The sequence below is a fragment of the Pristis pectinata genome, chromosome 11, assembly GCF_009764475.1.
Source record: "Pristis pectinata isolate sPriPec2 chromosome 11, sPriPec2.1.pri, whole genome shotgun sequence".
Taxonomy (NCBI): domain Eukaryota; kingdom Metazoa; phylum Chordata; class Chondrichthyes; order Rhinopristiformes; family Pristidae; genus Pristis; species Pristis pectinata.
In genome coordinates this window covers 87171626-87748341 of record NC_067415.1, presented here as the reverse complement: position 1 = coordinate 87748341, position 576716 = coordinate 87171626, and the positions used below count along the sequence as shown (strand labels likewise).

At 49.7% G+C, this 576716-nt stretch overlaps 10 protein-coding genes and 1 pseudogene across 14 annotated transcripts; 6 read left to right on the top strand and 5 right to left on the bottom strand.

Annotated features, from left to right (window-relative positions):
• Positions 1-78428: 78428 nt before the first annotated feature.
• Positions 78429-152026, bottom strand: LOC127575777 (rho guanine nucleotide exchange factor 7-like). The gene is given in 27 exon segments (XM_052025857.1): positions 78429-79544; positions 81016-81070; positions 81504-81603; positions 91314-91490; positions 97658-97742; positions 98927-99012; positions 99015-99030; positions 99485-99505; positions 99507-99710; positions 102507-102514; positions 102915-102966; positions 102968-103008; positions 103011-103036; positions 104187-104269; positions 105373-105459; positions 106254-106397; positions 107082-107141; positions 107422-107560; positions 108085-108207; positions 109646-109741; positions 112680-112774; positions 123258-123346; positions 130567-130768; positions 132034-132167; positions 139621-139705; positions 148123-148206; positions 151654-152026. Coding segments are annotated over 27 exon segments (2580 nt in total). The 5' UTR covers positions 151819-152026; the 3' UTR covers positions 78429-79421.
• On the top strand, positions 151817-152590 carry LOC127575664 (uncharacterized). Its single transcript, XM_052025553.1, has one exon. The coding sequence runs from the start codon at positions 151817-151819 to the stop codon at positions 152588-152590; it is 774 nt and encodes a 257-aa protein (XP_051881513.1).
• A 5937-nt stretch (positions 152591-158527) lies between these two features.
• ankrd10a (ankyrin repeat domain 10a) lies at positions 158528-208080 on the top strand. Of its 2 annotated transcripts, XM_052025566.1 has the most exons (6): positions 158528-158913; positions 174247-174399; positions 180318-180409; positions 196503-196747; positions 198556-198705; positions 206392-208080. In XM_052025566.1, the coding sequence occupies exons 1-6, from the start codon at positions 158722-158724 to the stop codon at positions 206940-206942; spliced, it is 1383 nt and encodes a 460-aa protein (XP_051881526.1). In that variant the 5' UTR covers positions 158528-158721; the 3' UTR covers positions 206943-208080. The 2 variants fall into 2 exon arrangements, with proteins under 2 accessions (XP_051881526.1, XP_051881527.1); XM_052025567.1 differs by lacking the exon at positions 198556-198705 and having other exon boundaries at positions 158532-158913.
• Positions 208081-220233: 12153 nt separating this feature from the next.
• On the bottom strand, positions 220234-227618 carry ing1 (inhibitor of growth family, member 1). The gene is given in 3 exon segments (XM_052026316.1): positions 220234-220477; positions 220480-221073; positions 227131-227618. Coding segments are annotated over 3 exon segments (828 nt in total). The 5' UTR covers positions 227267-227618; the 3' UTR covers positions 220234-220379.
• A 367-nt stretch (positions 227619-227985) lies between these two features.
• cars2 (cysteinyl-tRNA synthetase 2, mitochondrial) lies at positions 227986-267815 on the top strand. Of its 2 annotated transcripts, none has more exons than XM_052026064.1 (15): positions 227986-228142; positions 231262-231312; positions 235533-235650; positions 235728-235799; positions 237531-237636; positions 238390-238473; positions 243033-243162; positions 244286-244419; positions 249473-249540; positions 251799-251865; positions 251955-252093; positions 253014-253137; positions 258229-258327; positions 263839-264096; positions 267415-267815. In XM_052026064.1, exons 3-15 carry the CDS (start codon positions 235597-235599, stop codon positions 267481-267483), a joined length of 1404 nt encoding a protein of 467 aa, XP_051882024.1. In that variant the 5' UTR covers positions 227986-228142; positions 231262-231312; positions 235533-235596; the 3' UTR covers positions 267484-267815. The 2 variants fall into 2 exon arrangements, with proteins under 2 accessions (XP_051882024.1, XP_051882023.1); XM_052026063.1 differs by lacking the exon at positions 227986-228142 and adding an exon at positions 228476-228742.
• A 2899-nt stretch (positions 267816-270714) lies between these two features.
• On the bottom strand, positions 270715-280295 carry naxd (NAD(P)HX dehydratase). Of its 2 annotated transcripts, none has more exons than XM_052026067.1 (10): positions 280206-280295; positions 278892-279042; positions 278424-278469; positions 277060-277148; positions 276488-276596; positions 274386-274436; positions 273517-273621; positions 272762-272882; positions 271760-271880; positions 270715-271197 (listed from the first exon to the last, which is right to left on the bottom strand). In XM_052026067.1, the coding sequence occupies exons 1-10, from the start codon at positions 280249-280251 to the stop codon at positions 271047-271049; spliced, it is 990 nt and encodes a 329-aa protein (XP_051882027.1). In that variant the 5' UTR covers positions 280252-280295; the 3' UTR covers positions 270715-271046. The 2 variants fall into 2 exon arrangements, with proteins under 2 accessions (XP_051882027.1, XP_051882026.1); XM_052026066.1 differs by lacking the exon at positions 280206-280295 and adding an exon at positions 280040-280181.
• Positions 280296-300847: 20552 nt separating this feature from the next.
• On the top strand, positions 300848-313566 carry rab20 (RAB20, member RAS oncogene family). 2 transcript variants are annotated; one of them, XM_052026069.1, is made up of 2 exons: positions 300848-301040; positions 311472-313566. In XM_052026069.1, the coding sequence occupies exons 1-2, from the start codon at positions 300992-300994 to the stop codon at positions 311960-311962; spliced, it is 540 nt and encodes a 179-aa protein (XP_051882029.1). In that variant the 5' UTR covers positions 300848-300991; the 3' UTR covers positions 311963-313566. The 2 variants fall into 2 exon arrangements, with proteins under 2 accessions (XP_051882029.1, XP_051882028.1); XM_052026068.1 differs by having other exon boundaries at positions 300848-301163; positions 311472-313561.
• Positions 313567-313707: 141 nt separating this feature from the next.
• On the bottom strand, positions 313708-423734 carry LOC127575861 (collagen alpha-2(IV) chain-like). Its single transcript, XM_052026060.1, has 48 exons — positions 423530-423734; positions 411609-411711; positions 410872-410941; positions 397366-397446; positions 368822-368956; positions 367726-367770; positions 367222-367338; positions 364585-364653; positions 363678-363713; positions 362841-362903; positions 362699-362734; positions 361250-361291; positions 360309-360398; positions 358628-358681; positions 358413-358475; positions 358278-358322; positions 356407-356460; positions 355527-355590; positions 354379-354489; positions 352464-352619; positions 352293-352364; positions 351262-351416; positions 350802-350883; positions 349369-349475; positions 348711-348903; positions 345902-345967; positions 338634-338699; positions 338429-338530; positions 337564-337785; positions 335716-335877; positions 334909-335079; positions 334137-334280; positions 331819-331944; positions 329420-329601; positions 328151-328214; positions 327508-327582; positions 327318-327425; positions 326198-326305; positions 324918-324989; positions 323365-323490; positions 323104-323220; positions 322373-322534; positions 321304-321402; positions 319718-319864; positions 318803-318919; positions 318055-318246; positions 316489-316775; positions 313708-315322 (listed from the first exon to the last, which is right to left on the bottom strand). The coding sequence occupies exons 2-48, from the start codon at positions 411611-411613 to the stop codon at positions 315062-315064; spliced, it is 5121 nt and encodes a 1706-aa protein (XP_051882020.1). The 5' UTR covers positions 411614-411711; positions 423530-423734; the 3' UTR covers positions 313708-315061.
• LOC127576318 (uncharacterized) lies at positions 422226-422326 on the top strand (annotated as a pseudogene).
• Positions 423735-424191: 457 nt separating the features above from the next.
• On the top strand, positions 424192-542355 carry LOC127575862 (collagen alpha-1(IV) chain-like). The gene is made up of 52 exons (XM_052026061.1): positions 424192-424443; positions 473241-473300; positions 473952-474041; positions 474122-474166; positions 477452-477496; positions 477585-477647; positions 478064-478117; positions 479130-479156; positions 480365-480439; positions 480523-480585; positions 482406-482441; positions 482529-482570; positions 483661-483750; positions 485723-485776; positions 487639-487698; positions 488433-488477; positions 488894-488947; positions 489892-489933; positions 491338-491431; positions 491529-491564; positions 492219-492374; positions 495278-495361; positions 496959-497042; positions 497934-498004; positions 498489-498680; positions 499197-499365; positions 500473-500565; positions 502194-502298; positions 503870-503967; positions 504944-505094; positions 505980-506093; positions 506669-506836; positions 508002-508091; positions 508201-508353; positions 513038-513136; positions 513881-513970; positions 515103-515242; positions 516871-516997; positions 517083-517163; positions 517724-517822; positions 519899-519949; positions 520559-520744; positions 522319-522452; positions 523042-523114; positions 525388-525459; positions 526071-526199; positions 527240-527338; positions 528854-529066; positions 529383-529560; positions 531339-531453; positions 539442-539614; positions 540396-542355. The coding sequence occupies exons 1-52, from the start codon at positions 424372-424374 to the stop codon at positions 540475-540477; spliced, it is 5016 nt and encodes a 1671-aa protein (XP_051882021.1). The 5' UTR covers positions 424192-424371; the 3' UTR covers positions 540478-542355.
• A 2515-nt stretch (positions 542356-544870) lies between these two features.
• On the bottom strand, positions 544871-571548 carry gas6 (growth arrest-specific 6). Its single transcript, XM_052026062.1, has 15 exons — positions 571387-571548; positions 564647-564804; positions 562316-562340; positions 561189-561251; positions 559543-559665; positions 558328-558450; positions 557066-557191; positions 555774-555895; positions 554080-554198; positions 550971-551160; positions 549789-549950; positions 548792-548957; positions 548173-548324; positions 546330-546561; positions 544871-545488 (listed from the first exon to the last, which is right to left on the bottom strand). The coding sequence occupies exons 1-15, from the start codon at positions 571439-571441 to the stop codon at positions 545337-545339; spliced, it is 1968 nt and encodes a 655-aa protein (XP_051882022.1). The 5' UTR covers positions 571442-571548; the 3' UTR covers positions 544871-545336.
• Positions 571549-576716: the final 5168 nt, after the last annotated feature.

Genomic DNA, 576716 nt, shown 5'->3' with positions numbered 1-576716 from the left:
ACCCTGCACTAAGGAGTGGTTAAGAGTCAGTCACATTGATGGGGCTGGAGTCACACGAATCTCTATACCACAGTGGAAGAAAGTGTGCAATTTGGGCTCTACACATTACGAAGGGTGTTTTTTACATATTCATTCAAGGGATGTGGGCTTCACAGGCTGAGGCAGCAATCACTTACCCAACCCTAGTTGTTCTTGAGGAGGTGGTGGTGAGCTGCCTTCTTGAACCACCACACCCTTGAGGTGTGTGCATACCCACAGCACTGTTGGCGAGTGAATTCCAGGATTTTGACCCAGTGACGGTGAAGGAATAGCAATATATTACCAAGTGTTGAGGGAATGGAGAGATGCTGCCTGATTAATGCAGAGAAAAAACTTCAAAAGTTGTATTCAATTAGGCCAGAGAAACTGCTGAGGTTGATTTACTAAAAGAGAGATTAGACAAAGCAAAATGGGGCATGAATATAAGATCAAATATAATAGATTCAAAGTAGATAAAACTTCTTTACACACAGCCTTTAGAATGTTGGTGGTCGAACAGAGGCTCTATAAACATTAAAGGTTTGAGAGGGGATCTTATGGAAACATATAACATTATGGCAGGGATAGATACAATAAAGGCAGGAAAGTTGTTTCCACTGGTAGCTGAAACTAGAACTAGAGGACATAGCCTCAAGATTCGGGGGAGTCGATTAGGATGGAGATGAGGAGGAACTGCTTTTCCCAGAGAGTAGTGAATCCATGAAATTCTCTGCCCAGGGAAGCAGTAGAGGCTACCACAGCTAGATGGATTTTTGCATAGTAGGAGAATTAAGGGTTATGGGGAAAGGGCAGGTAGGTGGAGCTGAGCCCACGGCCAGATCAGCCGTGATCTTATTGAATGGTGGAGCAGGCTCGATGGGCCAGATGGTCTACTCTGCTCCTATTCCTTATGTTCTTATGAGAAGTGTTTAAGAGGTGGTAAATGGATGAGGCCAGAGGGAGGGTACATGAGTCCAGGATCCAGTTTGTGCAGATGAGCTACACCACCACAGATCACAGACTGACTAAACCACCTGGCTCCATGTTAGAATTTCCACATATAATTTTATGAGCTTGGATTAAGAAATGTTTAACATGAACAAAAATGATCACCTAAATGTCCTGCATTGATAGTGACTGTAAATCCACAGGGTGTAAATTGAATATTACACAACAAATGTAATAAATATTATCCAATGTTAGCGAAGCGTGCCAAATAACTCGATCCCAGGAATAAAGGTCATTGCTGCAACTGATTGTCACTTGCTGATCTTATCTTAAGACTTAACGGTGCATCTGCCGACATATTATACTTATTCTTATTAAAAATGCAAAACATGTTTGCTTCAGCTATCTTTCCAGAGGTTGTGTTCATCCTCCTACCCCTCCACCACCATGAAATGGGGAATAAAGCAGAGTTGATCTGCCTCGGATGCTGGGAATAATTGCCTGCATTGAAAATGCTGTTGGATGCTGCAGCCCCAATTACTGCCGGCCTCTCATTGTCTCACTCAGCAGATGCTTTCCACTCTCAAGGAGGACCAAAGGTCCCCTGCCAGAGAGCCTTCAGTTACCACAGTAACCAAGAAAACACAGCCCAGTCTTCACAGCATAGATAAAACACAGGTTAAAAAATAACCTTCGAGAGCTTTCAATCCAAACAAACCTAGATTTTTTTTATGACTAAACAGTCTTTCCGCAAGTTTTAAAAGCTTTCTCCAGATCTGAATGCTTTTAACAGAAAAGGCAAAGGGTCAGGTTGAGAGTGGGCTGCAGACTTGATGGAGATGCCTCTGTCAAATGGTGAGATTTACTTCATTCCTTGACATCCACCAGACCTCTGATTAATTTGGGAATGGCCACTCCGTCGAACTCACAACACCTGATACATGGAGCGTCACCTTCCCACATTCTGACCGGACTGTCCACCTCAGCAGCCAGCTGCTGGCCTGGGTATTGTGGAGGTAAAAAGGGGGCAGGAGTGGCTCTGTCTGATTTGGATAATTAGGCCCAATATGCAGAGAATAGAAATCAGGCTGCACTGTGTTTGGATGTTAAACAAATACGCAGCAGACCAAGTTAGCAGCCGGAAGACCTGTGCTTAGTCTGCACAGACACAGGGTTTACTGCTAAATTCAAGTCACACATTCATAGGCGTACCAGAGGGAGACTTCAAACAGACAGAAGTTGTGGAACCATATTGAAATTACAGCAGAAAGAAACTGGCCACTTGGCCCAATTGCTCCCTGCCAGAGTTTCTGCACTACACCAGCCACCTACCACCCCCTCCACCTCCCTCAATCACCATCTGGTTCTGTTGCTTTCTCCCTCATCTTTTTATTCAGCTTCCCCTTAAATCATTTTCCATTGTTCACCTCAAAACCTCCCTGTGAGATAAAATCCCATATTTCCCCCACCTTCTGGTTTCCCCCAGATTCTTGGCTGGATTTATTGATGACCACCTGATACTGATCATCTCGAGTTCTGGTCTTGCTACAAATGGTTGCTCAACTGCATCAAGAAATTAGGACCAAGTATTGCACTCAGAGACACAAGAGAGACTGCAGAGGTTGGAAATCTGGAGCAACACACAAAGCACTGGAGGAACTCAGTGGGTCAGGTAGCATCTATGGAGGGAAATGGACAGTCAATGTTTCGGGTCGAGACCCTTCATCAGGACTGGCTGTATTGCAGCTGCATTGTTCAGGATTTAGCAACTGCAAATTCTAGGAATAAGGGGCATAGTGTGGGTTAGACTGTCCAGAGATTCCTGCTTAACACAACACTAAACTGGTCCCACACCTGGGACCAATGGGTCATGTATTCAATAATGAACATTTCTTGATGTGACAGGAATATCAAAGGCATCATCCATTAGTTGTTTATTCAGTAGAACTGAAACTTCACATTCTCTTCTTTGGAGATGTGGCCTTATAGATTTTAATATCTAAAGTATAATCTTCAGGTGAACCTGTTTTTACACTTTTCATAGCTGGATGATGTGCTGGCAGCACCATGTAATTTTCTGTCAGGGAACTCCTTCACTGAACTACACGATGCAATCCTCTTTCAGCTCAAGTGCCTGCTGACTCCTGCCACCAACTTCAATCATCAGAAGGTATGCAGAAAATTACATAACAAACAAAATTCAGCCCGTGTAATTCCACTTCTACAAACCCTACAATAAAATTACTTAAATTGTGACTATGAGTTGCAAGTGCTTCATACGCTAATCGCTTAGTACAGTCTGAATTGCCTATCTCAGCATGAATTATTATTAATTTGTGATTTTTTGTGATATTTGAACAACGTAGAATGCTACAGCACAGTAGTGGCTTCCTTCCTGAGGTCCCTGTCATAATGGAAGCCAGTTTTCAGCCAATTCAATTCACTCAACCTGATATCAAGAAACAGCAAGAAAGGCAGTGGGAGCAGACAACATCCCAAGTAAAGATTTGTGGTCCAGAACTGGCCATGGTCTAGTCAAGCTATCTGAGTAAAGCTAAAGCACCAATGGAATGTGGAAAATTGCCCAGGTATGTCCTATTTTTGAAGAAAAGCAACACAAATTTAATCCAGCCAGTCATCACCACATCAGTATACCCTCTAACATCAGCAATGTGTTGGTGGGTGCCCTCAAGAGTGCTATCAGTGGAACCACTTGCTCACCTACCTAGTTTGGGTTTTGCCGGGAGCACTTGGTCCCAGACTTCAACACAGCTTTGTCAGAATTGGACGATGAATTCTGGAGGTGAGTTGAGAAGACTGCCCTAGACCTTATGGCAGTGTTTGAGTGTGGCCTTAAAGAGCCCCATAAAACTGAAATCAATGAGAAACAAATTGAAAATTCTCCACTACCTGGTGTCTTACCTCACACAAGGGAAGATGGCTGTGGTGGTTGGAGGGCAATCTGGGTAGAGTGGGTGAGCAGAAGGATCTGGCGGTTCATATCCACAGATCCCTGAAAGTTGCCTCACAGGTGGATAGGGTAGTTAATAAAGCTTATGGGATGTTAGCTTTCATAAGTCATGGTTATCAAGCTTAAGAGCCACGAGGTAATGATGCATCTCTACAAAACTCTGGTTAGACCACACTTAGAGTACTGTGTCCAGTTCTGGTTGCCTCATTATAGGAAGGATGTGGAAGCGTTGGAAAGGGTGCAGAGGAAATTTAACAGGATACTGCCTGATTTAGAGAGTATGCATTATGAGGAGAGACTAAGGGAGCTAGGGCTTTACTCTTTGGAGAGAAGGAGAATGAGGAGTCAAAATATTAAGAGGAATAGATAGAGTAGACAGCCAGCGCCTCTTTCCCAGGGCACCAATTCTCAATACAAGATGGCATGGCTTTAAAGTAATGGGTGGGAAGCTCAAGGGAGATATCAGAGGGAGGTTTTTTACCCAGAGAGTGGTTGGGGCATGGAATGCGCTGCCTGGGGCAGTGGTGGAGGCAGGTACATTGGTCACGTTCAAGAGATTGCTAAATAAGCATATGGAGGAATTTAAAATAGAGGGATATGTGGGAGGAAGGGGTTAGATAGTCTTAGGTGAGGTTTAAAGGTCAGCACAACATTGTGGGCTGAAGGACCTGTATCGTGTTGTACTGTTCTATGATCTATGATCATCCCAGCCTAGGACATCACTGCAGGACTCCCTCGGGGCAGTGTCCTGGGCCCAACCATCTTCAGCTGCTTCATCAATGGTCTTCCTTCCATCATGAGGTCAGATATGGATACATTTTCTGATGATTGTACAATGTTTACAAGATTTACCAAGATGCTGCCTGGATTAGAGAGTATGGATTATGAGGAGAGACTAAAGGAACTAGGGCTTTACTCATCGGAGAGAAGGAGGATGAGGGGAGACATGATAGAGGTGTACAAAATATTAAGAGGAATAGATAAAGTGGACAGCCAGCGCCTCTTTCCCAGGGCACCAATGCTCAATACAAGAGGGCATGGCTTTAAAATAATGGGTGGGAAGTCCAAGGGAGATGTCAGAGGGAGGTTTTTCACCCAGAGAGTGGTTGGTGCATGGAATGCGCTGCCTGGGGTGGTGGTGGTTGCTGATACGTTGGTCAAGTTCAAAAGATTGTTAGATAAGCATATGGAGGAATTTAAGATAGAGGGATATGTGGGAGGAAGGGGTTAGATAGTCTTAGGAGTGGTTTGAAGTTCGGCACAACATGGTGGGCCGAAGGGCCCGTATTGTGCTGTATTGTTCTATGGTTCTATGGTTTACTTTCATTCACAACTCAGCAGTAATAAGCAGCCCATGCCTGCATGAAACAAGACCCAGATAATATTCAGGCATGGGCTGATAAGTGGCAGGTAACATTCATGCCACAGAAACTGGAGGTCACCCTCTTTTGGTATGCTAAACATATACAGCACAAGACACCAATGCCCACTGTGATCCCCTGGAAAAATGTGCAAAATTGGGCAAATACACCTGAAGAGCAGTGCTGTGGTGTCTTGCACACTGATCCATTTGCTAAAGCAGTGCTGTGGTGTCTTGCACACTGATTGACCTGCTGAAGCAGTGATGTGGTGTCCTGCACACTGATTGATCTGCTAAAGCAGGATCAGTGTGTTTCCACTCAGGAGCTATATACAGAGCTCACCGCTGCCGTCTTATTGCCACACTAACCACTGGGGTATCTGTCAGACCTGAGAGAACCTCTTTCCCTGGTAGCCGTAGGCCAGCTGCAGAAAAGGCTGCTGTGGAGGTGTGCAAGAAGGGGGTGGGGGAGCAGCAAACTCTGGTGTGTGTGTCCGAACCCCCAGCTGTCCATTCCCTGATGGAATTCCCTGCCACAGCAAGGAAAGGCTGATCAGCATGCACCAATGTGCCTGAAGCAGTCATTGAGGGGGTCGTACAGTGATGCTTAATAATGGGAAGGACACATGTCCCAGACTGTGATTTCATACTGGGGACCCTTCAATTCACATCCTAGTCAACCTGCAGCAGGGTTTGTCTCTGGTTCCTCAGTGCCACATCTTTGCATGGCTGTGGATCTGTGATAACATCATCAGCCATGCAAATGAGTGATGATGTCACACAGGGAATCAAGCATCAAAGTGCCCCGGCCAGTTTCCTGATGGGAGCTAATTGCCCTGGGAATGATCGCTGGTGTGAGCTACCCACAGAAAAGCATGTTTATATGTACTTTGTGGTAATGTTTCACCAATCTGCCTCTGGCTATCTGACATTTTCTCATCCTTCTACCCTTTGTGATGTTTCTCTGCTTCATATTGTCTGCAAGCTTTGATATTAGATCACCTATTTCCATGTCTGAGTTGTAAGTATATATCAGGCAAACAGTGTCCTTAATCCATGTGGACCATCTCTGCAGTCTGACATGGAATAGCACCTGGCCTTCAGCCATCTCATTCACAGACTCCCACTGCCCCTTTCATCCCACTGGTTCTGTACTTTATTTTTCCTATTGATTTCCATTTACCCTTTAGTTTTGAAAGCAGGAACTACATGAGAGCTTAAGCGTTATGGAAAATGTGTGTCTATATTGCAGGACATTACTTTGTACATGGGCTGTTTGGATCTGAGACTGGCAGCTTGATATCTTTGCAGGATGCTTCAGTGGCAGTGTACAGCAGTGAGTATCTGAGATTTAGGGAGAATAAATAATAGAACACAAAAAAAATCACAAAGTTGAACAACATCATACCAATGTGTTTAAAGGAGATGTGAGGAGCAAGTTCTTTTACACAGAGATTGGTGGGTGCCTGGAATGTGCTGCCAGAGGTGGTGGTGGAGGCAGATATGATAGAGGTGTTTAAGAGGCTCTTAGAAAGGCACATGAATGAGCAGAGAATGGAGGGAGATGAACCACATGGTGGCAGAGGGGATCAGTGTAATTAGGTGGCATTAGCTTAATTAGTTTAATTATTTGGGGCCGAAGGGCCTGTTCCTGTGCTGTACTGTTCTGTGTTGTATGTTGTATGTTCCTTTCCCACAGGTTTTTACAAGAGACAAAATGGGGCCAGGGTATAAAGACCAATGAAAATGGTTTAGACCCAGAGTAAAGCTCCCTCTACACTGTCCCATCACACACTCACCTACATGACGGTACAAAGAAACAAGAAGTGTGAAACACTTGGTTTGTTTGAATGATGCCACACAGGGTGTTACACGCCAGCTCTTTGAAGGAACTACCCAACTCATCTCATTCCACTGCTTGTCCCGATATTCCTGAAACATTCTCCATTTCAAGTACATGGGAAAACAGGAATAGTAGGAGGCCATTCAGCCCCTTGAGTTTGTGCTGCTATTCAAAGAGATCATGGTGCCTCTACCTTACACTATGAACATTACACAGCAAAAATCGATCAGTGTTGGTCGAAAGCTTTTTGAGTGATATCTGGTGTTCATCCTACAGATGAATATTTGCGGCAAAAAGGTTACAGTTCAACAATGAATGAAACATTTGTTCAATGGACACTCAGGGATAGCTCATCCGTTCCAGTAACACAGAATGATGCCAGCAAGATATATCATTAGTGTGACTCATGCCTCCCTCTGGGGATATCCCACTCAGATTATCACTGCCACTGTTGGACTCACAGAGGGAGGTGTAATTTGGGTGGGAGTTTTGGAGGTGTGCTCCCCAGGTATAGGATGGGGCAATTTAACTTTGTTTTTCAGGTGGTTAACTCAACTAGATTTAAAATCTTTTGTGCTACAACCCACAAACTAACAATTTACAGCCTTTCTAGGGCTAATTTGATGAGTATCATGTGTGTCTATCTCTTTAGTCTGTGCAGGTTTGATATTTATGATGATGCCAGGTGACATGATGAAAGAGTTGTCGATCGTTTTGTTTCATTGTACTTTTGGAGGGTGAAGAAAAGATTTCCTTCACTTTGTTCCGCCCACGAAATGAATGAAGAATGAGCTGACATTCTTCACAAAAGGAATTTGCTGGATTCAGGGTTTCTCCTTGGCTTGTTTACCAGTCGCACTGTGAGGCCTGCTGTCAATCCAGGCCACACAGGAAGCAGAGACCACACAATGCCCACTCGGACTGGGCTTCCCCATCTGGAAAAGGGAAATCCTCCCTCCTCAACCAAATCAGGCAGGAAGCTGGAGGTTGCAGAATGAACACTGGAACTCACAATACCACGTCTACTGAAAGTCCTCCCCGAGGCAGATATAATGAGGAGTGAGAGAGAGAGAGAGAAAGAGGAGGGGGTGGGGGAGAGCAAAGGAAAGAGAGCGAAACGGAGGGGGGGGAGACACAGAGAGAGGAGAGGGAGAGACAGGTGAAAGAGACAAAGACGGTGGGAGAGGGGGAGGGACAGAGCGGGAGTAAGGGAGAGAGCATGAGAGAAACAGGAAGTGGAAGAGACAGGGAAACTGAAAACATACGAGGAAGAGAAAAGAAAGAGCAGAAGGCTGAGAGAGGAGAGATACCATGAGAGAGGGAGAAAGAGAGAGTGTAAACAGAGGAAGTGGGAGAGATGGTGGGAGGAACAGAGTGGGAAGGAAAGAGGGGGCAGAAAGAGTGAACCCGATGGGATGTTGACAGAGAGGACCACAACAAGAAGAAGAACAAAGGAAGAGAAAAAGTGAAACGAGAGGGGGAGAGGGGGAGAGGGGGAGAGGGGGAACGTGGTGGAACCGATGGAGAGGGGGAGAGGGGGAGAGGGGGAACGTGGTGGAACTGATGGAGAGGGGGAGAGGGGGAACGTGGTGGAACTGATGGAGAGGGGGAGAGGGGGAAAGGGGGAGAGGGGGAGAGGGGGAACGTGGTGGAACCGATGGAGAGGGGGAGAGGGGGAACGTGGTGGAACTGATGGAGAGGGGGAGAGGGGGAGAGGGGGAACGTGGTGGAACCGATGGAGAGGGGGAGAGGGGGAGAGGGGGAACGTGGTGGAACCGATGGAGGGGGGGGAGGGGGAGAGGGGGAGAGGGGGAACGTGGTGGAACCGATGGAGAGGGGGAGAGGGGGAGAGGGGGAGAGGGGGAGAGGGGGAGAGGGGGAACGTGGTGGAACCGATGGAGAGGGGGAGAGGGGGAGAGGGGGAAAGGGGGAGAGGGGGAGAGGGGGAACGTGGTGGAACTGATGGAGGGGGGGAGGGGGAGAGGGGGAACGTGGTGGAACCGATGGAGGGGGGGAGGGGGAGAGGGGGAAAGGGGGAGAGGGGGAGAGGGGGAACGTGGTGGAACCGATGGAGAGGGGGAGAGGGGGAGAGGGGGAACGTGGTGGAACTGATGGAGAGGGGGAGAGGGGGAGAGGGGGAACGTGGTGGAACCGATGGAGAGGGGGAGAGGGGGAGAGGGGGAACGTGGTGGAACTGATGGAGAGGGGGAGAGGGGGAGAGGGGGAGAGGGGGAACGTGGTGGAACCGATGGAGGGGGGGGAGGGGGAGAGGGGGAGAGGGGGAGAGGGGGAACGTGGTGGAACCGATGGAGAGGGGGAGAGGGGGAGAGGGGGAGAGGGGGAACGTGGTGGAACCGATGGAGAGGGGGAGAGGGGGAGAGGGGGAACGTGGTGGAACTGATGGAGGGGGGGAGGGGGAGAGGGGGAACATGGTGGAACCGATGGAGGGGGGGAGGGGGAGAGGGGGAGAGGGGGAACGTGGTGGAACTGATGGAGAGGGGGAGAGGGGGAAAGGGGGAGAGGGGGAGAGGGGGATTAAGGGTGAAAAGAGCAGAAGAGAGAGAGAGAGAAGTGAAAGTGAAATGGGGTAAGGGAGGGAGAGGGGACCAGAAAGAGAGATAGTAAAGGAGAGAATAAAGTGGAGGAGGAGAGGAATATCCGAAAGAGGGTGCACTGCGTAGAGTCAAATAGTTTGTTGGAATTAAATGCCGAGGACTTGTATCAAGGTCAGAAAATCATGAATGTATTCATTCCAAGGGGTTGTATATTGTAAGGTGCTGCAGTGTCAGGACCAGTATCTGGGCAGTGTAATTGCCACGTTATCACTAAGGGAGTGTAGGAGGTGTGGTATTGAATCAGACTCACAGAATGAAATTGACATTGAGCTCTGTAACTTTTTCCCCATTAATTATTTTAACAATTTTATAAATGTAAAAGATTGTGAATGCTGGAACTTTGAAAAAATACCAGAAACTATTGGAAATGTATAGTCAGTCAGTCAGCAACAGACCATGAAACAGAATTGATTCGTAAAAGGTCCTTGTCAGAATCTGACGGAACAGGAAACAGGGAACTTGGAAAATTAAAACCAACACAACTATCTCAGCAGCCAGTTCTTTTAAATCCTGGGATGAAGTCGATCAGTACCTGGAGACTTGTCAGCCACAGCCCCAACAACTTGCTCCATCACACTCCTCTGGTGATTGTACTTTTCTTGAGTTCCTCCTTTCCTTCCGGTTCGTGACTTACAGCTCCCTCTGTGATGTTGTTTGTAAATTCTATACTGAAGACGGATGCAAAATATCATCTGCCGTCTCCCTGTTTTCCATTATTAATTCCCCAGACTCACTCTCTATAGGACCAATGTTCACTTTGTTAATTCAGTTTTTTATATTGATAGCACCTGTTTCCCACGCTCATTTTAAACTCACCCGACCCCAATATTGTTCTCCCTTTAACCTCATTGGGTTCCCTGGGGTATTTAATACACTACTGTGTAACATATTTAAAAAACCTAATTAAAAGTGTGTTGGAGTATTAATATGAATGACTTCCAATAGTCTGGAAACCTGACAGTCCAACATCACCAAAGTCCCGAGGTGCTGGATTATTGAAGTTTTATAGAGATTTCTTCTTTAAGTTTGATTATATCTTTATTTGTTTTTAGTTACATGGTGTATCCTCGCCTTGGAATTTTTCTGTCTGGTTGGAATGTATAGAGTCTGTATACTCTGAAAGATTCCCTGTCATACCAATAAATCTCCCCTGAGACTTAAATCATTGGGTCTACGGACGGGTACCAAGCTGACACCTTGCAGACACCTGCTTTAAATTTAGTTACTTTTGATGGTAAAATGGTTAAAGAAATCATAAAGACTGACAGGTGCCATCAGTCTAACATGAAAACTTCATTATTATATGTTTATCAGGCAATGTTGGGCAAAGTACTTTTACTCATTAATGGCTATAATTTGGAATGTGCTGCCTGAAAGTGCAGAATCAATGGTGTCTTTAATTAGTTAACTACCGAAAGGTAAAGTATTTGTGAAGAAAGAGTGAGGAGACTGGACTGACTGGATAACACCACAGAAGGCCCAATAACTCCATGGCCACTGTCACCATTCTGCAAATCTACCTTGTATAAGGTCGTCCAAGGAGAAGGGATCCATTGACATGATTTCCTTTTTGTTCCAATTTACACTTAGCTTTTCCTCTGCTCTGCTCGCTGCCCAAAGCTAACTCATGTTCACGAATACAAGGTGCAAGTTGTCAGACTATTTTACATTGTAGTTAGAATTCCCCCTGCTCCTTCCCAATCATTTTGCTGTCAGACTTCTCCAACTGTTGACCCATGGCATGAACTGCAGAAGCAGGCGCACAGGCAACACCATGAATGTTACCGTGGCAGGTGGGAGGAAATGAGTAAACTGAATGGTCTGGAGCACTGCTCCCACCGACAACAGGAGGTGGCTGGGTCATTGCTTGTCGAAAGTCTTGCAATAGAAATAATGAGAGATAAACTGTGCAGCCAATTAATTGCTCAACTCTATATTTCCACCTATCTTTGTTGATTTTCCAGAAATTAATATTTAATCTGAATTCCTTTTTAGAGCACCTGTACTTGCTGGGAACTGATAAGTAAATTAAACCAATGATTCAAATCTGTTTTGAATGCTCCAACACTCATTTGATATCCAGGATTACAAGAGTGCTCTGCCATTTAGAATTTAGTCAACAAAAGATTGCAGGGTAATCAAAATAGTTGCTCAAAAATAATAAATTGCTGACTTATTATAATAAAAATCTGAAATGGCAAGAAATAAACGGCATTTTTCAAAATGATGAATAATGGAATAAGAGGATGTGATAAAGCCTTAATGTTAGAATTCTTTTCCTTCTCTGTAATCACCTCTAGCTCTTTGGCCCTTTGTCATTCACCACTGGGGCCTGTGCCCTCAGCCACCTGCCCCCTAAGCTTTGTGATTCCTTCCCCAAACCTTTCTACCTCTCTCCTGACTCCTGGAAGGAGCTCCTTAAACCTTCCTAATGTCTCATTCCTTAGCCTGGTGCTAATGTTTCCCATAACACTTTGGGAATTTTTTACTACATTAAAGATGCTATATAAATACAAGTTATTGTTAATAATGTCGATCATGGGCGATATAAAACTGATAAATACATTTATATCAGGCAATGGTGAAAGGTTTTAAAAAAGCAGCTTGCTTTAATATGAAAATCTGAAAGCTATAATCGGTGGTGTTTTATACTCTTAACTCATGGCAATTTGAACAGATCTTATTTACAAAATGAAGTCTAAAACATTCTGGCAATTATTACTTAAGTGACCCATTATGTGGCACTGCTGATCCATTTAGGAAAAAGCATCAGTCACCAGAAAGAACCCTGGAAGCGTACTGAGAATTGTAATGGAGCTTTTCAAAACTGCAAATGCCTGGTGCCGATAACCTCTGAACATTCAAATTTCTTTGAGTGTCTCCTGAAACAAAAACATGATTTCTTTGGTATATATATATATATATATATATATATTTAACTTTTAAAAACTGAACCTTCTGAAATTACCATAACAATACTATTTCATGATCATGAAGAAAAGTGGCTGGGTTCTCCACCATAAACAGAAGGATATTAACATTTTGCAAAGCACTTCTTCCCTTCTGAATTACATACATCCTGTGTACCACAGACTGTGGTTTACTCACTCAGTCTGGTTACGGGGACACTCAGTCAGCGTATTCCTTGATGCTTTTTTGAAAAGGTTGGTGATCTTACGGCAATGAGCGCTGTATTGAAAAAAAAGCACAGTGCAAAAATGTAGATTCTGTTTTAATTTGGAAATCTCAGATTCACAAATGCTTTCAACCTTGACTTGTATAATAAAGTGGATTGTTAAGTGTAGTGATTATATTGGCCAGAATCCTGGCTCAAAGGTCTACAGGGCAATTCAAAATTTCCATTATGTTTAAAATCTGAAAGTTGAAAAGTTTGTCAGTAAAAGTGATCACAAAGTTAGTGATTTCTGTCAAAATGCTTCGAAGAGGCAGAGATCGGTTGTTCTTTACCGACTTAGGCTTTTATATGACTTCTGCCCCACACCCTGATGAGCTGGATGCTTTTGGCTCTAGTGGTTAATTAGAACCAGCTACCCAGCCACATTCTTGAAGTAACCATAATTCAAAACAACCAATCAGGTTGAACCTAACCCAGGCCAGGTTAGTGCTCATGGTGTGAAGGGAAGGGGTCCGGGGGCCACTAGGTAAGGACCAAGGGCCGATGGTGCCTCTTCTCTGGCCTCTATCATCTTCCTCCTCACTGCAGAATAAGACTGCAAGCTCCAATTGATTCCATTTTGTTTCCAAGATCAACCCTCCAAGATTAAATTTTTATATAAACAGTCTTGAATTTTGGCAGTCCCACACCTGCTTTCAAAAGTTGCCATGATCCCATCTGCTTCGTAACTTCATCCAAGTCTTCAAATTCCAGTCTTTACACATTCCCAAATTCCATCGTTCCCATCACTAATACCTGTGCCTTTAGGTTCCTGAACTCCCAAGCTCTGAATTCCTTTCCGAAGTCCTTGTACTTCTTGCTGCCTCTTCCCTCTTCCCCCCCTCCCCCTCCCTCTCCCCTGCTCTCCCTTCTCCATCTCCCCCTCCTTTCCCACTTTTCAAAGCCAAAACTTTAAGCAACTGTTTGTTCATCTGTCCTCAGCTCACTTTACATGCCTTGGGGTAAATGTTGTCTCATTACAGTCCTGTGAAGCACCTTGCAACATTTTCGATTTGATAGTTTGTATTTATAAAGAGCCTTAACATTGTTCAAATGTCTAAAAAACCTCAATCATGATTTAACACAAAATTATCTGCACCCAAAACTGTAAAAGTCAAACACAAGACTAAAGAGATCAAATCTCACCAATTTGTTACAATAATTTTTGTAATCTCTGCAGTTTTTGCACAGACTCACTGGCTGCACAATCACTGCTAAATAAACTCTTATCGATTTGTAACTGATTAAAAAAAATGGAATTATTCAGAGAGAAGTTGATGCTTTTGCCACTGTTAAATGGATTCATGAGAAAGCTGCCCTCTGACCTTTGCCCCCTGACCCCATTATAATTCCCTGTTGAACAATCTGTGATTATCAAGCTCATCTGATCTTGCTTCAAACTCCAGAGCGGTCTGTGCTCCTCCAAAGAATGAGAATAAAGAATGAAGATCTTTCAGACTTAATTCTAATTTTCAGTGGCCCATATCCTGTTGGTATTCCTGTCTTTAAGATGTGGTAAAGATATTGGGAGCAATGCAAGTGTCCAGTCATGCCATTGCAGTCCCGGGGTTCGACACTTCCAGACGCTCCATAATTACATCATAGAGGCCAGCAACAATTTCCCTGGAAAGAAATTTTAGATTGCACGAAAGCATTGCCAATTCCAGACAACAAATTAACTTTCTGCTTTTCAGTTACCCTACTCCAGACAGAATATCAATATTTCACCAATTACCAAACTGAATGTCATCTTTCAGCCTGACGGGTCAGAAATATGACGCACAACAACTTTAATTATCTGGCAGCAAGTGGCACAGAGATTTTACTAAACTGCTCATCTTGTTTACGCAAATTAGTCTCAGTTATAAAATGATCCCACATCTGGACACATACATCGAAGATATGGTGATAAGTTGCATCAACTTTCCTCCAACTTGTACCCTCTCCCCACCCTTCACATCAATCCACAACCTCCTTCCCCAATACCCCCCATCATTTATTCCTTACCATTTATCCCTCCCCTCTCTGCAGCCCTTCACATCTTCCCCCTTCACCTGTCCTCATGCCTCTCCCACCCTGCACCACTCCCACACTATCCCTGACACTACACACCTGTAGCTTCCATCCTACATGGAGCCACCTCCTCCCCTACACCATTCCCTACCCCGCTCCTTCCCCCCCATACACCCCTCTCACTCAACACCCACCTCACCCTTCACCCCACCTCTCCCCACATTGCAAGGCTTATTCTTCCACCCCCACAATCTAAACAAGTGCTCTGCAACCTGACCACAGAAGGTGGCTTCACTAACAGAGCAATCTGTGGCAGGAAAATAACATGGTTAATTTGTTGGAATTGGTATAAAACTTTCCATTCATTCTCAGGTATTGACAAGGTTTCAAACTCCTCTGGTGTTGTGCATCAATACCTTCAACTGCTGCACTGATCTGTGACCACTGGTGTGTTGCGGACCTGGCCTGGAGGAATCAGGATGTTTCATACCAATTCCCTACTCGTTCCATGCCCAATATTAAGACATCTGTGTTCAAGAATTTCACTGATGGTCAGTGTCCAGTTAGAACCAAGTTCCAATATAGCAGCAGAGGTGTTCTGTACCAAAGTCCATCTTGTGACCCACTTTCAAATAATCTGACACAACTATTTTAATAAAGAACATTCCAAGCAAACAAGCTATGGGTACAATAGCTCAAGACTGAAGGTTCTCTTGTGCAGTACAACAGTTTGTGTGTTACAGAAGTGGATCTTATTCAAAGGCAGATTGAATATTTCTGGAACATAACACACAGGGATGACAAATGACAGAGACTGCACATTTACCAAAGTGAGCTTCAGGAGCTGTGGCCTGCTTCAGCTTTGGTCCATGGAGTCATCTCACAGGGAGGGGGATGGAGGCTCTGGTTCACTCTGCCCTTCCTTAAGCTGCCCATATTCTCAAACACCCCCACCCAGTCAGATCCCTGCCTGACCAACCCAAACTAACCCGCCTCTAATCCCCACCCCAGATTCTAGATGCAACTTACAGTGAGGGCTCCATCAGTATAAACCTTCAAACAGTGCAGCATTTACATTGTACTGCACCACCATCACTGCAAGGCTCCTTCAGTACTGCAACCCTGAAAATACAATTCTCTTGCACAACTGCCCCTCCCAAAGTGTGACCCTCCCTCAGTACTGCCCCTCCCACATTGACCCTCCCGCAGTACCACCCCCCCACAGTGTGACCCTCCCTCAGTACTGCCCCTCCCACAGTGTGACACTCCCTCAGTACTGTCCTTCCCACAGTGGGACACTCTCTCAGTACTGCCCCTATTTTAATATAAATGTTTATTAACTAATAGCACCACAAAAGGACAACCAGTGTCAAAACACTACAACTAATACAGAAGAAGAAGAAAACAAACTAAGCATTTACGTAACTACAGCAAATAACACTAACTAACACCCGCTAAACGCACATGCAACACTTCAGATGAGAATCGCATTCTCACCGTCCACGACACACAATCTCCTGAGGAGCCCACCGAGCGTGGGATTCAACCAGGGTGCCCGCAGATACCGCGTGCTCCCTCTCCCAGTACTACCCCTCCCACAGTGTGACTCTCCCTCAGTACCGCCCCTCCCACAGTGTGACCCTCCCTCAGTACTGCCCCTCCCACAGTGTGACCCTCCCACAGTACTGCTCCTCCCACAGTGTGACACTCCGTCAGTACCACCCCTCCCACAGTAGGAACCCCCCCTCAGTACTGCCCCTCCCACAGTGGGACCCCCCCTCTCAGTACCACCCCTCCCACAGTGGGACCCCCCCTCTGTACTGCACTTTGAATACCTGCCAGGACTGGGTGCCGCCGTGCGTTTTGTGCAGTGAGCCGGTGTGAGGACTGCCCATACGACAGGACTGAGGCGTAATCTGCTCCGGCCGGGGAGATGGATGTGAATGTAATCACCCCAAATCAAATTTATGATACCTTTGAAAAGAAGATGGCTGTCAAAGATAAGAATGCTGGCTGACCTCTGAAGGCCAGCCTGTTTCACATAACCTTCGGCCTTTCGTCATCATCGACAAATATATCAGAGTCACCATTGCCAGGATGACACACTAACATCAAACAATTAACCTAACTATCTACTTGCAGCTTTTCAAATTCACCACAATGTGAAAGTTATAAAGGAACATTCTTTTTCAACACAATGTGGAGCATTGGAGAGTTATAAACACATTCAGAGTTTATCTGCCATGAAAATAAATTGAATACAAATGAATCAAAATTGATCTGAGTCTAATGGACTCTCGGAGTGTTTGTTAATCACAGATAGCTCTCTGACAATAATGAAGTCTTAATCTGTACCTATCCTTGACTGTCTGATGGGAAATGCAGTACCATTGTACCACTATAGGCAGCCTGAGAGTTTTAATTTAGTTTTGAAAATAAAAAGCTGGTTAGTTTGTGGTGAAAATGTAAATGATTTATTTATATCCTTTTGAGAGCGAGATGTGCCTTCCTTACCCCATTTGGTCTATATGTGACTTCATTCCTACACTAACGTTGTTGCCCAAGGCAGGAGTATTGGAGGATTGGGTCAATTTCCCCGTGAATGCTTTATCAGGTCACCATGAGGGAGATTCACTCGATATCAGAATGTGCTTCCTCTATAAGTGGTAAGTTTGAAAAGCAAAACATGTGGAGTGACTCGTTCTGTGCTTTTATATCTGTGTGTGACCACAACCCATCTGTGAATTGCTGTCAACTGCTGTTGATGCACACAGCTCTCCAGCCACTTCTGAGACCAGCTTTGTAACACTCCTTCAGCAGGTGGACCGCACTGGCAACAGGCCAGGGGTACACAAAGCTCCAAGCTTGTGTTTAATGGCAGGCATATGTATGTGACGCTACACTCAGCCTGTGTCCATATGTTTCTGAGCCCTTGCTCCTGTCTAGCAGCCGCTGGCTGTCATTTGGAGTGTTTGTGGCTGCCAAGGAAGAACGCACCCAAGCAGTCAGTATCTCTAGCCCACTGTCCTCATTACAGACACAGCCCATCATTAGTAGGAACACAATGAGCTGATCTGGAGAGACATACCAATTAGGGCGCATTCAGCATTTTATTCCATGTCTCTATGGAAACTCAGCTCTCCTGCCTAGAGTGAACAATTGCAATTCTTCAAACACCCATCTGCCCCCTGGCTGATGTATTTCACACTAAAACCACATTTCAAAACTATATTTTTTACAATGTGATAACCACGGTGACTCAATCAGATACCAGCAGCCCCACAAAATCTAAAAACCTGCTGGTCTGTAAACTCTCAGTTTAACCCACTGACATTTTGCTGGCTGGTAAATGTTTGGGTAATTCTTCACTGAACACTGCCACAGGGTTTCCTGTAACCCTTCCATAGTTCTGGAGGTCAAGTATGTGCTCAAAGTGGGGAACCAGGAGTGTGGATTAAACTTTCACAGCCTAATCCTGAGTCAAAAAAACAAATTAATCAAAAAATGGAATTAAACAACAAAAACCAAATGGAATGATTGGATAATCTGAATCAGATGGCTTCAGACTTGTCTGCAGGCTGCAACAGAATTGAGTAAATTTACTTCATTCTAACACACTTCACACATGTCCACAGATGCTACTGAGTGATATTTTAATACTAATTTCACACATCACAGGGATTGTAAGAAAGATGAATACAGTTCTTCAAGCTATCTTCCCCACCCAGGTTGAAAAACTTCTGTAATCCAATTAATGAGCCGTTGTTTAATTCTCTGAAGTTTGATTCTTCACTCCTTTCAATTGTCCAGTAGTTCAGAATCTGCAGCATTGCAATTTGGACTAACCATCAGAATTAAAAGAACACTGACATATTTCCTTTCCAAATACTGATGACCTATTTGCTACATAAATCCTGGCTGCTGGAAAGACTGCAGATTCTCAGAGGCAGCAGGCCTTTCTCAGTTCACCTGAGTATTTTATGTTCATTTACGGAAAGCACTTGTTGCTCAACACAGACGAGCAAAGTAATTCTCTTTGGTAGGAAAGATGTGAAGGGACATTACAAGCTAAGTGGTATAACGTAAGAGGAGTGCAGGAACAAACACACCTGGGACTCTATATCCATTTAACCTTGGGTTTCACAGGACAGGTTCATGAAGGTGGTATGGACTCCAGCCTCCCAGAAAACCTCGACTCACTGCAATTCACCTACCGTTGAAACAGGTCTGCAGTGGATGCCATCTCCCTGGCCCTACACATCTCTGGAGCATCTGAACAGTAAAGACACCTACATTAGACTACTGTTTATTGACTACAGCTCTGCCTTCAATACTATAATTCCGAGCAAACTCATCACCAAAACTCTGAGACCTGGGACTCAACACCTCCCTCTGCAACTGGATCCTTGACTTCCTGACCAACAGACCGCAGTCAGTGAGGATAGGCAGCAACACCTCCGGCATGATTATTCTCAACACTGGTACCCCACAAGGCTGCATCCTCAGCCTCCTACTCTTCTCCCTATACACTCAAGACTGCGTGGCCAGATCCTGCTCTAACTCTATCAACATGTTTGCAGGTGGTACCACTGTAGTGGGCTGTATCTCAAATAACGATGAGTCAGAGTACAGGAAGGAAATAGAGAGCTTAGTGACATGGTGTCATGACAACAACCTTTCCCTCAATGTCAGCAGAACAAAAGAGCTGGTCATTGACTTCAGGAATGAGGGGGCGATACACGTGCTTCTGTCTACATCAATGGTGCTGAGGTTGAGAGGGTTGACAGCTTCAAGTTCCTAGGAGTGAACATCATCAATAGTCTGTCCTGGTCCAACCAAGTAGATGCCATGTCCCCTTTGACACTCCCTAACTTTTACTGATGTACCACAGAAAGCATCCTATCTGGATGCACCACGACTTGGTATGGCAACTGCTCTGCCCGTGACGGCAAGAAACTGGCAACAGATGTGGATACAGCTCAGCACATCACAGAAACCAGCTTCCCCTCCATGGACCCTGTCTATACCACTCACTGCCTCAGTAAAGCATCCAGCGTAATCAAAGACCCCACCCACTCAGGACATTCTCTCCTCTCCCCTCTCTCATTAGGCAGTAGATACAAAAGCCTGAAACTACGTACCACCAGGCTCAAGGACAGCTTCTATCCCACTGTTATAAGACTATTGAATGGTTCCCTAGTATGATAAGATGGACTCTTGACCTTACAATCTACCTTGTTATGATCTTGCACCTTATTGTCTACTTGCACTTCATTTCCTCTGTAGATGTGACACTCTGCTTTCTGTATTGTTTTACCCTGTACAATCTCAATGCACTGTGTAATGAATTGATCTGTACAAACGGTATGCAAGACAACTGTTTCACTGTACCTCAGTACAGGTGACAATAATAAACCAATACCAATTCCAATGGAGCTTGCATGCTTTATAAATGGCAGCCTGAAGTACAAGAACAAAAACCAGTTTGCCCCAGATGGAGTATTGCGTCCATTTCCGGGCACCACTGCTTGGGGGAAGTTGACAAAATCTTTGTTGGGGCCCAGAACAGATTTATTCAAGTGGCGCCAGAGTTGAGTGTTCTGCAGGGATCTGTACTGGGACCTCTTTTGTTTGTCAAATATATAAATGATTTGGATGAAAATGTGGTAGGGTGGGTGAGTAAGTTTGCAGATGACACAAAGATTGGTGGCATAGTGGATTGGATAGAAGATTGCCAAAGGATACAGCGGGATACAGATCATTGCAGATATGGGCAGAGAAGTGGCAGGCGGAATTTAATACGGGCAAGCGTGAGGTGCTGCACTTTGGGAGATCCAACGTGAAGGCAGAGTACACTGTTAATGGCAGGATCCACAACAGCATTGATGAACAGAGGGATCTTGGGGTTCCAGGTACAAGGCTCCCTAAAGTGGCCGCACAGGTTGATTGAGTGGTAAAGAAGGTGTATGGCAAGCTTGCCTTCATTGGTCAAGGCACTGAGTTCAAGAGCTAGGAATTTATGTAAAAACTTTATAAAATTCTGGTTAGGCCACATTTAGAGTATTGCATTCAATTGTGATCTCCCTATTATAGGAAGGATGTGAAGGCTTTGGAGAGGGTGCAGAAGAGGTTTATCAGGACACTGACAGGTTTGAAGGACGTGCTATGAGGAGAGGTTGGACAAGCTGGGGCTGTTTTCTCTCAAGCAGCAAAAGCTGAGGACAGATTTGATAGAAGTTTATAAAATAATTCAAGGCATGAAAGCCTGAAAGCACGTACCACTGGGCTCAAGCACAGCTTCGATCCCACTATTATAAGACTATTGAATGGTTCCCTAGTATGATAAGATGGACTCTACCTTGTTATGACCTTGCACCTTATTGTCTCTCTGCACTGAATCTTCTCTGTAGTTGTTATACTTTATTCTGCATTCTGTATTGTTTTACCTTGTACTACCTCAATGCACTGTGTAATGAATTGATCGGTATGAACGATATGCAAGACAAGTTTTTCACTGTACCTCGGTACAAGTGACACTAATAAATCCATTCCAATCCCAATAGGCATCCAGTACCTTTTTCCCAGGGTTGAAATGTCTGGAACTAGAGGGCATGTATTTAAGGTGAGAGGCAGAAAGTACAAAGGAGATGTGCCAGGCACAGATAGTGGTGGGTGTCTGGAATGCACTGCCAGGGGTGCTGGTGGTAGAGGCAGATAGCATAGGAGCATTTAAGAGAGTGTTAAGACAGGCACATGAATATGCAGAGAGGGGAGGGATATGGTCAATGTGCGGGCAAGAGGGATTAGGTTAATTAGCAGTCATTGGTTTAATTAGTTCAACACAACATCATGGGCTGAAGGGCCTGTCCAGTGCCATACTGCTCAATGTTTTATGTTCTTTGAGAATCTGGAAAAGCTGGAATTTTTGTCCTGAGAGTAGAGAAAATGAGGATAGATTGAATAAAGGTATTCAAATGGTGGGGAGTTGGGATGGAATAAATATGGAGAAATGCAGCAAGAGGATTCTTAACCAAAGGACAGAGAGTGAAGATGGTTGACAGGGGAACCAGAGGGGGAAATGGGGGACAACTCCCTACACAGTGAGAAACTGTCAGATAGAGAGTGGCAGTAGATTCAATAAAAGCCCTCAGAAAGGATAAAATGAAAAAACTTGAAGAAGACAATATTACAGAGGCGAGCAGTTGAGTGGGACTAACTGCACGGCTCTTCTGAAGAACTGGTGGAGACCCAACAAGAGTATGGTGTACATCTGGTCGCCACACTACAGGAAGGATGACTTGCCTCTGTCCTGCACTATTCTACACAGGAAATGCTGACATTGTGGTTTAATTACTGGACTGATATCCAGAGGCTCTAAATAAGTTCAAATCTGACCTCAGTAACTGAGCAATTTAAATTCAGTTAATTAATTTGTTTTAAATTAAAATTCCTGAAGCTATGGTATTCCTGAAGCTAAGCTATGAAGCTATTGGTAGGTCAAATATGTTGGCAGAATATAGTCTTAATGGTAGGACTCTTGGCAGTGTGGAGGATCAGAGGGATTTTGGGGTCCGAGTCCATAGGATGCTCAAAGTGGTGGCGCAGGTTGACTCTGTGGTGAAGAAGGCATATGGTGTATTGTCCTTCATCAATCGGGGAATTGAATTTAGGAGCCGGGAGGTATTGTTGCAGCTATATAGGTCCCTGGTCAGACCCCACTTGGGGTACTGTGCTCAGTTCTGGTCGCCTCAGTACAGGAAAGATGTGGAAGCCATAGAGAGGGTGCAGAGGAGATTTACAAGGATGCTGCCTGGGATGCGGAGCTTGCCTTATGAAAGCAGGTTGAGGGAACTCGGCCTTTTCTCCTTGGCGAGATGGAGGATGAGGGGGGATCTGATAGAGGTGTATAAGATGATGAGGGGTATTGATAGGGTAGATAGTCAGAGGCTTTTCCCCAGGGCTGAATTGGTGTCCACAAGAGGACATAGGTTTAAGGTGCTGGGGAGCAGATATAGAGGAGATGTCAAGGGTAAGTTTTTTACTCAGAGAGATGTGAGCGTGTGGAATGGGCTGCTGGAGATGGTGGTGGAGGCTGATACGATAGGGTCTTTCAAGAGACTGTTAGATAGGTATATGGAGCTGAGTAAAATAGAGGGCTATGGGTAAGCCTAGTAATTTCTAGGGTAGGGACATGTTCAGCACAGCTTTGTGGGCCAAAAGGCCTGAATTGTGCTGTAATTGTTCCATGTTCCATGTTCTATGTTCTACCAGTTGTTGTTGAAACCTCCGGAGTTTTTGTCCTGAGAGCAGAGGAAATGAGGATAGATTAATAGAGGTGCTGGGACCTTTGTTGTCTGTAGCACAGATAAACAACTTGGATGAGAATGTAAGGGCATGAGTAGTAAGGTTGTAGACTACCCAAAGTTGGTGGAGTCATAGATTGTGAAGAAGGTTGTTTAAAGATACAGCAGGACATTGATCAGCCAGACAGTTGGGCAGTAGTGGCAGATGGACAACTGTCAGGTAATCCACTTTGGGAAGTCAAATTCCATTATGACATAAAGAGTAAATGGCAGGAACCTTAGGGGCAAAGACGTACAGAGAGACCTTCAGATGCAAATCCGTAGCTCACTAAAAGTGATGACACAGACGGATAAGGTAGTGAAAAGGCATTTAACATGCTTGTCTTCATTGGCCGAGTTGGGACATCATGCGCAGTTGTACAAAACATCAGATCGCACTGAGAGTGTTGTGTACAGTTCTGGTTGCCACATGACAGGAAAGGATGTGGTGGCGATAGAGAGAGTGCAGAAGAGATTCACCAGAATGTTGCCTGGAGTGGAGGGCTGTCATTATAGGGAGAGACTGGATAGGCTGTTTTACTCGAATGTAGGAGGCTGAGCGGTGAACTTATAGAGGTTTATACAATTCCGAGCGGCATAATCAGTGTCTTTTTCCCAGGGCAGGGGATCTAGCATGAGATCACACAGGTTTAATGTAAGAGGGGAGAAATTTAAAGGAGATCTGAGGGGCAGGTTTTTCACACAGAAGGTGGTGAATATCTGGAATGTGCTGCCGGGGAGGTGGTGGAGGCAGGTACAATTACAATGTTTAAAAGACATTTGGACAGGTACTTGGATAGGAAAGGAGTGGAGGCACATGAGATTAGTGTATGTGGGAAAATGAGGTTAGTGTATGGAGGCAACATGGTCGCCACGGACACGTGGGCTGAAGGGCCCATTTCTGTGCTGTGCATGGATACTGAGAAAGTTATCGAGTGGAGACGATACTCTCTAATGTGCCTTCAGCAAATTGCAGACAATATGTTATGGTAAACACCCCATTCCCAAGACAACCACACTGAACACAAAGCGCAGGCTCGGATCATAGGCTACTGAAGTGAGCAATATAATCCACAAATCACTCACCACATTAAAGTCCCAGTGAATGGGACTTCGTTACTCACACGGGTCCAGTTGCTGCCACTCCCAGGACATCAACACTCAGCAACAGCGGAGAGTGAGGTCTGTGCTCATACCTTCACTGGACAGTGGGGGTATGGGCATCGGGGGGGGGGGTGAACAGGAGGCACTGAGTACTGGGTAGGGCACTATGCTGGGGGTAGACAGTGCTGGGGGAGCACTGAGTGCTGGGGGGCACTAAGTTCATGGGGCACAGTGCTAGGGGCACAGAATGCTGGGGGCACTGTGCTGAGGGGCACTGTGCTGGGTCACTGAGTGCTGGGGGTACTGTGCTGGGTGGGCACTGTTGGGGGCACTGTGCTGGGGGGCACTGTGCTGGGGGGGCACTGTGCTGGGGGCACTGTGCTGGGGGCAATGTACTGGGGGCACTGTGCTGGGCAGCACTGAGTGCTGGGGCACTGTGCTGGGGGGCTGAGTGCTGGGGGGACACTGTGCTGTGGGGCACTGTGCTGGAGGGGGGCTGAGTGCTGGGGGGCACTGTGCTGAGAGCACTGTGCTGGGGGGTACTAAGTGCTGGGGGGAGAGTGCTGGGGGCACTGTGCTGGACGGGGGCTGTGCTGGGGGGCACTGTGCTGGGGGGGCTGAGTGCTGGGGGCCACTGAGTGCTGGGTGAGCACTGTGCTGGGGGGCACTGAGTGCTGGGGGGCATTGTGCTGGGGGCACTGTGCTGGAGGGGGGCTGAGTGACATGGGGGCACTGTGCTGGGGGGCTGTGCTGGTGGCACTGTGTTGGGGGCACTGAGTGCTGGGGGCACTGTGCTGGGTGGGCACTGAGTGCTGTGGGGGCACTGCTGGGGCACTGAGTGCTGAGGGCATTGTGCTGGGGGGCACTGTGCTGGGGGGCACTGTGTTGGGGGCACTGAGTGCTGGGGGCTCTGTGCTGGGGTGCACCTTGCTGGTGGCACTGTGCTGGGGGACACTGTGCTGGGGGCACTGAATGCTGAGGGGCACTGTGCTGGGAGGTCTGAGTGCTGGGGGTCACTGTGCTGAGTGGCACTGTGTAGGGGTGGGCACTGTGCTGGGGGGCACTGTGCTGGGTGCACTGTGCCTGGGGGGCACTGTGTTTAGGGCTCTGTGCTGGGGGGCACTGTGCTGGGGGCACAGTGCTGGGGGCACTGTGCTGGGGGGCACTGTGCTGGGGGCACTGTGCTGGGAGGCACTGTGCTGGGGGCACTGAGTGCTGGGGGGCAATGTGCTGGGGCACTGAATGCTGGGGGCACTGTGCTGGGGGGGCACTGTGCTGGGGGCACTGAGTGCTGGGGGGAAAGTGCTGGGGGCAATGTGCTGGAGGGGGACTGAGTGCTGGGGGGCAATGTGCTGGGGCACTGAATGCTGGGGGCACTGTGCTGGGGGGCACAGTGCTGGGGGCACTGCTGGGGGGGCACAGTGCTGGGGGCACTGAGTGCTGGGGGGGGCAGGAATAGGTGCAAGAGGAAAGGAAGAGCATAGATGGACAAACATAGAGAGATAGATGGACCTGTTCTAATGGTGTCCCCTCAGCTCCGAAACCCAGCATCAGGTGCACTTCCAGCAACTGCAGCTTCCAGACCAGAAGTAATCGGAGTGAAGTCTCCCTGAACCACAGGAGCTCGCAAATTCCACCCCCCCCCATTCATCGCTCTCTCCGTTCCCCTCTCCCTCCATTCGCCCCTCCCTCCATTTGCACCTCCCTCCATTCACACCTCCCTCTGTCCTCTCTCTGTGCATTCACCTCTATGTGTTCTCCACTCTCCCCCTTTACACCTCCCAGTCTTTCCGAGGAGGAAATGTTTCACAGGTTGGAACGTAAGAAAACAACAGCAGTGAAAAGCCCCTCAAACCTGCTCCAGCTACTCGACTGAATCAGGCCTCATCTCCTCTTCTGTGCCAGTTCCCCTTAATTCAGAAATGTTTGTGGTTGTTATGGCTGAACATCCCATCACAAACCAGGCTTCAGTAGCTCCTCGGTTACCTCCTAGGCCCAACAATATTTAGTTTCTCCAATAACCATGTTTCTCAGAAGTTTGTTGCACCATGATCAGTTCCTTTTGCACATCCTGAGATAATTAAGCAAAACAGCAGAAAAACGTAAGTGTAACAACTAACTTCTGTGTCCCACAAGTACCAGACAATGACCACCTGCAACATGACCAAACGATCCTTGACAGGCTCCCCCCATTGCATGAAAGTCACCTCCATGCTCCTGATGCAGAGCTTCAACCCAAAACATCAACAATTTCTTTCCTCTCACAGATGCTGCTGGACCCATTTGGTTCCTCTAGGAGATTGTTTATTGCTGGAAAACGGAGTATTGGATGTCAGCAACCACAGGATCAAAGAATAATTTAATGCAGAAGAAAACCATTCAGCCCATCATGAAGGACCCATGCAATCACCCCATCACAGATTCAGGCATTCATCCAGTTCCCTTCTGAAAGCTTCTCATAGAGTCATAGAGCACAAGAATGGGCCACTCAGCCCACTCTATCCATGCCAATCACCAGGTATCCTTCTACACTGATCCCATTTACTAGCACCAGGTCCGTAGCCTTCTATGCCTTGGCAATTTTAGACTGTCTCTAGATACTTAAATGTTGTGAGAGCCTCTGCCTCTACCACCCCCTCAGGAACTTCCGTTGAATCTGCTTCTGCCGCCCTTCCAGACAGCACGTTCCAGATCACAACAACTCTCCTCCCTAATTCTTTGATCACATCATGGAGACGTACAGCACAGACACAGGCCCTTCTGCCCACCATGTATATGCTGACCTTTTCACCCCTCTACACTAATTGCACTTGCCCACATTAGGACTGTATCCTTCTATGCCTTGCCTATTTAATTATCTATCTAAATGTCTCTTAAACGTAATGTGACTGGAAGTAGTTTCTCCTTTTATTTTATCGACTTCTTCCTGATTTCAAAACCCCTATTAACTTTCCCTTTAGCCTCTCAGCTCGAGGGTAACAATCCCAGCTTCCCAAGTCTCTCCACAGGACTGAAATGTCCCATCCTGACAAATCTCCCCTCATGGTCTCTTTGACATCTTTTCTTAGGCAAGGAGCCCAACATCAGACCCAAGTCCTCCTGCTGAGGCCAAAACTACAATTTACAAAGATTTAGCCCAGTACCGTCACCTTTGTAACAATGCCTCTTTTTAGAAAGGATTCTGCAGGCACCTTTAACATCCTTCTCAGCATCTTCAGCTAACCTCAAAGATTTGGGGCCCTATTTACAGTCTCGTTTCCTGGAGCCCACTTCACCATTTTTGTTCACACTGCTCTGTACAAAATGTATCACTTCACATTTGCCTACATTAGATTATCCGCCACATGTCTGGCCATTTCTCCAGTTTGTCTCCATTACTACGTCCAAGTTACATGCTACTGTACCTCAGTCCTGACATATAATCCCAATGACCCAATAATGCCAAAAGCAGTGGCACATTAAGTCCCCACTCTCTGGGGATTGGGGGTGGGCGGGAGTTGTGTTCCGGCTTCTTTACTTCTGGAGACAGACCACAAATCCTTTCATCTTTGCTGAAACCAAGCTGAGTCCCACTTAAGCTAGAACATGTGTTATAATCACTTTGAGTTCATGTCAGGATAAACTCTTCACACATACAGAGAGATTGGCAGAGAGTTGAGTTCTGGAGTTGCTGATAATATTATTTCTGTTTGATACAGCTTTAGTTAAATCGCAGCTTTGTTCATTTCAGTGGGTCTGCAATTTCCAAGACCCACTCTTTAAATTAATGTATATGATGTGAGCCTCACTGGCAAAGCCAGAATTTAGTTCCCATCAGTAATTAGAGTCATAGATTTCTACAACACACAACAGGCCCTTCAGCCCAACTTGTCCATGCTGACCAAGGTGCCTTCCTGAGTTCATCCCATTTGCCTGTGTTTGGCCCGTATCCATCTGAAACCTTCCTGTCCATTTACCTGTCCAAAGCTCTTTTAAACATTGTAATTGTACCTGCCTTTACTACCTCCTCAGGCAGCTTGTTCCACTTATAAGGTCACCCCTCAACTCCTACGCTCCAGGGAAAACAGTCCCAGCCTATCCAGCCTCTCCTTATAACTCAAGTCCTCCAGCTCCTGCAACATCCTTGTGAATCTTTTCTGCGCCCTCACCAGCTTAATCACATCCTTCCTGTATGGCGACCAGAACTGCGCACAATTTTCCATGTGTGGTCTCACCAACATCTTGTGCAGCTGTAACATGACATCCCAACTCCTGTACTCAGTGCCCTATCTGATGAAGGCAAATGTGCCATACACCTTCTTCACCATCTTGTCTACCTGTGTCCCACTGTCAGGGAACTATGTACCTGTATCCCAGGTCTCTCTGTTCTACAACACTCTCCAGGGCCCTGATATTTACTGCAAATGCCCTGCCCTCATTTACCTTCCCCAGATAAATCACTTCGCAATTGTCTGAGTTAAATCCTATCTGCCATTCCTCTGCCCACTTTCCCAATTGATCTAGATCCTGTTGTAGCCTCAGAGAATCTTCTTCACTGTCCACCACACCACCAATTTTAGTGGCATCTGCAAACTTACGAATCATCCAACCTACATTCTCATCCAAATACTTAACATATGGGGCAAACAATAGTGGAATCTGCACTGATCCCTGCAGCACACCGTTGGTCACAGACCTCCAATCTGATAAACAATCCTCCACCACCACCCCTGACTCCCTCCACCAAGCCAATTTTGTATCCAATTTGCTAGCTCACCTTCCAGACCAGTTTACCATGTGGGACCTTGTCAAAGGCCTTGTTAAAGTCCATGTAGACAAGGCTCACTGCCGTGTCCTCATCAATACTCTTGGTCACCTCTTTGAAATGTTTAATCAAATTTATGAGACATGATTTCCCACGCACAAAGCCAAATTATTCTTGTGAAGAAAGTGCCAACAGTAATTATCCTTGGTAGAGCTGCTGCCTCATAGCGCCAGGGTTGTGGGTTCAATCCTGACCTCGGGTCCTGTCTGTGTGGAGTTTCCAAGTTTTCCCAGTGAGTTTTCTCCACGCTCCAGTTTCTTCCCACATCCCAGAGACCTGCGGGTTGGTAGGTTAACTGGTCACTGTAAGTTACCCTGGTATGCAGGTGAGTGGTGGAATCTGGAGCAGGGGGAGGTAGGGTTGATGAGAATGTGCAGAGAATAAAAATAATGCAGGATTAGTGGAAACTGGTTGTTGATGGTTGGTGTGGACTCAGTGGGAAGACTGGTTTCTGTGCTGTATGACTCTATGACCAAGACTCTATGATGGTACTGAGCTTGCTTCCTGAATCACTGCAGTCCATGCATCAATGCTGTCCTAGACCGGCCAAGGTGAGTAATTGCAATGCATTGTAGATGGTACTCACTGTAGCTACGATGCCTTGGTAGTGAAGGGAAGTGTTTCAGCTGGTGGATGGGTTACCCATTAACCAGCCTGCATTATTCTGAAGCTTCATGAGTCTTGTTGGAGCCCATCAGATGGCTTTCTTCCACACAAAACGGAAAGTGGTTACATCAATCATTGGCTCAAGATTCAGGTGCAAAAGAAACCTAAAGCAGCCAGGAGCTTGATGGGAGTGGCTGCAGGTTCCTAGCAGCAGGGAATATTCCACCAGTTCTCCTTTTGTACAAGAGCTCTGGCAGACTCTATAACTACCTGTGCCTGGTGGGGCAGTTGGATACCACGCTGATGATCAGCCGGTTACCGGAGAGGCCATTCTCTTCAGTTGATGTGATGCAAAGCATACAAGTGCTTTGGCAGAGGCCAATTCACGAAGATCCTTCAGGGGAGAGTTGGCCTGCAACTGCCTGTGACAAAGAACACCTTGAACAAGAACTGAGCCAGCTGCAGCAGACTCCTAGATTATTGCCATCAGTTAAGGAGTTTGAAGTTAACTTTTAAAACAAACTAGCTGGAGTTTGATCTGTGTATGGTTTGTAAAGTGAATTGGAGAATAAACAGAGAGGATTCTGGTGGATGTGTTTAGAGTATAAAGGAAATCAATGGAGTGCTATCACCCACTTCATCTGATTCGTGAAGGCTCTGGTTAGGACAGACATGTGTTTCCATGGGGTTACACTGGGCATCCCACAGTATGCAGCTTAGTAATTCCCCAAAGAAATTACGAACACACAATTCAACTGCAAATATTTGTCACTGGAAAGGTTTAGCAGAAACACAGCACACTGCCAAGGCAAAGGACAGAACTGAAAAAAAGTATTTCTCTCAAGCGTAATCCACTCCTGGATATTAATTAACAGAGTGCTTTAGGGTTTTGAGGCAATTGTTTCATTAATTAAGTTAATAAGAGAATCATTATTTACACAACGTTTGTCTTCAAAAAATAATATTTTCAGAGAGATTGAAAAGGAGATAAAGTCAGTAATGTCATTGAATTAGTCTGGCTAAAACTGACAGCCACCAAAACTGAGCTTCAGTCTGAAAGACAAAGAGTCCCTGGAGAGATCATGGGCTGACCACAGCTCTTGGACAAGTGAATTGAAAAGCTTCCTCAAGATATTAACATAACAAAGGAAACTCTTTCAAATTGCACCAGAGATAAACTTGTTTCATTATTGTGATAATAAAATCAATCAACCCAGCCATCTTTGGAGATGTGTGGATGTGGGATTGCATTTACCATCCTCAAATGTCAAAATGCAACCATTCCTGCACCCACTCAGAATATCAGACCAGCTGCAATTGAGACAGCAACTTTAGCAGGGTAAGGTCCCACGCTGCTTCACAGAGGGGGCAGGGGGAAGGAGAGGTAGAGAGGTTAATAGAGGGAATTCTAGAGCTATAAGGCCCCAGCTGCTAAAGGCATGGTCACCGGTAGGGGAATGGGCAATTGAATTCAGGGATGATCAAGGGATCCATTTGCAGATGTGCAGAGATCTTGCAGGTGTTGGCAGAGTTAGGGAACAGTGGGAACTTGGTTAGTTTTGTGTTCCTCTATTCAAATCCCTCCAATCATCATCTTCTGCTCTTGCTTCCGATCTCCAGCTCATTAGTCCATTATCTGAGTGAGAGGGAGCTACAGGAGTGGGCTTGGGGGAGGAAAAGGGGAATCCACTGAGGGTTTCATGCCCATGGGACCCAGAGTTCTTGGACAATCAACTGAAATGCACATGGTTGGAGGTGGATGGTTCCTACTTGTAGATTCTGAGGACAATTTCTGAGAAATCATAAGGACAAGTGTGACTGCAGCTCTTTAACAACATGGAATTTTATCCTCCATAGAGATGTAAGTGGAAGCTTCCATGGAATTGATGGAGAGCCAAGAGTCCAAGAGAGAGGAAAAACCTTGCAGGTCAAATGGTGTCAATGGATGGAGAAACAGAGTTAACATTTCAGGTCCAAAACCTTCCTGGAACTGCGAGAAAGAGAAAGCAGATTAGTTTAAGTTGCAGAGAAGCTGTGGGTAGGATAGAGAGGACAAAAGGAATATCAATAATAGGGTGAGGTCAGGGTTACTGTGGGGATAAGTAGTAGCTGAGGTCATCAGGTCGACAGGTTAATGCGGGCAGTTTGAGAGAGGGAGCGTGAACAAAGGAATATAAATGTTGCAAAATGTAGAGCTGTAGGAAACATCCATCAGGTCAGGTGATGGCGATGGAGAGAGAAAACCTGATGGATGACCTATACCAGAACTGGCCAGGTCCCTTACAGACCAAGAAAGTCAGCTACCTGAAGCTGTGGAAGCAATATCACGTGCAGAGGGTGACCACGTGCCCACAGTGTGACCCTCCCTCAGTACCGCCCCTCCCACTGTGTGACCCTCCCTCAGTACTGCCCCTCCCACAGTGTGCCACTCCCTCAGTACCGCCGCTCCCACTGTGTGACCCTCCCTCAGTACCGCCCCTCCCACTGTGTGCCACTCCCTCAGTACCGCCCCTCCCACTATGTGACCCTCCCTCAGTACCACCCCTCCTACAGTGCAACCCTCCCTCAGTACTGCCCCTCCCACAGTGTGACAGTACCCCTCATCCAACAATGCGACACTCCTCAGTACTGTCCCTCCCAGTGTGACCCTCCCTCAGTACCGCCCCTCCCACAGTGTGACCCTCCCTCAGTACCACCCCTCCCACAGTGCGACCCTCCCTCAGTACCACCCCTCCCACAGTGTGACCCTCCCTCAGTACCGCCCCTCCCACAGTGTGACCCTCCCTCAGTACCACCCCTCCCACAGTGTGACGCCCCCTCAGTAGGTAATCCCATGTTAAGGTGTGTCCACCAAAACTTCAAGCAGCAGATTCAATAAACAGATTAAGTGGGTTTTACCATCCCATCAATGTCCTTCACACCGTAAACAGATCCGGCCACAAGTGAGGATTTATTGACCTTTCAGGCGCTTCCTTCTTTAATCTCCTGTGACTCTTGCTGATAATCAGCTTGTTCTGTGGTTGAAAGTGGATGTTCAGGGGCTGATCCCACCCCTTGTTCCCCACACTGGGAGCTCCATTGTAGCCACTGCCATTCAGGGGAGGTGGCACTTTAACCTCGCACACCCTGTTAAAGCCAGCATTGTGCGCCTGTCTCACTCTTGTGTGTAGAGTGAAAGGGATTGTAATGTGCAGTAACCATCACAATAAAACATCCCTGACCCTTTTAGCTCGACACAGCCCATCTATTCAAACAGTCAGCCTTTATGATTTAAGCTGAAAGCACTTCAGGAGAGTTTCACATTTATGGCGGTGCGAGTCCCCTTTTACTGAAAGGGTTTGAAGCTAGTGCTTTGTGTGCTGTCCACAGCTTCTGTTCCCACCAGCGCTGGCACTGGTAGCCTTAAGTGCGCTCGGGGTTGGACATCCTCGCCCTCTCTGTGAAGAAAGCCCCACTCAGGATAAATGTTGCCCTGATTTCCCCCTCAGAATTCTAACTGTGTCCGTTTCCATGCTGTATAACTCTATGAGCGTACGAGAAGGTTGATACCCAGAGGAGGCAGATTCGAGCTGATTGGTGAGGAGCTGCACAGGAGGAATGAAAAGAATTCACAGTAGGAAAATTCAGAAGGTAAATTGATGAATACTTAACAGGAAAACATGCAGGGTAGGGCGGAATGAGCAGGAGTGGAACTGATGCACAGGTACGTTGGGCTGAAAGGCCTCCTCTTGTATGGTGAGATTCCATACGAAGAATTAAAGTCTTTCTGTGCTGCGCCCCAGTCAAACTCCCACCTGCCACTGGCCCTGGAGTGGGTTGTGCTTGGTCACTTCCGACTGGAAGTGAGAGCCCCACAGGGCTTGTCTCCCAGAGGAGTGGTACTTCACTGGCCTCCCACCTATTCTACACCTCTCGTGTCTCTTCACAGTGCCAGACCAGAGTCAGCTCAACAGGGTCTTCTTTCCCCACTGATTCTGTCAAGACCATTTCCTTGGCTGTGGTTCGCTAGATGGGAGGTAGAGACAGAGGGAATCTCGTTCATCCATTCATGCACATCACTAATTAAATGACAAGGCACTTGATTATTGAGAACACCTTATCGTAAAGCATTCTTTGTAACTTTACACATTACCTCCACAGATTTACTAGGCACCTACCGTAATAAAAGACAAACGCTACAGGCCAGATAGTGTGGCAGTCGATGTGGACAGTAGCCTGGTATCAAGGACCAAAACACTTCCAGCCCAAGATGTATGCTCTCAGGAACATGAGCTTTCAAATACTAACTCATGAGGCATGATAGACTGCGCGGTGTATGTAGTGCACGTTAATAAATAACAATTACATCCAAAACTGTTCACATTATACACAACAAAATTACAAACAAATTAAAAGTCCATCAATATCTGCATCATATCAATTGTTAATCTCATTGCTGAAAATATCTGCAATTTGACAAAGGTCTTAAGTTGCACAATACCAAGGCCTTTAAGCAGCTTATTATTGTCTTTAGCCCATAGACCTCTTGCACCAATTACGAAGTCCACAGTCTCCACTTCTGTCAGTTCTTTAACTTGCCTTACGAGCATCACAATGTCACACGAAAAGCGAGATCACAGAGAACCCAAATGCGGAACACCAGAACGAGACTGGAGTCAGGATGCTTCCTCGGTACTGAACGCAGAACGACGAACAGAAGGAATCTTGCCTCAGGACTCTGAGATGGAGTCCCGACATGGAAACAGGGTTTTCTAGGAGAAACTGCGAAACCGGGACTGCTCTAGAGTTAATGGCTCTAAGCAGTCAGGAGACGACGTATGCCCAGAGATAGACCAATAATCTGGCAACCAGTGTTTGTGAAACCAGGGTTCTTATACTCGTCTCCTGATGGAACTCAGATGTGTGTCATTAGGCAAATAGCAGTGCATGGAAACCATGTGCTGCACAACAAGGCCCCATCAATGGGGATAAGGGGCAGAATCGAGAACGAGCACTCGGAACCATGACATCGAGGTGTTGATATTTCTGTCACTTTTCTTCCCAAGCCTTTTTAATTGTTTGACTGTTGTCTTCGTACCTAATGGTAACATCAACTCCAGCAGCTTTATTCTTCACAGGTTTCCACAGCGAACCATCCTCAGCTGTTAAATGCAGCTCAACATATGATGCCAATCCGCATTGATCCGCCTTAATTTTCAATAAGTCGGCGATTTTATTATGCCTTTTAATTTGGGCATCTTTAACACTCAGGCACCGTCCGGAAATGTGCACCAGTGTCTCACTGGCAACTTTGCACCTTCTACAGGTTTTAACAGCATCTGGTCTTCCTCAACTAGGTTTCCAGTGCCGATGAGATGTAACCCAAGAGTTAGATATTCTGTCATCCTTAAATTCCTTAATAACTTCACCTTGACGGGCAAGACCGGCCCATTTTTCAAACTCCCGTGCTCTCCAGTTAATATATACATTTTGAGGTTTAGGTCTTCTACCATCCTCATGTCTAACTTCACCTTCAAACTCTTCATGAAGGTCTTCTGGAGGCGCAGTTAGAACACAGAACATAGAAAAATTACAGTTCGGCCCACAAAGCTGTGCCGAACATGTCCCAACCCTAGAAATTACTAGGCTTACCCATAGCCCTCTATTTTTCTCAGCTCCATGTACCTATCTAACAGTCTCTTAAAAGACCCTATCGTATCCGCCTCCACCGCCATTGCTGGAATTGATGGAATTGATCTTACATTACTGCTTTGAAAATTCTCTATATCCTTGAGGATTTCTGTGTTTTTTAATCTTTTAATAGCCTCGATATTATTCTCCCCACCAATAGCAAAGGAAGCTTTCATCACAATATCCTTGGACGACTCAAGAGATTGTCTTCTCCTTATGATCACAGCGGGAATTTGAATTTCCAGCTTTGGCAAGCTTAATCCTCCATCTCTATTTCGTGCACATAATATCCTGTCGGTAGTATCCGGGGGGAGGTGGACTATTTCTTTCACCATCTTTTTGGTCCAACTCTTAGAGACAGTCCTGAGAAGCCTCAGTAAAACTAAAATGAAAATAAACTTGCGGCACCATGTGTGCCTTTAGGGTTTCGATCTTCTGTACTGGTTTGAGCCTTGCTCTCATTAGTCTATAAAACCCTCCTTGGAGCTTAGTCTTCCATCCCTCGATGGAATTCCCACACTATGGATCAATTTGCGCTCAGGTTCAAGTTCCAGCATCAAGTTCCTAGGAGTGAACATCATCAATAGCATGTCCTGGTCCAATCACGTAGATGCTATGGCCAAGAAAGCTCACCAGCGTCTCTACTTCCTCAGGAGACTAAAGCAATTTGGCATGTCCCCTTTGACACTCGCCAACTTTTATCGATGCACCACAGAAAACATCCTATCTGGATGCATCAGGCTTGGTATGACAACTGCTCTGCCAGGGACCGCAAGAAACTGCAGAGAGCTGTGGACACAGCCCAGCACATCATGGAAACCAGCCTCTCCTCCATCGACTCTGTCTATACTTCTCACTGCCTTGGTGAAGCAACCAGCATAATCAAAGACCCTACTCACCCCGGACATTCTCTCTTCTCCCCTCTCCCATCAGGCAAAAGATACAAATGCCTGAAAGCACGTACCACCAGGCTCAAGGACAGCTTCTATCCCACAGTTATAATGGTTACCTTATACGATAAAATAGACTCTTGACCTTACAATCTACCTTGTTATGACCTTGCACCTTATTGCCTACCTGCACTGAACCTCCTCTGCAGCTGTGACACTCTACTCTGTATTCTGTTATTGTTTTTACCCTGTACTACCTCAATGCACTGTGTAATGAATTGATCTGTATGAACGGTATGCAAGACAAGTTTTTCACTGTACCTTGGTACAAGTGACAATAATAAACCAATACCATTAGTTTGAACATTGCTAGTAATTTTTCAAAATACAAATGAACCTGTTCCTCAATTAATGAGCAGCTTGTGCTCCCTGACACTTCTCCAAAGGGTTCCAAAAAGTGGATGCAGCCTGATTCCATGGCTCAGATTAAAGTCTCCAAGTGCTCTGTAATTTCATTCCATCTCACACTGTAGACCTGTAGCACAGTTCATGATTACCAGACAGAACATTTTCTGTTTTTCCCATGTCTTTTTTTTTGAAGAGCATTCTTTCATAAAAGCTGAGATTTAATTTCATCTCCATATGAAGAGAGTCTAGATATTCGATCAGTTCTGCTGTAAGGTTCTACATTTCCATTTAATTCTGATAGATTGGAATAAGCATAATTTCTATGCATGTTCTGCATTTCATATTAAGATAGCCCGATTTAAGAAGAATTAATTTTTCTGTGTGAGCATTGTGTTTTGTGAATGATATATATATATAAACTCAAGTCCAATCATCCTGATACAATGAGGCAAGACAAGGGAGGTTAGTATCGATCCAACCAAATGCAAATCAGATTGATTTCTGGAAGAAAGTAATATTTTGGGCTACAGCATGTTCAAGGGGTGAAATGTGGTGAGTGAGGATATCTGAGAGGAACAGAGGACATTGGACCTTTGGGTCCCAAAGCTCCTTTCCGCCAGGACCTCCAATACCTCATATCTGGTCTTTAAGAGATTTATTAGCAAAGGTTGATCACTCGGTCTTAGCAAAGCTCCAGGATGTTAGTTGGGGAATATTTCTTATTCATTTACAGGTTAAGGTCATCACCAACAGGACCATCATTTATTACACATTTCTATCTGCACTTGGTGAGGCACCTCGAGATGCTGAGATCCTCTGGTGAAGGAGCTCCCACAGTGATGTTGGGTAGACAGTTCCAAACTTTGGATCATTTCTAATGAAGGAACAGCAAAGTATTTTCCAAGTCACAATGGTGTAGAACCTGTAAGGGAACCTGCAGAAGGTGACGTTCTGATGCACCAGCTGCCCTTGTCCTTCCGGGTAGTAGAGATCATGGGGTTGGGAGGTGCAGCCTTGGTAAATAACTGCAGGCATTTTAGTAATGGCACACACAGTAACCAAAGACCTCAGGGTTCCCTCATTTCCCCTGAAAAAGCTTACAACCATTGACAATGGCTCTTTGCCACTTATCGATACTATAGAAAGGTCTCTGGACCAGAGACATTTTATTTCTCAATAGCTTTACACTCTCCACCACTGGACTAACATTGATAATAGTGGTGCAGTTTATGCCCATATTAACCACTCATCTCTTGTCCCAGTTTGTTCTTGGGGACAGGGTAATGCATCAAATGTGCAATCACTACTTCCTGGAGACTCTTCCTTGTTGGAAGAGGTGGAAGCATTCACTGCAGTGTAGAGGTTGATTCTCATTTAGACCAGGACAAGTCAGTCATGGAGCCATAGAGCAATATAGCACAGATGCAGGCCCTTCAGCCCAACCAGTCCATGCTGACCACAGTGTCCACCCAGCTAGTCCCAATTTCAGGTCCAACAAGTTATCATCTTGAAGGGTTTTGTGAAACTGTTGAGCATTTACAACAATCTGACAGAATTCATGGCCACGACAGTTAGTTCCAAACTGCAGATTTATTGGATTCACAAGTTGTTCTTGTGCTGGAAACTCATCTTCACCACAGGCCACTCAGTCCCATGACCTCATTATCCAAATGCTTGAGGGTTATGGTTTAGTCTAGGAATCATGGGTTAATAAAATCTATAAAGTATTAATTATTAACCTCTTTTCCTGTGAAGAGGGGTAAACCCTTTATTGCTATTCCTAAAGGATGCAGTGAGTGTTGTTCATGAATTGAACATGTGGCACACAGGTATGCGTGGGAATTTAAACTTGAACAGTTTTGGAGAGCTCTGCATATTATACAGATATGTACATACACTTGGGTTCTTGATATGCTCAATAATTACTGGGCATGCAAGTATCCTTGTCTGCACACATTCTTGGCTGTTGTCCAGCAGATATTCAAGAGAGTTTTGCTGAAAAGTCATCAGCCTGAAACATTTTCTCTGTTTCTCTCTCCACAGATGCATTTCCTGCATTTTCTGTTTTCATTTCATTTGTTCAAGAGACTTGGTTAGTTGCGTTTCTAAAAATCTAACACAATAATTAAATAAGATATAACATTTCCAACATTTTTTGGAAGGAGCAGAGAAAGCTTTAAGTTGTGAGCTTCATATAGTTGAGTGTGCTCCAAATGGACTTTTCAATCCCTCCTTCTGTCTGTAAGCTTAGTAATGTTGTACCTGTCAGGCAATACCTCAGTAATGTTGTACCTGTCAGGAAATACCTCAATAATGTTGCACCAGCCAGGAAATACATCAGCAATGTTGTACCTGTCAGGCAATACATCAGTAATGTTGTACCTGTCAGGCAATACATCAGTAATGTTGTACCTGTCAGGAAATGCATCAGGTGCCACCTTTCCAAATCACTTTCCATGCAGACTGTTCCATACTGGCCTGTAGTCCAGCTGTTTGTGTGGACACAGTAAATTCCTGGATTAAGCAAGTTTAAATGTTTTTATTGTGTGGCATGGCAAATATTATACAGCCGTCTCCTGATGAGATGATAGATTGTCACTGTCCAAACATTTCTTTTGATAAAATCATAAAATCAACAGGGCAAACGAGGGAGAGCATGCAATGGAACAAAGGCCGTGTGATGTGCTAACTACAACTGGAGGACAGGCATTGAATATGTGAGGGGCAGAATTACAAATAAAATATAATTGAGGACTGATAAAGGAGGGCAGCAGGTGTAAGGACAGTGAATATCCAGTCAGGAAACACCCTGAACATAGAGGAAAAAAATGCCTTAAATATAGAGCCACAAAATCTGTAAACCTTAACTATAGGGAAAAAGCTCCTTAAAAAGATAAATATGGGTAGAACACCTTAAATAGCCCAGTGATCAAGTCTGCATACGATAGAATATCTGGGGGGAAAAGCAACCGGTAAACAAAGCAATGGTTGTGGTTTTTGGAAGTCAATCATTCCAGCTCCAATATATCACTGCAGCTGCTTCATCAATGACGATCCTTCCATCAGAAGGTCAGAAGTGGAGATGTTCACTATGTCACATTCTACTTGCATCTCCTCAGAAAGTGAAGCAGCAAACCCTGCACAGCAGCAGGCAACAAGTAACATTCATGCCAGACAAATGCCAACCACCTACCCTTGACATTCAATGGCCTTATCATTACAATCTCCCAATATCAACATCTTAGAGGTGACAATTGACCAGAAGCATAAATACGGTGGCTGCAAGAGCAGGTGAGAGGGTGGGTTTCCTGTGACGAGTGACTCTCCAAGCCTTTCCAACATCTGCAAGACAAAAGTCAGGAGCATGATGGAACTCTCCTCCTGTCTGTCTAAGGGCAGCTCCAACAACTCTCAAGAATCTTGACATCATTCAGAACAAAGCATTCTAAACGTTCACTCCCTCCGCTCCCTGTGCACAGTGGCTGAAGCGTGTGCCACAAACAACATTCACTGCAATTCCCCCGACACCACCTCCCAACTCTTACCACCTCAACTATCAGCAAGAACAATAGCAGCAGGTTCTCCACCTGTAGGTTCCCCTCCAATAACATCCTGTGTTGGAAAAGGTTGTTGCTCCTTCAGCAACATCACATCTAAATTCCCACCCACCCCAACAACACCTCCCCACAGCTGGGAGTCAGCTGGCACTGAACTTAGCTGCCTATGCTCCCTGGCAGATGTAAGTGATTGACAGGAACAGAGCACTCAGGGTGCACGCCTGGCACTCTCAATTCCTCTTCCAGCCATTGCACGTTTCTACATTTATATTTAGATTCCCAGGTAATACATCCATGAAATCTCATTAGGGCAAGTTTTCCAAACAATCACTGCAGTGGTCCCAAAGGGTTAAGACCACACTATCAGTGGTCAGCAGTGTTGCCCCTACTCTTTCTCACTCTAACTGAACATTTAACCACTGCTCAGTGGATTTTAATGGCATCTTTATTTTTACTGTTCACTGACTCAGGTTCAATCTCCTACAACTAGAAAATTCTTTGATTTTTAATCATTCCTCACAAAGAAATCCCTGTGTTCCTGACTCTGTCACCCCACACAGGAATCCTGCCCCCAATCCATGCCCTGTCATCCATTCAAATCTCATTGATTTTCTTCTTTTCAAGACTAGGTTGTTGACCGAGTACATTCCACACACGACTTTCATTGCTTTTGCACACACCAGGTCTGAATGCCAAGTGACCCTTTCCCAGCCTAAATTCCCAGAAGGTACGAGTCCTTTGTATCAAGTCGACATTATTTAATGAGAGATGAGCATGCCCAAACTGTGCTGTAAGAAGCAGAGCAGAATCCTGCTAATACCAAGCTCTGACTTGTGATTCCAGCACAAATAAAGGTTGGTCTCACTTATATGGTTCATTCTGAAATCAAAAAGAGGTATAAAGCCTCTTTCACACATTTTACATGTAGCATTTCTAATGCAACTAATTTTAGAATGTAAGAGTACAGTAAAATCACACAAAGAGTTATCTCTGTTAAGAACATTTAACATGGTTACATCATGGAACGCTCACCAATCACCTTGGCAACAGCGACCCACTAGATCTAGCGATCTAATGCAGGGTTACGACCTGGAACACTGATAATTCTTTTCCCCCCACAGATGCTGCTCGCCCCACTGAGTTCCTCCAGCAGATTGTTAGTTACTCTGGATTCCAGATCTGCAGTCTCTGGTGTCTCCAGATCTCTCTGGGAGGGGCTTCCCTTTCCCAGCAGTTGCCCTTAGGTGATCCCTGATGTCCAGCAGTTGTGATGTCACCAGCCCGCCAAGCTGTCAATCACATCAACACGTGCAACCTACAAATCATTACATCTTACAAACTTTCTGAACTTTTCACAGAATAGTGATCATTACAAATACACGATTAAGGTAAAGGCAGAACTGTCGTAAACAAACAAAATAAATTAACCTATTATTGTAAATACTGCAGAATTCTGAAAAAAAGTTAATGATGAAATGATAATCCATTTAAAAATGACCAGTCTTTAAGGGACAGGGGTTGTTAAGTAATAATTAACGTTAAGATACAATTAAAAACTAGCAAAGTGCAACACTCTCAGAATTTCTTTAAAAACATTGAAAGTTTGTGGATATTTGAACATTTGCCCAGTTCACTGATTTCCTGCTGAGAAACTTCGAAATAATGCATGCTGTGAGGGAATGTGGAATCACCACCAATATCTTCATGTTTAACTACAGATGTCCATCCATTTAATGTTCCTGTATCACCTTTACTATCCTTGAAAATTCTAGGCTCCTAACCCATTCCCACACTTCCTAACTCAGCAGCCCAACCCAGTCAGGATTGCAAACTCAGTCTCGTTGGGATATCAGTAGTAACTTCAACAGATTCCAACCCACTGAGCTGTCTGCAGAACAGTTGTCCAGAGTCTGTGCCCACTTGCTGTGCCAACTATACTGCAACAAAACAGGTGTTTACTATTAATTAGTCTGATAAAATACCACCACCATGACTCCCCCTCCATCCCCAGGCAGAGAGCTGATCAATCCTCTGTAAATATTGGGATCCAGGGTATAAGTGGTATTTAAGCACCAGATGGTTTGCAATGTTCTGTTGACACTGTCCTGATGGCTTGGATTTGAGACTGTAGCCTGGTTCCTGCGGGAGGTGGTGAGGGAATTGATTCATGTGAGTTACCCAAACAGAAATGATGCTGCTGGGTCTGGATCCACACTCCTGAGAGGCCAGGAATGGATTTGGAAATTCAAGTTAACAATGTCATTTTGCACCTAATGAAGGTGATGTTTAGTTATTATTACACCTCCCAATGCCCACCTCCCCAATCCTACCTCTCCCAACCCACCTCTACAACCCCATCTCAGGCAGGCCCACCCCACTACAACCCCTCCTCCCACACTTTCACCTTTCAATAGCACCCGTCAGAGCACAGCAACAGGCCCTTCAGCCCACCATGTGCATACAAACCCATCTACACTAACCTCACTTACTTGGTCTGCAACCTTCCATACCTTAGTACTTACAGTAAATGTTGTGAGATTGTCCTCCTCCACCCCTACTCAGGTGGGTGTTCCAGCAACCCCTCTCTGATCCTTCTGACCAGAAATTAATATATTTTATTTTTCAGCAAAGGGTATTTGCACGGTTTGGAGAATCTGGGACTAGGGGCTGAGTTTGAAAATGGGACCTGGGTTTTGGGAGTAAGCTTGGAAACACTTCTATACACAAGGGATGGAGACATTAGGAACTCTTCTGCAAACAGTTGATGATGAGTGAATTGTTCATTTTAAATCGGAGGTTGATAGATTTTCATTAACCAAAGTTATTGGCTATCACCAAAGCTGGTAACTTGTTGCTGATGTTGTAAGTGTTTCCTCTCATCATTAGTTCCTCATTAAATCAGTAGTTCCCCTTCCTTATAAAACTTCTATGATCTGCTCCCCTTGGAATGCACGACCCGACCTTCCCCTTCTCCACATATGTTTCCTCTCCAAATCTATTGTCTTCCTGCAATTCCATGACTGGACCTTTCCAGTCAGGTTACCACCACTGTCTCAGCACTGAAATGGACATAGTCAATATCAAAAGGTGCCAGCCTCGGGGACCATGATGAACATCACCTCCTCATACTGCCACCTTCAGCAGGGTGGTCCATGCCATCCAACTCCAACATTTTGCACTGTCCAGTGTCCAGCTGGGTAGGACTACCCCTCTCTATCCCCCTTTCTCCCTCCCCCCCCAAAAACCTAGTTCTGTTTTCTCCAATAGCATCCAGTGTGCTGTCAGCAATGGTTTCTCTTCCTGCCTTTGACTGTGCCCAAAACCTCCTAATTCTGCTCCCTCAGAAACATCAGCCAAGGATGGAGAGCAAAAAGGGGTTAGGAAGAGGGATTAGTTCAATCTTTTCATCAGTAATAAATGGAGGGAGATGAGACAGCTCACAAAAGACTAAAAATGTCTTCACAGAACAGACATGAGTCACCTGAGTAGCCTGTCTAATGGTTTGATTCATAGAGGGATTAAACTTTGTCTCATATTATTGTTGGAAGGTACACAAACAGAACAAAGCAATGCAAATGTGAGTTATGGTCTTCAACAAAATCTGATTTACAACTGGTGGAGGATTACAGAGAAAGGTACCTTTAATGAAGACATGAGAGACTGCAGATGCTGGAAATCTGGAACAACACACAAAATGCTGGAGGAACTCAGCGGGTCAGGCAGCATCTGTGGAGGGAAATGAACAGTCAATGTTTTGGGCTGAGACCCTTCATCGGGGCTGTTACTGGTACTGTTAAGTTACTGTTGATATCAAGTTTCATGAATCCAGAGTTAGTTTGACACACATCAATGGTTAGTGTTAGTGCCAATATTAAACCAAGTGTCATCTCCTGCAGTGCGGCATCACCAACAACCACAGGAGGTGCAACACCTGTTCTCTCACCTCTTCCCTTCCCGCCTCCAGGGACACACACACCTTCCAGGTGAAGCAGTGATTCATTTGCACTTCTTCCAATCTGGTGTTCTGCGTTCAACGTTGACAGTGCAGCCTCCTCTACATTGGAGAAACCAAAGGCAGATTGGGTGATCACTTTGAGGAACACCTTGTTCAGTCTGCAGTGACCTTGAACTCCCTGATTCCTACCGCTTTAATTCTCCATCTCACTCCCACTCTGACCTACCTGTCTGTGGTAAAGCAATGCCCAGTGAAAGCCTGAGGAACAGCACCTCATCTTCCAACTTTGCACATTGCAGCCTTCCAGGCTCAATATTGAATTCCACAACTTGAGGTAACTTGCTTTCTCTGTCTGTATCAGAACTGCCAACGTGTGACTTTGGGACAGTTTCCTCCCTCCATCAGCTCAGCCTGACCTGCTGGACATGTGCTACACCCTTTTCACATTCATTTGTCTATTTTCTAACTCACTAACTGACCCCATCTCACAGCTTCCGTTTTATATTTTCCCCTCTCTAACTGCCCCATTAACCAGTATAACTTACCCCCATGGCAACCCTGGCCTTACCCTACCACTGACATTCCCTTCATCCTACCCATTCCTCCCACGCCTTCTCTGCAACTTAAAGCCAACTTGTTTTCCCTCTTTCCCAGTTCTGATGAAGGGTCTTCAACTTGAAACTCCTGCCTGCCCTGCAGAGTGTCTCCAGAGTTTTATGTTTTTATTTCAGATTTCCAGCATCTGCAGGTATTTTTTTTAATTTTCATTTACCATTGGTGCCAAGCTGGGCAGGAGCCAACAGTGAAACTGAGAATTCCATTGCCTTAGGTATCAGATTCAATGGGCTTCTGTTTTAATCTGAAAACAAAATAAGAATCGAATGAGGCTATAAACATGTCTGAATTTCATGAGCTGATTTGATATCTTCTTCTGAGCCCAACTCTCCACAGGGGCTCACGTCCTACTGTCTGTGTGGAAGTCCAGCTGAACTGACCCACTCCTCCTGGTTACTAACTGAAAAACTGTAACCACACTGGGTTAGAAACAGACAGCTCAGAGAGTCAGCTTGGTCACACTTCACACTGACTGATCAGCTCTCAGCATCCCACTGCCTGTCCCCCCAACCCCCCAAACTCCAGGTCAGCAGAACAGTTGAAGGTGAAGTGATCTTTTGCCCTTGCAGACACTCCCTGGGAATAGACTGAACCCCAAGCCCACCCCCCCCCCACCAATAACACTGACCTCTCCCAAGTTGGGAAAGAGCATCGATAAATACAGCCCAGGGTCAGGATCAGGGTCAGGGTCAGGGTCAGGGCTTGGATGTCAGTTTGAGAGCAGCAGGTGACTCTCTCCTCTTGTCCTTATTCATCACCTGAGGTTATCAGCCTCACTGCTCACTACCACTGTGTTCTGGCTCACGTCTTCATTCCTTTAGTCCAATCCCACCTGCCTTACACACCCAGCCTGGGGTTAAACTGGAGGGTTCAGGCTAAACGCGTTTGTTTAAAAGATGTTGCTGAAGGAGCAGATCGAATGCCTGGCATGGGAAGCTGGCATCGGTTAAGCTCAGATCCATAGTTCTAATTTGTTTTAAAGTCTGTCCCTGTTTGTCTGAACAACATCTGCTGTTGGGGGGGAGCTGAGGAGTTTCAGGGCCTTAGAGTGACAGTTACGTGGGTGAGAGTCTATTGGTCACTAGCCCACTAGGGTCAGGCTGCACACGTTGGGGCGACGCACGTTGGGGGTGACGCACAATGGGGGCGACACAGATCTAATGCGTTTCACATTGCCCCAGTTTTGGGAAACAGACAACATCCGTAAAGGCAATGCAAGATATCCCAGTGATCAGACTACTCTGAGCTTCCGTGTAACTGACAATACAACTTCAGGCTGGTACCATGGAGACTGGGGCCACAATTTTTTTCCCATCAATAACATTGCTAATTTAAGAACACAGTACTGAAAGAGCCTGAAAACCAGGAGCAGAAGGAGGCCACTTGGCCCCTCAGGCCTGTTCATTCAACAAGATCATGGCTGATCCAATCATGGCCATTTCCCCACATACCTCTCAGTGCTCGTAGCTCAAATGTTGATCAGTCAGACATTCTGCGACGTCTCACAACTCCCTTAGGCAGAGAATGTCAAAGAATCACAACCTTCAGAGAGAGGAGATGGACAACCCCTTATTCTGCAACTAACTCCTGTAGATGTAGACAGCCCCACTCACTGAAACATCTTCTCAGCATCCACCTTGTCAACCCCTCTCCAATCAGCTGCTTCAGTCTGATCACCTCACATTCTTTTAACCTGTGATTGACCTGAGCCCAAACTGCTCAACATTTGATCACAGATCAGTGCTGATTCAGCTCCTGATGCTTCCCCACTGCTCGATCACATCTCTATCCACCCACCTTGGCTCCACTTCCCTGATAACTTCATCCAATAAAAAATCCCTCAGTCTCTGCATTGAAATTCCTCCTTGACTTCCAGACTTTACTTTTTAGGATTTCTCGAGATCACTCCTGAACAGACAGGCTCTAGTTTGAGATTCTGCCCCCTTGTACACCACGGCTTCCTCCCCCAGACCCAGGGGAAAGAGTTTCTCCCTCTTGAACTGATCAAATTCTTTAATCAATTAGATCATAAATATTCCAACTAAAGGGAATAAAGGGCAACTGGCCTCATAATTTAACCCCTTCAGCCCAATGTCATTCTGTCAACTACTTTAAGTATCAACTAGCACAGAGAAAGGAGCTGTCCCTACCAGTCATCCAACAGAACTCCATGCTCCTACCACAGAAAATACATAGCCTTTCACAATGAGAAACAGTATCTGCCATGCACAGACACCCCTGTAAATAATACATCCAGGCAAATGAATGCAGTCAGTGAGCCAGCCACCAGTCCATGTCACAGAAATGCTGTAACAAGAGCCTGTCGGAAAGGTCACAGTCAGGTTAGCTACATACAGCCCACCTGGCAGGAGAGGGATGCTCACTTGTACCTGAAGTTCTTTGCATTTCCTACTACTTTTTAACGAAGCCGAACTCCCGTCAGAGGGCACTTGTGTCGTACATAACTATGGGAACTTCCATCTGAGTTCTGGAAAAACAACAAATGATTTGCATTAAGATAGCACCTGTCAATGCCTGTCGGAGTATCTCAGAGCACCTTACAGCAAATTGGCTGCATTTCTAATGCAAGAAATGAGGCAGCCAATTTGCACACAGCAAGATACCATATATCAGTTTTAGTAATGATAGATAATGGCTGAATCCTGGCCCCAGGATAACGGGGACAACCTAGCCACTCTTCCGCAAAATAGCATCATATTATCTCCCGTGCACAGTATGTTGCTCCCTCAGTAGTGCCCCTCCCACAGTGTGACCCTACCTCAGTACCATCCCTCCCACAGTGTGACCCTCCTTCAGTACCTCCCCTCCCACAGTGTGACCGTCCCTCAGTACCACCCCTCCCACGGTGTGACCTTCCCTCAGTACCGCCCCTCCCATGGTGTGACCGTCCCTCAGTACTGCCCCTCCCACAGTGTGACCCTCCCTCAGTACCACCCCTCCCACAGTGTGCCACTCCCTCAGTACCACCCCTCCCACAGTGTGACCCTCCCTCAGTACCGCCCCTCCCAGTGTGACCCTCCCTCAGTGCTGCCCCTCCCACAGTGTGACCCTCCCTCAGTACCGCCCCTCCCACAGTGTGACCCTCCCTCAATACCACCCCTCCCACAGTGTGACACGCCCTCAGTACCACCCCTCCCACAGTGTGACACGCCCTCAGTACCACCCCTCCCACAGTGTGCCCCTCCCTCAGGATAGCCTAGAACCTGGGGTGGGATTTGAACACTGAAGCTGGTCCCAAGGTGATGCTGCTGTTCACTGGGCTCGGCTGTGAGTTATTTCACGGACTCATAGAATGAAGAAATGCAGCTGGAAGTTACTCAATCTATCGTACCATCCTGGTCCCCTGGTCCCCTCCCCTGCTTCCTCCCCGTGGCCTTATTCCTCCAACATTCTTTTGTAAATCCTTGTTGAATCTGCTCCCACCGCCTTTTCAGGCAGTGAGTCCCAGGTGACACTCACTTCCCTCTGGTCTTCTTCCAGTCCCCCTCATTCTGTATCCTCTGTGCACCCACCTCTTGCCCCTGGGAACTGTTTCTAGTTAATTACCCTATCAGTAGCCCTGCAGACCCTGAACGTCTCCTAACCAGCTCACTTAAAATAAACTAAATTCAAAAAAGACCCAAAGGTTTATTTGAAAACACAACCTCGGGTATCATTCCTTCACTCCAGGCAGCAGCCAATTCTGTTTCCAGCTCTCATCCCATCAGTATAAACAGTTGAATAATTTTCTTAGCTGGAATTTGTTGTGTGCATCTCACACACTTAAAACATCCAGAAATTAATTTAACCCAATAGTATCTTCGCAGAAATGACAATCTGATTATGTTGCTCTCTGCCTTCTGGCTGGTGGTGAGGTGACATCCCATTGCCCTGTGCCCTCTCATGTCACCTTTGGTTCACAGACGCACTCTGCACTTGGAGCCCAGAGACTACAGTCTATTTCCATCCTCAATCTACATAATCACCTGTCACACACTGTCAAACCAATCGCTGACTTTTTCCACCCCATTTCAGTAAAATGATCAAAACATTATAAGCAACATTTTCCGTGTGATTGGAAAAAAAATCACAGCAGAAACTTTAAAATTCACACTTTGTCCGCACACTCCCTGCAGCAAATTATACCTGGAATCCCCTTGGCCCTGGGGTCATGATTCCAGAACATTGCAGGGACAAACCATTTCAAGCCTCCCTGTCTTTTGAATAAATATTATTAAACACAGTTTTTACACGAAATTGTTCATTTGGCATCTCTGCTGAAACAGTAACCCCAGAGAGAGTGGCTCCCTGCATCTGCATAATGAGGGTCACAGCAGCACCACACACAGCTCCTTCCCTTCCTCCAACACACAGGTTCATAGCTCCAAATTCTAATTGTTAGGAAGAGCAATAATATTGTGTTTCTGATATTAAAAACCATCACTGATCAACATCTTTTAAATTGACAGATACTTTATAGAGATAAATTTGTAGGAAACATTGGGGACTCTTTCAAAGAGTCAACACAAGCCTGATGGGCTGTATGGCCTCATTCTGTACTGTAAAGTTCAATAAATGTGCTCAGTTCATTTTTACGTGACTTTATCCAGAAAATGGAAATCCAGAAAGACTTAATAAATCATTTATGCCCATGTCATAATGATTCTAAAATGACTAACTCTGCTGACTCTAAAGTGAGTCAATGTGAATAATCAGAAGCTCCCTTCATGGGTTCCTCTGGTCATTTGTCCCATTGGCAAGCCGGTACAATCGCCTTGTGTCCGGAACCACGGTTCTAACCACTGCAGTATTGCCAAGGGAGTAATGTGGTGCACTGCTGCTCTCTGCTGGCTGCATCCTGCACTACAGGACTGGGAAATGTCTTGGTAGCTTATTTTAAATCTGCTTCACATTACTGTGACTCTCGCTGTCACAAATATTGGATTTTGTCATAAGTCACAGTCTGAGTTACAATTTCATGTTGAGAGATCAAGTAAAAGGTGCCCACGTGGCTTTGTTCTGGAAGAGGCAACACAAGGCGGAGCAGAACTTCTGATGAAGTCTTCAATCTGATATTTTAATGCTGTTTCTATTCCCACAGCTGCTGCCTGACCTGCTGAGTGTTTCCAGTATTTTCTGTTTTAATTACAAGGCAGTTAGACGACTAATAGAAATAACAAAGAGAGATCCAAGCGCCCACCGTTCTCCCAGATCAAAAGCACTTTATATTTTATATATTCAAATATGGTAACTTGGATAAAAGGTGAACTTTTACTTCATAAATTTGGAGATTAATGCTAATTAATCTCAAACAGATAAATCAGCATAGGATAGATAACTGCAATGTAAATTTGTAATTTAAAGATATATGGATTACCCAGGCAATAAACAAACCTCCTAACAACGAGTCACAGGAACTACCAGCTCCATCAGCCAGTCCCGGGATTCCTGGTTTATCCAGCAATAGCCCCAAATGGGAAGAGACAGATACAGGCAAGAACCCAACCTGAATGCAGAACAGATGAAAAACACGATGATGCTGGAGGAACTCAGCAGGCCAGGCAGCATCCGTGGAGAAAAGCAGGCGGTCAACGTTTCGGGTCAGGACCCCTCTTCAGGACTGAAGATAGGAAAAGGGGAAGCCCAATATATAGGAGGGAAAAGCAGAGCAGTGATAGGTGGACAGAAGAGGGGAGGCGGGGTGGGCACAGGGTGGTGATAGGGGAAGAGGCAATTCTCCCACCTTAAGCAATCCCCACAGCCCCCCACACCACCCCAACCACGCCTCTTCTTTTCTTCCCTTTCCTAGCCTCGCTCTCTTTTCTCTACCCCCCTTTTTTCCTCCTTACCTTTGCCCCATCCCCCGGTGGATCTGCTCTCCCCTCCTCCCCCGCACCTGCCCATCACTGTCTCTTACCTGCATCTACCTATCACCACCCTGTGCCCACCCCACCTCCCCTCTTTTGTCCACCCATCACTGCTCTGCTTTTCCCTCCTATATATTGGGCTTCCCCTTTTCCTATCTTCAGTCCTGAAGAAGGGTCCTGACCCGAAATGTTGACCGCCTGCTTTTCTCCACGGATGCTGCCTGGCCTGCTGAGTTCCTCCAGCATCATCGTGTTTTTCATCTAGATTCCAGCATCGGCAGTCCTTTGTTTCTCCTGAATGGAGAAAAGTATGGCAACAAAACAAGTCACTGCTGTTCAACTAATACAGGTGGTTACCATCATACTGACGCCCCAGAGTGCTGACATCCCTCAGGACTGACCATCCCTCAGTACTGACCATCCCTCAGTGCAGACATCCCTCAGTGCAGAGATCCCTCAGTGCAGAGATCCCTCAGTACTGACCATCCCTCAGTACTGACCATCCCACAGTGTGACCTTCCCTCAGTACTGCTCCTCCCAGTGCGATGCTCCCTCAGTACCGCCCCTCCCACAGTGTGACACTCCCTCAGTACCGCCCCGCCCACAGTGTGATACTCCCTCTGTACTGCCCCTCCCTCTGTACTCTGCTTCTTTCTCCTTCCTTTCCACCAGACCCCTCTACAGGGTTTGTCTCTGCAAACCTGCATCCTGATGCTGGATGGTCTTTGTAACACTGCCAGCGATGGGGGTCTTCTCACCTCAGTGCTTCACTTCTCTGTCCACTTCCTTAGATTAGCATGAAGTTTCCTTTGACCAACACGGAATCCCTGACCACTGTCGAGTCCAAGGATGAACATTGATTGTGGAGTCAAGAGTTGAGCATCTGTGTTTGCCCCAGTCTATGTGCTGCTGATGATTGCTGCCACAGTGCCTGCAGCACTGACTTTGACAAGACCACACACTTTAGAGCTGAGGTCCTCCCACTTGACATGGAGGGCTCCTTCAGAAAACCCTTTGGCAGACCTCATTGGTGACAAACGTTGGAACACCAAGCTCCAAGCCAGAGCTCAGTTTTCAGCCTCAATCTCCTCCATAGATTTGGAACTTGGTGACTTACTGAGTGTCTGGGTCAGCTGGATCCAACAACTGTCCTGAAAAACATTGGTATTTGTATTGGTTTATTATTGTCATTTATATCGAGGTACAGTGAAAAACTTGTCTTGCATACCGACCGTGCAGGGCAATTCATTACACAGTGCATTGAGGTAGTACAGGTAAAAACAATAACAGAATACAGAGTAAAGTGTCACAGCTACAGGGAAGTGCATTGCAGGTAGACAATAAGGTGCAAGGTCACAACAAGGTAGATTGTGAAGTCAAGAGTCCATCTCATTATATAAGGGAACCATTCAATAATCTTATCACAGTGGGATAGAAGCTGTCCTTGAGCCTGGTGGTACGTGCCCTCAGGCTCCTGTATCTTCTGCCTGATGGGAGAGGGGAGAAGAGAGAATGACCCAGGTGGATGGGGTCTTTGACTATGCTGGCTGCTTCACCAAGGCAGCAAGAGGAAAAGACAAAGAGTCCATGGAGGGGAGGCTGGTTTCCGTGACATGCTGGGCTGTGTCCACAACTCTCTGCAGTTTCTTGCAGTCCTGGGCAGAGCAGTTGCCATACCAAGCTGTGATGCATCTGGATAGATGCTTTCTATGGTGCATCGATAAAAGTTGGTGAGTGTCAAAGGGGACATGCCAAATTTCTTTAGCCTCCTGAGGAAGCAGAGGCGCTGGTAAGCTTTCTTGGCCGTGATGTCTATGTGGTTGGGCCAGGACAGGCTATTGGTGATGTCACCATGTCACTAAGCTCTCTATCTCTTTCCTGTACTTCGACATCGTTATTTGAGATACAGCCTACTACGGTGGTATCATCTGCAAACATTGGCCCTCCTCTTTGGCACAAGAGCCATTTGACTGGGTATTCATCTCAATGATGTTTGTGGGATCTTGATGTAGACAATGTCAGCTGCCATGTTTATTGGCAATTACATTTCAGAAGTACAGGGTAACAGAAAGGTCCTTTCAGATGTCCTGCTTGTGGAAGGGGTCAGAGTGCTGTAAAATCCCAACTGGCTTAGTAAGAGAAGAAACTTGTTTTCTTCACTGAGTCTGAAACCCATATGTGACTGCAGTCCACACCAAGGCTGTTAACTGTCCAACAAGACACTCAGTTGTATGAAATCTGCATCACCAGCTCTGAAAGGGGACCCGCACCCCTTCTCAGCATAGCTCGGCAAGGGCAATAAGCACCAGCATCCCGTAAGTTAAATAGACTCACTGAAGAAAACTACTTAATTGAAAAGCATTCAGAGAAGAAACTTTCAAAATGTTTGGCATGAAAAATAACAATGAAAATTGGAAGCGAGTTGTGTATCTAAATAAGTTTGTTTAAGATCCAGGGTTAGCATAATTAGGAATGAGTAACTGATAGTCAATATATTGATAAGTCATTCAAGGAAGTACAAACGCTGCTCCACAATGGTCCCAATGATCAGAGGTACACGAGAAGTGTTATTGATTCTGTCTCTCCTTACCTCCTGTGTGCTGCCCAGGGCTAATGCGCCTTCCCATATTGACAATGTGGTGATAATAAGGGAAGGATTTGTCCAGAGTCATTTATTCACTGCTAGCAAACCAAACAACTGTCACTGGACAGAGAAAAGAATGGGGCCGATTTTATAGTTTTTCCGATATCACAAGATTCCACCTGCTCCATGAGATCAGCTCCAATGTGTTTTTTAACAAAGCAACAAAGGTTTTGTTTCAACACCAGTGTGGGAATAACAAATGTCCTTGGTTCTGAGTCATTTACTCAAATCTCCTGCACCCCACCTTGTCTAACACTGAGGCTAATCATCTGTGACTGGGCCGCTGGCCATTTCTCCTTCCACAAACCAGGGTGATGTGGAGCTGTGGATAAGGAAAGAGCCTTTTCCCATGTCCCACACCACTGTTTGTTAACAAAAATCTTGACATCACCCTGACCCCATCAACCTCTCTGTACAGCAGTCTTCTCTAACTTCGGTTCTGAAAACCCTGACAATCTCCACTGATCCAAGTTGCTCAATATCTTGAAAATTTTGATCAAATAGCCCCTTAACCTTTTACATTCAGCCCTGGTTTGAGGATTCTCTCTTTGTAATCTAACTCTAGGATTCAGTCTGGCAAATCTCCAGTGCACTCCCCCAAGGCCAAAGCGTCTTGTCTAGGGTGTGTGTCCAGGGCTTTTGTGGCTGTGGTACAACTTGCACCTTCTTGTAGTCCAGCTGTCTCGGTATAAAGGCCTGCATCCCAGGAGTATTTTAGTTATCACTTTATGTACTTTCCCTGATATCTTGTAGATCGAAGTCCATTAATCCCGAGGTGTCTTTGCTGTTCCAGTGTTACTAAATGTCCAGCAATCATGAAGTATCCTTTGCTTGACCTTACGCTCACCTGCATTAAAATCCTCATCCACAGTTTAGCTCAGTCATTCAATCTGTTGTTTTAAGCTCCACCTACCAACTTGCTGTCTGCCAATCATGGTGCCTTCAGGAAACTGGGTCACATAACCTCCTGTCCCATCAAGAGTGTGTGACTGGGTCCCCAGCACAGATCTTTGGGAAGTGCTGAAGACAACATAAGGCTCACTTCAGCAATGTGAGCCCTGGTCTGATATCCCAGCCTGTCTCTAGTGCACAACAGCAGTGGTTGTGCACTGGTGAACTCTGGCCAGTAATGCACACAGAACTCAGAGAGAGACAGCTTGTTACACCATAGCAAGAGTCAGCTTGGCCCCAACGTTAACCCTTCACACACGGGAATCGTTCTAACATATTTCCCCATCTGATCCCTGCCTTGCCTCAATTCCCTTTTCCACATCCGCCTTTGCAATCTCACCTTGAAAGTTGTCCAAGGCTGAAACAGGGTCCCTTGGTCCCATTCACTCTGAGACCTCTAAACAGTCCTGGAATTAGACCTGCTAATGTCATCTTCCTCATTTTCATTTTCCTTTTCACTGTCTATCTATGCTGTTTGCAAGGTCTTCCGGCAATAAATATCCTTGGTGAATACTTCTCTTCAGTATTCACCAAGGAGAGGGGTCTTGATGACGCCGAGGACAGCGTTGGTAAGGTTAATGTTCTAGAGCATGTGGATATCAAGAGAGAGGATGTGTTGGAGTTGTTAGAAATATTAAGACAGATAAGTCCCCGGGGCCTGAGGGAATATTCCCCAGGCTGCTCCGTGAGGCGAGGGAGGAGATTGCTGAACCATTGGCTAGGATCTTTGGGTTCTCATTGTCCACGGGAATGGTACTGGAGGATTGGAGGGTGGCAAATTTTGTCCCCTTATTCAAAAAAGGTAGTAGGGATAGTCCAGGGAATTATAGACCAGTGAGCCTTACATCTGTGGTGGGCAAGCTGTTGTAAAGGATTCTTAGAGATAGGATCAATGGGCATTTAGAGAATCATGGTCTGATCAGGGACAGCCAGCATGGCTTTGTGAAGGGCAGATCATGTCTCACAAGCCTGATAGGGTTCTTCGAGGAGGTGACCAGACAGATTGATGAGGGTAGTGCAGTAGATGTGGTCTACATGGATTTTAGTCAGGCATTTGACAAGGTTCCACATGGTAGGCTTCTTCAGGTCAGAGGGCAAGGGATCCAGGGAAGCTTGGCTGTGTGGATTCAGAATTAACTTGCCTGTAGAAAGCAGAGGGTTGTAGTGGAGGGAGTGCATTCAGATTGGAGGGCTGTGACAAGTGGTGTCCCACAAGGATCAGTTCTGGGACCTCTGCTTTTCGTGACTTTTATTAATGACTTGGATAAGGGGGTAGAAGGGTGGGTTGGCAAGTTTGAAGACAGCACAAAGGTCGGTGGTCTTGTGGATAGTGTGGAGGATTGTCGAAGATTGCAGAGGGACATTGCTAGGATGCAGAGCTAGGCTGAGAAGTGGCAGATGGATTCAATCTGGAGAAGTGTGAGGTGGTACACTTTGGAAGGACAAACTCCCAAGGCAGAGTACAAGGTTAATGGCAGGATTCTGGGCAGTGTGGAGGAGCAGTGGGATCTGGGGGTCCATATCCACAGATCCCTGAAAGTTGCCTCACAGGTGGATAGGGTAGTTAAGAAAGCTTATGGGGTGTTAGCTTTCATAAGTCAAGGGATCGAGTTTAAGAGCCGTGAGGTAATGATGCAGCTCTATAAAACTCTGGTTAGACCACACTTAGAGTACCATGTCCAGTTCTGGTTGCCTCATTATAGGAAGGATGTGGAAGCGTTGGAAGGGGGGCAGAGGAAATTTAACAGGATGCTGCCTGGTTTAGAGAGTATGCATTATGAGGAGAGACTAAGGGAGCTAGGGCTTTACTCTTTGGAGAGAAGGAGGATGAGAGGAGACACGATAGAGGTGTACAAAATATTAAGAGGAATAGATAGAGTGGACAGCCAGTGCCTCTTTCCCAGGGCACCAATGCTCAATACAAGAGGGCATAGCTTTAAAGTAATGGGTGGGAAGTTCAAGGGAGATATCAGAGGGAGGATTTTTTACCCAGAGAGTGGTTGGGGCATGGAATGTGCTGCCTGGGGCGGTGGTGGAGGCAGGTACGTTGGTAAAATTACTAGATAGGCATATGGAGGAATTTAAAATAGAAGGATATGTGAGAGGAAGGGGTTAGATGGTTTTAGGTGAGGTTTAAAGGTCGGCACAACATTGTGGGCCAAAGGGCCTGTATTGTGCTGTACTGTTCTATGTAAATGAATGTGAGCTGTTTCTGTTGATTCATCTCTACATAGCTGGATAAAATGTCAGTACGTTAATCTGTGAAACACATTGGTGAAGTAGAATATGGTCGATACAAAAGCTTGAGAACACGTACCACCAAGCCCAACAAGAGTTTCTATCCGCTGTTATAAGACTCTTCAATGGACCTCTTATACGACAAAGAAATCCTGATCTCACAATCTACCTCGATATGGCCTTGCACCTTATTGTCTGCTTGCACTGCACTTTCTCTATAGCTATTACACTATTCTGCATTCTGCTGTTGATTTCCATTGTACTACCTCGATGTACTTGTGTATGGAATGACTATCTGGATGGCATGCAAACAAAAGTTTTTCACTGTACCTTGGTATTACCAATTTGCAAGGTTTATATAGTAAACCAAGCAAGAGTTAGATCGTAGAAGCTACAATATGTGACATCTCACTGATGGACATTGATCGGCGAGTGAACAAGATTCTGCCTCTGCCCAGCTCTCCCACAATAGCTGTGTTGTGATTGTGGGATCTGGGCTTCCTCTGTTCAACTGCAGAGTTTGAATGACAGTCTGCAGCTCGATTCTTCAATGTAAAGTCCAACGTTTTGGAAAAAGCTGTTTTCCTTGCTGCCAATGCAAGTTTCCTGGACTGAGGCTGAATGGAGAGAATTAAAACAGAATTAAAGAACAGGGGCAGGTTGTGTAAATAGGGAGTGTGAAAAATGTTACAACGGTATGATGAATGCATCAGTCAGAGTCCTTTCCCTTTCTGTGGCTTTACCATCACTCAGAAAGCTGCACACAGCAAGTGCCCTACCACCCACAAGTGATCTCTTCTGTGAGTCTCAGCAGGTACGGTGAAAGGGCCTGTGTTCCATTGTGATTCCAGCACAAAGCTCTTCCATCGCTAACACATCATTGGCTAATTAACAATTCCCAAACACTGCATTGTTACACTATCAATTGTATGGCCAACTCAGCAAAACCCAAGCCCGAATAATTGAGGCCAGCATTCAGACCTGATACTGGCCATTGTAGAGTTGCATGTATTTTACACTAATCACTAAAGTCAGATAAAGCATGGGGTTAATGGGCAGGTCAGAATCTGTCCCTATGCAAAATCTGATAAGGTGTCAGTCCATTACTGTTCTTTATTCCCATCTCCTGATCAAGACTAGGCAAAGGAAGCAAGTCAATCCGAGCAGCCATTGCAATAAGTCTCTTGGTGTAATGTATAAATGAGTCCTTTGACTGCCTATTCAGGTTTAAGTAAAGATGTAGTGGGGTCTCAGAATGCCTGGCCACAGCACGCAGTCTGGCTTTTGTGAACCTGTCAGCGCCAGCACCAGATTTACAATCTCCAATTATAAGTGTGGCGAGTTCAACCTTTGCAATTACTCTCTGGGTTTACCCGGTGAATGTGAATAGGTTTTCACAAGTGTGATTTTATACCTGCATCATTGGACAGACTGGCTGCAGATTTCTGCTGCCCTCCTTTGTTTCAGGGTCGGTGTTTAAGATGCCAGTAATTATATTGCAATAGTTTACTCTAATGTTGGACAGATTACACAGAACCTGCCTCCCAACAGCTCTCCCGAGCTGGTACTGCCAAGCAGCAATGTTCTGGAGGTAATAATTCAGCACAGACACCTCACATCAAACTACTTTCCATAAAGGATTGAACACACTACTCTCAGTCTAATGAATTAATTCATCAGTAAAAACATTAATGTCATTTGGATTGTGGTTCTGGTGGTGCGGAGTGAGCAGAGGTGGGCTGCTCCTATCAGCAGCTGCCAGAGATTGTGTGGGTACTTCCCTGGTCAGGATTGATAAATCTGCAATCTCTGGGCTCTGTGATTTCTCCTATCACCGAGAGCCAGCAGTGGGTAGGGCGAGGGTGACTCACATTCTGCGGGAGTGTGTGTCAGTTGGCAACCTCTCCTGCCCACCTCCTACCCTTCCTGAGCCTGAACATGAGAGATAAGACAAAACCCTGTCCTCTCCTTCCCCCAGTACACACAGCCAGATCCCAGCCACACCGCAGCCAGGACGTGCCGAGCAACTTACTCTGGTTCTGAATGTGCACCCGATCACCCAACATTTCATGGTAAAAGTAATGGGCAAAAATGCGTCCAAACGCGGCACTGTTCTGGTACACTGGTGGGACAAGTAGATGATGAGGCTGACTGAAAACGAGGATTGGGGCCGTTTGGTGGAAGGGTCTGCTGGAATGTCCAGGATACGTGGGGGATTTTGTACAGGCACGAGGGGTGGAATTTCTGCAGTACGGCTGATGTAGATCATCCATGTCTCAAAAACATATGTGGGCAGCAACCATTGAGGGAGGGTCACACTGTGGGAGGGGCAGTACTGAGGGAGGGTCGCACTGTGGGAGGGTCGGTACTGAGCGAGGGTCACACTGTGGGAGGGGCAGTACTGAGGGAGGGTTGCACTGTGGGAGGGTCGGTACTGAGCGAGGGTCGCACTGTGGGAGGGGCAGTACTGAGGGAGGGGTGGTACTGAGGGAGCTGCGACTTCAGCCAATCACATGTGTTAGTGGTGTTTGTGAACAAACAGGCTGCTGCATTACCTGCATCAAAAACACAAATAAATGGGGCGGCTCTGACTGCACTCGGCGGGGGTTGGGAGGCAAGGGGGTGGTTTACAAGGCTGAGGTCCCAGCAGAAAGGGTGGGGCACAGAGATGAGACTGTTTAACAGGGACGGGTCAGCTGTATTGTCAGAGGACGGTACCTTAGGGGAGGGGAGGGGATAGGGGGCAGAGGGGAGGGGAGGGGATAGGGGGCAGAGGGGAGGGGAGGGGAGGGGAGGGGATAGGGGGCAGAGGCCACTCACCCCTCAAACTGCCTTCCCTTTCAGGTGGCTTTCTGCACTCACCCCACCCACCCACTCTTCACCCCTCCCCCACTCACACTCTCTCACCCCCACTCCCCTCACATTCAGGGACGAGTCCCTCCCCAGCAGCCAGCTGATTCAGGTTGATTCAGACGGGTGAAAGCAGGACTGTCAGCCTTGCTGTTGGCCATTTGTGGCTCCTGCGGTGTTCCTGAGGACTGTAGCAGGGCTGATCAGCAGCACGTGCCTCAGCTGCAGAAAGAAGGCTCTGACCTCAGCTGCTGTGAGTGAAGCCCTTCCCTCGGCAGTGAGCGAGCAGCCAATGTTGTTGGGTCAAACACAGGAGATGTCAGCTTGGAAGCAGCTTCCTGATTGTCAATCTTTTAAATACACACCCACCCTCAAATACACCCCAAACCAGGTATCTTCCCAAATCCACGCCACTCCCAAATCCACGCTTTACCACATTAATATTCAGTGTGTGTATCATCACATTTACTTCTGCAGTTTTTACCAGGTGAACATTTTCAGGGACGATTCTCTTAAACTAATGGAGCTTAGAGTTTGCCGCTTGTCCACACTGAACACACAAACCAGGTCCCGAGCTGTCCCATCTCTGGTTCTGGTCAGAAAGAAGCAGGCAGAGATGGAAGTTGCCGAGCCACCATTCCCTCTCAACGGCCACATTTCTGTTTTGCTGCAACGGATGTGTATCTCCAGATGTGACCTTCCCTGGGCTCTGACACCTCCCATAATCCAGTGGCAGTATCTTCCTGTACCCGACATACTGTGCAGACAATGAAAGAAATAGGGGCAGGGGAGGGCATTTGACCCCCTTAGCCTGCCCTAGCACAGGAGGATTGTGCTGACCTTCTACCTCTGTGTTGTTTGCAACCATTCTGCATATCCGATCATTCCTTAAATATCCTGAAATCCCACCCCCCCACCCCTCCCACATCTGTTTTGAATACACTCAACGACTGAGCCTCCACAACGCTCCAGGGTATAGAATTCCAAAGATCCACCACCCTCTGAAAGAAGGAATTTCTCTTCATCTCAGTCCCCAATGGCCAAATCCTTATTCTGAGACAGTGACCCATAGTTCTACACTTGTCAGCCAGGGGAAATACCCTTCCTGCATCCACTGTGCCTTGTTGGAATCTTGCAAGTTTCCATAAGATTTCCTCCTGCCTTCTAAGCTCCAGAGAATACAACCCCAGTCAACTCGGTCTCTCCTCACTCAGCAAACCCACCAACCCTGGAACAGGTCTGGTGAATCTTCGCTGCTCTCTCTCAGTGACAAATGCAGGTGGCCCCATGTTACAGGAGGGCTGCGTTCCCAGAGAAAGGGCCACTTCATGATTTTCCATAATGCAAAATTGTGTCATCAGTGCATGCAACAAGAAACACGAGTTGAAAAAAAGTGTTGACTTACTTACTATTTTCGCATACAAAATCTGAGAGAGCAAATTTTATTAAATTTCTGGGCAGTGATTTGTGAATTCTGTAAGGGTGAATTTCCATTACTCACACAGCTGTAACATTGAATCACCTGTATACACTTTCTTAGGCCAAATTTATACACAATACTCCAGGTGAGGTCTGACTAGGGTCCTCTGTAACAGCATTGAGACATCGGTACTCAAACCCTCATACTGAAGGCTAACTTACCATTTGCCCTCCTAATGGTTTGCTGTACCTGCATGTTGGCCTCCAGTGACTTGTGCACAAGGTCCCCAGGTCCCCTTGAACATCAACATTTCCCAATCTCTCACCATTTAAATAGTACACTGCCTTTCTGTTTTGTCTGCCGGTGGACACCTCACAGGTTGTACATTACATTCCACCTGCCATGTTCTTGCACACTCAGAGATCTTGTCACTAGTGCTTCTACAGAGGTACCGCTTGCTGGGGCAACACAGAGGCACAGCTGGTAGAGCCACTGCTTCACGCACCAGAGACCTGGGTTCAGTCCTGACCTTGGCTGCTGTCTGTCTGGTTCCTCCCATATCCTTTGAGTGCTCCAGTTTCCCCCCATATCACAGAGATAGATGGTTTGGTGTTAATTGGCCACTGTAAAAATTGCTCCTAGTGAGTTGGTTGAGTGGGAGAATCTGGGGGAGTTGATGGGAATGTGGGAAGGATATCTTGGGATCAGTGTAACTGGGTCTTTGATGGCCAGTGAGATGGAGGACCTGTCTCTGTGCTATTTCCTGTCAACACCACTTTACATCCTCCGACCTACCTGGTGCCATCTTCAACAAACTTGTAAAGATGATATTTGGTTCCCACAGTCAAATTACTGATATGCATCACGAAAAGCCCCAGCACCCATCCTTCCGTACCTCACCAGTCACTGCCTGTCTCCCTGAGAAGGATGTTTGCTTTGTCTCAGTTTAAGCTAGCACAACTCCCATTTCCTTGCTGTAAGTTTGTTGCCCAATTTATGGGACCTTATTGAAAACCTTCTAAAAATCCAAATACACCACATCCACCGGTTCCTTTCATCTATTACAGCAGTCACATCCTCAAAGCTCAGTCCAACACGAGTTTCCTCTAATAAATTCATGCTCTTTCTGTTCAGTCCTATTAGACTTTTCTAGATGTTCTATGCTTACACCCTTCATTATAGACTCCAGAATATGCATGAGTGACAAGTATCCAAGAAAGTGCAAGGGCTTTCTACTGGGACCCCCTGCAGTTCGGACAAACAGCCCTGTTAGCAGGAAGTCAGAATAAATGACGTACAGTTCAATAAAGCAGCAATTTGGTCTTAATCTTCACCACTTGTTTAGGTGAAAGCACTTTTTAAATTAGGTTAAAACCACTGGTGGCATGATGTGTGGTCTGCAATCTCAGCACCAAGTCCTGCAAGATGGTCAATTGATCAGAACCTTATCTGTAACAATCAGAGCTACAAGAGATGTCTGAGTGCTGGAGGAAGGTGACAGAGGTGTGAATGCGGCTTCAGAAAAGCACAGTGTTCCAGCATGGCATTTGAATCTTCGCAAACAATGTCCACACTCTGAACAGAACCACCACCTAGAGAGAACGGACTCTTAGTCAGCGGCAAAGACTGACAAAACCAGTGAAAATGACCCACAACAGGACAGCAGCAGGTCACGTGACATTTAAACAGCTCATTAAATTCCAAACACAAGCTGTTGCAAAGAATTTGGCTCCCCAGCCAAAAACCTGCCATGTAACAAACCTCCTGCGATTTACAGTGCGCTACAGATTATGGCCCAACCACAGGATTGTGTCGTGGCATCGGGCACCATTTTATATTAAGCTAGGTGAAAGGCAGGGGGAGGCAGCTCAGTGTCACCAGCACCCCTGTCCATCTGGTCATTTAATGCTCCGACTTTAATATTGTTCCCTGTTGACTGGAAGGTTGAAACGTCAGCAATAATGAAACATGTTGAACCAAAGGCCTCTCCAAAGACACAGGCCCTTGGCTAAATCCACCCCATCCTGGGGTGCTAAAGGAAGCAAGGAAGGAGATTGCTGGGGCTCAAATGGAGATACTTGCATCTTCATTAGCCATGGGTGAGGTACCACAATCTCAAGGGTAGCTACATGGTCCCCTTGTTCAAAAAGGGCAGGTTCAAAAACCACAGGCCAGTGAACCTTACATCAATGGTAGGGAAATTATTGGAAAAAATTCTAAGGGACAGGATTTATGTTCACTTGGAAGGGCAAGGACTGATTAGGAGAAGTTGACATGGTTTTGTGCAGGGGAGATCATGCTTCACAAATCTGATTGAGAATTTTAAGGAAGCAACCGATCTGATTGAGAATTTTAAGGAAGCAACCGGGAAAATTGATGAATTCAGTGTGGTAGATGTGGTTTACTTGGATCTTAGCATGGCTTTTGATAAAATCCCACATGGTAGGCTGGTCTAGAAGGTTAAGACACATTACATCCAAGGTGTTTTGGCAAACTGGAGCCAAAATTGGCTTGGTGACAGGAGGCAGAGGGAGGTGGGCAAGGGTGTTTTCCCGACTGGAAGTCTGCAACCAGTGGTGTACCTTGGGGATTGGTGCTGAGACCTTTGTAGTTTGTCACATGTACATATGTCTTGGATGAGAATGTAGGCGGACTGATCAACAAGTTTGCTGATGATACAAAAATTGGTGGAGTAGAGAGTGGTGGTTGTGAAGGGACACAGAGGCACATGGATCAGCTGGAAAGTTGGGTGAAGCAATGGCAGGTGGAATTTCATCCAGACAAGCGTGAAGCAACGCACTTTAGGAGGTCAAATTTGGTAGGACAAACAGAGTAAATGGCAGGGACCTAATGAGTGTCAATGTACAGAGGAACCTTGGGGCGCAAGTCCATAGCTCCCTGAAAATGGCAACACTGGTGGACAGGGCAGTGAAGAAGGAATTTGGCATGCTTGCCTTCTTAAGCCCAGGCAGTGAGTATAAGCGCTTGAAAGTCAAGTTGCAGCTGTACGAAACATTGGTTAGACTGCACTTGGAGCTCTGTGTACAGTTCTGGTCAGCACACAACAGGAAGGATGTGGTAACAATAGAGAGAGTGCAGACGAGGTTCACCAGGATGTTGCCTGGAATGGAGGGTTGTAGTTACCAGGAGAGATTGGATAGGCTGGGATTAGTTCTCAGTGGGTGTAGGAAGCTGAGGGGTGACTTTATATAGATTTATAGAATTACGAGGGGCACAGATAAACCCCTTAACCAGCCCCCCCACCCCCGCCCCCCCCCCCCCCAATTAGATGGTAAAGGGGGATCTAAACGCAAGGGAATACTGGCCCAATTCGTACAATCTGTCCTGATAGCTTAACTCTTTAAGGTCTGGATTGGTCCTTTTGTTCTGGGTGTTTCCATTGTGTGCTGACTATCCCGAACCATCCCTCTGCAAATATCAGTCTCCCACCGATCTGCTGCTGCAACTGAGGGCAAGAATCCACCTGGCTGAGGTACAGCTCATTGCCCACCTTGTGACTCAGAGGGAAAGCTGATACCACAGAGACAACATTCACTCTGTGACAACTTAGAATGAGATCCGACAACTTCCATCAAATGAATTGGTTAAAAAACAATTCCTCTCAAATTCGAAAACAGATACTGGCTTTTCCCTTAAAATCCAACTCCACAGAGAAGAAACCCACGCCCTGTAGTGTAGCTGGAGAAATGATCTAGCAAGGGATGAGGGAGGTCCCCAACCTGCCTCAGAGTCTGACACAAACACACTTGTCACAGCAGGTAACAGGACTGAGCTCAGCACAAACTCATTCATCTGTCAATCAGACTTTAAACCTTCCTGAGACCAAGCTAAAAGGAACCTAAATTTGTATTGAATACACCATCCACTTCCTGGCCACACCAGCTGACTCACACCTCTACACAGTTCAGCACACGCTCGCTTCCTGAACACATCGCCCCAGACAGAGTCAGTGGCCTGGTCTGACAGAGAGGTTACACTACCTACTCCTTGAGCCACTTCTGTCTGTGCCATTGGGTCATGAAGCAGGTACCAACACCACAGTGTGAACATACCTGTCATCTCACTTCACCGGGCTCCACTACAATCCACATCAACAAACGTTCTAAGTCAGGATTTAGTTTCAAGGAATTTTTCTTAAGAGTGCTAACATTGAAAAAATTGACAGTTAACCCCCAATCCTGCTCTTAACACTGCAGCACTCCCTCAGTACCACCCCTCCTTCAGTACCGCCCCTCCCTCAGTGGGACACTCCCTCAGTACCGCCCCTCCCTCAGTGGGACACTCCCTCAGTACCGCCCCTCCCTCAGTGGGACACTCCCTCAGTACCGCCCCTCCCTCAGTGGGACACTCCCTCAGTACCGCCCCTCCCTCAGTGGGACACTCCCTCAGTACCGCCCCTCCCTCAGTACCGCCCTTCTCTCAGTGGGACTCCCTCAGTACCGCCCCTCCCTCAGTACCGCCCCTCCCTCAGTGGGACTCCCTCAGTACCGCCCCTCCCTCAGTACCGCCCCTCCCTCAGTGGGACTCCCTCAGTACCGCCCCTCCCTCAGTGGGACTCCCTCAGTACCGCCCCTCCCTCAGTACCGCCCCTCCCTCAGTGGGACTCCCTCAGTACCTCTGCCTCCATTGACTCAGCAGTTTTCATTCTTTAGGAAGCAGTGCCACCAGGTGGCACCAATGTGCCATTGCAACATGCTGGAGATTTTGCCCCCAAAACACAATCGGGTTACATAAGAACATAAGAAATAGGAGCAGGAGTTGGCCATCTAGCCCCTCGAGCCTGCTCCACCATTTTATAAGGTCATGGCTGATCTGGCCGTGGACTCAGATCCACCCACCTGCCTTTTCCCCATAGCACTTAATTCCCCTAATATCCAAAAATCTATCTGTGTCTTAAATATATTTAATGAGATAACATCTACTGCTTCCCTGGTCAGGGAATTCCACAGATTCGCTACTCTGGGAAAAACAGTTTCTCCTCATCTTCGTCCTAAATCCATTCTCCCAAATCTTGAGGCTATGTCCCCTCCTTCTCCTCTCACCTACCAGTGGAAACAACCTTCCTGCCTCTTATCTTATTTATCCCTTTCATAATTCTCTATGTTTTATAAAAACCCCTCTTATTCTTCTGAATTCTAGCAAGTATAGTCCCAGGCGATTCACTCTCTCCTCATAGGCTAACCCCCTCATCTCCAGAATCAACCTATCTTTCCTTGGGCTCAACACACAGATAATGCAGATCCATTCAGTGACATTTTTGAAGATGACGAATCATACTTGTGAGAAAACCGGGACACTTACTGGTCAGAAGATGACAAACAAGTCGTGGCTCCTGGCCTAGAACTACTGAAAGCAGCCAAAGCATGTTTGAAAAAGTCTCTGGAGCTGTTAAAACTCATGGAGAAGTAGACACGTTGCAAAACATAATACAGTTGGATGATCTGGGTGATGTTACAAGTGAAATTAGCCCCAGTTAAGTTTTTAAATTGCTGAATGCAAAATTCCTGCAACTATTGTTTAATGCTTTTGATGACACAGGTGGCAAGAACAGAATGAAGTACAAAGTAGAGTCGAGTTACATGATCTAAGCTGACAGAACCTGATTTATGCATCTGGTTCAGGTTGGCTCCTCCAATAAAATGTTTGGAGTTAGGTTGGAACATTGTGCGGGCTTGGCTCAGTACTTTATTCAGCTTAGAATAATTTGTATCATGTTACCATGTGTCCACCCCATTGATCAATATTTGCATTTCTTCCTCAACCTGATCAATAGCACGTTTTGAATTTGATATATTTATGGTGATCGTTAGGCTGGGTACAGACCCAAGGCAGGTTTAGATTAGCCTTGGTCAGATGAGGTTTTTATTTTTTCATGCCAAGCACATGCCTTGTATGTGGGAGGATTTATTAAACAAAGGGTTTGCTTACATGTACAGTTCCAGTTTTGAAAATAATATAAGGACTTTACTGAGGGTCAATGAGACTTCTCATCACAGTAATGAACCGGGTCAGGTGACAGATCTCTCAGTGGGTGAGCATTTGGGGGACAGTGACCACCACTCCCTAACCTTTAGCATTTTCATCGACAAGGATAGGAGCAGAGAAGACGGGAAGATATTTAATTGAGGAAGGGCAAATTATGAGGCTATAAGGCTAGAACTTGTGAGTGTAAATTGGGATGACATTTTTGAAGGGAAATGCACTATGCAGATGTGGTCGTTGTTCAGGGATCTCTTGCAGGACGTTAGGGATAAATTTGTCCCAGTGAGGCAGAGAAAGAATGGCAGGGTGAAGGAACCATGGGTGACAAGAGAGGTGGAACAACTAATTAGGAATAAGGCAGCAGCATACATAAGGTGTAAGCAGCAAGGATCAGATAGGGCTCACAAGGAATATAGGGTAGCAAGAGGGAACTTAAGAGGGGGCTAAGAAGAGCAAGAAGGGGACATGAAAAGGCTTTGGCAAGTAGGGTTAAGGAGAATCCCAAAGCTTTTTTCACATACATGAAGAGCAGAAGGATGACGAGAGTAAAGGTAGGACCGATTAGAGACAAAGGTGGGAAGATGTGCCTGGAAGCTGTGGAAGTGGGTGAGGTTCTCAATGAATACTTCTCTTCAGTATTCACCAAGGAGAGGGGTCTTAATGACGCCGAGGACCGTGCTGGTAAGCTTAATGTTCTGGAGCATATAGATATCAAGAGGGAGGATGTGCTGGAGTTGTTAGGAAATATTAGGACAGATAAGTCGCCGGGACCTGATGGAATATTCCCCAGGCTGCTCCGCGAAGCGAGGGAGGAGATTGCTGATCCATTGGCTAGGATCTTTGTGTCCTCGTTGCCCACGGGAATGGTACCGGAGGATTGAGGGTGGCAAATGTTGTCCCCTTATTCAAAAAAGGTAGTAGGGATAGTCCAGGGAATTACAGATCAGTGAGCCTTACGTCTGTGGTGGGCAAGCTGTTGGAAAGGATTCTAAGAGATAGGATCTATGAGCATTTAGAGAATCATGGACTGATTAGGGACAGCCAGCATGGCTTTGTGAAGGGAAGATCATGTCTCAAGCCTGATAGGGTTCTTTGAGGAGGTGACCAGGAAGATTGATGTGGGTAGTGCAGTAGATGTGGTCTACATGGATTTAGTAAGGCATTTGACAAGGTTCCACATGGTAGGCTTCTTCAGGTCAGAGGGCAAGGGATCCAGGGAGGCTTGGCCGTGTGGGTTCAGAATAGGCTTGCCTGTAGAAAGCAGAGGGTTGTAGTGGAGGGAGTGCATTCAGATTGGAGGGCTGTGACAAGTGGTGTCCCACAAGGATCGGTTCTGGGACCTCTACTTTTCGTGATATTTATTAATGACTTAGATGAGGGGGTAGAAGGGTGGGTTAGCAAGTTTGCAGATGACACAAAGGTCGGTGGTGTCGTGGATAGTGTGGAGGGCTGTCGAAGCTTACAGAGGGATATTGATAGGACGCAGAGCTGGGCTGACAAGTGGCAGATGGAGTTCAATCCGGAGAAGTGTGAGGTGGTACACTTTGGAAGGACAAACTCCAAGGTGGAGTACAAGGTTAATGGCAGGATTCTGGGTAGTGTGGAGGAGCAGAGGGATCTGGGGATTCATATCCACAGATCCCTGAAAGTTGCCTCACAGGTGGATAGGGTAGTTGAGAAAGCTTACAGAACGTTGGCTTTCATAAGTCGTGGGATCGAGTTTAAGAGCCGCAAGGTAATGATGCAGCTTTACAAAACTCTGGTTAGACCACACTTGGAGTGTTGTGTCCAATTCTGGTTGCCTCATTATAGGAAGGATGTGGAAGCGTTGGAAAGGGTGCAGAGGAGATTTACCAGGATGCTGCCTGCATTGGAGAGTATGATTTATGAGGAGAGACTAAGGGAGCTAAGGCTTTACTCTTTGGAGAGGAGGAGGATGAGAGGAGACTTGATAGAGGTATACAAAATATCAAGAGGAAAAGATAAAGTAGACAGCCAGCGCCTCTTTCCCAGGGCACCAATGCTCAATACAAGAGGGCATGGCTTTAAAATAATGGGTGGGAAGTTCAAGGGAGATATCAGAGGAAGGTTTTTCACCCAGAGAGTGGCTGGGTCATGGAATGTACTGCCTGGGGTAGTGGTGGAGGCAGATACGTTGGTCAAGTTCAAGAGATTGTTAGATAAGCATATGGAGGAATTTAAAATAGGGGGATATGTGGGGGCAAGGGGTTAAATAGTCTTAGGTGTGGTTTTAAAGGTCAGCACAACATGGTGGGCCGAAGGGCCTGTATTGTTCTATGGTGAACTTCTCTGCACTGCCTCCAAAGCCAATATATCTTTCCTCAAGTAGAGACCAAACCTGCATGTAGTACTCCAGGTGCAGCCTCAGCAGTACCCTGTACAGTTGCAGCATAATGTCCCTGCTCTTAAACTCAATCCCTCCAGCAATGAAGGCCAACATTCCATTTGCTTTCTTGATAACCTGTTGCACCTGCAAACCAACCTTTTGAGATTCATGCACAAGTACTTCCAAGTCCCTCTGCACAACAGCATGCTGCAATCTGTCACCATTTAAATAATAATCTGATCTTCTATTTTTCTTCCAAAGTGGATACCTCTCATTTACCAACATCGTCCTCTGCGCAATTTGCTTTTCCACTCTAATTAGTGTCATCGGCAAACTTAGATATGCTACACTCTTCCCCTCTTCCAAATCGTTAATGTATATCATGAACAGTTGGGGGCCCAACACCAACCCCTGCGGCACCCTGCTCACCACTGATTGCCAACCAGAGAAACACCTATTTATCCCAACTCTCTGCCTTCTAATGGTTAACCCTATCCATGCTAATACATTACCCCCAACCTTATCTCACAGATAAGTTTATGCAGCACCTCATCAAACACCTTCTGAAAATCCAAGTATATAACATCCACCTGTTCCCCTCTATCCACTGTGTTCATTATATCCTCAAAGAACTCCAGTAAGTTTGTTGAACAGGATCTGCCCTTCCTGAATCCATGCTGTGTCTGCCTGATGGAACCACTTCTATCCAGATGTCTTACTATTTCTTCCTTAATGACAGCTTCAAACATTTTCCCGACTACAGACATTAAGCTAACTGGCCTACAGTTACCTGCCTTCTGCCTACATCCTTTTTTAAACAGTGGCGTGACAATCACTGTCTTCTAATCTGCCGGGACCTGCTCAAAGTCCAAGGAATTTTGGTAAATTATCACAAACGCCTCTACAATAACTTCCACCATTTCTTTCAGTACCCTGGGATGCATCCCATCAGGACCAGGGGACTTGTCTACCTTTCGGCCCACTACTTTGCTCATCACTACCTCTTCAAGTGACAGCGATTGTATCAAGGTCCTCACTTCCCATCGCATCCATAACATTGCTGGTAGGATTGTCCTGCCTTCGCTGGTTGTGTCTCCACCTGCCAAGGCACCCAGTGTGGGATTGTTACCAGACTATAGGGAGAAAGGTGAGGGGCCTTAGTGTGGGATTATTGCAGGACTGTGGTAAAAAGTGGGACAATGGGAATAGTTTGGGATGGATATGGGATTCTTGGATGAGGAGCAGAATTCTACTGAAGTTGGCATTCCCTGCTCCCTCCTTGCTGTTCTCTCCTTCCCAAAGGTTTGCACCCTAAGTATTGGGCATCCAAGAGAAAGTTGGGTCCCACTGGGAGTCAGGCCACAGTTTCCTCAGGGTCAGAGTAGAATTCCTCCTTGGCACCTAGTGTTGATCAGTGATGACTGATAAGTGAGCACTGGTTCTATGGGGCTGGAGGTCACGACAGATCCAGTCCAATGCAGACTGGGGTCACCGGAGTCTTCGTCACAGCTCCTACACTCTCACATCCCACACAGGTGACGAAAGTTCTTATCGCTCCTGCACCAACCCCGTTATTTAGAGTCGTACTCTACAGAAACAGGCCCTTTGGCCCAACTTGTTCATACCGACTCGATCTCTCTCCTCAGTAATCCTGTTTGTCTCAATGAGGCTCATATCCCTCTACTTCCACGGACCTGTCCAAATGCCTTTTAAACATTGTAATTGTTCCTGCCTTTACACATCCTCTTAAAAACTCATCCCATACACCCACCACTGTGTGGAAAACCTTGCCCCTCAGATCTCCTTTAAATCCCCTCCTCCCCACCCCCCAAATCTCATCTTAAACCTGTGCACTTGTGCCCTCTACTTCTAGACCCCACTGCCCTGGGAAAAATACACTATTTACCCTATCTTTGCCTCACATAAATTTATGAAACCACTATAAGGTCACCCCTCAGCTTCCTATGTTGCAGTGAGAGCAGACCCAGACTCTCCAATCTCCCCCTACAACTACTGCCCTCCACTCCAGGCAACATCCTGGTGAATCTCTTCTGCACTCTCTCTATTGCCACCACATCCTTCCAGAGGAAACAAGGGATACTGAGTTAGTGCAGGAAAGTGGCGCTGAGGTTAAAGGTGTCCTTGCTGAAAGACACAGTGGGCTCAAGGGACCAAATAGGATGTCCTACTTCCATGCCTTAATCCCTACAATCCCATGTGTGATCACTTTGTTTATAAACCTTTCACGTGGCACCTTAAGTCCAAATACAACTCCTCCATAGGTCCCTTCTCATCTATTCCGTGGTACACTCCCACAACACTAACAGATTTATCAAACACGACTACCCTTTCAGAAGCCCTATCAACTCTGTACAATCTTATTATCGTGTTGTTACTGCTTCCATAAGAACAGGTTCTAGCCTTTTCCCCAGGACTGACCTCAAACGAAATGGTCTGAGCTCCCTCCTCAGGTAGTGCGGTTGCATTTCCTGCTCTGTAATCAGTCAGAAATGTTCCTGAATTTATGGAACTTTAGGAGATGCATGCGCTATTCTCCTGGGGAGAGGGTGGGATGAAGGGGAGGGGGTAGATCATCACGTCATTGGGTTCCTTGGCCTTTAGCCCCATTCATTTCTCCTTATTTTGATTTACAAACACTCTTGACCCTGGACTCCCCCCACCCCCTGTAACTAATCATATTGTCCTCCATTATTTCTTGGAGCTTTTATTGAGTCTTCTCCCAAGATTGAGATAAAATATCTTAACTTTCTCCTCCACTTCCTTACTTCCCAATATAATTTCTCCTCTCTGTCTGTGAGGATCCCATATTAAGCGGTTAATCTTTTTGTTCTCACAGACCCCTGTACTACTGCCTCGTTCTTCCCCTTCTACCTACATACGTTTCCCTCATCTGAGCCCTATCCAGCCCCCAACTCTTATCTACAGCCCAAGTTATTCAATGGTCTCTGCTCAGTTCAGGTCAAACCAGCCCCGGTCCAACAGCACCCTCTTTCCATCTGCCCCAATGAAACCCATTTCTCTCACACCAATCTTTGAGCTTGAGAAACAAAGGACTGCAGATGCTGGAATCTAGGTGAAAAACACAATGTTGGAGGAACTCAGCAGGCCAAGCAGCATCTGTGGAGAAAAGCAGGTGGTCAACATTTTGGGTCAGGACCCTTCCTCAGGATACTGAAGAGTCCTGACCCAAAAGGTGGACCGCCTGCCTTTCTCCACGGATGCTGCCTGGCCTGCTGAGTTCCTCCAACATCATCGTGTTCTTAATCTTTGGGCTTCATGTTTAACTCCCAGATGTTAACTCAATCCAGAGAATTATTACTTTTGTGGCTCAGATTTTAAATTTGGACCCACTGCTCAATCCTCAACAGATCCCCCATTGTCCTATCGCCATCATTAGTTCCCAATGGACCACAACAACTGCACCTTACCATCACCTTTCTCTCCTCCACCCAAAGTTCCTCTGGAGCCCCACGCGATACCCTTAACTGTGGCATCAGGAGCCCACAGCCTTTGGGACTCATCATCTCCCCTGCAGAGATCAACTGGCGCCCCCATGCCCCAGCCTCCCCCTACCTTGGCTGGCCTCATCTATAACCCCCATCTTGATTAGCCCCTTTATCATGTTGCTGTGACCAGTTTCCTTAACCTTCCTGCAATCTTTGCTTGTATTCACAGGCTCCAAGAATTGTTGGACAAGGGAGGAGCATCTTCCAACGTACAATCAGCATCCCAATACCACCTCACTCATGGTCACACTCACTCGTCCCCATTGACTTAATCTGAGGGATGTAACTGTGATTCAGTTAATTTTCCCACAAACAGTGCTCACCCTCATCTTTAATACATTGCAGTTTCCAAATTTTAAGCTCCAAGCTCATCAACTCTGACAGGATCCTCCAGCTGCAGACATTCTCTTCTGAAATGGTCGCATAGTCAACATAAAGCAGCATAGCACAGGAACAGGTCCTTCAGCCCACAATGTCTGTGCCAAATTAAACTAATTCCATCTGCCAGCACATGGTCCACAGCCCCCCAATTCCCTGCCTACATGCCTCTTAAATGCCACTGTCATGTCTGCCTCCACCACCAACCCTGGCAGCCTGTTCCAGGCACCCACCACGCTCGGTGTAACAAAACTTTCCCCGTCAGCTTAAAGTTACAACCTCTACATCACTGGGAAAAAGACTACCCTCAGTGATCTCCATCATACTGCAGCTGCAACATCACCTGTTCTACCTGTCATTAATTAATAAGTTAAACGGTTAATTACAATCTTGTTCCATCTCTAATCTAGTTTCAAGATGTTTTAGGTAGATGTATGCAATGGATCATAAATTTAGAGAAAATGCTCTGAAATGGAAAAAAAACTATAACTTCACCAACCAGAGACACCATCGAATTAACTCACTGAGCCAAAAATAAAGTTTATTTTAATTGTGAAGTATTATTTTCTTTAAATATAAAGTTGTACCTTTGTCCTTGTCTCACCAAAGTCCTCCTTTTGTAGACACGCTGTGCCTTGGGTAGAACTGCAATTGGAGAGGGAAAAGGGCAAATCAGAAGGGTCAATTTTGCAGTTGAACAAAGGAGACTATGGAGCCATGAGGGAGGAGCTGGCTAAAGTTGACTGGGCGGGCATCCTAGCAGAATTGTCAGTGGAACAGCAATGGCAGGTATTCTTGGGAATAATGCACAAGGTGCAGGATCAGTTTATTCCCCAGGGAAGGAAAGACTCAAAGAGGGGAAAGGGGCCACCGTGGCTGACAAAGGAAGTCAGAGATAGCATTGTGTTAAAAAGGAAGAAGTATGGCAGGGCCAAGCTGAGTGGGAAGATAGAAGATTGGGAAATTTTTAAGGTGCAGCAGAATTTAACTAAAAAGGTAATTCGGGAAGAAAAAATGAGGTACGAAGGCAAGCTAGCCAGGAATATTAAGGAGGATAGCAAAAGCTTTTTTAGGTATGTGAAGGGAAAAAAGTTAGTTAGGAACAATGTTGGGCCCTTGAAGACCGAATCGGGTGAAATTAGTACGGGAAACAGGGAGATGGCAGTCGAATTTAATAAGTACATTGGATCTGTCTTCACGGGGGAAGACGTAAGAAATCTCCCAGAGGTAAGGATGGACAAAAGGCAGAGGGTGACAGAGGAACTGAAGTGGATTGACATTAGGAAAGAAATGGTGATGAGTAGGCTAATGGGGCTGAAGACTGACAAATCCCCAGGTCCAGATGGTCTGCATCCCAGGGTACTAAAGGAGGTGGCTCTAGAAATTGTGGATGCATTGGTGATCATTTTCCGATGTTCCTTAGATTCGGGGTCAGTTCCTGAGGATTAGAGAATGGCTAATGTTATCCCACTTTTTAAGAAAGGAGGGAGGGAGAAAACGGGGAACTATGGTCCAGTTAGCCTAACATCTGTGGTGGGGAAGATGCTAGAGTCCATTATTAAGGCTGAAATAGCGGCATATTTGGATAGCAATGATAGGATTGGGTCGAGTCAACATGGATTTACCAAGGGCAAATCATGCTTGACTAATCTACTGGAGTTTTTTTTTGAGGATGTAACCAGGAAAATAGACGAGGGAGATTCAGTGGATGTTGTATACCTCGACTTTCAGAAGGCATTTGATAAAGTGCCGCACAGGAGATTGGTGGGTAAAATTAGGGCTCATGGAATTGGGGGGCGGGTATTAACATGGATAGAAAACTGGTTGGCAGATAGGAAACAAAGGGTAGGGGGGAATGGATGTTTCTCAGAATGGCAGGCCGTGACTAGTGGGGTGCCACAGGGCTCGGTGCTGGGACTGCAGCTGTTTACGATCTATGTTGATGATTTAGATGAAGGCATTGTGAATAACATTAGCAAGTTTGCTGATGATACAAAGTTGGGTGGCAGTGCGACATGGGTAAAGGAAGTTAGGAGAATTCAAGGTGATTTGGATAGGTTGGGTAAGTGGGCAGATACTTGGCAGATGAAGTTTAATGTGGATAAGTGTGAGGTTATCCACTTTGGGAGCAGGAACAGGAAGGCGGATTATCTGAATGGTGTGGAGTTAGGTAAGGGGGAAATACAAAGGGATCTAGGAGTCCTTGTTCATCAGTCACTGAAAGTGAATGAGCAAGTGCAGCAGGCAGTGATGAAGGCTAATGGAATGTTGGCCTGTATTACAAGGGGAATTGAGTACAAAAGCAAAGAGATTCTTTTGCATTTGTACAGGGCCCTGGTGAGACCACTCCTGGAGTATTGTGTACAGTTTTGGTCTCCAGGGTTAAGGAAGGATATCCTGGCTATAGAGGGCGTGCAGCGTAGGTTTACGAGGTTAATTCTGGGGATGTCGGGACTGTCTTATGCTGAGAGGTTGGAGATACTGGGATTGTACACGCTGGAATTGAGAAGATTGAGAGGGGATCTGATTGAAACATACAGGATTATCAAGGGATTGGACAAGATAGAGACAGGAAATATGTTCCAGATGTTGGGGAAGTCCAGGACCAGGGGGCATGATTTAAGAATAAGGGCTAGGCCATTTAGGACAGAGGTGAGGAAAAACTTCTTCTCCCAGAGGGTTGTGAATTTGTGGAACACACTGCCTCAGAGGGCAGTGGAGGCCAATTCTCTGGGCATTTTCAAGAAGGAGCTAGATAGGTTTCTTATAGATAGGGGAATCAAGAGATATGGGGACAAGGCAGGAACAGGATATTGATTGTTGAGGATCAGCCATGATCTCAAAATGGTGGTGCAGGCTCGAAGGGCCGAATGGTCTACTTCTGCTTCTATTGTCTATTGTCTATATTGTCTACATAACCCAGATTTACATTGCCAGTTACGAGAGGTTTTCAGTTATGTCAGAGTAAACTCAGTGACCAGTTTTAGCTGGTATCTAATTAACTGGGAGAATGGCAGGCAACTTGTTTACTACGATTTATTATTTGCTAACCAGACACCTAAAAGCAATTTTTTGTTCTAAACAATCCCATGACACTCAAATAAAGTTTTCGCCCATGTCCATCGTCCAACACTTGACCAACCACCAAAACAGACTAGGTTGGTATCTCATTTCTGTCTGTGGGATCTACCTGTGCAAGGTCACAGCTGTGATCTTTACATTATGACCTTGCGTGCATCTCTAAAGTGTGCCATTGTTTGTGCGTTGCTGTAGAAATACAAACTTCTGCATGTTTTGTGCAGTTTGGGAACTTATTTTGTAGTAACTCATTTTAATCTGCAGGACTATTTCTCTACTACACTAACCTACCAGAACCAAGTGTACACCGCTCCCCTACTTTGATTCTTCCTGAGACATTCATTTTGGTCTTGTGACTTCTATTTCCATTTCTGCTGGAGTATTTTGGTGCCATTAACAGGCGACTTGATTCAGGATTCAGCCTGAAGCAGACCAGTGCAGTGAATCAGAATCTCAACACCTCAGATTTCTGTCAGCAATGAACACACTGCTTTGTAAATCACTAAACTGAAACCGGAGTGAACTCGAGTTCTATCGTGCTTTCTCCCACTAGTGAAGATCACTTTATGTGGGACTGTAGCATCAACTCCTTTACTATCAGTTACTGAATACTCCAGCCTTGGGACCCATAGGTGGTGACTGGCTAGGTGTCTTAAACAGAACTCCACATGAAATCCCCTCAGATAGCACCCCCACCTTCCCCCCCACCCCCCCCCCCCCAACCACTGAAACATCACCTTACAGTAGCTAAATGCAGCAATAGCTTTCTTCCACATGTACTGAGTTGAATAACACTCTACAACCTGGCCACAGATTAAACTCTACTGTCACTAAGTTAACTTTGAACTAAACCAGAATCACAATCAGAATCAGGTTTATTATCACTGACAAATGTCATGAAATGTGTTGTTTTGTGGCAGCGGTACAGTGCAAGACAAAGACGTAAAAATTACTATAAGTTACAAAAATAAATAAATAGTGCAAAAGAGGAATAACGAGGTAGTGTTCATGGGCCGTTCAGAAATCTGATGGCAGAGGGGAAAACGCCCGACCCAGTGACAAAGGGTCACTCTGTGCTCTCTGCACAGATGTTGCCTGTTTAACCCAATAATAACTATTCACCCCAGTCCAGATGAGTGAACTCAAAACTAAGTGAAAATGGGGAAAACGCTGCGGCCAGCACCTGTGGTTTACTGAACCTCAGTTTTATAGGAAGACACGGTGGTTTATTCAGCCAGAAAACACAGCAATAATGACCCATACACAGCAGGGCAGGAAACAGACTACGATTCTCAACTCTGTACACTTTAAGGGGGTTGGATTAAATTACTAAGATTTGGAATAGCTGATGTTCGCAGGAACAATGAACATTCACTCAGACCCATCCCAGGGTCAGCCACTGAACAAGGACATGGAATTTGGATTTCTGGCTGGAATATTAAAACTTTTATTTTGGAATGATTTATCAGGTGGATTTTGGAACCTTTCAATAGTTGGTAGTTGCTCAGCTGTGAGGAGCACCTTCTTGAGCAAGTAAAATAGAGGGATATGTGGGAGGAAGGGATTAGTCTTAGGCGACGTTTAAAGGTTAGCACAACATTGTGGGCCGAAGGGCCTTTACTGTGCTGTACTGTTTTATGAAATGAACACCTCAGGCCATCTACTTCACCTGGTTGGGTATGAACACTGAAGAGGGGTAAATTGCGGCAAAAGTTTCAAATAAATTTTGACAGGTGCTCTCACGAATCCACCTCCAATCTTGGACAATGTGGGTAGGACGGCAGGTCGAGAGAGAGGAGTGACCCCCACCAATCCCACCACCTTCTGGGGCCAAGTGGTGGTGTCCAGACTGGAGCTACTGGTAAAGTCAACAGCTACCTTGTGATTGCAAGTTGCTGAACCTTGTGTCAAATTGTGGTGGGGAAAGCACTGGGAACACTATGACTAGGTATGTCAGACTGGGTCAGCAGACAATGTCCAGAAATGCCTCAAGGAACCACACTCTGAACTGAAATCTGCACACGGTACTGGAGACCAGAGTGGGACAGTGGTCCTGAAGTAAAACGAAGGGGGTATGAATCATGCGAATTCTCCCACGTTCTCCTACTGTAGTCTCCCAGTGGGTGAGGAGTATGATCCACATCCGTGGTACTACAGAACCAGCAGCTTTAATGCTGGTTCATGGAACTCTGTCACTCGAGGGGTCTCAAGTAGCCAAAACAACATAGGAAGAAAATTGAAAACCACCTTTATTTTTCCTGTTAGGTCTTAGTGTAGATTATCACCCAGTTACAGTAACAGCAACAGCCAGTAAATGGGACATTTTAAAGACTATTGTAGTGTGAACCGGTGAGCATGGCTCGATAAAACTTGGAATGTAGGGAGCAGATTTCATAGAACATCCGAGGCAGAACCTCATTTGTTGGGAGAGCCAAGTGCTCCCTGATCACTCTCTCCTTCCAGGGAAGCTCCTTGCAAGAGCACAACTCCCAGAACATTCCATGAGAAAGCATGATTACAGACCCAGAGTTAGGCAGCTCTGAAATTAAACATGAAATAAAAAGCTGGGTTTGTACTTCTGTCAACACAACACAAGCACCATGACATAACAGCTCACTTCCGACACTGACCTACATGGAGTCTACTACTACCAAATACCAGAAGTAATTTCCAGTTGAACTCTGCACAATTACCGAGCTGAGGATGGAAAAGGAAACTATAAGCAAAACACAGCCACCCTGATGTCAGCCCACAATTCCAGGCTTGAAGTTCCAGTGAAATGTCAGTTGTTAAATGGCACACCACTTTCAGTCAAGACCCAACTTCCAGTCAGTGATAGTGATCCAGCAGACACACTCCTGCAGATTGGTTTCCATTGAAGGTTCTTGTCCCAGGTCTGGATTCCGAGTGACTGCAGGCAGCAGCCTCAAAGGACAAAATAAATCAGGTAGAAAGCCAGGTCCTCTGCTGGGAACACGAATCACACAACGTGATTAGAGGCAAAAGGTTCATCCTCAAAACACCCAAAGCCTTGAAACTTCCACAAGGCAATCTCCAGTCTACTAACGACACAGCAAATGTTTAAGTTATTAAAATGCTCCAGTCAATGTCTGCAATGAAACACTGGATAGGCCAATGACAGAGGAACTGGTCAAGTGTTTGATTGCTGATTACAAGGAACTGTTCCCAGGTAGGTATGACCATTTCCATGCACTATACGCTGATTACAAGTTGGTTTCATCCCAAGAGAAATCATTCTTATTCTTTAGAACTTTTCTAATGAGCTTCTCCAGTTCCTTGCGAGCTCTCTGTTCCTCTTCCAAAGAACACCACATCTTCTTGCTTTCCTAGACCACAGATTCAGATGAAAAATTAATCAGACTATGTTTAGGCATGGAACAGAAGTTTTGCAGGAAACACACTCAGTCGGAGTTGTACAGCAGAGACAGGCTCTAGGACCCACCACGACCATGCCTCCCACTGCATCCATCTACACTAATCCCATTAATGTCCGTGGCTTTCTCTACCTTGGCAATATGTGGTTGAAGCTTCTTAAATGTTGTGAGTCTCTCTGCCTCACCACCTCCTCAGGAAGTGCATTCCAGGCTCCAAACACCTGAGGTGTGAAAAATTCCCCCTCTAACCCTCCTTACTTCTTACTTTAAACCTATACCTTCTTATCTTAGACACCCCCACCATGGGAGGAAGATTTTTTACTATCCACCCTATCTGTCATAATTTTACATACTCTCAGGGAAAGACAAACCTAGCCTGTCCAATGTCTCATAACAGAAACACTCCATCCCAGGTAACATCCTGATGAATCTCTGCACCTTCTGCAATGCAATCACATCCTTCCTATAGTGTGGTGACCAGAACAGGTGTGGCCTGACCAATGTTTTGTACTCTTCCACAAGGTTAGTTCACTGATGGTCCATGCCACTGAATAAACATCCGTGGGTGGGGAGAAATATCCATGGGTGCACTTTAATCTGCAGCTACTGCTCCAAGATCAGCACTGCCAATGAGAATCACTCAGAATGCCTGAAACATACCTTACAGTCAATGAAGTGTAGTCCTGGAGTGCAGAGATTGCGTATATTGCAAACGGAGGCCGCGCATAATTTATCCTCTTAACTGAAAGTGCAGCGCTCCCACTGGACTGCCCCTCCCGCAGTGTGACATTCCAAGACTGCATCTTCATCTTCACGGTGCCTTGCCTCAGGAAGGCTAACAGTATCGCCAAGGATGTCTGCCACCCTGGCCATTCCCTTTTCTCTTTGCTACCTTCCAGAAGATACAGGAGCTTGAAAGCCCGGACATCCAGACTCAAGAACAGCTTCTTCTTCACTGCTGTTAAACTCCTGAACCAAACACCTCTTCACACCCTTTTCCTGGTGGTGATGCTATATTCTCGAACCCTCAGTTCTACGTCTTCTATTATTGTCCCTTCAGCATTTCTTCTGCACGACCTGTTTGCTCCACTGTTGTTTGTGCTCACTGTATTTATTGCTGTAATTATTACAAGGTACACTGTTCACTCTGTAAGCCTCACACAAGCAAGGAATTTCATTGCACATGACAATAAACTAATCAGAATTCTGCTCTGCAACTTTCTTCTCACTCAGTGACAAGAGCTTTATCTCCCAGGACCCTCACAATTGTCCCAGAATGAGAACAAGGAGCACATGGACATGGCTTGCCCTCTCCGCCTCCTCCCTCACCTTTCTTCCTCTTACTAGGGCCCACCCTGGGAATTAAACATTCTCAACATCTCAGCCAGAAGTCTCCCAAGCTCAGTACCAGTGACTTACGTACCTGTTTCAGTTCAATCACCTCATCCTTTAATGCATAAACTGTGTCCACAAGGGTCCTGTTTGGAAAGGACAAAATGGAGGCACAGATTTAGATCAAAGCAGTATTTTGTTAGCCAGGGTAATTATGGACCCAGGTAAAGGGGGTGTGTCAGCCATTTCATCCCAAGGCTACTCCGTAATTCAATTCCCTATCCCAACTCTACTTCCCCACCTGACCACCAGAAATAGGACAGAACAGTACAGCATAGGAACAGGCCCTTCGGCACACCATGTCTGTACTGATCTAACTAACCCCATCTGCCTGCACATGGTCCACATCCCTCCATTCCCTGCCTATTCATGTTTGTCTACATGCCTCTTAAACATTGCTATTGTGCACAACCCACTCCTTGTCCTGCTGGGCTTGACTACCCACTGCTTATCAACTTGGGTTAGATAATTCACACACTGCAAAGCACAGGATATTGAACCCCGATGGATCTCTCTTACTTTTCTTCGATGACAGTTTGCCCGTTGCTGTTGGTTTCTTCTACAATCATTTTCTCCTCTTCTGGTAGAAAAACCTGAGGTGCAGATTCTTTACGATTCACTGCAACACAGTTTAGAAGTTGAGATCCCTATCTCAGGGCACCAGCAAACCGAATCAGTACATGCAAACAACAGACAACACAAGATATGATATTACAGTAGTGATGGGGTTGCATGCACACCTTCAGACTACACACCTGTAAAGGTGCTCATTTTTGTGTATAATTGTATGCACATCTTTCATAACTCATATCCATGTGCATAAGAATATATTAGTCTGACCATCTGTGCATCAGTGAATGCAAGAATGTTTGTCAGTTAACTGCACATTTACAGTCCAATGGATGGTGACTGGTGCTTTCATGCTTTAGTTGGTGCTGAACACGTCTGCAAAATGGTGTGCAAGCAAGTGCAAATTGTGCTTGCCCCCTTGTGTGCAAGTGCTTGCACCTCCATTTGTGTGCACATACACGTCAGTTCATGTGCAGCTGGGTGTAGCCATCTTCCAGTCCACCCATATACTGATGGTTATTGTCAGTATCACACCAACTATAACACCTATTTTGACCTTTAAGTCACCTTGGCCCTTTAGTTTCTATTGCCAGGTCTGCTGGAGGGAAATTATACTACACTGTTAACTGCCAATTCCCCTCCAAGGTGACAGGAAAACTGTTGGATACATTTGACCATTTAGTAAAAATCAGATTGAGAGAGCCATCCACGAATCCAGAAAACCTGGCTCATTACCAAAACTCATATTGTTCCACCTTCTTGAATCATGCAGTTCCTGTGACCATGTGTGTGTGAAGGGAGCATTTTTGTCACCTGGACACAGCTCACTGGGTACAGAATATCCAGCTGAGTTCCTGAGTCACAATTCAATTCAACTTCACACCAAGTATGACTATTTTCAAATTGCCAAGAACAAGCCCTAACTATTCACCCAAAGAGGACTGTGCCAGTGACTAGACCTGTTCCCTTTCTTGGCTAGATGGTTGCCCATGAGTGACAGAGTCCAAAAGACCCCCGGGTTTAAATTAGTTATGCTGTATGTCAGATCATATTCCGTTCATATTTTTGCCATTTTAGCTTCAGGCAAGTTTGAGATCCTTTCCCAAGTTTCCCTATCCATGGGCAACCACAACACCTGATGATGGACTTGGATTTCTATAGCACCTTTCCTCACCTTAGAGCAAACCAGTGAAGCAATGTAGTCTCCTGTAATGGCAGCCAATTTATGGAAGCTCCCACAAACAGCAACATAATAGTAACCAAATATTTGTTTTTTTTTTTAAAAGCAATATTGAGAAAGGGATAAGCAGCGGTCAGAGCAGTGGTCAATGCCAGGGCTCTTCTTCCAAGCAGTGCCACAAGGAGTCAGGTAGGACCTCCAACTCCTCCTGTTATGTTATTCAACTATGCAGGACTGAAGTGGTGTAGAAAGCATACCTCATGCTATGGTTATGGTACAACTTTATAAGATATTGGTTAGGCCACATGGAGTACTGTGTGTAGTTTATAGAAAGGATGTGGAAGCTTGGGAGAGGGTGCAGAGGAGATTCACCACGAAGTTGTCTGGGATGGAGTGTTTCAGTTATGAGACTGCATGGGCTGGTTTTGTTTATCTTGGAGCACCTAAGGTATACAAAATTAGGGAGGAGCACAGATAGAAGCAAACAGTTCCTCATCACAGTGGTGTTTAAAACTAAGGTGCAGAGGTTTGGCGTAAAGGGCAAGTTTAGAGGGATATGAAGATGGTAAATCTGGAGCTCACTGCCCAAGGGGGTAGGTACCCTCAATATTCAAGTATCTAGATGACCCTCTGAATTGTCAAGACATAGAAAGCTGCTACATGGGATTAGTATAAACAATCTGCCTGGGGTGGTGGTGGAGGCTGATACGTTGGTCAAGTTCAAGAGATTGTTAGATAAGCATATGGAGGAATTTAAGACAGAGGCATATGTGGGAGGAAGGGGTTAGATAGTCTTAGGAGTGGTTTGAAGGTCGGCACAACATGGTGGGCCGAAGGGCCTGCATTGTGTTGTATTGTTCTATGGTTCTAATCTGCTGGAAGAACTCAGTGAGTCGGGCAGCACCTGTGGGAGGGAAGCAATTATCAACATTTTGGGTCAAATCTCTGCATCAGAACCCCAAAACGTCGACAATTCCTTTCCTCCCACAGATGCTGCTCGGCCCGCCGAGGTCTTCCAGCAGGTTGTTTGTTGCTCCAGATTCCAGCATCTGCAGTCTCGTGTCTCCATAGATTAGTATAGCTGGGTAGTCAATGTTGGTATGAACAGGGTGAGCTGAAGGATTCACTAGGAGTGTCAAGTGCTCAAGTCTCAATCAGCTTGAACCTAAACCATCTGCCCCAAGAGAAAATCATACTCACTGAGCCACAGACAACACAATAACTGGGTAAAAAGGGAGTGGATGTAATGGGCCAGATTGTCCAATCCATATATGGACAGGTATTACAGTGTGGACGTGTGTGGATCTACAATCACCAAGCTGCTAACCCTCACTGGCAAAGTTCCCTTGCCGACCCCTGCCATACTGATAGCCCTTGTGTCAGTCTAGGATGCATTAAAACACAGTTTAGCCCATTAGCAAGTACAGGTGGGGATGAACTGTAGTTTTCAACATCGATTTCACACACAAAACTTACCAAAGCTCCATGTGGAAGGTTGCAACAGTTTTAGAATAAAACCAAAACAACCTGTAAAATTATTTCATCCCCAAAGTGTAATCAGTTCTTCAAAAAAGGTTACACGTAGGTCAAGTGATCTGCCAAATATTAGAGTGGTCACATTTTCCATGCAGAATTTCTATCTCCCAGGACAGACATCCCTCAACCTGCTGAGCAGTTGACCATGGTTGAAATAACGGTTTAAATAAACCATAAAATGAACAGGCAGGTATCATTCAAACAAAATTCTGGAAATCTGAAATAAAAACAGAAAATGCTGGAAATGCTCAGCAAATCAGGCAGCGTCTGTGGAGACAAACAAAAGCAAACATTTCAGGCTGCTGATTTTAGGGGTCATTTAATACTTTGCTCAAATGTGTTCACATGGAGTGGGATGGACACCAGACAGTTACTGGTATGGATGGTCTTCCACTTACAACAGGTGCTGAAGCAGAGCCACTCCAAGCTCTGCAATAGGCTTCACCAAGTTGAATAACAGGCTCGTTTAGAGGGGAGAGGGTGACCTTAATGCTAATATCAGGTTACGTGAATTCCCCCAAGCATGGAGACAGCCTGAATTCAGCTGGCAGCAAGGACACTGAGTGGTACAGAGACCACAACTCATCAGTAAGTGGTGGGATAATGTGGCCCAGTGTGTCAGGTTCAAGCAGGGGAGAGGGGCTCCTGTTTCTTGTTACAGAGGGTGGTGAAACTGTGGTGATAGTAGTTCTGCTGTGAAGCCAGCTCCTGGCAGTCAGCCCACTGCTCCAGAGGTCCTGCTACCAACTTCATCCAAACCTTCTCTGATGTGGTCTTCTGGAAACATTAAACAGCAGACACACTGGGCACTAACCTCAAGGGCTTATCCTGACTCCACTGACAGATTACAGAATGATCCAAGCATGTGGTCAACAGTCCAATTGTGCTTTCAGGGTGACCACTGTACCTTTGCCCTGCTATTCTCATGCAATGAGGCACAACTGTCAACATGGGCATAAAATGACACCTGGACATCATGGTACCAGTACGGAGGATCCAAGGGTTCTGGGGCAGCTTGATCAGCCAGGAAACCCCTCATCACCACTTCCTCTCTTCCAAAAACATTCATGGGAATTCCCAGTGGGAAACCACCAAGACCTTTTTGAAGAACGCATCAATGTGATGTACCAATAATTTGATCCATTCCTTGAGATCCTATAGCATGAGGACAACATTGGGCTAAATGTGTATAGAATGATTTAATCCAGACTCAGCACACAAGCTGTCTTAAGCAGGATTAGTAGTAGATTCCTGTTGAAGCAACAGGTGTTGGAGCTGGCAGCTGCCCAGTCAGTGACCCACTTTGTGTCTGACATCAGTCTTAATGGTCTGATGTTCAAAAGCTGTGTAACTCCAAGTTTCCTTCTTCAGGGTGGAGAAGGAAGCAGCCTGGAATGTGAAATTCCTGAATAAAGCATTGCTCTGGAAGTTTTAAGAGAAAGTGATTGTTTGCTTTCTGAGAGTCACAGGTAAGTCAAGGAGAAGCAGGAGATAATTTTGCTCTTGAATACAATGATTGTGTTACTTTATTAATTAGCTGATTTGTCTGCAAGGATTAAAACATGTAACTGGATTACATTAATCTTCAACAATCATTGCTTCATGTCATTTGCATGAAATTTTGAATCTGACCTCTGGTGACACTATGGGATCATAAGTTCAGTATAATATCAAACATCGATATCCATTATCCCTGCTGTCTGTTTTATGGGAATAATCTTAGATTATATGACTAGTGATCTACCTGTGAGAGTGACTTGGGTTCAGATCGGAAGTTGAAAGGGTTTCTTGGCTCACCTGGGTAAACAACATAGATATACTGGGCCACACGGTCGGTTTATGTTCCTACACAGTAACCTGCAATGCCCTTTCGTCAGGCCATAACATCAATGAATCTCAGATTTGCAAAAGTCAACATGTAATACAAAACAACACTATAATAAAGACATTTTATTTTCAACTATTTTACAATGGAAGTGAAATTACTTTAAAAAACCAAACACTTGAGTTGCATATATGTAAAATCACGAGACAATCATACACTGTACAAATGCAACACTCAAATATATAAAAGATTGTTTAAAGGCCTTTATCCTTGAAACTGCTTTTTGCCAACAATTAGCTATTACTGACACAGAACGGCACAGCACAGAAGCTATGAGTATACAACAGGACACAGTGTTGTGTTTGGTCAAGTGTTACCCTATACACACGAGTTGTCTAATCCCAGCTCATTACACAAGGAGCATTCCTATGTGTAATGATATAATCACTCACTTACTTTACCTTTACCAAATACTATCAAGCTCCAGTTAACCAGAAATGTACCAATTACAGGTTGCTGGTATAACTAGAATCCAATCAATGGCCTCAAACCATCTCATTTTATACAATGTAGGAAGGTTCAACTTAGAGAAATTGGACATTCCAGCAGCATCATTTTCATTAATCAGATAATGACTAATACAACATAAACAGTATTCTTACACTTGAAACCTAATAACCAGGAGTGTCCAAACTGTGATGCTGTGGACACATGCAACCTGTTAGCCCCAACCTGAAGCCTCCAATCCAAGGCAACCTATCGCCCTTTCCCTTACCACTTCACCTTTCACATAGCCTTCAAGCCAGGAAACGTGCCTCAGTAGTGGATTGATGCCAAGTCAGAAAGCCAGGATCTGGAGCCACCACAATTTGTTTAGAGGCCAGTATTACGTAACATGCACCTGCTAAGAACTGCATTTGAGGGTGATCAAATAGGCAGCACACAGTCAGCTGAACCAGAACTCCAGAGGAAATCACTGTGAATGTGGATTCAAACGTTACATTATGCTCCAAACTCAAAGACGTCAGACCCTGCTAGAAGTCATCAGCTAACAGTGGCATATTAGGAGCCCACGTTCTATAAATTTCAGGTTGTGCTGTGTGTAACTGAAGGGCAAAATTCGATGTGTCAGCTGCCCCATCGTCCCATGCTCTGTATGGGTAACAATTGTAAAACCAAGCTCGGATTCCATCAGGGCAGGTTGTGGTTTGAATTCAAGCAGCATGATCATTGGAGGCTGATGTAGTTATAAAAATTCACCTAGTTCACTGAGGAGGATTGCAGTCCTTACCCAAGCTCCAATAAATCTGGAGGTTCAGTGAGAGGACGATTCCCAACTCCTGGGTGAGGCTATGAAACTTGTTGCATGTGCCACGAAAGCAAAACATTAACATCATTCCCAGAATCACAGCAAAACCAGAGACTCCATTTGACCCGGAACTAAAACAATTGCATTGAACTGGAGGTGCCTCCACACTGATTGCTGAAATCCTGACTAGGTGGTAAACAGTGAACTATATTCAGTGCTCGCTGCAGAGTTTAGCCTTCTAAAAACAGATTACACATTATGAAAGTGACCTGAACAATTACTATGCACCAATTTACAAAAACACCACACAATATCAATGCCAATCAAACGTGACCTTGCATCAAGTATCTGGCATAAATGAAAACAGTGAAACATTTCAAACAAATCATTTAATTCTGCTGTCAAATAATAAATTACAGTGTTTGGCTACTCCTATATTTAATAGACATAATATATCACTCTTTCTATAAATCAGAAATCACAGCTTAAATTCAACAATGGACTTTGAGTTTGAGATATAATTTAATAATAAACAGATGTGCCTGACAAATCAAGGAACTTATTTTGCTTTTTGCTTTCACAAACGCCATTAATGCTCAGCGTGGTATAAAACTTAACAGTTAAAACTATTGTGCATAATTGAAATGCAACATTTAAAAATTACTTTGATCAAAGTCTAAAAGACGCAATGTGTGTTATGTAATGTACAAAATAACAGGAATGACTTTTCAACAGTGGGGAATGTCACAAACTCACTGGAAAGTTACAGGTACTTCAAAGAAACTGACAGTAAGTTATTCATACAAACTGCAGCTACTACTACGACAAAGACAATTCCTTGATTACTTCAACTGAGGGAAACGACAGGGTTCCAAAAACCACAGCAGCACAAAATCTCAGGGGCAGCCTGCTACCACACAGCCCCTAGAAACACTGCTGCCCTAACACTGTCCCAACCTTCTCCATCTCATTCCCCATCACCTTGGTGACTAAATAAAAAAAAACACCACTGATGCTGGAAATCTAAAACAAAAACTGAAGATGGAAATACTCAGCAGTTCCGGCCACAACTGTGGGTAGGAAAACGGAGTCAACGTTAGGATCAAGGACCTGCAAAGGGTCTCAGACCTGAAACCTTGACCATTTCTCCTCTCAGATGTGGCCTGATCTGCCGAGTATCTCCAGCATTTTGTGTTTCAGACTTTGTGACCAATCTGGACTCTAATCCCTCCCTCTCACCATTAGACCAGATCTCTACAACTCGGGCCCATTCAGAATCCCTGCATTCCATCATCCACCACTGGTAGCCATCCCTTCAGTGGTCTGGGATCAATTCTGGGCTTCTCTCTATAAACATTTCTGCCTCTCCCCTTCTTTAAGGAATTCTAAAACCAGCCTTTTCGTCACCTGCACTAATGACTTGTCTTAGAACTTGATCAGGTAAAATTATCAAATTGGAGACCACTGGGCCATTTGAAAACATTAAAAAGTGCAGAGACACAGACCTACCCAGACACCACGCTGCTTTATACCAACATCCAGACCCTACCCTACACTCCGACCCAGACCCTATCCCACACCTCACCCCACCCCTATCTATATTTGACCCCACCTGACACGCGCAGACAAGCCCAGATCCTGCCTCATACACCAGACCACCTCACATCCAACCACACTTGATGAACAACTTCAGGGTAAAGATGTTCCTGGGGCTGGGAAAGAGCTGGGGAGTGGGGGCAGGCACCACAGCCCAATGAAACACTTCTCTGCCTGACAGTGAAATCCCTTCCTCACAGAAATGGCAGTTACTTCCTCCACTTTTTCCACAAAAAACATTCCATTTCAAAGAAAAAAGTAAATACTTGTTCAGTTTACAACCATGTCCTTGAAACAAATCACAGCAGCATGCAGGTTGAAACAAGCAACCACTCAGCCATTGTCACTGCCAGCTCTCAAATTTATAGACAGAAATGGACAGTCTGATTAAAAGTGCAACTGAACTTTCCAAAGAATAGCTGCATTTGCTGGTCTTAGAAGTACTTCAAGACAAGCAGCCCATGACTGGAAGACCATACACATTCCTTTCATCACCACCTGAAGCAGTGCACCAAGTGCATTGCAGCTACTTGCCCAGGCACCTCCAACAGCACCTCACAAACCTGCAACACCTCCTGCCTAGACCAAGGGCTTCAGGTATGTGGGAATACCACCCCCTACAGATTCCCCTTCACACTGCATAACATCCTGACTTGGAAATATAATTACTGTTCCTTCATCATTGCTAGGTGTAAATCCTGGAACCCTCTCCCCAGCAGCACTGTCGGAACACCATCACCACAGCAGGTTAAGGATGTGGCTCACCACCACCTCACAGAAAGTAGATGCTGACCTTCTCAGCAACACACACTTATGAATAAAAATTAAGATCGGCCTGGGCACATATCATCTGAAATAGTGATCAGCTCTCAACACAGATTTGCTGGATCTGCAGCAGGCAGAATTTTTGGTGTTTTTTAAGAGAGGATGATTCCATCCTGGGACACTATCAAACAGCAGCCTCAATACACAAGTGCCTAACCCTTCTCTCCACAATTATAACCAAAACAACTTCAGTTTAAAAGTGTGGTACCATCACTCCCATGGCTTCTGTACATCCTATTTAAGCCACAACCAATGTTCTTTAACTATGAAGTACACAACATTGTGTGGTAATGTTTAAAACACTACAGTACTGCAAGTAGAACTCTTTGATGTGCATGGCTTTCTGTAGTAGTCTTCCTATACAACGGGAATTTTAGAAAACTCTCAGCTCCCAGTGTAGAGTCTCAGATTGAAATTAAACTCTGGAACAAGTGCTGGGCTCAACAACCCTGCATGATTCTGACACGTAGACAATCCCACGTCAGTCTTTGTTTCTTTAGCATGAGTGAAGCCTTGCACCGAATTGCAAAGTCACAGAATTTAGCTTGTACTTCCCAAGTGTTTCATGGTCAAAAATCTGACTGAAGGTTTCTCACATTCTGCCTTCCAAACAGAGTTTTTCTTTACCCCACCAATGCCATGCATTCACTACATCCCACTACTGTGGTCTGCTTACTGACCCTGCACATCTCCTGATTTTAAACATTATCAAACAGTAAAAATCAACCAAACAATACACAACTACCACCAAAATATTTTGGTGAGACATAAATGACTATCAACAAGATTAGCAGAAAGCACAATATCAAATGGAAACAGCCAAAGGAACAGATGCAAAAGAATGCAAGAATACCATTTTGGATTTGCTAGATATCTGCCAAGTTTGGCACATGCCAAGACCTCAGTTGAACTCAATAATTCTGGTTCTACTGAGCCTCTGAATTCAAATACTCGCTTCCTTCTGTGCTCCCTACCCTGTCCCATCAGCAGAATGCTTGATCCTTGCTGGCATTCAGTCATCAAGGACCACCATTCACCTGCAGCACATGCCTCATGGTTGACATTGAATGCTGTCCTGCGTGTGACTCAATCAGCCAGCTCTTTCACATCCAGAGTCCACACCCTCAGGAAGGTTAGTGGATACCAATAAGCAGCAGGACTCCGGTTGGTGAACCTCCCTGGATCAAGGGAATGAAGCCAATTGCAGCTCCACCTCTGTTGGCTCACTGTGCTGAGGTCTACTGATGCAGTGCAGACCAGCCAACCACAGAGTGAGTGCTCCTACACTGCCCAACCCAGCACCATCAAGGACAGGGAGGGAGAAGAGAAATAGGAGCCTTGAGTAGAACCCCCAAAATACCTTGCTTTGACACATTAACATTTTGATATGGTACAGCAGGGAAACATAAAACAGCCAATTAATACAAGCAATTCTTACAAACTGGAGCTCTTAGTTCTGGTGAGAAATATACGAACAGCAGCTTTTACGAGTTGTTGACCCCGTTCGGTAACTGTGGGCCAGCCATATACTGTCATAATCAGAATCTTCGGACAGGTCAGCAGGTTCGAGGCGTGAGAGACTGCTGCGGCGAGCTGAGGAGTCCAAGCTTGATAGGTCATCGTCACTCAGAACATGATTGTGCATCAAGTCAGTCCCCTGCCATGCTAGGGTGGTTTGTGGAAAGTGATGGGTGCATAAGGGCAGGGGAGGGGTCAGGGCAATGGAGAAACAAAGGAACCAATCCAAAGGTGAAATTAAAGCAAAGGTGGAGTGAAGACAAGGAGAGAAAACACATTGTTAGGTAGCGACAAAGGTTCAAGTTCACCAGCAGGGTTAGATTCAGAAACTCTCAGACTGAGATTATGCAATGACTAAAAGCCTTTGATTAATTGAAAAGAACATTAACCAACTACAGATTAGAGGACACATGACTGATCTCTTACCCTCACCCCCAGCAGAGAGTCATGGATCTAGGAGCTCAATGCAGTCTCCCACAGCCGACACACCTCCTGGGAGTGCAGAGCCAACCAATCATTGCCTTACAAACCAAACATTACTCAAAATCCACACAATTCCCACATTAGTTGACACCACACTGCAACACATCAATATAAATACAGTAGTCAGCACAAAGTCTGAGAAATGTCAAGGAAATGGAAGAAAGTTGATACTGTTCATCAGGTCCGTGGACTGAAGCAGCCACTCCAAGTTAGTAGGGTAGCAGAGAATGTGGGGCATGGTTTGTGAAGCTGAGGGGAAGTGAGCATTAGAAGGGACGTCAACAGATACGGCACTGGCTGTAATGAGCAGAGTTTACCGATGCAGAAAGAAAAGATGATGTTAAACCCTCTGGTTACCAATGCTCTTCAACAAGCATCACACTGACAACCCACATGATTAAGGGTTTCACTTCCCCCTTGACTTTGAAAAGATAATTTCACTTAAAGTGACACAATGGGTGTGAAGGGAACCAGCACTGAAGAGGAGCAGACAGCTCCATTCTGCATGGGGCATGATTACTAAGCAAAGGCAGCTGAAGGGACAAGGCTACTGGGAGCCAGTGGCACTGACCAAATTGAAGACCAGGGTTTTAGTTACTCATTCGTAGGGTGTGGGCAACGCTGGCAGAGTTAACATTTATTGCTCATGTCTAATGGCCCTTAAGAAGGTGATGGCGAGCTGCCAACATTAAACCATTGCAGTCTGTGTGATGGTACTCCCATTGTTGGGAAGGGAGATCATGATTTAGATCAAATGCTACAAAGGAATGGCATGTATTTCCAAGTCAGAATGGTATGTGACTTATCATTCTTTCAGCTGCAACAGGACACAGGGCTGGGAGATGCTGCTGAGCAAGTCTTGAATGTCAATGTGCAGAGCATTAGGTTCGAGGCAGAGTGCCTAATTGAGCAAACTGTGTTCTGGATATCATTGAGCTTCTTGAAATGGTATTGGACCCACACTCACTCAGGCAAGTAGAGAGCATTTCACCACACTCCTGACTTGTTCTTGCAGCTTGTAGCAAGGATATGGGGAGTTAGGTGGTTAGTCACTCTCTGTAGATTCGCAGCCTGTAACCTGTATTTGCAGCCATGGTATTTAAGTAGCTGCTCAAGTTTCTGGTCATGGTGACCTCCCCAGGACGGTGAGGTTGGGGCAGGGGAACTCAACTCTCATAATGCCTAAGAACAAAGGGAAGATGGTTAAAGACTCCCTTGATGAGAGTCACTGCTTAGAACTTGTGTGGTTAAAATGTTTCTTGTCACTTTCAACCCAAGCCTGAATGCTACCAAGGTCTTCCTACAGGTTGTCCCAGACCTCCACAACAACCAGTCAGGACCTTCATTAGAAGGTGCAAAGCAACAGGCCATACTGCCCATCCAGTTCACACTGGTATTTATCCTATACATGAACAATAACCTAACCCTGTGAACCTACTTCTTCCCATATTCCCCTTTGCTTAAACTTCCTCTTAAACCTATTTTTAAATGTGTGGTCTCATTTCATTTAACCAACACTGGTCACATTTTCGCAACCATACAAACTCTAAGTGAAATTGCCCTGAACTCCAACCTAAATATCTCACAAGGGGACACAAGAGACTGCAGCTGCTGGAATCTGGAGCAACAAACAATCTACTGGAGGAACACAGTGGGTCGAGCAGCATCTGTGGGAGGAAAGAAATTGTCGATGTTTTGGGTCGAAACCCAGCATCAGGGCTCATGATGCAGGTTTTTGACCAAAAACGTTGACAATTTTCCCCCCCACAGATGCTGCTTGACCCACTGAGTTCCTCCAGCAGATTGTTTGTTGCTCTAAATCTCTTACTCTTCTGTAACTCCCCTCACTCTAGACCAGCACTTCAATCTTTTCCTTAACATCATCCCATTCAAACATACAGAATGATGCTGCAAGCAAGTCAACTATCCTGCCAAGTGGAGCAAAATCAAACAAAAATTACATGTCCCAGCACCTTTGCGATTTTAATTTATTTACCTCCAGCACTCCAAATTGGAATGTAACTCCAAGGTTCAAAATCTCAACCAAAGACCCAGTCACTGGCACCAGTTTGTTTTTACTCTTTTATATTCACTGAACTGAAAAGCTCTATAAAAGCACCCCAGTCTCTTAATGAAAACACTCAGATTCATCATTCTTTGCTTATTTAATTGGGATTCAATTTCTACCATTAAACACATGCAAAGTAATAGAAATAATCAGCAGTCCTCCAGCATTTCTAGAAAGGGAAACCAGAATTAATCTTTCAGGCTGGTGACCTTCCATCAGAACTGTGAAGTCATAAACACTAAGCTGCAGTGATGGAGAGGTACAGAGAAGGTAATGTGTGTGAGGGCAGAGACCGAGAGACTGAATGGCACAAGGTGGCCGTGCCAGCTGTGAGGGGAAGATGCTCGTTAATCACAGCTGATCTGTAGCAGGTGTAAGTAGAGGGGGAGGAATGAAAACAGTGGTGGGGGGGGGGGGGGACACAACACTGAACTGAGAGACTTGCTGGAAATCTGAAATAAAATCTGAGAATGCTGGAAGATCTCAGCAGGGCAGGCAGCATCTATGGAGAGGGAAACAGAGTTAATGTTACAGGTTGCTGAGCTACCACCACAATCCACTAGTCTGACACAAAAACACTGATTATCTGAAACTGGTCAAATTCAGAGTGCCAGAGGATAGAGGATGCACTTACACAAGCCCTCATTGGAAAAGTGTGCAAGTTCAAAGACAGGGAATTCAGAATGGGAAAGAGATGTTCAGTCCTTGTGGACTGAATGAAAGTGTTTGATAAAGCAATCACTCAATTTGATTTGACTTTGCAAAGTCTTTTGATTTGATTTGATTTGACTTTGCAAAGCAATCACTGTATTTGATTTGACTTTGCAAAGTACCAGCAATCCATAAGTGTAACCCTGAACTTTAAGTGTCCATCACTTCAATTCTCTACCCCCACTATTACGTTGACCTCTGTTTTTTTGTTTTCTTGCATTGTTACAATGAAATCCAACACAAGCTCGAGGAACAGCACCTCATCTTCCAACTTGGCACATTACAGCCCTCAGAACTCAATAATGAATTCAACCAAGTTCAGATAACTAGCCTTTCCAATTTTTATCAGTTCTGATAAAGGTCATCAACTGACACATTACAAACAAACTGCTGGAGGAACTCAGCAGGTTGAGGTGTGTGTGTGTGTGTGTGTGTGTGTGTGTGTGTGTGTGTGTGTGTGTGTGTGTGTGTGTGTGTGTGTGTGTGTGTGTGTGTGTGTGTGTCTATGTATATATCGGGGGGGCAACGAGTGGGAGAGGAACTGTCGACATTTCAGGTCAAAACCCTACATTAGGACCTCATTTCATTTTCACTATGGATGTCCAGTCTCTACACACCTCTGTCCCCCATCTGGAAAGCCTTACAGCTTCTGCTCCTTTCTGCTCATCAATTTTATCACCTTCACTACCAAGTTTCACCCTGCACTGAAGACAAAGGTGAGGTCCAAATACAGGGTTCCAGCCCAAAACATTGACAATTCCTTCTCTCCACTGCCTGACCCGCTGAGTTCCTCCAGCAGATTGTGTTGCTCCAGACTCCAGCATCTGCACTGTGTCTCCAACTTGACACAAACTCCATCTTCCCTTCATAGATGTTACTTGACTGAGTATTTCCAGTATTCTACTTTTACTTCAGATTATAAGCAACTGCAGTGTTTTGTGCCTTACAGTTCCAGCACTTTTATTTCCCCTCTCCTCCAATGTTCATTCACCTTTGTACAGCTTCATCCAACGGATCAGATGATATTAACAAGGTTTAATGACCTCTCTCAGCCAGTACAGCCACTTCTCTCGGTCTCCATCCTATCACAGATGTGTCCTTGTTCTCTCCAACTTGCCCAGTTCCCTAAAAATGTTTTGTTTCTAACTTTTTTCTGATGGAAGAACATTGACCTGAAACATCGACCCTGATTTCTCTCTTCACAGACCCCCATGGACCTGCCAAGTATTCCCAGCATTTTCTGGTTTTAGTTCAGATTTCCAACACCTGCAGGTCTTTTGCTATTTGACCACATGCAGTGTTTTCACAAATAAATCAGAAATCACCAAAAAAACTACGTAGATCAGAAATCACTAAATCTCATATTCCAGGATTTAAATAGGATAAATTAGGCTGAAGACTAAAGACAGCATATGCACTTGACACAGGAGGTGTGGTGGCAAACACTGCACTAGCAAGGCATCACTAGTACCTCCAACCGGGAGTTGGGCTGTATGGGTTGCAATTACTGGAAATGCTGTCAAACAAATACTTATAATACCCACTGATAGAATGAAAGGTCATCGGTCTGCAGCATCAACTCGCTTCCTCCCTTGACAGATGTTTCTGATGTGCTGAGTGTTTTCCAGCACACTGCTTTCAGTAGAGGGGGGGGGTTGGGCAGAGATGGAAAATTGCATTTCAGTATACATTCTCACTAGCCAGGAAATGTCATTGCACATGCTTAATTGCCCTTAAGGTGGTAATGAGCTGTCTTCTTGAATCGCTGCTGTATGTACAAATGCCTTAGTTTTTCCCACTTCACATTATTCGATCTGCTTGGAATACAATCGAACAGCTTATGGATTTAAATAAAAACACAAAGACCAGATCATGGATCTCAGCCTCAACCTTAAGATAATAACCAGAACCAAAAGATATTTCTCTCTGATGCTCCTTTACATTTATCACAAATATTTAATGCCTAGCCCAGCTGATAGTGATGTTACAAGGTATTCCTTCACAAAGCAAAACCTGGAACTCTCCCCAGAGTCAATGCAGTTTTCAGAAGTTTTATGGATTTTATAGGGAGAAGGGAGATGCTGAAGAACATTGAGCCAAGACATGTGGATAGAGTCAGAACAAAGAATCCAACCAGATGATAAGGTGGGTTCAAAGGGCTTAAAGGTTCGTCCCATTTCTGGGATATTTTACCGACTATCACAATATTATCTAGCTCCACAATTACCAAGGCTACTCTTTAATCATTAAGTTATTAAAAGCCCTTGTGGCTTCAATTCATAAATGACCAACCATGGCAATGGTCATTATTCATCACCTGGAGTCCAATTTCAATCTATACTAAAACAGACTTCAGATACTTGGGAAAGGGATCATCTTGATTTAGTAAGTAACACCAACATTCAAAGACAGGACCTGTATGTGTGCAAGGTGTGTGTGTTTGGTGAAGCAGCACACTAGTCTCATACGGAATTTAAAAGATATATAGATCTTTAAACCTATACTTGTGAAACAGAAGTTGCTCCTTCTGGGCTACAGATTCAGCATTCACAGTAAGACAGAAACACAATTCTGCTGAGCTTCAAAATATAATGCACAATCATCCTGTTGATATCCAATCTGACTTTCTAACTGTAATTAACAATGGGAAGATTCCATTTCCTTCATGGAATGAACATTAAACTTTAGCATATGAAAGTAGAACAAATGTGGATTAAAAATCTTGCTTTGAAATACAAAAAGATCAATTCACTAACAACACTATTTTGAAAACTCTGCCACACAAAGATACAATAGCTGGAAACATCTAGCAGGTCAGACAGCAGGTGAGATGAAATGTTAACTGCTTCACTCTGGACGCTGCCCAACCTGCTCAGTACTTTGACAATCGTTACCCATTTTAGATTTCTTCCCCGTTTTACTTTTACGCAGATTATTATGGACATCGATACAAAATAATCAAGATCCTGAATGACTGAAAGTGCACCTCTATTGAATCTGATTCCACTGGTTCTAAATTAAGGTTCTATAGAACAAAAAGCTCATCACTTACTTGAGTTCAGAGTCTGACGGGTTTTGGCACTAGTGCAGTAAGCTTCAATAACTTTCAATATTTGTGCATCTTCTTCAAGAAGCTGCTGTGCCTGGGTAATAAAGAATAAAACCCTGGTAGAAGACAAGTCACAAAATACAGACATTGGATTGATGACACCAGTGTGTTTCTGGCTTCGAAATAACTACAGATCCAAAACCCAAAGATCAAATTTGCTAACCGGGCTGAGCCTTTGAGCTGCTTGCCGAAGGTGGCCCAAGTCCAAGGCACATTGGGCTTCAATATCAAACTGGAGGCTGGTTACTCCTTCCCCCTTGACCCACTTTGTGCACATTTATCAGCAGTTTTGCCAGTGTCAGTCACCTAACAGTTGCTACCAAGTTTAATGAGATGGTGGTCACAATCTAACAAATACCTATGGCACAGGCATTGGCCAAGAACACTGATATCTACTCAGTGAAGCCCCGCTCCCTGTGAAGGCACGGATCTCTCTACCTCCACACTAAACAAGATTGAATTCCCAACCAATACTGTGAAGGCCTGTTGAACCAGCTCAGCCCCCCAAAATGGACCACGTTCATTTCTAGGGAACCATCAACCCCACTGGTGGAGGAACATGACAAAGAAAACAAGTTATTGCTCCTCCTTCCACTAAGCTAGTACTTCTGACCCTTTACCCGTTCACTCTACCTCAACAAACCTAGTCTTTCCTTGCCTCTATCATCTCCCATCCTCTGACAATGGTATTGGTTTGTTCTAACCACAACAGGACGTTTCCTTCCTCAAAGCAACCCTGGAGATCAGATTCAGAAATCATTAGCATTGCCCACACACAGGTGAGCAGCTGAACCCTCAGTGAAATGACTCCCTCCTCAGCCAGTGAATGTTGAAACACATCCTTCTGTATCATTTCTGTTGAACAGATCAGTTCAGAATGCTTGGGTATGGAGGTGGGGACTATGGACAGAAAATCTCACCCAATGCTCTTTTCTGATTAGAGTGCTAATTATGTTTCTCAAGTTATTGGTTTAATAGCTAGACAAACCAGACATTGAGAAATGCTATGTTAACTTTGCAAGCAACACAATTTAAAGTAGAGCAATATGTTCCAGCTCTCTTTGCTTAGGAGAATTAAAAATATTCAGGCTTTCTACCAACTGCTCATCCTGTAGCTGGCCAGAGACAAAGTAAAGCTAAAAAAATAGTCAAAACCAGGAGAATGAAGGTCATAAAATCAGGACACAGGAAGAAGAAAAACACGGCAGAGACAGTCAACATACTTTTCCTCAGTGCAAATTCCTCGTCAGAGGGTTTCCTTTCTGGTTTCCGTTTGGGAAGCAGCTTCTTCATGGTTTGGGGCTCCTGCTGAGGTCCTGCACAAAAATACACATGTGCCATTAGCGATAGATCAGCTGTGGCAGTGCCTGGAAGTCTGAGGTTAATGAGGCAAACCAGGTTGATATAATTAGTGTAAAGTCCAGGGGCACTGCAGAGGCAAAGTAACTAGAAACATCACCAGTTTGCTGCATGTCAAAGAATATGGGCAAAAGCCTTAGTACCACAAAGGACTTGACAACAGTGGGAGCAAGTATCAGGGTTCTTGGGAATGTCAGGATGTTGCGTTGTCTCAGGCTGAGAGGGTGGGGGTGGGACTGAGGGAAAATGCACCGAGAATGAATTGATCTATGCCAATGCAACAGCCTCATTTAGACACAGCAACATTTTATATTTTTTGAAATTCTTCAGAATCTGACACACCACATATGACAATCTAACATGCACTAAATTCAAGATTCACATCAGAATACAAGGAAAGTGAAGACCAACCTCCTTATAACAAAGAGCGGCTTGAAGGCTTCAGTGGGGCAGCAGGTCGGAGGCAGCTCAAACTCCATGGCTTTGGCATCTTGGGGGGTTCCAGAGGTCCCCAGCTCAGCGTACTGTGGGACGTCCCGTGCAGGGAAGGATGAGGAAGGGTATGGTAGGGTGGAGTCACAGATATTGGATACCCATCAGAATGCTTGTTGATTGGTGTCACAGGGTGCAATGGAAGCTGTGTATGGAACACGTCGTACATTAGTGCTTAGTTAGGAATTAACTTTGATTAACATGATTCTAACATGAGAGAGCATCACCACCATTCATTCCCCACATGGCGCAGGAACTACATAGACATCTGATCTCTCACATACCCAAAGCCCCGAGGTGGGATCAGAGCTCTGAGACTGGGTCGATGGAGTGAGTCAAGGGCAGAACTCTGACACCAGCAGGGCAGAGATAGTTTTTAGCCAATGAAATGCAAGTTCCATGTAATCCAAACAGTTTGAGGAAGGTAGAGGAGGAAAGGGGCAAGTTTCAGTGATTCACTAGGTTACCCATCAGTGTAATAGGTATACAGGGCACAGGATTACTACATTGCATTCAGGCAAACTTTGCCAGGCAGTATGTAAGTAAGCCCACCTCAAGCAGGCCAATGCTGGATGTAGTTTCAGGGAATGAAGCTGGGCAGGTGGAAGCAATACCAACTGGGTGAAGATCCCTGTGACAGTAATCATAATTCAGTTTGATTTAGCATGGTTATAAAAATAACAAACATAAAATAGAGATAAAAGTTATAAACCGGAGAAGGCAGACGTCACCCCAATGAGAAGCAAATTTAACAGCAGTAAATTGGAACCAGCTACATAAAGGAAAATCAGGGTCAGCAATGGGACGTATTCGTAGGAGAAGTCAAGGAGTTCAGGGTAAAACATGTCCCACTAAAAAGGATGGGTCTGCCAAATTCAGATGCCCTGAATGACAAGGTGCATCAAGGAAAAGGCAAGGCAAACAAAAAAAAGGAACACTGCAACCAGATACCGAGAGCTCAATACTGCAGAAAGTGCAGCAGGTGAAGGGGTGAAGTCAGAAGGGAAATTCGGAAAGCTCAGAGAGGGCATGAAAAGAAATACTGGCAGATAAAATCAAAGAAAATCCACAAATATTTTATAATTACATACAGAGCAAGAGGATAACCAAGTGTTGGGTCTATTAGAGACCAAAAGGTCAACAGAGATGGATAAGATTTTTAATGAATACTTTGCAAATTTCTTCACAAAAGAGATGAATGACATTGACATTGACATTGTGGTTAAGGAGGAAGGGTGTGAACTATTGGATGGATAAACACAATAAGAAACAATCAAGGGATTTAGCAGCACTTGGAAGTAGATAAATCGCCAGGGCTGGACCCAGTTGTTAAAAGCAGGGGAGGAAACCGCAGGGACTCTGCCCATCATTTTCCAAGCCTTCCTTGACAGTAGAGTAGTGTAGAGGGTTTAAAGCACTACTAACATTACGTCACTGAGAGTTATAGAGCAATATAGCACAGATACAGCCTTTCGGCCCAACCAGTCCAATGCCAACCATAGTGCCAGACCCAGCTAGTCCAATTTCCTGCGTTCGGCCCATATCTCTCTAAACTCTACCCCTCCGTGTAACTATCCAAGTGCTTTCTAAATGATACTATTGTACCTGCCTTAACCACTTCATCTAGCAGCTTGTTCCATAAACTCACCAACCTGTGTGTGTGGAAAAGTTGCCCCTCAGTTTCCCTTTTAAATTTCCCTCTCTCACCCTAAATCTGTGCCCCATAGTTTTGGACTCCCCTACCCTGGGGAAAAGACATCTACCTTATCTATGCCTCTCATAATTTTAAGCATTTCTATAAGTCAGCCCCTCATTCTCCTGTGTTCCAAGGAATAAAGACTGAGCCTGCCTTAAAGACAACCTCTCCCTATAAACTCAGGCCCTCTAATACTGGGCAACATCCTTGTAATCTTTTCTGCACTCTTTCCAGTTTTCCTCGTCTTCTATCACGAGGTGACCAAAGCTGTACACCAGTAGGGGCTGTAAAAAGGGAGGAAGGGATTAAAACATGTAACTGTAGGTGAATTACTTGAATTTGGTGATGGGCAGTCAGGTCTTGAGGGACAGTTATAAACCTTTGTTTTGGAAAGGCACAGACTAAATCCAGCATGGGCTGAGGTAACTACATTGAATAACACTGGTGACTGACTAACTCAGTTTTGTTTAATAAGGTATCAAGGAGTATCAATAAGGGCAGTGTATTTGATATAGTCTACATGGCCCCTAACCAGGTTTTTAGCCAGGTACCTAAAAGGCATGCTGGTTCATAAAAACAAAACAGAAAGCTCATGGGATCCAAGGGAGAGTAGCAAATTGGACCAAAGGGTGAGAGGCAAGCAGTAGAGGAGAATGGTGGATGGAAGGCTGTTTCCAGTGAGGTTCCACAGGTCCCTTGCTGCTTGTAGCACTTAGCAACTTAAATTAAACTTACTGGGAGCATGATAAAGAAAAGCAGAAAAACAGCAGATACTGGAATTCTGAAATAAAAACAGTGCTGGAAATGCTCAGATCAGGCAGCACCTTGCTATTGTAAAGTTGTTGTAGATGTTGCCAAAACTGGGCCAGTGGTTAACAATGAGGAGGAAAGATTCTGACCACATGAAGACATCAATGGACTAACCAGGTGGGTAGGATTGTAGCAAACGGAGTGCAATTTGGAGAAGTATGAAATAATGGACTTGGGAAGCTGCCTCAAGACAAAGGAATGCTCAATAAATAAGAACATAAACAGAAGGATCAAGAGTAGGTCATTCAATGACTCAAACCTACTTTGCCATTGAAAAAAATCATGGCTGGTCCTCAACCTGGAACCTTTCTTGGTCTGCCTCCAGATCCCTTGATTCCACAATATCCACAAATCCGCCCACCTCAGATTTGAAGGACAGTTAATTCTACAGATTTACCACCCTCCTCTAGGGGGAAAGCGCTCCTCACTTCAGACAAAATGGGCTTCCAAGAGACAGCATGCCATCAATTCTGAGAGAGCAACCACCACATATTGGGGCACATCAGAAGTCATTGGCATCTCAATGCCTGGACATAAGCCTGGCACTAGGAACTGATCTCTTATGTAGAAACTACACAGTTTGTGTTTTGATCTTATGTTATTTATCTCTACCTCAATACAAGCTTTAGAACACAGTCCCAAGTTAGTCCACAGGAAGAAATTCCCAACTTCCTGCTGGTGATCAGGGAATTCCCCCTTAAAATTCTTGTTAAAAGCTCACCAGGTTGAGATATCCCACCCAGTGTTGTTGCAGCTCAAAGCAGACCAGTGAGCCCCAGGAAGAGGTATTTAAAATACTGCAATCCCATCAATGGTTGCCTTCTTTCCACTTACTGTGTGGACATGGCACAGACTGCTGCCTCACCACTCCCACACTTGGGGCTTTCGTCTGCTTTCTGAAGATGGTCTACCCATTCCTGCATATCCTGGTGGCTTAACACGACACCAAAATCCGTTCAATCATACTTCTGCAAAGAGGTGCACAGGTCAATTTCAGATACAGATTTGTCATGTTTCCCTTGCAATGCAATTAAAAAACCTGCTGCCTCAAAAGTTGAGATTACACATACAGCTTGGTCCAGTGTCACAGTTCAGAAACAGCTGGTGTGACAAGGATAAGCCTGGCAAGACTCAGATTACAGTGTTTGAACTGTACTCACCAAGCCACCAGCAGGTACATGGATACTACCACCCTCAGTGCCTCCTCACACTTGTCTTGGAAATGCACTGAGTGAAGCTCCTGGAACTCCTTCACTGTGGGAGTATCTTCAACACACAACTACAGCTGCTCACCACCCACCTTCAAGGTTAATTAGGGATGGACAATGTAACTTGGCCTTGCCCTATCCCCAGAATGATTTACTAAAGAAATGAGTAACCGTGCTTACGCTGCACTACTTCTGTCCAGCCCTGGCAAATGCTGATAAATCCCTCAATACTTCATCTCCATTGTGTTCATCCCATTCAGTATTTTCACATACTTCCTCCTTAACCACAAAGTCAATATCATCCATCTCGTTTGTGAAGATGGTTGTAAAGTATTCATTAAAAATCTTATTCTTCTCCTCTGCCTCCACACCAAGTTGCCTTTTTGGTCCCTAATAGGCCCATCTCTTTCCTCTTGCTCTGTATCTAATTATAAAATATCTGTGGATTTGCTTCTATTTTATCTGGCAGTATTCCCCCTCCCCCAAGGGTTAATTCAATGAGGCCCAAACCATGTAGTCCCAAGAAGTGACCATTCCAAATGTTGTAGCCCAACCTCTGATCCATTCTCCTGTCCCCATGAAGCTTCATATCAGGTACACAAGTCCAAGTTAATTTACTGAATTAGCTCAAAACCAGTCATGCGGTCACGTTAGGTTCTTTGTGACTTTTGTGATTTGAAATTACCAGTAAGCACTGAAAGCAAGAGTGTGTTAAAAGAAGAACTCATTCATCCAGCTGGTTTGAGGGTCTGGTCTCATCAGGATGGAGCTGAGAGTTGGTCTCACAGACCACTCTTCCTAAGTCACTGCTCATCACAGTGGATGCCAAAACTGAGCAGCAGACTCCCAGCTGTGTTTGCAGAGGAAGGCAAGAGTACAACAAAAATTCTGGACAAAATTAATTAACTCACCAGTAATTTCAAAGGTGTTCTTGTTTTCATCACTGTCCTCTAACTTGGTAACGGTTAATCCTGTTAATGGCAATTTCCCCTAATAACCAAGTAAAGCTGATAAGTTGATATTATACCTTTCAAACATTGAGCATCATTCTCTCAACCAGCACCTATGATTAATACATCCAGCTTTTCATTTATAAGAATTTTAATCACATCTACAAGCTGACAGCAATAACCTGTAATAAACACAGTTATATCAACGATATACAATTATATAACTTCTTTATGGTAAATATCGTAACATGCTCCATGGTTATTATCAGGAAGAAATGCATTCAGAACTCAATTGCTGACACCTGTTGACTTGGTGCAAGTATTTAAGGCACACTTCATTAAGCCTCAGGTTGCACAGTTGAAAGGTTGTTTGCAGAAAACAGCAGAGTTTCATACATGTTATCTTACTGGTGAAATGTTTGCACTGATTACCACAGGGATCTATGCCTGGACCTCATTGGTTTCTCATCTATACACCTCAACTATCAAACATTGCCCATGAAGTGAGAGAAATTACAGGACAAGTCAAAACGTAACAGAACTGAATAATCAAACTGCACACTGCTTACTAAAGAAATGGAAGGCAGCCAGGGGAATAGAAGAACAGGGACAACTTTGACGATCATGAAACGTGTGGGTTTGTACAATAAAGAATGTTCACATTTACAACATGGAAACAGCCTAATTGTCAAATCAAATTGCCCATGGTTGCTTTGCTCCACACCAGCTTCCCTGACCTGATTGTGTCTCACACTATCAACCTACCAGGAGTGAGCTCCATGTTCCCATCACCCTCTGGGTGAAGTAGTTACATTTTATTAAGAATAAAGTAACAGATATCAATGGATTCAGGCATATATTCTAAGCGTCATCATAAATCTCTATTGCCAGGTAGCAGTCATTTTATCACACACACTAACAGCATTTCAACTTCCTGACAAGTTCATGCTTAACAGAAGATACTTTCACCAATCCAGAAGGATTGAACATACAACAGGTAGTAATGGAGCGAGGTTGCGATGTTAATCTGGAATATCAGTTCTATTCCTACAGGAGAGGAGGACTTTATACACGTTTTTACAGACCATAGACACTGTTTTTGCAAATGGTCAACTAACAAAGCAGTAAGTGAGATTCCCTCACCTGATAAATGAAACCACTCATCCTGGGACTGGCAGACAGCATGAGAAGGACATGTGGAAATAGGAGAAAATATCTCTCACATTTCTCCTAAAAAAGGAACATTAGAAGCAATTAATGACCACTCTCATTCTGCAGCCACAAAGATCGGTGGCTGATGGAGAGAAAAATTATTACGCAGGGATGCCCATCAACTACACATGGTGTATCCCAGTGGGAACAGTGGAAACACGTTTGTTCCAGGGTTTCCCCCAGTTAGGGAAGTGAGCTTGGAGAAACCACAAACCCCTCAAACCTGAACATTCCAGCCCTGCATTGTGCCTCCCCAAACCTTCACGTTTCCTCAGACTGAGACAAGAGAGAAAGGAAAATCTTGCTTACAACTCCCAGACTCAGAGCTCTGCAACGCAGCACAGAATCCCATCTGGAAAGTGGAAGGGAAGAGCAGGAAATTTCATTCTGCAGTTGGTAGGAATCTGACAAACCCCACCAAACTGTGGCAATGATAATCAGCTGCAAACACTGTTTATAAATTAATGTTCAGTTAATCTTTCATTTCACTTTGTCCCAGGAAACAGGAAATTCACAGATCATTTCCTAATTTTATTCAGCAGTGATGAGAAGTGGGATCAATAATTTGAAACTTAACTGTTCAAACAGGACAAAACCCTGATCCACCACACAGAAGGAAGACCCACACGTAGCACAAGAGCAACTGATGATGCTATTCACTTCCCATCACTGGATCTAGGAGCCCACAATAATGGAGAGAGCAGGATCCAGGAAGCTAACAGGGAGTGGGATGGAGAACCTCATCTAAGGAGGGAGACTGGAGTTACAACAATCCCTGCAGCTGCCAAGAGCGAGCTGAGAAGGTAAGTTACCTCGTTGCCACTCTGAACCATGAGCTGGGACATATAGATGACATTGCCCAGGGATTGGATATCTTCGCCCTCCCAGCCATGGACTGCTTCCGTCAGGATCTGGAGTTCCAACTCCTTTCTTTTCCGGACTTCTTGACACTGAGACTATTAGAAAAGAATTAAACATTAATTACTGAATGCACAAACCACTAGGGTCTGAGAACAGAAATTTTCCATCTAATTTAAAGCTTACCAACAGAAGTGAAAAATCCCATTTAAAACCTCCCTCCTTGCCACTATCACTCAGAACATGCTGGCGGTGATCTGCTCTATGCAGCCAGCAGAGAACGCGTGACCAGAACACAGCAACCACACACCCAACCACCTGTCAGTGACTTACCCCATCTGCCCTCACCCTCTCCCTGCTGACTTGCCAGCAGTGACCTTCCCTGAGCCAGTGACAATAAATGTCAACCTGACTAGAATAAGTCCACCCCACAGACCTGTGAAGTGCTGATCCTCCCATTTTGGGCTTGGGTATCAGCGGTTCAGGTGCTCTGCCAGTTTTTCCAGGGAACACTGATCTACACTGGCAGTATTAAAGGTAAGAATACACAAGTGGAAAAACATTGAGTGATCCAGGATGTTGAGCAATGAATGCTTGGTGTACCAGGTTTATATAATTATTTAATGAAACACAAGAGAAACAAATTGCCATTTCTCAGTTAAGTTAAACATAAATTAATCAGTTCAAATCTAACTCCCGAAGATTCAACCCCAAAACTCTAACAATTCATTACGCAAAGACTCATAACCAATGAGCAGCAGCAGTTGGTACTTGCACCTTACCGAAAGAGCTTTGAAGGCAGTCATGGATTTCTGGATGTCAGACCAATCTGGGTGGGATTGCTATGGCAAAGGACAAATGAACACATTAAACATTTAGAATTGGTGGTCAGGAAATCTTTAGGAATTTAATTCACCCATTCCACAAGCTGGGACTGGTCTGGCTGGATGGGCTTGCCTACTGTGAAACAGTCAACCATCAAAATACCCAACTTGTCAAAGGCCAGGGTGCACACTTGCACATCCACGTCAATGAACCTAGGAGATGATGAACTTCAAAACTGTCCCTGAATAGTTCCATGTTTGCAGAGATAAGCACCATTAGCAATTAGGAATCTTTTACCTCCATGTGACGCTCCAGTTCCTTCAGTAGAGTTGGGTATTTGTCCAGTCTCATGAAGGGTTTGCTCAGGCTGGTGGTGAGCACGAGGATTCCAGGACTTGTTGCTCCTTTCATTTCCATAAACTCCCCCAGTTCCTCACTGAAGGCAACAAAACAGCTCAGAAAATGACTTTAGTTACTTCTGAACCCCACCAACACTCCAGTTTCTCTGACAGAGCGCAAACCAAGGTAAAGGGGTTTTTGATGGAGATGCTCAAATACCAGGGGTGTAAAGCCCATTTGTTCCTTCACACACCCTCTGTCAGCACACAACCCCCTCTATACACACGTGCTCACATATCCCACCCCACCCAACATTCATGTTCCTTCACACACCTTTCCTCAGCACACAGCCTCCTTCACATACATGCTCCCTTACAAATGATCCCTCAGCACACAGGCCCCTTCACATACACATTCTCTTGCACACATCCCCTGGGCCTCCTCAGACACATTCCCTCACACACCACACCCATCAATACCCCCATTTTTAGACATGTCAGATACACCACACATGCCACACCACTGGGCAAAGCTCAGGGCTGAGAGTAGACGCTTGGAATTTCTGCTCCCTTACAGTTTTTATTCCCTTCATTCCTCTGCCCACAGGGTTAAATCACATACCTGTACTCTGTGAGGACATTAACAGCCCAGGGATGGTTGGCACAATATGCAAGATACAGACTTTTCATCTGTGACATTAGATTTGCAAAGCAGCCCCCAACTTTCTGCTGTGATTCAGGTAACCTGCACACACAAACCAACAGAACACAAGGCAAATGAAAACCAAAAACTGCAGATGCTGGCAATCTAAACTAGAAAAAAAAATGCTAGAAACACCTAGCAGGTCAGGCAGGGTCTGTGGGAGGAGAAGCAGAGTTAATGGTTCAGGTTAAAGACTCATCAAAACAGTCCTAACCTGAAACATTAACTGTTCCTCTTTCTACAGATGCCACCTGACCTGCCGAGTGCTTGCAACACTTTTGTTAACGTTAGGGCACAAGGCAAGCTTATGTTTACTTTTATAAATAAAGTTTAATGACTAACCAATTAATTGAAATTTAAAGGATAGCCAATCCTTCATTTTCAGTTTGATATTTATTAATTTACTGGAGGAGGGCATCACAGGCAAATGTAGCATTCATCACCCATTGATCACTGAAGGTACAAGAAACTATCTTTAGTTCCACAGCAGTCCAGTAGTGAAAGTAGTTCCACAGACCTATTAGCCCAGGAGTTTCAGGATTTTGACCCAACAACAATGAAGGAACACCAATACATTCCCAGGTCAGGATGATGTGCAATTTGAAAGGAACTGTTGACTTGTACGTTGCATTCCCAGTCCATCATGAAATTCTGTGCACTGCTATCATCAATGTAAACACAGCAACAAACTAAGGATTCAGTTCACACATGCCTTGACACCAATCGCTACATTCTCCCGGTGTCAACCATTTCAGGACTCAAATCTTATAAAATCTCATAAAAGATTAAGTTATGGACATTGGGAAGGAAACACTGAGGCAGTACCACGCAAAAAAGGCATCACTGAGGGAGCATGCCAGATGGACAACCTGGGGTAACACAGAGGAAGCTGTACTGAAGCAGCACTGTGCTTTCTGTTACTTAAACTGAGACACCAACTGTCCTTTCAGGAGGATCATGGAATCCCAGAGGTCTACTGGAAGAACAAGGACTTTCCCCTGGTTGATATCTACCCCCCCATTGAAGGCATCATCAAGTCGCTGTTACTGAACTTGCTTTGTGCAGGTGGCTGACATGTTTCCAGCATTGCAACAATGACATCACTTCTAAAGCACATTATTGGGTATAAAGCATGTTGGACTGTCCTGAGGTTGTAAAATGCATCAGAAATCATAGTTTCATCACACAGGTTGAGACAAGAGAAAGCACTGGTTCCAGGGCTGCTCAGTGCCAACTGGAATGCTGTGATCAAGTAGACAAGACCTTCTGTGACCTCCAAAAAGTCACCAAGGCACTGTGACCTCTGCTTCCCAACAGAAGATGGGAAGTGAGAGCAAGAGAAAAAGCACAACAACCTGTTGACATGGACAGATAAACCAGATTACTCAACCTGCATTTCATCAGCTGTGCTCCAGCTGGAACTAAAGACAGCAGTAAGATCATTTGCAGAAACTTACTCATCCCCTTCTCAGTCACTCACTTGGTGCAATCTTCTAAAGACTGAACAAGGCTTTGCTGGAAAGAACAAATGTCCTCCAGGTTTCCCATCAAGGATGTCATTTCAGTAACACTTAACCTGAAAATGTAACATACAGGATTAGCTCAATATTTTTGACGCAATCACATACCCATCTATATACATGTCAAATAGATTTCCGGAATTTGGGGATCCCCTGTCCACCAGTCATTGCCTTCAGTCACGGTTTGGTATGAATAATAAGCACCAGACTTCTGCCAGATCAGCTCAAGACCACTAGTTTCCTTCCCTAAAGGAGTTTTTATTACAATCTGACAGCTTCAGACTGAAGCTTTCTCATCCACGCCAGTGTAACCTACAAACACACTCCTGCTGGTCTCTCCCACCTTCCCTCCATAAACTCGTGCTAATGAGCATCGTCCCATTCATCATCACCCCTACTTACTGATTTACACTGATTTGCAAAACAATTTTCAAATTTCTATCATTAAGCACAAAATTCTCAATGGCCTCACCCTCTCTAACCTCCTCCAGCCCTCCAAGATTCCCACACTCTGCCAATGCCAGTCAATTGATCACTGCTTCACTGGCAGTTGTGCCTTCAACTACCAAGTGCTGGAACTCCCTCTCCATCAGTCTTTGATCACGTGTCCAAATATGCAGCTAATAAGAAATAGGAGGAGACAATTCAACCTTTTGTGCCTTCTCCACCATTCAACAAGATCATGGCTGAAGATCTACCTCCAAGGCAATTTCCTGCATTATCCCCATAATATCCAGAAATCTATCAATTTTGATATTAAATCAATTCCAGGACTGACTGCACACAGGTAGAAAATTCCAAAGATTCACACCCTCTGAATGAAGAAAATTGACCTCATCTCCATCCTAAAAGGACTACCCCTTATTCTGAGCATGCTCCCTTGTCCTAGACTCCTCAGTCTGGAGGAACATTGTCCCTGCATCCAGTCTGTCACACCCCTTTAAGAATGTTGATGATATCTGCCCTTATTCTTCTAAATATGGAAAATACAGCCCAAAGTTACCTGATCCCTCCTCATAAACCACTGTTTCTGGAACCAGTCAGTGAATATTCACTGCACTCCCTCTATGGCAGGGTTATACTTTATTAGTGAAAGAGACCAAACTGTACATAATACTCTTGGTGCGATCTCACCATGGCCCCATTTAATTGCTGCAAGACAATTTTACTCCTGTATCAAACTCTCATAATAAAGTATAATGTAACCTTTGCCCTCCTAACCACATATGTACCTGCAAGCTGGCCTTCAATGCTTGTAGATAAGGACATCAGGTCCCTTTGAACATAAACAATGAAAGTAAAAAATGTTGAACAAATACTCTGCTTTTGTTTTGTGGATAGCTCACGTTTTTCCCACTTAATATTCTATGTCCTTGCCCACTAACTCAGCTTGTCAATATGATCTTTACATCCTCCTCTGTACTCTGAATCTGCCTAAACTCAGGGTCGAATTTTATGCTAGCCAGGTAGCAATGTTCCTCCACATTGAAGATACTATTATAAATACACTGGGTCTGAAATACTCATTAACACATTGTTCAGTGTCGTCCCGTCTTGTGTTCCTAAATGTGTTTACTTCACTATTTAGAGTCAGAGTACTACAGCGTTACAACTGAACCTGCAGCTACCAATTCCGCTGGCAGCTTGTTCCACACTCGCACCACCCTCTGAGTGACGTTTCCCCTCAGATTCCCCTTAAATATTTCACCCAACCTATGACCTCTATTTCTAGTCTCACTCAAACTGAGGGGGGAAGCTTGCACGCATTCACCCCATCTATACCCCTCAATTTTGTATACCGTTGTAAGATCTCCCCTCATTCTCCTGCGCTCCAGGGAATAAAGTCCTAACCTATTCAACCTTTCCCTTATAACTCAGGTTTTCGGCAACATCCTTGTAAATTTTCTCTGCACTCTTTCAAGCTTATTGATATCTTTCCTGTATGTAGGTGACCAGAACTGCACACAATACTCTAAATTCAGCCTCACCAACATCTTGTACAACTTCAACATAACATCCCAACTCCTGTACTCAACACCCTGATTTATGAAGGCCAATGTGCCAAAAGTTCTCTTTACAACCCTATCTACCTGCGACGCCACTTAAGGAATTATGGATCTATATTCCCAGGTCTCTTTGTTCTACCACACACCTCATTTGTACAAAGTTCTCAGAGAACTCAGCTTTATTCAAATGTAATGGCAAGACCCTTAACAGTGTTGAAGTGCAGGGGGATCTTGGGGTCCAAGTCCATAGCTCCCAGAAAGCAGCTACACAGGTTGATAGGATGGTAATGGCAGCATATGGCATGCTTGCCTTTATTAGTCGAGGCAATGAGTTCAAGAGTCAAGAGGTTGTGTTGCAACTTTATAAAACTCTAGTTGGGCTGCATCTGGAATATTGCATTCAATTCTAGTCATCCCATTATGGGAGGGGTGTTGGGAATTTGGAGGGGGTGCAGAGGAGGTTTACCGGATGCTGCCTGGATTGGAGGGCATGTGCTGAGAGGAGAGGTTGGACAAACTTGGGTTGTTTTCTCCGGAGCAGCAGAGACTGATAAGATAGAGGTTTAAAAGATTATGAGGAGCATAGATAGTGTAGACAGCCAGTATCTTTTTCCCAGGATCGAAGTGTCTAGTGCTGGAGGGCATGCATTTAAAGTGAGAGATAAGTTCAAGGGAGATATGTGGAGCAAGTTTTTTTTTAAAAATAGAGCACAGTGGGTGCCTGGAGTCGTGGTGGAAGCAGATGCGATGGAGGTGTTCGGGAGGCTCTTGGATAGGCACATGAATGTGCAGGAAAAGGATATGGACATTGTGTAGGCAGAAGGGTCTAATTTAGTTGAGCATTTGATTGCTAGTTTAATTTGTTTGGCACAACATTGTGGACCCAAGGGCCTGTTCTGGTACTGTTCCATGTTTTAACTCAGAAAGTGAAAAGCTGACAAAAATTATAACCACACTTTGCCCTAAAAGTCACAGAAACTGATCTCACTTGTCGCTGGCTTGTAGTGGTCGCAGGAAAGTTGACAGAAGCATCGTTAGTTCCTCCGCATAGTCGCACTCTGTGTCAAGAATATTCTGCAGCACCTGCCCAGTAAATGACAAAAGATGGAGCAATTCACAAAACCAGTCCCAGAACAGAGACACAAAAGACTGTAGATGCTGGAACCTGGAGCAAAAAACAACCAACTGCTGGAGGAACCCAGAGGGTCAAGCAGCACCTGTGGAGGAAGTGGAATAGTCGACATCTCAGGTTGTGACCCTGCACCAGGGCCTGACCTGCTGAGTTCCTCCAGCAGTTTGTTTCCTGCCCCAACCCCAGAACAATCTTTGTTGAAGTGACCTTGCCATCTCCCTTCCCGTGGACTAGGGAGGGACGGGGCAAGTGAGGAGTGGAGGCCACACAGTTCCACGTTTCTGACACCATGGAAGCTGTGGTGGAAATGAATTTTAACTGTCACATTGGGATACAACCAAGCTCGGGGTAATGCAGCCAGGACCCTGAGCCTCGCTTCCTCTGGGGAGAAAAATAACACAGGACAGACTCTGCTGCTCACCCACTCTGACTCACAGTTAGAGAGAAAGGCACTCATACCACACCTACCACAGGACTTCCTAGTGCATTTTACAGTCAATGAAGTACCTTCTGAAAAGGGGAAAAATCATGGCACACAGGTGATGCTCACGAGATCCAAACGATCACTTTTAGCAATGGGAATGCCCCTGCCTGGCTCGAATTACTGTGGAATGCTGCACCTGCAGAAAAGGTGGCAGGCAGGACCTCCGTTTAAAATCTCACCCACAATACGACATCTTAAAAGCGCAGCACTCGGTTGCTTCCCTCCCACAGTGAGACACTCCCTCAGTGCAGCCCCTCCCACAGTACCGGTCATCATCCACAAGCCTCCTCCCACATTACTCCCCCTCTGGTGTATCCATCCAGCAGCCCCTTAAATGTTTCAATGATGTTCTACTCATTGCCATTGCAAGCACAAAGAGGCAATTTCAGACTAAACTGGAATCACAGATGGACGCTTGACAGCTGTGGCAGGGCTTGCACAATACAACTTCCCACAAGGCGAAAGCAGGTAGCACAAACGGCAGCGACCCATCACTCCCGGATGAGCTCAATACCTTTTTATGCTTTGATAGGGAGAACTATGACACACCCACACGAGCCCCCACATCTTCTGATGACCCTGTAATTTCAGGCTCTGAGGCTGACATCAGGGCATCCTTCAAGAGGGAAATCCACGAAAGGCATCTGGTCCAGATGGTGCACCTGGCCGACTACTAAAGATCTATGCAGACCAACTGGCTGGAGCGTTTATGGACATATTCAACCTCTCGCTTCTGTGGTCTGAGGTTCCCACTCGCTTCAAAAATGCATCTATTGTACTGGTGCCCAAGAAGAGCCTGGTGACCTGCCTCAATGACTACCGTCTGGTAGTACTTATATCAACCGTAATGAAGTGCTTCAAGAAGTTGGTTATGGCACGAATAAACTCCTGCCTGAGATGACCTGGATCTGCTCCAATTTGCCTACTGCCACAACAGGTAAACAGCAGATAAACAGCAGATTTTTCTGGCACTTCACTCTGCTCTGGACCATCTGGACAACAGGAACTCATACGTCAGGCTGCCGTTCATCAACTACAGCTCAGTGTTCAACACAATCATCCCATCCAAACTCATCATCACGTTCAAGACCTGGGCCTTTGTACCTCCCCCTGCAACTGGATACTCAACTTCCTCATCAGCAGACCTCAATCATTGAGGATTGGTAACATCTCCTCACTGATCATCAACACAGGTGCACCTCAAGGTTGCATGTTTAGCCCCCTGCTCTGCTCTCTATACATACAACTGTGTGGTTAAGCACAGCTCCAATGCTTTTTCAAATTTGCCAACAACACTGCTGTTGGACAAATCACAGGTGCCAGTCAGCTTACCAGACTGAGGTAGGACACCAGGTTGAGTGGTGCTGCAACGACAACCTCTCACTGAATGTCAGTAAAAGAACTGACTGTTGACTTCAGGAAGGGGAAGGAGGGTGAACATGCACCAGTCTACATTGGGGGGGGGATGTTGGGTGGAAATCAGTGGTGGAGAGAGTCAGCAGCTTTTAAATTCCTGAGCATTAACATATCAGAAAAGCTGTCCTGGGCCCAGCACGTAGATGCAATCATAATGGTAGCATGTCAGCATCTTTACTTTCTTAGGAGGTTAAGGAGGTTTGTCACCAAACACTCTAGCACACTTGTACAGATGTACTGTTGAAAGTAATCTGACTGGTTGCATCATGGTCTGATATGGTAATATGAATGCACAGGAATGCAAGAAGCTGCAGGGAGTAGTGGACTCAGCCCAATACATCACGGGCACATCCCTCCCCACCATCAGTACTAACTACAGGAGGCACTGCCTCAGGAAGGCAACATCCATCAAAGATCCTCACCATCTGGGCCATGCCATCTTCTCGCAGCTACCATTTGGTAGGAGGTACAGAAGTCTGAAGTCCCACACCACCAGGTTCAGGAACAGCTACTTTCCTTCAACTATTTGGTTCTTGAACCAACCAGCAAAATCCTAATCACTACATTTTAGCAACACTATGATCACTTTGCACAAAAATGGACTTTGTTTTTTTGTTCTAATTGTGTTCATTTTTTTTAATAAAAGTATACAATTTACATTTAATTTATGTTTTTCTTGTGAATGCTGATTATATGATGCTATGTGCCTGTGACACTCCCACAAGTTTTTCATTGCACCGGTGCACACATGTACTTGTGCATATGACAATTAACTCGACTTCGACTCTGACTCAACCATTCCCTGTGGGGGAGAGCTACACATTCTCCAGGTATAGTTACTTCTCCTGTGTTCCCTATTGGATTTAATCCCAATTATCTTACATTTACAACCTCTACCTTCTGACTCCCCATAAATGGGAACATTTATTCTATGAAACCTTTTTGTAATTTTGAAGAACTCTCCCTGGTCACCTCTCAGCCTTCTCTTTCCTAGAGAAAAGGCACCAGTCTCTGCTGATACACAAACTCATCGTTTGGGTAAAATCATTTTATCCCCATTCAGTCTTTGTTATCAATAGCAACTGGGGAGACTTGTTGGTGGAGAAGCAATCTGGACATGGGTCTCAGGGGAAGCATGCCAATATTTGACAGCACGATTAATTGTGAAGAGGCCGAGAAGGAACTGCAGGTATAAACACCGCTTCATAGTCTACGCAAATTAAATCTGAGGTGATACATTTTGGGATGAAATAAAACATTACAGTGAAATGGCAGCAAGACTCAGGTTTCAGAGACAGGACTGGTTAATAAACATTCACACACACAGCACTTCAGATCCAGGACTTCATGAATGATGTAATTGAGTACCACACAGATGCAATCATCTTTACAAGAGATTGGAGAGGCTGGACGTGGAACAGGTTGCCTGGGTTTGGAAGGATACCAAGGCATTGATTCTTGGGGAGGGGCTATAGTTTTTTTTCTTACTGACAAGGTTTCTCTGTTACAACAGGATTAAAACACGTTCCAGCAGAAGAACAATGGGCTGAGGACTCCCTTTTTGTGCTTATAAAATCCAGTGGAATATAAATCAATTGCGCAGCCGTGCACCACTACTCTTCCCCAGCTGCTGATCAATGATAATCAGTGACAGAGATTGACCCATCAGCCAGCACTGAGGGCATAAGACTATATAGCTATGCCAATTCTCCCCTCACTAGTCTCCCTTGCACACACACTTCCAGATGCAAGATCCCACCTCATCTCCCAACAGAGGTCAGTGAAAAAACCATCACATATTGAAACTGCTGGACAATAAAAGGCAGAGGTCTATTCTGATAGCTGCAGGATATAATGTTAATGGAACAGCGTCTAATCCAAATAATCAATCTCAATTAACAAGTCACTAACAGGCTTAGACACAAGTTGAAGAAATATCCAGTGAGGAAACATTCCAGAGACCCGAGGTCTAACCTTACCTGCTCCTCTGAGTCTTTCAAGACCCTGCCCCATAAATAAGGGTTGAATTTTTCAGTTTAAACTAAAAGGACCCTGATGATTTGGATGGATATAAACAAGAACTGCCCCCCCCCCACACACAATAAAATTGTGCTAGCAATGAACTGCTGCCATGAGTTATTTACATTTGCAAGATACAGACTAGCCCCAGTTGCCCACAGGGTTGGTCTGCATGGACATGGTGAACTGAAGTGTTTGTGTGCTGTAGGTGCCAACTCTATCGATGTGTTAATTATTGGTCAAATAAAGCTTTGCTGCAAGATCAACTTCAAAGCTTTCAAGGACCCCACAGAGGTACTTCTCAGAGAGAGCCCCACAAACAACCTGTCAGCTCCCAGACAACAGGAGCCCTCAATGCCCACAACTGGTGGGCTGCCCAGAAGACTATTTCACACACTTTTCTCAACTCCACTCCTCCCTAACAGAGGAGGGATAAGGGTTCCCCTGATCCTCACTTTCCATCCCATCACCTTCTGTATTCAATGGATCATGCGTCACAATTACCATCACCACAGTAAGTTCCACCAATAGACATCCTCCCCTCACCTTTCACTGGTCCAACTCCATCCATTACTACCTCCCTCCTGGCACTTTCCCATGAAACCACAGGAGATGCAACACCTGTGTTTTCACCTCTCCCTTCCCACCATCCAGGGACACAGACAGTCCTTGTCAATGAAGCAGTGATTCATAGAACAATTACAGCACAATTCAGGCCCTTCAGCCCACAAAGCTGTGCCGAACATGTCCCTACCCTAGAAATTACTAGGCTTACCCATAGTCCTCTATTTTACTCAGCTCCATGTACCTATCTAACAGTCTCTTGAAAGACCCTATCGTATCAGCCTCCACCACCGTTTCCGGCAGCCCATTCCACGCACTCACCACTCTCTGAGTAAAAAACTTACCCCTGACATCTCCTCTGTATCTACTCCCCAGCACCTTAAACCTATGTCCTCTTGTGGCCACCAATTCAGCCCTGGGGAAAAGCCTCTATCTACCTTATCAATACCTCTCATCATCTTTTACACCTCAATCAGGTCCCCCCCTCATCCTCTGTCTCTCCAAGGAGAAAAGGCTGAGTTCCCTCAAGCTGCTTTCATAAGGCATGCTCTGCATTCCAGGCAGCATCCTTGAAAATCTCCTCTGCACCCTCTCTATGGCTTCCACATCTTTCCTGTAGTGAGGTGACCAGAACTGAGCACAATTCTCCAAGTAGGGTCTGACCAGGGACCTATATAGCTGCAACAATACCTCACGGCTCCTAAATTCAATTCCCTGATTGATGAAGGACCTCACTTGCATTTCTTCCTATCTAGTGCACTGCATTCAGTGCTCACACTGGGGTCTTAACAGAGCCCAACATAAGCCTGAGGAACAGCACCTCATCTCCTGTCTGGCACATTGCAATCTTCCAAATTCGATATCAAATTCAACAGCTTCAGGTAACTTGCTTTCTGTGTCAGAACTGGCCAGTTTTGCTGTAGGTCATCTAACTATAATATTGGCTCAGGTTTCTTCACTAATGCAGACTGACTTGCTGGACATTTCCTACATCCCTGCATTTCACAGGATTTATATCCCTTGCTTTGTGTTTTCTCTCTCTCCTACTTTCTTCATTAACCTATCAACCAGACATCTTCACCTTAGCAACCCTGGCCTCCCCTATCAGAAATATTCCCTTTGTCCTATCCATCCCTCCTCTCTGCAACTTTAAATTGTTTTGTCTCGTTCCCAGTTCTGGTTTGAAAGATTGAAGCAAGACCAGTGAGGGTCAGACATTGGCAGTGCGATGGGAGTGTGTGAGGGGAGGCAAAACAACATATTTCACGATGCATGTCAGTGATGATAAACCTGATTCTGATTCATAACCTCATGTACTACAGGGATGGCAAGGGAGTTCGACCATTTGACTTCGCAGCTGCAAGAGAGGCAACTGAGTTGTAAGTAGCAACAAAGGGATATTTCTGTAAATTAAAAGGAAGAATATTTAGATAACAGTAGATTCCTGAGCAAAATTTATAATCCAGTTTAAAGAGAGTTCTTTAAGAGCTTAATGCAAGGGTAATTCACAGTAGTCCCAGTTGTGAGGTAGGAAATCCCACACACAGCATCTTCACAGTGAACAGATAATCAGAGCCACGGAATCACTTAATGCCCACCAGACTGAGCCTCAGGTTAAACCCTGTCTGAAGAGATAGCACTTCCCCATGAACCTTGGTTCTGTAAGAGCGCCAGGCTAGATTCTCCTCAATTCCAATACCGAAGGCAATGATATTACCCAGTGACATCCAGTGGATTTGCTGAGAGTCATTCCAAGGCCCCTCATCTTCCAGACATAAAGCAGATTGGAGGGAGGGGCAGAGTGGGAAGTAGATCACCAAGGACAACCATGGCCTTCCCATCATGCCTTAGCTCTCCCTCCCCCATGTCCGAGGTGAGGCAGGGCCCAGGAACCCATTCTCCTCCTGAGGCTCAAGGAGCACACACCACAGATTTACCAAAGCTACCCGCTTGCTGGTGAAGAACCAGCACAAGCCCAGAGAGGTGACCAGTTGGGAACATGTTATGCCAAGATGGAAGGCACCAAGTTTAATAGCCATTCCTACTGTCAGGTATCCTGGCCTTCCAGCCACAGCTAGCTCTCTGCTGTCTCTGGACACAGGGCCAATGAAAGTCTAGACCGGCCCTGGGTGCAAACAGATGGACCAGACCTGGAAATCAGCCATGCTGACGTCCAGCAGAGCAGACACTGGGCACACGTGATACATTCTGGTCTTGGGAGAGGTGGATAAGATGATCCCACTGCCGCCCCCCCGCAGCGCGACCCACCCTCAGTCCCACACCCCACAGCGCGACCCTCCCTCAGTCCCACACCCCACAGCGCGACCCTCCCTCAGTACTGTCCCTCCTGCAGTGCGACCCTCCCTCAGTCCCACACCGTGACACACCCTCAGTATTGCCTCTCCCACAGCGGGACCCACCCTCAGTACTGCCCCTCCCACAGCGCGACCCTCCCTCAGTACCGCCCCTCCCAGTGTGACCCTCCCTCAGTACCACCCCTCCCACAATGTGACCCTCCCTCAGTCCCGCGCCCCACAGCGTGACACACCCTGTATTGCCCCTCCCACAGCTCGAACCTCCCTCAGTACCGCCCCTCCCAGTGACCCTCCCTCAGTACTGCCCCTCCCACAGTATGACCCTCCCTCAGTACCGCCCCTCCCACAGTGTGAACCTCCCTCAGTACTGCCCCTCCCAGTGTGAACCTCCCTTAGTAATGCCCCTCCCACAGGGTGATGCTCCCTCAGTAATGCCCGTCTGTGCCAACCTAGAATTTTATGTTCAGGTTTCTGGAACGGAGTTCGAGCCCAGAGCTCCAATCTCTGAATGTTGACTGCCATCCACTGAGCCACAACTGCAATATCTTTTCCTTCCTGTTCAATGGTTTTTAGCAATTTATGTGAACTAATTCCCTTTGCTTTTGCCACACTAAAAGTGTGTCACACCAAGGAGCGTCAGGGCACCATGAGATCAGGATGTCCCAAGGGACGGCATGCTGCTGCAGGCACTGGGAATCACCGTGCCCAACCACTTGATGTGACAGACTGTGGTCCAGCTGCTTTTTCCTTAGCTATTGTTCTTCAGGCTGTACACAGCATCAATTATGTGTAACAGCTGTGTGCCCACTTGGGAGAGAGCTGAACAGGCCATCTCTAACAACCCATGAAAACTATCACTATAGCAACCAGGTCACTTTTACCACAGTAATCTACTGACAGAACAAGCACTCGATGGCATGCACTACCCTCCACAAGCAAACCAAATAATATCAACTGTCCCCTCAATCTCCAATTCCTTAGTACAGGAAGATTTTATTGAAAAATACTCCAGATCACAGTACTTTTGTGTACCCCGACCTTCTCATTCCAGCTCGTACCCTCATCCTTTCCAGTCCTGATGAATGGTCTCGACCCAAAACATTGACTGTTTATTTCTCTCCGTAGATGCTGCCTGACCCGCTGAGTTCCTCAACATTTTGTGTGTTGCTCCAGATTCCAGCATCTGCAGAATCTCGTGTCTCTGTAGTGCTCTGGCACCTTTGCGTTAGTAACCAACTTTACTATTTAGCTTTCTAGGGTATCAACAGCAAACATTCCGCCCTCCAATTGGAGACAGGCTGCTCTGAAAAGTCAAATTCTCCCATCGCAGGCTGAGAACAGAATACTGGCCCTCTCAGCCCCTAACAGTGAAATGGACTGAAAACCAATAGATAAAGAGCTCCATCTCCCTCTATGCTGCAAGCTTTCAAATCTCTTCAATAAATCTGGTCAGTTTAGTTTCTGTAGATTATTTCCAGCACTTTGATTTCAGATTTCCATTATCTGCAATTTTTTCCTCTTTAGTTTCCATAGAGTTGCAGTGACAAAAGATACAGCTATTTGAAATTAATGGTTCTCCCAAAACAATCCCTACCATCCCTGTTGGGATCCCTGCAATTCTCCAATCCTAGCACCTAATTATCACAGATTTCCATTTCTGGTGACCTTGCCTTTAAGCTGCCCAAGCTCTGGAACTCACTTCCCAAAACTCTTCTTTCTTCTGCTCCTTTAAGGCAATCTTTAAAACCTGTCTTAATGATCAAATTTTTCATCAGCTGCTCTGATATCTCCTCCTGCAGCTTGGTGTCAAGCTTTGTCCAAAGACACTGCTCTGAAAAGCCTTGGGAAGATTTAATTAGCTAATTGAAAATGCAAGTTTTTGATTATTATTTCATTCCGTTGCTAAGAGGAACTTTTAAGAATGTTTCTGAAGCCTATAATATCTTTTTGATAGACACAAGTGTTTTCTGCGGGAAAGACAGATTGACAATCCCAATCATGAGAAGCGTGCTTTAATTCGACCCTATGTAATTAACAAGATACTGATAGTTTTTATCACGAATGCACTGATGCATATGCGGTTTGCTAACAATACACTTTCTGTTCACGTTTCTAGCAAACAAATCAACGATGGTTTCTTTACTTAAAATTCAGGGAGTAAAGACAGTGTTTTATCTGTTTCTCAGCTGTAAAACCAGACCTGAAATTACTTTTTTTGTTTTACAGCCTTTATTATTCCAGAGACTTGAAAACAACTGGTCTTTTCACTCAATCAGCATCTCAGTATTAACTTTAAAATATTCACTGATTTATAAACTGCACACACTTCAAATAAATTAGAATGGTTTACTTACATTTTTAATCCCCTCTAGTTCCTTATCTTCACTTCACCAAACTTTTGCCACTTTACAAGGTTTATTCTATATTAAATAATCTAGCTCTTTGTTTGAAATTTCTTTCACACGCTTGCTGTTATAAGCGGTTAAGAAATTCTGATATTCTCTAGTACTTGTTGAAATTTTAAACTACCAATGAAACATTTACTTTTCTGCATTTTTTTGCTGTCAGATCATAGAACCTGTATGCAGGAAATCACATTCTATTATACTGGCAATTTTTAAATGAAATGAAACATTTTCAGGTTAAATATTTCAGAGTGCGTGGTATTAATTTTTTTAAGGTGATGTTTGTTCTCTGAGCATTAAAACATGTCTTGTGTAAGGGTCCTTTGGCCTTCAATATCTCTCCATCCCTTCATGCTTAACATGTCTTTGTTGGGCACTTTAACGAATCAACAAGGAAGATTCCTTCATCACATAAGAGTTTCCAAATCAATCTAATTAAAGACTGAAATTTCACAATTCCATTTGTCTGATTCTTTTGACACATCATCTCCCCACAAGCCTGGTCCTGTCAGCTAACTGATAGGTTTTCTGAATTTAGCCCAGTGAGCTTACAATTAGGTTGACAGAAGAAATAGCGACCACCGATTACATGCAGGGCCATTACTGGGGTTTAACTTAAACCATCAGGTGATCCCAAACTTACTGCCAGTAAACCAGTGGGACCATCTGTCTAACTGGATCTCCAACCCATACCAAAGGTTCTGGGAGAAGTGCTGCAACTACCTGACCTTACCGAGCATGAGAGGCTCTCCAGTTAGCCAGAGCAAAACATTTCGCAGCCAGACGTGATTCACGGAATCTGTGTATTACACTAATATAATAGTTCACATAAACAGCATGTAAAAGTAAAGCTTGAACACAAATGTCTTCAAAAGCTGAAATTATTGATTTTTTTCTTATAAACCATATTCCCAAACAGAGTTTGCCCAAATTAATCAGGAAAATTCTTGCCTGCTGCTTAAGCAACTCATTTTGCTTGGTACCTTTTCTGATCAAAAATGACCACAAGGACTTGACAAGAGTTCGAGGACTCTGTTGTTTCAGCAAACCTCATTTTGCAGCTTCAACCACTGTACAGCTGCAGCCCCAGAGACACTAACACACAATTCAATCTTGTGCACCAAACTAAAACACGATGTGAGCTTCTAAAATGGCTCATCACGTTGAAATGACAAAATTATTTTGCAGGAAGCATCAGTCAAATCCAACTCAAAGAGAGAGTCTTACTCACCACATTGTAGTAGCTCTTACTAATTGGAGGAGTTTCAAATCCTTTGGGTGAACTTTTCAAAGTTGCTGACTTTGGAGAGGCTGGTTTTTCTACAGAATGAACCAATTGGCAAGTTTTTAAATCATGAAATTCACCATAGCGTTCATCACACAACATCAACAGGTGTCTGTAAAATAAGTTCCCCAAATAATCCCTAAATCCTACGTACATCATCATTCTTCGAAGACAAAATATATGGTGAACAACACATTACTATTTATACTGCACCAATGTTAACACAATAGCAGATAAAATGAACATCTAAATATCTACACTGGATCAATGAGATGGCAGGTTGGAGATGGGCCAGTCAGAACCAGTGAAGACCACGATAATGATCTTTGCCAGAGATTAATGCCTGAAGTGGGAAAAGGAGCAAAGGTGGGTAGTGGGGCAGACATTGTAAGGCGACAGAAATATTCTCACCTCAACAGTTTCACAGCCAAGCAAGCCTCATCCTCAAGGTTCCTAAGGAGGGCCCTAATCTTCAGTGGGGGAGAAAGGAGGATGAGCTTGTAGCTAAAGAAGCCACTGCTTCACACCATCCAATTGTCTCACAATATGTTCCCACAGAAAGCAAAGGTGACAAGTACCCTGTCGATCTGATCCTTGGCATTAAGCTACACTATCAACTTGAGGACATGGAATGGAGCTCAGATTTGTCTGAAGACATCGACAGACATGGGCCAACACTCCCCAGTAAAACATTCCCCAGATCAAACAGGTAGAGAGGCTTTGGGGAAGGAGAAGCAGAATACAGGCTGTAAAAGTAGTAAGGTAGATGGACTGAAGTGTGTTTACTTAAATGCAAGAAGTGTCAGGAATAAGGGGGATGAACTGAGGGCTTGGATAAGTATGGGGGACTATGATATCGTGGCTATTACTGAGACGTGGCTGACGTCAGGAGAGGAATGGATATTGAATATTCCTGGTTTTCAGTGTTTTAAGAGGGATAGGGAAGGGGGGAGAAGAGGTGGAGGGGTGGCGATACTGGTCAGGGACACTGTTACGGCTGTGGAAAAGATGGATGTTGTAGAAGGATCATCTCTGGAGTCCGTATGGGTGGAGTTAAGGAACAAGAAAGGAGCAGTTACTCTACTAGGAGTATTCTATAGGCCCCCCGGTAGCAGTAGAGATATAGAGGAGCAGATTGGCAGGCAGTGTTTGGAGAGAAGCAGAAATAACAGGGTCGTTATAATGGGAGACTTCAACTTCCCAAATATGGACTGGAACCTGCTTAGTGCCAAAGGTTTAGATGGGACAGAATTTGTTAAATGTGTCCAGGAGGGATTCCTGACGCAGTATGTTGACAAGCCAACTAGACGGAATGCCATGTTAGATCTAGTTTTAGGAAATGAACCGGGACAGGTGAAGGATCTATTGGTGGGTGAGCATTTGGGGGACAGTGACCATTGCTCTATAACCTTTAAAATTGTCATGGACAGGGACAGGTGCAGAGAGGACAAGAGGTTTTTCAATTGGGGAAGGGCTAACTACGAGGCTATAAGGAGAGAACTTGGGAGTGTAAATTGGGATGTCCTTTTTGAAGGAAAGTGTACCATGGGGATGTGGTCGATATTCAGGGATCTTATGCAGGATGTTAGGGATAAATATGTCCCGGTGAGGCAGAGAAGGAATGGCAGGGTGAAGAAACCGTGGGTGACGAGAGAGGTGGAACGACTTGTTAGGGAGAAGAAGGTAGCATACATGAGGTATAAGCAGCAAGGTTCAGACAGGGCCCGTGAGGAATATAGGGTAGCGAGGAAGGAACTTAAGAAAGGGCTGAGGAGAGCTCGAAGGGGACATGAAAAGGCTTTGGCTAGTAGGGTTAAGGAAAATCCCAAGGCCTTTTTCAAGTATATGAAGGGTAGGAGGATGGCTAGGGTGAAGGTAGGTCCGATTAAGGACAAAGGTGGGAGAATTTGCCTGGAGGCGGCGGAAGTGGGAGAAGTTCTCAATGAGTACTTCTCTTCGCCATTCACCAGGGAGAGGGGTCTTGATGATGCAGAAGGGAGTGCTGGTAGGGGTAATGTTCTCGAGGTTGTTGATATCAAGAGAGAGGATGTGTTGAAGTTGTTAAATAATATTAAGACAGATAAATCTCCGGGGCCTGACAGGATTTTCCCCAGGCTGCTTCGAGAGGCTAGGGAGGAGATTGCTGAACCGCTGGTAAGGATCTTTGAGTCCTCGTTGTCTATGGGGGTGGTGCCGGAGGATTGGAGGATTGCGAATGTGGTCCCCTTGTTCAAAAAAGGTAATAGGGATAGGCCAGGGAATTATAGACCGGTGAGTCTCACGTCTGTGGTGGGTAAGCTGTTAGAAAGGATTCTAAGGGATAGGATTTATGAACACCCAGAGAATCATGGACTGATTAGGGACAGCCAGCATGGCTTTGTGAAGGGAAGATCTTGCCTCACAAGCCTGATAGAGTTCTTTGAGGAGGTGACCAGGAAGATTGATGAGGGCAGTGTGGTGGATGTGGTTTACATGGATTTTAGTAAGGCATTTGATAAGGTTCCTCATGGTAGGCTTCTTCAGAAGGTCAGAGGCCAAGGGATCCAAGGAAGCTTGGCTGTGTGGATTAGGAATTGGCTTGCATGTAGACAGCAGAGGGTTGTGGTGGAAGGAGTGCCCTCGGATTGGAAGGCAGTGACTAGTGGTGTCCCGCAGGGATCGGTTCTGGGACCTCTACTTTTTGAGATATTTATAGATGACTTAGATGAGGGGGTGGAGGGCTGGGTTAGTAAGTTTGCGGACGACACTAAGACAGGCGGTGTTGTGGATAGTGTGGAGGGCTGTCGGAGCTTACAGAGGGATATTGATAGGATGCAGAGCTGGGCTGACAAGTGGCAGATGGAGTTCAATCCGGAGAAGTGTGAGGTGGTACACTTTGGAAGGACAAACTCCAGGGCAGAGTACAGGGTAAATGGCAAGGTACTTGGCAGTGTGGAGGAGCAGAGGGATCTGGGGGTTCATATTCACAGTTCATTGAAAGTTGCCTCACAGGTGGAAAGAGCAGTTAAGAAGGCCAATGGGATGTTGGCTTTCATAAGTCGCGGGATTGAGTTTAAGAGCCGCGAGGTTATGATGCAGCTTTACAAAACTCTAGTTAGGCCACATTTAGAGTACTGTGTTCAGTTCTGGTCGCCTCATTATAGGAAGGATGTGGAGGCATTGGAGAGGGCGCAGAGGAGATTTACCAGGATGCTGCCTGGATTGGAGGGTATTGAATATGAGGAGAGGCTTAAGGTGCTAGGGCTTTATTCACTGGAAAGGAGGAGGATGAGAGGAGACATGATAGAGGTATATAAAATATTGAGAGGAATAGATAGAGTAGACAGTCAGCGCCTCCTTCCCAGGGCACCAATGCTCAAGACGAGAGGTCATGGCTTTAAGGTTATGGGTGGGAGGTTCAGGGGAGATGTCAGAGGGAGGTTTTTCACCCAGAGAGTGGTTGGTGCATGGAATGCACTGCCTAGGGTGGTGGTGGAGGCAGATACATTGAACAGGTTCAAGAGCTTGTTGGATAGGCATATGGAGGAACGTGAGATAGAGGGATATGCGGGAGGAAGGGGTTAGGTAGTGTGAGGGTGGTCTGATGGACGGCACAACACAGTGGGCCGAAGGGCCTGTTTTGTGCTGTATGGTTCTATGGTTCTTGTGATAATAATACAATGTTCAACTCTTTCCACAGCAGGTGCTGCAGTTACAGCCAGGATTTGTTGCAAACCAGCTTTGCTGCTGCCCCTGCACTGTGCCAATTGTTGGATGGTGAGCAGATGCACAGCTGACAATCTGGCTGTGACTCCAGCATATCCCCTGACTGAGATCTGGACTTCACTGATTTGTCAATATAATCCAGAATCCTAAAGGCCTTCCTTACTGCTGCCTGCATAATGGAGGATCACAGATAGAGTAGGTAGTTACTCACTGTGGAAAGAGAAACAAAATTAACATTTCAGGTTGAAGATCCTTGATCAGAACTGAGTAAGTGAGAAAGGCTAGTTTTAGGTTGGAGAGAGGGTGGGGGAAGGATGGAGAGGACGAAGGGGAACATCTCTGGTTGGGTGAGGCCAGATTTACCACAGTGACAAACTGTTGAAGACATCTGGCTGATGGGGGTAGGGGTGGGTGGTTGGGGTGGAGGGGTCGGGGGTAGGGAGGGAGAGAGAGCGAGTGACGGAACAACAAAGGAACATGCAAAAGCTGTGAAATGCAGCACTATAGAAAATGCCCAGATGCCTGGCAGATCATGCTGTGCCAGTGGAGAGAGAAAAACTGAGTTAATATTACCAATGGATGACTTACAGTAGAACTGGCCAATTCTGACAAAGATAATAAGTTACCGGAAGTTATTGAATTGGACATCCATTCCAGAAGGCTGTAACATGCCCAGTTGGGAGACAAATTGCTCTTCTTCAAGCTTAAATTGTCTTTTTTATTATAGGCACCAACACACGTAGGTCAGAATGGGAGTGGGATGGAGAATTAAAGCGACAGGCAGCTGGAAAATAGAGGGTTGCACCTATGGACCACATTGTAGTCTCCCAACATGCATTTGGTTTCTTCACTGTAAAGGACACCACATAGTGAACACTGCTTCACCTGGCAGGAATGTCTGGATCCCTGGATGGTAGGAAGGGAAAAGATGAAAGGACAGATGTGGCATGTCCTGTGGTTACTTGGGAAAGTGCCACAGGGAGGGTAGTAGCAGTGGAGATGGATGAGTAACTTGAGTCACAAAGGAAACAGCCCTTCCAAAAGCTGAAAGGAAAGGAGATAATGCATCTGGTGATGGAATCTTATTAAAAGGTAACAGAAATTGCAAAGGATGATCTACTGAATGTAGAGGCTGGTGGGATGGAAGGTGAGGATCAGGGCAGTCCATGTTTACTCTGGCAGGAGAGGGGGTGAGAGTAGACGTGTGGAAAACAGATGTTGTAATGTGGTCCTGGCTCTGTCAAGTATGGAGAAGCCATGTTGCAGGAAGAAGCAAGGCACTTCAGAGTCACCCTGTCACTGAAGCAGATTCAACAGAGACAGACAAACCAGGAGAATGAAAGGCGTCCTTACAGGAGGCAGGATGGGAAGATAGCTGTGGAAGTTTAGTGTAGAAATTGAAGCAAACTGAAACATTCTAGTTCCATACAATTTCAGACAACAGTGCCAATAGTCAGCAATGTACTAGAAAAACTGAGGTGGAGGGGAGGCCTGAGCAGGATGAAAGGAGGACGGTTCCACACAGCCCACAGAAAAGGGGTGCAGCTTGGACCCAGGCAAGTTCCCTTTAGATTTAAAGAAATGTGCAGCATGGAAACAACTTCAGGTAACTCACATTCTCTGTTTGTATCAGAACTGGCCATGCCAGCATTTTTGCCCACCTACTGTACACTAATCTCATTTGCCTGTACTAGGATGATGTCTTTCCCTATTTAAGAGTTCATCTAAATGTCTGTTAAGTGTAATGACTGTATCTAATTCCAACACCTTCTCTGGCAGCGAGTACCAGATATCAATCGCTGTGTCAAAAAAGAACCCTCTCCTCAAATCCCTTTTAAAATTCCTGTCATCTTAAACCAAAAAACTTGTCGATCTACCCTATTTAAGCCTCTCATAATTTTATGTACCTCCATCAGAATACCTATCAGCTCCTTCGTTCCAGGGACAAGCCCAGCCAATTCAATCTCTCGCCATAACTAATGTCCTCCAATCCAGGCAACATCCTGGTGAATCTCCTCTGCACCCTCTCCAGCACAGCAACATCCTTCCTGTAGTGTGGTGACCACAACTGCATGCACTACTCCGGTGCATTGTAAAGTTGCAACTTAACTTCCCAAGTTTTATATTCTATGTCCCAATGCATGAAGGCAAGCATGCTGTATGCATTCCTCGCCACCCTATCCACCTGTGTTGCCACTTTCAGGAAATTATAGACAAATCCCAAGATCCCTCTGCTCATCAACATTCCTCAGCCCCCTACCATTTACTGTACATGTCCTACCTGTTTGACTTCCCAAAGTGAATTACCTCACATTTCATCTGGAGGGAGTGAGTGGAGGTGACAAAAAATTTGTTAAATGTGAGAACAACTGCTCATTCTCAAGGGTCCAAACACAGGTTGGATGACCATCACGGAGAGCACCTGTGTTCAGTCACAGTAGCACCCGAGTTTTCAGCTTTAATTCTCCATCCTACTCCAACCAGTCTGTATTCTCCTGTGGTTATAATGAAGTACAATGCAAGCTTGAAGAACAGAACTTCATCTCCCATCTGTGCAAATTGCAGCCTTCCAGAATCAATATTGAATTTAACAACTTCTGGAAACTTGCTTTTGTTGTTTTTAAATCAGACCTGCCAGTTCTGCTGTAGTCCATCCATATGTAATACCGACTTAGTTCTTCTCTCTCCATTAGCGCATCCAGCCAAGCGTTTTATACAGCTCTGCATTTCATAGTGTTTATATGTCTGGTTATTTCTGTCCTCTCTCCCCAACTTCCCTTGTTAACCAACCAACCAAAAGTCTCCATCAACACCATGGTAACTGGCCTCATCCTATCATAGATAATTTCCTATCTATCCCTCCCCACACTCTCTGCATCTTACAATTAACTTGTTTTCTCATTTTGCCAGTTCTGATGAACGTTCATCAGCCTGAAATTATAACTATTTCTCTCTCCACATATGCTGCCTGACCTGTATGTTCTACTATTTTGTGTCTCTGTTCATGCTTCCAGCACCTGCAATTCTGAGAATTTGTGTTATACTCTGCTTTAGGTTTTATCATTTGGCATCCCTCACTGCTCAGAGCCAGTGAAACCAGTTCTGAAGTAGCAGATGGTGACATGGAGGATCTCTCTAGTTGAATGCCAATGGCCCATCAACATTCATTCTACCACGAGGTAGTCCCCTTTTGTCTTCAGAACACACAAGAATTGCCCCATGTAGCAGCTTTACAAATAATATTTTAGACTTTAAAAAAAATTAATTTTTCCATGTGTGGGTATCAGTGGCATCCCTAAATGTCTGTGAGACGGTAGAGGTGAGCCCCCTTCTGGAACTGTGCAACCTACTAAAGGAGCCACTAACACCTGAGACTCTCAACTGTGCTCAGATGTGACCAGACAGTTGCATCAAACTACTACTGGAAAGCCCACCAACACCATCTCATCCTAGCTGACAAAGGTATGTTGCAGTATCATTATTCTGTGTGCTTTTTCAATAAGTCCTGTAATAACTTCACAAATACTTTTCTTTCAACTCATCAACTTACCATTCAGTTTTATTTCTCTCACGTAATTGCTGGGAAACCATCCGTTTCTGCCATTGAGTGTTCCCTCCCACCAGCCCCCTTCTTCAATTCTGGTCACGTGGATGATATCGCCCTTGGTAAAGCAGAGTTCATCCTCATTGGTCTGATAGAAATTGAACTTTGCTTTCACCACCATGTGATGGTTGCTGTTATCTGACATGTCCTTTCAAACAAAAAGAAATAATTCAAATCAGAAATCACTTTTTCATTGGGATATTTGTAATAAATGTCAAGACAAATCCTTATAAATGTTGCACATTGTGGCTAATTCTGGCCTCAACATTTTATGAAAGATGTCAAGGTGTAGGTGGTGTAGAGATTTACTGTAATTGCGTATCAGCGACATGGAGAAACAGGAGAAGCCAGGATTATTGTTCTTCAAGCAGAGATTTAATAATGATTCAGAGAATGAAGGGACTTGATAGAGTAGATATGGAGAAATCATTTTCATTCACAGCCAGGTCAATGGCCAAAGATGGGCAATAGGCAGATGCCTTTCTCATTAAATGGATTAAGAATTTTGAAAGTCTGACACACACTACCTGAAAGGGAAGTGCAAACAAGTTTCAGATTGACGTTCGCTAAAGAGAATTGGCAAATGAATTAGTAAACAACCGAGTCCCATTTTCAGTAATTTATGGTTTTCACAACTTCACTAGTTTTTCTCTACACCACATAAGTGGAGATGGATACAATTACAACGTTTAAATGGCATTTAGAAAGGGATGTGGATAGAAAAGGTTGGGGGATATGGGCCAAACACAGGCAAATGGGACTAGCTCAAGTAGGTGTCTTGGTCAGCATGGACGAGTTGGGCTAAAGGGCCTGTTTCTGTGCTGTTTAACTCCTTGAATGTTGGCCTTGACCCTGGGCAATCTCTGCTTCATCACCGCAGCACCTGTTTTCACCATGCTGTCCTTTCATGGCCCTTGCTTTTGTGGGAGCCTGGTGTTCCTCTGCTCTGGGGCCTTCAGACATGAAAGGCTATGGGCCAAGTCCCTCAGACACCAAAGTCTTTGACAACTCCAATCAACTTCAAGGGAACAAACTATTCAGACACAGAACAGAGCTCTCAGCCTCCATGGAGCTCTGCCCCCACTATCTAAGGATTCAAAAGTGGTCAAACCGGAGTGTAATCAGGAGAATTCCTTACTGGGAAACTGAGGTGGGCCCCAGAGGCAACAGTGGGTACTTTACAAAGCTGGGATCCCATCACAAGATGCCAATCCCTGGAACCACACCCTGTACTCAATGTGACATCAATGAAGCCATCTGCCCACTGGAGATCCAATCAGAAAGATCTCCCTCTGACTTTCTCTGCAGTCATTTCCTCCAGATTATATTTCCGTAACCTCTGCTCTTCCGTCCTGCCCACAGCCTTTCCCCATCCCCAAACCCCAAAATATCAAACATTCAACTTTCACTCACTAAACTTCGATACTTTCCAGGAAAATTTTTAGAAGGTCTTCCAAGTGACAAGTGGGCTCCAGCGAGAGAATCAGCTGACTTTATTTGATGGGATTGGTGACGTGCACATACCGAGTCACTTCCAACACCAATATCTGCAGAAGACAAGTCCATTAGTTGCACACAATTTGAATAAACATTTGTATATTGTACATGGAGAGTTAGGGCTGTGTAGGAGAGAAGGGTTAGATTGATCATGGAGTAGGTGTTTATATAGGTTAGCACAACATTGTGGGCCAAAGAGTCCATATTGTGCTGTTCTGTTCTATGTTCTATTTAAAAATAATTGGTTTTAACTGTTTCTCAATACACACTATTTTAGCAGTAAGGTCAAACAGTATACATTTGCCACTTTCTCAACACATTCTAAAAGATGTCCTAGATCTGACACTTGCCACTTTCTCAACACATTCTAAAAGATGTCCTAGATCTGACACTTGCACAGAAGGCTTAGACTCAAGGACAATGATTCATAATAATGAAGCTACTACTTAAAAGAATGTCAACCTGTCTGCTCATGTGTAACCTGTCTGTTCACGCAAACAGCACCACAAGACTACTCGCCTCCTCCAGGAGAAGCCCGTATTGGGCATCCTGAAGTTTCAATCTCCCACTGCCAGTTGTGCCTTCATCTGCCTGGGCTCCTAACTCTGGAACCCCCAGCTCTGTCACTCCCTCCCCTAAACCCTCTACCTCACTTTCCCTCTAAAGCACTCAGTAAAACCTATGTTATTCCTGTTGCAGTAATTATGTGGCTCAGTGCCAAATTTGTGGGGTTATACTTCAGCAAGGCAACTCTAAGGCAGTTCACTTTTTTCATATGCAATATACATAGACAGAAGTTGTTGCTGGTCAGTATTTGCTGGTCCCCTCAGTGACAGAGCCCAAGAGATAACGTCCACTGCACAGGAAGGTTCTCAGCCCATCAGTGCTGCAGTCGCCAGGATGCAGCAGCTGCTCTCCCCATACTCGTTTCAATCCCTTCACTTCAACAGCAAAACAAAACCTGTGATGCTGGATTTCCTGCAAACACTTGGCTGCTTTCGACTATAGTTGCCATGGAGATAGAGATTCGAACAAAAATCCAGACTCTAAAATCAGAGAAAGAAATCTTGCATGTCTGAAATCCAGTCACTACCCGAGAATCCTACCATCCATCTACTGAATGATGTCCATCCTATGCCAGGACAAACACATGACTCAAAGGTATTTTGCAAATTCCAACCCAAGATCAGCCAGAACCTCTCTTGACAAATAATCGGCAGCCAATGAAGCCACTTTAACCCTCGAGAGTGCCCTGGATACTTGGATAATGACTGAAGTGTGCCTTAAGGTCTTCTCCCCACCTTAAACAGCCCAAAAAAGCTGTCAATCACAGCTTTGAAATTCCCAAGTGATGCCCAGCCTCAGCATGTCTTTTGAGAAGAGATGCAAGGAGAGGAACCAGGGTTCCAGATTTCCGCTGCCCTTTGTGCAACATGCTTCTTGATGCCACCTCTGAATGGCTCAATTCTGATTTTAGAGCTATAAAAACTCTTTCCTAAACTCTACCAAGGAAAATAGTTCCAGAATGCTATTAATGGAGTATATCAAAGCTCTGTGGCAAACACATAATGATCCCAATTTATTCCCAAGAGATTTTTAAATCAGGGGCCCATGAACTAGCCATGCTGCAAGCAGACATTCGCCACAGTTCAAGCTACACTTAACTCCCTAGTCAACCACAAGTGACCTGTTCACAAGGAAGTCTGGTCAGTATGAAGTGTCACGGGACACTTAAGAGTTGATAAATTCCCATGGCTGGATGAGATTTACCGCAAGTTGCTATGAGAAAGGAAGAGATAGCTGGGGCCTTGACAGAGATTTTTGCATCTCTGCTAGCCGCAGACAAGGTGCCAGAAGACTGGAGGACAGCTCATGTTGCTCCTTTGTTTAAGAAAGGCAGCAGGGATTAGCCAGGTAACTACAGTCCTGTGAGCCTTACATCAGCTGTGGGATTTTCTCAAATAACTTCCATAGGGATAGGATTTATGTACATTTGGAAAGGCAGGGGCTGATCAGCAATGGTCAGCATGGCTTTGTGTGGTGGAAATCTGGCCTCACTAATTTGGTTGAGTTTTTTTTGAGGAGGTAATTAGAAGATTGATGAAGGCAGGGTGGTAAATATTGTCTTTATGGACTTCAATCAGACATTTAACAAGGTCTCACATGGTAGGCTGGTCCAGAAGGTTAAGGCACATGCGATCCAAAACTGGCTTGGTGACAGGAGAGAGAGGGTAGTGGTGTAAGGATGCTTTTCTGATCAGAATTCCGTGACTAGTGGTGTACCACAGTGCTGGGACCCTTGTTGTTTGTGATTACATAAATGACTTGCAGGTGACTGTACATAGAACAGCACAGGAACAGGCCCTTCAGCCCACAATGTCTATCCCAACAACGATGCCAGTCTATAATTCCATCTACCTGCATACAGTCTATATCCCTCCACTCCCTGCCTGTCCTTGTATCTGTCTAAATGCCTCTCAAATGTTACCATACCTGCTTCCACCCTTCCCCTGGTAACACATTCCAGGCACCTACCACTATGTAAAAAACTTGCATCATAAATCTCCTTCAAACTTTCCCCCTCTCGCTTTAGAGCTATGCCCTCTAGTACTTGACATTTCCACCCCGGAAAAATGACTGCCTATCCTAGCTATGCCTCTCATAATTTTGTAAACTTCTGTCAGGTCACCCCTCAGCCTCTGACACTCCAGAGAAAACAATCAAAATTTGTCCAACCTCTCCTTATAGGTAATGCTCTCTAATCCAGGTAACATCCTGATGAACCTTTCGGCACCCTCTCCAAAACCTCCATATCCTTCCTCTAATGGGGCAATCAAAACTGCACACAGTACTCCGAATGCAACCTAACCAAAGTTTATACAGCTTCAACGTGACTTCCCGGCTTTTATGCTCAACATCCTGACCAATGAAGGCAAGTATGCTACGTGCCTTCTTTAATACCCCATCCACTTGTGTTGCCACTTTTAGGGAGCTACTGACAGGCACCCCAAGATCCCTCTGTACATCAATGCCAAGGGTCCTGCCATTACTGTATATCATCCTCCTGCATTTGACCTTCCAAAGTGCAACACCCCACACTTGTCCAGATTAAATTCCATCTCCCATTTCTCTGTCCACATTTCCAACTGGTCTGTATACTGATGAATCCTCCCTCACTATCCATAACCCTGCCAATTTTCATGTCGTCTGCAAACTTACTAATCAGCCTACCTACAATTCCTTCTAAATCATTTATATGTATCACAAACAACAGATGTAGGAGGTATGATTAGCAAACGTGGATGATGCAAAAGTTAGTAGCATCATGGATAACGAGGAAGGTAGTCCAAGCCTACATTAGGATATCAATTGGGTGGAAAGTTGGGCAGAGCAGTGGCAGATGGAATTGAATCGTGACATGTGCAAGATGCATTTTGGGAAGTCAAATAGGAGTAGGGCATATACAGTAAATGGTTGGGCACTAAGAAGTGTTGGTGAACAAAAGGAATTTTGAGGTTCAAGTGCATAGTTCCCCAAAAGTGGCAACACAGGTCAAAAAGTCAGCAATGGATGTGGTGAGCCAAAGGGCCTGGCTGTGTTTTATATAACTATGACATTCTATGAGTGGAGCCAGGGAAGCATCTAGATCCAGCAGCAGGCCATAGGGTGACACAGGAGTCTAAGGCAAAGGGTCAGCCTTAGCAACACAGCTGCAGATGCCTTCCCAATCTCCATTACATGCAACTGGGTGAGCCAGCTTTCCATTAGAGGGGAATCAATACATTATTTGGGGCCTTTGACAAGAAATCTGATATATCAAGTTTTTGTTTTAAACTGTAGAATTTCAAGTGCATGGGAATCAACTTAAGCAACTCCACTGCCAGAGTTCACCTTCATGAAACAGTTTAACGTGAAGGAAGTGAAATTATACATTGTACAGATATAGAAAAAAAATCATTCAGTTAAGGTAGTCCACACACACTGGTCCATAACCATCCAGAAAAGCAATTCCTCATTTCTGCACCAGACTGTCTGTTCAGTGTTTGCAGTTCCAGACTGCAGTGTGTTTATTTATACATGGATTGCTGCTCGGAACTCTTCCAGAAATTTAACTGCATGCCAAAGTGGTTCGGGTTTCATAAACCTGAAATCCAATTTACTGCGCTTGGCCAAGGTAACAGACATGAGTGTTGTTCAAATGTAAGGATGAGCTGTGTTTGCTCTCAAACTTTTAAGTGTTAACTTCCTGCACACTTTACTGAACGTGCATTGACCAGGATTGATCTGATCAACCACGTAGTCATCAGACAGTCATGCCCAATATTGGGAAACTACAGCACAGAAAATTGGAGTGAACCCTCGTAACATTGTTCTGCTGCTACTTTTTATTTTCCTGGGATCGAGGATAACTAACTTCCACTCCAATGAGGCCAATATGAGAATGCAGACTCTCCCACAGATGGGTGGATAATTTCTGAGGCGATGTGCTCCTTCCACTGCTTATGCAGAACATGTGTTTGCCCCTGATGCATGGTCTCAAGGTTCTCAATAATATCCCAAACCCTCCTTGTCCACCATGGGCCAGAGTCAGGGGAATACTGCATCTCTCTAAGGTAGCTTTGACCATATCCTTGAATCTTTTCCTCTGTAATCTCTTCCCCTGACAGCTCATAATATTGTCTCTCTCAGGAATATGGTGCAGGGCATGCAAATAACATGGGTTTCCCAACACAGCTGAAACTACAAGTAACAATGACCTCAATATTGGGGCTGTTGGCCTGGGGGAGGACACTGACAATGGGTTCACTTACCCTTCCAGAGACTTGAGGACTTTTGTGGAGACAGTTTTGGTGGTATATTTCCTGTACCTTGACATGCCTGCTGTAGGTAGCCCAAAGAGTCAGAAGCATTGCTGCCTAGTAGATCACAAGTTTTCTGCCAGGTCTCAGGTCTTGATCTTTAAGCAGCCTTTCCCTCAATTGACTAAAGCCACATCAAGGGTGATGATGAAAATAATCAAAATCTGGTGCTAGGATTGGCTCTCAAGATGTGAGAAGTGGTCCAAATTTTCCAGGGTCTCACCATGAACTTTTATTGTTGGAGGGCAGCATGATTCAGCAGGGGCAGGTTGAGGACCTTTGTTTCTCAGATGTTGTGTCTAAGGCTCATCCTTTCACATGCCTTAATGAAGGAGTTGACTACAGCCTGAAGCTCAGCCTACAAGCTCAGGCAATTGCAAACGTCACCTGCTTGCTGTGGCTGTATGACTGAAGTTTGGGTGGCCTTCTTTCCGGAGTGCTGTCACACAGGTTGAACAGTTTTCCCTTAATTTTGAAAATTAATTCCAATCCTGCAAGAAGTTTGCTGAACACAAGGTGCAGTGAGAAAGATGATAAAAAAAACTTTGGGACAATGACACCCATCTTCAGTGAGACTGCCTCTGCTCTAGACTCTCAGTCCTGACATAGGGTTTTGACTCAGAACGTTGACAATTCCCACCCCACAGATGCTGTCTGAACCGCCCAAGTTCCTCCAGCAGATTGTTTATTGCCCATTGGTTAGTATCGTGGTTTGCTTGCATCAGGAAGCAAATGCAAAATTAAATGAATTTCTGTGGGCAGCCAAATTTGGGAAGGGTGTTCCACAGTCCTCCTGATTGATGGATCCAAAGGTGAGGTCAAAAACAGCCACATATGATGGCTAACGCTGCTCCCTACATTTGTGTTGTCGTGTTACTGAAGAGCTACTAATAAAGACTCTGCCTTTTGTGCTACATGCTTCATTTTAATTAACATTACAACAGGTAATGGTAGTTCAGCCCCTCAAGTCTGTTCCATTACTCATTTATATCATGGCCAATTGGAACTTAATCTTTTTCCACTCTGCACCCAAAACAAAAAAAATACTGAGTACTAAGTTTTTGAATTGATGCCCTAGCCATCAAAACACAGACTGCTCATTTGGTCCATTGTGTATTTGCTGGCCCTTTGTAAACACAGCTGTTTAATCTCAGATCTTTTCCCTCTGTAAATTCCTTAGCCTTGAGAATCAGTTTCTGAAACTTCCAGATCCACAACTTTCAGTGTAATGTATTCCCTTCATCACACCTCAAGATCCCTTCACTGCGGTTTTGAACCTACGACATGTTGTTATTGACCCATTCACTGGAGGAAATAGTTTATCAAATCCTATCTTCTTGAACCTGCTGACTCTCATCACTGAAGTTCTTCAACTCTGGTAAATCTCTTGTGTACATTTCCACTTTGCCTCAAACACAATAGCAAAGTTGCCCGCAATACTAGTTTAAAAAGGTTCTAGTACAATCTCTTCTACATATCTATTTATAAACCTATAATAAGCACGCTTTTTTTTAAAACCACTATCAACTTTCCCTGTCATCTTCAGGGATGCCTATTGACATCAAGGCTGTTCTGTTCAATTATGCTTTTCAATACTGAGGTAAATAATTAGAACTATCATTCCATATTGATCCTCCTAAAGTGCAGCTCTTCACTGTAGGTTGAACAGTTTCTCTGCGAAGAACTCTATCTGCTGTACTCGCATCCGAATTATTGCACATGGTCAGGTCGTTCTTTGCATCCAAGCTATTGAGCAACTTTGGGGAGCTGCTATATTTTTAAGAAACGCTACAGGTCATCAGTTTAAATTCTTAATTATCAACCCATCGTAGTTACCGAGGCCAAGGTGGGACAGGGAATCAGTGACCACGTCTGGCTTTGGGAATGAATTCATGGAGAACTTTGAAGCCCAAAAGACATTCAAGAGCACAAAAGCTGACCTTCCCCTGGTCAGAGATGAGGATCCTCCACATTCTACCTCCATTTGGACACAACTCACTCTCTCTACCTTCAGCCATCATTACACAACGTTTAAACTCCATTTCACCAAAACGTACCACTTGTCCTGTTCCCCTTGCATCTCACACTCCCAAAAGTGAGGAATAAAGAGCTGGAAGGGTTTTGGGAGAGAATTTGAGAGTGCACCCAAAGGGCTGTAAACACAACTAATGATGGGAGAGAGCTGCTTGGGTGACAGCCCTCACTTTACCAGGACAGAACACCTGCAAAACTACGTCATTAGCTACAAAACACTTCGGGCCATTCGGAAAGAGGTGAAGGGTACTATGTAAATATACGTATTGTATTCGGGGCACGAGGGATATGCAGAAGCATCACCGCTTGGAGCGAAAGGGGACTGATGAATATTTCTTACATAATAGGTGTAATTCCACTAAATCATACTACCAGAACAAAACACCCACAAGGAGCACAATTACCAAACACTGCTTGTGTACAAGGTTCCATCAGGAGTGCAGTTTGACAAATAACTCAATTTCACACTACCCATAACAAGTTCAATGATGCAAATCCAAAGGTCACTAATTCCACATCTAAGAAAATGTTACTACAGTTCATCTAATTTACTCACACACTGAGCCCAATACACTGGGAAACTAAGCCCTTCCCCAAACAGTCCTCTTACCTGCAGTTACTTTATTCAAAGTGACCAAGGAGCTAAGAATCTTGTTGAAGTTCTGTCCTTGATAAAGATCATTGGCATCAAAAGTCTGCAAGAAACAAAAAGGTATATCTGTAATTTCTTATTTACACATGAAGTCAGTGCTTCTGATGTGGAGCTTCTAGAGACAGAGCTCTTGCTTATCGAAAGCCAACAAGTCCAGAGATGTTTACAGCAATGAACCTCCCTGCACTTAAAAGAAAGGCTCCAATATATTCTTGAATGCAGCTAAATCTGTGAAGACTTGTTTTCATTCCTAACAGCAACCAATAAAAAGAGCATACACACACCTACCTCCAGCTTATTAATAAAAATGGAATTCCTGTCAATTCCACTGGACAAATTGTGCTTATTCCTCTGACTTACAGACCAGATAACAAAGTAACCTCAGTGCAGAATCACAGGACTTGCTGCCGATCGATACCGAATCTACAAAAGCAACCAAGAACTGAAAGTGCAAAGCTCTCGCTGCAAAAAAAATCTGGATGATGACAGGAATCTCTCACTCGGAGCATATCCCATTATTTCAGCTGATTGGAAGTTTAATCCTGGATATCTGTGCAATTTTAAAATATGTTAGACCACAAGCTAGATCAAAATGTTCTATTCTATAACACCCCTGGGGGAGAGAAAACGTGCAGAATTTTGAAAAGGAAGTTAATTTATGAATCATCTATTGCTGTTAGGCTCACCCAGCACTTTATATTGAAACAAGAATATTGCGGTAAAAGAAAGATTATCAGCCTTACCAAACTCTGCACACCACGGTGTTCAACATAGAATGTAAAGTGGCCTTGTATTGGTTCTAATCCCTGAATGTACTCCATGATGTCAGTGTAAACTATGCACACGAGGTGCCCGCCTTGAATTTGGAATTATGAGTACTTGCTGACTTTACATCATGTCTATCACCTGCCCACACTGCAAGATCTCACCAACTTGCAGCAGCTTGACAGAAGGTAGAAAACTCAGTACAATTTCTCCGAGCAGGGGAAGATTTTCCCAATTGTCACAGTCAATACACATTCCTCATTCTACATCCTTTAACCTGGTTCACCTGGTCATTATCACATAGCCCGTGGGATTGCACTGCTTGCAGACTGGCTGCTGCACTTCCATAGTTACAATGTTAACTGCATTTCAAAACATGCCATCGATCGTCAGCGCTTGGTGATGCCCAGGCATCCTGAAAGGTGTCGTGGATGTGCAATTTCTTTCTAACAGTGAGGGCACGTCTGCACCAAAAGATGGAGGGGGAGGTGGGGAAAGAGGAACACGTACCTGCACCCGGGGGGGTTTACGTACACTTGTACAACTGCAGGCGCACACATGTTCTTCCTCACATCTTGTGCACTCACTCTCAGAACCAAAAACATTCCTGTAGCCACAGCTGACTCCCTCCGGGGCAACTATGACCGCTAATTGCTCTCTTTTCTCCCACCGCACCCCCCCCCCCACTAAGTTCTCTTTAAATGTGGAGAAGGTTTCTGCCGCCAACACCACCCTTCCAGGTAGAGAGCTTCAGACCCTTGCCACTCACTGGAAATCACTGCCTGAATGGGTAGAAAAGGCAGAAATCCATGTCACATTTAAACATACCTGGCCCAGCACTTGAAGAAACATACTGCGCAGGGCTGTGGACCAAGAGTTGGGGAGTGCAATTACCCAGTCCATTTCCAGCCACCCTTCACCTCCCCACTAATCCCTCTACCATCCACACCACATCTATGCTGACTGGTTTGTGACCCGAGTGTGAAGGGAAATAGATTCATTCAACTCACTCCAAGCCCCTCAATTTTATGCAGTACAATCTCCAAAAGCAAGCAATCCTGGCTAATCAAACTCCTAGCTTATCAAACTTATCCTCATAGTTACAATTTCCTAGCTCCAGCAACGTTGTAAACTTCCTCAGCACCTTCTCCAATGCAATTATTTCTTTCCCGAAATGTAGTGACCTGAACTGTATGCAGTGCTCAAACTGCAGTCTAACTAGTGCCGGGAGGAGGAGGTTTGTCTTTTGCCTGTAAGTAACCCACAGGGTCCGTACTGGCTCCAAAAGGCTCATGCTTTAAGCTAAAGTATCATTGTTGCTCTGCCATTATCCCTCGAGATTAAACTATCAAAAGAGTGCTTCGGGTTTCGAAAGCATAGTCATGATAATTCTAACTGCTCCAATCTAGGAAACACAGCAGTCAAGTTGTGTTTTTGTAAACAAAAACAAATATTGTGAGTGAACTTGGTTCAAGTGTACACATTGGGCAGGATACTGCTCTCCCTCAGCAGTGAAATATTTTACATCCATCTGAGAAGGCAGTCAGACTTTGGTTTAACATCTCATTGGAAGGATGGACATCCAAGGGGAAATATTTCCTCACTACCTCCCCTCTGACAGTCAGCATCCCATCAGTCCTGCTCCATGAGCCCAGACTGGTGTCTGGAATAGGCCTTGAACCCACAACCTCCTAAGTTAGAATGAAGAGTGTTACCCACTGGGTTTGCTTGATATTTCACCCTGGATTGCTAACTTTCAGACTGCTAATTTTAATGGAATAGTGTTTGCTTCGATTCAATCCCTCTGCAACTTCCTTTCCTTCCATACAAGTGCCTGTAGATAGTTTTAACCTGTATGCACTGAGCTGTTAGCATGGCATCTTTTACCTTTCACACAAGGGCTATGAGTAAAAGTAGAATCTTACTATTAAAGCCAGATTTTTAAACCACACATGGCACATTTAGAATCCTACATACATCAGATCATGATTAACTTTCCTTTCTCACGAGGAAGACGAACCATTAAAGTTGGGAAAGAAAATGAATTGCGACATATAATCAAAGAATGACTTAGCACAGGAGGCTGCACTCTGTCAGCCACGTGCCGAATCTCTCAAACAGCCAATAAATTGGTTAATCCTGCTGCAATACGTTTTACTTTTTCCAGAATTTATCTGATTCCCTTTTGAAAGTTGCTGTTGAATCTGCTTCCATCACTCCTTCAGCAGTGCCTTCCAAATCACAGCTGGTTACATAATATTCAGTCTAATCTTTCCCTTCAACTTTTTGCCAACTATTTTAACTGCATTCTCTGGATTCCAATCTAGCCTCCAGAAACTGTTCCTCCTCATTAATTCTGTCAAAATCCATGATTCTGAACACCTCCATCAAATCTCTTAACCTCCTCTGGCTCTCTGAGCTTCTCCACATGTGAAGCACCTCATTTCTGGAACCTCAGTAGCATTGACTAATCCAGAAAAATAAAATACAAGCGAAGTCTGGGTTTACTCACCTATGTAAACTGTCAAGGCACATAATTTGCGGTGAATGAATTAACACATCCTGCGAAAATTTGGAACCATCAAAAAAAATTAAAATCTTCCAGGCAGCTGCAATATACACCCTGAAACCAGTCTTGAGTAGGTAACAATTTAGGTTGATTGCCTTGCTGAGCAGTACATTTTTACCTAACTTACAAATGTAAATATATATGGAACTATAAATGTTAAACCCCATTGCTGATTAGGCTATTGATGTTCTCTTTGTCAAGGTGTGTTACAGGCCACATTATAAATTCATATTTTTAGAACAATTCTAGCAAGCATATCATTAATTTTTATACATTGTTTAATTACTGAGCATTAGTTCTCAATAGTTTGTTGAATTGGTAAACACATCGTAAATCACACCAAAGCATTTTGTGCATATTTATGGTGAAAATGAGATGCTTATCCAACTGTTACAACAAAGTGATATTCCTCTAGCTCAACAATGAAACAGATAAATAAAAGGAGAATGCCATTCAGTCCCTCAAATTCTGTGGCACTCAATAAAGGTCACATCTGACGCGTGCCCTAACCATTAACATCGCTTTGCCTCCATTCCTCAAAATCTTTGACTATGAGTATCGATGGTAACATCTCAACATCTCCTCCTCGCTGACAATCAACACAGGCAATCAAGGATATGTGCTTAACCCACTGCTCTACTCTCTCTACACTCATGACTGTGTTAGCTAGGCACAGCTGAAACGCTATTTATAAATTTGCTGATGACACCACTGTTGTTGGCAGAATCTCAGATGGCGATGAGGAGTACAGGAGTGAGATGGATCGGCTGGTTGTTGTTACAAAACCACTCAACCTCACACTCAACACCAGCAAGACCAAGGAAATGATTGTGGACTTCAGGAAGGGGAAGTCAGGAGAACACACACCAGTCTTCATTGAGGGGTCAGCAGTGGAAAGGGTGAGCAGCTTCAAGTTCCTGGACGTCAACATCTCAGAGGTTCAATCTTGGGCCCAACACATTGATGCAACCACGAAGGTGGCACGCCAGTGGCTCTACTTCATTAAGAGTTTGAGGAGATTCAGTAAGTCATCAAAGACCCCTGGAAATTTCTACAGATGTACAGTGGAGAGTATTCTAACTGGTTGCATCACCACCTGGTATGGAGTCTCCAATGTGCAGGATCGAAAGAGGCCACAGAGGGGTGTAGACTCAGCCAGCTTCAGATTTCTGAATGATCCATGAACACTACCTCTTTTGCACCATTTTTGCCACTTATAGTAACTTTTACATCTTTAAGTCTTGCACTGTACTGGTATTGGTTTATTATTGTCACTTGTACCGAGGTACACTGAAAAACTTGTCTTACAAACCGATCGTACAGGTCAATTCATTACACAGTGCAGTTACGTCAAGCTAGTACAGAGTGCATTGATGTAGTACAGGTAAAAAAAACAGTACAGAGTAAAGTATCACAGCTACAGAGAAAGTGCAATGCAATAAGGTGCAAGGTCACAACAAGATAGATCATGAGGTCATAGTCCATCTCATTGTATAAGGGAACTGTTCAACAGTCTTATCACAGTGGGGTAGAAGCTGTCCTTAAGTCTGGTGGTACATGCCCTCAGGCACCTGTATCTTCTACCCGATGGAAGAGTAGAGAGAATATCCCGGGTGGGTGGGGTGTTTGATTATGCTGGCTGCTTCACCAAGACAACAAGAGGTAAAGACGGAGTCCAAGGAGGGGAGACTGGTGTCCGTAATGCGCTGGGCCGTGTCCATAACCCTCTGCAGCTTCTTGTGGTCTTGGGCAGAGCAGTTGCCATACCAAGCCGTGATACATCCTGATAGGATGCTTTCTATGGTGCATCTGTAAAAGTTGGGGAGAGTCAAAGGGGACAAACCAAATTTCTTTAGCCTCCTGAGGAAGTAGAGGTGCTGGTGAGCTTTCTTGGCCATGGCATCCAAAATTTCACGATATATGTCAGTGATAATAAACCTTATTCTGAAAATCAACCTTCATTTAAAATGAACCATTTTAGTCTCCATTGTCATTGTAAAGGAGCTATAAACAACCATCATCCTTCCGGCACAGGGACATTCCCCAACTTCACTCACAACAAACATTCTCTGAGAAAAAGCATTTCTGTTAGTTAATTTAACCCATCTTTAATATCCTGAAGACATTAAGCCCTCTAAATTCCAGGCAAGAATAAAATGGGTTAGGGTAGTATTGGTGTAGCTGATGTGGCTGATGGTGAGTGCAGACTCAGTGGGCCGAAGGGCCTATCTCTGTCTCTACAAACCTAGCTGATGTGGCCCACGTTTTATCCTTGGAATCCAGTTATCATTCCAGTAATTGTGCTTGGCACTCCAAGGCCAATAGCCTTCCAAGAGGAATGTCTCTGATCCTGTCTGCCCACATTCCTTTCTACTCTGTTGATGTGATATTTCAGCTCCAGCTTTTTCCACTATAAATTCCCACATAAACATCAACAACTCATCAATAGCTGGTGCTGCAATTTCTCAGTTTCAGTTGAAAAACACTCCTACTCTAATCAACCTTAAGCTCCTGCTTCTCAAATTGCCTGGAAGTTTGTCATTTAAAACAAAATTAGATAATTTTAAAATGAAGCCCAAGTTACATCCTTTTCCTCTCACAGAATTATACCTCCAAGTTCTAACCCCACATCACCTGAAACGTGCTCCAGCACCACACTGCTCCTTCACCCCCAACCCAGAGGCGAACATGCTCAGCAGCACAGCTCCCTTTGAATGTCAGCCTAACACTGGAATCACACAATCCTACATGAGCTCTTTGAACAACCATCCAGTTATTCCCACAGCTCCTGATCTTTTCCTATGCCAAAAAGTATTTATCCAATTCCTTTTGTACCTTACTGTGGAATCTGCTTCCACCAGTCTCACAGGCAGTGAATTTCAGTTCAGGTTTCATTTATTCCCTGGAGCGTAGGAGACTGACCTTAGAGAGGTGTCTAAAATCATGAGGGGCATAGATAAGGTGAATGTACTCGGTCTTTTTCCCAGTAAAAGGGACTCAAAAACTAGAGGGCACAGGCATAAGGTGAGGGGGAAAGATTTCAAAAGGGACCTGAGGGGCAACTTCATGAAGAGAGTGGTGGATATATGGAATGAGCTGCCGGGGAAGTGGTTGAGGCAGCAACATTTACATTTACAGCAATAACAACATTTAAAAGACATTTGGACAGGTACATAGATAGGAAGGTTTTTAGAGAGATAAGGGCCAAACACAGGCAAATGTGACAGCTTAGATGAGCATCTAGGTCAGCACGGACCAGTTGGGCCGAAGGGCCTGTTTCCCTGCTGTATTGCTTTATGACTCAGCTACTTCCAGCAATTTCTACTGAGGGTTTTGGCAGAAGAAGTGAGGGAGGAGTGAAATTGAGCTCTGTTATGGGGTCTTTTCTTTTATTGCATGTGGGCATCCCAAGACATAAAGATGTAAAGATGGCAGGGAGAGGGGGAAGTTGTAAATGGAGTGGCCGGGAGAGGGGAGGTGGCAGACTTCAAATGCTGAATGTTCTCTTCTGAGGTGACGTTCCCATGACCCTAAGGTACTGCCCCTCCCCTCCCACACTGGCCCGCCAACAGCAGGTCACCCTGACCCACCAGCTGTACAGAGCATAGAACCATGCTGTGTCACCAATCCTAACCCTGCATTAACCAGTATACCCATTGACACATCTTTAGCATAGTGAAAACACCCCAAGGCATCAAACAAAACCTCAAGCCCAAGGAGGAGAAATTTTGTGGGCTGACCTATGGTTTTTTTTGAAGTGAATCAATAGTTTTGGCACTAACTCTGGCCCTCTCGACCCCCAGATGCTCATTATTCAAACATTCTACCACACTCCCATCATTACACGCAGTTCTCCCCCCCAGTTCCCCAGCTCAGTCTCCCATGGTCACATCTCTGGTCTCTCTTCGTACATGTTCATTAAATTCCAAGGAAGGGTCCAGGTTCTTTCAAGCTTTTCTATGAACAGCCTGGCACATTGAACTCTAAGCACCAAAGGTACCTCCCAAACCCATGGGAATTACTACCAAGGACAGCAGGTACAAGGAATTGGAGGAGTTGTGGATAGAGAGCAAGGTTGTCAGAGGGTTCAGCAGGATATAGATCAGGAAGAAATGTGGGCAGAGAAATGGCAGATGGAACTTAATCCAGACAAGTGTGAGGTGTTACGTTTTGGGAAGTCAAATGCATGAGGAACGTATACAGTAAATGGCAGGACCCTTAGGGGCATTGATGAGGGATCTTGGGTTCCAAGCCCATAGCTCCCTGAAAGTGGCATCACAGGTAGATAGGGTGATAAAGGCATCTTATGGCATTCTCGCCTTCATCAGTCAGGATGTTGAGCATAAAAGCTGGGAAATCATATTCCAGCTGTATAAAACTTTGGTTAGGCAGCATGCAGTTCCAGTCACCCCATTACAGGAAGGACGTGGAGGCTTTGGCGAGGGTGCAGAAGAGGTTCACCAGGATGCTGCCTGGATTAGAGAGTATTAGCTACAAGGATAGGTTGGACAGACTTGTGTTGTTTTCTCTGGAGCAGTAGAGGCTGAGGGGAGACCTGACAGAAGTTTATAAAATGAAGGGCACAGATAGGGTTGACAGTCAGAGTCTTTTCCCCATGGTGGAAATGTCAAATACTAGAGGGCATAAGTTTAAGGTGAGAGGAGGAAAGTTTAAAGGAGATTATGTAAAAATAAAATATCTTGCCTTGTCAGAGTGGTAGGAATCTTTATTGCAACGCCAGGGGAGGTGGAGACAGATACAATAGTAACATTTAATAGCCCTTGAGAAAGACACATAAGCAGGAAGGGAATATGGACAATGTGAGGCAGATAAGTTAGATTGGCATCATGGTTGGCACAGAAAGGGTAGGCTGAAGGGCCTGTTCCTGTGCTGTATTGTTCTATGAGTGCCACCCATCCTAATCTGTGTTCCTTCATTATGTCTAAATCTTCGAATATTCAACCCAAGAACACTGTGAAAGTGTCTTCACTATACTCAACAGTTCAAGAAACCAGCATGGTGCAATGTATAATTAAGAATTATCAATAAAAGCTAGCTTGCTAGTGACATTCGTGGCACAAAAATGAATTCAAATCTTTCGTACACTGAGTGCATCACATGCTCACCTCAACTCGAAGTGCCCCACAGGCTTTCAGAAACTCTTTGATGTTATTCAGACATTCCACTTCTGATTTGGGTTCCTGGTGTATCTGTGGAACAAAATACATGGATAGAATTAAACCACAAACTGCAGGCTCCCAGCATTAACTGAACATCCCCATCTCTTAAAACAATTAGCAAGCTGCACTCAGCTAAAAGTCAGCTCCACAAGATGGTGAGTGTGTTAAATAACACAGCTATTCCAACCTTATTTTGCATTAAAACTATTGCAAGTCTCCCTGGGGCGGCATGGTAGTGTAGTGGTTAGCATAACGCTATTACAGCACCAGCGATCAGGGTTCAATTCTGGCCGCTGTCTGTAAGGAATTTGTACGTTTGCGCCGTGACTGTGTGGGATGCCTCCAGGTGCTCTGGTTTCCTCCCACATTTCAAAGATGTAAGAATTAGCAGGTTAACATGGGTGTAATTGGGCAGCACAGGCTCGTTGGGCCGGAAGGGCCTGTTACCATGCTGTGTAAATAAAGTTTAAAGTTTAAAAGAAGTTTAGTTTTCCAGTGAGTGTAACTACCTTCTCTCAGCATGCTCAAGCATCCACAGCACTCTAAACAAAAATCCCTCATGGATTCATAACCTCATCAGTTAAAGCTGGGGATGGGGCACAGGCAGAATCAGAGAAGAGTTCAGAGGTGGTAATAGGTGGTCACAGAGATTGAACTTTGGACCACATCGACAGAGAAATTAATACAACAAGAATATCAACATCTGGTTCAATGTCAGACAGTAGTCAGGGTGAGGGAAGGGATTAGTGATGAGGGAAAGGAACTGTTGTGGAAACTGCAGATGATGACTTGAAACTTCAAATATATAGCTGGAGTACATTTAAAAGGAATTCAAATGGTTCAGTAAAACTCCTCAACTCCCTATCAGCACTGCGAAGCAACCACTCCCTTTGTTACTCCCTGATTCACTCTCATCAACCATTCCTGTTTTATGGCACTTCCCATTCCACCATCCAGAGACCCAGACATTCTTTCCACGTGAAGCAGAGATTCATTTGCACTTCTTCCAATCCACTCTATTGTGTTCAAAAAGCTGTCTGTTGCATTTTGGAGAAACCAATTGTGGATTTGGTAATCACTTTGCAGAGTATCAGCATTCCATGTGCAGCAGTGACCCCCACCCTCCCACTTTAACTCTCTGTTCACTCCTACTCTGACAGATCTGTCTGTGGCCTCCTGTACTGTTTGAGGCCCAATGCAAACTATGCAAGCCTTGTCCATGGCAGTTCTGATGCTGGAGAGAAAGGACTAGCAACCCAAAGAACACAGGGCACTGACAGGGAACGGTCTCCCCACCACTCCTGGGTAGCAGTCTTCTCACCTTTAACATATACAAAAAATTAAGAGGAATAGATAGAGTGGACAGCCAGCACGCCTTTCCCAGGGCACCAATGCTCAATACAAGAGGGCATGGCTTTCAAGTAATGGGTGGGAAGTTCAAGGGAGATATCAGAGGAAGGCTTTTGTTTTTTACCCAGAGGGTGGTTGGTGCGTGGAATGCGCTGGCTGGGGCGGTGGAGGAGGCAGGTACATTGGTCAAATTCAAGCGATTACTAGGTAAGCATATGGAGGAATTTAAAATAGAGGGATATGTGGGAGGAAGGGGTTAGATAGTCTTAGGTGAGGTTTAAAGGTTGGCACAACATTGTGGGCCGAAGGGCCTGTATTGTGCTGTACCGTTCTATGTTCTACAAGAAGACAATTGCCAAACCCCACAAGAAGTCACAAGATATTGCCTCAAAAACCCAACACCTGAAAATTCCATAGCACATCACAGTGAGTTTTAAAACAGGGTCATTGCAAAAAGATAGTCATATGTAGCAAGAGGAAGCCAACGTGGGCAGCAAATCCCACAAAGAGCATTGTGGAGAAATGACCAACTCTTCACTTTAAGGTGATGCTGGTTGAAGGATAAATATTGGCCAGAGCAAGTTTTCAAGCAGACTGCACGCTAAAATAAAACTGCCGTGGGTTGGTATCTAACTAAATGCTGTAATCCTGACCCAGTCGATGAGGTACAAAGCTACTAAATAATGCTTCAACTTAAAAAAAAATTACAAAGTCAGTTTAAGGTTACATGCCCTAAAGAGATATCTGTTGTTTAATAGATGTCACTGGATCACGTGGTCAGTAATAGTTGAACACTGGAATCAATGAAGCCCACTGCTGCCCAATACATCACTGACTATCCTCTGGAAAGTTAATAGTGAATCTGGTTAACCTGCTGAATATTTCTGCTTCTTCTATTTTTATTATTGAAATTCAAGTTTTTTTCTATCACACACTGCAGAGCAGTGAGGAGGTTATCATTCCCCACTCAATGCTTATATATCAAAAATGACTAAAAGGAATAAAAACATTTAACAGCACCAGGCTTGGAAAATACATTTTTTTTTGGAAATTGGCAAGTCGACACTTTACCTCCAATTCTCTCTTCCTCACAAGGCCAATCCTACTTTAATATAGGATTCATGTTAATCAAGCTGGACACAACCGCTTAGCATAGAAAAAAAACACAAGTATCCTAATTTATCAACCAGACAAAATGTACTAATTTTAACTCCGAGATTACAAGACATTTTACCATCCAGTTGAAAAGTTATGCATTGTCCCCAGTCAGACTACACTGACATGCTGACCAATCAGCCCCTCCAGGCAGTACTACCACCAAGACCACGGCTGATCTGAATCTTAACTTGTTTTTGTGAACTTCAGCGTGCTGGGCTGGGGGTTTGGGGAGTTTCAATGGGGTACACAGGGTGATGAGAGGGTGGGGTGAGGTGGGGGAGTGGTTGAGGTGGGTGAGGGCCTGGGTGCTGGGGGAACTAGGTCTTGAGGGTGTGGTGGGGAGACGTGAGGGGGAGTCCCAGGTGCCAGGGGATGGTGGGCAGGTGGGGTGAGGGCAGGCCACGTGCCAGGGGGGTGGTGGTGGTGGGTGGGGTGAGGGGGAGGATGACGTGTGGTGAGAGGGTGGGTTGAGGGGGGGAATGACAGGTGAGGGGGGTGATGGGTCCAGGTGCCGGGGGGTGGGAGGTAGTGGGTGGGGTGTGAGGGGGGGATCAGGTGAGGAGGGTGGGGGGTGTGTGAGGGGGTGGGGGGTGTGTTGAGGAGAGGTGAGGGGGAGGATGACAGGTGTGGTGAGAGGTTGGGTTGGGGGGAGGATGACAGGTGAGGGGGGTGATGGGTCCAGGTGCCAGGGGGTGGGAGGTAGTGGATGGGGTGTGAGGGGGGGATCAGGTGAGGAGGGTGGGGGGTGTGTGAGGGGGTGGGGGGTGTGTGAGGGGGTGGGGGGGTGTGTGAGGAGGGTGGGGGGTGTGTGAGGGGGTGCTGGGGTGAGGTGAGGGGGGTGGTAGGTGGGATGAAGTGCGTGGGGTCTAGTTGCCTGGGGCGTGGGGTGAGGAGGGTTGGGTCCGGGTGCCGGGGGGTGGGGTGGGTCCGGGTGCCATCAGGCGGGGGTCGGGGTGGAGCCACACTCACCCGCTGCACCGACCCAGGCACCAACCGCTCCAGCAGCCGACACAGGGCCACCCCGTCCCGGAGCGCGGCCCGCAGGAAGGCCTCGGGGTCCGACACGCTCTTCTTGGGGGACTCGAGCACCCCGAGGCTGATGAGCCAGGTCACCGTCTGCTCGGCCGAGCTCATGGCGGCCGCGGGCCCCGCACCAGGCGCCGGGCCCTGGCTGCCAGCTCCCCAGCCTCGGACACTCCACTTCCCAGGCCCCGCTCACTGCGTCGGGCCGCGCCGGAGCTGCCCCAGGCAGCCCAACATGGCGAGGCCGAGCCCGTTGCTTGTCCCGGAGACTCGCGGCTCCGACAGCCCAGCGCCCGTCCCCCTGCTGCCGCCACCTAGCGCCGGCCGGCCCCCTGACCGCAGACCCCGACCCCGCCCACTCACCGCAGACCCCGCCCACTCATCGCAAACACCGACCCCGCCCACTCACCGCAGACCCCGCCCACTCACCGCAAACACCGACCCCGCCCACTCACCGCAAACCCTGCCCCCTGACCGCAGACCCAGACCCCGCCCACTCGCTGCAAACCCCGCCCACTCGCTGCAAACCCCTCCCACTCACCGCAAACCCCGCCCACTCGCTGCAAACCCCACCCACTCACCACAGACACCGCCCGCAAACCCAGAGCCCGCCCACTCACCGCTGTCCCAGACCGCCCACTCACCACAGACCCCGCCCACTCACTGCAAACCCAGACCCCGCCCACTCACCGCAAACCCCGCCCACAAACCCAGACCCCGCCCACTCACCGCAAACCACGCCCTGACCGCAAACCCCGCCCACTCACCACAAAAACCACCCACAAACCCAGACCCGGCCCACTCACTGCAGACCCCGCCCACTCACCGCAAACCCCACCACAAATCCAGGCCGCGCCCACTCACCGCAAACCATGCCCACTGACCGCAAACCCAGACCCCACCCGTTCGGCACAAACCCCGCCTGCAAACCCAGACCCCGCCCACTCACTGCAAAACCCGCCCATTGACCACAAACCCAGACCCCGCCCACTCACCACAAACCCAGACTCTGCCCACTCACCGCAAACCCCGCCAACTGACCGCAAACCCCGCCCACTGATTGCAAAACACGCCCGCAAACCCAGACCCCGCCCACTCACCGCAAACCCCACCCACTGGCCATAAACCACGCCCACTGACCGCAAACCCAGACCGCGCCCACTGACCACAAACCCCGCCCACTGACTGCAAAACATGCCCGCAAACCCAGACCCCACACACTCACATCAAACCACGCCCACTAACCACAAACTCCACCCACAAACGCAGACCTCACCTACTAACCCAACCCCGCCCAATAACCCCAAACTCCACCCACTAACCCAACCACGCCCACTAACCCAACCACATCCTCTAACCACAAACCCCAGCCACTCACCCAGACCCTGCCCACTAACCACAAACCCCGCCCACTCACCCAGACCCTGCCCACTAACCGCAAACCACGCCCACTAACCCAGACTATGCAAACAACCCATAGACCCCGCCCGCAACCCACAGACCACACCCACAAACCCACAGACTCCGCTCACCACCCATAGACCGAGCCCAATCCCCATGACCACTTCTGTCACCCCTTCACCACTACCAACTACCCACAGACCACCCTGTCATCGCACCACACTCCACTGCCTTGTACCATTCACATGTGCCCATGACCCAACCACATCCACCACCGCCAGACCTCACCCCTCCCACTGGCCCCTTCCAGTCCCCTCAGATCCACCTCCTCCCCTTAGACTCTCCCCTGTTCCGCAGACACTCCGCACTTCCACAGACCCTGCCTGTTCCCTCAGGAGCCCAGCTACCCCACAGACCCTACCCCAGACCCATGCACCCTGCAGACTATGCTGCCTTCCTACAGATCCCTCCCCTGCTATCTCCTCCCCAAATCCCACTAGAAATTCCACCCATAACCTTTACCCAGACTCTGCTACCACCCACAACCCGATCTCCCTACATTCTCACCTTCTCTTTACATACCCTATGCCCACAAACTCCACCCCCTTCTCACCAAGCATACCCCTCATAGCCCCACCCCTTTCCCTAACCCTCCCAACAATCCCCACCTCTCCACAAACTGTCCCCTCTACACTAATCTTGCACCTCTCCTTAAACCTTACCCTTCTCCCTTTCTGAGCTTAATCCCCACTAGTGTAAAGAATAACAAGATAGTCAATAAACTTGTTAATGATCAAGATGGCATGAGAGGTGTGGATTGATTTAATTACCCAACTGTCTTATTACCAAGAGAGTAAACTAATTTCTCAGCACAACTGTGTGTAACTTTGCCCATCTCCAGTAAAACTCAGATAATCTGGTTATGTTTCAGCACCTGGACACACCAGTTAATATTTGCTACATTCCCATCTGACTTGGCAGGTCCCCCATGATCCCTTTAAACTTAGCTGGGAAATTTATTGTAATACTGTGAAACATATAAAAAAGGTTCAATTTTTTAAAAATTGTTGGTGTCTACTTGCAAAGGACTGGAAAATCTGCTGTTCCAGGACCACCAAGACCCTGGGTGTGCAGGTCTATTGGAGTTTCACTGCACCCTCCTCACTGCTGACTCTGCAATGCTTCAGCCTATTTTCTACACAGAAACATAGAAAATTGGGAGTAGGAGCAGGATCTGCTCTGCCTTTCAACAGGATCATGGCTGATGATCCAAATGTAGTACCATGTTCCTGCTTTCTGCCCACATCCCTTAATCTCTGATAATTAGAACTATATCTACTTTCTTGAACATATTTAATGATTTGACTTCAACCACCTTCATAATTGGGTATTCCACAAGTTCACCACTCACTGGGTGAAGAGATTTCCACTCTTCTCAGCTCTAAGTGTCCTCCACTGTATCCTTTGGTTGTGACCCCTGGCTCTGGACATGAGGTGCAAATCCATGGCTCATTGAAAGTGGCTACACAGGTAGATAGGGTGGTTAAGAAGGCTTATGGAATTCTTGCTTTCATTAATCAAGGTATTAAGTACAGGAGTCAAGAAGTTATGATGCATCTGTATAGAACTCTGGTTCGGCCGCATTTAGAGTATTGCGTGCAATTCTGGTTACCTCACTATAGGAAGGATGTCGAGGCTTTAGAGAGGGTGCAGAGGAGGTTTACTAGGATGCTGCCTGGATTAGAGGGCATGTGTCATCAGGAGAGGCTGGACAAACTTGGGCTTTTTTCTCTGGAGCAGCAGAGGCTGAGGGGTGATCTGTTGGAAGTGTATAAAATTATGAGGGGCAGAGAAGGTGACAAGCAATATCTTTTTCCTATTATTGAGCGATCCAGTACCAAAGGGCATGCATTTAAGGTGAGAGGGGGGTAGGTTCAGAAGAGACGTGAGGGGTAAGTTTTTTACTCAGAGAGTAGTGGATGCCTGGAATGCGTTGCCTGATAGGGTGGTGGAGGCAAATTCATTGGGGGCTTTTAAGAGGGGCTTGGATGGGCACATGAATGAGAGGAAAATGGAGGGATATGAGCATTCTGTAGGTAGGAGGGAACAGCTATGTTGGCACAACATTGTGGGCTGAAGGGCCTGTTCTGTGCTGTACTGTTCTATGTTCTATGTTCCCCACCTTCCTGAATCTAATCTATCCAGTCCTGTCAAAATTCCCTCTAATTCTTATAAACTCCACTGAAAATGAGCTTAATCATACATCACTCTTGCCTTTTCCGGAATCGTTCGATGAACTTTCATTGCACTCACTCCGCAAGCAGAGCATCCCTCCTCAGATAAGGAGATCAAAACTCCCTGCATTACAGGGGGCTTGCGTTCCTCGAAAATGGTCCATATCGCAATCTTCTGTTATATGTACATGCGTCAAGAAACGTAATTTAAAAAAGTAAATTTTAACTTTGTTCATTTGCATTTTTTCACAAAAATTTTGTGTGAGTGAATTTTAGTTCATATCTAAAATGCGTGGGTAGTGATCTGTGAATTCTGTAAGGGTAAATTCTGTTACCCAAAGGACTGCAATGCGGGGATTGCCTGGACTTAAACCTTCTCAGTCTGAAGGTCACTGTAATATTTACCTCCTCAACCACTTGCTGTACACTGTGTGCTGACTTTCACCGACTGGTACACAGGACACCCAGGTCTCACTGCACATCCCACTTTCCCAATACCACTGTTCAGCTAACAACCTGTCTTCCTGTTATCACCACCAAAGTGGATAACCTGATATTTAACCACATTATACTCCATGCATTTACCTTGCACTCACTCAAACTATCCAAATCACACAAGGATCCTTCTCACTGCTCACACTCCCACCTAGCTTTTGGTCATCGGTGGATCTGGAAATATTACATTTAATTCCCTCATCCATATCATTAAGATATATATTGTGAAAAGCTGGGGTCCCATCTTTTACAATGAACTCCAGCATTTTCCAGACCATTAATGTCAGGCTAAGCCGATCTATAATTCCCTCCTTTTATAAACTGTAGTTATATTAGCTACCCTTCAATCTGTAGAAAATAATCCAGAGTCTAAAGAATGCTGTAAAATGATACCAATGCATCCTCTATTTCTGAGGTCACTTCCTTAAATACTCTGGGATGCAAACTATTGGGCCCAAAGGACTTATCAGCCTTCCAATCTATTATCAATTTTCTCAACAACCATTTCCCTACCAAAGCTGATCTCATTCAGTTCCTCTCTCTCACTGGACCCTGGGTTCCCTCAGATTTCTCAGAGTTTATTTGTATCTTCCTTTGTGAATTCAGAACCAAAGTCTTTGTCCGATTGGTCTGACACTTCTTTGTTCCCCATTATAAGTTCCCCTGTTTCTGATGGTAAGGGGCCCACATTTGTCTAAGAACAGAGAAAAGGACAGAACAGGAACAGGCCCTTTGGCCCACTGTGATTGCACTAACAATGTAAAATAAAAGTATTAAACAAAAATGCTTTGAAAATGAGAGCGAATTTTCTATGCCTGCTCTGGATTACTCATCCCTTCTGAACCTACCTCAGCAGAAGACCACACGGCCTAGACAAGCAAAGCGCTTACTGGAGATGGACTTCGGCAGGTTTCTGTGGTATTTACTCAGAAGGTTTGAGAATCTGGTCACTCATTTGTCTGAGTGCTTGTTTTGCTATTTCTCACTTTTGATCGCTAACCTTCCTCTTCCAGCTCTTTCACTTCCCTCCTGCTTCACTCTTCTTCCTGCTTCTGACTCTTTGTTCCTTGAAGGTTTGAAGAGGCGTGAGGTATGATATGAGAGGCCAAGAAAAGGACCCACCAGCAGCTACAGGCTACATTCAGAGTCCAGAGCAGTTCCCATTCCATTGACTCCAATGTACAACAACTTTCTATTGATTTCCTTTCCCCACATTCCTGATCTTCAGATCTTCCTTTTAAACATATTCTCCACCAACCCTAAGTCATAATGGTAGGATGAGAAAGATCCTTTGGCCATTAAATGGTTCCTTCCTCTTTTTTGCTCACTCTCCTTCATTTCAAATACTTTTCTCTCTGATGCTTTACTTGCTTCAAAGTATGTCCTGCAAATTTTCACAAAAAAGTCAAATTGATTGAGAAAAGTAACAGCCGACCTCCAGTCAGGCAATCCCTCTCTCCATTCTCTCTTCCTTCTCTTGTTTACTCTGCCTCTCTCTTCTTTTCCTGTTTCTCTGTCCCTGTCTATATCTCTTCTTCTCTCTGTGTGCCTACAGGGATAAGGTAAGTAATTATGGGCCTGTGAGTTTATAGTCAGTGGTAGGGAAACTATTGGAAAAAGTTCTGAGAGTTAGGATTAACCTACGTATGGAAAGGCAGGGATTAGTCAGATAGCATGATATTTTTTAGGGGAAGGTACTGTCTGACCAATTTGATTACATTTTTCAAAGAGGTAACAAAGTATATTGACAAGGGCAATGCGGTTAATGTAGTCTACATGGACTTCAGTAAGACCTTTGACAACGTCCCATGTGGTAGACTGGTCTGAAAGGTTAGAGCCCGTGGGATCCAGTGGAAGTTGGCAAATTGGGTCCAAAATTGGTTTGCTAATGGGTAGCAGAAGATGATGGCCTTGTTTTTGTGACTGGAAGCCAGTGACCAGTAGTGCAGCACAAGGATTGGTGCTGGGACCCTTACTTTTTGTTACATACATTAAGATTTGAAATAGGAATGTGGGATTCCTAGTAAATTTGAAGACAATATGAAAATTGTTGTTGTTGATAGTGAGAAAGACAATTGTAGGCTGCAGGACAATGTTGATCAGTTGGTAAAGTGGGCGGAGCAATGGGAAATGGAATTTAATCCTGAGATGTTGGGAGCTGTTGTACTTTGGGGAAACTAATAAGAATAGAACATTTACAATGAATGGTAGGCCGTAGTGAATATTGAGGAGCAGGGAGACCTTCATATTACGTCCAAGGATTCCTGGTGGCGGCAGCACAGGTAGTTAAGGTGGAGAAGAAAGTGTGTTGCTTGTCTTCATTAGCTGGGGCATAGAATGCAAAATCAGAAAGGTTATGGTAGAACTTAATAAAATGATAGTTGGGAGTACTAAGAGCAGTGCTGGTTGTCACACTATAGGAAGATTGTAATTGCATTGGAGATGGTGCAGAGGAGATTTACCAGGATTTTGTCTGGGATGGAGTTATAAGGAGAGACTGTTACAGGCTGAGTTTGTTTTCCTTGAGAGGACCAAGTGTTGGTAAATGGAATTAGTGTAGATTGGGACCCTCTGACTTCCTGCAGCAGATAGTTTGTCGCTTTGTAACATGCACAAAATGCTGGAGGAACTTAGCAGGTCAGGCACCATCTATGAAGAGAAATGAACAGTCGACGTTTCGGATCGAGACTCCTGTAGCTGTGTGTGTGGGTGGGGGGTACTCCGGTCCGGGTTTTGCTCGAGCTCCGGTCCCGGTTTTGCCGGAGCTCCGCTGCGGGTCTTGTGCACAGCCGTTCTTTGTGTGTGGAAGCGCGGGCCGCCGTCTGCCGGGAGCCGAGCGGGGAGCACGGAGCTCGGGCCGCTGTCTGCCGAGCCCAGCGCTGCCATGGCGGCCTGCGAGCGGGGCTTTTCGAGTGAGGAGCTGCTGTCGCTGCGCTTCCCGCTGCACCGGGCCTGCAGGGATGGCGATGTGGCGGCGCTGCGCTCGTTGCTGGCCGCCTCGGCGCCCGCCGACATCGGCCTGGAGGACAACTTCTACGGCTGGACCCCGCTGCACTGGGCCGCGCACTTCGGCAAGGTAAGGCTGGCCGGCGGGGCGCCGCCGCACGGGAGAGCGCGGGCCGGGCCGGGCCCGGAGGTGCAGGGAGCCGGGCGCGGCGGGGCGGGGCGGGCCGGGCCGGGTGTACACCCTCCGGGCGCTGTAGTGAGTACAACATGTGCAGCGAATACCGGCTGTGACATTAACACTGCAAACCGAATGCATATGCACCGACATCAGGTACAACGGATCACAAACAGCCGCCGTCGGTGCCTTTGCCGACGGCCTCCTGTGTAAACGTGTCACACTGTCCCCCTGCTGCGGTTAGAGCCACCCGTCCCTGCTGTGCCCGTGGACTTTGGCGGTGACAACAGGACCCCCCCCCCCCCAAAAAAAAAACTGACGGATTTTCAAAGGGGAGCTAAGTTATTTAGGCTTAACTGAATGATCTGCTCCCTCCCGAGAAGCACATGCTTCCCTGTTAACTCTGGAGTTTATTATACGTGTTTATGCCAGCAAGGGAGTAGATACTAACTGTGGGACGAGGTTACACAAGTAGTGAATCTTTAGAATCTTCTGTTCCAGAGAGCTGTGGAGGTTGACAAGCATCTAAATTACAAAGGCGTCAAGAGGAATGGGAGGAGAACGGTGTTGAGGCCAAGATTGGATTAGCCTGATTTTATTTAGTGGTGGAGAGATTGGCGTCAGACACTCCTGTTCCTTGTGTTCCCGTGAAATTGGCCATAGGAATTCATCATTTACATAAATTCACGGGAAATGTCTGCAGGTAGATGTAATTTTAAATGTAAAAACAAAATAAAGCAGGCAACATCTGTATAAATCAATGTGGAATATAGATTGTAAAATAAGTGAATGTAACGCCCCAGAGTGTGTGAGTTAGGGAGTTCAATTATCCTGGCAGTTAAGCAGAATAAATACTATATAAATGTTCTGAAAGTTTTGCTACAAAATATTTCATACATCTGAATGAAACGTCAGTAGTAACTGGCAGATATAAAACTACCTTAAAATGCTTTGTTTACCTACAATTGTTTTCCTGTTATCAACTCCAACGTCCACAGGTTATGGAAAATTCCGCTGTAAAAATGAAGTGCTTTAATTGCACCCTCCTGCCAGTGGAGGAGCTACGGTGCGATCACAGCCTTGCAGCGTAGGTACAGTGTGACAACTTTACATGGGCAGTTTCTATATAAACACGGAGGAAGGAATTTAAAGCGGGGAAAAAATAGAAATAAATCCCACGCCCAAGTTTAAAATGGAATCTGAATTGCATGAGGGCTCCCCACCCCCATCCTATTCTCAACCTCAAATCCGTGGTCTTGTTTTGGCCATGTGTAATACCTCAGGAGATCAATTTGTGTACAGTAACACAACCATAAATATATAAAAGATAAACTATGGTTAATGGAAGGAGTTAATCACATGGAATAACCCAACCCAATTTAGCAGTGACTTACCAAACTCTGTCACATGATCAACAGGACTTTTGATAAAAATGAGTGGCTAGGTAAATTGTATGAATGGAGAATTTTTATATAAAAATTGAATTCTGTTCAGTTATTTCAAATAAATTAGGTTGCTCCCATTAGTAATTTTCAGTGCTGTGAGATTCCCAACTGGAGGCAGTGAGTTTCTGTTACACCCTCAGCACTTATAGTACCTTGACAATTGGACATACAAACTATTGGGTAGTTCAGAGCACTTGTAGGGTTGGGGGAGGGGTCATGGCATTGGTGATTTCCAAGGAAAGGTGGTCAGGGCACTTAGTCATCTTTAGAGCTGCGTAGAGTATTGGGCTCTTTTCACAGAAGGGGATTGAGTCATCACCAGTGCTGGTCGTGGTATAATGTTGTTTCTGGGTTGTAGGCCATGTGATACCAGTAATATTGAGGAGAGGGGATGAGGGCTTACACCACACTGGGACATTTCTGTAGGTGACAGTCAAGTGGTGCAGTGTGAATTCTGGGGTGGAGTCACGTAGCACCAGGATCGGGGGATGTAGGACATGACACCATGAGTTCTCGGTGAGGGTAGGGGTCTTCTCTGGGGTGGGGGCTGTGCAGTGCTACATTGTTCCGAAGGAGGGGCACGTGGAACTAGGTCGTCTTTGGGATGGGCGTCACACAACATTGGGTCTTCTCCGAGGTGCAGAGAGCATGTGGTACTTTAGTTTCCAGGCTGGGATACAGGGCAACGAGCCCGTATGACCCAATTCCCACTGAATTGGGGGGGGGGGGTGGTGGGGGGAGCTCATCCTTTAAGAATATAAAAGATTTGCATAAAATTGGGGCATCAAGGATTATGGGGTCAGCCAGGAAAGGAGGTGAAGCCAACGATCAGAACAGACATGATTTTATTGAGCGGCAAATCAGGTTCAGGAGGCTGTGTGGCTCACTCTTAACAGGACGTGATCAGCAATGGTAGCCCCTATATCTCCACTTTTGGCCTTCCTTATAGAAGAAAAGGTTTGAAATGTTTGCTTTCACTTCCCCAGAATACTGCAAAGTTGCACCAAATAAGTTCATATTAATAATATTTAGAAAATTATTTTTTTAACAATAATATATTTAAGCACATTACTACATAATTTTACACATTTCTGCATAAAGCTGGGAGAAACTTTTCCAAACTAACAAGATTCTGTATAAAGTGCTGCCCTTCCTAATTCACTTTGTTCCTGTATATTGTTTTAGGTACGCTCTAACCTTTTCTTTGTACAAATTGTTGTGAAGATTATTAGGTACTGGATCGCAGTGCTTGAAAGTACAGGTTGATTGGTTGATAACAGCTTTGAAATTTGATTGATACGCTGCGAGGCGGGCTATCAGAAGCACTGGAGCATTCATTCTCTGCTGCTGGCCAGCTCCAGGACAACCGTTTGTACAGAGGTAACATCATTTAAAGCTAGACACTGCAAGGAAGCCAAGGATCAATGTGTTCACCCAGTATATTCAAACAAGAAACCTTGTGGTTCGTGCTGACCATAGAAATTGCTAAGTTAATGCCGTGATGACTTATACAAACTTATCTGGTAGTTCTGGGCACCCCATTATAGGAAGGATGGGAAATCAATGTAAACAGTTCTTTGTGGTCATACTGGGATGGTTTGTAGGTATGGGGGGCGGGGGGGGGGTGTTATAGTTATGAAGTGACTCAATTTCACTCTAGCTGAAGTGGTTAATATTGGATTGGAGGTTTTCCACAATACAGATAGGCAAAGAATGATTAATTCTCACAAACTAATCTCTGTGGGAATTCAGAAGCAGTTTAGTGAAATGTATTTTGTGCATACAGTGTGGAATTCTGCCTTAAGAGGAACAAGTAATTCAGCAATAGTTTGGACTCTAGGAGTGAGAGTTGGATGTTACATGAGTGATACAGATGCTAGTACAAGTTTGATAAACTGAATGACTTGTTCTTTGTTGGAATAATCTGAGATTCTTTTTTTTCCCTTTTATGCTAAGCAGAACCAATTCATAAAATCGAATTTTCTTTGTACAAATTTATTCTTGTAGAAAAAGCTTTTTCTTTCCTTGACCTTGACGAATTAGCATTCTGACATATTTGCATTCTGAGGACCTGCCCGTAGTCTACGAATGGGTGTTAACAAAGAAGCTACTTCAGAGTTGATGGTGTTGCCCAGGTGCTGTGGCACCTGCTGTGTTTCTACTAGAGACATTGGCACGCTCTTGTTCATTTCCAGATTACCCGTTGACTACAGCTGGCACTGAAACTGTAAAAGCCCTTCTTTCTATTGTCTAGTCAACACAGGCTTTGAAACATTTTTCCAAACAGCAGGGTTCTGACATGTTGTAATCACTCTTGGAACTGCAACATGACATTCATTATGGAAAACATCTGCACCAAGGCCTGCTCTGTTCCTTCTCCCCACAGGCAATGCATTGTAAACATTTGGCACATGACACTTAAACCCATCTGCATTTGGGGTTGAATTTTATCTATGAATTGTGGATATCCAGAACTCATTCCTCTTTGCAACCAGCCTTCCCTCTTCCCAGCTCCCAAAGGCAAAAGCCTGTGACTACTGGAGAACAATTTGCATTTTCAACAATTGGATCAATAGATTTTTTTTATTACATTAGGATGTGGAACAGTGGTATCATATCAGTTGTCCATATCAACCATGATTTCATTGTCTGGGAGAATGGCCTTTTATTTTCCTGGGTTTGTAGGTAATGGCATGGAGATTGTGAGCTTGAGTACCTCTTCACATACAATACAGGAGACTATTCGATTCCAGGAACCAAAATGGTTAAATGTGAAAATTCGTTACCACCTAAAATCTTGTGGCAGTGTGTAATTCAACAAAGGGGTTGGAAACCCCAGAAGTTTCATACAAGAGCAATCTCCTGTATTTCTATTCTAAATTAGATCTTTCTTGCTCTGAATCATGTTAGGATTGTTCAGAAGTGTTTGTAGATAGGGATGGTATTCATTCTGGTAGCTCTGTCACTTTGTGCTAAAAACTTTGGGTTGAAGAGGTTATTGGGCTCTGAATTCAACAGTAAAGTTTGCTATCAGAAGTTTTTGCTGTGTTTTGCAATGCAGTTTTTCTGACTGGTATCATAACAGTTCCTTAGGAGCTCTGCAGAGTATAGAACAGAGGTCAATACAGCCTCGCCCTAAAATTTATGCAGCTCAATCAGCTACTCCTTTGTTTTCTCCTGCAATATCTGTTTGCACTCCCCACCCCCCAAACACTCATTGCTCATATCCAATGTCTTCATTAAAGTTCACTTTACACTCTGCATCTTCTCTCAAGTTTGCCACTGGCCCTGGTTTTAGACTGAGGGGTGATCTGAGAATGTTATTTGTATTCATTTCACCTCTTCCTTTGGGACCTTGTGTCCATTGATAACCTCTGTCTTGATCCTCCTCTTCCACGAATCCTGGGCTCTCTTCTTCATACGGCTCTGGTGCCAATAACCCTTTCTGATAGGTTACCTCTCTGTGGATTGCAACTTCTCTGCTGTCTGGATATTCTGTTGGAGGGCAGGATTGTGCACTTCAATTGTGAGAGCCAAAACAAAGTTTGAAATCCACTCGCTGGATATGTTACTCTCCCTCTGGCTACTCATTCGAGATCCGGTTAACTTTCTCACTGCTGCCATAGGCTGCGTTGTTGCTTTCTGCAGATTTCAGTTGATACAGTTGACAAGTCATCTCTTGATTATTTTCTTCCTATGGTGCTGTTTGGTGTCCCATGTATGACCAAAACCAGGTCGCTACTTGTTCATTTCACTTGCCTATTGTGGGATCTTGCCATGCAAAAATCAATGATTGTTGCATCAGGAGAAGTAACAAATTAAATATATCTCAGGAAGCCTGAAAAATCTCTCCAGATCCTTTCGTTCTATCATTTAGCATATCTTCAGCTAATTTTGTGATATATTTTGGCAGGTTGATCTAGTAAGTAGTTTATGGTGTTTTGAGAGAGGAATAAGATTGTAAGCTGGATGTTTGTTTCAATTTGCTGTTTACAACTGTTATTGATCAAAACTGCCAAAGAGGTGTATTGCCAGACCAACTGCTGTCAGCAGAGTTATATTCGGCATAAAAAAAATCAAAACTAGTTTGTTACTAAAACATCTGTACCAATGCGATCCAGATTGAACTGCAAAGAATATTAGTTCAATTCTGACAGTACACAGATTCTGATTAGCACATACCTTTAAGAATAGTTATTGTTATTTAAACATGATGAATTAATTTTATTTATTCATAGCTCAGTGAAGTTCATGAGGACCCCTGCAATTCTAATCCTTTCATTTCCTAAATAAATAATAAATTAGTAGCAGAAATTAACATGAGACCAGACTGTTAGTCGCTAGTGGATTTAAAAGAACTGTGATTTAATTTATGTGATTTCTTTGGTCAGAATGAAGTTACTTTGTCTAACAGGTGTTGTGGATTTATTTATCTCCAGCCCCACCCTTGTACATTATTTTTCTTAAACTTCCACTACAGAAAATAAATCAAGAGGTCCAGAATTTAGCTGGTTAATCTGGCAGGTATCTACGTAAGGAGCCAGCCATTTAATTCAAGTAGATTTGACCTGTGTGCCGGCATTGATAGTACTAGCAGTGCAGTGTTTTAAGTTTACTGGGTGTTGGTAATCTTTGTCTGATGCACTCCTTGTGGCGATGGTGTTGAGTGTGAAAATTCTAGACAGTGGGGCAGCATTACTGAAGATACTAACTTGGGAGTTTACAGCACAGGGGCAGGCTATTTGGCCTCATGCCTCGCTGTGGTGTATGAATTGGGGTGGAGATTTACAAGTATCATAATGTTGCTACTCTTGTCCCCGTACTTTGTAGGTTACAGTATCCTTGGTGAGTTCTTGTGTTGCATGTTGTGGTTGCTAATACTGCAGCCCCAGTGCACCTTTTGAGGAGTGGGTGGAGACTGAGAGTCGAAAGATAAAGGTGCTGAACAAGTAAGTTTCAAGCTACTTGTGTATCCTGGCTGTCGCATTTGATTAATTGTCTGAAGCCTTCAAAGAGAGATCAAAGAAGTACAGGAATAGCAGCTGGAAACTCCACCTAAAGATTAATACAATAATGTCCTTGACATTACAAAACAGGAAGTGTTGGTGGTATTGAAGCACGTGAAAGTGGATAATTAAATCTCTGTGGCTTGACCAACTGTATCCTAGGAAGTGGAAACGTAGGGAAGAAATTTCTGGGGCCCTGACAGAGATATTTGTATTATCGTTAGTCACAGGTGAAGTACCGGAAGACTGGAGGGTGGCTAATGTTGTGTCATTATTTAAGAAGGGCTGCAAGGACAAGCCAAGGAACTACAGGACAGTGAGCCTAACGTTGGTGGGAAAGTTACTGGAGGGGATTCTGAAAGACAAGATCTACCTCCATTTGGAAAGGCAAACACTGATTAGTGATAGTATGGCTTTGTGCATTGGAAATCATGCCTTACAAATTTGATTGAGTTTTTTTGAAGAGGTGACCAAGAGGATCGACAAGGGCAGGGTTAGCAAGGTCTTTGACAAGGTCCCACATGGTAAGCTGGTCTGGAAGGTTAGATCACATGGGATCCAGGGTGAGCTAGCCAATTGATACAAATTGACTTGGTGATAGGAGTCAGAGGGTGGAATTGGAGGGTTGTTTTCAGTTTGGAGGTCTGTGACCAGTGGTGTGTCCCAGGGATCAGTGCTGGGTCCACTATTGTTTGTCATCTATATTAACGATTTGGATGACAATGTAAGTGGCTTGCTTACTAGGTTTGTGGAAGACACCAAAATTGGTGGTGCAGTGGACAGTGAAGAAGGTTATCTAAGGTAACAACAGAATACAGATCAACTGGGGAAGTGAGTAAAGGAATGGCAGATGGTACTTAACTTGGACAAGTGTGAAGTGATGCATTTTGGGAAGTTAAAACAGGACAGGATATAGACAGTGAATGGCAGGGCCCAGGAGAGTGTTGCAGAACAAGTATATAGTTCCCTGAAAGCGGCAACACTGCAACATAGGGCGTATAGCATCCTTGCCTTCATTGGTTGGAGCATTGAGCACAAGAGTTGGGACGTCATGTATAGCTGCACATTGGTGAAACTGCACGTGGAGTGCTATGTGCAGTTCTGATTGCCATTTAGAAAAGATGTGATTAAGCTCGTGAGGATGCAGAAAAGACTCCTAAGAATGTTTCCAGGGCTGGAGGACTTGAGTTTTAAGGGTAGGCTGGGACTGTTTTCCCTGGAGCGAAGGAGTATGAGGGGCTACTTTACAGATGTTTAGAAAATCATGAGGAGCATAGATAAGGTGAATGATCAGTCTTTTCCCAGGGTAAGGTAGTCAAAAACTAGAGAGCATAGATTTAAGGTGAAAGGGGAAAGATTTAAAGGGGACCTGAGAGGCAAGTTTTTCGCGCTCAGTGGTAGGTATATGGAATGAGCTGCCAGTGAAAGTAGAGGAGATGGGTACAGTTACAATATTTAAAAGATGTTTGGACAGGTACATGGATAGGAATGAGTTTGAGGGATATGGGCTAAATGCAGGCAAATGGGACTAGCTCAGGAAGGCACCTTGGTCGATATCGATGAATTGGGCCAAAGGGCCTGTTTCCATGCTGTATGACTCTGACTCTTAATACCTTATGTAATGGGAGTGCTTGTTGCAGCTGAATACTGCATCTATGACTGTTGTTTCCAGTTAATTTGATGTCTGCTGTAAATCTGTAATGAGTCATTGGTTATCTTTCTAATTTTCTTATTAATAAAAGTGTTGGCTGTTCATAGTCAAATCATGAATTGTGGTGTTTAATAAACTGCCACAGGAACCTTATGATTGAACTGACAACTGGCAGCCTCTCCCTGGCTGGCTATGTGAGACAGAGATGAAGAAGGGTCTACAAAAACTCTTTCAGGGTTTTCAGGGTTCACTTTCAAGAGCAGTCTGAGTCATTAAGACATACTGCTCAGTAAGGTACACCAGTGTAAAACTGAGTTTGTTTGGCCAAAGTGGCTAATGTCAGATTGAACAGGTCTCCTTTTAGAGCATCTCTTACTGCAGTCACTTTGGTTTTCTGACTTGCTTTGTCACTTCAGGTAGTCTGAGATTTATATTTCTAGGCTCCTGTACATCGATTGATTTATTATTGTCACTTGTACTGAGGTACAGTGAAAAACTTGTCTTGCGTACCTTTCGTAGAGATCAATTCCTTACACAGTGCATTGAGATAGTATAGGGTAAAAACAATAACGGAATACAGAATAAAGTGTCACAGCTACAGGGAAGTGCATTGCAGGTGGACAATAAGGTGCAAGATCATAACAAGGTAGATTGTGAGGTCAAGAGTCCATCTCATTGTATAAGGGAAACATTCCATAGTCTTATCACAGTGGAATAGAAGCTGTCCTTGAGCCTGGTATGTGCCCTCAGGCTATAGGATTTGCCATTTGCAACCTTTATTTGCAATGGTCTTTAAGTTGGCAGCAAGCCAGAGTCTTTTGAGTGGAGCACAGAATATACGAATGTCAGATAGACCATTCCTAGAAGAGTGTTGAGTTCACCTTTAGGTTACTGGGCACTTCCAGTTTCCTTGAGAAAGTAGTACAGGAAGTCCCCGGGTCACAAACAAGTTCCGTCTTTGAGACTGTTTATAACCCGATTTTGTATGTAACTCAGAACAGTGTCCGCGCATGCGTACTTGGGCCAGGGATTGCGGCCGCGCATGGCCCTAGCTGCACATACGCACTTGACCCGGGGTTGGGCCAAAGAAGGTGTACCGCCGCCGTGGTAGGATCGGGGGCCAGGCCTGCTTACGAACCGACCACGTAGGTCGGTTCGTAAGTATGGGCGTTCGTAAGTCGGGGACTTCCTGTACATGCAAAAAGTAAAAGTTGGCTTGGGGAATGGGGTGTTGGACAGTTGAAAGTTAATTAATTCTTGGGAGTTGGGGAGGGAGTCCCTAGAATCAGTGTCTCGCATGGTAGGAATTAATCCACTGGAATATCAAGGGAGAGCCTTCCACTTTCACCTAACCCATGGTCCAGCTGATATCTCATGCAGATCTTCCTCAGGATTGTACTATCAGAGGAGCAGTCTTTCTTGAAAGACAGCAAACCCAGGCTCCATTTTCTCAATCAGGAACATACATGGTCCTATGGCATTAACAGAAAAGAGCAGATGGTTTTCCCTGGTGACTGGTCAATGCTTGTTCCAGCATCACTGGAAAATAACAATTATCTTCACTTTGTATTTGTAGGAGTTTGCTGTGTTTGAATTTTAGTGGTGCAGCCCATATTAACATCTCCTGCAATGTTCTAGTTATGTTTAAGGCTAACATACTCTAATTACTGTTCCAAAATCTATGGTTCTGACTTTCATGCTGGCCTCAGTATTATGGAAACTGTTTTCCTATCATTAAAATCTCCTTTGGAAAGCCAGCAAGACGGGTGTAAAATGGGAATTGTATTCTGATAGATCATACATGTGTCTGGCTTTATGGAGGCAACATCCATCCACTGACATTTTGTTTTAATTCACATTTGTTGATCTTGCTCAATTGTAACATCTGTGTTGAATTGACACATGGTGGCACAGCACACAAAGTTGGCAGAGAAACTCCATTGGAAGAATGTGGCTTTTGAGTGTCTCTGGTGAGTAGAGATGCATCTGTAGTGAATAAATCAGGCGATATCTGATGTGATCATTCTAATGGAGCAGCAAAAGGGGAATGAGCAACTGTTGTCTATTTAACGAATGATAGACCACAAACTGTACAGAACAAGTAGCTGCTTCACCCGAAGGTTGTCTTTGCTCTTTTGCCCTTTGTTATTAAAGGTAAAATGTAACCTCAAGCTGTTGCACAATCCTAATCTTGTCAACTTTTTCTTTCAGTAGTTTTTTGTTGCCATAAGTGTCTCTGATTAGAGGCAACTTGGAATCGTGTGAAATTCTGATCAAGTGATGTGAATAAAGGAAGTGAATTAAAGGAAATATTTCCTATTCACAATGCTTCTGACACTGATAGAGCTCTACATATTCACGTATTAACAAAGTAAATGTTACTATAACCAGTTATAGAACCATAAAATCGCAGCTCAGAAGAAGGCATTCCACTCATTGTGTCTGTTTGTCTCCATTCAGCTTTTTCACCCAATTGGATCAAGAATTGCAATCCAGATCACAGCAGCCCACTGTACAAAGCATTTTCCCTTATTCCTTCTGGTTCTTGCTTACTATTTTAAGTCAGTAAATCTTATGTAACCATAAGATGATGATGTAACCAGGAAGATCGATGAGGGCAGGGCGGTAGTCATGGTCTACATGGACTTCAGTAAGGCCTTTGATAAGGTTCCACATGGTAGGCTGCTCTGGAAGGTTAGATGGAATCGAGGGAGAGTTGGCTAATTGGATCCGCAATTTGTGATGATAGAAAGCAGAGAGTGATGGTAGAAGGTTGTTTCTTGGACTGGAGGCCTGTGACTAGTGGTGTTCCTCAGGTTAGTGCTGGGCTCATTGTTGTTTGTCATCTATATCAATGATTTGGATAAGGTACAATGCATGGTTAGTACGTTTGCAGGTGACACTAAAATTGATAGTGGTTTATTATTGTCACTTGTGCCAAGGTACAGTGAAAAGCTTGTCTTGCATACCGATCATATGGGTCAATTCATTACACAGTGCAGTTACATTGAGGTAGTACAGAGTGCATTGAGGTAGTAGAGATAAAAACAATGACAGTACAGAATAAAGTGTCACAGCTACAGAGAAAGTGCAGTGCAATAAGGGGCAAGGTCACAACAAGGTAGATCGTGAGGTCAGAGTCCATCTCATCATATAAGGGAACCATTCAGTAGTCTTATCACAGTGGGATAGAAGCTGTCCTTAAGCCTGGTGGTACACACTCTCAAGGTCCTGTGGTAATAAGTGATACAGTGGGCAATGAAGGTTATCAAAAATTACAGGGGGCGGGGGGTGGTTTGATCAGTTGAGTAAGTGGGCCAAGGAATGGCAAATGGAGTTTAATTCGGATAATTGCGAGGTGTTGCATTTTGGAAAGTCAAATCAAGGCAGGACTTTCACAGTGAATGGCAGGGCCCTGGTGCGTATTGTAGAACAGGGAATTCGGGTACATAGTTCCCTGGAAGCAGAGTCAAAGGTAGACAGGGTGGGGCTTTTGGCACACTGGCCTTCATCAGTCAAGGCATTGAGTATAGTAGCTGGGAGCTCCTGGTGTGGTTGTACAAGATGCTGGTGAGGCTGCACTTGGAGTATTCTGTTCAGTTTTGGTTGCCTTTCTATAGGAAAGATGTTATTAAACTGGAAAGAGTGTAGAAAAGATTTACACGGATGTTGTCAGGGACCAAGTTATACAGAGAGGTTGGACCGGCTAGGACTTTTTCCTTGGCGTGTAGGAGACTGAGAGATGATCTTATAGAGGTGTATAAAATCATGAGGGGCATAGATAGGGTGAATGCACTCAGTCTTTTTCCCCAGGGTTGGGGAATCGAGCTAGAGGGCATTGGTTTAAGTTGAGAGGGGAAAGGTATAATAGGAACTTGAAGGGCAACTTTTTTTTTTACACAGAGGGTGGTTTCTATGTGGAATGAGCTGCCAGAGGAAGTGGTTGGTACAATAACAACTTTTAAAAAGTAGTTGGACAGGTACATGGCTTGGAAAGGTTTAGAAGGTTATGGACCAAATGCTGGCAAATGGGACTAGCTTGGATGGGACATCTTGGTCAACACGGACCAGAGGGCCTGTTTCCGTGCTGTATGACTCCATGACTTGTCTTTCATGATAAGGGATTAGCAAAGAGCAAACTATTGAAATACATGTTTGATGGCCAAAAAAAACTGAATTGATAAAAAAAGTTTCTAGATGCTGTAACTATTTTCTCTTGTATTGAATTACAAATATGTTCCGAGGAGTTTATGGAAGACAAATGTGACTGCAATAGTCTTTTGTACACAAACCAACAGAACCTTAATCATCTAAACTTCATTTGTCTTCTGTGTAGAGGACATTTTACCAAATTAAATCTGAAATGTACTTCATAAGGTGTATCTTCAGGGTCCATTTCTTTGCTGTATGAATCGAGGAGAATTGGAACATCATACAGTGATATAATCAGAAGACCTTCACTGAGTAGAGTGGCTGGTGCAGAGATGTGGAGTATTGTTGGTTCCTCTGTTAGGCTGCTTCTTAATGTTTAGGGATTCCATGGCTGATGGATCTTCATGAAAGTACAGTTCCAGGAAGACTTTGGATTTCCCCAGCTACTTTGGCCAAGCTATTGCTGTTAACACTATCAAAGAAAAAAGGTGGTGTGAAATTGAGACATTTAGCTTGTTCCAGATTAGCCTGGTCCTGGGAAGAAAGAAGTAGGGTTGAAAATATTTGAGCAAATGTCTGAAATGAAGCTGGAATCACGATGGACTGGACTCTGCTACAAGCACCCAAGATGTTGGAATGGGCATTGATGTTTGTTGGCTAGCTGCAAGATACTTTGTTCAGCTGCATGTGCATTATTGGTGAGAATCTCAATGTATTCCACATTTCACTCCTGCAGACACAAGAGGCTGCAGATGCTGGAATCTGGAGCAAGAAAGTCTGCTGGAGGAACTAAGTGGATTGAGCAGCATCTGTGGGGGGAGGAGGGGAAGGGAAGGAATTGTTGACATTTCAGGTTGAAACCCTGGCAGTTTGCTTTCATTCCTGCAGAGCCTGTCCCCTGTTAGAGGGCACTCTGCCTGCTTGCCTGGAAATGACACCTTTTTGAAAAATATCCTGGTTGAGTTTCCAGCAACCCACTGGCAGACTGATAATCCTTCAGTGATCTGGGAAGATGAGAACCCAGGATCTACAAGAAGCCTGTCGGTGGGGATCTAATTCCCATTTGCCTTCGTAAATTTCCATCCTTTTGACAAGTTCTCACTTGTCTGACCGCAAATATAAATTATATGTATGGATACACTTGTACACTTGATAAACACAGACATCACCCACTTAACAACTGATCAATGCCATGATTAATGGTACACCCATAACCACCCTATTTCGTTTCACCCTAGCAACATACTTCTTTCTTTTTTCCCCCACATATACATTTGGTTTCCTCCTTAAATACTGTTTGTCAGTTGTTCCCTGTGATACCAGGTAAATTATGGGTGGAACTGCTTTGCATTTGTGTTCTTTCAGAGCTAATGTAGCTGCCAATAGCTCATCGCCTGACTTGCGCAGCATGAAAGGTCTGGCAGCGAGTTCTCTGGATGATCTTGGTCGAGTTCGCCGTTGGACAGTGTTTTGGGCAAGAGCTTTTATAGGTCTGACCATGGCAGTAAGCCTGCACCTGATGCAGATTTCTGTATATCTATAACATGGCGAAGCCAGAATTGATGAGTATTTCTTGTCTTTGGTGCAATGTTGAAAGTTTTACAATGGGAGTAGTGACTGTATTCTCAATTTCATTAAGACTCTGCTGCTGGCTGATTATATTGTTTCTTGAAGTTGATGTGGAAAGTCCAAAATCTCATTTTGAAGCAACTTGAAGTGGTTTGATCTTACAAAGAACTGGACCAAGCATCATGGGCCAGTTGCTGCTGCCTGTACCATCAGCTTCTGCATTTCTGCAGCACTTTTCACAATCTTGTGATGTCATGAAGTGCTTTAGGATTAGTGAAGTATTTTAGAAGCACAACGTTTTATAATGACGGAAGTGCAACAGTTTACAGCAACAGTACAATTGCAATTTGGTAATAACCTGAAGTTTTTAGTGATATTTATTAAGGAGTAAATATTGGCCAGGAAGTTGGAAAGAATTCTCCTAATCTCATTCCAAATTGTGTCCTCTTGACTTTCTACATCCACCCGAGAAGGAGGAGGGGGATTTGCTTTAACATCTCATCTGAAGGACAGAGCTTCTGTTCATTGCTGCGTTCCTTCAGTACAGTTTGGGAGTGGCAGCCTGGATTTTTGCATTCATTTTGAGTGGGACTTGAAGCTGCAGCCTTCTGACTCGAGTGCTACCTGCTGAGCCACAGCTGATGATTAAGGAAGTGGTAGGGAAAGGGTGATGGGAGGCGTGACGAGTGGGTAGAAGCAGTCTAATGGGAAACCTAGGAAACTATTCCGTTCCATTGTTCAGAAGTGGATTCCACATCAATTTGTTCATTGTCTCTTGGCATGTGTCATTGCCTTCACGAAATATTGACATGCATTCTCTTTCTCTGCCTGCAATGTGACATTAGCAGGATTGACAATGAAGCCATCTCAGTGTGAAAACTCTCACCAATTACACCCTAATTTGTTTTATACTCAGCCAAAATGGAATATTTTATCAAAAGGCCCTTTTACGTATTAGTCATTGCATAACAAATTTTAATTATAACTAGCTAAAGTCTTTTGATTGCCTCCAAGTGAATTGACTAATATGGTCACCATTAGTTAGGTGTCAGTGATCAGGATTACAAATGCCATTGGATATGGCTCCTGCATTTGCCAAAATTTGTCTCTTAAAACTATTGAAATTTTCTATCATGGTTAATGAAGTAAAGCTAGTTTCCAATAAAAACAAGCTTTTTTTTTAAAACAAAGAAAGGATAAAATATGAGCTGTGACATTTTGTTTAATGTAGAGCTCATTTATGGCGAGGTGTTCACTCAATGCCTGAAGCCTGTGGTGTGGTGTTGCTTTGACCAGATTGGAAATGGAATGTTGGTATTTAAGGCAACACTCTGCTGACTAACTATATAAGACCATGACTCTCGGTGTTACTTCCATTGTTAAATTTTTGGAGCTTTTCAACCATTGCATTGAATGGTTTCACTTGATAAAATGGTCATTTACATTATTCTCTTCTGTTTTGTAGCTGGAGTGTGTAATGCAGTTGGTGCAGGCAGGAGTTGGAGTCAACATCACAACAACACGATTTGCTCAGACTCCAGCCCACATTGCAGCTTTTGGAGGACATCCTCAAGGCTTGTTGTGGCTGATACAAGCAGGAGCAGATTATAATATGCAGGTAAGACCATAGCTTGGAGAAGGTAACATCAGACATAGCTCCTTGAATCTGATCTGCTGTTTGATAAGATCACGGCTAATCTGAGTTTTTAACCATGACCTGCATAATCCTGATTATCCTTAATTCCCCAAAGTCCAAAAATATATTTACCTTAAGCCTTAAATATTCTTAATGGCTCACATCCATGGCCTTCTTGAATAGAGAATTCCAAAGATTGAGGCCTCTAAGAACTTCCTCCTAGTTCCAGTCTGTCAAGAAAACATTTTCACAGTTCCCTCAGAATCCTCCATTTTCTAGTGAGCTCATGTCTCCTTGTTATAACCTTCATGAGGATGGGCCCATCCTTCTTGATCTTTTCTCACAGATCATCCCCCATGCACCAACAGATCAATAATTTCCTTTTCTATTCTTCCTACCAGAGTGGATATCTTAATTCTCCACACTATAGTCCATCTATTTGCCACATTTAATTTGTTAATATCCCCTTGGCAAATGTATGGAAACACTGCCACTAGCAGTTCCCTTCCAAGCCAAACAAGATCATTGATCAACAAACAAGAACGAGTGTATTGCTTTTCCTTCACTGTCACTGGGTTCAAATCCTGGAACATCTAGCCAACGACACTGGAAGTACATTCACCTAAAGGATTGCAGCTGTTCAAGAAGATGGGTCAGAACCACCTCAAGGGCAGTTAGGAGTGTATAATTAAATGCTAGCCATGTCAAGTGATGCCCTCATCCTACAAATTAAAGAATTCTTCTTGACTTCCCTGCCTACCTTTGTATTATCAGCAAACTTGGATTAACTACACTGTCTTCTCAATTATTAAAATAGTTTGCAAGTAGCTGAAGACCCAGCAATGATCTCTGAGATGCCTGACTGAGTGGCCTGAAAATGACCCATTTATCCCTTCTGTCTATATGTCAATCTTCTATCCATCCTAATATTACCATCAACCTTTGTTCTGTAACTTTTCATGTAGCACATAATGCCTTTTGGAAAGCCAATACACTTGCCTCTACCAGGTCTACCAATCAGTGTGGATCAGAAACATCATCTCCTCCCCACTGACATCAACACAGGTGCATCTCAGAGCTGCATGCTTAGCCCCCTAATGTCTACAACCACGACTGTGTAGCTAAGCGTAGCTCCATCGCCATCTGGAAACCAGCTGCTGACGGAACTGTTGTTGGCAGAAACACAGATGGTGGCAAGGAGACGTACAGGAGTGAGGTAGGTCAGCTGGTTGAGTGGTGTCACAACAACAACCTTGCACTCAATGCCAGCAAATCCAAGGAACTGATTGTGGACTTTAGCAAGGGGAAGTCACGTGAAAACTCACCATCTTTCAGTTAGCCATGGTTAAATCCCCTTTTCGTGGAGTGTTTATTTCTCAATGGAATGTTTATTCATTGAAAGTGATGAAATATTTTGCTTGCTAAATGTTTGCCACTGATTATCTACTGTCATACCTTTTAATCTAATTTCCTGAGCCAAATGACCCTGTATTTTTGTTATTCCCTTTATTTTAAGTTCAACACTCTAGTTCAGACTTGTCTGTTACACTCAAACCAAATGTGAAATTCATCATGTTATGATCACTCTTCCCCAGAGTATCCTTGACAATGAGATCACTTATTAATTCCCTTCTCTTTTACACATGACCAGATCCAAAATAGGCTGTTCGCCATTTGGGAATGCACAGTATTTTTCAGGGAAATTGGCAAAAGTGCTTTCCATGAACTTGTACTTGACTACCTTCCCCAATTTAATTTATCTAATCTACATGAAGATTCAAGTCTCCTAAAGTCACTGCAATATGTTTGTTGCCTGCTACCATAATTTCTTGATGGATATTCTGTCCACAAGTAGATTTGTAGATTCATTTGGCTTTCATTCATTGTAATTGCAAACTTGTTCAGCCTTCTCCAGTCTGTTGCAACAATCTTCAGTTCTGAACGTAATGTAATTATTTAGACATGGCGTGGCTGCTGTAAATAAGCCCTATTGTTGGCTGTTTTTAAGAGTGAGCTCTGTATTTAGAAACTCTCAATGAAAGCAAAGAAGGAACACTGCAAGACTGCACTTAAGGTGGTGGAAATATGCCCCTAAGGGGTCTCTGAGGCAGTAACTTCTTGAGAATTATTTAAAAAGGGACCACAGAAAGTAAGAATTAATGTGTGAACTTCAGTTTTGTCTTTTCATGAATTGCAAGTTAGATATCCTTACACAAGTGAAATGCATGGGTTTCTCTCACCATATTTGTATGCCTTTCTTTGGCTGGGGATAAGTCTCGGTTTACACCACTGCATTTGTCTTGGTCTTTATTCATTGTATACTGGAAAATAATTTTAAATGGCAGTCAACTGTACATATGGCCACAAAGAGCTAATGGTTTAAAAATACATGACCTTAGTAATACATTTAATTGAATTTATGGCTTTTATTCTAAACCATTTACTGTAAGTAGGGCAGACATTTCTTATAGATTCCCAGCAGAATAATGTGAGTGGAGTTCATCCCAACCTCCCTCACAGTGCATGACTCAATGCTTTATTTAGTAATGGTTTAGAAAGCTTGCTGCAGAGGATTGGATTGAGCCATATGTTTGGAAGATTTCCAACATATTGCCCAATGAGGATTCTACAAAAGATAAAATGTTATACTGCCCTGATTTAATGCAGGATTAAATAATCAGTTGGCGATATTGTTAATTTATTATTTAAAAAGTTGGATTTGTACAGCACCTGCTCCGCAGAGCTCTAAGGTATTTACAATCAATGTAAGTCACTGCTCTGTGTTAAGCACTGCAGCCGGTTTGTACACAGCAAGGTCTCTCAGAAATAAGATAAATAATTGGCTAATGTATTTTGACAGTGTAGGGTAAATGTCTAGATTTTATGGGTGATCTTTTTATTTGGTTGTGATAAGATCTTCTGGCTGAATGTCAGACTAAAGGCTCATACCTATGACTACACACTGTTCATAGGAACAGGAGGAGGCCATTTAGCCCCTCAGTGGCCTGACCTGCCATTGGATGAGATCTTGGCTGATCCAACACTTGGATGTTTTTGCCTTTTCTTTATTTCCCCAAATGTGTTCAGTTTACTATATCTATTTATCACAGGCTTAAAAATCAGTAATTGGCACAGCATCCAATGCTGTTTGCAGAAGGGACTTCTGAATTTCTTCCACCGAATGTACATGTGTTTTCTAATTCCATTCTTGGAAAATTTTAGCTTGATTTGTTTTCAGGTTCAACCAGTCAGGGAAAATGGTTTCTCTCCATCTACCCTCATTTCCCCTTAATGTCTTAAAACTGCAATCAAACCATCCTTTAATCTTTAAATTCTCGTGAATACAGTCCCGGTATGAGTAATCCCTTTTAATTTTGGAGTCCAGGTATTACTCTAGTGATTACATGCAGTACTTTCCCTCAGGCTCCCTCTATACTGCAGTGAAATGTCAAATCAGTTTTGGAGGCAGGACTTCAACACCCGCACTTTCTAACTCCTGTGCCACAACTGAGTTGTGACTGATTCCGATCCTTGCAGTTGGCAGAGTTTCCATTTGCATTGTTTAAAGTTTGAGGCTATTATTTTACTTGGCTAAGATTGACATCACCTGATATATGTTCCAGACCTCTACTGCAGCTAGAGTGGAGAATGTTGTATTGTAGGAACTGGTGCCTGTGTGTGCAATCAGGAATCCCAGCAGTTTATAGAATTGGGCCATTGTTTGTGTCCCACCAGTGTATCAGAAGCCTGATGTTGTCTTTTTACAAATCACTTTGCCTTGTTGAATATTTTTGGAAGAATAAACAAAAATGGACAGATCTATTTTAATTTTATGGCTGAGGTACTTCTTCACAGATGGTATTGCTTAGCTTTAGTTCTATATATAGTGTGGCAGGTCAGATCTCCAATCTGTCAATATAGTTCCCAGGAGGAAAGAATAAACAGCAACGCTGCTTGTGACTAATGGGGAAAAAATGTTTTTTAGGCTCACGCAGGCTTTGAAATGGAAACTGGGCTGATTTCATTTCCAAATTCATGGAAAAATTTCACTCTGTGAGATCTTAGTTTGTTGGCTGAATTGAAGGTTGGGTTGGATTTGAGCTTGGCAGGGCACTGGGCAGGTTTACAATGGAGGCCATGTGTAATGGAGACATCCCAAAGCTGACCTCATGGAGGTTTGGAAAATAAGGGATTTTAACAAAGAAACAGGATGTTGTCCAGAATGGAGGGCTGTATTTGAAGGAGTGCTTGGAAAGGCTGGATTTATTCTCACTGGAATGTAGGAGGCTGAGGAGTGACCTTTATGGAGGTTTATAAAAATTGAGGGGCATAGATGTGATATAACCTTTTTGCCAGAGCACAGGACTCTGGAACTAGAGGCCTTGACTTTAAGGGGAGAAACTTAAAAGGAGATCTGGGGGGTAAGTTTTTCGCACAAAAGTTAACGAATATCTGGAACAAGCTACCAGGGGAGGTGGTGAAAGTAGATACAATTACAAAGTTTAAAAGGTGTTTGGATAGGTACTTGGATAGGAAAGGCATAGAAGGATACAGGCCTAATGTGGGCAAGTGGGATTAACTTGGATAGGCATCATGGTTGACATGGACGAAATGGGTTGAAAGAGCCCATTTCTGTGTGTACAGTTCTAAAGCTGTTGCTCCTTTGCAAATAGGCAAATAATCGGAAGTTATAAACTTAAAGTCATTGATAAAAGATGTAGAAGGGAGACAGGAAAAAATGTGTAAGTAAGAAGTTCTGGAATCTGAAACACTCTACCTCTAAGTAACTTTAATTGGGAGTTGGACAAGTTCTGGAGCTTGATAAACTTAAAAGTTGTAGACAAAAAGCAGGGACCCATCGTGTCTAATTAAGAAGCTAACAAAGCTTGGTCAGAGGCCATTCAGATATTCTTTAAAGCTGGGAGACAGCATTGAAGTGTTACATGGAGATGCCATTAGGTTTTGGTTACTCCCCTACAGAAGATCTTGCCCATCAAGCCCATTATCTTTGTTAACTTTCTGATTAATCATCCACTGGGGCAAGATCATACTCATGAGCTCGACAAGGTTCCAAGACGAAACATTTCCCCTTCTCAGGTTGGCTGCTCAGGTACAAGGTTGTCTGGATTGGGATTCTGCTAAATTATAGGAAACTCCTGTCTAATAACAACTTTAGAGAATTGGGTTGATTCTTAAGTGCTCTGAAATGGCATAGCAAGGTGCTCAGTTGTACAATTACTGGTACATTCAAACAGGATGAACCACCTAGTGTCACCCAACACAGAGTTTGGATACAGTTGCTCCCAGCTCAACCAGTCCTCACAAACGTCAGGGGATTCTTGTTAATTGGGAGATCAATCTATTTGTGACAAATGCATCTGTCTGTTAACATTGGTGGAAGTTTTTGTGGAGACAAGTCCCATTTTTTGAGGTCGTCATCACTTTTTGTGACACCACAGTCTTGCTAAGTGACATAGACTTGGAACAGATCTGGCAGTGCAGAACTTGTCATCCCTGAGACACTGGACCTTCAGTAACAGCAAAACCTGTAACATCATGGCATGGCACATCCCTCATTGGTTCGAGGAGGAGTGCAGGAGGGCATTATATCTCACAGTCGACCTTGTTATGACCTCACATGTTATTGTCTACCTGCACTGCACTCTTTCTGTAACTGTAACACTTCATGATGCACTCTTATTGTTTAACCTTGTACTACCTGAATGCACTGTGTAATGAATTGATCTGTATGAACGGTATACAAAACATGTTTTTCACTGTACCTCTGTACATTTGACAATAATAAACCAATTTACCAATATACCTCATATGTTGATGCACTGACTCCAGGCAGTGGTACTAGGCTCCATACAATGATATACTTTCCTTTTCATTTACAGGATGTTGTAGGTGAAACCCCTGTCCATAAAGCAGCACGATCAGGAAGTTTGGATTGCCTTAATGTCCTTGTATCGCATGGGGCTAAAACAGAGTAAGTGAACATTTTAGCACCTCTTAAGTAACAGTAAGTTGTAAACACTCCATGGGTGATGGGTATGACACCCTTAAAGGAGCTGTATGCTTTAATTTTGTCCCAAAACCTTTTTAAGATAATTCTCTAAAATATTTACCCTCAGTATTTTTGAATATCAAGGTCCATCTTTTCAGTAACTTCATTTCATTTTGGTAAAACTTTGTACTAAATCCTAGCCAACAGATCTTACATCTGGTAGATTATGGGAAAGACCTATTAGTAAGTATATAACCACCCTCCACCCCTCCCAGGTAAATGTTCATCAATTAATTAAGATATAAGGGGTGCATTTTCTCAATACACACCCTGGACTGCAGCCATGCCCAGGAGGCACATGTGATGGGTGATCATAGACTGGCTCCCACAGCACTTCGGGGTGGGGAATGTGCCTGCAGTTTCCTCAGGCACACTTGCAGTGAGTAAGTGCTTACACTTAGGAAATTAATTCTTTAGTTATAGCATAAAGCTCCTTTAAACCAAGTGAAACCAAATAAGAATAACTTATTTTGCTGCTAATTTGTTAAATGTTAATTTTTATAGAGGGTTTAAAGAAAGTTAAATTTACCTCTGCTTCCATTAATGATTTAAACTAGCAAAGATTGACTTGCATGCCCATTATTTTCTAATAACTCAATCTAGATGTTTAACCAAGACCATATAGGAACTGACATGCCATTCTGCAGTTGCAATGCTGAATGGTCCCCAAATACAGTTATGAAATTTAATATAAAATGCTTAAGTAGGCCAACAACATAAAAACACTACAGGAGTAATTCCATTCAGTGAGTGAAAACTTTCTCCCAGTGTGTTGAAAAAATTTTCGCCAATTTTTGAAACCGTTAAAATAATTTAGTAAATGTGAGGGATTCCCATTCATTAGGCAGTGTGTTAGCTGCATTGAATGATTCTATGCAAGCATTTTTCTTAATGGGATGCAGGACTTTACTCCTTTTGCAAAGTTATGACAGAGATTTTCCCTCCCCCGTTTTCTTGAAGGCCACATTAAAAGAGGTGTGACATGTGCCAAACAGTGCTTGGCTTGTTCTGCAGGGCATGCTCACCTTTGCCAACTTTTATATCAGCCCTTCAAATGTAGCAATGTGCAAAACTTACCACAGTTAACACTACAATGAAGGATTTATTCCATACATTAAGGTCTGCTTGTGCTTGACCTGACCATTAATTGAGCCATTTATCTGACTTTTTCTTTAATTTCTCTAGGATAACCTCTTCCCACTCCCACCCAATGAAACAAGGGGTACCTATTGCAGTGAATGCTGTCAGATGAAGTTAACGATTTGCATTCTTCCATTTGCACACTGGGAACATACAGTAGATCGGGAGCTTGGCCTCAAATTTAAACATCTCTCCTTGTACATGAAGTTCAGGAGTCCAAAATTGTATTTATAAACAAAATCTTGTTCTATACTAAATATTTCACTGAACGTGTAGCCTCGTATATCTGTGAATTGCCTTTGCTGTTGATGCATCCTTAAGAGGCATCGTAACCCTCAATTTGAGTTTTAAAACAGACAGAGAAAAAAAAAATCTTTGGGTCTCGTGTGCTCGAATGTCAAGCTTGATCTCAGACACGTTCTTCTGGAACTTTCTTACTGGATTTTCGTAAAAGTTAAATTAAGTTCCTTCAAAGCCTTGGTCCTGTTCAACTGGAAGCGATGACTCACATAAGTAGTGCCTAATGACTTTAGTCAACAGCTCGTTTGGATTTACGCTGAGTTCCCAAGTGAGTTCCACAATTACTTAAATAAGACCTGCGCGGTGGAATTGATCACTTGCACATCATTCAGTTAACGATTTAACTCCCTAAGCACCATACTGAATTTGTGCCTTTTATTGTTTCATTATTTAGAGTTTTTAATTAAAAACAGCACAAACACAATAGCACACTAAACCATATTTTAACAAGGTTGCTAAGTGATAATTGCAGTTTTTACATTTAAGTATTTCAATGATTTCCATAACTTTAGCAGTATATTTCCTGATCAAGTGCTGTTTTTGAGCATAGTAAACATGTTTAAATTTTATTTAGTCCTCTTCATACTCGGTTGAAGATTTTGTAGACTGGACTCTCAACATTTGCTTGGCTTTTTTTTGTTACCTCTCCCTCCCACTCCATTTTTGTTCAAGGACTTGGTAAACTCTGAAGCCTGACATCAAATCTATTACATATTTTCACTCTTTGGGTGTCTTTAGAGTTGTCTTGTCACTCCTAGTCATCCATTATTCTGTGTTACTACCCATTTAGATAACACGCTTCATATCAAAACCAGCATTTACAGTGATTATTTTCCAATAAACTTTTCCATAAAAAATTCAAAGCAAAGGTAATTTGCAGGTATTTTGCTTTTGTTTTTGACTGGCTGTACATGCACATATGCGTAGTGTTGCTTAAGCTTAGCTATTTGCAGCAGAGCCTGTCCTAAAAATATTAAAATATTAGATTTTAAAAGTCCCAAATTCTGTGGAAGGCACTTGCTCTCTTAAGGGAAAATATGGGAGAATCTAAGTAAGTTAAAAATATGACGTATGAAATATGACTACTTCCCTGATTGTGCTGCTCTGTATCCTGGCTGTTGAAGTTATTGAGATGAAAAGCTTCCATTTCAATTCTCAAATATTTTGATGCATCGGTTCTGGCAGTTGAAGTTCAGAGCAAACTTGGGAAATTGTGAATTAAACAAACTTTAGAAGTGAAATGAGCAATTTTAACAGCATTATGGAGGAGTGGAGTTCAATAGGAATTATCTGTGGGATCATTCATAATAATGACTTAAGTTAATTGAAACAGGTGAGAACAATTCTTTGGAAACTATATACTTTAGGACAGATGACTTTTGCAGGAATGCAGCTGCACGAAAGGTCCTCATTGCTGCTTATAAATGCAAAACGATGCATGCTGGTGCTAAAGTACATTGAGAGTGAATAGCGGAGCTGGAGTTGAATCTACTCTTTAATTGCCAAGACGAGCAATGCCATGGGATCTGCAGAGAGATTATTATAATTTGAGGAACTAATATTGATGCAATGAAAAGTTCCAGTATTGTAATTACATTGTTATCAAGGCATGGGTGAACTGAAATAGCACTGGATCAGGGTGTAACCCACAAATGCACTGGGATAAAGGACCAGCAAAATACTAAAATAAAAACATAGGTGGTTGTGGATTGTGTGAGGACCTGATAGCAATAAGCTTAAAATCCACTTGAAAGAGTAACAGATCAGATTATATCGTGCAAAGGTAATTTCCTTAACATTTTGTATTCTCTTTGACACAAGTGGAATGCAATATTTTGTTCCTCAATAAATCTGTCATGGCTGATTTGAATTTTGTTGTTCCCAGCTGTCTTACACATTTAGATCAAGGGTGTATGGTTTTGTTGATGAAAGGTTTCTGTTGGAATACTGAAGAGTGCAGCAACTCGTTCGATTTTGTTCAGCTCTTCTGTGACAGTATTTTTTCCCATTAAAAATGCGAGTGTTTTCTACAGAAGTTGGGACATTTTATTTAAAACTATTCCCTGATTAGGTATTCCACTCATAGATACCAAAAGTAAATATATTTTTATCTCTCAGTACTACTTAGTTGAGCACAATACCTGTCAGTTGCCCTTACTTCTGATCTCACGTGATTTCATCATCTATTTTGTTAACTGTCGGAGAAGAAGAAACTAATTAATGATGGTAAGATTTTTGGAGACTCTATAATTATTGTTGGCAGTTTACTGATTTTTCCAGTACACTTGTCGTCAACCACTGATGTCATGGTTGCCTGTCCTGGTTCCCTAGATATAACAAGGATCTAAAATCTTTCTTCTTGATTGAAATTTGACAGAGGTAGGTGGATCAGGAATGCTGGAGAAATTCTGACCTATTTCCTGTATTGGGTCTGTATTATGTTATTATCAGGATGATGGGTGATCAGGTTGGATGGTCAGTGTTTTTCACTTGGGTTACCTGCTGTGCTTTCAGCCTGGGTCAGTGGTGCTACCTGTTAGGGTCTGATTTCTCATGGTCATAGTTCAATTTTCTTTTGTAACATGCTGGACATTATTTAATCAGGAATCAGATTATAATGGAATGCAGGATGATCTATTGGAAATGAAGGTGAGGGTAATTTGGAAGCAAGGTACAACTATAGTTGGGTCAGTGGTCAGTCCTTCTCTATGTATTGGGGGAAGTAGGATATGCTCATCCAGTGAGGACCTTGGATGCTTAACAAATATCTTGATGTTTTGGAAGGAGAAGGGAATATGAAGGTGGCACATAGCTTCTTCAGGATAGAAACAACCAAGCTTTCTGATGAACAGGATCAACATCTGTCATTGTGAGTAGCCGTGAGTCAGTTCAAAGAACTGAGGCCAGTAGGAAAAGCATAGTCAGCTGTTGAAACTGTACACACATGCCATTGTTATTCATGTCACTAGTACACTTGCTGCCAGGAGGACAGTCTTGTCTCCACAATGCATCTTTAATCAGATTCCTCCAGAGGTGCATAGATAAACAAGTCACCTCAGCAAAGATACTGATTTTAACATCACACCCAATGAATCAGCCAGAATTGACCGGGTTGGAGATATTAATATAATTGAGCAGGAGAGCAGATAAAATAACACTGAATACTTCTTTGGGTGCTATGCTCCTAAACAGCCACTCATGGTTGGATTAGATGTATGACGCTCTCCATATAATGTAAGCTCTAATCCATAAAACATTTTTGAAATGGGATTCTCATGTAGCTGAAGAGAGAAGTTGTTGAGTACAGTTTAACTGAAAGAATAAAGAGCTTAATTGAAACAGAACGTTGGAATATCAGAGCCTCAGCAGAAAGTGGGTACTGCAGATTAAAATTATAGTATTGTAATGACCTTTCACTCATTTCAGAATTATCTAGAAGTAAAATGTGTCCATCCTTTTCAGGTAAATACTTTGAATAGAGAACTGATCCATATGTCATGCACTTTAATTCTCTCTTCTTTTATAGCAGCATTGTAATTCTACAAACCTCAGTCTATATGGAACCCGCATTAGTGTTTGCTGCTACAGAAATTAAAATTCCACATGAATGGACAAAGTATTCCATATATTTACAGCCAGTACAGGACTTGAAAATAGTATGAAATGGGTTAAACAACATTTTAATTAAGATGTATTCATGTTTTTGTTTCATTGTTAAGATTACTTTCACCAGTACCCCTTGGTCTGTATTATTTGCCGTTGCCCATGTAACTGTAACAGTGCAGAGAATTGAGTCTTTAAGAGATTGAAAAATGTCAAATGTTTTCCAGCTACGTAATTTGAATTTGACTTGATTTTGAAGTAATCCTAGAAAGGGGGATCATTCCCAATAGAAACGCTGAAACTGCCACAGGGGCTTCATGGAAACCTTACAGTTGTGGCAATGAGTGCGCAGTATCGCTTCCCCTCAGCACACAAGGCATACCGTTGAGGTATTTGTTGTGGTGATTGGTTTTAATGCTATGTAGGTACTGAGTTATAGATCTTTTAGTTGTGCATGCTTTGTTTACCATAATTTAAAATTACTTCAGATATGTAACTAATATAGTTAAGTTGAGAACTTTATATTTTAATGTAAGTTATACACTATTTCAAGAAAAAAAAAGTGGTTTACTTATTGAAATTAATTGACGCATGATTGTAACCAGGTCCAGTTTGATTATTGAAAGCGATATGAAACTTGCTATTTATTTATATATGGAATGATATCTGCTTTACTTTGGATAAAACTGCAGTAACAGTGTTGACTTAAGCATTAAATTTAACATCATACTTTAGAAAGAGTTGCAAGTGTCACCGATTTCTTTTAAATTTCCTCCTATTTATTGTCCTCTTGCCGTCTGCTGAAATCCTTCACATTACAGAGAATTTATGACCCATCAGGACCCATCAATCTTGTTGTAAAGATTGTTTCACTAATTTGGAATCCATTAGAATTGTAATTGACTTATCGTAAATTCAGGTTCCACATATTGTACTTTGCTTCAATAAAATATGTTTTATAACTTGGATAACAAACAACCTCTGAGCAATTTCTAGAAAGCTGTTTTCAGAGAATTTGGTGTTTTTAAATCAAAATTGAATTTAAATTTATTTCTCAATCAAAATTACGATTGATTCCCCACTCTCTTTTCAAAAGCAATCCAATTTATCTTTGTCAAGGTATCCAGATTGTTGTACCACTAACTTCTTGCCTGACGCAGTAAACCTGTACTTCCTTAGACTTCAAGTGATTATAGGACGAGCTGTCATTGTATTGGAATGGCCATCTATTCTACATTGCATACGGGAAAGAAAGTGGTGTCTGAGGATACATCGGTCCGTGTTTAATCGGCAGTGGCTCTTCATTGTAGGCTGACATTCCAGCATTGCAGCAACAAATCATTTTCCACCATCCTTCCTCATGTTATAGGATCTAATAAACTTGGAGGTGGTTTGGGACTCCGCCCATGCTTCTGTTGTGTAAGAACCTGTCATGATCAAGGTTGTACTGGAAAGCAGTTGTGGCATAGCATCCATAATCTAATGAAGAGTGGGTTGTGTTGGGGGTTCTTGAAACATTTGTAACCCACTCTGGTATCCCGTGATAGACACCACATTTACATTGCATTTGAAAGTAAAGATTTATACAATGGATGTCGTCTGGACATGTAATGTTGTCACTGGACAGTCATTACTACTTGTCACTATGTTTACTTTAGCTAAACTTCTCAAATGCTCCACCTATCCTTTAGAATCATAGGTTACTGTGCATGCTTCAGTGGGTGATTTTCAAAGAAGAGGATGAAGTACTCCTAATGGCATGGCCAACATGTCTCCTTCAATTACCAACACCAAATACTGATTATTCATTAGAGTCACTGCTGTGGAATCTTGCAATGCATAAATTCGTTGAGGCGTTTGTCTCTCCCAAAGTGGTTTAATCCATGGTGCATGTTGGAACACCTCGAGGATTATGTCAAGCTCTTTCATTCATTTCACTCAGGTTTAGGCCCAGTCTGGGAAGTTTGAGCTGTTTTTTTTCTCCAGGTTTTGGTCTTGCTGCATTATTTGAGAAACTGAAGCAGAAGATTGGTAGGGACTCATTCCTACTCACTCTATCACCTTGTGTTTAATTTTGGATCTTCCACTGTCGATCCTGCCAGACATCGGGGCAGCTGACTGACCTGGTTGCTGCTGCGCTGATGATTTTTGACTTGCATTCTAATTCATGATGTGAGAGGTGCTCTTAATGTCTTCAAAGGAACATGGACCACAAAGAAATCATCTGCCGACCATTCATGTAGATTATGGCTGACCTTTTCCCTTAATTCCATTTTGCTGCTTTATCCTCTGATACCCTTATTAAAAAAAAATTTGATTGTGTTTGATAGCTCTACAGTCCTGGTATCCATCCACATGAGCTGTGAATAAAATAGGCATCACTTGAAAACTGCTGCTTTGGAATGAGAGTATATTGAATCAGTCGAACTTCAGAAAGTATATTTTTGTTCCTCCCTCCTGTAAAGGGATGTGCTAAACTTGGAAGTGATTTGGGACTCCACCTGTGGCTCTGTTGTGGTCGAGATTACATTAGAAAACAATTGTGGCACAGTGCAATCGGTGGAGAGTTGGGGGGGTGGGTAGAAAAGATGGCAGATTTTATATTTGGTGGCAAGATGAGCTAGATCAGGCAAATGGCCTCCATGTATATGTACTATTGAACTCCAGATCCCCACCACATTTTATCTGTTATTGTAGAGATCTTGAACTTAAGCTGGCAAGTTCTTGGATGACTATCTCCAAAGGGGAGCCCTAAGTGTGATTGATAAAAGTACAAGATGAAGCATGCTCAGCCTTGAATTTAAAGAGCTGGAGATTGGAAAAGAAATTTTGTGCACAAGTTTCAGCTTCACTCTTTTGGAAATTGGTTTAGAATAAGTACAGTACTTCACTGAGAGGAGAAGGAACAAGGTTTGGAACATGACAGAATCAAGGATGGCATATGGGAGCATCTTTAACTAGTGAACATTTGAGTTGAAAGACATGGGATATTAAGTGGTCCTTGATTTGGCCTTTGGAATATCTGAGAGTTGGAGATGGAATGGCTGGAGCATAATTGGAAGGGTAGAATCATCAGCAGAAGAATGATGTGAGAACATTTGTGCACAACAAGCAAGTGAAAAGGCAGAGTCATCAGAGAAAATTAGATTGTCATGATGGTAATTTGGCAGAAAACAGTTACTTGTTTCAGAGACTGTTACCAGAATCTATCAAAGCCTTCTGAAATGTTGAAGTCAACTGATTTCCTGAAAAGCTCAGTGATTCCATCAATGGACTTTGTGTGCAAAACACAATATTGGTGATCTTGGCTTGCACTAGAATTGTAAAGTAATAATTTTAAGCTTAACACCAAATTTCATTCCTCTCGAAAATACAAAAGAAGATGGTTGTAGTTATTGGAGGTCAATCTTCCTAGCCTATGACATCATTGCAGGAATTCCTCAGGGCAGTGTCCTGGGCCCAACCAACTTCAATGACCTTCGTTCCTCCCACCATTGGGTCAGAAGCTGGGGATGTTCGTCAATGATTGCTCAAAGCCATTCGCAACTCCTCAACAAACTAAAGCAACATATCAACACTGAGACATCGTTCAGATGGGGCCTGTAAGTGGCAAGTAGTATTCATACCACAAACAGGCCAGGCAATGATCATTTCCAACCAAAGGGTGTGTAATGACCTATCCATGATGTTCAATCACATTATCATCACTGAATTGCTGTCCATCGATATCCTGGGGGTCACGATTGATCAGAAACTCCCCTGGTCTATCCACATACTGTAAATACTATGGCTACAAGAGCGATTCATGGGTTGGATGTTCTGTGGCGTTACTCATTCTTCCCAATCCCAACAACTCAGTTTCAGTACCATCCAAGAAAAAACAGCTTGCTTGATTAGCACCCCATCAACCATCCTAAACATCCATTTTCCCCGCCACAAGCATACAGTTGCTGCAGTGCATATCATCTACAGAATACACTGCAGTTCCTTGTCAAGGCCAACAGCACCACCCAAACTCAAGAACTCTGTCGCCGAGAAGGGCGGTAAGTGAATGGGAACTCCACCACCTTGGAGGTTGATTCTGGATCGAAATCCTGGAACTGCTTTCCAACCAGCACCCGGGAACACCTTCACCAGAAGTTCTGCAGTGGTTCAAGGCACATGAGCTAAAGACAGTTGAGGGTGGGCAATAAATGCTGGCCTTGCCAAACAAAAGCCAGGTCCTGAAAATAAATGAGAAAAGCAATGCAAGTGGAATTATTTTAGGGATCGAGGGATCGAGGAATCATTTAAGAATCCAGAAAGGTGAGGCATGAAGGAACAACTGACCAAAAGGTATTGTAAATCAGAATAAGGCAAGAGTATTTTGAAGATACCAGGAGGTTTTATTGAAATATGTGATTCAGCAGAGCTTGTGATGATGATGGAAGATGTGAAGAAGCATGAATTTTGTTCCAAGATCATCAGAGTTGAATTTGGAGGCAGTGTCAGAGAGAAAGTCCTGTGTCTGAATTGTAACCATTCTTTATCCAAAATTTTAATATTTTGGATTGATTGTACATCACAAGAAGGGAGCCTTTCTCACCACCACATCAGTGAAGATTGTATTCTTGAATTATTTTCTACACCTGCATCATTAAAAGTATGAATCTTAATCAGCTGCTTAAAAACTGGAGGGAACTTCAAAGATTGTCAGTATTGAACTGCCAGCTTTTGTTTTCAGTATGTGTTGTGAATGAATTTTGAACATAGTTGCTATTTTTAAATTTAAATTAATTAGCAGTTGAAATAGAGAAGTTTGAGGTCACTGGTAAAGGTTGTCGAATTTTATATAAGGAATTGGACACCAATGCTAGATCAGCATTTAAGAAGTGTCTAGATGAGCACTTGACTCACCGAGGCATAGAAGGCTACAGGCCAAGTGCTGGAAGATGGGACTAATACAGGGACAGCATGGACATGGTGGGCCGAATGGCCTGTTTCCTGCTGTATGATGCCACAACTTGAAGTGATACACAAGCTTAATAAAGATTCACTTAAATTCTAAAGATCATCCAAGTATTTCTCCTGGTGCTACAATGTCCTTGTTGAATATTTAAATAAATCTTAACTAAACTTAAATGAGTTTCAATTTCTTTCATTGGGTTGCTTTTGAAAATGGAATTATATACCTTATAATCAGTTTTGGAGCCATGAACTTGTATAATCAAGTTAAAAATGAGTCCCACTTAAAAGTACATTCCCTTCTTATAACATTAACACCCTTTTCATTAACCCCTTCCAACTGCAGTTCATAATGTTTGTACTAGAAACTGGAACCTGATTATATATTCACAGAACTTTTAAGCGCTGCCTTTTGCAAGTTAAACTGTAACCCAAATTCTGCACTTCAGCATTCCTTTAGTGCTTGATAATTGAAGCTGCCAAGTAAAATTGTGGGTTAGAGAGTGGAGGGTAATCGGTGGAAATCAATGCAATATGGGGAAGTGAAGTAGAATAGGTTTTATGCCTGTCTGTATAAGAAAATCTTTGTTAGCAGTGTTTATTGGTGTGTCCCTGGCAATATCATTTGTCTATCTATTTACAACACATTTCCCAATTACAATTTATTTTCTACAGCACTCCTCATCTGCAAAGAAGCTGGCACTGGATCCACATGTATTTATAGCCTTTCCACTCTAGCTAAAGTTTCCCCATGTTTCTAGTTCTGTTTTAACCTTTTGCCCTCTGGGTGAACTTCCTTCTGCTAAGCTGGTACAAAGTAGTTTTGGCCCATCATTCATCCGATGTCCAGATGCAGTGATCAGCATTGCAGGAGTTGTGACCATTTCACCATGCCTGACCCAGTTGTTTCAGTGCATTGCATTACTTGACTGTTCCCTCTTGTCACTAACCTTTCATGCTCCCTACTACTGACTGAAGCTTTCTAGCTGGTTAACATTCAACAAGATGATCGGATTTCAAACTGTATAACATTAAGAATGCTCGGTTGCAGTGAAATAAAACTGATCTGGTAGTTACTATTGTCTCCTTTATTCACTGGCGTTGACCACACGCCATCTGGTGCAAACTTGCTGCTTCTAAAGTTGTTGATGATGATTGTCACTTCCTAATTTGTAGATAAGCATCAGAGTGCTCAGTATTACATTTGGTCTTTGGTCTAAGTGGGTTGAAAACTAGCTATTAACACTGGTTCAAATCTCGTGCCAGTGCCTCAGGAACAGATCCTAAGAGGCTGAGAGGTTTACATGGCCCTACTTCACACTCTGTTCCTTTATAGCAACTTCCAGCTGCGCTACTGTCAAGTTTCTGTTCCCATGTGATGTTGGAACATTGAGCTTACAGGGAATGGGCAGACCTGGTCAATAGCATCCTGAGACCTTGGTTGCTGGCACTGAAGGTTCGTGGGTGAGCTCTTAGTATGACAGCTAATATTTTTCTAAACCTTGTGGCCCATGAGCTAGCTCCTATTTTAGACAAAAGAAGATTTCAAGCAGCATCTCCGTGACGAGGATTGCCCAAAAGTTGTTTACATTTTGCCACCTTTGGAGGGAAGAAAGATGCAGTAACAAATGAGAATAGAGCCGTGTCTTGGTGTTCATATAGTCTTCTACTTCAAGTGGGATTTTGTGCACTGGTCACCATTATATGTGTTCAACATGGAACTGAACTGCTTTTCATTTATTGCAAGCTTTAGTAGACTTCGAAGATGTCTATTTCTTTGTCTTTCATATTTTCTGAAGAATTTTGCCAACTGCTGAAAAGTAAGGAAATGTTCTTTGCAGTCATTTTAGACATTAAGTGTCCTTGGTCAGAGTGCAGAGTTATCTCTTGCATCTTGCCGCAACCTAAGAACACTGCACACTAGAGTTTTCTGCTTATTGCTGATGTATCTGAGATGTTGGTTGTTGCCATCACTTCTGTCAACTAGCAAGTTCGCTCTTACCATGTTTCATGCAAGACCGTGGTACCTGAGAAATAATTCATTCAGTCTCAGGTAGGCTGTTTTCTTAGTGTAATACTCCAGCCTTTCCTCCTCTTATAACTTTGTTTCCTGAGGGCATTTTCTTGTGGAACATGACTCATTTTCAATTGTCAGTGATATTGTTGAAAGAGTCATTGTTTTAGCTAGAGTATGCTGCTGAATACCAACACTGCTCCCTTAAATTAAGTAGGTAGTCAAAACTGTTTTGTAAGATCGAGATTACACTTTCCAGTGTTTGCCTGTGGGTGGGTGTGAGTTTGGCACAGCTCTGTGGTGCAGGTTGTCTGAGGAATGTGGTGACCATTGGAAGGATTACCATTGAGTTACCATTTGCTGATAGCACCTGCTCACCTACCTGAGATTTTCTCCAGCATATTCCAAGTACTGCTGTTCCACCTGTCTTTAGATACAGGTATTTCTGGGCTAGAATAGGACCTCCCATGTCTTTATCAAGGTGCTCTGCCTAGTTCACTGAACAGGTCCTTAGCTGCAAGCTTTGTTTCATTTGTATGTTACAAATGATCTATGAACCTTTCACATATCTAATGGGCTTTACCCAGTTACAGATAATTACATAAAAACATCGTCTTTGGGCAGTTTAATAATCTTTCATTTTTCCCTCCTTCATTACATAGAGGAGAGGAAGTAACACTCATTGTTCCCAAATGCACCCAATAGGACCCCAATTGGTCATTGAATTACTAAATTTGAAGCAGCAACACAGGTTTGTGTTGAAGAGGATGAAAAAGGAAGTGGGTTAGTTGGGCTTTGGATATTTGATGTGGCTCATGCACAGACATGGACGTCGATTCTTGTTGCCTTCGATATTGCAGCATAACCACTTGTGCAGCATGGTATTGGATTTTGTCATCTCTTGCCCATCATTTAGCTCCTGATGAATTGTCTGATGCTTGATTATTGGATCTGGATTGCTGCCTTACATGGTATATGCATCCAATCCACAAACATTGCTGCTTCTAGATGCTTGCTATTGTACTTATGTAAGCATTTATCATTAAATTGCATTGTTAATATTCCCGATCAATTTTGCCATGTCAAATATTGTATCACCTGAAGCTTTGACCACTTGTGTGAGAGTTTGTAAAATCTCTCAATTGTGTTGCCGATTTGTAAACTGAAGGTAAGTAAGCAGTGGGCCATCTCCATCTGCCCACCTATTACTTTATCAAGGTGCTCTGCTCAGTTCACTGAAGAGGTCTGGCCTTAATTCACTATAATTAAAGCATTTCATTGATTTCCACCTTTCCCTCAGGAAAGCCAGAAGACTAAGCAATAATCTGATTAAAAATTGAAAACTTCACCACTTTAAACATTCTTTAATAAAATTATTAGTGTGTTTGCCTTAAGGATATGTTTTTCTGTTTATTTCTCCTGAAGTATTCAGTTGAATCAGAAACTGGAAGCTCATCACAGTAGTTTGCACAATGCAGACTTTGTTGTAACTTGTTCTATGTGAACAATTTCTGATTACAGATTTAACCTCCATAAATAGTAATTTTACACCTCATAAAAATTGCTTATAAATAAAATGCATGTTTTATTTTTTAAAATGCACCCTGAAATCCTGGCAATAACAGTTTTATCCACTCTAGTGAAAATCTGGCTTTTAATCCCTTTGTCTCAATTAGGTGATACTTGATTTTTAAGTCTGCAGGACCATGAACAAGTTTGGGAAGTTATGTCTAAGGACTCAATAACCAGAAAGTATTTATGTTTTACCTTCATATACAATCCAGTCAGCACACTTCAGAAGAATTTGACATTAAAATACTGCTAACCAAGAGTGGTCTTGGAGGAAGAAAGAAGTCAAGGATGTAATGAGAAGGCGAGGTTGGGTGTTTCCAACGTGAATGGGTGTTGCACGGGTCCTGACAAGTGATGAATCCGAAAGAAGATTTATATAAATATTGGAGAGGGCAAGGAGGGGACGTGTAAATAGTGGAAGTGGAATCGGGTGGGGATCCCTGGTCTGGGTTCACAGGTGAGGCCAATGCTGGTGATGTGTCGGGACCCAGTAATGGAACTGTGGGCACTGGGGGTGGTGCTACATTGCCAGACAGCTAACCTGAAATAAATAGATCCTTCTGAGATGAGACATTTAGATGTTGGCAATGGTAGATAAAGGCAGGTTAGAAACTTCCCTGGAGAGAAAAGGAGCTATAGAGCTCTCTGGGGTGGTATGGTGTGGGGGGGGGGGGGGTTTAGGTGGTGGATGGAGGACAGTACTTACATGTTGGGGGTGGGGGCTATTGTCAGAAGCTTTTGGCTGGACAAGTAATCAAGGGTTGGAAGAGACTGGTTGAACTGGGAGCACACAAGAAAAGTGAGGACCCAAGTAATGCACTAGGCTAACTGAAGGAATAGTTTCTGCTGTGGAGGTGAAGCTGTGAGTTGTTGCAGTGAGGTGTCAAGAGAAGGGAGAAACATGCTTGAAAAAGATCCTGCTCAGTAAGTTAGATACACAAGAAATTCTGCAGATGCTGGAATCTGGAGTAATACACAAAAAGTGCTGGAGGAACTCAACGGGTCAGGCAGCATCCAAGGAGGGAAATAAACAGTTGATGTTTCGAGCCAAGACCCTTCATTACTGGAAAGGAAGAGGGCAGAAGCCAGGCCAAGTAATCAAGGGTTGGAAGAGACTGGTAGGGGGAGGAGTACATGCAGGCAGGGGTAGGTGAGATCAGATGATAGGTGAGTCCAGATGAGAGGAGGCAGGTAGTGGGTGGGGGAGGGGGAAGGATGTAATAAGCTGAGAGGTGATAGGTAGAAGAGGCCGAGGGCTGAAGAAGGTGTACTGCTGTTCAGTAAGTTGGCAGAGACCAAAATAGTTGCTATTTATTTTCTAAGTCTAACCGCTAACACGCTGGGAGATTACATCAGTGAATGGATGGGTGCCTGAGACTCCCCGCACCTGACCAGAACCTCTAAAATAAAACAAAATGCTGGAAATACTCAGCAGGTCAGGCTGCATCTATGGCAAAAGGAACAGGGTTAATGTTTCAGGTCAAAGACCCTTCATCAGAACTGGAAGGAGACAAAAGAAGCTTGTTGAGCTGCAGGCAGGGTGGGGAGGGGTGACCATGGGGATAAGCTTTAAACAAAGATCAGCAGGTCAGTGAGTGAACTCCTACATTGACTGTTCACTGTTAGGAGCATAAGGTCCTCAGACACAAGGGGAATTGGAGATCGGGTAGGAACAAGGCATGGAGCACAGGATCAGCCTTAGTGAATGCTGAAGCAGGCTCAGGACCATGTGACCTGCTGTCCCTCGTTACAGCCAGGCACAGTTCATTGAAAGAAATCAAAGTAGATTAGCTTTCAAAACTCAGCTCATTTAAAGGGGGCCAGGAGATGCAACAGTCTGAGTAGTGCGTGTTCTACCTCTCTGACACTCCATGTTTCTAGTTTTTGAAGGCATTAATATTATCAAATTGATATTATTCCCAGAACTTGTGCATAGGATATAAAAGGATAGCTGCAGAGAACACACGACAGTAAGCAAGGGGCAGAGAAATGGAAAATTAGTTGATGCATTTAATTTTGAAGTGTTTTAAAATATATTCATTCAAAAATTTTTAATTTGAATGTTAGAGCCAATCAGTTTAGAACTATTCATAAATTTTTAAAAAATGCCAGATATTTCACATCTGAGTGAATAAAAGAGTTTTCTTTAAAAAAAAATGTTTCTGAGAGGTTGAATCTGCTAGTGATTGGCTACTTTAGAAATCTGCTTCAGACACCCATGCTTGACTATAATAATTTCCAACTAAGCAAAGCTAATTTCAGAACCAAGTACAAATGCTCTAATGCTGTTATTGGTATATTAATGTATTTATTTGTTATGCAATTTTTCATATCGCCTTCAACAAATTGCCCAACTAATCTTTCCCATATGTACAGATCTCTCCTGTGTTTGAAACATTGTGCCAGGATGGAGTGTAATTGTTTCCCTGTTGCTTTGTGCAGTTTAAGGAATGCCAATGGGTTGACAGCAGCTCAGCTTGCCCTGGCTCAGGGGTTCCGTGAGTGCTCCCAGTTCCTGTGCAGTGTGCAGAACCATCAGCTGAATGGTTTCTACACCAATGGCATCGCCAGCGGTCTTTACCGGGATAACTTGATCACCGATGGACTAAATGGCTACACAGGAACTAATCGCAAGAGAAGCCATGAAGAATCTGAGCACAGTGGAATCAAGAAACCTAGAACTGAAGGTATGCACCTCCATCCATTTACTCATATTACTTTTCACAAAAGTCATTTCAGACCACTTTTGCATCTGTGTTGTTACCTCAGGAACGTTGCAGTAATCACCTGAATAGGGAGAGGAGCAGATATCATGCAGCCTTTGCTGACGTACCCCCATCACCTTTGGCTCGGTGGGTGGCTCTCTCACCTAGAAAGAAGGTTCAGTTCAAACACGCAAACTCACTCCTGAACAGTGTGGAGGGAGTGTTGCACTCCTGGCAATGCTGCGTTTCAGAGGTGATGTTAAACTGAGTCTACCCTCTCAGGTAAATGTCAGTGATCTACAGGTGTTGTTTCAAAGACTGATCCCAGGTGCCCTGGGGACAAATGTTCATCACCCACTCAACACCACAAAAACAGAACATTTGTGCAATATTGCTTTGCTTTTGGGGTCTGGATGTGAACAGGCTGATTGCTGCATTTTCTATGTTCTGACCATGTTACCCTACTTAAGTGACGTTTCAGCTACCGTGACAATCTAAGGCTCATTAGAAATGCAAGTCTGTTTATTATTTCATTTAAAATCATAGGATCTTCCATCATGGGAGGAAGGTGTTCTATCTGCCCAGCTACTCTGGTAACTTAAGTGTTTCAAAATAATCCCTTACCCTCTTTCTCTCTTTTCTCAATCCTGCAAACTTTTAAAGTTAAAGTTTTCTTCCAGTTCCCTTATGAATATTCCCATTCAGTTTACATCCACCACATTCCAGATCAATGGGACATTGCACAGTAAAGACCCAACCTGAATTAAGGAACACTTCAAGAATGCCTCAAATTATTCACAGTTGAAGTTCTAAGTTTGTCATTTGATGGAGCTGGGCCTTTCGTTCCTGGACTAAGTTGAGGCCTACCTTGGGCTGATTTTCCACCTCCTCATTTTCCTGCTTTTTCTCATACCATTTATGTCCCTTTTATGCTGCGATGGATTGAAAACTGATCTCCACTGAGGACCATGCAGTCTACATTTCCTCTGCATGTAGTCTCTTCCAGCTAAGGTTTGAATCATGGCCTTGAACCTTGGACTGATTCAAATTTTGATTTTGTTTTTAACTTCCAACATCCAACACACTATTTGACACTGGGATAATCTGATGTTTCCCAGAAATTGAAATAGCACCAGGTTCAGGGTTCTGAAACCAAACGTACTAAAAGTAGGCAGTCTTGGAATTTAGATTTCATCATTCAGAAGTTATCACAGCACCAGTGAAATGGTTGAGACTTAGTTTAATTAAAATTTACTGAGAAAAGGCGTAATTCAGTGTTAGTTTTTGATTGTTTAATAATGCCAGGCACACATTGAGAATTAATCGCAGTCTACTTAGTATGAGCATCCAGATAGGGTTCCCTCACTGCGAGTGACTGTGAGGAGAGGGGTGTATGGGGGTGACTGGGGAGAGGGGTGTATGGGGGTGACTGTGAGGGGAGGGGTGTATGGGGGTGACTGTGAGGGGAGGGGTGTATGGGAGTGACTGGGGAGAGGGGTGTATGGGGGTGACTGAGGGGGCAGGTGTATGGGGGTAACTGTTAGAGGAGGGGTGTACCACAGTGGGAGTGTGCCTTTGGGACAGGTACACTGCACTTGTAAAGACAGTAAGGAGAGGCAATGCTGCAGTCAGGGTGACAGACTGAACTGGTAGCACAGACCTTTGTTGGTGGTGTGGTTACTGTTCCCACCTTCTGCAGAACAAGTTACAGCACTTGCAGTCCATCCATTTTGCAGGCTGGTCTCGTCTACGGAGCATGTGTGCTTATGGCAGATTCCTCCTTCTCACAGCTCTAGGCATTGATGGCTTCGGGACAACGGCAGACAGTATCGCCGATGACAACCTTGACAGCATTTGCACAGAGTTCAAGCCTGGTGCCATTTCAGCTGGGGCTGGAGGATTCCCAGCTGAGATCAGAGTGGATCCCACAGCACAGGAGGGTGTGTCTCTTAGGGACCGAGATTTTGAAGTCTTCACAGTCTCTCCTATGCAGACCCCATGCCGCTGTCTAAATAAATATGCATATGACTTTTGACACCTTGCAATTACAAAGGCTGTGTTTCCCTCAGTGTGATACATGACCTAGGCTGCCGCCTTCCAGTGATCTATTACCACCACCGCTCGATCAGCGTAAATGAGTGTTCTCAAACAAAAGTTTTTTGAAAACTGGAGCAGCTGGTGATTGGAAGGCTGCCCAGGCTGCCTGTGGAATGCCTGAGTGCTCAGTAAATACAAGTTGTTCCTGCATGGGTTACATGTACAAAGTATTTCAGTGGAAACCTGTCCTGTCTTGGTGTTAGTCCTTTGTGATGTGCTGTTTCCTTTAGTTGGAGGTGCTGGAAGGTCCCCCTAAAGCACCTCAAGGGTAAGGAAGTGCTGGTGAAAATTTGCCCCTCGAACATTAACTCTAAGGATGGCTGATTGGGCTGTATCTCATTCCTTTAGTGGGATCTTGCTGTGCAATCTTGTGTGCTCTGTTTCCTGCATTACACTAGTGACCACGTTTCATAAATGACTTCACTGGTGGTGAGTTGCTCTGGGCTATTCTGTGGTTACAAAAGGTGCTGAGAGATAATCAAGTCTTTTTCTTCTGATAGCCTTGGTGCTGTGGGATGATGACGTGTCAAACACAGTTTGTTTCCAGAAAGTTTTTTTAATAAATAGCTTTGATACTTCAGTGTTGTATTTTTGTCTTTGTTGCTCATTTTATTCTCGTCCCTTCACTGAGATAGCGACTCCCTAGCTGGGTAATCGCTCTGCAAAAGCTGACCTTGCCTAGCCAGTGGCAGCAACTTGTTCAAATCTCGGTGCTTTCAGAGCCGAGTCCTAGTTTGTTCTCTTTGTCTGTGACAGACTGTTGCTGGCTTTCCTCTTGAGTAATGGTCGTACCTTACCCACTACTCTGGACCGGGTCGGCTCCATACAAGGAAATTATACCTAATCCATTGGGCTCTGCTTACCAAACTCCCACAAGAGACTGTGAAGCTCTGAATATTTTACTACTCCTGCTACAGAAACCTGGTGGAGATGACGTCTTATGTCTGTGTGGGAATGTAGTTTGTGCTAACTTTGATGCAGAAATAGTGTGAGAACCATCTATTTACAAAGCAACATTGGTGATATTTGTGCAGTTTGAAGGTACAGGTTTGCATTGACACTGGTTTAATGAGCTCCTGGCTCCTCTGCTCTTTCAGGATCGATTCCAATGTCGTGAAGTGGAATTTGCACAATTTGAACAAACAGTTTTTGACAAACAAAAAAAACAGATGCTGAAAGTCTGAAATTAGGGCAGAAAAGGCTGGAATCACTCAGTGGGTCAGGCAGTTGTGACTGGATCAGCTGTAATAGATCGGCCTTCGGAATTTCTCCCAGCCAGCACCACCACCCCTCCTGTCATCTGTCCCTCTCACATTCCCTTCATTCTCTCCTGTCTCCTCTCTGCAACTTAAAACATGTTCCACCTCCAACTTTTCCTGGTTCTTATGAAAGACCTGAAATGTTAACTCTTGTTAAAATGTTAAATGTTTCCACTTCACAGATGCTGCCTGACCTGCTGAGCCTTTCCAGCTTTTCCTGTCTCTCTTTTTGAGTACAGATCTTTGAATCAGCTTGCTGTGGTGTCTGACTGGTTAGCTTTTATCACTGAATGTCTCACCACTGCTGGGCCACAGCCACTCTCCCTGGGTCCCCACCTGCCAAATCAGCCTCTGAGACTGAGCCGGTGGAACAGCGATGGCCATGAGGTGTTTCAGATACTCAGTAATGAATTCACAAAAAAATGGAGCATAACTTATTTACGAAGAGAACACTGAGAACATTTTGAGGTTTGGCTGAGCATGATGTTTGCATTTCCCAACCACTGCCGTGGAATTGTTCTTTCCCAGACAAGTAGCCTCCACAAAACCTAAAAGAGGGGAGAGCAGCTTTGTAGGATGTAAACACTGATCACACTGCCTCGTTGCTCATCAATGACCATTGTGTAAAACTGTAAATCACACAGTTCACAGAATTGTATTTATTTGAAAAGTGTAATTGGATTTTTGCTTTGCTCTAATTGCAAGAAATGTAAACATTCAATCCCACACCACTAAGAAAATAATCAATTTGGGAACTTCACACTGATTTAATCATCCAGGCTGCAGGAAAGGAGAGACAATGAACGTAATTCAGAAGCACAGACAGTTTTCACTGCAATCTTATTTATTGGCTCCAAACTGGAAGGAAGTCTGTGCACACTGATAGAAGGGTTGTGAAGGATGGAACCAGACAGTGAATTTTCTGGGTGCACCAAGGTACCATAAACAATGGAGAATTTGTTTCCCAGCCATATTTAAAAAGTGATAGAGGTGTGAGAAGAGAGATGTTGAGAAAAGGCTCAGAGCTCGTGACCAGGTAAATCTTCTTCCAAAGTTAGAAATGCGCAATACATTGCACTGTGATTGATCCTGAATGAATCGTAGCACTTAAAGCGGCAAAGATAATTATAGAAAGAGTGTGAAGAAGTGTGGGGAAAAGCAAAAGGGTAAAAGGCCTGAGACAGCCCTAAAATAATGCCAAACCTCTGCACCAGCTGTGCTAAAGCACGTTAAGTAGGCAGGAGAATGGATGCCAGGTGAAGTATAATGAGGGAAGTGTGAGGTTTTCCACTTTGGTTGAAAGAATAATAGAGTAGAATATTATTTAAATAGCATGTCTATTAAATTATTATTGGTGAGAGAGAGTGCAGTAACCCACATGAAGTACAGAGATAACATGATACCAAAGCAAATAGGCAAGCGGAGCGTTGCCTTTTATTGCAAAACGATGTAGAATAAAGTAAGGAAGTGTAGAGTGAGGCCACGCCTGGAGTACTGCAGACGGTGTTGGTTTCCTTATTTAACAGAAGATACATTTACCTCGGAGACGGTACACTAATGACCATGGACAGATTCCTGGGATCAGCGACTGTCTTATGAGGAAATGGGTGTCTGGGTTTTAGAAGGTTGGTCTTATTAAAATGTGAGATTCTGAGCGAGCTTGGCAGGGTAGTTGTGCTGACAGTGCTTCACCTGCTGTGGGGGTGCTGTGTGACTGGGGTTTGGAGTCTCACAATAAGATGAGGTGAGGAATTTCTTCTTCTCAGGCTTGCAAATCTTTGGAACTCTGCAGCAGACTGATGGCAGAGCAATTCTTGGAGTCGACGGTGAACCGACCCTGGGCTGCCCACGTCCCGAGAGTGGATAAAGTTAAGAATATTAAAGTGATAATCCACAGCCACTGATCTTAAAAACAGACGATGAAGTTCAACCAGTTTTGTTACTCCATTCAAAGTCTCAGATGTGATGGATGACATCCGCCCCCCTCCATCTCCTCACTATCCCTTCAGCTGCTTGGGCCCTGAGCTCTGGACTTCTTTCCCAAGATCTCTCCCTGCTTTGTTCTTGGAGTTGGATTTTCTTTGTTGCTCCGTGAAGTAGCTGGAGATGTTTTACTGATACGAGTACTGATTAAAAATGCATGTGACTGAGAAATAGAAATTACTTCTAAAATGCCAGAGCAGAGATGATCTATTCCTTGTTAGGAATCCCCTCTTGGCAAAGAAACCTTGCTGACTGAATCATGATCAGAAAGTTTAGAGCTGCTACTGGATCCGTCTTCACTCCCTCAGTCTGAGATCAGTAGCCCAGTGACGACACAGAAGTTGTATGTCCTCTGTTGTCTATGGCCAGCCCTGGGTCTGCTTTGTTAGATTCAAGCTCGTTTTCACCCTGAAGGGTTTCATTGTGAGGAAGATGTAGAATCATAGAAATATGCAGCATAGACCATTCAGCCCACCACACCCATGACTGGGCTAGCAGATATTATTCCAGTGCGACTGTGAGAAAATCACTGAGAACATTGTCAGTCTCTGAGTGAAAGGTCTCTGAAACTGTCTGCAGGCAGCTGCCCAGAGTGGGCACCAATCTCTCACCACACCTGGCTATCATCAAGGTGGCCACTCTTACACACTTTGTAATCAGGACAGCCTTGTGAGGTGTTGCCCAGGCATCAGGTCCCCACCATCTTCAAGAGATGGTGCCTCAAGAAGGCGGCATCCATCTAAGGACCTTCACCATCCAGGACATGCCCTCTTCACATTACTACCATTGGGGAGGAGGTACAGGAGCCTGAAGACCCACACTCAACGATTCAGGAACAGCTTCTTCCCCTCTGCCATCAGATTTCTGAACGGTCCATGAACCCATGAACACTACTTCATTGTCCCATTTTTTGCACTATATATTTATTTGTAATTTATAGTTTATGCCTTTGCACTGTAGTGCTGCTGCAAAACAACAAAGTTCACATCATATAGACAGTGATAATAAACCTGCTTCTGATTCAGACTTTGTTTGACCAGGAGACTGGGTTTTCTCTGGTTGGATCACGACTACACCCAGGAATATTTTCACATCAGCCTGGATATCAATGGTTTGAAAATGAACAAGAGAAAGTTTCTTAATGTAAAAATAGAACTTGGGGCTGATGTCACCTAATTACTTGCTGTGGATAATGACAAGTGGAAGTACACATGTTGAGGACCGGCTCATACCAGGCCAGGCTGTGAAGACACAATCTGGTTTCAGGCAGTGTCTTGGATCATCATGGATAGTTTCACTCAACGTTCTTGTCTGAAGTAACAAAAGTTCACGGTGACGGTGTTTCAATCCAGCAGTTTACCAGGCTTTAGTGGGATGTGGAATTATGTTCAATTTCCCACTTTAAATTTTGTATTGGTATTGGTTTATTATTGTCACTTGTACCGAGGTACAGTGAAAAGCTTGTCTTACAAACCGATTGTACAGGTCAATTCATTACACAGTGCAGTTACATTGAGTTAGTACAGAGTGCATTGATGTAGTACAGGTAAAAACAGTAACAGTACAGAGTAAAGTGTCACAGCTACAGAGGAAGTGCAGTGCAATAAGTTGCAAGGTCACAACAAGGTAGATCGTGAGGTCATAGTCCATCTCATTGTATAAGGGAACCGTTCAATAGTCTTATCACAGTGGGGTAGAAGCTGTCCTTAAGTCTGGTGGTACGTGCCCTCAGGCTCCTGTATCTTCTACCCGATGGAAGAGGAGAGAAGAGAGAATGACCCGGGTGGGCGGGGTCTTTGATTATACAAATTAATACATATACACAGGAATTGTAATTCACTTCTACAGAAAGTTGGACGAATAAGGATTAACATTCCGTTCCTTCCACAGGATGAATTTCCCATTCCTTGAAGGTTCTTTATCCCTCTATTTTCTCTCATTGGCCCTTGCTCCTCATCTGCTACAAGCTGAGGTTCAGTGGACATCTCAGCCACTGCTCCTTGTGGTCAAAGCACGAAGGAGTGAGTTAGAACATCATGCTTCCCAAAGGAGACCTGGTCCACATTAGCTGAGGCCCAGTGCTGAATTGCTGGTCTGATTTAGGACCAGTGGTCACACGTGGTGGTGTCGTTCTCTACATTTAAAGCTTCCTCTCTGCAGAGGATAGAACGTGGTCAGGCAGAGAAAATTTGGGAAATACTTTTCTGCAAATTCATAGATTTTCTTCACATTCCCGTGTGTAATTTGGTGAAAAGTAGTTTGTTGCTGCAAAGACATTGAGATGGTTAATTACCTCTGGTAAAATAGTCAAAGGAAATGATGAAGCAGAAGGTGTCAGTGGGGAGCAGACATGGAGTGAAGGTACCACCAGGCCAGCACGGAGATGAAGGATTCGTGGGATTAGGTGTTACATGTAGTTTGTCTGCACATTAATACCATGCAGATTAATATCAAGTTTCTTTCAGAGAATCAACATAACCTTATGATCTGTGGTCCCAAGAACAAAATATTTATTTAGTTTGAACTATGTGGAACTAAATCACCTCTTCCACTGCCTTGTATTTATGTTGCAACAATAAAAAAATCTCAATACTGAACAAAATGTTCCAGTCTGTGACATCAGCTGATTGGATTATTTTTAATGTAACCTTATTCAGCTGTGTGCTTTGCTATCAGTCCACGCCAGGCCCTGAGCCATTGCTGGGGGTGACTGCTGACATGGCAGCTTCTGGCACTCAAACTGTGAGGGTTCTGACCCCAAGCGTTTGGGATGTTGGCGTTCTCCAGGATTGGAGTTACAGCTGCGTCCAGTCATCACCTCCCTGTGAGGCTGGGTTAGGAATCAGTGTTTCTCTGCCCTATGTCGGAGAGGAGTGGGCACAAAGGAGCCAGTTCTTGGAGCTAAAACTATGTCATCGCATTCTCAGGTGAGGTAATCGAAAGGGAAGGAAGATTGTCATCAAATCCTCACCCAACCTCTGCTTCCCAAAGCCTGTCAGATCATCACCCTCAAACTTGCTGCATTAACTTGGCTCCAGTTCCTCGGTCTTTAGTGTAAGCTCTCCCCACTTCCTACCTCCCCACTTCCTGGGACCAGCTACAGACTCTGCCCTGGCCCTGTAACTCTCCACACTGCTGTTGGGACCATGTCTTCAGCCACCAGGATACATTCTGCTGTTCTGTTCTTCTTCTTCTCCTTCAGAGCAAACACTTCCTTCCTGCCCCTTCCACATATCTCTACATCAACCTGTGTCAGCACCGTGGTTTTTACTTTCAGTTTAGGTTGTATAACCGTTAGGTGTGTTGCTGATGCTTTGCTGAGTAACGGAGAAGTTCCGTGGGAGGAGGAGGTGTAGGTGTCCATTGAATTTGGTTGCTAGGGATGGATGGAGAATTGCCAGTGTTGGGGCAGTGTGTCCCTGCAAACGACTCCTGCCTGAAGCCCAACACCCCACAAACACCCCCACAAACACCCCCACACAACACATGACCAACACCCCACACTACATGACCAACACCCCACAAACACCCCCACACAACACCCCACACACCACATGACCAGCAACCCACACAACACCCCACACACCAGACGACCAACACCCCACACAACACCCCCACACAACACCCCACAAATACCCCCACATAGCACCCCACACAAAACCCCAATCAACACCCCCACACAACACCCGACTAACACCCCACACAATCCCCACACAACACACAACCAACACCACACCCAACACCCTGACCACACCCCACACAACTCCCGACCAACACCCCATACAACCCCCACACAGCACACTACCCAATCCCCACACAACACCCAACCAACAACACACCCAACACCCTGACCACACCCCACCCAGCACCCCAAACATCATCCCATGCAAGACCCACTCAACACCCACACAACACCTCACCTAACCCCCTACCCCCCCACCTCACCCCCGCCAACAACTGTCCCACCTTGTGTGTGTGTGTGTGCGTGCGTGTGCACCTGTGTGTGTGTGTTTAACTAAACTGTGGCGTGAAGTTAACAAGTCAGATTGCCCAGGTTCTGATCATGGTGCAGGGAGCTGGTGGGGGGAGATGAGGTCAAGTGCTGCTTGTGAGACCTGGTTGTTGGCAGCAGTGGATCTGCCTGCAGACCCTGTCCCTGAGCCCAACCCCCTGAAGGTCGATCTCAACCCCAACCTCAAGCTACTGAAACCTTGCCCCAAGCCAAGGGTGACGGCAGTGTTAGAAATGGTCCCTAACAGTAATGTCTGAAATGTTCCCACCTCCCAGGTCTGTGTCTCAGCACCAATGCAGATGGCTGCAGTGTCCTGGACGGTCTCAGCACCAATGCAGATGGCTGCAGTGTCCTGGACGACTCATTCACCAACCAGGCCTCTACCAATGGGTTCCTCCACACTTTCAGCTTCCCCCCAGACCCAGCGAATGGAGTGAATGGCATCTCGCATGGAATGGCCACAGAATTGACCAGCGGGTACTGTAACCATCCTGCCTCGCCCCCCTGCAGTGGAAGCGGATTCCACAGTAATGGAGTGGGGGGCTCGGAGAGCTGCCAGCCGCTGTCGGAAATGTGTGGCACCCTCCACCAGAACGGCAGTCCCAGCAGCTGTGTGAGTGTCAAACCACCCTGGCCCTCTGGCCCCACTGACGGGCTCCTCAGTGAACATGACCCACTCCAGTTCGGGCACTACCACGGCTTTGGAGACACAGCAGAGAGTATCCCTGACCTCAACAGTTACATGGAGCATTCCAGCTCAGTGAAGGTGGAGCAGAGCTACAACAATGCAGTCTGCAGTGCAGTCCACCTCTTCCACGGGTCATAGGGAGCTAGTTACAGGTGGTGGTTGGTTCTTGCTGCTGTCTCTGTCACTGGCCACACTGATCCTTTCTCTTATAGGAATAAATAAAAAGCTTGGAGTCACATTTCAACTTAAAATGGTATTGTCTTGTTAACCTGGAACTCAGGTTGGGATCCACATCTCATGACGACCAGTGTTGGTTGTAGTGACCAGCCCTCTGCTGGTCGACAATTGTTCCTTGACCGAGTTGTCAATGTTTGGTATCCAATTGGCTCAATGAAACTGGGAGGCAATCTTTAAAAACATTACGTGTCACTTTTGTCCAAATGATTAAACATCAGAGATGGAACCCGAAACTTGGGGAGGTGATGGTCCTGAGACAGTACATTCTTCCCACATGAATGAAACTTTCTACTTTTAATCAGTGGTTAAATTCTCACTCTTGGTGATTTTTGCTAATCTGGTTATAGTGATGATTAACTGTTGAAAAACCTATCATATGGATGTATCAATCAGTAATTACTGTTCTGGGTTAACTCACATGGTCTGATCCCACCAGGGACAATCATGAAGATTGACTTGTGACTGAACCATACCAGTAAATATTCATCCATGGGATACATAACAACAGGTGGGAGCGATGGTCTGATCTGGGTTTCGGTCTTGACATTACCATTTTATGTGCTGATTGATACAACCTAACAACCATAGAACATTGATGTGTGTGTTAAGGACTGCTGACTACATGATTAATGTGATGGACATTGTATTCAGTTAAAGCAACAAACGTGTGACAGAATTTACATCGTTGGTCTTCAAAATTCTCAGTTGGGCTCTGCGTTTAACCAGCTCTCTGCAGATCTTGGTTTGATGAGTATTAGTTATCTCAGCAAGTTGATGTTCTGTTTTTTTTTAAATTTTGAAAATGTGTGTTTCTATCCATTTATGAACTTCAGATTTAACTGTTAAATTTACATCTAAAAATGTTGTCTGCTACCAACAATTTCAGCCTATAACCACATGTTTTAAACCTCTATCCTTATAACACTGTTCACTGCATGTTTCACACTTCCCTGCTGCATTGGAAACTTTCACTTGCTTTTGTAAAACAATTGGTTTACAAGGGATTGAATAAAGATTTTTCACAATATTCTTTAAAAAAGATTTGTCAAGTCGTGTTTTGTTCCAGTCATCTGCACATGGTTTATCCATCATTCCAGGTCCACATTCTCATCAACACTATCCCTGAGGATTTAGATCTCAGATGGGTTTTTCAGAAAATTGGATGGTTTCATCACAAACAGGATATATTGACTAGAACCCATGGCTTCACACAGGAAACATTTTACTTAAAAGCAGATGGGCGTTTCCTGCTGTTTCATTGTCAGTGTTTCTGGTGATAGCATCTGTGGTAACTGTATTCAGAAGATAGTCGTGGCCCAGTTCCGTAAGTGGAATGATAGTTTATTGTCATGTGGTACAGGTACACTGAGGTACAGGTACAAATAAAGGTTGCAGCGGCATCACAGGCACGTAGGTAGACAACACACAACATAAATTATACATAAGTGATACAAGACAATGAAGAGAGAGACACAAAAAGACTGTGCAAAAACAAGAACGACAAGACACGGAGGGCAGGACTGGTAGCTCAATGTTCTGGGGTTCCGATGTTTTAGGCATGAAATGGGAAGGGATGGTATTACTCATCAGGGAAAATGACACGGCAGTGCTCAGAGAGGACATACTGGAGGGCTTGTCTACTGAGGCAATATGGGTGGAACTGAGGAATAAGAAAAGGACGACCATGTTAATGGGACTATATTATAGACCTCCCAATCGCAGGATTTAGAGGAACAAATTTGTAGAGAGATAGCAGACAGTTGCAAGAAATATAAACTTATGATAGTAGGTGATTTTAACTTTCCACATATTGACTGGGACTCCCACATTGTAAAGGGATTGGATGGGATAGAGTTTGTCAAATGTGTTCAGGAACATTTCCTTAATCAATATGTAGAAGTCCCAACTAGAGAGAGTGCAATACTGGATCTCCTCTTAGGGAACAATGCGGGACAGGTGACAGAATTGTGTGTAGGGGAACACTTTGGATCTAGTGATCATAATTCCATTAGTTTCAAGATAATTATGGAGAAGGATAGGACTGGTCTTCAGGCTGAGGTTCTAAATTGGAGTAGGGCCAGTTTTGATGGCATCAGAAGGGATCTGGCAGGTGTGGATTGGGATAGGTTGTTTTCCGGCAAAGAGATGCTTGGTAAGTGGGAGGCTTTCAAAAGTGAAATATTGAGAGTACAGAATCTGTATGTTCCTGTTGGAATAAAAGGCAAGGCTAACAGGTTTCGGGAACCTTGATTATCGAGAGATATTGAGGCCCTTGTAAAGAAAAAGAAGGAGGTGCATATCAAGTATAGGCAGTTAGGATCAAATGAGGCACTTGAGTGTAAGAAGAGCAAGAGGACACTTAACAGAGAAATCAGGTGGGCAAAAAGGGTGAAAGAGAATCCCAAGGGTTTCTATAGCTATATTAAGAGCAAAAGGGTAGCAAGGAACAAAGTTGGTCCTCTATGCATAGAGCCAAAAGAGATGGGGGAGATCCTAAATGAATTTTTTGCATCTGTATTTTCTCTGGAGACACAGAGACTATAGAATTGAGGCAAAAGAGTAGTGAGGTCGTGGAGCGTATCTGGTTTAGAGTGCTGGCTATCTTAAGGTGAATTAAGGTTGATAAATCCCCAGGGCCTGACAAGGTGTCCCCCGGATCTTGTGGGAGGCTAGTGCAGAAATTGCAGGGGCCCTGGCAGAGATATTTAAAACATCCTTAGCCATGGGTGAGGTGCCGGAAGACTGGAGGATAGCTAATGTTGTTCAGTTGTTCAAGAAAGTCTCTAAGAATAAGCCGGTAAGTTATAGGCCGGTGAGCCTGACGTTACTCGTGGGTAAGTTATTGGAAAGTATTCAAAGGGACAGGATATATAAGTATTTGGATAGACAGGGCCTGATTAGGGATAGTCAACATGGCTTTGTGTGTGGTAGATCATGTCTAACCAATCTTCGAGGATGTTACCAAGAAGGTTGATGAAGGAAAGGCAGTGGACTTTGTCTACGTGGACTTTAGCAAAGCCTTTGACTAAGTCCCACATGGGAGGTTGGTCCAGAAGGTTAAGTCACTTGGCATTCAGGATGAAGTAGTCAATTGGATTCAACGTTGGATTAGTGGGAGAAGCCAGAGAGTGGTAGTAGATGGTTGTCTCTCTGACTGGAGACTGTGACCAGTGGTGTGCAGCAGGGATCAGTTCTGGGTCCGTTGTTGTTTATCATCTATATTAATGATGTTAATGATTTAGATGATAATGTGGTGAACTGGATCAGCAGATTTGCGGATGACACCAAGATTGGGGGCGTAGTGGACAGTGAGGAAGGCTATCAAAATTTGCAGCGTGATCTTGACCAGCTAGGAAATGGGCTGAAAAATGGCTGATGGAATTTAATGCAGACAAGTGTGAGGTGTTGCACTTTGGGAGGACAAACCAGGGTAAGACTTACGCAGTGAATGGTAGGGCTGTGAGGTGTGCAGTAGAACAAAGGGACCTGGGGATACGGATCACAGTTCCTTGAAAGTGATGACACAGGTAGATAGGGTCGTAAAGAGAGCTTTTGGCACTTTGGCCTTCATAAATCCGGGCATTGAGTGCAGGAGTTGGGATGTTAGAGTTGTTCAAGATGTTGGTGAGGCCGAATTTAGAGTCACCTACGTACAGGAAAGATATCAATGAGCTTGAAAGAGCACAGAGAAAATTTACACGGATGTTGCCAGGACTTGAGGACCTGAGTTATAGGGAAAGGTTGAATAGTTAGGAATTTATTCCTTGGAACACAGGAGAATGAAGGAAGATCTTATAGAGGTGTACAAAATTATGAGGAGTGTAGATAGGGTGAATGCATGCAGACTTTTGCCCCCAAAGGTTGGGTGAGACTGGAACTAGAGGTCATAGGTTTAGGGTGAAAGGTGAAATATACAAGGGGAACCTGAGGGGGAACTTCTTCACTCAGAGGGTGGTGTGAGTGTGGAACGAGCTGCCAGCGGAAGTGGTGGATGCGTGTTCAATTGTAACAAGAGAGGTTTGGATAGGTGCATGCATGGGAAGGGTTTGGAGGGATATGGTCCGGGTGCAGGTAGATGGGACTAGGCAAAAGATCAGGTGGTATAGACTAGATGGGCCAAAAGGCCTGTTTCTGCTGCAGTGCTCTATAACCTTAGTGCGAAATAAAACACAATTAGGAGTGCGTGGGAGTGTGAGAGGTGGTCCACAGTGTTCTGTTGCTGAGATAGGGTTAGGGTTGTGCTACTCAGTCTGTTAAACACCAGTCCCATGCTCACGCTGAGCCCACAGCCCAGCATCCAGGGCACCCTGGAAATCTCAGGCTGCTGTCCATGGACTACACCACAGCTTGTTACATTTGGGTGTTGATGCACTACTGAGCTGCCAGAGCTCATTGTGTGAAAATGATACATTCTTGACAGAAGTTGAAGAAAGGGTCAGAGGTTGGGTCTTGGCTTTTCTCCTTCTCAGCCAAGAGTCTAGCCGTCCTTTGTAACATGAATTGTCCAAGTGAGGTGGATCTTGCTTTTGTGGTCAATGCCAATTAAATTAGAGATGTTTGCTTGGAGCCATTTTAGCCCATGCCACAGGATGTTATTTATTCTGTGAGGAGAGACAGAGGTACGATTGAATCTCCCTGTGAAAACCACACTGATCAACCACGTTAGTTCTTGGTTTATCATTGGATTCTTCCTCCCAGAATTCCCTCCATAATCTGTGGGAGTTTACAATATCCAGTTTCCAATCCCTTGGCTCCCCCACACTACAATAGTGACAAAACTTCAAAAGGCTCAATATTCCGTGTTTGGGATGTGTAAGGGCTTGCAAAGTGTCTTATAGAAATGAGATGCTTTCACAGCATTGTGACCAGCTGTTGGGAAGGGAAGGTGCTCCCAACTCATGGGGCATGAAGTCACAACAGAAGGGAAAAGGGTGATGAACCATAAATTGTACAGACTATAAATCTTCAAAATGGAACAAGCAAGGATGATACAAACATTGTCCAATGTGGAGAACCCTCCAACAATGTTGTCCTCTCAACTGGTTTACATTCAATGGTCAAACCTCATTTTAAAACTGTTAAGGTACTTGTTAACCAATCCCTTCTTGCTGTAGAGTTATACAGCACAAAACAGGCCCTTCAGCCCAACTTGTCCATACTGACCAAGGTGCCCTAGTCAAATTCTGCAATTAAACAAAGGGTTGCTGACCTTATTTACGGTGTGTTTTCCCTGTGGATCTTATTACAATTGCAGACTTGCTGTGTATACAGAAGGATAGCATTTCTCCAACTAGACTCTCTGAAAATCTCCAGATGTTGCAAATCATCTCAGCAGAAAGGAAACAGACATTTAAATCATTTTGAAGAAAGCACATTTTTTCAATCACACGCAGATTACGGACACTGCTGCAATTCTGGCCTCTTGATCACCCCCATACCTTCTGCTGCCTGGGCCCAAGCTCTCTCATTCCCTCCCTGAAACTTCCAGACCCTATTTTCAACCTTCCCCTCTGGTCACCTGCCAAGTATAAAGTGGCTGCAGGAGTTGAACAAGGTTCCAGTAAACATCATGGGACATTTCACTGTATCTGGATGCAACATTACTCATGTTGTATAGAGCAGACGTACAGATGGAGCTCCAGGTTTCACACGTTGGGACCTGTGTGGTTTTATGTAGATCCCACACGTTGAGGAGGGTGGATTTTTCTCTGAGCTGGTCATGTGATACTCAGATCTGGGGAGGATTCCAGTCAATTTCTCTGGGACTTTACCAAACAACCACTCATTGATGAGTGGCACATGATCTTTAAAATGCTGCCTGAAGCAGTGAGGAAAGTTGTGCCAGGTTTGAGGGAGTTATTAAAATAAATATTTCCTTTCCCACCCTCTGAGCTGTTGAAGTTGGAGTGTGACTGCCACCTCGTGCCCAGGCAGTGGTACTGTGCTTGCATTGTGTTCCTGCCAATTAATTCACAAGACAAAGTTGGAAGCTGAAATTTAATAAGCCAATGTCATTGCGGCAAGTTCAGTAGTAACAAATAAAATTAAACAAATATTTATCTGTATGGTTTGAGGCAGTAATCTCAGATCTTTCTCCCAACCAGTGGCTGAGCTGAGCCAGCCTTTGCACACACACTGCTGATATCGTCCTCCACACATTCTTGCCTCTGGAAATTTACCAGTGCACTCTTGGGAGGCCCACCCTCATGCCATCCTCATCTCCAGCTCACCCACACTGGTGCCACCCCTGGCTAACCCCTGCACACCCATCACTCCCATCCTCGATCGAGCAGCACCTCCATTTCAAATTCCCGAATCACACTCTCATCCTGTTGTCCAATTCCTTGTCCGACTCTTTGTCCAATCAAAGGTTCAGTCACTTCTCCCAAAAGTTCTGTCATTTTCTTTATATAAGTTTATCCGACAATCCTTGTGTGAAGTGTCTTGAAATCCCTCAACTTTAAAGATACAAGGCAAAAGCAAGTTGGTGTTTGGTACATTGAATCAGTTACAAATGATGGATTCTCATCATTTGATATGTAGCAACCTTATGCTGCTTACTAGGAGTGGAAAGGCCTTTGGTCACTGACAGTGAAATAAGCCACGTTAAATTGGGAAAACTTAACAGAATGCATCTGGGACTGTCTCATAGAAAACAACATCATGGAACAACAGGCTGGGAGACCCTACCTAGGGCAATGAGACAGGACAGGTCATTTAGTAATCCCCAGTCGGGGATCCTCTGGTGAAAATGATATGATAGACCTTTGTATACAGTTGGAGAGAGACACAAATCATTCTGAGTCCTGAACTTTAAGTAAAGCAAATACGTAGTTATCAGGATGCATTGGTTAAGGTAGATTAATAAATAAATGCCAATGGATAAATCATAGCAAGCATTTAAAGAAATATTTAAAATTTCTCAATAAATGTGCATTTTATTCAATAATAAAAACTACTTGGAAAATATTCTCCATCCATGGTCAATTAAAGAGGCTAAAGATGATGTAAATTAAAGAAAGAGGCATCATGTTGATTAAAAAAATGGTAAACTCAGGGATGTGAGAGTTTTAGGAAGCAGCATTCAGTAAATAAAACATTGATATGAGAGTGAATAAGCAGCATTGTCAGAGCTTCTACAGCTCCGTGAAAAGAGAGAAGTAGAATTAAATGTGGGATCCATAGTGAGAACAACAGGGCCATCAATAGAGAGTGAGCTTCAAGGCACCAGTTCCAGACCCTATCACTCATTAACTGAGAGAACATTTCTTCACCACCCCAACCCTTTACTGAAATCTACACCCACCTAGATACTAAAATTGGTCCTTCCAACTCATCTGTCAGGACCTCTGATAATTCTATGGACCTCAGCCTCAGTAGTCCCTCCTCAGAACTAACATTCTCCCTTTAATGAAACCTCTTTACTACCTCCACCAGCTCACTTTATCCACCGCACGTATTACTTTTTCAAAGAACTCCAATGAAGTAACAGTCCCTGACATTTTCTCAGTGACAGGTGTTCAGCTGTCTCATAGTTTCCTGCTTTTTATCTCACCGTTTTTGAATAAAGGATCTATATTTGCTACTTTCCAACCTAACGGTATTATTGGAAAAAGTCCTGACTGTGGCCCCAGTACTTGTCTGAATCATTTATGTACCATGAAGAGCAAGGTGCCGTGTACTGATACCTGTGGAACTGCACAGTCCTCCACTCACTGAAACTATGGGCTGCCAGGGGAGGTGGGGGAGCAGATACAACGGCAACGTTTAAGAGGCATTGAGACGGGCACATGAACAGGCAGAGAATGGAGGGATGTGGACCCTGTGCAGGGAGATGGGATTTGTTTAAATTGGCCTCATGGTCGGCACAGAGCTGGTGGGCTGAAGGGCCTGTTCCTGTACTGTACTGTTCTATGTTCTAAAGCTCTGTGTTATCCAACCTGCCACATTCCCTTGCACCTCTGGAACTTTTACTTTCTTCATCAATCTGCCACGTGGGACTTTGTCTAATGCCTAGCTGAAATCCATATGCACCACATCAAGTGCTGTGCCCTCAGCCACAGTCCTTCTCCCCTCCCCACCCACACCTTCCCTGATAAATCCCTGCTGACTCCCCTGATTAACTCAGGCCTCCCCAGATGTTGATTTATGGCATCCCACAGAACTCTCCGCATAGTTTGTACACTGCCAATGTCGGACTGACTGCCTGCAGTTACTCCACTATCTCCTTCTCCCCTTTTAAACAATGGTACCACATCAGCAACCTTCCAGTCCTCTGGCACCACAACTGAAGCCAAAAGCTTTGGGAAAGGACAGCCGGAGCCTGTGCTATTTCCTCCCTTGGTCCTTTTACGAGCTTGGGACACATTTTATCCAGGCCTGGCGTTTTATTCATGGCTCTACTTCCCAGGCTCTTTAACATATTCTCCATGTTTATCATTTCCGACACTTCACATCCTTCCTCCTCAATGTCTTGTGTAAGCACCTGTCTTCTGTGAACACAGGCGCAAAGTGTTCACCCAGAACCCGACACATCCTCAGCCTCCACACCCAGCCTGCTCTTGTGGTTTCGAATCACACTCATTCTTTTCTTTCAAAACCCTTTCCTTTTACATACTTATCGAACACCTGAAGATTTTCCTTCATTTTACCTGCCAATATTTCTTCATAGCTTCTTTTTACGTCCCTAATTTCTTTTCTAATGGCACTCGCGCATGTTCTGTTCCCTGTGCTCTCCGTGCTGTTGGGCTCTCAGTGTCCGACATAAACCTAAGAACAGGAGCGAGTCAGCTGTCCAGTCCCCCGAACCTGCTCCATCCTCCACCAGGAGCATGGCTGGTGCCCTAACCCGGCACCACTTTTCTGTTCAATCCTCACATCCCTTGGCATTCAGAAATCTATCCATCTCTGTACTGAGTTGTCCCCGGCACAGACAAATTCAAAGCTTCACCACCCTTTGAGGGAGTGAATTTCTCCCCATCCCTGCTGACCCCTTATTCTGAGACGCTGGTTCTGGGCTCCCCATTCACAGTAAAACCTCCTCCCTGCAGGCCCAGTCTACTCACCCTCTCCTCAGCTCCTAAAGTTAACACCAGGATCACCCCCTCCCTTGTTACATTCTGGTAAAAAAATGTCTTCAATGTATTTCGAGAATCCTGCCTCTTATTCTGCTGCGTGCTGTGTCATGTTGGGGTTTCAGGAATCCCCAACCACCACTGCCTTGTTAACTTTGCACTTGTGAGAAACGTGCCAAACCTTTTCTCCTCCCTCTCCGATTACTTTGGAACATTTCTTGCAACATCATTTCACTACAAGTCACCTGTTGTGTTTCTGTCCTCACTGCCTGTTCCCTTATCCCACAGTGTTCCACCTCCTCCCATTTCCTTGCCCCTCCTTGTCCGTGCGTCCTGCCTCAACACACTGTGACCAGATGTCACTCCTGCTCTCCAGAAGCCACTGTGTTTTACTCCCTCCTGTGGCCTCAGTTCCTTACACCCTTGATCCACGTTGACCGAGACTCCTTGCGTTAAAGTGTGAATGTTTGTTCCATTTACCCCCAGCCCTTGACTTCTCTGCCGTCCAGACTCAAGTCACTGAAACCTGACCTGCCACACTGCCTGCCTCTAAACTGGTGAGGTTCCCACCCCACCTGAAGCCAGTTTAGCCCCTCCACAACCCAGACTGCTCCAGGTTGTGTTTAGATGCCACCCTAGGGTGGACAGTGATGTAGCAGGTATTGCTGCTGCCTCACAGTTCCAGAGACCCGTTTTGGGTCCTGTCTGTGTGGAGTTTGCACGTTCTCCCTGTGACTACGTGTTCCCCCTGGGTGTTCCAGTTTCCTCTCACATCCCACAAACGTGCAGGTCGGTGGGTTAATTGCCCCCAGTGTGTGGGCAAGTGGTGGAATGTGGGGGGAGTTGAGGACAATGTGGAGAATAAAATGGGATTGGTGTAACTAGTACCTGATGGTCAGTATGGACTGGGTGGGCCGAAGGGCCTGTTTCTGTGCTGCATGACTGTGACTCCACCTCTCTGTCAAGGTTGTTCCCTCACCAGAACCAGTCTAACACCCCTCTATCCTGTTCCATCTTGTCAGCCCCCTCATTATTTGCACCGTTTCCCCATCCCTGCACTCACTGAAGAGTCACCCAGGCTGTGTGGAGAACCAGGAAGACCCCCTGGTCTCGGCTGCACCCTGGGGTTTCGGAGTGGCTGCTGAGATACTGGATGTATGGGTGATGATAATCACAGCATCCCCAAACAGCCCCAGCAGAATGGGGCGAATTTAACTCTGCGAGGAACCGCAGAGAGCAAAAACCTAACATCAGTTGTCAGCAAAACACTGGAAACAATCACCAAGTGTTTCAAAATATGCACTTGGAAAATTCTACCACACTTAGACAAAGTCAGTGTGATTTTATGAAGGAAATCAATGGGCAAATATAACATTTTGAGGATGCAACGGTTGGGATGAAGAAGGGGTTCAGAAGGCAGTTGATGAGATCCTCACTCAGAGATCTTCCATTAAACAAGGGCCCACAGGGTGTGGGTAACACCAGCACAGGTAGTGGGTCTGTTTATGAACACAACTGAGAACCATTGGTCACCTCCGGTTGCTGCACCTTCCCCTGCAATCACAGGGACCAGCGCTGGGCTCTCAGCCTCCATAATTAATGCTAGTGAGGGTCAGGGGGAGGGTATCAGTACATGGGGACAAGGGTGGCAGATGGAGTAAGTGTGGGAAGTGTGGGGTTGTTCCCTGTGGTGGGAAGAAGAGAATCGGATTGAATGGTGGGATTGGGGTGCTGGTTCTGGAGATGCAGAGGTGGGGCCAGAGGGAAGTGGGCCTTCAGTGCAGGGACAGGGACGTGGGCAGGAAGGTGAGGTGTAGGGGCTGTGCTGACACCACACTGGGAGCACTGGGGCAGCTCTGATCTGTACTGAGGGGGAATAAGCTCTCCCCGATCCCTAGATTGATTCTGGGAAGCGGGGGTGTTGTCCTTGGGCAGAGTGAATGAGTTTACTGGGGTTTTGAGGAACGAATGTGATCTCAGTGGGTCACAGGATCTCCAGGGGATGGAGAGGGTGGCCATTGGGTGGGGGGGTCACGTTGGGTGGGGGTAGGTGTCTCAGTCTCAGGATAAGGCAAAGCTGAGGAGGAATTTCTTCTGAGGGCTGAGTTTTAGCAAATCTCTGCAGACACTGTGAGGGCTGACACAGTTGAAGGATTCAAGGCTGGGCCAGGGGGTCGAGGACATTTGTGGGGTTGAGAATTGATAATATCTTTATTAGTCACACGTACATCGAAACACACAGTGAAATGCATCTTTTGTGTAGAGTGTTCTGGGGGCAGCCCACAAGTGTCACCACGCTTCCGGCGCCAACACAGCATGCCCACAACTTCCTAACTCATACATCTTTGGAATGTGGGAGGAAACTGGAGCACCCAAAGGAAGCCCACGCAGACACGGAGAGAATGTTTACAGACAGTGCTTACAGATAGCAGCCGGAATTGAACCTGGGTCACTGGCACTGTACCATGCAGGATCAGTCGTGACTTTACTGATGGGCAGGACTGGCCACTCCTGCTCCTGTCTGTGAGCAGGCTGTGCCAAACTAATTAACCAATGCAGCCAACCTGACTGCCTGGTCTCCCAACACACCCAGTGACGCGAGCGATTCCATTCAGTTGGTTTCCTGACAGAAAGAGATGAAAGGTGCTCTAGAATGCAGTTCTCTCTGGTTCCAAGTCTTGGTCTAGAATCCTTGTCCATTGACAATGTGATACATTTAAAAACTTTTTTGTAGAACCTGGACTTTGCTCTCAAGACCAACATTTTTTACCCATCCTAACTGCCCCAAAGTGGTGGGGCTGAGCCACCTCCTTGAACCTCTGCAGTCCTTCTGGTGAAGGTGCACCCACGGTGCTGTTGGGGAGGGAATTCCTGGATTTAGACCTAGTGACGCTGAAGGACTGGTGAGATATTTCCCAGTCAGGATGGAGTGGGACTAGAAGGAGAACATAAAGATGGTGGAGTTCCCATGTGCCTGCTGCCCTGGTGGGAGAGGTGCTGGGTCTGGGAGGTGCCGTTGGAGTAGTCTGGGTGTAATTGCGTGTGTTTTGTAGATGGTGCACACTGCAGCCAGTGGACAGCAGCAGTGTTTACAATGGTGGTTGGAATTCCACTTCAGGATGTTGTGACACGGATAGTGTCCACCTCCTTCAGTGCTGGAGCTGCACTCAGAGGAAGAGCTGGCAGCCACAAGTGGACAAGGCTGCATGGTTAGAATGAATGATGCCACTGTGGACATTGCAGATGATCACTTACTCTTGTATAAACACACACACACAGGCGCGCGCATATACACACATAGTAATGCATACATACACAGCCACACACACACGAATACACAGTCATGCACACACAGGCACACATGCACACAGTCATGCACACGCACGCACGTGCACACACACACACACAGGCACATGCACACATGCAGAGTCATGCACACATACACAGCCACATGCTCACACATAGCTACAAGTGCACACAGACAGGAAATAATTTTCCGAAGATCAAGGGTTTCTCAACTTGTCCCTCGTTATTAGTGAGAATCCAACAACTGTCTCCTTTGCTCAGGGGAAGGGCAGATTGTAGTCCCCTGAAGGGCACAGACTGTGGAAACAAAGTCAAGAAGGGGAGAGAGGTGCAGCCAGTGTGTGTCAGGGCATCAGCTGGGACAGAGACCCCAACCACAAGCGGGTGGAGAGCATGGTAGTTGGAGTCTGGAATGAGGCACAAATCACACACACAGTTCCTTCATTCTTCCTTTATATATCACAGCTGTACAGGTTTCTGTTAAACAAGTAACAATAAAATTATTTCTTACAATCTGGTTAAACCCCTATACTGGTGAATCATACACTATACATGGAAAGTTCCTACCTGTACATTTATACAACCTCTGATAAACTAAAAAGGCAGCTATTTCTGATAAATATTTTAATAAAACCATTTCCTTCCTTAATTGTTTTTGTCCAGATGGAGATAAAGTATTTAAAAAGAAGGAAATGACAATTGACATTTTACATTTTTCTCGAGAAAGTGTTTTTTTTTACAAAAACAAAAATTAGTCCAGGCACCGCACATGAGACGTAAAAACCTGGGCTCTGATAGTTCTCACCGTTACTTGGAAAAAAAAACTATAAACTGGTCTCCAGAACAAATGCCTTCTTTAAAACAAACTCCAACCATCCTTTCACCCAGAGACGGGAACACTTCAGTAATAAATACACAGGGATCTGTTGCTGTACAGAGAGCAGAGCTGGGACTGAAACTACCTGGTATAGGCCCTTTCCTTTTTGGATTTCTCCAGTGCTTTGTCCATGGTCTTCTCGTTCTCACCCCTGCACTTGGGACAGTACCATTTGCCCTGGGCTTGTGGTGGAGACTCACACAGGAGAAATGGAACCATTCGATGGGACACTCATCATTGTCACAGCCAATCATCTCTCCATAGGAGACCTGGTTGCACAGGCAGTAAGTGGGCTCATTGGGGTCAATGGGGAGGTCGGCAGGAGAGGCCTCTCTCTCCGCCTTGGCTTTGGATCTCTTCTTCTTCTTGGATGTCTTAGCTTTCTTCTCCTTGGGCATTGCGGCGCTGGTCTCCTCGTGGTCATGGTTGCTGGAGGTGTTCTCCCGGTTCTCGTTGTTGCGCTGTCTCCTGGACCTCTTGGCGCTGGCTTTCTCCACGGGTGCCGCGCCCTCGCTCCTGGACCTGTCCAGCGAGGACTTGCTGTTGGATTCGTTGGTGTCAGCGCAGTTCTCAAAGAGCTCGACATGTCCCTCCACCTGCCGACTCCGATTCTCCACCTGCTCCACCATCTGGTTGACAATCTGGATCTTCTCGTCGCCCAGCTCCTGGCTGCGGATCAGGGCCCGCTGGATGTAGTGCAGGATCCTGCGGCGTTGCACCCCGTCTGTCTCCCGCTTGTGCTTCTCGTAGTATTCATCCAGCTCCTTCAGGATGTCTGCAGAGAGACAGCCGCATCATATAGACATTGCTCACTGGGACCTTCCACACTCTGCACCTGTCACCACTGTTGTACTGTGGGAAGTATGGCGGACAATGGCTGCACAGCAAGATCCCACAAACAGCAGTATGACAACGGCCAGGTTCCCTGTGTCAGGAATGTTGCCTGAGCGAGGAATACTGACCTCAGGTGACAACTTCAAAAAAATGACAAGTGATCTCCCAGTGAACTTAATGTCTCATTGGAAGATCAACACCTCTCACAGGGCAACACTCCCTCAAGTCCTGCCCCTCCCACAGTGACCCTCCCTCAGTACCGCCCCTCCCCACAGTGACCCTCCCTCAGTACCACCCGTCCCACAGTTGGAGTCATTCTACACATCAGTTATCTGAAGACTTACAATGAACCCTGACCCTGGTTTACAGAGTAAGGGGTTCTCCTTGTGTCCTGGGCCATAACTTGTGGATATCTTCACCACCAACTCCCAACCTGCTCTCAAATTCTCAGACTATTTCTGGCACTTCTCTCCCTTTCCTAGATCTCTCTGTCTCCATCTCAGGAGACAAGCTACTCAGTGACATTTAGTATAAATCCACCGACTCCCACAGCTACGTAGACCACTCCTCTTCCCACCCTGTCTCCTGTAAGGATGCCGTTCCTTTCTCCCAGTTTCTCTGTCTCCGCCACATCTGCTCTCAGGATGAGGCTTTCTGCTCCAGGACATCAGAAGTGTCCTCCTTCTTCAGGAAGCATGGCTTCCCTTCTGCTGTGGTTGACGGAGCCGCTCTCAAATCTCCTGTTTCTGGTATTTCTGCTCTCACCACCCCTGCTCCCAGAGAGAATGGGGATAGAGATCCCCCGGTCCTTACCTTTCACCCTATCAGCTTCCATTGTTTCCAACAGCTGCAACAAGCCTACCACCAGCCACATCTTCCCCTCCCCACCCCTACCACCATTTGCAGGGACCCCTTCCTCTGTGACTCCCATGTCCACTCATCCCTCCCCACCCACCCGTCCCTGACCCCTGACACTTTCCCCTGCCCTCAAAGTCCTTACACCTCCTCCCTCACCACCATCCAGGGAAACAGTCCTGCCAGGTGAGGCAAAGGTTCACGTGCATCTCCTTCAACCTCGTCTACTACATTTGGTGCTCCCGATGTGGTGGTCTCTACATCAGCAAAACCAAGCGCAGTCTGGGCGACCGTATTCTCTGTCCACACTGGCCCTCCCGAGCTCCCAGTTGCAGACCGTTTCAGCTCCCCTTCCCATTCCCACACTGACCTGCCCGTCATCAGGCTTCTCTACTGCCAGGATGAAGCCCAAAGCAAACTGGAGGAACAACACCTTGTATTTCATCTGGGTAGTCTACAACCCAATGGCATGAATATTTTCCAATTTTCGGTAACCCTTCCCCCCCCCCCCCCCCCCCACCTCCTGATCTTCCTCTGGTGCTCCCATTTTTGTCACTTTTCTCACACCCGCCCCAGCCCCCCTTCACCCACCTTCTTCGTCCTGCCCCTGGTTCCACCCACCCACTTCACACGCAGGTCACCCCCATCTGGTTCCAACTGCCGTTCACCTCTCCTGTAATGGTTCCCAGTCTCGCCTCCTTTACTTATCCTAGTGTTTACCTCCCTCCAGCAGCCGTCTCCAACCTTCACTCCCTCCTCCCCTCCGTTTTCTCCCCATTTCTCTCTCTATCTATCATCCACCTGCCGCTGTCTCCCAACTCCAGCCCCACTCCCCTCCTTTACCCGCCTGACATCTTACACCCTCCTCAGTCCTCCAATCGCTCCGGACTCCTTTCTTGCCCCTCTCCCTCCCCCTTTATACTGGCCACCTCCCCTCTCCACTCCAGTCCTGATGCAGGGTTTCCAGCCGAAACGTCGACAATTCCTCCCCCCACCACAGATGCTGCTCGACCCGCTGAGTTCCTCCTGCAGATTGTTTTTTGCTCCAGAACTTATTCCATCTACTGGATTGGCTAGGGAGCATTGCATAGGAGCAAGGCCAAGTTCTTGACAGTAGGGAGCTCGAATCACACCAGCCTGGCAAGTTAAATTCAACTCATAAAATCTGGAAGCAGAGAGATAGGAGCAGGAGTCGGCCTTTTGTCTGTGCTGTCATTCAGTACAATCACTGCTGATCCTCAGGACCACAAATCCTCAGTAATTCTGAGAATTCGGGTGGGCAATAAAAATGTTAGAAACAGGAGGGCACTCGGCCCCTCTACACTGAATCAGCAGCAGAGTGCTGGAAACACTCAGCAGGTCAGGCAGCATCTGTGGAGTGAGAAGCAGTTAACATTTCGGGTCTGAGACCCTTTGTCAGAACCTCCTGATGAAACTTCTTTGTCCTGAAACAATGACTCTATTTCTCTCCCCTTAGATGCTGCCTGACCTGCTGAGTGTTTCCAGCACTCTCTGCTTCTGTCACTGGAAGTTTGGGCCAGTGTCTGGTTGGAGTTAGGGGCTGGAGCACCGAAGGTCAGGAACATGGGAGCCAGGGACTGGTGACACTAGACCCCTTTGACAAGCTAAAACCTACAATTGCAGTTGTGATACCCATGGAAGGGTTGAAAGTTGTCCGTCATTGCAGCCTTAATTTGCTAGTGGGCTTCGTGCTATCTGCATTTTTTCTTATCTGTGGGAAGACAGTGCCCCATCCCTCATAAATAACGAGGACTCAGTCTACCAGCGTCCAATAAAATTGAACCAAAATTTCTTTATATTTATACTCCATACCTTTGCAATGAACACAGATGTTCCATTAATGTTCCTAATTACTGGCTGTACCTGCACACCAGGGTTCTGTGTTTAATGTACAGCACCTCCAGTTCCCTTTGCACTTTTGCATTCTCACTCCATTTAAACAATAATTTCCTTCCACTGTGGATCGCTCACATTTTCCCTCATTACACTCTATCCGCCCACCACATCCTTCTGCAGCCTCTATGTCCTCCTCACAACCTGCTAACCCACCTACCATCAGCAAACTCAGCTACAGTAGCCTTGGTCCCTTCATCAAAGGGATTAGTACCAATTGAAAATAATTGAGTCTCCAGCACTGATCCCTGTGGTTCCCCACAAGTTACACCATGCCAATTTATAAACAACCCATTTATCCTAACTGTGTTTCCTGTTAGGTTAGCCACTTCCTTATCTGTGCCAATACATTAACCCCAACATTGCAGTCTTATCTTGTGCAGTAACCAATTTACATGACTGAATGCCTTCTGAAAATTCAAATACACTACACCTACAGGTTCCCCTTTATACATCTGGTTTATTACTCAAAGAACACCAGTGAATTGAACAAATCCTCCAATTCATAAAACCATGTTGACTCTGCTTCTGTTGTACTATTTTCTAAATCCCCTGCTCTTACTTCCTTAATGTGCAGTGCAGGATTTTTACACAGAGAGTGGTGGGTGCCTGGAATGTGCTGTCAGGGGTGGTGGTGGAGGCAGATCCGACAGAGGCATTTAAAAGGCTCTTAGATAGGCCCGTGAATGTGCAGAGCATGGACGTTGGAAAGGCAGAAAGGATTAATTTAGTTAGACATTTAATTGCTAGTTTAATTAGTTCAGCACAACATGGTGGGCCAAAGGGCCTGTTCCTGTGCTGTACTGTTGTGTGTTAGTAACAGATTCCAGCATCTCCCCAATGACAGGTAAGCGAACCAGTCTATTGTTTCTTGCTTTTGTTTCTCTCCTTTGTTAAATAGTGATTTTACATTTTCTAATCCCCTGGGATCTTTCCAGAATCCAGGGAATTTCGGCGGGTTATTTTCAAACACTAAGATGCCAGTGAAGCCTTTATCTTTTAATTTGCTGAGTACTTTCCCTCTGTGATGGGATGGTTTTAAGTTCCTCCCTCCCTATAGACTCCTGATAATGCACTATTGGGAATTTTTACTGTCTCCAACCATTCACCACTTTCCAAAATAATTTAAGTCTCTGCCGTCTCCCTATTGCCCAGTTGTCATTCCCCAGACGCCGCCCTCAGTGTATTCTTTACTCGCACGTCCTTCACATTTATGAACACCCCGGGATGTGTCACCCTCCCCTCGGACCGGCCGGGCGCACCCAGTGGGAGAGCAGCGGCGGGCGGGCCGGGCGCCACCGAGCAGGATCCATGTGGGGAAGGACGGCGGGGCAGCGGGACCGGGGGGACCGGCCGCGGGACCGGGGACACTGGGGATACTGGGGACCGGCCGCGGGGCAGCGGGAGCGGGGACCGGGGATACCGGGGACCGGCCGCGGGGCAGCGGGACCGGGGGGACCGGGGACCGGCCGCGGGACCGGGGACACTGGGGATACCGGGGACCGGCCGCGGGGCAGCGGGAGCGGGGACCGGGGATACCGGGGACCGGCCGCGGGACCGGGGACATTGGGGACCGGGGATACCGGGGACCGGCCGCGGGGCAGCGGCACCGGGGGGACTGGGGACCGGCCGCGGGGCAGCGACACCGGGGACCGGCCGCGGGGCAGCGGCACTGGGGACCGGCCGCGGGGCAGCGGCACCGGGGACACCGGGGACCGGCCGCGGGGCAGCGGCACTGGGGACCGGCCGCGGGGCAGCGGCACCGGGGGACACTGGGGACCGGGGACCGGCCGCGGGACCGGGACACTGGGGACCGGCCGCGGGGCAGCGGCACCGGGGACACTGGGGACCGGCCGCGGGGCAGCGGCACCGGGGACACTGGGGACCGGCCGCGGGGCAGCGGCACTGGGGACCGGCCGCGGGGCAGCGGCACCGGGGACACTGGGGACCGGCCGCGGGGCAGCGGCACCGGGGACACTGGGGACCGGCCGCGGGGCAGCGGCACCGGGGACACTGGGGACCGGCCGCGGGGCAGCGGCACCGGGGACACTGGGGACCGGCCGCGGGGCAGCGGCACCGGGGACACTGGGGACCGGCCGCGGGGCAGCGGCACCGGGGACACTGGGGACCGGGGACCGGCCGCGGGACCGAGCAGACCGAGAGGACCTAAAATGGAGAATGATCGAGGCCGGCAATGCCCGCCCTCCACCCTGATGGACAGGGTTTCCGCCCAATCCATGCAAAGCAGTAGCCAATCAGGAGGCTGCAGCGCTTCCGCGAGGCAGCTGATTAGCATATGCGCTCAAATCACGCCCTCCTCAGTGATTGGCACTCCGTTTACCCTATCAAAGGACGCGCAGCCAGTGGCGCTCCTGAGCCAGTGACTGACATACGCAACTGCCTCTCGGATGCGCGCAGGGGCCGCTTGCGTTTCTTCAGCAACAGGCAGCCTATCAGAGTGCGTGCTGTTGTGTTCCGCCTCTTAACATAGTGACTGGCAACGATCATAGCCTATCAAGAGTGAGGCGCTCTCTCTCAGTGACAGGCACACCCAACAGCCTATCAGAAGGTAGTGCCGTCTAACCGACCCCGCCTCCCTACCGATTGGCAGGGTCATCATCATATCAGGGGACAAGCTGCAGCCAACAAGGAAACAGGTCGCAACCAATGAACATGGAGGAGGTGAGTCTATGCTAATGAGGGAAGGAGCTATAACTAAGGCCGCAGCGCGGCGTCTCCTCAGCGCGGCGGTGCCGCTCGGAACGGGCGGTTACCGGTCACTGTGCCCGGGCCCGGCGCACACACCCAGCCGCCGAGCTTCTCCTCCTCCGGCCCGTTACCCGCAACTCCCGCGCACATCCACCCCCTCCGAAGGGCCCCTTCACCGCGGAGCAGCTGCCTCGCCGCCGGCCGAGGGTCTGGATGCTGGAGATGGGTCGGGGAGAGGTTGCGACCGTCGCCGGCCCCGTTAAACAGACTCATGGAGGGAGGGTGGCCACGGGGTCCCAGGCTGAGAAAGGGCGTCCCTTCGGTCTCTCCCCACACGCCCGCTGCCCGGCTCCCAAACCCCGGGCCGAGCTGTCTGCTCACTACTCCCCTGCGTCGCTGACTGTCGGACATTTATTCCTCTTTCTGCCAAAATGGCTGAGTGCTGGAGCGGCTCTTTTGTTCGGCCCGCCCCAGTGCTGCAGCAGTTTGATGGGTGCCGGGCTCGCACCCCAGTTCCTACCTTGGTATTTAGCATCGATTTCCCTCATCAGAGAAACGTTCCTCTGGAGATCGAAAGGCAGAGACTCGATTGAATCCAGATAGTCCTCCACATAGTTCACAGCGTGCAGCTGCTCCCCGTTCGCAGGACTCAGCATCTTGCAAGCTACATTTGTTATTTGTTGGGGCAGGAGAGGAGGGGAGCAGGCGGACTTTCCCTGGGCCACACTCGCTCGCTCACACGGTGCAAGCCTCAGCCCCTCACTCTCGCTCACTCCGCCTTTCTCTTCTTGGAAAAAATAAACAACCAAATTTGAAAAGACACAGCGCGGACAGAGCGAGGCGTGGTGCGCCAGGGTCTCTTACATCGGCGAGTGTGGGCACAGCCTCCTTGCCCTCAGTGCCCCTCCACCCCTGCACAGTCCGATCCCAATCCCGGGGCTTTGAATCCAACGTGGAAACAGCGAACCCAGTTTGAAACACTTGGGAAACACTCGGGAGGGCAGCACGCATGCGCGCCGGCGCTCCTCATTTGCATAGTATTGTGACGTCTCCGAGCGCCCGCCACTGCTCGTGCCCATCTGACAATCGTCTTTCCAGCTTGTTTTTTATTTCAGCTTCACACTCGGCAGGCGCATGTTTCGTAAAGTCATGTGTCTGTACGGACGCTGCATATGTATTTTTTATTAATCTCCACCAAAGCGCTTCACGGAAACCGTCCTTCAATTAGTGATTGACATCACGGTTTACCCTATTAGCTATAACTATGGCCCAGCGAAGGGAAGGAGTCCACCAATCGGCGGGGTCTAGGGGCGGGAGTTTGGGCCCATTCGGTCCCGCCCATCTATATGTGAGCCGTCAACAGCCAATCGTCAGGAATGCGCATGTTCGTCGCAATGTCGTCTGGGACTTGCGGTCCCGACTCCCCACAAGGCGCTGTTATCCAGCGTCATTCAGACTACAAGTCCCAGCAGGCGGTGCGCCAGGAGCGGGACACATTTTAAAATTTGCGGGCAGAGCCCCGCGGTTGAAAGGTCAGTGCTGCACTTTGCCTCCGCTCGTTAGGTGGAGGAAGGGCGGCTCCGTTGCCATGGAGCTGCCGGTTGCTAGAATTTGAAATGTTTTCCCAGGACACGGCGCCCGATTCTCTCAAAGGCAAAGACCATCCTTGGGCGTCATCCCCACGGCCTGTGCCCCCGTCCCGACCCCCTCGGCCTGTGCCCCCACCCCCTGCACCGTCTGTTCCCCCCGATCCCCACCCCAGATCGTTGCCTGTCTGCAGCCTCCGCCTGTCAGGCCGGCTGATTGACGGGCGACAGGGGCGGGACTGGTTTAACCACGCCCGTTTCTGATGGACACGCCCCTTCCGGCGGATTGGCCCCGCCCCGCGGCCTGCTCTGTGCCGGCGCTATGAGGAGCCTGCGGGGTGTCTGGAGTTACGCCGCTGGACCTCGGCGTCTGCTGGGCTCCGTGAGCGGGGACAGTGCCCGAGGATGGGGCTCGGAGCAGGAGCGGCCTGGTGCCTGTGGCCGCGGCGGAGCCGAGAGCGGCCACCCGACCGGCCTGCGGGTCTACAACAGCCGGACGAGGAGCAAAGAACCGCTGGTGCTGGCCGCGCCGGCCACTGCCTCCTGGTACCGCACCGTCCGCCCCCGGCCGGCGGGGACCGGGACCGCCGCCCCCCCCCCCCAGCGCGGCGCTCCCTCTGCACCCTTCCCCCCCCCCCCCGGCGCGGCGCTCCCTCTGCACCCTCCCCCCCCCCCCCCCCCAGCGCGGCGCTCCCTCTGCACCCTTCCCCCCCCCCCCCGGCGCGGCGCTCCCTCTGCACCCTCCCCCCCCCCCCCCCCCCCCCCCCCGGCGCGGCGCTCCCTCTGCACCCTTCCCCCCCCCCCCCCCCCCGGCGCGGCGCTCCCTCTGCACCCTTCCCCCCCCCCCCGGCGCGGCGCTCCCTCTGCACCCTCCCCCCCCCCCCCCCCCCCAGCGCGGCGCTCCCTCTGCACCCTCCCCCCCCCCCCCCCCAGCGCGGCGCTCCCTCTGCACCCTCCCCCCCCCCAGCGCGGCGCTCCCTCTGCACCCTTCTCCCCGCCCCCCGGCGCGGCGCTCCCTCGGCACCGGCCCTCCCCCACAGCGTATTATGAGACGCATAAGCAGGCAAGCTTTGGTGCAACTTAATGAGGTACCGGCCAGACCACACTGCACGTCATATGTGTAGCTTGTTTATGGATGTGCATTGGAGGCAGTACTGAGAAGGTTCACCAGGTTGATTCCATGATGATAGGGTTGATGTTTGAAGAGGTGTTGAGCAGGTTGTGGCTGTACTTGAGTTTAGAAGAAGTAGAGGTGCTCTCATTGAAGCATACAAGGTTCTGGGGGAGGAGAGATGCTCTGACGATGCTTCCTCTAGCCTGGGTGTTTATAACTAGCGGCAGGTTTTTGAATAAGGAGTCAACCCTTAAGATGAATATGAGGTGTGGTTTCTCTGAGGATCATGACGCTTTGGAATTCTTCACCCCAAATTGCTTTGTAAGTGGAGTCATTGAATAACCATAAATGGAAATTGACAGACACTTGAACTACAATGGAATCAAGGGATAAGGGGAGAGAGCAGAAACGCATTGTTGGGGCAAAGGCTGGATCAGTCATGATTTTATTTAATGGCACAGCAGATACGATGGGCAGATTGTCCTTCCCCTTATGTTCTTCTGGATTGCCTTTCTGGTGTTAGAGTTGATAAGAGGAAACTAGGGATGTGGTGTATTTAAATTTCAGAAGACTCGTAAGGTACCACATAGGTAATTTTTAAATGAGATTCGAGCATGTGGAATGGGTGTAATATACTGGACTATGGACTGAGAATTGGTTAATAGACTGAAAACAAAGAGTAGGAGGAAATGGGTCTTCTCCATGTTGGCAGGCTATGACTAATAGGGTACTGCAATGGTAGGCTGGTCTGGAAGGTGAGATCACATCGAGTCCAGGGTGAGCGAGCCAATTGGATACAAAGTTGGATTGGTGGTAGTGGAGGGTTGTTAGTCAGATTGGAGGTCTGTGACCAGTGGTGTGCCACAGGGATCGGTGCTGGATCCCCTGTTTATATATATATGTTAATGTTGTGGATGTGAATATGGATGTCATGATTAGCAAGTCTGTGGATGACACCAAAATTAGTGGTGTGGTGGATAATGAAGATGATTGTCTAACACTACAACAGTATATAGATCAGCTGGAAAAGCAGGCCAAGGAATGGCAGATGGAATTTAACTCGGACAAGGGTGAAGTGATGAATTTTGGGAAGTTAAACCAGGGCAAGACATAGACAGTGAATGGCAGTGTCCGGGAATGTTGTAGAACAGAGAGACCTACAGCTACATGGACATAGTTCACCAAAAGATGCAAAGCAAGTAGACAGGGTGGTGAAGAAGGCCCACGGCACACTTGCCTTCATCGGTCAGGGCATTGAGTTAAGAGTTAGGATGTCATATTACAGTTGTACAAGACGTTGGGGAGACAGTGAGACCACACATGGAATATTGTGTGCAGTTCTGGTCGCTGTACTATAGGAAGGATGTTATTAAGCTGGAGAGGGTACGGAAAAGATTCACAAGGATGTTGCCAGGACTGGGAGCTTGAGTTATGAGGAGAGACTGGACAGGCTGGGACTGTTTTCTCTGGAGTGAAGGAGGCTGAGGGGTGACCTTATAGGTTTACAAAATCTTGAGAGGCACAAATAAGGTGAATAGTCAGACTACCCCCCCCCCCCCCCCCCCACCCTGCCAAGTCTAAGGGAGTCTAAAACCAAAAGGGCATAGATTCAAGATGAGAGGGGAAAGATTTAAAGGAAACCTGAGTGGCAAGTGGTGGGAATATTGAATGAGCTGCCAGAGGAAGGAACAATTACAACAGTTAAAAGACTAATAGACAGATTCATGGATAGGAAAGGTTTAGGGGAAGATGAGCCGAATGCAGGTAAATGGCTCTAGCTCAGGTAGGCACCTTGGCCAGCACGGACGAGTTGAACCAAAGGGCCTGTTTCTGTGCTGTGTAACTCTGACTCTAAGTATTGCGTTTGGTTTGTGCTGTTTTGCAGGTAAACAATAATTAATAGATTGACACATAATTTGTTCAGAAGTCTTATTGTGGTTTTTTTTGACAGGTATAGCTGTGGGCCAACAGTATATGACCATGCTCACATTGGACATGCAAGGTAAACAAAAAATTAAAAAAGCCAATTCATAGTGAAAATTCAAAATTCTCTGCTGGGAAATTGAGAAACAAACCAGGTGATCAGGCTCAAAATCGAGCACTGTAGATGCTGGAACTCTGAAATAAAACTGAGTATAAAGAGTCAGGAGATTTTAAATGGCATAAATGAAAATGGTGCAGAGTAAGTGTGGGCAAGTTCAGAAACTGAACATTAGTCTGGAAGAGAGGGAATGGTTGAGTCTGGATCATTAGCAAGCAAGCCCCCAGGAAAAGATTAATTTGTAAGCCTTAGCAAAAGCAATTTTAGGATCCACCCTGCTCCGTTGTTTATCCCTGCCTCCTTCAAAACTTCCTGCTTATTCTGAAATTTATGTTTTCACCTCATCCCAGATAAAGGCCTTTTCCATTGGGAAGAACAAGCTAGCATTTGTATGTTAAAAAAGTAACAGGATCCATTCAGGAAAGGAAAGAAAATGATCCATAGTAATCATTGTCTTAAAAAAAAAAGTTGTAAAAATTCAATAACCCATTAGGGGTGGGTTGAAAAGGCTGTTGATAAAGCCAAGGTAGCTGATTGGTAAAATATTTGATAGAATTGAATATTTTTGTAAGCAGCAGGGTAGTGAGGGGAAACCAGTGGATGTGGTGTATTGGGAACATACAGTAGTATCAACACTGTTAATTTCTCACCTTTCTGTCTTTACCCTACATGTAGAAACTATAAATTAAATGATTCACAAATCACTTTACTGTCCTTACAAACATCATATTCTCAAACTTGCTGTGAATTCTGCTGGAATTTAAAAAAAAATCACTTTAAGAATATATTCAGGGCTTTTCACAAATCCTGCATTGGCAAAATGTTGAAAAATGCTCAAAACATCTGTCCCAAGTGAATGGGGTGAGGTTGGGGAATTTATTCAGAATTGAAGGCTATGGGGAAGAAGGGAGTTTGAGGCCTGGGGTTGATCCGCCATGATGGTATTGAATGGTAGGGCAGGCTTGAGGGGCTGAATGGCTTACTCATATTTTCTTGTGTTCTGGATTTGAAAAAGAATGCATCTTAAACTATAAAGTTTTCTCATAAAAGAAAACTTTTGTTCCCTGTATGAAATTAATTGGAGTGAAATTACAAGCACAATGTACATTCCTCTAGTATCTTTCATAACCTGGGTCCGTCCCAAAGACTTCCACAGCTAATGAAAGATGTGAAGTGTAGTCACTGCTGGGCATAATGTCCAAATGATTGGAAAAGCTCTTAACAGTTCAGGTTGAGGGATAAGTTTTGGCAACTGGATACTGGGGAGAGCAGCCCTGCTGATTTTTACAGTGACACTCATGGAATTTTGTACACCTGCTGTGAGAGTGGGTGAGGTCATGGTTTAACATCTCATCCGAAACACAGCGCCTCCAATCCCTCTGACAGCAGAGAACTCTCTCAACACTGCCTCTCCAAATGTATTGGTACTCTCTCTGCTTGTAATCCTTGATTCTGAGTGTAATAAAAAAATAAACTGATGGAAATTCTCATTGTCTCTTATCATTTTAGGTCAATGACCATTGACGTCAGACTAACTTGAATTTTGAGTGCACTGGTTTGACTGGAGTTGCTCATTTCAAGCAGCAAGATACAAACTGTTACTAAGTTTTGAATTGTCCTGCAGTTGCACTAAGCTACAGTTAAGCTTTGAGTTTATCAGCAGGAAGCTCAGGCTCAAAGTTTGTGCAGTGTGATCAGGATTGACAGCCAAAACTGTACAAAGTCTTATATCCTCCAGGTGGAGCCCCAAGTCTGAATTCAAGCTGTTTTCAGACTGATTGCAGTGTTGATATCAAGTAAAATTAATTCTGCTGTGAATGTCATGTAAATGCACCTTAAACTACACATGACATGCTGACAACATGTTATCTCTGTTGGTGTGACACTCCCTTGGTACTGCCCTGGAGGGTTGGCCTGGATTATGTTCTTAAATCTCGTGCTTAAGATCAGTGGGATCTTAGTGCCATGCCCCATGACTTGGAGCCAATGCAACCAGCACAAATTTATTAATTAAAGCAGCATCCAATCAATATAATGGCTTTCTCCAAAATATTAGTGAATTAAAGCAGCAAATTGGGTTTCAGTGCCAGTTTTGTCTGCTGTTTCGCTAATTAACAAGGTTCCCCAACACTTCCTAAGTAAGCAGTCATTAATGTCATCAGTCATTGAGGGCACTGATTGGGCTGATACAGAGAGAGCATTTCTGCTTGTCTAATGGATTGTATACTACAAGGCAAAGATATTTTCAAAGATAGCTGTGATTTCGTTGAATGGCAAATTAAGTTGAGAGGTAAAGTGCCCTAAGGAAGCAATGCATGAATCAATTCAAAATTCTTTTCGTTAATTGCTAAATAAAACATCCAAGAGGCTGGTTTTCCTGATGGGCTAAGTGGCCTCTCTTTCTGTTGTTACAAGATAACCAATGGAGAATAACTAATCTGATTGAGACTACAGTGGGCAGGCCATGTCATTGGCAATGCCTAACACCACAATTCTGAAACTGACATGCTATTCTGAGCCCTGTCGTGTGAGGAGATTACCAGGCAGATGAAAAAAGAGATTCAAGGATGTGCAACCTCCCCACTGACTCCTGACAGATGAAAATGGAGATGGAGCACCTGGGATAGTTTTGACAATTGCGAGACCATTCAGCAGACAATACAGAAGTCTTGCAGAAGGAATACTCCACCTCACCACCCATCCTGTCAGCCACCACCTGCCCCAGTGTGGCAGAGTCTGTGGTCCACATTGGCCTTATCGGCCACCATAGAACCCACAAAACTGGAGGGGCAGCAAGTCCTTGATCCTGTGCAACTGCCAGTGAGGATGAGATAAAAGGTGTGAGTTAAATTGGTGTCTTAAATATTTCTTAGAGTACAACGGTGAATATTCTTTCGAAGTATTTGATCGGCTGTGAAGTACTTTGGGGTTATTAAGGGGGTGACCATTTAGGGCTGAGATTAGAAGAAATCTATCTGTACAGACTGTTTAGAGGACTACGGAAAGCTGATACTGATAAATTTTTAGAGAGCAAGGGAAATGGAAAATATGGGAGAGTGGTTGATGCAGAGGAACAGTCATATTCTTATCGAATGAGGCTTGAGGGGCCATTTGGCCCATTGCTGCCTTTTCTAGAGTAAATAAAGTACTATAAAAATGCAAGTTTGTCTGTCTTATCATTTTTTTCTTTTGTCCCCTACATCTAGAAGGGATTGATGTGGTAACCAGAACTTGGTTTCTGTGGGCCATCTAGGGCAGTAAGACAATAAACCATCACAATCTTGTGAACTGGTACGATCCTCACTTCTCACCCTTGGTTTCTGGTAACTCAATGTCTGGAGCAATAGCTAGTACACCTTCACATAAAGCTCTAATGAGGTAAAACAGCACAAGGTTCTTTGCAATTGTATGCACCAACAGAGCAGTTATAAATGGTGATTTATAGGCAATTTACAGGCTTGACACTCTAGAAAACCTAGCTTCAATCATAATGTGTGAATACCAGAGACTCTGATCCTTCTGTTAGGTTCACTTACCAGTCAGAGTAACTCTTCAACAGTACTCCAGATACAGTGCTGAAATGATGTATGGACTGGGACTAGGTCCCACTCTTGCTGAGCTGGTGCAATCCACTTTTGCCATGGCATTTACATGGAAATATGGAAAGTCCCTTCTGCAATAACATGGTAACCTGTAATAAAACAATTTGGCTTGATCCATCAGTATCTAAAGACTCCACGAGCTCCCACAAACAATAATAAGAGAAATAATCAGATAAACTGTTAAAGGGTAAGCCATGGACCAGGAACAAAACTGCCCATAGTGAGATCCTATACCTAGAACGAGACTGAAGTTCTCTCCATAGTGAGACCAATAAGGAGGCTCCATTGTTGAAGTTAGAGAGATTGTGTACCCAAGCAAATCCCATTAACCACAGTAAGTCTTAGCACCTTGACTGAGACCCCATAGCAAAAAAATTAAAAAAGTTTACTGAAGTTGAGTCCTAATACACATAGCTCCGACCAGGTCGTCCATGGCACATCCCTGTAGCAGGATTGAGTTCTCACACTTTGACCGAGGACCCATACTTGGAGCTGATCAATGTGATATTTATTCCATGTATAACTTGTACACAAAATGTTGTTAACTGCAACTTCTCAGGGTTGTGCTTTTTTTTTTAGCTCATATGTTAGATTTGACATCATAAGAAGAATATTGACCAACATCTTTGGCATCGATGTCATCATGGTGATGGTTATCACAGATATTGATGACAAAATAATACAGAGATCTAAGGAGGTAAATAATTCAAAGAACTTGCATTTAAAACCAGTAAATTATAACTCAATGCCTAACTCTTATTTTTTTTATTTCAGTTGAATATTTCGCCTAAGGTACTTGCTTCCATTTATGAACAGGATTTCAAACAGGATATGGCAAGCTTAAAGGTAACGTTTTATTGCAAGTATAACCCAATATAGTTTCAGGTAGATGCTGGCTATTCATAAATGTTTCTAATTCCAGCTTCAGTTAAGTGGAGAGATCAGTGAAGATGGCAGTATTCATTTCTAGCAGAGCAGATTAATTAGTGATTTAACAGAGGAGTTCAAAATTATAAAATTTTTTGATAGAATAACTTTTTAAAAATTCTTTACAGTTGTAAAGAATTTTAAAGTAATTGGCGAAACAGAGGTTGATTTGAGGAAATAGCAAGTTATAATCAAGAGTTAATGTAACAAAAATATTTTAAAATTCATTCCTTGTTCTTTCCTGACTCAGCAGCAAGAGGTATTTGCAAACAAAGGAGACACTGTACACGTGTTGAAGGTTATATAAAACTACTTTATTAGAATTATATATATAGACTACTCACTAACCACTATAATAAAATAATAGAACGGAAAAAGAGCCAATACTTATCAACCAATCAATGAGCTGATCTATATAATGCCGGAGGGAACCTCAAGTGTCCGACAGCTTTACACGCAGCCTTCTCTCTGTCTCTTAGCACCGGTCGCGACCCAGCCTGAGGGAAGGTTCCAGTTTGCACCAAGGACTGGCCCCTTTTTACACCCTTTGAAAACCTTTTACTCCAGTACTTTTCCATCCCCTTGTAATACCAGCCTGTACCTTCTTATCTCTCACGACCTTCAGCCTGGGCATATAACTTAGAAACAGAGACAGCAGGTCTGCAAGGAAAAAAACGTTCTTCACCAGTATCTAATCTCAAGGATGTGCTTCCATGCACATCTTTAAGGTATTACCTCATTCCAAACTGACATCATTTTGTGTTACAAGCTATTGCAATACAAAGAAGGAATCGGAAACAACTTCTGGCTAATTTAACTCTTTCCTTACAGTTAACTGACTGAAATGGAAGCTGAGGCTGGGGTCCGGTGTTGTTCAAAAGATGGCACCTCTTTATGCTTCTTCATGATGTCCCCTTTGGTGTCCCTGGGGAGGTGGTGCACTCCCTCACTGACCCCTCCCACCTACCCCAGGTGGTGTGGCATTGCCCTCCCCTAGCTTGGGTACGGACACTAGATCTGTAATGCTATTTCAGATGTGGCTACCAGGGCACTATGTAATTGCAGCAAGCCATTTCCACTCTTGTTTTCAGACTGTCTTGCAATAAGTGCCAATATTCTCTTTGCCTTCCTAATTCCTTGCTGAATCTGCATATTAACTTCCAATGATTTGTTGATAGGGACACCCAGGCCTCCCTGAACACCAGCTATTTTCAATTTCTCACCATTTAAAAAAAATTGCCTTTCTATTTTTTTCTGCTGAAGTGGGTGATCTTCCAATTCCACGTTATATTCTATCTGTTATGTCCCTGGCCATTCATATAGTCAGTGTGTATTCCCCTGAAGCATTCTCTTCCATTGCCAAAATGCTTTGTATCATCAGCAAACTTGGATATATTACTCTTGATCCCTCCATCTAAATTATTGGTCAAATTGCAAGTCACCTTCTCCTAAATATTTTATTAAGACCACTTTCTCACTGAATGTTTTAATCAATGAATTATCATTGATGGTGTTAGTTGTGTTTATAGTTCCCATTGTTCATTTATTGGTGTCTGTGCTTACGAAGGTAATTGTCATTCTATGTATTCCTGGTATGTATCTTTTTAAATTTCTTTTAAATATTGACCAATATTTTCAATGTTGCTGCAGGTTCTTCCACCCACAGTATATATGCGAGTGACTGATAACATTCCCCAGATTGTGAAATTCATAGAGAGAATCATTTGCAATGGCCATGCCTATTCTACCTCCTCAGGTGACTATATGCATCATCCGTCAGTTTCAGTTCTGCTTTTATCACAGAGAGGATGTCTTAATCTGGTATAGACAATATATTAATTTCAGTAATGAACAGATAACTCAGGCAAATCTTTACATGAATACTGGACGCTTGGAATGTCAGTCTTATGTGTGTGTGCTAAAATATAACATTGCATATGGTGTAGTGCATAAGTGGTTTGGGGAAAGTAGACTATTATGATATATGATTCCTTTCTGATTCATGATGCTGAGAGTAGTCTGAGCTGAAAACATCAGTGTTAGAGATACAAAATTGTTTTAGACAATAGTGCTGGCCACTGTCATGGATTTAGTTTTCCCTTTACAGCACACCAGCAAATAGTAATAATCGTGTTTTTTTTTGTCGAGAGATTTATTAGAGGTGTTCAAAATTAATGAGGGGTTTGATTGGAGTAAATGGGGAAAACCAGGTGTGCTGGTAACTGGAGAGCACAGATTTAAGATCGCTGGCAAATTAAATCAAATGGACGATGATCTTTTTCTGCAGACTAAGTTGCTATTGCAGGAGAGCTCTGTCAAAGAGCTAGCACAGGGTTGATGTGCCCAATGGCCACTACATGTTATTCAAGGTGAATTTTACAACTATTTGCAGTTCAATATCATCTTGTCCAAGTATTAATAAAGTAAGTGATATACAAGGAAATTCTTAGCCTAGCAAGTTGTGATTTCAATTTACTTAGCAAAACATTTTTTAAAAATAATTTTTCAGGAAATGTGTATTTTGACATCCAGTCTATTGGTGATCGTTATGGAAAGTTTGTCAAAGTGAATAATCACACTGCTGGAGAATTGAGTACGTATTCATTCCATGTATGTTACTATTTATGTTTATGTTATGTTAGTATTTTAAGATTTAAGTTACTATTTTAAGACTTTACCTTTAACTTCTTACTTGAACACGTGGCCATGAGCAGACTATGTCCTATTGGCTGGCAGCTCTTGCATTACAAGTGTTGGAATCAACCAGGCTATCATTATTCCTGAATCACAGTTGTAAGGAGGAGATCCCCACACTCTCCGGTCACATAAGGAAATGGAGAAATAACGTGGTTAAACCACCAGACAGACTTACATGAAATAAAAATAATACACAAATCCACAATTAAACAAAGGAATCCTGCTCCCACTTTACACAACTGCTTGAAAAGACATTGTACATGATTTGCAGCTTCTCGTAGTCTCTGAAAGTGTGGCTGTTTCTCTTCCTGAGTGGAAGAATTCAGGCCACTGGATTCACTGGAATTTTTATGGATGCAGCACAGAGACACTCTTTAGCTCACCTGGTCTGTGCCGGCAATCAAGTACCTATCTATACACCTCATTTCCCAACGCATGCCCCGTTGCCTTCTGCGCCATGGTGTTTCAGGTGCTCATATAAATACTTTTAACATTTTTTGAGAGTATCTGCCTCCAACACACCTTCAGGCATTGGATTCTGGATTTCAACTTCCTCGGGGTGAAAAAATTCTTATCTAAAGTTCTGTCTGAGTCTCCTTGCCTTTACTTTAACCTGTGCTTTCTGGTCATAGACATTTTGCATTGGAAAACAGTTCCTATTTATGCCCCTCATTTGGCATACCTCAATCATGTCACTCCTCAGCCTTCTCTGTTCTATGGAAAAAAACAGCCTCCAGTCTCTTACCATCACTGCGACACTCCATCCCAGACAACCTCCAGGCAAATCTCCTCTGCACCCTCTCCAGTGTAATTACATACTTCCTATAGTGTGGCAACACTGCTTCAGCTGTGGCTTAACTGTTGATTTATACAGTGGCATGCAAAAGTTTGGGCACCCCTGGGTCAAGATTTCTGTTACTGTGAATAACTAAGCGAATAAAAGATGACCTGATTTCCAAAAGACAAAGTTAAAGATGACACATTTCTTTAATATCTTAAGCAAGACTACTTTTTTATTTCCATCTTTTACAGTTTCAAAATAACAAAAAAAGGAAAAGAGCCTGAAGCAAAAGTTTGGGCACCCTGCATGGTCAGTACTTAGTAACACGCTCTTTGGCAAGTATCACAGCTTATAAACACTTTCTGTAGCCAGCTAAGAGTCTTTCAATTCTTGTTTGGGGGACTTCTGCCCATTCTTCCTTGCAAAAGGCTTCTAGTTCTGTGAGATTCTTGGGCCGTCTTGCATGCACTGCACTTTTGAGGTCTAGCCACAGATTTTCGATGACATTTAGGTCGGGGGACTGTGAGGGCCATGGCAAAACCTTCAGCTTGTGTCTCTTGAGGTAGTCCATTTTGGATTTTAAGGTGTGTTTAGGATCGTTATCCTGTTGTAGAAGCCATCCTCTTTTCACCTTCAGCTTTTTTACAGATGGTGTGACGTTTGCTTCCAGAATTTTCTGGTATTTAATTGAATTCATTCTTCCCTCTACCAGTGAAATATTCTCCGTGCCACTGGCTGCAACACAAGCCCAAAGCATGATCGATCCACCCCCGTGCTTAACAGTTGGAGAGGTGTTCTTTTCATGAAATTCTGTACCCTTTTTTCTCCAAACATACCTTTGCTCATTGCGGTCAAAAAGTTCTATTTTAACTTCATCAGTCCACAGGACTTGTTTCAGAAATGCTTCAGGCTTGTTTAGATGTTCCTTTGCAAACTTCTGACACTGAATTTTGTGGTGAGGACGCAGGAAAGGTTCTTCCATGAAGGTCATATTTGTGCAGGTGTCGCTGCACAGTAGAACAGTGCACCACCACTCCAGAGTCTGCTAAATCTTCCTGAAGGTCTTTTGCCATCAAATGGCGGTTTTGCTTTGCCTTTCTAGCAATCCTACGAGCAGTTCTCTCAGAAAGTCTTCTTGGTCTTCCAGACCTCAACTTGACCTCCATCATTCCCATTAACTGCTATTTCTTAATTACATTACGAACTGAGGAAACGGCTACCTGAAAAACACTTTGCTATCTTCTTATAGCCTTCTCCTGCTTTGTGGGCATCATTTATTTTAATTTTCAGAGTGCTAGGCAGCTGCTTAGAGGAGCCCATGGCTGCTGATTGTTGGGACAAGGTTTGAGGAGTCAGGGTATTTATAAAGCTTTGAAATTTGCATCACCTGGCCTTTCCTAACGATGACTGTGAACAAGCCATAGCCCTAACAAGCTAATGAAGGTTTGAGACCTTGGTAAAAGTTATCTGAGAGCTCAAATCTCTTGGGGTGCCCAAACTGTTGTATGGTGCTCCTTTCCTTTTTTTCATTCTAAAATTGTACAAAACAAAAATAATACACTAATCTTGCTTAAAATGTTGAAAAGAATGTTTCATCTTTAACTTTATGACTTTTGGAGATCAGTTCATCTTCTACTCACTTAACCATTCGCAGTGACAGAAATTTTGACCAGGGGTGCCCAAACTTTTGCATGCCACTGTATAGTTGTACCATAACTTCCCTGCTCTTACATTCAAAGCCCTAACAAAAAAAGGAAAATTTACCATATATGTTGTAAATGATCTTATCTATACATGCTGCTGCATTCAGGGACCCTTAGGCATGCAAACCAAGGTCCCTCTATCCTCAGTACTTCCCATGCCTCTTATTCAACCTCGTAATTACTTCCTGAAGTATTCCCTTGTACCCTTTATATCCTGTAGGGACTTGCCTGTTTTCAGTTCTCTAAACTTGCTGTACACTGCCTTTTATTTATCCAACCCTCAATGTCCCATGAGGGTTCCATAGACTAGTTGACCCTGCCTTTCACCCTTATGGGAACATGTTGGCCCTGGACTTCCACAATTTCATTTTTTAATGCCTCACACTGGTTGTTAACTTACCTGCAAGTAGCTGTTCCCAATCTAATTTTGCCCTTTCCTGCCTTATATTAGGGGAAAGCTAATTTCAGTATGATATGGCCTTAATTACTAGTCTTTCCTTGTGCTTCACTATAACAATCTTTAAACTTATAGAGTAATAGTCACTCACTTACACCACCTGCACTTATCCAGCTAGTAGGTCTTAAAAACTGTTGAACACACTTTAAAAATTCCACTCCCCCCGAGCCTTTCACACCAAAGCAATCCTAGTTAATATTGGGGAGTTATTATTACCCTGTTGTCTTTACCCTTCTTAGGGATTTGCCTGTACTGTATATCTGATTATTTGGAGGACTCTATTACAGCTTCAGCAAAGTGATCACCCCCTTTTTGTTGCTAAGCTTTACCCCTGTGATCTCATTTGAAAGGTTTTTGTTCCCTTGAAACAGTTTAGAGAATCTAACTTGACACTCATCACAGTTAACGTGTTACCTGGTTTGGGAAATCTTTTGGTTGCACTCATCCCTGATCAACTAGTTAAACTAGTTCTCAGCTTTAACAGCAGCTTGTATATTTTGCCTGTAAACAAAGAGAGCATGTTGGAAACTGAGGCAATTACGGAAAAATTAAAACAGGCTTGAATTGGGAAGCAGGGGGAATTTCAGAATTTAGGAGTGGAACAATTAAAATTAGGTGGGGGTGAGGGTTGGTGAACATGAGGCAAGAATTAGGGAAAGGCTAGAGTAAAGATTTGGGGAGAGCAGAGTGAGGGCAGTGTTTCCAAGAGAAGGAAATAGGATGGGTTCGTGTTCAGAATTTGAGTGAATGGGCAGAGGTTATTCAGACACCTAATAACTGAGGCTACCTCACCAAAATTTGTCTGTATTCAGGCAGAATAAGATGATTAAATGGGGCACAGTTCTAAATGAATATGTGGATTAAATCTGATTGCAAACTGCAAGCTTTGTCTATTGAATGGAGATGGCTTTCTTCAATGGAAAGCTACTTACAAAATGCTGTAGATGATGGAAATCGAACGTGCAGCATTGATTTATGTACAGGATTCAGTAGAACCATAGAGATATTCAGAATGGAAATGGACCCTTTGGTCAGCAATTGTCCCACCACTAATGTCAGGCTTGCTGGCCTGTAGTTCCCTGGCTTGAATTTGCATCCCTTTTTAAATAAAGGCACAACCTTAGTCACCATCCAGTCTTCTGGTGCCTCACCTGTGGGTAAAGATGGAGCAAATATGTCTGCCAGGGCCCTGCAGTTCCTAGACTCACCAAACAAACACCACTTTCTCAGCCTCATTTATTACATAGAATTCACAACACAGAACTTTTCCCTTTTGGCTCACTTCAAATTCTCCATTTATGCTCCATTAGAGCCTCAGATCACCCCTCCTTTTCCACTTTGACACTCTGCTTGCAACAGAGAGAGGAAAAGGGAGGTGGGGGAGAAAAGAGGGGCACAGCCATTAGAGGTGAAGGCATCACAGAAGAGAATTCCCCTCATTAGTGTATTGATGTTCTACAAATACTGAACTATTTTTATGAGCTCTGTGTTCTTTGTTAATCTTTAATTTCTAGGTGAAACTGATAAAAGACACAGCAGTGACTTTGCTTTGTGGAAAACATCAAAACCAGAGGAGCCATTTTGGCCATCCCCGTGGGGAAATGGCAGACCTGGCTGGCACATTGAGTGTTCGACCATTGCAAGGTTAGCTTGGCTTATGTACAGACCGTTGCAAGGTTTGTGTACAGTTGGCTTGTGTACAGTTTGATACTAGATCACAACAGCACAAGGCAGAAGTAAAGTCAGAGTCAGGTTTATTGACAGATGCACAAGTCCATGTGTGCACAGGTGCTATGAAAAACTTACTTGCAGCAACATTACAGTCACATAGCATCATATATGCAGCATTCACAAGAAAAAACATTTAACATAAATTATACATAATTTTTAAAGAAAGAACAAAAATACTTGAACAAAAAAAAAGTCCATTTTAGTGCAGTGATCAAAGTGGTCATGGTGTTGCTAAACTGTAGTGATTAGGGTTTTGCCAGTTGGTTCAAGAACCAAATGATTGAAGGGAAGTAGCTGATCTTGAACCTAGTGGTGTGGGACTTCAGGCTTCTGCTCATGAGCAAGGGCAGTTTCCACCATAACAATCACCTTCCATCTTGGTCATGTATCTATCACTAACAGTTCTGCAATGGGAATTTTGCAAACCAGAGACAAACTGGTCACAGCTCTGGAATGAAATGTTGGGTTAATCTCTGGACCATAATCACACGTTCATTCCCTGCCTCCAGTTGGGACTTCGAATGGTCTCATTCAACAAGTTAGATTTATGTAACACATTTAATGTACTAAATTGGCCTAAGATATTGTAGAAGAAGGTTATAAACAAGATTTGACAGAGAACCACATGAGGTTAGTTGCTAAGTGGTTAGGGGTTAAGGAGCATGTTAAAGCAGAGAAAGGGGTTCAGGAAGGCATTCTGAAGGGTCTTGCTAGCTGAAATTGTAGCCAGCGATGGAAATCAGACCTCCAGTGAGTCCAGAATTAGAGCCAAGTAGAGGTCTTGAAGGGTTATAGGGCTGGAGATAGTGGAAGGGATGAGCATTTGGAGATATTTGAAAACATGCATGACTGCTTGGCCATGAGCCAGTGTTTTGTGTACACTGGGTTAGTATTTTTGATTGACTCTCTGGTGGGCACAAGCATTGCTCATTGATGTGCTTTTTGGAGTCCCCTTATACTATAGCACACTGCTGATAAAGAGAATTTTGCATTTTCCTATGTAGCAAATGGTGAGCTAACTATGTGGCATTTACAGCTCTGTATTTGGAAATCAACTGGACATCCATTCTGGTGGAATAGACCTGGCCTTTCCCCACCACGAGAACGAGGTTGCTCAGTGTGAGGCCTACCACCAGTGTGAGCAATGGGGAAACTACTTTTTACACTCTGGTATGTATCTGCTTTGCTTTGGAGAAAAGGCAAACATGATTGGAGATGAAAAGGCAGTTGCTACTAATTGTGAGCATGCATTTTTGATTTCTGTGTGGGTCGTAGCTCAATATAGAGCAGCTTTTCCCTCTGGAACATGGGATCGGTTATCTGGAAATCTGTGCACAATCTTCTAACCTTTCATTTTAATCATGAGCTACATGCATTTTGTTTTAACATGACTTCCAGTGGGAGCATATACTTGGAAAATTTATTCTTTATCTTTCTAATGAGTTAACAATGAGATGTTGTTGTAACCAACAAACACTTACAAATATCTGATTCCACTGACTCCTCTGGCATATAAGCCTGTTCACATTTTCAGTTTCTCTGCAAGTCTCTTGTTGTAGGGGATCATGTATGTATGATCACCATTTGTAAATAGGTCGTGAGTAGACAGCAACACAAGCTTGTGATGAGGGGGGTTGTTTAATAGAGATAGAGATTGGGCCCTTCGGCCCACCAGATCCATGCTGACCTTTATGTCCATCTACACTAATCCCATTTGCCAACATTAGGACCGTATCCTTCTATGCCTTGCCCATTTAAGTGTCTGTTTAAATGCTCCTTAACCACAGTGATTGTATGTGATTCCACTGACTCCTCTGGCAGGACGATCTAGATATCAACCGCTCTTTGTGTAAAAAAAAAATTATCCCTCAGATCCCCTTTAAAACTCCTTCCTCTCACCTTAAGCCTATGTTCTCTTGTTTTTGATATCCCTATCATGGAAAAAAGATTTTGACTATCTACTCTGTCTATGCCTCTCATAATCTTGAGTGCTTCCATCAGGTTAACCTCGGCCTCCTTTGCTCCAGGGAAAACAAACCCAGCCTATCCACTCCCTCCCCATAACTAAAGCCCTCCAATCCAGGCAACAAACTGGTGAATCTCCTCTGCACTTTCTCTAACGCAGTTGCATTTTCTGAGTAGTAAGCAGAATTGACATCAAGGAGTGTATTGAAACCATAAGATGATCTTGCGCTTTTTTATGTGTTTCATCCAATAACAGTAAAATGTTTGTAGATGAGTGATCTCTAATTTTGCCCATGTTTAAACTTCCTTTGATCTACAATAAACATAAGAACGTAAGAAGGAAGAGCAGGAATAGACATACCAACCCTTTGCCATTCATTAAAATTGTGACTGATTTTCTATTTCAATACCATTTTCCAGCATTGTCCCCGTTATATTTGGTACCCTTAATATCCAGAAATCTATTGACCTTGAAATAATTCAGTGCTTGAGCCTCTACAGCCCTCTGGGGTATTCCAAAGGCTTACCGAAGGTTCTGATTGAAGAAATTTATCCTCTTCTCAGTTCTAACGGCCTACAGCTTCTTCTGAAAGTGTGACCCCTGGTCCCAGACTATAAAGCCCTATAAAAATTTTTGGTAAAAATCCCGGTTTACTCAATTTCTCATCGTACAGCAAATCTGTCATCCTTGAAACTAGTATAGTGAATCTTTGCTTAACTCCTTGTGATGTACAGTAAACCTCTGATAATCCAGCACCTTCAGGACTCTGCTGGTGCTGGACTAGCAGGTTTTCCAGACTTTTGGATGCTATTCCTATAAGTACCCAAACACAATTATTTTACTTTCACATGTATTACAGTAGTATAGTAAATTTTCTAAGGAGCCTGTACATTTCAGCTGATCAATGAGTATACATTCACTCTGGATCCTGAGCCACAAACCTACACATGTTCCAGACCCCAGCTCCAACCTCATACTCAGCCCATGCTTAGAATATCTGCCTTGGCCACACAGTCGGCTGACGCTGTGTTACCCTGGCTCACACTGCAGACTACCAAGTGAGCTAGATGACAAGCCATCGGGATTTCTGACCAGATTATCAGAGTTTTACTGTATACAGTACCTATTAGACAGAAAGATTAAAACAATGAAGACCTATGCAATTACATTACGACTTCCTCTGATTTTGCACCTTCTTGTAATAAAGACTAGCATTCCATAAGCCCTCCTGACTGCTTTCTGCACCCTGCATATTGACCTTGAACAGCTTGTGTATATCTACACATAGATCTTTTTGACTATCAAAGCTACCCAATCTCCCGACATTTAACAAGTACCCTGCTTTTCTGCACTAAAGTGGATAACCCCATACTTTTCCTCATTATTTGCCATGTTGCCCCTTCATTCAGCTTCTTGGCATCCTCTTGAAGTCCCTCTGCATCCCCTTCTATACTCACAATCACACCTAGTTTTTTTATTGCCGCCTCAGCCAAGTTGTTGATCAAACCAGGAACCAAGCACTGGGTACCCCACCAATCACGGCCTGCCAGCCTGAGAATTACGGTTTTATTCTCCAATGACCAGTGCTCTCTCCATATCAATATGCTGGAAGAACTCAGGAGGTCAAGCAGCATCTGTGGGAGGAAAGGAATTGTGGACGTTTCGAGTCGAAACTCCACATCAGGACCTGGTGCAGGGTTTTGACCCAAAACGTTGACAATTCCTTTCCTCCCACAGATGCTGCTCAACCCGCTGAGTTCTTCCAGCAGATTGTTTGTTGCTCCAGATTCTAGCATCTGCAGTCTCGTGTCTGTCTCCGTATCAGTTTATTACCAACAGTTCCACGTGCAACCCAAGAGAAACCCAGGTCAATCGATCTATTCCTTGTCTATTCTGCTAGTCACATCCCCATAGAGTTCTGGATTAGTCAAACATGATTTTCCTTTCAGAAATCCAATTGCATTTTCTGAATTTTCATGCTGAAATAAATATTGAAAGCTTTTGTTTTTGATTTACAATTCTTCAGGCCTAAGGATTTTGGTTAAAGAAGTTCCAGTGCTCACTACTGGTGTTAATTAGTATGGAACTTTTCCCAATTTCCTTTATTTATTCCGTTTACACCACTACTGTATCTATATTTAATCTAGAAATACAGATACCTTTAACTGTTGGTTTCTTTGCACTTGTGTTGAACTATTTTCCCACAGTTCATTTTCTTTGCTTTCTTGTCAGTGATCATAAAGGTTGGGAGAAAGGATCTTAGAAAATCAAGAAGTAGAATCAGTTTGAAGAAACAGCATGGGGCAGAAAATATTGGTAGTTGTATATAGGCTCTCAAACGTAGAGAGTGCAGGACATGGTATAAATCAGGAAATTAGAGCCACATGTAACAAAGGTAATCTTTTATATCTACACTGAACATACTAAATTAACTATATAAAGTGAGGGTGAATTAATGGTGTGTAAGAGATGGTTTACTAGATCAGTATGTTGAGGAACCAGTTAGGGAACAGACTATTTTAGAAGTATTGTGTAATGAAAAAGAGTTAATTATCTGATAAGGGGCCTTTGAAGAAGTGTCATGATAACACATTAGAATTTTATACAAAGATTGAAAGTGATTGAGTTTCATCCAAGACCAGTGTTTTAAATCTAAACAAAGGAAACTATGAAGTCATGAGGCAAGATCTGGCTTCAGTAATTTGGAAAGTCACAGTTAAAGTAAATAAGCAAAAGCTAACATTTAAAGAATTGACATCATTTACAACAAATATGTATCCCTTTTAAGGCACAAAAACAACAGGAAAAGTGATGAAGCCATGGCTCACATGAGAACTTGGAGATAGTATTAGATCAATGGAAAAGACGTAATGTTGCCAAAAAGAACAGTAAGCCTAAGGATTGAAAAGAAATTGCACAATTCAACAAGGGAGGACCAAGGGATTGATCAGGAAAGGGAAAGCACATCAGGTGTTTAAGATATGGAACTGGCTGCCAGGGATTGTGGAGTCAGATTTAGTCGCATCATTCAAAAGGGAACTGAAAGAAAGAATTTGCAGAGCAGTGGAGAAAAGGTGAGAGAGTGGGATAAACTGGATTTTTCTTGCATATAACCAATGCAAACTTGATGGGCCAAATGGCCAGCTTCTGTGTTGGAACATCAGATCAACATTCATTCTCATACTTCTGTTTTACTCAGCTTGCTTCAACCATCAATGCAAATAAATGATCCGAAATTAAACCCTGCACGTTGGCCTTTATTGTGAGAGGGGTTGAAGTTTAAGAATAGTGAGGATTTGTTACATTAGTACTGGGTATTCAGTGTCGGTTTGTTCCCCTTACCTGAAAAGGAATAGAGCAGCATTGGATGCAGTCCAAAGGAGATTTATCAGGTCAATTCCAAGGATGAGAGGATTGTTCTACCAGGAGAGGCTAGAAAGTTTGGGTCTGTATTCCTTGGAGTTTAGAAGAATGAGGTATGACCTTATTCAAATTTCTAAGATCCTAAGGGGGCTTGACAAGGTAAATATTGGGATGATTTCACTAGTGGGAGAGTCACAAACCAGAGGATGTAGCTGCAGAATAAGAGGCCGGTTGTTCAAAACTGAGTTGTGTAGAAATTTCTTCTGAGGGTAGTGAATCTCTAGAATTCTTTGTCCCCGAGGGTGGTGGAGGTCAAATGATTAGATATATTTAAGGTGGAGATAGGTAAATATTTGAAAGATCAAAGAATTGAGAGTTATGGAGAACTGGCACAGGAAGTGGACGAGGCCTAAGGCAGATCAGCCATGATACTAAATGGTGGGATAAGCTTGAGGGGCAGAGTGGTCTACTCCTATTTTCTTGTGTTCTTGCTTCTGAATCTTAAATTCTTGCTTTCTACAGTTCCTGTAATAGTTTGTAGAAATTATCCTATCTCTTGGTGGAATTGGGTCATTGATTTCACATCAGGTCACTGTGTGTGATCATCCATTCCACACTGTAATATGTTCTCTCAAGTATTTCTTCTAATCCTTCCAGTTGTGCGGTGAGCATTTAAAATGTCAGGATTTGGTTGGTGTTAGCTGTCTTTGACAGTATCAGAAAATGGCTGATATAGAATTGGCCAACCCTTTCCCACTGAAAAGGGAATGGTATAAACTTGGCAGTGCAGTTGTCATGACACAATATGGCCCATGATCCATTCCAGTTGCCTCGACTCCAGACCTAACTCTGAAAAGAAACTAGCTTTATTGTGTGTTGCTCCTTCTATTTTAGGGCATTTACGTTTGAAGGGAAGTGAACAAAAAATGTCAAAGTCATTGAAAAACTACATCACTATAAAGGTAACTGTACACTTGTACCCCAAAACCATGCCCCCTATTGCTTTACGTCTTTTGGTTCCTTGTTTAAAAACAAAACAAAATTCCTTTCCAATTAAAGTTACCACGTAGTCACAAAGACCCATTGATTTATGAACATCTCTCAGAGAAGGGATTGTCCTGCTCTCACCAGGTCTAAATCACTTCTCAATACACTTGATCCCTAGCAGCTTCAGACAGCTGGAGAAGGGCAATGTGAGATGTTGGCATCCCAAGAGCACAGGTTCATGTGCTATTGTTTTTACAGTGGATGTCCTTCATACAAGAACATCCTTACCATCAAATACTCATTGAATTAAAGAATGTGATTGTGGAGATTCACCGGGATGTTGCCTGGGATGTTTCAGCTAGGAGGAAAGATTAGGTAGGCTGGATTTGTTTTCCTTGGAATGGAAAAGGTCGGGGGGGGGGGGGGGGGGGGGTGCGGGTGGGGGGTGCCTGATTGAGTTACACAATATCAGGAGGGGCATTAATGAGGTAGGTAGAATTTTTTCCCCTTAGTATGTATAACCAGAGGGCACAGGTTAAAGTAAGAGGTATGAGATTTAGAGGGGAATTGAGGGAGAATTCTTTCACCCAGAAGATCCAAAACTCACTACTTGAGGGTACACCATGGCATAGGGGACTGGGTGGAGTGCTGGAAAATAGGATTAGTATAGATAGATGGCTGGCATGGACACAGTGGTCTCAGAGACCTCCTTCTGTGCTGTATGATTTGATGGCTTTAAGACATAACATGCTTCTTCAAGGTCACCCATTGGCAATTGCAAATTCCCGCTACACAAACATCGAGTCACTGAGTCAGGTGAATGAGCAGTAGCAATAGATGGGAGAAACATCTTTTGTGAAATGGGTGTATTTTACCCAGCCCCTACAGTCGGAGCCCCTCTACCTTTTGTGTAATGGGTGTACTTTACCCAGTCCCTACAGTCGGAGCCCCTCTACCTTTTGTGCAATGGGTGTACGTTACCCAGCCCCTACAATCGGAGCCCCTCTACCTCTGTGTAATGGGTGTACTTTACCCAGTTCCTACAGTCAGAGCCCCTCTACCTTTTGTGCAATGGGTGTACTTTACCCAGTCCCTACAGTCAGAGCCATCCTATCTTTTGTGAAATGGATGTACTTTACCCAGCCCCTACAGTTGGAGCCCCTCTGTCTTTGGGATTGAATGTTCACATTGCCATCTCCTTAGGATAGAGAGCTTTCTCTAGCATTTTGCATGCTGGTTAATGAATTCCCCATTTCATAAAAGCTAGGAACACCATCCTAAATGCTGGTGCATTTGAAAATTTAATTTGGAGGTTGCATAGTTTGAAATTTGCAATTACTCGTGGTTTCAGGGCAATCACTATAATACGTTATCTCCTTTAATTCAATAAGTAGTTGTGCTAAGACGACTTTGTTCATCTGCTCTGGGAAAGCAGAACCCTAGGTGTGAATGTCTAAAGGACATCTGATTGCCCCTAGAGCCTTTACTCTTGGGATGGTGCCCTGATTTTATGGGTCCCCAGGTGTCTCCACTTCTACCTTTCCCCGCCAAGCCTAATCTCCATAATAGAGAGTTGCGAACATGGTGCAGATGGCTAAAGAGTTGGGTATTGTGGGCACCCCAAAACACATACAATACAAACCCCACTCTCGGAACACATCCCAAAACAAGGGACAGGTACACAAACCACAACACATCACAACCTGAACCACATGGCAGTTAAAGGGAGTGGAAGGGTGATGTCTCTCTCCCCTGGTTGATTAGGAACTGTGAGCAATCCACTAGCACATCAAACATTCGGGGCTGCTGCAGATAAAGGGAGTGATCAGCAAAACATTAATACCCATCCTAGCCTGCTCAAACGTTGAAGGTGATCGCAAGCACACATTTCTCCCACAGTGGGAAAGGAGCCCAGGACAGCCAACCCAACATTAGAAAATAGAATAGACAATGTATTCTACCGGCTTTTCTCCAGAATTAAGCATAATTCTAGGTGTGAGATAAGGAATGCTGCAGGAGAGGTAGCTGTTTGGATATTTGAATTACCAAAGATGTACTTGTTGGTGGGTTCATTGGCTGCTGTAAATTACCTTTAGTGTGGTGGGTGTCAGGAGAATGGGGAGGGGAGGTTGTTGAGATGCAAGATAGAATTGGGATGATTATAGATGGGTGTTTTTTTGACTGCATTGTATCCTCAATGCCTCAAATGGTATTTCCTCTGATTGTTTACCAGGATATCTTGGAAAAATTCACAGTGAATCAGTTCCGAATGCTTTGCCTTCTGTCAAAATACGGATCAGGTCTGAATTTCAGAGCTTAAAAAGTTTGAATAAAGATGCTGATGTGCGATGGTGAACCTTGCTGAATCTGTGTTGCCTTTGAATTGTAGCTGTGGAATTCAGTGATGCCAGCATGATAGAAGCTGGAGTCCTTCTCCATTCCATTTCCAGTTTTATTTACGATGCCTCTGCTTACATGAGAGGACAATTGATCTGCTCGTCAGTTGATGAAACCTTGTTATGGGAAAGGTATGTAGAAAGAAGTTGCATTTAAACAGTGCTTTCCTTCTTCACAGAACATTCTAAAGCACATCACATCAATAAACATTTTTTAAAGTGTAGAACTTGTTAAAAAAAACAAAGGGAAATGACTTGGCCAGTTTTTACGCCCACAGACAGCAATGTGATAATGATCAAATCATCTTGAGTGAAGGATAAATATTGGCCAGAACTCTGCTTCTCTTCAGAGGGTGCTGTGGATCTTTTACGTTCAGGTTGTTTAATGTCTCACGTGAAACACATGACAGTGCAGGACCCCTACAGTGCTGTTTCTCAGTCTGATCAGTGTTCCTCACCCCCAACGACAGCACAGTGCACCTTCTTTATTGGCCCACTGACAGTGCACCATTCATTCAGTACTTGCTGTAGAATAGAACTGCCTCTCCAACTGTACAGTGCTGCCTCACTGCAGTAGCTGCTCCTTGGTTTGGATTTTGTGTTCAAATTGCGGAGTGGGATTAAGCCACACTTTTTGACCGGTGAAAGAGCTACCCATTGAGTCATTTGTCCAGCCCAGCACTGGCATTGTGATCTCTTCAGCATTTCTATTGAGTTTTAGGATGTAGGCTCGATAACCAACCAGGGTAATGGAAGGGGGTAGTGTGATCCAGTGTTCACAGTTGGGGAGCATGTTCTTAGAGCGCCTGTATTTTTCCATTTCAATCAACACAAAGCCACAGTCCCTAGCTTTCCAAAATCCTTGCTGGGAATGGCAGACCGCACAATTGTCTGTGTTGTTTCATTCCACAGTAGCATCAGGTGCTTTCATTAACAATAATTTCATTTTTTATGATGCCTTTGATGTCACATTTCAATGAAATATTGATTTTTCTTGCACTCCTTTCAAAGGTTAAATTGCATGCTCTTTGCTTTCTTTGTTTTACATCCAGGTTAAATGCAACTAAAGCCGATGTGAAGGCTGCCTTCGCTGATGATTTTGACACCCCAGGGGCCACTGATTCAATTATAAATCTTATTCACCATGGCAACAGACAGCTTCAAACAGTTACCAAGGTAACCCATTAGAATTTTGTGCATTGGAAGTGCATTATTCAGAGTAATGCCATGATGAGTGTATTATGTTTTATGAAAGCATTATTGTTTGTTGAGATGAGGCAGAGGCTTGTAGTGTGATGGTGTCAAAGCTCCCCTGGGATGTGCCGGAGATGAGAGACTCTCACACGTTAAGTTTCATTCTGCACCCTAACCCTAAACTAGCAATTATTTTTCAGAATTAAAACCCATTTTGTGCAAAATATGATTTTACTAAGGAATGCTGTAATAACCAGATGTTCTCTTCAGTAATATTGATTGAGGGATAAATACCAGCTGGGGAACTGGGAAAGAGCTCCTGCGCTCCCCATTGAAGTAGTGTCATGGGATCTTCTACATCTGCCCAAGAAAGTAGACAGCCTCTGTTTAACACCTTTTCCATAAGACAGCACCTCTGACAGTGTAGTACTCCCTTGGTGCTGCTCCTTTCAACAGTGGCCCATCCTCTCAGCCCTGCTCCGTCAACACTGCGACACTTCCTGCGTACTGACTCCCCAGTAATATAGCATTCCTTCAGTACAGCTTCTCAGGTAATACTTTCTCCTTTGGTGTCATGCCTCGGTTATTCTAGTCATGTAAAGATTATGCAATGCTTCCATAGTAATGTACTGTGCTCTTAGACAAAGTGGAGAAGGAGCATTTGGGTTGGTATCAAGAACTACATGCCTATGCCTTGGGAGTACACACCCTGAGTAAATGACGAAAGGAGTGCATCACCCCACAAACTACACCCGGCTGCCCCCTCTGTGGGAGAGTTTGCAGTTGCCACATTGTCCTCGTCGGTTACATGACCACCTACAAAACCAGAAGAAAAACAAGTTATACTTGATCCCTAGGGACTGCTGAAGAGAGACTGATACAGCTATCTAATTGACTCTCATTTTCATGCCTTATATTTCCATCCACTAATATGTTTCTTTTAAATAAACTTATCCACTTCTGAAAACTATGCACCATAGTTTGTCGTAAACCATTTATGTCCATAATAAACAGGACTTTTTTCAAGGAGAAGCATTTTCTCCTTTCATGTTCATCGATCGATCTTACTGCAGATTGTGCGAACAGTACTGAGGGAGCATGAAACAAAAACAAATGCTGGAAGAACTCAACCAGTCAAACAGCATCTGCAGAAAGAGAAACCCGTCAACGTTTCAGGTGGAAGATCCTTCATCAGAACAGAGCTGATGAAGGGTATTCAGCCTGAAACATTGACTGCTTTCTCTTTCGTTTTCTTGCAGCATTTTCTGTTTTTGTTTTAGATTCCAGCACCCACTGTTTGATTTGTTTTCCAGTGCTGAGTGAGTGCTGCACTCAGTGGCGTAGTCATGTGGAATGGGATGTTAAATCAAGGCTCTCTGTTTTCCCCTTAGGAAAATACAAAAGATCGTTATTACACAATTAAAAGAACAGTGCCTTTAGGATCCTGAGAGAACTGAAGGTTGTTCTGGGGTCCCTTCTCAATGATGGCATGTTCTTAACCCTGAATACAGATGAGAAGTATTTATTAAGACCTCACCTATGTCTTCTGGCTCCACACACAGGTTGCCAGTTTGGTCTCTAATGGGTTCTACCCTCTTGCCCTTAATGTAGAGTCACAGAGTTAGACAGCACAGCAGCCCTTCAGCCCAACTCGTCCCTGCTAAACAAGTTGCCCACCTGAGTGAGTCCCATTTGCCTGCATTTGGCCCAAATCCCTCTATACCTTTCCAATCCATATATAGGTCCACATGCCTTTTAAATGTTGTGTTGTACCTACTTCTACCACTTCCTCTGGTAGCTCTTTCCATATACATACTACCCTCTGTAGGAAGATGTTGCCTCTCAGGTCCCCTTTAAATCTTCTCTCTCACCTTAAACCTGTGCACTCTAGTTTTAGACTCCCCTATCCTGGGAAAAAGGGACTGTGACAATCCATCTTATCTATGCCCCTCCTGATTTTTTAAATCTCTATAAGGTCACCCCTCAGCCTCCTTCGTTCCAGCCCCAGCCTATCCAGTCTCTCCTTATAACTCAACCCTCCAGTTCTGGCATCATCCTTGTGAATCTTTTCTACACCCTTTCCTGCTTACTGACGTTCTTGTCGAATAGAACTGCGCACAAAGCTCCAAGTGCAGTCTCACCAATGTCTTGTACAGCTGTAACATGATATCCCAACTCTTGTACTCATTGCTCTGACCGATGAAGGCAAGCGTGCCATACACCTTCTTCACCAACCTGTCTACCTGTTTCATTACTTTCAGAGAACTGTGTACTTGTATCCCTTGGTCTCTCTGTTCTACAACACTCTTCAGGGCCCTGCCATTTACTGTATAAGTCCTACCCTGTTTTAACTTCCCAAAATGCAAGACTTCGCACTTAGGACATAAAACAGTACAGCACAGGCACAGGTACTTCAGCTCACAACGTTTGTGCTGACTATGATGCTAATTTAAGCCGCACATCCTGCCGCACGTGGTCTATATCCCTCAGTTCACTACCTGTTCATGTGTCTGTCTAAATGCCACTTAAATGCTGCTGTTGTGTCTGCTTCCACCACTTCCCCTGGCAACGCGTTCCAGGCACCCATCACTCTCAATGTGGAAAACAAAACTTGCCACGTAAATCTCCTTTAACCATTCCTTCTCTCACCTGTGCCCTCAAGTATTTGGCATTTCCACCCTGGGAAAAAGACTCTGTCTATTTACCCTCTCATAATTTTATAAACTTCTATCAGCCCCTCAGCCTCTGATGCTCCAGAGAAAACAACCCGGGTTTGTCCAATCTCTATAGCTAAACTCTGAGCTAAATTCCACTTTCTCAGTTGATCTAGATCCTGTTGTAATGTTGGATAACCTTCTTCACTGTCCACCATACCACCAGTTTTGATGTCATCTGCAAACTTACTAACCATGCCAACTACATTTTCATCCAAATCATTAATATAGATGACAAACAACAATGGAAGCACCGACCCCTGAGGCACACCACTGGTCATGGGTCTCCAATCGGAGAAACAACCCTCCACCACCACCTTCTGACTCCTACCACCAAGCCAACTTTGTATCTAGTTGGCTTGAACTGGATCCCATGTAATCCAACCTTCCAGCCTAGTCCACCGTGCAGGGCCTTGTCAAAGGCCTGCTAAATCAAGTAGGTAACATCTACTGCCCTGCCCTTGTCAATCCTCTTGGTCATCCCTTCAAAAAAAACTCATCAAATTCGTGAGACATGATTTCCCACCCACAAAGCCACGCTGACTATCGCTAATCAGTCTTTGCCTTTCCAAATTCTGATCATTCCTGTCCCTCTGAATCCCCTTCAGTAACCTTTCCACCACTGATGTTAGGCTCACTGGTCTGTAGTTCCCTGTCTTGTCCTTGCAGCCCTTTCTAGATAAAGGCACAACATTAGCTGCCCTCCATTCTCCCGGTACCTCACCCGTGGTTAACGATGATACAAATACCTCTGCCAGGGCCCCAGCAACTTCTTCCCCAGCGTCCCACAATGTCTGAAGCTACACTTGATCAAGCCCTGGGGACTTATCCACCTTTATGCACTTTGGATCACTAGCATTTCCTCTTCTGTAACGTAGGCATCACTGTTCATTTCCCTGAAATCCTTATCTTCCATGACCTTCTGCATGGTAAATACAGGTGAGAAATATTCATTTAAAACCGCACCCATCTCCTGTCACTCCACGCATAGATGATCACACTGATCCTTTAGGGGACATATTCTCTCCCTTGTTACCCTTTTACTCATAATATACTTACAGAATCTCTTGGGATTCTCTTTTTCCTTACCGGCCAAAGCTGTTTTATGTCCTCTTTTTGCCCTCCTGATTTCCCTCATGTGTACTCCTACATCCCTTATACTCCTCAAGGGATTCTCTTAATCCCAGCTGCCTGTACCTGACAGATGCCTCCTTCTCCCTGACCAGACCCTCGCTATCCCTCATGACCCAGGGTTCCCTAATCCTGCCAGCCTTGCCTTTCACTCTAACAGAAACATGCTGCCCCTGAACTCCCCCCATCTCACTTTTAAAAGCCTCTCACTTGCCAGGCATCTCTTTACTCACTAGACTGGTTCCAGGGATGATGTGTTTGCTGTACCAGGTAGACTAGATTGAGTGGACTGAGCTTATATTTCCTAGAATTTATAAGAATGAAAGGAGACATCATTGAAACTTACAAACTACTTACAGTGCTTAACAGGCTAGATGTTTCCTCTGGCTGAGGTGTTGGGAAGCAGGGTTCTCTGGCTGAGGTTCTCTGGCTGTTTCCTCTGGCTGAGGTCTGGAGAAGCAAGGTTCTCTTGCTGAGGGTCTCTGGCTGTTTCCTCTGGCTGAGGTCTGGAGAAGCAAGGTTCTCTGGCTGAGGGTCTCTGGCTGTTTCCTCTGGCTGAGGTGTGGAGAAGCAGGGTTCACAGAACAAAGACCATGTTGATTAGGACTGAGAAATTTCTCCTCATCACTCAGAAGATTGTGACTCTTCCACAGCCCCTGGAGGTGAGGCAGAAGATCAGCTGATGAACGCTTGTGCTTGTTTGAACAGCTGAATGGCCTACTCCTGCTTCTGTTCCAACATTCATATTCTAGGAGTGAAGGGTTTGTCACGTGAGGAGAGGTTAAGCAGACTAGGCCTGTAGTCTTTACAGTTTAGAAGAATGAGAGGTGATCTCCTTGAAACGTACAACATTCATATGTGGTTTAACACTGCAGATGCAGGAATGAAGTTCCCGTGGGCTAACGTGCCTAGAAACAGGGATCAGGATCTCAAAGGATCTACCATTCAGGACTGAGATGAGAAATCTCTTCACCCAAAAGCTAGTAAATCTTTGAACTTCTTTACACAATAGAGCTGCGGAGGCTCAGTTACTAACTAGATTCAGGACGGAGATCAATAAAACTTTGGATATTAAGGGAATCAAGGAAAACAAGTGCAGGGAAATAGTATTGAGGCTAAGGTTCAGCTATAACCTTACTGACTGGCAGAGTAGACATGAGGGGCTGAGTGGCCTACTGCTTGTATTTTTGATGTTCTTGTGTAACAATCAGCCTTTTATTTACGCCAGGAGGAAGGTTCCCCTCGGAGCCCTGCTGTGTTTGGGGCAATAATTGCTTATGTCCAACGATTCCTGGATGCTGTTGGTATTTCTCTTGACGATGGTCAGGTGAGTAAACCTTAAATGGTTTCCATTTCCATTTTTTTTTTAAGAGTTGATTTAGTCTTTGCATGACATCAGTTATGGTGAAAGTTAACAAAGATGGATACCTTTCAAAGTCTGCACTTTAGGAGGGATAGTCTGTCAGTCACTGCTCCAGCAGCGAGGTTGTGTGAAACTCGTGTCTCTAAACCTCATTTACAGCTGCCGTATTCTGCTTGTTGGGGAGGGGCAATGATGTATTCCCTTCTGCATGTCCTCTTTTTAATCTTGATGTGCACTATAGTGCTTTCTGACATTGACAGGATGGGCCGAATGGCCTGTTTCCATGCTGTCAGAAGCAACAGAAGGTGGTGATGCACATAGTGCTGGAGCATGCTTTCTTACATTAGGACAGTGTGGGTTTGGGGACATCCCAACATCATGAATGGCACTGAAGAACTGAAAATCTGTCTTTTGGAACATGGTATTATTAAAACCACAGGAATTTATGGGACTTGTGTTCATTCACCTGAATGAACATTGGTCATTGCACATAGCCTTTTTCCCAGGGTTGGGGAATCAAGAACTAGAGGACATAGGTTTAAGAGGAGAACGTTAGTAGGAACTTGAGGGGCAAAGCTTTCCACACAGAGGCTGGTGTGTATGTGGAACAAGCTGCCAGAGGAAATGGTTCTTGCAGGTACAATAACAACATTAAAAAAACACTTGTACATGGATAGGAAGGGCTTTGAGGGATATGGCTCAAATGTGGGCAAATGGGACAGGCTTAGATGGTAATCTTGGTCAGCGTGGACGGGTTGGGCTGAAGGGCCTGTTTCTGCGCTGTATGACTATGACTTGAGAATGTATGGTAACACAATATTCCCCGGGGCTGGCCCTTGAATAGGGTGTGTTCCATCTCCTACTACCCCCTTGCAAGGCCAGCCCTACAGGACAGTACGTTCCCCCACACTGACCGGGCAGCACTGCCTCTGGGCTGATTCTTCAACAGAGTCCCCACCCTGGCTGGTGGCACTGCCTGCATATGGTCTTTACCTTGTGATGTGTGGGATCCTACTGTACACAATGTAATAACGACCAGATCTGTTGATGAGATGATGTAGGCTGAGTGTGAATTGGGTCATCAAGTGGAGTTTGGATGATCAGCTTCCAAATTGTTTGCATTCAGCTGAGAGGGTAGAAAAGACTTCAGTTTAATCCCTGAAGTCAACATTTGGATTTCTGTTCTGGTAACAAGTAATTTGAAGGTGTGGATTGAATAAAGAAAGAAAGGTGATCTGCCTTCACACTGCACAATTGGAGTCTTCATCATTTGAACATAAGTTGCACAGTATTTCAGATTTCTCATATCTGCATTCTTCTAATGTGTCTAAAACTGCCCAAAATCCACCAGAGGTAAAAGGTAAACCAACTTCATACTGAATCCAGTATCTCAGATGGAGTGTGGGGCAGCTGTAGTGTGAATGAAACAAAGTTAATCTTCTTTGCTTGACCTCTAGTAAGAGGGAACATGCCAGAAATGTACAGCAAGATCATCGATTACCTTGTTTTCCCAAGAGATCATAGCAACCAGAACATGGAGCCATCGTTCTCCTTCACGCATTGGCCCTCTCTCATGAGGCAGTTGATATGCGGTGAGCGTTAAGACTTTTCCCTTCAGTAGTTTGGTGAGAGGAGTGTGAGTTGTTTCCTGTGTTTGGTGAAGCTTGAGCTGCTGCATTCAGTGGTGTCAGAGGCTGTTGATCTCAGATCAGCCAGGCAGTTGGGTGTGGAGCAATAGGTCTTTTGTCTGGAGGTCTTGCTGAGTAGAGTTTGCCCTTTTGAAGCACAAACCTCCCAACAGATGATCTAGCTCTCAATTCTAACTCTCGGTCTTCTTCCTGAGAACTGCTGCAGTCAAGTGTGTGGGTGTTATGTTGCATTACAGAGCAGTAGCAGGGTGCAGAGAGAGGGTGATACAGAATGTAATATGGACAGACAGCTGGTGACAGCAGGTTCCATTTTTAATTTTTAATTCAGCAAAAATTCCAATGTTTATTACTTTTAATTCAGCAATAGTTTCTCTGAAAGCATTCCGATAGTTATGACGCAGATTATTTTTACTTTGAAACCAAACGTGTAAAACAGTTAGAGCCTGAACAAAGTCATCACTAACCACAATGACTTGAATTTATTTGAACGTGTTTAACGTAATGTTACCTCAGCAAAAGTTGGTCAAAGGGAGATGTTTAAAAGTGCAGCTTAAGGGAGGTGAGAGGCTGAGAGATCTAGAGAGGGAATTCTGAGATGAAAGTGTCTCTAGGTGAGGACACAGTGGCCTGTGGTGGACCATGGGCATTGTTACAGCTGGAGTAAGTCACCGAGGCGGTGAAGGGCTGGCTCTTGAGCAGTTTGAGGATGTAGTAGTGTAGGTCAGTGAGTCCAGGAGTAATGTGCAAATGAGGCTTGGTGCATCTCAGGGCACAGAGAATGCCAATGTGAATGACCTCAGTGCAGTGGAGAATGGAAACAGGGAAGCCAGCTGAGGTTCTAGTGGAACAGTCATGGCTTTCAGCAGCAAATGAGTGGAGATAAAGGCACTGTTAGAGTGCTAGAAATATGCAGTCTTCATGAAGGTGCAGAAATGTGGTCTGACGCTCCTGCCTGGGTCAGGCATGACTGCAAAGTTGTGAGCAGTCTGGCTCGGCTTTGGACAGTAGGCAGAGAGCACGATGGAGTTCGTAGCTGGGGCAGTGACTTGTGAGGTGGGCAGATGACCTTTGGTTTTCCTAATATTTAGTCGGCAGAAATGAAATCCGTACAGGATGGAAATTCATACAGGAGCTCTCTGGCAATTTAGCAACAAAGCCATTGAGAGAATCCTTTCTGATGTATGCTGGCAACTTTCCCAGACTAACTGGCCTCAGATTGGTTAATGAGGAAGGTATTCACTGCAAGTATGATCTTCAAGGTGTTACTTTTAATTTATTATAGAAAGCTACAATTTTGTCTTTAACCTTTTATGAAAAAAATGTAAGCAGAAAGGTTTGATGAAAAGCGAGTTTTAAGGAGTCGCTGTTTTGGAATTGATCTTTATTATTGGCAACATTTGGAGTTCTGATTTACTGCAGTGAATTAAATGCATCATTTGGGCCAGGAGTAAGTTCAATGAAGTGTGACATTAGAATGTAATGAGACCCAGTCTGCAAGACCAGTTATAATTCAGTGATATGTGTATTTAATTTTCTTTTAGCAGCCCAATAAATGTGGAAGAACTCAGCTATTCCTATAATGTACTTGGTTATCCATCCCTACCTTTCCCTTTTCAGTTGGATCTTTTGCTTTGCTTCCTTTCACATTTTTTCCCTTTGCACTACCCTTGCTTTTTGTGCTTTGTACACACTTCTGTTAGTTTGCAATATTCTACTGATCATTTGTCTTTTAATGCTCTGGCACTCTTCCTCTTCTACACCAGGTATATAAGCAAGCCACATGTGTATTCTGACAGTAGTTTGTTGTGAGCACTGGTCACCTTCTGAGACATTCAGGGGTTGATAGAGTGTAGTGTGGCAGTTCCTTGGTAATCTTCCATTGGATAAAGGTGTTTCAGAACCAAGGTGGTAGATGGAGTTGACTCACAGATCATTTGTGATCCGGTTGACTACTTTGAGGGGCTGACTGTCCACCTTCTGTTCTTTTATCCCAAATAATTGTGTTAAGCTTTGAAGAAAGTTGCAGCTGTTGAAACCAGAGCAGTCAGTGTAGTTACTTGAACAAATACAAGTTGTTTGACCATTTTAGTTTTTATTCTGTGAGTATGAGTGAAATCTCCAGGGTGCAAAGGATCGGTACAGCTAATGTGCATCAGTAGCCGGGCTTTGTAACTCTCACAACAAACTTCTTTATTAACTAAAAACAATCCTGGGGATACACAGCAGGTCAGGTAGCATCTCTAGAGAGAGAGAGAGACAGAGTTAAGGTTTCAGGTCAGAGCAAGAACCAACTTTCCTCATTGAGGTGAAGGGTCATTGACCTGAAGCACTGACTCACTTTCTCTCCACAGATGCTACCTGGCTGCCTGTGTATCCCCAGGATTTTCTGCTTTTGGTTCAGACTTTCAGCATCTGCAGTTCTTTGCTTTTCAAAAGTCTCTGCCATGTTGGGGAGATTTCTTTGTATCTGTAACTGAACAAAGACCACACTGGCTTTAAAATGGACAGGTTTTCCTGTAGCTCTTCCCTGCCTTCCCCTCTATGGTGCCCCAACTCTAATGGCTTTCTCCCTGTGCTGCATCAACTGCATCTTGAGTCAATGAGATAAACAGCCGTGTTTACAAGGAACAGCTGGAGAGGTGGTAGTTGGAGAAGAAGCCTTTTCCTCCTTTAGCCTGTTCTGGTTTCCACTGGTCATGAGCTTTAGTCCTGTGCCAGTGGTTAATGGGGTAACCTGGTACCACGGTTGAATGACCGACCGTGCTGTGCTGAATGTCTGACAATCACATTCAGCAAAGCGTGGGAAACAAATTATTCTTCTGTGTTTCCTATTTATTGCTGATCAGACCCTGACTTCTGTATTCTTATTACTGTTTTCTGTACTAAAACAAGGAGATTTACTTGAGTGTTCTCCATAATAGCTGTCAGATAAATACACGGAGCATTTAAATAACTGACCAGACTTCTGAGTGGTAGAAATTAGAGGTGTCATGCTGGAGTCAGCATTATAAATATCTGTGGGTTAGATAAGGATATCTGTGAGCAAGCTGTGGTTCTGTGTATCTCCAAGCCCATCTGGCCTCTGGTCACTGTAGCATTGTCCTTCCACTGCTGCCCTCCTGTGCTCTGTCCAGATCACTTCTTGCTTTCCAGATGCTAACTGATGAAGAGCAGTGCTTGTTTAACATCAGCACGTAAGACTACTCCAGATTTATAAAAACAAACTCCTGTTAGTTTCCAGTCTTCCAACCAGTTCCATAAAGCTGTGCACTGTCAGGTTGGGGTTTCAACAAGGCAGCAGTGGGGTGGACAGTGAAGTCTCATCCAGGTGGAACCAGGAACAAGAGCTGCATATGGGGAAAAAAAAGTCTGGATTATTGATTCATTTTTCCACTGGTTAAGAAAGGAGCTAGTTAAGGTTTTAAAGTTTGAGAGGTAACAGCAAAAGATGTTTCCCACCTTCTGTCCATTCACTTCCAGGGATGAGATTTCAGAACTTCCTAGAACTTGGAAAATGTAAACACCTGAAAGACTATAACATCACGACCTCGAGGGATAGCCATGACGACGACGACGATTTACAAGTTGGGTCAGGTTCTGAACAGGAAAAATAGAAAAGGGCTCAAAAATTGGTATTGTGGAGAGACCTGGTCAAAGAGCCAGAAGTAGCAGCGATGTGATGGGCTGAATGGCTACACTAGCTTCTGTTGTCAGTTTTACTCCCTTCCTCACATGGCTGCAATGGCCAGATATTCATTAAGCACGTGCAGTGTACATAGAGCATCTTCACTCTGCCATTTTCCTTAGTTGTCTCCTTGTTTTTCAGCTACTGACAGCAGACAGATCTTCAGCTGCCCTTCACACTGTTGCTGAGCAACTGGTGGCTTTTCGCCAAGAGGTCAGGAACTATGCTCTGGCAGTGAACGAGCAAGAGGCAGGCTCCAGTGGAGGCAGAGAGCTGAGCAAAGAAGAGGAAGAGCAACAGAAGGAGCGCAGGAGGCAGCTGAAAGTTGAACGACAGCCTCTCCTGCGAGCCTGTGACTCACTGCGGAAGGACCTCAGTGCTATTGGAATAAATATAAAGGTGAGTGGGAGACGAGTGGTCACAGGGTATCACTGCTAAACTGCCTGATGGGGCCTACTGTCCTGGGTACCTCCTACCCACTTCCCTCATCCCATCGATGATCTGGCTGAAACCAGAAAGAGAAAGCGTTTCCCAAACTAGAGTAGACATTACGCGGAGAAGGTTAGAGGCGATCTGACTGAGGTGTTCAAGATGTTGAAAGGAATTGATCAGGTAACTAGAAGTTGCCTCCTGTGGGAGAACGTGTCCAGAGCAAGGGCAATGTTAAAATTAGAGCCCAGCCTTTACAGGACGGAAATCTGGAGCTCCTGCCCAAAAAGTTGTCAAGGCTGGGGATCATTGAAATGTCAGTGCTGAAGTTGAGAGATTTTTGTTGAGCAGGGATGTTAATGGTTCCAGAACCACAATCTGGAATGAGAAGCTACAGGTGTACTTCACACAGGAGGGCTGCAGCGAGAGTCTGGCTGAAAGAAGTGAATTTAAAGCAAAGCTGATGCTGAAAATCCAAACTAAAGGTAGAAAAATCTGGAAATACCCAAGTGACAGGATCTGACTTTTCCTGAGACATTAACTGTGTTTCCCTCTCCGCACATGCTGCCTGACCTGTTGTGTATTTCCAGCACTTTCTGTTGGAAGTAAAGTTAGTTGCTATAACGTACAAGCCTATGTGATTGATAGGCCACAATACAATCGTACACAATGCAAACCACTGACATTACAGGTTGCTTCCTGTCATAACACAGCCCTTGCACTGAACTTACCAATGTTGAGCAGCCTATGTCTGCCCTCTGCTGCCCAAAGTAAGGATTGCGGCCTGCCGTGCTGCTCTAATCGAATCAGTATGCTCAGGATGACACTCTTCCAGATGCCTGCCTCTCCTAGTGGAAGGAGTCATGCTTTGATGTGTGGATTCAGTATGGTTGGGAAAGCTGATCTCTTTCAGAAAAGCTTTATTACCCAGAGGTTTATTACCGCCTTAATTCTGGGTTTTGACCGGAAACGTCGACCATCCCTCTGCCTCCACAGATGCTGCCTGACTCACTTGAGTTCCCCCAGCAGTTTGTTTTTGCTTCAGGTTACAGCATCTGCAGTTTCTTGCCTCTCTATCTTTCTCTCATGTGTACATTGTTAAATAAGCAATGGAACTAAAAGTCAGATACTCCATCAAAAAGTAATTTGCTACAACATAAAACACATGGAGTATTCATTTTAAAAACAGGGCGACTGGAGGCAGCTTTAAACAGCTGGTGACGTGTGAGTGTAATACTGAGGAAGTAAACAGACCTTTAAACTAGATTCTTTTTATTTCAGCCTGAGGCATTTAACTTTTCAAGATTCTTTTTTAATATTTAACACTGCAAAATCTGTGTTTGAATATTGTTTAGACTTAATAGGTTAAACCATCCAGTTTTAAACAACCAGTATATTTCAGGTTGACTTCAGGGTGATTAGGCCTGGTTGCCATTTACGTACATTCAGTCGACAGTATTCTTCAGAATATTTGCATTTCACAAACATAATATAAGAAAGAGCTATCCAGTATCCTTACATCCACCCTAATGTTAACCTGAAATATGCTGGTGACTTAAAGCTGAATAGATTAACCTATTGACCAAGTCTACAGAAGATTCAAACACAGAATTTTGCAGCGTTAAATATTAAGAAAGAATTTTAATCTTTTGTTAGCTGACCCTTTGTTTGTTACAGGGCAGTCAGGCATCAGACACCCAGAACCACCAATACAAGATATCTCGGTGAAGTGTTTCAGTACAGAAACAGGCCACTTGCCCATTGGCTCCAGGCTGGTGTTTACACTCCACTTGGGATCACACCCCCATTCCCACCGGCCCCTTCAGTCACTATCTTCTTCTATTCCTTTCTCCCTCATGTATTTCCCAGCTTCCCCTCAACCACTCCCTGAGTCTCTGATGGGAGTTCCAAATTCCCACGGCTGTTTACACAGAAGTTTCTCCTGAATTCCCCTTGGACGTGTTTAGTGACTGCCTTGTGTTCGTGGCTTCCCGTTTGGTCTCCCCCACAATGGAAACATCTCCATCTACCCTATCAAAGTCATCAATTGGGTTACTCCTTGGCCTTGTTCTCTGGGATGTACCCCAACCTGTTCTCTTATTGTTCACAGCTGTTACCTGGCAACGTACTTCTACATTTTATTTGTGGTGTGGAGAGGAGCACTCTGGTCACCTGAGGTTTCTGCATCTCATTTCTATCACTGTAGAACTGAATGTGTGAAACTACTTTTAGTGATGGTCAATGTTACTGTAGCTACAAATCACTGTGTTGCTCAACCCCACTGATACCCTTATATGCAGAGAGTATGTGCCTACTTGTACTTTTCAAAATGCACCACCTTCTGTTTACTCATTTTTGGGACCTGGGAACCACTGACAAGACCAGCTCTTATGCTGATGAGGAGGTGGGGGTGAGCCACCTACTGGAAGTGTTACGGTCCTTCTGGTGATGTTGCTCCCACCACATTGTTGGTGCGGGACTTCCAGGGTTGGACGATAAAGGAATGACAATATATTCCCAAATCAGGGAGACCAGGTGGGAGCCTGTAGGTGGTGGTGTTCCCTACTGCCCTTGGTGGGAGAGATCACAGATTTGGGAGGTGCTGTCAGAGTGGCCAGAGTGAAGATGTTACGGGGTGCAGCCACTGTGCTGGAGGGGATGAATGTGTAGGGTTAGGATGGGTGCTGATCGAGCAGACACTTGTGGCCTGGCTGCTTCAGTCTTGTTGGAGCTGCACTCATCCAGCCAAGCAGAGAGGTGCCCCGTCACACCCCCGTCCTGTGCCTTGTGGATGCTGGAGAGATCTCAGCTGCACAGATTTTTAAATTCCCCAGTTGCTCTGGTGATGTTTGAACTTGCCTCTGCAGATCCATGGTCCAGACCTTTGGTGGGACCAAGATCTTTTTTTTTCTGGGAGGGGAGTTTAATGAATCTCAAACTGTTATCAATTTTCACTGGGCTCAGCTTCACACACTCCCGATGAATGTGTAAAGATAATGGAGTGCACTGGTTGTTAACAGTTGGTGCCCTGTGCAAGGTCATGAGTGCTGACACTTCCATTGTCTATACTCCTGGGACAGTAGGTTGGGATGGGTGCTGTTACCACTGGGTTCAGGAGAGGATCTGCTTCCAGCCACCAAAGATTGACAGGTGGTTGTGTGGGGTAAGCTCGGAGGTTGACAGAGTAGAGTTGGGGCAATGTTCTGGAGGACAGGATTCATATGACATTGTATGATCTGTTACAATTCCGCAGAACACATTGTAAACCTACTTAATTGCTCTTCACAGGATAGAGGGGTGACTTCATCTTGGGAGCTGACTTCACAACTCGCTAACAAAAGCAAAAGTGAAACTTGACTCTGCAATCAGTGGATCATTGATCATGCATCAGTTGAGCTCGGTGTTAGCCACATTAATGGTGGGCTGAGCCAAAGGGTTGATTCAAAGTGATTCCTATCCCAGATCTATTATCAGGGAGTTTCCTGGTCCGAGAGTGAACTTACAGGGGCTCTCCCATGGTTTGTGTGCAGCAGTGTCGGAACACTTCCTCTCAGCCTGTTATACCAAGCACTGCCCTCAATGGAGAAAATCATTGTAATCTAACGGGACTGTAGAATGCTTTGTGGTCATTAGTGGTGCTCGGCATCAATGTAGACATCACTAATAAAAGGAAAGTGATCTTTGGTGAATTTGACAAGCTATGAATAATTGCAGCTCTTTACGTGCATGGCCATCTTGGAGTGCCTCAGTCACTGGCACACTTACCTCAAGCCTGCAGCCCGCTGCTTATCTCTGCTGACAGAGAAAGGGGAGTGAGACGAGGAGAGGACTTTTAAACCATGTGGGGAGTGGTTTATAAAATCACGAGGGGGATGGTTACAGTCTTTTTCCTGGGTAGCAGTGTCTATAACTAGAGGACATAAATTTAAGGTGAAAGGGGAAACTTGTTCACACGGAGGGTGGTGGGTATGTGGAACGAGCTGCGGAAGTGGTACAATTACAACATTTAAAAGATGGTTGGACAGATACATAGTAAAGGTTTAGAGGGATATGGGATTAGCTTGGATAGTCGTCATAGTTGGTGTGGATGAGTTAGGCTGTGGGGCCCGTTTCTGTGCTGTGTGACTTGACAACATTTACCATTCCCCATTTATCCAACATTCAATGGCAACACTGCATGTTCATAGGGAAAGTAAACCTGTGTTTATTTTAAGCATTTGGCAGTGTTATGCCTTGTGCTGGATTTTGCTCACATTGTAATATCTCACTGCCTGTCCCCATACCATGGGGTTCTGCTCCTTCCACAGTTCTAGTGAAACGTAGGCAGTATCTCTCCACAGATTCTGTAACCTGGTGTTTCCAGTGTTGTTTGCAAAGCAGTTCTGATCTTTGAGGGAGCTGTGTGCTTTCAGTATATGTGGTGGATCCAGCTCACTTCTGTTTCCCTGGCAACGAGCATACAAGATGATCATTCCTGCTTAGCAAAACATCAAGACCAATCATCCCTTCATTGTATGAACACGTGTTTCTCAAGCTAGCTCGGTAGTGTGGATTCTGACATTAACTGCAGCCCATGGTCAATGAAATGGTGGAGCCCATTCAAATCCAGCTACCAAATCGGAAGATAGTCAATGCAGCCCTGGCCCATCGTGGGAGCAGCCCAGCACCACTGACACCAGGTGAAACTCTCCACTCGCCATGTGGAAAACACAGTGAAGGAGCAGCAGGTTGCTCTGTGGGACACAAGGGTGACTGAAAAATGAGCACCAGGCAGTTCTTTTAAGCATAGCCAGTTGTGATTGGCACTGTGCTCCAAGAGGGGTGTAAATGGATTTAGTATTACAATTGGAATTAGATCAATACCAGAAAGAGAATGCACGGGTTTGGGACTAACAGGAGAACAGTCAGCCCTAACCCTAAAGCATCAGCTCAGGTCAGGAACTGTGTACATAACTGACAAGGTAAAGAGGAAAAGCTTCTTCCTGTAGCAAAGGAAGGATCTGGGCAGGAGTTGTGTTCATGTTCAAGCCCAACCTTTGGAGGGTTTGTAGTGACAGACACCCAGCAAATCTGAAGTCTCATCACCACTGGTGTGAGGAACTTGTGCACACAACAACCAGGTAACGTTCATAGTCATACAACACAGCCACAGGCCCTTCAGCCCATCTGTGCTGATCCCCCTATCCTGCTATGCCTTGTCTAAATCCCTTTTAACCATAGTCAAAGTTGAGTTTGTCATCTGCATGTGTGTGTGCACAGGGGCAATGAAAAACTTAACTTGCAGCATCATTCACAAGAACATAAAAATTGTGTATAATTTACAAAAAAAAATTTAGAACAAATAAAAACAAAGTCCATTTTAGTGCAAAGTGATCAGAGTGGTCACAGTGTTGCCAAACTGTAGTGGTAATTAGGGTTTTGCCAGTTGAAGGGAAGTAGCTGTTCTTGAACTTGATGGTGGGGGAGTTCAGGTTTCTGTACCTTGTGCCTGATGGCAGCTGTGAGAAGATGGCATGGCCCAGATGGTGAGGATCTTTGATCAATGTTGCCTTCTTGAGGCAGTACCTCATGTAGGTACTACCAATGGTGGGGAGGGATGTGCCTGTGATGTAGTGGGCTGAGTCCACGACTCTCTGCAGCTTATGTTCCTGCACATTCGAATTGCCATCCCAGACCATGATGCACCCAGTCAGGACACTTTCAACAGTACATCTGTAGGAGTTTGTTAGAGTGTTCAATGACAAGCTGAACCTCCTTAACCTCCTAAGACACTGGCATGCTTCCCTTATGATTGCATCTATGTGCTGGGCCCAGGACAGGTCATCCAATATGTTAATGCCCAGGAATTTAAAACTGCTGACTCTTCACCACCAATCCCCCAGTGTAGACTGGAGCATGTTCACCCTTCTTCCCCTTCCTGAAAGCAATTGTCAGCTCTTTAGTTTTACTGACGTTGAGCGAGAGGTTGTTGTTGCAGCAGCAGCACCACCACCACTCAACCAGGTGACCTACCTCACTCTGGTAAGCTGACTCATTGCCACCTGTGATTTGTCCAACAGCAGCATTGTTGGTGAATTTCAAAGTGGCATTGGAGCTGTGCTTAACCACAGTTGCATTTATAGAGAGTAGAGCAGGGGGCTAAGCACACAGCCTTGAGGTGCACTTGTATTTATGATCAGTGAGGAGATGTTCCCAATGAGGAGGTATCCAGTTGCAGAGGGAAGTACAGAGGCCCAGGTCTGGATGGGATGATTGTGTTGAACACTGAGCTGTAGTTGATGAACAGCAACCGGACATACGAGTTCCTGTTGTCTGGATGGTCCAGAGCAGAGTGAAGAGCCAGAGAAATCATATCTGCTGTTGACCTGTTGTGGTGGTTGGCAAACTGGAACAGATCCAGGTCCTGTCTGATCATAGTAACTGTATCTGAGTCCACCACCTCTGGCAGCATGTCAGTTGGTTAGAAGGATCTCACTCTTGTACTGATACTGGCACAGGGTATCTTATCTCTGCCCCAGAAATGTTTTACACCACCCCCCAAGATAAGGGAACAACTTTACAAACACCATCACATTGATAGAGCACAGGTAAGCTAAACATTTTATTTAGACAACATATTCAAGACTTCAATTAGTCCAGTAACTGAGCTAGGGGAGAGAGACTTGCAGCAGTGGGATTTACAATGTTGGATGATGTCTCCTCTCCTGAAAATAGCAACTCACCCATTTTCTAAATATGTCCAATAGAAGATTGGAATCAGATTCAGTCCATGGTAACTGCAACTCTGACAGCACCCATCCACCTCCAGTTAAATTTCAAGAAAAATAAATCAAACTCTGCCCCTTTCCTTTATGGGAACTGCTGCAGGGCATGGGTACATGTTACAACTGGCTTTCTGTGCAGCTTAAAACTGCTCCTCATCAGCTTTCGAAGAGTTTGTGAAACGCTGTGGCAATCTCTGCAATCATGTCTGAAGTGGTCATCGAGCGATGATGTTTCTGGAATGCTTGGTGGTTGCACTGCCTTGTCAATGCACATGCTCCAAATGAAGCAATAAGGGTGGGGTTTAACCTGTAGGGGGTCGAAGGAGCAGGAGTTACTGTACAACAGACGAGGCTTGTGGTGACTTGAACATTCAGACTAGTGTGCCATGCTCATCCTGACTGAAACTTTCCAATCGGATTTAGCCTCCAGCTTCCACTATCTTTTCATGCAAGATGTCCCCGATAACAGCTCACTGTACAAAAACATCCCCCGCCAACCGATTCCATCACTGATCTCCTTCACTCTGGTCTGGTCACCAACCCTTCTGTAGGTGGAATGGCTTATTTTGGCCCCCCCCCCCCAATAAAACTCTCAATATCCAGCTAGTAATTCACCCCCCCACTCAATGCAAGCACGTCGGGCAAAAATACAGTTGCTCAGAGTTCATGGGTGCTCTGCACCACTGACTCATTACACACCATTGATGCACTGCAGTGGTTGGCGCGAGCATCACTCATAGCCACTAGCACAATGGCCAGTGCTGGACCATCAGGGCCTTCAGATTCACAGAGAAGACACGAGTGTTGACATTATCACTGGCAGTGAGAGCAACAATGTCGATCAGATTCAGGACATTCACCATTCTTACCCATTAGTTTTGTCCTTCCCAGCAGAAAAGGCCCAATGAGCCAGCACTCCCAAGGATCCAGACAGCAGGTCTCCCTGACCACCACACCTACGACCACTGCCCTCCAGGGAACACACCAGCACTGCAGAGAGATGGGTTTCTGGTTAGCCTTTCCTCAGAGAGGTGTTGGTTAAGTTAACTGCTCAGGAGTGATCTGTGAAGATTAAAATCCCATGGGCATGTGAACAAAGACCAATACTTAGTGGAAATGGGTCAAAACCTGATGTGGGATCTCAGCGTGGGATCCTCAAAACGATCTGTCCAGATGGACAAAATCCATATACATAGTGTTTATGGCTAACTGTCCAAGAGATATTTGGTGCTTAATCAGTCCTCTCCTGACCGGAAAAGTTAAACAAATGGGAGAATGTGGCATTCACTCCTACAGGGTGAGAGCAGAGAGGGGTTTAAAAGGGAAGCTGGAGAAGTGCAGGAGGGAGGGTGGGTGGGTGTGGGATGAAGATGGTGTGGACTCTGTGCAACCGGCCCCACTCGCTGCTGTTGTAGTCAGTGTCAGTGCTGGACACCACCACTCCTGGTTTGTGGTTTTAAATGAGTTATTGTGGGACTTTATCCAAACTTACACATTTGTTTATAACATGTGCACACTCCCAGAGGCCCCTCCAGAAACACACACATCCCCACCCCCTGCCCCATAGACCCACACCCCCCCCGTGGGGCTGTGCACATGCATGCTCCCTTCCCTGTAGACCTGCACACCATTAGGTTGAATCCAGACAGCAGACACCAGGGACAGACATTACCCACGGCCCTGGCACTGACGCTCCCGGTCACTCTCTGCCCTCAGCCTCCAGCGTTGGAAGCCGAGGGCTTGTCAGAGACCAGACCTGGAGCGGTGCAGAGCTCAGAAGGGGGGGGGGGGGGGGGGGGGTGCGGCGTTCTGCATAAATCCAGGGTACCACAGCCAGCAAGCCTTCCAGATGTTTTGGTGATGAAGCCTACCTGTTGCTCCATCTGAGATCAGATCTTTCTGGCCTTTCTGAACGATGGTGACATTGCCTAGGGCCTGGCTGAGCTGAAGTAGCGTGCCTTGATAATCTTTCACATCCACAGGGCCCTGCAGCTAAGCAGAGAACCCACGTGAACACCACCACTGACTGCAGAGAGCTCACAGAACATTGGAAGTCGACCATAAAATTAACCCCTCGCAATCCCAACCAGACCCAGTCTGGGCATTTGGAGTTTTCCCCATACCTGACCCAATCATCACCATTACACACACTATTAGTCCCCGCAGAGATGAAACTCCACAAACAGATGGAGAGTAATAACAGTGGATCCTTGCAGTGTGGTAGACCCAACCCCGACCAAGTGCCCCTCAGGTTTGGGCTATCAGGCCAGGGTTGAGGGACTCTGTAGGGTGATAAAGCAAGGGATCAGCCACCTGACCCACTGTGTCCATGTTCCCAATTAGTCCCACCCTTCCCCATCAATCTAACTTACAGGTCAATTATCCAGCTCCTGTTGAGTCTGGTCATCGCAGGGAGAGAGTGTCCCAGATCACAGCCACTTGCTGTGCACGAGTGCTCACTGCCTTGTCTGCTATACTCATCGCTGTCTTTACAAGAGGAGACAGAATCTTCCAAAGGTTTAAGGAAGGGCCAGAAACCACACTAAGATCTAACGTTACCACAGCTCCAGGTTAACATGCTGAGAGTTCTAATGGAGCATGCTGTTGGTTAAAGTCAAAGGCTCACCACCGCCTGGTAGAGTCTGCCAAACTCAACGACGTTCGGTGTCAGGATGGCTTTAGTGTATCCCTGGATCAGTGACGGCTCCTGTACAACAACCCACAGTCCATCCTAGAAGGTAAAGAACCCAGAACACAGGAGTTACAGTGAACAACAGCAAAGGCAGAACCTATCAATGCATCATCTAAAGAACCGTGTTCATTCACAGTGTGTGGATGTACCTGCAGTGCCTTATTTATTGTCCCTGGGAGGGAGAGGAGGCAGTCACACTTGGGCCAGACAGGGTAGGGACAACAGTTAGTGGAATGATCTGATGCTGTCACGGTTACTGAGAATGGCTTCATCTGCTTGATTTTTTAAGTTCCCCTTTTGTCAAACTTGTATTCCTAGCTCAGTGGTTCAGCTTGTGTTAGGGTTCAAAGGTCAGAGTTCCTCCAGCTGAAGGAGTGCCGGACTGTCAGCGGGGGAACCTTCTGGATGAAACATTAAACTGCAGACCCATCCGTCCGCGCCAGCGGCTGCTAAAGATCCCACTGCACAGTGAAGGAGAGGGCAGTCAACCTGGTGGCCCCAACCTGATACATCTCCAACAGGCGTCACTGGAATCAATGATCTGGTGACCGAGTTTGAGGCCGCTCACCCTGCAATCAGCTTCAGGATTTCCTCCTCTGTGGCAGTAACTACACACCAGAGTAACTCACTGACTGTGAAACACCATGTCCCAAGGTGGTGTTACACAGAAAACAGGAGCAGGAGTTGGCTGCCCGCACCCTGGAACCTGCTCCACTCAACATCAGGATTGCAGCCGATCTTCTACCTCACCACCATTTCCCTTCCCTTTCCCCAGGACCCTCCACATCCAGACGTTTACTCACAGCATCGATCACAAGCGGCATTCCCTGGGCTCTGCACTCCCGGATTATATCCTGCAGGAAAAAGGAATCCACATTCAGTAACCCACACCACCAGGACAGCTCGCTTCTGCTACCCCTCATACACGGACCACACCACACAGAATGTACAGCACAGAAACAGGCCATTCAGTCCCTCTGCTCCACCTCCTCCCACCCCTTCCATCTCTCCTGTGTTTGTCCAGCTTCTCTTTAACCCTGTCTCTGCTCCTCACCTCGACCCCTCCCTGTGAGAGAGTTCCACATTCTCCCCACTCCCCTTCTCCTCAGATTGATTCATGACACCCCAATATTGAAAGCCTTTGTCACATTTGGGCTATGGGGTGTGGTGTTGGACCCAAGATCGGCCTGGTGGTCGGATGGGCCTTAGAAACCTGGCGTGTTAGCCTGAAGTCACACAAGGCACTGAGGATCTGCAACACCCCAAAAAGTTGTGGTGTCTGGACATCAGATGGCAGCTTCAAAACAAACCTAGACTTTAGTTGGAGGGATTGAGGGCAACTGAGGCAAGGTGGGTGGCTGGAACTGGAGGCCATCACCAAAAGCATTCCAATAATTGGAATTGGTTTATTATTGTCACTTGTACAGTTAAAAACTTCTCTTGCATACCGTTCATACAGATCATACAGTTCATTACAGAGTGCATCGAGGTAGTACAAGGTAAAACAATACAGAATGCAGAGTAAAGTGTCACAGCTGCAGAGAAGGTGCAGTGCATGTAGACAATAAGGTGGAAGGTCCAGTGTTGGACAGCCACGAGTTCAACACATCACTGGGAGATTGTTGGAACCTGTCATTGAAGCAGTAACTGCAGGACATTTAGAAAATCACGAGACAACCAGGCCGAGTCAGCAGGGTTTGATGAAAGGGTGTTTGACAGTTACTGGAGTTCACTGTGGATGTAAAAGCAGCTGGAAAATGGGACCAACAATGTACTCTGTTGACAAAGTGCCAGATAGAAGCAAGAACTCTGGCTATTGGGATATTAACATGGATTGAGGAATAATCAACAGGCTCTGGATAGATGGTCAGTCACCTGAATGGCAGAGCAGTGACAGGGCCTCAACCATTTCAAATTTGTATCACTGACTTGGATGAAGGGACCTGGTGTCCTGGAGTCAGTGGCGGATGATTCAGAGATGGGTGGGTTGACAAGGTGTGAGGACACTGAGCCTACAGCAGGACATGGACAGGGTGAGTGAGTGGGCAAGGGGTCGGCAGATGGAGTATAACGTGGGAAATGCGAGATGGGAAGAGGAGGAAAGCAGGGTCCTGTATAAAGGAGAGTGTGGAATGCTGCTGTAGAGAGGAACACTGGGTGTCCTTGTGCCATGAAGTTACCACAGGTACAGCACGTCAATGGGAGGGCAAGCGGACAGTGGGTCTTTATCTCAATGGGATGGGAACCTGCTACAGTCACACTGGGTGTTGGTGAGATCCTGTCAGGAGCACCAAGCATTGTAAAGGAGACAAAGTAGAGAAGATTCACTGGGTCCACTCCCAGGACAGAACGTGGACATGTGAGGAGAGAGTGGGATTGTTCTCACTGGAGTTTAGAAGAATGAGGGTGATCTCATTGAAGTGTACCAGGTGTGAGTGGCCTGGTGACAGGGTTCCTCTGTAGGACACAGTCTGTTAAAGACAGGCAAGGAATTGCCTCTGGACTGTGAATCTGCTATGCAGTTGTGTCAGTGAACATATCAGAGGCTGAGGGAGATGTGTGGTCTGTAGAGAGGTGTGGGGACCTGGCAACGGGGCAGGGAAGTGGAGCGACCAGACCTTATCCAACGATTGCGCAGACCAAGAGCTGTGTGCCTTCTGGCCTGTTGAGGGGCAGAGGTGGGGGGTTCAGATGCCCCATATCACACACACCCACCCCACAAACGGAGCCAGAATCAGGTTTATTATCACTAACGTACACTGTGAAATTTGTTTTGTGGCAGCAGTACAGTGCAAGACAAAGAAATAAAAATTACTAAGTTACAAAAATAAATAAATAGTGCAAAAGGGGAATAACGAGCCACTCCCCGTTCACCGACAGAGCGTTGCGCTGCCCCCACCCTCACCTTGGTGTTCTGCAGCACCTTCTCATCTCTGCCCAGACCAGGACCGATCACCATGGCGTGTAGCGCCGGGAACCATTTCTGCACCTCCTCCACAGCGGTGTTCTTGTCCCTGCCAACACACGACTCTCCCATCAGCCCGGTACTGCAGTGCAGCACCCCTCCACACTGCTCCCCCCACACACCCCCACCAGCCCTCTCCCCACACCCCATCACACCACCCCTTTCCTCCCACACTTCTCTCCCCATATCCCCATCCCATTTCACTGCCCCTCCCACATATGCTCACCTCTACTACCCTTCCCTCCACCCACACATCCTGCCACTTATACCCCCACCTGCAACTGCTGCTCCCCCCCCCACATCACCGTCATCCCTGCCCCCACCAGGCCATTCGCCCATCACAACATCTACTCTCCTCAAGTAAACAGACGTTCACCTCCCGAATCCCCTCACCCTGACCCAACAATCCCACCATCTCGCCCTTCCTCAGGTGGCCCCACTACTCATTCCGACCCACCCCACCCCACTCCAACTGCCTCAGCCTGTACCCACAGGGCAGGGGCTGGACTCACAGCACTGGGTGAACGATGATGTTGGGACTGTAGGATTTAATAACGGGGGCAGCGTCCATGGTGCAGAACACGTGCGAGAGGTCAGCCCCCTGAAACGACAAAGGTCAGACTGGGGGGGTGGGCACATGATTCCCCCTCCCACAAACACACCACTCCTCACAAACACCTGCCACCCTCCCCCCCACCACACACATGGGAACACACGCCCCACTACACCAGTTAACAGGGAGCCACAACAGTGATAGTCAAGTCACACCGCCCAGCCCTGCTGGCCAAGGTCTTTCAGAACGTACTGTAGTTTGGGAGAGGGTCTGTGGGCCAGGCAGCCTCCCTTCCCTCAATCCAATGGTCTCTCAGGTCCCTCCCTTCTGTTCAAATTCTAAGCACCGTTGTCTGGATCCCCTGGTGGACATGACACGAGGTATGAAACAATGATAACCAGCTGCTGAACCAGGGACCGAGTCCCTCGGGTGCAGAGGGGACAGGTTCAATGATTACAGGGGCACAAAACATGCAAATGTGGTGCAGAGAGAGAGAAACATCCAAGGTGCCGAAGTCTGTAAACAGATCTGGGGTGGGGGAGGGAGGAGCAGGGTAATTACAATGAACCGCTGTTGATCACTGGCCCAAGTACTAGAGGACTGCATCCACTGGTCCCCTCCCTTCAGCAAGGAGGTGACGGTCCCAGAGAGGGCAGAGGCTCTGCTGGAATGGTTCCAGAGGCCAGGGCTAGACCGGAGAAGCCAGGAGAAATGGTTTCTGTGGGAGAGAAGCCGAGATCCAGAGGACGGTGACATAAGAGAAGATTGAAGGGCACAAAGAACTGTTGGCAAAATCCACTGCAAGTGGTCTGCATTGGAACTTGCCTCTTGGCTGCTGAAGGAGCCCTCCATCATGGAAATGGATCAGTGTTGGAGGTAACGTTGGGAGTGGGAAGCTGATGGCCCTCTGGTGGGCTGAAGGCTGTGATGAGACTGTTCTGAAATTTATTACAGTTCCAACTATCAACATCTTACAACTCAAGCCCAAGGTACAAGGCGGGCCTGAAAGACTTTGCACTGCAAACCAGCAGATAAGATCATGTGTGTCTGTGTCTGCATGCACCCGATCGAATCCAGGCTCTGCCAAAAACTCAGACACTGCTGACACTGGAATCTGCTGCAGCAACTCAGCAAGTCGAACAGCGTCTGATGCAGGGTCTCAACCGAAAACATCAGCCATCCCTTTGCCTCCACAGATGACCAAGTTCCTGCAACACTTTGTTTCTGCTGAGCACAGGTACAAAGATGACAAATCGAACACGAACTCTGACATTTTGACAAACAGCCTTCAACAGCACTTTTCAATCGTTGACAGACACCCACCACTTTCAGGCTTGCAATCGCAGCAAAGTATGGTGCTCCAGTGTACCTGTGGTAGGTGAAAGAAAAACATGGTCTCAAGTCATTGTAGCTCAGAGACAAACATCACTCAGTTCTCCTGATTAAAGTTTCTTTGACCATAGTTTACCTCCTGACAGTTTAGTATTTAACAACATGCCTGGTGATGAGCTGCCTCATCCACAATGCAAGGCTCCCCTTCACAGACCCTCAATCCACCTCTGTCCCTTCTTTAATCCTCCCTTCCCTCTCCCACAGCCCACGCTCGGCTCAGAGTTACTCAGGGACAGGCTGTGTTACTAGTGCTGAGTTGTCAGGTCGGTGCTTTCACCACCTCTGCAGCGCACAGCCCGAGGATCTGACTCGGGCAGAGATTTCCAAAGGTCTCAGCCCAGTTTGCAGCCCAGCTGATTTCATCCAACACTGATATTCTACATTAGGAGAGGCACGTACTCACGGCACCCTCCAACCACTCCGATCTTCCCATCCTCTCCTTTATGTTTTTCTGCGGTTAGTGGAGGAACAATGTTCCTGACCAGCTGAAGGTTCCTCTCCATGCTCCCCGCGGGCCTGTGACTGTGAAAGGTGAAGGCTCTGTACAGAACTGAAAAACAACACGGACACAGTCAGTCGCCGCCAGTGATCGAACACCTTCCCAACCGTCATCCTCAACCTCCCAACCCTGGGAAAGAGTCATTCCAACTACAGAGAGGAGCCACACTGGAGCAAGTACTGACCCAGCGCTACACTGGCTCACCGGCACCGCCTCCGACCCGGCAACGGGGACCGGTCACCGGCACTGCCCCGCACCGGCAGAGAGCTAATGCTGAGGGAACCTCACACCGGCAGGGTGCAGTACCACCCGAGGGCTGTGTTTCGGGTGAGGTTACACCGAGTCCCAACGACAAGAGTTCTGCGCACATTGGGCGGGGAGATCGCCCAGGATCCGCCCGGAGTCACTGAACCCGTCCACCTGGCGCTCGTCACCGGGTCTTGCTTTGCGCAGGCAGGTGGCAGAGCGCGATCGATGCCTGAGCTGGGGGGGTGGTGCCCCCCCGGGCTGCGGGGGAGGGGGTGGTGCCGGTGAGCCAGTGTAGCGCTGGGTCAGTACTTGCCCCAGTGTGGCTCCTCTCTGTAGGGGCACCACCATCACACCCCCAGGGTGCCCCCCGGGCTGCGGGGGAGGGGGTGTGATGGTGGTGCCCCCCGGGCTGCGGGGGAGGGGGTGTGATGGTGGTGCCCCCCGGGCTGCGGGGGAGGGGGTGTGATGGTGGTGCCCCCCGGGCTGCGGGGGAGGGGGTGTGATGGTGGTGCCCCCCGGGCTGCGGGGGAGGGGGTGTGATGGTGGTGCCCCCCGGGCTGCGGGGGAGGGGGTGTGATGGTGGTGCCCCCCGGGCTGCGGGGGGGGGGGGGTGTGATGGTGGTGCCCCCCGGGCTGCGGGGGAGGGGGTGTGATGGTGGTGCCCCCCGGGCTGCGGGGGAGGGGGTGTGATGGTGGTGCCCCCCGGGCTGCGGGGGAGGGGGTGTGATGGTGGTGCCCCCCGGGCTGCGGGGGGGGTGCCCAGCTGGGGGTGGCCGTCCGGCCGCCGCCCCGGCCCTACCTTCGGTCCGCAGGCAGCACAGCCCGGCTGCGAAGGAGACCAAGGCAACAGCGGCTCCGCGGAGCGCGGCCGCCCGGACCTCAGCCGCACCCCACGGGCCGGGCCGAGCAGCCATGTCCCGGCCCCGCTCCCCCGGCCCCGGCCCCGGCCCCGGCCCCGCCTTTACCCGCTGCGCGGAGCCCGGCTACCACCAGCTGTTTACAGCGATACATCCGGAGACCCGCAGCCAGCCAATCACACGCTGCCGGGGCCAGCCAATCACACGCTGCCGGGGCCAGCCAATCACGTGTAATCGCCGCCAGCCAATCACGTACAGCTGTGGCCGGCCGATCACATGGTGTCGAGGCCAGCCAATCATGCACGCTTGACGTCACGGTCGAGTTGCCAGGAGACGAAACCTGGGCAACGAACCAGAGGGTTCGCAACATTAGTGGGCGGGGAAAGTAGGGGGGGGAGAGGGGGGGAGAGGGGGGGGAGGGAGGGAGGGAGGGGAGAGGGGGGGGAGGGAGGGGGGGAGGGAGGGGGGGAGGGAGGGGGGGAGGGAGGGAGGGAGGGGAGAGGGAGGGGAGGGAGGGAGGGGGGGGGAGGGGGGGAGGGAGGGAGGGGGGGGAGGGGGGGAGGGAGGGAGGGAGGGGGGAGGGGGGGAGGGGGGAGGGAGGGGAGAGGGGGGGAGGGGGGAGGGAGGGAGGGGAGAGGGGGGGGAGGGGGGAGGGAGGGAGGGGGGAGGGGGGAGGGAGGGAGGGGGGAGGGGGGAGGGGGGGAGGGGGGAGGGGGGGAGGGGGGAGGGAGGGAGGGGAGAGGGGCGGAGGGGGGGGGGAGGGAGGGAGGGAGGGGAGAGGGGGGGAGGGAGGGAGGGGAGAGTGGGGGAGGGAGGGAGGGGGGGAGGGAGGGAGGGAGGGGAGAGGGGGGGGAGGGAGGGAGGGGAGAGGGGGGGGAGGGGGGGAGGGAGGGAGGGGAGAGGGGGGGGAGGGGGGGAGGGAGGGAGGGGAGAGGGGGGGGAGGGGGGGAGGGAGGGGAGAGGGGGGGGAGGGGGGAGGGAGGGAGGGGGGAGGGGGGGAGGGAGGGAGGGGGGAGGGGGGGAGGGAGGGAGGGGGGAGGGGGGGGAGGGGGGGAGGGAGGGAGGGGAGAGGGGGGGGAGGGAGGGAGGGGAGAGGGAGGGAGAGGGAGAGGGGGGAGGGGGGGGAGGGAGAGGGAGAGGGGGGAGGGGGGGGAGGGAGAGGGGGGAGGGGGGGGAGGGAGAGGGAGAGGGGGGAGGGGGGGAGGGAGAGGGAGGGAGAGGGAGAGGGGGAAGGGGAGGGAGGGAGAGGGGGAGGGGAGGGAGGGAGAGGGAGAGGGGGGAGAGGGGGGAGGGGAGGGAGGGAGAGGGAGAGGGAGGGGAGGGAGAGGGAGGGGAGGGAGAGGGAGGGGAGGGAGAGGGAGGGGAGGGGGGGGAGAGGAGGGGGGAGGGAGAGGGAGGGGAGGGGGGGGAGAGGAGGGGGGAGGGAGAGGGAGGGAGAGGGGGGAGGGGGGGGAGGGAGAGGGAGAGGGGGGAGGGGGGGGAGGGAGAGGGAGAGGGGGGAGGGGAGGGAGGGAGAGGGGGGAGGGGAGGGAGGGAGAGGGAGAGGGGGGAGAGGGGGGAGGGGAGGGAGGGAGAGGGAGAGGGAGGGGAGGGAGAGGGAGGGGAGGGAGAGGGAGGGGAGGGAGAGGGAGGGGAGGGGGGGAGGGAGAGGGAGGGGAGGGAGGGAGAGGGAGGGGAGGGGGGGGAGGGAGAGGGAGGGGAGGGAGGGAGAGGGAGGGGAGGGGGGGGAGGGAGAGGGAGGGGAGGGGGGGAGGGAGAGGGAGGGGAGGGGGGGGGAGGGAGAGGGAGGGGAGGGGGGGGAGGGAGAGGGAGGGGAGGGGGGGGAGGGAGAGGGAGGGGAGGGGGGGGAGGGAGGGGAGGGGGGGGAGGGAGAGGGAGGGGAGGGGGGGGAGGGAGGGGAGGGGGGGGGGGGAGGGAGAGGGAGGGGAGAGGGGGGGGAAAGGAGGGGGGAGGGGGGGAGAGGAGGGGGGGGGGAGAGGAGGGGGAGGGGGGGGAGAGGAGGGGGAGGGGGGGGAGAGGGAGAGGGAGAGGGGGGGAGAGGGAGGGGAGGGGGGAGGGAGAGGGAGGGGAGGGGGGGGAGGGAGAGGGAGGGGGGGAGGGGGGGGGGAGAGGGAGGGGAGGGGGGGAGGGGGGGGGGAGAGGGAGGGGGGGAGGGGGGAGGGAGAGGGAGGGGGGGAGGGGAGGGGGGAGGGAGAGGGAGGGGGGAGGGGAGGGGGGAGGGAGAGGGGGGGGAGGGGGGAGGGAGAGGGGGGGGAGGGGGAGGGAGGGGGAGGGAGGGGGGAGGGAGAGGGAGGGGGAGGGAGGGGGAGGGGAGGGGGGAGGGAGGGAGGGGGAGGGAGGAGGGAGGGGGGGAGGGAGGGGGAGGGAGGAGGGAGGGAGGGGGGAAGGGAGGAGGGAGGGAGGGGGGAAGGGAGGAGGGAGGGAGGGGGGAAGGGAGGAGGGAGGGAGGGGGGAAGGGAGGAGGGAGGGAGGGGGGAAGGGGGGAGGGAGGAGGGGGGGAAGGGGGGAGGGAGGGAGGGGGGAGGGGGGAGGGGGGAGGGAGGGAGGGGGGAGGGAGGGAGGAGGGGAGGGAGGAGGGAGGGGAGGAGGGGGGGAGGGAGGAGGGGGGGAGGGAGGAGGGGGGGGAGGGAGGAGGGAGGGGGGAAGGAGGGGGAGGGAGTGCGGGAGAAGGAGGGGGAGAAGGAGTGGGGGAGAACGAGGGAGGGGGAAGGAGGGATGGGGAGGGAGAGGCAGGGGGAAGGGGAGGGAAAAGAGGGAGGGAGGGGAGGGAAGGAAGGAGGGGAAGAAGGGGGAAGGGGAGGGGGAGAAGAGGGAGGGAGGAAGGGGAGGGGGAGAAAGGGGAAGGGGAGGGAGGAAGGGGAGGGGGAGAAAGAGGGGGGAAGGGGGAGGGGGAGAAGAGGGGGACGGTGTGTGTGGGCAGAGGGGGATGGGAGGGGTGTGGGGGATGGAGGGGGGTAGGAGGGGTGCGGGAGCAGAGCGGGACTGGAGGGAGATGGGAGGGGTTTGGGGACGGAGGGGGACAGGGGCCAGAGTGGGACAGGAGGGGTATGGGGACAGAGGGGGACAGGAGGTGTGTGGGGACGGAGGGGGATAGGGGACAGAGGGGGGACTGGAGGGGTGTGGGGGACGGTACATGAGCATGAGCAGAGACTGGCTGACAGACATGTAGCAGTCGGCAGCTCGGCGACCAATGTGGTGCCGTGGGGATCTGCAGTGGGTCTCACTCATGGATAAATATTCAGAGCAGCAGTGGCCAAACAGTTTTTTGCAGGTGACCCCCTTTAACCAGATAGTTTATCCCCCGTGAGCTGAAGGTCTCCATCTGCGCGGAGATCCTGACCCTTTTTAAACATCCAGCCTCCACTTTGAAAACCGTCCATTTAGGGGAATGAAGCAAGTGCTCTGAAGCGAAATTTTTTTAAAAATAGGCTGGGGAGGGAAGGGTGGAAGACGAGTTTTGAGGATACAAACAGTTTACACAGAGAATTGATTGGTTAGCAAATAGAGAATAAGTGAAGTTGTTCGCTTTAAATGTGGATAATTATTTAAACAGAGAACGCTGCAGCCCCGGGGATTTGGAGGTTCTCGCACATAAAACAAAGCTGGCGTACAGGTCCAGCTGGTGAAGAGCAAGGTTAATGCAATACTGGCTTTTATTTCAAAAAGTTTGGAGTATGAAAGTAGGGAAGTCTTGCCGGTACTGTACCAGGCAGTGGTGACCCTCATCAGGAGTACTGGCTACTGCTGTGGTCCCTGTATTTCAGGGAAGATTATCACTGGAGCCATGAACACTACCTTGTTATTTTTTGCACTATTTATTTATTTTGTAATTTATAGAAATTTTATGTCTTCATGCTATACAGCTGCCGCAAAACCACAAATTTCACGCCATGTAAGTCAGTGATGATAATTCTGGTTCTGGAGGCAGGTCAGAGGGTGCATTAGGTGACCCTGGCTGTGGAGGCTGATAAGGAAAGGCTTACACTGAGGTCTGACACAAGAGGCTGGAGAGCAAGGTAAAAGCACATGGAGTAATAGACGAGCATGGATTGCAGATCGGTCAGCAATAGAAAGCTATGAGTAGGGATCAACAGGTCTGTCGGATTGGCGGCTGGGACCAGTGACATTGTCTGTGTCAATGATACGGCAGAGGAGAGCCAGATGTCATATTCCCAGGTGATGACAGAGAACCAAGTGGGATCGGAAATAGTGTGAGGATGGAAAAAGGCTTCGTGGGGATGGACACGCTCATCATTAAACTGGAGAGAAGATTTACAAGGATGTTGCCAGGACTTGGCCTGAGTTATAGGGAAAGGTTGGGCAGACTAGGCCTTGGTTCCCTGGAACACTGGAGATTGAGGGGTGCCCTCCTTACAGAGGGGAAAGATTAAAAAAGGGACCTGAGGGGCAACTTCTTCACATAGAGGGTGGTGGGTGTGTGGAAGCAGCTGCCAGAGGAAGTGGTTGAGGCGGGTACAATAACAACATTAAAAGACATTTGGATATGGATAGGAAAGGTTTAGAGGGCTATGGGTCAGTGGCAGGCAAATGGGGCTAGCTCGCTGGGCAACACTAGGCATGGACAAGTTGGGCCAAGGGGCCTGTTTGACTCTATGACTGTGACTCTGAATGAGTGACGAGACATAGCAGGTGGAGCATGTTGTGGGAAAGCTATCACTTCATAGATCAGGCACAGAGTAGAAGAGTTGGGATGTTATTTTGCATCTTTACAAAACACCTGGAGCACTCTGTGCAGTTCTGGTCACCACACTGTAGGAAGGATGTGGTTGTGCTGGAGAGGGTGCAGAGCAGATTCACCAGGATGGTGCCTGGATTGGAGGGCTTCAGTTATGGGGAGAGATTGGACAGGCTGGGACTGTTTTCCCTGGAGCAAAGGAGGCTGTGAGGTCACCCAAAATGTCTGTGCCAATCATGATGCCAGTTTAAACTCCACATCTGCCCACACGTGGTCTGTCTCCCTCAGTTCTTTGCCTGTTCGAGTGTCTGTAGAACTACCTCTAAAACATAACGATCATATCTGCTTCCACCATTTCCCCTAGCAGCACGTTCCAGGGACCTACCACTCTGTGTGTTAAAAGAAAGCTTGCAATGCACATCTCCTTTAAACTTTTCCCCTCTCACCTTAAAGCTGTGCCCTCTAGTATTTGACATTTCCACCCTGGGAGAGAGAATCTGACTATACTCAATCTATGCTTCTCATAATCTTGTAAACTTCTATCAGCTCTCCCCTCGCCCTCTGATGTTCCCAGCTTTTATGCACAACATCCTGACTGATGAAGGCAAGTATGCTCCAAGATCTCTCTGTACATCAATGCTCATAAGGGTCCTGCCATTTACTTTCCTCTAACATTTGATTTCCCAAAGTGCAACACATCACTCTTATCCGGATTAAACTCCATCTGCCATTTGTCCACCCACATTTCCAACTGACCTATACCCTGCTGCATCCTTTCACAACCTTCCTCACTATCCACAGCTTCACCAATTTTTATGTTATCTGCAAACTTACTACTTACATTTTCATCCAAACCATCAATATATATCACACATTTAAACAACAGACAAATCAGGTCATGGACCTCCAGTCAGAAGTCTCCATGGATCAGCCTACCACAAGGAACCTTGTTGAAAGCTTTACTAAAGTCCATGTATACGTTAATCATCTTTGTCACCTCCTCAAAAACACAATCATGTTTATAAGATGTGACCTCCTCCACGCGAGACCATGCTGACTGTCCCTAATAAGTGTACTGTATGTGTTTCCAGATGTGAGTATTCTATCCCCAAGAATCTTCTCCAATAATTTCCCTACTACTATCTGGCCTATAATTTCCTGATTTGTCTGTTTTCTTAAACAACGTTGGCTATTCTCCAGTCTTCTGGGACCTCGCCTGTAACTAAAGAGGACACAAAAATCTCTGTCGAGGTTGTAAGATTATGAGAGGTGTAGATAGGGTAGATGGTCAGAGACTTTTTTCCCCTGGTAGGGGTATCAAAAACAAGAGGACAGAGGTTTAAGGTGAGAGGAAGGAGCTTCAAGGGGATGTGAGGGGTAATTTTTTTACACAGAGAGTGGTTGATATCTGGAACTCGCTGCCAGAGCAGGTGGTGCAATCTGATATAATCTCTACATTTAGACAGGGACAAATAGGCAAGGCATGGAAGGATAGGGAGCTGGTGCAGGCAAATGGGATTAGTGCAGATGGGCATAAAGGTCAGCATGGATGTGGTGGGCCGAAGGGCCTGCTTCTGTGCTGTACAACCCTGCATCTCCATGAGGTGCAGTGCACAGTTAAGAAGGCCACTGGACTTTATTGCAAAGAAGATTTGAGTACAAGAGTAAAGAAGTCTCACTGCATCTAAATAGTGTCTTGGTGAGAGCACATCTGGAGTAGTGTGTACTAATTTGGTCTCTTACCTGGAAAAAGCATATACAGTGAAGGTCTGATAATCCGTCACTTGGGACTTCAGTGGTGCCAGGCAAGCTGATTTTCTGGACAATTGGATGTTTCTCCTATTAACATCTCAACACAACTTTATTGTGGTTTTTTACACCATACACAGTAGCATAATCAATTTCTCAGTGAACCCAGTGACTTTTAAGATGTTGGGAAATTGAGCCATGAAGAGTTTAATGGGAGCAGGAAATAAAACCTGGTCAAAACGTTCAAATATTGAATCAGTCCAGAGCCCAGCTCCAGACATCATTCATGACAAACACGAGAGAGGAGGCCATTTGGTCCCTCGAGCCCAGTCTGCCATTCAAATAGATCGTGGGTAATCTTCTACCTCAAACATTGTTGGTCATGATTTTGATCCTTCAATGTCCAGACACCAATCGATCAAGGTCCTGAACGCCCGTGTTCCCAACCCTTGGTGTCCCCCACGTAGTCTAAACTCCAGATCCCAGAGGATGTGGCATGGGAGTGAGTTTGTTGATGTACCTGCTGCACCAACCCACCACCATTGAATTCCCCACCCAGAACAACCAGACAGGACATCACCAGTGGCAGTGGGAGCTGTGGAAAACAGCCAGCCTTTCATTCCTTGGAGCAGGGGCAGACACATTGACAAGCTGGGGCAGAGACTGCATCCGAAGCACACAGAAGCCCAGTGGAAAGAGCAAACCAGCTCCTAAAGTCCCAGTCAGACACCTCCTGCCTCACCTGTGGGTCCCACATTGCCCTCAGCACTCACCTCAGAATCCACAGAACCAAAGTGAAGCAAGTCATGCAAACAATCACCTAAGAAGTATCCACCCACAGCTTCTAATGGAGCGTACTGAAAGCCCAGAGGGAGTCAGAAACTGCAGTGAATTGAAGGCATTTTACCACTGACTGAGCATCCTCTGAACATTGAGCACATCTCACAGGTGGCAGAGACCAAGTGCACTCCACCACCAGCATTCTCCAAAGCATTGATCCATGCCTCAGGAGGTGGAACCTCCCTGTGTTACCTGCTGCCTGACGCCGGGGATGTGACCATGCATTGGGCTCCAATCACTTTATCCCAATGGGACCAGTACATCCATCCACTGAGACAGATGATGCCCTTGTTAGAATTACATGGACTGTTATAGCTGGTGGAATTCAGGATTCCAAAGAACACATCACACTGGAGTGTTGTGACCATTTTACTGGACTAATAATCCCGAGGACATGAGTTCAAATTCCACTAGAAGAGTATGAACCATTGAGCTCAGTTTGAAAACAAGCTGGTCACAGTACAAGTGGGCGTGAAATGCTGACTGTCAACCCTGCCACAAACTCCCATTGCTCAATAGTAAATGAAATAAATCTCTCATTGTCAGCAGTGAACAGAGGCTAAAAGTGCAACTTGTAGCAAGGAGCTGCTGTTTTACTGTAAGACCTGGTGCCCATTTGAATTTATCATCGACTGTTAATAAAATGACCAACATGCAAATGCAGAACCCAGCAGAGCTGGTGTTGAAATAGATATCAACACAAACACACATCAGGAAAGGTCAGCCACGATCTTATTGAAAGGGGGAGAGGTACAAGGGGAGGGCCGAATGGCCTCCTCCTGTTTCCTGACAACTAATGCAAGGAGGTGAAAATGAAAAAAAACTACAGATGTTAGAAAACTGAATTAAAAACAGAAAATGCTGGAAATACTCAGGTCAGGCCGTGTCTGTGGAGAGAGTAGCAGGTAACGTTTCGTTTCTGTAGCCCTTCTTCATGGTTCTAATTCTCTGTTTCTCTTTCAACAAACACAAGCTGATGCTTCTTCACTCTGAGATTCGAGAATTACAGAATGAAGCAGCACAGGAGGAACTAACCACAGAGCCTCAGCACATATTTAGTGTGTCAGGCATCATCACTGGAGGGAGGACCAGAGGTTTAATTTCCATTCAGCTCATCAGCCTTCTGCTAGCTTTGGAAAGAGCTTTCCAACTTGTTCCTCCTGCACAGGATGAGCGCTCACCCCGTTCCTTCAGAAAGTTGCTGAAGCTGTTCCTCTCCCCTTTGTTCCCTGGTTCCTATGTCACCATCAACCTGCCACCCTGTGCACCAAACCCCTGTGCTGAAGGGGTGAGGTAGAGGCACAAAAGGCATCAAAGAGCTTGGGGAGAAAGTAGAATTTCTTTTACATTTCAAAAATAAACTTTCAATAGTAGAACACAGTGCACAGCTCTTTACATTCTTTCTGTTGTTTGGTCCATACACTCAGTATTGCTGGTTCTGTACACAGTAGTGTTAACACATCTTTCTTGTACATAGCACCATTGCCACCCATGTGTCCCCCTGGGGTGATACACCCTCCCATTATTTCAGGGGCTTCCCCACCAGGTCCTGTAGAGGAAGGAGCCCAGTCTGTGGACCTTCCCCACAGAGCCTTAGCATTGGCTGCCCTGAGCTTCAGTGCGTCCCTCAGCACGGGCTCCTGCAGCCTGGAATGTGCCAGTCGGCAGTGTTCCCTCGCGACATCCCGCTGTGCTGGGAGACCAACACATTTAGGGCACACCAAGAAGTGTCTTTCACGGTGATGATCTTCCAGCAGCACTTGATGTCTGTCTAGGTGTGTGTCTCCGGTAACAGCCCGGAGATCAGAGAGTCCTCTATCACAGGTGCTCAGGACGAACGGAGACAGGGACCTTTGCATCCTTCTCTACACCCTCTTAACAAATCCACAGTCTGCAAAAAGGTGGGAGACCACCTCGTTCTCATCACAGCCGTCCCGAGGGCAGCGTATGTTGGAAGTGATGTTCCAACCATGCAGGAAGGATCTGACATGGAGGGCCCTTCTCACTGCCAGTTAGCAAGGTCCTGGTGCTTGTTGGTGAGCTCTGGCAATGAGACATTCTGCCGATAGAAACATAGAAAAACTGCAGCACAATTCAGGCCCTTCGGCCCACAAAGCTGTGCCGAACATGTCCCTACCCTAGAAATTACTAGGCTTACTCATAGCCCTCTATTTTCCTCACCTCCATGTACCTATCCAACAGTCTCTTAAAAGACCCTATCGTATCTGTCTCCAGCACCATTGCCTGCAGCCCATTCCACGCACTCACCAATCTCTGAGTAAAAAACTTACCCCGACATCTCCTCAAGACCTACTCCCCAGCACCTTAAACCTGTGTCCTCTTGTGGCCACTGTTTCAGCCCTGGGGAAAGGCCTCTGACTATCCACCCAATCAATGCCTCTTATCATCTTATACACCTCTATCAGGTCCCCCCTCATCCTCTGTCACTCCAAGGAGAAAAGGCTGAGTTCCCTCAACCTGCTTTCATAAGGCATGCTCCGCATTCCAGGCAGCATCCTAGTAAGTCTCCTCTGCACCCTTTCTATGGCTTCCACATCCTTCCTGTAGTGAGGCGACCAGAATTGAGCACAGTACTCCAAGTGGGGTCTGACCAGGGTCCTATATAGCTGCAACATTACCTCCCGGCTCCTAAATTCAATTCCACGATTGATGAAGGACAGTACACCATATGCCTTCTTAACCACAGAGTCAACCTGCGCAGCTGCTTTGAGTGCCCTATGGACTCGGACCCCAAGATCCGTCTGATCCTCCACACTGCCTAGAGTCCTACCATTAATACTATACTCTGCCATCATGTTTGACCTACCAAAATGAACCACTTCACACTTACCTGTGTTGAACTGCATCCGCCACTTCTCAGCCCAACTTTGCATCCTATCTATGTCCCGCTGTAACCTCTGACAGCCCTCTATACTACCCACGACACATCTAACCTTTGTGTCATCCACAAACTTACTAACCCATCCTTCCACTTCCTCATCCAGGTCGTTTATAAAAATCACAAAGAGTAAAGGTCCCAGAACAGACCCCTGAGGTACACCACTGGTCACTGACCTCCACTCAATATGACCCTTCAACAACCACTCTTTGCCTTCTATGGGCCAGCCAGTTCTGGATCCACACTGCAATGTCCCCTTGGATCCCATGCCTCCTTACTTTCTCAATAAGCTTTGCATGGGGTACCTTATCAAATGCCTTGCTGAAATCCATATACACTACATCTACTGCTCTCCCTTCATCGATGTGTTTAGTCACATCCTCAAAAAATTCAATCAAGCTCGTAAGGCAGGACCTGCCCTTAACAAAGACATGCTGACTATTCCTAATCATATTATACCTCTCCAAATGTTCATAAATCCTGCCTCTCAGGATCTTCTCCATCAGCTTACCAACCACTGAGGTAAGACTCACTGGTCTATAATTTCCTGGGCTATCTCTACTCCCTTTCTTGAATAAAGGCGCAACATCCGCAACCCTCCAATCTTCTGGAACCTCTCCTGTCTCCATCAATGAAGCAAAGATCATCGTCAGAGGCTCCGCAATCTCTTCCCGCGCCTCCCACAGCAGCCTGGGGTACATCTCATCTGGTCCCCGTGACTTATCCAACTTGATGCTTTCCAAAAGTTCTAGCACCTCCTCTTTCCTAATATCTACATGCTCAAGCTTTTCAGCCCGCTGCAAGTCCTCACTACAATTCCCCAGATCTTTTTCCATGGTGAATGCTGATGTAAAGTATTCATTAAGTACCTCCGCTATTTCTTCCTGATCCATACACACTTTCCCACTGCTGCACTTGATAGGCCCTATCCTTTCACGTCTTATCCTCTTGCTCTTCACATACTTGTAGAACGCCTTGGGGTTTTCCTTAATCTTGCCCGCCAAGGCCTTCCCATGCCCCTTCCTGGCTCTCCTAATTTCCTTCTTAAGCTCCTTCCTGTTAGCCTTATACTCCTCCAGATCTCTAACATTACCTAACTCTCTGTACCTTTTGTAAGCTTTTCTTTTCCTTTTGACTAGATTTATTATAGCCTTTGTACACCACGGTTCCTGTATCCTCTCATGACTCCCCTGTCTCATTGGAACATGCCTATGCAGAACTCCACACAAATATCCCCTGAATATTTGCCACATTTCTTCTGTACTTTTCCCTGAGAACACCTGTTCCCAATTTAAGCTTCCAATTTCCTGCCTGAGAGCCTCATAATTCCTTTTACTCAAAGTAAACGCCTTTCCAGTCTGTCTGTTCCTATCTCTCTCCAGTGCTAATGTAAAGGAGATAGAATTATGATCACTATCACCAAAATGTTCACCCACTGAGAGATCTGACACCTGACCAGGCTCACCTCCCAATATCAAATCAAGCACAGCCTCTCCTCTTGCAGGCCTATCTACATATTGTGTCAAGAATCCTTCCTGAACACACTTAACAAACTCCTCCCCATCTAAACCCCTCACTGTCTGGAGATGCCAATCGATGTTTGGGAAATTAAAATCCCCCATCACAACAACTCTGTTATTCCCACACCTTTCTAGGATCTGCTTCCCTATCTGCTCCTCAATATCCCTGTTACTATTGGGCAGCCTATAAAAAACACCCAGTAAAGTTATTGACCCCTTCCTGTTTCCAACCTCCACCCACAGAGACTCCGTAGACAATCCCTCCATGACGTCCACCTTTTCTGCAACCGTGACACCATCACTGATCAACAGTGCCACTCCCCCGTCTCTTTTGCCTCCTTCCCTGTCCTTTCTGAAACATCTAAAACCTGGCACTTGAAGCAACCATTCCAGTCCCTGAGCCATCTAAGTCTCTGTAATGGCCACCACATTGTAGCTCCAAGTATTTACCCAAGCTCTAAGCTCATCCGCCTTGTTCACAATACTCCTTGCATTAAAATAGACACATCTCAAACCGGTCTGAGTACGTCCCTTCTCTATCACCTGCCTGTCCTCCCTCTTGTATCTACTACTAGCTTTCTCTATTTAAGAGCCAAACACCTCTTCCCCAGTCTCTCCAGTTCAGATCCCACCCCCCCAACAAATCTAGTTTAAATTCCCCCAAGTAGCCTTAGCAAACCTCCCCACCAGGATATTGGTCCCCCTGGGATTCAAGTGCAACCGGTCCTCTTTGAACAGGTCATACCTGCCCCAAAAGAGGGCCCAATAATCCAGAAATCTGAATCCCTGTCCCTCACTCCAATCCCTCAGCCACGCATTTAACCTCCTCCTCATTCTATTCCTATACCCACTGTCACTTAGCACAGGCAGTAATCCGGAAATTACTACCTTTGAGGTCCTGCTTCTCAACTTCCTTCCTAATTCTCTATAGTCTCTTTTCAGGACCTCATTCCTTTCCCTACCTATGTCGTTGGTACCAATATGTACCACGACCTCTGGCTGTGCTCCCTCCCTCTGCAGGATATCTTGGACGCGATCTGAAACATTCTGAACCCTGGCACCTGGGAGGCAAACTACCTTTCGAGTTTCTTTCCTGCATCCACAGAATCGCTTGTCTGCCCACCTAACTATAGAGTCCCCTATCACTAGTGCCCTCCTCTCTCCTTCCCTACCCTTCTGAGCCACAGGGCCGGGCTCTGTGCCAGAGACACTGCCACTGCTGCTTCCCCCAGGTAGGCTGTCTCCCCCAACAGTACTCAAGCAGGAGTACTTATTGTCAAGGGGTACAGCCACAGGGGTACTTCCCCTTCCCCTTCCCCCTCCTGACTGTGACCCACTTGCCTGACTCCCGTGGCCCCGGTGTGACCACCTGCCTATAACTCCTTTCTATCACCTCCTCACTCTCCCTGATCAGACAAAGGTCCTCTAACGCGGTCCCTCAGGAGCTGCAGCTCGACACACCGGGTGCAGATGTAGCCTTCCCGGAGGCAGGGAGACTCTGGGAACTCCCACATCTGACACTGAGCACAGGAAACCGCACTCATACTCCTTCCTTAACTCAAGTCACCTACCTTTCCTCGCCCCTTTACGCCGAAGCCCCTTGAGCCAAAGCCCAGAACACTCTGCTCCCTCTCCTGTTGAGCCAAAGCCCAATCACTCTGCTCCCTCTCACTCCACTGCCCGCTCCGATGCGGCCCGCTGGATATGGCGGTTTGCCTTTTAAACTGCCCACGCGTTACCTGCTGACGTCACGCACCTGCGCAGTCCTGCCCCCACTATTCCCCAAGAGAACTTATATAAAAAACTTATAAAAAAGAACCTTACAAAACAAAACCTTATAATAAAAACCTTATATAAAAAAAAGAAAAACTTATCTGTTCCGAAGTCCTGACGCCTGCCGAAGTGAAACCCACGAAACCTCCGGAGTTTTTTCTACCCACTTTTTGGCATTTTTCTACCCGATGATTTGGGTAGTTTGCTCGGGGAACCACCCCACCGTATCCATGGTGTCCCTGTCCCTCAGTGCCTGCAGAACATTCTGTGCTGACTGGGACATTCATGGCAATGGGGCCAGGCACATCCTTCACAACACTGGGGACAGGTAGAACCGCAGTACGTAGTGACACTGGGTGCCCACGTACTTTGGTTCCAAGCACAGCCTGATGCAGCCATGTGCAAAGGTGTGATGTGGGATATATTCTTGCCCATTCTCCAGTGACGTGCATCATAGCCCTTTGAACCTGCTCTATCTTGGACCCCCAGATGAATGGGAAGAGTTAGAAGAGTGGGGGATGGGCGGGGATCGTTGTGTCCATGATGGAGCTGGCTGGGTCTACAACTCTCTCTAACCTCTTTTAATTGTGCACATTGGAGCATCCATACCAGGCGGTGATGCAACCAGTCAGAATGCTCTCCACTGTACATCTGTAGAAATTTGCAAATCTCCTCATACTCCTAATGAAGTAGAGCCACTGGTGTGCCTTCTTCATGATTGCATCAATGTGTTGGGCCCAGGATAGATCCTCTGAGATGTTGACGCCCAGGAACTTGAAGCTGCTCACCCTTTCCACCGCTGACCCCTCAATGAGGACTGATGTGTGTTCTCCGACTTCTCCTTCCTGAAGTCCACAATCATTACCATAGAAACCATAGAAACCATAGAAAACTACAGCACAGAAAACAGGCCATTCAGCCCTTCTAGTCTGTGCTGAAACATTATTCTGCTAGTCCCATTTACCTGCCCCCAGCCCATACCCCTCCAGATCTCTCTCGTCCATGTATCTATCCAATTTACTCTTAAAAGTTAAGAGCGTGCCCGCATTTACCACATCAGATGGCAGCCCATTCCACACTCCCACCACTCTTTGAGTGAAGAAATTCCCTCTAATGTTCCCCCTAAACCTTTCCCCTTTCACCCTAAAGCCATGTGCTCTCGTACTTATCTCTCCTAATCTAAGTGGAAAGAGCCTACTTGCATTAACCCTGTCTATGCCCCTCATCATTTTGTAAACTATCATATCTCCCCTCATTCTTCTCCGCTCCAAGGAATAAAGTCCTAACATGCTCAATCTTTCCCTATAACTCAACACCTGAAGACCCGGCAACATTCTAGTAAATCTCCTCTGCACTCTTTCAATCTTACTGACATCCTTCCTGTAGTTCGGCGACCAGAACTGCACACAATATTCTAAATTTGGTCTCACCAATGACTTATACAACCTCACCAAAACATTCTAACTCCTGTACTCAATACTTTGATTTATGAATGCCAGGATGCCAAAAGCCTTCTTTACAACCCTGTCTACCTGTGACGCCACTTTCAGGGAATTATGTATCTGAACTCCCAGATCCCTTTGTTCCTCTGCACGCCTCAGTGCCCTACCATTTACTGTGTATGTCCTCCCTTGATTTGTCCTTCCAAAATGCAACACCTCACACTTGTCTGCATTAAATTCCATCTGCCATTTTCTGGACCATTTTTCCATTTGGTCCAGATCCCTCTGCAAGCTTTGAAAGCCTTCCTCACTGTCCGCTACACCTCCAATCTTAGTGTCATCCTCAGACTTACTAATCCAATTTACCACATTATCTTCTAGATCATTGATATATACAACAAACAACAATGGCGCCAACACAGATCCCTGAGGCACACCACTAGTCACAGGCCTCCAATCTGAGAAACAACCATCCACAACCACTCTCTGTCTTCTCCCACTCAGCCAATTTCAAATCCAGTTTACAACCTTTCCATGGATACCCATTGACTGAACCTTCTGAACTAATCTCCCATGTGGGACCTTGTCAAAGGCCTTACTAAAGTCCATGTAGACAACATCCACAGCCTTACCTTCATCTACTTTCTTAGTGACCTCCTCAAAAAACTCCACAAGATTCGTTAAACACGATCTACCACACACAAAGCCATGCTGACTATCCTTAATCAACCCTTGGCTGTCCAAATACTCATATGTCGTATCTCTCACAACACCTTCCAATAATTTACCCACTACTGATGTCAGGCTCACCAGCCTGTAATTACCTGGTTTACTCTTTGAGCCTTTTTTAAACTATGGAACAACATGAGCTATCCTCCAGTCCTCTGGCACCGCACCCGTGGCTAAGGACATTTTAAATATATCTGCCAGGGCCCTTGCAACTTCTATAGTCTCTCTCAAGGTCTGAGGAAATATCTTGTCAGGCCCTGGGGATTTATCTACCTTTATTCGCTGTAAGGCAGCAAGCACCTCCTCCTTTTTAATCTCTACATTTTCCATGACACTAGTGCTTGTTTCCCTTCCTTCCATATCCACAATGCCCGTTTCCTGAGTAAATACTAACGCAAAAAAACTGTTTAAGACCTCCCCCATCTCCTGAGGCTCCACATATATATGACCACTCTGATCTTCTAGGGGACCAATTCTGTCTCTTACTATCCTTTTGCTCTTAATATACCTGTAGAAACCCTTTGGGTTTACCTTCACATTATCTGCCAAAGCAGCCTCATGTCTTCTTTTTGCCTTCCTGATTTCCTTTTTTAGTATTTTCTTACATTTCCTATACTCTTCAAGTACCTCATCTGTTCCTAGTTGCCTATACCTGCTATACACCTCTCTCTTTTTCTTAACCAGCTCACCAATATCCCTTGAAAACCAAGGTTCCCTATGTTTGTTACCCTTGCCTTTAATCCTGACAGGAACATACAAACTCTGCACTCTCAAAATTTCATCTTTGAAGGCTTTCCATTTACTGAGCACATCCTTGCCAGAAAACAACTTATCCCAATCCACCCTACCTAGATCCTTTCTCATTTCCACAAAATTGGCCTTTCTCCAACTTAGAACCTCCACACGAGGACCAGACCTATCCTTATCCATAATTATCTTGAAACTAATTGCATTATGATCACTGGACCCAAAACGCTCACCTACACATACTTCTGTCACCTGACCTGTCTGGTTCCCTAATAGGAGATCAAGTATTGCATTCTCTCTCGTTGGTACCTCTATATATTGATTTAGAAAACTTTCCTGAACACATCTGACAAATTCCAATCCATCCAACCCTTTCACAGTGTGGGAGTCCCAGTCAATATGTGGAAAGTTAAAATCCCCTACTATTACAACTTTCTGTTTCTTACATCGGTCTGCTATGTCACTACAGATTTGTTCCTCCAATTCTCTCTGACTATTGGGTGGTCTATAATACAACCTTATTAGTGTGGTCACACCTTTCCTGTTCCTCAGCTCCACCCATACGGCCTCTGTAGACGAGCCCTCCGGGCTGTCCTGTCTACGCACAGCCGTGATCTGTTCCCTGACCAGTAATGCCGCTCCTCCCCCTTTCATCCCTCCCCCTCTATCACGTCTGAAATAATGGAAGCCCGGAACATTAAGCTGCCAGTCCTGCCCCTCCTTCAACCATATCTCACTAATAGCAATAACATCGTAATCCCACGTGCCAATCCACGCCCTAAACTCATCCGCCTTACCTTGCATTGAAATAGATGCACCTGAGAACATTTCTATCACGTACAAACCTTTGATTTCTGTCCATACCTGCAGACCTCGCACAATCATTTCCTCCTCACTTTCTTCTCTAACACTCTGGTTCCCCTCCCCCTGCAAATCCTTGATCTTGACCTTGGTCTTGCTGATGTTGAGTGCAGGGCTGTTGTTGCAACACCACTCAACCAGCTGATCCACCTCACTCCTGTACACCGCCTCATCAACATCAAAGATTCTGCCAACAACAGCAGTGTCATCAGCAAATTTATAGATGGCGTTTGAGCTGTGCCTAACCACACAGTCATGAGTGTAGAGAGAGTAGAGCGGGGGCTAAGCACGCATCCTTGAGGTGCACCTGTGTTGATTGTCAGCGAGGAGGTGATGTTACTACCAATCCGCACTGACTGTGGTCTCCCAATAAGGAAGTCAAGGATCCAGTTGCAGAAGGAGGTACAGAGGCTCAGGCTTTGAAGCTTGTCGATCAGTACTGAGGGGATGATGGTGTTGAACGCCGAGCTGTAATCAATAAACAGCAGCCTGATGCATGTATTGCTGTTGTCTAGGTGCTCCAAAGCCGAGTGGAGAGCCAGTGAGATTGCACCTGCTGTAGACTTGTTGCGGCGGGAGGCAAATTGCAGCGGGTCCAGGTCCTTGCTTAGGCAGGAGTTAATTCTAGCCATGAACAACCTCTCAAAGCACTTCATCACAGTAGATGTGAGTGCTCCCGGGCGATAGTCATTGAGGCAGCTCACCCTGCTCTTCTTGGGCACCGGTATGATTGATGCCCTTTTGAAACAGGTGGGAACCTCTGACTGCAGCAGTGAAAGGTGAAGATGCCCTTGAACATTCCAGACAGTTGGTTGGCACAGGTTTTCAGTACCTGGCCAGGTGCACCGTCAGGGCCTGATGCCTTGCAAGGGTTTATGCTTTTGAAGGATGTTCTGACATCAGCCTCCGAGACAGGGTCGCCAGATGCTGTGGGGACTCACACAGGTGTAGTGTTATTCTCCCTTTCAAAGAGTGCATAAAAGTGCCTCAAGAAGGCGGCATCCATCACTAAGAACCCTGACCATTCGGGACATGCCCGCTTCTTGTTACTACCATTGGGGAGGAGGTACAGGAGCCTGAAGACCCACACTCAATGATTCAGGAACAGCTTCTTCCCCTCCACCATCAGATTTTTGAATGGTCCATGAACCCATGAACACTACCGCGTTATTCCTCTTTTGCACTATTTATTTATTTTTGTAACTCATAGTAATTTTTATGTCTTTATGTCTTGCACTGTTTGGCTGCCGCAGAACACCACATTTCACGACATATGTCAGTGATAATAAACCTGATTCTGACCTGCCTCGAGTACAGCAGCCCTGAGAGCACCTCACACCCGATGACCAAGTTCTCCCCAGTTATTGAGAGGGAGCGCTGTTTTCACAGTCCCAATTTTTCCTTGGCCTTTCCTATCCTCTCCAGCTACTTCTTGTTACATGCCTCGGCCTCTCCGAACCAGATCCCCAGCACCTTCAGGTAGTCAGACCTGATGGCGAAGGTGACGTTGGATCAGTTGGTCTGGGTGCCGAAGAGCATGGCCTCGCTCTTCCTGTGGTTGACTCTGGTCCCCGATGCCAACTCAAACTGGACGCAGATGCTGATCAATCCGCAAACTGACCGTGGGTCCCATCAGGAGACGGTGACGTTGTCCATGTACAGAGAGGTTTTGACCTGGGTGCCCCCACTGCCTGGCAACGTCACCCCTCTGATGCTCTCGTCCTTCCTGATGGATTTGGCAAAGGGTTCTATGCAACACACGAACAAGATGGGGGAGAGGACAGCCCTGCCTGACTCCAGACCTGATGGCGACACTATCTGTCTCCCACCCTTTGATATGGACGGCGCTACGGATGTCTGTGAAGAGCAGTTGGATCCAATTCCTGATTCCCTCCCCAAAACCTAGTTTGGAGAGCACGTCCATCATGTACGTGTGATATGTCGAAGGCCTTCTCCTGGTCCAAGCTGACCAGGCAGGTGTCCACCCCTCTGTCCTGCATGTACCCGATGGTATCCCTGAGCAGCACAAGGCCGTCAGAGATTTTGCTGCCAGGTACAGCACAGGTTTGGTCTGGGTGGATCACCTGTCCCAGAGCAGACTTCACCCAGCTGGCAATGGCCTTGGACAGGATCTTATAATCTACATTCAACAGTGAGATGGGTCTCCAATTCCTGATGTCCTCTGTCTCCCCCTTCTGCTTGTTGATGAGGGTGATGGTGTCCCTCCTCGTGGAGTCTGACATGCTGCTAGCCTGAAGCACAGCGTTGTACACTTCCAGAAGTCCAAGGCCATCCAGTCCCACAGAGCCGAAAACAACTCAGCCGGTAAGCTGGCTCTTCACCTCTCGGAGTTCCTCCCTCACATCCACGCCCCTCAAAGTCCATCTGGAGTAGGCACAATTCCTCTGACCCTGTCTTGCTTTCTGAACAATTCTGAGGATGAAGAACCTCTTGATGTTCTCCTTGGTTGCCTCCCACCAGTGCATCGAGGAGTCAAAGAGGGGCTTCGCGGTTCTCCAACCTGTGTAATCCCTCTGTAGTCCCTCAATGTTCTCTGGGATCAGCAGCTTGATGTTAAACTTCCATGACCCCCTGCCTGCCTTCAGGTCCTCCTGTGGGTGACAGGAGGCTTGAAGGAGGCAGTGGTCAGAGAACACCAGCATGACGTCGGTGGATCTGACCGTGACTAGCTCGAACATGAAGAAGAAGTTGATCTGGGACGGTACGGAGCTGCCCATTCTGGTCCAAGTGTGTTGCGGCTGTGCTCCACCTGCAGGGGTGCTGAAGGTGTCGCACAACTTGGCCTCTTTAACCGTTCCCATCAGGAGTCTGGAGGTTCTGTCCACTGCCCTGTTGGCACTACCCGATTGTCCAGCCACATCAATGATGCAGTTGAAGTCACCGGACAACAACTGGCTGGAAAATCACCAGCAGTGGTGGGACCTGCCGGAGGATGGCCAGCCACTCGCCCAGCATGGGCGAGGTGTACACGTTAATTAACCGGTACTTCACGTCTGCCACGAGGAGCTGCACCCCCCCCCCCCCCCACCAACTCTTTGACTTCAGTGATTGAGGAGTGACTTCCCCACAGCAGAATCCCTAGGCTGGATGTGCAACTATCATTCCAATGCGCCCCCACCCTGCTGACCATACAGATAATCCATGGGATCACCATCACCACCACCACCACCGCGGACGCTTGTGGAGGTGTGGCAGCCCACACCCCTGTAGAAAGGTCACCTCTGCCTGGACCTTGGCCAGATATTGCAAGGCTTCGCACAGAGCATGTTTAGTGAGGCCAGTTTATTTGTTCAGGGTTCCCAGACAGGGATTAGATGGGCGACATGGGCAGATGGAGGGAGGGACAGGGATGGGGGGAGATGGGGGGGAAACTGACGGTGGGGGGAGATGGAGGGACTGGGATGGGAGACTGACGGGGGGGGGGGGGGGGGGGGGGAGAAGATGGAGGGTTGCGTGGGCCGAGTGTCCGGAACTCGGCGAGTGGTGAAGTTTGGGGAAAGTTTATTCCGGGGCGGGCTCTCGGGCGGGTGTCACTTCTCCGCCCGTTTCCGCTTGGTTCAGAGGGAAAGTTAGTCGGAGGGTGAGCGCTTGGAGCCCGCCGGCCGGCCGGCGGCAGGATGATGAAGCCGGACGGGAAGGTGGTGATCCTGGGCGATGTGAACGTGGGTAAGAGCTCGTTGCTGCAGCGTTACACCGAGCGCCGCTTCCAGGACACCCTCAGCACGGTGGGCGCTGCCTTCTACCTCAAGCACTGGGGCAACCACAGTATCTCCATCTGGGACACGGCGGGTGAGACGTGGGCGCGGGGGGTGGGTGCGTGGAGTGCAGGGTTGTGAGTGGCGGGGAGGAGTTAGTGTTGGGTGTTGAGAGTGGGGGATATGGGGTGGGGGAGTTGTGGGGGTGGGTCTATTGGGGGAGGTGTGTGGTGGGGGAGGTGGGGATGTGTGGGGGGGAGGTGGGGTGGGTGTGTTGGAGGGTGGGGGGAAGTGGGTGGGTGTGTTGGAGGGTGGGGGGGAAGTGGGTGGGTGTGGGGGAGGTGGTGTGGGTGGGAGGGTGTGGGGGTAGGTGTGTGGGAGGGTGTGTGGGAAGGTGTGGGAGGGTGGGGGTGGGTGTGTTGGAGGGTGGGGGGAAGTGGGTGGGTGTGTTGGAGGGTGGGGGGGAAGTGGGTGGGTGTGGGGGAGGTGGTGTGGGTGGGAGGGTGTGGGGGTAGGTGTGTGGGAGGGTGTGTGGGAAGGTGTGGGAGGGTGGGGGTGGGTGTGTGGGAAGGTGTGGGAGGGTGGGGGTGGGTGTGTGGGAGGGTGGGAGGAGGTGGGGTGGGTGTGTGGGAGGGTGTGTTGGGGGAGGTGGGGTGGGTGTGTTTGGGGAGGTGGGAGGTGGGGAGGGTGTGGGGGGAGGTGGGATGGGTGTGTGGGTGGATGTGTGGGGGGGTGGATGTGTGGGGTGGGAGGTGGGGATGTGTGTGGGGAGTGAGGAGCTGCTGGGGGCTCTGTCACAGTGTAAGATCCCACGGATCAGGAGATTGCTGATGCTGGAATCTGGAACAACACACAGTCAGCTGGAGGGACTCAGCAGGTCGAGCAGGCGTCTGCAGGGGGAGAAGCATTGTTGACGTTTTGGGTTGAATCAGGAATGAGAGTGGAGGGAGTCCACCAATCATCTCGGGCTCCTGTCTCAACACTCTTTCCTCCCCTTCTGTCCTGATAGAGGGTTTTGACCCAAAATGTTGATGATACCATTCCCCTCCCGATCCCGGGACACGGGTTCCTCTGGAACCCCCAGCGGCTCTCCAGGGATTGCCTGATGGGGAGGTTGTCAGCTTTGATCTCACCACAAATGTAATCATTACTCTACCAAACCTGTAAATCCCCTGTAAGACCACCCTGGCTGCCTTGTTCCAGATACAGAGGGAGCTCCACCCTATGGGAGTGTATGGTCCTTGACCAGTTTCTCTACAGCAGGGCTCATGGTTATTATCACTGTACTGTCTTGGGAGCTAGCTACGCACTCTGCATTATCTACAGCGAGACCAGACAGTGAAATAATTTCATCGGCTGTGAAGCCCCAGGTGCAGGAGCAGGGCTAGAGAAATGCAAGCGTTTCTTCCTGGGGGAGTGACTGGGGTTGGGGGGTGAGGGAGAGTGACTGGTGGTGGGGGGAGGTACTGAAAGGGTGGCCCAGGAGTGAGTGTGGTTGCAGCTCCTGCAGCCGTGTAATCCTGGTGAAGAATTCCCAGTCAGTGTTCATGGTTTTCCGGGTTTGCAGACCAGCATCCAACCCTCTCTGTACAAATGCAAAATACTGCAGGTGCTGGAAACCTGAAATAAAAACAGTGTTGGAAATATTCAGCAGGTCAGGCAGCAGCTGTGGAGAGAGAAGCAGAGTTAATGTCATGGGTGAATGACCTTTTATCAAACTGCTCCATTGAAGAGTCATCAACCTGAAATATTGACCCAGTTTCTCCCTCCACAGATGCTGCCTGACCTGCTGAGTGTTTTCTGTGTACATTTGGGTCAGAAGTGTGCTCAGCATCAGGATATTTACTGAGCTGGACCGCCTGCACTCTGTCACTTGTCACTTACCAACTACTCTGGCAGTTTGGGGAGGGAGCTGTTGTTGCTCTGGTTTTCAGACTGGTTATTCCAGACTTTTACAAGGCAAGACGGGGGTGACTGCTAGGTGGAAGGTGCAGCAGTCTTTGGTGCTTAGCTCGTCCTTGAAGTGAATTGGGCACCTGAAACGTGTTCCTGTGGCACCTGAAACATTCTGGAGTGCATCACAGCAAAGTGACAGAGATAATTTAACCTCAAACAACATGGGGACTAAAACCTTGGGCAAAGAGTTGGGCTAAGAAGCAGTAACCTAGTGAGGTGGTGAGATTTATGGAGAGGATTCAAGAGCTTGGGTGTAAACAATCTTACACATAGCAACACAGGAGGAAGCCATGGCCCATCCAATCCATGCTGGTTCCCAGGGATCAGTCCCTTAATTCCTTGTGGCCAGGCCACTTGTTCTCTCTCACAGGCCCATCAATTCCCCTTTAATTCTTTTGACACTCACCTACATGGGGCAGTTTGCAGCGGCCATTTAACCTCCCAGCACGTGTGGGAGGAAACTGAAGCATCTGGAGGAAATGTGCATGGTCATGGGGAGAATGTGCAAACTCCACACAGACAGCAGTAGAAGTTGGGATCGAACCCAGGTCCTCGGAGCTGTGAGGCAGTGGCTCTACCACTGCACCACTGTCTGGAGGTGACATGGAAAGGCTTTCTGTGGCAGGGTGCAGTGAAGTGCTGCTGCTGTCGGAATTGATTATCTTAGTGCGGACGTGGTCTGCAGCCCATCAATTCCGTGCTGAGGCAGGATGCAGTACGGGTCTTGGGAGCAGACTTTGTAACAGAGATTGGGCATAGATCCAATCTTCCTGACGTTTTACTCCTGACTTACTCCTGTTCAACGTCCTCAAGACTGAGGTTCCCTATCAAACTGCCCCAGCTACGCCCACACTGCCCTCTGACAGTGCAGCTTCAAAACAAGAATGGGGACCACTCCTGATATCTTGGGAGCCACCTCTCAGCAAAGGCGGATACCGGTGAGGGAATTCCCTGTTGCCTTTGTCCAACTGAGGAAAAGGCTGTTTGAAGAACTAGACCTCAAACTGTCTATAAGCTTGTGGTCTATCAGGCAGCACTGATCCCTGCCCTCCCATATGCTTCGGGGACCTGGACTACCTACAGCAGCATGGAGAGATACCACAAAATCCAGGGGAAGGATAAATGAGCCACCGTCAGTGTCCTCCCCTGGGCTAGCATCCCCAGTGTTTGGTTCCTGGGCAAGGCCACGTTGGTGGCTCTCTCCAGATCTCCAACCAGGAGCAGATTACCAGGCGGACGGGAACAGGTTGAAGGATGGGCTCAGAGTCACCTTGAAAACAAGGTGATTCCTGGGAATTCCTGGCCCATCAACATTCAAAGTGAAGGAACATTCGGGATGGCACAGAGAACCTTGAATCCGGTCCTTGGGAGCACCCAGAAGCTCAGGGTAAATGGTGACAGACCATATCAGTTACCACAATCCACCCCACCAAGTGCCCTGCCGCACTTGTGGCAGAGTCTGTGTATCTCAGAGGACCTTTCAGCCAGCTCAAATCCACACGTCTATAGTGGAAGGTAACTCTTCCGCAACCCTGAGGTACCCTGCCAGTGGAAGAGGAGTGGTGGGACATTGGGCTTCATCAGAAGGTCCTGAGTTCAAACCCCGCACCAGAGACTTGAATGCTGGATAATTGGGACTGGGAGACCATTTTGATGGCTTATCTCTGGCTCACATTTTTGTTGTGGACTTCCCCACCAGAGGAAATGCCTTCTCTGTCTCCAGACTCTCAGCACAGTATCTCTTCTGCACTGTACCATTCCAGGAATTGACTGTCACTTTTGCTGACCTTGGAGGTTACATTTTGGAAGCAGCTGTGTGGTGCTTGGGAGGGTGGCGGATCCTAACAGCAAAACCTTCCTCCTTCTACAGTCAACACTTTGACTGTAGTCACAGCTTGTTCTGAGTTGTGCTCTTGAACACTGGACTGATTACGGGATGCAGTGCGTGGGTTGGGAGCGGTTTACTTGGTGCCGCTGCCCACTGAAGCCCATTCACTCCCAGTGATTGGGTAGCGGAGTAATTATTCTCTGGGGCTGTGTGTTTGATTAAATCCCCGGTGGCTGTGAGACAGAGTTGGCAGCAATGGGAAACCAGTAAAATGAGCTCTGGCCTTTTCCTGACAGGACTGACTAAGGAAGTTTCCTTTTACTGTACCGTGAGTCCATGAGACACTCCACTGCTCACACACAAGTCCAGTGCCTCTTTGTGTAAATGCTTCTGATTCTGTTTTGACTCATGACGGAAATGCTAATTGTGCAATGTTCTGTCTGTTGGAGACTGAAGCCACAGATTGTTTTAAAGCTGTTTCTCCACCTCTGCACTGGTCACAAGACCTGACTGGGACTGTTTTATTTGCCAGCAGCTTGTTACAACATCCTCACAAGACTCCTGTTCCCACGCGGCTTGTTGCTGGAAATTACAATCACCACCCCGCACCCCCCCCCCCCCCCCCCCCAAAGTCAGTGCCAGAGGGAAGCTGGGGCACAGGAACCCAGACTTTGGGAATCAATGGGCAGGAAGCAAGTGAGATCTCAGGGCAGGAATGCAGAAGTGAGAGATGTAATTCAGTAAAACTCTGGCCAGACTTAACTGGAGAACTTGTCCCGTGACCTTCTTACGAGTCCCAAATCACTTCACCCATGACTCTGCTGCACTGGTTGTCACTGGGGGCTCTGAGCTTTGCCATGGGTTGGGAGGAAGGTGCTGCCCAAGGGATAACAGGATACATTCTGCTCAAAGTGGGCAGGGAGTCCATCTCCCCCAGCATGCTGAGGTGGCCCATTATCACCACCATGTCCAGAGTGTCACTAGGACACCCTGAGTCTCTGAACTCACCCACTGTATTGCAGAGAAGTGTCCCTGATGTCACAGAGCTGCATTGTATTGATCCCTGGGTCATCGCCTGTCCTTCAGCACCAGCAGATTATTCCATGGTGCTTGGCTTTGCATTGTGCCACCTTTCTGTGAACTCTGACAGAGGCAGCATTGGGCCCAGCTTCTCCCCACGCCCCCCCCCCCCCCACCACATAGGGTCCAGCTCCCCTGCCCCTGCTCTTCCCCACCCCCCTGCACCAGCCCCTGCTTCCCCCCCCCACCAACCCCCCCCCCTGTCCTGGGGAGGTTTTACTGCTCACCTCCCTCTCTGCCCTTTCACTTGGGGCATCCTTGGATCCGCCTGTAACTGTGCCATGATCACCACCCCAGCTCTGAAGAGGGCTGTGCCTTCTTGTGCTCTCCTCTCAGGTTGTCCCCTCTCCTCCAGTAATGGAACTGTAGCCATCGGTGGCTGGGAGTGGCCCAGAGCCCACCCGACCTGTGGTCTCATTCAGTGGGGCCGGTGCACCCCATAGTGTGAGTATCCCTGGAGCTATCACTGCCCAGTGCCACGATTCCCAGGAACACAGTCCCTCTCTCCTAGTGACTCAGTCACTCCGTGCCACAGAGCTGGCACATGGTGTTGGTCCATTACCGTGAAGGAACTGGACCCACCTGTCCCTACGGCCAACCCAACAGGTCATCTAGTCCCTACGTGGGAGAGTCCCTCCTGTACAGGCACCCAATGCCACGTTCTCTGTGTCGACAGAGAGAGCACAAGGTGTTTCCAATCACCTTCACCTCGAGAACCTTAAAATAAGTGCCAGGACATGTCGGGGTGACCCTGGATCACAGTGGGAAGCTGGATCTTTCTCCGACAAGGCTGTTCATAGAATAATTGAAAATTAATTATGTAAAGGGAGGCCATGTGGCCCATCATGTTGGTGTTGGATGAAAAGGAACAGTCTAATCTCACTCCCAGCCCTGCAGGTCATGAATCTTCACGTGTTCTGTTGAAACGTAGAGAATGTTTCTGTCACCCAACCCCTCAGCGAGCAAGTTCCAGGTGCCGCCACCCTTGGGGTGAAAACGCTTCTCCTCATCTCCCTTCGAATCCTTCTACTAATTGCTTTGTGCCTCTGCGTTTTGAGGCCTTATTTTCTTCCTGTATGTAGAACCCTCATAATGTCACACACCGGAGTTGGATCTCCCCTTCCTCTGTTACCAGGACAATAACCCAAGCCTCTCCAATCGTTCCTTGGCTAAACCCTGAATCTCCTCTGCACCTTCTCCGGTACAGTCACATGACCAGGCTGGGGATCCATGTGAAATGCCAGATCTGGGATTGCTGGACTAGTCCCGCGATTGTGGTTGGGAAATGGGGTGGGGAGGTGGTGCTGGTACAGACCTCATTGCATGGCAGTGCCCGAGAGTCCTACAATATAGAAACAGGCCCTTCAGCCCACTGTTCATGCTGTCCCTTTTACCCCAATCCCCACATTCCCACCAGCTCCCTCAGATTCTACCCCCACCCTACGTACTAGGGGCAATTTACAGCGGCCAATTAACCCACTGACCCGCACATCTTCATGATGTGGGAGGGAACCAGAGCACTTGTGGGTGGGGGGGTGGGTGGTGGGGTTGGTGGGGGTTGGCCCATGTGGTCACAGGGAGAACATGCAAACTCCACACAGGTAGCACCACAGGTCAGGATTGAACCCGGGTCCCTGGTGCTGTCAGGTAGCGGCACTACCTGCTGTTACCACTCCGCTGCCCAGAATTGGACCTGATGGGCTGAACAGCCCGTCCTCGTTTCTTTGGATAAGGAACACTGAGCAAGCTGAGGTGCCATAGAACTTTGCACAAGTTTGGCAGGACAATCTTCGACTTGTTCCCTCTGGTCTGGTGAAATTCTCCTTCCAATCTTGCACAAGACTTCCACAGGTATTTAAATAAAGGCACTAAACTCATTGTTTCTGGGGCTGGACGGCCCAGTTAAACCTGGAGATCAGGTGACTGGGAGTGGTTGAGATCTAGCTGTTTGTGTGGACACAGTTTAAGGTTACACTGAACTGTAAACGTCACTGGCTACAGTTTACAAACTTAACAAAAGTACAAACTAGCTGTGCGTCATTGAGGACAAAGATTTGGATGTCCCAGTCCCGGGCCTGAAAGTCAATGCCGAGTAAAAGCCAGGATGGTGATTTACAGGGACGCAGACTTTATCAAGCCCCAGTTGGAAATGTGTGTCCAGTTCAGAGCACCCATGGCAGGGAGAGGTCCCAGACTCAGGGAGGGTGCGGAGGAGGTTTACTGGAGCAGCCTCAGAGTGAGGAACTTCAGTACAACAGGGAGACTGGAGAAACTGGGGCACATCTCCCTGGAACAGGGAAGGTTAAGGGGAGATTTAATGGAGGTGTTCAAAACCAGGAGGGGTTTTGCTGAAGAAACTGTTCCTGGGGCAGGAGAGTTGGTGACCAGAGGAGATGGAATGAAGGGTAGAAGGACCAGAGGGGAGTGTTTTCACACAGCGAGTTGCTGTGATCTGGAACATGCTGCCTGAAAGGGCAGTGGGAGGGGATTCAATGGGAACTTTCCAAAGGGAACTGGGGGAGTAATGGAAGGGCTGTGGGAGGGAGTAGGGGAGTGGGACTAATGGAGAACTCTCTGAATGGAAATGGACAGTCAACATTTCAGGTCAAGACCCAAAACATCGACTGTCCATTTCCCTCCACAGACGCTGTCTGACCCGCTGAGTACCTCCAGCAGTTTGTGTGTTGCTCCAGATTCCAGCCTCTGCCGGCTCTCGTGTGGAGAATCTCATGGTCAGCACGGCTCCTCTGTCTATGGTTCTCTTTATTTCCAACTCTGTAAAAACAGGAATTGAACCGAGGACCAGAATACCTTTGTGGTAAAGCTCTCTTTAGTGCAATGTCTAACACTGTTGGAGAAAGCCTTCTCGTGGGTTGTGTGAGGAGGGGACAGATTTGGCATTCGACAGGTAGGCTGGAGTTTCACTGGCTCCACGTAGATCCTCAAACATCTCCTGGATGTGGCAGCACAGTTGGGGAACATTCACTAGGAGGAGGTACAAACAGTGACCTCTTGGACCTTCTGACTGTGTGGAGTTTGTATTCTTGGGCTTCAGCCCCAGTCAGCTGTCATTTGGAAGTGCACTCTGTACAGTGAGTGTGTGTCGGACTGTGAGCGCTGATGTCCATGAGTAAGTGACCCACACACCCAACCACAGAGCACCGGTGCTAAAGGAGGTGATGCTGAGGTGTGTGGACATGGTTCCTTGGCACAGTTGTCACACCAGCAGCAAGGACAAGCTCACTGGCTCTGGGACGGTGGGACAGGGGTTCCTGAGAGGCTTGGTGATGTCCTGTCCTCCTGACCCACCCTGGCTCCCAGCGTGGCAACACCCCCACCATGGGGTTCAGTCCCTTCACATCCTCCTTCAGCTCCAAGCCCCACACCCCCTCTGATCTCCACCGTTCCAGCCCCTTGCTATTCTCCACTTCCTGAGCTCTGGAGCTCCCTCTCCCCAAACCCCTACACTTCAGCCCCTCTATGGTGTTATATAAATGGTAGTTGTCATTGCGATGGAGGAAGCAGTCCCCTCGGGGGCTGGGGGATTCCGTTGGAGGGAGCTCAGACCTCCCACTCCCTCGCCCATGCAGGCTGAACACTGGGAGTCCGTGACAAACACCAGACCCCACCCCCCCCACCCAGGAGAGGGGAGAACTCCCAACACCCTACATGCCTTTCACACCCTCTGCCTCGCCACCCCTCCCCACCAGAACGTCCGTGGGAATCCCTCTCCCCTCGGTTTCCATTGGTGCCGTAATCTCCTGCTGAGCAGTGTGATGCCACATGCGGTGCACCAGCTGATCTGACCAAGTCCTTCACCTGGTGCCACAACCTCTTATACAGTTTGCTCCATAACTATGTTCATGGCACCTCCTTTGAGGGATCCCTCTGCTCCGCTCCAGGATTCCATGTGCATGTCCCCATCCAAATTAGACCTATACCCAGCTCCGTGGCAACCTCTTGACCAACCCTTTCCCTCCACTAAGCTCTTTCAGCAGATTCACCTGGATCAACAGGAAAAGCACTGGAGGAACTCAGCGGCTCCTGATGAAGGGTCTCGACCCAAAACGCTGACCTTCCATTTCCCTCCACAGATGCTGCCTGACCCACCAAGTTCCTCCAGCATTTTGTGTGTTGCTCCAGATTTCAGCATTTATGCTCTATTGCGTCTCCGGGTTCACCAGGGTGTTGCCTGGGATGCCTGAGGAGAGACTGGAGAGGCTGGGTCTGTCCCCTCTGGAGTAGAGGGGTTTAGGAGAGGACCTGCTGAGATACATAACATTATGAGGGGTTAATTAGGGTAGACTGTGGCAAACATTCCCCTTGTCAGAGGTAGATAAAGCTATAGATTTAGGGTAAGGGGTAAGAAGTTTAGAGGGGATCTGAGGGGGGCCTTCTTCACCCAGAGAGTGGTGAGTACCTGGAATGCACTGCTGGAGAGAGTGGGGGAAGCAGAGTCACTGGTATTGGTATTTGTTTATCATGGTCACATGTATCAAGATACAGTGAAAAGCTTTTGTTTGCGTGTCATCCTGACGGATCATTCCGTACATAACTACTTTGAGGTAGTACAAAAGGGGGGAAAATGCAGAATCTAGTGTTGCAGTTACAGAGAGAGTGCAATGCAGGGAGACAAATCGAGTGCAGGGGCCGTGATAAGGTAGATTGTGATGTCAAGAATTCATCCTTTAGTCAATGAGAGGTCCGTTCAGGAGTCTTAAAATAGTGGGATAGAAGCTGTCCTTGAGCCTTTGGTATGTGCTTTCAGGCTTTTGTACCTTCTGCCTGATGGGAGAGGAGAGAAGAGAGAATATCTGTGGTGGGTGGGATCTTTGATTACGTCGGCTGCTTTACTGAGGCAGCAGGAAGTGTAGACAGAGTCCATGGAGGGGAGGCTGGTTTCCGTGATGCGCTGGGCTGTGTCCACATCTCTCTGCAGTTTCTTGCCGTCCCGAGCTGGGATGCATCTGGAGAGGATGCTTTCTGTGGTGCATCGATAAAAATTGGTGAGGGTTGATGGGGACATGCCAAATTTCTTCAGCCTCCTGAGGAAGTAGAGGTGCTGGTGAGCTTCCTTGCTCGTAGTGTCATTGTGATTGGAGCAGGACAGGTTGCTGATATTTGCACCCATTGCAGTGTTCAAGAAGTATCTACATGTTCAGGCACTTGAATTGCCCAGGCACAGAAGGCTGTGGCCCACGTTTTGGGAGGTGGGACTAATACGGATGGGTGCCCACTAGTTGGTGTGGACCTGGGTGCCTGTTTCCCTGCTGTATGACTCCATGTCCCGGTTTGCAACCTGTCTGTTGCTGTGTGTGGAAGCTGCGCGGTGATTCACCGCTGAGGTCAGGTCCAGGGGTGCTCGTTGGGCTGTGGGGTGGAGCTCGATGCTGTTGGAGGAGCTGCAGCTCCAGCAGCTGGATGGAAGTGGCAGAGGCCGCGGACCCCCTCCCCTCCCTGTGTCCGGGGGCGGGTGGGGTCGGGGGTACCCAGGTCCCGGAGTGTGGGCTGATGTCTGCCGCTCTCTCTCCCCCCCAGGCCGGGAGCAGTTCCACGGGCTGGGCTCCATGTACTGCAGGGGTGCAGCTGCCGTCATCCTGACCTATGACGTGACGAACCGGCAGAGTCTCTGGGAGCTGGAGGACCGCTTCCTGGCGCTCACCGACTCGGCGCTGCCCGGCTGCATCTTTGCCGTGGCCGGCAACAAGTGGGACCTGACAGAGGAGTGCGCGCAGGCGGAGGGGGAGGCGTGCCCCCGAGCACAGAGGCAGGTGAGGAGGGAGGACGCTATCCACCTGTACAACCAGCTGCTCAGGTACCGCATGCTGGAGGAGGGGGCGCTGCCTCCTGCCCACACCATGTGCTTCGAAACCAGCGCCAAGTCCGGCCACAATGTGGACCTGCTCTTCGAGACTGTCCTGGAGACGGTGGTGTCTGGAATGGCAAGCAAACCAAAGGAGCCGTCCCAGACTGTGGACCTGAGGCACAGCGCCAAACCGGAGCAGTCCCGGGCGACCTGCTGCACCTAGAACACCCTGTCCCTGTCCGGCGGTGCGGGGAGACTGCGTGCGGGATGGTCCCGCACAGAGGACGAGGCCACAGCGTGGTTTCCTTGTGGAACCAATGGAGTCACACCACTGCGTTCTAGAACATGGACATCCCGGGGCAGTGTCCTAGAGCACGTGTGTGTGGTGTTCTGGAACATGGATGTCCTGGGGCAGTGCCCTAGAGCACACACACGTGTGTGTGTGTGTGATGGGGTGTTCTAGAACTTGCGCCACCTAGGCCGGGCTGTTCTCGGGCTCACGGACAGGGACCCATGTGTTCCAGATCCCAGGTGGCCCGGGCCGTTGTTCTAGAACACACGTGAGCAGATGGGCACTGCGTTCTAGAGTGGGCATCGCAGCCCCGCTCCGGACTAGGAGACCCCTTCCGTCCCCGAACCACTGTAACTGGGAACATACATGATCCAGGCCACTGTGTCTAAAGGACACATGTCCCCTGGGGCCACTGCCTGCTGGAATACCAGGCAGGATGTTGGTGGTTGATGCACCAAGTGCTGGATCGCTTGGGAACATTGTCGCTCTAGACTTCACCCTGTGTTTTGGACCCGGTGGAAGTGAGTCTCCCATTCATGGTCCCCTGTAGCCAGCACTGAATTCCCAGTCACTGGTGTCAGAGGTTCATGTGACAGGCAACTGCTGCCCCGAGGATGTTGTGAACACCAACCTGATTGTGCCACCCTGCTCACGGTGGGGCTGAAACTGCACTGTGCGCATGATCAGATTATAATTTATCAAAACATCTTGCTTTAATTTAATTTTTAAACTGAATGTAAACACAACTTGTAATGTGAGGCCATTAATGTGATTAAGTTGTTTCCTAATTGATTGCCAACACTTCCCTGAATAATATTTTAAATGCCACTGTTACCAGACATGAACTTTAAATTCACTGTTGAATTCACCGGTGTCTGACCTTGGTGTGTCAAACAATACACTACCTGAAAGCGGTTTGTGCGCATTCCTTCAACAGAGATAACGTTTTGTGAGGTAACTGGTATTTACCACAGCTCTCTATTTCTGCTCTTCTGTCAATTGTCACAGGGGTTCCCAGTGCATTTGAAACCATTCAGCAGTCAGCAGTCTAAGCCAAATCACCTGGCCCCTTGTTGCCCTGAATCAGTGCCAGAAACGCTGCTGGATGTAATTCAACACTTGCCTTACTGACCATGGCTTGAAATAAAATTCTAAAATCTTAAACCTGGCAACAGGAACCATGGTTGACAAGAGACATAGAATATCTTGTCAAGAAGAAGAAAGAAGCTTACCTGAGGTTTAGAAGGCAAGGATCAGACAGGGCTTTGGAGTTACAAGGTAGCCAGGAGGGAGCTTAAGAATGGATTTAGGAGAGCTAGAAGTGGGCATGAGAGGTCCTTGGTGAGTAGGATCAAGAAAAACCCCAAGGTGTGGCACTATTTACAAGTAGAGACGAGTGTTAAAACCACATTAAAGAGTTACTTCTGGTAAAATACTTTTTAACCAGATCCCTGGTGGATCTGCTCTCCCCTCCTCCACCTATCACCACCTTGTGCCCATCCCACCTCCCCTCTTTTGTCCACCTATCACTGCTCTGCTTTTCCCTCCTATATACTGGGCTTCCCCTTTTCCTATCTTCAGTCCTGAAGAAGGGTCCTGACCCGAAACATTGAATGTTTTTCTCCACGGATGCTGCCTGGCCTGCTGAGTTGTTTTTTTCATCTGGATTCCAGCATCTGCAGTCCTTTGTTTCTCTAAAATACTTTTAATCTGGATAATTACATCGATTAAGAGCTTCACGTCTTACAGTACATATGAAAAGGGAGCATTTGTACAGGTTAATTGCAGTTTGAACAAGCATGCTTTCTGTTGTGTTATGCCCTAGTGTTCTATTGGAAGACAACTGGTTGTGTAACTTTGCTGTCTAACATTGCAGAGTCAGCTGCAGTAAATCCTTCACTGCAGGTGGGTAGAAACCGAGCAGGCAGCTCGTTCTCCATCGTCGGGGGCATTGGGCCACTTCTGAAATTCACTTCCAGTGAAACAACTTTCAGATGCACGGTGCAGCAGTGCCCACTACACTGGCACAGTGCAGCAGTGCCCACTATTGGTGCCATACACTGGCACAGTGCAGATTTAACACCTGCTACAGGACACATTGCTTCCCTATTTTTGCACTGTGTTCGGTAACTTCCTGCAACACCTGTGACGATGTTGAGCCTTTCATCTGTCAGTGTTACACAGTAGTGCCTCTTGCCGAATAGCAAATCATTTATCAAACATAAGTTAGTGGCGAGATATGTAGCACTGAGCATATTAAAGCAGCCAGTAACCCACACAGATTCAAGTACAAACACGGAGTTGCATGGTAAAAGAGCCCGGGGGAATTTACATAGCACCATTTGCATCATTCGACAATGCAGTGTAGCCGGTAGGGTTGATTTGCAGTAACACATTTCTGCAGGCAAAGTGAACACTCCCTCTCCCCACTCAGCTGCCCAGAGAGGAAACGGAATCTAATGATTGGTTTTGGTTGGGAATGTAATGTTAGCCAGGATCACGTTCATGCCTCTGAACATTGTGCAACAGATGGATGGTTTAACTCTATGTGAAAGGCATAATCTCCAGTGACGTGGAGCTTGGTACCCTCGGCACCACCCCTCCCACAGTCCCTCAGTGTGACCCTCCCTCAGTACCACCCCTCCCAGTGTGATCCTCCCTCAGTAATCGCCCTTCCCACAGTGTGACCCTCCTTCAGTACCGCCCCTCCCAGTGTGACACTCCCTCAGTTCCTCCTCGGGCAGTGTGGCGCTCCTTCAGCCTGGAGTGAGGAGCCTCGCCCTGGGATGGGAGTTGAGGTTTCTGGGCCGGGTTCCTGGGCCCCAGGATCAGGGTGTGAGGAGGGGATGCGGGGCGCAGTGTCAGTGTTCAGTGTGAGCGGACAGTCCGCGGGCACCGGTTAGCGCCGACGAGCAAGCGGCGGCGGCTCAGAGGGGTGGGTGGTGGGTTGGGACTGTCCCACCAGGGTGCAGTGCCGGGTGACTTCTGGCAGTGGAGCTGGGCAGCTGGCGGTGGTTCACTGAGGAGCCGTTACAAGTTCTTCATGCAGACCTGGCACCGTCCCACCCGCGTCAGTAGCTGCCCAGCCTTCAGCGTGTCAGCCACCGGCCGCGCCTCGAACTGCTGCTCGGGATCGATGGTGGAGAGCCAGAAACTGTGCTTGTTGGCGAAGTAGTGGCAGGTTCCCCGGGCACCGTTACACTCCACGAAGGGGGTGGTGCGGAAATCCTCCAGGCAGCTCCCAGGTGACACCAGCGACTGACCGCCCCCCTCACTGCCTGCGCCCGTGTGCTGGGGAGAAAGGTACAGAGAGGTCAGAAACAAACCCACACCGACACACCGGCCCCTGTGGGTGACCCAGCATCAACGGTCAGAGCAAGACTGGCATAGACGGGGTTAATCCTGGGAATGTTGCTCCTGCTTCAGGAGGGAGATTCCCTGGTGCTGTTGGCAGGGAATATCACCAGGCACCAGTGAGGTGGAGCTGCAGTTCGGGAGGGCAGGGATTAGCTGTAACTCTTCCCTGCAGAGAAGGTCAAGAGGTGGTTCTCTGGAGGCCTTCAAATCAGAAGGGGTTTTGAATGAGTGAAGTTCGGAGGGATGGCGGTGTTCTGGTAAACCAATCACAAAACGTTAGCTGCAGACCCAGGAAGTCGTTAAGAAGGCCACCAGCATTACTGCACGGGGGTGGGGTTAAGGACAGGGAGGTTATGTTCCAATTGTGCAGGGTGTTGGTGAGATCACACCGGGAGACTCTGCACAGTTCTGGTCCCTGACCTAATAAAGGATACCGTGACATTGGAGGCAGTCCGGCAGGGATCACCTGGGTAATTCCTGGGATAAGAGGGATGTCCTACCCAGCAAGGCTGGACAGGTTGGAGTTTAGAGGAATGAAGAGTGACCTTATTCAAACAAGATACTAAGGCAGGTTGACAGGTTAGATGTTGGGATGCTTCACCGGGGGAGATAAGGGGCCAGTCATTTAAAACAGGTTTGTGGAAATGTCTTCTCCCACCGGGTGGTGAATCTGTGGAATTCTCTGCCCTGAGGGTGGGGGCAGCTGGATCATTAGAAGTATTTAAAGTGGAGGTGGATAAATATTTGATAGATCAGGGAACAGAGGGATATGGAGAAATGGCACAGAAGAGGAGCCGAGGCCAGCACGGATCAGCCATGATCAAGTTCAATGGTGGGGCACGGTGGCGCCTCCTGCTCCTGTTGCCTTGTGTTACTTGGAGAGGAAGGGAATGTTGTCGGGCTGATCTGGGATGAGGTTGCAGAGGATCAACGGGAACTTCCCAACCGTCACCAGAGAGGCATGCAAATAAGTGCCAGGGCTGTGGGGGGGTGAGGGGAGGTGACTGGAGATGCTTTCACAGAGCTAGCATAGGCTCAGTGGGCCAAAGGGCCTGTGACATGCAGTGAGTTACGGTGGGGTGAGAGTGGAAGGTCATTACCATGAGGAAGGAGTAACCGATCCAGAGGCTGCGCCAACCCAGGGGACACATGGGGATGGTGATATCCTGGCTGTGGACGGCCACGGCAAGTGAGGGAGCCTCGCACACCGAGCACCGGCTGATGTACTGCTTAATCTCTCCATCGGCGACTGGCATCATTGGGATGGGAGCGTTGGTGGACAGCCAGTAGGACTTGTCGTTCCTGCTGGCGAAGTGGCAAACCTCGTTGATGTTGCAGTAGACGAAGGGCATGGTGCTGAAGCGAGGCATGCAGGAGCCGGCCAACCCTGGCGGAGGAAACAGCAGGTCAGTGCCCCCGGTACAGTAACCCGGCCCAGCCCACCCCTGGGCGGGCAGCCCACACCCAGCCCACCCAGGACCGGCCAACCCTGGAGCAGGAAACAGCAGGTCAGTGCCCCCAGTCAGCAACCCGGCCGTAGCCCACCCCTCACAACTGGGACCGGCCAACCCTGGGGCAGGACACAGCAGGTCAGTACTCCCGGTACAGCAACTGGCTGCAGCCCACACCCAGGACCGCTGCCTACCCCCACCACCCACACCCAGGCTGGCCAACCCTGGGGCAGGAGACAGCTCGTCAGGGCCCCCAGTAACAGCTACCCGGCGCAGCCCCCCTCCACACACCCGGGATTGCAGCTGACCCCTGACACCGGGCCCAGCACAGCCCCCACACCAGGACCGGCGGCCCCCTCCCCCCGCACGCCCAGGAACAATGGCCCCCACCCGGAAAAGTTGGGCATCTCAGTGTCACACCTGAGGCAGCGGGAGGGGCAGGGTGGAGCTGATGTAAGGGGTGGTGGGGGGGTTGCTGATGGAAGGGAAGGGAGGGGAGGGGTAATGAGGAGGGAGGGGAGGCCGAGGACTTCAGCAGCAGGTCACACTGAGCGGCTTATGGGGCCCTGTGTTCCTGCCCCCGATGACCCCCAAGCGCTGCTCTGTTTGGGAGCCGAGGGCCAAGCTGTGTTCTCTGCCCCACACCGTCTGCTCCAGGGCTGTGTGCTGGGGCACAGTCACAGTGTCTGTGTGGGGCCGTGCCCCCCATGGTGACCCTGACCCACCGCCAGACTGCAGCCTATCCAAGGAGAGAGCGTGCACCCCCACCCTGGGAATCCCGAGTCACATTGGCCTCAGGAGAATGCGCTTCACTGGATTACAGGGGCTGTGAGACTGCACCAGGGTCACTGGGTGTGGTACCCGTGGGGGCGCCGGGGGTGGTACCCGAGGGGCCGCCGGGTGGGAGGGGTTTGTGATCTCACTGGGACCCAGCACCCTGGGGTGGGGACGTCTCAGTGGTGGTGGTGGGGGGACGGCACCGAGGGGCTGCTTCCCTGGGCTGGAGGGGCCGGAACTGGGAGCTGAGTTGGGAATCGGGGGTCAGACCTCATGGAATGAGAAGTGTTCGCACGGGTTTCGGGAGTTCTCTGTCCGGTGTGGACACAGGATCAGTCTGAGGCTTGCTGTGACCTCCTCCTGCTCCCGAGCTGCCTGTGACTTTATCGGACCCTGCCCCAGTAACAGGAGCAGGAACACGGCTCTCCCCCAACGTACCCAGGTCCTGGTTGTGGGATTTCTCCTGCCCTTCCACGTAAAGCAGGCTGTATCCTTCCCACAGCCTGTTCATCCCCAGGGGACACGGTGGGACCTGCTCCGACTGGCTGTGCTTCACTAGGAGATATCCGACACTGACGCTCCGACCCGGCATTCCTGTCATGCCGCGGACACCTGGAAGTCCTGGTGCTCCTGTGAAGCAAGAGGCGACGTTAGACCCATCCCACCAGATACTCTCTGGTGCGGCTCCTCACTGACATCGCAGGGACACAGGACAAAAGGGGGAGCGTTTGTGCCTCAAATCCACACAACGAGGCAGCAAGTAGTCTCCGTCTGTACCTCTCCACAGAGTGACACACACACAGTGACATACACACAGTGACACAGTGTCACAGACACCCAGTGACACATAGAGTGTCACAGACACACACATACAGTCACAAACACAGACACAACAACACCAACAGATTGACACACGAGAGACACACAGACATGACAGACATGGTTATCCTGTAGTTCTGATGACAATTCTCTCTCCATCTCCACAGATGCTGCCTGACGTGCTGAGTGTTTTCTATTCAGCCTGGGCAGTATTGTACATCTGTACTGGAGTTGGATACCAAGCCTGGGTTTGTGAAGTGTGAGCTTCGAACGAGGGGTTCTGGGGCAGAGAGGAGAGGCTAACAATGTATTGAATGGGGAGAGGTGACCTCTCACTCCTTGACCTGTTTGCCAGGAGGCTTCATACCTTCAAATCCCAGTGGACCCTGTTGTCCCATCAAACCGGGATCTCCTCGCGAGCCAGCCACGCCGGGCAAGCTGGTGGGGCCGGGGAACCCCAAGTGGCCTTTCGGACCCTTAGGACCTGTTGAGAGAGACAGCAACGTCATAGGATTGGGGAATCCCGGCTGGGAACCAGCAGGAAGTGAGGAGAGAAACAATGAGCTAAACCAACCCCACCCCCACCACCTCAGCCAATCCAGAATCAATGTTCAGGGCAGCCTTGCAGTTCTATAGGACCTTGGATTGTCCCAGTGCTTCACAGCCAATACATTCTTTCACAACTGCGGTCACTGCTGCAGCCAATTCCCCACATACAGCAATTGAATAGTGACCATCTGTTGGTCGCTTGTGCTTCAGGCCGATGGAGTGAGTGGTCCTGCAGTCAGTGAGCCCATAATGCTGAGGTGGGGCATCCCAGGTGGAAGAATCAGACACGGGAGACTCGTTGGGAGCTCGGGAAGGAGGCAGAGTCTCTGACCGGCCTTGGGGACAGGGCAGTGTGGGATTCACTGGATCACTTCTCGGGACATCTTAGGAGAGGATGACTGAGGCTGGCAGATACTGACAGGTTCAGGAGGGTGTGAGGTGATCCTGTGGTGGGAAACTTACTCAGAGGCACCTGGAACTGAAGGGATTGGCTGTTGGAACTGAGGGAAGGAAGGTCTTCCCTTGGGAACTGTGAACCTGGAATCCTTTCCCTAGGAACCACTGCGTGCTCAGTAGTAGACCTGTGGACATGGATCAGGACATCTGGGGGTGAGGTGAATCAGCCAGTGAAGGGTGAAACAGGATCAAGGGTCTGAATGGCCTGCCCTGCCCATGTTTCTCACGTTCACGCAGTGCGCGTTGTCAGACCTCTGGGGAGAATGTTCAGTCTCACCTCGATCACCATGAAGTCCCTTTGGCCCGGGATATCCAGGAAGTCCACGTTGTCCAGGGGCCCCTGGCAGCCCAGGAGAACCTTTGGGAGCCACCACGTGCTGAGGAATAGAGACTGGGCCCTGAGGACCCGGTGGTCCCGCCACACCTACAGCCCAGCCAGAGCAGAGACAGCGTTACAACATAGAACAGGGATAGGCCCTTCGGCCCAACAGGTCTGTGCCGACCACAATGCCTAATCCTTTCTGCCTGCACATGATCCAGATCCCTCCATTCCCTGCCTGTCTAAATGCCTCTGAAACTTTGCTATCGTACCTGCCTCCACCACCTCCCCCAGCAGCAGGTTCCAGGTACCCACCTCTTTGTGTAAAAAACTGGCCTGGGAAATCTCCTTTAACCTTTCCCCCCTCACCTTAAACCTGTGCCCTCTAGTATTTGACATTTCCACCCTGGGAAAAACTCTGTCTACCCTCTCATAACTTTATAAACTTCCATCAGGTCACCCCTCAGCCTCTGACGCTCCTGAGAAAACAATCCAAGTTTGTCCAACCTCTCCTTACAGCTAAAACCCTCCAATCCATCCTGGTGAACCTCTTCTGCACCTTCTCCAAATCCCTCACATCCTTCCTGGAATGAGGCAACCAGAACTGCACACAATACTCCAAACGTGGCCTAACCAACAACGTACACAGCTGCAGCATAACTCCCTAACTCTTATTCTCAACATCTGACTGATGAAGGCAAGCACACCGTACACCTTCTTTATCACCCTATCTACTTGTGTTGCCACTTTCAGGGAGCTATTAACCAAGATCCCTCTGTACACCAATGCTGTTAAGGGCCCTGTTATTAACTGTGTACTTTCCCCTGACATTGGCCTCCCAGTGGAACACCTCACACTTGCCCAGATTAAACTCCACCTGCCATTTCTCCACCCATATCGAACCAATGAGACAGTAGGCAAAGCAGTGGGAGCGTCTCCCACCCTGCCCCACCCACCTCCCATCCTCCTCCAGCTGCACCTTTGATGGAAGTTGGCCCCCATCTCCACCTCCATCCATGGGTGCCTGCTGAGGGGTTGGATCTGAGCAATACTCGGATACTCCCAAAGGCTGGAGGGCCAAATGGTTTCCTCCTTATCTCTTTGTTTCTATGGAACAAGAGGCTATTCAGTCCCAAAGGGAAGGATCTGGTCAGTCAATGGCCCTGGTACAAACTATTCCAGCTCTTGCCTCTTGGTTGTATAGTGAGGAGGTTACTCAGGCCTTTTACTAGGATCCCAATACTTCCCTTGTTGGGATGTTTTGCTCCAGATGTGTCCAGATCCCATCTCAAAGGGTGGGGACTGTCTCTCTGGGCCAGCGAGGTGGTCACACCACTGATGACCCAGGGGAGTGAGTGCCAAACTGCTGGTGAGGGAGGGCTGGAGTGCCCGTGCTCTCACTCCCTGCTGGGTGTGGGCATGGTGGTCTGCCTGGGTTGTACCACTGAACACACTAATCCCCATGCTGCTGCAGTGTTGGTGGGAACCCATCCCCCGTGTGTAGCAGGAGGGAGGGGAACAGAGGGAGAATGTGCTTCACTCACCTGGCAGCCCCACAAAACCTTTCGCACCAGGAGGTCCTGGATCTCCAGGCTGACCCTTGGGCCCAGGGAATCCCATCATCCCTGGGCTACCCGTTTCTCCTGTTGATGGACAGAGAAATGATCGGTTAGAAGGTACTGCACCGAGCTAGCACATCCGGGAACGGCAGGTGCAGTGAACGGGGACATTGGTGCTTCCCTCACTCCAGATGGAGTCATGGTTGGGCAACATCACTCGATGGTCCTGTCACTGGAGGGGAGGTGGATCGAGTGCAGAGAATTCCCAAAGCACATTTCCCTCCACTCTACCCGAGGCCCATTTTCAAAGAAAAACAGTGGGGTTTGAGCATCAGTGAGAAGGTCAAGTTTACTGCCCATTCCTCACTGCTTCAGAGAAAGTGGGAGTGAACCACCGCAGTCCTTCTGGTGAAGGTGCTCCCATGGTGCTGGTGGGGAGGGAGTTCTAGGGTTTAGACCCAGTGACGGTGAAGGAACAGCGAGACATTTCGAAGTCAGGGTGGTGTGTGACAGAGGGGAAGCTGCAGGTGGTGGTGTTCCCTACACCTGCCCTCGGTGGTAGAGGTGGTGGGTTTGTTGGAGTAGCCTGGGTGAGTAACTGCAGGTTGCAGACGGTACACACTGTAGCCACTGTGTGCTAGAGGGTGATTCCAGCCTAGCCTGAGGTACCTTGGCCACACTAAGGTACTGCTTCCCCTCGAACCCTGAGACCAGCTCATTGGGTACACCCACTGACCTGCAGGGCATTTCACTCTTTAATAAACTCTTCATTTCACGTCTTATTCTGGACAAATGTGGACTAAAGTTGACAAATCCCCCAAAACTGAGACCCAGGATTAGGCGCAGATGCTTGGGGAAGAGTCGGGGTGAAATGTTCCCACTCAGACAGCGGTGAACCACTGGAACTCCCTCCCCAGAGCCTTAGGGGTTCGGTCGATGGACTAGCGGGTGTGAGGCTGGGCAGGAAAGTGGTTGAGGGCCCGATCTTCTGAACGCTTCTTATAACGACATCACCCTGCTCTGAAAGATGCTGTGGGAAAGGTGGTGGACTCGCCTCTGTTGCCGGGAATGCCATCGATCCCAGGAAGACCAGGCTTCCCCACATCGCCCCTTGGTCCATGTGGCCCAGGTAATCCTGCTCTTCCTTGGTCTCCTGCCTCACCCTTGATCCCTGAGAAGCCTGCTCTACCAGGCAAACCTTGTGGGCCAGGATAGCCTGTGAAAACACAAGACACAATTAGACATCTTCAAGTCACCCACATCTCACTGAGCCCCACTCCGGATCAGATGATGGGATGCTTCAAACTCTGGAGACGGGAGCAACCCTCAGATGGGCATCTCAACACTGGTGACCATCTATGAGTTACAGGCAAATTCCATTGATTCCTGATGCACAGTGTGCATGGTCAAAGCTTTACAATCAATCACAGTCACCTGAAGGTCTCTGGAGCACTCAGTTACCCCATGAGACCAATGGCCAACATGGTAACTTAGTGAGAATCCTGATCTATCACAATCACTCAGAATCCCGGCCAATCAAGATCACTCAGTCAGTCAGACCTCTGACCAACCACGGTCGGGCTGCCAGGCCCCTGACCAACCACGGTCGGGCTGCCAGGCCCCTGACCAACCACGGTCGGGCTGCCAGGCCCCTGTGGGGACAGAAACAGGGTTAACATCTCAGGTCCTTGGCCTTTGATTAGACCTTTCCTGACCAGTCACAGTGAGTCCAGACCAACTGTGGTCACTTAGTGAACTAATAGCATGGGATCAGAAGTCCTTTACCTTGGGTTCCGTGCACCCCCTTTGGTCCTGGATCGCCTGGTTTTCCTGGCTTGTCTGAAGGGATTAAGGGTCCAGGTGGTCCTGGGGGTCCAGGTGAGCCAACAGGACCTGGATGACCTGACACAAACCATACAGACAAGTGTGAGGAGAGGCAGTGTGTTGATATCTGCATTCATCAATCAAATGTTGGTGTCATGCAGGGCTGGAGATGGGAAGGTGAAGTGTGGGTGAGTGTCAGATGTGGACGCTCCGATGAGTTACCAGTGTCACCCCTGGGTCCAGGCAGTCCGGGTAGACCAGGTTCTCCCAGCTGAGTGTTCGGTGCTCCTCGCTCTCCCTTCTCACCCACTTCTCCAGGCTGGCCTTCAGCTCCTTTCCCGCTCACACCTGTGGGCAAAACAACAAGGTCACGTTATTCCATCGGTGGTTAACTCCAACCGTCCATCTCCTGCCCCTTCGGAGACAGAGGTGGCACGTTAACTAGGGCTGAAACCTCGTACTGCCCTGAGGGAGTGCAGCTTTGCTGGAGGACCCTCCTTTGGCTGAGATGTTAAACCGACTAAACTACTCAACAAAGGCCCATGGGCGCAGCATGTTGAGTATTTGGGAAGTTTCCCAGGGGCTTGGACACTTGACCTTCCTGACCCCCACACCAAAGTGACCTCATACTGGGTGGTGTTGCCATGGTCCTGATGGCAATTGAGGCCCACCTCTGTCCATCGGTCCTGGGCTACTCCTACAGCTTTGTCTCCCTACGGGAGCCAACCACAGCTCAACCACTGAGCACAGGAAGAGGTAATTCAGCCTCACAAGTTGTGCCAGCATCCAATGAGTGGCAGGCAGAGCACTGAGAGCTTCTCCACCTGGTCTGAGCTCTTGGGATCCATGTTTTATGCCGGAGTTTTAAACAAACAGACCACATCAACGGCAAGTGTTAATCTTCATTTCACCAGCTCAATGCCATTGTCAGTCGGGTCACAGAAGAGGGAAACACTCAGGTTCCCAGACACTGGTGAGGAGGAAAAGTCTTCTTCTGTTTCAGCACAAGAGTCAGGAGAGGGTAGGAGGTTTGCTGGAGTAATCCGGGGATGAGGGAGTTCCATTCCATGAGGACTCTGCAGCTGGTCTCCACAGAACAGGGAAGGTTAAGGGGAGATTTAATGGAGGTATTCAAAATCAGGAGCAACACACAATCTGCTGGAGGAACTCAAGCGAGTCGAGCAGCATCTGTGGGAGGAAAGGAACTGTTGATGTTTCAGGTCGAGTCCCTGCATCAGGACTGAGAGTGGAGGGGGAGATGGCCGGTATAAAGAGGGGGTCTGGTGAGACAGGAGTCCCAGGTGACTGAGGAGGGTGCAGGGTTCAAAATCAGGAAGGGTTCTGATGGAGTGAACAAGGAGAAACTTCCTGGGACGGGGTGGGTGACCAGGGGACACGGAGTGAAGGGGGTTGGCAGAACTGGTGGGGGGAGGGAGGGGCAGAGTGTTTTTATGCAATGGGGATCTGTGATCTGGGCTTGCTGACTGAAAGGGCGGTGGGAGGGGATTCGACAGGAACTCTGCGGGGCTCATGGGAGTGTGGGAAAAGGGACAAATGGGAAACTTTCACAGGGCCAGCGCAGGCATGGGCTGAATAGCCTCCTGTGATGTGTCTTTCTTTGATTGTACTCCAGCCCTGGTAGCGAGGAGCCAGGTCACTGAATGGCCAAACTGGTGCCCGACAGCAGTGGGGATCCTTGGTTCCTGCTCGCTGACAGCTGGGTTTATCCACGGCCCTGCTGATGGAGAAATGATTCACCAAAACATTCACTGTACCTGGAGATCCCACAGAACCTTTCGATCCTCTTAATCCATTTAAACCCGTCAAACCGTCAGGGCCCTGTAAACCTGTTGGCAAATTCAAATGAAAGGGATTAACATTTCCCCGCGGAATCCCAACGCTGACCGGAGCTGAGTTAAACCTCGGTGAAATTCACGGCTCAATGTGCTGACACAGTAACACGGTATGGAGACAGGCCCTTTGGCCCAACTCATCCGTGCTGACCAGATCCATGGGGCTGACTGGGAACAGCCCCGGAAGGATGGTGAGGAGCCCTGGTTTTAGAGAGGGAGGTGAAATCCTCAGAGACGCAGATTGTTTCCTGGTGTCTGGGCGGGTGACTGGATGAAGGTGGACATCCCAAACCAGGCCAGGAGCTTCCCCGGGGGGATTCCTCACCCCATGGTCTGGGGACTGACCAACTGCTGGGGTATGTCAGTAGTTCCACCATGGGCTCAGCAGCACTGATGGATCGAAAGCAGCACAGTTGGAAAATGACCACCAAATGAATCCACCGTTTCTCGAGCAGCTTCCTTTAGTTCCCTGGGACACAGACTCTCAGGGCCCTGAGAAGTTATCAGCCTTGTCACTCTCCCTACTACAACTGAGCTAATTCAGCTCCTCCCTCTCACTCACCTCCTCCCTCTCACTCACCTCGAGGTCATGTGGACACGATGCCTGAGGTCACACTGTGGGTAAGGAGAGCACAGCAAGGACATCCCAAAGACGTGTGGGCTGGTTAATTGGCCACTAGCAATTGTCCCCAGTGAACAGCTGGGTGGCAGGAGTATCAGACCTCAGAGGTGGGGAGAGGGTGGGTTACAGGGGAATCTGTGGGATTGCTCCTAGAACAAGCAGGGGTTCAAAGGGCTGAATGGCCTTCTCTCCAGAGATGGCACTGGTGATGCTGGTGGGTTTAACTGTAACCAATGGCTTCATTTACTGACACTGTTTTAATTCCTGATAGTTAACGCTGGTCTAAGAGTGGGCCGCAGGCTGGTGTTGAATTTGTGCTTCCTGGTTACATATTCCCTCTTCGGCTATTCCCAACCGGAACTGGCTCTTCCAGAAGGGCCTCCAGGCCAGGAGCAGAGTTCCACGAGATTAACCCGGGCTCTGTTCCGATTTCTGGGTAAACACCCATGGATACAGCCCATCCATGGCTGCCCCAGCAGAAACCACCCAATGGTCAACTTTGCAGCCGGCTGATCTCCATGGATCTGCCATTACACCAGATCAGGACCAGGGTTAGTCACCGGCACACGGTCACGGGTACCTTTTGCCCCTCGATATCCTGGGAAGCCCGGAAATCCTGGAAGGCCTTGTGATCCTTTAGGACCTTGCAGCCCTTGGTCACCCAGCGTACCTGACAATCCAGGAGAACCTGCAAAGCAGAGAATGTAAGTCAGCGGCAGCAGTGGGAAACACCCAATCCCACTGCAGGAGGCACACGGAGAAGGAACTGGTGCGGGGTGCCCCGTCACCCACACCACAGTCGGCATCTACCCAAAGTCTTTCACCAGAAGGTCAGTTCCAGAGCCCGACCCCGCAGCTCAGGGGGACCACTGGCCCGCCCACCAATGGGACCAGGGAGAAGGTTTCGGTGAGATGGCCCGAGGGTACGAGGGGGGATTCTGGTTTGCCGAGATCGACCTTAACCTCGAGCTGCAGTGCAAAGCATTTAACCATTCCTGAGAGGACAGCATTCCCAAGCTCTGCCAATAACAACTTCTATTTATGGGGAACCTTTTGCAGTGAAGGCCAGGGGTCGAACAAAAGGCCGGGAATACTGCTCACCACAGGAATTAAACACTATCTGCACAGAGGAGTGCTCCCTGCACCGAGGGTCACTCCCCACAGAGAGGGTTGCTCCCCGCACAGAGGGTTGCTCCCCAGGCAGCAAGTTACTGTCCACTCTGTAGTGACCCAGTGGAGTGTGTAACCCCCACACTGGGTGACCCAGTGGAGTGTGTAACCCCCCCTCACTGGGTGACCCAGTGGAGTGTGTAACCCCCCCCCTCACTGGGTGACCCAGTGGAGTGTGTAACCCCCCCTCACTGGGTGACCCAGTGGAGTGTGTAACCCCCCCTCACTGGGTGACCCAGTGGAGTGTGTAACCCCCCCTCACTGGGTGACCCAGTGGAGTGTGTAACCCCCCCTCACTGGGTGACCCAGTGGAGTGTGTAACCCCCCCCTCACTGGGTGACCCAGTGGAGTGTGTAACCCCCCCTCACTGGGTGACCCAGTGGAGTGTGTAACCCCCCCTCACTGGGTGACCCAGTGGAGTGTGTAACCCCCCCCTCACTGGGTGACCCAGTGGAGTGTGTAACCCCCCTCACTGGGAGCCAATGGCCTCAGCCCCTTCCATGAGGAGCCCCCTGGCAGGGGTCACTTACCCTGTTGCCCTGGGAAGCCGGGATCACCACGAGCCCCTTTTATTCCTTCAATGCCGGGTTCTCCGGATTTCCCAGCTTGTCCTTGTAGACCTGCCTGGCCAGATTTGCCTGTAACAGACCATGGTGTCAGTATGTAGGGCATGACAGGCAGTCCGGTGGTGAGTGATTCCCCAGGCAACGGGCTGCTTACCTTTGACCCCCGGTGACCCCGTGTCACCCTTGTATCCAGGCCCACCAGGCATGTTCATCATCTCTCCCACCTCACCTGCAACGAGGTCACAACAGCTGTTACTGATGCACGAACATCTGCATCCCCACGGTTACCAAACACAAACGTCTGCTGATCCCACTGCCAAGCAGCCAGTGGCAGCAGCAGTGACTACACTGCACACACCCACGGCTCTCAGTACGTCCATCCTGGCCACTGGTTGGCCCAGCCCATGTAAAATTTGTCCTGACCAGGTTAAGGACAAGAGGAGGCCATTCAGCCCTTCAATAGTGTCCCATCTTTCAGTGAGACCAGAGCGGGTGTGTACTAACCCCTACCTCCCACCTTGTTCTGCTCCACCCCACCCTAAACCCAACAGAAGCTCATCACACTCAGCTGAGCCCTGACTTTGTGGGGGCGGGGGGGGGGGTCCAGATTCCCACTGCTGGGCGGGGAAATCGCCCCAGGTCACCTTCCCTCCATCTACTGGATCAAATCATTCACCATTTCAAGTCCATCAACCCCGACCCTCCCCCAACACCAGGAGGGATGCCCAGCCTCTCCCTGCCCAGGGTAGAGGGTCCTGAGTCTCCCTGTGGCACAGCACCTCCCTTGTGTCTCTCACCTTTAGATCCAGTGGCTCCAGGGAGTCCGAGGACTCCTGGTAATCCGGGGACACCCACTAGACCCTGCAAAGCAACAGCAAGATGTTAGAAAGGCTCCCATTGCCCCAGCATTGGTGCCAGGGGCTTCACTGCCATGGAAGTCCTGCCATTCTTGGTCACTGCCTGAATGAGGCAGTTACAGCTGACAATGTGTGCATAGTAAGATCCCACATACAGCACTGTGATAAATCCCAGGGATCTGTTCACCTGCTGCTGAGCAGTGCTGCTGGCACAACTCACAGCTCTGCTCTGGGCTCGGGCCACAGCATCTCTCACCTTGCAAGGCAGATGGGGCCAAGAACACAGCACACCACCACACCTGTGCTGACCATTCCCTTCCGCCTGCACGATTCACATCCCTCCATTCCCAGCCTGTTCATGCAACTGTCTAAATGCCTCTTAAACATTGCTGTTGTATCTGCCTCCCCCACCTCCCCTGCAGCCCGTTCCAGGCACCCACCACTCTCTGTGTAAAAAACTGGCCTCAAATCTCCTTTAAACTTTCCCCCTCTCACCTTAAACCTGTGCCCTCTAGTATTTGACATTTCTGTACTGGAAGAAAGATTGACTGTCTACTCTATCTATGTCTCTCATAACTTTATAAACTTCTGTCAGGTCTCCCCTCAGCCTCCACCACTCCAGAGAAAACAACCCAAGTTTGTCCAACCTCTCCTTATGGCTAATACGTTCTAATCCAGGCAGCATTCCGGTGAACTTCTCCTGCACCCTCTCCAAAGCCTCCACATAGAACAGTACAGCACAGGACCAGGCCCTTTGGCCCACAATGTTGTGCTGAACCAATTACATTAGTAATAAAATGCCCATCTAAACTAATCCCTTCTAGGAGCTTCTGGAATGCCCCTATCATACTGGCCTCCACCACCACCCCTGGCAGCACATTCCAGGCACCCACCACTCTCTCCGTAAAAAAAAAAATTTGCCCCGCACATCTTCTTTGAACTTTCCCACTATCACCTTAAATGCATGCCCTCTGGTATTAGACATTTCAACCCTGGGGAAAAGACTGGCTGTCTACTCTATCTATGCCTCTCATAATCTTATAAACCTCTATCAGATCTCCCCTCAGCCTCCACTGCTCCAGAGAAAACAACCCAAGTTTGGCCAACCTCTCCTCATAGCTCATACCCTCTAATCCAGGCAGCATTTTGGAAACCTCTTCTGCACCCTCTCCAAAGCCTCGACATCCTTCCTACATCCTTCATACTCACCTTGTCCCCTGACATCCCGGGAAAGCCTCTGATTCCCGGTGGGCCCTGTGCCCCCGGCATTCCTTTGCTTCCAGGTTCTCCTGGGAATCCTGGGAATCCTGATTTTCCTTTCTGTCGTCCAGGAGTTCCAGGAAAGCCAGGTTGTCCTCGTTGGCCTGGGAGTCCAGGCATTCCTTTACTCCCTGATGGAGGAACAGAAATACAGGTGTTGTTTCTTTTAATATACAAAAGTTTATTCACCTAAAAGCACTACAAAAAGACATACATAGTCAAAAACTACAGCAACTATCGCAAGAAAAATAGCTACACAGATGCATAACTACATCAGGTGCTAACTAAACTATGGCAAAATACACGACTTCAAATCAAAATCCCATTCTCACCGTCCACAACACACATGATCCCGAGGGGCCCACCGAGCATGGAACTCAACCAGGGTGCCCGTAAACACCATGTGTTCCCTCTCCAAGGTCACCCGTGCGTGGACGTAAGCCCAGAAGACGGGCAGGCAAGCTAACCTGCTGGAACCCTCGGCCGCCCACTGCCGCATCCAGTGGATGGCCAGCTTGGCCAGGACCAGCAGAAAACCCACCAGGAGATCGTCCACGTGACCCGCCCCACCAGGTGACCGTAAACCAACAGCGTCGGGCTGAAGTGCAGCCAGAACTTGAGCAGCAGCTCCTTCAGATAGGCAAAGAGGGGCTGCAACCTCTCGCACTCCACATACATGTGGTACACCATCTCCTCCTGGCCGCAAAAGTGACAGGCGGCTGGGGTGTTGGTGAACCGGCTCAGGAAACAGTTGCGTGGCACTGCCCGGTGCAACACCCTCCACCCCAAGTCCCTGATGTACAGGGGGAGGACTCCTGCCTAGAGAGACCTCCAATGGAGACCCCCCTCACCGCCCGCCGGCAAGACGGACCGCCACGGTGTGTCCGGCCAGCAGACCGGGGCGAGGAAGTGAAAAGTGTGCAGGAGCAGCCCATACAAGAAACACCTCAGTGCCTCATGGAATGGCACCTTCAGCGCGTCCGCCAGGTGGCTCAGGTTGTGCCGCACCGCCTCCCGAGAGAGACGCTGGGCCCTGGGCCCGATGAAAGATTCTGGCTGAGAAGGGGCTGCCGCAGCCGGGATTGCTCTGCGCCCCCTCCCCCTCAACACCTGCCACGATGGGATGGGGAATCGGCCTCACGCACAGCCAGGGCACCGCTGGCCCAGGGGCAAGTCAACCGGAGGAGACTGTACCCCAGACCTACATCAGCTCCCAATAGAACCCAGGCAGCTCCCGCAGAGCGGCACGGCTGACGGCCGCCGCTGGGAGACGCGGCACCTCCTGCAGCGCCCAAAGGCAGAGGGCCGCCAGCTGGGTACGCACGGACACCAGTGACTGACCGCCCTCCACCATTGGCAGACTCAGGACTGCCACAGAGACAGTGCCTCCGGCCGCCCCAGAAGTCCGCCAACCTCCTCTCGGTGGTGGCCACGAAGATGTTGGGCGGCACCAGCGTGTCCAGCCGGTACCACAGCATGGAGGCCACCAGCTGGTTGATGACCAGTGCCCTGCCCTGGTACGAGATCGCCCAGAGCAGACCCGACCAGCACCCCAGCCAAGCAGAGACCTTCGTTCCCAAGTCCTGCCAGTTCGCCAGCCAGGATCCATCAGTGGAACACAGTGTGTGGGGACAGTGTTCCCGAGGTGGAGCCAACAGCCTGACCAGTGCAATGCCGACGGACATGCCCAAACGCCTTACAGACGTGGCACCATGGACGGCCAGTGGCCCAGAACACGCGATAGTACTGCCCCTCGTATTGGATCTGAAACTGCCCCTTGTCATCCCCACCCCGTGCCAACTGCATGAACAGCGCTGGAAGGAATACATGTTCTTGAAGCCAGGTATGGCTGGCCTGTGCATCATCGGAGTGATGCCCAACCGTACCTCGCCCAGAGACCGCAGGTGGAGGAGGAGGGCCTTGTCAGGGATATGGGGAAAGATGTCAGAAAGGACAACCCACTGCACGGGGGCTCCCACTGGCTCCACTGGCATGAAGACCTCCCCGACGTCAGCCCCTTACTCAGGGCCAGGCACACCTCCGCATCAGATCGCAAGAAAAACCACAGTCTTCCCGTACATCCCGATAACCACAACAACACCCGTCTTGCCCCCCCACAGTCTCGGACATGGCCATCAAATCGCCATCGATACCAACCGATGGAGGTACAGTATATCTCACGCCGTTCTTTTAGAGTCAACAGTCTGAAAGGTGACGTCTTCTCAGGAGCCACGCCTCCAGGAGCTGCAACTTGCTGCATAGGTCCAAGGCCCTACATGTCCATGGCCACATCCTCAAACAAAGAACAAGATATCACTCACTGCGGTCGGATTTCCAAAATGCCTTACCTCTGGGACCAGTGAAGCCAGGATCTCCGGAGGAACCAAAGTCACCCTTGTCCCCCTTCACTTTCACCATCATGGCTGGTTCGATGGGTGGTGCAGGTCCAGGGGGACCTTGCTGTCCTCGATCACCTGTGGTCATTGAGAAAACATCATCACTCCCCACATCCCACTCTCAGCGGCAATGACCCTTTGTCCAGGCTGTTAGTATCGAAAAATATAAGTTATAATTGGTAATTGCTTTATACTTGCCACACGCACCGAGGTACAGTGAAAAACTTTGTCTTGCACACAATCCATACAGATCATTTCATCACACCAGTGCACTGAGGTAGTACAAGGGGAAGCAATAACAGAATGTGGAATAAAGTTACAGTTACAGACAAAGTGCAGTGCAGGCAGACAATAAGGTGCAAGGCCATAACGAGGTCAAGAGTCCATCTTAAATGTACTAGGACCTGTTCAATAGTCTTATAACAGCAGGATAGAAGCTGTCCTTGAGCCTGGTGGTATGCGCTTTCAGGCTTTTGTATCTTCTGCCCGATCGGAGGAGGCAGAAGAGAGAATGTCCGGCATGGGTGGGGTCTTTATGTTGGCTGCTTTACTGAGGCGGTGAGAAGTATAGACAGAGTCCAGGGAGGGGAGGCTGGCTTTGTGATGTGCTAAGCTGTGTCCACAACTCTCTGCAGTTTCTTGTGGTCGTGAGCAGAGCAATTGCTGTACCAAGACATGATGCATCCGGATAGGATGCTTTCTATTGTGCCGAGATAAAAGTTGGTTTTATTGCATTTATTAATCATCTCTAATAGGAGTGAACTTTCTTCTTGAACCACTGCAGTCCTTCTGGTAAAGATGCTCCCACAGTGATGTTGGGATGTGGGTTCCAAGGTTCAGGCCCAGTGACGGTGAAGGACTGTTGATATATTTCCAATTCGGTTTGTAACTTGAGGGGAACCTGCAGATGGTGATGGTCCCTGCACTCACTGACCTTGTCCTCCCTCAGTGATGTACGCCATGAGTTGGCAGGTGCCATGCTGCAGTCTCGGCAAATAACAGTTGGCAATAAATGGTGCACAGTGTGGTGATGGGTGTCTGAGGGTTGAGCAGTAAATGGTGCACAGTGTGGTGATGGGGGTCTGAGGGTTGGGCAGGAGGTGGTGCACAGTTTTGGTCAACTTGGTGTGTGTTACCATGGACTTGAACATGTCTGAATCTGCTGGCTCAGTAGATGCCAGGTGGTCAGTCTGGTATTTGAACATTGAGGGTTTGATAAACCAACTCTTGCTGATTCATTCAGAGACTCAATCACATTGTGAGGACCTGGACTCAAAGACAGGCCAGAGCAGGTCAGGGCAGCAGTGAGGTAGGGGGCTTGTACACCCCTCTGATGATCGCCATTGAGTTTTATTGGTTTACAAGAGGACACAAACCCAGCTGATTCAGCTCCTCCTGTCCCTCCATTCCATTAAATTTGGTTCTTTTTTTGATCCAACTCCAGATCCCACATCTCTCATTCTCCTGGTTCACAACATTCATCAACAGTAGTTTGAAAATTTCAATTGCCCCTACGTTAATTGTCCTTTAGTCTCCACATATAGGGAAGGATGGACCTACCCTGGAGACAGAGAAGGTTCACTGAGTCGATTACTGAGATGGAGGTGTTGATGTACGAAGGGGAGTTGAACACTTTGGGGCTGTACAGTTTGGAAGGGTGAAGGGTGGATTGACAGGGTGGATGCTGAGAGGATGTCTTCCCCGTAGGGGTATCCTGAACCATGAACCACTTCAGATGAAAGCGCTTTCCAATTTAACACAGAAATGAGGAGTTTCAGTCTAGAGGAGTCAGAAGTTACAGGGAACAGACAGGAGAATGGCCCTGAGGTCAAGATCAGATCAGCTGGATGGCAGACCCAGCTCAAGGGGCCGAATGGCCTAATGTCAGGTCTGGTTAACATCACCTGGTGGCCAACATGTCGTGTTCTGGTGGGACCACCAGGGTCCTGCCGGGACTACCCACGGGTGTACCGCACCCGGGTCCTGCCGGGACCACCCACGGGCGTACCACCCTGGTCCTTCCGGGGCCACCCATGGGTGTACCACCCTGGTCCTTCCGGGGCCACCCACGGGCGTACCACCCTGGTCCTTCCGGGGCCACCCACGGGCGTACCACCCTGGTCCTTCCGGGGCCACCCATGGGTGTACCACCCTGGTCCTTCCGGGGCCACCCATGGGAGTACCACCCTGGTCCCCCCTATGCTGAGAATGAGGGTTGCTCCAGGAGTTTACGGGACTGGTGTTGAGTTGGTTACAGCTCATTATCTCACCTTTAAGCCCTTTTGTCCCTGGCCCTCCGACAAACCCTCTGATTCCAGGAAATCCTGATTCCCCCTTCAGTCCTCTGATCCCAGGTCGACCTTTAAAGCCTCGACCACCAGGGAATCCCGCGATTCCTGGCAAACCTTTTGCACCTGCAGGGATGAACAGATGGAGCTCAGATCAGTGCAACAGCAGGGCAGCACAGCGGAGGGGGAGGGCGTGAACCAAACGCTGCAGGACATTAGCCAGACCCAGTTTCCATCCCCAATGGGGACAGGGTCACCGCGCGCCTCCCAGTGGAGAGGGCACAATCACCAACCTGTCGAAGAAGCCTTCAGACACTGCCTGTCTCTCACCCTCACTCCCTCCCTCTCCCGTAGCCCTACAGCACAGAAAGAGACCACACGGCTCACTGTGTCCATGCCAATCATCACACCTGCCTCCACCAACCACACTCACTGCCTTGGGGATTCAAGTCCAGGTCCAGAGAGTTTTGAAAACCCTGTGAGAGTCTCTCCCTCAGATCCCCTCCAGACCTCTTCCTCCTCACCAAACACCTAGTCCCTCTGATCTTAGACGTACCCGTTATGGAGGAACGTTTCTCACTATCACTCCGTTTATGCCCCTCATCAACTCTGTCAGCCTCCCCCTCAGCCTCCGCTCCGAGGAGCACAAACCCAGCCTGTCCAGTCTCTCCGCTCCATCCCAGGCAACGTCCCAGGGAGCCTCTGCACCCTCTCCAGTGCTGCACACACTACTCCAGCTGTGTCCCACACTTACCCTTCAGCCCATCGAGTCCTGGCAGCCCATCTGCACCGATTGGAGCGCTGGGCCCGGGGAAGCCTCGGTCTCCAGGGGGGCCCATGTTGCCGTGAAGCCCAGGCAGTCCTTTCATCCCCGCTGGTCCTGGGGAGCCCCGGTCACCACGGCTTCCTTTGTCACCACGGTGACCTGCAACCAGACAGCCGATCAGAGGCAGGAGGGGGAGGGGGAGGGGCGCATAGGGAGGGGGTTGGATGGAGGGGTAGGGGCAGAGTAAGCCCTACAGAGGGAGGAGTGTGGCGGAGGAAGGTGGAGGGAGGGAGGAGGGGGTGAGGTGTGAGGAGGGGGAGGAAAAAGAGGTGAGGAAGGGATGGAGGGAGGAGGGAGGGAGGGGTGGAGGGAGGAGGGGGGGGTGAGGTGTGTGGATGATGTGGAGGGAGGGAGGGATGGCAGAAAAGGTCAGGCACCAAGTTCAGCTGGGATGAAGCGATGGTCCTGGGGGCTGGTTCCAGGGAACCCGGACACCTGGGGAGGGGCTGGTTTGGAGAACACAGACTTGGTCACCAGGCAGCCCGGGGTGATCTGTGGTCTGGGGTTGTCCACCCCGGGGAGAGGCTGTGGGCTCAGAGAGAGATCGAAGCTCACTGCTTCCGAGGGTGTGGAAGCCAATGCACAGCAAGGAGACTGTTGGGTCTGAGGGAAGGGAGTGCGAGGGAGGGAGGGGAGTGTGAGCGCAAGGCATGGAGTGGTGTGTGAGGGAATGCCCACTGCTGGGGCTCTGTGGTTGCCATTGAACATCCAGGGTGGGTGAGGAGTTCTGCTTACCCACTTGTCCAGGTACTCCTGGCACCCCCAGTAATCCAGGCAGTCCTGGAGGTCCAACACTGCCGGGCAGCCCCTTCAGTCCTGGGAATCCAGCGAATCCAGGAGGTCCAGACTGACCTTGCTCTCCTTTGGGACCTGGTTCTCCTTGCACTCCGTCTGTTCCTGAGGGAATAAACCAGGAATGGTTACATCAGGGTCTGGGACAGTAATTCCAATGCCCAGGAGTGTAAGAAGCTGCAGAGAGTAGTGGACTCTGCCCAATACATCACAGGCACATCCATCCCCACCATCAGTGGTATCTACAGGAGGTGCTGCCTCAAGAAGGCAACATCCATCATCACAGATCCCCACCATTCGGGCCGTGTCGTCTTCTCACAGCTTGCGTCGGGCAGGAGGTACACACCACCAGGTTCAGGAACAGTTACTTCCCTTCAACCATTGGGTTCTTGAACCAACCGACACAACCCTAATCACTGCCTCAGTAGAGCAACACTATAGGAAGTTGTGGGCATGCTATGTTGGCGCCGGAAGCGTGGCGCCACTTACGGGCTGCCCCCAGAACACTCTAAGCAGACGATGCATTTCACTGGGTGTTTCGATGTACATGTGACTAATAAAGATATCTTATCTATGACCACTTTGTACTACATTGGACTTATTTTTATTGTTCTAATTGAGTTCTTCCCTGTAAAAATTGTGTATAATTTATGTTTAATTTATATTTTTTTTGTGAATGCTGCTTATCTGATGCTCTGTGCCTGTGATGCTGCTGCAAGTAAGTTTTACACTGCACCTGTGCCCACAGGGACTTGTGCAGATGACAATAAACTCGACTGTTTGACTTTGAGAAAGCTCATTCTGTGCATATCGGAGCAGTGGGTCAGTCCATCACACACCACTCAGGTTGTCCCACACTGGTCCATCCCAGTCCCACACCGCTCCGTCCCATTCTGGTCCATCCCAGTCCCACACCGGTCCGTCCCACACCAGTCAGTCCCACGCCGGTCCGTCCCACACCGGTCCGTCCCAGTCCCACACCGGTCTGTCCCAGTCCCACACCGGTCCGTCCCACTCTGGTCCGTCCCAGTCCCACACCGCTCCGTCCCACACCGGTCCGTCCCAGTCCCACACCGCTCCGTCCCACACCGGTCCGTCCCAGTCCCACACCGCTCCGTCCCACACCGGTCCGTCCCAGTCCCACACCGCTCCGTCCCACACCGGTCCGTCCCAGTCCCACACCGCTCCGTCCCACACCGGTCCGTCCCAGTCCCACACCACTCCGTCCCACACCGGTCCGTCCCAGTCCCACACCGCTCCGTCCCACACCGGTCCGTCCCAGTCCCACACCGCTCCGTCCCACACCGGTCCGTCCCAGTCCCACACCGCTCCGTCCCAGTCCCACACCGCTCCGTCCCAGTCCCACACCGCTCCGTCCCACTCTGGTCCGTCCCAGTCCCACACCGCTCCGTCCCACACCGCTCCGTCCCAGTCCCACACCGCTCCGTCCCACACTGGTCCATCCCAGTCCCACACCGATCCGTCCCACACTGGTCCATCCCAGTCCCACGCCGGTCAGGTTGTCCCACACTGGTCCGTCCCCTGAAGAAGTGATCAGCCTCTGTGAACCCACAAATGCTGCTGAACAACCCCCCCACCCCCCGACCCCAGAGACCAACACTCCTACCTCCTCTCCAAGTCCCCGCAGGCTTCTCCACTCCCCAAATAAATCTCCCCTTCACCTTCTCTGTCCCGAGGAACCAATCCCAGCCACCCTACACCCCCACAGTTTAAACCTCCCCCACCCCTCCCCATTACCAACGTCAGGGTCCCACATCCAGTGGGACTTACCTGGGAATCCAGCTCCACCTCTGACTCCGGGAATTCCCTTTGCTCCAGGCTGCCCTGGATAGCCAGGCTCACCCAGATCCCCAGGCTGTGCTCCGAGCACCTCCCCGGGCCAACCTTTGGCCCCGGCAGGGCCCGGCTCTCCTGGCCTGCCCTGTGGCCCCCCCAGGCCTGGCTGCCCGGCCTCACCGTGGGCTCCCTTCCTGCCCCGGGGGCCGACGAAACCTGCAGGAGGGAGAGAGAAGCAGAGCACAGGTTTCTGAGTGATGGGTGGGCAGTAACTGCTCCTACCCTCCCTTCTGCACGGGGGGTGGGCACATCGGGAAGGGGGGAGGTCAGGGGAAGTCCCAGAGCTGGGCCCCTGGCAACGGTTGGCATGGCTACCCGCGGACATTGGGACAGAGGCCGGAGATGGCGGAGAGACGGCAAGGGCAGGGGTTACAGGGATGGGGGGTGTGGTGGAGTCAAAGTCGTACGGCAGGGAAACCGGCCGTTCGGCCCATCATGTCCACACTAACCAGTGGGCATAGTTAGAGGAAGGCGGGTACTTCCACCACACCCCTAAGTCCCTGAGCCGTCACAGCCTAGAACCACAGGATGGACAGAAGCCATCCTCTCACTGAGGCTGTGCTGGAATCACCCGCATTGTGCCACCCCCAGATCGATCTATTGGACACCCAGACTGTGTCTGCCCCTCCACAGCCCAGACTCAAGGACAGAGGGCGGTACCAGGAGATGGGAACCAATGTCTGGGAGGACTTGGTCCCTTGGGTACCGCCTGGTCACAGGTATGGACCCCTGCCTCCAGGTAATGGTCCAGGGGGTGGAAGGTCTCCTCTATGACAGAGAAACTTTCCTTTTGGATTACCTTTTGGGCCTGGAATTCCTGGTCCTGGGGCTCCGATGAATCCTTTCCATCCTGGGAATCCTTGTCTGGATATTCCTGGCAATCCTTCCTGACCTTTGGCACCTGGAATGGGAGGGTTCTTATGAAGTGAGGTGTCCACAGAACACATTTACTGGTATCCACTTGGTGAATGTGACTGACCAGTGTCCACCGGTGTGGGACTGACCTGTCTCTCCAGGTGCTCCTGGTGCTCCCTGCTGTCCTGGTGGTCCTGGGCTGCCGCAGCCAACACCTGGGAAGATTAGTGTAAAATCAGTCAAAGGCCCAGCTTATCTCCGTAAATAAAACTTTGTTTTAATTGAACTCCAAATATAAACACTTTAAAGGCTGTATCTCAATTTCTTCTCATCATTCATGGCAAGCCCAGCACCTCCATGGACTCAGTCTACACTTCCCGCTGCCTTGGGAAAGCAGCCAACATAATCAAGGATCCCTCCCACCCAGGAAGTTCTCTCTTCTTCCCCTCCCATTGGGCAGAAGATACAGAAGCCTGAGAACACGTACCACCAGGCTCAAGGACAGCTTCTGTCCCGCTGTTATCAGACTCTTGAATGGACCTCTTGTACGATGAAGATGGACTCTTGACCTCACAATCTACCTCACTGTGGCCCTTGCACCTTACTGTCTGCCTGCACTGCACTTTCTCTGTAACTCTAACACTTCATTCTGCATCCTGTGTTTCTCTTTTCTACTACCTCGATGTACTGATATATGGAATGATCTGTCTGGATCGCATGCAAACAAAACCTTCTCACGGTATCTCAGTACACATGACAATAACAAACCAATTACCAATTTCTTGCCCATCCAGAAGTGCCCCTGAGAAGGTGGGGTGGGATGGGGTGGGGTGGGGGGTGAGTTGTTGACTTGAACCTCGGCAGTCCTTCTGGTGAAGGAGCTCCCACGGTGCTGTCAAGGATTTAGATCCAGTGACAGTATATTAGTTGGTTTATTATTGTCACATTACCGACGTTCAGTGAAAAACCTGTTTTGCATACCGTCCATACAGGTCATTTCATTACACAGTGCATTGCAGTAGTACAGGGTAAAACTATAACAGAATGCAGAATTAAAGTGTTACAGTTACAGAGAAAGTGCAGCGCAGGCAGACAATAAGGAGCAATCCTTAACGATGTGAATGCTGAGGTCAAGAGTCCATCTTATCGTACTGGGGACCGTTCAATAGTCTTATAACAGTGGGATAGAAGCTGTCCTTGAGCCTGGTGGTATGTGCTTTCAGGCTTTTGCATCTTCTGCCCGATGGGAGGGGGGAGAAGAGAGAATGTCCGGGGTGGGTGGGGTCTTTGATTATGTTGGCTGTTTTACCGAGGCAGCGAGAAGTGTAGACAGAGTCCATGCAGGGGAGGCTGGTTTCCGTGATGTGCTGGGCTGTGTCCACAACTCTCTGTAGTTTCTTGCGGTCACAGGCAGAGCAGTTGCTGTACCAAGCTGTGATGCATCCAGATAAGATGCTTTCTGTGGTGCATCGGTAAAAGTTGGTGAGTGTCAAAGGGGACATGCCGAATTTCTTTAGCCTCCTGAGGAAGTAGAGGCGCTGGTCAGGATGGTGTGTGTCTGGGGTGGAACCTGCAGGTTCTGGTGTTCCCCTGCTCCTGCTCCTCTTGGTGGGAGACGAGGTAGGTTTGGGCGGTGCTGTAGGAGTAGTCGTCGGAGTAGCCTGGGAAATACCTGCAGCCACTGTGTGTTGGTGGTGGAGGGAGGAAGGGAGTGTTGAGTGTGGTAGGTCAGGTGCCAATCAAGCGACTGCTTTGTCCTTCAAGTTGTTAAGCTTCTTTAATGTTGGCACTGTACTCATCCAGGCTGCAGGAGAATGTTCTGTCACACTCCCAACATGCCTTGTAGATAGCGGAAAGTCTTGGGCCGTCAGGAGGTGAGTCACTTGACACAGGAACCCCAGCTCTGTCCTGGGGTGGTTACCATGGTGTTTATGTGACTGGTCCTGTTGAGTTTCTGGTCAATGGTGACCCCAGGGCATTGACAGTGGGGGTCCTGGTGACCAGGCAGTGTGAATCCATGGGACCACTGCCCCTCATAGTCAGCCTTCACCTCGGGCCCACAGCAGGATGACCATGACGAGACCAAGAGCTGAGGATATCTGAGTGGATTCCCCAAGGTGCTCACACTGATGGGGACAGGCTCAGAGGTGGAGCAGGGGCTGGGAACTTCATGCCCAGTGACTCCACACCTGTCACTGGGTGAAGATCTGAGGGATGCAGTTACTGGGACCTGCTCTACAGACCAGCATCTGACTGAGCACCTCACAATGGACCACGTGTGGAAAGTACCCCTTGGTCCTGTGAAGAACATCTGGGGACATTACACGACAGATCGCTGAAACGCAGGGAGCCTCTCGAAACAGTTTGGCAGAAATGAACTCCTCACACATCAAACAAAGTGGGCTATTGCTGTGGGCATTTCAGTGCGGAAGAGGCCATTGGACCCATTTACTTTGAGGTTGTCCTCCCCAACCCCATACCCCTCCCTCTCACATGTACTTTAAGGTCATTCTCTAGTTCTCCTGTCAATGGTACTTCAGGTCTGTTTCCCCATGGGGGAATTGTCCCCGATCCAGTAAGCCAATATTAGAGTGTTTCCCTTTTCCCTTCTCCCAGAGTGAATCCTCCATCTGCCACCTCATTACCGACTGCCCGTCCCCAGCACTGAGAGAGAGGCGAGTCTCTGTGCCTGGTGTGCATTTTCAGTAAGCAGGACCCTTGAAGAGGCACACTTGCATATTGTTAGTAATAATTGGCTAATTAGCAATCAGCAAATGACCTAGGTGAGGGGATTGCGAGCAGCTCTTTCTAAAAAGGTTTCAGTAAGGCAGCACAGGTAAGATCTTTATTTCGTTGTCTGTAAATCCTTAGTCCTTTATTCAGTGCAGGCAGGATGGCAGTTAGGGCAGTGGAATGCTCCTCCTGCAAGATGTGGGATGTCAGGGAACCTCACGGTCTCCCTGATGACTACATCTGCAGGAAGTGCACCCAGCTGAAGCTCCTGACTGCAGGTCAAGGAACTGGAACTGGAGCTGGATGTACTCAGGACCATCTGGGAAGCTGAAAACCTCATAGGTGAGACTTTCGCCAAGGTGGTCACACCCAGGGTACAGGCTTCAGATGGATGGATGACCACCAGAAATAAGGGGAGTAAGCAGTCAGTGCAGGGTTCCCCTGTAACTATACCCCTCAGCAACAAGTCTACCCCTTTGGACACTGCTGGGGGGCGGGGGGGGAAATGACCTATCAGGGCACAGCAGCAGCAGCCACCCGGTCAGTGGCACTGTGGCCGGCTCTGTGGCTCAGCAGGGAAGGGTAGTCAGCAGAGCAATAGTGACAGGAGACTCGATAGTTAGGGGGACAGGCAGGAGATTCTGTGGCTGTGAAAGAGACACCAGGATGGTGTGCTGCCTCCCAGGTGGTAGGCTCAAGGATGTCTCAGAGCGGCTGCAGAATATTCTCAAGGGGGAGGGTGAGCAGCCAGAGGTCATGGTGCACATTGGCACCAATGACACAGGTAGAAAGGGAGAAGAGGTCCTGCGCAGTGAGTATAGGGAGTTAGGAGAGAGGCTGAAGAGCAGGACCTCCAAGGTAGTAATCTCTGGATTACTCCCAGTGCCACATGCTAGTCAGGGCAGGAATAGGATGATAGAACAGATGAATGAGTGGCTGAGGAACTGGTGCAGGGGGCAGGGTTTCAGGTTCTTGGATCATTGGAACCTCTTCTGCGGCAGGGGTGACCTGTACAAGAGGGACGGGTTGCACCTCAGCTGGAGGGGAACCAATATCCTGGCCCGGAAGTTTGCTGGTGCTACTCAGCAGGAGCAAAGTAACAGACACGATGGGACGGGCAGTTTGTTGTGTGTGTGTGTGTGTGTGTGTGTGTGTGTGTGTGTGTGTGTGTGTGTGTGTGTGTGTGTGTGTGTGTGTGTGTTCGTGCGCGCACACGCCAGGAGTATTATGGGTAAGGGTGATGAATTTAGAACATGAATCAGTACATGGAACTGTGTGGTTGCGGTCATAACAGAGACTTGATTGAGAGAAGGTCAGGAATGGGTGCTTAATGTTCCAGGGTTTTGATGTTTTAGAAAGGATAGAGAGGGAGGTAGGAAGGGGTGGGGTAGGAAGGGGTTGGGGAGGCGGGCAGAGTTGCACTACTAATCAGGGACAATACCACGGCTACACTCGGAGGGGACATAACGGAGGGCTCGTCCACTGAGTCTATATGGGTAAAACTCAAAAATAAGAAAGGTGCAATCACTCTGATGGGATTATACAACAGACCCCCCCAGTAGCCACCGGGACATTGAGGAACAGATATGCAGACAGATTACGGAAAGGTGTAAAACTAATAGGGTTGTTGTTGTGGGGACTTCAACTTCCTTAATATAGACTGGGACCTCCATAATGTAAAAGGCTTAGACGGGGCAGAATTTGTTAGGTGCATCCAGGAGGGTTTCTTAAATCAATATGTAGATAGTCCAACGAGAGGAGGGGCCGTACTGGACCCTGGAGTTGGGTAAAGGATCTGGCCAGATGACTGACCTTTCAGTGGGAAAACTGTTAGGGAAGAGTGACCACAACTCCTTAAGATTTAAGATAGCTATAGATAAGGATAAGTACGGACCTTGTGGGAGAGTATTAAACTGGAGCAGGGCAAATTACGGGAGCATTAGACAGGGACTACGGAGAATTAATTGGGAACAGCTGTTTTTGGGCAAGTCCGCATCTGAAACATGGATGGTGGACCAACTGCACAGAGTACAGGACAAGTATGTTGCAGTAAGGACAAGGATGGCAGGGTGAGGGAACCTTGGATGTCAAGAAAGGTGGAGAATTTAGTCAAGAAGAAAAAGGAAATGTAAAGCTTAGGAAACCAGGATCAAACAGAGCACTTGAAGATTATAAAGAAGCCAGAAAGGAACTCAGAAAGGGAATTAGAAAAGCTAGGAGTGGCCATGAAAAGTCCTTGGCAAGTAGGATTAAAGAGAATCCCAAGGCATTCTACACATACATCAAGAGCAAGAGGATAACTAGGGAGAGGGTAGGACCACTCAAGGATAAAGGAGGGAACATGTGCTAGGAAGTGGAGGATATGGGTGAGGTTCTTAATAAGTACTTTGCATCAGTGTTTACCGAGAAGGATGTGGAGGACAGGGAGATCAGTGTGGAGCATGCTAATATGCTGGGGCATTTTGAGATAGTGTTGGATCTGTTAAAGAGCATTAAGGTGGATAAGTCCCCAGGGCCTGATGGAATATATCCCAGGTTATTGAGAGAGGCAAGAGATGAGATTGCTGGGGCCTTGACCAATATCTTCATGTCCACTCTAGCCACAGGTGAGGTCCTGGAGGACTGGCAAGTAGCTAATGTTGTTCCATTTTCAAGAAGGGAAATGGATATTTCTGGTAACTATAGACCAGTGAGTCTCATGTCAGTGGTAGGGAAGTTACTGGAGAGAATTCTCAGGCATAGGATTGATGAGCATTTGGAAAACCATGGACTAATTAGGGACAATCAGCATGGCTTTGTGCAGGCAAGTCGTGTCTTACTAACTTGATTGAGTTTTTTGATGAGGTGACAAGGGTGATTGACGAGGATGTTGTCTACATGGATTTAAGTAAGGCATTTGACAAGGTCCCTCATGGGAGGCTCATCCAGAAGATTAAGATGCATGGGATCCACAGTGAATTGGCTGTTTGGATTCAGACGCCTGTAGAAGACAGAGGGTAGTGGTCGATGGGACTTATTCTAGCTGGAGGTCTATGAATAGTGGTGTTCCTCAGCGATCCGTACTAGGACCTCTGCTGTTTGTGATGTGTATAGGTGACCTGGATGTAAATGTACATGGGTGGTTTAGTAAGTTTGCAGATGATACGAAGATTGGTGGTGTTGTGGATAGTGTAGAAGGCCAGCAAAGGATACAGCGGGATACAGATCAATTGCGGATATGGGCAGAGAAACGGCAGATGGAGTTCAACCCGGCCAGATGTGAAATGTTGCACCTTGGGAGATCAAATGTAGAGAAACAGTTCACTGTTAATGGCAAGACCCTTAACAGTGTTGATGTTCAAAGCTCCCTGGAAGTGGTGACACAGGTTGATGGGGCAGTAAAGGCGGCATATGGCATGCTTGCCTTCATTATTCGAGGCATTGAGTTCAAGAGTCAGGAAGTTGTGCTGCAGCTTTATAAAACTTTAGTTAGGCCACATCTGGAGTATTGCATTCAGTTCTGGTCACCCATTGTAGGAAGGATGTAGAGGCTTTGGAGAGGGTGCAGAAGAGGTTTACCAAGATGCTGCCTGGATTAGAAGGCACGTGCTATGAGGAGAGGTTGAACAAACTTGGGTTGTTCACTCTGGAGTGGCAAAGGCTGAGGGGAGATCTGATAAGAGGTTCTTAAGATTGAGAGGCACAGAAAGAGTAGACAGCCAGTATTGTTTCCCCAGGGTTGAAATGTCTAATACCAGAGGGCGTGAATTTAAGGTGAGAAGGGGAAAGTTCAAAGGAGATGTGCGGGGCAAGTTGTTTTTACACAGAGAGTGTTGGGTGCCTGGAATGTGCCTGGGGTGGTGGTGGCGGCAGATACGATAGGGGTGTTTAAGAAGCTCTTAGATGCACATGAATGTGAGGGAAGTGGTAGGATATGGACATGGTGGAGGCAGAAGGGATTAGATTAGTTGGGCTTTTAATTACTCATGTAATTGGTTCAGCACAACATTGTGGGCTGAAGGGCCTGTTCCTGTGCTGTACTGTTCTATTGTTCTAAACTAATGACTTTCAGTACAATGGTCAGGAAAGAGAGAGAGGGAGCGAGAGACCAGAGTTGGGAACAGATACTGTCCCCTGGTTCACTGTGACGCTTTGAGTGAACGGGAGTCTCTTGACAGAGAACAATATGGAGCAGGTTTTAACGAATGGTTTGAATGTCGAACACACAACTTTTGGTCAGGTATCTTTGAGGGGCTCTGGTAGAATGAATCGTAGGTTACTGCATCAGGGGAACAGCCCTTGCAACGTAGCAGTTTCCGACTCTTAGGGCAACAAAGAGTTGTTGGTACTTGCTTCCAGAAAAGGTTTCTTGACAGAACTGTTAACCTTTCTGAAGAAATTTTTCTAACCATTACCTTTCTCTACTTTGGGAAAATAAGAGCCACGTACCAAACCTAACCCCAAACTCTGAAGGTACATTCAGTCCTCATGGCTAGAAAGCCACTTATTCCCTCACACAAGTACCTGTGTCACAAGGCAGAACTTGCTTCCCTCTTCAAAGCCACTTCTTTATGTTGGAGTGTCTACTTTTCTACATTAGAAGTATGTAGCTTAACCCTTAACTGCCCAAGCCTGTCTACAACACACTGTGTCTGGCCGTTCAACTGTGTTAACTACAAAAAGACAAAGACAGTCCATTCTTTACCTGGTGGAAAATCTCTGCGGTCGTCCCCTCTCGCCCATGCTCCAGGATCCTCAGGGCACTCAGCTGCTGTACAAACAGACAGGACACACATGGATTACACTGAACCACAGGTAATGCTGATAACTATAATCCATCACCAGCACAGGCTTGTAACTGGAAGTGTCAGAAACATTCCTTGAACATTCTACAATCCATGTATCATCTCCTCTGCAGCCAAGGAGAAACTGTGGGCCCCATTTGTGAATCTGAATTCTGCTGGGAGAAGTGGAGAAATTAATTTAACACATCTGGTGGTTTAGTGACAGAGCCTGCAGAGAGGTTGGGCAGGCTGGGACTTTATTCCTTGGAATGTAGGAGACTGAGGGATGAACTGATAGAGGTGTATAAAATCACGAGGGGCATAGACAGGGTGAATGCACTCAGTCTTTTTCCCAGGGTTGGGAACCAAAAACCAGAGGGCACAGGTTTGAGGTGAGAGGAGAGAGATTTAAAAAGGAACTTGATGGGCAACCTCTTCATGCAGAGTGGTGGGTGTATGGAACGAGCTGCCGGAGAAACTGGTTGAGGTAGGTACAATAACAACATTTAAAAGACACTTGGATAGTGGATAGGAAAGGTTTAGAGGGATATGGGCCAAACACAGGCAAATGGGACTAGCTCAGGTGGGCATCTTGTTCAGCACAGACGGATTGTGCCGAAGGGCCTGTTACTCTGTGGTGGGTCATACAGCCTGTACCCCACCCACACCCCTCCCATCACACTGTTCTCAATGACCAATGTTAGCTCCGGTTAAACAACACTCTGATCAGAAAATTCCCATTCCTGTTTTCAAATCCCTCCATTGCCAAAAACCTGACCATGACCTATGCCTGCAACCTTCCCCTTGGCTTCTGACTAAAACTGGGGGGTGAGTAAGAGGTCATCAATGGAAGGCTGCAGAGGTTGGAGAGGTGGAGGCTGGAGAAGCTGCCAGGGGAGGCGGTGGCGGTGGGGGTGGGGGCAGAAACACTGACAACGTTTAAAAGGCATTTGGACAGGTACTTGGGTAGGAATGGATGCGGTTATGGAGCATGGACGAGGTGGGCCAAAGGGCCTGTTTCTGTGTTGTACAGCTTGATGACACTATATAAAACCTTGTGGGTACAATAGCTGACTGTGGTGTCGAGAACCAGCGGCCAGTCTCAAAATATGGCATTGGCCAATCAGAATCAGATTCAGGTTTATTATCATTGACTTAGATGACGTGGTTTGTTGGTTTGCAGGGGCGGTACAGTGCAGAGACAAAAATTACAACCCTCCCCACCATCGAGGACATCTTCAAGAGATGGTGCCTCGAGAAGGCGGCATCCATCACTGAGGACCCTCACCATCCGGGACATGTCCTCTTCTCGTTACTACCATCGGGGAGGTGGTACAGGAGCCTGAAGACCCACACTCAATGATTCAGGAACAGCTTCTTCCCCTCCACCATCAGATTTCTGAACAGTCCATGAACCCACGAACACTACCTCGTTATTCCCTTGTTTTTGCACTATTTATTTATTTTTGTGATTTATAGTGTTCAGAATCAGATTTATTATTACTGACATATGATGTAAAATCTGTTGTTTTGCGCAGCAGTACAGTGCAAAGGCAAAAAATCCATAAATTACAAAAATAATTAAATAGTGCACAAAAAAATGGAATAACGAGGTAGTGTTCATGGACCATTCAGAAATCTGATGGTGGAGGGGAAGAAGCTATTCCTGAATCACTGAGTGTGGGTCTTCAGGCTCCTGTACCACCTCCCCAGTGGTGCTGAGGGTCCTTAGTAGTGTGAGGGTCCTCAGTGACAGATGCTGCCTTCTTGAGGCACTGCCTCTTGCAGATGTCCTCGATGGTGGGGAGGGTTGTGCCTGTGATGGAGCAGAGCAAAGATGAGGAAACATTCCTTCCCCAGGCGTGAGGTGAATTACTGGACATAGGCACCAGTGGTTGGGTGAGCTGCTGTTTGTGGAAAACCCTGTTGGCAGTGCAGTGGGTCACTGGCACCAGAGGAGCTTCCACAAACAGCAGCTTGTCCAACCTCTGGTGCCGGGGGAGGAACAGGGAAGACAAGCCTCTCCACGTGGCGAGGATCCAGCCCAAGGACATTGGATGGTCCTCGGAGCCTGACCCCAGCCAATGTGTCAGACGGTGGAGGATAGTGGTGACCTGACAGCAGCCTCAGTGGCTGCCAGAGGAACGGCAGATCGATGGCACCACTCCAGGAGGGCACACTGACCCTGGAGGGCTGGAGGGCAGATTGTCACCTGGTTTATCACAGGGCCCAAACCGGTACCTCACTGGTTAACTGGGCTGGGCTGTACTCCTCTGTTCACACCCAGGAGAGGTCGGATCAAAGTGTTTAAGATGATCACATTGGATCAGGTAGAGGGAGAGGAACAACTTCCTCTGGGGTGTGGGTTGTTCTAGAACAGGGGTGGAGGGTCAGAACTTGGAATTCGAGCCCGGCCGTTTGATGATGTCAGGAACCACCTCCTGACACAGAGGGTTGGCGCGGGTCCATGCCAGGGTAGGGGCAGTCCAAGTTCTCCACACTGGGCTCATTGATCGGGGTTGTTGAGGAGGCTCAGCGTCCAGCATTGCAGGTGTGTGGAGTGGACAGACTGTGTCTCCCTGGGTACATCCCGGGTGCACTCGGCACCTTCCACTGCTGGTACTGGCCCTCCCTCCACCGACTGCCCGACAATGGGGTCGCAGAGTGAGCAGGCAGCCCCTTTCACTCACACCAGAGCTCACTGCCCACAGGCTCGGCGGGGGAACTTACCTGGGTCACCAGGTACACCCGTGTCACCTGCAACTCCTGGGACACCTTCAACTCCAAAGTCGCCGGGCAGCCCGGGCTTCCCATTGGGGCCTCGGAATCCCGGGCCTGGAGGTCCCGGTACTCCCTGGAACCCTTTCCAGCCGGGTCTGCCTGGGAGGCCGTCGTCACCAGGGGGACCTCGCCGACCCGCGCCCTGAAACACAAGACATGTGACTGAGATCTCATGCTTCACCAACCACAACCTGCATTTCTGTAGCACCTGACAAACACTCAGCCATTCACAGGGATGGGCACCGTACAGACTGGGCAGCGGTGGGGTCAGGGTGGTTTACGGGAACAGAGGGGCAGGGCAGGGAGGGGTGAGGAGTGGGGATGGAGGGAGGTACCGGATCGGTAACACTGCTCAGTGCCCATCTCAATCCCATCACTGCCTCAGCACCACCTCCAGCAGGGCGGCCCAGCGCCCCCAGCGCTCATCAGTCATGGTGGGGGGGTGGGGGGTTATGAGTCAGGTAGATCCCAGAGACTGAGGAAGTGATTCAGAGGCCTGGGTAAGTATGAGACCGAGTACACACAGGGCTTCTGGTGTGGGACCCCAGCGCGGGGGGTGCAGGTGGGGGTTCCTGGTGTGGGACCCAGTGCAGGGGTCTATACTCACGGGAGGTCCTGGCTCTCCTCGCTGCCCGGGTCTGCCATCCTCTCCAGGGCTCCCTGGCCATCCGTGAAGTCCAGTCAGACCAGGTTCTCCCACATCCCCTTTCGAACCTTTGTCAACGAGTCTCACGTCAGTGTTGTGATAGAAATTCTTCAACTGAAACATTAAGTCTGCCTCCCTCACAGTAACACAACTGGAGCAGAACATTTGGCCCCTCTAACCTGCTCCACCAATCAAGGCTGATCTACCTCAGCACCATGTTCCCACAGCATCCCCATCCCACGATTCCCTCATCTCCGTCCTGAACAGCCTACCTGTCCTTCTGAAACAGTGACCCTCAGCCAGTGGAACACCCTCCCTATGTCTGACCTTGCTGTGTCACCCCAGTGGGACGTCATTGAAACCTTACCAAAGTCCGGTCCCTCCCCACCCACTGGTTCCCCCGAATCTACTCTACCCGTCACACGTGTCACGCTCCCCCTCCCACTCCAGGTCCACACCAGGAGCCCCGTGTGGACTTGGTCTCACAGATCAGGGCTCCGTCCAGAAGTCCATGCTGACTCTGCCTAAAACTATTGATCTGTTCAAGGTGTCTGTGATTCATATCCTTCATTATAGATCCCAGCAGCGTCTCTGCTACTGACATTGAGGTTAGTAGTTCCCCGTTTCTCCGTCCACACAGGCTGCCTGACCTGCTGAGGATTTTCCAGCATTTCCGGTTTACATTTCCCTTGTTGACGTTGCAGACTAGAATCAACCTGAGTCCTGCTTCTCACCCAGGATGCGGAGGCCGGCTGAACCCACTCCCTCCCATGCCACAGCTGGACAGATGTTGTGCTGGCCACTGCTGGGTTTCACAGACCGGAGACGTACTTGGAGTCATACAGCTCAGTAACAGGCTCTGCAGCCCACCGTCTCCATGCCAACCTTCATTCACACTTGGAAGGGCACCTCCCCTCTAGGGCCCCTCCTCGTCATCCCCTCCCTCACCATGACAGCACCACCCTCCACCCTACCTACCTCCCTCCCCTCACCCAGCTCCCTGCCCTCCTCTCCATCCACCACCCCATTCCCACCCACCCCTCAGACACACCCCTCACCTTCCCCCCCCACCCCCAGACACACCCCCCTCACCCACCCCCTCCCTCAGACACACCCCCTCACCCACCCTCTCCCTCAGACACACCCCCTCACCCATCCACCCACACAACCCCCTCCCTCACCATTCCCTCCCACAGACCCCCTTCACCCTCCCACACCCCCTCCCTCAGACACACCCCTCCCTCACTCACCCTCCAACATAACCCCTCCATCAGGCACTCCCCTCACCCACCCTCACAACCCCTTCCCTCTCATACACCCCTCCATCCCTCAGACACCCCACCCACACACCCCACCCCTCCCGCCGATACCCCTTCCGCCGATGCCCCATCTACCTTTGGCGCTGATGGTGGAGACGAAGATGGAGTCGCCCTTCTGCCCCTTTGGACCAGGAGCTCCAGGGGTCCCGGGATCCCCCTGTGGGAGACAAACGACAGCCCGTTACGGTGCTGTACCGGGGTCCCGTATCCCGGGTGAGCTGGACTCCCTGGAGCCGTTGGTCACTGCTGGGATGAATTGCATTGAGCTGTTGTGAAACCCCAACTGGATCCCCGCTGATCTTTGGGTAGGGGCTGGTGGTCCCGACCCATCCTGGCTACAGGTCCCACCGTGGTCAGTCCGTGAACCAGTCGCCAGTGGGGTTGGACAGTGAGTGCTGAGCCTAGACCTTGTCCACAATCCCTGACCCTGTCCATGACACCACCCAACCCTGTCCAGTACTCTGAACTTGTCCGTGACCCCTGTTCTTGTCCGTGACCCCGACCCTGTCTGTGACCCCGACCCAGTGATACTCACAGGAGGTCCGGGAGATCCATCTGGCCCCGGAGCCCCTTCATCTCCTAGTGGACCAGAGGTGCCGTATATCCCAGGAAATCCAGGCAGTCCAATGGGACCGGGAGGTCCAGGTGGTGCAATGTCTCTGGTGGTACAAGCACAGAGTCCAGCATCACCTGTGGAAAGAGAGTGGGTCAGTGCGGAGGGAGGGGCTTAGTGTGGACTGCAGAGGGGTGGATCTCTTGGTCTACGGTCCGAGGGGGTCCACAGAGGGGTGGACCTCCTGGACTACGGTCCGAGGGGGTCCACAGAGGGGTGGACCTCCTGGACTACGGTCCGAGGGGGTCCACAGAGGGGTGGACCTCCTGGACTACGGTCCGAGGGGGTCCACAGAGGGGTGGACCTCCTGGACTACGGTCCGAGGGGGTCCACAGAGGGGTGGACCTCCTGGACTACGGTCCGAGGGTCCAAGATGATCCACAGAGGGGTGGACCTCTAGGTCTACGGTCCGAGGTGGTCCACAGAGGGTTGGACCTCCTGGTCTACGGTCCGAGGCGTTGGTGGCCTCCATGGGAAGGAACTCCTCCCACCCCAGGCTGAGCTACTCTGGGGGAACAACAGACTTCACAGCCAGATGGTGAGGGGCTGACTTTAGGGAAGATCAGGTTGCTGACCCTGGGGGTCGGAGTGTCAGGGACCCCAGCACTTGTGTCCGACAGCCAGACTGGACCCACACATTGTAACTCCCTGACCCAAGGCTCATGCTTCTGGCCTGGGACAGAGTGCAGAGCAGTTACTGGGCCGGGGGCGAAGGAGGTTGACTGCACGGAGAGACCAGGGAACCTGGGGTCGTTACCCTTGGAAACAGGAATCTGGGGTCGTTTGCCTCAGAGCTGAGGAGGAGAATGAAAGGAAATCAGGTTGAGTTTTAGTTGAGTAGATAGGGAGAAGCTGTGCATCGAAGGCTTCTCTTCCATGGGAGAGCTGCCTGTTCCGGAGACACTGGGTGTTTGACCTGAGGAGCCCCCGGACGCGGTATTACCGCACCTTACCTTTGCTTCCCGTTTCTCCCCTGTGACCAGGGTAGCCCTGTTCGCCTGGCTCGCCAGGAGCACCAACCAACACTGGTGGAGAAAAGCAGAGAAATTTCTAGTTTAAATGGGGGAGGGCTCAGTTTTTGTTGTAAAGTGGCCGAGGCTGTAGTGACCAGAACTGTGACTGACCTGCAGAAGATGCTGACCCTGGGGGTCCAGGGAAGCCTGGTAGACCCGGAACACCTGGAAACCCTCGGTATCCAGGTAGGGTTGCCGGCTCTCCCAAGTCCCCCTTGAATCCTTTAGGTCCTGCCACCCCTGGCATTCCTGGAAATCCTGGACGACCTATGGATTACAATGATAACATGAGAAACAGCCGAGCTTTCCCTTCCTACCTCTCTATTCTCCCAGTGATCGGTAACCACAGCGACCAGGCACCCGTTGCCTCTGGATTGAAGAATTGCAAAGTTTTACCACCTTCCAAGGGAAGAAATCCCGCCTATCCCAGTCCCAAGGTTCCAACCACTTCCCAGAGAGGACCACTTGTGCAGACACTCCAGCCCAAGCAAGCAGCCCCCGGTGCCCATCCCGTCTGCCCCTTGCAGTCTCCTTCGTCCAGATTCCAGAAGGGGCAGAGCTTCCTCGTGGTGTCAAGAGCTCGTCCCCTTCTCCCCATTCCATCCCTAATGTTTCTCCTCCTTCAGTCCCAACACTCACCTCCTCCTCCCTCTTCTTCTGCCCCCCCTCAAATGACTCTGAATTCCTGTCCACACCACCACAGGTGGCCCCTGTATGTGCTTGACCCCAAATATTGGGGCGACGAGGAGAAGTTCACAAATTGGCCAGATGTTGCCACTGACGTTATTCCCAGTAGCAGATGCTCCAAGAGTGAGAGGGAGAGTCCATACAACACAAAACACCAAAGAAATTCATTTATTGACTTGGTTTTCGGTACTGTGACATAAAATGCTTCTGTTTTAACTGAAATTTCTGATGTCCAAAAAATGTTTTGAAATATTTATAAAGTACATGTCCCATGAAACAATTGTGCTGCTTTACTGTGCAACAGTTAGATGATAAATCTTCTTCTGGGGAGGAGAGAGATGTCAGAAAAGAATTATCCAACAAATATCTTTTACATGTTACAATGAGCTCTCTCTTCTTCACTCCCACTGTATATACTTAACATTCACGTTAGGTACAGATGAGCAGATCAAATCATCCAATGACAAAACCGGACTCTAATAAAGTCAGGGAACTGAATTCTGGGTGTCCAATATAATGAGAAAATGTGATTAAGTCTGAGGACCAATTTCTCCTTTTTTTCCCTATCAGATTCTCCTTTTGTCCTCAGTTTCAGAAATTGCTAAAGAACTTTAAACAAAATCTTTAAAAATATTTTATGGTAAAACAATTACATTGGCCTATCAAATTGCTTTTGGTGCTTTCAAGGGTTCAATGGAATGGGTGATGAGAAAGCATCGACCACGCCAAGCTGAGGGGGACTTTGTGTGGATCATTAACCCTACACGTCCCATTCAGTTTCACCTCCGCACTGTGGCCAGGGTGTGTGCAGCAGGTCAGTCATGCAGAAATGTGGTCTCATCTCCTGCCCGTTCTATTGGGCTTTTCTCACCTGGATCTTAAACCACCTCAATTAACTGAAAGTTGAATTCTAAAGCAAAATAAAAAAGTTGTCAATTTTGACTGGAATAAAAATAAATTAGACAGATCAGAGACAGAGGGCGAGGGGGCAAGGATGAGAGTGAGAGAAGGAGAAAGAGGAAATCAGGAGAGAAAGGATGACGGTGGATGGGAAGAGGAAAGAAAGGAGGAGAGAGAGAGAACAAGAGAATGGGTGGGGAGGAGGGGAAGAGTGGAGGAGAGAAAGGGAGGGGGAGAGAGGCGTCAGGCAGAGGAGGCAAAGAATGGAAGAGAAACACAAGAGCAAGGTTTACTTTGTTATTGTCTAAACGTTATCACTGACAAACAGGAACAAAAAGCCACCGGGTTACTGAATAAACTCGAGCTGGGGACACCAGTAGGACCCGCCCACTCCACAGTGCAGGCTCCCCAGAGCCCTGGGTTAGCACTACTTCCTTACCTCGATAGTAGCTGGTTTCACCAGGAGGTCCCTGGGGTCCCCGAGGCCCAGTGGGTCCCACGTCTCCCCGCTCCCCTCGATCTCCTTCCAGACCTTGCTGGCCCTTTGGACCTTGAGGCAGGAACAGAAACAGGACTGAGCAAGTCTCCCACGGAGGGCACAACCAACACCACGAGCAGCAGCAACACACCCACCACCACCACCCCAAGTCAGTCCTTGGACTCACTGGGTCCTTCTCCACAGGAACACCCCCTGAAGTCACCATATTTGATGCAACCAGGGAGCCGATCATGGGACACTTCCCAAAAACACTGCAGATGGAGGATAATGAGAGCCCCCAAGACTTAGCTCCATCGAGTTTCATACTGGTGGGTAAATAGGGAGCGAAGTGAAACAGCCACCAGCTGACTGAGGCTGCTGAAGAAGGTAAGTGAGAGGATTCGAGTACAGGAGTAGGAACGTCTCGTACAGAGCCTTGGTCAGACCGCACCTTGGGTACTGGGTACAGTTTTGGTCTCCTTCCCTGTGGACGGACATCCTGCTGTGGAGGGAGTTCACTGAAGCTCCACCAGACTGATTCCGGGGACAGTGGACTGAGGTACCGAGACAGACTGGGTCAGTTGGGCTGATGTGCAGCAGGATGAGAGGGATCCTCAGTCCTGATGTGACTGGGCGGGAAAGTTGTTCCCAGTGATCGGAAATTCCAGAGCCAGGGGTCAGCGACCAAGGATATGGGGTCGGCCATTTGGGACTGAGGAGGAACTTCCTTCAACTGAAGAGTGGTGAACATTCCGGCACAGGAGGTGTGGGGGCGAACAGATTCGAGGAGTTAGATACTGTTCTTGGTGCTCGAGGGACGGGGGGTGGGAGGCGAACGCTGGAAGAGGGGACTGAACCCCGATGATCAGCCACGTTCACACTGAATGTGGAGCAGGCTCAAAGGATGAATGGCCTCTTGCTGCCGCTGTGGCAGAAGACACCTGAGGGGCTGAAGGGCCTGTTCCTGTGTTCCAGTACACAACCTTGCTGCCATTTCACCCCGTCACCCCTCCCCCACCACTAACCCTCACCCCACCCCACCCACTCTCCTACCACCCCACCCACACACACCCCCACCCCATCAGTTCCCACAAGCTCCCCCCGCGTACCTTTTGGAATTTGTCCGGTATAAATGATGGATGTGCCGGGGTTGCCTGGATCACCCCGGTCCCCCTGAGGGAGAGAGGAGGTGGAGGGTCAGGGGGGCCACACACACCATCACCACCACGAAACCCTGGAGCACCCGGCGAAGACCCCTCCCTCCCTCCCTCCCCCACCCCATAATCCAGTGGGCGCAGAGGGCACCCACCGAGCGGCCTCATCCGGGGAAGGGCCCCACTTCACTCTCGGGGGGATTGTAGGGGAGCACTGGGTAGAGGTGGGGGGAGGGGGGAAGAGGGGGAGGGGGAGGGGGGGCCAGGTTGGTGCATTGCCAGATTTGATCCCAGTACCAGTTACTGCAGCTGGGCTGGACACCACCCACCCCCACCCCCCCACACCTCCCCATTCCCCCACCAACCCCCTCCCACACCCCTACCCATCCCTCCACTTCCTCACACACCCCTCAGCCCCCCAACTCTGCTGCCCCTAAACCCTTCCATACCCCCACCCACATTCTCCCCACAACCTCCCTCCAGCACCACCCCCCTCCCTGCTTCTCTAAACCCCACCCCCAACACCCCCCAGGAACTGCAGCCGGCCGCACAGGTGCTGCGGACACCCACTGCTGTAGCAGGAGTCACGCAGCCCTGGGTCTGCGCAGTTCACCGGCCACGCGGCCCTGGGTCCACGCAGTCCACCGGCAGGTTGTGAACAACGATGCAGGCTGCCGGTGACAAGGTCTGGAGGTGCAGTCCCTGGTGAAGATGCTGCACAGCAAGATCCCACACACAACAACACAGTCAGCACCAGGTTACACGAGTCAGTGACATCTGTTGAATGGTGGCCCTTTGGATCAGAACTACAGCTTGAAATAAGGAAAGGGGATACCTTCATTCCGGGCCAGCCAGCAGGTCCTGGAATTCCCGGTTTACCTGGAACACCCTGGACACACAAACAGTCACAGGTCAGTTGGACACCAGCCACCGCCCAGCTTGGGTAGAGGCACTCACTGCTGCCACAGTAACTCGGCACCTCCAGACTCCCCCCGCCTGCTTAACAGAAACCTTCCGAGACACTGCATGGCAGGCAGGGACTCTCTGGGCCAGATGTTCAGGCCAGATGTTCCTGCTGCGTTGAGGCTCAGACTCAGATGAATATTTCCCCGAGAACATGGAGGGGGTGCCGGTGACCTGAGCCACACGGACCACAGGGAGCTTTGGTCCACACGGACCACAGAGGACCACTGGGCCCTCTGCTCCCAGTCAGATAGTGGTGGGTTAGAGAAGGTGGGAAGTGGTCCCACCCCCACCTCAGACCCTGCAGCAACAGGAAGGCTCTGCCATGACTACTGACGCAGGAGGGCTGGACCTGGTCCTCACGGTGGGCCAGTGAGGCCTGAGAAATATTCCTGAACCCAGTGACCTCATTACCTTCCAGGTGGATCAGACAGGAAATCCCCAGTTGTTTCCACCGGGATTGCCTGGAATTTTATGATTGTTTTGTGGATGATTGGAGAACCTCCAACATGATACACACCGTTTCACCATTGTACGGGTGGCATGGGGAGCCCAGAGAATTAGAATCAGGTTCAGTATCACTGTCATAAATGAGGTAAATGAGGTAAATGTGTTGTTTTGCAGCAGAAGTACAGTGCAAGACATAAAATTACAATAAATTACAATTAAATAGTGCAAAAAAAAAGGAATAACAAGGTAGTGTTCATGGACCGTTCAGAAATCTGATGGCGGAGGGGAAGAAGCTGTTCCTGAATCGTTGAGTGTGGGTCTTCAGGCTCCTGTACCTCCTCCCCAATGGTAGTACCGAGAGGAGGGCATGTCCCGGGTGGTGAGGGTCCTTAGTCTCTCACTGTCTGTGTGTTTATAACGTGCACCAGACTTATAATAAATACTAACCTCTCAAACAAAGCATGTCACAATCTATACTCTAGACACAGTAAAATGCCATCATCCCCACCACACTGGATAATCCACCAGACCAGCAGATTTTTCAGACTATCCTAATGTTAGAGTTTCCCAACACACTTTAGGTAATTTTTTTTAGACATTAAACAGCAGGAAAGTAATTTTTTCCAATGAACCTGGTAAGTTTCAAGGGAGCGTGGGAACTGAGATCTTGAAGACCTTTCTAAAACTCTGGTTAGGTTGCGTCTGGAGTTCTTCATTCAATTCTGGTCACCCATTACAGGAAGGACGTGGAGCAGCGGAGACGGAGGGGAGACCTGATAGAAGTTTATAAAATAATCAGAGGCACAGATGGAGGGTCATGGACCACGTGTAGGCAAAAGGGATTAGTTTAAATGTGTCATTATCTTAATTAGTTCAGCACAACATGATGGGCAGAAGGGCCTGTTCCTGTGCTGTTCTACACTGAAAGGAAGCAGCAATCAGTGCTCGGTGAGCCAGATGCAGAAACATCAGGATTTTGGAATAGTTGGAGAGTTTTTCTGTTCACTATTCTTTCACCAAAGAGAAAACTTTTCCCTGTAATCTGTTCTGACAAGCTGCACCTTCCCATCTCTGAAAGTTCCACTGAAGTTCCAGAACAGTCCCCGAGTGGGTGAACAGGGTGGGGTAGCTGGGTGCCCAGTGGTCAGCAAGTGGGTGAACAGGGTGGGGTAGCTGGGTGCCCAGTGGTCAGTGAGGACGTGACAAGTCGAAGGGTTTGTTCTGTGTGATGGGCCTGACAGTGTGTGAGGATGTGTTGACCCAGTGGGTTTCCCACATGGATCTGATACTCACTCTTGCCCCGTCGAGACCTGGGAATCCGTCCAAACCACTGATGCCCTGGAATCACACAGAAAGGTCAGAACTTTCCATCAGTGACAAACATGGGGTTTAGGAACAGTATTGTCTCTGTGCCAGGTAGCACCTTACCCTCGGGCCTGGTAACCCCGTCACTCCTGCTTCTCCCTTCTCGCCCTTTGGACCTGGATCTCCCTAAACAAAACAATGAACAGATGTGATTAATGCCCCTCCTTTGCCCAGGCTCCGCGGGGTCTGAGAGACATGCGGGGGGAGGAAGTCTCCTGCTCAGTGCAAAGACGCTGCATTTCACCGAACAACCCATCTTACTGGAAATTCCAACTCACCGGGCTCCCGGGACTTCCTATCTCCCCCTCGAGTCCAGGATTTCCTCGTTCACCCTGAGGGAGGAATGAGAGACGGTTATAGAGATGTGGTCCGGGACCCTGAGAGATGTCTCTCTCCAGAAACCAGTGTGTCTGCTGGGACTGAGAGTCGGTCCGGGGGGTGGGGGAAGAGAGACGGTTTGGGGGGTTGGGGGGGGGGGGGGGGGGGGAGGGGAGGGGGTGAGGGGAGGGGGAGAGCCGGGCCTGGTTTCAGGGCCCAGTTAGAATCACACATTCCTTGCCCCTGATTCTTTTGCTGTGGATTTAAGTTCTGACACTAATATTAAATTTGCATGTGTTGCCCTGATGACATTTCCATAAATGTAACCTTAAGTGCATTTTAATATTTAGAATAAGTGAACTGAGCACATGCGAGAGAGGTCCCCCTCACCAGTGTCACCATCTCTCCCTGCCGGTCAATGCAATTACCATCGCAGAGTTCCTGGGTCACCATCGACCAGAAACTCAACTGGACCAGACAGAAATATCGTGGCTACAAGAGCAGCAGGTGGCTACACAGGAGACTGCAGATGCTGGGATCTGGAGCAAAAAACAATCCTCTGTGGGTTGAGCAGCATCTGTGGAGGGAAAGGAATGGTTGACATTTCGGGTCGAGATCCTACATCAGGAACATCCACCGTTCCTTTGCCTCCACAGATGCTGCCTGACCTGCTGAGTTCCTGCAGCAGTTTGTTGGTTCAGGGGTTAGAGATCGTGCACTGAGTAACCCATGTCCTGACACCCCAACGCCCTTCCACCATCCACAAGGAACAAGTCAGGAGCATGATGGAGCATCTTCACTTGTCTGGGTGAGAGCAGCTCCAACAGCTCTCAAGAAGCTCGACACCATCCAGGACAAAGCAGTCCATTTACTTGAATCCCACCAACACCCCCTAATCACTCCCTCCCTATAGCACCGTGGATACAGTCAGCACCATCTACTAAACTCACTGCAGTTACTCCCCAAGGGTCTGTCCCAAACCCACCCCACTCCCACCAGTGAAGGACGAGGGCAGGGAGAACTCTGCTGCTCAGCAGTGTGTCACGGGATCTCAAACACCCCTCGGGAAGGCACAAGGGGCTCCAGTTTAATGTCCTGAAAACTGGCACAGACAACAATGTGACCCTCCCTCAGTACCACCCCTCCCACAGTGTGACCCTCCCTCAGTACTGCCCCTCCCACAGTGTGACCCTCCCTCAGTACCACCCCTCCCACAGTGTGACCCTCCCTCAGTACTGCCCCTCCCACAGTGTGACCCTCCCTCCCACAGTGTGACACTCCCTCAGTACCACCCCTCCCTCCCACAGTGCACCTCCCACAGTGTGACACTCCCTCAGTACCACCCCTCCCACAGTGTGACCCTCCCTCAGTACTGCCCCTGTGACCCTCCCTCCCACAGTGTGACCCTCCCTCAGTACCACCCCTCCCACAGTGTGACCCTCCCTCAGTACCACCCCTCCCTCCCACAGTGTGACCCACCCTCAGTACCACCCCTCCCACAGTTGCCAAGGGCACTGGTCACTAAGCTCGGCAGACAGCAAGGGTGGTTGGCAGGCTAGGGCCCCCTCCCACCCATTCCTTGCCCGTGGCCACTGCTCAGTGTGTTCTCCTCAAGGTGACAACTCCCAGTTGTGGTTTTACCTTTTCTCCTGCCTCCCCTTTCATATAGATGATTCCTTGGGTTCCTGTGGTGGCTCGAGGCCCAGGGTCTCCTGGAAGTCCTGGTTCTCCCTATGGTCAAAGGTGGAAGCAAACAGCATGATACAAAGTCCTAAATATGCCAGATCCCAGTCTCCTAAACCCACTGCCTCCCACTGGTCCTACTCCAGAGTCCACTCGCTCCATGTGTGTTTGCTGCAGTGTTCACATCAAAGACACAGAAATCCAGGGCCCTTTGTATCTCCAGTAACGGCAGTCTGACCGCGTGCGAGGGAAGGGGAGAGAGAGAAGGAAGGGGGGGGGGGGGAGAAGAGAGAGATGGAGAGGGAAGGGGAGAGAGACAGCAGGAAAGAGAAAGATAGTGGGGGGATATTGAGTGAAAGACAGACAAGGGCAAATACAGCTATAGAGAGGTGCAGAGAGGTACAGAGAGAGCAAGAGGTACATTCAAAGAGAAAGGAAGAGAGACAGAAAGAGAGATACAAAGAAAGAAAGAGAGAGATTGAGACAAGAAATGGAGAGAAAGAAATAAGACAGAATGAGGGACACAGGCAGACAGTTTTTTTGTGAACTTATTTTGCACTCCATTCCCTTCCTCTGCTGCCTCAGCCTCTGACCATTCCCTCTCTTCCCTGCTCTGCACCTTTACACCCTCCACACCCCCATCTCCTCTCCAGATCCAACCTGTCTTGCCTTCCAGCTATTTGCTCCCCCATCTCGCCCAGTGCAACCAATGGTAAAAGGGCAGCAAGTTTGAATGTCTCATGGGTGAAGTTCTGGCGTTTGTGGACTGATGGATGTCCAGGACATGCCCTGTGCCATCCATTGAAGGTCCAGGACGTGCCCTGCACCGTCCATTCAACAGCTGCTGCCCCCCAACCAGCCCCGGGCCGCTGCTCATCAGGAGGATAGAGTTGACCAACCTTGTCCCCCTTCAGACCCTGGAAGCTGACTGCGTCGTTCCCCTGCGGATCAATCAGTGAGAACAGCATTAATGTAACAGCCACCCATTTCACAGCCCCAACCGCCCAGATCTGGCACTGCTGGAACCCAGCATCCAATGTGTGCACAGAAGGATCCCATTAAATGTTCTGATAAAGACCACTGGTCTGTTGTAGTGCTGTTGCCCAACAGTTAGATGTTGTGCAGTGCACCAGGGAGACTCCCTGCTCTTCCTGGACCTTCTACCTTCACCCAGTGTCAGATGAACCTCTCTCCAACAGGGCAGTGTGGTGCTCCCTGACCACAGGTCTCCACAGTAGTAACTGAGCCAGCAGATGCAGCCCCTCGGAGGCGTGGGGGAGGAGACCACGGGGGAGAGTGCTCCCAGCTCTCTGTCCTCACGGATCCAGAGCTCTTTCCCATGCCTGGCCTGGGCTCCCTCTCACCAGGCACCCTGGGAGAAGCCCTCTGACCAGTGGGAGTAGGCTTCAGATGGTGTGCTGCAGAGGCTAGAACGTTGAATAGGAAGGGGAGCCTTTCACTCGCAGGGCTGAAAGGATACGATGTAATTTCTACATTAGGCTGCAGGAGGGAAGGCGTCACTGACTGTGTCTCTGATCCGGCACATCTCGCTCATGCAGCTACCGTCTGTGGTGGGAATATCCGGTGGTTCACAGGGGAAACTAGAGTTACCACATGTGCAGCAACAGGACACCTGTGCAGCACCTGCGTAGTAGTGCATGCGATGGTTTTGCAATTCCCATCGAGCCCGGGGCAAGGAGGAGGGGAGGGGTGCTGGGATGGTGGTGATGGGAAGTGCTGGAAGATTTCAACCCTTGATTAACCAGCACAGACAGGATGGGCGGAATAGCCTCAGTATTTCAATGATTCAGTCTGGAGGGTGAAAGGAAAATCTTTTTGGGTCAAAGCCAGCGGGGTGTAGGGAGAGAGAACTGATCAACGAGGCACCGGGGAGGCAGTCAGAGCCTCCAATTCTGGGGGATTGGGGAAGGACTCGAGAAACATATGATGGGCTGAATGGCCTCTTTGCTGTGAACTCTGGGTTGTCAGTATCTGTTGAAGAACAGTTCCTCCCGCCTTTGGTGCAGAGCGAACAGTCCCCACAGAATGGACGACTCATTCCCAGGTCTCTACACCCTCCGTCATCCCAACCACAATACCTGCAGCTGGGGAGCAGGTCGGGATACATCCAGGGAACCATAGCCTGATGTTAAATGACCAAAACCTGGGCAAAGAGTGGGCTGGCCAAGGGTAGACAGAGATGGAGAGGGTAGGGAGGGAGCTCCATAGCTCAGTCGGAGAGGGGGCAACCAGGTCTCCAAGACATGATGCCCACCCCCCGGGTGGGCCGATACCGTTCAGTACAGGGGGTTATTCCTGGGAACAATGTCGGGACGGGGGGACGTTACCTTTGGTCCTCGAACACCTGGCGGTCCAGGAAGTCCCTGTGAACAAAGGTACAGAGAGTGAACAAAGAGTCACAGGTCACATCCCGGAAAATGACCGGAGTCTCGGCATTCAGAGCAGTCTCATCCCAAATCCACTACGTACCCGTGGCCCTTGGACTCCTGGGGAACCTCTTCGACCAATGTGCCCAGGGGGACCGGTTTCACCCTGTAAAGGAAGCAAAGTTGTGCCTTTACGTGGAGTTCAGGGCTTTCTCCTGTTGTAACTCAGGAGGCACAGCAGCAAATCTGTGCACAGCAAGCTCCCACAACAGTGCAGCACTCCCTTGGTATCAGCTACCCCACAATCCATGCTCCTCTCCACTGTCCCTTCGGCAGGGTGGCACTTGCTCAGTGGTCCACCCTCACTGTGGTGGGGGGGGGGGGGGGAAGGGCATTTGGTGCAGGGAGAGGGGAGGGGGAGAGGAGGGGAAGGGGTGATGGGATGGAAGATTTGATGGGAGGGTGGTTTGGTGGGAGGAGAAGTTTGGGGAAGGGGTGTTGGTGGGAGCAGAGGTTTGGTGCGAGGGCAGGTTGGTGGGAAGGGGTGTTGGGGGAAAGGGGGAGGTTTGGGGTGTTGGAGGAGGTTTGGAGGGTTTTGGGGAGCAGGTGTTGGGGGAGGACAGGTTTGTGGAGGGGTGTTGGGTGGAAGGGGTGTTCGGGGGAAAGGGGGTTCACGGGTGTTGGAGGGAGGGCAGGTTTGGGGGTCCCTGGGTCTGGGTCCTGCCCGTTCCTTGTGTGGGCCATTACCGAGGATGCCATGGTCATCAATCACCGGCTGTGTGTGTGCTCCAGGTGATGAAATCTCAGCAGAAGCAGGTTCCTTGGGGTGGGGTGTCGGGGGGCTCGTAGACCTGTGGATGTGGACAGGGCAGCACCCACCAACTGATCAGTCACACCCTCCCCTAGGATGTGCCCCCCCCAATAAAAACACAACACTTACCGGGGGACCAGGGAGACCCGGAGCACCAGGACGGCCCTTTGGAGATAAGGAGAACGTTAGCACACAGGTCCTGTCCTTGTTGGCACAGATCCCCAGGGTCAGACCTGTGAGAACGTTAGCACACAGGTCCTGACCTCCTTGGCACAGATCCCCAGGGTCAGAGCTGTGTGTGGGGGATGAGTTGCCCACACTCTGAGTGACCCCGCCAAGGGCAGGTGGGCATCAACTGAAGAGACCCACAGGATCAGTGAGTCGACCATGAGGTGCAGTCAGTGGTTGGAGTGGTTCACATTGCCCACCACCACTCACCCCGAGACAGTGCACTGGGATCAAGGACCAGCAGTCACATCCACAAGGAACAGAGTTTGGGTTAAAACAGTTCACGGCCCTTTTATTGCCACGTTTTTCAAACTTAATTCAAAATCCCAAACTTCTAGGAACTCCCATCCTGTCAACTTTGAATCCAATTCCATTCTGTAAACCGGCACCAGATGGGTGTTGCGATTGCCCCAGACGTTGAGCAGAGGCTGAGGAGCAAGTTTGGGGCCACAGCTGGAACCAGAACAATGTTCCCCACAACTTTTTTTAATGAACATACAAAGGTTGATTAATTTAAAGCTTTACAAAATGACATCCAGTGTCAAAACTACAGCAACTGTCACAAGAAAGAAAAACTACACAGATTCAAACCACATAACTACGGCAATAACACTAACTAGATGACCGCAAAAGGCGCACGCAATACTTCAGATGAGAATCGCATTCTCACCGTCCACGACACATGCAATCCCCCGAGGGGCCCACCGAGCGCGGAACTCACCCAGGTTGCCCGCGGAGACTGCATGCTCCCTCTCCAAAGACACCCGCGCGTGGACGTAAGCCCGGAAGAACGTTCCCCACCACTCACCCTGTGGCTCTTCCCATCCATTGTAACCAGGAAAGGTTCGCCCTTCTGTCCCTTTGCTCCATCAACACCCTGTGGACACAACGCACGAGGACAATCAAACTCTCACCGTTTGCCATTTGCTGCATTCCAGACAATTCATCGTCAGATCACCTGCCCCTGTCCTGGAGATTCACTGCCCCCGTCCTGGGGATTCACGATTTCTGATGGGATCCACAATTCCTGCAGACCCACAGTCCCTACCCAGAGTGTCCGGTACCAGAGGTGATTCCACAAATCTCACCAACACTCTGCCAGACCTGCCTCGTTTGTTTACATCCGACTGTGGTCAGTGAGATCCCTCACCCCCACACCCCTCACCTCCTTCATCCCTCACCTCCTTCATCCCTCACACACACAGACCCACCCCTCACCACCCTCATCCCCCATATAGTCCAACACAATCTCTGTAAAGCAGAGCAGCCTCACCTGATGGGAAAACTCCACAGTAACTTTCATTTGATTTGAACTAAAATTCCCTTCCCTTCCTTAATTAACTTTTCACAGCACCTGGATATGGTCTTAGCTCACAGCCTGACCTATTATATTAGGTAAAATATAGTTCACTGGCATCAGACCCCGTGGTCAGAGACTGACACAAACTGAAGGGGATGTTGAAATGTTTTTATGCAGTGAATGTATCTGGAAATGCGCTGCGGGAAGGGATGATGCCAGAGCTTCAATAAGAACTAGAGAAACCCTGGATCAGGAGGGAATGGCAGGGTCGTGGGGACAGAGCAGGGGAACAGAACTGTGAGCAGAGAAACAGGCAACATTCCTGGTCCAAGAGCCTTGGTCAGAAAGGGGAAAGTTTTCAGCAGTGGGAAGGGTAGGGGAGGGTTTAGTGGGACAAGTGGAAGTACCTCTGGTAGGTCAAGACCAAATGGGCTAACAGGAGAAGCAGCAGATTATGCTCCTGGAGAAACCCAACCCAGATGGGGTCATCGCTTTGCAGAGCACCTGCACACAGTCCGTGGGATGACCCTGAAATTCCCCCTCCCATTGACTTCTCCACCTGTGGCCTCGACCACAACAATGCCTAATGCAAGCTTGAGGAGCAACATCTTATCTTCCACCTGGGTATCTCGTAGCCCTAGACTCAGTACTGAATTCTCCAACATTAGGGAACTTACTCTCCATCTCTCTGCACCAGAACTGTCCATTTCTGCCTCTCATCATTTTGGCTCAGCTTTTCCTATCCCATTTGCATCGTCTGACCTCCTGCGTATGTCCTACAGCCTCTCGATTTACAGCACATAATACAGGCAAATCAACTTAATGCATTTCTAACTGCCTTTGGATTCTTTGGCCTCACCTTATCACAGATATTTCCCCCGCCCTGTTCTACCCATCCCTCCCTCACCTTCTCTGCCGCTGAAAACTAACTTGTTTTCTCCTTATACCAGTTTTCATGAAGGGTCTCTGACCTGAAACATTAACTGTCCCTCCCTGACCTGCTGAGTGTTTCCAGTATTTTCTGTTTGTATTTCAGAATTCCAGCATCTGCAGTTTCTCCCCATTTGCAGCACATTAAGCTCTTTGTATAATGTGTTACAAACGGCAAGGCTGTGGGACAGGTTAAACTACACAGAGAGAATTAAAAAAAACACAGGCAACATTGAGAAGTAGAAGTGGCCGCTGCTGATGCAGACAGACTGAGTTACCCAGAGCTGGAGGACTAGTCTGGAAGACTGCAACATGTCCGGACAGAAGATGAGGTGTTGTCCTCACGCTTGTGCTGGGCCTTTGTGTAACAGTGCTGGAGGTCACAGACAGGTAGATCAGAGTGGGATGGAGAATTAAAATGGCAGGAACGGGAAGGTCAGGGTCACTCCTGTAGACTGAGCACAAGGTGATCACCCGATCTGTGTTTGGTTTCCCCAGTGTAGAGGAGGCTGCATTGAGAACACTGAATGCAGTACACTAGATTGGAAGAAGTGCAAGTGAATCACTGCTTCACCTGGAGAGACTGTTTGTGTCCCTGGGTGGTGGGAAGGGGAGAGGGGAAAGGACAGGTGGTTGCACCTCCTGTGGTTGCATGGAAAGTGCTGTGAGGTGAGATGTGGTAGGTGGGGACAGAAGAATGGATGAGGGAGGGGTGAAGAGAGCGATCCCTTCGCATCACTGAAAGTTGAGGGAGGGGAAGGAAGGATCTGACGGTGAAATGTTGGAGCTGGCAGAACTTGCAAAGAATGATATGTTGGATGTGGAGGCTGGTGTGGTGGAAGTCATGGACCGGGGAGCTCTGTCCAGGAAGTGGGGGAAGAGCCAGGGTGGGTGAGACCAAGGGCTCCGTCCACAGTGGCAGAGGAGAAGCTATGGTTCAGGAAGGGGGAAATGTTCCAGGCGGAAAGTCTTGTCATGGGAGCTAACGTGCCTGAGACGTTGGAGCTGAGAAAATGGAGTCCTTACAGAAGGCAGGGTGGGCTGAGTTAGTCGAGAGAAGAGTTGGACCCTCTCTCGGGGCCAGCACAGGAACAATGGGCTGAATAGCATTTCTCTGGTTTACATTTACTGAGCGTGATCCATGTGACAGTGAAGGCTTGTCCTGGCCACGTTCCCACACTCCCCACATGATACGTTGGTAGGAGCTGTACTTACAGGACGTCCGGGTCCAGCTGGGAAACCAGGCACTCCCCGTCCACCAGCATCTCCCCTGGTCCCATTGCAGCCATCGTATCCGGGTGGTCCTCGTGGTCCAGGCTGTCCCGGGTGACCCTTTAACACAGGTATCATCAGCAGAGTTACTCAGAGAGCTCAGCCACGGTCGTCCAGGTCCCACGTGGGTAAACCCAGCCCTGCACCCTCCCTGACCATCCAGAGCATCAGTGATGGTCCCACATGCCTCCCACCAGAGATTTCACCACCACAGACCTCAGGGCAGATGGTCCACACCCATGTTGTGGGGCGGACTGACAGCTGCCCAGCTTTCTGCCCCAGAGTCTGCTCTGTGCCACCATCTCATGAACCTTGCTCCATACCCACCATTCCCGGACCCTACTTCCCTCCCCTCTCCCCCACAATCCTCCCGGAATAGCCCAGCCTCCCACTGCCCCCATCCTCCATCCCTGGCCCACACCATGGATCCATGGTCCAGGAACTCACCGGAATCCCGTCATTCCCTGCAAATCCAGGCACCCCCATTGGTCCCTATTTTGTAAAAGATAGTAATTAAGTTGTTAGTGAGAGGGTTAAGTTCCAGCAAACACCAACCTCAGCACCCACACGGCTCTCCCATTGACTACGGCTACGCTGGGTTGGGGACCCCCAGCTCCCTCCCCACTGAGGGAGGGCTTTGACTTGCTCCAGGCACTTCCACTGCCCGACCTCCTGACATCTTCCTGTTGTGGAATGCTCGACAATAGGGACGGGTAGTCAGTGGGAGAGCATCATCACACCGAGGACACCAGCCAGTCTCCCAGACATGCCAGGGTATTCCCAACGGAAGGGTCATTGGGATGGGGGATCCAGAGCAACTTTGGGGCTCCAATTTGGTGGGGGGGGGGGGGTGGAGATTTCACCTCCTCAAACATCCCGTGGGGGAGGGGGTCTTCCCACCTCTCCAGTGGGGGCCCAGCAGAGACCCCAAACCAGACAAGGTCAGAGTTCACCCATCCTGAACCACCTCGTTAACCCCATTGTGAGTACAGTGACCAGTGATCTGACCTTCCCATGTTAGGGAGGACAGGAGTTTCAGGCTGGGGGAGGTGGTTGGGGCTGGGGAGGAGGGAAATGGGCTCCAATTGTAGTTAAATTAGGAGGAACCAGCCCCCAGACCCTAGAGAATGAAGGAGACCTTGCTGGCACGAGCCATCCAACGGATTCAGCGAGGACGGGGATTCCCGGAGGACATCTCAGAGTTACTTGATGGGTGAGGAGCGTGGCAGTTTGGGGGGAGATGGCAGTGTGGGTGCAGGGTCCCCAAAGCTCTCCCTGGGACACTGCGTGGTGGAGCTGGTCTCTGGGATTGGTCGGTGTCTGACCCCATATCAGGGGAAGCTGGGTGGGGTCCAGGGGTCTCTTGGGGAGTGGGCCGAGGGGCAGTGGTGACCTTTACAGGGTTGAATGAAGTGCCACATAGCAGACAGTCCCACCCCCGCGCCCCCCCCCCCGTGACTGGGGAGCTCCGTCCCCTAAACAAACAGGGTCCCAGTGAGGCCACGATCTACACTGGTTGGTAAACCGGACGGCTCTGACTCACCTTGGCTCCTGCCTCTCCCATCAGCCCTTCCAGACCCCTGTCCCCTTTCACTCCTTTGTGTCCAGGCACTCCCTGGCGTCCAGGAGGTCCTGGCGGTCCCGGGGTTCCTCTTGCTCCCGGAACTCCCGGCCGGCCCTGGAGAAACACAACGGTGGGATGTCTGATAGTCACGGATCTTACAGCATCAACAGGAGCAAGGCGGAGGTGGGTACGATTACAACCTTTAAGAGACGTCTACACAAGCACATGGATAGGAATGACTCAAAGAGATATGGGCCAAATGGTACTATCTCATATAAACATCTTGGTTGGCATCGGTACACAGGTACAGTCTCATCATCAGTACAGTCTCACTCCTAACAGGGCCACTCCAGGTACTTGGGGACACGGAGATGGCACAGGCTGGAACCTGGAGCAACAAACAAACAGCTGGAGGAACTCAGCAGGTCAGGCAGCGTCTGTGGAGGGAGGTGGACAGTCCACGTTCCTGCCATCAGCCTCACCCCAGGGACAGTCTTGTTCCTGACTCAGTCACTCAGGAGACAATGTTAGTCCTGACGGTCATTCTCGGTCCGGATAGGATCACCTCTGATGCACCCCCTCCCTTCTGGGAGGGACACTCCAGATACAACCTCACTTCTGATTGGGTCACTCAAGATAGGGTCACGTGACATGCACCCTCACTCCTGATAGGGTGATTCTCGGCTGATAGGTTTGCAGGCTGATTGTCCTTTGTCGCAGCAGGTGGAGTTCGGATACAACCTCCCTCCGAACAGCTCCTGGAAGCGGGTGTCAGGCAGAGCGCAAAACTCTCACACTGTCTCAGCATTTGTCTAAAATTATTAACTCGGTTTTAATAGAAAATTTATTTAATCAATACAGTTAATCAAAATTATATTTCAATTAGTAAAATCTGATGTGGTGTTCCACAGAGAGAGAAGGGGGAAGGGGAGGGAGAAGGGAAGAGGGGAAGGAGGGAGAGGGAGGAAGAGGAGAGGGAAGGAAAGACGGAGGGAGAGGAGGGAGGGACGGACGGACGGACGGAGGTGGAGAGAGAGGAGGGATGTCGTTGGCCTCCATGAGTTGGGCGAAGGGCCTGTTTCCGTGCTAACTGTGATTGAGTGAAGGTGCAGTTACTGGAGATTCCACTGGGTGGCAGAGTGAGGCCAGGAATGAATGTGGGGCCACTCAGTGAAAGCAGCAGAACCACAACCTGTGGTCTCTCTGCCTGTGGACCCACTCCAGCGGGGTGACCCTGAGGCTCAGACAGGACTGCCCCACACCTCTGAAACCACAGGTCCTGGGTTCAAGCACCACAACAGAACGACGAACAGCAAGGTCCGGATATTGTCCCCAGTTCCAGTAGTGAGGGAACCCCCGGTACCGCCCGTCCCACAGTGTGACCCCCACCCCCGGTACCGCCCGTCCCACAGTGTGACCCCCACCCCCGGTACCGCCTCTCCCACAGTGTGACCCCCACCCCCGGTACCGCCCGTCCCACAGTGTGACCCCCACCCCCGGTACCGCCCCTCCCACAGTGACCTCCCCCCCAGTGCCGCCCCTCCCACAGTGTGACCCCCACCCCCGGTACCGCCCGTCCCACAGTGTGACCCCCACCCCCGGTACCGCCCGTCCCACAGTGTGACCCCCACCCCCGGTACCGCCTCTCCCACAGTGTGACCCCCACCCCCGGTACCGCCCCTCCCACAGTGTGACCCCCACCCCCGGTACCGCCTCTCCCACAGTGTGACCCCCACCCCCGGTACCGCCCCTCCCACAGTGACCTCCCCCCCGGTACCGCCCCTCCCACAGTGACCCCCACCCCCGGTACCGCCTCTCCCACAGTGTGACCCCCACCCCCGGTACCGCCCCTCCCACAGTGACCTCCCCCCCAGTGCCGCCCCTCCCACAGTGACCTCCCCCCCCACCCCCGGTGCCGCCCCTCCCACCGTGTGACCCCCACCCCCAGTACCGACCCTCCCACAATGTGACCTTCCCCCCGGTACCGCCCCTCCCACAGTGACCTCCCCCCCCCACCCCCGGTGCCGCCCCTCCCACAGTGTGACCCCCACCCCCGGTGCCGCCCCTCCCACAGTGACCTCCCCCCCGGTACCGCCCTGGAGCTGGGCTAGCACTGGGTGAAGGTCCGTGTATTCTGGGCTGTCGAATCTCCCCCAGTCCTGGGAGCTCCACCCATCTACCGCTGTTCCCATGGAATTGCCAGCGGGAACCAGAGGTTCCGGCTGCCTGATTCCCGGCAAGTATTGGTGGAGGCGGTGACAGGGAGGAGGGGAGAATGTTCTCTGGTGAGACTTCTCACCGACCAGAACATCTGCAGATTTCAGCTGCAAACATCTGCCAGTGATTAAACAGTCCAGCAGCTGCGCAAGGTAATTTCAGCTAAAGATCTTTGGATTGCTGGTAGAATTCCGGGTGTACATTCTGTACTGGAGCCGCTTGCTTTACCCTGTGCATTAACCCTTGAACCAGCGAACTCCAGGGGAAACCCAGGACACTGTGAGCAGACGCTTCCTTCAGGTGGATGTCTGAGGAACAGGGGCACACTGCAGGGGCTTCCACTGTGCACCATGGCGCTCTCTCACACCCCCTCTTCCCCTCTCCCTTCTACCTCTCTTCCTCTTCCTTTCCCCTCCCCCTCTCTCCCCACTCCCTCTCTCCCCTTCTCTTTAACCTGTCTTTCTCTCCCTCTGCCCCCGCCCCCCACCCTGGGAAAAAAGTCCTGCTGAATCCTTTAACAACCTTCCTCACTACCCCACAACACCACCAATCTACATGTCACCTGCAAACTTACTAATCAGCCGACCTGCATTTTCATCCAAATCATTGATATATATCACCAACAACAGAGGATGCAGCACCGACCCCTGCGGAACACTACTGGAAACGGACCTCCAGTCAGAATAACCCCCCCTCCCCTCCCCACTGCTACCCTCTGTCTCCTATGGCCAAAGCAATTTTGAATCCAATCTATGAAGTCTCCATGGATTCCATGTGCATTTTGGATCAGCCGACCATGAGGGACCTTGTCAAATGCTTTACCAAAGTTTGTGCCTGACCCCCATCAATGACCTTCATCACCTCCTCAAAAAACCCAACCAAGTTTGTAAGATATGTCCTTCCCTCACACGAATCCATGTTGACTGCCCCTTATGAATCTTTACTTTTCCGCATGTGAGTAGATCCTATCACTAAGAATCTTCTCCAATAATTTCCCCACCACTGATGTAAGGCTCACCAGCTTATAATTTCCTGGTCTGTCTCTAGAATATCAGCTTCACCCTCCCTGATCTCACAGTCCTCCATGTCCTTCTCCTTGGTGAATGCCAAGGCAAAGTATTCATTTAGTACCTCACCCACTTCCTCTGGCTCCAGGCAGAAATTCCCTCTTTGTCCTTCAGTGGCCCTACCCTCTGTCTTGCTGCCCTCTTGTTTTTAATGTATGCATAAAATTCCTCGGGATTCTCCTTAATCCTACTCACAAAGCATTTCATGGCCCCTTTTAGCCTTCCTGATTCCCCATTTAGGTTCTCTCCTGTCAATCAATTTCAAAGGCCCTGTCCAAGTTCAACTTCCAAAACCCTACCTATGTTTCCTTTTCCTTTTTGACTCAATTTGCAACACCTCTCATCATCCAAGGTTCCCAAACCTTGCCATCTTGTCTTTCTTCCTCATAGGAACACATTGGTCCTGAATTCTGACCAGCTGGCCTTTACACAACTCCCACATGCCAGATGTGGACTTATCCAATAACAGCTGCTCCCAATCTACTCTCCCCAGCTCACGCCTAATACTGTTGTCAATAGACTTTCCCTAATTTAGCTCTGTTTTCCGAGGTCCTGTCTTATCTTTATCCATAACTAACTGAAAACTTATGGTCTTACGATCACTGTTCCCAAAATGCTCTCCCACTGAAACTCCGATCACATGGCCAGGCTTGTTTCCCAACACCAGGTTCAGTACGGCCCCTTCCCTGGTTGGATTATCTACATAGTGTGTCAAGAAGCTCTCCTGGATGCAGCTAACAAGTTCTGCCCCATCTGAGCCTCTGGCACTGAGGGAGTCCCAGAGAGGAGGTTAAAACCACCCACTGCAACAACCCTGTTGTGTTTACATCTTTCCATAATCTGCCTACACACCTGTTCCCCCATCTCTTGCCAGCTGTTGGGAGGCCTCTGGTATAACCCCATCATAGTGACTGCACCTTCCTTATCCCTGAGCTCTACCCACATTGGCTCACTGGACAAGCCCTCCAGGATGTCCACTGCAACATTCTCCCTGATCAGTGCTCTAACTCCCCCCACCTATTTCACATCCTCTCTGTTGCCTCTGAAACATCTGAATCCTGGAGCTTTGAGATGCCTTTCCTGCCCTTCTCTGTAATGGCCACAGCATCGTAGTTCCATGCACTGATCCAGGCTCTAAGCCCATCTGCTTCACCCATAATGCCCCTCACATTGAAATAAACTCACTTCAGCCCATCAGTCCCACTGTGTTCATTAACCTGGCCCTGCCATCTTTCCTGTCAGACTAACTCGACCTAACCTTCCCCTCAATACTTGCTGACCTATTGCTCTGGTTCCCACCTCTCCCCCTTGCTGGTTTAAACCCTCCCAGGTAGCACCAGCAAACCTCCCTGTGAAGAGATTGGCTCCCCTCCAGTTTAGGTGCTGTGTGTTGGAAGCAGTTGTGAGAATGTTCACGGGATTAATTTATGGAATGGGCAGGTTACTTCTGAGGAAGGTTTGTGCCTACTGGACTGTGGAATAGGGAGTGGGGACTTGACTGGAACGTATAAGGGTCTCCATAGTGCGGATACATAGGATGTTTCAAGCTTTGTTTAAAATAAGACGGTACCCATTTATGAGAGAGACAATGCAAAATTCCTTCTGTCTGACGTGTATAAATCTCTGGAACTCTCTGAAGGGCAGTGAAAGCAGAGACATCTTAAATTCTGAGAGTGCTAGATGGACTCGTGACAAACAAAGAGGTGAAAGGTGGGTCAGTTGGAGTGAGGAGAGGGGTGACCTTCTGATCTGCCAGGGTTTCATTCACTTGAGCACAGACCTTCTCCTGACCCCCTCCCTCCCACACCCCACCATGGGGGCTCCCTCCCTCCCACACACCCCACTACTGGGGCTTCCTCCCTCCCACACACCCCACCACCGGGGCTCCCTCCCTCCCACACACCCCGCTACTGGGGCTTCCTCCCTCCCACACACCCCACCACTGGGGCTCCCTCCCTCCCGCACACCCCACAGCCGGGGCTCCCTGCATCCCTCCCTCCCACACCCTACCACCAGGGCTCCCTCCCTCCCACACACCCCACCACCAGGGCTCCCTTCCTTCCACACACCCCACCACCAGGACCTATTCAGAAAGGATGGGTTACAGCTGAACTCCAAGGGGACCAATATCCTGTTGGGAATGTTTAATATAGCTATTAGGGAGGGTTGAAACTAATTTGGCAGGGGGAAGGAAACCAGGATGTTAGGATAGAGGAAGAGGTATATAGAAACAAGTCCAAGACAATGTGCAGCAAAGAAGGTAAGAGGGACAGGAAGGTGAAAGGACAGGATAATTTGCTGAGCAATAGAAATACAGCGAAATCGGTAGCAGATACTGGTCTAAATGTACAGTACTAGATGTACAGTACTAAATGTACTGGTCTAAATGTACAGTAGCATTAGAAATAAAGTGGATGACCTAGCAGCACAGCTACAGATTAAAAAAATGACATTGTGGCCATCACCGAGTTATGGCTTAATGACGGATGTGATTGGGAACTGAATGTCCAAGGGTACACAGTGTATAGGAAAGATAGGCGGGTAGGGAGAGGGGGTGGCGTGGCCCTGATGGTATGCAATGATATTAAATCACTAGAGAGAAGGGACATTGGGTCAGAAGAGGTAGGATCCTTATGGGTTGAGTTAAGAAATGGCAAGGGTAAAAGGACACTAATAGCAGTTATATATAGGCCCCCTAACAGCAGCTGTGATGTGGACTACAAGTTACAGCTGGAAATAGAAAAAGCATGTCAGAGAGACAATGTCAAGATAATTATTGGGGATTTTAACATTAAAGTGGATTGGGAAAGCCAGGAAGGTAGTGGATCTCAGGAGAGAGAGTTTGTGGAATGTCTACAGGATCGCTTTTTGGAGCAGCTTGTTGATGAGCCCACCAGGGGATCGGCTGTTTTGGATTGGGTGCTGTGTAATGAACCTAAACTGATTAGGAAACTAAAGGTAAAGGAACCCTTAGGAAGTACGAATCACAATATGATTGAGTTCAGTTTCAAATTTGAAAAGGAGAAGCTGATATCAGGTGTGTCAATATTTCAGTGGAACAAAGGAAATTACAGTGGCATGAGAGGGGAACTGGCCCAAATTGATTGGAAATGTAAGCTAGATGGAGGGACGGCAGAGCAGAAATGGATGGAATTTCTACAAGAAATGAGGAAAATGCAGGATAAATATATTCCAAGAAAAAAGAAAATTATGAATGGAAAACTGGCACAAATGTGGCTAACGAGAGAGGTGAAGGCTAAAATAAAAGCAAAAGGGAGGGCATACAAGGAAGCAAAAATTAGTGGGAAACAAAAGACTGGGAAACTTTTAAAAACCTGCAGAAAGAAACTAAGAAAGTCATGAGGAAAGAAAAGATGAATTATGAAAGGGAGTTGGCAGTTAATATACAAAAGGATACTAAGAGTTTTTTGAAACATATGAAGAGTAAAAGAGAGACACGGGTTGATATAGGACCGATTGAAAGCGGTGCTGGAGAAATTATAATGGGTAACAAAGAGATGGCAGAGGAACTAAATGAGTATTTTGCATCAGTATTCACTGTGGAAGACATCAGCAATATACCTGATAGCCAGGGGTCTCGGGATAGAATTGAGTACAATCAAGATTACTAAGGAGAAGGTGCTGGGGAAGCTAAATGGACTAAGGACAGATAAGTCTCCCAGACTAGATGAAGTGCACCCTCAGGTTCTGAAGGAGGTGGCTTTAGATATTGTGGAGGCATTGGAGATGATTTTCCAGGAATCAATAGACTCCGGCATGGTTCCGGAGGACTGGAAGGTCACAAATGTAGTTCCGCTGTTTAAGAAAGGAAGGAGGCAGCAAAAGGACAATTACAGGCCTTTTTGTCTGAAATCAGTGGTTGGAAAGTTACTGGAGTCGATCCTCAAGGACAAGGTTATGTAATACCTAGGGGTGCATGACAAGATAGGTCCAAGCCAGCATGGTTTCATGAAGGGAAGATCCTGCCTGACCAACCTATTGGAGTTTTTTGAGGTAATCTCAAGTAGGATGGACAAGGGAGAGGCTGTGGATGCCATGCATTTGGATTTTCAAAAGGCCTTCGACAAGAGGCTGCTAAATAAGACGAGAGTCCATGGAATTACAGGAAGGATATTAGAATGGGTGGAGCATTGGGTGATAGGCAGAAAGCAAAGGGTGGGAATAAAGGGATCCTGTTCTGGTTGGCTGCTGGTTACCAGTGGTGTTCCGCAGGGGTCAGTGTTGGGGCCGCTTCTTTTTACACTGTATATCGATGATTTAGATTATGGAGTAAATGGTTTTGTGGCTAAGTTTGCAGACGACACCAAGATAGGTGGAGGAGCAGGAAGTGTTGAAGAAACAGGTAGGTTGCAGAGAGACTTAAGACAGTTTAGGAGCATGGGCAAAGAAATGGCAGATGAGACTCAATGTTGAGAAATGTGCCGTTGTACATTTTGGAAGAAGGAATAAACAGGCAGATTATTATCTAGATGGGGAGAAAATTCAAAATTTGGAAGTGCAAAGGGACCTGGGGGTCCTCGTGCAGGATCCCCTAAAGGTTAACCACCAGGTTGGATCGGTGGTAAAGAAAGCGAATGCTCCGTTGGCATTCATTTCGAGACGTATAATGTACAAAAGAAAGGAAGTGTTGAAGAGGCTCTGTGGGGCACTGGTGAGGCCTCATTTGGAATACTGTGCACAGTTTTGGGCCACTTATCTTAGGAAGGATGTGCTGATGTTGGCGAGGGTTCAGAGAAGATCTACGAGGATGATTCCCGGAATGAAAGGGCTAACATATGATGAGCATTTGTCAGCTCTTGGACTGTACTCACTGGAGTACAGAAGAACGAGAGGGGACCTCAGAAACATTTCGAATGTTGAAAGGACTGGACAGAGTAGATGTGGCCAAGTTGTTTCCCTTGGTGGGTGAGTCCAGGACTAGAGGGCACAGTCTTAGAATTAGAGGGCCCCTCCCCCCCCCAACACCCATCTGATACATGGGCCCCGACCTCTGCCCCCCCCATCTGATACATGGGCCCTGAGCTCTGCCCCCCCCCCGTCTGATACATGGGCCCCGAGCTCCGCCCCCCCACCCACCATCTGATACATGGGTCCCGAGCTCTGCCCCCCCACCATCTGATACATGGGCCCTGAGCTCTGGACCTCTCCACCACCCCTCTGTGGAACCCCTGTCTTTAAGCATCAGGTCACCTGTCCCAATATCTCACGATGTGGCTCAGTGTCAGAACTTGTCTGATACTTGTGCACACTGGGATGTCTCTCAGGGTGAGTGTGTCACGTCTGATACTTGTTGCACACTGGGATGTCTCTCAGGGTGAGTGTGTCACGTCTGATACTTGTGCACACTGGATGTTTCTCGGGGTGAGTGTGTGTGCTGTGTGATTGGTGGTAAACACCAGCCTTGCTGATTAACAGAAGGAAAATTCTTCAATGTTCTGGGAAACTAAACTCAGCCCCAATGTCAGTGAGGACTCCCAATGACCAACACAGCTGGAAGCAAAAGCTAAATTACATAACATCTGGCTTTTGAAGCTGGTCTATTCTTAACTTTGCTGCTGAATCCACACCCTCACATCATCCGTCCAAGGAGCTTGCACCAGTTTGCTGGGCCGAATGGCCTCGTGCTGCAACATTCCTTATTCCCCTGGAGTAGAACAGTGTTGTGAAGAACAGCTGAGGGGGAGGGTGTTTGAAGGGGGTTTGACATCGGCTCAGGATCTGATTATGTACAACACTCAACTCCTCACCCCTTCACAACCTGGTAACAAGCAGGAGCCCGATTCCCAGCAGAAGCCTCTGGTACTGCTGCTGGTGTCAGCTGGAGGGGACCCAGTGATCATGGTCAGAGGGACAAGACCAGAGGACCCGTGCAGTCTACACTCTCAGCTGGCAGTACGCAGAGGCCTGTCTGCACTACCGTTCACTAACGCGCACCTTGGATAAGCACATGCTCATTTAACATGCACCTGGGTTCTGCGAGCCTGCTGTGAATGTGTGGTGGGGATCAGAGCATCTTCCCGTGCGGAGACACCAGCGACTGCAGACGCTGGGATCTGGAGCAACACACAAGCTGCTGGGGGAACTCAGCGGGTCAGGCAGCATCTGAGGAGGGAAGTGGACGGTCAACGTTTCGGGCCGAGACCCTTCGGCAGGACTGGTCTCGACCCGAAACGTCGACTGTCTGTTTCCCTCCACAGATGCTGCCTGACCTGCTAAGTTCCTCCAGCAGCTCTTCTTTTTCACTGGGGGTGTGGAGGCTGTCAATTTCTGGTCGGGATGAGTGCACAGACATTTTGAAGGAGTTGTAGAGTTAAACTGACTTTCAGCGCAGTGCAAGGAGTGTAGCTTCCCTCGCCCACGTCATTTCTCAGCATTTCCTCTGGAATTTCTTTCACAAAGCCCCTCCGTTAATGACAAACCCAGTTGTCTGGGATTTTTCCAGCAATGTTGATCTAACATCTTTAAATCATATGCAATCGGTACCCGTCAGCTGAGAACCCCTGCTGGCTTGTGTCGAAGGTTTCATCTGCCCACGCTGGGAGGAAGTCTCTGATTCCAAGTCCCCAGACACAGATTTTGGGAGACTTATTCAGCTGAGGCACAACACAAGTGGGTGGAGGTTGAAATCAGAATGTCCCAGCACTTGGCCTTGGCAACACCACTGCACTTCCTATCCCATAGTCACCGTGTCTCCCCCCAGCTCCCTCCACAGAGATGTCAAAGAGTAAACCAAAACTCAAATCTGGAGCCACATATAACTGCAGACTGAGCCACGGAAACTCAATACAAAATCTAATTCACACAGAAACTCAAGTCTTGCTCAGGACTTTGAGATTTGCAGGGAGTTTGATTCAAAAGGGGTGGATCTGATAACTGTTTGTCGTCAGCACATAACGACTGTGAGCCCAGTTATTGCATTGCCATTCATTGTGCGTGTGTGTGTGTGTGTGAGAGAGAGAGCGTGTGTGTGTGTGAGAGAGTGTGAGTGTGTGTGTGTGAGAGTGTGTGTGTGTGAGAGAGAGAATGTGAGTGTGAGTGTGTGTGTGTGCGCGTGCATTTGTGCAATTGTGTACATGTGTATGCATGTACATATGTGTACACAAGTGTACCTGCATAGATGTAACTGTGCGTGCTGTGATCTGCCAACGTGTGCCCACCATATGTGCGTCAACGTTTATACAGGAGCACCTGGTCTTCAGTCACCTGAGAGTCATGGAGTTACACAGCACAGAAACAGGCCCTTCGGCCCAACTTCTCTATGCTGACTAATTTGCCTATGTGAGCTCATCCCACTTGCCTGTGTTTGGCCCATATCCATCTAAATCTTTCCTATCCATGAACCTGTCCAAATGTCTTTTAAACACTGAAAAACTTGCCCCTCAGGTCCCTGTTAAATTTTTCCCCTCTCACCTTCAACCTGTGCCCCCTAGTTTTAGACTCCCCTACCCTGGGGTAAGGACTGTGACCACTCACCGTACCTACGCCCCTCATAATGTCATAAACCTCTATAAGGTCACCTCTCAGCCTCCTTCACTCCAGGGAAAACAGTCCCAGCCCGTCCACTCTCTCCTTATAACTCAAGCCCTCCAGTCCCAGCAACATCCTTGTGAAACTCTTCTGAACCCTCTCCAGCTGAATCACATCCTTCCTGTAGCTGGGTGACCAGAACTGCACACAGTACTGCACAATGTTTTGTACAGCTGTAATGTGACATCCCAACTCCAGTAGTCAGTGCCCTGACTGATGATGGCAAACGTGTCAAAACCCTTCTTCACCACCCTGTCAACCTGTGCCCCACTTTCAGGGAACGATGTACCTACCCCTGGGTCTCTCTGTTCTACAACACTCCCCAGGGCCCTGTCAGTCACCATGCATCCTGCTCTGAGGAACAGAGCCCAGGAACACATCTCAAACCACATGTACTCAGTCCCACTTCCTTCATCCTCTCTGGATGTGGGAATTAACACAGCCCTACTCTCTTGTGGGGGAAATGGCAGAGGCATTGCTGGTTGTAGCAGTACGAATCCCTACTACACCCCTCACCGTGTGATTAATCCCCCTCCTCTCTCTGTCATTAATTCCCCTCCTCCATCTCCCTCCAAGTGATTAATCCCCCTCCTCTCTCTCCCTCTGAGTGATTAATTCCCCTCCTCTCTCTCCCTCTGAGTGATTAATCCCCCTCCTTGCTCTCCCTCTGATGCAGTGGACCATTGTGTGTCACTATGACCTGACCACCCATTATTTCCTAACAGGATGGTGGAGAGAGTAGGGGGAGTGGGATTATTCGGAGAGAGAGGGGAGTGGGATTAATTGTAGAGTGGTGAAGTGGGATTAATCAGAGAGAGTGGGGGAGTGGGATTAATCAGAATGAGAGGAGAGTGAGATTAATTGGACAACCCCATTAACAGAACCAGCATAGTCTGAATGGGACAATGGCCTTCTTTCTGTGGGTCGGCCTCGGTGGGACCAGTCTCGGTGGGGGCTGGTCTTGGTGTGGCCTAGTCTCGGTGTGGCCAGTCTCGGTGTGGCCAGTCTCGGTGTGGCCGGTCTCGGTGGGGCCGGTCTCGGTGGGGACTGGTCTCAGTGGGGGCTGGTTTCGGTGGGGCGGTGGGGACCAATCTCAGTGGGGGTCAGTCTCGGTGGGGACCAGTGGGGATCAGTCTCAGTGGGGGCCAGTCTCGGTGGGGACTGGTCTCGGTGTAGTCGGTCTTGGTGGGACTGGTCTCAGCGGGGGCCAATCTCGGGTGTGGCCGGTCTCAGTGTGGCCGGTCTCAGTGTGGTCTCGGTGGGGGCCGGTCCTTGGTTGAGCCGGTCTCAGTGGGGGCCGGTCTCGTGGGGACCAGTCTCAGTGGGGGCCGGTCTCAGTGGGGGCCATTCTCGGTTGGGACTGGTCTCGGTTGAGCTGGTCTCGGTGTGGGTCAGTCTCGGTGGGGGCCGGTCTCGGTGGGGACTGGTCTCAGTGGGGGTCAGTCTCAGTTGAGCCAGTCTCGGTGGGGACCAGTCTCGGTGGGGATCGGTCTCAGTGTGGGGGCGGTCTCGGTGTGGTCTCGGTGTGGGCTGGTTCCTGGAATCGAGCTGTGTAGGGGGCCTGTGGACACAGCACCAGAGCCTGTACTGAGGAGGTTACGGACCCAGGGCTCTGCTCCACCCTATTGGGGCCTCTCCATACGTGACCCCAGGAACGTCCCGAGCAGGGGCAGGGCTGAGGGTGCGGGTCTACCCAGCAAGAACCAACCTGAATTAGGAACAGGGAGGCCACTCTGCCCCTCTGCTCATGTGACTGCAACCTCAGTACCAGGTAACCTTCCACCCCTTGTTAACCAGTTCTGCCTTAAAAATAGTTGAAGTTCCTGTTTCCTCCGCCCTTGGAGAGTTTCAAATACTCACAATCTTCTGACAAATCTCAACTCCTCCCTGTCTTAAATGATCAACCCCTTATCTTTAAACAGTGAACCTAGTTCTGGAGTTTGCCACAAGAGAGGACGTCTCCACTCCCACCCTGTGGAGACACCTTGGGATCTTCCATCTTCCCCTCTTGCCTTTCTGAACTCCAATGGATACCAGTCCAACCCGTCCATTCCTCACACCTGCTCATTCCAGTTGTTCTCTGAACTGCTTCCAACTGGTTCTTTAATCAAGGAAACCATTGCTGTTCCTAGGTTGCCAGGTGCGGTCACACTAACGTCTACATGAGCACACGGCAGTGGGCATTCAGCCCAAACAGACTGTTGCTGTGCAACTCGCAGTCTTTTCATCTGTGACCCAACGTGTTCTGGGGCATCGGGATGGTGCTGAGGGAGGGGACCAAGTTATTCGGGAAGGACAGGGTTTGGGGATGGGCAGGGATCAGGGTTTCAGGGAGGATCAGGGGTTAGAGAGGGACAGTACTGGGGGTGTCGCACTGTGGGAGGGGCGTTACTGAGGGAGGATCACACTGTGGGAGGGGCAGTCCTGAGGGAAAAGCTAACCCAAACCCATCTCCACTCTTTCAGATGAAGGATCTCTATGACTAAAGTCTCCGCTGCCCACCACTGAATGATTGGTGTGGAACCCAGAGGTGAGGATGATCCCACTGTCCTCTACTGCTCACCACTGACCCCCCCGTCCCCCCATCCCCCCACTCCCCAATGTCCCCCCACTGCTCACCACTGACCCCCACTGTCCCCCACTGCCCACCACTGTCCACAGCTGGCCTCAGCTGTGGACCTCAGTTGACCCTGTGCTGAGGGAGGGACACCAGCCAAACTGCAGCCGCACCAGGTTGCTGAAGTGTGATTCTGTCCCTCTGATTGTGTTCAGCATTAGGGATGATGGGATCACTCCTGCCTTTCCCACAGCTCACTACACTTGGCAGTGTGGTGCAGCAGATGCACTGTGGCTGAGCCCAGTACAGCTGCCAACAGGGTCCCCAGAGTCAGGCAGAATTACACACCATTGCTTGGGTCCAAGCAGCTGCCTTCACTGCGCGGGTGGAGTCCATGGACTCACCCAGAATTCGCTCACAGATTTGGAGCTGCTTTGTGACTTCTGCAGAAGTCAGATCACTCTCTATATCTAAAAATCAAAAGGACAATCTGACCTACCCAGACCTCAGTGGTGTGGGTCCTGGTCCCTCAGCAAGTCAGCAGAGGAGAGTTCTGGTGCTGGAACAGGGAACGTCTGGATTTGGAACAGACTGCTCTCCCAGTCATGGAGGGCCAGTGAGCTGCACGCTCTGCAGATCAGTAACAGAGGCTGCTGTAAATTTACCTTCCTCAATCTCACCCCTCCCAATCTATATCACCTCCTCCAGCCCTCCACTCCCTGAGAGCTCGGAGCTTTGCCACTTGTGGACTGGTATCCATCCCCTCATTCCCAATCATTTCCAGTATTCTCCCAAAGCTTGGAATTCCTGATCTTGCCCCTCCCCTGGGATAGGGTTGGTCTGCCCCAATACCCTGACTGGGCTGGGGTGACAACCTTTGTCAGAGGCCTTGGGCCGCTCTGCAACATGAAAGGGTGAATCATGGTGTCATGGAGTCAGGGTCAGGGTGAGGGTTAGCACAGAAACTGGCCCTTCAGCCCATTGAGTCCGTGCTGATCTTCCTGTCCCATTTACCCACATTCTCATCCAACCCTAAGCAGAAATAGGCCCTTTGGCCCATCATGTACATGGCAACCATCAAGTACCATCCACCCCAATCCCATTGACCAGCTTTTCCTCTCTGCTTTGACAATTCAGGTGCTCGTCCAGAGTCCCTGCCTCCACCGCCCCCTCAGGCTCTGTGTTCCACCCTCCAACCCCTCTCTGGGGGAGAAGTTCCCTCTCAGATCACCTCTAAACCCCTAACCTCTCACCTTTGCCCTCTTGGAAAGCTTCCTGTCCACACTGTCTATCCCCTTCATCATCCCCTGGTCAGGTGACCCCTCAGCCTTCTCTGCTCCAGGTGCTTGATAAGTGCAGGTGTTGTTGCTGCCGAGTGTGGGGGCTCCTGGGTGGGTGCTGACGAGCTCACACTCTGACTATGTGTGATGAACAGGTGTGGTTATTCCACACAGTGTAAAGGGCTAGAAGAGGACTGGTGACCATCCATCACAGACACGTCCCCCACTGCTCAAACACCCACCCAGTCAGCTGATCCATCAAGGAGAGGGGCAAACTAAGGCTTCACATCCAAAGGGCACTCTGTGGGATCTTCCTGTTCCATTGCACTTTAGCGTGACATCAGCAGCACTGTGAACAGGGTCAAAGGCAGATTTGTCCCATCCAGTTCCCCCAGTGGCTCAGTCACCACCTCCAACCAATGGTGCCGTCCCTCACTAGTGGCCGTCCCTCGCCCCACACATGGGTGGTGGGTTCAAACCCCATGAGACCACCAACCCAATAGTGCAGGCAGTGAGGGAGAGGTACACCATGTGAGGGGCGGTACTGACGGAGGGTCACACTGTGGGAGGGGCAGTACTGATCTCCTGGTGGGTCTCCTGCTGGGCCTGGCCAAGCTGGCCATCCACGGGACGCGGCGGCGGGCAGCCGAGGGTACCAGCCAGTCAGCCTGCCTGCCCGTCTTCCGCACTTACATGCGCGCGCGGGTGTGTTTAGAGAGGGAGCACGCAGTTTCCGCGGGCACCCTGGCTGAGTTCCGTGCTCCGTGGGCCCCTCAGGGGATCCTGTGTGTCGTGGACGGTACAAACACGATTCTTATTTGAAGCGTTGCGTGTTGCGTTAACGGGTGTAGCGTTGCGCGTGTGTTTCGTTAGTATTAGTTTGCGTTCTCTACTGTAGTATGTCGTTGCGTAGTTTCTTTTTTTCTGTATTAGATGTAGTGTATTGACACTGGTTGTCTTTTTGTAGAGCTTTTAGCGAATAAACGTTTATAAAAAAAAAAGGGGCGGTACTGAGGTAATGTCACACTATCAGGGTTTGTTGTGACTGGCCTCTTGCTGTGTGGGATCTTGCTGTGCTGGTAGCAGCCACATTTCCTGCACTACACGCAGCGCTTATGGGTGTTAGTTATCTGTCGGGAGCATCCACACGGCTCCATCCTATTCCCAGACCATAGTCATTGGCTGTTCTCCCGAGACACAGGATGCAACTTTATCCAAGTTCACTAACGTCTTGAAATCTCGGTCATTGCCATGAACAAAGTTCACGGAATTCCCTGTAGACGTCTCCCAGCACAGGGGTCTGATTTCAATTACTGAGCCGACTACACCCGTGCGTCTCACAGGATGTCGCTCTCTGTAACACTTTAACATTAAGCAAGAGCAACTTGTACTTTCACAATGACGGGACATCCCAAACCTCTCGAACTGCAGTCACTGGGGTAATCTGCGAAAGCGACAGGTGGGTGCTTTAACTCTTTCCCCGCCCTGGTTCCTTGCCATCAATACACTGGTTCCCAGTTTGGTGCAGACGCTGAGTGATAGCGGGGACACAGAGGTGGCAGACGCTGGAATCTGGAGCAACACACAAAGTGCTGGAGGGCCTCAGCGGGTCGGGCAGGGTCGTTGGGGGGAAACGGACAGTCGACGTTTTGGGTCGAGACCCTTCATCAGGCCTGGGAAGAAAGAGAGGAGATAGTCGGTATAAAAGGGAGGGGGGAGCAAGAGCTGGGGGTAATAGGTGGGTGAGGGGGTGATAGGCAGGTGAGGGAGGGGGGTGTGGGCATGATGTAAGAAGCTGGGAGGTGATAGGTGGAGCACAGGATAAAGGGAAGGAGGTGGGGAGGGGAACCAGAGGGAGGAGTGTGTGGGTGATGGGCAGGTGGAGGGGGGGGGGAGGGAAGAGGTGATGGGCCGGTGGGATAAGGGAACAAAGGACAGTGCCAGTCCTCACAGGTAGGTAACCCCGACCTTCCAGAGACACCTTGCTGTGCCGGGAACCTGACGCATCCCCTACTCTCCGCCGGTGATCTCCCCACATCTATCAGCGCCAGGGCTCGGTGTGGAGAGGCTGGGCCGCTCAGCGTTGAGGTTTGGTACTCGGAGAGGGAGCTGGGCCGGCACTGGAGACCTAGTGGCCCGTGTGGACAGAGCGCCCTGACCCTACCGTCTCCCTCCTCGCCTCCTGATGGAAGCTGGTAAATCCCCCCTCTTTCCCCAGCCCGAGTCCTCGCTGCATTTGCGCCAGGTTCCCAGTGACCATCTCCCTGCGTGTAAATACACAGTCGCCCCTGTTGGCGCTGATTCCATGAATGTCCTCCTTACCAGACAGGTCCTACACTTAAAGCCGGGTACCAGTGAACCCAGCGAAGCCCTCCCTCTCTCTCAGACCTCGGTGTTCTCTGTATGCATCTACACATATTCGCCACCTAGCGTGCCGAGGACTGCGGGTTCCCTCTGTGTATGCAGGGCTGATGTAAAGTTCAGTATCATTCCCGTGTGAAACCACAATAGAAGGCTTCCCCTCCGAGGGAAGGGACCGGCGCCAGTGCAACGTCTGTGGGAGTCACCGCAGTGCACATTGGTCTCACTGAGGATTAATTGAAAACTAAATACAGCTGGAGTTTATGGGGAGGAAAGTGGCTTCAGAAAGGAAACACTTGCGTTTCTATAGCACCGGAAGCATCCCAAACGCTGACCAGCCAGTGAAACAAAGCAGCTGTCATAACGCAGCAGCCATTCTGTACACAGCAAGCTCCCATAAACAGCAATGTGATGGTGACCATATCTCTTCCAATGGTGTTGCTTGAGAGATACATGGTGTCAGTGCGGGGAAGAACTTGCTTCTTCTATTAAATAGTGCTTTGTCATACGTGACGCAGCGGGTAGAGCCGCTGCCTCACAGCTCCAGAGACCCGGGTTCGATCCTGACCTCCGGCGCCGTGTGGAGTTTGCACGTTCTCCCTGTGATAGCGTGGGTTTCCTCGGATGCTCCGGATTCCTCCTCATCCCAAAATATGCGGGTTTGGAGGGTAATCAGCTCTGTAAATTATCCCCAGTGTGTGGGTGAGGGGTAGAATCTGGGGGAGTTGATGGGAATGTGGGGAGAATGAAATGGGGTCAGTGTAGGAACGGTGCAAGTGGGTTTTTGATGGTTGGTGACTCCATGGTCCTATCTGTTGCATCCACTAGCGAGGGCAGACAGGACCTCAGTTTAACATTCACCTGAAAGGCGCCAGCACCATCAGTGAGACACAAGACGGACGGCAGACGAGGGAATCAGCGGGTCAGGCAGCATCTGTGGAGGGAAATGAAGAGTCGCCTTTTCGGGCCGAGACCCTTCATCGGGACTTCCAAGAAGCTTCTGCCCTCTTCCTATTCAATCCCCATGAAGGGTCTCGCCCGAAACGGCGACTTTTCATTTCCCTCCATAGATGTGTGCGGAGCGCCATCGGTGAGATCGCCCTCCGACCCGTGCCGGCCATCAGTGAGATGTGAGCCCATTACCTGCCGAGTCAGGTCTGAGTGAGCTGCCCGTTGACGCGCGGCCAACGCTCTAATGGGAATGAGTATATTACCCAGCTGGAGGTTTCATTTTTCCCTGTGTGGGATTGATAGTCTCGGCAGGGATGATGGAAAGCGGGAAGACAGTCCCGGGGCTGCCGGGGACCTTCATCAACTGATAAATTCCCCGCCTCCCTCAGTCGGTATCTGATGGCCTGGGCTACGTATTCGTAGAGTTCCTCATTAATCTCCACACCCACTGTATTCCCACATTCGCCTGACTCCTGGGGCCAGTGGACCTCCTTCCCTGACACAACCGAGCTGCTCCCATACAGACAATTAACTGCAAGAATGTGGAGGCCACACCACAGTCATGGTTTGGCACCGCAACACCGCCCCCGGACACATCGGGCCGGAACTGCCCCATCAGTGGAGCACCGTGCTCTCTGAGAACACGGCTGATGTGGAAAGGCATCGCCGCACTGCTCCGTTCTCACGGACTCTACAGTCACCCATTGAGCTCAGATTCTGTTCCCGCTATCAGCTGAAGTCCTGTCGTATTCGCCAGCAGCTCCCTCACGGTGTCCCCAATCCCACCCCCAACATGCCTTAACTTGGTTTTAGATTAAATGCATTGATTCATAAGAACTCATCCCCAGAACACAGCAGCCAACACGGAGAAATATGGCGATAACATTCACATGGATGACCTTCCATGAATCACAGGACACACACACACACACAGACACACACACACACAGACACACACACATACACAGACACACACACACACACACAGACACACACACACACACACAGACACACACACATACACAGACACACACACACACACACAGACACACACACACACACACAGACACACACACATACACAGACACACACACACACACACACATACATACACACACACATACACATACACAGACACAGACACACACACACACACACATGAAATGGAGACCGAGTGACGCTGTTGTGTTGATGCTGTTCGGGGGCACACGGTGAGTCCGACTGCTCCTCCCCTCTGCACCATGTAAGGACAGGTTCAGCATCCACACAGTGACTGCTCTCCGGGCTCAGCCCTGGGTGAAGCTTCAGGCCACAGGTGAGTGTTGAGAAGGTGAGCGGGAAACTGGCGGCTGTGCCCAGGATGCCAGGACCTCCTCCAGCTGCCCTCGGCTCTGAGTGTCCGTGTGGAAGTTCTCCCGGTGAGTGATGAGCAGGGGTGCAGCGAGGAGATTCCGCGGTGACTCGGCTGATCTGGTCACCGTGACATTGCAGCTGCGGGAACTTCCTCCGCACAAACTACTGTGCTGCTGCATCGACTGCGGTCGGTGCGCGCTTCTGCTGGTAGGTGACGAGGCTGCCCCGGTCACTAAGAGCAGAGCGCTGGAAGAACTCCGCGGGTCGAGCAGCATCTGTGGAGGCAACACGTGTACGCCGACGTTTCGGGTCAGGACTCTGCATCAGACTGATAGTTTCTCCACAGATGTTGCCTGACCTGCTGAGAGTTCCCAGCGCAGTTTATTTCGGGTGTGTTTGATCATCTGTGATGTTCACGGCTTGTATTAATGGAGGTTTGTTTCATAAAACCACCCAGCCGCCAGTTTGTCCACAATTCCCCCAGAGTGCCCGTTACTCTCACACTACCCGGTCCTGAGTAAGTGGTGTCTGCAGACCTACCCAACACACAAAGTCATCCCAGGGGTCGGGGACTGTCCACGGCTGCCTGGCCCCTGCGAGAGTCTCCGCTGGTGTCTGTTTACTGCTCTGTCAGTTTGAGTTGTGTGACTGTTCCATCTAATTCTTTCTCTCAACGACCAGACTTTGTTTAATGAATGGATTACTTTAGAATGAGTTAGATAACAAAAGATCAAAGATCCTCCCTTCCAATCCCGCCAATGAACCGCATGAGTTTAGTCTGAAGCGTTCCCATACATAACTCAGCCAATTTGCTGTGAATCAGTTCCACGGATTGAAGGGGCGTTTGGGTACTCTCTGTCATTGTTTACAAACGCACACATGCATCAGGTTGGCCTCACATTCCATTTCCAAATTCTCTGAACCCTTTACCCGGCACCCCTGCACTTGTCCCCACTTAAACAAGACACCTATTCTAAGTTTCCCACCCTGCCACAGCCATAGTCATGGAATCGTTGATAAATACAGCACGGAAACAGGCGACGGCTGGCCAGCGGCTCCTCGGTTTTAATCCCATCTCCCAGCACTGAACCCTTCTGTGTCTGGGCGATCTCAGTGCTTGTCTAGGCACGTGTTAAATGGTGTCCACTCTGTCCAGGTACTCACCGCGCTTTGGTTGAAAACGGTCCCCCTCGGATCCCTCTAACTCTCTTCCCTTTACCCTAAATCTGTGTCCACTAGCTTTATTCGCCTATGGTAAGGGGAAAGGTTTCCTGCAGTCTACCCCATCTGTACCCCTCGTATGCCTCAATCATGTCCCCCTTAACCCCTCCGCTCCAGGGAGAACAGACCCAGCCTCTCCCATCTCTCCTCATAACTGAACGGCTCCATCCCAGGCGATACCCCTCTGCGCTCTTTCCAGCGCTCTCACACCCTTCCCACAGTGTGGCGACCACACCGTGCAGCTGAGCTCTGACCAATGTTTGATGAAGCTGGAGCATCAGCTCCCTGCTCTTGCAGTCAACACCCGACTAACGTGCCTCCTGGACCACGCTGTCTACTTGCGCTGCCACCTTGGACGTGCATACCAGGGTCCCTCTGTCCCTCCATACTCCCTGGGACCCCACCATCCATGGTATATGGCCAAGCCTCGCCAGTAGTCCCTCCACGGCTTGGGCTCCCGGCGCGAAAAACCCGCGAGCCTCCGTCGAATCCAACGGCCCATTCTCTGGAGCTTCCTCCCGAGACCGACCAGCCCTCTTTCCCCTTCCACACGCCCCGTCTCCGGGGTTTCCACCAGTAAACCCGTCTGTGTTCAGTGACAGCCTTTGTGTCAACAACCTTCGCTGTGTTGGAGGCGCCATACAAATCCAGCTGGTTGTTGTGTGAGACCTCAGCACAGCTCCGTTCCTGAACTGACCCCCTCCCCCCAAACAGGGGGCTGGAGCAGCGGTGGGACCCCCCCCCCCCGCACACCCCCACCCGTTCCAGGTACAAACCTACGCCCTTCAACACCTCACTGGGCGAGGAGGCTTCGTGGCTGCAGGAGGGGGCTTTGGGAACGCCGCTGGCGACAAGAGAGCGCAGATGTGTGGGCTGGGCCGGCGTCCACCACTCCCCCCCCAACACTCCCCCCCCCCCCCCGACAGCTGTGGTGGAGCAGCCAGATGTGGAGCGGGGGCCCAGAAGATGATTATCCCCATAAACGGCCACGTGAGGAAGGAGAGCAGGAGAGCAGACTCCTCCCAACCAGGGCACGGCCCCTCCATTTCCTCCACGCCACATTGCCAAGGCCCGCGCCAGCGAAACCTTCCAACCTGCCGCTTCTCAAACGCACTCCAGTCCTCCTCCGGAGGAACGTGTGCAGCAGCCGAGAGCTCCGGTGAGGGTGGGGAGAGGGCGGACGGCGGCACTGAGGAGGGGCTGGGCGGACGGTGCAGGGCTTTAGGTTCGGGGTTACAGTTGCCCCCGCAGGTTCCTGATCTCTGGGAAACAAAACTCTCACCTCCTGCATCTGGCAAACACCCCCCGGGAATGTACCGGCCACTTATCCCCGCTCGGTCCGGGCAGGATCCAGCCGCCTACCCCAGACCCTGCCGAATCCCGGGGGAGGTGGGAGGTAGCAGCTGCAGCCGAACCTTTGTCCTCACGGACTGACCACTTCAACAGTGCTCGGCGTCCCCGGGATCCTCAACCTTCCTCTGCGGATCCACTCCAAGCCTGACACCAGGAAGCGAGTAAATACGCAGAGATGCCCCACACCTCCACTCCCCACACCACCACCTATATCTGCGTCCAAGTCCCTGCTGAACTCTTGGCTCACAGTTGTCGCCGACCCCAAAACCTCAGCTTCCTCTAACTCACTCCCTCCTCCACCCTCCTCCCTACCTCACTCCCTTCTCCAATCCACCTCCCTACCTCAGTCCCTCCTCCATCCTCCTCCCTCCTGCGGCGTCCCGCGATCTCTGAGCACTCAGTACAACATTAACGCCTGCACATGAGCGGCCGGGCCCCGATCCCCGGGACCCCCTCCCTACACCCCCTGCTCTCCCAGTGGATGGTGCTAGTTGCCAGTGGAAGAGTTGAGGCTCTTGTAAGGAAGGCTTCAGCTGGAAAGATTCCCCAGCGGACCGCGATTTCTAGCGTGGCTGGGAAATTTGGACCGGAGCAGATGCTACAATGGCCCCACAAATCCTCCAGATGTGCCGGCCGCTAGCAGCCGGCCCCCGGGAAACAATCTGCGGTTCCTGAGCCTGGGTGAACGGTTGGGAGGAAGGAAACGATCCTCGCCTTCCCGGACCATTCACAGCAGCCCCGCACTGAGCTCCAGTCTAACGGTCCACCACAGGAGGAACATACCAGGGAGGGAGCGCCAGGGAGCCCCGCACTGTGGGAGGGACGGTACTGAGGGAGGGTCACACTGTGGGAGGGGCAGTACTCCTGTACACTTCTGAGACTTGAGGGACCCGTGTCAATGTCCTGTCCCAGGCCAACATGTCTGGCACTGAGGCCCAATATTCCTGGTGTCACCCAAGCCCCACCCACCTTCCGCACAACACTAACCCTGCCCACAACTGACACCCATACCCAGAAACAGACTAAAACACTGTCTATGTGCCACGACCAGCTCACTGCCAGCACTTTCCTACAATCACCTCCGCCCACATACAGCCCTCCTGCTACCCACGCCTACTGAGAGTTAGGACCCCGAATGAGGGTGGGCCCACTGGTCTCTGGGTTTACCAGGGTGGTCTCAGCCACAGCAGCAGGGCTGGAAAATCCCCCAATGCCGGGGACAAGGCGCTGGGAGTGGAGCTTATTGTAGCTGGGCTCAGGGCATTAGCAGTGTTTTAGACAGTGTTTCTGGGGCTTGTGAGCTTCACTTGTGGACAGGGCTGGTGCTGAGTGGAATGTTTTCTAAAAGATTAGAAAATTCGGCTGAAGAATCTGCAGCAAACTGGCTGCAGCGAGTGAGCGAGCTGCGCCTGTCGCTGCAGGGAAGCCGGGAGAACCCTGGCTGACCAGCTCTCTGTAAGACCCTGGTCACCTCAACATCTCCCTGCACCTTGGGCAGCTCCGGGATGTCCTGATCCCATTCTTACACTGAACCTTCAATGCCGCGGGCTCAGTTCCTTTCACACTGATGTGTTTATTCTGCTCCTGAAGTCAAGCTTCTTAATTGGCTTCCATGTGGTCACCGATCCCGAACGCTCCCTTCCCGCTCACTAATTGTTCCTTCCTTATATTGACCATGCAGAGTCACATTCGCGGGCCACAATCACGTGTGTGCGCTAAGCACACACACACACACACACACACACACACACACGCACACACACACACAAAGATACACCCCCCCCCACACACACACACGCACACGCGCACACGCACACACACACGCACACACACACACACACACACACACACACACGCACACGCACACACACACAAAGATACACCCCCCCACACACGCACACGCACACACACACACACACACACACACTGTGCTCAGTGTCACCAAGCCTGGCCCGGAGCAGATGTTTCCTGACAGAACCTCCTCCCATGTCAAACCACCACCGCCCCCATCCCCACCCCCGAGCCCAACCCCCTGCCGTCACCCAGTCACACCACGTTAGCAGTCACTGCACCCAGTTCAGGCCCAACTGTAGGTGAGGCTTTATCACCTGAGCCTTCTCTCGTTGCAAACCGCATCACATAATCACAGCAACAACGGAGTTATTCGGCCCATTGAGTCCATGCTGGCACCATGAAAACCTCCCATTAGCCCACCCCTGGCCTTTCCCGCTGCCCTGTATGGTCTTCCTCCATTTGAAAGCTCCTGTTGAACCCACTCCCACCGCCCATTCAGGCAGCGCCTTACAGATCAGAGCAACTCACTGCGTCAAACCCTCTGCCCCCCGGCTCTTGTTCTCCCCTCCCTCCGTGCCCCCGGTCACTCGCCCGCTCAGCTCTGTCGTTCTATAACTGGCTGCTCACGACTTAATTGCCTGTGAAATCTTCAGTGAGGAAGTAATGCAAATATCTCCCACAGTAGTTCCCACACGCAGCGGGAATATTTTAGGAAATCAATGATTAATACGGCTGGACAAGGGTACGATGTCCCGGGAGATTGGAGGCCAAGTACTGTACCTAATCACCGTCAGTATTGGACAGGCACCCTGTGAACGGGGCTTTAGCAGTGATGTACAGCGAAGGGGATAGACGTGTGTGGGGAGAGGGAACAGCCAGAATTCCACAGCATTGATACAGCGACAGCGGTTCCAAGCTCACTAAAGCCTGGAATTCAAGCTGGTTTCAGCAGCGGTAATCACCGAACCAGGGACGGTTGTAAAGTGCACAGGAGTTCTTCAGGGAAGGGAATCTGCCGTCCATGCCCGCCACATCTACCTTTGAGCTCAGAGCCACCAGTAAGGCTGGCTCCGGACTCTCCCCTCCCTGCAGGAACAATTAGGGATCGACAATAAACCTCCGCATATCCCGTTCAATGTACAAATACAAGCACCGTGACCCACTATCGAGGCAGAGATCACGTTTCCCAGACACTGAGGTCACGTTGGATGTTTGTGTGTCGGGAAGGAGTACAAACCCCACCCCGTGGGATATCTGGGGGACGGTTCCTATCTCACTATCGCACGGACTTCGTGCTGGTCTCCACCCACTCCGTGTCCTCTGGGCACCCATCCTCTTGGCCCCCTTATTTACTCCATTAAAACCCACCCCGATTTTGAGAGCCTCCATTAAATCTGCCTTAACCGTCCCTGCTTAAAACTAACAGGAATAAAAATGGACACGAACCAGCACTTTTGTGGTAAATGGCGGGGTTATATAGTTCACACGTTGAAGGTGAAATAATCCACAATGTGTGAAAACTGTAGGGTCCCCCCTCCCCCCGCCTCGCGCCCCTCCCCCTCCCCCCTGCCTCCACCCCGCCCCTCTTGCTGCTGGAGGTTGGCGGTCACACAACAGCCTCACTGAACAAACAGTTGAAAGTAATCCCGCTGACCGAGGCTCCGCTGATAACATGGTAACGTTATCAGCTTGGTTCCTCTGGAGAGCCGGTGACCTCCAGTCGCTGGGGAAGGACCTTGAGATAAGTTTCCACCCAGTAACCCAGCGACCCTTCACTGTTCTCAACAGTTACAACAGGATGTGCCGGTTTCATTTTGATCCAACATCTGTTTTCCATCAAAAGGCAAAGCAGAACCACTGCAGTCGCTCACTGCGGGGGGAGACTGCGCTGAGGTTCCCACATCCTGTCACAGATCGGGGCTGGGCAAAGACACCCCCATCCCGTCCCCCACCGGACATCCTCCGCTCCCCAACGTAAAGCGAAGGCGCCCGCAGTGTGAACTCTGCCCAAGGAGCCCCTTCCTTCCCCTCGGCCGGCACCGGTGGTCACCCCTCGTTCACTCACATTTCCTTCCCTCCCTCCCCTCCTCCCCACCCCCATCCTCTCCCCCGCCCTGTTTCTCCCTTCCTGATGACACAGCTTTTCCCATCCCAGTCCCCCCCTCCCTCCTCCCTCTCCCCCTCCCTCCCTCCTCCCTCTCCCCCTCTCTCCCTCCTCCCTCTCCCCCCTCTTCCCCCTTTCTCTATCTTCCTCCCCCTCTCGCCCCCTTCCCTCGCCCTCTCCCTTCTCACTCTCTCCCCCCCTCCGTCCCAAAACGGGAGCCATCAACACCCCGCCCCCACCCGCGCCCTTTGACCGTCCCACCGTTCTGCGTTAGTTGAGCTCAGCTCCGGTTGCTCGGCCAGTTATTCCGTAACGCGGGGCTCCCTCTCCACTCCCTTGCTGATCCCGACTGTGCGACTATTCCAGTTACCACCAGTCTCTCTCTTACGGTCAGAACATTCTAGAATCTCGAGTCCACGGCTTGGGTGGTGGTGAAGGCAGTGGAGACCCCAGCTGCTGGACTTCCACCCCGGGACCCCCGACCACCAACACCCTGCCCTCCTCCAACTGCCCCTCTCCAACTGCCCCTCTCCAACTGCCCCTCTCCAACTGCCCTCCTCCAACTGCCCTCCTCCAACTGCCCCTCTCCAACTGCCCTCAACCAACTGCCCCTCTCCAACTGCCCTCCTCCAACTGCCCTCCTCCAACTGACCTCCTCCAACTGCCCCTCTCCAACTGCCCTCAACCAACTGCCCCTCTCCAACTGCCCCTCTCCAACTGCCCTCCTCCAACTGACCTCCTCCAACTGCCCCTCTCCAACTGCCCTCAACCAACTGCCCCTCTCCAACTGACCTCCTCCAACTGCCCCTCCTCCAACTGCCCTCCTCCAACTGCCCCTCTCCAACTGCCCCTCTCCAACTGCCCTCCTCCAACTGCCCTCCTCCAACTGCCCCTCTCCAACTGCCCCTCTCCAACTGCCCTCCTCCAACTGCCCCTCTCCAACTGACCTCCTCCAACTGCCCCTCTCCAACTGCCCTCCTCCAACTGCCCTCCTCCAACTGCCCTCCTCCAACTGCCCCTCTCCAACTGCCCCTCTCCAACTGCCCTCCTCCGACTGCCCCTCTCCAACTGCCCTCCTCCAACTCTGACCTGATTGCCGCCGCTCCCCCACGACGGGCACCCGCTGTAAATCGCTCGGCCTCCTTGCCGCTGCCCAGGGTGACCGCCTTTCCTCAGCGGCCCCAGGGTGGCCCCACGTGTCAGACTCGGCCAGGGAACTGCTGCAAAGCACCTGGGAATCTTTCTCGGGTTCAAAGTCTTTAAAGGTACCCGCTGTCCTCCTCCAAATGATGGGAAGGATGTTCCCTACCCTGGAGCGACCTTGGTGCAATGCAGGTCCTAGCGTGAGAGGGCGAGCCCATCAACCTCGCCAGCCGGGGGACAACCGGCTCAGGGTCTTTGAAGGTCCCCATGGACTCAGCGGGCTGTGCGACTATAACTGATGCGACTCGTTCGTTGCTCAGTCAGCCAAACCTCTTGTAGAACAGCCAAACAGAAGTATCTGAGTGACAGGATTAAATGATCAGCTTGTAATGTGAGGTCAGTCTTGGGTCAAGCCAATTCTCCAAGTTGTGAGGTACCGATCCTCAGGAGGTCATGAGGGAAATGCCTTGAGCTGACATCGTTGGGTGCCAGTTCAGTGGCTGTTCCATCAGTACGTGGCTGAGTTCCCATGGTGCTGGCTGTTGAATGACCACGTTCAGCCTCTGAGCTGTGTTCAGAGCCCAAGAATGCAGCTGAGCTATTTTGTAACAGAGCGGCCAGTTTAAGCAAACAACGTGACACAACGCACATTTATTCCGGCCCATCTCTCAAGGACAGAATATCCTCCCAGAGCCACGCCCCAGCTCCTGATGGGATCTCCCAACCGCCGAGGTGCCACCTCGAACCTTTTCCCAAATTACCCGTCCTCTGCTCCCCAAAGGGCACAACTCCCCAAAGACGTGAGCTTCACCTCCAGAACAACCTGGATAAATACTCATCGTGGGTCGTTTCAATGCATCCAAGTGGGCTGGGAACCCGAAGCAAGCGAGCTCCCACACTGTTGCCATTCCCCAAACTGATGTCAATTCCCCACTGATGTCCATTCACCACACTGTTGTCCATTCCCCAAACTGATGTCCATTCCCCACTGATGTCCATTCCCCGAACTGTTGTCCATTCCCTGAACTGATGTCCATTCCCCACACTGATGTCCATTCCCCACTGATGTCCATTCCCCACACTGATGTCCATTCCCCACACTGATGCCCATTCCCCACTGATGTCCATTCCCCGAACTGTTGTCCATTCCCTGAACTGATGTCCATTCCCCACACTCCTCAGACAGTGTTCCAGCAGAACCCCTCCCCCTCCCACTGGCACTTTTGGAAGCTGCACAAGTTGCGATTCAAGTGTACTCCCCAGGAATGAAGGGACTGTCCAGAAATCTGTGGTGTAGCCATTTACAGTGAGGGATCTTCCCACGAGGAGGGATCTGACCCACAGTGAGGGATCCTCGGTGAGGGATCCTCTCACATTGAGGGATCCATCCCACAGTGAGGCATCCTTCCACAGTGAGGGATCCTCCCAAGGTGAGGGATCGTCCCACAGTGAGGATGCTGGGGTTACTGTGCAGTCGGGACTGCCTGACACACCATGGCTGACGCCTGCGAGGGGCAGAGCAAAGCACTTGAGTGCAGAACCGTGTGTGCGAGGCGGAGGCGTTGTGTACTCACTCTGGCTCCTTTCTCTGGGAAGCACTGGCATCCTGCCGAGCAGTCTCTGCCGTTACACGGTCCCGAGTACGACTTGCCACCCTGTGGAGGAGATAAAAACACGGAAACAGGATGTGATTCAAGTGCAGCCATTCACGGAAAGGCTGGATCGCCGCATGTGGTTTACATTGTGTGTCATCGCGGAGGGAAATTCCATGGGAAGTGGGGGTGACCGCGCCCACGGACAGGGGAGTGAGGCGCCCGCTGCAGACCTGTCGGAGGGAGGGTGGTGATCACACAACCCACGGAACCGCTCCGTGCACCTTTCCGCAACCCTTCATCACACTGGGACTAAACTGTTTCTCCACAACTAGAACTCTCTCCACACCTGTACCCCGGGGATTATCTCTGTCCCTCCACCCCCACCCCCCAGCCCAGCATGTTGGCGAGTGGACCCCGGATTCACACCCCTTGCTTCCTGATCACCCCGCGTCACTGCTCCCGGCTGCTCGGGTCCGTCAGGGTGACACACACTCCAGGTCACACCCAGTGGCCGCTGTGGACCGTCGCTTAGCTCACCGGCACTGAGGAGGCAGCTCCTGGAAGGGGCAATAAGAGGTGTACGTGTCTGTTTCTCGGGCAGCGTCTGTGGATGGAAATGGACAGTCAACGTTTCGGGTCGAGACCCGTCATCAGGACTGCACATACGAAATCTTGTGCCCACAGCATGTATCAGCAAAGATTAAATGACCGGTGAAGGGTGTCGACCCGAAACGTCGACTGTCCATTTCCATCCACAGACGCTGCCCGACCCACTGAGGTCCTGCAGCATCTTGTGCGTTGCTGCAGATTCCAGCGTCCGCCTTCTCTGGTGTTGGACATTGTACACATCATGTGGATGGAATCTGGATCGCACTACCTGTACCTGTGGCGCAAACAGGTCCCACTGCCTGTGGCTGTGGCGCAAATAGGTCCCACTGCTTGTAGCTGTGGTGGAGACAGGGACCACCGCTTGTATCTGTGGTGGAGACAGGTACTACTGCCTGTAGCTGTGTGGAGACAGGTTCCATTGTGGTCTTTAAGGGAAATTGGTAAATATAAGATGAGGAAGTATTTACAAGGCTGCAGAGAAGATGCAGGAGGTGAAACTAATGAGTTAGTCCCGTGGACAGGGTGAGCGGAATGGCCTCCTGTGCTCTAAAGCTTCGATGATTTTATCAGTGCCGTTACTGAGTGGTTGTGGCACAGCACTAGCCGTTGGGGTTTGGGAAACCAAAGTGGTGGACCACAAGAGAAGAACCAATCGTACTGTGTCTCCACAAAACCCCAGCTGATTCTCTCCAGGGAAGGGAACATTCCACCTTCCAGCCTGGCCCACGTCACTCCAGTCCCACACTTATCCAACTGACTCACAAACCTCCAGAGAAACTTGCTGGCCAAAGTCTGTGGCTTCATGTAAAGAATTTCCAGACCCACATTTTATTTAGATGTGGTCTCTGTGAGGGCATTCGGCTTTGTGTGTTTGTCAAGGCCACGCTATCAAAACAAGAAGATGAAAGCCTTTAAATCTCTACATTCCCATCAGCAATGTCAGAACTTCATCTCCGTAGAGACATGCAACTTCTCAGCTCAATCCTCTGCTCTCAGCCAGATTCAGTCCTGGTTGTGTTTATCTTTCTTATCAGTGTGTTAACTTCATCCTGGAGTTTGGAGAAGGTATTTCCTTTCTGCTGGGAGATCATTCTCAGACCAGGACATGCCAGTCTCCGGTGACTGAGACATTTTCAATTACTGGGGAAGGGACATTAAACTGTGTGTGTGACCTTGGAGATCTACAGTACATGTCCACAAAAGCTGGGCTCTGTTACAGATCACCGATATGCTTCGTGCGCTGTTCAGACTTCCACAGTTTCAGATGGCCTGCAGTATTCCTTAAATGGTCACAGATCACAGGAGCCTGGTTTCCGAGAACCCAGGTGAGGGGTCACAGACAGTATTCTGATGGGCACAGACCAAGTTTGGGAAGAAGAGAAAGAGGAAATGTGGGAAATTTTGGGAATGTTAAAGAACATTTTTTATCCATGCTGGTGTCAAGGGGTTAGGATGCTACATTCCATACATGCCAAGTGTTTCCAAATCCTTGAAGCACCGTGCACAGATATCAGTGGGACATTAACCATGCCTGTGCTAATTAACGTCTCTGCTATTTCTAACACCCAGCTCTCGATTTCATTCATGGTACTGGCTCTTTATTTACTGATTGTGCACAGATCACACGGGCATTGGACAAAGAAACATTCCTGTAACCAATTTGCTAACAGCCTCCAGCGTTTCCATATTTGAAATGTAATTATTCATTGAACTGTAATGACTGCATGTCAACATACCATCCACGAGCTCCTTTCTTTTAAGGACAGCAAGTCTATTGAGTATCAATGTTCCATGTACAAAGTGCTTTTGATAACCAATAAAGCCAAAATCGCACAGAGCAAGTGCTGAGAATGGCTTTCTGTTACTGTGACAGACACTCCTTTATTCTGATACATTGCAAATCAAAGGAAGGGAGGAGGAGAGAATGGCCTCGAGGTTCCTCTAGATCTCTCACAATCAGACGGTTTCAATACGTTGTTTCCAAAGTGCCGCCAGCATTGATCTTCAGTACTGAAGATGCAAGAAAGAAACATGTGGAAATGAGGCCGTGTGTTGGGCAAGACTAAAAAGCCAGGGCTCTTCCCTCCAGTGTTGGAGAGGTGCCCAAGGGGGCCACTGTGGAGAAGGTGTCCTATGTCGGGAGGGGGTGGTGGGGGCAGGCAGTATCACAGGGCATCAACGTCGGTCGATCACTCATAAATCAAATACAGAATTCAGGAAGTTTCCCTCCCTGGAGAGTGGGGAGAATGAGGAACTCCCTCCACAGGGAGGGAGGTGATGAGCAGGAAGGGGGTTAAGGGGAAGTTGGATAAACACACCAAAGAGAAAGGGAGAGAGGGATAGAGAAGATGGTGTTCTAACTTCTCATAAAACTACACCCCTCCCCCTCCCCGTTACTCCCCCTGGCCCCTACACCCGTCCCCGTTACTCCCCCTGGCCCCTACACCCCTCCCCGTTACTCCCCCTGGCCCCTACACCCGTCCCCGTTACTCCCCCTGGCCCCTACACCCCTCCCCGTTACTCCCCCTGGCCCCTACACCCTTCCCCGTTACTCCCCCTGGCCCCTACACCCTTCCCCGTTACTCCCGCTGGCCCCTACACCCCTCCCCGTTACTCCCGCTGGCCCCTACACCCCTCCCCGTTACTCCCCCTGGCCCCTACACCCTTCCCCGTTACTCCCCCTGGCCCCTACACCCCTCCCCGTTACTCCCCCTGGCCCCTACACCCCTCCCCGTTACTCCCCCTGGCCCCTACACCCCTCCCCGTTACTCCCCCTGGCCCCTACACCCCTCCCCGTTACTCCCCCTGGCCCCTACACCCGTCCCCGTTACTCCCCCTGGCCCCTACACCCCTCCCCGTTACTCCCCCTGGCCCCTACACCCCTCCCCGTTACTCCCCCTGGCCCCTACACCCCTCCCCGTTACTCCCCCTGGCCCCTACACCCGTCCCCGTTACTCCCCCTGGCCCCTACACCCTTCCCCGTTACTCCCCCTGGCCCCTACACCCTTCCCCGTTACTCCCCCTGGCCCCTACACCCCTCCCCGTTACTCCCCCTGGCCCCTACACCCCTCCCCGTTACTCCCCCTGGCCCCTACACCCCTCCCCGTTACTCCCCCTGGCCCCTACACCACTCCCCGTTACTCCCCCCGGCCCCTACACCACTCCCCGTTACTCCCCCCGGCCCCTACACCCTTCCCCGTTACTCCCCCCGGCCACTACACCCCTCCCCGTTACTCCCCCCGGCCCCTTACACCCCTCCCCGTTACTCCCCCTGGCCCCTACACCCTTCCCCATCTCTGTTACTCAGGCTCTACACCCCTCCGTATCTCTGTAACCCTCCCTCCAGTCCTACACCCCTCCCTGTCTCTGAAACCCCCTCCCACTTCTACACCCCTCCCTGTCTCTGAAACCCCCTCCCACTTCTACACCCCTCCCTGTCTCTGAAACCCCCTCCCACTTCTACACCCCTCCCTGCCTGTAACCTTCTCCAGCTCTAGAACTTTGAGATCTTTGTGTGACTGCTGTTCCAATCTCTCAGTGATGCCTCACTTTGTGCGGCCCAATATTGGTGACCGTGCCTTCAGCTGCTTGGGTCCTACGTTCCAGAACTCTAAGCACATTCTCCTCAAACCCCAGCTCTGTGAATGGGTTTTCTGAGTCCCTTCTCCCATTGCCCTCTGTTGCATTGTGTTTATTGGTTTATAGTAAGGGTAATGAGTAGATCTGTAGAGAGCAGCTTGCAACGAGTCGCCACACTCTGGCACCATCTTGCATATTTCTGGCCATTGAATGTTACCTAAACCCATCAGTGTTGTTACTTGTTGCTGTTTGTTGTTCTCCCCTTGGCTTGCTGCTCATTCTCCAAAATGTTGTCCACTGGATGTCCTGAAGCTGACAAGACATGGGGGGCCCCATCTTACCCTGCACCCAAACCATGACACAGAGCAACTGGTGGAAGGGAAACAGAGCCACACTACCTACCGAACCAACCATGCTTCAAGTTAACTTCACAGCAGAAACCAGCAAGAACATATTTCATCGTCTTGTTCTCACTGTCTGGAATCAATTGCAGTCTGACCATGAAAGGAGATACATGGAACGCCAACATCTTGAGAGTAATGTCGATTTGGAAGCCTTGTCCTCAAATGCGACCAATCAGAATAAACCTCCTCCACTAAATATTTACGTCTTTAATACATTCTTTCCTTGCCAGGATCTTTCAGCTTCAGATTGTTGACACAGCTCAACACAGATCCGCAGACCTAACCTACGCAAGCTGCTGACTGAAAGCGATTATTACCACTGGCCTCTCATTTGTCAGAGAACATTGAATCACTCTGTTTTAGGAGATGTTACAGCTCCAACCCATCACGACACACATACAATCCCTCACAGTGTACAATCTCAGAAGGGATCTTAATCAATCTTTCATGCATTTATAAGTTAAATGCACAAAAGAGTTATATCCTGACAAGAAAAAAGCATTTGTCACAGTGTTAAGAAACACCCTGTTCAGTGGCCAACCAGACAGAGAAAGGAAATGTAGCTGAAAGTTCCAGAGGGGATGTTTGGTGAAAGGAACCAGGAAATGGCCGGGTCATCAGCGGAGAGTGGACCCTTTAAAGCATGTGGGGCTAATGTGACAATTAAAATAAGTATGTGGCAGATGGAGTCACAGAGCAATACAGCACGGATACAGGCCCTTCGGCCCAACCAGTCCATGCCGACAACAGTGCCCACCTGCCTCACCCACTTCCTCTGGCAGCTTGTTCCATATACTCACCACCCTGTGTGTGAAGAAGTTGCTCCTCAGGTCCTTTTTAAATCTTTCCCCTCTCACCCTAAACTTATGGCCCCTAGTTTTGGACTCCCCCACCCTGGGGAAAAGACTGTTACTGTCCACCTTATCTATACTTCTCATAATCTTAAACATTTCTGTAAAATTGCCCCTCATTCTCCTACGACCCAGAGATTAAAGACCTAGTCTAGCCAACCTATCCCTATAACCTGGGCCCTCAAGTCCTGGCAACATCCTCATAAATCTTCTCCGCACTCTTCCCAGTTTAACCACGTCTTTCCTATAACAGGGTGACCAAACTGCACACAGTGCTCCAAGTGCGGCCTCACCAACGACTTTTACAACTGTGACATAATGTCCCAACTCCTATACTCAATGCCCTTACTGATGAAGGCCAGCGTGCTAAACACCTTTTTCACTACCCTGTCTACCCATGATGCCACTTTCAACAGACTATGCACTTGTACTCCTAGGTCCCTCTGTTCCATTACACTCCCTAGTGCCTGACTATTCACAGTACAAGTCCTACACTGGTTTGACTTTCCAAAATGCATCACCTCACACTTCTGTATTGAAATCCATTTGCCGCTCCTCGGCCCACTTCCCGAACTGATCAACATCCCCCTGTAATCTACGGTAACCTTCTTCACCATCAACAGCACCTCCTAATTTCACGTCATCTGCATACTTATTGATCAAGCCTCATGCATTTGATGATGAATAGTTATTTTGGTTCAGTCATCAAATTAGAGAAACAGGGTTAGACCATTCACAAAGCAAGAAAATATTAGAAAGGTAATAGCATTAAACATGATAACTCCCTGGGATCCAGGTGCCTGCTTTCTAGAACTTTTAAGGGGTGATGAGGAAGCTGTAGAGGCTCCACCTAGGATTTTACAGAGATCTTTCAGTTCAGCAATCAAATACACAAGAACACACGAAAACAGCAGCAGGAGGCGGACACTCGGCCCCTCAAGCCTACCCCATCATTCAATATGATCATGGCTGATCTATGCTGGCCTCAGCTCCTCTTCTGTGCCAGTTCCCCATATCCCTCAATTCCTCAATCTTTCAAATATTTATCTATCTCCACCTTAAATATATCTAATGATCTGGCCTCCAATCCCCCCTCAGGGGCAGAGATTTCCAGAGATTCACCCCCCTCTGAGAGAAGGAATTTTCACACACCTCTACCCTGTGAAGCCCCCTCAGGAACATATACCATATGTTTGAATAAAGTCACTCCTTATTCTTCTAAACTCCAAGGAATACAAACCCTTCCAATTGGCAAAGCAATAGAGAGACAGAGACACACATACACACAGAAAGGGGGGGGGAGAGAGAGGGGGGAGAGAGAGAGGGGGGAGAGGGAGGGGGAGAGAGAGAGAGGGAGGGAGAGAGGGAAGGAGGGAGGGAGAGAGAGAGGGAGGGAAGGAGAGAGAGAGGGAGGGAGGGAGAGAGGGAGAGAGAGACAATTATACTGAGAGGCTGGCATGTGTTGTGAAATTATTGGGATCTATAATTAAAGACAGACTGACTGAGCACTTAGCAACATGGGAGCTGATTCGAGAGGCTGCATGGGTTTGCGAAGGGCAGGTCATTTTTTAATGGAACCAAATGAAATTTTTGAGAAAGTTACTAAAATTGTAAACAGGGGAATTTCTATGACATTCTTCGGTTAGAGACCAGTGACTAAGTTTAATGCATAATAGCTCAACATTGACTACAGAAAGCAATACAAACATTGTGAACTAATTTCACATATTTTATTAAAGAAAATTAAAATGTTTAATAAGAGCAAGAACTTGCGACAAATATCATAACATTAGTAACATGTGGTTTCTAGCACCTGGGGACTGAGTGCCATCTAACCAAGGCAGAAGGAGAACAGAACTCGGCTCCAAGCCCGATCTAATCCATTGATTCCAGTGTAACATGGAGGAACACTGCCCTTGCACAATGGGTTTAGGATGTCTAAATCCCAAGCTATTGTTTGCCAAATGACTGAACTGATTAGTGTCTCCTCTCTAAAACAGTCAGTAAAAATACTTCTAAATTATACAAGAAATTACTTTACACTGTAAAGATTAATTCTCACAACATGCCGCTCTGTTTCATGTTTTATAGAGGAAACAGCAGTAAGGCTGTTCCAGAGATCTGAGCTTCCATGCAGCTAACCTGAAGTACAGCCACTCTTCCAATGGTGGAACAGTGAGCCTCATGACCTGCCCACAGTTACCCAAACCACATAATGAGACTGCTCATATCCCATGCTAATTGCCATTAAATCAGCTTCTCCCTCACAAAGTTTGGAGATCTATCCAGGGAATTGACAGGGACTGTGAAACAGTATCCATTTTCCCACAGGGAATTGCATGGAATTATGAAGAGCTCACAACACAGAAACTTTGTTACCTGATGCACCTTTTTTGGGATTTGACATTGCTAGCAGGGCCAGCATTTCATGCCCATCTCTAATTGCCACTGGGAATCTGGGGGGTGAGCTGCTTTCTTGGTGAAAGTGCTCCCACAGTACCGGTGGGAATGGAGCTCCACAGTTTATACCCAATGGCAATGATATATTTCCAAGTCAGGATGGTACGTGACTTGGAGGGGAACCAGCGGGCGGTGGTGCATCCACGCACTTGCTGCCCTCATCTTTGGTGGTAGAGGTCACAGGTTGGGAAGTGCTGTCAGAGAGCCTGGGTGGGTAACAGTGGTGCAGTTTGTAGATGGAACACACTGCAGCCACTATGATGGAGGAAGGGATGGCTACCATAGTGAATGGGGTATTTGTCGAGAGGGCTGCTTTGTCCTGGATGAGCTTCCTTGGAGTTGTTGGAGCTGCACTTTATCACAGACATTCCCTCCGTTCTCTCCACCCTCTCCTCTGCCTTCTAGATGTTGGAAAGGCTTTGGGGTGACAGAAGGCAAGTCACTTGTTGCTGGAGATCCAAAATCTGGCCCAGTCTTGTAGCCACGCTATATATGTGGTTGATTCAATTGAGCATCTGGTCACTGGTGACCCCAGGATGTTGATGGTGGAGGGCTTAGCAATGCTAATGAATGTCAAGGGTAGGTGTTTACAGACTTTCTTGTTGGAGGTGGTCATTACCTGGCACCTTTGTGGCATGATTGCCCATGGCTGAGTTTGCTGAGATCTTGCTGTATGCCGGCTTCATTTGCTGAGGAGTTGTGAATGGAATTGAACACTGTGCAATCATCAGTGAACATCTCCACTTCTAAACTTGTGTTGGTCAAAGTAGGGACACTGAAGGTGACTAAGTCCAGGACACTGCCCTGGAGATCTCCTTAACGTCCTGGGGTTAGGTTGATTGACTTCCTTCAATCACAACCACTGTCTTTTGTGTGAGGTCTGACTCCAGCCACCAGAGTGCTTTCCCCTTGTTGTGTACTGACTTCAGTTTCACCGGGGCTTCTTAATACCACAACAAAAACAGAAAATGTTGGAAACACTCAGCCGGTCAGGCAGCGTTGGAGGGGAGATAAAGAGTCAATAACCCTTCATCAGACTGAGACAACATGTGCGGGGGGAAAGAACAGTGGGACTGTTGCAGGGTGCAGACCAATGTTGTCAAGGTAACAATTACTTCAAAAATTCTCAGTTGGAGACAAGAGAAAAGAAACAAAGGAACTAATTCAACATTAGATCCCAAAAGCTGCAGCATTCCCGACGGGAGATGAGCCGTCGGTTATTGAGCTTACATTGGGCCTCACTTTTTAGTCTCAATGTTCATTGTTTATTTTCTCTCCCATCTCTGTCGGTTTCTAAAGCAGTTGTTACCGTGACAACTTATCATTGCTCCCTTCACCCTCAGCACAACCTGAAACATACCTGTTTTCTCACTCTTCCAGTCCTTGACCTGAAACATTGGCTCAATTCCTCCCCACAGATGCTGCCTGAATTGCTGAGTATTCCCAGCATTTTCTTTCTGTTTCAGATTTCCAGCATATGTCACTTGTAACTCGTTGATCAAATACTGCCTGGATTGCCTCACCTCTAGCAAGGATGGACACCAGGGTATACCTGTTGGGAAAGAGCCAGCTGCGGCTGTTCTCTAGGCAGAGAGGGGTCCTGAGAGAACTTTGAAGTCATGGAGGGGTATGACAGGCTCCAGAGAGAAAATGTTTGAACCAAGGCAGGATGAGATATGGAGCTGATAGGTCTTGGTGAAACCCAAACTGGGTATTGGCGAGTTCTGGAACAGCTTGGCTAGGGGTGCAGGTAGTTCCATAGGGTGCAGGTAGTTCTCAGGGTGCAGGTCCACAATACCACAGCTGGAAAGTTGTCACGTCCCATAATCTTTGGTATTCAGTGCCCTCAGTTAATTCTTGACATCACATGGAGGGAATCGTTGTCTAGAGACTGGCTCCTGTGAGGGTGGGGATCTCGGGAGGAAGTGGAGTAGGATCACCACTCAATGCCTCCAGCAGAAGGTGGCTTCAGCCTCGTCTCTGGCACTCACATACTGGGCCCCGCCATCACTGAGGATAGGGATGTTCCTGGAGCCCCCTCCCACCAGAACCTGTCCACCGTTCATGACTGGATGTGCTGTATTTCAGACCTTTCCTCTAATCCATTGATTGTTTGCTTACTCTGTCTATTGGAAACTGTTTAAATACGTGAACTCCTGCACTGCAGCTTCATGGGCTGACATCTCAGTTTTTGAGCATGGAACCCCTCTCCATGCTGGTGTTCCTGCCCTCCTCCCCCTCCTCATCATCTCTCCCTCATGTTTATCAGCTCTCCTTCAACTCGTTGCTGCTCCTCACTTCCACCCCTCCCTATGGAAGGGAGTTCCCATTTTCCCTGCTCTCTGGATAAAGATGTTTCTCTAGGACTCCTGCTTGGATTTATCAGTGACACACTTACATCAATGGATGGTTCCTGCCTTCCCCACAAGTGGAAGCATTTTCCCCCGGAGCCTGGAGATTCCAAAGCTCCCTCAGGACACTTCTCTGTCTGTTCTCCGGAGCACAGCTCCAGCTGGTTCTGCCTTTCCCGACAGTTATAACCATGCTGTCTGGTGAACTTTGGCATTTTCCCTTGCGTTTCCACATCCTTTTCCGTACAGCTGAGAGCGGAATAGTGTTCAATGCTCCAATTGTGGTCTGACTAAGTTTGATGGCTTTAACATAACTTGAATTATTCTTGGGCAGTCCCTCAAGATGATGGATGACTTGTCACTTCCATAGTTCTGTGGGTTCTGACAGGGACCTACAGCCTTTTCCACCAGTGGGCCTGGAAATGTCTGATGGGACAGAAGGGCCAGTTGTCTGGAAGGTTCTGAGGAACATCTGGGAAGCACCAAGCCCCTCGAGTGTCCCAGAGGGGAGCACACACAGCACATGTACAATTGGGACAGAAGAGCTGGTTGTCTGGGGGCTTTATCCCCCTTTATCCAGTTGCACGTGTGCTGTGTGTGCTACCCCCTGGGACACTCAAGGGGCTCGGTGCTTCCCAGATGTTTCTCCTCCAGGATGTGCAATCAAAGCCTGGCTACTGGTGGTGCTGCCCTGGGAGAGGACACCAATCTATCTACCCTGCTGAGATGTTTGAATTATATCCCTTCAGAAATAAACGCCAAGGATCTATTTACAATTTTCAGGATCTTGCTAACTTGCATTACAATTTTTATTACTACTTTATCTGTAACCTGCACCTGTTTAGCTTGTTACTTGCCAAGAGTTAGCCTCTCTGTTCCAGTAAAGAGCCTGCTCCAGGGAGGGAGCTGACTGCACTGAGATCCTGGGCTGTTGACGAATCAGTACGACTCTTCTCCTGCCCTGGGATTGACTGTTACCACTGAGTTTCTGACAGAAACCTGTAGTTACCACCAGCCTCAGGACTGTAAATCCACACAACACAGTAGCCGTTCAGCTGCCAAATATCCAGGGAGAGCTGACGCCAGCGATGCTCTGGGGCTCCGTCACTGGGACCACCGCTGTACTGGCTCGATCTTTGCCTGCCTTGAGGAGCAGCTACAGCTCTGATAGGTGCAGTCCTGGTGGTTTTACCTCATGACCTCCTGCCCTACCCACAAGTCCTTATGCCTGACCAATAGGCAGTCAGTTAAAATGGAGACGGACGGGAAAACGCTGCTGAAGTTCTGGAATTCTCTACCCAGGAGGCTGGATCACTGGGGGGGATTTAGGGGAGGGAGATAAATGTTTCCACATTAGGGGGGCTCTGGGGAACTGGTACAGAAGTGGTGTTGAGGCCTGGAGCAGATCAGCCATGATCAAATTCTGTGATGGGACAGGCTGGAGGGGCCAAATGGCCTATTCCTGTTGTCCTGTGTTCTTGACAGGTCCATCATCATTCCTGTTATCCCAGCTGGTCAGAAGGCAAGCAGACTTGTTACCTGATTGGAGGATTCTTGGCACCACGCTCAAAGACTAAGTACAAGTGAGAGGACCTCCTGCAGAGACAGGAGAGGAACAGGACAGATTCTCCATCGGACAGGTTGCAGCCAGCTCCTGATCTTCAGCTGCAAATAATCTCACCAGTGACTCTACTTCATTAGGAGTTTGAGGAGATTTGGTTCATCACCAAAGACTCTTACAAATTTCTACAGATGTACGGTGGAGAGCATTCTGACTGGTTGCGTCACCACCTGGTACGGAGGCTCCAATGCGCAGGATCGCAAGAGGCTGCACAGGGTTGTAGACTCAGCCAGCTCCATCACAGGCACAATCCTCCCCACCATTGAGGACATCTTCAAGAGGCAGTGCCTCAAAAAGGAGGCATCCATCACTAAGGACCCTCACCACCCTGGACATGCCCTCCTCATGTTACTACCATCACAGAAGAGGTACAGGAGCCTGAAGACCCACACTCAGTGATTCAGGAACAGCTCCTTACCTCCACTATCAGATTTCTGAATGGTCCATGAACCCATGAACACCACCTCGTTATTCCTCTTTTGCACTATTTATTTATTTTGTAATTTATAGTAACTTAATATCTTTGCACTGTACTGCTGCCACAAAAACAACAAATTTCACGACATACGTCAGTGATAATAAACCAGGTTCTGATTCACCCAGAGGTGCATCAAAGGTCCTTTGTAATGTCCAAACTCTGGTGTCATTACAAAGCTGGGCACTTGAATTTGGGGTGGGTTCCCACAGAGATATCAGGTTCACCAGATATGCCGACTATCAGTGATTCTGAATGGGGGGCGGGGGGGGGGGGGTAAATATTCCGAATAGTGTCCTGGGGGTTCCTACACCTTTTGGGGGAATTTGGCAGCTTGGATTAAGATCTCATCCAAAGACAGGACGTGTGGCAGCGTGTCAATCCCTTAGTGCTGCATTCACCTGGCCTTGGATTACAAGTTCGAGTCCAGCAATGGGGTTTGAACCCAGAGACCAGGTCGGCCACTGTAAAGGGGTTTTACCCCGACCCAGGGCGGGGCGGGGTCTCCTGGGATTTTCCTCGTCTGTTCTCCTGCCCCCCCCCCCCACCTCCCCCAATGTCAGAGGCAGCTGCCGACGGGACCCGCTGCTGCCTGAACAGGAAACTGTCCAGCAGTGAGCACTGAGTGCTTTTCCAGACGCACAAGTGACGCGCAGCAAGTTCAATGCATGGAAGCGGAGACAGGTGGGAGCAGACGGCAAGGGAAGGAGTGAAGGTCGCTGCCTGCACCCTGCGGGCCCCTCTCTGCGCCGGTTGTCTCGCCGTCTCTCGCCCTGCCTGAAGGGGCGCTCAGTGAGTGGCGCCACCGCCCCTCTCAGCCCCAGCGCATTAACCAGCGGTTTTACAGGCGCAAGGAGAGGTCACTGGATCCACGAACTCAAACCGGCGCATCTTCGGCTGTTGGATAGTTCCCGCGGCGGGTGTCCGGCCACTGAGTCTCCACCGAAGGCAGCAACGGGGTGGGGTCATCCCAGCCGCCGGGCCGAGGGATCGCCCACGGGGGGAGGGAGCGGGGCGCCGAGGGAGCGCCCCCGGGGGGAGGGATTTCTATTCCCGGTGCGTTAAACTCCCAGCTGGCAGAGCGTTGCTGCGGGAGTGCCCGAACCCCGGCCCCTCAGCCCGCAGGCTCACTCACCGCCAGCACGGCCTCGGCCAGGAGCAGGACGGCGAACATCTGGACGGCGAACATCTGGACGAACCGCCACCTGTAAGGCAGGGCAGGCGTTAGAGCCGGTACCGGACAGGGGACGTCTCACCGGCTGCGGGTGTCCTTACACCTGAGGCGGCGGGACAGGCCGCAACATCCCCCCCAAATACAGCCCCTCCCACACAACACACTCGGTACACCTTCCCCCTCACTCACACACCTTCCCCCTCCCTTTCACTTCCAAAAGAACCCGCCACCCCCACCCCCCGCAGTGTACGGGTGGTACAGTGTGTGTGTGGGGGGGGGGATGGGACACTGTACCTCCTAAATCCCAACGCGCCCACCCCCTCACACTGCCCTTCACCCGGGCGGGGAGTCGGCAGGAACCTCCGTTGGGGAACTTTCAATCTCAGCTCTGGACAGCAGCGGGTGAGGGGAATATCTGAATAGGTGAGGGGCGAGGGGGTATCGGGGGTGGGCGAGGGGGGTATCGGGGGCGGGCGAGGGGTTGGGGCAGGAAATGCATCAGTGGCCCCTCAGGTCCATGTCTGATCCCGGACCCCCTCCCACTGTGGGACCGTCAGTACACGGATTGGCGCAGGGCGGGGGAGGCGGGGTCCCCCTCCCTCCCTACATTCCCGGGGCAGTGACGCCCACACCCTCCCGACCCGCCTTTGATGGTTCCCGTCAGACCCTCCGGACACTTCCCCCGCCGTTGAACTCACCCCATGTTCCTTCTCTGGACGAGGTGTTGAACGAACTCTGCCCCGCAGCCGCTCCGCTGACACACCCGCCGGGCTCAGCGCGGACCCCGGGACTTCATTAAACCTGTCCACCGACAACATCCAGTCAGTCTGAGGTCGCTGAGGCACCGATCGAAGGCGGGAGGGAGCGAGGGGGGAGCCGGGGTCTCTCCTCACACGGACCCTTCCCTCCTGTCCTCCCCACACCCAACCCACTACTTCCCAGCAATACTCCCCCCCACACACACCCAGCTACACCGCCCGCCCCCCACACCTACCCCACCCCCCGCTCCCCCACCCGGCAACTCCCCCCGCCTCTGAGCACCAACCGCCCACCTCCCGGCAACTCCCACCACTGACCCCTTCCCTCCCAGCACCTCCCTCCCAGACTGCCCCGCCCTCCGGACAGTCCTCCCCCCCCCCCCCCCCCCCACACACACACACAGCGCCTCCTCACTCCTTTCTGGCACGTCCCCTCCCCCACACAGCGCCCCTACCTCTCTGCACCCCCAGCGGTCCCACCCTCCCGGCACGCCCACATACTGAGGTTCTGCCCTGGGTCCATGTGCACCGTCACCGAGCGCCGGGACCAGCACTGGAACAGTGAGGGAGCCGATGACTTGTCCTGGGGATCTGAGGAGGTGAGGGCAGAAGGTGGATTTGGACTGGCTGTGTCCCATATTTGGGATGTCCCATAGGATTGGACAGTAGGTAGGAAGGCTTGGGGGTGGGGGGTGAGACTGCTAACGATGTCCGAACCTGGTCAACAGGAGCCAGAGGGCAGTGCCATCGTCATGGGCTTCCCCTACAGTCGGGACGGTTCAGCTGTCTGAAGGCAATGAATATTGGGTGATGCTGGGGTAGGACACAGGTTACGGGCAGGATCAGTAATGAAATGTCAGACCGAGCTTTCCACCAGGTGGAGGAGGTTCAGATAAGAACTGAAGTAATGGGACATGGCAGTAGGGGGACTGGGCTGTAGCAGGGAGAGAGGTTCACAGAAAACCTGACCTGACCAGAGGGTGGGAATGTGGAACTCCCTCTCTCTGGATGGACTGAACAGGTGTAGGAGAGAGAGAAAGCACCATGGGGTGGGGGAGGAGGCTCCAGTGGACCACACCACGAGTCGGACCGAATGGTCTGTACCTGTGCTGCAGTTCGCTGTTCAGCTTCACCCTGAACTTGGCCAATACCCTCACATCAACAGTACTCCAGATGTGCTCTCTGCAAATAAACCACAAGCTCCCTTTGTTTGCATTCAACTCCCCTCGCAGTAAATAATAACTTTATCTTTCCTAATTTTGCTGGACTAGGGTAATTATGATGCAGAATCCAGAACATTCTCCCCTGACCACCTCCCCCATTCGAACAGCCCATGGCTGGTTAAACCCTTCGGTAGGTTAATGTTATGGGATAATGAGTTGCTACGGAGCCTAGGAAACAATTGAGACCGGGATCCTTTTATAGACAAACATTCCCCTTGGCTGACATCACGTCTTTACCCAGAGCACTGCATATTTCACAGACTCTGATCAAAAACCCTATGGTCACAAAATGGCTACAACTTCCATGAACATCAAAGGCCCCACACCTCCAGCATGTACGGGTTGGTCCTCATGACACTAAATCAGTCTGTTCCAGGACTAAAAGGGCAGGTCCCATGGAAAATCCTTTCGGGTTGCTTTCCTGAAAGCTTGAGCCACTGATCCATAGGGAGCAGGAGGATTACAGCTGTAAGTCCAGACCGCAGTCTGTACTGATGATCCCAGCCCGGTGGAGATCAGACAGGGTTCCCACATTTTCACTGTCTAATCAACCATGCAGACACTACCTTGGGCTTGGCTGTGATGGCTTCCACAGTCCAATAGTCAATCAAGACTTGGATGCCATTCCAGAGTGTGACCAGGACTCAGTCATAGAGTTGTACAGCATACATACAGGCCCTTCAGCCCACCATGTCCGTGCCAACCGTCACGTTTATCGACACTTACCATTAATCCCATCTCCCTCTGTGCCCTGCTCATTCAAGTACCTGTCCAGATGCCTCTTAAATGTTGTTACTGTTCCTGCCTCCACCACCTCCTCTGGCAGCTCATTCCCGACACCAACTACTCTGTGTGAAACTTTACCCCTCAGATCCCCTTAAACCTCCTCCCTCTCACCTTAAACCTGTGCCCTAGTTTTAGACACCACTACCTTGGGAAACAGTCTCTGACCACCTACTCTACCTCTGACTCTCATAAGTTTATAAACCTCTATCATGTCACCTCTCAGCCTCCTTCGTTCCAGGGAAAACAGACCCAGCCTGTCCAATCTCATTATAACTTGAAGCCCTCCAACCCAGGCAACATCCTTGTAAATCTTTTCTTCACCTTCTCTGGCTTAACTATATCCTTCCTGTAGTGTGGTGAGATAGCTCCACATGATACTCCAGTCATGGCCTGACCAACCTTTTGTACAACTGTAACATGATGTCTCAGTACCTTGGCCAATGTAGCCAAGCATGCCACACACTTTCCTCACTGTGCTGCCCACCTTTATTGCCACTTTCAGGGAACAATGTACTTGTACCCCATGATCTCGCTGTTCAATATCACTCCCCAGGGCCCTATGCATGTCTTGCTCGGGTTTAACCTCCCAAAATGTAACACTTTGTATATGTCCAAGTTAATTTCCATCTGCCAATCCTTTGCCCAGTTTTCTAGTTGATCTATATTCTGTTGTAACCTTAGACAACCTTTCTCAGTGCCCACTACACTACCAATATTGGTGTCATCTGCAAACTTAGTAGTCATGCCCCATTCATTCTCATCCAAATTGTTAATATAGATGACAACAATAGGGGACCCAGCACTGATCTGTGGTCACAGGCCTCAAATCTGAAAAAAAACAACCCTGTAACTGTAACACTTTATTCTGCATTCTGTTATTGTTTTCCCTTGTATGACCTCAATGCACTGATGTGATGGAATGATCTGTGTGGATGGCAGGCAAAACAAAGTTTCTAACTGTACCTTGGTACACATGACAATAATAAACCAATTTAGCATTACCACCCTCTGCCTCCTATCACCAAGCCAATGGCTGGCTCACCATGAATCCTATGTGTTCCAACCTTCTGGACCTAAAGCCCATGTATATACCGTCTACCGGCCTGCCCTCATCACTCCTCCTTGTCATCCATTCCCCTTTTTGCCCTCCCAATTTCCATCTAAAGTGTATTCTTACATCCCTTATACTCAAGATATTTGCTTGATCCCAGCTGCCTATACCTGACATACACCTCCTTGTTTTTCCTGACCAGACCCTCAATATCCCTTGTTAACCAAAGTTCCCAAATCCTGCCAGCCTTGCCCTTCACTCTAACAGGAGCATGTTGGCCCTGAACTCTCCCTTCCTCACTGTTAAAAGCTCCCACCTGCCAGACATCTCTTTACCTTGAAACAGCCTCTCCCAATCAACTTTTGAGAGTTCCTGTCCAATGCCATCAAAATTAGCCTTTCTGTAATTTAGGAATCTAACTTGTGGACCAGTCCTATCTTTTTCCATGACTATCTTGAAACTAATAGAATTATGGTCACTGGTCCCAAAGTGCTCCCCCACTGACACATCAACCACTTGCCCAGCCTCATTTCCTATGAGAAGGTCAGGTGTGGCCCCCTTTCTAGTAGGGCCATCTATATATTGCTTTGGAAAACCTTCCCAGACACACTGAACAAATTCTGCCCGATCTAATCCCTTACCACAAAGTCAGGCCCAGTCAGTATTAGGGAAGTTAAAATCACCTCTCAGCCCTGTAGTTCCAGTGGAATCTCATTGTAAGGGCTGAAATTCCCAAGGTTGGGAGCTGCTCCATTGCCTGAAATGCTGGGGAAAACCCCAATAGCAGATCTGTGAGAGGAAGTTCCTGTCCCTAGCCATTCCTTCTTTGGAATTCAGTCTTTGGTCCCTGGGATCAGACTTGTCTCTCCACTGCTCCAATACTGCAGTGCCTCCCACGGAAGAATACTCGGGGGAGGTCTGACCAGAGCCCTCGCACCATCCTCCCTGACTCATTATTTGGCTGATCATCTGGAACTCCACTGGCCTTGTGTCAGCTGCATTGGAAACTGCGCAGACTCTCAGGTCTCCTCCAGTGCAGGACAGAAGGTGGCCATTTGGCCCATCATGCTTGCTCCAGCCCTACTCTCCCTGCCCTTTGCCCACAGAACTGCAATTGTCTCCTTTGCCCTATTCCTCCAATTCAAATGGAACATTCCCATTGAATCCCCTCCCACTACCCTTTCAGGCAGCACATCCCAGAAGACAGCAACTCGCTGTGTGAAAACACTACCCTCCTCTCCCCTCTGGTTCTTCTGCTGACCCCCTTCACTCCATGTCCCCTGCTCACCCACCCTCCTGTCCCAGGATCAGTTCTTTCTTATTTACTCTTCCTGAGTTTGAACACTTCCATTAAACCTCCTCTTAACTTTCTCCACTCCGAGAACAGCCCCAGCTTCCCCAGACTTCCCACAGAACTGAAAACCCTCATCCCTGGGATCAGTAAACCTCCTATGCATCATCTCCGAGGCTGGGAGGTTCTTTCCAAAGTGATGAGCCAGAATTGCTCCAGGAATTTATGAAGATTCAGCATCACTTCCTTGCTTGTATACGTTGTGTATTGACTTATAAAGACCAGGCTTTGAGTGTGTCCCTTTTCACATCCCCCTGAATTAATCCTACTACCTTCTAAAATCTGAAAGTTGTAACTCCATATTTGGATATCTCCACATTTATAGAGCCCCTCCACGTCCATCCTCAATTCTGAACGTGTAGAACTTCCCTCCTCCCTGCATTAAAATTCCACCCGTGTTTCCTATCTGACTTATTCTATGGCTTCCCCTCGATTCCACTGATCCCCTGGTCTGATATCACCTACCTATTGGGCAAGTGGTATTGACTCCCAGAGCTCAGGTCACCGATTTGTCACCGGTCTCAGAGACGTGCCCTTGGCCACATCACATTCTATCCTCTCACAAGCTACTTTTCTTTTTAAGCTTCAGAGAGTGGCTTTCGCATTTCCAAACCCTGACCCTGCGTGCCTTTGCATAGAGCATATTATGGAAGGTGATCTTCAGAAAACGTTGGACTTACCAACACCCACCCACCACCCCCCCCCCCCCCCCCCCGCCTTGACTGGAAGTAACTCATTAATTCCACGCATTGGGATCTCACCATGGATGGCTAAACCCATAGACTCACTTTGCATCAAAGCCTAAATTGTTCTACGCCAAAAATTAGGAAGAGCTTTAATGGGGTAATTTCACCAACTGCCTTGGGTCACCTGGAGCTGATCCAAGATCCACAAAACCGGACTTGGCACCAATTGTCGATGGAATTATTCTGTTCATTCCCCTCCCTCAGTACAATTTTCCTGATAGAGCACTCAGTGATGAAGCCCCAACTTCTCAACTGTAAATATCGGCTCTGTCACTCCCTCCAAGTCTAAAGGTTTCAAATAAGGCTCAATCGAGAGACCCCAGCAAAGAAATTCTACACAAAGACTCCAGAGCAGTATTGGGAGAGCTCTACACTTTCAGAGACACACTCTCTCAGATGACTGATCTGCCAAGTCTTTCCTCTGCTCTCTCAGGTGGGTGCAGATGATCTGACAGGGGGGAGTTTCCTGATGCCCAAAACAACATCTCTCCCTCAATTATATTGACTATTGCTTTGTGTAAATCAATTCCCGGCTCTCCTGCCAAATATCACACACTTGACAAGTAATTAATTGGTTCCAAGGTGGATTGGGGATGCACCTGACGTGTGCCACCAACACAGCCTCCTTCATAACCTCTCTCCAAGCATTCCAACACCCTGTGTGTTTCTCTGAACTGCCCCCAGCCCAGACACTCTGTATTCTTCAAGCACTAGATACATCTGCAATAGTGTTTGGGAGTGAGGGCTGGAGTGAGAGTGAGGGTAATTTGTTCGGTTTCTCTGCCCATTCACTCATGCTGCTGGTGATACACCACAGGCAGGCTTCGTCAGCACAAATGGGCAGTGGGCACTGTGGGCTCCAGAGAGCTCATTGAGGGGCTGTTGGCGAACCAAGTTACGGAGGAGGGAGGGAGGCAGAGGGGGAAGGGAGTGTGGAAGCAGGGAGAAGAGGGAGTGGTTCAGCATCCAAGAGTGAGGAACACAGTCAGTAAGTCACCAGTGAATAAATAAGGCCAAAGGAGGAAAGGGAAGGAAGGGGGAGGAGACGGAGCACCAGTTCATGGAGGGAAGCACTCCAGGGTGCTGAGGAGGAATCTGTCAGCTGTTCCCACAGTGTGATCCTCCCTCAGTACTGCCCCTCCCTCGGCGCAGCATCAGAGCATCAGCGAACAGCTGTGCATTTCAGAATGGGTCGATACCATTATCCCCATGTTTCGTTTTCAATGGTCTCAGAGTCTCTGTTGGGCCCTTAGAACCCGCAGAGAGCTCACTACACCAACGTACAAACGGAACTCAGAAATGTCTCTGCCTTGACCCGCGATTCAGTCAACACATGGGTTTAGATTTCAAGCACTGAAGTAACAGCATCGGACACCCTGTGCAGAATGAGGCCATTCAGTCCAAGCTGCACCAGGCAGTTATCCATGCTGTACCTGGACCTTACTCCAGCCTCTTCATCCAGGTCTCAATGAGGGATCCTCGAGGGAGGAGTGATGATGGTAGAAGGAATTTTGCATTCGAGGGGATGCAATGTATTCAGAAACAAAAACTTGTTTCTGAATTCATTGTAAAGCCAATTATGTAAGTGCGAGTGGTTTCTTGACAAAATAAATTAGAAAACAAGTTTAAAAATTAGAGGATAAACAAAGGCAAATTCTCAGCAAATGGTCAGCACACTGAACACTAAAAACTGCACAAGGAGTGTAATCCTCCCAGGCTGATGAAGGAGAATAAGGATAATACTGGATTGAGTAAAACATTTTGTAATGCTGCCAAGGGCATGGTCAGCTGAAGGCTGGCAGAGTTTCAGAAAGCAACAAGAAGCCAAAAGGTTGATGGAGACAGGATAGAAATGAACAAAAATATAAAATAAGGCTTGTGTAGCTATATGAAGGGATTACCAACACCAAAGGTGTGGCTGAGGCATCGTATCTGTCCCACACAGAAAACAGTGAGAGCTGCACGGAGGGAGCCTGGGGTTCAACTTGGGCCTGGTGAGGATCTGAAGTCGTTAGTAGAGAAACCACTGAAGAAACTGAGGTGTTAGAACTGGACAACATCCCTGAACCTGACGAGGGACATTAAGGGGGTGGGGTTGGGGGGAGGCTACAGAGATAAACAGCTGCATGTGGTAATCTTCCAACATTCCCTTGGGTGCTTGAGGCAAAGTGAGCACTGACCAAACTAGAACATCCTGCTCCTACTTCTATTCTACTTTTTGATCTGCCTCCCTTCTTTGTGTGTTTTCTCACCTTCCCCTCACACCCATCTCTGCTCCTCACTTCCACCCCTCCCCCTCACTGGGGAAAGATGTTCTCCAGAATTCCCCATCATGGACATTGACAACCATCTAAAACTGATGTCCTCAAGTTTTTAATTCCCCACAACTGGAACCATTCTGCCCAGGTCCATCCTTTTGAACACTTGCATGATTTTGACAGCCTCTCTTCACCAGAGAAGACTCCCAGACAGTTCAAACTTTCCTGATACAAGAACCTCCAGCTTAAACCTTAGTAAATCTTTCCCACGCCTTCGCAGGTGCCTCTCCAGGGTGGTGAAGAAGGTGTGTGGCATGCTTGCCATCTTCGGGGGGGGGGGGTGGGCATTGAGTACAGGAGTTGGGACATCATGTTACAGCTGTACAAGATGTTGGTGAGAGCACACCTGGAATATTGAATGAATTCTGGTCACCGTACAATAGAAAGTGAGGAGCAGAGATGGGTTTAAGGGGAAGCTGAGTAAACACACTACAGGAAGGACGTGATTAAGCTAGAAAGGGTGCATAAAAGATTCACAAGCATGTTGCCGTGACTGGTGGGCTTGAGTTATAATGAGAGACTGGATAGTCTGGGACTGTTTTCCCTTGTAGGGGTGTGTAAAATCATGAGGGCCAAAGAAAAGGTGAATAGCCAAAGCCTTTTCCCCATGGTAGGGGAGTCTAAAACTAGAGGGCATAGGTTTAAGGTGAGGGGCAAGTTTTTTCATACAGAGGGTAGTGGGTATATGGAACGAGCAGCCAGAGGAAGTGGTAGAGGTGGGTACAATTACAGTGTTTGGACAGGTACATAACAGGAAAGGTTTAGTGGGTCATTGGCCAAACAGGGGCAAATGGGACTAGTTCAGGTAGGCACCTCAGTCAGCATGGACATGTTGGGCCAAAGGCCAGCTTCCATGCTGTATAACCCCATGACCATACATCTGTGTTACAGTGCAGAATCCAGAAGCACACCCAGTCTGTGATTAGTCTGTTCCCTGCTGCTGTCGTCATATCTGGAAACAGACCCATTGTTTGCTGTCTTTGTATCCTGAACCAACAGTGGCAAGTACATTCATCAGACGCGTCAAGTAGACCTTTCTGCTTCCTGCTGAGATCCCCACAGCACAGAATCCAATCTGATTCAGCCTGCGTGATATCAATAACCAACTGAGAGCAGTGGGCACGGCAGACACAATAGAACCGACAACATCGGTACTAAAGACCTGCACTCTAGAATTAGCTATGCCTCTAGCCAAGCTGTTGCAGTCCAGTTACAACATTGGCATCCACCCAGCAATGTGGAAAATTGCCCAGGTATGCCTGTTCACAAAAAGCAGCAGAAACGCAATCTGGTCCAATCAGTCTACTTTCAATTATCAGTAAAGTGATGGATGCTGTCCTCAGAGCTATCAAGCAACACTCACTCCCAATAACCTGCTCACTGATGCCCAGTCTGGGTTTCACCAGGACCACTCTGTTCCAAACCTTATCACAGCCTTGGTCAAACATGGACCAAAAAGCTGAATTGCAGAGGTGAGGCGAGAGTGACTGCCCTCAACATCTAGACAGCACTTGACCGAGTGTGGCATCAAGGAACCCTGGTAAACCTGAAGGCATTGAGAAGAAAACACTCCAGTGGTTGGAGTGGTAGCCTGCAAAATGGAAGATGGTTATTGGAGGTCCAAAGCATCACAGGAGCTCCTCAGGGCAGTGCCCTGGTCCCAAGCATCCTCAGCTGCTTCATCCCATCATAAGGTCAGATGTGGAGGTGCCTGTACCTCCCACACCCGTCACAGAGAAGGACATAGGCAGCAGGTGCAGGAGAACGACCAGCTCCAGGCTCCCCTCAATGTCACGTGCCATTCAGATGGGGAACTTTATCGCCAGTCCATCATCGCCGGGCCTAAAGCCCAGAACTCCTGCCCCAACACGATCAGCAGAAGGGTGACAGAAGCTCAGGGCCACGCCTCAGCACCACCTTGAGGGACAATCAGGGATGGATAATAAACACTGGCCTTGCTGGTTGAGAGCTTAAGGGAAGCTGGATAAACCCACAAAGGAGGAAGGTGGGGGGCAGGAGTACCAACTCAAAGCAGAATTGTCGCATGATCACTCTCATGATTGTGTGAGCAGCACGTCACATGGTGAAGTGTCACCTGGTCAGGCAATGCTTGGGAAAACGTCATGTGACCAGACTTTCACTGGGATTTGGAGATGGCACCCGCTCATTCATACATGGGTTTGTTCCTCAATGATCCCTGACCTGTGTCATGAGACAGCCTGGAGCTATAGAATGTGCATCCCGGACAGAGAGCAGGAGCCGAATCGAACCTGAGCAGGAAAGGGGGAAGGGGGTGTGATTGGTAATGCTGGTAAAGGAGGGGGCTTCTATCAGCTCTCCAATATCGTGAGCCCACCCACCCACCCAAACCTCAGTCCCTGGCACTGTCCCACACACAGCCCATGGGACTAAGGAAGGATGTGGAGGCTTTGGAGAGGGTGCAGGAGAGGTTCACCAGGATGCTGCCTGAATTAGAGGGCACGAGCTATAAGGAGAGGTTGGACAAACTTGGGTTGTTTTCTCTGGAGCGGTGGAGGCTGAGGGGAGACCTGATGGAAGTTTGTAAAATTATGAGAGGCACAGATAGAGTAGGCAGTCAGAATCTGTTTCCCAGGGTAGAAATGTCAAATACTAGCGGGCATAGATTTAAGGTGAGGGGGAAAGTTTAAAGGAGATTTAGGAGGCAAGTTTTTTTTAGACAGAGTGGGGAAGCAGATACAACAGCAATGTTTAAGAGGCCGTTAGACAGACACATGAAGAGGCAGAGGATGGAGGGGTATGGATCACGTGCAGGCAGGTGGGGTTATCCTAGGGTGGCATCATGGCCAGCACTGCAATGGTGGGCTGAAGGGCCTGTTCCTGTGCTGTACTGTCCTATGTGTGACTGTCATCCGTGAGGCAGATGGAGTGGGAGGTCACAGGAAGGTCATCATACCTCAGAAATGGGCCTGTTGGACAGTGAGGAGAGTGGGGAGGGGGGAGATCTGTGGAGGCAGGAATCTGGGAGGGGGAGGGGGAATGGTGACCTTGAGTGCACAGGAAGATGGAGCCCTTTGAGTTATCTTGGTCCCACCCTACCCGAGTGGAATCCACTCATGCCTGCTCATATACTAAAACTGGAGAAGATTAGCATGGCCCCTGCGCAAGGATGACACGCAAATTCGTGAAGCGTTCCATATTTTAGGGCAGGCATGGTGACATAGTGGTTAGCATAATGCTTTACAGCGCCAGCGACCGGGGTTCAATTCCGGCCGCTGTCTGTTAGGAGTTTGTACGTTCTCCCTGTGTCTGCGTGGGTTTCCTCCGGGTGCTGCAGTTTCCTCCCACATTCCAAAGACATACAGGTTAGGAGGTTGTGGGCGCGCTATGTTGGCGCCCGAAGCGTGGCGACACTTGCGGGCTGCCCCCCCCCCCCAATCACTACGCAAAAAGATGCATTTCACTGTGGCTTCGATGTACATGTGACTAATAAAGAAATCTTATAATCAGGGGAAGCATCTCTCTCAGATCCTTCCCCCCCCCCCCCCCGAACCACCCACCCGGCGGGGATCGGGGCTGAAGGAGCGGACAATGAGTGAGGAATCCCCGCTCCCTCATCGTACCCGGTTCCCCCACGGACGCTGGGAATTCTCATCAGCTGGTCTAATACTGGGTGGTGGCAATGACCCGCTGGGCAGGACCTGCGAGGCCGCGTCCCGTTCACGCCCCAGTGTGACACCGGCCAAAACGCCGCAGCAGTGATTCAGGAAGTTCAGCTTCTCAAGCACCTTGGTGAAGGTGTGACAGAGGACAATCACCGCGAGTTCTCGCCACTCTTTCCCTTCCCTTTTGGCATTGAAACAAATGAGATAAATTGTGACAAACGCCCCCGTTACTGATCACAGGACCTGGAACAATCCCGCCCGCTGGGCATTCGCATCCCGCGGGAATGGGCCGGGAATGTCACCCGAGCTCCGCTGTCCCGCCATCGGGGACCTCCCGGCCACAAGCGGGGGTTCAGGGCAACGGTTTACAGGCTAGACACACAGCCCACACTCAGTGTTACCCACCTCCATCCCCGCTCACCCGTCCCCACCCCCGCACCAGCGTCACAGTCCTCGCCCCACAACTGCACCCGCTCACTCACACCAACACGGCTCACAACCGCACAACATCTCCCACCACCCAGAGCACTGCTCCAGGACTTGGAGAGTGTCGCTTGTCCCGGAGCCGCTACATCCTCGCCACAGGTGGTCAGGTCTCACCACAATCACCGGGTTTCCTCAAACACACTCGGGCCGGAGTTCCCTAAAGTCACGGGGTCCGGCCCCGTCCCCGATTCCAGCCCCACCAACACACCGACCAACACTCGCACTCCCCAGTATAACTTCAGTCCGTATTACTCACCGCTGCCTCCGAGCTCTGAGTCCGAGCCAGGAGCAGGACGGCCGGGAACAGCCAGCGCACCAGGCGGGACATCAGCCGGACTCTCCCGGACTCTGCACCTCCCGGTGCCAGAACCAAGCGGGGAGCAGCGGGTGTCGTTTCTCCCCGCTGCCCGGGGCGCGGGGGCTTCGCTCTGCAGTTGTAGACGAACGCTCCGTCAGTGCGTCTGAACACAGATTGCCAGATGTGGGAATCGCGCTCTGTTCCCAGTTAACTCGCTCCTCCCACCCCACTGACGTTTAACCCCTGCTGCTCCTCCCAACGCCCACAGTGGGGACAGGGGCTTCTACCTGCCACCAGGTGCGGGAGCACTCAGCTCAGACAGACGCCCCCTGCCCCTGACACAAAGCACAGACCACCGCTGTCTTTACCTGGGAGGTCCACCAAGGGCTGCGAATCTTGTGGTTGATCACGGACTGAGATTGTGTCACCGTCCAACCGTCCAACAACCTGCAGTCGCGCTGGGGCTACAGCCCAGCACTGACACTGGGGAAAGTTGCAGACCTCTGTACAAATTCCCTCGTTGCTAGGGGGTCCTAAAGTCTTGGTGAAGCCCCTGTCCCCACCGTGGGCGTTGGGAGGAGCAGCAGGGGTTAAACGTCAGTGGGGTGGGAGGAGCGAGTTAACTGGAAACAGAGCGCGATTCCCACATCTGGCAATCTGTGTTCAGACGCACTGACGGAGCGTTCGTCTACAACTGCAGAGCGAAGCCCCCGCGCCCCGGGCAGCGGGGCGAATCGACACCCGCTGCTCCCCGCCTGGTTCTGGCACCGGGAGGTGCAGAGTCCGGGAGAGTCCGGCTGATGTCCCGCCTGGTGCGCTGGCTGTTCCCGGCCGTCCTGCTCCTGGCTCGGACTCAGAGCTCGGAGGCAGCGGTGAGTAACACGGATTGAAGTTATACTGGGGAGTGCGAGTGTTGGTCGGTGTGTTGGTGGGGCTGGAATCGGGGACGGGGCCGGACCCCGTGACTTTAGGGAACTCCGGCCCGAGTGTGTTTGAGGAAAGACGGTGATTGTGGTGAGACCTGACCACCCGCGTGCAACAATGACACGCAACACACGGTGACGGACACACACACACAGTCCCGGGCCGGTGACGGTCCCGGCGAGGATGTAGCTGCTCCGGGACAAGCGACACTCTCCAAGTCCTGGAGCAGTGCTCTGGGTGGTGGGAGACGTTGTGCGGTTGTGAACCGTATTGGTGTGAGTGCGTGGGTGCAGTCGTGGGGCGAGGGCTGTGACCTTGTGCTGCTGGCGGGGGGTGGGGTGGGGCAGAATTAACCCGCTTCTGCTTTGAGCCTGTGGCCCTTTGTGATGGATGATCCGCTGGTGCGCTCTCGGCAAGCGGTTTCCAAGTTGATTGTGGTGGGGTTCTGAATTGAGGGAGAGGCTCTGGGCTGTGTGGGAGGGGGCGGGTGTGACGGCTCTGGGCGGGGGGCAGTCGGACAGCATTGTCTTCCAGAGTTGGTTGCATCACCTGGGGAGTTTCCCCTCGCCCCAGCCGCATGTCCTGCAGGGTGCCGGGAGGTTTCCGGTCCAATGCTCTAGGCTGGGTCTTTCCGCTGCTTGTGGTCCGTATTCCCACCGAATCGGGCGCAGGATGGGGTTGGCTCCGTCAACCAGCCTCCGCCCTAATCACGGACGGGCGGGCAGGCGGAGCTGGGCAGGAGCGGTTCTTTGACCATCGCTGCTGGAAGTGTGACCACAGACTCCTCTCCTCCAGAGAAGCCGCTCACCTCTCCCTCGTCACTCACTCTAACGCCAGAAGCCGGTCTGGAACCTTGGTGTGAGGGGAGATCCCCCTCTTCTCTGGAATCCCCAACCAGGGTACGTGAGACGTTCTCCCACTCTGTGCGGTAAGGGACGGTCCTCGCCCAGCCGGGGACACAAGCTGGGTCCGGGCCTCCCTCGGAATGAGGACAAGTTACTGGCCCGTTCTATGTTCTCTCCATCAGTCTTCCCGCTTCTCTCCACCTACCTGCATGATTCTCTCCTGCAACCCCCTCTGTCCCAGATGTTGCCCACCGATTTCTCCGTTGGCCGCTGTCGGACCGCACTCGGAACACCATTAACCACACCAAGGTCGCAGTTTAAACGGATCACACCACCGTGAGATCTCGTCCTGTTGTCTGACCAAAGTCCCCACCGCAGCCGGAGTTTGGACCCCAATTGTGTGGCCCGTGACCCTACCCAGAGATCTGACCCGATGCCTGTGACCCCTGAACCAACCACAGCCTAAGATCGGAGACTTGTGAATGACCACTGACCCCACCACACCCTGTCTGACCCCGGTGTGACCACTGACCCCACCACACCCTGAGATCTTTCCCGGGGAAGTGATTTTATTCCGGTTGGACACGGGTCCTTTTCCCAAGCTGTGCCGCTGGGCGGGGGGTGGGGGGGTGGGGGGTTGGTATGGAGAGGTGACTCGGCCAGGCTGCCGACAGACCCGTGAACCCGCTCACTGAGATTCCCACCTCCAATACAAAGGTCCGAGGTCCAACTTCTGCCGTTCGACCCGAGCCATCCGCCAGTCCTGTTACCCCAGCCGATGGGAAGCCGAGGAAGGCCACCGAGGAGGTGGCCAGTCCCCGGCAGAGCGCCCATTCTCCGGAAGGTGAATGCACTCCCTGCCCACAGACCGATGAGCTGGTGGGACCGGCTGTCTCTTCCTCGCCAGCTTCCAGGGATCGAATAGTCCCGGAGCTTTCCCACCAACACTGAGACCAAGCAGGCCGGGGCTGTTCACTGCAGGGAGGCACCACCCATGCCCACATCTGCAGCCGAGCTTAGGGACGGTCAGAAATGGCCATCTCAGAGACTGTCCCCACCCAGACCAACCTCTACACCATCCCCAGCCCCAGACCATCCCATCCCCACCCAACCCCAGACCATCCCACCCCTACCCCACCGCAGCCCAACCACACACCCCCATCCCACATTCTGAGGTTGGGAACAAGAACATGTTTATCTGACCCTGCAGTGGGTTTCATGGGCTGATCTGACAGGAGCTCACTGGCACTGGAACAGCCAGTGCTCGGGGCGCAGCGCTCGCTGGACTGGAACAGCCAGTGCTCACATGTGTTGCCATGGCCAGTGACCAGAGTTGGTATCAGGGACTGTGCCCATGAAACCTTGTCCCAGTTTCTTGTGTTTTTAATTTATTTTCACCGTCTCAACAGATGTTGAGATTCCCTCACCTTTGTAACAGGGTCAACAGTGAACAGAGTGGCTCACAGATTTCAGCAAGTGGTTCTCCTCTTCCCACAGTCCCCCCTCCCCCTCTCCATGTCTCATCTCTCTGGTTTTCTCTTTCTTACACTTTCACTCTCTGTCTGTCCCCACCCTCCCTCTCCCTTGTTCTGTCGCTTTGATTGGATAAAGAGAAAGTTTGTAAGGGCAGACCCTCATCCAACATGTCTCTCCCTTCCCATTCCTCTCACATCCCAGAAGTGTGTGTTCCTGGGGTTACTTGACTGCTGTAAATTGCCCCTGGTTTGTAGATCACTGGGCCCTAGTTCTGCCCATCCCATAACCCAGCCCCCACACCTTGACCTCATGCCGTCAATGCCAGGGGTGTGGCTGTCAGCAGTTGGAGGTTCCCTGCTCACTGTCAGATCAGCCGAGGGCCGGGGGAGAGGAGGGGACGGGCCGGGGGAGGAGGGCTACAACGGTAAGACCTGTGGAGAAGGTGACAAAGGACCATCTCTTTTACTCAATACCTTTGCCAAAATGATCCTCAGACAATGAAGTACAAATGTGTTGCACTGCAGGGAATTGGGGCAGAAAGCTTGTAGGCAGCAAGCTCCCACATGTCCACATGATAATGGCCAGGTAGAGTCATTGAGAGATACAGCACAGGAAGAGGTCCTTCAGCCCATTAAGTCCCTGTTGTCCATCAACCACCCATTTACACTGATCCCAATCTAGTCCCATTTTATTCTCCCCACATTCCCATCAGCTGCCCACCAGATTTTACCACGGATTTACAAATATCGGCAACAATAGTCAATTAACCTACAAATCCACACATTTTGGGAGGAGAGGAAGCCAGAGCACCTGGAGGAAACCCTAGGACTGCAGGGAGAACGTGTAGACTCCACGCAGACAGCACCAGAGGTTGGGATTAAACCCTGGTTGCTGGAGACCAGCTGCACCACTCTGCCAATTAGTCAGCTTCAGTAATGTTAGTAGACAGTGGAGTTATTTGGAACAGAATTACTCCCATGAGTTAACAGGTCAGACCTACCTAGTACCTTGTAACTTCACTAACCTATCTAAGTTTAGACGAATCAGCTGGTTTAATTTTTGATTAGTATTTGTCACAGTTGATTGGGTGCAGGCGTGGGGCAGACTTGTACAACTTCTTGCATGCTGTAGGGACTTGGGGTCGTCACTGGTCTGGGAAATGTCCTAGAGTTTTTCCGGGGACATCAGTGGGTCTGTTTTCCCAGCAATATTGAATAGTACCAGCTACATGGAGCAAGTTCAGTGAAGCTTAAATAAGTTTTCTTCATTGAACTGTCAATTATTGGTCATAAAAATATTGAAATCAGTGAAGAGGTTTTTTTTTATTTTCTGTTAAGATTCAGCCAATTGAGTAGAAAAGGGTCTGTCTGCACTCTGACTGTAGGGATGGATGTGCTGTGACCAATGGTGTGGGCCATTGCAGCCAAAATAACATCTGATGAAGTTGGTAATCCTGGTCACACAGTGAGGCTTATGATACAGATTCATGATCTGTGCCCCCTTACCCCTCTCCTCTGAGTCCCTGAGTTCCATTGCTCCACCATTAGTGGCCATGTTTCCTTCCTGAACATTGCGTCGCTCTCTCTCGCTCTGTGTTCAGCTGGGCTGGTCCCTGTAGCCAGTCCCAGAACTCACTAATGTCTGACCTCAGCCAAGAACTGGACAGAGCCCACAGGTGCAACCTTTAAACTTCAGGCTAAAGTTCTCCATCAACTTTTACCAAAGAGGCTTTGGAGTGTACAGCATGGGAGATGTCCATCTTTTCTTTGGAGAGTGCTAAGAAATTATACACAACTATTCCCACTACCTTGTCTTCTCCCCACCGTCCTGGATCTTCTGTGAGTTCCAATATTTACACATTTTGCCATAAGGTCACACTGCCTCTGCTCCTTGCACTCAACCGGTTAAACTGTTCCATGGCCCAGCAGCTCCTAGCGTAATGGCGTTTCTCTCAGCTCCAAGCCCCCCACATGCTGATAATTTAAATTTATGTGTACACATGCACACACACACACATACATATACATACGCGCGCACACACACACACACACGCATATACCTGCACGCACACATACACATGCACACACACATACGTATGTATATACCTGCATGCACACATACACATACATATGCACATGGAAGCCATTTAGCCCCTCTAGCCTCATCCTCCATTCAGTTACATCACACCTGAACCCCACTTCTCCCCTCAATTCCCCATCCCTCCATCATCCAGTCAGAGCCCAGTCACCTCCGTGCTGAAATTTTCAATTGACTCGTGCCCTCGGCAGGTTTTTGGGGCTGAGAGTTCCAGACTCCCACTCCCTGTAAGTGAAAGAAAGCTTCTTGACGACAGCCATGAATGGCTGGGTGAATGCTAGGGATCTGCCCCCATGTTCTGGAACCCACCCCCACCCAGCCAACCTCCACTGCATCATGCTGTGCTCAACTAGACTGAAGGGAGCAGTCTGGAAGCTGTCCATATGTCTTAGTGCACAGCAAGCTCCCTCAACATCACTATGTCAAACAATAACTGGCTCAGGTCAAGCTGGATGGGTTCAGTATTGGACCCAGGACCAATAGAATTGCACAAATAGCCATGTAACCTTTGATATTCATAGGTTGGACCAGCAGCAGTCCCTCAGTACTGCCCCTTTTTTTTACAAAACGTTTATTCGCTAAAAGCACTACAAAAAAACAACCAATATCAAATACAGTACATCTAATACAGAAAGAAACAACTAAGCAAACTAATACCCACAAAACACACACGCAACACTACGCCCACCACTGCAACATACACTTCATATCAAAATCGCATTGGAGCTGTCCACAACACAAGCGATCCCCTGAGGGGCCCACTGAGCACGGAACTCAGCCAGGGTACCCGCGGAGACTGCGTGCTCCCTTTCCAAAGACACCCATGCGCGCACATAAGCACGGAAGATGGGCAGGCAGGCGGACCTGTCGGAACCCTTGACCGCCCGCCGCCTCGTCCCGTGGATGGCCAACTTGGCCAGGCCCAGCAGAAGACCCACCAGGAGATCGTCCGCGCACTCCGCATCAGTACCGCCCCTCCCACTGTGTGACCCTCCCTCGGTACTGCCCCTTTTTTTAATAATAAACGTTTATTCTCTAAAAGCACTACAAAAGACAACCAGTGTCAATACACTACATCTAATACAGAAAAGAAGAAACTACGCAACGACATACTACGGCAGAGAATGCAAACTAATACTAACGAAACACACACGCGACGCTACACCCATCAACGCGACACGCGACACTTCAAATAAGAATCGTGTTCGTACCGTCCACGACACATGCGATCCCCTGAGGGGCCCACTGAGCGCGGAACTCAGCTAGGGTGCCCGCGGAAACCACGTGCTCCCTCTCTAAACGCACCCGCGCGCGCACGTAAGCGCGGAAGACGGACAGGCAGGCCGGCCTGCCGATACCCTCGGCCGCCCGCCGCCGTGTCGGTACTGCCCCTCCCACAGTGCGACACTACCTCAGTACCACCCCTCCCACAGTGCGACACTCCCTCAGTACCACTCCTCCCACAGTGCAACACTTCCTCAGTACCACCCCTCCCACAGTGCGACACTCCCTCAGTACCACTCCTCCCACAGTGCAACACTTCCTCAGTACCACCCCTCCCACAGTGCGACACTCCCTCAGTACCACTCCTCCCACAGTGCGAGACTCCCTCGGTACCACCCCTCCCACAGTATGATGCTTCGTTAATGTCAATCCCTGGTGGATGGATCCAGTATAAAGACTCATTTAATAATCAATAGTAACCAATGGTGAATTTGGAGCAGTCTCCCTTCCCAGTGAGAGGAGGGTGGAGGACTGGAGTAAGGAAGATGGATGAGGTGGGAAGGAGCTCTGCTGGAAGCACTGGGAGGGTAAGCCTGCCTTGGTCCATGTAGTGTTGATCTGCAGATTGATTGATTCCTGGGGTGGGACCTGTCCTCAGAGAATGAGTGAGACTGGCTGATCTTGGCTGGGGGTTAGATCTCGTTGGCAGTGATCTCACTGGAACACCGGTTCTGAGAGGATTGGATGGGAGGGCTTTCAACGCTGTTTCCTTGGGCTGGAGGTAAGTCTCAGGATAAGGAATTGAAAACTTGGGGTGGAGGTGAGAAGCCTGATAGCCAGAGGTAGAGAATGTTCAGAACCCTCTCCCCCAGAGGCGGTGGGGGTCTGTCACTGAGTGTGTCCATGGCTGGGATTGAGGGGCTTTTGGGCTGTCATTGAACAGATCCAAAGATGGAACAAACTGAAGGGGCCGAATGGCCTCCTGTTAGCTCTGTGTTGTCCTGTGGTTACGGTGAGATGTGCACCACAGTGAGTGGAGGAGGGGTGGTGAGTGCAGGGTGAGGAGAAGAAACAGGGTTAAACTGGATAAGGGAGGGTGAGGGTGGAGATGGAGGTGGGTGGGAGGAGGCTGGTATGGGGCAGAGTGGCCGAATGGCCTGTTTCTGTGCCATGGAAATGTTTGGAGTTGGTTTAACTTGGATTATGTGCACAAATTGGAGATCGGGGCACTGATCTAGGCATCCCGAGAATTTCCAGAGTGACTGATGCCTCCGTGTACAAGATGCAATGTGTAACAAGTGGGCAGTGAACACACAGAGTGGCTGCTGCATTCCCAGCATTGCCTAAATACCTAACTTCAAATGTAACCTTTCTCCCTGATGTGCCTTGGGGCTCCTTAAACTGCTTTACATTTGCTTGTCATCTATTTATCTGAGATTTAATTGTCTGTCATTTTCACAGTGGCACCAATCTGTTGTGTAAACGGCTGATCCTCTGTGAAACAATGATGGGTCTCTGCAAACCCAGGCAAGGCGGATTTAGCATGAATTGGCTTTGAGGATTCACTGGGTCCCCAAAGGATGTCTCAGAGACTGCCTGGGGCACTGATGTTAAAGCCTATGGATGGTCAGAGTTTGTGCTTGTTGTCTATGGATGATTACTGTAGGACTTGGAGCAGGAATCGGTGTAGGGGATAAGGTTGTCCACCCCTATATTGTAGAGACAAGAGACTGCAGATGCTGGAATCTGAAGCAACACACAAAATGCTGGAGGAACTCAGCAGGTCGGGCAGCATCTATGGAGGGAAATGGACAGTCGAGTCCAGATCTCGACCCGAAATGATAACTCTCCATTTCCTTCCACGAATGCTGCCTGCCCCACTGACTTCCTCCATTGCTTGGTGTGTCATCCCTTTATTATATTCATTCCTGGACTGTGGGTGTCTGGCAGATACAGCATCTACTGTTGTCCACAGAGCTGGTGCTGAGCTGCCCTCTGAAGCCACCAATTCAGACAGAATCAGAAACAGAATCAGGTTTATTATCACTGATGTATGTTGTGAAATTTGTTGTCTTGCAGCAGCCGTACAGTGCAAAGACAAAAATTACTAGAGGTTACAAAATAAATAGTGCAAAAGAGGAATAATGAGGTGGTGTTCATTGGTTTCATGGACTGTCCAGAAATCTGATGGTGGAAGGGAAGAAGCTGTTCCTGAAATGTGTGTGGGACTTCAGGCTCCTGTACCTCCTCCCCGATGGTTGTAATGAGAAGAGGGCATGTCCTGGGTGGTGAGGGTCCTTGGTGATCGATGCCATTGTCTCTTGAAGATGTCCTTAATGGTGGGGAGGGTTGTGCCCATGATGGAGCTGGCTGAGTCTACGACCCTCTGCAGCCCCTATTGATCCTGCATATTGGAGCCTCCATACCAGGCGGTGATGCAACCAGTCAGAATGGTCTCCACCGTACATCTGTAGAAATTTGCAAGAGTCTTTGGTGACCTACCAAATCTCCTCAAGCTCATAACGAAGTAGAGCCACTGGTGCAGCCTGTTTTCACATAAGAGGCCAGATAACTAGCCAGGGAGTTCATGGCCACCCATTATGAGATGAAATTTTATTTCCAGAATATCAGATCCTCACCTGCCCAGGACAGGATTTTATCTCATTGCCTGGATTCTGAGTTAAGCCAGATCCACTCCTCATTGGTGCCCTTGCAGCAGAAGCCCCTCAGTCTCACTGCAGCAGCTGTTTGTTATACAGTAAACCCTCCGGGCATCACCACGTTCCTGCTCCCCACACTACCAATGACCTGGCATTCTCTCTCTGACATCGATGCCAGTCCAAGCATTTTGTATCTGACCTGGCACATCCATTCCACTTGGATATAACATTAAAACCTGAACTAATCCAACCAATCCACCTTGAGCCCAGCTGTGTCCGATGACTTGTAATCCAAACATCACCACCGTAAATACCACAATCTCTGGATGCGGTGGGTTACATCGCTCAGGAGTTTTTATAATCCTCCCTTATAATGAGGGGACCAGACCTGTACACAGTCCCTGAGTGGATCAGGTCAATACAGGTTCAGCACGTTCCATTTCCTGTTTTGTAATGGCTTCTGAACCCATGGCACAACGCTCAGTATTTGTTGCCCTGGCCTCCCATTCCCCTTCTTCCTCAATCCCACCTAAATTAATCATGTCATCTTGACCTGGATGGAGCACTGAGCCAGACCAGGGCAGAACACAGCCTCACCCAAACCCAACTGCTTTATCAGATGATGTATCCAACCCATTAGGACTGGGTCCAGATCTGGGTTTGGTGGCCAGGCTTTAGCTGGCTGGACTTTTATGAATGCTGACTCAGTCTGGTCCTGGTCCAGGGCCGGTGGTCAATGCCAGCCCAAGTCATCACTGGGAACTTTCATAAGAACCAGAAATAGGAGCAGGAGTAGACCATCTGGACCATCGAGCCTGCTCTGCCATTCAATAAGATCATGGCTGATCTGGCCGTGGACTCAGATCCACCTACCTGCCTTTTCCCCATAACCCTTGGTTCCCTTACCATGTGAAAATCTATCTAACTGTGTCTTAACTATATTTAATGAGGTAGACTCTACTTCTTCCCTGGGCAGAGAATTCTCCTCATCTACTCCCCCAAATTTTGAGGCTATGTCCCCTATTTGTAGTCTCACCTACCAGTGGAAACAACCTTCATGAGGACCCCACTGTCAGAGAGTACAAACACCAGTCTTCACAGGGTTAAACCACGCCTCCACCAGACTCTTGGTTAATTAGTAGAACAACTGGAATATATTCGAGTGAATGTTCCTGAGCTTTGCCCACTGGGAAGTGCGTTCAGGCAGTGGTAGCTCATTTTCCATCCATTAATTTTAGTGGACGGTCTTGAGGTGAGATTTTGTGAGATGGATTCCTGATGGTAATGCTTCACATCTTGAATATTTCACCCTTTCCCGAGGCCCAGCGACCTGAGTGATGGCCCGTCTGTCACTCAGTCAGTTATCAGATGTCCTCATGCATGGATCATAAATCAGCCCTTGCTGGCGGGCTCTTCAGGCCTGGTGACCCTCTGCCCTTCAGTGTTGTTCTTGGAACAAGTACCAGGCTCTTCAGCTGTAGTTCCTCTGTCTTCCAAAGCCTCACAGCCACTGGAAGGCGGATATTGGTGAGATTACATGTTTAATGAAGTGCTCTAAACCCCTTATAGATTCATAGAGTTACACAGTACGGAAACAGGCCCTTCAGCCCAACTCATCCATACTAACCCCACTTGCCTGCATTTGGCCCATATCCCTCTAAACCTTTCCTAACCACGTACCTGTCCAGATGTCTTTTAAATATTGTGATTGGACCCACCTCTACAATCTCCTTTGGCAGCTCGTTTCATATACCCACCACTCTCTGTGTGGAAAAGTTGCCCCTCAGATCCTTTTTAAATATCTCCTCTCTCTTAAATCCTCTGGTTTTAGACTCCCCTGCCCTGGGAGAAAGGCTGTGATTATCCACACCACTCATGATTTTATAAAAATTACCCCTCAGCCTCCTTTGCTGCAGGGAAAACAGTCTCAGCCTGTCCCAGTGCACCAGTCCCAGCAACATTCCTGTAAATATTTACTGGACCCACTCTGGCTTAATCACATCCTTCCTATAGTAAGGCAACCAGAATTGCACTCAGTACTCCAGGTGCAGCCTAACCAACCTTTTGTACAACTGTAACATGACATTCCAACTCCTATACTCAATGCCTCACTCAAAGAAGGCAAGCATACCATTTGCCTCCTTCACCATTTTCTACCTGTGTTTCAGAGAACTATGTACTTGTATCCCCAGGCTTGCTGTTCAACAGAAGCAGAATCAGGTTTATTATCATTGACATATGACGTGAAATGTGTTGTTTTGTGGCAGCCGTACAGTGCAAGACACACAACTACTATCAGTTACAAAATAAATAATGCAAAATAAGGAATAACGAGGTAGTGTTCATGGACCGTTCAGAAATCTGATGGTGGAGGGGAAGAAGCTGTTCCTGAATCGTTGAATGTGGGTCTTCAGGCTCTTGTACCTCCTCCCCAATGGTAGTAATGAGAAGAGGGCGTGTCCCGGGTGGTGAGGGTCCTTAGTGACGGATGCCACCTTCTTGACGCACCGCCTCTTGAAGATGTCCTCAATGGTGGGGAGGGTTGTGCCCGTGATGGAGCTGGCTGAGTCTACAACCCTCTGCAGCCTCTTGCGATCCTGTGCATTGAAGCCTCCATACCAGGCAGTGACGCAACCAGTCAGAATGTTCTCCACTGAACATCTGTAGAAATTTGCAAGAGTCTTTAGTGACCTACCAAATCTCCTCAAACTCCTAATGAAGTAGAGCCGCTCGTGTGCTTTCTTCATGATTGCATCAATGTGTTGGGCCCAGGACAGATCCTCTGAGATGTTGACACCCAGGAACTTGAAGTTGCTCACACCCTTTCCACCATTGACCCCTCAATGAGGACCGGTGTGTGTTCTCCTGACTTTCCCTTTCTGAAGTCCACAATAAATTCCTTGGATTTGCTAACGCTGGGTGCGAGGTTGTTGTTGTGACACCACTCAACCAGCTGATCTATCTCACTCCTGTACGCCTCCTTGTCACCCGGATCCTGCCATTCACTGTGTATGTCCTGGCCTGGTTTAGCTTCCCAAACTCATCACTTCACACTTGTCCAAGTTAAATTCCATTGACTGTTCCCTTCCCCACTTCCCCAGTTGATCAATATTCCGTTGTAACCTTAAACAACCTTCTCCACTGTCCACTACACCACCAGTTTTGGTGTCATCTGCAAACTTACTGACCATGCCACCCACATTCTCTTCCAAATCATGAATAGATACGATACCCGGCAGTGATCCCTGCGGCACTTGGAAACATGAGCCTTTCCTCATTCACCCAGGGATTTGAGTCTGAGGCGCTGGGTGATTGTAGGTGACTTCATTTCAGCCACCTCAGTCCATCACTGCCTGCCCCTCCTCCCTCAGCACCACAACATCAACAAAGACAAGGGCTTTCAGCATAGAGTCCTCCACAACTTGTATAGTTGGACCACCGAGAAAATGTCCTTGGGTTCTGAATAGCGCTGTGTTCCTGGGAAGTTTCTGACTGAGTTGTGTGATGAGACTTCAAAGTCAGTAACCTCAGAGGTTTTCAGGATTTCCCTCAAGGGGGAGAGTGTTGGGAAAGGTATCTGCAGCACAAAGCCCAAGCAGCTGAAGACATGCCCACCAAGGGTGAAGCACATAAATTCAGCGTTGATGAAAAGGAGAGTGGAGGTGGAGAGGGAGGGTGAGATGGCGGAAAGATGTGACAACAAAGATGAGAGTTTTAACAAGGCACTGAGAAGATTGGAGTTGGTATGGTGCAGTGGGCACTGAGCTGGTGAGTGAGCTGGATGCTGGCAAGGCCAGCCAGTGAGCGCACTGGGCACCTTAGAGATTGTTGCCTGAGGATTGCTGATAACCAACAAAGTGGATTGTTTAGACCGTTGGAGTGTCATTTATTTTATGTGTCCACACAGGATGTAAATATCTCATAGATAAACAATTGATATTTGTTTGAATTTAAATGAAGATTAATTTTGTGTAAGAACAAAAAGCTCCAGCTGGAACCACAGAAAAAGTAGCCATAACATGTGGTTTTAGCCTTGCTGAAATAAATATCATTCTGGTATTAACAGTTTATAACAGACAAGGGCATCTCATAAAAGAGACCAGAGCAATGAGTCAAACAGAGAGTGTACATACAAGCCTTAAGTTCCCAGTCTGAGATGACTCATTCATGGGTATCAGACTGATATTGAATGACACTGGTCAAACTGGAGGAATTATCTCAGGGAATCATAGAACAAATCCACAGTGGGGTCTCGCACCAGGCCGGTGCTTCTAACCTCACCCCTCAGTTTTGAGTTTTTCACTTCACCAGCTCACTGGGCAGTTGTTGTCTCTTAATCACTTCACATGGTGCCAAGGGAGCACCGCACTGTAGGAGGGACGGTACTGAGGGAGGGTCGCACTGTGGGAGGGATGGTACTGAGGGAGGGTCACACTGTGGGAGGGATGGTACTGAGGGAGGGTCACACTGTGGGAGGGACAGTACTGAGGGAGCACTGCACTGTGGGAGGGACGGTATTGAGGGAGCACTGCACTGTGGGAGGGGTGGTACTGAATATGTAGATGCTTAGTTTGTTTTCTTCTCTTTCTGTATTAGTTGTAGTGTTTTGACACTGGTTGTCCTTTTGTGGTGCTTTTACTTATTAAACGTTTATATTTTTTTTAAAAAAAGGGGGTGGAGAGGGGACGTCACACTGTGGGAGGGTTCCGTGTCCAACCTCCTGTGACATTTTGGAGGAAGTGACAGCTCAGTGTTTTGGAGCCAATATTCGTCCCTCACTCAGCATCACTATTGCTTATTTGTTCATTAACATATTGTTGTTTGGGACCTTCCAGTGTATAACCTTAGTGCGGTGACTAGACCTCAGAATCTGGGACATCCTCAGGTTATGACTTGCTCTGTAGAACTCTCAGTCCTCTTGCCTCCCTTGTCCTGGAGGGACTGAGTATTGTGATCACTGTGGTGTCACTGGGACACTGCTATCCCCACTCTGCAGGGCTCTTGTCAAACTTCCTTTGGCTGAGTACTGAGTGAAGCGTGTCCCGCACACCACTGGAGCCACCCTTCCCGTCTTTACCAGAATACTGTCTCTTGCCCCATGACCTGGGAACATGGTGAGCACCCTGGGTAAACCTGGCTCCCATTGCCTGTCCTTCCTGCCATTACCAAGGCTCTTTGTTTGACTTGCAGCTGCAGTGTTCTACACATCTGGCACAGTGTTTAAACGAGGCAGCTGACACATCCATTTGGCCAATAGATAGCAAGAGATTGGCTGTGCCAAATACATCCCTACTGTGGCCTCACTGTGAGGCTGGGCTCTGCCAGTGGGAGTTTGGGACACAGTCAGTGAACCATCCGAGGTTCAGCTGGAGAAATTCTGATCTCAAACTTTACTCAAAAGGGGATGAGCCATACCTGGGAGGAACTCGGGATCCTGAAACCTAACAGCGGGGAGAGTGGAGCCACACCCCGTGGCATCCCCCAGATCAAGGAGTTCCAGAACTGGCCGTCTAGTCAGTGGACTCCTGGGACTGGCTGTCTAGCTGGTGGGTAGCTACTGCCGGCTGTCTGGCTGGTGGGTGCCCATGGCTGGTCGTCTAGCCAGTGGGCACCTGGAGCTCCTGCCTCAATGGGCTTGGAAGATCTTCTCACACCACACTCTCCACCAGTTAGACATCAACATCATTATTCATCTGTGATCCAATAGACTCATAGAGAACATCGCAGCCCACCAACTTCACCCATGCTGATCATTGCACCCATCTATACTATCCCACTTACCCTCATGCTTTGGTGATTCAGGTGCATGGTTGCAGGAGATTGATTTGTCACAGTGATGGGGGCTGACGCTGACCAGGGGTTTGTTTTATGGACTGAGAGCTCTTGGGCTGTTCCGCATGCTTTAAATTTCATGGTTCATTCATGTAACACACATGTTTAACAATGGATCCTTCTTCCTCTGCTGTAAACTCTGCCATCATTTTGATTGACTCCGTCCTGGTGATTAGCTGGTGTTCTGTGAGCTCCTGCCTCCAAGTCTATTTGTAATCTTTGATCTCCAAATCCAAGCTTTCGGGTTTAAGGTTTCACTTTGAAAGAAGTTTGATTAAAACCACTTCCAAACCATTCCCCTGTGAAAACCAAGCCTTTCCTTGTATTGCTGAGATACTGCTTTGAAGAAAATCGGTGAGGCTTAAAAAAAAGGTTATGTCTGGGTATGTTTGGGCTCATGAATTTTCCCCGTCCTCCCCCACCCCACCAGGTGCCTTCTCAAGCCTATCACCATTTCCCTCAATGTTGCTGGGTTTGAATCCTGGAACTCCCTCCTTTGGAGTGCTGTGGGAGTCCTTCACCACACACAGAGCAGCAGACTCACTTCCACCTTGTCAAGGGCGATTAGAGGTGGCAGTAAATGCTGGCCTTGTTAGTAACACCCACATGCTGTAAATGAATAAAGTACGGTTCCTTCAGCTGAGAGCATTAATGAACCAGTTCAGTTTAACATAAAATCAGTTTGGTTCATTAATTCTTAAACTTCAGGATTTATTAAGTGTAGCCCTTTACTGAATGTCATAAATCGTTAGGTGAGTGCCTTGGGCATAATGAAAGTGCATAAGATGATGTTGGAGTGTAGCCTCTGGTTCTGTCTGTGTAGGGGAGTGCGTGAAGCAATGTTGAGATGTGTGAGATGGAGGAGGATACTCCCACTCAGCCAGTTCCCTGCCCCCATGTCTCTCACGGCTCCCCATCCAGGAGGGAGGACACGAGTGCAGACTGGAGAATGATTGCTCTGCAATGCAGATAATTGGAATTTATATTCAAGATAAGTAGTGTGGGTAAATGATTAGCAACTGGGACTTGAGTGGATTTCTTGGAGCATTCCCTCTGTGTCTGTAGTTCCCCTCAGATGAAAGACAAGACTTCCTCTGTACCAAGAATGGGGCATTTGAGGAAGTTTGTTATTTTGCTCAGTTGTGCTTTGAGGACATTAGAACCTGCCAGTCAGTGGTGTGGGTGAGACAGGTGGCTGACCAGAAATGGCCCAGACTCATTCTATCAACTCCAAGCCCAATATTGGTGGCATGGGTTGAATAGAAAGGTCTGGAGGTGGAGATGAGCCACAGGAACTGTGAACACAGTCCACAGGTGGGCTTCCCATTCCCTGGTACATGGAACACTTGCTGAGTGTGCAGACAGGATGCATGGTGCCCCTGCTCACTGGATATTTCTTCTTGGCTTCTGAAAGTGTCTTGTTCTGTTGCAGTTCTAGGACTCCAGTACAAAGACAAACATAGTTGGCAGTCTTCTCACAGCAAGACCCCATGCTGAGGTTCCAGTGTTGCCCCTTGGGAGTAATGCCAGAGGGCAACAAGGAGAGTATTGGCTTCACAGCTCAGTGTGAGACAGCGTCTACAACACTGAAGGGTCGGCTCATTTACAGACTCCAGAGCAGGGAACACAAAGGTAGGAATAAGATGAAATGTGCGAGGACAAACACCAGGAGAGACTGGAGTCGGCTCTTCATGAAGCAATGAACTCGTGTTCCTGTATCACCTTTAACAACTGGGATATCAGAGGCATTTCATGGCCGGTAGAGTGAAGATCATTTGTGGAGCGCAGTCACTGTTATCACACAAGGGCCACAGGAACTCATTGCACAGACTGATGTCCCTCCGGCAGCACTGTGATAGACACTTCTCTTTAATGGTGTTGACTGAGGGAAAATCTTGGCCAGTACACCAGGGGAATTCTGTGATCTTCCAAAAGTAGCTGTGGATGGGTTAACACCCAGCTGAGGGAGCGGACAGGACTCAGTTTGACATCTTGGCTGAAACGTTTGAGGAGGTAACAAGGAAGGTTGATGAGGGCAGTGAGTTTGATGCAGTCTGTGTGGATTTTAGTGAGGCTTTTGACAAGGTTCCACATGAAAGGCTGGTCAAGACAGTAAAAGTCCTTGGGATCCAAGGGAGAATGGATCTGAAACTGGCTCAGTGGCAGGAAGTCCAGAGGAATGGTTAACAGGTGTGTTTGCAACCAGTGGGGTTCCTCAGGCTCAGAACTGGGCCATTGCTGCTTGTCAAATACAGGAACGATTTAGACCTGGACTCAGAAGCATGATAAAGAAGTTTACAGATGGTCTAACAACTAGCCATGTCGGTGATAGTGAGAGGAAAGCACTAGACTGCTGGTCAGTTGGTCAGTTGGATAGGAAGTGACATCTGGAGTTTAGTCCAGAGAGGACACGTTGGAGTTGGAACAGGCCAGCAGAATGTAAACCAAACGGCAGCTTCCCGGGAGGTGTGGGGAACACTGGGACTGTGGGACGATTGACCACAGATCCTCTGGGATGGCAGGAGAGGTAAGGTGGATAACAGGCAAACGGGGTGAACCGTTCTCTCTACCGCTGACACCAGCGCTATCGCCAGATGGGATCCCACAGCACCTGGAGTTACAAACACAACCACCAGAAAACTGCAGCCTGTGTCCTTAAGTATAATAACCTCAAGCTGACAGCAAAAGAACATTCCAGAGCAGATTCCAGTTGAATTCCCGCTGAGAGGAGCTGTTTAAATGCAACAGCTGGACCCTGAGCCAGTGTCCGAGGTGCTTGCTGCGCCTGGGCTTGGGACAGTCGCTTCCAAGCCCGCTGCTGCCCAAATAAGGAGCAAAGTAGATCTGGGCTACCGGCTGCATTTTCCAGAACATTCCACGGAGCTTGCTCATGTTGTGACTGCGAAGGCAGTGCTGTGGCCAGAGAGGGTGCCGCTGGTTCTCAGACTGCCGGCCGGCCGTGGGGCTCCCTCCTTCACCAACTATGAGGAGCAAAAGCAGGGCTATACCGTTCGGCCCGTCCAAACCCGCACCGCCATTAAATGAAACCATGGCCAATCTCACACATCCTTCAACACCCCCCCCCCCCCCACTTTCCATATCCCAAAGCTCCATCCACCCCCTCCCCGAGCACAGTCGGAGACAGCACCCACAGCTTCTGGGACAGTTCCAAACTCTCTTTCCCCCCCCCCCCCCCAGAGAACGAACTTAGAACGTCCGTCCCAAGTAAGCGACCCCCTCTCCCGAATCTGTCAGGGAGTTTTTCACCCACCTTCCCACAGAGACCGCCCTAACAGCACGGAGACACGGGTGAGCCGAGCGGCCACTGACCCCCTCCTGAGAGGGAGTTTCATTTATGGGACGTTTTGGCTGGTGGCGAGGCCCGGATCCTACTGACAGCCGGGGAACGGCGGCATTGATCCACCAGGTGGGATCCAGCGGGAGGCAGCGTCGAGGGGGAGCCCTTTCACAAGGTGGCTCCCTGTAACCTGAGCCGGAGTGAGCGCACTTCGCCAGTGGACACCCCTACACCCGGCCGGGCACCCCAGGGCGCTGCTGGGTGTTCATCAGTGAGGGGTGCCATCTAGACAGACGGGCGGAATGGGCCAGAGCTTAGCTCCTGGGGAGGGAGAGGTGAGGAGATCCGGTGGGCGTCTCCAACCTGATGGCGAGGTTGGTAGTCTGTGGGTTGGCGCCGACACATGCAGGCGGGGAGAACGGGAGACTCTCCCACCGGGAGGGGTCGGCGAGCGTAGGAGGTGGTGGGGGTGTATCCGGTACAGAAACAGGCTGACCATGTGCCTGAGTCCCTCATCTCTCGCCCAGCTCCTCACCACCTTGGCCCCAGAGAGACAGCCGCCACCATCTGTCGGGTCTGCACCGAACCGCCGGTTGTTGTGGGTCCGGGGTTCTGGCCCGGGAGGTGGTGCGGACATGTCGGGCGGGTGGTGTCGAAGGGCAGGAGGCATCGTGGCGTTCGGTGCTTCCCCGGGACACTGACATCCCCTCCTCCCCGATGTCTGTTCCCCTACGACCAACCGCTCTGTTCCCTTTGTGTTTGACACCGAGGTGTGAAATGAAGCCGCGCCGGTCTGAGAGCGTCTCGGCCGAGTCTGTGGGACATTCCTTCACCCGCTGTGGCGGGTTCTGCCCCGCACTGGCTCAGTGCATTGCCCTCTGTCCTCGGAGCCAGTGGTCGTTGGTTCAAGCCCCACCCCGGCTCCTGTGGCCCACCCTGACATCTCGGGGAGTGCTGGCAGAGCGCAGCACTGTCGGTGGGACTCACAGCCTCTCGGGGAAGCGGGGCGGATTCGTCCTGTTGCCCGTTGTTCTGGCCACAGTTCAGCAGCGTCTGTGTGTGCACCGCAAGATCCCACACACTGAAACGTGACCATGGCCAGATGGAGTGATTGGTGACGCTGATGTCCCAGGCCTGGATTCGGCCGTGCGTGTAGTTGGGGTAAGGTAGGTTCGGGGGGGGGGGGGGCGGGCGGGGAGAGGACTGTCCAGTGACCCACATCAGACACGAGAGCGAACACTCAACCCCCCGCGCCCCCCCCCCCCCCCCCCCGACTGAGGTCAGAAGCTCAAATATAACTGACAAAGTGCTATCTGCCATTGGTTGTGTACAGACAGGGGATGAGCTGTCAGGCCCCAGAGTCTGGGAACTGGTTTACTGTTTCTCCTCAAGTAAGGTAGTTTATAAACAAGGGGATTTGGATAAATAGTTGAACAGGGGCGTGGGAGAGCTGTGGGAACAGGACCCACGGAGCAAATGGCTCCTTCCCCCGCTGAACAGCACAGGGACTGGGAGCTATTTGAACCCAACTTTTTAAGAATGATCCCCCGCCTGTGAAAAAGCTTTGGGGGTAGGCTCCAGCTGTTGCCTTGTGTCAGGAACTAATTCTTTCCTGGATGTTTTTTCTGAAACCAGATAAGGATTGGAGTGTTTGCAGTGATTTGCTTGTTACTGTGTGGGACAGCTGCCAAGGGAATGGATTGGGTCTGGATTACTAATTAACTCCAAAAGAAGTCTCGGACATTTCCACTGAGTCAGACAATGTACCCTAAATAATGGAAAATCCACCACGCCGTATGTTAGAAGCCAGAGCTTTCTGAGGGAGGAGAAACACATCCCTGTGAGATTCATGTCCCACTAGCCATTCTTCATTCACCACTGTGAAGAACTTCAGTGAGGTGGGTTTCAGTGACCAGGTGCAATTAACATCATGAGAAGCTGTGGCCCATTGCACCCTCTGACATGGAGGATGTCAAAGGGCCACGGTTAATCTGCCTAGAGCAGCTGAACCATGGATACAGCCCGACCTTGCAGGGCAAGTTCAAAACCAATCTGTGGGAACAACACTTCAGGGCAGAGAGACTCCAGGGAGCTGAAGGAAGCAGTCGGCATTGAGTCCAAATGGGCTCTTTTAGAAAGGAAGATTCTCAAGGATGGAGTGTAGACTTCTGACAAGCAAGCTTCCCTCCAGGGATTTCTTCTCATGTATCAGGGCTGTGGGAGGCTCTGTCATTGTGTCTGATTGCCAGGATTAGTCAAAAGTGTATGGCTGAGCCAATAGGGAGATGGTCCATCTCCTGGTGCCTCTATCTCCAGTGGGAGAAATGTTGGCCGGTTGCTCTCCATTCACCTGTTGGCCTTAAGGAGGTAGAAGAGTTTGCGAGAATTGTATACAGGATTTTATTTGTTTCTTTAAAACCTCCTGGCAGGACATGGTGTGGTGAGGGGTGGGTGGTCCTGCTGTGTGTGTGTGTGTGTGTGTGTGTGTGTGTGTGTGTGTGTGTGTGTGTGTGTGTGTGTGTGTGTGTGTGTGTGTGTGTGGGGAGGAGAGTGTGTTGCCCAGTGAAGGGTGGGTGAGGCCAGTGTAATCTGGGTGGGTGTGATGAGGGTTGGAGAAAGGCAGGGAGTTCTGTCCAGTAATGTCTCTCCACTCACTTCCCTGACCATACTACATTGGTACCAGGGAATCTTACTTTAAAGAACCCCTTGACTCAAGATGAGCCTATAGAGTGGTAAGAGCTAGTGGCAGACCAGAGGGCAGGACCAGCAATGAGAAGCTAAAACATTGATAAGGTGGGAGAAAATGGATTCTGAGAGAAAACTGGGAAGTAATATCAAAACCAACAGCAAGGGTAACTGGCTGTGTGAAAAGGAGAGGATAACCAGGGTAAGTGGGACCTCTACAGTGAGGCTGGGGAATTAGGAAATGGGAAACTGGTTAAATCATGGTCTTCATCAGTCTTCACAGTGGAGGACACTGCAAACAACTGGAAGATTTCTGATGGGCTAGTTTCAAATACTGTTGAAGAACTTGTAACAATCACTATCATAAAGGACAAAATATCAGAAAAGCAATGGGGCTAAAGGCAGACAAGTCACCAGCTCCCAACTCCTGCTCTCAGGGTTTTACAGGAAGTGTCTGCAGAGACAGTGGAGCCATTGGCTGAGGTCTCTCTGAGTTCTGGGAGGGTATCTTGTGGACTGGAAAACTGCAAATGTGGCTCTATTGTTCAAGCAGGGAGGAAGTCAAAAGGCAGGAAGCAGGGCCTGTTAGTTTAACATTTGTTGTTGGCAAGAGGGAGTCTATAATCAAGGAAAAAACATCTAGTCATTTAAAGAAGCTTAATGCAATCAAACCAAATCAACATAGTTTTATGAAAGGAAGATCCTGTTTGACAAATTTGCAGGAGGTCTCTGAGGACGTAACAAGCAGAGTTGACAGTTGTGGTGTGCAGATTGTGCCTGGGTTGTGAACACTCAGCTTACAGACACTCTGACACACGGACCACATCCTATAATATTATTAAATTCTAAAGTCTGACGTACAGACATACATTCGTTCCCTCGAACAGTAGAACTAGTTCCCTCTCTCTCTCCACTTTCAGAAATTGTTCATCTTATCAGCCTTGTGTGTGTTTGCTGCCATTCAGCACAGTTCTGTGGTGATGTGGGCACCGTATCCAGTGACTTTTGTGTATTTCTGACAGGAACAAAATCGACAAGGACCCGTTGGTTACCCAGGGACGGCCTGTATTTACACCTTCAGAAGGCATCTGATGAGGTGCCACATGAAAGGCTGCTGAACAGGACAAGGGCTCGTGGTACTTGGGGTTGGGGTGTCAGCATGGATTGAAGACTGGTCACCGTGTAGAAGACAGAGTGGGAGTAACTGGGTCTTTTTCAGGCTGAATGGGTGTGACAAGTGGATCAGTTCCTGACCCTCAGTTACCTACCATCTCTGTTAATGACCTGGAGGAGAGGGCAGAGTGGAAGGTATCAGGTTTACCAATGGCTCAAGAATAGGTAGGAGGACAAGTTGTGATGAGGATATTTCGACCTTGCATCAGGATATGGGTCATTGGGTGGGTGGAAACTTGGCCAATGGAGCCTACTGTGGGGAAGAGTGAGGTTGTACACTTCAGTAACAGGAATCTAAAGGCAGACTATTATCTAAATGAGGAAAGATTGCAGATGAATGAAGTACAGAGGAATGTGCTGTGCACAAATCACAAAAGGTTAGCTGGCAGATGCAGCAAGTGGTTAGGACGGCAAATGGCCTCTCTTGCAAGAAGGTTGGTGCCGACATTTGTGCCTGCACCTGGTGTACACAGCTGTGTGCGTGCAATGTCCTGCTCCTGGTGTGCGCAGCTGTGTGCGCGTGCAATGTCCTGCACCTGGTGTGCGCAGCTGTGTGCGTGCAATGTCCTGCACCTGGTGTACGCAGCTGCGTGCGTGCAATGTCCTGCACCTGGTGTGTGCAGCTGTGTGTGCGTGCAATGTCCTGCACCCGGTGTGCGCAGCTGTGTGTGCGTGCAATGTCCTGCACCTGGTGTGCGCAGCTGTGTGTGCGTGCAATATCCTGCACCTGGTGTACGCAGCTGTGTGTGTGTGTGCAATGTCCTGCACCTGGTGTGCGCAGCTGTGTGTGTGTGCAATGTCCTGCACCTGGTGTGCACAGTTGTGTGTGCGTGCAATGTCCTGCACCTGGTGTGCACAGCTCTGTGTGTGTGTGTGTGTGTGTGTGTGTGTGTGTGTGTGTGTGTGTGTGTGTGTGTGTGTGTGTGTGCGCATGCAAGCTTTGGCACTGACTGAAGCCCCAGCCTTCACACCAATGGTTTTGGGCCCATGGGCTGGTAGTGAGGGGGGGGGGGACTCTTCAGAAGCCTTCCAACGTTGACTTGGTCCAACAGCCTTGTACATCAGCCCTCCCCCTATCACCCTTCCCCGGCCACACCCTCCCCAACATTTCTGTATCCAACAAACAAGGAAATTGGGGCACTGGGGACTGAGGCAGAAACTTTCTGTTGCTTGCTGATGCTTCATGGACAACTCATCCAAAGCAGTCATTACCTTCAGCATTCCTTTATAAAATAGTTTTAGCTCTTGTGCTGGGAGAATCCAGGATAATCCTGGAGGATTGGTGGCCATAATTCACCAGATACTGCCATCCCACCAGCACACCGAGTGGACCAAACCCAGTGGGAATGGGCAGACTGTGTCTGATCTCAGGTTGATGGGAAGAATCAGAGTCCAGACTCTTTCTGTGCAGACTGGGGCTAAAAGGTAAGAACTGGAGCTGAGGTGCACTTGCCTACCCTCTGCTCTCACATTTCATCTGATCTCCTCACAGAGTGAAGACATTAGTTGGAGCAGCTGTAGCTGCTGAGAGTTTGTGCAGAAGCCTTGAAGTGTCCCAGCTGTTGGTGTAAACACACTGGATGACACCTCACGGACCAGTGCACTGTGTTCCCAGGCACCAGCTTCACTTCCTGCACAGCTCGTCCAAAGTGTCGGAGTAATTCATCTGTACCCCGCTCCAGCTGTCCACATTAGCGGTAACAGTCCGGTCCGTGTCAGTCTGACTGTGTGTCAGGCAGAGCGATCCAGCACCTGGGTCAGTGTGACAGCAGCAAACTCCAGAGTACTGAGGGAGCGTCCCACTGTGGGAGGAGCAATACTGAGGGAGGGTCACACTGTGGGAGGGGCAGTGCTGAGCGGGAGTCCTCTCGCTGTACATCGGCGACCTGGGGTGGAGGGTGTTGCACCAGGCGGTGCCGTGCAACCGATTCTTGAGCCGGTTCACCGACACCCCGGCCACCTGTCACTTCTGCGGCCGGGAGGAGACGGTGTACCACGCGTACGCGGAGTGCGAGAGGTTGCAGCCCCTCTTCGAGTATCTGCGGAGGCTGCTGCTGAAGTTCTGGTTGCACTTCAGCCCGGCACTGTTGGTCTACGGGCACCCGGTGCGGCGCGGGGAGGGGCGCGCGACGGATCTCCTGGTGGGTCTCCTGCTGGGCCTGGCCAAGCTGGCCATCCACGGGACGCGGTGGCGGGCGGCCAAGGGTCCCGGCAGGTCGGCCTGCCTGCCCGTCTTCCGCGCTTACGTGCGCGCACGGGTGCGTCTAGAGAGGGAGCACGCGGTTTCCGCGGGCACCCTAGCCGAGTTCCGCGCTCGGTGGGCCCCTCAGAGGATCGCGTGTGTCGTGGACGGTATGGACGCGATTCTTATTTGAAGTGTCGCGTGTCGCGTTAACGGGTGTAGCGTCGTGTGTGTGTTTCGTTAATATTAGTTTGCATTCTCTACTGTAGTATGTCGTTGCGTAGTTTCTCTTTTCTGTAATAGATGTCGTGTATTGACACTGGTTGTCTTTTGTAGTGCTTTTAGTGAATAAACGTTTATTATTAAAAAAAAGGGGTAGGGCTGACGGTGGCGGGTGGCCGAGGTTACAGGCCGGTCTGCCTGCCCGTCTTCCGCGCTTACGTACACGTGCGGGTGTGTTTAGAGAGGGAGCACACAGTTTCCGTGGGCACCCTAGCTGAGTTCTGCGCTCGGTGGGCCCCTCAGGGGATCGCGTGTGTCGTGGACGGTAGGAACGTGATTCTTATTTGCAGTGTTGCGTGTCACGTTAACGGGTGTAGCGTCGCGTGTGTGTTTCGTTAGTGTTAGTTTGCATTCTCTACTGTAGTATGTCGTTGCTTAGTTTCTTCTTTTCTGTATTAGATGTAGTGTATTGACACTGGTTGTCTTCTGTAGTGCTTTTAGCAAATAAATGTTTATATTAAAAAAAGGGCAGTGCTGAAGACGGTGTACCATGCGTACGCGGAGTGCGAGAGGTTGCAGCCCTTCTTCGAGTATCTGCAGGGACTGCTGCTTAAGTTCTGTTTGCACTTCAGCCCAGCGCCGTTGGTTTACGGGCGCCTGGTGCGGCGCGGGGAGGGGCGTGTGGAGGATCTCCTGGTGGGTCTTCTGCTGGGCCTGGCCAAGCTGGCCATCCACGGGACGCGGCAGCGGGCGGCTGAGGGTTCCTGCAGGTCGGCCTGCCTGCCCGTCTTCCGCGCTTACGTGTGCGCACAGGTGTCGTTGGAACGGGAGCACACAGTCTCCTTGGGCACCCTGGCCGAGTTCCGTGCTCGGTGGGCCCCTCAGGGGATCGCCTGTGTCGTGGATGACACCAATGCAATTTTGGTATGAAGTGTTGTGTGTTGCAGTAGCGGGCGTGGTGTTGCGCGGGTATTGGTTTTGCTTAGTAGTGTCTTTCTGTATGAGCTGTAGTATATTTGCTGTTGGTTGTTTTTTGTAGTGGTTTTACCGAATAAACGTTTTGTACAAAAAAAAGGGCAGTGCTGAAGACAGTGTACCATGCGTACGCAGAGTGCGAGAGGTTGCAGCCCCTCTTCGAGTATCTGCGGGGGCTGCTGCTAAAGTTCTGGTTGCACTTCAGCCCGGCGCTGTTGGTCTACGGGCACCCGGTGCGGTGCGGGGAGGGGCGCGCGGCGGATCTCCTGGTGGGTCTTCTGTTGGTCCTGGCCAAGCTGGCCATCCACGGGACGCGGCAGCGGGTGGCCGAGGGTACCGGCCGGTCTGCCTGCCTGCCCATCTTCCGTGCTTATGTGCGCGTGCGGGTGCGGTTAGAGAGGGAGCACACGGTTTCCGTGGGCACCCTAGCTGAGTTCTGCGCTCGGTGGGCCCCTCAGGGGATCGCGTGTGTCGTGGACGGTACGAATGTGATTCTTATTTGAGGTGTTGGGTGTTGCGTTAACGGGAGTAGCATTGCGTGTGTGTTTCGTTAGTATTAGTTTGCATTCTCTACTGTAGTATGTCATTGCTTAGTTTCTTCTTTTCTGTATTAGATGTAGTGTATTGACACTGGTTGTCTTTTTGTAGTGCTTTTAGCGAATAAATGTTTATATTTAAAAAAGGGGCAGTACTGAGGTCCGTCCTGCCGGCGGGCGGCGAGGACGGTCCCCGGTGGAGGTCTCTCTACACGGGAGTCCTCCCGCTGTACATCGGGGACCTGGGGCGGAGGGTGTTGCACCAGGCCGTGCCGTGCAACCGATTTTTGAGCTGGTTCACCGACACCCCGGTCGCCTGTCACTTCTGCGGCCAGGAGGAGACGGTGTGCCACGCATATGTGGAGTGTGGGTGGTTGCAGCCCCTCTTTGCGTATCTGAAGGGGCTGCTGCTCAAGTTCTGGTTGCACTTCAGCCCGATGCTGTTGGTTTACAGGCACCCGGTGCGGTGCGGGGTGGGGCGCACGGAGGATCTCCTGGTGGGTCTCCTGCTGGGCCTGGTCAAGCTGGCCATCCATGGGACGCGGCGGCGGGCGGCTGAGGGTACTGGCTGGTCTGCCTGCCTGCCCGTCTTCCGCGCTTACGTGCGCTCACGGGTGTGTTTAGAGAGGGAGCACACGGTTTCCGCGGGCACCCTAGCTGAGTTCTGCGCTCAGTGGGCCCCTCAGGGGATCGTGTGTGTCATGGACGGTACAAACGCGATTCTTATTTGAGGTGTTGGGTGTTGTGTTAACGGGTGTAGCGTTGCGTGTGTGTTTTGTTAGTATTAGTTTGCATTCTCTACTGTAGTATGTCGTTGCTTAGTTTCTTCTTTTCTGTATTAGATGTCGTGTATTGACACTGGTTGTCCTTTGTAATGCTTTTAGCGAATAAATGTTTATATTAAAAAAAAGGGGCTGTACCGAGGAAGGGACAGTCCTTCAGATGAGGCCCTTTCTGCTCCCTTAGGGCTATCCAAAGGATGTATCTGTGGAGGAGACGGAAAGCTTACACAGTCCCTGAGGTGACAGACCTTGGTCTTTCAGCCTCAGGGCGGTGAGATGATCTTTCACATCCACCCTTGGAAGGAACCACCAGCGGCTCATCTGGAGACACATTTGGCTTCCTCTAAGGTTTGTGGCCCCTTTGCCCAGCACTGCTGGGTCACCAACTGAATCAGTCATTCCTGGTGGTTTCACCACAGACCTCTCACCCCAAACCACTCCCACCACCACATTCCTGCTGTTGACCCATATCCCAGGGGCACAAACCTCTCCCCTGCCAATCTGAAACCAAGGAGAAATGTTGGCGCCTGATTGGTTGATTCTGGAGAATCAAACAGCCCTTTCTCCCTAGTGCCGGATATTTTGTAATAGAGCGTGGGCTACGAGGGCTGACCCTGACCCCGACCCCAGCCCTGACCCCGACCCTGACCCTGACCCCAGCTCTAGTCCTGACTCTAGCCCTGCCACTGAACCCAACCCCAGCCCTGACCCCGATCCTGATCTTGACCACGGTTGGGGGGGAGGGGGGGGGAGATGGAGGGACCCAGCAGACAGAGGAGGCCCACTGTCTCCTTCGGGAGGTGACTCAACCACCGATGGGCTGTGGGAGGGTCCGGTGGGAACTGCACAGCCCCTCCATTTAAACAGCAGCATGAGATTCCGGGAGAGCATTGCCAACACCCCAAACATTGTCCTGACTCCACACAACAGCTGTTCCATCCCCACCGACACCAGCCCCTGCAAGGAGCCCCCCACTGCGGTGGGGGGGAGGGGTGCTGAGGGAACCCCCCCCCCACTGTGGGAAGGGGTGCTGAGGAAGCCCCCCCACTGTGGGAGGTAATCTATCGATAGAATATTACTTGGACCTTGCTGGATGAGAAAGGTCCCACGTCACCATCTGGGCCTGCAAGATTTCAGCCTTGAGTGGTAGGTGGTCTCCCAGAGATTCTGTGGGGAACCAGAGTGTTGGAGGTTTGGAACTGTTTCAAAGGATGGGGAAGTCAGTAGTGACACAGTGATTCAGTGGCCCCACAGGACATGTGGGAAACCATGCCCTTGCACTTGAACACCCCAAAAAGTTACGGGCCTGGATTGTTTCACAGGCATCCGTGTGGCCACCTAACTCAATGAGTTGGGCCCTTTTACAGATTGTAATGGTCACCTGGACTACTTTGGCCATCTGACCACCGGCCCTGGGAGTGGCCTGATCGGCTGATCACCGGCCCCAGGAGCGGCCTGATCACCGGCCCCAGGAATGGCCTGGCCGGCTGACCACTGGCCCCAGGATAGCTCTCCCTGCTTGCTGTGCCTGCCCTCCCTAGCTCCAGGATAGCTCTCCCTGCTCACTGTGCCTGCCCTCCCTAGCTCCAGGATAGCTCTCCCTGCTCACTGTGCCTGCCCTCCCTAGCTCCAGGATATATTGGAACAACTTTGGAAGAGTTCAGTCTTTGCTCCCTCAAACAGAGGACTGAGAAAGGCTCTGACCGAGGTTTTCAATGTGGAAGGCTTGGACAGAGAAACAATTCCTTCTGGTTGATGAGTCAATCGTTAGATCACTGGCAGTAACATCACTGGCAGAACTTGCAGAGAGAGACGAGAAGAATTATTTTTCACAGTGACCAGGTTTTGAGTGCTGCCTTGGAAAGGGTGGTTCAGAGTTATTGCATTGATCAGAGGAAGGGACGATGGCCAATGTCGTGGTCCAAGAATGAGGGGTAAACTAGGACCAAGGTGAGGAAAGTCTTCTCCCAGAGAGTATTCTCTGCCACAGGAAGCAGTTAAAGTCAAATTATTGAATTTGTTCCAGAAGAAGTTGTGTATTTTCCTACTGGAGACTGCAGGAGATAGGAGGAGAAAGCTGGAACAAGGGCTGAATTTGATCATTCTGAATGGTAAAGTAGGTTTGAGGGGCTGAATGGCCTTCTTGTAATGCTATTTTCTGTGTTTCTGTCCCTTTTAAAAGGGAGTTGGACCAGAGGGTGTGGATCTCAGAGAAAGAGAGAGGGCTGGTCCATGAGCTGATGTGGAATCTTTCAATGAGCAGTAGGGATACAATGGGCTTCCTCTGAGTTTCTCGGGGAGATATTTGTTCCAGTCAGTCTCACAGAGCAGCTTCCACCATAAACACCAGCAGAATGTGCTGCCCTAAATCATTCACCTCTGGTTTATGACACTAGCTCTCTGCTTGACGCAGATGTGTAGTTCAAATAAACTTCATACAACAAGTTCAGCCCAGCTGTTCATTTCTGGCTTCACAGCAACTGGGAGCAGATGGTCAGTGGTGGTGGGACTTGATTTCTGTTACAAAGGCCTTCAATGAGTCCTGGCCAGACCTGGTCGGAGTGGGCCCTCCTTCACACTGAAAGTGATAGCATTTTATATCATTGATCATCACACAAGACCGGCATGTATTGTCCACCACTGACTGGGGTCAGTTCCCTCTGGGGAATGTGCAATTGGGAAGGGAGTTCCAGGTTTTAGATGCAGCACTTATGATATATTTCTATTGGGTATCACCCCACACAGTTCACACATCTGTATGATATCAGCCTCTGGGTGCTATCCTCCTGATGGATGGCTGTGTGAGCTGTAATACAGACTACATGGAGGAACAGGTCATTGCTGACATGCCAGTGATGAAGCTTGATGCGAGTCTGTAAGTCAAACTCTCCTGGACTGAAGCAGAAAGAACTAGGCTTGTCAAGGACACAGACCATCTTCCATTGACACTGCGTCACCTGTATGTTAATCCTCAGGTAAACACAATCCCATTCTGATTAATGCAGGTTCTTGATTTAAACTTGTGATGGGATCATTCACACTCACCTGAGGGGCCAAAGATTCCCTCATTCAAAATCTAATGGTGTGGCATTCCCTCGGCACAGCCCCTCCCACAGGGATGCTCCTTCAGTACCGCCCCTCCTGCCCCTCCCACGGCGTGGTGCTCCCTCCTCGCCGACCCCCCCATGGCATGGCGCTCCCTCCTCGCTGCCCCTCCCACAGCGCGGCGCCCCTCCCGCAGCGCGGCGCTCCCTCCTCGCCACCCCTCCCGCAGCGCTGTGTTCCCTCCTCGCCGCCCCTCCCACAGTGCGGCACTCCCTCCTCATTGCCCCTCCCACAGCGTGGCGCCCCTCCCACAGCGCGACACTCCTGCACTGTGAGTTTGACCCATGAAGGAACGAGGAGGGTTCCAGTGGATGGGGACATAACATTTGAGTCTGAAAAACACGATGATGCTCAGCAGGCCAGGCAGCGTCCGTGGAGAAAAGCAGGCCGTCAACATTTCGGGTCAGGACCCTTCTTCAGAACTGAAGATAGGAAAAGGGGAAGCCCAATATATAGGAGGGAAAAGCAGAGCAGTGAGAGGTGGACAAAATAGGGGAGGTGGGGTGGGCAGAGGGTGGTGATAGGTAGATGCAGGTAAGAGACGGTGATGGGCAGGTATGGGGGAGGGGAGAGCAGATCCACCGGGGGATGAGTCAAAGGTGAGGAGAGAAAGGAAAAAAAGGTTGGGGGGGGAAAGAGGCTAGGAATGGGAAGAAAAAAAGCATGGTGGGGGGGGCATGAGGAAGGGGGGGGTTACTTAAAGTGGGAGAATTCAATGTTCGTGCCATTACGCTGCAAGGTTCCAAGTTGGAAAATGAGGTGCTGTTCCTCCAGTTTGTGCCTGGAATTCTCCTGGCAGTGGAGGAGGCCAGGGACTGGCATATCAGTGATGGTGTGGGAGGGGGAGTTGAAGTGACCGGCAGTGGGGAGACGCAGATCGTGGTTACGGACGGAGCGCAGGTGTTCTGCGAAATGGTCACCTAGTCTCCATTTGGTTTCGCCAATGTAGAGGAGGCCACACTTGGAGCACTGAATGCAGTGGATGATATTAAGGGAGGTGCAGGTGAATCTTTGTCTCATCTGAAAGGACTGTTTGGGACCCTGGATGGAAGTGGTGTAGGGGCAGGTGTTGCACCTATGATGGGGGCAGTGGAAAGTTCCCAGGATGGGAGCGGGATGGTGGGAAGGGAGGAGTGAACCAGGGAGTCGCAGAGAGAGCGGTTCCTGTGAAAGGCAGATAGGTGCGGGAAATGGCAGACGTGGGTGCGAGCTCTCTCGACCACAGTCGGGGGGAAGCCCCAGTTTGAAAAGAAGTTGGACATCCAAACGCAGACTAGGTGACCGTTTCGCAGAACACTTGCGCTCCGTCCGTAACCGTGATCTGCATCTCCCTGTTGCCGGTCACTTCAACTCCCCCTCCCACACTATCACAGATATGTCAGTCCTCGGCCTCCTCCACTGTCAGGAGAATTCCAAACGCAAACTGGAGGAACAGCCCCTCATTTTCCACCTTGGAACCTTGCAGCCTGACGGCATGAACATTGAATTCTCCACTTTAAGTGACCCCCCCCTTCCCCCCTCCCCATTGCTTCTTTTCTTCCCTTTCCCAGCCTCTCTCTTTTTTATACCCCTTTTTTTCTCTCCTCACCTTTGACCCATCCCCCGGTGGATCTGCTCTCCCCTCCTCCCCCGCACCTGCCCATCACTGTCTCTTACCTGCATCTACCTATCACCACCCTGTGCCCTCCCCGCCTCCCCTCTATTGTCCACCTATCACTGCTCTGCTTTTCCCTCCTATGTATTGGGCTTCCCCTTTTCCTATCTTCAGTCCTGAGGAAGGGTCCTGACCTGAAACGTTGACCGCCTGCTTTTCTCCACGGATGCTGCCTGGCCTGCTGAGTTCCTCCAGCATCATTGTGTTGTTCATCTAGATTCCAGCATCTTGCAGTCCTTAATTTCTCTGACATTTGAGTCTACTGGGTGTGATGTCAGGAAGCTCTTCCCTGGTTAACAATGCTGCAGATCTGGAATCCTTCCCCTCGGGAAGCTGCTGGGGCCAGGGTATGTGCAACTGTGAAAATTGTGGAGGATATCTTTTCAAGGAATGGAGATTAAAGGTTGTGGTCCGACCTGGTGCATGTTGAGGTTTAAGACAAGTACAATCTTAGTGAGATAGGTCTGAGGGGATGAGTGGCCTACTCTTCCTCCCAGAGGTGTTTGTGTTTCTCTGTGGATCCATCCTCAGAACGGCTGTAGTCTGCAGTATGTACAGAGCAGGTGGATCCAACTGAAAGGGTTAAATGTGTTTTCAACCATCTGCACCATGTAAAGTTCAAACTGTTTTGTTGTTTGCTGCTGTTACCAGCACAGTGTATAGCACCAGAAACTCTCACTGAGTTCCGCTGAAACTTTCATTCGGTGTGAGATGATAATCCTCAACTCGAAGTGGGACCTTGCTTTAACCATGTTTCCGAAGAGAACTTTCCCCTCACCGATTAAACACGATGCAAAGGATAATCCACAACCTCCATATAAGGCCAGGAACACGGATCACAACGTTTATTTAACTAGCAGTAATATCAACCATCAGGGCTGGTGAGTAATGTTTAAGACAACACAATGTGACTGAACAACCGGTAAAGGCTAAAACACGGTTTGATTTAGGGTTGAAGTTTGGCTCTGCACATTCCCCAGAGCTGTATAATAACTGAAGAAATATTTCAGTAGTGAGAGAGTTGCTGGGTCTAATGCTTTAATAGCATGCCCTGTAGAGCTGGCAAGTGATTTAATCTGTTACCATCTCAGAGTAACTCTATAACAGCTGCACGGCATTCACTGCCAGATACACTATTCTCACCTGTTCACTACCTTCCTGCTCAGTTTTGAAGCAGGTAACATCTAGATGAGTATCCAAATACACAGCTGTTCTGTGCATCTTAACAATAGTGCATTCCAATCTTTTAGAAAAGTGAATTAGTACGTCTCCAGAGGATCACCAAAAGAGCTAAAGTGCAGCCACTGTAATAACCTTGAAAATATAGCAGCCTGCACACAGCAAGATCCCACAAACAGCCAGGGATTTGGAGGGTCGCTAACTTGCACTGTTGTTTGAAAAGAAAAGGATAAACCAAATATTTACAAACCGGTTAATTTATCTTCACTGGTGGTCAAGTTGTTGGAATCCATCCTGAGGGACAGGATAGGCCTTTCTGTGGAAGGGCACCAGTTAATCAGGGATGGTTAGTGGATTCGTTGAGGGAGGGTTGCATTTGACTAACTTGAATTGTTTCAGGAGGTGACGAGTAAGATTGAGGGTGGTGTGTTCGATGTGATCTACACGGATTTTAGCAAGACTTTTAACAAGATCTCATGCAGCAGAGATGATAAATAGAAGCCCACGGCATCCAACGGACAGTCTGACATTGGCTCAGTGGCAGCAAAGAAAAGGGGATGGTTGATGTGTTGGGGTCTGCAGGGGGCTGTACCGCCTCCCATGCCGATTACCTGGGAGGTGCGATATACATGGTGCTGCACCCCCTCCCACGCCGATTACCTGGGAGGTGGGGTCTTCAGGGGGCTTCACACCCTCCCATCGACTACCTGGGAGGTGGGGTCTGCAGGCCGCTGCACACCCTCCCATGGATTACCTGGGAGGTGGGGTCTGCAGGCTGCTGCGCACCCTCCCATCGATTACCTGGGAGGTGGGATCTGCAGGGGGCTGCACACCCTCCCATCGACTACCTGGGAGGTGGGGTCTGCAGGCCGCTGCACACCCTCCCATGGATTACCTGGGAGGTGGGGTCTGCAGGCTGCTGCGCACCCTCCCATCGATTACCTGGGAGGTGGGGTCTGCAGGGGGCTGCACCGCCCCACGCCGATTACCACGCAAACGAATGATTCACGGTTATGGGCCTTGCTGGAGATGTTTGCAGATGATTCGATAATTGGCCTTGTGGTTGCCTCTGATGCGGAAAGCTTTAGACTCGAGAGTGATATCCGTGGTCTGGTCAACTGGGCAGAAAAGCGGCAAATGGAGTTGAATGCAGAGTGGGAGGCGATGTATTTGGGAAGGAAGAACCTTGGTGCAGACGTCCAGAGATCCTCACATTTAGCAGGATGGGTTAATAACCCGGTGATAAGAACAGGGACGTGTACAACAATACTCAGTCACAGCTCTGGTCACATTAGGAGAGGATTTACCAGCATGTTGCCGGGAGTAGAACATTGCAGCTACAAGGGAAGATTGGACAGGCTGGGGATGTTTCCCCGGGTGAGGTTAGCTGAGGTGTGTCGATGCGGCGCCTTGGTAGAATAAACAGGAAAACCCATTTCTCTCGGCAGAAGCGTCGAAACCCAGGCCGGAGATTTAAGGACCAGAGGGGAGATGAGGGATCGACTCCCCTCCCATAGGGTGTTGGGGGTCTGGAACTCACCGCGAAAACGGACGGGAGGGGCCGATGCCCGGGGTGTTTCATGACTTGCGGGGCTACGGTCCAGTGCTGGGAGGTGGCATCAGTCTGGGTGACATGTTCACAGCGGGACTCCGGCCTCCTCTGTGTAACTGCAACGTGTGGGCATGATAGGATAATTAGCGGTGCCTGAGGACCGGCCTGGAGTTGGTGTGCCGGAGGGTGGAGAAGGGGAGGTTAAGAGGGGGATTACGGAGCTCGGGGCCCGGGCAGCTGAAGGCGCCAGCGGGGGAGCGACTGAACCCAGATGTGCAAAAGGCCCGAATTGGAGCAGAGCTTGTGTTGTCGGGCCGGATGCGGTGGGAGAGCTAGGAGGAAAAAGGGGGCCATTGTTGCCGAACCAGGGTTGGGTGAGTGGATCCGGGGAGGGTGGAGGGTGGCGGGGGAGAACAGGGGAGGGGTGATCAGGACTCGGTTTGAGTCAGACGGTGGGCAGTGGAGATTTGTAGCGTTGAAGGTTGGAGAGCGAGCACGAACTGGATCCGCCCAGGAATATCTCGCCTTATCCCAGAGAGACTCGCTCCCTGTTCCACGGGTTGTGGGAAACGTTCGGCCTGTGATTTATAGTTTCCAAAGCCTTTGTTGTCGAGGTTTGTCTGGTGAGCTGGCTGCGGAACAGAGACCGCCAGTGCTCGGCTCAGATCACGAATGGATAATGTACCAAGAGAACATTCCTTTCTTTAGGAATGTTGGGCGCATGGCACGCAGCAAGGTAGATAAGAAGCTTCGGCTCATAACTCCCTCGGAAGATGAAAGGACTGCAGCGTGAAATGTGGAGCCACTTAAAGTTTAGCCTTTGTGTCAGCTGGTGTTTTAGTTTAAGCCAATGTCAGGACTGACTGACACTGCATCGTGAACTGCGGCCCGTTCCTCGGCGGCCCGTTCCAGAGATGGAGATGGTCTGTAAGACAGAATTGTTCAATGCACAATTGAATGTTCAATTGCACAATGTTCCCGTAAATGATGATAGCCGACTCACAAAGACAGAACATGCTGCCAACACTCAGTGGGTCAGGCAGCGTCTGTGGAGAGAGAAACAGTCAATGTGTTAGGCCTGAACAGTTTACATTCTCTCAAAGAGCCGTCTGATCCACAAGGTATAGTCCAACACCACACCCATAGGTACCGTGGAATGCGACACCAACTACCTATCACAGTTTGGGAACAAAGTCGGTGAAAATCTGGAACTCGTTCCCACAGGGGGAGGTGGCGGAACAGAAGAGATTTAAGGGGAAGACCGATAAACACACCAGAGATAGAAAGAAAGGGAGTTTGGGGGCTGATATAGAGCAGTTGGGCCCATAGCAGTGCTGTATATTCAATGTAATTCGGTGTAGGCAGCTTTTGCACAGATATCGTGGGGCCGAATGGTCTCCTGTGTGGGGTCTGTCGGGGCACTAAGTACAAAAGCCATAAAGTCACGTTGCAGCTGTATAAAACGTTGGTCAGGCCGCACTCGGAGCGTTGTGTGCAGTTGTGGTCGCCCCATTACAGGATGTGGGGGCTGTGGAGAAGGTGGTGCCCGGATTGGAGAGTATTCGCTATAAGGAGAGCTTGGAGTGTTTTCTCTGCAGCGTCGGAGGCTGAGTGACATAACCAGGGTAGAAAGAGTCTTCTTCCCCATCGTGGGAATGTCAAATACCAGATGGCACAGGTTTACTGTGAGAGGGGAAAAGTTTGAAGGAGATTTGGGGCAAGTTTTGTTTGTACAGAGTGGTGGGTGCCTGGAAGGTGCTACCTGGGAAGGAGGATACAACAGCAATGTTTAAGAGGCGTTTAGAGAGACACATGAACAGACGGGGATTGAGGGATGGGGACCACGTGCAGGCAGATGGGATTAGTTTGGATTGGTGTCATGGTGGGCCTGTTCCTGTGTTGTACTGTTCTATGATTGTTCAACATGTGCTGGAAATGTCTGGTTGATAGGGCAAGAGGTTCCACCTTGCAGAGCAGCACCAGTGAATGAACAGCCCTCTCACACATTGAGAGGAGGGAACATCCAACGTGGGAGTAACACAGCACCGGCTGCTGTAAACCCCACCACCTCACACGAGTGGGGAAGCCGCCTCACCGATCCACAGACCCGACCTCGGGTGCTGTCTGTGTGGAGTTCTCACGTTCTCCCTGTGACCGTGGGGGTTTCCCCCCACATCCAAGGCTCGTGGGTCGGTAGGTGAATTGGCCGTTGTAAAATGCTCCTGGTGTGCGGGTGAGGGGTGGAGTCCGGGGCAGTTGATGGGAAGGTGGGGAGAATAAAATGGGATTCGTCGGATTAGTCTGTGGGTGTTAATGTGAGGCTCCGGAACGTGTGGGGGGGGGCCGATTGGGGATGTGTGGGGGTCATTCGGGGTGCGGGTGGTTGGGAAGTTCTCCCTCAGACAGGAGAGTGGGAGTCTGGAACTCTTCGCCCACCCAAACCGGGGTCCAAACTGAATCACTTGGTGGGGTGAGGGGATGGAAGGTTCGAGAACAGTGCTGGGTAGATTGAGCCCAGAGAGCAGTCCTGATCTAAGGGCGGGACGGGTTCCAGGCGCCGATTGACCGCCTTCTGTTGCCCCGTGGTGAGAGGCAGCTGACGGTGCAGAGTCAAGTCCCCGGGAGCAGCCCCGGCACCGACACCGTGCGTTCACCTGTGTCTCCAGGTCTCAGCTCTTGCTGCAGGATGGACCTCGGGAGCGGGAGCTCCGTGGTTCTGCTTAGCCAGATGTTTGTTGCTGAGACCACAGATTTTCCTGTGTCTCGTGGATTTCACAATGTAATTCTGTGTCAGTTGCATGTGACATCTGTTAGTTAGTTATCTGAGAGTGATTCTCATAAGATTCACTCTGGTATTCGAGCCCCTCCCAGAAACAGCCCGCGTTCTCCTCGGGGACTGAAGCAATCCAGCAACATCTGATACCATGGCTCACCACTTCGCGCTCACACCTGCCTCAGTTAGAGCATTGCTGGCAACTCCAAGTTCCAAACGACACCCTTTCACTCTTAGTGAATACAAGGTCTTGTTTTGGAACCTCGGGCAGCCCAATTCTGCTGAGGAAGCTGCAACATCATCAACCGCATCGGAAGGTTTCTCCTGCCCAGGGACACACCTCCGGGGCTTCACTGAGCCACGGGAAGAGACACGGGGGCAGGTGGCCAGCGCTCAGTCAAAGGGTATTGAGGGAGAGGGAGTGGGTTGGGGAGGGAGCTCCAGAGCCCGCGGCTCGGGCAGCTAAAGGCCAGAGCGGAGAGAAGGGTCAGCGATCCAAGCAGCAAGAGATGGGGGAGGGAAGAGGGGGAAGTTTCTAGATAGTGAGAATGTAAAATGTTGCTCAGAACATCTGGGCGATCAGTGATATTTGAAAGGAGAAGAAAGTTTCTTGTATTTAACGTAGACCGTTTGACGTGAACCCTGCCCTTGGAAGTGGATGTTGACCTATTTCCTGGGTCGGTGTTGACCTGTTTCCTGGGTCAGTGTCACTCAGTCAACGCTCTACCTGTTCATGTTTCAGTGCCCGGGTTTTCTCTGGAAAGGCCGCATCTACTGCCCGACCTCAGTCCTGGTTTTATTCATTCCCAAGGACCATCCACATTCTGGGATCACCAGGCCTTCTCTCCCTCCCTCCCCGCGCCACCATTCTCAGAGTGACTGAGGCTGAGACAGGCCCCAGCGTAGGCGGAGGACAGTCTGTCGCTCCCCATGGCAATCCTATCAACTAAAAAACTTTATTCTTAAAACAACATATACAAGAAGTTCTTTCTTTTTGCATTCACACTGCCGCCCAATCCATGCACTCAGTGATGGCACGTTAGTACATTCAGAGCCTGCCCATAGCAACAATGAGCAGCGCCGCACTGTGCTGGAGAAGACCCACACCCTCAGAGGGGGTAGGACTGGAAACGTGCATCTCCCCCGCCCACCCACCCCCACCCCCACCATCCCGGTCCCCTGCATTAAAACCAATTATTTGACTTCTGTTGTGGAATCTTGCTGTGCCGGTCCTCCACTTACCACCCGTGAAACAGGCAAGGGAGCTGGGTGCTCACGTGTGTGTGTGTGTGGGGGGGGGGCTGGAGTCAGTGGGGCAGTGAATGCGGCCGTGGGTGAGGGGTGGGGGAGAGCATGTGACCGAGGCGGGGTGGGATGTGAGTGGTGATGGGGGGGGGTGTTTGGGAGAGGGGTGCTGGGGTGGATGCGGATGAGTTGGGAGTGATTGGGGTGAGTTGGGCGGGGTGTAAACGGGCTGGGTGGGTTTAACGAGGAATCCCCAGCTCGCTGAGTGTGTCGAGGAGAGACGGCCAGCTGTGGGGACGGCCAGCTGTGCTGGGCTCTGGACTGGGCAGACATGCGAAGTTATGTGAGTGATACGTTGCAAAACTCCCGGGCTGAACAAAGTCGCCTTTATCGGTTCCCAGTGAGCCTCCCGCATCCGAAGCCGGCTGACGTTGGCGCGCCCTGTCCCCGCTGGGCTGGGCTGTTCCCTGGGTTACTGTTCAGTAATGGAATCTTTGAAGTGACTATTTCTGAGTTAAGCTGCTGATCTTAAGACGGACACGAGGTTTTGAACAGTTTGCTCTTGGGTCTTGTGGCCATCCTGCTGAACCTCAGTAAACCCACAGACCTGGCCCGAGACCTTCATCCAAAGGGGAAACCGCGCATTCGTTCTCACCCATCCCCCACTTTCCCCGGAGCGGGCCGGCGGGCTGTGCTGGGGCAGGAGTCACACAGAGGCCCGGTCCCGGACGGAGAGTTCCTGGCCCCACTGAACATGAATGAATCCGATGGGTTTTCACAACAATTGCAACAGCTGGACGCTTGCCTCTTTTGTTATTCCAAATTATTAACTGATGTAACTTCCACAGCGGCTGCCGTGGGATTTGAACTCATTCTGTGGGACTGTTAGTCCACTCTTGCACTTTGGTTCCCTATCGAGTCGGGTTGAGGATGTTGGTTCCCCGGCAGCTGCCGGAGAGAGCCCCTGGGCGAGGTATGAACCAGGAGGCCGCAGGTTCTGGTTCCTCCAGTACCTTGTGTAACTCACGAGGCTTTGCTCTGCCGTGGAGCCAGAGGACACCAGTGGCTGCTGGAGACAGAGACTCTCTCGACGTTTCTGGGCCAGCAATGGATAAGCGGAGGCGGCTGCGCACCGAGCGCTGGTGGATGGGATTAGTGCAGGTGGTCGGCATTGACATGTGGGCTGAAGGGCCTCTGCATGACTCTGACGTTACGGTCACTTTACGAAAGGTATTGGTGTTGTTTATTATTGTCACTTGTACCGAGGTACAGTGAAAAACTTGTCTCGCCCACCGATCGTACAGGTCAATTCATTACACACTGCGTTACATTGGGTTAGTACAGAGTGCAATAACAGTAACAGTGCAGAGTAAAGTGTCACAGCTACAGAGAAAGTGCAGTGCAATAAAGTGCAAGGTCACAACGAGGTAGATCGTGAGGTCATAGTCCAGCCCCTCGTATAAGGGAACCGTTCAAATAGTCTTATCACAGTGAGGTAGAAGCTGTCCTTAAGTCTGGTGGGACGTGCCCTCAGGCACCTGTATCTTCTGCCTGATGGGAGAGGGGAGAAGAGAGAATGACCCGGGTGGGTGGGGTCTTTGATTATGCTGGCAGCTTCACCAAGACAACGAGAGATAAAGACAGAGTCCAAGGAGGGGAAGCTGGTGTCTGTGATGTGCTGGGCTGTGTCCACAACTCTCTGCAGTTTCTTGCAGTTCTGGGCAGAGCAGTTGTTGTATCAAGCCATAATGCATCCAGATAGGATGATTTCTATTGAGCATTGATAAAAGTTGGTGAGAGTCAAAGGGGACAAACTGAATTTCTTTAGCCTCCTGAGGAAGTAGAGGCGCTGGTGAGCTTTCTTGGCTGTGGCATCTACATGATTTGACCAGGCCAGGCTGTTGGTGATGTTCACTCCCAGGAACTTGAAGCTCTCAACCCTCTCGACCTCAGCACCAGTGATGTAGATGGGTGCGTTTACGCCACCCCCTTTCCTGAAGTCAATGACCAGCTCTTTTGTTTTGTTGACAAGGTTATTGTCATGACACCATTCCACTAAGTTTTCAATCTCCTTCATGTACTCCAACTCATCGCTGTTTGAGACACAGCCTACAATGGTGGTATCATCTGCAAACTTGTAGATGGAGTTAGAGCAGAATCTGGCCACACAGTCATGAGTGCATAGGGGTAGAGGGCTGAGGACGCAGCCTTGTGGGGCACCACTGTTGAGAATAATCGTGCCGAAGGTATTGCTCATTGATTGTGGTCTGTTGGTTAGAAAGTCAAGGATCCAGTTACAGGAGGAGGTGTTGAGTCCTAGGTCTCGGAGTTAGGTGAGAAGCTTCCTTGGGATTATTGTATTGAAGGCAGAGTTGTAGTCAATAAACAATAGTCTAATGTAGGTGTCTTTACTGTCCAGATGCTCCAGAGCTGAGTGTAGGGCCAGGGAGATGGTGTCTGCTGTCGACCTGTTTTGGAGATAGGCGAAATGCAGTGGGTCCAGGTTGTCTGGCAGGCTGGAGTTGATGCGTGATATGACAAACCTCTCAAAGCACTTCATGATGGTGGATGTCAGAGCCACTGGCCGGTAGTCATTGAGGCATGTTCCCTCGCTTTTCTTCGGTACCGGGATGATAGTGGTCTTCTTAAAACAGGTGGGAGCCTGAGATTCAGGTATTCACCGTGTTGTCCCGCGTTTACCAAGTAACAGGAGCTTCTGTCTCAGTACTGTAACTGGGTTATAAAAATGACCAGGCCTTGCCTCATCTCGGGAGCTCCGGCTGGGAAACTCCTGGGGGTTCCACTGACGCCCACTTCCCTACAGCGCTGATTTACCAGCTCAGCTCACCCATCACTGGAACCCTCACCTTACCAAGAGCCCATCACTGTCCAGGAGTCTTGTCCGGACGGCTCAGGCCTACCTTCCGTTGACGATCCTTCCAACCTGCACCCCTCAATTTTGCTCCCCCCCCCCCCCCCCCCGTAGAACCTCCCCGCTCCTCTCCTGGCGCCCGCGCCTCCCTGTCCCGCTCCTAACAGCTGGATCCAGTCCTTGCAGTTAGTGCACCGACTAAACAGGATGGGAAAGGCTATTCGATATTCTTCGATCGAGCTGCTGATAGATTGCCAAGGCAGCTTCGCTTTGATCACTGTTTGTTTAGGGTCGCGTGGTCTCGGTGAGGGAGCGGGATGAAATATTAGGACCAGCCACGCGCAATTTTTCAAACAATGACAGCAGATATATAAAATTTAAATTTTCTTTAGTGAGAGGTTTGAAATAAGGCTCCGTGGCATGAAGCGGCGCTCAGTCCTGCCTGCCGCAGTGGGTTAACCTTGGCTGACGATATGGGTGCAGCACTGAAGGAACGCCTCTGTGTTAGCGATCCCGTCCGCCAGTGCCGACACCGTCCAGGAGCCGTTCCATCTCTCCATGGGATGTCGATATGTCGAGAACATTTCCCTTCAGTACAGATTCACTGCTCATTCAACGGACAACGGAACAGGACCGGCCGTTCAGCCCCTCAATCCTGTCCCGCTCCCCAGTTGGTCTGAATCTGAACTCCATTCCCCTGATCCATGAACCCAACACAAATCCACCAGGAACAAATCCAGGGAGTGCTGGAACGCTCGGCGGGCCAGGCGGCAGCCTTGCGGGCAGACAGGGGGAACCTTTGGGGTCAGGGACCCTTCATCAAACTGGAGAAGTGAACAGACGTTTTAGGTTGTCTGGAAGTGGCGAGCACAGAGGAAATGTCTGGGATAGGCTGCAAAGTTGTCAAGTAACAACTGCTTGGAACGAAGTAATACAGAAACTGAACCAAAAATCCTCCTCGTTGGCTTTGACCCCAACATCAGGAGGTGTTGGAGGGTGTTTGAACAGAGCTCCTGTACATTCTGGGTCATAAAACACACGGGGAGTTATTCGGACCCTTTAAGTCCCGTTAGTACCAGCCACCTGCTCTGTATAATATTCAGTAAGTGTTTTTCTCAGAAGCAGGTTCCACAGAAACAGAATAAATTCTGATTGTAGTTTGTGCCTGCTTCTCTCCCGGTGAAGTGGGTGCTTCATGCACTGATACCCAGTACATCCTGGCACTGATCCATGGAACGACAGCCAATCTTCCCTCTAGGATCCCTGCAAAGGGTAGCGTCTGTCTACCTCTCCGTGCTTGAGGGATCAGAACAGCAAACGACTGCAGCAGAGAACATTCAGGCCACACGGACCACGCTGGAGCTGGAGATGAGAGGCGGTTAGGGGGTTGCCTGGTCAAAAGGCGAGGACGTCTGGAAGGAGGAGATTGGTGGGGGTTTGCAGCAGGAGTCCCAGGGACGAGGTCCCGGAGATGGTGACCAGGAGGGCAGGGGCTGGATCTGGTGAAGCACCCGCGGCTGGAGGGAGGGACGGCAGGTTGTGAAAAGAGAGGTTTTGGAAACCTCATGGACCTTTGGTCTGGAGACATGAGAGACTCCAGATGCTGGAATCTGGAGCAACAAACAATCTGCCGGAGGGACTCAGCGGCTGGGCAGCATCTGTAGGGTCTCGACCCCAATCGTTGACCGTCCATTTCCCTCCTCAGACGCTGCCTGACCCGCCGAGTTCCTCCGGCACTGTTTGTTCTGGAGTCCCCGCCACTCGGGTGTCCGTGGATCTGTGTCAGACAGTCGCCGCCCTTCCCCATTGATGTCACTGGTTTGGAGCTCGCGATATGGATCTGCCCAAACGAACAATGGCAGTCAAGCGCTCGGAAACGTGTGGGGAACTCCGCGTGTGCCGGAGCCTGGGGAGTCACGGTGGAACTGCTGTTCCTACCATAACCCTACGTCCGGGGGGAGGGGATTGTAGAGTCACAGAGCAATACAGACGGATACAGGCCCTTCGGCCCAACCTGTCCATACCGACCTTGGACAATTCTTCTTTGTTTCTTGCACCGGCCATTACTGGATAGTTTCTCGGGGACTGGTCTGCGGAGGTAACGACAGGGCGGCGGGGGAACCGGGTCTGCGCATCCGTCCATTCCTTCTGTACATTCAGACGGTGGCGGGGAGGCACCGGGACCACGCCGAGGGCTCCACACACCATTGTGGCACATTGAGAGTTTCACATGTCCCGAGTTCTTTACATTTGAAGTTAAAAAGCGTGAGTTCACTCCAGGGGACAGGAGTTAGTGGTTCCCATTCACTGCGCCTGACAGCGGAATCTCGCAGGATCCCGGCGGTTGAAAAGAACTTTGGAATTTTTGGGACAAGCTCGGAGCGAGTGAGGAAAAAGGCCACATTGCGTGCGGACTGACATTAACCGGCTTGTTAGCGGATATCTCATCGTGTGCGAGGGAGAGAGGTTTATGTTAAGAGCACAGAGATGCTGTCTGTTTAGATTTAAGTTTCAGGAAGAAGTTTAAAGGTGGTGCGGGCGGGTCTGATGGTGGACGGGGGTCTGTTTGTCCCAGGGCAGTGGGCTGGGCAGCTGAAGCGAACCGCCACGCCCTGTGTCTGCTGATGGGACTGGTTTTATCGGATGCAGAAATACAAGTTCTGGAGTAAACAAAAGAGCGGGCGGGGGTTCGGGTAAACTCCGGGACAGGCACCTACATTTGGAGCCCGGCTCTTCAGGGCCGATGCCAGAGAGCCCCCTCTGCCCCCGCCCCCACCAACCACAGACGGGACAGTCGGATGTGAGACCCCCACCCCCCAAAACAAACATCTGCTGGGGTTTAAAGCTGAAAGTGATGGACTTTGGTTGGGTTTGGGGATTCGCCGACGGAACCCGGCGGGAGATGGGGTCTGGGAACAGACGGCTGGTCGATGGGCCGCATGGCCTGTTCCTGGTTCAATCAATCGCTGAATGGTAAAAGAAAACTTTTTCCTTCCCGGCTTTTCCTGATCCCATCTGAGATTCCTGCTGATTCCAGACTGACTTCTGGTTCCACGGCCACTTGTGCGAGGTTGGCTTTCTGAAACGCTCTGACATCCTGTTGTACAACGCAGACGGCCCGTGGTGTTCCTGGCCAAACTCCCTGCTGTAAATGTCTCTTCCTCTCCCTGCTGTCACTGTGCCGTGCGCTGGGGTCACGCACGATGGAAGGTTTATCCCCAGGGCAGGTATGAGCCGTGCCCACCCTCCAACCCCCATCCCCCCAGGCTGATGACCAGGCTCCGGGAAGTGTCGCAGTCCGGCAGACGTCTGGCTGAGGTTAACTTTTGAAACAAAAACTGATCAACATTCTGTTGAGCGCAAAATGTTGAAACAAAGTGAGAGTTAGAACTGGCACATCCCGGTGGACGAGTCCCAGCTCACCTCCCCCAGCCCCTCCTCAACTCACCGCCCCAGCTCACCTCCCCCAGCCCCTCCTCAACTCACCGCCCCAGCTCACCTCCTCCAGCCCCTCCCCAGCTCACCTCCCCCAGCCCCTCCCCCAGCTCACCTCTCCCAGTTCACCTCCCCCACAGCACGTATTCAGGCTCTTCAGTCCTGCACCTCTGACTGGCCCCTGTTGCCAGGGCTGGGACTGGTCTGGAACAGGCAGAAACACCGGGCCGGGAGCCAAGTTGCAAACCATTGGTGGTGACCTGTGTCCGAGTCAAACGGGACGCCCGCCCGTACCCCTCCCACAGGTCCCAGCCCCAGACTCTCGATCAGGGCAGCCAATTTGTACATAGCAAGATCCCACAAGATGAAGATAATCAGTGTTCCGGGATTTTATTGTGCCGGGACGTGTGGGCTTGGGTTACAAGGTGAAGCCGGACAGGCTGGGACTTTTCTCCCTGGAGCAAAGGGGGCCGAGGGGTGAACTTACAGAGGTTTGTAAAATCACGAGGGGCGTGGACAAGGTGGACGGTCAGAGGCTCTCCCCCAGGTTCTCCTGGAGGACACAGGTTTAAAGTGAGAGGGGAAAGATTTAAAGGGGACCCGAGGGGCAAATGTTTCACCCAGAGGGTGGGGGGTATATGGAACGAGCTGCCAGAGGAAGTGGTTGAGGTGGGTACATTTACAATGTTTGGACAGGCACATGGATAGGAAAGGTTCAGAGGGATATGGGCCAAACGCAGGCAAATGGGACTGGCCCAAGAAGACACCATGGTCAACACGGTCTAGTTGGGCCAAAGGGCCTGTTTCCGTGCTGTATTACTCTTTGATTCTTTGAGTCTTGGTTCCTCTTGGAATCTGTGTTTACCCTTCAGAAGAGGAGCAGCTGAGGAACTGATAATGTTTCATCTGACAGTCCCCGATCAGAGCACAGTGTAATGAAATGATCTGTATGAATGGAATGCAAGACAAGTTTTTCACTGTACCTCAGTACATGTGACAACAATAAACCAATTTACCAATTTACAGTGAGCTATCTGCCCTACTGCCGAGCCAAAAGTATTTTAGTGGGATCTTGCTGTGCACACATTGACTGCTGCACCTCGCTGGGTTCACCTTATTTTGCGCCAGTCCTTTCCCCGATCCCTGGCTGGAGGCTGTTGTGTCCCAGGATGTGTGTAGGTTCTGCACTCTGGCCCGGATTTCCACCAGGGGCCCAGGGGTTTACCCCAGCCCTGAGCTCCCGCGGTCTCAGGCTTGGGCTTTTGACAATTCAACTGTGAGACTGTCACACACCCATCGCAGCCTTCGTCTCCGTCAGCGCAGTGAGGGCTTGTGATGGCCGGGCTCACAGCTGGGCTGGTGTATGCTGCCCTCTGTTGCAAAACCCGGTAATCACAGGTAGATACACACACAGACACACACACAGGCACACACACACACACACACACACACACACACACACACACACACACACACATGCTATATTACACACACACATTATATTTCACACATGCACTCACAAACACACTCTATTACACACGTTATACCACAGATATACACACACCTTATCGTCTACCTGCACTGCACTTTCTCTGTAACTGTAACACTATATTCTGCATTCTGATTTCCTTTGTGCTGCCTCGATGTTCTGATGTATGGAATGATCTGTCTGGATGGCGCACACAAAGCTTTTCACTGTATCGCGGTACATGTGACAGTAATAAACCACTTACCACAAACACATGAACTATATCACACACATGCACACAACCATACATCTCTCTCTGACTTACTCACACACATATACACACATACACATATACGCACACATACACCACACCAAAATACGTGCACACTATACCACGTACACACAGAGTAACACACACACACACACACACACACACACACACACACACACACACACACACACACACACACAAACACAGAGTCATGGAGTCACAGAGTACTACAGCACAGAAACAGGCCCATTTGGCCCATCTACTCCATGCCAACCTGATCTTCTGCCGAGTCCCATCTACCTGCACCCGGACCATATCCCTCCAAACCCCTCCCATCCACATACCTATCCAAACTTATTTTAATTGTTACAATTGAACCCACATCCACCACTTCCGCTGGCAGCTCGTTCCACACTCACACCACCCTCTGAGTGAAGAAGTTCCCCCTCAGATTCTCCTAATTATTTCACCTTTCACCCTAAACCTATGACCTCTAGTTCTGTATGTCCTCAGGACTAGCTGTCCTGATGAAGGGTCTCAGCCCGAAACATCCACGGTCCGTTTCCCTCCATGGACGCTGCCTGACCCGCTGAGTTCCTCCAGATCCTTTCGTACAGCACAGAAACAGGCCCTTCGGCCCACCATGTCCATGCTGAACTTTTTACCCACCTTCACATCCCAATCGCTGCATTAATTGTCCCACTATCAAGGGGGCCTCACTGTCGGTGGAGTTGTGTTTTAGGTGAAATGTTATATTAACCTCTCTATATGTAAAAACTCACACTTCAGATCCCTTTAAAACCCCTTCCTCTCACCTTAGACCTCTTGTTTTTGGTACCCTACCATGGGAAGTTTGATACTGACTATCTACCCTGCCTATGCCTTATCATGTTATACACCTCCGTCAGGTCAGCTCTGACTCTCCAGATACTCCAGGGAAAACAAGCCCGGCCCATCCAATCTCTTCCCACAACTCTTCCAGGCAACATCCGTCCTTCCCATAGCATGGGGAACATCCAAGTTCCTCACAGACAGCACCAGAGGTCAGGACAGAACCAGGTCTCTGGCACTGGGAGGCACCAGCTGTACCTGTTGTACCACTGCGCCATCCTGAGGCTGAGTTCCCAGACTTTACCTGGGAAGGATTTACACGGTGAATCTCAGCTGGCTGACTGTACAACTTTTCCTTCACGTGCCCCAGGGCTGGGATAGTGACTTGGAGGAAATGTGTAAAAATTGATGCTAATTCAGGAGCACAGGAGGATGTTTACATTGGTATTACAATGAGTAGCCACGGGATTTCCACCCGACTCTTGTTCAACTCTTCCTGTTTATAAAGAAAGTGTTATTTTTGATCTGCTTGGAATATTTCTGCTGATCCCGAGTTTTTGCTGAACAGTGCAGATCTTAACTGATTCTTTTGGAACTTACAAAATATTTGTGGGTTTGGAAAATTTGATTTCATTCCTCAGAGTCTGTGGAGGAGAAAAAGTGAGAGAGAGAGAGAGAGAGAGAGAGAGAGAGAGAGAGACAGAGAAGGGGGGAGAGATAGAAAGAGGGGGGAGAGAGAGAGAGCATGGGGAGAGAGTTAGAAAGGGAGGGGGAGAAAGAGAGAGATAAGGAAGGAGCAAAGTGAGAAAGAGTACGAGAGGGACTAGTGGTCGAGGTGATTTTATCACAGCACCAGAGACACAGGTTCAATTTTGACCTTGGGCGCTGTCTGTGTGGAGTTTGCACGTTCTCCCTGTGACCGCATGGGTTTCCTCCCACATCCCACAGACTTGCAGAAATTCTTAAGGACATGCGGGTTGGTGGGTGTATTGGCTGCTGGAAGTTGCCCCTGGTGTGTCAGTGAGGGGTAGGATGGGGGTAGCTGGTGGGGATGTGGGGAGAATAAAACATGGGATTGGTGTAGGATCAGTGTAACTGGGTGGTTGATGGTCAGTATGGACTCGATGGGCCGAAGGGCCTTTCTCCCTGCTGTATCTCTCCGTGACTCTAGGAGGGAGAGTGGGGGTAAGAGAGAGAGTGGGGGACAGAAGGAGGAAGGGAGATAAAAGAGGGAAGGAGAGAGAAAGTTAAGGGAGGAAGAGAGAGAAGGAGAGAGGGAGAGAGGGAGGGAGAGAGGGAGGGAGAAACGGAGAGAGGGAGAGGGAGGGAGAGGAGAGGGAGAGAGAGGAGGAGAGAGGGATGAGGAGAGAGAGGGATGAGGGGAGAGCAGGAGGCTGTTGCTCAATCCTAGTTTGAGGAATTGTGTAGGGAACTTACCTGGGAGAGGGACGGAGGATTGGGTTTGCTCTGCATTGTTCAGTGTCCCGGGGGCAGTGTCGGGACAAGGAGTTGGCTGTGTAGGTGAGGGAAGGACTGTGGAAACACCACCCACTGCCCCACACCCACTGGGCAGGGACCGGCTGACCCCTGGCCCCTGACCCCACACCTTCGTCAACAGAAGTGAAGGAGGGCTGAACACTCTGTGGGTGGGGTCCTCACAGAGCAGGGGACTGAGGCTGCGCGCTCAGTCCTGGGGGGCACTGGCCCCTGGGGTCCCGAGGGGAGGGGCTGTGCCCAGCCTCCAGTCTCTCTGCTGGCGATGTTGGTGGAGATTCAACAACTGGTGAAGGGAACAGAACCTGCACTTATGAGGGCGGACTGGTGGGGGCAAGAGGATCCCTGTGTGGGGGGAGTGGGGAATCCCTGTGTGGGGGGGTCACTGTGTGTGGGGAGGGTCCCTGTGTGTGTGAGGGGGGGCTTCCTGTGGGGGGGCTCCTGGTGAGGGTGGGTGGTCTCTGTGTGAGGAGTGGTCCCTGTGTGTGGGAGGGGTCCCTGTGTGGGGGGTCATTGTGGGTGGGGAGGGTCCCTGTGTGTGTGAGGGGGGGATCCCTGTGTGAGGGGGGGCTCCCTGTGGGGGGGGGGCTCCCGGTGAGGGTGGGTGGTCCTGGTGAGGAGGGGGCTCCCGGTGAGGGGAGGGCTCCCTGTGGTGGGCTCCCGGTGAGGGGGGCTCCCTGTGAGGGGGGGGGCTCCCAGTGAGGGTGGGTGGTCCTGGTGAGGGGGGCTTCCTGTGAGGGGGGAGGTCCCTGTGAGGGCGATGGTCCCTGTGAGGGGGGTCTCCCTGCAAGGGGGCCTCACGGTGAGGGTGGGTGGTCCCAGTGAGGGGGCGGTGGTCCCGGTGTGTGCACTAACAGCAGTCCCCTCTCCCCACCACAGGCCTGCCATGGGTGCACGTCTAGCAAGAAATGTGACTGCAGTGGTGTCAAAGGAGAGAAGGTGAGTGAGGGTCAGGGGATAAGGGTCAGGGTGAGGTCGGGGGGTGGTGGGGGTGAGGTCGGTGTGAGGGTTGGGATGGTGAGGGTAAGGAGGGTGAGGGTCAGGGGTTGTGTCGGGGGTGAGGGTCGGAGGGTGAGGGTTTGGGGGTGTGAGGGTTGGGGTTAGGGTCGGAGTGTCAGAGTCATGGGGTGAGGGTCAGGGGCGAGGGTTGGGGGTGGTGGGAGTGAGGTTGGTGTGAGAGTCGGGGTGTGAGGGTCAGTGGTGAAGGTTGGGGTGGTGGGGGTGAGGTCGGTGTGAGGGTCAGAGGTGTGAGGGTCGGGCGAGGGTTGGGGGTGGTGGGGGTGAGGTCAGTGTGAGGGTCAGGGATGTGAGGGTCAGGGGTGAGGGTTGGGGGGGTTTGATGCTGGGGGTGAGTATCAGTAGGTTGGGGGTGAGGGTGGGGGGTAGGAGGGTGAGGGTCGGAGTGTGAAAGTCGGGGGTGTGAGGGTTGGGGGTGAGGGTTGGGGTGGAGGTTGGGGGGAATCAATGGGAGGTGAAAGGATGGGAGGGTCAGTGGGTGACCCTCACCAACAGGCAGTGGGGTTGGTTCCCAGTGCCCATGCCCAGATCCCCAGATGTTGGCCATGATGGATTCTGTCTGTTTACTTTCAGGGTGCGATGGGATTGCCTGGATTTGCGGGGCCCCTGGGAATGCCAGGGTTCCCAGGGGTGGAGGGTCCCGTCGGTCCTCCCGGCCTGAAGGTGAGCACCCTGACACCATCACACTCGTGTCCTCAGCCTGTGACGCTGCATTGTATAACCACTCCCCCTTTCTATTTCAGGGAGACACAGGGGAGCCAGGACCAGCAGGGAAGAAGGGAATCCGGGTAGGTACTGTTTGTAGTCCGTGATCAGACCCCAGCGCTGCAGACCCTGTCAGAGGGCTAACCTAACCCTGGAATGTTGGGATGTCACCGCCGTGTGACAAAAAGTCTAATGTTTCAGATGCTTAAAACCTGAAATAAAAAATCGAGCCTCTGAACCAGGGAGAGCATCGGGGAAAGTACAGTGAGGGGTGTTTGAAAGGGAACCGGCAACAGGGAAAGGCATTAACAGCACAGGATACACACACGCACACACACACACACACACACACACACACACACACACACACACACACACACACGCACACACTCTCTCTCACACACACGCACACACACGCACACACACGCACACACACATGCACACGCACAGACACACGCACACACACTCTCTCTCACGCACACACACTCTCTCTCACACACACGCACACACACACACGCACACACACGCACACGCACGCACGCACACACACGCGCACACACACGCACACACACTCTCTCACACACACACGCACACACACTCTCTCTCACACACACGCACACACACGCACGCACACACACGCACGCACGCACACGCACACACGCACACACACACATGCACACACACGCACGCACACACGCACACACACGCACACACACGCACACACACACACGCACACACACTCTCACACACACACGCACACACACTCTCTCACACACACATGCACACACACGCGCACACACACACGCGCGCACACATACACGCACACACACGCACGCGCGCACACACACGCACACACACACACACACGCACACACACACTCTCACACACTCACACATGCACATTCTCACACACTCTCTCACACACACTCTCTCACACACACACTCTCTCACACACTCACACGTGCACATTCTCACACACACTCTCTCACATGCACACACACTCTCACACACACATTCACACGCATACACAGAGCAAAGGACACATGCTCACATGCATACATGCACACGCACATGCACACACTCAAGCACACTGCACAAACACATGCAGCAAATGACACAAACACAGTTCACAAACACACACACAGCACAAGCACACACTATACACAGTATGTAGTATGTATATGTTTGTGCAGTTTGTGTGTGCTTGTGCTCTGTGTATTTGTACACACACTGCATAAACACACACTATACACAGAGCACAAAGCACATGCACACACACACGCCACACACACAGGTGTACAAACACTATCACACACATACATGAGACACATGTACAAACAAGTGCACTAACTCCTACATGAACACACGTGTGCCTGCCCACAGAGCTGTCCCCAGTTACACTGGGCACCTGCCCACCGCCGTCTGAGGCACAGCCCATTCGTTTGATCAGGGAGGAGAGGAGAGACTTTGAACAACAGCAGAATCAGGAAAAGAAGGAGCCCCTTGAACCTGCTCCACCATTCATCAGGATCATGGCTGGTCATCACTTTGCTGCACAGACCCCTTACCACTGGATCCCCTACATATCCAGGGTGTGTCCATCCCACCACTGTCTCTGGGGTAGAGGATTCCAACGCTTCACCACCCTCTGGGTGAAGGAGTCTCACCAAGACCCAACCCAAATCCTCTCCTGATAAAGGCCGACGCACCATTTACCTTCCTGATCGCGTGTTACATCTGCACGTTGTCCTTCACCGACTGGTGCATCAGGTCTCTGGAACATCAGAGGTGTTTCTAAATGGTTCACTTTTCTGAATAAACTTTTAATAAGTTGTAATGTTTTGCATAACTTATTGAACATTTGGATGGATTGGAATGCCAGGGTCAGTCATAAGCATCAGGACCACCAAACCTCTGACAGCTGGCTAAGCCTGGAGGCGGGTCTTAGCTAGCTGTCAAAGATCTTTCAGTGATCACATGGGTGGGCTCGCTCCTGTGGGGGAGGGTGGTGAGGGAGGGTCAGAGTGGGGAGGAGGGCTAGGGTGGTGGGGGAGCTGTCAGTGTGTCTGGGTGGGGGGGAGGTGGGAGGGGCTGTGGTGGGAGGGGTGCAGGGGAAGGGAATGTGGGGGAAGGTGGGAGGGGCTGTGGTGGGAGGGGTGAGGGGGAAGGGAATGTGGGGGAAGGTGGGAGGGGCTGTGGTGGGAGGGGTGCAGGGGAAGGGAATGTGGGGGAAGGTGGGAGGGGCTGTGGTGGGAGGGGTGCAGGGGAAGGGAATGTGGGGGAAGGTGGGAGGGGCTGTGGTGGGAGGGGTGAGGGGGAAGGGAATGTGGGGGAAGGTGGGAGGGGCTGTGGTGGGAGGGGTGCAGGGGAAGGGAATGTGGGGGGAAGGTGGGAGGGGCTGTGGTGGGAGGGGTGCAGGGGAAGGGAATGTGGGGGAAGGTGGGAGGGGCTGTGGTGGGAGGGGTGAGGGGGAAGAGAAGGTGGGGGGGAGGTGGGAGGGGCTGTGGTGGGAGGGGTGAGGGGGAAGAGAAGGTGGGGGAAGGTGGGAGGGGCTGTGGTGGGAGGGGTGAGGGGGAAGAGAAGGTGGGGGAAGGTGGGAGGGGCTGTGGTGGGAGGGGTGAGGGGGAAGAGAAGGTTGGGGAGGTGGGACTGTGGTGAGTGGGGAATGGCATGGGGGGTCATATGGCTGTGTTGAGGGGGAGGGGAGACGGTAGGTGGGGGGCTCTGGTGAGGAAGAGGAGAGCAGTGGAGAGATGGGAGGGGCTGTGGAGGGAGCAGAGTGGAGGAGTGGGGAGGCATGTGGGTTTGTGGGGGAGGGGAGTAGGGGTGAGGGGGCACGGGTAAGGGGATAGGGGAACAGTAGGGGGGTGGCTGTGGGTGGAGGGGGGCAGTGGGATGTGGGAGGGGCTGTGCTGAGGGGTAGTGGGCTGATGCTGGCCTGTGGTACCCCAATTGTTTGGCAGCACATGGAGGAACCGCCCATGGTGATGCCCCTGGAGGTGAGAGTGACGAAGGGAACGGTGATTGCTCCGTTACCCCGGGACCGTTACCCTGGGTGTGGGAGGGACCGTTACCCCGGGACCGTTACCCCGGGACCGTTACCCCGGGTGTGGGAGGGGCCGTTACCCCGGGACCGTTACCCCGGGACCGTTACCCTGGGACCGTTACCCCGGGTGTGGGAGGGACCGTTACCCCGGGACCGTTACCCCGGGTGTGGGAGGGACCGTTACCCCAGGACCGTTACCCCGGGACCGTTACCCCGGGTGTGGGAGGGACCGTTACCCCGGGACCGTTACCCCGGGTGTTGGAGGGAACTGGTCCACACCGGATCACTGTTAAATCTGGCTTTATTCTGACGTTAATTCACAGGGCCCGGCTGGAGCACCAGGATTCCCCGGAACGCCCGGATTACCTGTAAGTAACACAACTGCTGCCCAGTTATTCACATTTACAGTGCTCAACTCTTCGACAGAGGAAAACTTTGGAAATTCTCTTTCCTCAGGGATTACCGGGTCAGGATGGTCCTCCCGGTCCACAGGGTATCCCAGGATGCAATGGCACAAAGGTAACAACTTCAGGATTAAATTAATCTGCATTTCTGGAATCTTCACTCAACGGTTGAGCACAAACCCTGTCCTTCAACCCATGCAGCAATCAACCCTACCCCAGCCTGACATCCCACTCCCCATTCACTCGCCCCTCACTCCCCACACCCTTCACTAACCCACCCACCGATCCCACTCCCCACTCGCTCCCCACACCCTTCATTAACCTACCCACAGATCTCAATCCCTCCTCACTGCCGTCTCACTCCCCCACCTTTAACATCTAGTGCGATCCCTCTCCTGGGTGTATTAACTTCCCATTGTAGAGCGCTGGGCCCCGGGTGGGGGGTGAGGGGAGGTGTGGGGGCAGTGTACCAGTGGGCTGGGCTGTTAATGTGCATGTACTCTGTGGACTGAAGGACTTGTCTTGGTGCAGGGTGAACCAGGTCCCGTTGGGCCAGCAGGATACCCAGGATTGCAAGGCATTCCAGTAAGTACAGTGAATGTCTGTCACCTTGGCAATTCCATGGTAACAGTGATCTGTATGTGAGTGAGTGTATCTGTGTGATTATGTGTGAGTGAGTCTGTGTGTGCATGTGCCTGTGCGCACGTGTGTGTGTGTGTGTGTGTGTGTATGCGTGTTCCTGTGTGTGTGTGTGCACATGTGTATGCATGTTCCTCTGTGTGTGTGTGTGTGTGTGTGCACATGTGTATGCATGTTCCTCTGTGTGTGTGTGTGTGTGTGTGTGTGCGCGCACGTGTGTATGCATGTTCCTCTGTGTGTGTGTGTGTGTGTGTGTGTGTGTGTGTGTGTGTGTGTGTGTGTGTGTGTGTGAATACGTGTGCGTGTGCCAAGCTTGGGCACTATCCTCATATCTTTTCTTTTTTAATCTTTTTATTAGTTTTCAAATTAATACAGATTAATATATAACATCAATGTTTGTACATGTAATACACAGAAATCAGAACAATCATGGCATAGATAATCATAAAGAACAATAAAATATTAAAAAATCTGTAGATCCAATGACCTCAGTAAATGAATATAATATGAAAGAAAGGAAAGAAAAAGATTTATTATATAAATTTAAAAAAAGAAAAAACAAATCAATAAGAAACATTCTAAACAATATATCAAATCAAACTAAACAGAAAAATTAAAAAAACAAACAAAAAAAAAGAAAAAAAAACTGGGCTAAAATTTCTCAGTAGAAACAGAGCAAAATTATGTTGTCAACTCCGTTCCTCTAAGTTGGAAAGTTATTGAAAAGGGATCTATATCAAGTGAAAATATTGAATAAATAGACTCCAAATATCTTCAAATTTAAGCGAAGGATCAACAGTACCACTCCTAATTTTTTCCAAGTTTAAACATGATATAGTTTGAGAGAACCATTGAAAAGTAGTAGGGGGTATTGGATCCTTCCATTTAAGCAAAATGGATCGTTTGGCCATTAATGTAACAAGGCACTATCCTCATGTCGGTTCTCCTTGTTTTCCAGGGTCATCCAGGTGCTCCCGGGCAGAAGGTCAGAAACAAACCGGCTTCTCGAAAACTTTTCAGAAGTTGAACTAAGAGTACCGATCCTGTCAGCATGATCCCGAGCTGTGTCTCAATCTCCTGACCCAGTCTCCCTGTTATTGGTGGTCATTCAGCCTTTCTATAGCCAGATTCTGACTGATCCTGCACCTCAGTCCCAGCAGACTGCTGTTGCTCCTTCCCCTCAACTCCTGCCTTCCCCCAGTGGTCAGTGGCGATCGCAGTGTGTGGTTGGGTCCATCCAAGCCCAGAGTTAGACTCATTCCTCCTTACTGGATGTTGTCTGGAGTCCCATCGTGGTCATTCAGCCCCTCTGTTCTGTCCCAGTGTTCCTGCTGTACACCCCCCTCCTCCCCCACACCCCCCCACCTCCTGATCATGAGTTGACCCAGTTTCCAACGAAATCCAGACCCCTCCCTGGGAGTTCTGACCACACCCTGACCAGGATATTCCGTATGGATCACGGATGCAGGTGTAACTCCCAGATGTCTGAGGCTGCTGGTACTTTCAGATTTAGGACCCATCAACCAATAATGTTCCAGTGTGTCAGCCTCCCACCCTGGGGAGCTCAGCAAGGACAGAACGAGTGATGGAGCGGGGGGTGGGCTTCAGAAGGCAGTAGGCAAGACTCCAGGACAGGGATAAACCGACAGGAAGTGTTGGACTTCCCTCCTGTGTTGTGCCTCAGGTAAGGTGAGACTGCAGTCAGGAAAACCCAAGCCTCCAAGTGCACTGGTGAGTGAACACCACACCGTCACTGACTGACACAGGAGGAGGCCATTTGGCCCATCAAACATGTGTCAGATCTTGGAAAGAGCTCTCCATTTAGTGCCACCGCTCACCCCCGCGCCCCCCCCCCCCCACCACCTCTTCCCCACGCCCATGACAACACACACAGATTGAAGCTCCTTCTGCGGTGTATCCAGGCACCCCGTGTGCCCAGCTCACTGACCCTCCTAGTGGAAGCGGTTCCTGGGGAAACCCTTGCTGACTTTGAACTCTCCATTAAATCTCCCTCTAACCTTCTCTGCGGCAAGGAGAGCAGCCTCAGACTCTCCTGCCTCCCACAGAACAGACCTCGCTCGCTCCCGTGACCCTCCTGTGCTCCCTCGCCAAGGTCAGACCTGTCAGGTCCAGGGATGAAGGAGTAGGGATCCCAGGACTTTGTTAACTCTCTGATGGTTTCTTTTCACACAGGGAGAGCCAGGGGAAGTAATCGGCTTTCCAGTACTGAAGGGTGACCCAGGATTCCCTGGCCTCCCGGGGAAAGTGGTGAGTTCTGGCTTTCACTCAGTCCCCACAAACCAAGCCCAGGGTCTGCGGCTCCTCCTGAACCGATGTCTCTTTGCTTGCAGGGAGCCCCAGGTCTTCCAGGGCCCATCGGACCCCCAGGACCCCCAGGTTACCCAGGACCCGCGGTAAGTGCCCCCATGGCCTCTCCCACATCAGCCCGTCTGTGGTTAAACTCTAGTTTGAGGCTTTAGGTTCTGAGTGCGTGGGTCAACCCAGAGGGTCTGGAGATAGGGAGCCAGTAGCCACGGCTGCTGGTTCAAATCTAGGGCTGAGAGCTGGAGGTCAGAGCGAGCCACCTCAGTGACACGGATGGAGCGACTTCAGGGGTCCGGAGTACTTTTCCCCACCCTCTGGGGAAATCGGCTGTGGACGAGTTTCAGAGCCACGTCCTCACAGTCAACACAGAATCTGGTCTCCAAGCACAGCGTCCCACTGGACGCGGGGCCTGTCACACACTCCCTCCCCCTTGGACACTGGGCCTGTCACACACTCCCGCCTCACTGGACGCTGGGCCTGTCACACACTCCCTCCCCATTGGACACTGGGCCCGTGTCGCACACTCCTGCCCCATTGGACACCGGGCCCGTGTCACACATTCCCGCCCCATTGGACACCGGGCCCGTGTCGCACACTCCCCCCCCCATTGGACATTGGGCCCGTGTCGCACACCCCCCCCCCCCCCCATTGGACACTGGGCCCGTGTCGCACTCTCCCCCCCCATTGGACACTGGGCCCGTGTCGCACACTCCCCCCCCACTGGACACTGGGCCCGTGTCACACACTCCCCCCCCATTGGACACTGGGCCCGTGTCACACACTCCAAACTCATGCGGTTATTTTGTGGTCAGGAATCGCTGGATCAGGACATTCAGTGGCAGGAACTCAATGCTTTCCTGGGAGTGTTACTCTGGCTAATGGATAATGGGCATTAGCTGACCCCTCCCTTTGCATATTTTGCCCAGTTGTCCAGCAGTAAGGCAGCGAGGGTGACCTGGTGCCGGCTCCCTGCCTGAAGCACATGGGACAAGGGAATGCTGGGAAGTGCACAGAAAGACCTCACTCTTCCTTCAGCTTACAGGGGAAGGACCTTTCCTCAAACCCTGTACCTGAGATAAGGAATCCATCAGGTGTGCAACCAGGGGTCAAATCTACGTTCGACCCTCAAACCTTCTCATCATTTGGGTTGCTGTACTTGGATGTGAAAATGCAGCAGCCAATCTCCCACAGAACTGGTGACATTGCCCAGTAATACTGGTTCAAAGTCACCGTGGCCCTGGAGGATTCCCTGCTATGTCTGTGGGGCAACACCCAAAACGCTGGGGGAACTCAGCGGGTCAGGCAGCATCTATGGTGGGAAATGAACAGTCAACGTTTCGGGTTGACACCCTTCATCGGGACTCACTGATGTCCTGTGTCAGTGTGTCTGTGGGGCCTTTTGAACCCAGCCCATGTCTGGCCGTTGTGTGGGGCTGTGGGTCGAGGACCAGTGGGCAGGATTGGGACTGTGTCCTCCAGTACTGCAGCTGACGGAAAGGCTCTAACTCCACCAAGGTTGGTGAGTCTGCTTCCTTTGGTCGCTGGCTTCCTGCAGTGTTCTCTCTCGGACTTGCCACGTGTTGAGCCCGGATGTCAGTAGTTGACTGTGTGTGGTGCAGGTGTGGTGTGGAAGGTTCCAGTCTGTGCCCCCTTCCCAATCATTCCCTGCCCCTCTCTCCCTCTGTGCCTCTCCCCCAATTCCCCTCACACCACCCCTCCCCTTTCCTCTCTCCCCTCATGTCCCCTCTCCTCCTGTCTCTTCACCTCCGACATGCCTACTTCTCTGGCCAGGATTGTGCTCATTCCTTTCATGGCCGTGTGTAAGTGTTGGCCCAAAGCGCGCCCATGAGTTCCCTGGGATGCTTCAGGCAGCGAATGAAAATGGTTATTGTTTATGTTGTCATTCCAGGGTCCCCCCGGAATCCCAGGACTCCCCGGACCAAAGGTAAACTGTTCCTTTCAGTAGTAGGATCAATATTCCCGACTCTACAACCTGACACTCGAATTACTCTTCTCTGTGTTTTGTGAACAGGGCAACATGGGGGTGCAGTTTTATGGACAAAAGGGTGAAAAGGTGAGACCACGTTCTAACCTGCCGTTCGTTCAATGAGCATCCGCCGGACTCCGTATTGTTGCACATGTGGTCCGTGCAGGTGCCTCCTTTCAACTTGTCTCCATTTAATGGTCAGGGTGGGGTTACTGTGGGTGGTCAGGGTGGGGTTACTGTGGACGATCAGGGTGGGATCACTGTGGGTGTTCAGGGTGGGGTTACTGTGGACGGTCAGGGTGGGATCACTGTGGGTGGTCAGGGTGGGGTTACTGTGGACGGTCAGGGTGGGGTTACTGTGGATGGTCAGGGTGGGGTTACTGTGGGTGAACCGTTGTATGTAATCACTGAGCTGCTGTCTCTGCTGCCAAAAGTGCGGCGTTGTACGTGGCCTCCCCGCTGCCGGGGTAGGTTGGTGCTCGGTTCAGACATGCCCTTGCCATGTTCAAGGGGCTTTGGGGGTGTTGTGGAGCCCTTTTCTGCCACGTCCCGGGACGTGGGCAAGGCCGTCACTTGCTGCCCTTGAAGCTGAGATGGCCTCCAATCAGTCCAGGGAAGAGCAAGTGTGCAACACCAGGGGGATTCACTGATTGCCACCGCCCCCCCCCCCCCCCCCCCCCCCCCGGATTACCCATATACAGCCAAGATCAAGAGGGGGGTAACTGGAGGGCGAGGATGGAGTTAACCACTTCATTTGTCCCTAGCAGTGGCAAATGCTTCTGTAAACCTGTCGCTGTAACTGGCCGCTACCCGGACACAGCTGTGCCCACACTGGAGGGAGGGGTAGTACCACCACTGGAAACCTGAGGTCACCCTCCCACCAACTGGTGCCTGAATGACGGGGGTGGAGGAGGGGAGGTGATGGGGCAAGGAAGGTGAGGGAGGCACAGAGAGGGGCACTTGGGATGCAGGAGATGATGGGAAAGGGGAGGGGATAGGGCAGGAGGGGAAGAAATGTGGGTGAGGAGGGGTGAGGAAGGAAGCTGAGAGTGGGGCGGGGAGGGAAAGGGTCAGGGAGAGGGGCTGGGAAGCTTCTGTTCTGATGGATGGTGTGACCCAGTGTGGGGAGTCACATCACAGACCCAGTGGTTCTGACAAATGTTATTTCTATTGACAGGGTGAGCCAGGTGTTCAAGGGCCAGCAGGGCTGCCTGGTTCGGGAGAGCAGACTGGAGCCCTCGAAGCAAAAATCCAGAAAGGAGAGAAGGTTCGATCACTTTGCTGCTTTAGATCATTCCTTTGCTTCCTTTCTGGAACGGTTAAACCCAGAACGGAGATGTCTCCATATCTGGAGAGCCCCCAGTCTTGGCACATACGGGTAGCTGTTTACAGAGATTGACATGGTGCCATGGTATCACCTGCACTCTGCCCACCCTCTCACTGACAGTGAACCAGTAGCGGTGCCTTCACCACACATGCTGCTCCATGTTCAATGCACGGGATTTCCATGGGAATCATGGAATGTTGCTCCATTGATAGATCCCACTGGAGATGATCTGACCTTTGACCTCCCGTTAACATCGAAGAACTTGCCCCTGGTGAACTTACTGGCAAACATTGGGGCTGGTGATTGGTAGAGTAAGCCCCTGTTTGATGAGGGAATGTCAATCATTGCCACAGCCCAGAGAGGGGACAATTTAGACCTTTTACACCACAGCCCAGAGAGATAAGATTTCTTTATTAGTCACATGTACATCGAAACACACAGTGAAATGCATCTTTTGTGTAGAGTGTTCTGGGGGCAGCCCACAAGTGTCGCCACACTTCCGGCGCCAACATAGCACGCCCACAACTTCCTAACCTGTACGTCTTTGGAATGTGGGAGGAAACCAGAGCACCCGGAGGAAACTCACTCAGTCACGGGGAGAACGTACAAACTCCTTACAGACAACGGCTGGAATTGAACCCAGGTCGCTGGCGCTGTAATAACGTTACGCTAACCGCTACACTACCGTGCCTTGGGGACAATTTACACTCTCGCCTCCTTTGTCAGCAGTCAGTTGATGTTGGCATTATAAAAAAATTACATTTATCTGCAATTACGTTCTGTCTCCTTTTTCTTTCCTGATCACTTGATCACCCTCACTCTGAAACTCCCAACCTTCTTGCGACACTGAAGAGAGCCATTCGGACCATCGGGTCCATGCCAGCCCATTATTCCATCTCCCCCTCCTTATTTCCTGTAGCCCTTCAACTTACTCTCTCTCTCACGTGCCCCTCAACTCACCTACAGTATTACAGCAATTAACCTCCCAGCACGTTGCAGGAGGAGCAGTCCCAGGGAGAACGTGCAAACTCCACACAGGCAGCACCCAAGATGAAGAGTGAACCCCAGTCTCTGGAGCTGTGAGGCAGTGGCTCTACCGTGCGCACCCTTCACTCACCACCCCCCTGCCCACTGATTGCATTGGCTCCCCATTGAACGACAGCTCCTGATCATGCCTTCCCCGTCTGTAACCCCCCCACCCCCAGCCTCCATTACCCCTCTTGTTTGAACATCCCCTACCCTGTGAGGCCATGCCTTTAGCTGGTGAAGTGTTGGGCTCTGGAACTCCCTCCCCCGCCCCCTCTGCCTCTCAACCTCTCACTCCTCACGTAACCTGCTTCTTACCACCTCACCCCCCACCCTCTTGACCAGCAGGGAGGGGGAGCTGAAAGCTACAGGGCATTGCTTAGGGTGGAGGGGAAAGATTTAAAAGGGAACTGAGCCACTGCTTCACCCAGAGGGCGGTCAGTATATGGAACGAGCTGCCAGAGGAAGCGGCTGGGGCAGGTGCAGTAACGACATTTAAAAGACATTTGGATACGTACGTGGATAGGAAAGGTTTAGAGGGATATGGGTCAAATGTGGGCAATCGGGACTGGCTTGGGCACCATGGTGGGCATGGACGAGTTAGGCCGAAGGGCCTGTTTCCCTGCTGTGACCTGCTCAGTGCGTCAATGGATCGGTGTCAGGCTCAGGTGGTGACACCGCTTGGGTCAGGTTACTGCATTAGTAATACAACTGAAGGAAAGGCTTGCATTTCCACGCACTCTATAGCCATCGAAGGACTTGTTGACAATGTAGCCACTGTTATAATGTGGGAAAGGCACTATGCAAATGCAGATGTTGTTATGGTAATAAACACTTACTCAGAGACATTAATTCCAATGACCTCTTCCTGCTGATTTTCTTTCAGGGTCAGAAAGGTGATCGTGGGGAACTGGGACCTAAAGGTTTCCCTGGCAGTCCAGTAAGTGTTCTGACCGTACTGCTCTGTTAATCTATCACTGTAGTAAGAATCCCATGGATGTGCGCTTCCTGTTCACAGACTCCTGCATGTTGATGGTTGTACACCCACGGTAGCATTTCAACCACTCGACAAGGGAACTTGGAGCAAAAACCAAACTGCTGGAGGAACTCAGCGAGACCCCTCCTCCAGACCCTGTACATCGACTGTTGGTTTCCCTCCACAGACGGTGCCTGACCCACCGAGTTCCTGCAACAGTTTGTTTTTTCTTTGCTGCAGATTCCAACGTCTGTAGTCTCTTGTGTCCCCTAATGTGGGAGTCTCCTGGGTACACAGGTGTCTGTAATCCTGTGGTGGCTGCAGTCAATATATTGGCTGCATTGAACAATGCAGCAAAGGTCAGTGAAGGAGTTGACTACATTTGCTCACACCCCTCCCAGTACTCACCGTGAGGAGCCTTCTTGCTATAACTGCCCTCGTTTTGTGTACAAATCCTCTGTTAAATTGAGATTCCAACATCCTGTAAGATGCTGGAGAGTCCTGAGTGGGTTCTGGGTGCCCAGTGGGTGGAGGGGAGTGTGCGGACCATCTGGAACTGCCTGGTGTCCCTGCTCTCTGCCAGGTGGATTTCACCCTGAATCTGAACAGATTGGACATTTGAGGAGATGTTCCTCAAGTTGCTCGTCCGTAGAGAGAGGAAGGTCAACAGCTGCTTGGTGACAGGGTCAGGGACAGGGTCCACATGGTCAGCCTCCACAGTGTGTACCTCCTGCCCAGTCAGAGCAGAGGCACAAAGCCAGGTCTTTCAGGGAAATCCCTCCCAGATCTGGGAGATCATCCACCCTGAACCAATAGAAGGAGCACCCCACGCCAGCTCACGTTGCAAGGAACCCATGAGGAGTTTGAGTTTAGTCTTTCCCCTCCTCCCTCCCCTACCCACGGGGAGGAGGTCCATTGCTGCTTGTTCCATTCCCACAGTGTGGATAGTGGGATCCCCCACCCCGTCTTCTCCATCTACCTGCAGGTCCACCACCACGTTGCCTCCGTCTTGATCAACCTCAGAATGTTTGGAGGAGGTTCACAGGTGGGAAGGTGACGGTGCAGACTTGGTACTGGAGGGAGTGGTGTTGCAGAGAGTTCTGGGCAGGAGTTGGTGTCAGAGTCTGCACCGTAACTGAAGCCCAAGCCTCACACCGCCTGCCCTGCTGTGAATGAGCAGCGACGTGTGGTCAGCTCGGCCGGAGCCCTGCTGATTGGGCAGGAGGAGCCTGTGGCAAAGCACAGGAGGTCCCTGGTGCAAGAACAGTGAGTGCAGCACTGAGCGATTTCACTGAGGGACTCGGACATTGCCAAAGGTGTAAAATGCTGAAATACTCAGCAAGCCAGGCAGCATCTCTGGAGAGGGAAGCAGAGTTAGCGGTTCTAATGGGAGCCATGGACTCTCTCTTCACAGCTGCTGCCTGACTCCGAGCCACACCCCGCATTTTCCAGTTTAATTCCCGATTTCCAGAAGCGGTAGCATTCTGCTTCATTCCCAATTGCCGAAAAATTTCCCACACCCCATGACCATTTGGTAAGTTCAGCGGGTGTGGGGTCACTGAGGCTGCTGTGCCACCTCCCTCTGTGGAACAGGGCAACCTGGGCTGTCCCTGCCCCTGGGAGCTTTGATTTAGAAAAGAACTGTTTAACTTTAATGCGGGACGTCCGCTCCGTGGGGGCCGCTTGCCCCAAGCCCACCACTCCGGCTGAGGGAGGGTCAGCCGGTACTGAGCTTCACAAACTGAAACTTGAAGGAAGCGGAGAGTTTCCCGAGCAGCGTTTGGAGTTATAACTCATTAACCAGCTGATGGTTCACCCACCTGCAGGGACATTCACAGATCGGAATGAAAGGCAACAAAGGAGAGATGGGCGAGCCGGGGAAACGGGTGAGTCCGATGTAGCTGCCGATTCCTTGTCACCTCCCTCCTGGGACCTGGGTGTCGCTGGCAGGGCGGGCACTCAGTGTCCATCCTTGCCTACCTTGAGGAGGGGGTGGGTGCTGTTCTCTGCAGCTGCCTTGGGCAGCTGACCCCTGACTGGGCCACTTCAGAGGGTGGATCACGTTAACCCCGTTGGCCTGGAGTCACACATCGGTTGGACCAGGGAAGGAAGGTGGGTCTCAGTCCCACTGGGCAACAGTTAACACAATGGGCAGGGGGTAAGTGCACAGCCCAACACCCTTCCCTGTCACATGGTTCCACATGGGGAGTGAGGTGGACACTGCTCCAGGGTCAGGTTCAGGAGTGTGCCACATGAATGGGGAGGAGGGGGGAGGGTAGGGGGGAGGAGGGGGAAGGGTAGGGGGAGGAGGGAGGAGGGGGAGGGAGGGGGGGATGGGGACAGGGCAGAGGGTGGGGAGGGTGGAGGGGATTGGGAAGGGCGGTGGAGGGGGGACGGGGAGGAGAGGAGGAGGAAGGAGCGCAGAGGGGGGTGGAGGAGTTGGAGAAGGGTGAGGAGGAGGGGAGGGGGAGGAGGAGGGGGGCGGAGGAGGGAAGAGGGAGTAGGAGGGAGGTAAACCTCCTTCCCAGTCCTGGGGAAGGTGCTGCAGAGTTCTCCGAGTCTGCTGCTTGTTGTGAGTTGTGCACAGTGGCTGAAACAACGTCCTTCTGCTGTTCCACAGGGCAAACCCGGCAAGGACGGAGAGCCCGGAATCCCGGGACAAAATGTGAGTATTCGGGACCCAGGTGTGTAACATCTGGAGTGCACCGTGACAGCGCTCCCTGGGCTCACACTCACAGTCTGCCTCTGCACCTGTCACCCTAGGGGGGGAGGTGGGTGAGGGTCGTGTCCCATCACCCTACGAACAGTCTCGTTCCACAGGAATGGCCGACAGCACTGGGGAGGGTGGGTGTTGGTGGGGGGGAAAGTGTGGGGAGGGGGGGGCGTTGGAGGTAGGTGGGAAGCGAATGGACGGACACTGCAACACCCACAGCAAATCTACAGTGGTGACTGGGTGGGTTACAGGCAGACGAGGTAAATACAACTGCCCACTGATTCCGGGACCCAACAGTCAGAGGTTTATTGTGCAGTGGTTGTTAATGAACAAGGAGAAATTAACCCTGTGTTCTGTTTAACTTGTAGGGTCTAGTAGGTTATCCCGGTTCACCAGGACTCCCTGGGCAGGACGGGCCCAAGGTAACCCGTCATCTCCTGGAGCTTCTCCCAAATATTGGTTGGGGAAGGAGGGAGGGGCTGGTGGGTGGGGGGAATAGAGAGATGAAACAGAGGAATGGTGATGTGGAGGGAAAGATAGGTGAGTGGGTGGGGGGAGATGGATGGGTGGGTGGGGAGAGAGGGTTAGGTGGGTGGGGGGAGGAGTGGGTGGGTGGGGGAGAGAGGGGTGGGTGGAGGGAGGAGTGGGTGGGTGTGGGGAGAGGGATGGGTGGGTGGGGAGGAGGGGTGGGTGGGTGCGGTAGAGAGGGGTGGGTGGGAGGGGAGGGAGTGATGAGTGTGTGGGGGAGGAGGAGTGGGTGGGTTGGGGAGGAGGGGTGGGTGGAGGGAGGAGTGGGTGGGTGTGGGGAGAGGGATGGGTGGGTGGGGAGGAGGGGTGGGTGGGTGCGGTAGAGAGGGGTGGGTGGGAGGGGAGGGAGTGATGAGTGTGTGGGGGAGGAGGAGTGGGTGGGTTGGGGAGGAGGGGTGGGTGGAGGAGGGACGGATGGATGGGTGGGGGAGAGAGGGGTGGGTGGGTGGGGGGAGGAGGAGTGGGTGGGTGGGGGAGGGAGGGATGGGTGGGTGGGGGAGAGAGGGGTGGGTAGGTGGGGGGAGGAGGAGTGGGTGGGTGGGGGAGGGAGGGATGGGTGGGTGGGGGAGAGAGGGGTGGGTGGGTGGGGGAGAGAGGGGTGGGTGGGTGGGGGAGAGAGGAATCCACGGGTGAGGTTATGATGACTATTGACTACTGAGGAAGGTGCTGGTACGTTCCAATGGCAGTTTTCCGGTCTGTGCACTGGTGTAATGGTGGTGGAAACCTTGGTGTGATGTATGGTCCCGTCCAGTGAGATCACGGGTGCACACTGGGGGACTTTGGTTCCAGGGTCTTGGTTTGTTCTCCTGTGAATAACAAGCAGATGTTCTTTCTGTAGGGAGAGCAAGGCAGTCGAGGACTTGATGGTCCACCAGGACTTGTAAGTATCTGAAAAAATGAACAATCAGAGTTTGAATGATATTGTGGGAACATGGTTGAGATTTCTTCTGTCAACACAAGAGGCGGTTTGACCCATGCAGCCTGTAGCAGCTCAGTTACACTGACTGGGAGCAGGAGGAGGTTCTCGCTCCCTCCCTCCTGCCCCGCCAGTTAACGATCAACTCTGCACTCCCTCCAGTAACCTTCACCCTCTCACATCAAGAACCATCGACCTATCTCTGCATCCACTGTCCTTCGCGGCAGCGTGTTCCACACACACAGCCCTCGGTCACAAACCCCTTCACCCCTTCCGCTGTTCAGTTAGATCACAGCCCCTAACCCTTGGTACCCTTGCCCAAAGAAATACCTGCAATCTCATTGGCCCACAAGATCTCTGGCAGCTACGGCACCGACTGAGAACCAGGAATCCCCTGATGTTCTCTCCAGGAACATATCCTGACACTGCTGCCCTCACCTCACCGGTCTCACCCTCACCCTCGCCTCACCCTTGCCTCAGTCTCGCCTCACCTCGCCCTCACCTCGCTTCGGTCTCACCCTCGCCTTGGTCTCGCCCTCACCTTGCTTTGGTCTCACCCTCGCCTTGGTCTCGCCCTCACCCTCACCTCGCCCTCACCCTCACCTTGCCCTCACCTTCACCTTACCTCAGTCTCGCCCTCACCCCCCCCACCCTCAGCCCACTGACTCCCAGTTCACCTGCACCATGCTGTGAAAATGCTGCCCCCGTTTTCACATCCCCCCACGGTCTTCCCTTCTCCCCTCCCCCAGAGCTGTCACCTTTTCTGACCGACAAGCTTCTGAGCTTCTTCACTTCCGGCCTCTCGGTCACTCCTGGTTTCCATTGTTCCGCCATTAACAGTTGTGCCATCGGCCACCGGAGCCCTGAGCTCCAGGGTGCCCCAAAGCCCCTCTCCAGACCTCCTCACTGACCAAGCCTTTGTCCATAACTGGGCGTCAGACCTTGTCCAGGAACGTTGGTGTATTGTGCTCTGGACCTTGATGGTGGAGGAAGCAGAGGCGAAACAGGTACAGAGGGTTCCTGAACCTCCTGGCTGGAATTTCCAGATGATGTAAGAGATGACAGTGTCTGGGTGTTGGTCGCCCTCTGGCACCACCTGAACCGTTACATTTTCATGTGTTCAGTGGCATCCTTGCAAACCTTTCATCTCTGCAAACAGTTGGGTGAAATTGGTAACTGTGAAAGTGTTGCTGCTCTCAGTGCTTTATCACAGCTTGAAGAGTGAGTTCCATGCAAAGGTGCCTTTTGTTACTGTGTTAACAATCAGCATGGACGTGTTGGGCTGAAGGCCTTTTCCATGCTGTAGAACTCTGTGACTCTGTCAGCTCGAAGGCACTTTATCAATGGGAGCTGGCCTTGGTCTTGCAGATTATTGATGCAGAAGGGAACGCTATTTATGGCACGCAGGGAGAGCCAGGAAGCCCAGGTCCCCGCGGAGAGAAGGGTGAACGAGGCCCTGAAGGTGAGCATGCTGGACACCCGCCGCCCACCAACAGCCCCCAACACTGGGAGAGTGGTCACCATCACTAAAACTCTGCTTCCTTCTTCCCCCAACCCAGGGCCCCCAGGACTGGCCGGGATACCAGGCCCTCCAGGTAAAGCCATGTGAAACTCGATGTGACAGGGTAGTCATTTGGGAATTCCGTGCGCAATGTGTCTGTGACTAACTGGTTGAGCTTCCGTGGAGACAAACTGGGAGAGGAGTCCTGAAACCTTAATTCACTGATTGCTCTTCTATCGGAGAAGTATTGTGTCCTTTCCAGGGGTCTACAATGTGACCTATTTCAGTAACACACACAAAATGCTGGAGGAACTCAGCAGGTCAGGCAGCATCTATGGAGGGAAATAAACAGTCCACGTTTTGGGCCGAGACCCTTCATCAGGACTGGGAAGGAAGAGGGCAGAAGCTAGAATAAGAAGGTGGGGGGAGGGGGAGGAGCGGGAGCTGGTGGGTGACAGGTGAGTCCAGGTGAGAGAGGGAGGGTAGGTAGGTGGGGATGAAGGGGGGGAGAGTGGGATTGATGTGAGAAGCTGGGAGGTGATTGGTGGAAGATGCAAAGGGCTGAAGATGGAATCTGATAGGAGAGGACAGTGGACCCTGGGATAAAGGGAGGAGAGAAAACTTGTTGCAGTAATGGCCTTAAACCTCCCTCATTGCCTCTGACCAGACACTTAGCCACTTGTTCCTGCTGCTAGTGGTTTTTATGTCCTTGCCGACAAAGTAATGGATTTCTTTAACCCACACCCAGGTCAGCCGCTGAAAGGTGACAAAGGCTTCCCAGGATTCACAGGGGAACGGGGCCAGAAAGGTGACAAAGGAGAGCCAGGGAAATCGATGCCGGGCCTGCCGGGAAGTGCAGGTGTCAGGGGATCCCCTGGCCCACCTGGTCCTCCGGGACCCCCAGGTACGTTGACGATGAGAATGGAATGCCCACGTCCCAGCCACTGTTCATCTTGTCTGTACTAACTCACGGGAGGCGGCATCACAGTGGGGCCAGCATTCACTGCCCATCCAGAACTGTCCTCGAGAGGCTGGGGGATGAGTCACCACCTGGGGCTGCAGTCTGTGTGGTGAGGGTGTCCCGGCTTGCTGCTGGGGAGGGTGTCCGGTGTGCAGCTGGGGTGAGGGTGCCGCTGGCGAGGGTGCTGCTGGGGAGGGTGCTGCTGGGGAAGGAGTTCCAGGACAGGCCCAGTGACGATGAAGGATCAGCGATATATTTCCAAGGGAGGGTGGTGCCTGACTTGGAGGGGAACCTGGAGGTGGTGGTTGTCCCCTGAGCTGCTGCCCTTGTCCTTGGTGGGAGAGGTGGTGGGTTTGGGAAGTGCTGTCGGAGTAACCTGGGCGATCTTAGGTGGTGCACACTGTAGCCACTGTGTGTCAGAGGTGGAGGGTGGGAGTGTTTATAGTGGAGTGTGGGGTGTGAGTCAATTGGGAGCGGTGTCCTGGGTGGTGTTGAGCATTGTTGGGGCTGCACTCAGCCTAGGACAGAGGGGGTATTTCTGATCTTCTGACTTGTGCCTCAGGGGTGGTTTAAAGGCTTTGGGGTGTCAGGAGGTGAGTCACACCACAGGATCCAGGCTTCAGACTGCTCCAGTCGCTGTGAACGTTACGTGGCTGGTGCAGTGGCATTTAAAGTTCTTGGGAAACTTCTGTCTGCCCACCAGCCCCGAGGAAACTCACCCTGCTCACAGGAACGTGGACGGGGGTGAGAGCCACTGTCCACAGGAGCCCAGTCCCCACCCTGCCTCCAGAGTGGCGAAGCAGAGTCTGCAGCAGCTCCCCTCCACACTGCCCTGGGCACTTGTGAGGATAATAAGTGCAGGCCCTGTTAGAGATGACAATGTCACGTAAAGTAACAGGCAAGTGGAGTTTACTGTCATGTGCACGAGTACAGTGAGGTACAGGTACTGTGAAACCTTGCTTCCAGCAACATCACAGGCACGTAGGTACAGACAACACACAGAACATGAATTATACATAAATTTATACCAATGAAGAAAAAGACTGTGCAAAAAATACACAGAGACAACCCACGGCAGCGCAGGAGGTGGTCCGTAGTGTTCTGTTGCTGAGGTGGGGTTAGGGTTGTGCCGGTTGGTTCAAGAACCGAATGGTTGAAGGGAAGTAGCTGTTCCTGAACCTGGTGGTGTGGGGCTTCAGGCTTCTGTACCTCCTGCCCGATGGGAGCTGCGAGAGGAGAACAAGACCCAGATAGTGGGGATCCTTGATGATAGACACTAGCTTCTTGAGGCTGCACCTCCTGTAGATGCTGTCAGTGGTGGCGAGGGCTGTGTCAACTACCCTCTGAAGCCTCCTGCATCCCTGTGCCTTGGGATAGCCGCACCAGGTCATGATGCAACCAGTTAGGATACTTTCAACAGTGTATCTGTGGAAGTTTGTGACAGAGGTTTGTGACCCGGGTAAGTGTGAAGTGATACATTTCAGGAGATCAAATTCAAAGGCAGGATACAAGGTTAATGGCAGGACTCTTAGCAGTGTGGAGGAACAGAGGGATCTTGGAGTCCACGTTCATAGATCCCTCAAGGTTGCCACACAGGTCGATAGGGTTGTTAGGAAGGCGTATGGAGTGTTGGCCTTCATTAGTCGGGGTATTGAATTCAAGAGCCACAAGGTAATGTTGCAGCTCTATAAAACTCTGGTCAGACCACACTTGGAGTATTGTGTTCAGTTCTGGTCGCCTCATTATAGGAAAGATGTGGAAGCTTTAGAGAGGGTGCAGAGGAGATTTACCAGGATGCTGCCTGGATTAGAGAACATGTCTTATGAGGAAAGGTTGAGTGAGCTATGGCTTTTCTCTTTGGAGCGACGCAGGATGAGAGGCAACTTGATAGAGGTGTACAAGATGATAAGAGGCATAGATTGAGTGGACAGTCAGAGACTTTTTCCCAGGTCGACAATGGCTAACACGAGGGGGCATAAATTTAAGGTGATTGGAGGAAGGTGTAAGGGGGATGTCAGGGGTAGGTTTTTTTACACAGAGAGTGGTGGGTGTGTGGAACGCACTGCCGAAAGAGGTTGTGGGGGCAGATACATTAGGGACATTTAGGAGACTTAGATAGACACATGAATGATAGAAAAATAGGGGGTTATGTGGGAGGGAAGGGTTAGATAGATCTTAGAGCAGGATAAAATGTCGGCACAACATTGTGGGCTGAATGGCCTGTTCTGTGCTGTAGTGTTCTATGTTCTACATTCTATTATCTGGTGACACACCAAATCTCCTGAAGTTTCCAAGAAAGTAGGAATTACACAAACACCAGGATTTTGTATCGCACCATTGATTTATGGATTTTTAGTCCTAAGGCACGGTGATGAACGATAATGTAATGGTGCACATCATAAGGTGGGCAGTTTCAGTGTAAGCCTGGGTCCGTGGTAACCCCATGTGACTGTGATATGAGGTTAAAACAGCTTTTATAGAACAACCAGAGGCCAATATCGCTCTCCCCATCCTCTCTCGCTGATGTCAGCCTGGAGCCTGGTCAGGTGTAACAGACCCTACTCAACCTGGAATGGGGACAAACGTCAGCAGAACAGATTGTTTCTTCATGGGATTTTGCTGTGTGCTGTTTGGCTGGCAAGTTTCTTGAGACAGTGCCTGCCCTCCAAAAAATGGTTCAAATTCTAAGGGGCTCTTTGGGATGTGTTGTGGGGGGGAAGGTAAGGAAGAGGTGCAAGGTGTTGCTGGAGAAAGGCAGCTCTGGGCACTTGGCTACGGTTGGACCAAGGATGGGGGTAGGCTTGTACAGGATGTGCCTCTAATTGTTTTACCTTGTGCTGCCTCAGTGTCCAGGGAAGATTGTGTCAGTGTGCCTGGGCCAAAGGGTGCTGACGGACCTCGCGGTTACCAAGGGGAGATGGGACTGAAAGGTGAGTTGATGTGTGGGGACCGGAGATCAAGAGGGGTGGGTGGGGTCTATGGGCGAGACTGAGGGGCACAAACACCTCACCTTCTCTGCCCCTCAGTGCTCCCACCTGCTCACACGATGCCCTTCTGAGGGTGACTCTCTCAACCATTTCACGCTACAGCTCGTGAGGCCATTCAACCCATCAGCCCACTCCCTCCTCTCCCACAGCCCTGAACCCCTCTCCTTTCCCAGGATTTCTCATTCCCCTTTGAACGTTCCCGTTGAGACTGCTTCCACTGCCCTTCCGTAACTCGCTGCTCAGAAACACTCTCCCCGTCCCCATCTAACCTCCCCCCCATCAGACCCTTCACTCTGCGTCCACTGATCACTACTGACCAGCCCGTCAGTTTGTCCTTACCCTTCCTGATGTTGGACAAGCCTACTAACTCTTAACCTTCTCTGTTGGTAGAGCTGCTGGCTCACAGTGCCAGAGACCCGGATTCAATCCTGACCTCCGGCGCTGTCTGTGTGGAATTTGCATGTTCTCCCTGTCACTGCATGGGTTGGGTCTACCCCGGGTATTCCGGTTCCCACCATCCCAACATCCCAAAGACATACAAATTTGTTAATTGACACTGTAGATGACCCCTAGTGTGTTGGTGGGTGCTAGGACTTGTGGCAGTTGAAGGGAATATGGGGAGAATTAACTGGGATTGGCGTAGGTGGGTGCTCAATGGTCAGAACAGACTCGTTGGGCTGAAGGGCCTGTTTCTGTGCTCTATAACTCTATGACCCTGACCCCAGCTCCCACGGACTCTCCTCTTTACTCCGCCGATTGTTGGCTGAAAGTACAATGGCTCTGCTCAATGATGCAGCTGTGAAGGGCAGGAGGTCCAGTACTCCAAGTGCAGACCACTTCAGGGGTTGGAATACAAAGTTGTGCCACAGCTAATCAAAGCTGTTGCTCCCTATCCATACCCGGGTGTGGGCTCTGCTCCTCAGAGGGGAGAGGCCTTTGCGTTAAGGTGTTAAAGATGAGCCATGGAGTTGATGGGACTGAGGGAAGGAGGCTCTCCCCTCCGAGGGGAGGGTGAGTGGGGAGGAAGGGGAGAGCCTCAAGATATGAGCTCTGTTGGTCAGGGGTCTCTTCCCCACACACAAGGCAGTGGGATCTTGGACCCCCCCAGCCTGCCCAACATGAATGTATGGATCAGGAGCAGGAGGAGACCATTCAGCCCTTCAAGCCTGATCACCCTCCAATAAGATCAAGGCTGTAACCTCCACTCCACACACCCACCTCATCCCCAGGCTCATGGAGCTCTCCACAGATTCACGACCCACTGAGAGAATCAGATGGCCTGTCTGTGGTAAGCGGTCGGACGTGAACAATGACCCCTGGTTCTAACCCTCCCTCAGGATGCTAAATGTTCCAAACCAGAACAGTTGGAGCCAGTGAGTGATGGATTTGTTGGGGAAGAGGATACAGACTTGGAATGAGAAGGGCGGATGCATGGGCTCAAAGGTGGCACAGGCTGAATGGCCTCCTGCATCATGCCCATGTGATGGGAAGGAGCAGCAAGAGTCCAGAAATGACATTAATGACCTGGATTTCCTCACAGGGGCCAAGGGAGATACCTGCTTCCACTGCAATGCGACCATGTTATTTGGACCACCAGGTCCTCAAGGCCCCCCTGGGCAACCAGGTGAGTGAAGATGCAATGCCCAGAACATGGAAGGATGGGCTGTGACCGCAGGGCTAGGGCTTCACTGTCGTCCATGGGACGTGGGACAGTGGCCAGAGCTCTTGAGTAGGTGGTGGTGAGCTGTCTTTATTAATGTTTGCAGTCCTCGGGGTGAAGCTTGTTGGGGAGAGAGAGTGGGGCACTGATGAAGGAGCAGTGATGATGATCATACAGTTGTGTGTCTGGGTGAGGTGACTAGCTCCCCTTAGGTTGGAGATGGTCATTGCCCGTGAACTGCGTGGCCCCAGTGTTACTTATCACGTGTCTCTGTGTAACCAAATAAAACCAGAAAGTGTGGGAAACACTCAGCAGATCAGGCAGCATCCATGGCGAGAGAACCAGAGTTAGTGTTTCCAGTCAGGAGGAGAGAAAATTAGATGCAGAGAGTGTGGGGGTGGGTGAGGGGGAGGGATAAAATAAAGGGAGCGTCTGAGATAGGGTGAGGTCAGGGAGGACAAGAGGATAAGTTGTAAGTTCGGTGCAGGGCTGTCGGACATACCCAGCAGGTCTGTCAGACATACCCAGCAGGTCAGGCTGTGCTGATGGAGAGAGAAGAACGGAGCCACTGTTACAGAGGACTGGCCGGTTCTGACACAGAGACAGTGAAGGGGAATTTGACATTGAGCCTGGGAGGGCCAACCTGCCCAGATGGAGGAGGAGGTGTTCCCCAGGTTTACGATGGACACTGTTGTACCAGTGCGGGAGTCCCCAGGCAGAGAGTTCAGAGTGGGGCTGGGACAACATGGAGATCACAGGTCTGGCCCTCTGGGTACCTCTGTGGGCTCTGGAGAAATGTCGCTGCTCATAGAACAGCTTCACATTTCCAAACTCTCTTATTCTGGGACTTTGCAGGTGATCGAGGGATTCCGGGGACAAAGGGAGACCAGGGCCCACCGGGACGGATAGGCTTCCCAGGCCAACCTGTGAGTATTGCCCCTTCCAGGGCAGAAGGATGGTATTCAGGGTGGGGGGCTGTCAGGGAAGCCACTCGGGATGTTCGGGTGGGCCGTGGAGCTTATTGTGTGTGTGTGTGTGTGTGTGTGTGTGCGTGTGCGCGCGCGCGCGCGTGTTTGTGTGTGGGGAGGGGTGTGTGCGTATGTGTGGGGAGGGGGTGTGGGTGTGTGTGTATGTAGGGAGGGGGTGTGTGTGGGGATGGTGTGCGTGTGTGTGGGGTGTGTGTGTGTGGGGTGTGTGTGTGTGGAAAGGGTGTGTGGCGAGGGTGTGTGTGTAGGTGTGTGTGTGTGTGTGGGGTCTGTGGGGGGCGTGGGGGGGTGGGGTGATGGGGGTCATGTGGGGTGTGTGTGTGGGGGTTGTCGGGGTGTGTTGGGGGTGTCGGGGTGTATGGGGGGTGTTGGGGGTGTGTGGGGGTCTGTGATGTGTTGCCCACTGACACTCTCTCCTCCCCAGGGTCCTGCCGGCATTCCAGGACGGATGGGATCCCCTGGATCCAAAGGTGACCCCGGTGACATCCATGCTTTACCAGGTCTGAAAGGAGACCGGGGTGAGAGGGGTTACCCAGGAAGCCGGGGGCTGCCCGGAGTGGATGGAATTCCCGGGAAAGATGGAGCCCCTGGCCTGCCTGGACCCAAGGGTGAGCCGGTAAGTAACAGGGCTGGGGACGGAGGGCAGGGACGGCTCGGTCAGAGCGTCACTGGGCGCCAGCCACAGTCCCGGGTGGGCAACAGCCTGAGCCGAAGCCCCTAGCCCCGCCCCCCCACAAACTCTCCCATCCCCCACCATCACCCACCAACCGCCCCCCGCCCCACAAACACACCAGGAGCTGAGCTGGGAGGGGCTCAGGCAGTCGGGGAGCTCGGCACCACCACAGATCATCTGCAGGAAGGTGAGTGTACCTCCCCCTCCCTTGTGAACCCCCTGCCACCCCCGACCCTTCCACTTCCTCCCCCTGCCACCCCCACCCCTGCCCCTCCCTCCCCCTGGGCCCTGGGTATTGCTGTGAGCTGTGTGCAGGGAGGAGGTCGCAGGCTGGCACTGGGGGGGGGGGGGGTGGGGGGGTGGGATCGGCACCGGGTGGGTGGGGATTGGCATCAGGGGTGGGATTGGCACCTGTGGCACTGCTGCCTCCAGCTGTTAATGGGCATCTCTGGCTGTCAGGCAGCAACTGGCTTGAAGGGAGAACCCGGACTGCCCGGCGCTCCGGGACTACATGGGCCACCAGGAGACCAGGGCGTTCCGGGCCCTCCTGGACTGGGGCAACCAGGCTTCCCAGGAGAGAAGGGCATCCAGGGTTTCCCAGGACGACCAGGTCTACCTGGGGTACCAGGTGAGTTTGGGTCCCGTCCCCTCACCGGCAGCACCATGGGGTGGGTCACAGTCGCTGTGGCGATGTCCAGTGGGCAGCCAGACCCACCTCCATTCCCAATATCTGACTGGCCACGGGCAGGTCACGGAGGGGCAGGGGGTGGATAGTGACATTGTACCGGTAGGCGGGGGCACGATGTGCAGACTGACCCCCAGGGTAGCCCCAGCTGCCAAAGACCGCCCTGGGTGTGTACCCGGTGTGTCAGTGTCAGCTCCGACATGGGACAGTCACTGCCCCCACACCTGGCTACTGGTGGATGTGGGCTGCAGTCCCCATGGCCCCACCCTGTGCAATAGGTTAGGAGGGGTGACGTGCTGGGGAGCTCGGGCCGGATGGGACCCTCCTTCCCTCTCCACATGCCCCGAGGGAAGGACGGACCACAGACCAGAATCCGGACACTGTGGATGCTCGGAGTGGATCCCTCCAGCCACAGCAGACCCCCCCCCCCAGGGTAAACACCCCTCCTACCTCCCTAGTCCACCACGGCCTTCCCCAGGACAAACCCTGGCAGTGCCACAGCGCTGGGGAGTCTGACCAGAGGGTTGAAGGAGGAGAGAAGGGTGGAGAGGTTCAGGGAGTGGGGGGATTTGGGTCTCTGTGTTGAGCCGTCTGAGACACGGCCTCCTGAGGTGGAGGGACCGAGGCTGAGACCTGGGGGTTGTAGAGGCGGTGAGGATTCTAGAGGCAGGGACAGATGAGGTCATGAGGGGTTGAAAACAACGGGTGAATTCTAAAGTCCTGGCACTGTCCAATGGCGTAGCTGTGTGGGCTGGTGACACACGTGTGGGCCAGTGACACACGGTGTCCAGTGCTACAAGGGTGGTCAGAGAGCCATGGGGTAGCCAAGCGGTGGGGGAGCTCGGGAGAGGGGTGCAGGGTCTGGGATACCAGCGTGGGGTGCAGCACCCTGGTTGGGACCGTAACCCAAACACAGGACAATGGGGCTCTGTATGCCAGCACCAAACCCACTCAGAAGGTGAGGAAGGGCTTGCGTTCACCAGTGGACAGGCACTGCATCCCTGCCGTTTCATCCGTTGCTCATTGTTCCATTAACCTTCCTTGCAACAGGTCGGAAAGGTGAAGCTGGAAAATCCATAGGTTTGCCGGGACTACCCGGAGTTCCGGGCCCCCAGGGACTGAAGGGTCAGCCAGGGAGCAGAGGTACGTCAACCCCTGACCTGCCGGTCACCAGGTAATGCGTACACACACAGAAACCAGTCCCAGTAATCTGGTCACCCTCCCAAAGAGTGTGTGAGGGTGTGTGACACTATTGTGTGTAAGGGTGTGTGACACTGTTGTGTGTGAGGGTGTGTGACACTGTGTGTGAGGGTGTGTGACACTGTTGTGTGTGAGGGCGTGTGACACTAGTTGTACACAGAACATAGAACAGTACAGCACTGCACAGGCCATTCAGCCCACAATGTTGTGCCGATCTTGATGCCAATTTATACTAAATGTCCTCCTCCTGTGTATCATCCACATCCCTCCATTCCCCTCATATTCATTTGCTTGTCTAAAAGCCTCTTAAGCTCCACCAAAGTTCCCTTTGCCACCACTACCCCTGGTGACCCATTCCAGGCACCCACCGCTCTCTGGATAAAAAACCTGCCCCTCACGTCGCCTTTAAACATCCCCCCTCTAACCTTAAAGACACGTCCTCTGGTGTGTGACATTTCTACCCTGTCTACCCTATCTCTGCCTCTCACAATTTTAAAAACCTCTGTCACGTCTCCCTTCAGCCTCTGACGCTCCAGGGAGAACAATTCAAGTTTGTCCAACCTCTCCTTATAGCTCACAGCCTCTAATCCAGGCAGCATCCTGGTGAACCTCTTCTGCACTCTCTCCACAGTCTCCACATCCTTCCTGTAACGGGGCGACCAGAACTGCTCACAATACTCCAAGTGGGGTCTGACTAAAGTTTTATACAGCTGCAGCATGACTTCCTGACTCTTATACTCAATACCCCCACCACTGAAGGCAAGCATTCCATACGCCTTATCCACTTGCGTGGCCACGTTCAGTAAACTCTAGACCCCAAGATCCCTCTGTACCTCAGTGCTATTAAGGGATCTACCTTTTACTTTATACTCTCCTTTCATTTGACCTTCCAAAGTGCAGCATCTCACACTTGCCCAGATTAAACTTCTCTGCCCACATCTGTAACTGATCCCTAACCCGCTCTATTCTTTGATCGTCCTTTACACTGTTCACAGCTCCACCGATCTTGGTGTCATCAGCAAACTTGTTAATCCACCCGTCTACATTTCACCCAAATCATTGACATATATCACAAACAACAGAGGTCCCAGCACCAATCCTTGTGGAACACCACTGGTCACGGACGTCCAGTCAGAATAACAGCCTTCCACCCCTACCCTCTGTCTCCTATGGAGTTATGGAGTAATCCAAACATGCAATTCACACTGGATCCCATTCCACACCCACCAGTGTGCGTGAGGGTGTGTTTCACTGTTGTGTGTGAGGGTATGTGACACTGTTGTGTGTCGGCAGTGTGTGACAACGTTTGTGTGTGACACTGTTGTGTGAGGGTGTGAGACGTTGTGTCAGGATGTGAGACGTTGTGTGTGAGGCTGTGTGACATTGTTCTGTGTGAGGGTGTGTGATGCTGTGTGTGAGGGTGTGTGTGACGCTGTGTGTGAGGGTGTGTGTGACATTGTTCTTTGTGAGGGTGTGTGATGCTATGTGTGACGCTGTGTGTGATGCTGTGTGTGAGGGTGTGTGATGCTGTGTGTCAGCAGTGTGTAACACTCCTGTTTACTCTCTCACAGGTGACCCTGGGTTACCTGGTCTCCCTGGTCCTCAGGGAATCATTGGACCCAAAGGAGATCCAGGGCCGCCGGGGATAGGATTTCCTGGCCCCACTGGGCCAAAAGGTAATGATGCACCCTTACTGTAACGGTACACACAGCACCATAACAGTACACATGGCACACAATGGTACACATGGCATGTAACGGTACACACAGCATGTAACAGTACACACCGCACCATAACAGTACACACAGCACATAACCCCCACTGTAACCACAAACTCTCTTGCACTGTAACATTACACATTGTACCGGATCTGATCCCTGCATCATAACTGTAACAGCAGACAATGTACTGCAACTGTGCAGCCCCACACTGTAGCCACACATGACTATCCCAGATGTGTCTCCGATGACTGGCGCCTCGCGCTGCTTCACCCCTGCTTTACCTGTGGGCAAACCTCTGGAACCAAGGTGACTCCGTCATTGACCAGACCACCTGGGATTCCGTGTCCCCAGATCACCTCCCACAACATGATGGATCTGATCCACTTCAGTCCAACTCTGTACACTCCCTCAACATCTCCCAAACCAAATCGTGAATGGGATAACATTGGTATGAAACACTCATTGGTCAGAGTGTTGCCTGACAGTTAAGGTTCAAAAGTCAACCTTACTGTCCGATGCACAAGTACACGTGTGCACAGGTGCAATGAAAAACTTACTTGCAGCAGCATCACAGGCACATAGCGAGTAAATTGCCTTGAATAAAGGTGACACTTCCAATCCAGGAATGCCTTACATTCTGATCGGCTGCTCCATGCCTCGATCAGCAAACCAGCCACCACTCCTGTGTAGTGTCTTGGAGTCTCTCTTCCAAAGATATTCCACAAATCCTGCACGATATGTGAACAGCACACAGTAATCACAAACCCTACACCATCATTGTGCAGTCCCATACATGAATTGTGTATCCACACGCACACACACCACCTCTTCCCTCCAGTGGAGTTACAGGCGGACAGGGTGGTGAAGAAGGCCTTTGGCACGTTGGTCTTCATCAGTCAGGGCAGTGAGTATAAATTTTGGGAGGTCACAGTGCAGTTGTACAGGACGCTGGTGAGGCCACACTTGGGATATTGTGTTCAGCTTTGGTCGCCCTGCTATAGGCAAGATGTTATTAAACTGGAAAGAGTGCAGAAAAGATTTACAAGGATGTTGCCAGGACTTGAGGGACTAAGTTACAGGGAGAGGATGGACAGGCTGGGACTTTATTCCTTAGAGCGTAGGAGACTGAGGGGTGATCTTATAAAGGTGTATAAAATCATGAGGGGCATAGATAAGGTGAATGCATTGTCTTTTTCCCAGGATTGGGGAATCAAGAACTAGAGGCTATAGTTGTAAGGTGAGAGGGGAGAGATTTAATTGGAACTTGAGGGGCAACATTTCACACAGAGGGTGATATCTGTGTGGAACGAGCTGCCAGAGGAAGTGGTTGAGGCAGGTACAATAACAACTTTTAGAAGGCAGTTGGACAGCTCTATGGGCAGGAAAGGTTCAGAAGGTTACAGGCCAAATGCTGGCAAATGGGACCAGCTTGGATGGGGCACCTTGGTTGGCATGGACCAGTTGGGCCGAAGGGCCTGTTTCTGTGCTGTATGTCTCTGTGACTCATACCTCCTTCCCTTCCCCAGGTGCAGACGGAGTTCCCGGAGAACCGGGTCCTCCCGGACTCACTGGACGGCCCGGAATCGATGGTCAGCCTGGGCCAGTTGGACCGCCGGGAGAGAAGGTCAGCCCTGACCCTGCCTACCACATGTAACCCCTGTCACCAGCGGAGGGAAGCTCCTGATGTCCCGGGGTGTCCTGTGCCGGCACCCGCCGGGGTGGGCAGGGACGGTTCAGCAAACACTGAAGGGTTCCCGGGGCAGGAGGGTGGGTGAGCAGGGGGCGCGGAGTGAAGGGGGTCGGCAGGAGGACCAGAGGGGGGAGGAGGGGAGCGGTTTCACACAGCGAGTTGCTGTGATCTGGGACGTGCTGCCTGTGAGGGCAGTGGGAGGGGGGATTCAATGCTGCAAACAGAGAAATGGGGGTGTCTGGGGGAGATGGGGGGGCACCCCATCTCCCTTTCCCCCACCACTTCCCTCTTCCTTACCTCTCCTCCTTTCCCTCCCTCCCTCCTCCCTCGTCTCCACCTCCCACCCCTCCTGCCTGCCTCCCCACTCACTCATTCCCACTCCCTCCCTGCCCTCGTCTTTCCTTCCCTCCCCACTCCCTCATCTCCTGCTCCTTCTCCTCCCTCAATTCCCCTCCCCTCTCCTCCTCTCCCCTTTCTCTGGATTCCCCCCTCTTCTCTCATCCTCCCTCCCACATTTTACATCCACCCTCCCTCCTCCTCCCCACATCCCCCCGCTTCCTGCTCTCCCCGTTCTCTGATGGTGACTGACCAATGACCGACAGACCCACTGACTGACTGACTGAGACCCATTGATCAACTGACCCACTGAACGAATGACCGTCCCATTGACCGACCCACTGACTGACTGACTGAGACCCACTGATCAACTGACCCACTGATCGAATGACCGACAGACCCACTGACCGACAGACCCACTGACTGACTGACTGAGACCCACTGATCAACTGACCCACTGATCGAATGACTGATTGACCCACTGACCGACCCACTGACTGACTGACCCACTGATTGACTGACTGACTGACCCACTGGCCAACTGACCCACTGACTGTCTCTTTCTCTGATCCAGGGCATTCCGGGAGTGGGACTTCCGGGCCCTCGGGGATTTACAGGTGTCCCTGGACCAGCAGGAGTTCCAGGACTTAAAGGGGATGAGGGTCTTCCTGGAATTCCAGGGGTACCAGGACAGCCGGGAATCCAGGGCTTCCCCGGGATTAAAGGTGAGTGTCGGTCTGGGTGGGGCTGGTGCCCAGTGGCAGCGAGGGGCAGCAAGCGGGTGCCCTGAGCATCGACTGGCACCCCCCTCCCCACACTGTGCCCCACACCTCCATGGGGTGCCACGTCCAACTTACATACGGGGGTAGGGCCTGTGCTGCCCCCAAGGCATCCTCCCAGTGCAGGGCGGCCCTGTGTGTCTCCGGCTTCCTCCGCGAGCCCCTGGCTCAGCTCCAGGCCAGTCCCTGCTCAGTGCAATCTCACTGCAGTTAACGCTTCTCAGACTCTGCAGGTACTGTGTGCCGGTGGTGGTGTGAGGGGGTGTGGTGGGAGGGGTGTGGTGAAGGGAGGGAGGGGTGTGGTGAAGGGAGGGAGGGGGTGTGGTGGAGGGAGAGGGTGTGGTGGAGGGAGGGGGTGTGGTGCAGGGAGAGGTGTGGGGAGGGGAAGTGGGGGGGTGTGGAGGGAGGGAGGGGATGTGCAGAGAGGGAGGGGGTGTGGTGGAGGGCAGGAGGGGGTGTGGAGGGAGGGAGGGAGTGTGGTGGAGGGAGGGAGGGGGTGTGGAGAGTGGGAGGGGTTGAGGTGGAGGGAGGGGGTGTGGAGGGAGGGAGGGATGAGAGCCTCACTCACCGGGCAACCCATCTCAGTCCTGACTGATGCCCTGTGGATGGTGGAACGGCCTTGGGGTGTCACTCGCTGCAGGATCTCCGGCCTCTGACCTGTGTTATGTGACTAGTCCATTTAAGTTTCTGGTCAACAGTGACCCCATGGTGTGGGGGACTCCACGAAGTTAGCGGCACAGTCAGACAATTGGACTCTGGTCTGCGATGGTCTCTGAAAGCTGCGAGGAATCCCCACAGACCCCTTCATGTCTTCCCTCTTCCTTCTTTCAGGCAACATGGGTCCACCAGGTTCTCAGGGTCCCTCAGGACCCCCTGGCCCTCCAGGGATTGGGGCACCAGGCCTGCCCGGCAAACCAGGACCTCAAGGACCACCAGGCCTGATTGGTACGTCCCAGCAGGTGACAGTTCTGCAGCATCTACCGCACCAATGCAGCATGCGCCACTGCCCCTCACTACCACGGCTGAAGCAGGGAGCTCACTGTATGCAGCAGGATGCTGTGGATGAGACGGTTGCCACTAGCAGCAACTTACCTCAGGAGGTGGGCAGGGAGACGGATACAGGGCGGGATACCTGGGGAGCTTGCCTGCTCTTCCTCACTGGTGCTGAGGAGGGAAGCAAGTCTTTGGTTTGACGTCTACCACCCAGGAGGCAGTGCACACACCCACAGTACCAGCAGGAGCCCAGCATTTCTGAGCTCATGTCCCAGGAGCGGGCGTGAAGTGGGGACCTCCTGCTGGAATACAACCCACTGAGCTACCACTGACAGAGGACCCTGGGAGGGAGATTGGGAAACGGGAGAATGTTTGGGGGGAATTGGGCCCAGATCTGGATCGGACTAGGGAGAAAGGAACAATATATCAAGGATCAGCAAAGAGGGGTGAGCTGGAGAGCAACAGTCTGTAGTAAAAGCTGTGGGGGAGATTAATCAGGGGCGTAATGATGGTTCTTTCTCACGTAGGGTACCTGGGACCCCCTGGACCCAAAGGAGACCCTGGTTTCCCAGGCCTGGACATCCCAGGTCCACAGGGAGAGCAGGGGCCAATGGGGCCCAAGGGTCTTCCTGGCCTTCCTGGTTTCCCAGGCCTGGTTGGACCACCAGGAAGAGATGGCCCTCCTGGATTGCAAGGTAAGTGATGGTTTGCAGAACTCTCTCCACTGGCACTTTCTGGCAGTTTGACATGCAACCTGATCCCAAATCAGATCCAAAACCGTGGAAGCTCAGGGAACAGAGGGTGTCTATTTGGCCACAGAGGTCGTGCTGGCTCTGTAAAGGAGTCTTTAATTAGACCCACTGCCTGCTCTTTCCCCACTTCTCTCCTTTTCCAGTTTTTCCCAAGTCCCTCCTGAAAGTTCCTGTTGAATCCACCTCCAGCACCTTTCAGGCAGCACATCCCAGATCACAGCAATTCAACTGCGTAAAAACATGCCCCTCCTCTCGCCTCTGATCCCTGTACCGATGCCCTTCACTCCGTGTCCTCTGGGCACCCCCCCTCCTGTCCCGGGAGACAATTACTCCTTAACTACTCCAACAAAACCCTTCCTGGTTTTCAACATCTCCATTAAATCTCTCCTTAACCTCCAAGAAGAGGTATCCTATGGATCCAAGGAGAAATATCTCCATGGAACCCAAATCCCTCATCCCCAGGACTGTTCCGGTAAGCATCCTCCCCACCCTCTCACAGGCAGTGATATCCTGGAACTGGACACAGCACTCCAGCCAGGGCCTGACCAGGGATTTATAAAAGTTCAGCATCGATTCTCCTCAAAGATCTGTGAACCCCACGCCCCCCAGTCCCTACCAGGGGTCTCTTGTCCTGGAGCCCCATCTATCCGCTTTTCCACAAGGAGGCCCTACCTTTTGACCAGCTGTGAGCTGCCGTGGATGAGAAGGGAGTTCACCACCAGCGTCGGATTTCCCATCAACTCTCTCCCACCTTCGCCAAGCTGGTGCTTTTGGGAATCTCCTCAAGGCTTGAGACCACGCAAGGCTCGGTGGGAGGGGTTCCAGAGTGCCGAAGGCTTGTGAGTCTGTCTCCGATGAACCAGGAATGGGGCAGGAAGGATGGATCTCGACCCACATCCTGAGAGAGGGTCCACTGTCAACTTGGACCCTCTCTTGGGATTCCAACATTGACTGTTGGTCTGAGGCTTCTCCCAAGTGGCCAAGGGATGCTGGGTCTACAGTCGTCTCACTCCTGACACCGAGACAGAATATAAACTCTCTGTGTTTTTCTTTTCATTGCTAATGTTGGCTTTTCTTCCTTGTGGTCATATATCTCCACTAATCATAGGTCCAAAAGGAGAAATGGGAGTGATGGGTGCCCCTGGGAGCCCAGGTTTCCCGGGAGATCCGGGGAGTGTGGGACTGCCCGGCAGCAAAGGTCAGTGCTTCCATCTTCCGCCGCCGTTTTATCGATAGTAGTGACCGCACACTGACCGCGTCGGCTGGGAAATGCTGGAGTTGTCTGCTGACGTGCTTTGTCTCCTCAGGTGACCCAGGGTTGCCGGGTTTCCCTGGGGACCCAGGGAACACGGGTGAGAAAGGCACGAAAGGGGAAGCTGGTTTGATGGGACAACCTGGTGTGCTGGACAAACACGAAATGGAGAAGATGAAAGGCCAGAAGGGAGATACTGGGGAACCAGGTAAAGGGTGTAACACAACACGGGACAGTCTGGGCACACACGTGTGCATGGGCCACACATGTCTGTGTACACATGTACAATTGCATATGTATCTTTGAAACAAATCACAAATACGTCCACTCTGTGCACTTGGATCGATCATACTTCAGGATGTTGATGTGTATTGATGTCTGAGCCGTACATCGATCATTGGGAGCTTGAAGCTGATCCTTGACGGTGATGTACAACAGGCTCCTCATTCACACCCAACCCATCGCATTTTCCTCAATAAATAACTTAGTGAATCTAATGTGAGACACACACAACACTGAGACACGGAAACACATCGAGACCCTGAGAGACACTCAGACAACGCCGTGGGATCTCTGACACCCACCTGAGAGTGCAGATAGGGCCTAATTAACCCTCAGCTGAGATACAGTATAGTGCTGCCTCATCACCGCACCTTTGTTTTATTCTATTTTACAAACATTTATTCACTAAAAGCACTACAAAAGGACATCCAATATCAAACTACTACAACGACACAAGAAAGTAGAAGAAAAACTATGTGAACTACAGCAATAATGGTAACTAACAACCGTTAAACGCACACACAACACTTCAGATGAGAATCGCATTCCCACCATCCACGACACACGCAATCCTCTGAGGGGCCCACTGAGCGCAGAACTCGGCCAGGGCGCCCGCCGAGACAGCGTGCTCCTGTTCCAAAGACACCCATGCACGCACGTAAGCACGGAAGACGGGCAGGCAGGCCGACCGGCCAGTACCTTGGCCGCCTGCCGCCGCGTCCCGTGGATGGCCAGCTTGGCCAGGCCCAGCAGAAGACCCACCAGGAGATCCTCCGCACGCCCCTCCCCGCGCCGCACCGGGTGCCCGTAAACCAACAGCGCCGGGCTGAAGTGCAGCCAGAACTTAAGCAGCAGCCCCCGCAGGTACTCGAAGAGGGGCTGCAACCTCTCACATTCCGCGTACGCGTGGTACACCGTCTCCTCCCGGCTGCAGAAGTGACGGGCGGCCGGGGTGTCGGTGAACCGGCTCAAGAATCGGTTGCACGGCACGGCCCGGTGCAGCACCCTCCACCCCAGGTCCCCGATGTACAGCGGGAGACTTCCACTGGGTACCCCCCTTCAGTACTGCCCCTTTATTTAACAAAATGTTTATTCATTAAAAGCACTACAAAAAACACCCAACATCAAATACAGCACATCTAATACAGAAAGAAACTAGGCAAAACTAATACCCGCGCAACACTACGCCCCCCACTGCAACACACAACACTTCATATCAAAATCGCATCGGAACCATCCACGACACACTCGATCCCCGGAAGAGCCCACCGAGCATGGAACTCAGCCAGGGCACCCGCGGAGACCGCGTGCTCCTGTTCCAAAGACACCCGCGCGCGCACGTAAGCATGGAAGACAGGCAGGCAGGCTGACCCGCCAGAACCCTCGGCTTGGTACTGCCCCTTATTTTTACAAAACGTTTATTCACTAAAAACACTATAAAAACCAACCAACATCAAATACAGCACATCTAATACAGAAGGAAACAACTAGGCAAAACTAATACCCGCGCAACACTACACCCACCACCGCAACACTTCATATCAAAATCGCTTCAGAACACACTCAATCCCCTGAGGGGCCCACCGAGGGGCCCACCGAGCGCGGACCTCGGCCAGGGTGCCTGCGGAGGCCGCATGCTCCCGTTCCAAAGACACCAGCACGCACACAAGCACGGAAGATGGGTAGGCAGGCCGACCTGCCGGAACCCTCGGCTCGGTACAGCCCCTTTTTTTGTATAAAACGTTTATTAGCTAAAAGCACTACAGAAGACTACAAATATCAAATGTATACATCTAATACAGAAAGGATCATCTAGTCAACTACAGAACTTCAGAGATTACTATAAACTAACACCAGCGAAAACACACATACGTCACTACGCCCTCTACCACAACACTCAATACTTCAGATCAAAATTGTATTGGTGTCGTCCACGACACACACGATCTCCTGAGGGGCCCACCGAGCGCGAAACTCGGCCAGGGCACCCGCAGAGACCGCGTGCTTCAGTACCGCCCCTTTTTTTTAATATAAACATTTATTCACTAAAAGCACTACAAAAGACAACCAGTGTCAATACACTACATCTAACACAGAAAAGAAGAAACTAAGCAACGACATACTACGGTAGAGAATGCAAACTAATACTAACGAAACACACACGCGACACTACTCCTGTTAACGCAACACTTCAAATAAGAATCGTGTTTGTACCATCCATGACGCACGCGATCCCCTGAGGGGCCCACCGAGTGCGAAACTCGGCCAGGGCGCCCGCAGCAACCGCGTGCTTCAGTACTGCCCCTATTTTTTACAAAATGTTTATTAGCTAAAAGCACTACAAAAGACAACCATTATCAATACATTACATCCAATACAGAAAGAAACAACGAGCAACTACATAACTACAGAGAATAATGCAAACTAATACCCATGAAACACACATACGACATTATGCCCACTACCACCACACACAACACTTCAGATCAAAATAGCATCAGCCTCGTCCACGACACACGCGATCCCCTGAGGGGCCCACTGAACGTGGAACTCGGCCAGGGCACCCGTGGAGACCGCGTGCTTCAGTACTGCCCCATTTTTTTTTGTACAAAACATTTATTCGTTAAAAAAAACTACAAAAACAACCAACAGCAAACATGCTACATCTAGTACAGAAAGAAACAACCCGGCCAAAACCAATACCCGCGCAACACTACGCCGCAACCGCAACACACAACACTTCATACCAAAATCGCATCCGTCTTGTCCACAACACACACGATCCCCTGAGGGGCCCACTGAGCACGGAACTCCGCCAGTGCACCCGAGGAGACCGCGTGCTCTTGTTCCAAAGACACCCTTGCGCGTACGTAAGCGCGGAAGATGGGTCAGTACTGCCCCTTTTTTTTGTACAAAACGTTTATTCGTCAAAAAACACTACAAAAACAACCAACAGCAAACACGCTACATCTAGTACAGAAAGAGACAACCCGGCCGAAACCAATACCAGCGCAACACTACGCCCACAACCGCAAAACACGACACTTCACACCAGAATCGCATCCATCTTGTCCACCACACATGCAATCAACCTGAGGGGCCCACCGAGCGCAGAACTCAGCTAGACTGCCTGTGGAAACCACGTGCTCCCTCTCTAAATGCACCCACGCGCGCACATAAGCGCGGAAAATGGGCAGGCAGGCCGACCTGCCGGTACCCTTGGCTGGCCGCCGCCGCATCAGTACTGCCCTTTTTTTTGTACAAAACGTTTATTCATTAAAAAACACTACAAAACAACCAACAGCAAACACGCTGCATTGAGTACAGAAAGAAACAACCCAGCCGAAACCAATACCCGCGCAACACTACGTCCGCAACCGCAAAACGCACAACACTTCACACCAGAATTGCGTCCGTCTCGTCCACCACACACGCGATCCCCTGAGGGGCCCACCGAGCACGGAACTCGGCCAGGGCGCCCGAGGAGACCGCGTGCTCCTGTTCCAATGACACCCGCGCGCGCACGTAAGCACGGAAGACGGGCAGGCAGGCCGACCCACCGGTACCCTCGGCCACCCGCCACTGCGTCCCGTGGATGGCCAGCTTGGCCAGGCCCAGCAGGAGACCCACCAGGAGATCCACCGCGCGCCCCTCCCCGCGCTGCACCGGGTGCCCATAGACCAACAGCGCCGGGCTGAAGTGCAGCCAGAACTTCAGCAGCAGCCCCAGCAGATACTCAAAGAGGGGCTGCAACCTCTCACATTCCGCGTACGCGTGGTACACCGTCTCCTCCCGGCCGCAGAAGTGACAGGCGGCTGGGGTGTCGGTGAACCGGCTCAGGAACCAGTTGCACGGTACCACCCGGTGCAGCACCCTCCACCCCAGGTCCCCGATGTACAGCGGGAGGACTCCAGCATAGTGAGACTTCCACCGGGGACCCCCCTCGCCGCCCACCGGCAAGACGGACCGCCACGGCGTGTCCGGCTGGCAGACCAGGGCGAGGAAGTGAAAGGTGTGCAGGAGCAGCCCGTACAAGTACTGCCTCGGCGCCTCGCGAAACAGCACCGTCGGCGTGGCCTCCAGGCGGCTCAGGTTGTGCCGAGCTGCCTCCCGCGAGAGACGCCGGGCCCTGGGCCCCACCAGCAACTTCGGCGGGGCGGGAGCCGGCGCGGCCGGGACCCGCCTGGCGCCTCCCTCGGCGCCCGCCCCGACCGGAGAGGGAGCGGCCGCGCGCTCGCTGCACGACACCGCGCCCCACACTCGCATCAGATCCCCGCCCACAGTGTGACGCTCCCCATTCAACCCATTCAACTGGTATCAGCCAGATTTCTCAGCTTGTCTCTGGATTGGGGCTTGAATCCAGAACATTTGATTCGGAGGGGAGGTGCAACACACTGCACCACAAATGACAGCACTCCAGGAGGCCATTTGGCCCCTAGAGCCCATACTGGCTCTGTGCCAGTGTCTCCATTGTTGCCTGCTGTACAGGCCCCAGTTCTTGACCTCACTGACAACATCCCTGGCACTCTGAGTTGACCCCAGTTCATGCAGAAACTGCTCGCACCCCTCCATGGTCCCCTCTGCTTAACTTATGACTGTTTTATCCCCAGGGAAGACTGGTTTTCCAGGAACCAAGGGGCACCAAGGCATTCCTGGTGATCCCGGAATGCCAGGGAAAGATGGTGAGCCAGGATTACCAGGAGTGCCAGGTAAGGAACACAGGGAGCGTGGGAATACTGGGGTAGCTGGGCAGGACTAGTTGGTCCCTCCACACCCACTGCACTAACGTCTGCACCCTCTGGCCTGGAACCTGGCAGTTGGGCTTGGTCTCAGCGTCAGTGGACTTCAGTCTCATCTTAAGGATGATGAGGACCTCTACAGGGCTGCCTACGGTGGAGTTTGCACAGAGGAACAGGAAATGAGAGAGGTGGTGGGGGGCGGGGAGGAAGAGAGAGAAGGGGTAGATAAAGAGGGGGCAGAAAGGGGAGGGGGCAGAAGGAGAGTTGGACTGTTTCTCTGTGGCCATTCACTTGTAGGACGTCCCAGTGTGTGGAGGGGTGACTGGTGGGGGAGGAGGGGGGGGGGGAGACAGTCAGTGCATTAGCTCAGGGGGCTGCCTCTGGTCACCCAGTGCCGACAGGCTGTGGAAGCAGCCCCTGATGACCGAGAGACTTCAGTTACCCAGCCCCTGACTGCAGGTGCCTGTCAGAGGTGCCTGTGGAGGACCCTTGCTGATGTGACCGAGGTTTCCAAGTCTCTCGCTCCCACCCACCCACTGGGGGAGGCTGCAGGCCCCTGTCAGAGGGTTGCAGCCCCTGTGTACCATCCCCCTGAGGAACGCCCCACTCTGGACTGCTGTGAAGAGCAGATCTGACCCTGGCCAGTGGAGGTCCAAAGGGACCGAGCAATGAAAACACCAGAGGGCAAGAGTAACCAGAGTCTGCCTCCAACAGGACCAGTGGGTGATCCCGGAATCCCAGGACAACCAGGAACCACAGGTGTCCCCGGAGAGAAAGGACTGATCGGCGAAATGGGCCTACCAGGTAATTCTGTTGGACACAAACATCCAGAGCCCGAGGCTCCCTCTCCAGTCACTGTGTATCCACAGTTCTGCCGAGAGGGTCTGTAATTATTCACTACCTCAGGACAACCCAGACACACCACACCCAAACATGGCACCAAACGGCACAAAATGATCCCACAGACAGCAATGGCATACTGACAGGATTCTGACCGGGACTGTGGTGAGATCTTGGTTCTGAAGAGGATATTTCCAACAATGCAGCCCCTCCCACAGTGCGACACTCCCTCAGTACCGCCCCTTTTTTTAATAATAAACGTTAATTCACTAAAAGCACTACAAAAGACAACCAGTGTCAATACACGACATCTAATACAGAAAAGAAGAAACTAAGCAATGACATACTACAGTAGAGAACGCAAACTAATACTAACGAAACACACACGCGACGCTACACCTGTTAACGCGACACGCGACACTTCAAATAAGAATCGCGTCCGTACCATCCACGACACACGCGATCCCCTGAGGGGCCCACCGAGCGCGGAACTCAGCCAGGGTGCCCGCGGAAACCGCGTGCTCCCTCTCTAAACGCACCCGTGTGTGCACATAAGCGTGGAAGACGGGCAGGCAGGCCGACCCGCCGGTACCCTCGGCCACCCGCCGCCGCGTCCTGTGGATGGCCAGCTTGACCAGGCCCAGCAGGAGACCCACCAGGAGATCCGCCGCGCGCCCCTCCCCGCGCCGCACCGGGTGCCCGTAGACCAACAGCGCCGGGCTGAAGTGCAACCAGAACTTCAGCAGCAGTCCCCGCAGGTACTCGAAGAGGGGCTGCAACCTCTCGCACTCCGCGTACGCATGGTACACCGTCTCCCCCCGGCCGCAGAAGTGACAGGCGGCCGGGGTGTCGGTGAACCCGCTCAAAAATCGGTTGCACGGCACGGCCCGGTGCAACACCCTCAGTACCACCCCTCCCACAGTGAGATGCTCCCTCACCTGAAACATTGACTGTCCATTTCCCTCCATAGATGCTGCCTGACCCTGTGAGTCCCTCTGGAGATTGCGGGATGGGAACTGTGCGAGGAGCCCGGAGTTTTGGGGCTTTGGATGTGCTGAAGCATTGAGATGCTGACAGTCTGGTGTTACCTCTGCAGGTGTGCCAGGACCTCCCGGTCAACCAGGAGATCCAGGACAGCCGGGCATCCCTGGATTCACTGGGCAGAGCGGTGAGAAAGGTGCAAAGGGAGACCCCGGGCCACCAGCATATGGGATCCCGGGTGAGCAAGGTCAGAAGGTGAGTGTGGCCCAGTGATGAGGGAGAGGCACTGGATGTTGTGAGGGTGAGTGCCCAGTGTACCCGAGAGCCAGAGGAACAATGATCTGAACTGTTAAACCCCTCTGGTCCCATTGCCTCCTGGTTGGGGGAGAGGAAACACTCACCCACAAGGTCACCATCACCCCCCATGTGGATGGGTCGGGTTAGACGGTACCACCGCCTGGCTGGCCCGTACTGTGGTGAAGGATGTGGGAGCCGAGGACGGCTCTCTGTCAACGGTGCCAGGCAGTAAGCCCAGCCCCAGTGTGGGCACTGCAAAGGTTGGGAGGGGTATCTGAACCTTCCCTGGGGTGGGGCATGGTGCAGCTGGATCTGACTGGATTCCACTGACTTGGGCACAGCCAGTGGCACACATTGGCAGTGCTCTCAGTGCTCAGGGTAACACTGGCTGAATCTCAGCTCAGTGCTGACTCCACTCCCACTGGGGCAGAATGGAACCCCTCTCCAACCACCCCCCTCACATCCCTCCACCCCTCCCACCATGCCCCCACTTCACCAACCCCCCACACCCCTCAACCTCTCCCATAGATGCCACGGCCAAGAAAGCTCACCAGCGCCTCTACTTCCTCAGGAGGCTAAAAAAATTCGGCATGTCCCCTTTGACTCTCACCAACTCTTACCGATGCACCATAGAAAGCATCCTATCTGGATGTATCACGGCTCGGTACGGCAACTGCTCTGCCCAGGGCCGCAAGAAACTGCAGAGAGTTCTGGACACAGCCCAGCGCATCACGGACACCAGCCTCCCCTCCTTGGACTCTGTCTTTACCTCTCATTGTCTTGGTGAAGCAGCCAGCATAATCAAAGATCCCACCCACCCGGGACATCCTCTCTTCTCTCCTCTTCCATCGGGTAGAAGATACAGGATCCTGAGGGCACGTACCACCAGGCTCAAGAACAGCTTCTACCCCACTGTGATAAGACTATTGAACGGTTCCCTTAAACAATGAGATGGACTCTGACCTCACGATCTACCTTGTTGTGACCTTGCACCTTATTGCACTGCACTTTCTCTGTAGCTGTGACACTTTACTCTGTACTGTTATTGTTTTTACCTGTACTACATCAATGCACTCTGTACTAACTCAATGTAACTGCACTGTGTAATGAATTGACCTGTACGATCAGTATGCAAGACAAGTTTTTCACTGTACCTCGGTGACAATTTCAAGTGACAATAATAAACCAATAACAATACCAAACCCCCGCCACACCCCTCAACCTCTCCCAACCCACCACCCCAACCACCTCACAAACCACCCCCACACCCCTCCACCCTCCCACCCCCCCTACACCCACCTCACCACACCCCACACCACCTTTCCCACCACCCCTATATCCCTCTCATCAAACCCCCAACCCTCCTCCAAACCCCTAACCCCTCTCACCCACCCCTGACAAACCCCCAACCCTTCTCTGACTCCCCTCTCATCCCTCCACCCTCTCACCAACCCCCACACCACATCTCCGATCCCCTCCCCAACCCCCTCACCGATCCCCTCCCCAACCCCTGCACCCACCTCCTGTGTGCTCCTTGACCTCCAGCATCGATGAGGGCATCACTGACCAGATTCTGTTGTGTCCAGGGAGAGCCAGGTTTGCCGGGTTTTCCCGGTGACCCTGGAACGACGGGCGATCCTGGTTTTCCTGGGTTGCCAGGCTCGATGGGGCCGGCAGGGCCGAAGGGGAGTCCAGGACTGCCGGGAATCCCAGGTAAGCTGACGATACTGTTGGGTGAAGGAAGGGGTTTGTGGCTGTGAACGGAGGCGCATCCTGACTGAATCCCATCGCTCCCCAGGTAACCCAGGACTACCCGGCCCCAAAGGTGATGTTGGACCCACAGGTGAACCGGGCTTCACCGGTAGCCCAGGACAGCCAGGTATGTCACAGTATCTCCACCGTTCCACCCAGAGCCTGACTCCCATCAGTCGAATTACACCCAGCATGAAAACAGGCCACTCAGCCCATCTACTCCATGCTTATGCTTTCACCCTAACCCTAGGTCCCACACCTTCTGTTCACTCCCTTCCCCGACTTCCAACCACTCCTCGAACCCACTCACAATTGGTAGCAATGGTCCCACCTTGGTAGTGAAGTCTGCAGCAAGGTGCATTTGGGCCATCATTTGGTGAGTGTTAGAACTGATTTGTGGGCTGAATGGCCTCCTACTGTTCCTCAAGTAATATTATAAGCAGATAGTTACCATGGCTACCCTCTGGATAACCAGCACCACAATGCAAGTCACTCCCATGAGGAATTACCACAGGGATAACGGGTTGGAAACCGCCCCAGTGTGGACACATAATTCCAGAAGAAAGAAGTTGGGGGTCAAATTTGAAACATAATGTTGAAACCTACAAGGGCTCCCGACTCTGTGTCCTGCTACCTTCCTTGTTGTGCTCCCAGCTTCCTCTCATTCATTCCCTTGTTTTGCTGCAGGTTCCACGGGGCCTGTGGGAGTTCCAGGGCCTCCCGGAGACAAAGGCTCACGAGGGCTTGATGGAATCCCTGGTGCCAGTGGCGAGAAAGGCGATTCAGGTAAGGGAGCGTGATGCGTGGGGATGCAACGTCTGCCATCAGGGTCCTCCACTTCGTTAAAGCAGACCAATGATTCACACAGCCAGTCACAGAGGTTGTGAAGCTGGTCTTGCTGTGGGCAGGACTTCCAGGGGTGGTGGTCCAGTTCTTAACAGGAAGTGAGGCTCCTGATGCATTGACAACGTCAGCCTCCCAATCCCACTGGTTGTAGTCCCTGGACAACCTGGTGGGTATGACCTCTGACCCAGCTCCTAGCTCCATGCCAGGCACTGTGATGGGACCAGAGGAATTCTAAAGCTACTTCAATGTCACCTGCAGCACTTTAGTTGAATTGACTTAAGCAGATGCAGAACTCCTCCTGCCCAGAGTGAGGTCATTGTGTTACAGAGCTGTGTCCAAGGACCAAATCAGTTGCTGGTCAGTGGTACCCTGCCCCTCCCCCTTCCAGAGTTGGGTGCCCAATGAGGACACTAAAAATATTGTAGCACTTGGAAAAGTTCAAGGTTACTTGGCAAAGTCCACAGTTTGTCAAGAAGAAGTAAATAAGGTGAAACCAGTACTATACTTACATTTCCAGAAAGCATTTGATAAGATGCAGCATCAAAGGTTATTGTGGAAATGAGAAACTTGTGGAGTGGGAGGTTGACGTTGGTGTGAACGGGAGGTTAGCTCGCCAAGTGTAAACAGAAGAGGTACAAATGGAACAGTTGGCACAGAATAAGGAGCAGTGGGCCACAGGCGTCGGTCTGGGATCTCAGCGGTTTATAAGTTATGTAAATGCCTCGGATGAAAGCATCAAAGGTGCTTAGTGGTTGCTAAGTTTGCCGATGACACAAAGAAGAGTCAATTGTGAAGGTTACAAAGGGTTATGGACAGGTTACATGAGTGGAGACTGGGGTACAGTGTGGGAAAATGTGAAATTCTCCATTTCAGCAGGGAAAATAAGAAGTATATTTTCTGAAGGATGACGGACCTGAGTGTCCTGGTGCATGATCTGCAAAAAGGTGTTGCAAGTAACTCTGAAAGCTAGCAGAATGTTCTTGTTATCACAGGAGGAATTGAACACATAAGTGGGGAGGTTGTGCTTCAGTTAGACAGGGCATGGGTGTGGCCACATCTGGGGCTGTGTATTTAAGGAAGGATATTAATGCATTGGAAGCACCTCAGAGAGGGTTTATCAAACTAATGAAAGTCAAAATATTACTGATGCTGGAAATCTGAAACAAGATGCTGGAAGCAGCATTTACCAAACTAATTCCTGGAACAGAGGGAAGGTTGAACCAGCCAGGCGTGTATCTGGAGTTTAGGAGAGTGAGAAGGGACCTTATTGAAACTTAGAAGATCATGAAGGGTCTTGACAGGGTAGATGTGGAAATGGTGTTTCCTCTTGTGAGAGAATCTACAAGGGGTCACAGTTTAAAAATTTGGGTTACCCACTTAAGATGAGATGGGCCGTTTTTTTGTCTCAAAGTCATGAGTCTTTGGAACCCTCTTCATGGAAGCAGGGTCTTCGACTAGTTTTAAGGTGGAGGAGGGTAGATTCTCCCGAAAGGTTCCCACAGGGTCAGGGCGGGCGAGTTGAGATTTCACCAGACCAGCCATGATTTCATTAAATGCTGGAGCCTCCTGTCCTGATCCATCTCTACAGAAGTCAGTGAGACCAGCTGCTCACATGAGAAAGAAAAGCCCAGAGAGTGTGGGAACATAACGCAAGGACAAGCAGATAACAGACTTCTTTCAGTTAGATGAATTTCTTTGAATTTGATGGGTTATTTTGGGAACATTTTAGAAGTTTGGAGAGTTTTGACTCCATGAAACTGTCCATCCCAACACACAGATATCCCACAGCCCAGCTCCTGTGTCCCAGCTCCCAACAGCCACACACTGTCAGGAACACCAGGCTGTGTGCCTGGCTATTACAGTACGGACAGTGAATTGCAATTAATCATTGCTGATTGGGTGTGACAGTACAAACACCCCGGCTGTAATCAGTCCTGCCTAGCTATTACAGTCCTGACACCCTGTCTGTAATGAATGCCTTTGGAAAACCAATCTGTGTTTGTTGTGAATCTCCAGGTTTCCCAGGAAGAGACATGCCCGGACAGCCAGGACGACCTGGTCCAAAGGGTAAGTGCAGCCTCTGCCCAGTTAATGATTCCACCTCTCACCACATGTAAACCGCCCTCTAAAACCTGCCTTTACTGTTGACATCACACTCCCCCTCCCTTTGCCTGGTGCAGTCCAAGGGTTTAATTCTCTCTGTGTTCCTGCCCAGTGTCCAAATAATTCAATGACTACAGTCAATGTGGATCATTGAGGGGCCGGTGACACTATCGGGTAATGCGCTGTGGGCAGGGCCACAGCCCCAGGCAATGTCTCTTCAGAGAGGAGTCTACATGAACAGTGCATTAAAACAAGCCCATTTAAAGTCTCTGTGAATGGCAGCAAATGGACGTCCAGCAACACCTGCAGACAGGAGCAGCGTCATTTCTCTGGATGCAGAATAGTTACACAATGATGTGTGAAATGATCCGCTTGTTAAGAGCACTCTGGTGTCCCAGCATCATTTACAGAGGAATTGTCCCATCGTCTCCCGTCCCGCTGGCAATTCCAACACTGTCCCACAGGGATTGGTCACTCCCAGAGCTTTCTGCTGCCGGGCGAGGCAGGGCCGGGACCACCACTGGGTCCGATCAGAGACGAAAGGCCACACCACTGACTGTGTTGTCTCAACAGGTGTGAAAGGCGATATTGGCTTACCGGGCTTCCCTGGATCACCGGGAGTTCCAGGCAGGAAAGGAGAGCAAGGAGTCACGGGCAGCAAAGGTCTCCCAGGCAACCCAGGACCCCCTGGCCCACCCAACTTGGCTCTGGAGGGGCCAAAGGGAGAAAAGGGGGCCTCAGGAGATCCAGGCCGGCCAGGTAAGGTGGCTGTGTTCATTGGTCAGCTGACAGTCACTGCAGGGAGGAACTGGGCATTCCAGCAACATGTAACTGACCGCAAAGAAACCATTCAGCCCATTGAGCCTGTTCTAGCTCTTTGAGGGACTCTCCCATCAGGCCTACTCACCTCCTTTCTCTGCAGTGCTCCGCCCAGCCACTGCTTTTCCTGTATTTCACCAGTTCCCTTTGGAAGTTCCTCTTGGATCTGCTCCCGTACCATTCCAGGCAGCGCATCCCAGATCACAGCATCTCGCTGGGTAAAACACTCCCCTCCTCTCCCCGCTGGCCCTGTTTACCGATCCCCTTCACTCCCTGCCCTCTGGGCACCCACCCTCCTGCCAAAGACAATTCCATCCGTGACAAGATCAGTCCAGGCATTTGAGAAGAATTCCAAAAATCTCTCCAGTTCAGGAGGCTCCCATGGAACAAGGAAACCCCAGCCCTGAGTACAACTGGTCATCCATCCTAAACCACCATCTCCAAAGTCAATCATTCAACGTTTTCTCAACACTTCTTTTGTGACAACACTGTGTATGCATTTCCTCCCGAGCTTCCTAAAAACCAAAGCCACAAAGGTGATGAGAAGTGGGAGGTTATCTGTTCCATGGTGTGAGTCAGTATTGGTGCAGGAGACAAAACAGGTGTCCTCTTCCTCAAAGATGGTTATGGTGTCTTCTATCTCCATTCTCAACAGAGGGTGTTCCCTCAGTAACACCCCTCCCACAGTGACCCTCTCTCAGTACTGCCCCTCAGTGCGACACTCCCTCAGTACTGCCCCCCCACAGTGTGACACTCCCTCAGTACTGACCCTCCCACGGTGACACCTCCTCAGTACTGCCCCTCCCACAGTGTGATTCTCCCTCAGGATCACCCTTCCCACAGTGTGGTGCCCCTCCCACACTGCTGACCTCTATCTGCCTCTCAGGCAGGGTTATGGGGTAACTGGAGACTAGGACATGATTGAGTTTCACCAGTGCTGGGTGGCTTGTTCAGGGCTACACCTGGCCTTTGAACCCAATTGGACACTCACATCCTTGGGATTCCTGGCTGCAGGGCTGGAAGGGAATGTCTCCTGGTCATCATGCCTACTGCCGGAGGTTGGTGAGTCAGTGAGAGGCTGCAGCAGTGTCTGGGGAAGGAGCAAGAATCCAAGAGCTGGCTCTGATGTAGGCATCACCTCGGCCAGCAGGCAATGTCTCCATCAGGGCCATCAGAGGAAGCGCTGCCTTTAGCTGCCCTGGGGCAGCCCTGGGGTTTGCCAATCCTTTCACCATCTCCGTGTTCCCTTTCCATGGGTTTCCCAGACAATGAATCCCTGCCCCGGGAATTCCATAGCCTGCTGTGATGTGCTGTTGTTGAGTGTCTGGGCCAATGGTTGTTGACTGGAGGTTCTGATACCCTTCTATTTTTCTACTGGCTGCACTTGGGACCTGAGGCAAAGGTTGGTGCCACACGGCCTGGTTGAGTGTCTCAGTGTAGAGATGGTGATCTCAGCCGTTGGAGGGGGAGGCTTGTGCAGATGGTCGGTAGTGACGAGCACCTTGCTTTTACAGGGGCCCCTGGTGTACAGGGGCTGCCGGGATCTCCAGGACTGAGTGGGCCCAAAGGAGACAAAGGAGAGCCAGGGTCTCCAGGATTCCAAGGCTTCCCGGGGCCGAAGGGAGATCTGGGGATCCAAGGATCGCCCGTAAGTCAAAGTTACACGTGGTCTAATCACACTAACCAATGGCCTTTACAGACACATCCAAGGGGAGGCCAGGAAACATTCAAGGATGAATGGTGAAGGGGGAGATGGAGAAAAGCTGTGGGCAGGAACGTCGGCACAGACTTGTGAACCAAAGGGTAGCCCTGGGCTACACGATCCGTGCGAGTCAATCTGTTAACTTTGATGAATGCAGAAAACCCCTTGTCCAGATCCGTGATCCTGTCCCACTCATGTTACACCAAGAACAAACCGACCTTTGTATCCTGGGAGGTGTTGAGATGATTGGATAAAACTCCCCAGGTCAGCGAATCACCTGCCAGCTACACAATCGGCCAATCAAACAAAGGCCAATCATTGGCCAATCAGCTCCAGCAGTTCACTGACCCAGGCAGGTGAACATTTGCCCTGACTAGCTCTCCCATCCTTCATCGGGATGCTGGTGAATGGTCTGGTGATGATTTGATCTTCAGGGAAAACAGCCTCGGAATCTTAATCTAAGTGACATTACTGTTGGACGAGTTGGAGCTGGAGTCTGTGGGGTGTGAGTAAATGTGGATTGCTGTTCCCACAGGGTATCGCTGGGCACCCCGGATTGACAGGACAGAAGGGAGACCAAGGACCTCATGGAGTTCCAGGCTTTGTTGGTTAGTTATTGATTTACTCGGCTAATGTTGTCCTGATCAAGCAGTGTACAGCTGTTAAATGGAGTGGTCTGTGAGCTGGAAGGGGTTGTGTGATAAGTAGAGACCCAGGCACTGCCACCAGTAGCTGGTGACGTACAAGTGCAGAGGCTTGCCCTGAAGTGCAGTCTCTGCTGGAACGGAGGAAGCACAGATCAGCTGGCTCAGGACGAGCTAGTTCAGCGATGTCCATGGATAAACATGGGACAGACGCAGGGGAGAACATTCCTGCTTTCCTGTGAACAGTGCTAAGGCATCTTTCATGTCCTTGTGTGGACCACAGACAGGCCTTGGTTTAATGCAATAGAGTCAACAGCAGAGAAACAGGCCCTTCGGCCCATCCCATTCGTGCTGACCATCAAGTACCCCTCCACACAAACCCCATTTACCCCGCTGGGTCTGTAGCCTTCTCTGCCTTGGTGATTCAAGTACTCATCCAGATATTTGTTGTAGAAAATGTCTCATCTGACAGCTGGACCCTCTGACAATGTGACATCTGTCTGTACTGACAGTGTGGCATCTGCCTGTACTGACAGTGTGACATCTGTCTGTACTGACAGTGTGGCATCTGCCTGTACTGACAGTGTGACATCTGTCTGTACTGACAGTGTGACATCTGTCTGTACTGACAGTGTGACATCTGCCTGTACTGACAGTGTGACATCTGTCTGTACTGACAGTGTGACATCTGTCTGTACTGACAGTGTGGCATCTGCCTGTACTGACAGTGTGGCATCTGTCTGTACTGACAGTGTGGCATCTGCCTGTACTGACAGTGTGGCATCTGTCTGTACTGACAGTGTGACATCTGCCTGTACTGACAGTGTGACATCTGTCTGTACTGACAGTGTGGCATCTGCCTGTACTACCCCGGTCAGTCTGGGTCCTTACGAACAGTTGGAGGACAAGCAGATGGGAGCTGGAGTAGGCCACTGCTGTCATTCAGTAGGATCATGGTTGATCTGCCCCAGGCCCCATCTCCTCCTCTGTGCCAGTTCCCCGTGGCCCTCAGCTCCCTCAGTGTCTGGACCAGGTCAGGAACCCACAGCTCCTAACTCAGGGGCATGAGTGTGACCCACTGAAGATAACGGGACCACTGTCCCCTCAGCGTACATGGGCTGGGGAGATCAGGACCTCCTGGCGGGAGAACCGTGTGCTGAGGGGGAATGAGTTCACTGATGTATTCCCAGCGAGTGGATCACAGAATCGCACTGGGAATCGGGTCCACAGTGGTTGAAATTAGAGTGTCACACCAAAGTGAGTCCCCACCTTCACCAAAGCCCTGAGTAACACAAGTGGCCCTAGCCACTCAGGTCCCCAGCACACTGCTCCAGATGTTGGGAGCAGCTGTATAATCCACATTCCTGGTGGGATCACAGGGATAACTCCAGCTCTCAGGATGCCTGTCCAATGGTTTCTCCCACAGTGCCGCTGATTGCTGCTGACTACAGGGCAGGGTTTGCTCTGCGGAGACCAGGAGGAAACCACACTGGCTCCAAGGGGGAGAGTGTGTCCCCCTCCTCATCACTCCCGTCCTGAGCATCTCCAGCTGATGGTCTACAGCCAGGACTCAGCAGGAAGCTCTGGGATGGGTAATCTGGAACCTGGCATAACATGTACCCTGGGACCAGGCACTGACTGCACCATGTGCCCACGAGGGCTCCCAGTCATAACCCAACCTTTTCATGAGCAGGGACTGTGGACTATCTTCAGGCTGTGTTTGTGGAAAGTACTCACATCTCCTTCTTCCTGTGGGAGTCTGCACTGCGGGGGATTTTCAGCGGTTGAGAAGAGGGATCTTGGGGCACAAGGGATGCCCAACACCTCCATGGCTCCCCACATGTGTGCGCTCCCCAACCACAGCTCCCGAACACAAGTACAAGAGCCATACAAGTCTCAGGAAGGTGTGGAAAATGCCACCAATCTCGTGCAGATGTTCCATTGCCTGGATCGGCTCTGTGGTGCATAACAAGCAAAGGAGGAGGATTCACCTTCCTGGCTGCAGCCCATGTCAGGGGGATCAACGAACTGAACCTTTCTCACCAGCGACCCCCTCAGGCACTGGGAGATGACGGCACCACGATCTACCGACGTTCGGACTGGACAAGTGCGTGAGGGGAAGGGATTAAGGGGTCAGGCTGATGGATCTAGATGGGGAGGGCCAGGAGAAGGCATGGACTGGTTGGGCGGAATGGCCTTTGTTACAAGTACCTTCATTTTCACAAATATCTTTCCAGGGTTTAAAGGCTCCTCAGGACCCCCTGGATTACCTGGCATACAGGGTGACAGAGGACAACCGGGGCAGCAAGGTAAGCCCCTCTGTCCCCTCCCCACTCCCCCCTCCACAGACCCATCCGCTCCCTACTCCCCCAACTCCCCCTCCACAGACCCATCCCCTCCCTACTCCCCCGTCCACAGACCCATCCCCTCCCCATTCCCCCCACTCCCCCAGCCACAGACCCGTCCCCTCCCCACTCCCCCATCCACAGACCCGTCCCCTCCCCATTCCCCCCACTCCCCCGTCCACAGACCCATCCCCTCCCCACTCCCCCATCCACAGACCTGACCCCTCCCCATTCCCCCCACTCCCCCCTCCACAGACCCGTCCCCTCCCCATTCCCCCCACTCCCCCATCCACAGACCCATCCCCTCCCTACTCCCCCGTCCACAGACCCATCCCCTCCCTACTCCCCCGTCCACAGACCTGACCCCTCCCCATTCCCTGTCCCCTCCCCATTCCCCCCATTCCCCCCTCCACAGACCCGTCCCCTCCCCATTCCCCCCTCCCCATTCCCCGTCCCCCCCACTCCCCCTCCCCCTCCACAGACCCGTCCCCTTCCCACTCCCCGCTCCACACACCTCCACCTGTGTGCCGAACCCTGCTCCGGACCCTCACACACTCTTGTTGTTTGATTCGCAGGTCAGCCGGGACCACCTGGACCTCAGGGCCCCCTGCAGCTTGTGAAGGGAGCCACCGGATTGCCTGGACAACCAGGAAAAGATGGACCAACGGGATATCCTGGGTTTCCGGGAGTCAAAGGTGACACAGGTAAACAAAACACGGGGTGCTGGAAAAACATTTGTTGGGAGTCTAAAGATCAGGGACTGTGAGTCTGCCACCCAACACGATCAGAGCTGATTCTCCACCAACTTGATCACCAGGTCACCAGATCCCTCATATACAGTGTTGGTCTCAGTGTCAAACATCCTCAGTGACTCAGCACCAAGTTGAGAATTCCAAAGATTCCCAGCTCTCGAGGTGAAGAAATTCCTCCTCTCCTCTGCCCTTACCCTGAGACTGTTTCCTTGGTTCCACATCTTCCAGCCCAGAACAGTCTCTCCATGCCCAACCTCACCTTCCCGCTGGGAAACCTGTGTCCCAATGAGTCACAGAGACTTACAGCACGGAAACAGGCCCTTCGGCCCACTGAGTCCATACTATCAAACACCCATTTACACCAATCCTACATTAATCCCATTTTATTCCCCTCACATTCCCATCAGCTCCCCCCAGATTCAACACCCCAATCACACACTGTGGATAATATACGGCGGCCAATTAACCTACTGACCCGCACGTCATTGGGATGTGGGAGGAGACCGGAGCACCGGGAGGAACCCCACGTGGTCACAGAGAGAATGTGCAAACTCCACACCGGGCACCGAAGGTCAGGATTGAACCAGGGTCTCTCGAGCTCAGCCACTGTGCTATCCCTTATTTTTCAGCAATGAGACAACCTCTCCTCCATCTCCATTCTGGCCAAACTTCCGCAATCTCTCCGCGTGGGACAATCTCCTCATTAACAGGTATCAGTCCATGACCCTCCTGCTTACCTGGGTTGGGGGGTATACAGGTGTGTTGTGCACTGCCCAGGGTTCAATATGAACGCATGGATGTTTGATGAGAGCTCCCCACAGATGGGGAAAGGTCAGACAATCCTCTCTCCTCCCACCATTAGAAGTTCCAATTCAGTCCCTGTGTCCTCCTGTCAGAGCTGCCAGTCTCTGGCCCCTGGAACCTCTGGCCTGCTGTGTGTCTCCAAAGTAAGTAACTGTAGGCTAATGGGAGCATCGATGATCACTCCTCAGGTTTCCCAGGCGCAGTGGGAGACCCTGGTGATATAGGACCTCCGGGCTTCGAAGGCAGACCTGGGCAGAAAGGAGAAATTGGACCAACCGGACCACCAGGTAGGGATCTGACCAATACTTGCTGTGCATGAGTGATGTAACGGAGCAGCCCCTACCCACACATTCCCCAGTTAACTCATCCACCTCTGTCCTGGTAACAAAATCCTTCCCAGGAATAAGAAGCTTGACTTGCCTTAAAACTTAGATGTAATTTTTTTTGTTGATGGGCGACCCTGTGCTGTTTGTGAGGGTTCTCATTGGCTCAGTGGTTTATGTGGTTTGTCATCAGGGACAGAATTCCCAGGCGGATGGTTTATGTGGTTTGTCATCCCTGGGAATCCCTGGGCCGGCTTGTGTCTCCAGCTCCACATTGTACGCTGGGTGAGATGATCACCTCCATTAAACCAACAAGACCCAACATTTCCATGTTCGGGAAACTCCACGTTTAACCTGAGTCCCCCACTGGGAGAATGGAAGCACAGTCACTATGGATGTACACAGCTCGGCCGATCCATGTGGCTGAGCCAGCAGAGGGTTTGCTTTGGGTAAACTCGGGGAATTTTATCAGGTTTTAGTTGCTTTAGCTCTTCCATCTCTTTCAGTTGAAGTCCTTGAACTTACTCTGAGATATTCAGGAAGCAGAGAGAATCCTTTGGAAAATTTATTATGTCCAAATTCATTTTCAGTATTTGGGCATCACTGGCAAGGCCAGCAGTTATTACCCATCCCTAACTACCCCTTGAGAAGGCAGGGTTGAGCACTGGCTTCAACCACTGCTGGCCTTCTGGTGAAGGTGCTCCCACAGGGCTGGTGGGGAGGGGGTTCCAGGACTCAGACCCAACAACAATACAGAACAGAGATACATTTCCAAGTCAGCTTGATGTGCAACTTGGAGGGGAATTTGCAGATGGTGGATTTCCCCTGGCCTGTACTCCTTGTTCTCTCCGAGTGGGGGAGCTGGGGGGTGCTGTGGGAGGAGGTTGGGTGAGTGACTGCAGTGCATTTTGTAGATGGGGCACACTGCAGCCACTGTGTGCTGGTGGAGGGAGTGAATGGTCAGTGTGGTGGATGGTGTGTCGGCCAGGATGGTGCTGAGCTGGAGGACTGGATGAGGTACACTGCAGTGTGTGCCAGTGGGCAGAAGCTGGTGGTAAAATATCCAAGGTAATGAAAGATAAACTCCCTTGCCCTCGGTGGTTTGAGTCCAGTGCCTGACAAGTGACTCCAGTCTCTGGGAAACAGTAACAGGAGACCATTCAGCCCCTTGAGCCTGTTCTGCCATTCATTGAGGTTTTGTCTGATGCACCGACCTGCCTTTACCCCAGAGCGCTCTGGGTCACAGACGTCCGTCAGTTTCCCATTGGCACTGAGCCCCAAGATCCCCCCCCCCCCGCACTCTGCCCCTGAAGTGGTCAGAGCCTGCCCCCTGCTCTCAGACTCTCCGATCCAAGGAAGTGTCTCCATCTGTCCTCTGGCTCCCCCGATGATTCCGAACACTCGGATCAGCTGAAGAGGGCACGGCCCCGGGCTGTGGGATCCCCTCTGCTCCTGACTGCTGCCTACCTTTGCTTCAAGGTCCACGAGGATATCCCGGACCGGCGGGTCCAGAAGGAACTCCTGGCCCCCGGGGATTCCCCGGCCCTGCCTCCATTGCTCACGGCTTCCTCGTTACACGGCACAGCCAGACCACAGAGATTCCCAGCTGCCCTCACGGAACGTCGAAAATCTACGAAGGGTTCTCCCTGCTCTACGTACAGGGCAACGAGCGGGCTCACGGCCAGGACCTGGGTGAGGCTCAAGCATGTACCGTCACTCTCGGACACGCGTGATCCACATGCACCATCGCTCTCGGACATGCGTGATCCACGTACCATTGCTCTTGGACACGCGTGATCCACATGCACCATCGCTCTCAGACACGTGTGACCCAACTCAGGGATGTACCGTCGCTCTCGGGCATGTGGGTTACCACAGGAGCACACGGCCCCCGGCTCGGGGGTAGTTTGCGGATCGGGCACGCGCTCCGTCTCACACATGGGCCTGCTGAGTCTCCCTGTGCGCTAACCCCTGACCCTGAGCCTGACCTTGACCTCTCACCCTGCAGGGACGGCGGGCAGCTGCCTGCGAAGGTTCAGCACCATGCCCTTCCTCTTCTGCAACATCAACAACGTCTGCAACTTCGCTTCGAGGAACGACTACTCCTACTGGCTGGCCACGCCTGAGCCCATGCCCATGAGCATGGCCCCTGTGACCGGTCAGACCATCAAACCCTTCATCAGCAGGTGAGGCTGGGACCCGGGCAGTACCAGACGGCACAGAATCCACTGAGGAGCCGGCCATTCGGCCCATTGCACTTGTTCCGCCATGTTGAAGAAGTTTTCCATCAGTCCCAGTCCCCTGCTATCTCCCCAGAGCCACACACACGTACCCTTCATCCTTTCATCCAGTTCCCTTCGGAAGGAACCTGTTGAATCCACTCCCACCGCCCTTGCAGACAGCTCGGCCCAGATCACAGCAACTCGCTGTGTCAAAATTCTCCGCCCTTCCCCCTCACCCTCCCCTCTACTCTCTGCCCACTCCCCCTCCCCACTCCCCCTCCCCCTCCCCCTCCCCACTCCCCCTCCCCACTCCCCCTCACCCTCCCCACTCCCCCCCCCCACTTCCCCTCCCCCCCACTCCCCCTCCCCCTCCCCACTCCTCCCCACTCCCCCTCCCCACTCCCCCTCACCCTCCCCCTCCCCACTCCCCCTCCCCCCCACTCCCCCTCCCCCTCCCACTCCCCCTCCCCCTCCCCACTCCTCCCCACTCCCCCTCCCCACTCCCCCTCCCCACTCCCCACTCCCCCTCCCCACTCCCACTCCCCCTCCCCCTCCCCACTCCTCCGCACTCCCCCTCCCCACTCCCCCTCCCCCTCCCCCTCCCCACCCACTCCCCCTCCCCCCTCCCCCTCCCCCTCCCCACTCCCCCTCCCCCTCCCACTCCCCCTCCCCCTCCCCACCTCCCCACTCCCCCTCCCCACTCCCCCTCCCCACTCCTCCCCACTCCCCCTCCCCCTCCCCCTCCCACTCCCCCTCCCCACTCCTCCCCACTCCCCCTCCCCCTCCCCACTCCCCCCCCCCCTCACCCTCCCCCTCCCCACCCACTCCCCCTCCACCTCCCCACTCCCCCTCCCCCTCACCCTCCCCCTCCCCACTCCCCCTCCCCCTCCACCTCCCTCTCCCCCTCCCCCTCCCCCTCCCCCTCCTTCTGCACATTCTGCTGACACCCTTCACTCTGCCCTCTGGTTATTCCATCATCATTTGAAGCATCTTCAGGCAGTTTGCTTTAAATGGGTGAGGAGTTTGCTCCTTGTGGAATGCACTGAGGAGCAAACACTGGAACTGAACTCAGCATTTGAGTCCTGGCTCAACTGAACCGTGGAACAAAGTGTCAGAGGCTGAGCTCCAGGCACCTCCAGCACTCGCTGGGTGTTACTGAAGTGAGGAGCACACCTTCCTATCATCGACAGTGACTGCCTGTGGAGTTACAGAGGAAGTCTGAACAAACAGCCTCTCCTCTCCAGTGGGGGGTGGGGGGGAGGGGGGAGGTGGTAGGGAGCGGAGTTTACAGGCAGGGGACATCGGTACAGGACGGGCCACTGATGTCACCAGTTGGGAATCCAGGGGAAGCTCCAGAGAGTGGGGAGCAGATGGGAAGCTGAACAACAGGACAGACAGTGGACTGGGAACACGTGTGGGCTGGGGTCACATGTGGGCTGGGGTCACGTGTGGGCTGGGGTCGTGTATGGACTGGGAACACGTGTGGCCTGGGGTCACATGTGGGCTGGGATCACGTGTGGGCTGGGGTCGCATGCGGGCTGGGGTCACGTGTGGCTGGGGTCACGTCTGGGCTGGGGTCACGTGTGGCTGGGGTCACGTCTGGGCTGGGGTCATGTGTGGCTGGGGTCACGTGTGATCTGGGGTCACATGTGGCTGGGGTCACGTGTGGGCTGGAATTCAGAGACCAGAGTTATTGGACAGTGTTGGACCTGGAATGACCTGTGACCTGCTGCCCTCCACAGGTGCTCTGTGTGTGAAGCCCCAGCCATGGTGATTGCCATTCACAGCCAAACGATTCAAATCCCACTCTGTCCCAGTGGCTGGCAGTCCCTCTGGATCGGATATTCCTTCATGATGGTAAGTGTCTCACCTTCTGTTTCAACACTGGGCACAGCTGGGAAATGGGTAGGGACTGGGGTTGGTCAACATTAGCCTGCAGAATGGGGCAATGCAATCCAACACAAAGTCATTGACCCGCCCTATAATGACAGTATTTCTGTTTGACTCCAGCCTGGAATTACCTGCCTCATCCCTGTGACCCCTCTGGATAAAGGTTTCACATTCACTTTCTCCAGTCATCTGCCATCTCTCCTGTGACTACAAAAGATTTTTAAATTTCTGCCCACTTCCCAGAGATCTTCCGCCTTGCCTCCCACAGTATCCCGGGGCATATCCCAGTGGACTCTGGGGATTTATCCACCTTTGTGCCTGCTAAGAATTCTAATACCTTCTCCTTTTCCTACTGCAGCACTCCCTCAGTACTGCCCCTCCCTCAGTACAGCCCCTTTTTTTTGTATAAAACATTTATTAGTTAAAAGCACTACAAAAGACTACAAATATCGAATGTACACATCTAATACAGAAAGGATCATCTAATCAACTACAGAACTTCAGAGATTACTGTAAACTAACACCCACGAAAACACATACGTCGCTACGTCCGGCACCGCAACACTCAATATTTCATATCAAAACCATATTGGTATCGTCCACGATGCACACTATCTCTTGAGGAGCCCACCGAGCACGGAACTCAGCCAAGGTGCCCGCAGAGACCGCGTGCTCCCTCTCCAAAGACACCCGCGCGCGCACGTAAGCACAGAAGACGGGCAGGCAGGCAGACCGGCCAGGACCTTCGGCTGCCTACTGCCACGTCCCGTGGATGGCCAGCTTGGCCAGGCCCAGCAGGAGACCCACCAGGAGATATCCCGCACGCTCAGCCCCGCGCCACACCGGGTGGCCGTATACCAACATCGTCGGCCTGAAGTGCAGCCAGAACTTAAGCAGCAGCCCCCTCAGATATGCAAAGAGGGGCTGCAGCCTCTCGCATTCTGTGTATGCGTGGTACACTGTCTCCTCCCGGCCGCAGAAGTGACAGGCGGCCGGAGTATCGGTGAACCGGCTTAAGAATTGGTTGCACGGTACCGCCCTGTGCAGCACCCGCCATTCCAGGTCCCCGATGTACAGCGGGAGGACTCCCTCATACAGAGACCTCCATCAGGGACCCCCCTCCACCCGCCGGCAACAAGGCCCACCACGGCGTGTCCAGCCGGCAGACCAGGGCTAGGAAATGAAAGGTGTGCAGGAGCAGCCCGTACAATAAGCGCCTCGGCGCCTCGCGGAACGGCACCATCGGCATGTCCCCCAGGCAACTCAAGTTGTGCTGTGCTGCCTCCCGAGACAGACGTCGGGCCCTGAGCTCGACCAGCAATTCCGGCTGTGCGGGGGCCAGCGCGGCCAGGACCCCTCCGGCAGCCCCCGTGACGGGAGGGGGAGGGGCCACGAGCTCGCCGCACGACACTGTGCCCCATACCCGCATCAGATCTCTGTAGAACCCGGGCAGTTCCCGCAGTATGGCACAGCGGACGGTCTCCACCGGGAGAAGTGCCCCTTCCCGGTGGCAGTGGCCTCGGCAGAGGAAATAGGTGGCCAGCTCATGTCACCGCGGGGGGTGCTCGGTATACAGGTATCTCTGCAGTGCCCGGAGGCGGAGGGCTGCCAGCTGGGTAAGCACGCACACCAGCGATTGGCCTCCCTCCGCCAATGGCAGACTTAGAACCACTGCAGAGACCCAGTGTCTCCGGCCACCCCAGAAGAAGTCCGTCAACCTCCTCTGGGTGGTGGCGATGAAGACGTTGGGCGGCACCAGCATGGCCAGCCGGTACCACAGCATGGAGGCCACCAGCTGATTGATGACCAGCGCCCTGCCCCGGTACGAGATCACCCGGAGCAGCCCCGACCAGCGCCCCAGCCAGGCGGAGACTTTCGCTCCCAACTCCTGCCAGTTCGCCGGCCAGGACCCCTCGGCCGGGGACAGGTAGACCCCCAGGTAGAGGAGGTGCGAGGTGCTCCACTTGAAGGGCTGCAACTCCTCCGGCAGGGAGTCCGCCCACCACGGCCCCACCAGCAGACCCGAACACTTCACCCAGTTGACTCCGGCAGAGGACGTGGCCGAGTAGACTCTCTGGCACTTTCGCATCCTCCGCAGGTCCGCCGGGTCGGTGACCGCCAGGAGGACGTCGTCAGCGTAAGCCGAGAGGATGACCTCCATCATCATCTCGCGCAGAACCAGACCCATCAGATGCTTCCGAAGAAGACACAGGAACGGTTCCATGCAGACTGAGTACAGCTGCCCTGACATGGGACACCCCTGACGCACCCCCCTTCCGAAACGAACGGGTGCCGTCAGTGACCCATTTACCTTGACGAGGCTCTCTGCGGTGGTGTACAACAGCTGAACGCGGGCTGCAAAATGCGGCCCGAGCCCAAACGCACGCAAAGTTCTGACCATGTATCCGTGATCCACCCTGTCGAATGCTTTCTCCTGATCAAGGGAGAGAAAGGCAGTTGACACCCCTGCCTCCCTACACAGGTACATCAGGTCCCGGACAAGGTGGATGTTGTCCTGGATGGACCAGCCCGGGACCGTGTAGGACTGGTCGGGGTGGATCACCTGGGCTAGCACGGAGCCCAGACGATTGGCCATCACCCGGGCAAATACCTTATACTCAGTGCAGAGTAGAGATACCGGGTGCCAGTTTCGTAGATTACGGAGATCCCCCTTCTTAGGTAGCAGGACCACGACCGCCCTGCACCAAGAAAGGGGCATCTCACCCGTTGCCAGGCTCTCCTCGAGCACCCTTGCGTAGTCCTCCCCCAGGACGTCCCAGAAAGTGCGGAGGAACTCGACCGTCAGCCCGTCCAGCCCCGGAGCCTTGCCCCGCTGCAGCTGGTCTAGGGTGACGGTCAGCTCCTCCAGACTGAGGGGAGCCTCGAGCCGCTCGACAGCCTCAGGACTGACTTGCGGCAGACCCTCCCACAGTGTCTCGCACATGTCCTCACTGGGCGGCTCAGGTGAGAACAGGGCCGCGTAAAAAGCGCGAACCTCCAGGATGATTCTCACCTGATCCGTGACCGAGGATCCGTCCTCTGCCAGCAGCTCTATGAACCGCCTGTGTACACCCCGCCAGCATTCCAGAGAGTAGAAGAAGGGCGAGGCATGGTCCATATCGTGGAGCATCTGGACCCGCAATCGTACGTATGCACTGCGGGACCTTTCGAGCTGTAGGTCCCGAAGCGTCTCCTTCACTCCCTGGTACCTGTGCCAAAAGGGCGAGTCCTCGGTGGATGGTCCCAGCCGAGACTCCAAGTCGAGCAGCTCCCTCTCGAGTCGCTTGATCTTGGACACCAGCCCCCTGGTCGCTCCCTACGCATACTCTTGGAAGAAAACCCGAGCGTGAGCCTTGCCCACATCCCACCAGAGCCTGAGGGAAGGGAAATCCCGCAGCTCCTCCTTCCAAGCCATCCAAAAAAGGCGGAACAAATCCCAGAATCGCCGGTCATCCAGCAGCCGGTTATTGAAGTGCCAGTACGCGGACCCCGCCCTCACGGGCAGTGGACTGAGCGCCACCCACACCAGGCGGTGGTCTGAGCACGCTACCAGATGCACGGAAGCCACCGACACACAGGAGATGTGCGCTTTGGACACGTATATTCGATCAATCCATGAACCTCCCCCTCTCCCAGACCTCCGCAAGAAAGCGCGAGAGTCTGGATGAAGGTTCCTCCAGACGTCGACTAGGGCGAGGGATCCGACCAGGTCCCACAGCAGCCGCACGAATGCGCGGCTACACTGGGGCCCGGAGCAAACCCTCTCCTTGAGGGTACAGTTAAAATTGCCCCCAAGGAGGATGCACTCTCCACTCTCAAACGACTCTACCAAAGCTGACAATTCTCGAAAAATGCACGCTTGCATCGGGCCGAGCTCAGGGGCGTACACATTGACGAAATGCAACGGTACGCCATCCAAGCGTATGGTGAGATGAAGCAGACAGCCCGGCACCAGTTCCTGGACCTTCAATATTTCAGGTTGGAAGGTTGGGGCCAACAAGATCGCCACCCCGCTCGAAGTGGAGCTGAGGTGACTCATGTAGACCCCCCCCACGCGCCACTCCAGGAGCCAGGTGGACTCGTCTCCCGGAACGGTGCGGGTCTCCTGCAGGAAGCTCACCGTGTACCTCCCATCCCGCAGGACCGAGAGGTGGTGGAACCTGCGGAGAGACCCCCTGCCGCCATTGATGTTCAGGCTGGTGACAGTAATCTTCATAATTGCTACAGTGCGTTACCCTCCTCAGCGCTACAGGTGGAGGGAGCAGGGCTCCCCACCGAGCACCCCCGCACCCTGCACTCAGCTTCTAGAAGCAGCCTCAGATCTCTGAACCGGTGTTTCTCCTGCCGGTCGAGACCCGAGTCCTTTCCCTGCTCCAGTATGGCACGGATGGACCGTACGACACCGGGCAGATCCCCCCACTGGGAGGCGGCCAGTTTGGCCTTGTTCTGCTCCCTCCAGGTTTTCTCTAGGAACTCCCGGATCTCCTCCACAGTGATGGGTCGCAACACGGTGCCGGGTCGAGGTAGTCCCTCAGCTCATCATCGGAGTCACCCTCGCCCTCATCACCGGTCCCCAAACTCTCGTCTATTTCCGGGAAGTTGCTGCCACCAGGCGACATGTCCACCCGAACACTGGGAGTGATCTCCTCGGATGGTCCCGCCCCAGGGATGACCCTACCCCCAGGGTCAGCGGCAGGAAGAGATCCCCCTTCCTCTGTGTCCAGGAGCCCACCCGGCCTCTGGTCTTGAGGCAGGGCAGGACCGGACCCCCGTGCATCGGCACCGCTCTCCCCTGCACATCCCGCCCCCAGGGCGGGCGGCTCACGGGCTTTCGTGGAGCTTGAACGGAGGACGCGAGTCGACAGGGCCACAGCAACTGCCCCACCCTGGTGTCCCCCTTCGTCAGCAGCACTGGGAGGGACCCCACCCTCCCCGCTCACAGGGCCACCCGCACACGTCGCCACTGAACGGGCTGGTGATTTGGGGGCACCCCAACCTCCCTCAGACACGGGGGCCGACTGCGCCCTCGTGGGACTCTTGTCCTCGGTGGCGGCCATGGTCTGGGACGCCACCTCCCCGATCACCACCCCTCCCTCAGACACCCCGGGATCCACTGGGCCCTCAGTGGGGCTGCCCCCCTCCCCAGAGGGCACGCACCCCAGGTGTGCTGCCTCAGCCGAGGGTGGGTCCCCCTCCCCCAACTGCCCCCACGCCGCGAGTTCACCCACCGACTCGGGGGCCACGACCCCAACAGACGCCGAGTCTGCCCCCCCCGCGCCGCTCTAAAGCTCCGGGGGGTCGTCCGCTGACCCCATGGCCTTCACTGGGGCAGAGTCCCTCCACTTGGGCGACTCCGGCCCCTCTGAGTCCTCCGACACGTGTCGGTGCCACTTCAGGCCGCTGGGGTGCGGAGGCACAGTGACCTCCATCTCAGAGGGAACCTCGGCCTCCGGCACCGCAGTTACCCCCCCTCGGCCTCCCCCGGTGCCCGCGGACCCTCAGCGACCATGTGGTCCCACGGGTCCAGGCCGGGGGAAGCCGTCGGCTCCCGCACATCCAGGGTTGAGGCCTGGAGGTGCTTCCTCCTTTCTTCTCACCTTCCTGCCGACTACCGGAGTCCACCCCTCCCCACCGCGCTCATCCCCACCCCCCACCGCCACCGACACCAGAGGGGCAGCGGGAGCGATGACAGGGACCGCGGGGGCGGGGGCAGCGGGGACAGGGACCGCGGGGGCGGGGGCCGGGGGAGGAACAGCAGCGGTATCCCCCTGTGCTGCCTGGGCGGAACCAGCAGCCTGGAAGCTGGGGCAGTGTTGCCGGACATGCCCGAATGCCTTGCACACATGGCACCGCAGGCGGCCGGTGTTCCAGAAGATTCGGTACCACTGTCCCTCGTGCTCTACCTGGAAAACTCCCTCAGCGTCTCCTCCCCGCTCCAGCTGCATAAACAGCGAGCGCTTGAAGGAGTACACATTCTCGAAGCCAGGTACGGCCGGCTTGAGCAGCATCGGAGTGATGCTCAACTGCACCTCACCCAGAGGCCGTAAGTGAGGGAGGAGGACCTCATCAGGGATGTGGGGAAATACCTCAGGAAGGATGACCCGCTGAGCGGGGGCCCCCACCGGCTCCACCGGCATAAAGACCTCCCCCGATGTCAGCCCCTTACCCAAGGCTAAGGCCACCTCCCTCTTAGAACGCAAGATAAATACCAGTCCACCAAGCATTCTGTTGACCGCAACAACGCCTGCTCTGCCTCCCACTGTCTCAGACATGGCCAGTAGGCCACTGCTCAATCCAACCGACGGAGACACATTGCAGCTCACCGCATTTTCCAAGGTCAGTAGTCTGAAGGGCGACGTCTTCTCAGTAGCCGTGCCTCCAGGACCAGCGAAGGCTGCACAGGAAGGAGGCTCTGACACGCCCGAGGTACAGGCAGCCATGTTGAGTCCCTACGCAGGATATCAAAGCACTGCCTTTGCGATGAGTAGCAACACTTTAAACAGCTCCTCAAAGAGCAGTCCAGAGAAAAGAAAGGAAGGAGACGTGTCTTGAGTGTAGTCTGTGAGCTTAACCTCCAGCGCTATCCCTCTCGCACACAGTGAAGTGCCCACCAGTAGTTCAGGCCGACGCCCCTCTAGTGGCATGAAAATCCAAGGAGTCCCGAGAAGCTCTTCACCCAGCACCCTGGGCCGAGGTTTCAGCCACTGGCACTCCCACAGTGCTTGGAACTCAGCTCCCAGTCTTAGGGAAAGAAAACAGCTCTCTCTCGAAGAGAAAACTGTCCCAGCCCTGCTCCAGATGACAACCACACACTCCTACAGCTTCCAAAAGTACTCTGAACTCACTCTTTTAGACTTTCACCAAAATATCTGCAGTATATTGCAGTCCAGTGGAGAGCACACTCAGAGCAGCCACTTTTTTTTTGTTATAAACGTTTATTCACTAAAAGCACTACAAAAAGACAACCAGTGTCAATACAGTACATCTAATACAGAAAAGAAGAAACTACGCAATGACATACTACAGTAGAGAATGCAAACTAATACTAACGAAACACACACGCGACGCTACACCCGTTAACGCGACACTTCAAATAAGAATCACGTTCGTACCATCCATGACACACGCGATCCCCTGAGGGGTCAGAGCAGCCACTTCCACAGTGTGACCCTTCATGGAACTGAATCTAGACATTGGACATGGAATGCTGGCAGGACAGACAGAGGAAATGGCAGGGGCCTGAGGAGTGTGGATGTACAGAGAGACCTTGGGGTGCAAGTCCACTGCTCCCTGAAAGTGGTGACACAGATGGATAGGGCCATGACAAAGGCATCATGTACACTTGCCTGCATAGACCAAGGCATTAAGTGTATGAATTGGGACATCATGTTGCAACATTGGTCAGGCCACCCGAGGAGCACGGGGCACAGTTCTGGTCACCACACTGCAGGGAGAGTGTGGAAGCTGTGGAGAGAGTCCAGGAGAGATTTGCCAGGATGTTGCCCGGAATGGATGGCTGTGGTTGTAGGGAGAGGCTGGGATTGTTCTCACTGGAACACTGGAGGCTGAGAGGTGACCATATAGAGGTTTATTGAATTATGACGGGTATAGATAGAGGCAGGGGTCTAGAATTAGAGGGCACCAGTTTAAGGTGAGAGGGGAGAAACTTAAAGGAGATTTGAGGGGCAGGTTTTTCACTCAGAGGGTGGTGGGTGTGTGGAACAAGCTGCCAGGGGAGATGGTGGAGACGTTTGGACAGTAACTTGGATGGGAGCAGAGGGATACGGGACCAATGGGACCAGCGTAGATGGGATCACGGTCAGCATGGACGAGGTGGGCCCAAGGGCCGTTTCTGTGCTGTTTCTTTCTATGACTGTGTGGAGTGGGGATCTTTGTGGTGATGGCTTGCGTTTGGTGAGAAGATTATTTAAGCCTGTTTTTTTCCCCGTGTCCAGCATACCAGTTCCGGCGCCGAGGGCTCAGGACAGGCCCTATCATCCCCGGGTTCGTGCCTAGAATCCTTCCGCACCGCTCCCTTCATCGAGTGCCACGGCCGGGGAACCTGCAATTACTATGCAAACTCCTACAGCTTCTGGCTGGCGACTGTGGAGACCACAGAAATGTTCAGGTGTGTGGTGGGGGGTGCAGCTCCTTCGGTCTGTCCCTGACTGTCACTGATGAACCAGGCCGTTTCTCCAAAGCCGTCCCAACCCTTTCAGAATGTACAGAGTAATCTTTCCCTCTGAAACGCAGTCGCGGCTGCATCGCTGGACACAGTGTTGCGTCTTTGGACAGTGTTACATTGCCGGACACAGTGTTGCATCATTGGTTGCAATGTTGCATCGTTGGACACGATGTTGCGACGTTAGAAATACCGCAGCCTTTCTGCGTGTGATAACCAGTAATTAGATAAGGATTCTAATCATGCGGCACTGCCTTTATTAATCGGTCAGAGAAACAGGAGGCCATTCACCCCTCAGTCCTGTCTGCCATTTAGTGAGACCATGGCTGATCTGTGACCTCATTCCTCTGACCCCCCCCCCCCTCACCCCCCACGTCCCTTCGCAACGAGCTCTCAAGCTCAGAACTAACACCGCTGGCCAAGCTGGCATCAATGGCAGGTTTCTGGGACCTGATCTCTTTCCCTTCTGGCTTCCCCGTTTACAAAATGCTCTGCCCACATTGTCCTGGTCCAGTACGGGTGTAATCCACTTGCCACTGTCTCGCCCACAAGGGATCCCGACCTGGTGCTGGCAAATGGGGTGAGCGTCGGGGTGAGCATGGACGCGGTGGCCGAAGGGTCGCTCTATCACTGTCCTTGGAGGAGGTGGGTTTGGGTCCCACGGCCGGCCGAGGAGGGGCGGCGGCCGGTGGTGGGCCGCTGGTTTCTAACGTCTTCTCTGTTTCAGGAAACCGCAATCAGAGACGCTAAAAGCGGGAGAACTGCGGACGCGAATCAGCCGTTGTCAAGTGTGCATGAAAAAGACGTAAAGTACTGAAGCCCCCTGGCGTGGCGTGGCTGGCGGCCTCTCTCGGACAATGGTGCTAATTCTATAATAAAGCAATATGACAATATCCTGTGTACCTCACCTGTATTATCCCGAAAGAAACCAAGTGCATAGCAACAGGAACGGAGAATGAAAGCAAAAAGCTTTATCCTGCGATGTCCTGGTACCTTCCGCTCTCAGAACGATGATATATAAGCTTCCCGCTACTGACATACTAAATGGCACCTTGTTCCCTCAAACGATGCACTGAATATTAACAGAAAATAAGCGCAGTCCGGCGAAGAGATGGCAGAGAGTTAAAAGGCTGTAAGCGGGGTCTCGGGTCCGGGGTCATCGCTGTGGACAGCCTCAGTCGGGGAAATCACCCCAGGGGCACAGATGGGTCTCGGAGCAGCGGCGCGATTGGAGGCCTGTTGGGGGACCCTCCTACCGCCAGCCCCTCCAGAACCCCATCTCTGCCGTTTAACTCATTCCCATCTATCTGCCGGACCTGTATAATGTATACTAAATCGTTTCTATTTAAAACTTGCTGAGCATGGGTGTGAACTCAGAAGCTGCAGAGACGTCGGGGGGTGTGACAGAGGCGCGGCGGTTTGCGGTGATGTGTGAGCAATGGGGATTCTGGACTCCACTCCATGTCCGAGGGCTGAATTTACAAAGGCGCAACGCACAGGGAACTCTGGCGGGGCCACACCCGGCAAATCAGGCCTCTCGTCGGTGCCCTCGGGCTTTGTAACGTCAGCCCTGTTATTTAGTATATATTATGAAATTGTATACTAGGTGCTATGGATTATACACTGTCTTTAAACCTCTCCGGCTCCCAGCTGACTGTCAGTAACTCTGCTGTTCCTACCTTCACTGTAGCTGCTACCTGCCATTAAACTGCATTACTCCTCGCGTTATTTAAGAAGGTTTACTAATATCTGTATGGGCTCTGCGATTGCAATCAGCTCCTTACATCTGTGTTTCTGTGCTCAGCGGGAATATCGCCCCTGTACAGCTCCTTCCCAGAAATGTGGAATGACGGGCAGGGAGAGCAGTGGGTATAACTGTACTCCCCGCCACGCCTTCACCACAGGGGTTCTTCCGGCAGCGCCCAGAAACTGACCTTGGCCACTTTCCGCACACTGGGTTGGTTACCGTTTCACGTATGTGTGGCATGGATCAGACACTATCCCATCTGGTAACTGCTGCCTTGGGCTTGCTTGTTTGAGTTGTTCCCGGACTGGCTAATTCCAGATCAGGTTCAGCGGGCAGGTTGTTCCCAAGCCTGAGTTAGTGAACAGCCCGGTAACATCGGGTGCGATCCATCACCTCTCGGCGAGGTTGCAGTAACAGGCCAACGAGTCCTGGGTTAGGAGGGGATAAAGAAGGCGTGTGGCGGAAAGTGGCGACGGTGTGAGGGAGTAACGGGGGTCTCTGCTGTCGCGGGTGAGGAGTTTCACTCACTGGGAGGGGTGCCGTGGGTGCAGAGTCTGTGGACCCGCCAATCTCTCCGAGTCTCCCCGTTGTAACGAGCTGTGTGTTACTGCAGTTCCCGGACCTGTGGCAGAGTTATTATCAGGGTTTTGTAAATGACATATTGTACACTAGAAATGACTTGACTCTCCGCTCACCTAAGAGGCCTTTTAAAAAAATTTTTTGTATTTTTTACTGTTCGTTTTAAAATGTAGTAAAATGTGGATGTTGGGAAGATAGCTTAATGTGGAACAAGGTGAGGAGGTCAGTCCATGGACAACAAACCTCTGGGAGTTCAGCAGTTGCGCACAGAGATCTGGGCTTTTTTTGTGCTAATTCTGGTTTCCCCGGACTCGATTGTACATTTATAAAAGGATTAAAATTAATAATTCTGTGGTTCGAACAGTGTGTCTGTCTCGACTTCATTTTCAGACCCTTTAACGCACCACGGTTTCTCCACCCCCACCCGGGCTCTGCCCGCTTCTCAGCCCGGCCGGGAGCCCCAGCCGCGGGGGTCACCGTGCCGCCGCTCCCTGACCCAGGGTGGGCTCTTGGGCCGGAGGGTGGAGCCGTTCGCTTTCGTCTCCAGTGGCGATGCCAGAATCCACAGTGCGTTTAATGGCCTCTTCCTGTGTCCCAGAGATCTGCTCCCTTCAACAGTGCCGAGGGAGCGCCGCAGTGTGGGAGGGGGATACTGAGGGAGCGCCGCAGTGTGGGAGGGGGATACTGAGGGAGCGCCGCACTGTGGGAGGGGTGATACTGAGAGTGCCCCACGGCTGGCGGGCAGTGCTAGACTGCCACCGTGGACGGGAAATTCTGAGGGAGCGTCGGTGGGCGGGGCAGTGCTGAGGGAGCGCCGCGGTGGGCGGGGTGGTGCTAAGGGAGCGCCACCTTGCGTGCTGAACTGCCGGAGGGACAGAGCTTGCGCCAAAGTTTTGGTCTCAGGATTTCACATTAACCGAGCCTGGAATGCTCCCCCCTCCGGGAGACCGCTGCCCCCTCCGGGAGACCGTTCCCCTCTCTGGGAGCTGGGAGTCCAGCTTTGTGTCCAACCGGTGGCAGGAAAAGCTCCTCTCTGTGTAATCAGTTGCTTTCAGACGTGTGAGCTCATTAACCCCGCATCAGCTCGGAGCACCGTGACTCGGTGCCAGGCACGGCCAGTTTCATCGGGTGAACCTTCCTCCCGTTCACAGACTGTTGTTTCAGAAGTGCGTTTGTTTGGCAGCTCGGCAACCCCGGAGCAACCCTGGGCTCACACTGACACCTGCCGCCGGAGGCTCCCTCTGCAGCGACTCGCTCACCCAGCAAACACTTCGGCCGATGCGGCGGAAGCCATTCGGCCCACTCGGCCATGCTGGCCCTGTGAAAGAGTCTCCCATCAGTCCCACGCCCCCTGCTCTCTCTTTACACCATAATTAGGGGGAAACATCCTGTTGAATCCCCCCCCCCCCCCACCACCAGCCTTTCAGACTGCACGTCCCAGATCACAGCAACTAGCTGTGTAAAATATTCCACACCGCCCCCCCCCCGCCCCCGTTCTTCTGCCGACCCCCTCCGCTCCGGCTCCTCCGGTCACCCACCCTTCTGCCCCTGCCCTTTCCTTATTTACTTCACCCTCCTGATGTTGAAACCCCCATTAAATCGCCCCTCGACCACCAGACTCTTTCCATGCTTGGGTGCTCCTGTGAACCCTCCCCAGCCCCCTCCCAGGTAATGCTTCACCCGACAGAGTGTGCTGGTGCCCCGGACAGTCTGACCCCCTCAATGACAGCGGAGGAGGCTGCAGTGAGTACTGTGCCTCAACCTCAGGGCCAACGGCGTTCCCAGTGTGAAGATTAACTCACCGCGTGGGATCTTGCTGTGTACATTGGGAAAGCATCCCAGCCGGTTGTGACCGACAGTCTCGGTCTGCCTCCCACACACGGTGCCTGGCACAGAGTCTGTTCTCCGATGTTTGCACCCCTGCTCCTGCACACGGACCAGGAGAAGGCCATTCGGCTCCTCAGACCTGTTCCATCATCCAGCAGTGCCCTCCCGCGCTCTCCCCACACCCATGCAGGTTAAATATCTGCCCCCCACCCCACCCCACCATGACTCAGCCTCCACTCTTGGACAGAATTCTGGCCACCCCTCATTCTGAACCTCTGCCCATTAGTTCAAGGTGTCCAGGTGAGGGGAACCACCGTGTCGCTGATCCACTTGGGTGGGATCATCAGGTTGGGGACCCACCGATTTCTTCTCACATGCCTGATGTGTGATACTGTGATCCACAGTGCAGGCCAGTGACTGGGATCTGTTGTGTGATGGTACTGTACTGGTATGTTCTGTACTGATCCACAGTGTGACCTACTGATGATCTCCTCCTGAGGCAGTCCCGAGGGTGAGGGCGATTTGCTTCCACTCGGCTCCTGAAGCCAGAGGATGCCTGTGTGTGGATTCATTTTACAATTTCAGAAGCAGATGCACAGGTCAATATATCATTGAGACATTGGGTTCTGATTTCTCTGGATGACCCTGGAACACCTCTGTCACCCTGCAGCTCTGCTAGGCCAGTGTGAAAGCAGCAGAAAGGTCCAGACCTCATTTGCAAAGTTTACAGAACTATTTTTGAAACTGAAACTGACATCTCCATTGGACCAGTGTAAGTTGTGGGAGTTGCCTGGTCCTAGCTGTGTTGGTGTGACTTGAACATCCAGCTCCTAAAGGGACAACCTAGCAAACAAGCAACACTCTTCCAGCTACTGGGAAGGGTTGCTTCTGGGTGTAAGTGGTGGAGATCCACTGTAGTATACATTAGGATGTATTGTGTGGTGATCTAATGTGCTCTTGACCCAGCACATGGTGATCAGTAGGAAATCAGCACAGATTTCACTCCAGAAACTGACAAACACACACAAAATGGGTAACCAATGGCAGACTTTAGGCCAGTATACTTTCATTCTGTGAAGCACCTTTCCATATACTTTGAAATACCGTACAATGTTTACAGGTGTATGCTGAGGATATAGCACAGTATTGTATATAAGTTGCATTGAAAGGCATTAAGCTGAGGCCACTCTCGATCGATGTGCTGATACCCTTGCAGACTGAAGCTGCCACCCCCTCCCAGCTCAGCTTCCCGGCTAACTGGATAAACTTTCCGTGGTTAAAATCACTTGCAGTTAAAGCTGTGCCCGCACACTTTGATCTGCGACCTGCAGAGATGGGGGCCTGGTTACACACTTTGGCATTGCAGCATCTTCACTTCCGAGCTACTTTGTTTTGCTTCTCCTCTCCCACCTCCCAGACAGATACTGAGAGAAGCCCCATCAGTGGAGTACAGGAAATTAGCTTGAGACATCCAGGTATAGTGGATGCTCATGGTGAAGGGGGTGCCTCCCTTGGCTAAGGTGCTGTGTTCGGCAGAGGGCAGGAGTGGGACCTGATGTCGTTGTGTTTGTACTGAGCCTTATCAAGGTCCAGGGCGTGGTCATTGACGTAGACATCCATACAGCCCTGGTAGAAGGCAGTGACGGGTGCTGCTGTTATTGGAACATCTGGAAATAAGACATCAAGACCTTAGATACCAACAAGTCATTGTGACAACGTAGCGTTGTGGGTTTACTGAGATATAATGAGAGACAATGACCACCAGGCAGGACTAGACAACAGTGGGAGGTCAAACACTGGGTGCTTGGTCAGATGGAACTGACTGAAGTCTCTGTTCACTGCTAACATTCACATAGGAACCCCAGTTATTAAACTTCAAGGAAACAGCCCACTACCTCTGGCACTGCGCCAGTATTGCTGCTTCCTCTGCACTGCACCAGTATTGCTGCTTCCTCTGGCACTGCGCCAGTGTTGCTGCTTCCTCTGGCACTGCGCCAGTGTTGCTGCTTCCTCTGGCACTGTGCCAGTGTTGCTGCTTCCTCTGGCACTGCGCCACTCCCTCTAGCACTGAAGCAGCAGCTGTGGGAAATATTCATTTGCTCACTGAGTGCCCTTCAGAAGCCCAGGAGACATCTCCAGCCATGAAAAACAGGATGAACATCAGACAATGGTTTGGAGACAGACTGGAACAGGCAGGACAAGCACAGCAGGGGACCGGGAATGGTCATCTCATACCGGACTGTGTCCGCTTTATGACTAAGAGTTGGCCTGACAGGACATCCCAGAGGGTTACCAGCTGTTTCCAACTGATCTCCTAGAAGTACAACAGTGTCATATAGTGGTGGAAGGGTTGCAACTACTGCGTGACAGGTAAAACGTTGACATAGGATTTCCCCTTTTTCAACGTTGACATAGCAGTGTTGAAAGATTATGCCATGGGGTTACAGTAATGCAGACTGAAGAGATGCACTCGACTTTGAACAGATTAAAGGTGTGCAAAGACTTTACCTGGCACTCCACCCACATAGGTCTGCACCGATCCCCGCATGTACCGGTCGAGTGTGCTGAGACGCTCGGCAAGTTGTGACCTTTTCAGAGGGCTGCTCCCGAGCAGGCCTGAGGACTCCAGGACTATACGGCCTTCAGTAGCAATCAACTTGATGGACAGTCTATCACCAGCACACAGCAGCAACCGGTCCAGCTGGTAAACAACCACATTCTCGATAGCCAACGTGACACCCTGGAGAGACAAGCAACATGTTACAGCTGTACAGAGGTTCACGAGAGCCAGGTCAAGCAGATTCTCAAAACTGAGCCACATAGGGAGACATCCAAAAGCTTGGTCAAAGGGGACGGATTGTAAAAGTGCCCAAAAGGAGGAAAGACGGAGAGGAGAAGTTCAGGGAAGTTCTGGAGCCGAGAGGTGCAGCAACTGAAGGCACGGCTGCCAGTGGGGAGCAATTAGATCGGGGTAGGAATTAGAGGCAGTGTTTTCAGTGGGAGGAGGTATCAGGCTGCAGTGAAGGGAGAGAGGGGAGAGGCCATGGGTGGGGTTTGAACAGAATGTGAAGAACGTTTAAATTGTAGGAAAGGTGTGGGTGAATGATTACAGTGTGCTGGGTGGAGAGAGAGCTTCAGATTCGGAAGAGATGTGGGTGGGTGCACGCCCTTCCCAACACTGGGCACTGATCAGTGACACAGCAACGTGGCCATGGGCATGGACTCTGCAGATCCAGGAGAGATGTGGGTGGGTGCATGCCCCTCCCAGCACTGGGCACTGATCTGTGACACAGCAACGTGGCCATGGGCACAAGCTCTGCAGACTCACCTCTAACCAGCACTGGCTGTGGGGACAACTCCACTCCACACCTCACACTAGAGCCAAATGAAGGACAAGGAGCAGGAGGCCATTCAGCCCACCAAACCTGCTCCAACTTCATTGTGATCCTGCCCAATCCCATCCCCTCCCCTCTAATCCATTCATTGGTTGATACACTACGAATCCCAGCCTTGAACACTCGCGGTGAACTGTGCCCACGGCTCTGGGGAGAGAGTTCCAGAGATGAGATTCTTCCTTGGCCCCTCATCCCTCTCAGTGCCCAGTTCCCTCTCAGGATCCTGCAGGTTTCAGTGAGCTGATCTGTCTGTGCTGCCCCAGAAGGATCAGCCTTGGTCCACCACCCACATCATGATGAATCCACAGTCAAACCAGCCTTGATGAGCACCAGTCTGTGCTCTGAAGGGGGAAAGGGCCTCGAACAGATGATTCGAACCATTTGACTGGGCCTTGCCCTATTTATTGCTGTGTCCATCAGAGCACTTGTTTCCATGCTGGATGAATAAGAGGTCCTTTTATTGTCAGGGCAGAAGGTGTGGGTAGATCCAGTGTCACTGCCCTGATCCAGTCATGCCCCTCTCAGTAGTCACTGCTGGACCAGTGGGTCCGAGGGTTCTGATTTTGTGCCAAAGATCAACAAGGAATGTGTCGATTGGCTGATACTGCCCAGATCCCAACACTTTCCCCAGAGGACGTCTGAGATAGGGGGAAATGTAGGCCCTTCCCCAACGGTCTGCGATGCGTCAAGACTCTAGGCTGAAGGAGGAGAGGACAGTCACAGTGTGCTAACTCACTGCCTCTTGCAATTACTTCCTTTGTGCCAGTTTCTTGGAGTTTCTCCCATGAAACTTCCCAGCCTGAGAGCCAGAGGTCTCCCACTGCCTCAGCCGCATGTTCCCACCCCAGTCACCTGGGAAACATTTTCCAGTGACCAGAAGCCTGTAACCTGAGGTGAGCTGATCTCCACTCCATGAGTTTCAAACCCCAACTAGATTGTGTCATCACTTTGGTTACCTTTGTGGTGGCGTTCAGATCGATGATGGCCAGTGACAGTGGGACACTGCTTTCATTGACCAAGGCAACCAACACCCCTGTGTCTTGAGACGGGCGGATGGAGAAAGCAAAGTTCACCTCCCAGCTCCTAGTGTCCGCTCCCAGTTGGATATCTGCATTTTAAAAAGAGCAGTCAATACTTGCAACCCAAACTTTGCAGGCAGCAGGGGTTATTAAAGTGTGTAGCAAAGTGTGACTTTTGAAAGTTTGGATTAAAACTGGAATTGGGTTGAGATCCAGTGACAAGAAGAACAATGATGAGAACTGAGAAACAAAGGGAGAGAACCAGTTTCATTCCATTAGACTTAAAGACATTGATGAATAAATTGATGAATTGTCTGGGCCACAGGTACCCTCCCCTCTGAGGGGTGAAAGGTTACCATGGGTACACAAGAATGCTGAGTTGAGGTTACAATCAGATTAACCCTGATCTCACTGAATGACAGAAGGCACGAGGGTTGATTGGCTTATTCCTGCTCCTAGTTCATATGATTGTACATACACGTGATATTGAGATCCTGAATTGACAATTCAATCCCCAGAGTCTTTAGTACCATGAAGAGAAGGTGAATGTGTCTACCGTAATTCAGGAGGAATGAAGCCAGGCCATGTCCAGGGTAGTAGGAACCCCTCTCTAGCTCGGCGAAGCACTGCATTCTTTCGTCATGTTCGATGGTCTCCCTTATTGTGTCCTCACTGTTCATCCAATTCCATCCTCGCAGGCATGCGTCCAGTCTAGGGTTAATCTGGAGGAAGGTGAATCAGATCCGAGTCAGTCCATGATCAAAAGTAAGCCCCTCCTCCCAACACCAACCCTGCCCAAAATGCCCAACCTTCATGGTACAGGCAGAGCCAAGGACCCAGAAGGTGCAACCACATGGGACTCAGCCAAAACTGCCACAGTACATGGGAATCCCCCAGACAACACACGACACCCCCAGACAGAACACGCAGTCTCCAGATACATCACTGACCAATACATCACAGGCACATCCCTCCCCACCATCAGTGATATCTACAGGAGGTGCTGCCTCAAGAAGGCAACATCCATCATCAAAGATCCCCACTATCCGGGCCATGCCATCTTCTCGCAGCTACCATCGGGCAGGAGGTACAGAAGCCTGAAGTCCCACACCACCAGGTTCAGGAACAGCTACTTCTCTTCAACCATTCGGTTTTTGAACCAACCGGCACAACCCTAATCACTACCTCAGTATAGCAACACTGTGACCACTTTACACTACAATGGACTTTGTTTTGTTTTGTTTTGTTCTAATTGTGTTCTTTCTTGTATAATTTATGTTCAATTTATGTTTTCTTGTGAACGTGCCTCTCTTGCTTTGTGCCTGTGATGCTGCCGCAAGTAAGTTTTTCATTGCATCTGTGCACACATGGACTTGTACGTATGACAATAAACTCAACTTGACTTGAGCATGACACTTGTAACTCCCCACACAAGACATGCAACCATCCCCAGAGGTGGTGTAGGTCACATAGATAGTGTGACTTCCAGACAGTCTGAAGATGGCACAGAGTACTGCTGATGATTAGGAGATATACCAAACAATGCCAGCTACCTGTTTAACAAGCTGGGCACCAGTAAAGAGGCCTCCGACAGTGATGTCTATCTGAAACTGTCCCGGAATCTTCAGAAACAGGCTCTGGGGGATGTTAATATTCATCACCGCCTCTCGAGCAACTTTCACAACTAAACTGTTTGTTGATTCTTCAACGGAAATCTGGAACAGAAAGCATTTTCTTGATTTAAAAACTGCAAAGTGAGACACAGCCCACAGAGCCCCCTCAAGAGTGGGGCTGACAACTGCAAGTACAACTGCCCCGTAACTGTTGGCAATAATTATGATCAGTAACCCAGCGACCCTGATCAAAAAGACATATTTCAAACTCGCCTACCACAACCTCAGGTCACAGAGTCACACAGCACGGAAACAGGCCCTTCAGCCCGACTGGTCCGTGCCGACCAAGATACCCATCCCATTTGCCTGCGTTTGCTCCATATCCTTCTAAACCATCTCGAAACACTGTACAATTCTTGAAAGGTGGTAGTTGCTGGAACTTTCACATAACAGAGGTCACTCAGCCCATCGAGTCTATACCAGCTCTCAGAGCAATTCCATCAATCCCATTGCCCCACTTCTTTCCCTGTAACCTACTCTCTCACATTCCCATCAATCCCCCTCCCCCAGATTCTACCTCTCACCTACACATGAGGGGCAATTTACAGTGGCCATCTCACCTACCACCCTGCACGTCTTTGGGATGTGGGGGGAAACCGGAGCACCTGGGGGAAACCCACGCGGTGACAGGGAGAACGTGCAAACTCCACACAGACAGCATCAGAGGTCAGGATCGAACCCAAGTCTCTGTAGCCATGAGACAGCCAATGTAGGAACCACAGCAACCAAACTACACAGCAAGAGCCCAGGATGAGATCACCTGTTTCAGTGATGTTAGGAATATTGGCCTCAAGACACTTAGGAGAACCCACTGACACCTGGGCCACCTGAGAGCTGACAGCACCTTGGGTTATCACCTTATTCAAAGGACAGCACCTGTGTCAATGTGGCATTCCCTCAGCAATGCACTGGGAAACTCCGCTCGGATTTTGTGCTCAAGTCTTTGGATTTGAACCCACAACATTCTGATGATAGGAAAGAGTGGACAGCTGAGGTCCACAAGTTGAACACCAGGATGTTATTGCAGCCTGTGAAAGGAAAAGTGACCAGGTTGGAACTTACTGTGTGCCATTGCCCGTCATTCACAAGTGGGCCTCCAGTCGTGACTCCTGAGGCTTCATTGGCATTGTGATACTGGACCTGAAGCTTCCCGTTGTGCAGAGCTAGCATGATCCATGTGTTATTCTGATGTCCCGCCTGGAATATCGTGCCCTCCGTGTCAAATGTGCGGAAGTCAAATTCTACTGAGAACCTGCCCAGTAAGAACACAATTCACCAGGCTTGCAGTGGAACACGGACATCATCTCCATTGGATGTAGCTTTAGTCACATGACCTCTCAGCCAATCAGTAAACAGTCCCCATTGCCCAATCATATGATACATGGATGTTAGATAGTCCTCGGTCCTTCACCTAACATTCTCATTTAGATAGCACCTTTAACATGGTAAATAGTCCCAAGGTACTCCTCAGAAGTATAACCAGTCAGAAACTGATGCCATGCAGCTTAAAGAGACCAAGAATCTTAGCCAAAATGGAGGATTACAGGAGAGGAGAGTTTCCAGAGCTCAGGGCAGGCAGCCAATGACACAGTAACAGTGGAGGCAAGGGAACTGGGGGTAAACTAGAGGTTAGAGAAGTAGAGCAAACTCCGGGGCTGGAGAGGGTACAGTGACAGGGAGGGGAGAGACCACAAAGGAATTTGAAAACAATGAAAATGTTTTAAGTCAAGGTGTTGTCCAACCTAGAGTGGTCAGCAAGTCCAGGATAGTGGGGCACAGTGCCAGTTAGGGTACAAGCTTTGGATAAACTGAGGCTTTATTGCTTCAAAGATGCTGCCTGAATTAGAGAGTATTAGGAGAGGTTGGACAAACTTAGATTGTTTCCTCTTGGGCGTCGGAGGCTGAGGGGAGACCTGATAGAGGTTTATAAAATTATGAAAGGCATTGATAGGGTAGAGAAAGCCTTTTTCCTCAGGGTAGAAACGTCAAATACTAGAGGGCATAGATTTAAGGTGAGGGATTGAAAGCTTAAAGGAGATGTGCAAAGTAAGTTTGTTTTTACACAGAGAGTGGTGGGTGCCTGGAACGGGTTGCCAGGGGTGGTAGTGGAGGCAGATACGATAGAGGCGTTTAGACAGATTCATAAACATACACAGAGTGGAGGGATATGGACCATGTGCAGGCAGACAGGTTTAGTTTATTTTGGTATGGTGGTTGGCACAGACAGTGTGGGCTGAAGGGCCTGTTCCTGTGCTGTTCTGTTCAAAACAAAGAACGATCATTTTTGTTGGGTGAAAACATCAAGAGATATGGAGATTGGATTTAGATCAGCCAGAGTCCTACTGAATGGTAGGACAGATTCAAGGGGCTGGAAGGCCTCCTGGTTCTGTGTACAACTTTCACATGAACATACTTCTTGAGCAGACTAATGACTTGGAAAGAAGAAAGTGTTGAAAGCTGCTGCCAAATCCCCTGGACTCCAGCCCAATGGAACCGGGCCCAGGGCTGCGATCTCATGTAACTACAGATGTGAAGAAGGGCCAGGCACTTTGATTGGATCTCGTTAGTGCAAGCTGGAGACAGGGCCTGTGAGCCTGGCCAGGAGTCGGTATTCCCACTCCTCGTGCCAACAGGCCCCACTCGGGGTTGCGGGCTGGAGGAATCAAAATAAACTATTTGCTAACCATGTCTAAAGGCTCCTTCAATAAGCTTCTGTCTCCAGGAATTGAGCAACTTGTTGACATTTTTGTGCTTTGTGAAAAATTATGTGCAAATCTTACACAACCCATCTTGTGAAACTGCAACAAGGGGACACTCGACCTCAATGAAGGGAGTTTCAGGGGTGACGGAGACACTTCCTGGGGGGGGGGGGGGGGTGACGTTTTCCCGATCACAGGATGTGCCCTCGCAACAACTGATCTTGGCAGTGTAGCCAACTTCCCAGCGGGTTACTCACTATTTACGGGAGCTCCAGGGCAGGTGAGGAAAAGCCTGTTCAAATAGGCTGATTTTAAGGAATGTCTCAGAGGAAGAAAAAGTTCCAGGGAGTTTTAAGGAAGGAATTCCACAACATACCCACAGGCAGCTGAAGTCACAGCCCTGGTGACAAAATGATTAAGATCAGATAAGATTTGGGGGTTATAGAATTGACTCCATGTTCTTCACCGTTTTTTGTGCTTGTAGAGGGCTATAAAACTCTCCCAAAGGAGGCTGTTGCCATTATTTAATGAGATCACAGCTGATGCATATCTGAACTCAATCTCCCCACAGTGCTACCATAACCTTTAATCTACTCAAATCTCTTCACCCATCAGAACTCCATCAACCTCCAACCCCTGACCTAAGGGCGAGGGGGTGAGAATTCCATATTTAACCTCTCCCTGCTTCAGTCTGAGGTTCCCACCTGTTTTAAGAAGACCACTATCATCCCGGTACCTAAGAAAAACAAGGTAACGTGCCTTAATGACTACCGGCCAGTGGCTCTGACATCCACCATCATGAAGTGCTTCAAGAGGCTGGTCATGGCACGCATCAACTCCAGCCTCCAGACAACCGCGACCCACTGTAATTCGCCTCCCGCTGAAACAAGTCTACAGTGGACACCATCTCCCAGGCCCTACACTCATCTCTGGAGCATCTGAACAGTAAAGACGCCTACGTTAGACTATCGTTTATTGACTACAGCTCCACCTTCAATAGTATAATTCCAAGCAAACTCATCACCATTCTCTCTTCTCTCCTCTCCCATCAGGCAGAAGATACAGGAGGCTGAGGGCACGTACCAGCAGGCTCAAGGACAGCTTCTGTCCAACGGTGATCAGATTATTGAACGGTTCCCTTATACAATGAGATGGATTCTTGACCTCACAATCTACCTTGTTATGACCTTGCGTATTGTCTACCTGCAATGCACTTCCCTGTAGCTGTGACACTTTACTCTGTACTCTGTTATTGTTTTACACTTTACTACCTCAATGCACCATCTAATGAATTGATCTGTATGATCAGCATGCAAGACAAGTTTTTCACTGTACCTCGGTACAAGTGACAATAATAAACCAACTCCAATACCAATACCCACTGTCCTATGTGGACGGGTGGACTCAGAGGTCAGATAGTGCACCCTCCTCCACACCCCACCAATGGGCTCTTTAACTGAGCAAAGTCTCACCTTGTCTGATGCTTTCTCTTGAAGTTAAAATACAACACAGGAAATCCTTGGAAAAACCTTCCCAGATACAGGGATCCCTCATTCTTCACAGTATTCAGTGACACACAAGGCAAAATATTCTGAAATCGGAGACAAAATGGCAGCTTGCTTGAAACAGGAAGTCTTACCAAGTTCACCATGTAGCACAGACGCCAGACCGAGACGTAGTCACTGAAGTGGAACCCACTGGATCGACACTTTCTCCAGAGCTCTGCCTTCAGCAGGGTTACAGAGAGCCATGCTTCCCATTAGTGGATCAGTGACCAGCAGATGTACACTGAGGAGAAAGGATGTATGGAAGGGGGACATCTGCATGGAATGCTGGTGGAAATATTTGATCAGACTTTACAAAGGAAACCGGAGAGACACGGAGGACAATAATTTGCAGGGACGGGGGGAAGAGCAGGGACTGAATAGATTGCTCTGCGGGGGCTGGCATGAACTCAGAAGGGCTGAATGGCCTACTGTGCCACAATGACTCTACAGTGTTATGAACCACGTGCTGAGAATTTAAATTCATTAAGTTAAATAAGTTGGGAATAAAAAAATCAGTCAGTAACAGTGACTGTAAAAGTTTGGATGAATGAAAAAGCCCACCTGGCTCACTGACGTCCCATGGTAGAGGGAATCTGCCAAGTTTACCCAGTCTGGACTATATGTGACACCAGACCACAGCAATCTGACTGACCTTAAGTGCCCTCTGAAAGGGCCCAGTAAGCCACTCAGTACAAGGACCGGTAGCGTAGCGGTTAGCGCGACACTATTACAGCGCCAGCGATCGTGGTTCTATTCCCGTCGCTGTCTTTAAGGAGTTTGTACGTTCTCCCATGTCTGCGTGGGTTTCCTCCGGGTGCTCCAGTTTCCTCCCACATTCTAAAGACGTAACGGTAGGTTAATTTGGGGGTTTAAAATGGGCAGCGCAGACTCGTTGTGCTGGAAGGGCCTGTTACCACGCTGTAAATAAAATTTAATTTAAAAAAAGGAGCAATTCGGGCTGGGCAAGAATGTTGCATTAGACAGCAACAGTCACATCCCATGTATGAAAACAAAAATGTTAAATCATCTGTAATTTGAGAAACTATCTCAGAGCTTGCCCATTGCCTGTGATCTCAATGACACCAACCAGCCTCCAAGGTTTGGTGTGGATTCGACATCCGTCTCCTTGCACAGGACCACCTCTCACAAGTACAGGGTCATCAACCCTCTTGCACTAAGCCTGACCTATTACCGTTCCCCCGCGATCTCTGACCTCACTGATGGGTGAATGTCCAGTGCTGCTGATGGAGCTGTACTTATCCCCACAACAAAAGAATGGGGAGACTGTGGGGTGTCAGGAGGTGAGATACACCCCACAGGATCCACAGGATATTGATGGTGAGACACCCAGTAATGGTAATGCCACTGAAGGGAAGTAATGACATGCCCTCCCTGGAGATGGTCATCGCCTGGCCCTACTGTAGCGCAAATACCACTCGCTAGCTCATGCCCAAATGTTGTCCAGGTCTTGCTGCATGCAGGCATGGACTGCTTGGTTTTCGGAGGAGCTGAACTATTAAATATAGATTATTGACTCAATAATTGGTGCAGATCATGGGCCCCATGGTGATTCACCTCTAACAACCTTTGAGACAGGGGACAAAGTCTAAGAAACTTACCACACAGTTCTGCATGTCCGCAGCCAGCTTTAATTCCCGCTTCCCATCACAGTAGCAGGAGTACTTGCCAGCCATGTTGACACATCCCCCTGCACAGACAGGACCTTCACATTCATCGATATCTGAACGGCAGAACAAAGGCTTCATGTGACGAAAGAAAGCTAGTGCAGTTAAAGGGGCTAGTGCAGTTAAAGGGGCTAGTGCAGTTAAAGGGGCTAGTGCAGTTAAAGGGGCTAGTGCAGTTAAAGGGCTCTGGATCTTTTAAACTCAAGATAGACTTAAATATTTGTTCCTTTTACCATCCCTGGACAGCCTGAAGCACTTTACAGATAATGGCGTACTTTGCTTCTGAGTGACGTCACTTGGGAGGGTCACATTTGCACAGCAAGATCCCACAAGCAGCAGTTGGATAACAACCTGATTCACCTGCCCCATTTCTGCTGCATGGGAGAGATACAGGGCAGGATACCGAGATCTTTAACACCCACCTAGGCCTCGATGAAATCTCAGCTAAAAGACAGTACTTCTGAAGATGTAGCACACCCTCAATACTGCAGCGGGAAGTAGTGCCTGACCCACAACCACAACTGAGACTGCTGGCCTCCAACCACAGCTGCTGGTTCCAGCCAGCGAGACCGCCCCTGCCCAGCTTGTTGTGGATGGACAGGGCAGGCAGCTGCAGGCAAATTCAGCTCTGCTGCTGGGCACAGTCAAATCCAGGACACCAGCTGTGACAGAAGAGTCACAGTCATGGAGTCACACAGCATGGAAACAGACCCTTCAGCTGATCGGGTCCACACCAACCATTGCACACTACCTACCCCAACCCCTCTCTTTTATTCTCCTCACACTCCCATCATCTCCCCCCAGGTTCCACCACTCACCTACACGCTATGGACAATCTACAGCGGCCAATTAACCCGTCTTTGGGATGTGGGAGGAAACCAGAGCACCCAGAGGGAACCCACATGATTACAGGGAGAACGTGCAAACACCACACAGACAGCAGCGGAAGTCAGGATTGAACCTGGGTCACTGGCGCTGAGGCTACCCCTAGAGCAGCAGCAGGCCATTCCACCCCTCAAACTGCTCTCCCATTTATTAAGACCCATCCGTCATATTGTCATCCCTGAAAAGGTCTATGGGCGTTTTCACTACCCTTGAGGTCCAATGTTCTTGTTGTTTGAATAGTGCCACAGTCTGCATTCTCTCCACTGCTCTGATCAATGGCTTTAAGGACTTGGTTTGGTGTCAGTTCCTTCACTTGAGTGCTGTGTTTGCAAGGTGCTTACCTTGGCAACTCTTGGATGAAGATTCATATTTGTACCCTGAGTCACAACTGCATCTGTAAGAGCCTGGTGTGTTTACACAACGTGCTAATCCACAGAGCTCAGCATTCAACGCACATTCATTTATATCTGGAAACAAGAGGTGTTGTCATTAGATTTACAGATAATAAAGTGACTGATTGAATTGATCGCAATCATCAAAATATATGAAACGATTCCCCAGGATTATAGGAATCAGCTGAGCTCAGTGTACAATAAATAATGTTCTGCTCTTTACCTGTTATGCCAAAGCACATCACCCTCATGGAAGCCCTCACTAACCAATGAATGCAGCACACACACTCCCCAGACTCACGACAGCTCCAACAGGACAGGGCAGCGGGGCAGCGGTCACATACCAGCCTGGCTTGGAAGTGTACCCCATTCCCACATCAGTGGCTCTAAAGCTGAACCGGCACCTTCCACTCCTGATGTACACTCATCGACCTGAAACGTTAACTCTGCTCCTCACCCCACAGATCTGCCCGAACCACACTTCTGGTTTCGTTTCAGATTTCCAATGTTTGCAGATTTTTTACTTTCTTTTGCAAGAGTAAATACTGGAACCAGTTTCCCGGGGCAGGAGGGTGGGTGACCAGGGGTCACAGAGTGAAGGGGGTCAGCAGGAGGACCAGAGGGGGGAGGAGGGGAGTGTTTTCACACAGCGAGTTGCTGTGATCTGGGACATGCTGCCTAAAAGGGCGGTGGGAGGCAATTCAACAGGCATTGGGGAAATACTGGAGGGGAGAGAGGGAAGGAGTAGGGAGTGTGACTGAAGATACTTTGAAAGGGCTGGTATTAAGCTGGATGGGCTGAATGGCCTTCTCCTGCTCTGTGACATTCAATAATTTGCAGTGCAGACTATACCAGCTCCAACCCAACCCGGGACTGGTCCCACCCTGATCCCAGGGGTGGGAGGTGGTCTCGCCTGATCCCAGGGGTGGGGGAGGTCTCGCCCTGATCCCAGGGGTGGGGGCTGGTCCCGCCCTGATCCCAGGGGTGGGGGCTGGTCCCGCCCTGATCCCAGGGGTGGGGGCTGGTCTCACATGTAGCGCAGTACACAGGCATCAGAGATTCCATCCTCACCTTGGGACAACTGTTCCCTTCCTCTGCCTCTTGGTACCAATGGACCAGATCCCAAAGTGCCGGCGATGCCCAACCTTGCTGACTGCCCGTTCCCCTAGCCCGCAGGCACACAAGCTCCTGGTTCCCTAGTGCCAACTCACCACTGCACCGGCGTTTGTCGGGAAGCAGGTTGAAGCCGGGCCGACACGAACACCGGTAACTGCCCTCTACATTGGAACAGATGTGCTCACAACCGCCATTTCTGGATTTACACTCATCAACATCTGGAGAGGAAGGAGAGGGACACCAGTTAGAACACGTCACAGCCACGGTCTTTCCGTTCTCTGTCCAGTGCAAGGAGGGAGGGGACAGAGTGGGTAAGAAGGGAGAGGGGAGGTGAGACAGCAGGAATGGAAGTGGAGGGGAGTAGGGTGGGGGAATGAGACGAGATGAAGGAGAGCGGGGGATCGAGCCACAGAGAGCTCAGCATCACTCGATGAGGCACAGAGGAAGCCCTGCACTGGTTTCAGGGTTGGGAGCTGGCACCAGAGGAGGCTGGTGGAGGGGAAGTAGAGAAGCAAGAAGGCAAGAGCACAGAGGGCGTGGTGGGAAAGTGAGATGGTGAGCAATTCAGAGAAGGTATACTGACTAATCTCTGGAATGGACGGATTGTCATGGGGAAAGGTTAGACAGCCAGCTCAGGTGAGAGGGACTTGATTAAAACAGACTAGATCTATCAGGGTAGGTGAGGAGAGGATGTTTCCTCCTGAGGGAGATTCTAAAGAACAAGGGGTGACGTTTAGAAATAAGGGGTCCTCCACTTAAGACAGAGATGAGGCCAATTTTTGTTTTCTTTTCAAACTCTGAGGACGTCTCTTCCTCAAAGGTTTGGATGCAGAGTGTAGAGGTAGACAGATAACTGATCAGTGGGGGGGGGGGGGGGGGGAGGCGAAAGGTTACTGTAGACAGAGGGGAATGCAGATCAGACGCAATGCTCGGAAGTGGCTGATCACTCCTCCTGTTTCAGATGTATCAGGTGATGGCAGAGCCACCTTCAATCCTCAGGACGCTGCTGGAAGAGAGGAGGCGGGGACATAACTAGCCAGCTGGTGCAGGCTTTGTAGCCAGGAGTTATGGTGCAACAGATCAGCTGTGATCTAATGCAGTGACAGAACAGACAAGAGGGACTGAATGGCCTCTTCCTGAATCATTGGATAATATTCACAGCAATTTCTTCATAAAACCAAGTCAAAATCAGTTGGATCAGATGCATGAAAATTAACCCCAGAATGATTGGCGATCTCTAACACACAAACAGCTACAGAGAATTCACAGCACAGGAGGACAACGCCATCGGAGGAGGACATACACCTTACCTACGCTACACGTGACACCTTTCCAGCCCTGCTTACACACGCACTTGAAGGCTCCCTTCAGGTCCTCACAACGCTCGAAGCCGGCCGGATGGCAAGGCACAGGGGAACACTGATTGGGAATATCTGGAAAGAGGGGAGAGGAGGTGAGGTGGCAAACCAGGAAGCTTTCATGATTGACGGTATCGAGCCTGGATTCCCAGCAGCGACTGCACAAACTCAGGCAAATTGAAATTAAATGACAGCTTTCTAATATTTTCATCAGTGCTTTCACCTGGCTCCACAGAGTGCCCAGTAACCACGGACCGAGATCTGTGGGTAACACCAGCAGGGTATGGACTTCAACAATAAAACTCAGCTGTGGGAGGGGAGGGAGCACTGACTTACAGCAAGGGTTGTACTGAGAGAGTGCTGCACGGTGGGGCAGTACTGAGGGAGGGTCACACTGTGGGTGGGGCGGTACTGTTACACTTCAGCCCGGCGCTGTTGGTTTACGGGCACCCGGTGTGGCGCGGGGAGGGGCGCGCGGCGGATCTCCTCGTGGGTCTCCTGCTGGGCCTGGCCAAGCTAGCCACAGGACGCGGTGGTGGGAAGCCGAGGGTTCCGGCAGGTCGGCCTGCCTGCCCGTCTTCCGCGCTTACGTGTGTGCGCGGGTGTCGTTGGAACGGGAGCATGCGGTCTCCTCTGGCGCCCTGGCCGAGTTCCGGGCTCGGTGGGCCCCTCAGGGGATCGCGTGTGTAGTGGACGAGACGGATGCGATTCTGGTGTGAAGTGTCGTGCATTTTGCGTTTGCAGGCGTAGTGTTGCGCGGGTATTGGTTTCGGCCGGGTTGTTTCTTTCTGTACTCGATGTAGCGTGTTTGCTGTTGGTTGTTTTTGTAGTTTTTTCTAAACGAATAAACATTTTGTACAAAAAAAAGGGTGGTACGGTGGCAGGTCTGCCTGCCTGCCCATCTTCCGCGCTTACATGCGCGCGGGGGTGTGTTTAGAGGGAGCACATGGTTTCCGCGGGCACCCTAGCTGAGTTCCGCGCTCGGTGGGCCCCTCAGGGGATCGCGTGTGTCGTGGACGGTACGAACGCGATTCTTATTTTAAGTGTCGCGTATCGCATTGACGGGTGTAGCGTCGCGTGTGTTTCGTTAGTATTAGTTTGCATTCTCTACCGTAGTATGTCGTTGCGTAGTTTCTTCTTTTCTGTATTAGATGTAGTGTATTGACACTGGTTGTCTTTTGTAGTGCTTTTAGTGAATTAACGTTTATTATTAAAAAAAAGGGGCGGTACTGAGGGAGCGCCGCACTGTGGGGAGGACTGAGCTGGTGGAGTGCCACATTGTCTAAACGTTCATGTGAAGTATTAAACAGGGCTGTAGTTTGAAGAGTTGGGGAGTTGACTCCAGTGTGCTGAAGTTCACTATTTATTCCTGAATTGCAGTAATAGATTTCCTGTTCATGATGCATGGTTGCCTGTGGGATCTTGCTGTAATGCAACTGGATGACCACACTAGGACATCCTGCATGGGGTGTAAAAGCCACTGTGCAAATGCAAAGTTCCTTTCTCCCTGTGAATCCAGACACAGGAAATGAACTGTTCACAACGCACAAGGAATTTATGCTCCTCCTGCTGTCCCGGAAATGTAACGAGGCACTCACTGTGAACACAGGTCTCCAGGTCAGAGCTCATTTTGGTTTTGGGTCCATACCGAGAGAGGCATTCTGTCAATGAGAACAAGAGGCAGGAGATGGTGAAGGAACACCGGTCAGCAGAACATACAGCTTCCTGCAACAAACCTCTGCCCTCTTACAAACCCAGGATCTACAACGTGTGGCTCACGTCACAGAACACTGCTCAGTTAGAAATCCTAAACTATCTGGCATTTTGTAAATATCAGGGCCTTTCTCTGGGGTGGAGGAGGGGGTGTGGAGGAAAGGAACCAAGGGCCGACTAAAACAACGGGAATGGGAGAGGGAACAGTACCACGTGGACATCCGCTGCCGGGCAGTGAGAGGAAGGGCAGCTGCTCCACACTGCCCAACAGGCCAGGGCAGCATCATAGGAGTCGCCACCCAACGTGTCCACTCAACGGGAAGTGGTGAACAGCAAGGGCCACTGTGGAGAAGGGTGAGGGTAAACTGACAGGGCTGGTAACCTCTGAGAGGGGCAAGAGGTTGGTCAGAGTCACTGCTCCCACCAACAGGAGAGACCAGAACTAGTGACCGTGGCTAAATCCAACTGGGAATTCAGCTGAGTGGGAGAACATAGAGCTCTCTCCCACACGGAGGGCTCAGGATGAACCACAGTGATGGATTTAAGAGTAAACTGGGTTAACACATGGGGGAGAGGGGAAGAGGTGGAGAGGGGTTTGAAGGGCCTGGTGTGGAACGGTAACACCAAGGACTAAATGGTCTGTGAATTTGGCATCATTCTCTGCGACAATGACTCTGGTCATTTTCCTGCCTGCCGTGATTGGCCCATCCTGGGGACGGGCAATTATTGTCACTTCACTGAGTTCCCCACTGTGCAATGAACACGAGAAAGAGCCGACACTGAGCGAGTGTCTTAGTCTGTGCTCGCGTGGAGGGGAAACTTACTGTGATGGGGAAACTCTGGGCAAATCAAGATTCAGTTGCCTGCCATATAAAACATAACTTCCACTGACTGGAAAATCAAAGAATGTTTACAGTTAGTTTGGACTGAGGCATGAAGTTGCAACGTTACTGACGAATGTCCAAGAAAACAGAGCACAACACTGAAAACTTTACTCAAAGGAATTACTCACCCCGATACTTTGGGTAAAAGTAATTCTGTGGAGAGAAGGAAGATCCAATTCAGATAGAAAGATCTGGCAATAATCAAAAATGCTAAACTTCACATGGAGTCTGGCAAATAGTGCAACATTACAGTGGCATTCCTGGCTCCCTCGCACCATCCACACACACGAAACCATGTGTGTGCTCCAATACCTCAGGAACTCAACAGTAAGGCAATAAAGCAAATACCATGAACGTTCAGTCACTGTTGTGATGTCAAAAAGGGATAGATGTGTGTGCACAGCAGGATCCCACAAATAGCTGTGTGACATTCACCAGATGATGCACCTTATTGAGTCATTGATCAGGATACCGAAAATCCCATGAACTTTTTCTGAACGTTGGCAATTTTTACATTCACTTCAAAGGACCAACAGAACCTTGGCTTAATGCCTCATCTAAATCAAACCGCCCCTCCCTCAGTGTCACCCTCCCTCGGTACCACCCCTCCCACAGTGTGACCCTCCCTCAGTACTGCCCCTCCCACAGTGTGACACCCCCTCAGAACTGTCCCTCCCAGTGTGACCCTCCCTCAGTACTGCCCCTCCCACAGTGTGACACCCCCTCAGTACTGCCCCTCCCACAGTGTGACCCTCCCTCAGTACTGCCCCTCCCACAGTGTGACACCCCCTCAGTACTGCCCCTCCCACAGTGTGACCCTCCCTCAGTACTGCCCCTCCCACAGTGTGACACCCCCTCAGTACTGCCCCTCCCACAGTGTGACCCCTCCCTCAGCACCACTTCCCCATTTCGTCCCCTTTCCCACAGTGAAACAACCCCCCATCACTCATCTTTCTCCCCCTCCTGGCTCCATCCACCCATGGAACACACAGTTCACCCACAGGTGACCCCCCCACCCCACACCCTCCCCTATCTGGTTCTGGTTCCAGCTGCCATACACCTCTCCCCTGATGGTTCCCACTCTCACCTCCAGCACGGCAGCCCTTTGCGTTCCTGCTTCTCTCCCTCCAGCAGCCGTCTCCCCCTCCCCACCCTCTCCTCCCCCCTCCCTGCTCCATCTGCCTCCATCTATCGTCCACCTGCCTCTGTCTCCCAACTCCCCCCCTCCCCTCCCTGGCACCATCTGCTCGTCATCTCACACCTCTCCTCAGTCCACCAATCACCTTTGACTCCTGTCTCACCCCCCTCCCCCTCTCAGTCCTGATGCAGGGTTTTGACCCAAAATGTCGACAGTTCCTTCCCTCCCCACAGATGCTGCCCGACCCGTTGAGTCCTCCAGCAGGTTGATCCAGATTCCAGTGTCTGCCGTCTCCGTGCCTCTTTGTGGAGCCATGGAACATCACAGAGTGAGTTTGCAAGACACAGGAGACCACAGGCACTGAATCTGGAGCAAAACCACCAAATGCTGGATCTGCAGCAGGTCAGGCAGCATCTGTGGAGGCAGAGGGATGGTGGACATTTCGGGTCAAGACCCTGCATCAGGGCTGCAGAAACAAAAGAGAATTTGTTCAGGATAAGAAGGGATTCTGTCTCCTGATGGACAATCCGCAGATGCTCAGCCCCAGCATCACAATTCCATCTTCTAAGGAAGCTGGAGATACAAAGGTGGTGGCCCCGAAACCAAATCATCCTCAAATCCACCCAGGTGTTCAGGGGGAAATATCCCCTCCTTCCCATTTTTCCCAACGAGTTGCCCTGGTTCCCACTCCTTGCACCAACATTGCCTCTGAACTGAAGAGCCCCAAGTGAGCCTTGCCCCAGGGTATATGAGGCAATGCCCAGACTGCCCAGAGGTGCCTGGCATGGTGTGACGTGTGGACTGCAGCTCCAGGAAGGCAGTGCACACTGCAACAAACGCAGGCAAATGGGACTAGCTCAGAGAGCAACATGGTCAGCATGGACCAGTTGGGCTGAAGGGCCTGTTTCTGTGCTGTCTCACTCTGTGACATCTCTCCCATACCCTGAACTCGGGACCCACCGGCTCTGGCACAACTTTGCCTTCATCTCCTCAGCCCATGTCTCTCGGGCACTGAGTCCGTCTGCCAGCAAAGCAATTAATGAAAGGCCAATGACAGTGATTGTAACCGAGGGCCACTGTCTGGCATCAGGACATTCGGCCCCTCGAGCCCGTACTCCACCTGAGCCATCCGTCACCACACAGGAATGAGCGGCAGGTGGGACTGGCTGAGAGAGATCACCTTTACCTTCTCATTCCTGATCAACCGTAACCCACCCCTCTCTCCACCAACCCCCCTGCCCCGGGAGTTTGGGGGATGCAGTGGTCAGCACCAGTCCACCTCACGGCCAGGACCCCCACCCTCCCTGTGCCGGGCTCCTACCGTTTCTGGGTCATTCTCAAAGACCTCCCGAGCCTCCTCCATGCTACAGAACTCCTCCACACACTCCCGCTCCAGGTGGCCCTGCCGCGTCTCCTCGAACACATGGTTCGCCCTCCGGCTCCGGGACAGGAAGGTCGAGGCAGCCCTCTGTGACACAACTGGAGGGAGAGGAGAGAGGAGATGAGATGAGGGGGAGGGGTGACTGGGGAGATGAGAGGGGAGGGGAGGGGGTGAGGGAGGGGGGAGAGGGAGGGGAGAGGGAGGGGAGAGGGAGGGAGGAGGGGGGAGAGGGAGGGAGGAGGGGGGAGAGGGAGGGAGCAGGGGGGAGGGGGGAGGGGGGAGGGAGGGGGGGGAGGGAGGAGGGAGGAGGGAGGGAGGAGGGAGGGGGGAGGGAGGGGGGGAGAGGGGGGAGGGGGGAGAGGGGGGGAGGGGGGAGGGAGGGGGGGAGAGGGGGGAGAGGGGGGCAGGTGGGGGTAGGGGGATGAGGGGGAGGGAGGGGGAGGGGGGAGGGAGTGGAGAGGGGGAGGGGAGAGTGTGGGGGAGGGGTAGAAGGGAGGAGGAGAGGGAGATTGGGAAGAGTGGGGGAGGGAGAGGGATGGAGGAGCACAGGGAGGGGAGAGGGAGGGATTGGGAAGAGTGGGGGAGGGAGAGGGATGGAGGAGCACAGGGAGGGGAGAGGGAGGTGGGAGGGGAGGGGAGAGGGAGGGAGGGGAGGGGAGAGGGAGGGAGGGGGATGGGAGGGGAGAGGGAGGCAGGGGGAGGGGAGGGGAGAGGGAGGAAGGGGGAGGGGAGAGGGAGGGAGGAGGGAGGGGAGAGGGAGGGAGGGAGGGAGGGGAGAGGGAGGGAGGGAGGGAGGGGAGAGGGAGGGAGGGAGGGGAGAGGGAGGGAGGGAGGGGAGAGGGAGGGAGGGAGGGAGGGGAGAGGGAGGGAGGGAGGGAGGGAGGGAGGGAGGGGATGAGGGAGCGAGGGATGCGAGGAGGGAGGGAGGGAGGGGAGGGAGGGGAGAGGGAGGGAGGGGAGAGGGAGGGGAGAGGGAGGGGGAGGGAGGGGAGAGGGAGGGAGGGAGGGAGGGGAGAGGGAGGGAGGGAGGGAGGGAGGGGGGAGGGAGGGAGGGAGGGAGGGGAGAGGGAGGGAGGGAGGGAGGGGAGAGGAGGGAGGGAGGGAGGGGAGAGGGAGGGAGGGAGGGGAGAGGGAGGGAGGGAGGGGAGAGGGAGGGAGGGAGGGGAGAGGGAGGGAGGGAAGGAGGGGAGAGGGAGGAGGGGAGGAGGGAGGGAGGGAGGGGAGAGGGAGGGAGGGAGGGAGGGGAGAGGGAGGGAGGGAGGGAGGGGAGAGGGAGGGAGGGAGGGGAGAGGGAGGGAGGGAGGGAGGGGAGAGGGAGGGAGGGAGGGGAGAGAGAGGGAGGGAGGGAGGGGAGAGGGAGGGAGGGAGGGGAGGGGAGAGGGAGGGGAGAGGGAGGGAGGGAGGGGAGAGGGAGGGAGGGAGGGAGGGGAGAGGGAGGGAGGGAGGGAGGGAGGGGAGAGGGAGGGAGGGAGGAGGGAGGGGAGAGGGAGGAGGGAGGGAGGGAGGGGAGAGGGAGGGAGGGAGAGGGGAGAGGGAGGGAGGGAGGGGGGAGAGGAGGGAGGGGGGAGAGGGGGGAGGGAGGGGGAGACGGGGAGGGGGGAGAGGGGGAGGGGAGGGAGTGGGAGGGGAGAGAGGGGGGAGGGGGAGGGGGGGGGGAGGGAGGGGGAGAGGGGGAGGGAGGGGGAGAGGGGGAGGGAGGGGGGAGAGGGGGAGGGAGGGGGGAGAGGGGGGACGGAGGGGGGAGAGGGGGACGGAGGGGGGAGAGGAGGGGGGAGAGGGGGAGGGAGGGGGGAGAGGGGGGAGGGAGGGGGGAGAGGGGGGAGGGGGAGGGAGGGGGGAGGGAGGGGGGAGAGGGGGGAGGGGGAGGGAGGGGGGAGGGAGGGGGGAGGGGGGAGGGAGGGGGGAGGGGGAGGAGGGGGGAGGGGGGAGGGAGGGGGAGGGAGGGGGGGAGGGGGGAGGGAGGGGGAGGGGGAGGGAGGGGGAGTGGGAGGGGGAGGGAGGGGGAGGGGGGGAGGGGGAGGGAGGGGGGAGGGGGGAGGGGGAGGGAGGGGGGAGGGGGAGGGGGAGGGAGGGGGGAGGGGGGAGGGAGGGGAAAGGGGGGAGGGGGGGAGGGGGGGAGGGAGGGGAAAGGGGGGAGGGGAGTGAGAGAGGGAGGGGAGGGGGGGAGAGAGGGAGGGGAGGGGGGGGAGAGAGGGAGGGGAGGGGGGGGAGAGAGGGAGGGGAGGGGAGGGAGAGAGAGGGAGGGGAGGGAGGGAGAGAGGGAGGGGAGGGGGGGGAGAGAGGGAGGGGAGGGGGGGAGAGAGGGAGGGGAGGGGGGGAGAGAGGGAGGGGAGGGGGGGGAGAGAGGGAGGGGAGGGGGGGAGAGAGGGAGGGGGGGGGGAGAGAGGGAGGGGAGGGGGGGGAGGGAGGGAGGGAGGGGAGGGGGGGAGGGAGGGAGGGGAGGGGGGGGAGGGAGGGAGGGGAGAGAGGGAGGGAGGGAGGGGAGAGAGGGAGGGAGGGAGGGGAGAGAGGGAGGGAGGGAGGGAGGGGAGGGAGGGAGGGAGGGGAGAGAGGGAGGAGGGGGGAGAGGGAGGGGGAGAGGGAGGGGGAGAGGGAGGGGGGGAGAGGGAGGGGGGAGAGGGAGGGGGGAGAGGGAGGGAGGGAGAGGGAGGGAGGGAGAGGGAGGGAGGAGGGAGAGGAGGGAGGGGGGAGAGGGAGAGGGAGGGAGGGGGGAGAGGGAGGGAGAGGGGAGGGAGGGGGGAGAGGGAGGGAGAGGGAGGGAGAGAGAGAAAGGGGAGAGGGAGGGGGAGGGGGGGGGGGAGAGGGGAGTGGAGGAGGGAGAGAGGGGAGAGGGAGGGAGGGAGAGGGGTGAGGGGCTAGGGAGAGGGGGGGGGAGGGGGGGAGGGGAGAGGGGGGAGGGGGGGGGAGGGGGAGGGGGGGAGGGGAGGGGGAGAGGGAGAGGGGGGGAGTGGGGGGAGGGGGTGGAGGGGGGGGGAGGGAGGGGGGATGAGGGGGAGGGGGGGGGAGGGAGGGGGGGAGGAGGGGGGGATGAGGGGGAGAGGGGGGGGAGAGGGGGGGAGAGGGGGGGGAGAGGGGGGGGGGAGGGAGGGGGGGAGAGGGGGGGGAGGGAGGGGGGGAGAGGGGGGGGGAGGGAGGGGGGGAGGGAGGGGGGGAGGGAGGGGGAGAGGGAGAGAGGAGGGGGAGGGAGGGGAGGAGGGGGAGGGAGGGGGGAGGGAGAGGGGGGGGAGGAGGGGGAGAGGGGGGGGGAGGGAGGGGGGGAGGGAGGGAGGGGGAGAGGGGGGGAGGGAGGGAGGGGGAGAGGGGGGGGAGGGAGGGAGGGGGAGAGGGGGGGGAGGGAGGGGGAGAGAGGGGGGGAGGGAGGGAGGGGGAGAGAGGGGGGGAGGGAGGAGAGAGGGGGGGGAGGGAGGAGAGAGAGGGGGGAGGGAGGGAGGGGAGAGAGGGGGGGAGGGAGGGGAGAGGGGGGGAGGGAGGGGAGAGGGGGGGAGGGAGGGGAGGGAGGGGAGAGGGGGGAGAGGGGGGAGGGAGGGGAGAGGGGGGAGAGGGGGAGGGAGGGGAGAGGGAGGGAGGGAGGGGAGAGGGGGGGAGGGAGGGAGGGGAGAGGGGGGGGAGGGAGGGAGGGGAGAGGGGGGGAGGGAGGGAGGGGAGAGGGGGTGGAGGGAGGGAGGGGAGAGGGGGGGAGGGAGGGAGGAGGGGAGAGGGGGGGAGGAGGGAGGGAGGGGAGAGGGGGGGAGGGAGGGAGGGAGGGGAGAGGGGGGGGAGGGAGGGAGGGAGGGGAGAGGGGGGAGGGAGGGAGGGGAGAGGGGGGGGAGGGAGGGGAGAGGCGGGGGAGGGAGGGAGGGGAGAGGGGGGGGAGGAGGGAGGGGAGAGGGGGGGAGGGAGAGGGGGGAGAGGGGGGGAGGGAGAGGGGGGAGAGGGGGGGGAGAGGGTGGGGGAGGGAGAGGGCGGGGAGGGAGGGGGGGAGGGAGGGGGAGGGAGAGAGGAGGGGGAGGGAGGGGGGAGGGAGAGAGGGGGGGGAGGGAGGGGGAGAGGGGGGAGGGAGGGAGGGGGAGGGGGGGAGGGAGGGGGAGAGGGGGGGAGGGAGGGGGAGAGGGGGGGGAGGGAGGGGGAGGGGGGGGAGGGAGGGGAGAGGGGGGGAGGGAGGGAGGGGGAGGGGGGGGGAGGGAGGGGGAGAGGGGGGGAGGGAGGGAGGGGGAGAGGGGGGGGAGGGAGGGAGGGGGAGAGGGGGGGAGGGAGGGAGGTGGAGAGAGGGGGGGAGGGAGGAGAGAGAGGGGGGAGGGAGGAGAGAGAGGGAGGGAGGGAGGGGAGAGGGGGGGAGGGAGGGAGGGGAGAGGGGGGGAGGGAGGGAGGGGGGAGGGGGGGAGGGAGGGGAGAGGGGGGAGAGGGGGGAGAGGGGGGAGAGGGGGGAGAGGGGGGAGGGAGGGGAGAGGGGGGAGGGAGGGGGAGGGAGGGAGGGAGGTGAGAGGGGGGAGGGAGAGGGAGGGAGGTGAGAGGGGGGAGGGAGGGGGAGGGAGTTAGGGAGGGGAGAGGGGGGAGGGAGTTAGGGAGGGGAGAGGGAGGGAGGGAGGGGAGAGGGGGTGGAGGGAGGGAGGGAGGGAGGGGGAGAGGGGGGAGGGAGGGAGGGGGAGAGGGGGGGGAGGGAGGGAGGGGGAGAGGGGGGGGAGGGAGGGAGGGGGAGAGAGGGGGGGAGGGAGGAGAGAGAGGGGGGGAGGGAGGAGAGAGGGATTGAGAGGGAGGGAGGGAGGGGAGAGAGGGAGAAGGAGGGAGGGGGAGAGGGAGGGAGGGAGGGGGAGAGGAGGAGGGGGAGGGTTAGGGGAGAGGGGGGAGAGGGGGGAGAGGGGGGAGAGGGGGGAGAGGGGGAGAGGGGGAGAGGGGGGAGAGGGGGGAGGGAGGGGGGAGGGGGGAGGGAGGGGAGAGGGGGGAGGGGGGGGGAGAGGGGGGAGGGAGGGGGAGGGAGGGAGGGAGGGGAGAGTGGGGGAGGGAGGGAGGGGAGAGGGGGGGGAGGGAGGGAGGGGAGAGGGGGGGAGGGAGGGAGGGGAGAGGGGGGGAGGGAGAGGGGGGAGAGGGGAGGGGGAGGAGGGGGGAGAGAGGGGGAGGGGGGGGAGAGGGGGGAGAGGGGGGGAGAGGGGGGAGGAGGGGCGGAGAGGGGGTAGGGGGAGGGAGGGAGGGGGGGGAGGGAGGGGGTGAGGGAGGGGGAGGGAGGGGGGAGGGGGAGATGGGGGGAGGGAGGGAGGGGGAGATGGGGGGAGGGAGGGGGAGAGGGGGGAGGGAGGGGGAGAGGGGGGGAGGGAGGGGGAGAGGGGGGGAGGGAGGGAGGGGGAGGGGGGGGAGGGAGGGAGGGGGAGGGGGAGGGAGGGAGAGAGATGGGGGGAGGGAGGGAGGGGGAGAGGAGGGGGGAGGGAGAGAGGGGGAGATGGGGGGGGGGGGGGGGGAGGGAGGGAGAGAGGGGGGGAGGGAGGGAGGGGGAGAGGGGGGAGGGAGGGAGGGGAGAGAGGGAGGGAGGGGAGAGAGGGGGGGAGGGAGGGAGGGGAGAGGGGGGGAGGGAGGGGAGAGGGGGGGAGGGAGGGGAGAGGGGGGGGAAGGAGGGAGGGGAGAGGGGGGGGAAGGAGGGAGGGGAGAGGGGGGGAAGGAGGGAGGGGAGAGGGGGGGAGGGAGGGAGAGGGAGGGAGGGGAGAGGGGGGGAGGGAGGGGGGGAGGGGGGGAGGGAGGGGGGGAGGGGGGGAGGGAGGGGGGAGAGGGGGAGGGAGGGGGGACGGAGGGGAGAGGAGGGGAGGGAGGGGAGAGGGGGGAGGGAAGAGGGGGGGAGGGAGGGAAGAGGGGGGTGAGGGAGGGAAGGGGGGAGGGGGGAGGGAGGGAAGGGGGGAGGGGGGGAGGGGGGAGGGAGGGAAGGGGGGGAGGGGGGGGAGGGGGGGAGGGGGGGGAGGGGGGGAGGGAGGGAAGGGGGGAGGGAGGGGGGGAGGGAGTGGAGGGAGGAGGGGGGAGGAGGGGAGGGGGGGAGGGAGGGGAGGGGAGGGGGGGGAGGGGGGGAGGGGAGGGGGGAGGGGGGGAGGGGAGGGGGGAGGGGAGGGGAGGGGAGGGGGGGGAGGAGGGGAGAGGGGGGGGAGGGAGGGGAGAGGGGGGGAGGGAATGTAGGGGAGAGGGGGGGAGGGAGGGAGGGGAGAGGGGGGGAGGGAGGGAGGGGAGAGGGGGGAGGGAGGGAGGGGAGAGGGGGGGGAGGGAGGGAGGGGAGAGGGGAGGGAGGGGAGAGGGGGGGGAGGGAGAGGGGGGAGAGGAGGAGTGGGAGGGATTGGGGGGCGTGGAGGGGGAGGGAGGGGGAAAGGGGAGTGGGAGAAAGGGAGAGGTGAGGGGGAAGGTGTGAGGGAGAGGGAGGGGTGGGTGTGAGGGAGGGGTGGGTGAGGCGGAGGGAGGGTGTGGGGAGGGAGAGTGGGGGAGGGGACGGAGGGAGGAGGGAGGGAGGGAGGGGGAGGGAGTGAGGGGGGAGTGAGGGGGAGGGAGGGAGTGAGGGAGGGGGGGGAGGGGGAGGGGGAGGGAGTGAGGGAGGGGGAGGGGGAGGGGAGGGAGGGAGGGAGGGGGAGGGAAGGAGGAAGAGGAAGGAGCGAGGGAATGGGAGGGAAGGTGGGAGAGCGGAAGAGGGACAACGGGGCGAGGGAGAGGGAGGGGACGGCCGGGGAGCGGCCGCTTACATTGCCTGGTCCCCGGGGCACTGAGCAGCAGCAGCAGCGTTAGGACACTGAGCATCCCGGCCGAATCTCCCACCGCGGACGGACGGCCCGAGGCAGAGAGCGCGGGGCTGGTCTCCCCCGCGGCGGCGCGCAACCTGTGCACCCGCCCACTGCCCCCAACCCCTCCCCCACCTCCCAGCCATCCCCTCCCCTCCCATCCCTGCTGCTCCTGCCCCTACATACCCACCTCCCCTTCCCAAACCCCCTCTGCTGGTCCCCACCCACAGTACATCCGGTAAGCGAGAAACTGCGGGGACAGAGTGGGAAAATGGGATTGGCAGGATAGCACCACTGGGACCATCGCACACTCAATGGGCTGGATAGGCTGCAGGGCCAAGGCAGGGGACTGCAGGCCAGTGAGCCTGACATCAGTGGTGGGGAATTACTGGAGGACTCTGAGGAACAGGATCTACCTGCATTTGGAAGGGCAAGGACTGATTAGGGACAGTCAGCACAGCTTTGTTGGTGGGAAATCGTGTCTCATGAATTTGATCAAGTTTTTCGAAGAGGTGGCGAAGAGGGTTGGCAAGGGCAGGGTGGTAGAAGTTGTCTATGTGGACTTTAGCAAGGCCTTTGACAAGTTACCACATAGTGGGCTGGTCGGGAAGGTCAGACAGGGTAAGGTAGCAAATTGGATATAAAATTGGCTTGGTGGAAGGAGTAAGAGGGGTGTCGTGGAGGCCTGTGACCAGTGGTTACCCCAGGGATTGGTGCTGGGTCCCCCCTTGTTTGTCATCTATATTGGATGAGAATGTGGGTGGCATGGCTCGTACCTGAATTGGTGGTGTAGGGGATGGTAAAGAAGGTTCTCTAAGATTACAACAGGATCTAGATCAACTAGGAAAGCAAACAAAGGAATGGCAGATGGCATTTAACTCCGACAAGTGCAAAGTGTTGCATTTTGGTTAGCGTAACGCTATTGCAGCGCCAGCAACCTGGGTTCAATTCCCGCCGCTGTCTGTAAGGAGTTTGTACGTTCTCCCTCTGTCTGCGTGGGTTTCCTCTGGGTGCTCCGGTTTCCTCCCACATTCCAAGGACGTACGGGTTAGGAAGTTGTGGACATGCTACGTTGGGGCTGGAAGCGTGGCGACACTTGCGGGCTGCCCCCAGAACACTGCGCAAAAGATGCATTTCACTGTGTGTTGCGATGTACATGTGACTAATAAAGAAATCTTCTCTTTAGTCAGGGCATAGAGTACAAGAGTTGGGACATCACGTTACAGCTGTACAAGAAGTTGAGACCACACCGGGAGTACTGGGTGCAGTTCTGGTCGCCCGGCTACAGGAAGGATGTGATTCAGCTGCAGAGGGTGCAGAGAAGTTTCACAAGGCTGTTGCCGGACTGCAGGGCTTGAGATATAAGGAGAGACTGGGTAGCGTGCGACTGTTTTCCTTGGAGTGTAGGAGGCTGAGGGGTGACCTTATAAAATCATGAGGGGCGTAGATAGGGTGAATGGTCACAGTCACTCCCCAGTGTAGGGGAGTCCATACCTAGAGGGCATGTTTAAGGTGAGAGGGGAACAATTTAAAGGGGACCTGAGGGGTAGGGTTTTCACACAGAGGGAGGTGGGTGTGTGGAATGAGCTGCCAGAGGAGGTGATAGATGCAGATACAATTACAACGTTGAAAATACATTTGGACAGCCACATGGATAGAAAGGTTTAGAGGGATATGGGCCAAACACAGGCAAGTGGGACTACCTCAGATAGACACCTTGGTCAGCATGGACAAGTTGGGCCAAAGGGCCCATTTCCATGCTGATTATGAGTCTATAATCCAATGCCAGAGGTGAACACACAGCTCCTCTCCCATTCCCAGCAACTCCAGACCCGATAGTTGTCCTCAGTACCACACTGTCCCTCTAGCCTTTATTTCCACCCCGCCCCCCCACCCCCACCCTGGTGACTGTCCGACCCGCTGAGTATTCCCAGGACTCTGTGCCTTTCCTTTCTCACCAGAACCTGAGGAACGAAAGGAGTGGGCCCTCCTCCTGCTTGTGTCACTTGACAAGATCATGGCTCTTCAATCAGTGCTGCCTTCCTGCATAAACAGCACACCCTTTCATTCCAATACCCAAGTGCTGGAGGACTGTTCCTTTCCCTCCACGGATGCTGCCTGACCTGCTGAGTTCCTCCAGCACTTGTGTGTTGCTCCAGATTCCAACATGTGCAGAACCTGTTGTGTCACCTTTTCATTGCCTCAACATCACCCTCTGTAGTCACTGAGTCTCCTTAACCAGCGGCAGAGAATTCTGAGGAACAGGCAGCCTTTATCTTTGTTTTTCAGGATGTGACCAATACTACAAGCTCAGCACTTATTGCTCACACCTGGTGGACAGTTGAGGAGGTGGTGATGTGGCAGCTTTTAGACCACTCCAAAGAGCACTCCAGAGTCCCGTATTGGTCAGACTGGGCAAGGATTGTAGTGAGCAAGTGAATCCACTGGAACAAACTTGTTGTTCTCTCTGAGTTCTGACAATGGGTCTTCAACCTGAAACATTTCTCCTCCCACAGATGCTGCCTGACCTGATGAGTATTTCCAGCATTTCCTGTTTTGTTCAGTGGATCCAGTTTTGGTCATCATAGTTGATTGAAATAACTGAATCTAAATTCCTCTGTTGCCCGTGTGGGATTTGACCCCTTGTCTCTAGAACTGAACCACAGCAGGTGCCAGCACACCTATAAACAACAAAGCAACCAATGAGTCTGTGGTCACGGAGTGTCCATTTCTCTCTTCTTTCTTTTTCAATCTTTTTATTAATTTTCAAATTAGTACAAAATAATATATCTAACATTAGTAACTCTACACACGGTGCAGAGAGATCAGGACAGCAACCATAACAGTTAATGGATATAATCACAGGGAGTAAAATAAAGTAATCTAGGCCTCCCGTCCTCTTATTAAGTGAACGGATACAAAAGGAAAGATTGAAAAGAGATGACATTTAATTATATGAAAGAAGAACCCCCAAATTAAAAAAAACATTGATAATAAACCAAACAAAAACCCAAAAATTTCAAAAAAAACTGGACTGATATTTCTTCAATTAAAAAGAAAAAGAAACATTATTGTGTCGTCCACTCCGCTCCTCTGCATTCAAGGGTTATTGAAAGGGATCTGAAAAAGGTCAGCTTCCATCATATGGAAATATTGAATAAATAGACTCCAAACTTCCTCCAATTTAAGCGAAGGATCAACAGTACCGCTCCTCATTTTTCATAAGTTTAAACATGTTATAGTTTGAGAAAACCACTGAAAAGTGGTGGGAGGCATTGGATCCTTCCATTCGAACAAAATGGATCGCTTGGCCATTAAAGGCGATCATACGACAAGCAGAAGCAGATAAATGGCCAGATTCCATCATTGGTAACCCAAAAATTGCAGTAATAGGATGAGGTTGTAAATCAATATTCAATACAGATGAAATAATGTTAAAAATATCTTTCCAATATTTTTCCAAAAGGGGACAGGACCAAAACATATGTGTCAGCGAAGCCACTTTCGAATTACATCTGTCACCTATGGGATTTACATGATGATAAAAATGGGCTAACTTGTCCTTGGACATATGGGTCCTGTGAACCACCTTAAACTGTATCAAAGAGTGTCTAGCACACCTACAAGATGTATTAACTAATTGAAGAATTTTCTTCCATGTCTCTGTAGGTAAAAGTATCTGGAGTTCTTGTTCCCATTCATTCTTAATTTTATCGAGTTCCTCTGAATGTATTTTCATAATCCGATCATAAATTACTGCTATCAGACCCTTCTGATAAGGATTAAAACCTAAAATTTTTTCCGTAATTTCAATTTTATATGGTGTCGGAAAAGAAGGTAAAGTAACTTTTAAAAAACTTCTGATCTGTAAATATCGAAAAAAAATGTGATCTAGGCAGATTGTGTTTATTAGACAACTATTCAAAAGATAAAAAACAGTTATGAATAAATCTCAAAAACATGTTATTCCCTTCATTCTCCATCAGGAAAAGGCTGAGTCAATTCTAGATGGTTGAAAGAAAAAATTAGATTGAATAGGACTTGATAAATTTAATTTATTCAATCCAAAAAAATTTACGAAATTGAAAACATATCCGTATTGTATGTTTAACTATTGGATTAGTCATTTGTTTACTCAATTTGGTAAGTGCAAAAGGCAAGGAGTGTCCATTTCTTTATTCTTTTTTTCACACAGAGAGCGGTGGGTGCCTGGAATGTGCTGTCAGGGGTGGGGGTGGAGGCAGATGAATATGCAGGAATGGGGGATATGGATCACATGCAGGCAGAGGGATTACTATGGCATCCTGCTCAGCAGAGACATCGTGGGCTGAAGGTCTGTTCCTATCCTTAGTCAACACTGCAGAACTGATTTACTTCCTGCCCTTCAGAGTTCTCAGTGAGTGGAAACTGATTGCTGCATGTCCAGCAGGTGACTGCACTTAACTGGCCCCCTCCCCTCCCCTCCCCTTGGCAGAATTCAATGAATTAATTTCACAATTCCCATATTTCCATGTCAGGCTGTGTGAGTGGGCCCCAGGGTCTTGTTGACGAAGGGTGAATGCTTCTGGTGGAAAGGACCGTGAACAGCAGGCAATGATCAGGCTGGGTGTTCCCCCAACATGAGCGGTAGTTTTCAGCTGCACACTCAGCCCCTTCGCAGTCCTCTGCTCTTCAAGCAGCACCCCCCAAACCCACAACCTGCAGCCATCCAAACCCACACCCTGCACCCCTCCCAAACCCACAACCTGTACCCCTCCCAAACCCACACCCTGCACCCCCCAAACCCACAACCTGCACCCATCCAAACCCACACCCTGCACCCATCCAAACCCACACCCTGCACCCCTCCCAAACCCTCCAAACCCACACCCTGCACCCCCCAAACCCACACCCTGCACCCCCCAAACCCACACCCTGCACCCATCCAAACCCACACCCTGCACCCCTCCCAAACCCACACCCTGCACCCCCCAAACCCACACCCTGCACCCATCCAAACCCACACCCTGCACCCCTCCCAAACCCTCCAAACCCACACCCTGCACCCCCCAAACCCACACCCTGCACCCTTCCCAAACCCTCCAAACCCACAACCCCACACCCCCCAAACCCACGACATGCATCACCCAAACGCACTACCTGCACACCCCAGGATGCCAAGAGCAGCAGGTGCAGGGGACACCACCTCGCGCAGGTTCCCCTCCACGTCACACCCCATCCTGATTTGGAAACCCACCACCGGTTCTCCATCTTCGCTGGGTCTGGACCCTGGAACTCCTGGGTGGCATGGTACC

Coding starts and splice junctions, on each gene's coding strand:
- LOC127575664 (XM_052025553.1), top strand. CDS start 151,817: ATGGCGGCCGCGGGCCCCGCACCAGGCGCCGGGCCCTGGCTGCCAGCT.
- ankrd10a (XM_052025566.1), top strand. CDS start 158,722: ATGGCGGCCTGCGAGCGGGGCTTTTCGAGTGAGGAGCTGCTGTCGCTG. Junction 158,914..174,246: donor GGGCCGCGCACTTCGGCAAG/GTAAGGCTGGCC, acceptor TCTGTTTTGTAG/CTGGAGTGTGTAATGCAGTT. Junction 196,748..198,555: donor CAAGAAACCTAGAACTGAAG/GTATGCACCTCC, acceptor TCCTTCTCACAG/CTCTAGGCATTGATGGCTTC.
- cars2 (XM_052026063.1), top strand. CDS start 228,519: ATGAGGAGCCTGCGGGGTGTCTGGAGTTACGCCGCTGGACCTCGGCGT. Junction 243,163..244,285: donor GAGTGTTCGACCATTGCAAG/GTTAGCTTGGCT, acceptor TGGCATTTACAG/CTCTGTATTTGGAAATCAAC. Junction 244,420..249,472: donor AAACTACTTTTTACACTCTG/GTATGTATCTGC, acceptor CTTCTATTTTAG/GGCATTTACGTTTGAAGGGA.
- naxd (XM_052026066.1), bottom strand. CDS start 280,154: ATGGCTGCTCGGCCCGGCCCGTGGGGTGCGGCTGAGGTCCGGGCGGCC. Junction 272,883..273,516: donor GCAGACTCTACCAGGCGGTG/GTGAGCCTTTGA, acceptor TTCTCTGCTTAG/CTGCAGGGCCCTGTGGATGT. Junction 271,881..272,761: donor GATCTCAGATGGAGCAACAG/GTAGGCTTCATC, acceptor ATCTCTCTGCAG/TGCTGGTGTGTTCCCTGGAG.
- rab20 (XM_052026068.1), top strand. CDS start 300,992: ATGATGAAGCCGGACGGGAAGGTGGTGATCCTGGGCGATGTGAACGTG. Junction 301,164..311,471: donor CTCCATCTGGGACACGGCGG/GTGAGACGTGGG, acceptor TCTCCCCCCCAG/GCCGGGAGCAGTTCCACGGG.
- LOC127575861 (XM_052026060.1), bottom strand. Junction 350,884..351,261: donor ATGGATCTCCCGGACCTCCT/GTGAGTATCACT, acceptor TGTCTCCCACAG/GGGGATCCCGGGACCCCTGG. Junction 323,221..323,364: donor TGGACCCAGGGGTGACACTG/GTAACTCATCGG, acceptor GGTTTGTGTCAG/GTCATCCAGGTCCTGTTGGC.
- LOC127575862 (XM_052026061.1), top strand. CDS start 424,372: ATGTCCCGCCTGGTGCGCTGGCTGTTCCCGGCCGTCCTGCTCCTGGCT. Junction 499,366..500,472: donor AGGTCTACCTGGGGTACCAG/GTGAGTTTGGGT, acceptor TCCTTGCAACAG/GTCGGAAAGGTGAAGCTGGA. Junction 531,454..539,441: donor TCGGATATTCCTTCATGATG/GTAAGTGTCTCA, acceptor CCCCGTGTCCAG/CATACCAGTTCCGGCGCCGA.
- gas6 (XM_052026062.1), bottom strand. CDS start 571,441: ATGCTCAGTGTCCTAACGCTGCTGCTGCTGCTCAGTGCCCCGGGGACC. Junction 559,666..561,188: donor CCTGGAGACCTGTGTTCACA/GTGAGTGCCTCG, acceptor CCCTCTTTCCAG/ATATTCCCAATCAGTGTTCC. Junction 558,451..559,542: donor AGGTGTCACGTGTAGCGTAG/GTAAGGTGTATG, acceptor CTTCCTCTCCAG/ATGTTGATGAGTGTAAATCC.